The sequence below is a fragment of the Loxodonta africana genome, chromosome 14, assembly GCF_030014295.1.
Source record: "Loxodonta africana isolate mLoxAfr1 chromosome 14, mLoxAfr1.hap2, whole genome shotgun sequence".
NCBI lineage: Eukaryota > Metazoa > Chordata > Mammalia > Proboscidea > Elephantidae > Loxodonta > Loxodonta africana.
This window is the reverse complement of record NC_087355.1, coordinates 82,936,065-83,512,780: the sequence shown is the minus strand read 5'-3', so window position 1 is coordinate 83,512,780 and position 576,716 is coordinate 82,936,065. Positions and strand designations below refer to the sequence as shown.

Below are 576,716 nucleotides of genomic sequence, written 5' to 3'. Positions count from 1 at the left end.
CCAGGGCGGGGCTTGGGGCCAAAAGGCCCAAGATGGGATGGAGCCAGAACAGGAAAAAGCAGGACGAATACAAACCCAGAGAAATCTGTGGGGTAAAAACAGGAAGCTGGCTTAGTCAGAGTCTAGTGAGCACGGACAGAACCTGAAGCAAGGACAGTCAAGGAGTACCATGGCTTCAATCCACAGGCGCTGAGCTCCCAGCCTACACCAGACACGGGGCCAGGTCCTGGGGCCATGTGACAGTCACGGCAAAGTCCCAGCCTCCTAAAGAATTCACACTCTAGGCAAGGAGGTGTGCACACATGAGGACTGCTATATGCTCCCCAAAACCCATCTCACTGTGTTCATGGGCACACAGCTGATATGTTCCTGGCTTCCTTGCAATTCATGGGGCCATAGGACTGAGTTCTGGCCAATTGATGGGTGTCATGGGAGCCACTTCCAGGCCTGGCTCAAAGAGTGCTCCCAGGATCTAGCAGAGGGCACCCAGGCCTGGGGGAAGGGCAGAGCCACAAGATAGAAGGTGCTTGGGTCCCTGAATGACCCCATGGAAGACCACCTGCTGACCAGGAACACCTGCCACAGACCTGGTGTGAGTAAGAAGTAAATATTTAATGTGTTGAGCCACTGAGATTTGGAGGTGGGCTTTTTACAGCGGTTAACCTATTCTGACTAATAAAACCCACTGCCGTCGTAAACACATTAAAATACGTACATCATACCATAAGAGCTGTGACACTATGAGATAATTGAACAGAATGAAATTGAAAGTCCCTTCAGCTAGAGAGTTGTAAGATTTCAGTATTCTCAAACCACAACCCAATTAGATGTTCCAAGTGGAACTGGAGCTTTGCTAGAGTCTGTCTCTGGGCCCCACATCGAGTTAGCCTGCTGTCCACCACTGACTCATCAGCCTCCTGGGCTCTTGCTGTTCCCATAGCTCCTGAGTATCACCAGTCTGCACCCCAGGGACCCTAAAAGCTATCTATGATGGAATACAATTTGATAGTCATCATTAATTCATTTGCTCATTAAATACACACACATGCATGTATATTTCTATATATTTATACTTATATTTACAGAGCAGGCACTACGTGCCATGGTCTCTGCTAGACTTTGGCAAAAAGGACAAGGCCTCTAAGCCCACAAGTTCACATTCTAGTGGGGAAGGCAATAATAGAAATGTGGCCAAATACAAATAAATCAACAAGATCAGACTGTGGAAAGCACCACAGAGGAAATAAAGGCGAGACTAGCCTTCTGTGATGGGGAGTCAGAGAAGGCTTCTCGGGGGAGGACGGCTTAGCTGAGACCTGAAGATGGAGCTGCCAATCCAAGAGCTGGGGCAAGAGCAATGCAGACAGCGACCAGATTAGGGACTCCATGGAGCCACGAAGGGGGAGAGATCACTGGGGAGAGTGCTTGGGATGAGCAGAGAAGAGGCTTATGGGGGAGCTTCGTAGCCCTGAAGATAGCAGTACATCCGGAGGACAGAGGAATACAAGGAGAGACTGAGATGAGTGCCGTGAGGAGATGGACGTGGTCACAGGAGCCGAGAGCTGCAAAGTCAAGGAGCTGGAGGGCCTGACCACAAAGAGGCCATTTCATCGTCAGTGACAACAAGGAGCCTGCTCTAAAACCTTGCAGACGTGGAATGGGGATCGGATATATTATTTCCAGCTATAAAAAACCTTTAGAGAAGAAAATGTCCAACCAGCCTAAGGTGCTTACCCCATGTGCATCAAACCTCACTGAGAGTAGAATTCTGAGACAGCTGAGCTAAGCATTCAGAACTTGTGGAGAGAAAGAAAAAGGTGGGTAATTTCTTTGTTGTTTTTGCTCTAGAAGCTCAGAGAGGCACTGGGAAATCGTGACTTCCAAGGCTCGCAGCTTTGAGAATCTGTGGACAGCTGGGCCTGGAGATGATGTCATTTGGTGTGAGTGAGAAAGCCTCCCTTCAGTGAAAAATCATTTGCAGGAAAGGAATTTCTGTCCTCTACATGTGGGCGAGGGACCAGCAAATGGTCTGTGGCATTCATGCTTGATCACCCATAAAAGAGGGTCCCATCCTCATTGTCCACAGGGAGAAATGAGTATCAAACCCCATGAGACCGTGTCTACTCTAAGCCAGAAACACGAACACGCTGTAGAAAACAGAATCCAAGGAAATAATCTGAGATGTATGCAGAGATTTACTGATGCTTATCCCATCACTGCTTACAATACAGGAAGGAGAACAGCCTAGAGGTTCACAAGAGTCAATTAATTAATTAAAGAAACTTCATGGTACATGCATATATTAAAATATGATACAGTTTGCAGACGTGGAAAAAATTCAAGCCTCGACTTGCAATATTGAAGGATTCTATGGTGAAAATATTAAACAACTCAGGAAGCATCAAAAGAAGATGGAAGGAATACACAGAGTCACTATACCAAAAAGAATTGGTTGACGTTCAACTATTTCAGGATGTACCATATGAGCAGGAACCAATGCTACTGAAGAAAGAAGTCCAAGCTGCACTGAAGGCATTGGCGAAAAACAATGCTCCAGGAATTGATGGAATACCAATTGAGATGTTTCAATGAACGGAGGCAGTGCTGGAAGTATTCACTCATCTATGCCAAGAAATCTGAAAGACAGCTACCTGGCCAATCGACTGGAAGAGATCTATACTTACGCCTATTCCCCAATAAAGGTGATCCCACCGAACGCGGAAATTATCAAACGATATCATTAATATCACGCACAAGCAAAATTTTGCTGAAGATCATTCAAAAGCGGCTATAGCAGTATATTGACAGGAAACTGCCAAAAACGCAAATCAGATTTAGAAGAGGACAAGGAACCAGGGATATCATTGCTGATGTCAGATGGATCCAGGCAGAAAGCAGAGAATACCAGAAAGATGTTTATCTGTGCTTTACTGGCTATTCAAAGGCATTCAACTGTGTGGATCACAACAAATTATGGATAACATGGCGAAGAATGGGAATTCCATAGCACTTAATTGTGCTCATGAGGAACCTGTACACAGATCAAGAGGCAGTCATTTGAAAAGAACAAGGGGATATTGAGTGGTTTAAAGTCAGGAAAGGTGTGCGTCAGGGTTGTTTCCTTTCACCATGCCTATCCAATCTGTATGCTGAGCAAATAACCTGAGAAGTGGGACCATATGAAGAAGAAGGGGGCATCAAGATTGCAAGAAGGCTCATTAACAACCTGTGTTATGCAGATGACACAATCTTTCTTGCTCAAAGTGAAGAGGACTTCAGGCATTTACTGCTGAAGATCAGAGACCACAGCCTTCAGTATGGATTGCACATCAACATAAAGAAAAGAAAAATCCTTACAGCTGGACCAATAAGCAATATCGCGATAAATGGAGAAAATACTGAAGTTGTAAAGGATTTCATTTTACTTGGACCCAAAATCAACAGCCATGGAAGCAGCAGTCAAGAAATCAAAAGACGCATCTCATAGGGCAATCGGCTGCAAAAGGCCTCTTTAAAGTGTTGGAAAGCAAAAATGTCACCTTGAAGACTAAAGTGCACCTGACCCAAGCCTTGGTGTTTTCAATTGCGTCCTATGCATGTGAAAGCTGGACAATGAATAAAGAAGACTGAAGAAGAAGTGACGCCTTCCAATTGTGGTGTTGGAGAAGAATACTGAATATACTACCCGCCCACTAACGGACTGCCAAAAGAAGGAACAAATATGCCCTGGAAGAAGTACAACCAGAATGTTCCTTAGAAGCAAGGATGGTGAGACTTGGTGTCACATACTTTGGACATGTTGTCAGGAGGGATCAGTCCCTGGAGAAGGTCATCATGCTTGGTAAAATAGAGGGTCGGTGAAAAAGAGGAAGACCCTCAATGAAATGGATTGACACAGTGGCTGCAACAATGGGCTCAAGCATAACAAGGATTGTACGGATGCCACAGGACCAGGCAGTGTTTCATTCTGTTGTACACAAGGTTGCTATGAGTCGGAACCTAGTCGATGGCACCTAACAACAACCGACTTCTATATAGAAAAACAAAAACTAAAAAACAGGTCATATATACAATGGGTTGGAGAGGGATGCTGGTGAGGAGTGAGCTTCTTGGATCAGGTGGACACTTGAGACTGTGTTGGCATCTCTTGCTTGGAGGAGAGATGAGAGGGTAGAGGGGGTCAGAAGCTGATGAAATGGACAGAAAAGAGAGAGTGGAGGGAGAGAGCAGGCTCTCTCATTAAGGGGAAGAGTAGCAAGGTGTATATGGGTTTTTGTGTGAGAGACTGACTTGATTTGTAAACTTCCACTTAAAGCACAATAAAAATTATTAAAAAAAAAAAAAAAACACAGGTCATATACAAAGGAACTGGAATCAGAACACCATCAGCTATTTTCAGCTGAAGGAGTGAAATAAAAACATTTACAGACACCTGGAGTCAAAAGTCCTCTTCTGTGCACCCTTTCTTGGGAAGCTACTGGAGGCTGCGCTTGAACAACATGAGAAAGTAAGTCAAGAATTAGACGGGAAATCTAACATAGGCCCAGGTGATGCGAAGATCCAGGCAGCAAGCATCCAGGCCCAGAGGACTAGGGCAGCCCAGACTAGTGCAGGGGTCAGAGCACTCTGGAGGTCTTCAGGAAAATAAAAGGTGTTGATACTCCTGAGTATTAGAAAAGAAGGCATCTGGTAATCTGCTGTTGTTAGGTACTAGTAAGTTGATTTTGAGTCATAGCAACCCCATGGGACAGAGCAGAACTGCCCCATAGGTTTTTCTAGGCTGTAATCTTTATGAAAGCAGGTCGCCAGGGCTTTCTCCCGTGAAGCTGCTAAGTGGATTCAAACCAAAAACCTTGCGGTTAGCAGCCGAGCTCTTAACCGTTGTACCACCAGGCCTCCTTGGTAATGTTAGATCACTTCAAAAAAGTAAGTAATAATATATGTAAAAACTAAATACATGAGACAATTTTTAATTATAGGAAAACACAGTGCTCAGGATTGGAAAATATATACAAGTCATCATGACATATGTGTTATTTTAAGTTCTCTGAGAAGCAGATGCTGAGATAGGATAAGATGTGCAAGAGAGTTACTGGGAGAAACACCTGTGCAAGCTTAAGGCAGGGCCTTAAGATCACCATGCAGTTCTGGCACTTGTGAAGAAGAAAAAGTTGACAATTCTGGCCAGGCCAAAACTGAGTTCTCCCATCAAAAAAAAAAAAAATTTTTTTTTTTTTTTTAAAGCCTCCCATTAAAGGAGACTCCATCTAGCAGGAGTGGCCTGAGTTAGAACCCCACTGGGCTAAGTCGTAGTCTGGGACACTCTGCAGGAGCCTGGTTCAAGGGCATCCACAATGGCAGCATTTGGGGCCACAGCAGGAGATCGGAATAGTGCATTTTAATGGCCATGACCATGTAAGTACTGGCTGATGATTAAAACAACCAATATTAAAGGACAAGGAGGGAGAAATGAGACAAGGTGGTGCTGCATATATAGGGAGCAATCACAAAATTCCTCCAGGTGTTCTCCTACATCTCCCAGCCACACCTGAAGTTAGGTCAAGGCCATCAACCGGTTTGGGACAACGGGTGGCGAACAGAACAGAGTGTGTCATTTTCTAATGGAGGCAGACAGGCTCTGCCCATTGCCCTCCTCCCCTGCTGTGGTGGCTTCTGAAGCCACATGTTGAGATGGCAGTGGTACAAGATAGAAGCAGCCTATACCCTTGAGTCACTAGACAGAGGCAAGTCCCCACAGGCCTCATCAACCCCACCCCCCAGGCCTTGGCCATCAACTCAGAGGGAAGCCCTGGGCCCTCCCGCACTGCCTCATCCCCTAACATGTCCAAGAAATGTCATATTTCTGCATACACCCTCTCCTCACTTATTGACATGGTTAGGTTCCAAAGACCAGGTCATTATGCAAAATTGGCATTACGCAAAAACAGAGGATGACTACACCATTACATAACTGCCAGATTCCACCATTACATTACTGCCAAACCACTGAGAATGGTGGCCCGGCCAAGTTGACACATAACCTTAACCATCACAGGCCAGCGTCACTCTCACCTTGCACCTCCGCATTTGTTACTACCAGACATACATTACTAATGTGCAAAATAGTTGGATAGTGGACTTTTTGCTATTGCTGTGGATGTAAAATATCAGATAACAAGACCGTCGATAAGTGAGGAAAAGGTGCATTTTTAGGTCACAGTAAATCTGTCTCTGCCTAATCAACCAGGACAGGCAGTAAATCCAATTTCAGTCATTTGGGTGGGAGAGGCAGTCTCCCTTGAGACTGCAAAATGATAAAAATGGTGAGCATTTTATTAAACACTACATGCCAGGCGCTATTCTAAGTACTTTATGTGTATTTATTTAATTTTCTCAACAACCTGTGAGTTACATACTATTAGCATCTCCATATCACTGATGAGGAAAGTCGGCGATGTGCCCAGTGGGCAGTGAGACAGAGAGCTTTCAACTCAGACGCTCTGCCTCTCCACCCTGTATTCTTAACTGATACACCGTACCACATCTCAAGAGAGGTTCCTGCAGTGTGACAAGTTGGGAGAATTTCTGGTCTTCCAACTGCTGTGAAGGCTGTCGTGGGAGCTCCTGCTCCAAGCCCTGTGGGCCTATGGGGCCCATTCAAAGAGGAAAGGCCTTGCGGATGATGGCCACTCACTCCCTCTGCACCCCGGAAACCTTTACCAGGGAGATATCAGCCAGGGCCCACAGCACAATGGAACTGAGCACTCCATACACCCGGCATCCAGGGGCAGTTCCCCATCACAAGGTCCTGCTGCCCTGACATCCCCCAAACCCTTCTTCTTGGTCGCCCTCCCGGATCAGGGCCCTGTCCTCCCCACGCCCTCCCAAGGCCTCAGCCTCCACCCCCACCTGACGACTAGGCTTTCATCCACAGGTCACTTCCACCCTGGAGCAAGGGAGATTCAGCCCTCAAGGACTTCAAGGCTTCCCCTTTCTCTTGTTGCTGTTGTTGTTAGCTGCCTGTCTCCTCCACCCTATGCAGAGCAGAACAAAACACCTGGTCCTGCACCATCCTCACCATCCACTGAGGATCAGACCTTTGTGATCCGCAAGGTTGTAAATGGATGATTTTCAGAAGTAGATCTCCAGGCCTTTCTCCCTAGCCTGTCTTAGTCGGGAAGCTCTGCTGGAACCTGGTTAGCATCATGGCAACACACAAGCCTCCAATGACAGGCAGATAGTGGCTGCCCATGAGGCGCGTTGGCCAGGAAACGAACCTGAGTGTCCCACACGAAAGGTGAGAATTCTACCACTGAACCACCAATGCCCCTCCCGTTTCTCTCAGGAAAAAAATGAGCTTCTCCCACACTCTCTGCTTAAGAGATTCAGGGCCGCCATGGACTGTTGTGGAGGTTGTAAACTATATAATTCTGTTAATGTTGTTCGTCACCACTGAGTCGATTCCAATTCATGTCAATTCATATCAGTAGTCGTCACAGATGTAAATACTTATTAAGGCCATTTCTAGGAAAATGCAGTAAATTAGCCTGAGGAACGGAAGTCCTTTTTTAATTCACAGCAGGGTGTCTTTTGGACTAGAGGTGAGCTGAGAGGAGTCTACTGCCAAGCAAAGGGGAGAAAGTCAAACACCATTAACTTCTCAATGTCTCATCCTGCTACCAAGCTAACATTTACTGAGCACGTACTGTGTCCAGGTACACTTTGAAGAGCTTTATATTTATTAAGTCATGTAATCTTCAAAACAATCCTATGCGATAGGCAATGTTATAGCCCCCATTTTACAGATAAGGAAACCAGGTAGTTAAGCTGTCCAAAGCCGTACAGCTCAAAAGTGGAGGAGCCAGGATTTGAACCTGTGTCTGCCTGACTTCCCAGCCCTCACTCCTAACCTCTCTGGGTGACAAAGGCACACCTTGGGCAAGAAGGGACCTCAAAAAGGCCACTCCCACAGAAGCTGACACGTTTTGCATAAAGTTACAGTTCTGCCAGTGTCTTTTTTCATGCAGTTCCACACGCTGGAATCGTACCAGGTGGAGGGTCTGCTTGTAGAGAAACCTAATTGGAGGTCAGTAATGAAAAAGTAAGACAGAAGAAGAATCGATGAGTTCAAACTGTGGTGTTGGCAGAGAATATCAAATACACTGCGGACTTCCAAAAAAACAAAACAATCTTAGAAGAAACGCAATCACAACGTTCCTCAGAAGCGAGGATGGCGAGACTTCACCTTGCTTACTTTGGACATATTATCAGAAGAGACCAGCCACTAGAAAAGGTCATCATGTCTGGGAAAGTAGAGGATCAGCAAAAACACAGGAAACCCTCAATGAGACAGACTGGCACCACAGCCACAACAATGGGCTCAAACGTACCAATAATCACGAAGGTGGTGCAGGACCGGCAATGTCTCATTCTGTTAGATGCAAGATCACCTTGAGTCGGAGCAGACTGGACAGCACCTAACCACCACCGCCACCACTAACTGGCATGTGCCTCCTTGAACATGTCGTTTAACATAAAAGGATTCCCTCCCCTGCAAAACTAGGGCTGAAGCTAACTGCCTTGCAACTAGGAGCATTAAACGTTGTATCTTTTTTATATAAAGGATAGAACGTTAATAAATGTGTTTCCCTTCCCACTACCAACTCGCCCCGATCCTAAACCCCCAATCATAAAGTCTCTAAGGAGCCTGCCTTTTAAGTAAAATTCCTGGAGTGCGCTTTTAAAGAAAGCTGGGTTTTATTACCTGACACAGATAACTTTTTCCATGTGTATCAATCATTTTCATTTGTAAGGTGGGTGGATTTTATATACCTACATCTAGCTGTTTTATATCTATAACAATCCGCGATATGCAGATGACACAACCTTGCTTGCTCAATACGCAGAGGACTTGAAGCACTTACTGATAAAGATCAAAGACTATAGCCTTCAGTATGGATTACACCTCAACATAAAGAAAAGAAAAATCCCCACAACTGGACCAATAAGCAACATCATGATAAACGGAGAAAAGACTGAAGTTATCAAGGATTTCCTTTTACTTGGATCCACAATCAATGCCCATGGGGGCAGTGGTCAGGAAATCAAACAAAGTGTTTCACTGGGCAAATCTGCTGCAAAAACCTCTGTTAAAAAGCAAAGATCTCCCTTTGAGGACTAAGGTGTGTGCACCTGACCCAAGTCATGGTGTTTTCAATCACCTCATATACATGTGAAAGCTGGACAATGAACAAGGGAGACCAAAGAAGAATTGATTCATTTGAATTACGGTGCTGGTGAAGAGTGAATAAACCCTGGACTGGCAGAAGAACAAACAAATCTGTCTTGCAAGAAATACAGCTAAAATGCTCCTTAGAAGCAAGGATGGCAAGATTTCATCTCACATACTTTGGACATGTTGTCAGGAGGGATCAGTCCCTGGAGAATGACATCATGCTTGGTAAAGCAGAGGGTCAGTGAAAAATAGGAAGACCCTCAATGAGATGGACTGACACAGTGCCTGCAACAATGGGCTCAAGCATAACAATGACTGCGAGGATGGCGCAGGACTGGGCAGTGTTTCATTCTGTTGTACATGGGTCACTATGATTAGGAACCGATTTGACAGCACCTAACAACAACAACAACACATCTAGCTGCTGGGAGAAAAATCTTTAAAGCTTCAAGATGGGATTTTTAAAACACCTTTATAGATGAAAAAAAGCAGAAGTTGAAACCTCAGGAAAAATAAGAGAACATGGAGTCTATACTTGAACACACACAATACCATAAAAAAAAGACACAGTCTGAGATTGCAAATGCATGACCTTGACATCAATCGTTGGGGCAGCATAAAAAGGACTGTTCTCATCAGCCCTGGTGAAGGAGGCAGCCCACTGCACGGTTGGATTCCACAAACTACGTCCTCACTCACAATGCACCACGGAGCCCCAAGCCCCTGCTGTTAGAGATGTCCTCATTCATTCATGCCCTCACTCGTTCATTTGTTTATTCTTTTTCTGTCCCATCTACTGTTTTCACTGATACTTTCATCCAAAAACCCTCTTCTCAAGTGATTTCCATGTGCCAGGCACTATGCCAGCTGATGGCACGCAGAAGTTGTTGACATCCTCGCTGCAAATACCTGCTTTACAGATAGCAAGTGAGACAGGCACGTATCTTGCATAATCACAACATACCAGTTGCCATGCAGCCGACTCCGGCTCCTGGGGACCCCATGTGTGTCGGAATAGAACCGGGCTCCATAGGGTTTTCAATGGCTGATTTTTTTGGAAGTAGATTGCCAGGCCCTTCTTCTGAGGCACTTCTGGATAGACTTCAATCTCCAACTTTCCAGTTAGTAGCCAAGCACGTTAACTATTTGCACCAGCCAGAGATGGTAATTTTTATCTATAACATGCTATAAAATCCAAAACCAAGCCCACTGCCGTCCAGTCAATTCCAACTCACAGCGACCCTATAGGCCAGAGAGTAGAACTGCCCCATAGGGTTTCCAAGGATAACATGCTATAAGAAAAAAAAAAAGTCAAGAAACATAATAAGACCCAATTCAAAAGACAAACAGGTGAACAACAGGTTTTGAAGTGCAACGTGCTTGCCCCTGCTTGGGGTATCAGGTAAGGCTACCCAGGGGACAGGGAAGAGGCACTTTCTGAGCTATGATGGTAACTCACCTGCAGACTGGGAAAAGGAGGTCTCATGGGCACTTTAGTTCCCTGGTGAAAGGTGAGATATACTAGAAAAAAGGAGCCCTGGCAGTCCAGCGGCTCAGTGCTCAGCTGCTAACCAAAAGGTCGGTGGTTTAAACCTACCAGCGGCTCTGTGGGAGAAAGATGTGACAGTCTGCTTCTGCAAATGTTACAGCCTTGGAAATTCTATGGGGCGGTTCTGCCCTGTCGTACACAGTCACTATGAGTCGGAATCGATGTGATGGCAAAGGGTTGATATACTAGAGAAGAAATCCAGGTCATTTTACTTGCCCTCTCATTTACTCCCTTATTCTTTCATTTACCTGGCTGTCTTCTAGCCAAGGCTATGAAGGTGTAGAACGCAGGCTGGGTATACTGCACAAAAAGGTTGATGTGTTAGAACAGAAGAAACCTTAAGGAATATCTGTTCCTACCTCGTCTTTCACCAGTCAGCAATTTCAGGCCCAGAGAGATTAAGAGATCCGCCCAATGCCACACAGCAAAGGGAGACCTAGAACCCAGGACTCCCTAATCCTCTCAATGCCTCCCACTTGAAAAGCACATGGCAGTGTATGAAGAGCCTTCACATACCCACATAGAGCAGGTAATCAAGTCCTGAGGAAGTGGAAGCCTTGAGACAGGAAGTTCTGGACAGAACCAGGACTAGCTAGAACCCCAGTCCCCTGACCGAGGCCCCAGAGCTCTTTCCATTACTCCACGCTGCTGCCCAGAGGCATGATCCCAGAGCACGGGACCCGAGGCAGGTAGGCTTTGTCTGGGCAGGTTGGTGGACCACAGCGAGAGAGAGGGATGCTGACAGCGGCCAAGGAGGCCACTTTCACCCACTTTGCAGCCAGCAGGGGCGGCCTCACTTGTGGCCCAGCTGCTGCCCACGCACTGCAAACTTTGTGCACTCGTGGGAGTCTCAGGTAACTTATACCATCTCACGTCGCCAAACTAAAACTGAGCCTGGAAATAGGTGCCGCTTCGGCTAGAGGGATCATTTCCCATCAGCCTCAGGATGAAGCACACAGAGCGCAGAGCTTACATCCCGTTGAAATTGCTGGCAGCAACCTGTGGGTTTTCGCAAGAAGCCTGTGACTCTTTCAGACCGTGGGCAAGGTGATGTTCCATCCTGCAGGCACCTTCCACGCCAAAAAAAAAAAAAAAAAAGGTACAGGGTGTCGGGATGCAGCTAATTATCTGCCGCCATCCCATGCCATCATTGATGATTTTTGTGTGACATTAAAGGCTGTTGGTAGCAACCACCCTTTTGAAAAATGCGGCAGAAGGACCCGACTGCAGGCCAATAGCACAGCCTAGTGGCCATCTAGGGCATGACACCTTCATGTCCCCATCAGCCTGGGCTGACGGAAAGCACCTGTTAGTGGAAAATGGCCTTGTAGAGGCAGGCCCACTGTTGCCTGGGCCCAACAATTCCACCCACATTTTCATAGTCCTGCTATGTGCCAGATACAGAGCCAGGTTTCAGAGAACCAGTGATGAATGAAACATGGCCCCTGCCTGGTGGGGAAGACAGACGTGACACAAAGGATTTGAGCAGTGTCTGACAGGGACTAGACAGAGGTGTTACGATGCCCGAGAGACCCGGCAGTTCCTGAGCAAGTCAACAGACCTTCAGCAATTCTGCCTTTTTCTCCCACATCTTCAAAATTATTTCCTCTTTCTGAAAATTCTGCTTAGTAAATGATTTCTATCAGGAAGGACGATTTCCAGAAAAGTTCTCATTTTCTAAAGCAGCTGATCTTGGCTCTTCTGAGGTCACAAAACCCATGAAGAATCTGGTGAAATCTGTGAATTCTGGGGGTTCACTCCCCAGAAAACACACCTATGTACAAAACGCTGCCTGTGTTTTCCGATTCTGTGATGCTCCTCCAAGCACCAGGTTAACAACAGTTCCAGGTGTACAGGGTCTTTCTCTCCTGATCACCTGGAAATCTGTGCTTCAGAGCAAAACAATAATGCTTTCTACTTTGGGGAACTCTGTCACTGACTTAAAGACAAATCCAATTCATCAAGAAGAGAAATGACTGAGCACAAAGCTACTCCACAAGATGACACAGGATACTGACTGTAACTGTACCCCCGTTCCTAGAGAGGCTGGATAACACGGACAGAGCTCAGGCTTCGGGTTTATGCCCTAGCTTCACCGTCCACTCAGGACCATCACTCAACCTCCCCGAGACTCAGTTTTCTCATCTGCCCAATGGGGGTGATGACCATGCATCCATCCCACAGCTCTTGTGAGAATTAACATAAATCCTGATGCCTGGTAGATACTTAGAACTCAATCAACAGCTTTTACTGACAACATTATAATTAGTGTAGTTGATTAACAACACCATTCGGTGAAAATTTACTGGTCGCCCACCGTCTACCGAGTGACTAATGCTAGGAGCTGAGGACAGGGATTTGGCCAGATGCCTGTCGTGTAACCAGACCCAAAGTGTGGCCCCCAAACAGGCAACAAAGGCATCACCCATCAAGCTTGTTTGAGATGCAGGACCTCAGGCCCCTCCCCAGACCTACCGAGTTATCATTTGCATTTTAACAAGATGCCTGGGCAAGCTGCTGGTACTTTAAGGTTTGAGAAGTCCTTGCTTTCGCAAAGAAACCCTTGTGGCACAGTGGTAAAGAGCTCAGCTGCCAACCAAAAGGCTGGCGGTTTGAATCCACCAACTGCTCCTTAAAAACCCTATGGGCAGTTCTACCCTGTCCTATCGGGTTGCTGTGAGTCAGAATCAACTCGACGGCAACAGGTTTGGCTTTTCGGGTTTGGGTGGCACAAACAGTTTAAGCGCTTGGCTGCTAACAGAAAGGCTGGCAGTTTGAACCCACATAGAGGTGCCTCAGAAGAAAGGCCTGGCAATCTGTTTCCAAAAGGTCACAGACATTGAAGACCGTAGGGAGTGCAGTTCTATTCTGAAATACATGGGGTCACCCTGAGTGGGAACTGATTCCACCGCAACTGGGTTTTAAGTTGCCTTATGTCCCAGTCTGGGTGAAGTCAGAATCAGCTTGAAGCAAATCCTCATTGTTCTGAAGTCACATCCACGGCCCCTCTTTGTAATGCAAATGTGGCCCTCTGAAGGGTGTAATAGGACTGTTTTGTGACCTCACAGAGGCTGTCCCTCTAAGTATCCCCTACTCTGTTGACAAGGCTGGGGAGAAATGCATAGCAACTAAGGGACCCCTGGGAGAATAGACCAGTAATTCCCACACCTTCCCTTTTGAGAATCAATGTTACTGGAACCTCTCTGGTGACCGTGGTGGTCACAAAGGGGTCTCCTGGCAGGAAAGCCACCAAGGAACTATAAGGGAGCACACCTTGAAGGAAGAAGGGGCAACCTGGTGAGCCCCCAGACCCAGGAGAGGTTCCAGACCAAAGGAGCAGGTGGGACAATGCACAGAAGAGGCTCGAGGTCTGCCCTCTGGCTGACAGGGCAGTGAGACCAGTGAGAGAACATGGGAGGCAAGCTAGGGAGCCCTAACTAAGGCAGCCACCACCTGTCTGTCAGTTTGTCCTAGCATGGTGGCGTGCATGTTGCTACGATGCTGAAAGGTGTACCACTGGTATTTCAAATGCCAGCGGGGTCACACATGGTAGACAGATTTCAGCAGAGCTTCCAGACTAAGACAGTCGAGGAAGAACGACCTGGCGATCTACTTTCAAAAATAAGCCAGTGAAAACCATATGGATCACAGAATATTTTCAGAGACTTCAACCTGGTTACTTTGGACATGTCATCAGGAGGGTCCGACCGCTGAAGAAGGACATCATGTTTGGTAAAGTGGAGGGCCAGCAAAGGTGAGGGAAACTTTCAATGAGATGGACTGGCACGATGGCTGCAACAATAGACTCAAACATACCAAGGGTTATGAAGATGGTGTAGGACCAGGCAATGTTTCGTTCTCTTATCTCTAAGGTCACCGTGAGTTGCAGCCAACTTGACAGCAGCTGACAACAAAACAAGAGCATGCTTAGGGGAACTCAAAGCTGGAGGGACTGGTCATCTACCTTCTGTGGCCACTGTGCACATACTGGCATCTGGCCACAAAGGGGCCAGTGCACAGCGGGCAGGAATGTGCCAGACCACGTGGGACCCCTTCGCAGCAGCAGCAGCAGCAGAAGCAATGCGGCCAAATGCTAGGCACCCTGCGGACTGATCAGATTCTTTCTTTCTACCTGGCATGCATAAGCAGGAATCTTCGTGGGGACAATCAGGCTCTTGGAGTTTAAACAGAGCGAGTTTCAGCCTCGAGGACCAACAGTCTAGTGGGGGAGTGAGCGTGTAACCCTAATAACAGTGTCAGTATCCCCATTTTCCAATAACGATACAGCACCCAGGAAGAGGGCTTGTGGAAGCCAAGGGTCGCGCCGAAATCTAAACTTGAACTCTGTCCTCTACAAAATATCTACCCACCACACAGGGTCCCCCTGATGAGGAGGACAACCACACAGACAACTCCCGTTTTCTAAAGTACAAATTCCGTTCTAGACAGAAAGACAAACAACATTCTCCAGGAAAACAGAGGAGGAAACCTAGTTTGATGTGAGATACCAGAACTTGAATTTGGTTGGTTGGCAGTAAAAACCAACTGCAACTTTTAAGAAGCAGCCACACTTTGGCCTTTGCTTTGGAATGGTCACTCTGGGTCCCACCGGAAAGATGGTTGGAGGGAAGAGAGAGACTGGAGGCAAGAAGTCCAGGTAGAGGGCACCCCAGGGCCCGAGCTGGAGGAAGAGAAGAGGGGAAACACATGGGAGGCATTTTGGAGGGAAAATGCACAAGGCCTAGTGACCAAGTGGAGAAGGGAGAAGGAAGAAAGGAAGAAATGGGATGCCTCCCAGTTTTGAACCTCAGTGAGTGTGAAGCCAGTTGACGGGACCCAAGATGAGCCGTGGAAGGAGAGGCGGCTCTGGTGGCAGCACTGTAAGCACTCTGCCCTCGGGCTTTTCGCCGACATACGGCTTCCTCTCTCTCCTCCCTACAGCCCAGCAGGAAAACACAGCCAGTTCCCAACTCATGACGCTTTTGAGTAATGACAAACCATTCTTAAAGGCCATCTTTATTTTTGCACGTCTTGTCATTTTTTTTTTTTTTTGTCATTAGCAATAGAGCCCTGGTGGCATAGTGATTAAAAGCTCATGTGCTAACCAACAGGTCAGCAATTCAAATCCATCAGCCACTCCTTGGAAGTGCTATGGAGCAGTTCTACTCTGTCCTGTAGGGTTGCCATGAGTTGGAATCGACTCGACGGCTACGGGTTTGGTTTTCTGGATCGTTAGTAATATGTACTCCATACAATGTTGCAGTACATAATTTTTTTTTTAAACTTTTATTGAGCTTCAAGTGAACGTTTACAAATCAAGTCAGACTGTCACATGTAAGTTTATATACACCTTACTCCGTTCTCCCACTTGCTCTCCCCCTAATGAGTCAGCACTTCCAGTCTCTCCTTTCGTGATAATTTTGCCAGCTTCCAACTCTCTCTATCCTCCCATCCCCTCTCCAGACAGGAGATGCCAACACAGTCTCAAGTGTCCACCTGATATAATTAGCTCACTCTTCATCAGCATCTCTCACCTACCCACCGTCCAGTCCCTTTCATGTCTGATGAGTTGTCTCCGGGGATGGTTCCTGTCCTGGGCCAACAGAAGGTTTGGGGACCATGACCGCCGGGATTCCTCTAGTCTCAGTCAGACCATTAAGTATGGTCTTTTTATGCGAATTTGGGGTCTGCATCCCATTGATCTCCTGCTCCCTCAGGGGTTCTCTGTTACGCTCCCTGTCAGGGCAGTCGTCGATTGTGGCCGGGCATCAACTAGTTTTTCAGGTCTCAGGATGATGTAGGTCTCTGGTTCATGTGGCCCTTTCTGTCTCTTGGGCTCTTAGTTGTCGTGTAGCCTTGCTGTTCTTCATTCTCCTTTGCTCCAGGTGAGTTGAGACCAATTGATGCATCTTAGATGGCCGCTTGTTAGCATTTAAGACCCCAGACGCCACATTTCAAAGTGGGATGCAGAATGTTTTCATAATAGAATTATTTTGCCAATTGACTTAGAAGTCCCCTTAAACCATGGTCCCAAAACCCCCGCCCTTGCTCCGCTGACCTTTGAAGCATTCATTTTATCCCGGAAACTTCTTTGCTTTTGGTCCAGTCCAGTTGAGCTGACCTTCCATGTATTGAGTATTGTCCTTCCCTTCACCTAAAGCAGTTCTTAGCTACTAATTAATCAGTAAAAAAACCCTCTCCCTCCCTCCCTCCCCCCTCGTAACCACAGAAGTATGTGTTCTTCTCAGTTTATACTATTTCTCAAGATATTATAATAGTGGTCTTATACAATATTTGCCCTTTTGCCTCTGACTCATTTCGCTCAGCATAATGCCTTCCAGGTTCCTCCATGTTATGAAATGTTTCATAGATTCGTCACTGTTCTTTATCGATGCGTAGTATTCCATTGTGTGAATATACCACAATTTATTTAGCCATTCATCCGTTGATGGACACCTTCGTTGCTTCCAGCTTTTTGCTACTGTAAACAGAGCTGCAATAAACATGGGTGTGCACATATCTGTTTGTGTGAAGGCTCTTATTTCTCTAGGGTATATTCCGAGGAGTGGGATTTCTGCGTTGTATGGTAGTTCTATTTCTAACTGTTTAAGATATCGCCAGATAGATTTCCAAAGTGGTTGTACCATTTTACATTCCCACCAGCAGTGTATAAGAGTTCCAATCTCTCCGCAGCCTCTCCAACATTTATTATTTTGTGTTTTTTGGATTAATGCCAGCCTTGTTGGAGTGAGATGGAATCTCATCGTGGTTTTAATTTGTGTTTCTCTAATGGCTAATGATCGAGAGCATTTTCTCATGTATCTGTTAGCTGCCTGAATATCTTCTTTAGTGAAGGGTGTGTTCATATCCTTTGCCCACCTCTTGATTGGGTTCTTTGTCTTTTTGTGGTTGAGTTTTGACAGAATCATATAGATTTTAGAGATCAGGCGCTGGTCGGAGATGTCATAGCTGAAAATTCTTTCCCAGTCTGTAGGTGGTCTTTTTACTCTTTTGGTGAGGTCTTTAGATGAGCATAGGTGTTTGATTTTTAGGAGCTCCCAGTTAACTGGTTTCTCTTCGTCATTTTTGGTAATGTTTTGTATTCTGTTTATGCCTTGTATTAGGGCTCCTAAGGTTGTCCCTATTTTTTCTTCCATGATCTTTATCGTTTTAGTCTTTATGTTTAGGTCTTTGATCCACTTGGAGTTAGTTTTTGTGCTTGGTGTGAGGTATGGGTCCTGTTTCATTTTTTTTGCAAACGGATATCCAGTTATGCCAGCACCATTTGTTAAAAAGACTATCTTTTCCCCAATTAACTGACTCTGAGCCTTTGTCAAATATCAGCTGCTCGTATGTGGATGGATTTATATCTGGGTTCTCAATTCTGTTCCACTGGTCTATGTGCCTGTTGTTGTACCAATACCAGGCTGTTTTGACTACTGTGGCTGTATAATAGGTTCTGAAATCAGGTAGAGTGAGGCCTCCCACTTTCTTCTTCTTTTTCAGTAATGCTTTGCTTATCCGAGGCTTCTTTCCAATCCATATGAAGTTGGTGATTTGCTTCTCTATCACCTTAAAAAATGACATTGGAATTTGGATCGGAAGTGCATTGTATGTATAGATGGCTTTTGGTAGAATAGACTTTTTACTATGTTAAGTCTTCCTATCCATGAGCAAGGTATGTTTTTCCACTTAAGTATGTCCTTTTGAATTTCTTGTAGTAGAGCTTTGTAGTTTTCTTTGTATAGGTCTTTTACATCCTTGGTAAGATTTATTCCTAAGTATTTTATCTTCTTGGGGACTACTGTGAATGGTATTGATTTGGTTATTTCCTCTTCGGTGTTCTTTTTGTTGATGTAGAGGAATCCAAGTGATTTTTGTATGTTTATCTTATAACCTGAGACTCTGCCAAACTCTTCTATTAGTTTCAGTAGTTTTCTGGTGGATTCGTTGGTGTTGTCTGTGTATAAGATCATGTCATCTGCAAATAGAGATAATTTTACTTCCTCTTTGCCAATCCGGATGCCCTTTATTTCTTTGTCTAGCCTAATTGCTCTGGCTAGGACTTCTAGCACAATGTTGAATAAGAGTGGTGACAGGGCATCCTTGTCTGGTTCCCGTTCTCAAGGGAAATGCTTTCAGGTTCTCTGCATTTAGAGTGATGTTGGCTGTTGGCTTTGCATAGATGCCCTTTATTATGTTGAGGAATTTTCCTTCAATTCCTATTTTGGTAAGAGTTTTTATCATAAATGGGTGTTGGACTTTGTCAAATGCCTTTTCTGCATCAATTGATAAGATCATGTGGTTTTTGTCTTTTGTTTTATTTATGTGTTGGATTACATTAATGGTTTTTCTAATATTAAACCAGCCTTGCATACCTGGTATAAATCCCACTTGGTCATGATGAATTATTTTTTTGATACGTTGTTGAATTCTATTGGCTAGAATTTTGTTGAGGATTTTTGCATCTATGTTCATGAGAGATATAGGTCTGTAATTTTCTTTTTTGTTACTGTCTTTACCTGGTTTTGGTATCAGGGAGATGGTGGCTTCATAGAATGAGTTGGGTAGTAGTCCGTCATTTTCTATGCTTTGAAACACCTGTAGTAGTAGTGGTGTTAACTCTTCTCTGAAAGTTTGGTAGAACTCTGCAGTGAAGCCATCTGGGCCAGGGCTTTTTTTTGTTGGGAGTTTTTTGATTACCGTTTCAATCTCTTTTTTTTGTTATGGGTCTCTTTAGTTGTTCTACTTCTGAATGTGTTAGTTTAGGTAGGTAGTGTTTTTCCAGGAATTCCTCCATTTCTTCTAGGTTTGCAAATTTGTTAGAGTACAATTTTTCATAATAATCTGATATGATTCTTTTAATTTCAGTTGGGTCTGTTGTGATGTGGCCCATCTCGTTTCTTATTCGGGTTATTTGTTTCCTTTCCTGTTTTTCTTTAGTCAGTCTAGCCAATGGTTTATCAATTTTGTTAATTTTTTCAAAGAACCAGCTTTTGGCTTTGTTAATTCTTTCAATTGTTTTTCTGTTCTCTAATTCATTTAGTTCAGCTCTAATTTTTATTATTTATTTTCTTCTGGTGCCTGATGGGTTCTTTTGTTGCTCACTTTCTATTTGTTCAAGTTGTAGGGACAGTTCTCTGATTTTGGCTCTTTCTTCTTTTTGTATGTGTGCATTTATTGATATAAATTGGCCTCTGAGCACTGCTTTTGCTATGTCCCAGAGGTTTTGATAGGAAGTATTTTCATTCTCGTTGCTTTCTAAGAATTTCCTTATTCCCTCCTTGATGTCTTCTATAACCCAGTCTTTTTTCAGGAAGGTATTGTTCAGTTTCCAAGTATTTGATTTCTTTTGCCTAGTTTTTCTGTTATTGATTTCTAGTTTTATTGCCTTGTGGTCTTAGAAGATGCTTTGTAATATTTCGATGTTTTGGATTCTGCAAAGGTTTGTTTTACGACCTAATATGTGGTCTATTCTAGAGAATGTTCCATGTGCACTAGAAAAAAAAGTATGCTTTGCAGCAGTTGGGTGGAGAGTTCTGTATAAGTCAATGAGGTCAAGTTGGTTGATTGTTGTAATTAGGTCTTCCGTGTCTCTACTGAGCTTCTTACTGGATGTCCTGTCCTTCTCTGAAAGTGGTGTGTTAAGTCTCCTACTATAATTGTGGGGGTGTCTATCTCACTTTTCAGTTCTGTTAAAATTTGATTTATGTATCTTGCAGCCCTGTCATTAGGTGCATAAATATTTAATATGGTTATATCTTCCTGATCAATTGTCCCTTTTATCATTATGTAGTGTCCTTCTTTATCCTTTGTGGTGGATTTAAGTCTAAAGTCTATTTTGTCAGAAATTAATATTGCTACTCTTCTTTTTTGCTTATTGTTTGCTTGATATATTTTCTTCCATCCTTTGAGTTTTAGTTTGTTTGTGTCTCTAAGTCTAAGGTGTGTCTCTTGTAGGCAGCATATAGACAGATCGTGTTTCTTTATCCAGTCCGAGACTCTCTGTCTCTTTATTGGTGCATTTAGTCCATTTACATTCAGCGTAATTATAGATAAGTGTTTAGTGTTGTCATTTTGATGCCTTTTTATGTGTGCTGTTGACAATTTCATTTTTCCACTTACTTTTTTGTGCTGAGATGTTTTTCTTAGTAAATTGTGAGATCCTCATTTTCATAGTGTTTGACTTTATGTTTGCTGAGTCATTACGTTTTTCTTGGCTTTTATCTTGAGTTATGGAGTTGTTATACCTCTTTGTGGTTACCTTAATATTTACCCCTATTTTTCTAAGTAAAAACCTAACTTGTATTGTCCTATATTGCCTTGTATCACTCTCCATATGGCAGTTCTATGCCACCTGTATTTAGTCCCTCTTTTTGATTATTGTGATCTTTTACGTATTGACTTCAATGATTCCCTGTTATGAGCATTTTTTTTTTAATTAATCTTAATTTGTTTTTGTGATTTCCCTATTTGAGTTGATATCAGGATGTTCTGTTTTGTGACCTTGTGTTGTGCTGGTATCTGATATTACTGGTTTTCTGACCAAACAATTTCCTTTAGTATTTCTTGTAGCTTTGGTTTGGTTTTTGCAAATTCGCTAAGCTTGTGTTTATCTGTAAATATCTTAATTTCGCCTTCATATTTCAGAGAGAGTTTTGCTGGATATATGCTCCTTGGCTGGCAGTTTTTCTCCTTCAGTGCTCTGTATATGTCATCCCATTGCCTTCTTGCCTGCATAGTTTCTGCTGAGTAGTCTGAACTTATTCTTATTGATTCTCCCGTAAAGGAGACCTTTCTTTTATCCCTGGCTGCTTTTAAAATTTTCTCTTTATCTTTGGTTTTGGCAAGTTTGATGATAATATGTCTTGGTGTTTTTCTTTTTGGATCGATCTTAAATGGGGTTCGCTGAGCATCTTGGATAGATATCCTTTCGTCTTTCATGATGTCAGGGAAGTTTTGTGTCAGCAGATCTTCAACTATTTTCTCTGTGTTTTCTGTCCTCCCTCCCTGTTCTGGGACTGCAATCTCACGGAAGTGATCTTTCTTGATAGAGTCCCACATGATTCTTAGGGTTTCTTCATTTTTTTTAATTCTTTCATCTGATTTTTTTTCAGCTATGTTGGCGTTAATTCCCTGGTCCTCCAGATGTCCCAGTCTGCATTCTAATTGCTCGAGTCTGCTCCTCTGACTTCCTATTGCGTTGTCTAATTCTGTAATTTTATTGTTAATCTTTTGGATTTCTACATGCTGTCTCTCTATGGATTCTTGCAACATTAACTTTTCCACTATGTTCTTGAATAATCTTTTTGAGTTCTTCAACAGTTTTATCAGTGTGTTCCTTGGCTTCTTCTGCAGTTTGCCTTATTTCGTTTCTGAGGTCATCCCTGATGTCTTGAAGCATTCTGTAAATTAGTTTTTTATATTCTGTATCTGGTAATTCCAGGATAGTATCTTCATTTGGGAAAGATTTTGATTCTTTTGTTTGGGGGGTTGTAGAAGCTGTCATGGTCTGCTTCTTTGTGTGGTTTGATATCGACTGCTATCTCCGAGCCATCACTAAGATATATAGTGGTTTATTCTGTAATTGCTCACTGAGTCTTATCTTGTTTTGTTTTCTTTCAATATACGTGGATGGGCTACTAGATTGTGCTGTCTTGTTTGTTGTAGCCCTTGACTTACTTATGACCTATTACCAGCTGGTTTGGGCTGTTGCCAGATATATATGCCTGAGTCTATTCACTATTCTTGAGTAGAATCTGATTTTGGGTCATCAAGTGTGTGTTGCACCCTAACACCTATCCACCTCGAGAAGTAGTGGTGATAGTTGTGTGCATCAGATTCTATTAGCAGCTGGGGTTCACCCTCCAGCGGGGGCAGGATGCTGACAGGCTTCCCCCAAGTGTCAGTGAGGTAGGTGTGTCTCTATTCCTGTGGCACCTTGGTGGGAGGGCACTGCAGCTGTACCTTAGGCCCCCAATGCAAGTACCTCTACTGATTGGTAGGTGTCACCCTCCTTAGACCCCTAAGGCAAGAGGCTAGGTGGTCTGGGGGGAGCTTCAGCCCTCAGTTCCCTGTTGTGGGTCAGTTAGGGCTCTGTTGAATAAGGAGAGATATCAGACCTGGGAAACTTGCTTTTCCAGAAAATCCGCTAAAAAAAAAAAAATGCAGTCAGATCCCTATCAGAACTGCCTTTGGATTATAACCGCCACCTTGTTCCCTGTTAGGATGAAAGTCCGAGATTTGGATCATATATGCTTGGCAGTAGCTGTTTCTGTGTTTTTAGTCCGATTAGGGATGGGTTTTTGGTCCCTGGGTTTTTTGTGGTTCCTTCTCTCAGGCCGAAAGAATGGGTTAGGAAAAGGCCAAAAAAAAAAAAAAGGGAAAAGCAAAGCCACCTCGGAGCCGGAGCCGTTCTCCCTCTGGCTCAGGAAATTCCAATGTTAATGAAGCCGCCTGGGAAGGGTGGGGGAGGGTTCAGAGAAATAGGAGAGTAGCCCCCCGGAATATAGCCAAAGTTGCTTATCTTGTTTGGAATGACTATTTTATCTGAGATTCCCGAGGGGTGTGTCGCCTATGTGTGCTGGCTGTGTGGAGATTGTCCCCGAGGGTCTGGCCCGCTGAAGCCGCTGTCAGATCCTCTGCTTCCAGTCCAAAGCCCAGCGTCAAGGTTCCCCTGCTGGGACGCTGCACTCCCGGCTCCAAAATCAGTCGCTGCCTCCTGGGGACTTCTCGTCCCGCCAGCCGCGTCGCCGCGCCACCTCTCCGGACCGGCTGCGCCCCCTCCCGGGGTTAGTTCAGGGGAGTAGGGCTACGCCCCATGCTTGCACCGTGACAGCGCCCAGTCAAACGCCAAAGTTCCCCGGCTGGGATGCTGCACTCCCAGCTCCAAAATCAGTCACTGCCTCCCAGGGACTTCTCCCACCAGCCGCGTTGCCATGCCACCCACGCGGACCGGCTAGGCCCCCTCCCGGGGTCAGTTCAGGGGGGTAGGGCTGCGCCCCTTGTTTGTGCCATCACAAGATTTTCAGTTTAGCTCCTCTGGGCCCAGACCTAAGCCCGGCGCCAAGGTTACCTGACTGGGACGCTGGCTCCAGGCTCCGAAAACAGTCGCTGCTTCCCCGTATTTGTTCGTTCTCCATCTCTAAGTCTGTGTTTGTTGTTCAGGGTTCATAGATAGTTATGTATGTGATCGATTCACTTGTTTTTCCGAGTCTTTGTTGCAAGAGGGATCCGAGGTAGCGTCTACCTAGTCCGCCATCTTGGCCCCGCCCTGCAGTACATAATTTGCTAATGTTATCATTCTCAGATGTTCCCCTGCAGACGTTCCATGTTATGATTTACCATTCAAAACACTGCTGTATAGCAGGCAGTAATGAAAACTAAAAAAAAAAAAAAAGGTATTCGACTTACATCAAAATCAACATATGACGGAACAGAACCCTGGTGTAAACTGGGGACTCCCTGTACTGTAAACCTCAACCATGAGCAGGAAGGCTCGCCAGCAGGCAGAGCTCCACTAACAGGTACATTCCATCAGTCTGAGACATGAGGCACCCTTTTTTCAAGGTACACAGGAGCAGGAGGCCAGGTGATAAACCTAGACGTCCCCACCAAATATCTGACACCATCTTTATATGTTTGTATCACGCTCTTGCTTGATACAGAGAAAATTCAATTCAATTCAACAAATATTTTGAGCACCACCAGGTGCTGAGCTACGCATGGGGTACACAGATGAACATACAGTGACCCTTACGGTAAGGAGCTCACAGTTGAGGGAAACAAACAAATGCAAAATTGTAATACAATGTAACAAGCTAAAATCGAGGTAACCATGTGGTACCAGGGGCGCAGAAAGAAAATGGGGTCCCTGGGTGGTGCAAACAGCTAAGCGCTCGACTACCAGCTGAACGGCTGGCAGTTCAAACCCATCCAGAGGTGCCTTGGAAGACAGGCCTGGTGATCTGCTTCCAAAAGGTCACAGCCTTGAAAACCCAACGGAGCACTGTTCTCTTCCGCACTCACGGGGTGGCCATGAGTCAGAGTGGACCAAATACAACTAACAACAACAACAACAAACTCAGCCTTAAATTTGGGTGGCAGGGATGGAGACGGTGACAGAAAGGTTATCAATGAAGGTTTCGTGTAGGTGCTGATGCCGGAAATGAATCTTGAAGAATCCATAAGCATTAACCAAGTCACAGAGTTCCTAAGACATCAGCATTACTCACAGGCAAACACAAAAGGGAAGCAGTATTATTTAGGATAATGAGACACACGAAACTATAAAGAAAAAGTAGCTTAAAAATAGAGATTTATTTCTTTCATACATTCAAGAACAGAGTATACAACCCAAAGTGGGTATAGTGTTCCATGGCATCAGGGACCCATTTCTTCTACCCTGATCTTCTGTCAAATATGGCTTCCATTACCAAGTTTTCCTCATGGTCTCAAGATGGCTACTGGAGCACCAGCCATCATGCTTGTATTATTGAGCCAACAGGAAGGTGAAGCAAGAAAAAAAAAGTCAACCCCTCACTTGAAGGCTGCTTCCCAGAAGTCTCACAGAACATCACTCAACATTTCCTTAATCAGAACTTAGTCACATGGTCACATATAGCTGCAAGGAAGGTTCTGAAATGTTTTGCCCCTTGGTGCTCGTGTGCCCAGAGTTCTATAACTAAGGACAACAGGGGAGGTTCGGGAAATGGACTTCTGTCTCACAGAAATCAAGTCCAAAGCTTTTTAATAGCCAGTTTGGATTTGTAGTGAGTATGGTGACTAGTTTCAGACGGCCTCACAAGTTCTCCCCTTTCATTTCCAGTTCTTTGGGGGAATCTGAAATCCATTTGGGCCTTACGGGACGCTCTTATATCCCCAGCCATGCAACCCAAACTGAACAACCAGTGGCCATTCCCTTAACCCCTGTGATCACTTAAGGGATGGACATGTGACACAAAAAACACAAACTGGGGTCTTTACCAAGACTGATGTATGGACACTGCAACCAAGAAGCTTCCTGTCTCCCTGGGGTGCTAAGTCGGAAGGATGTGAGTCACAGGCTGCCAGCAGCCACCTTGCCCAGATAGGGAGAGAGACTAACTACAGAACAATGTCAAGAAGAGGCATGGGAAGGAAGAGAGCTGAGGGCTTCACCTGAACCCCTGGCAGTAGAGTCACCAAGTGGGGAAAGGAGTGTGGACCACATTGGGTGACACCATCAAAGGGGATGAGCGCCTTTGACCGGCCCACTCCTACCTCTGCCAGTCTGCGGTCTGTCAGGCATCGGGGGCTGCTGGGCTCCCAGCGGGTGGCCTATTGCCCAGCTCCGTGGCGCTGCCCCCACCCCATCCCAGCATGGGCATGAGCTGTGGGTCAAGGGCAGTGGCGAAGTGGGCACTGGCCAAGGGTCTACGGAGCCCGGAGCTCAGAAGGGCAGCACAGGCTGTCCCTGGGCGGGGGCGTTGTCCTGGCCACTGGCCTGGGTCCCCTATAGCAGCTGTTCCACCAGCCCCTGCAGTGGGATGTGACCATCCTGCTGGCCAGCTGCCTTCTGCAGAGCTGGCCCCACTCCTCTGCCACTGTAACCATGTGAAACTATGTAAATGTAAACACCTTTAGGCTGTATGACACTATAGTTTAATGGTGTCCTTTTAATTTTGCTAACTGTGTCACTGTTGCCATTGTATTCAGTGATAGATGGTAATTATGACTTACGAATAGCACTGGTACAAAACATTACTGAGGATTCTGTATGACCTGGTAAGGGAGAAGGTCTGTGGTGGGGCGGGGGGCGGGGAATGCCACCATGAGTTACCACACTGAGTGACAGCAACCGTAGTGAGGCCACGGACCCCTGGTCCCAGCCATGCCTGAAGTCAGACCTCCTTGGACTGTGGAGTTACAGGAAGTTATCTGCTCCCATTCACTTAAGCTACTCTTAGCTATATGTCACCGCAAGTCAAAAAAGCCTAACCCAAGATTATTCATTTCTTTGTTCCTTCCACTAACAACACTAACTAGGAGCTGCACTTGCCACTTACCACCAGTTTCTCAAGTGCTGTTGTTGCTAGATGCCGTCAATACACCCCTGACTCACGGAGACCCAAGGACTACGGGATGAAATGCTGCCTGGTCCGTGCTGTCCCCATGATGGCTGTGGATCAGACCATTGCGACCCATAAGGTTTCACTGGCTGAGTTTTGAAAGCAGATCACCTGGCCTTTCCTCCTATTCCGTCAGCTCCACTGAAACTTGTTTAACTTCATGGCAACATGTGAGCCTCCACCCACAGGTGGGCGGTGGCTGTCCATGAGATGCATTGACCAGGAATCGAACCCAGGCATCTTGCATCGAAGGTGAGAATTCTCCCACATTACCACCGCTGCCTCAGTTTATGAAGCTAAATTAGGGCCTCTGGCCAGTCACATGGAACTTTCACAGTGAAAATATTATCAGGGTAAACTTCTGCCATATCATTCATTCATTCAATTTATTAAGCAAACTTTACCATCTCTGCAAAGGGCAGAGATGAACTAGCAAAGCCCCTATGATTAAGGCTTGATTAAAATGAAATTTTGTAGCCAGAGGCCACAAGGATTAGATTTTAGTAGCTGTTAACCCAAATCCTTTACAGTACTGGAAGGACTGGATTAAGCTTTAACCTTTGTTTAGAAAGAAAGATAATGAAGAAAGTTAGCAAATATTTACATAACAGTGACCAGATGTCTCAGCAGTTAAGAGTTTGGCTGCTAACCAAAAGGTCGTCAGTTGGAATCCACCACCTGCTCCTTGGAAATCCTTTGGGGGCAGTTCTACTCTGTCCTATAGGGTCGGAGTCGATTCAACAATGGGTATGTTTTGTTTTAACCATCAAACTTAAGTTAAATTTGTACTTTTTCTGTAGCTCAGTCATCAAGTTAAGTTTCTATCCATGTCTGTTCATCAAGAGAGATAAACAGCTTTTCCCATAACAGTATTTAATGATTCCAAGGGTCACTGACATGTAACCTTGGAACTATAAATATTTGTTAGAAGAGACTATGTAGAAAACCGTGTTGTTTCACTTAAAGTTGTCTTCTGTGTTTGGTACAAATAGGTGATTTTCCTGACCAACTGTGTGGTCGTCAATCTACTGTCAATGCCTCAATTCCCCAGAACTGAATATCTCAACTAGGTAAAAGATGATGTGGATTTTCTTAGAATTAGGAAAATATCTGCAGAAATTTCTTTTCATAAAAGTTATTTTCAAGTAAAAAATATAATAAATGATCTAAAATCTGAACTTTCGAACAGGGCAGAACCTGCAGGCAAGAATCATCAATGGATGTGAACCTAGCCAGTCGAAGTTTAAGGCGTAACAGGATATTTATGTAAGTCTCAGTTTCCCCAGAAGAGGAAGAGTACAGTGCACACACTTGGCAACGCTGCCTTAACCAACTGACCAAAAGCAAACATCATCAATTATGGAAAAAAAATCAACATCTTGTTCCTTCTGATACAAAGCACCAAGATAAATGAAAACATTACTTCCGTGGTCTTTCTGCCAAAAACACCTAACCTGAATCTAATCACACTGGAACATCAGACAGATTGAGGAACAGTCTACAAAACAATTGGCTGGGACTCTTCAGAAAGTCAGCATCCTGACAGGCTGAGCCAGATTAAAGGAGACCAAAGACGTGTGACGACAGAAAGCCATGCATGACCTGGGACCGTGTTTTGCTGTTGTTGGGACAGGTGGTGAAAGAGTACAGTGACAGTATTGTATCAATGTGAATTTCCTGATTTTCACGCATACACTGTGGGTTAGGTAAAGGATGTCTTTGATTTTAGGGAAAAAGTACTGAAGTCCAAAAAAAAAAAAAAACCCATTGCCACTGAGTTATTTCAACTGATAGCAACCCTGTAAGACTGAGTAGAACTGCCCCATAAGGTTCCCAAGGCTGTGATCTTTACGGAAGCAGGCTACCACATCTTTCTCCCATGGAGTGGGCTGGTGGGTTCAAAATGCCACCCAGCGTCACCATCCAAAGACTTACTGAATACCTGATCTACCAATCATGGTATCCCAGTAAATCCAAGGGGCCCATTTTATGGTGAAGAAGGTTTAACAATGGGCGCTTAACCACTGTGACACCAGGACTTGTAGGGATAAACGGGCACCATGTCTACAACTTACTCCCATATGGCTCAGGAAAAATCATGAGGGGAGAGAGAGAAAGAGCAAGAGAGAGAAGGATAAAGCAAATGTGGTAAAATGTACATATTTGAAGAATCTGTATAAAGAGTACTTGGGAATGTTTTTGCAATATTTCTGTAAAGTCTAAAATTACATCAAAATAAAAAGTAAACAGAAGGCCTAACAGTGTTTTTACTTATTCCAGCTCTTCCCAGGGGCACCCCATAGCACTTTGACGTGACTCAGTTTCCAGAGCAGTCATCCATCATGTGGGCTTCCTGGCCTACTTTCACCATGCCACTTGTAGAGCCTCTGAGAACAGAGACGTGTCGTTTTTTATTTTCTATCTAAATTCCCTTATGAAGGGTTTGACACCATTTGGACTCCTTCCGCCCGAATGTCTATAGCAGACAGGGATTAGCCTCTCCTGCCCACCATGCCTCTACCAATGTCACCATCCAAAGACTTCCTGATTGCCCGATCTACTGAACATGGCATCCCAATAAATCCGAGGGGCCCATTTTATGGTGAAGAAGGTATAACAATGGGCACTGATCCTAACACAGACCACGGCACCCAGGGGAAGCAGCAGAACAGAGTGACGATCCCAGCTAGATCCCCGCACACGGGCAGCATGCTGTGGCTTCAGGGCTCTGCGGTGGACGCCATAATGTGCTGGCCAGGTTACCCACCACCCTTAGCAATAAAGTCAGCGTGTGCCCAGCTACTGGGGGTGTCGGCAACTCTTTGCTGCCAGCTGAGCCCCTCTTCACGGACTTCCCATGGCTGAGGGGGACTGCCTCCTCGCCCAGGGTCAGTCACAGCCCTTTCCCAGGGGCAGCCCACACCAAATGTCAGGTCAAAACAAATGAAAAAGGCTTGCACCCCTTACCCCAGCTTGTGCCAACTCTGAAGGGATAGCCCAGCTCCAGAGTTACCTGTAGAATGAGGAGCCAAACTGTTTCACCACATTTCATCAATGGTTGTCTTCTGTATGTCTATCTGCACCCCAAGGTGCTCCAGTATCATAACCCTTTCCTTACCACTGGCATAAATGGTATGCCTGACACTTTTTACACCTCTGAATTAAGACGTTACTCCAGTTCTAATGGATTCAGCATTAAGGTGGATCACTTTGTTTAAGTGTGCTTTAAGTGGAAGTTTACAATTCAAATCAGTTTCTCATACAAAAACTTATACACACATGGTTACATGACCTAGTTGCTCTCCCTACAATGTGACAGCACGCTCCTTCTCTCCACCCTGTATTTCCTGTGTCCATTCAATCAGCTTCTGCCCCCCTCTGCCTTCTCATCTCGCCTCCAGACAGGATTTGCCCACATAGTCTCATGTGCCTACTTGAGCTAAGAAGCACATTCCTCACCACTATTATATCTTACAGTCCAGTCTAATCTTTGTCTGAGGAGTTGGCTTCAGAAATGGTTTTACTTTTGGGCTGACAGAGAGTCCAGAGGCCACGGCCTCTGGGGTCCCTCTAGTCTCAGACGATTAAGTCTGGTCTTTTTACTAGAATTTGAGGTCTGCATCTCACTTTTCTTCTGCTCCATCAGGGATTCTCTGTTGTGTTCCCTGTCAGGGCAGTCATTGGTGGTAGCTGGGCACCATCTAGTTCTTCCAGTCTCAGGCTGATGGAGTCTCTGGTTTATGCGGCCCTTTCTTTCTCTTGGGCTCATAAGGTAGGTCACTTTTGAAATGTGTGAAGCTCAGCAGACCAGAGTTGGAGCCTCATTGTTCCATAAAACAAAACAAAACCAAACCCACTTCCGTTGAGTCAATTCCGACTCATAGCGACCCTATAGGACAGAGTAGAACTGCTCCATAGAGTTTCCAAGGAGCGCCTGGCAGATTTGAACTGCCAACCTCTTGGTTAGCAGCCGTAGCACTTAACTACTACGCCATGAGGGTTTCCTCATTGTTGCATAGGTGTTAAAAATTCTATTAGGGGACGCTTCCTGGTTGTGTTACTTTTGTAAACCTTTTCATTTTTTCCTTTATTTCTGTGACCTAAGGCTTGCAAGCATGATTATGGCTTTGCTGTGTGATAGTTTGGGAGCCCTGATGAGTTTATTTCTGTGTCATATTTGGAATACAAGAGGTTCCCCATGTAACCTAATGGAAAGGTGCCATTAATAAATTATCTACCTAGTTCTCAGTGGCACACTGTCATGCCACCAATCAGTGGGGCCAAAGTGCCACTCACCTCACTGGTGGATTGTATTGCCAGGTCATATTTCTCAAAATCCATATTACCAACCAAAAATTTAAACACACTCAACTAGAAAGCATGCATTCCAATACTGAAAATACATGCCATCAAAAAAAATTTTTTTTGAGAAAAAATGTAGTAACGAAACAGACAACCCATGTCCTCCAGTCAGATTAGCCAGAAAAGAGGGTAAAGTGGGCATTTCTGTAAGCAAATGCAGTATTCAAACAATGGCTCGCCACTTGGGCAAGATACTGAACTCTCTGTACCTCAAAACAAAAAAACCAAACCCACTGCCATCAAGTCAACTTTGACTCATAGTGATCCTATAGGACAGAGTAGAACTGCCCCATAGGGTTTCCAAGGAGTGGCTGGTGGATTCAAACTGGCGACGTTTTGGTTAGCAGCCAAATGCTTAACAACTGCACCATCAGGGCTCCCTCTGTGCCTCAGTGTCTTCTTTATAAAATAAGGCTAATAATAGTAACTATCCCAGAGTTTTGCTGGGGGGATTAAATGCAATGATAAAATAAATATCTAACATTGTTTCTCCATGGCAGTTACTGTTTTAATAATTAAACATTTATTGAGCTATTCCTATATACCAGGCAATGTTCCAATCACTTTACAGGCATTTTCACATTTAATCCTCACAACAAACCAAAGAGGTAGGTATTGTTATCATAATCCCATAAGCCAAAATCTCACTCTAGGAAAAGGCTAAACAGGATTCAAACTGAGGCTGCTTTTAACCACAACACTACGCATCATAAACAATAGCTCAGGCCATCTTTGCAAAGTTTTCTATGCAATAAGTGCTATTATTTCCATTCGACAGATGGATAAACTGATGTACAGAAAGATCAAGTCTATGGAGCACTCAGTGAACGTTAGCGAGGTCTACAGCAACAGCAGCAGTGGCACCATCACACCACCATTTCCCCTTCTCCCGCTAATCTCACCAAAAGGAAAAAATCAAAATAGAAATGTACTTTGCCATTGGGAGGAATCGTACCACACGTACCTCTTTTGAAGGCACAGGTGACCAACTTTGGTTTGGTTCTCAAAAATGTTTTCCCCTGTATTAAACACAGAAAAGACTAAATCTGGCTCTCTGGCTTCCAGAAGTTTCCAGTGAGCCTGAGTAGACAGACTTGTACTCACAGACACCTCGAATGCAAGGCAGGTGCTGAAAAGTCTAGCATATGAATCGGTAACAACAACTGAGGAGGCAGAAGTTATTTGTCTGTGGAAACGCAGCAGAACAACATGGAAAGATGATGTTTGCCAAGCCTGTAAGTTCATGGAGTTGTTGTGGTGGTGGTTGTTAAGTGCCATCTAGTCAGTTCCAAATCACAGCAACACTATGTGCAACGCAACAAAAGTTATGTATGACATGGCTAGCCTATAATGTAGGTACGATATCACAAGGCTTATGTGCCTTACATATGTGTGCGACATTAGTCATATTGTTTGCTAATTGCCACATTCGGTTGGATCACCCTTCTTTGGAATAGGCATAGTCCTGCACCATTCTCACAATCATCATTATGCTTGAGCCCATTGTTGCAGCCGCTGTGTCAAACCACCTCGTTAAGGGTCTTCCTCTTTTTCGCTGACCCTCTAGAAAGCTTTATGTCCTTCTCCAGGGACTGATCTCTGCTGATGACATGTCCAAAGTATGTAAGATGTAGTCTTGCCATCATTGGTTCTAAGGAGCATTCTGGTTGCACTACTTCCAAGACAGATTTGTTCATTATTTTGGCAGTCCATGGTATATTCAATATTCTTCGCCAACACCATAATTCAAAGGCATCAATTCTACTTCCACCCTCATTCATTGTCCAGCTTTCATATGCACATGAGGTGACTGAAAACACCATGGCTTGGGTCAGGGACACCTATGTCCTCAGGGTGACGTCCTTGCTTTTTAACACTTTAAAGAAGTCTTTTGCAGGAGATTTGCCCAATGAGTTACATCGTTTGATTTCCTGACTGCTGCTTCCATGGGTGATGATTGCGGATCCAAGTAAAATTAAATCCTTGACGACTTCAGTCTTTTCTCTGTTTTTCATGACGTTGCGTATGGGCCCAGTTGCAAGGATTTTTATTTTCTTTATGTTGAGGTGTAATCCATACGGAAGGCTGTGTGGTCTTTCATCTTCAGCAGTGCTTCAAGTCCTCTTCACTTTCAGCAAGCAAGGTTGTGTCATCTGCATAACACAGGTTGTTAATGAGCCTTCCTCCAGTCTTGATGCCCCGTTCTTCTTCATATAGTCCAGCTTCTTGATTATTTGCTGACCATACAGACTGAATAACTATGGTGAAAGGATACAACTCTGATGCACACCTTTTCTGACTTTAAACCAAGCAGCATCTATCTCCTTGTTCGGTTCAGACAACTGCATTTTGATCTATGTAGTTTCGTGGTGAGCACAATAAAGTGTTCTGAAATTCCCATTCTTTACAATGCTATCAATAATGTATGATCCACACAGTCGAATGCCTTGGCACAGTCAATAAAACACAGGTAGACATCTTTCTGGTATTCTCTGTTTTCATCCAGGATCCATCTGACATCAGCAATGATATCCCTGGTTCCATGTCCTCTTCTGAATCTGGCTTGAACTTCTGGCAGTTCCCTGTTGATACATAGCTGCAGCCACTTTTGAACGATCTTCAGCAAAATTTTACTCTCGTGTGATACTAGTGATATTCTTCGATAATTTTCCCATTCGGTTGGATCACCTTTCTTGGGAATAGACATAAATATGGATCTCTCCAGTTGGTTGGCCAGGTAGTTGTCTTCCAAATTTCTTGGCATAGACGAGTTAGCACTTCCACAATTGTACCCGTTTGTTAAAACATCTCAGTTGGTATTCCGTCAATTCCTTCCAGTGCCTTGCCAAAGCCTTCAGTGCAGCTTGGACTTCTTCCTTCAGTACCTTGGTTCCTGATCATATGGTACTTCTTGAAATGGTTGAATGTCGACCAATTCTTTTTGGTATAATGACTCTGTGTTTTCCTTCTATCTTCTTTTGATGCTTCCTGCACCATTTGATATTTTCGCCGTAGAATTCTTCACTACTGCAACTTGAGGCCTGAATTTTTTCTTCAGTTCTTTTCAGTTTGAGAAATGCTGAGCGTGTTCTTCCCTTTTGGTTTTCCATCCCCAGGTCTTTGCACATGTTGTTATAATACTTTACTTTGTCTTCTCAAGCCGCCTTTGGAAATCTGTTCAGTTCTTTTACTTCATCATTTCTTCCTTTTGCTTTAGCTGCTCAATGTTCAAGAGCAAGTTTCAGAGTCTCTTCTGACATCTATTTTCGTCTTTTCTTTCTTTCCTGTCTTTTAATGACCTCTTGCTTTCTTCATGGATGATGTCCTTGATGTCATTCCACAACTCGTCTGGTCTTAGGTAATTAGTATTCAATGTGTCAAATCTATTCTTGAGATGGTCTCCAAATTCAGGTGATATATACTCAAGGTCATGCTTTGGCTCTCATGGACTTGTTCTAATTTTCCTCAGTTTCAACTTGAACTTGTATATGAGCAATTGATGCTCTGTTCTGCAGTCAGCCCCTGGCCTTGTTCTGACTGATGATATTGAGCTTTTCCATCGTCTCTTTCTACAGATGTAGTCAATCTAATTCCCGTGTATTCCATCTGGCGAAGTGTACGTATATCATTGCTGTCATTTATGTTGGTGAGAAGAGGTATTTGCAATGAAGAAGTCCTTGGTCTTGCAAAATTCTACCATGAGACCTCCAGCATCGTTTCTGTCACCAAGGTCCTATTTTCCAACTACTAATCCTTCCTCATTTCCAACCTCTGCATTCGAATCGCCAGTAATTTATCAACATACTGATTGTAAGTTTGATCAATTTCAGACTGCGGAAGTTGGTAAAAATCTTTAATTTCTTCATCTTTGGCCTTAGTGATTGGTGCATTAATGTGAATAGTGGTCATGTTAACTGCTCTTCCTTGTGGGCATATGGATATTATCCCTATTGCTGACAGCATTGTACTTCAGGATAGATCTTGAAATGTTATTTTTGACAATGAATCCAATGTCATTCCTCTTCAAGCTGTCATTCCCAACATGGTAGACGATATGATTGTCTGATTCAAAATGGCCAATACCGGTCTATTTCAGCTCACTAATGCCTAGGATATCGATGTTTATGTGTTCGATTTCCTTTTCGACAACTTTCAATTTTCATAGATTCGTACAACACACATTCCAGATTCTGGTTATTAATGGATGTTTGCAGCTGTTTCTTCTCATTTTGAGTTGTGTCACATCAGCAAATGAAGGTCTCCAAAGCTTGACTCCATCCACATCATTAAGGTTGACTCTACCTTGAGGAGGCAGCTCTTCCCCATCTGTATTTTGAGTGCCTTCCAACCTGGGGGGCTCATCTTCCAGCACCACACCAGACGAAGTTCTGCTGCTCTTCATAACGTTTTCACTGACTAATGCTTTTCAGAAGTAGACTGCCGGGGCCTTCTTCCTAGTCTGTCTCAGTCTGGAAGCTCAGCTGACACCTGCTTGCCATGGGTGACCCTGCTGGCATTTGAATACTGGTGGCATAGTTTCCAGCATCAGAGCAACACACAAGCCCCCACAGTTTGACAACCTGACAGATGTGTGGGGGAGTACATGGAGTAAAGTACAATGAACTTGTGAATTACTAAATGGGGAGCACTTTGTTTAGGATCTGTGGGCTTATCATTTCACATTTAGCCACTAGAGGGAAGTATAACATGTGCTGGGTTGGAATTTAGGAGGAGAAAGTTGGTTTTGGTTTTTTTTTCTTTGCCAGGCCCAGACTTCAGCGAGGTCTTTAAAGTTTCCCGCTTTTGGGGACTTGGCTAGTTCTGAAGATTCCTAATCGTAGGCTGTATGATGGAATCACAGATTCTCCCCCTAAATCTGACCTCAACACTCCCCCTCCCTCCCCATATCCCCAGTAAGAGGGTCAGGGACCCCCAGGTGAAGTAGCCTTCTGTTCCCTCTACAGAGACCTTCCCGGCCTATGCCCCTACCCATGACGAGTTCCTACTTACTTTCTCAGGCCAGCTTCTCTGTGAGTCTCCCTGAGCAGACCAGCTTGGTTGTCCCATTAATATTTACTACATTATATTTTGACCACATAATACATACGTTGTTTTAATTAAGATTTTTGTAATATATTTTATTTTTTGTTGTTGTTGTTAATATACACAGCAAAACATACACCAAGTCGACAGTTTCTACATGTACAATTCAATGACACTGATTACATTCTTCGAGTTGTGCAAGCATTCTCACCCTCCTTTTCTCAGTTGTTACTCCCCATTAACAGAAATTCACTGCCCTCTAAGGTTCCTAATTTCTTAATAGTAACAGAATTGCCCTTACTTTCTAATTTTCTCAGGTGCATCTCCCAAAAGCCAGAGGACTTGAATTTGCCCGTGTCCTTTACCCACTTCGCACCTCTGCTGGCCAGTGCCGGGCCAATTGTCCTTGTCCCCCCCCATAAAATTGGAGCCTCTTGAGGCAAAGGATGTGTCCCAGGCTGCTTTGTACCCTTGGTTCCCCCAAAAAGCTTGAGGAACGAAGAACAAAGGAACTCATGGAATAGCTGTTCTGACTCCCCGGCCAGGGCTCTGGCCCTCAGAGCACGCTACCTTGCACTGACATTTCGACCTGCTGGAACGGCTCACACCATGGCAAATCGGCTGCTGCTGTTTTTGTTAGGTGCGGTCAAGACAGCTCCAACTCACAGCGATCTTATGTATAAGGTCAGCAGTTAACAACAACCTTTAACAAGCAGTTTGCAAGTCCCCTCGGTTTCCAAAAGCAGCCACTTCTTAAAGAGTGGGCAGCACACATACAGTAGGAGCTGCTGCTCTGCAGAAAATTAAAATAGATGCATTTCCTTCCAGTTATTTCTGCTTCCACCACCTCCTGTTGAGCAGTATCACTCCGTCTTGAGGCCCCATGGAAAAGCTCCCTCCTAGAGGCACATAATGTATGTCCTGCTGAACTGCCAATACTGCAGCCAATTTCCAAGGAAAATTGCCTCTATCCATCAAAGCAGCCGGGAGCAGATGTGCATTAGTGAGGAAGACCCTGCATCAGGCTCTCCAGGGGGCTTCCCAGAAGCAGGTGGAAAATGAAGCCCAAGCTTGAACAGAATAAAATGAGAGAAACAAGGAAGGAGCAGAAAAACCAGCCCCAAATCAATAGACAACCCCCACGCAGGCCCTCTGCCACCCTCGACAGAACCAGTGCCAGGTCAGGTCTTAGGGTCCAGGCGAATGAGTCGTCCAGCTGCCTCCTCCCAGGTGGACGTCAGATGGTGGGATGCTGAATTTGGAAGGCTGCTGACCACAGCTGTGAGGGTGGTGGCCCCAGAGCCAGCCAGGTGGCCTGGGATCCACACATAGGACTGGGGGGAGGGGGCTGCCGCAGGGAGGACCCTATGGGCCATTCTTCCCCCTTCTTATCTCATCCACCAATTTCAGGACTGCCAGGGGGGTGCCCCCCACACGTCTGTCAGTTTGTTGTACTGTGGGGGCTTGCGTGTTGCTGTGATGCTGGAAGCTATGCCACCGGTATTCAGAGACCAGCAGGGTCACCCATGGTGGACAGGTTTCAGCTGAGCTTCCAGACTAAGACAGACTAGGAAGAAGGACCCAGCAGTCTACTTCTGAAAAGTATTAGCCAGTGAAAACCTTATGAATAGCAGTGGAACACTGTCTGATATAGTGCTGGAAGATGAGCCCCCCAGGTTGGAAGACACTCAAAAGATGACTGGGGAAGAGCTGCCTCCTCAAAGTAGAGCTGACCTTAATGACGTAGATGGAGTAAAGCTTTTGGGACCTTCCTTTGCTATGTGGCACAACTCAAAATGAGAAGAAAATACTGCAAACATCCATTACTGATGTAAGATGGATCCTGGCTGAAAGCAGAGAATACCAGAAGGATGTTTACCTGTGCTTTATTGACTATGCAAAGGTATTCGACTGTGTGGATCATAACAAATTATGGATAACATTGGGAAGAATGGGAACCCCAGAACACTTAATTGTGCTCATGAGGAACTTTACATAGATCAAGAGGTAGTTGTTCAGACAGAACAAAGGGATACCGATTGGTTTAAAGTCAGGAAAGGTGTGCGTCAGGGTTGTATTCTTTCACCATACCTATTCAATCTGTATGCTGAACAAATAATCCGAGAAGCTGGACTATATGAAGAAGAACGGGCCATCAGGATTGGAGGAAAACTCATTAACAACAAGGTTGTGTTATACAGGTGACACAACCTTGCTTGCTGAGAGTGAAGAGAACTTGGAGCACTTACTAATGAAGATCAAAGACCATGGCCTTCAGTATGGATTGCACCCCAACATAAAAAAAAAAAAAAAAATCCTTACAACTGGACCAATAAGCAACATCATGATAAAGCGAGAAACGATTGAAGTTGTCAAGGATTTCATTTTACTTGCATCCACCATCAACAGCCATGGAAGCAGCAGTCAAGAAATCAAAAGACACGTTGCATTGGGTAAATCTGCTGCAAAGGACCTCTTCAAAGCGTTGAAGAGCAAAGATGTCACTTTGAAGACTAAGGTACGCCTGACCCAAGCCATGGTATTCTCAATCGCATCATATGCATGTGAAAGCTGGACAATGAATAAGGAAGACCGAAGAATTGATGCCTTTGAATTGTGGTGTTGGCGAAGAATATTGAATATACCATGCACTGCCAAAAGAACAAACAAATCTGTCTTAGAAGAAGTACAACCAGAACGCTCCTTAGAACCAAGGATGGCGAGACTGCATCTTACATACTTTGGACGTGCTGTCAGGAGGGATCAGTCCCTGGAGAAGGACATCATGCTTGGCAGAGCACAGGGTCAGAGGAAAAGAGGAAGACTCTCAATGAGGTGGACTGACACGGTGGCTGCAACGATGAGCTCAAGCATAACAACGACTGTAAGGATGGCTCAGGACCAGGCAGTGTTTCGTTCTGTTGTGCATGGGGTCACTATGAGTCGGAACCGACTCGACGACACCTAACAACAACAGAGGGGGCAAAGCAGATCTCCTCCAGAGAGAATAACAGTGATGAAGAGGGCCACTAAACACAACCACAGAATCCACTCAGGACCTTCCTCTGGGATGGCAGGAGAGCCCAGGAACTCCTCAAGCAAGGCCACAGAGCTGGAAGTAAGCACCAGTTCCTTGTCTCATCCCTAACGGCAGGCTCTGACTTCAGATGAGAAGTTAGCACGTTGGCGCTGAGCTAACAACTTTCCAGTGTGCCTCTTCTCAGTGAACCTCACAGCCAAGCCGGGAGGTCTGCTCTTTCCAGCTGACTGAGGCCTCCGGCACTTGGCTTCTGAAAAATCGGCCACTGAAAACCCTATGGAGCACAGCCATACTCTGGTACACTGACAACTGCCATGAGTCAGAATCGACTCCACAGCACCTGGCATGGTTTTTTGTGTTTTGAACTGAGGCTTAGAGACACTGAGAAAAATGCCCAAAGTGTAGACTTAGGGGTTGGTAGGCTAGGATTTGGACCTAAGTCCTCTTGAATCTTACTGCTCCATGCTCTTTTTTTTTTTTTTTTCCTGAATCTTACTGCTCCATGCTCTGGGTCCTCTCTCTGGTTCCTTGTCTGCGCAGTGGGGAGAACGGCTCAGTCTCAGAGTTTGCCACAGGGATACTACATACAACATACACAAAGCATCTCGGAGCCAACACAAGTTTTCATACCATATGAGTTCAGAAGAGGACCTGTCTTTGCTTCTCATACTAGACCACTTAGCTACAGCATAGCACAGATAGTTCTTGTTACGGACTGAATTGCATCCCCCAAAACCAGGAACTGAAATCTTGGTCCCTGTATTTGTAAACTGTCTGCACTTGGCTAACTTAGAGATTAGCAGCTTGAACCAGCCAGCGGCAGTGCAGAAGGAAGGCCCGGTGATCCGTTTCTGTAAAGACTACAGCCTAGAAAACCCTACTTGGCAGTTCTACTCTGTCACGTGCGTTCCATTCCATTTTTGACGATTTCAAATATTCCTACATGCATACTCCAAACAGTCCAGATTCCGATTATTAATGGATGCTTGTAGCTGTTTCTTCTTATTTTGAGTCACGCCACATCAGCAAATGTAGGTCCCGAAAGCATGACTCCATCCACGTCAATAAGGTCGACTCTAGTTTGAGGAGGCAGCTCTTCCCCAGTCATCTTTTGAGTGCCTTCCAACCTGAGGGGCTCATCTGGCACTATTTCAGACAATGTTCCGCTGCTACTCATAGGTATATACCCTAAAAACCAAAATAATAAAATCCACTGCCATCGAGTCAATTCCAATTCCTAGCAATCCTACAGGACAGAGCAGAACTGCCCCATAGGGTTTCCAGGAATGTAAATCTTTACAGAAGCAGACTGCCATATCTTTCTCCCCCAGAGCAGCTGGGGGGTTCAAGCCACCGACCTTTTGATTAGCAGCCAAGTGCTTTAACCACTGTGCCACCAGGGCTTCAGCATACACCTTAGAGACCTAAAAATAATGACACGAACAGAAATATGCACACCTAGCTCACTGATGCTTTATTCACAATAGCAAATAAATGGAAACAATTGAAGTACCCATGGGTAGATGAATGGATAACCAAATTGTGGTACATACACACAAGGGAATACCATGTAACCATAAAGAACAATGATGAATCCACAAAACATAACATGGATGGACCTGGAGGGCGTAATGCTAAGTGAAATAAGTCAAGCACATAAGGACAAGTATTGTATGATCCCTCTTTTATATGAAGACGAGAATAGATATATAAAGAGAGAGACCAGTACCCACTGGTGGTTACAAGGGAGAGGAGTGGGAGGGGAAAGCGCGCTTGTGATGGTTTTTCTCGGTGTTGAAAAAAGTGGCACAGAGTGTGGATGTAGTGAGCACAGCACAACCAAAGTAAAAATGAGTGTTCAAGCACATATGGATGGGAACAGGCATATTGGTAGGTACAGGCGTGTACATAGGTGAGAACAGATAGAAATATATATCGGCACGTGGAAATACAAATATGTGGGTATAGGCACATACATTCACTGAAGACACAAACACAGATACTCCACAGACATAACCAAACACCTTCCAAGATGGGTTTCCTGGGTTTGAAACCTTAGGACCATAGTCCCATGGGACAACTCAGTCAACTGGCATAACACAGTTCACAAAAATCACGTTCTGCTGCATCCTAGTGGGGTGAGTAGTGCCTGGGATCTTAAAAGCTCACGAGCAGCCATCTAAGACACAACTACAGGTCTCTAATCACCCGGAGCAAAACAGTAAAAAGGTAACCAAAGGCTCAGAGAAGAAACAAGTCTGTATGAGCCACAATCTCATCTACCCTGAGACCTGCTACCACCATCACCCGTTCTGAATGAGGTCACAATAGACGGTTCCGGATAAAATGAAATAAAAATGTGGAGCAGAACTCAAATTCTTAAAAAAAAAAAAAAAAAAGCCAGACAAACTGGAACAGTAGAGAACAGAGAACTCCCTCAGACTATTACCCTGAGACACTCTTTAAGCCTAAACCAAGCCCATCCCGAGATCACCATTTAGCGAAATAGCAGAGTGGCACACAAAAGAAAGGATATTAACTGTAAGATTAGTGCTCTACTTAAACACCATCAGTACAAGACCAAAAGGTCAACAATTACTCAACGCAAAGATGAGAAGATAAGGGGGCAGGGAAACTAGAGTACTGGAAATGGAACAAACAAAACACAATTAAAGAAAATGTTGACACACTGTAATAAATATAACTAACGTCACTGGAAATTTCGTGCAGAAATTGTCAAATGGGAACTAACTTGCCCTGTAAACTTTCACCAAAAACTCAATTAAAAAAAAAAGAGAGAGAGACAGAGGGCAGAACGGACACAAAGACACACAGGGGGGAGGGAGAAAGACAGATGACAGAGACAGATGCATCTCCAAGGGTTACTGGCAGCTACTAGAAGCTGAAATAGACCTGGAAGGACTTCCCCTTTTAGCCACACTCTGAATCTGGACTTCTGGCCTCCTGAAATGTGAGCAAGTAAATCTCTATTCTTTAAAGCTGCCCACTTCTGGCATTTATGTTTCAGCAGCACTAGGACGCTGAGTCTAGCTTTGCGTTGACCCTTCCTCTGCCCCTCACAGGCCAGATACTTGTAATCCCCAAGAGCAGTTGCTCTTGTGCTCATCCCTATATCTTCGCTGCCTGGCACGGGGTACGGCTACGTAATTAGTGCCTCTGGGACTGAATGCAACTCACTGGACCTGCCATCAGTGGGGAAAGTGGTGAGGTCCAAATCTCCTCTGCTGTGGCTTAAATGAGCAATGAACAATGCTTCCCCTTAAGCCCAGCAGAAAAATGGAAAAATAAAGCTGACAAAGATCCTGCCCCATGAAGCACTCAGTATGTCCCAGCACTTGACTTGTTCAGGCAGCCCGTCACAGCAGAAAGAAAGCGGCAATTTGGGGCTTGGCTGGAATCAGGGGCCTCTCCACTTACACGGTTATTTGAATGGAAAATTTAGAACAAGGCTTCAAGGCCCTTTTGGGCCACCTCTTGAGTGAGTTAAGGACATAAGTAGTCAGATGACTTCCAGAGATGAGTATCTCCAATTGAGAGATGAAAGCCAAGTGCTTCCAAGCGGTCAACCAGCAGAATGGCTGAAGACAAGGAGACACAGTCACAGTTCTCTTGTGCACAACCACAGCCGCATTGTGGAAGCACTCAAGGGGCTCCTACCGCATACAGTGGAGGCCTGGTGGCTTAGTGGTTAAGAGCTCAGCTGCTGACCAAAAGGTAAGCGGTTCGAATCCACCAGCTGCACCTTGGAAACCCTCTGGAGCAGTTCTACTCCATTCTATAGAGTCACTATGAGTCAGAATCCACTCGAGGGCAATGGTTTTTTGTTTTTTCAGTGCATACAAGGCACTGAGCTAGGCTCTTGGAGGAATGAGAGGCTGATAGAGCTGAAAGGATATGCACTGGGAGTCTGGAGATGGGGTTTCAGTTCCAGCCCTGCCACCTTCCAGGTGCTGACCTTGGGTACAGATGCATGACCTTGGGTAAGCCACTCCAGCCCTCAGACCCAGGTTTCCTCTTTGGCAAAGTGAATCAGAGTATTCAGTGAGTGAAGGTCACATGTTACATGCCATATGGCACCACTGGACTAGATCATGGTCAGATGACATCTGTTCTCAGCCCTGTTCCACACACGAATCACGTTCTAAGAGGTGGCATGGGAGCTAAGCAGGGTTGCTGGTGCCAATTTATTCATTAGTACTCCACCAAGGGTTTGATGTAGAAAAAAAAGGAGCTTAACATTAGTAAGGAGTCCCTGAATGGTACAAGGGATTAACACACTTGGCTACTAACCAGAAGCTTAGAGGTTTCAGTCCACCCAGAAGTGCCTTGGAAGAAAGACCTGGTGATCTACTTCCAAAAAATCAGTCACTGAAAACCCTGTGGAGCACAGTTCTGCTCTGACACACATGGGGTTGCCATGGGTCAGCGTCAACTCAACGGCACCTGGTTAAACTTATTTCCAAGTTTTTAGCAAGCATCTAACTCTATCCCCCAGTCCTCACGACACTATTGATTCAATCCAGGGGTGCTCAGGACGGTTGTCTTTGTGTCCGGCACAGTGATGTACAGCAGGATGAGTCAGACGGGACACCAACCCTGAAAGCGCTCTCCCTGTAGTGAGCGAGAGAAGGTCTGTGCGATGCTGATAAAGGACGTCACGTACCAATCCTTCAACAGAGGTTCAGGGCTTCAGAAGGGAGAGATGCCTGTGAGCTAGGAAGAGCAGGGAAGGGGCTCTAAAGCTATGCCGTGGTCATCTCAACACTAATTGAATCATTTGTCCCATGACTCATTTTTATCACGCCCAGGTTTTGATTGTGAGCAATTTTCCTTTAATTTTGAATACTTGCCGAAAGGAAAGAACAAGTGTTTTGTTCCTATGATCACAAAATAGGTATGAAACCATATGCTGCTTTTTGGTTGCCAAAATTCTTAATTGTGTTCTTTGTGTTCTGCATGATAATGAGTATCTATTGTGTCTTTTTAGGATCACGAAGTAGGTGTTATCTTGGATCAAGTACCAACTGCAGCTGACATTTACTGGGGCTTACTTCTTGCCAGGCACTGTGCCCAGCATTGTATTGCACCACATTACTCTATTTTCACAAGGCTATCGGGTAGATAGGAACCATTATTATCTTAATTTTGCATATGAAGCAACTGAGGCACAGGAGGGTTAAGTAACTATCCCAAAATTACAGAGCTGGTCAGTGGTAGAATCCAGATTTGAGCCCAAATGGTCTAATATTAGAGCCTATGAGCTTAAGGGCTTTGCTATGCTGCCTCCATGCGTTGCTGTCGTTGGCTGCCATCGAGTCTGCTGCCAACTCATGGCGACCCCATGCAAAATGGAGTAAAACGCTGCCCAGTCCTGCACCACCTCCATAATCAGCTGCAGATTGGTCCATTGCGATCCATAGGATTTTTAATGACTTGTTTTTGGGAGCTGATCACTGGTCTTTCTTCCTAGTCCGTCTTGGTCTGGAAGCTCCACTGAAACCTGTTCGCTGTCAGAGCAACACACAAGCCTCCACTGAGAGCTGGGCGGCGACTACGCATTAGGTGGAAAGCCCAGAAACTGAACCCAGCTCTCCTGCATGGAAGGTGAGGATTCCACCACTGAACCACCACTGCCCATCCTCCCCGCGTTATTTACCCTTAAATATGGTTCTTACTGGCATCATACTTGAGAAGGACATCATGCTGGGTAAAGTGGAGAGTCGTCAAAAAAGAGGAAGACTCTCAACAAGATCTGCTGAAACAGTGGCTGCAACACTCGGCTCCGACATAATTACAGTTGTGAAGACGGTGCAGGACCGGACAGCGTTTTGTCTTGTACTTAGGGTTGCTCTGAGTTGGAACCAACTCGATGGCACCTAACAACCACCACTAACAAACTGCAATATAAAAAAAAACCCACCTGCACAAAGGTAGTACTTGTAGGAAGTGGTTTAGGCAAGAGAAGGATTTTGGTGGGAGGATGGGCACTGCAACAGAAAAGACAATGATCATTATCCTTATACCCTCCTCCAGCTCAAAGGTGAAAAAAGAAAATAAGGACCAGGTCCCACAGGGCTGTTTGCAGGATTAAATGAAAGAATATATATACATAAAAAACCTAACGGTGCATGGCAAAGGGGGACACGCAATAAATGATAGCTCTGTTGTTATGAGTTGGAATTGACTTGACGGCAATGGGTTTGAAGTTTTTTTTTTTTTATAATCGCTTATCCATTGCTACAACTGTGCTATCTAACAAACTACCCAAATTCAGCAGCCTAAAACAACAATTGTTTATTGCTCACAAATTTATGGGCCGGCTGGATGGTTCTTCTGGTCTTGACTGGGCTCACCATGCATCTACAGACAGTTGCAGGTTGGAATGGCAAATGGCAACCCTGCTGATCTCGGCTGGGCGTTTTCAGCCAAGTTTGGAGTTTGACCGGCTCTAAGCTAATCTGAGTTCTGGCTGGGATGACTCAGCTCTCCTGCACATCCTCTCACATCCCTCCAGTAGGTTAATTTGGAGATGATCTCGGGGCAATGCCAGGGACTCAGCAGAAACATGCAAGCACATTGTCAAGCTTCTTCTTGTATCAAGTTTGCTATGGTCCCACTGGCCAATGCAAGTGCGCCACCAAGTTGCTGTTGAGTCAATTCCAACTTATGGCGATTCTATGTGTCTCAGAGTAGAACTGTGCTCCACAGGGTTTCCAATGGCTGGTTTTTTGGAAGTAGATTGCCTGGCCTTTCTTCGGAGGTAGCTCTCGGTGGACTCAAACCTCACCTCCAATCTTTAAATTAGCAGTGAAGCACTTAACAGTTTGCACCACCCAGGGAGCCCAAAACAAGTGTGGTGGGCAGAATTTTAAGATGATCCCTGGTACCTGATGAGTCATGTTCTTGTATAATCCCTCCTCTTGAATGCAGGTGGAACCCTGACTTGCTTCTAGCCAACAGAATATGGCATAGGGAATGGGGTAGCAGAGCCATGACTGAATATGTTATATAAGACTCTGTCTTAGCAGACTGGAGGGAGAGATCCCCTGTCGGCCTTAAAGAAGCAAGCTGTCAGGTTGAGAAAGGGCCTGGTGGCAAGGAACTGGAAGTGACCTCTAGGAGCCGAGAACAGCCCCAGATGACAACCAGTGAGAAAACAGGGATCTCAGCCCTACGACTGGAAGAAACTAAGTTCTCTCAACAACCATGTGAGCTTGGAAGAGGAAGCTGGCTTCCAGAAAGGAACACTGACTGATGACCACAGCCCCGTGAGACCCAGCTCCCGTACCCACATGAGTGGTGAGATGACAAGTGTATATTGTCTTAAGCTGCTCCAGTTGTGGTGATTTGTTCCAAAGCACAGAAAATGAACACACCAAGTTATGCGGCCGATCCCAGAGGCAGCATGGAGAGCAACCCCAAAGGGTGGGACACAGAGCAGCATGAACCGGAGCCATGAACGCCATCAGTCCGTCACACTGTCCACGCACCGGAGGGCCTGTGGGCCGCTGCTGACACCGCTATGTCCAAGCAGCACTGCACCACCATGGTTGCATGATCTACCAACCTGGATCAGCCTTTCTTTTTCTTATTTCTCAGAGCTCTAGACACATATACGGAGCCCTGGTGGCGCAGCGGTTAAAAGTTCAGCTGCTAAGTGGAAGATCGGCATTTCTAATCTACCAGCTGCTTCCTGGAAACCCTATGGGGCAGTTCCACTCTGTCCTATAGGGTCACTATAAGTCGTAATCGACTCCATGGAAATGGGTTATGGGAGTCCCTGGGTGGTGCATATGGTTAAATGCTTGACAGTAAATAACAACAACAACATACACACAAATAATATGCCTATGCTAGCAACTGCAGACTCAAAACAGGAGTGAGCTTAGAAATAAATTCAGTGTACTAGATAAGAGCAAGAATTCCAGAGCCAGGTATCAGGGGTTCAGGTCTCAGCTCTAATACTTATCAGCTGAGGCAGTTCTACTCTGCCCTATAGGGTTGCTATAAGTCGGAATCAACTCGACAGCAACAGGTTTGGTTTGGCTTTTGGTGAGACCCTAGACAAGTTACTTAGCCACGCTGTGCCTTAACCTCACCTATGAAAAAGAGATAATACTGTCCATTCCTAGGATCGCTGTGAAACTATAGAAGTGAATACACATCAAGCACACAGAACAGTGCCTGGCACACTGGAAACACTATAACTGTTTGCCAGGATTATTTTCATTGTTTTCAAACAATCAATCAATATACAGATTACATTCACTCCAACAGAATATTTAAGGAGAAACCCCGTCTCTAATACTGTGGACAAACACAAATTTCCTTTATGCACCTCAAAACTCTTATACATACACGACATATAGAAAAACATACATCTGAATATGTGCTCTAAACTATACAACCAATAAAACGTCATACAGAGAAGAACAAAAACGAAACAAGAAACTACATCGTTTTCACAGTAAATTCCTTTTAGTACCGCAAGCCTCATGTAATAGCCTGTTTTATTGAGACTTCTTTCTTTTAGAACTTATGAAGGAAACTTACTAACAAATTCTGGTTCTTGCCATTTTATTTTCAAGAAATGTATTCTTTAAAAGGTCTGTTTTGTAATGTCTACTGCAGAGTGCCTCATAATCCCCCTTTACGGGTCAAGGTGAGAGGCCTGGGTTTGTCCCTTCTAACAGACAAGCTGCCAGGCTGTGGAAAAACAGGCTGCCCTTAGAGGGACTTGGGAGATGAAGTCTCCAAAAACTGTCTCAGCCTCAGTTTCCCTGATAACATTAACGAGCCTTCCTCATGAGACGGGAATGAGGGCCGGGGAGGAAAAGTCAGCCAACAGGCTTCGTGAACTGTATCTGAAAGAAAGACCCAGTGTGTAACCCAGGGTCCCGTCAGGAGACAAGAGCCCCACCAGTTACTTTAACACAGAGAACTTGATATAAAGAATTGTTATCACAGTGGTAGGAGCCCTAGTGGTGGTGTGCTTAAGCATTCGGCTGCTAACAAAGAAGTCAGCAGTTCGAATCCACCAGCTGCTCCTTGGAAACCGTATGGGGCAGTTCTACTCTGTCCACAGGGTCGCTATGAGTCAGAACTGACTTGACAGTAATGGGGTTTTTTTTAATTACAGGGATGATGGTTGCACAACACAGTGAATGTAATTAATGGCACTGAATTATATGCTTAAAAATGGTTAAAATGGCAAACCTTCTGTAATATATACTTAACACAATAAAATTAAAAAAAAAAAAAATTCCCCGGATACATCTAGCCCTTGTTCTTTCATGTAGATTGCAGAATCAGTTTGACAATTTACACACACACACACACACACACACACACACACGAGACAGTGACAGAACTGATCTGAATTTACATCTATTTAATGTGTTTTGGGAGAAACTGACATCTTAATATCATTGAGATTTCATTCATGAACATGGTGTCCCTCTGCTTATTAAGGTCTTACTGTCTTTCAATAAAGTTTTTAAATGTTCTTTAAAAGAAAAAAAAAAAAAGAATCGTGATTTACAATCGGAAAACGTGAGAGGAAAAAAGGGGACACAGAGGAGTCACAGGTGCCGCAACGGCAGACGCAGCTTCCAACCGAAACAGGAAGAAAAGCTCAGAAGCCCAGCAGAGGGGGCCCCGTGGCGCTTGAAGGCGGACCTCTGAGGAAGGGGCTCCGGCCAGCTACTGCTGGTGTCGCTGCACCGCTGGGGAGAGACAGGAAGCAGGCACAGGAGCAAGCCCTCCCTCCCCCTCATGCTTACAGAACCCCCTCTATCGGCTGTCAAGTCAATCCAGCTCATGGTGACCCCCTGTGTGTCCAAGGACTGTGCTCCACCGGGTTTTCGCTGGCTGATTTTTCAGAAGCAGATCACCAGGCCTTTCTTCTGAGCACCTCTGGGTGGACTCGAACCTGCTACCTACTAAAGAGCCTAATGCGGAGCCAGTGGGCCAAACAGAAGTGCAGTTTGTGGCATCCCAGCCCTAACATCACAGAGCAGGGTGGAAAAGTATGGGTTTAGAGCTGAGAGTTCAGCCCTGGGACATGAAGCAAAGGGTGTTAGGTCTGCAGTCAGGATCAGCAGCCCTCCCGTTACTGTGGCAAGCCCCTTCTGCTCCCTGGGCCAAGTGTCTTCCTCTGCAAAACTGGGAGCTGGGCTTCGGCACGAGATGATTCACCTCTGACATCAGAGCTTCTGAGAGTGTGGTCCACTAGCCTTCCAGCTGCCTCTTCTGCAAAGGCCTGTCCCTGGTTTATTTTCCTTTGAAAGAGAGTGTGTGAGAAAGACACATAAGTGGGTTTCCTGAAGGCTGAACTTGGATTGAAGGCATCCACAGGGTCCTTGGATCACAGGATCAATAAGGGATCCCATGATTTCAGGAGCTGGGATCACAGGTGGTGGCCAGCCACCCCAGGGATAATTCCCAGTCTGTGTGGAACTCTCAGGCATTGTCAGGGACCACCTAGCTCCGGCACCTGAAGCCCTCCCCACCTGAAGCCACCTGCACCCACCTGCAGGCATTGGCCCATACCGACTTCCAGCCCTGACCCACATCATCTTCTTTCTCGCTCAGCCCCAATCAGCTGCACTGACCTCCTGTCTCTTACTCAATCTCACCTCCACCTCAGAGCCTCTGGACAAACCTCATTCCCTCTGTCTGGAATGTTCTTCCTCAAATCTTTGCATGCCCGGCTCCTTCTTGTAATTCAGGTCCCTACTCAAATTCCTCTCTCTCTCAGAGACACCCCCTCCACTGCCTTCCACCTCTCTTGTAGACTCTCCTGTGTTCAACCAGCTTTATTTCCGTCTAACCCAGAGATTAGGTCACACTAATCCACCACCACCCCAAAGTGACTAATCCGTCTGACACTGAAAACATGACGGAGTTCAGGGGACCCACGGGCAGAGTGAGGAATCCACTGAAAGCCAAGAGTGTTCAGTGCTTGGCTAAATACTCTCAGGCATTCAGAGGTCAGGCCTCAGAGCCACCTTCAAGGAGTTTAGAATATTTTACTTATTCATTTGTTCAACAAACCCATCTTGAACACCTATTAGGGGTCAGTCACTGCGCCAGGCATGGGGACACAGCTGTGGATAAGGCAGATAAGGTGGTCGTTCCCGCAGTTTAATTCTCGATGAGGAAAGTAGAAAGTAAACAGGTGAATAAAGAAGTTAGAAACAGTGACATAGACTATGAAGGAAGTAAAAAAAAAGAAAGAAAAGAAACCTGTTGCCGTTGAGTCAGTTCCACCTCATAGCAACCCTATGGGACAGAGCAGAACTGCCCCATTCGGTTTCCAAGGAGCGGCCGGTGGATTCGAACTGCCGAGCTTTTGGTTAGCAACCAAATGCTTAACAGCTGTGCCATAAGGGCTCCAAATCACCTGAGGATATAAAAATGGCTGGGCCCCACCCCCAGGGGCTCCACAATTTGCATTTCTAACAAATCTCCAGATAAAGCTGAAGCTAGTTGCCCATCTGGGACCACTCTGTGAGAAGCACTGACACAAAGCTCTCTGGTTGATCAGAGGGACGGCCCACGCTGAGAAACACGGCTCTCATCTCTACCTTACAAACTTTTTGTAAAGGTCGAATGAGATTATTAGCCAAAATGCCGATGTATTTGCCTTCCCTTGCCCCCTCACCTTTCACCTGGAATACCTGAACAGCCTCCCAGGGGCCTCTCTGCTTCCCCTTCCCTCCATGGGATCCATTTCCCCACACCACTTCCAGGAGCACCGTCCTTACAGGTAAATTCACACGCATCACTGCTCTCTTCAAAACACTGCCACGCCTCCCTAATGCTTTCAGAATTCAATCCAAATTGGATCCATGAAATATAAAGGTTTTTTACAACTAACTGCAATCTATTTGTCCAGTCTCATCTCTTCTGAATGATCCCCCCCACAAAAAAAAAGCCAACCCCAACCTGTTGGGAGAAAGCTGTTATTATTTATTGGGTACAGCGGGTATACAATGGGGGACATGGGATGCAGAGGCCGTGTGGTAGAGTGGGTAGGCACACAGGCTATCAGCCAGGTGGCCGAGATTCAAACTCAAATTCTGGCTCCACTACTCTCTAGCACAGTTACCTCGTCAGGTTAGTTCACTGCTCTGCCCTTAGTAGGGGGTAAGGATAATCACAGCCCTTCCCCAGGTGGTGGTTGTTGTGTGCTGTGGAGTCAATTCCAACTCACAGCAACCCTACAGGACAGGGTGGAACTGCCCCATAGGGTTTCCAAGGTTGTAATCTTTACAGGAAGGAAACCCTGGTGGCGTAGTGGTTAAGAGCTACGGCTGCTAACCAAGAGGTCGGCAGTTCAGATCTGCCAGGCGCTCCTTGGAAACTCTATGGGGCAGTTCTACTCTGTCCTATAGGGTCGCTATGAGTCGGAATCGACTCAACGGCAGTGGGGTTTTAATCTCTATGGGAGCAGACTGCCAGGTCTTTTCTCCCGTGGAACAGCTGGTGGGTTCAAATCAAGACTCCAAACTGGTTCACTCAAAAATTCCCAGGTGATTCTAACTGTAATTCAAGTCCCTACTCAAATTTCTTCCTCCCAGAGACACCTCCTCCACTGCCTTCCACCTCTCTTATAAACGCTGATGTTAATAAGACTCTAAGAATCATCTGGGGATCCTCTTAAAATGTAGATTCTGATTCAGTATATCTGGGGTGGAACTACAAGTCCTCAGTAGGGGTTCAAACCTGAAGGAACCAGTTCAAAGCCCTGGTTCAAACTGCTGAATGCTTAACCATCATGCCACCAGCTGTTAAATGTAATAAACCAAAACAAACCAAACCCGTTGCTCTCGAGTCAATTCCAACTCATAGCAACCTATAGGGCAGAGTAGAACTGCCCCATAGGGTTTCCAAGAAGCACCTGGTGAATTCGAACTGCGAACCTTTGTGGTCAGAGCAGCTGTAGCTCTTAACCACTACACCACCAGGGTTTTCATTAAACGTAATACCCTATGCAGTGCAATGCTCTTAGCACAGGACCCAGCTTGTAGTAAATACTCCGTAAAGTATCACTGTTGGAGAGTAGTTAGAAAAGAGTGAAGACATAGATATCAACTGATCCTATCCTCAAAGCACAGAAGAAGTGAGGACAGGGTGAGGATGGCTGGTGGGAGAGAGACCCAGGCCCGACTGGTCAAGGGCCCTCATCTTCCTTGTCTTAGTGCCTTATATATGCTTCTGTCCCCGGGTGTACTACCCTTAGTATACTTGTCTTTCCGTATCTCTCTTCCCCACTGGACTGTCGTCATCTTCTTGGGAATAGGGACTACGTCTCATCCACCCATGAAAGGAAAGAGCACTCATGGATAAGAGGGGGTACCTGTGTTCTCTGGCTCCAGAGGATAAACATCAACGGAATGCTTATTATGGCAGGAACCTAAAGAAGAGCCTCCTCCAGCAAGCCTGCTCCCCTGTCCCAAGACCTGGGAGGCCTTTTCCCTATCAGAAAGTCTCTAAGAGGTCCCTGAAGACGTGTTGGCTTTGGGGGACTTTGGAGCCTGGAGGTGGGCTTGGCTCTATTCTCAGCCAGAACTTCCCCCTTCCCTCCCCCTCCCAGTTGCTCCATTGTGTTATTTACACATCTCACCTCCTAGAAGTTAGGGTCCATGAAAAGCTATTAAGGTAATGTGATCCATCTTTGTAACTATGCATTAAATAAAAACGAAACAAAAGTCAGTACACAGAAAACACAAGGAGGCTTTGTGCATAATTCAATGTAAGAAGAAGTATATGCGCTGCTACAGCTGTCAGCACTGGGGCAGCTGTAGGTGGGAGTGAATCCCCCCGCACTGGAGGTGCGCAAACAGAAGCTATGATCATCTGTCGGAAATGCTCTGCAAGGCTTCCTGCAGTGAATGCTGGGCCTGACGTTGGACTAGTCACTGGATGGCTTCTCTGGGCTCTTCCAAGCAAAATACTCGGAGTACCAGAGTAAATCAGCCCTTCTCTGAATTTCCAATCCCTAACTCTACATGGAAAGAGGGACTGGACTGAAGCCCAGGAAAGAAGGGATTCCAAGACAGAGGGTCCTGGCCTTGGCTGTTCCTTGGTCTCTGAACGTTGCCCCTCCACGGCTCCTTGGGCCTGGCTGACCCAGGCTCGGACTGCACTCAGGCCAGCTCCACAAAAATGCCAGGTATGTGGTCTCTTAATCGGGTACTTGGCAGAGAATGAGAGCAATTCATTGGCTCCATGCCTCAGCCCAGATGTAGAAGGGAAAGGAGAAAAGCATCTCCAGTCAGAGCAAAGGATGCCAGCTTCCACTTGGCAAGGGTGAAGGCATGTCAGAGAGGACCAGAGGGCAATTCCAACCAGTTATCACAGGTCTGGGTGTTGTTCTAACCCTCTGCCCTTGTACGGCTTCTCCTCTCCAGCCAGGACAGTCTGCCCTGCCCCTAAGCAGGGCTTACTTCCATCTCCACACCCACGCACACAGTTTCTTCACCTGCGGGGCACTTACCTACATTTTCCCCATCCTCCAAGGCCCAGCTCAACCCCATCTTCTTTCTCAAATTTCCCTAGACCCCTCCGATCACCCAAAAACCAAACCAAACCCATTGCTATCAAGTCGATTCCAACTCATAGCGACCCTATCGGTTGGAGTAGAACTGTTCCTTAGGATTTCCAAGGAGCACCTGGTGGATTCAAGCTGCTGACCTTTTGATTAGCAGCCATAGCTCTTAACCACTGTGCCACTGGAGTTTCTGCTCCCCTCCGTTCACAGGTCTCAACAACTCCAGGACCACCAACGGACTAGTATAATTATGACCACCCACAAAAAACCACAGCTGCTGTTTATTAAGTTCTTAGTGTGTACCTGGCAGTGTGGTAGGCACTTTGCATTACTGTTGCTGTTAGCTGCTGCTGGGTTGATCCCACTGATGGTGACCCCATGTGTGTCGGAGCAGAACTGTTCCACAGAGTTTTCAATTGCTGATTTTTCAGAAGTAGATCAGGCCTTTCTTCCAAGGCGTCTCTGGGTGTACTTGAACCTCCAACCATTCGGTTACTAGCTGAGCACGTCAGCCATTTGCACCACCCAGGAACTCAAGAGCTTTACATACACTGTGCTAATTTTCCAAAAAACCATGCAAGGAAGAAGGTATCAGTGTTCCCAGTTTAAAGATGAGGAAACCAAGACTTTATAGTATTTGCTAAGCTAGTACACGACAAAGCGGGGGATCCTGGCTCCACATCCCACACAAAACTCAGATGTCATTTTGTTCTTAGGGGCACTTCATGCTCTTGGGGAGGCACGTCCCCTTGGACTGTACCTTACAATCTTCTGTCACCCAAAGGGCTTGCCATGACATACAAATAGAACTTCTTCCAGTACATTTTCCCTTGTGCCTCATCTATTCCTGTCACTTAGCACCAAAAAAGTCCTAGAAAACACAGTAAATCTGGAAATGTGCTTCTCATTCAACAATCACAGATCTCCGAGCTAGAGTGGGCCCCAAAAGGTCACCCGGAGCAGGTGATACGGTCACACCTGGCGTCTGAGAACAAGTACGTCTATATGCCTGTACAAAGTTTCAGCTCGAGCATTTGAATGACTTTGGAATAAATGAAAATTTCCCCAACTCTCCTGAGTTATCGAGATGTATATGTAGAAAGGCAGCCAGAGAGCATTATTTGCGTGTCTTCTGACCAGGAGCCCGTTCAATTAGCCACAGCATGTTGTCTCCCTCCCTCCTTATGCCGTCAGCCCCACCCCTGGGCTGGTTCCACATCCAGTCTGGTCAGCATTTTAAGAATCTTGGAATGTTGCCTCTGAGGTGAACGCAAACCGCCTCGCACCAGGCCTTACGTGTGCCGGGGACCCCATTTAGAAACAGGGTCTTTGCAGATGTAATCAGGTTAAGGTGAGGTCATACTGGATTAGGGTAGGCCCTGATCTCTCCTTCCTCAAATTCTGAAGGCAGAATAGTATGGAGACTTGGAGTCTGGGCTCTGGAGTCAGGGAGACTGGCTTTCTGGTTCTGCCTGACGACTTCCTGGTCTTCAAGCTCTGGCGCCTTACTGTCCTAGGTCTGCTGTGACAAAAAGTACTGCAAGGGGGTGGCTTTATAGAAGAGAAGTTTATTGTCTCACAGTTTAGGAGGCCAGAAGTCCAAATTGAGGGCGTTGGCTCTAGGGGAAGGTTCTTCTTTGCCTCTTTCAGCTACCAGTTCCTGCCCACCATCCTTGACGGTCCTGGGCTTGTAGCTTCATCTGCCTCCATCTTCGCATGGTGTTTCCCCCTGTGCTCTGTGTCTATCCTGCTCTTTTTATGAAACACCATGCACAGGAGGGATTCAGTTTGGGACCCACCCTAATCTGGTATGACCTTGTTAACACAACAAAAGAAAACCCTTATTTCCATCAGGGTCATATTCACAGGTACAGGGGTTAGGACTTCAACTTAACTGTTGTGGGGCGGGACACAATTCAATCCATAACACCTGGCTTGCCCCTGTATGAAATAAGGTTGAGAATACTAGGTATGTCATAGGTTCAAAGGGTTTAATAGGTCCTAGAAGCTTGGACACCCCACCCTGTCTAGTGGGGACTGTAAGCAAGTGTTACTACTATTATTACTCTGCCCTTTGCAGAGAAAGGAGCCCTGGTGGTCCAGTGGCTATGCGTTTGCCTGCTAACCGAAACGTAGGCAGTTTGAATCTACCAGCTGCTTCTTGGAAGCCCTGTGGGGCAGTTCTACTCTGTCCTATAGGGTCGCTATGAGTTGGAATCCACTCGACAGCAAAGAGTTTTTTTATTTTTTATTTTTATTTTGTGCAGAGAAAAGCAGTCACAACCAGTGACACTAATTCTTGCTGCAAATTTCTCCTGTGCGTAATCTCCCTGAAACTGGAATTGTACCGCCTGCCACCTAAAGAGCCCTGGCAAATGCCTTACGGCTGCACTTCTCACTTCACGTCTTGGAGTGCTGAGCTGGACAGGCAATAAGCTCTTATCCTCATTTCCAGAGGAGACACCCGAGAGGTGCAACCACGTGCTCTGGAGGGCAGGGTTAGGGAGCACAAGCATCGACCTCTCCCAATTCTTTCTGCTTCATCTTGCTGCCTGCATGAGGGTCAGACCTTTTAAACAGCAGCCAGAAACTTAGCAAGAGCCACTTGGTCTGGAGGTCATGGAGCAGGAGAAAGCCTGGGAGCTCTATCCCGAAGGATGTCTGTTTAACTTGGCCTTCCGTGTCGCCAGCGGGGCCCGGCTGCCAGGAGAGTTCTCGCCCTTGGCTGGGCAGCAGAAACTGACTGCTAATTCTGGCTGATTACTTTGGACAAGTTGCCCAGCGTCCCTGTTCCTACCTTCCCATTTATAAGTCTGGGATAATAATAGCTCCCCCCTCTTAGGGGAAAATGTCAATGGATTTTTTTTTTTTAATCGAGCAGGGTGACATCATTTGTTCCCCTTAATTTGCTTTGTTTAGCAGGGCAGGAAGCAGTTTCCAGCCAGCAGACGGCGATCACCAATCACACTGACCATCTGTAAGAAAATGAACTGCCAAATGCATTTCACAACGAGGTCGTGGTCTCCTTATGCAACATCCCCAGGCGTGTGCGTGGGTTCTGGCCCACCACATTTGGGCCCACTGGACGGAGAGCCAGGGCGCCACAGGTGAGGATGGGAGACCAAGGGGAAGCTATTCAACCTGTCTCTGTTTCTTCAACCATAACATAATAATAGCTCTTTTGTGTCCTCTTCAATGATCCTTCCCTGACTCCTTTTATGATAATCCTTTAGTAAAAGTGTTTCTCAGTTACCAGGCCCCTCCCCACCTTCACTTTCTTTAGTGACCCTCCAGATTGCCAGCAGCACAAATATAACCGTTGCCAAAACCCACTGCCCTCCAGTCAATTCCAACTCATAGTGACCTTATAAGACAGAGTAGAGCTGCCCCATAGGGCTTCCAAGGAGCGGCTGGTGGGTTTGAACTGTCAACCTCTTGGTTAACAGCTAAATGCTTAACCACTGTGCCACCAGGGCACCATAACCATGGCAGTCTCTGGTTTAAACTCCTCTGATAGCACAGGAAAGGATGTGAAAATTATGGTGTCTCACTGCCGCCCACTGCTGTCGAGTCGATTCCGACTCATAGCGACGCTACAGGACAGAGTAGAGCTGCCCCGTAGAGTTTCCAAGGAGCACCTGGCGGATTCAAACTGCCAACCTCTTGATTAGCAGCTGTAGCACTTAACCACTACGCCACCAGGGTTATTCATACAAAAAGATAATATGCAGTCATTTAAAGTGATGGACAAAGAGGTGTTTTCAACAGCATTGGGCTTACGTTAGATGAGAAGGACAAGAGAGAAAATTACACAATAGTATTTCAACAATTAAAAGTGATAAGACAAGGGCTAGAAGGAAATATCACAACGTGTTCACAGTGGTTAGTTGACTCAGCCTACTAAGTACCACAGCTGGGACTCAACCGAGGTCCCCTAGGCAGAGAGAAGTGGGTGAGCTGTTAGAGAAAGTGCATAGGTTCATAAACGTCCAAGTGCTCTGAAGAGCTCGAAGGCTAAGGAGTATTGGACTGCGGCATGGGCTGTGGGAACTTACTCAGAGAAGGCATCAGTGCAACCTATCCACGTGCTTTATCATGATTATAACCAAATAAAGTTATTTAATACAGCTTTCCACGTCATTCAGTGTATTCCTTTTAGTTGACGACATTTCTTCACGCGTTAAAAAGGCATGTTTCATTCCCTCTTCAGCTTCATCCTCCAAAAATCTCTGGGAGTCAAGCAGTAAATGTTTTGTACGTTAAGCAGTGAATCCTTTTATTTATTCTGCTAAGACACCACGAGAGGTTCTAGATTAAATAGATAAATTACTGGAGAGTTCAGACAAAAATTATTTCCTTTTTCTTGGGGCTGGACTACTGCCTTTGAAATTACACCTCCTTCAAAAAAGGCAGGCCAAACTTTCGCTTAGAGCACAATTTAAAAAAAAGGGGGGGGCAAAAAAAAAGGCAGGCCATTCATCATGGTCTCAGCATTTCAGGAATCCTGAGCCACTCTGGACGCCAAACCTAACACTCTCCTCCCCACTAGTCACCCAAGGATTTCAGGGCACGGTCACAGTTGTCACACTCACTGATTGCAGACATGCCCCCCTGGGCTGAGGCTCACTTCCTGGGGAACAGGAGGTAGGAGAAGCTAGATAAGTACAGGCTTAAGGGATAGGTAAAATCACCGGATGTATTATTTTCTTAAGACAAAATGGTCAAATTGAAACAAACAAAAACTACCCTGTTTCCTGAGAACATGGGGTACACAGCCTTTAACACTAAGAAGGCAATTCCATCTCAGTGATCAAGGGAGAACCACTGATTCAAGTTCAACTGTACTCCACGGGCCAAATCTCTCAAAATAAGGAAAAAAAAACTAGGACAGGACACCCAGCAGTACTTTAATGGAAACACTACTGAATTTGGAATTGGGAGGCCTGGATCCGAACCCCAGCATTCACGCCTCCTCTGTGAGTTTTCTCCAAGTTCCCGAGCCTCCTAAGATTCAGTATTGCTATTCCAAAAACAGGGCTAACAGATCTAACTACAGCTCCAGCAAATGTGAGTGGAACAGAAAACTAAACATAGACGTAAAAAATCAGTAGCCCTTCTTGTACCCTTGGTGGTGCAAACGGCTCACGTGCTCAGCTGCTAACCAAAAGGCTGGAAGTTTGAGTCTGCTCAGAGGTGCCTCAGAAGAAAGGCCTGGTGATCTACTTCCAAAAAATCAGCCACTGGAACCCTACAGGGCACCATCCAACTGCGACACACAGGGTGGTCACGAGTCAGGATCGGCTCAGCAGCCACTGGAATCCTACAGGGCACCATTCAACTGCGACACACAGGGTGGTCACGAGTCAGGATCGGCTCAGCAGCCACTGGCGACTAGAGCCTTCAGTGTGGACTGCACGTCAACATAAAGAAAACACAAACCCTCGCAACTGGGCCAATGAGCAACATCCTCATAAGTGGAGACAGACTGAAGTTGTCAAGGCTTTCATTCTACTGGGATCCACAACCAAAGCCCACGGGAGCAGCGGTCAGGAAATCAAACAGCCTGTTGCACTGGGCAAATCTGCTACAAAAGGCCTCTTCAAAGTGTTAAAAAGCAAAGATGTTATTTGAGGACTACGGTGCACCTGACCTAAGCCATGGTGTTTTCAATTGCCTCTTGCATGCAAAAGCTGGACAATGAATGCAGAAGACAGAAGAACTGACACTTTGAATTACGGTGTTGGCGAAGGATATTGAATACATCACGAACTGCCAAAAGAAGGCACAAATCGGCCTTGGAAGAAGCACAGCCAGAATGTGCCTTAGAAGTGAGGATAGCAAAACTTCGTCTCACATAGTCTCCACATCTTATCAGGAGGGACAAGTCCCTGGAGAAGGACAGCATGCTTGGTAAAGTAGAGGGTCAACAAAGAAGAGGGAGACCCTCGAAGGGATGGATTGACACAGTGGATGCAACTATGGGCTCAAGCATAACAACAATTATGAGGATGGTGCAGGACCGGGCAGTGTTTCCTTCTGTTGTACGTAGGGCCGTTGTGACTTAGAACTGACTCAAAGGCACCTAACAACAACACATATATGACACATACATATGTATTTGTACATATATATATATATATCTGTGTGTGCTTGTGTGCGTGCGTGTAACTTTCAAAAACAGAACTCATAAGAGAACCACGCTTATCTATCATTGTAGACTATTGGTGCTGAGAGAGACCTCAGGGCTCATCAGTCTACAAGTTTTCAACCTGGGGCCATGCACCTCTAGGGATTCCCTAGACACACAGCCTTCAGAGGTAAGATGGATGTCTGTGACTTTGCCTGCCCTGTATCCACTGCCCCATCCCAGGGTAACGCTTCCCTAATGTTCTTGTGGGAAACCACTCCAGATGGCTCAGGGGGGGCCTGCTACCCCATGTAACAGTGGTGGGCATGTGGCCAATCCAGGCATTCACTCCCAGGTCCAGAGTGACTGTGTCAGGTCTGGGCTGGATTTCCACCAGAACCACAGGAAGGGGTTGTGCTCTTTCTGCTGCCGCTCAGCTGGTACAATGTCAGTGTGTGCTGCTGACTGACGTCTTCGCCATTACATGGGGAGACCCTTCCTGAAAAGAAACCCAGCAACTCAGAAAGCAGTGCCAATAGCCAGAAGGACAGGTTCCTTACGGCATCCTTTAGGTTCCTGGATCTAGCCATGACTAATCCCGTACCTACCCCAGGACTTCTCAGCACCATGAACCGTTTCATTCCCTCTTGGTGCTGAGAAGTCCTGGGGTAGGTACGGGATTAGTGCATGCCGATTTGAGCTGGGTCCCTGTCGCCTGTGACCAACTGGTCAGGACCAATACAAGAGGTTTCATGAATTCCTTGCAACAGATACATCATTTCATGTATGCGTGGGTATATTTTCCTGGAGACAGGATCTGTATTCTCAGTGAGTTCCTAAACTAGAAAGCTTAAGACTGACTATTCTAATCCAGGAGCTCTGGCGGCACAGTGGTTAAGAGCTCACCTGCTAACCAAAAGTTTGGCAGTTTGGATCTACCAGCAGCTCCTTGGAAATCCTATGGGCAGTTCTACTCTGTCCCATAGGGTCGCTATGAGTTGGAATCAACTCGACGGCAACTGGTTTGGTTTCTGTTTTTAATTCTAATCCAGTCCTCTCATTTTGCAGATGAGAAAGCTGGGAGACGGAGTGAGTTGCCTCTGGTCACGGAGCAAGTTGGTGAACAGAACATGGACCAGAATCCAGTTTTGCTGACTCTCATCCTAACCACTCACCTTCCTGCTCACCAGTGGAGCCCAACCAGGCTGCACAGCACAATCACCAGGCAGCTGCTAACAGCCATCCCCATGCTCGGGCTCATCCCAGGCCAAGAATGTTGGAATTTCTGAGGACGCACATCTGAGCACTGGTGTGCTTAAAAGTTCCCTGGGAGGTTCTAACGTGAAGTCAGGGTGGGAACTCCTGCCTTACAACATGAAAACAATGACCAAGAAACACACGTGTAATCCAACTTGTCCAGTATTCGTTACCAAATCTCAGATTAAGTACCTTACTCTCAACATGAAATTCAGCTTCTTACTCTACCCAGGCACTGTGCTGGGTGTGGAGATGCAAAACTGACAAAGACAAAGTGCTACCTGAAAAACATCTCATCTCCTGTGTAGAGGAAAGTCAGGGCCATCCATCAAAGAGAGCACTGCCTCTCAACTGCAGAACGGAGCTCTTGGCGGCACTGCCTTCAAACACTCAGCCACCTAAACCTCTTGGTCTCTGAAATTAAGTAAACAATTCCTTTCTTTAGAAGACACAGTCAAGTGTTTGCATCTGTTTGAAACAGTCCCCTTTAGAGAATGCCAGGCATTTGAGCATGTTTACAAAAACTCCCTTTAAGGAATGAAATAGATAAGTTCACCCCCTCTATTTTTCCAAAGAGACCTACTAGCCCTCACATCATACATCATCCTCCGTGAACTGCCCTGCCCTGCCTCCACTCCGTTCTCTTCCCTTCACAGGAGCTGCAATGTTTTAGGACTGCAATCAACTAGGTATATACTAACCACCCCTCTGGAGTTCCTGGGTGGTGCTATCAGTTAACGCACTCACTGCTGACCAAAAGGTTGGCAGTTCGAGTTCACCCTGAGACGCCTCAGGAGAAAGGCCTGGAGATCACTTCCGAAAAATCAGCCATTGAAAACTCCATGGAGTACAGTTCTCCTCTGACACACGTGGGGCTGACGAGTCAGAATCAACTCCACGGCAACTGGCTTCTTACTTTGTTTTGGAAATCCTGGCTTGCTTGTTCCTGGACTTTGAGTTTTTCCAGGGCGAAGATGTTTTCCTTCATTGTACCCAGCACAAGGCCTGCCACACAGTTACTTCTTGCTTCTCGATAAATCTTCAGCTGAGTGACAGTAGAAGGCATTTACTGAGTACCTGCACCTTGGGCCAGGGACAATGCTGTGTGCTTTCTGTGCATTAACTCGTTTAATTATTATTGCAACCTAATGTAACAGATTTTATTCACTTTGTCTTTCATATGAAGAAACTGAGTCTCCTTAAGGCAAAGTAGCTTGCTCAAGGTCACACAACCAATATGTGGTTGATCTGGAATTCAAACTCCAGTCTGTGTGGCTTCTCAAGAGGCAAAATATGTTTTTTTAAAAAGGGATGAATGTTAGCAAAAGTGATTGGATCAAATACTCAAAAACTATTTGAAAAATAATGGTCGACTGTTGGATTCTGGGGAAAAGTGGATAGCACGTGGCCGCAACGAGGGCGACATGCGAGTACTACAACTAAATGCTGTTTGCTATGAAGACGCAACGTCATTCCCCCCACGGTTAAAGGGCTGGACCGTGGGCTGGCACGATGCTCGACACAGCTTAATTAATAATGATGTTCTAAATGGAAACAAAATTATGAGCGAAGTTGCCTGCCAGCCTTTTCTCTTTGGCACAGCCAGCCTAGTCTTAATCCCTTACTTGTCTTCATTACGTAGCTGACCTCTGGCTGTCGACGACTTACAGTCTCTAATTGACATACAATTGGCACCCAGGGCGCCTGTGGCTTATATTTCTTTGCTGGAGCTGTAGCTAAAGAGTAAAAACTAAATCTAACTTCCTCAGTTCCTTATCTCCTAACTCCAACCTTGCTTCCTCCCGATGTTCTTCAATGTGTGATGTATTTCCTAGTCTGCTCAGTATTCCTAGCATAAGCCTTGTACATCCCTCCTACACCCTGGCTCATGCCGTTCAGGAGCAGGACTGTTCGCTCATCTCCCAGGGGACTCATTTAAGCCCCGTTGCCTTCGAGTCAATTTGGATTCACAGTGACCCTATAGGACAGAGTAGAACTGCCCCGTAGGGTTCCCAAGGAGCAGCTGGTGGATTTAAATTCCAACATTTTGGTTAGCAGCCAAGCTCTTAACCACTTCGCCACCAGAGCTCCAAACCAAACCTGTTGCCATCAAGTTGAGTCAGACTCATAGCAACGCAATAGGACTGAGTACCACTGCCCCTTTCAGCTTCCAAGGAGAGGCTGGTGGATTCAAATTGCCGTCCTTCTGGTTAGCAGCTAAGCTCTTAATCACTGCGCCACCAGGGCTCCTAGGGCTTGGTAGCAGGGGAATATTTAACTACTCAACCCACTTCTAGGAGCCCTGGTGGCATAGTGGTTAAGAGCTATGGCTGCTAACCAAAAGGTCGGCAGTTTGAATCCACCAGCCACTCCTTGGAAATTCTACGAGGCAGTTCTACTCTGTCCTATAGGGTTGCTATGAGTCGGATTAGACTCGACAGCAATGGGTTTTGGGACCAAGCCCTAAGAAATGTTTAATATTTGACATAGGAAGTATCAAGGTGCTGAAAAATGAGAACTACATCTCCAACTTACTTTGTATCAACTTTTGCGGTGTAACAGTTGAAAAAAAAAAAATCTGGGGGCATATGACAACACGCTTATGTATCTGCAAGACAGCTGGGGTTCAGCTGACCTAGGCTGAGCTCCTTTAGGTTTAGTGCCAGTTAGGTCCAAGTATACTCCAAATGTTTCTCATCCTCCTTGGTCTAGAATGTGCTCTATGTATATAACCAAACAAGTATACACAGATTATACTCATTTGCTGGTATAACAAAAATATTAAAAAACAAAAAGTAAACAAATTAAGTATCCATCCCTAAAGGCCTGGTTAAATGAACTGTGGCATATCCATACAGCGTATTATAAAGCCATTAAAAATAAGTCATTCAAAAAATATTCATTGTGTGCCCACCATGTGCCAAATCCTGTTCTTAGCACTGGAGATGTGACATAAAGACAGACATGGAAGGTCTCTGTTCTCAAGAAGAGACAATTAACAAGTCAACAAATATGATGTCAGGAAGCAACGAATGCTAAGCGAAAATACAACACAGTGATGTGCTAAAGGGAGCCTGGGAGCGGGACCCCTTTAGTAGGTGTCCATGGAAGGCAGGCCTCTCCGAGGAAGTCATGTTTGAGCTGAGACCTGAATGACACTTCTGAAGAAATGAAGACACGGGAAGAACATTCTAGGGAGAAGAAACAGCCAAGGGCAAAGCCAGTGTGGCTGAAGCAGAGTGAGTAGGGGAAAAGTGATGAGGTGAAGTCGAGGAAGAGCTTAGGAGACCTGTGTGGCTGTTCTACCTTGTACATTTGTGTCCTCTGTTTCTCCGTCTGTGAAATGGAGCAACTCATAATTAATAGCTTTTATCTCCTAGGATCTCTGTAATAAATCTGTGCCATGGGCAGGGCTGGCATTATTGTTCGTTCCCACTTTACGGATGAGGAAACTGAGACTCAAAAACTGAGACCCAAAGCACATGTCCAGTGGTCAGCAGAATCAGGGCCCAAATTCAGAACTCCTGATTGCTGTGACAGGGCTCTTTCCCCAGGTCCATAACCTCTCTACGCCATTTGCACATTTTAAGACACACCAGTTAAACCAGCTGCCGTGGAGACAGCTCTGACTCAGGGCCACCCCATGTGTGTCAGAGTAGAACTGTGCTCCATGGAGTTTTCGATGGCTGATTTTTCAGAAGTAGATAGCTCGGTCCTTCTTCTCAGGTGCCTCTGGGTGGACTCACACCTCGCTTAGCTGTCAAGCACGTTAACTATTCATACCACCCAAGGACTTCTCAACACACCCAACGACTCGGTGCTGAACCTCCCATCTGCCTTTTGAAGAAGAGGGATTTAACCCTAGTGTTGTGGATAAATTGAGTTTTTCTACCATGTGTTTTATTTTCAATACCACCTTTTGCTTAGCATATTTCTCTCTCCTACCAAAAGGTGAAAAGTTCCCTGGGCTTTAAACCAGGTTGCTCCAGCTCAAACCCCTCCTGAGAATTTGCATTGCCAGCGCAGATACACTGAATCAGAATCTACATTTTAACAAGATCCCCAGGTGACTCTTAGGTATAATAAATTCTGAGAACCACTACTCTACTATTGGTTCTCAGAATTGGTCCCTAACCAGCAGTTAGTATTGCCTGGGAACTTATTAGACACGCAAATTCTCAGCAGGAGTTCAAACCAAACCAAGCAGGTTCGAAGCCCTGAAGGTTCCTGGATGGAGCAAAGGGTCTGTGCTCCACTAATAACCTCAAAGTTGGTGGTTCAAACCCAGCCAAAGGTACCTCGAAGAAAAGGGCTGGGGATCTGCTTCCCTTAAGATTACAGACAAAAAATCCTATGGAGGAGTTCTACCCTGTAACACATGGGATCTCCATGTGTCAAAATCAACTCAACAACTAACAACCACCAAAAGGTGAGATGTCAACATGTTGGAACTTTCCAAGTTACAGAACTTCAATGGCAGAGAAGATATGGGTGTAGCATACAGAGCGAGGACCAAAAGTGTCCACTATATACATCCAAGGGCACACAGTTATAGGTATAAAATCTGGATTTGAACTCCTATCTGCCCGACTTGAAAGTATGCTCTTTCCCATAGTTGGGACAGAGCACGTTGAAGACCACACGGAGTGTGTCACACATGGTTATTGCTCAGGTGGCAGTGGCTGCTGTTACTCCGTCGCTCACTGCACCGTCAAGAGGATCTCTCCCTGGTCAACAGCCATCTAGTCTGAGGGCAAATAATGTACCTGGAGGACCAACAGGAGCAAAGGGATCAGGCTGTGGGGATTCCCAAGCCATTCCTCCTCCCTCCGTAATTGGCCCAGCAGCCTAGCCGTCTCACTCCATTTCTCAGAGCGGACTCTGCTGGGCACCAGGAGATCAATCAGATTTCATTAATTCTGTAAGATAAACCGTGGCATGTTTACCAGCACACTCAGACGCTTTGTCATCAATCACCAAAATTAAAGCCCACCTGTCTGAGCAAAGCCACAGCCTGGGCGTGGGCCCTGCGAGCGGAAGGTCACACTATCGGCAGCTTTCAGCGGCTCTGTTTCTTTCCAGGCCTGCATGTGGCCAGCGGGACATGCTCCAGTTGAACGTTAACAGGGCCATGAACACTAGCCCGGCTCCGTGGAAAGGGCTCTAGTGCTTGTGTGCATTTTTGCTCAAAGAAAAGGCTAAGCAACACTCAGAGGGGATTTAAAGGCACTTCTTTTTTTTAAGCCTTAGCTTGTTAAGTCAAAGCCTGAATAGGTCTTAGAGATTCTTAGAATAAATATGAGACCCAGAACAGAGGAGCAACCTGTTCAAGGTCACACAAGGCATTAATGACAAATCTGGGGACAAACTCAGGACTCCTGATTCTCAGCCAAGGTGCTCTTTCCACTCCACTGCATCTGCCGAGAGTTTGGAGTAGATTAGAGTACACTGAAAAGTATTTACTCCCTCCCAGCTCCACGGAAGGAGTATGCTTCCCCACTGCTTAAACCTGGCCTTGGCCATAGCCCTATGACTTCCTCTGATCAGTGGAATGGTAGCTGGCCTGCTGCACCAAACCAAAAACAAACTCACTGCCATCGAGTCAATTCTGCCTCACAGCAACTCTATGGGACTCAGTACAACTGCCCCGTGGTAGATGTGAACTGCCAACCTTTTGGTTAGCAGCTGAGCTGTTAACCACCGCACCACCAGGGCACCAAGCAGGGGTTAAAATGTGCTTGCGCGGCTAGGCATGCTCGCCTTCTTCATGAGAAGACTGACTACACCCTGGCTGGTCCACTGGCCCAAGGAAGATGAGAGACTCATGGAGCAGAACCAGACCCAGCCTGAGCTTAGAGCCACCCAGGCCAGCCCAGCCTAGATGAGCCGATCCCCAGTGGATGCACACACATAGGAGTGAAACAAATGCTTGTATCTCTGAGGTGTTTGTGACTGCATATTATGCAACAGTAGTTGACTGATTCAAGCAAACAAATGTGCAACTCCTGTGATGCAGAATGATGCACCAGAAAGAGCCTGGGCTTTGGCAAAGCTGAGTTTGAATCTTACTTTGGGCATTTCAGAACATCATTAAAACTCTCTGAGACTCTATTTGTTCAACCCTGAACTGAAGGTAATATTTGCCCAGAGGGAGATGATCAGAATTAGAGAGTCAGAATCTTATATTAACTGCCAAACACACAGTAGGATTTTCATTACAAACCTCTAGCCAGAAAGCTGCAGAAACAATGATTGTACTGACATTAAAAATCAGTAATCTCAGAAATCCATTCCTTGGTTATAAAACTGTGATGTTTAGCTGGGACCCTGACACCCATAATAAAAACTATTTCCCAGAATTCTTTGCAGCTTGTGAGATCTGACTGTGTGACTAAGTTATGGACAAGAAGATGTAAGTGGAAGTGCTATGTACAACTTCTGTGACATGTCTTTCCCCCTTTCCTCTTTCTTACAGGTCTGAATGTGGACCTGATGGCTGATGCTCAAGCAACCATTTTGGACCACAAGTAGGAATCCACATACTAAATATGGCAGAAAGGAAACAAGGAATCTGGACTCTGACACCTTGGTACCAGCCTTGGACCATCTGCCTAAAGACTTCCTTAACATAAGAGAAAAATAAACTACTAACTTGATTAAGCCAGTATTACTTAGGGCAGCCCTACTCAGCATCACTGGCGAGTTTATTGTTGTAGCTTGTCCTTACGTGCTGTTGAGTCAGTTACGACTCACAGCAACCCTATGCACAACAGAACAAAACACTGTCCGGTCCTGTGCCATCCTCAGTCATTGCCATAACTGAGCCCACTGCTGCAGCCACTGTGTCAATCCATCTTGTTGAGGGTCTTCCTCTTTTTGCTGACCCTCTACTTTACCAAGCATGACATCCTTCTCCAGGGACTAATCCCTCCTGATAACATGGCCAAATTATGTGAGACGCAGTCTCGCCATCCTTGCTTTTAAGGAATATTCTGGATGTACTTCTTCCAAGACAAATTTGTTCGTTCTTTTGGCAGTCCATGGTATATTCAATATTCTTCACCAACACCACAATTCAAAGGTGTCAATTCTTCTTCAGTCTTCCTTATTCATTGACCAGCTTTTGCATGCATAGGAGGTGATTTAAAACACCATGGCTTGGGTCGGGGGCACCTTAGTCTTCAAGGTGACATCTTTGTACTTCAACACTTTAAAGAGGTCTTTCGCAGCAGGTTTACCCAATGCAATGTGCCTTTTGATTGCTTGACTGCTTCATCCATGGCTGTTGATTGTGGATCCAAGTAAAATGAAATCCTTGACAACTTCATTCTTTTCTCTGTTTATCACGATGTTGCTTATTGGTCCAGTTGTGAAGATTTTTGTTCTCTTTATGTTGAGGTGTAATCCATACTGAATGTTGTGGTCTTTGATCTTCATCAGTAATTGCTTCAAGTCCTTCTCACTTTCAGCAAGCAAGGTTGTGACATCTGTATAAGGCAGGCTGTTAGTGAGTCTTCCTCAAATCCTGATGTCCCGTTCTTCTCCATATAGTCCAGCTTCTCTGATTATCTGTTCAGCATAAAAACTGAATAAGTACGATGAAAGGGTATAACCCCGACACGCACCTTTCCTGACTTTAAATCATGCAGCATCCCCTTGTTCTGTTCCAATGACTGCCTCTTGAACCATGTAGATTCCTCATGAGCATAATTAAGTGTTCCAGAATTCCCATTCTCCGCCATGTTATACATAATTTGTTATGATCCACACAGTTGAATGCCTTAGCACAGTCAACAAAACACAGGTAAACATCTTTCTGATATTCTCTGCTTTTAGCCAGGATCCATCTGACATCAGAAATGATATCCCTGGTTCCAAGTCCTTTTCTAACTCCAGCTTGAATTTCCGGCAGCTCCCTTTCGATATACTGCTACAGCCGCTTTTGAATGATCTTCAGCAAAATTTTGCTTGCATGTGATATTCATGATATTGTTTGATAATTTCCACACTCGGTTGGATCGCCTTTCTTGGGAATAGGCATAAATATGGATCTCTTCCAGTCAGTTTGCCAGGTAGCTGTCTTCCAAATCTCTTGGCATAGACAAGTGAGCACTTCTAACGCTGCATCCATTTGTTGAAACATCTCAATTGGTGTTCTGTCAATTCCTGGAGCCTTGTTTTTCACCAATGCCTTCACTGAAGTCTGGACTTCTTCCTTCAGTACCATCAGTTCCTGATCATATGTTACCTCCTGAAATGGTTGAATGTCAATCAATTCTTTTTGGTATAATGATTCTGTGTATTCCTTCTATCTTCTTTTGATGCTTCCTGCATCGTTAATATTTTCCCTGTAGAAACCTTCAGTATTGCAAGTCAAGGCTTGAGTTTTTTTCTTCAGCTCTTTCAGCATGAGAAATGCTGAGTGTGTTCCTTCCTTTTGGTGTTCTATCTCCAGGTCTTTGCACATGTCATCACAATACTTTGTCTTACCGAGCTGCCCTTAGAAATTGTCTGTTCAACTCTTTTACTTAATCATTTTTACCTTTTGCTTTAGCTACATGACGTTCAGGAGCAAGTTTCAGAGTCTCTCCTGACAGCCATCTTGGTCTTTTCTTTCTCTCCTGTCTTTTTAATGACCTCTTGCATTCTTCATGTATGATGCCCTTGATGTTATTCCACAACTCATCTGGTCTTCAGTCATTAGTGTTCAACACATCAAATCTATTCTTGAGATGGTCTCTCAATTCAGGTGGGATATACTCAAGGTTGTACTTTGATTCTCATGTACTTGTTCTAATTTTCTTCAGTTTCAACTTGAATTTGCATATGAGTAAATGATGGTCTGATCCACAGTCAGCCCCTGGCCTTATTCTGACTAATGATATTGAGCTTTTCCATCGTCTCTTTCCACAGATGTGACTAATTTGACTCTGGTGAGGTCCACGTGTATAGTTGCTGTTTACGTTGGTGAAAAATGGTATTTGCAATGAAGAAGTCATTGGTCTTGCAAAATTCAATCATGCAATCTTCAGCATCATTTCTATCACCAAGGCTGTATTTTCCAACTGCTGATCATTCTAAATTGTTTTCAACTTTCACATTCCAAACACCAGTAATTATCAATGCATCCTGATTACATGTTCAATCAATTTCAGACAGCACAAGTTGGTAAAAATCTTCAATTTCTTCATCTTTGGCTTTAGTGGTCAGTGTGTAGATCTGAATAATAGTCATATTAACTGGTCTTCCTTGTAGGCGTATGGATATTATCCTATCATTGACAGCATTGTACTTCAGAATAGATCTTGAAATGTTCTTTCTGATGATGAATGCAACACCATTCCTCTTCAAGTTGTCATTCCCGGCATAGACCATAGGATTGTCCAATTCAAAATGGCCAACACCAGTCCACTTCAGCTCATTAGTGCCTAGAATATGGATGTTTATGTGTTCCATTTCATTTTTGATGATTTCCAATTTTCCTAGATTCATACTTCGTACATTCCAGGTTCCGATTATTAATGGATGTTTGCAGCTGTTTCTTCTCATTTTGAGTCATGCCACATCAGCAAATGAAGGTCCCGAAAGCTTGACTCCATCCACATCATTAAAGTCAGCTCTACTTTGAGGAGGCAGCTCTTCCCCAGTCATCTTTTGAGTGCCTTCCAACCTGAAGGGCTCATCTTCCAGCACTATATCAGACAACGTTCCACTGCTATTCCTAACATTTTCACTGGCTAATTCTTTTCAGAAGTAGACTGTCGGGTCCTCTTCTTAGTCTGTCTTAGTCTGTAAGCTCAGCGGAAACCTGTTCACCATGGGTGACCCTGCTGGTATTTGAATACTGGTGGCATTGCTTTCAGCATCACAGCAACACACAAGCCCCCACAGCACAACAAACTGACAGACATGTGGGGGTGTGAGTTTATTAGAAATGCAATTATCGGGCCCCACTCCAGACCTACTGAATCAGAATCTCTAGGTGAGAGGGCCCAGGAATCTGTATTTTACCAAGCTCTCCACGTGATTCTTGTCTCAGTAACGTCTGAGAGGTACTCATTTAGAGTTTCCCTGCACACATAACTAACCCAATCCTAACTTACTGAGTAGTCCTAAACTGCAGGTTTTGTCTAGGACTTGCTGAAGGCTTAAAATGCAGATGATATAAACCCAGGAAGGATGGCAAAGCCAGTAACGGACAGCCTCAAGATTTAAAATGATTCTGACAGGGTGGAACATTGGACCAAAGCCAAGCAGAAGAAACTTAATGGGGAGATATAAAAAGAAAATCAAAATGTTCTTTTTTATTGAAATATAAAACGTTCTGCTCTTTAATTTCTTAAATTAAAAAGAGGAAATATGAGATTACATATTTTGAAATATAGCAAATAATGCTATACATCACTCTCAATTATGGCTAAAGGAACAAGAGAAGAAGAGAAGATCAGAAAAGGGAAAGACGGCAAAACCCCAAGTAATAAAGCAATATACAGTCAAGGACAGAAAGGAGAATTGGGGATTCGTTTCCAGATCAATCTGTAGACCCTAAGATGACCTTTGCATCTGGAAGTGATCATATTGACAAGGCAGATTTTATTCAGACTTACTATGTTCCGGATACTGTATTATGTCATTTACACAGATATATCCTCTGGGGAATTCTGTGAGTTAAGGTTATTATCAATTAATCTGTAATTATCAATTTCAGATACACTCTTTCACTTCTTTCACACAACAGAAAGAACGGAGGTTTCCAGTGAGCCAGCAGAGCTGGGCTGGGAACCCTGGTTCTGCCACCTTCTTCCTATAAGTAACCTCCAGCCAATGGCCTAATATCCCCAAGCCTCACTTGCTTCTCATTTGTCAAATGAAGATAAAAATACCCATGTCATTGGATATAGTGAGGCTTCAAGAAGACAACACCTGGAGAGTACCTCATGAGTACCTGGCAAATAGTAGGGGCTTCATAAGTGGTGGTTTTATTACCATTTTATCCATTACAGATGAGAAAACTGAGACTCTCAAAGGGTAAGAAATTTGCCCAAGGTCAGATGACAAGGACATGGCTGGTGCAGGACTGTAACCCAGGTCTGTCTGGCTCCAAAGCACAGCTGTTCCTGCAACACTGCTCCATCTTTTAGTTGGAATGCCTTGTCCACATTGGACAGGTCATGTTCCTACCATTCACATACTCAGGCACGTCTTGTTAAATAAAGGAATGCATAAAAAATAATTTGAATCTACAATTAAATGGACACCGCCACATACTATAATCAACAGCAGTGGGAAAATAAAATACATCCCTTTTTTTGGCACTCACCCTAAGTTTTAGGTGCGCTTTTGCTTGTTTGTTTTCAAAATAAAAATTACAAATTTTACATTGTGTTACGGACTGAACTGTGTCCTCTAAAAACATGTGTTGTAAATCCTAACCTCCATGCCTGTGACTGTAATTCCATTTGGGAATGGGTTGTCTTTGTTGTGTTAATGAGACAGAATTAGTGTAGGGTGTGTTTTGAGTCAATCTCTTACAAAATATAAAAGAAGCAGATTAAGGGAGCAGAGATGGGGGAAGGCAGATGCCCAGACACCTGGAGATCTCTAAGGAACCAGGAAACAGGCTGAAGAGACAAAAAGCCAGAGGCTGACAGAGATGAAAGAGAGAAAAAGCCTTCCCCTAGAGTCGGTACCCTGAATTCAGACTTCTAGCCTCCAAAACTGAGAAAATAAATTTCTGTTTGTTAAAGACATCCACTGGTGTTAACTTCTGTTAGAGCAGCACTAGATGACTAAGATATATTGTAATGATGTAAGAAAGCTTATTTTATTAAGAAATATGTTGATCCTAATAAAAATGTATTTTATTCACACCCTAAAGTTAACATTTTTAAAGAACACAACTTCAAAAGTAGAAATCATTCTTAGGTGTGATTTCTATAGTCTTTGTTTGTATTTTACTCAGTCAGAAATCAATTTAATTTTATAATGAAAACCACAGAGCAGCTGGGATCACATATACATACATATATATATAGCGAGAGAGAAAGAAATGTTGTATTAATCAATTTCAAGGAGCCCTGATGGCACAGTGGTTAAAGTGCCCAGCTGCTAACCAAAAGGTTGGCAGTTTGAACCCACCAGCTGCTCTACAGAAGAAAGATGTGGTAGTCTGCTTCTGTAAAGGTTACAGCCTCAGAAACCCTATGGGGCACTTCTGCTCTGTCCCATAGGGTTACTATGAGTCGGCATCGACTCGACGGCACTGGGTTTGGTTTTGGGGTATTAAGCCATTTAGAGTAAATTACAGCGCAGTAAAAACCCCACATCTCAATGGTTTACTGTAACGGTTCATCCCTTGCTCGTGTTCACAGGCTGTAAAGATCAGCTGCAGTTCTGCTCCACACTCTTTTTATTCTAGGACCCAGGCGCAAGGCACAGCCCCAACTAGGCATGCCTGCGGCACAGCAGAGGCACAAACAAAATGGCCCAATTACATGACGGCACCTAAAGCTCCTCCCTGGAAGTAGCAAATACCACTTCACTCACATTAAACTGGCCAAGTCAAGACATACGGTCACACTTGATGTCAATGCGGCAGGGAGAACACCTTCTCATAGGGAAGGCCACCAGGCAGGTGATGCCCAAGGAGGGGACACAATCAGTTTCAAAATAAATAGTAAAAGAGTCCTTGGTCATGAATATTTGCTTCCCTCTCTTTGTAAGCAAAATACACCTACCTTTTTCCATAGGGCTGCCACATGAAATACAGGATGCCTAGTTAAATTTGAATTTCAGATAAACAATGAATAATGTTTTAGTTTAACTAGAGGGCTGCTGTGAGTCAGAATCGACTAGACGGCAACAGGTTTTGGCTTTATATCCCAGCAACTGGGACATATGTATACTACAACATTATTCATAGTTTATCTTAAATTCAAATTTAACTACATGTCCTATGTTCTTATTTTCTAATTCTGGGAACTCTACCCAAGGAAGACAAACTAAAGATTCTATTCAGTTACAGCATCAGGTGCATCTTTCATGATCTCATGGAATTCTCTACATCAGACCCAGATGTTTATTCACTTCAGAGCAAAACCTACAGATCAAAAAGACAGGCAATCTGCCCCTTACGCACCCAACATGTAGGAATGGAACAAGGGTACCAAACCAAACCTGCTGCCATTGAGTTGATTTTGATTCATAGTGGCCCTACAGAACAAAGTAGAACAGCCCCATAGGGTTTCCAAGGCTGTAACTCTTTACAGAAGCAGACTGTCACATCTTTCTCCCTGGTGGGTCCGAACTGCCAACCTTCTGGTTAGCAGCCAAGGGCTTAACCACTGCACCATGAAGGGTAGGGTAGCCAAAATAAACACTTTCATGCAGAAAGTGGAAGGATATTGGGCACATGGAAGTCACTGTTCATAGCCATTCCAAAAGTCCACTGAGCAGATGTTACAAGGACCGCCTACGCCAGGGTGGGGGACTGCTCCCTTATGAGGGCCTCTTCTGGTCCCGGAATAGTAGGACCCAGTCTATTATTCTGCATGACTCTTGCCTTTGTCCTCCAGGTGGTCCTAGCAAAAGCTTACCTTCTTGAGACACATTTGTGAAGGACATTGGAGATACATCCTCTTTGAGGGCTTAGCAGCTTTCTCTGCCTTCTTCCTGCCCACAGAAAGTTGGTGACTCAAAGTTCATTTCAAGCCTCAAACGGTTATAATCTATTTTCATATCGGCTGGCAACTCTTTTGGCAATATAACTGTCTCACATTCTTATCTATTTGATTCAAAACAACTTCAGTGCCAATGGTCATATCCACAATTCTATTCTAGATAGGACTCTCTCTTTAGAGTTAATCACAGGTAACTTGAATTTATCAGGCTTCAATCTGAGAGCCATGCTTTTAATCTCTTTTCCCTGAGCCATTCTGTCCAACTGAAAACCTTCACCAATTCAGAAGTGTTAATAGAAGGTGCCCGTCTTAGTTTCCTTAGGCTGCTGTACCAAAATACTGCAAAAGTGGGTGGCTTTAAGAACAGACATTGTCTCACAGTTCTGGAGGCTAGAAGTCTAAATCAGGATATCAGCCATGCTGATTCCTTCAGAAAGTTCAGAGAGAGAGACTCCTCATGCCTCTCTCCTACCTTCTGGTAGCTCCTAGCAATCTTTGGCATTCATGGACTTGCCAAACAGCTGTATCTGCCTCTGTCATCACGACTGTCCCTCTTCTGCCTGCCTCTCCCTCCATGTCTATTCTCCTCTTATATAAGACCCACCCTACTCTGGTATTACTTCATATTAACTGCTAACATCTCAAATACCCTATTTCCAAACAAGGTCACAGAAGAATCACCTGGGGATCTTGTTACAATGCAGATTCTGATTCAGTGTATCTGGGGTGGAACTGGAGCCCTGGTGGTACACTGGTTAAGGTGATCGACTGCTAACCAATAGGTCAGCGGTTCAAAACCACTATGTGGGAGAAAGATGTGGCAGTCTGCTTCCACAGAGATGTACAGCCTTGGAAACCATACAGAGTCACTAAGAGTGGGAACTGACTCAATGAGAGTGGGCTGGGTTGGCTTTGGTTTGGTTTGGTTCGGAGTAGAAACAGAGCCCTAATGGCACAGTGGTTAAGAGTTTGGCTGCTAACCAAAAGGCCGGTAGTTCACACCCACCAGCTGCTCTTTGGAAACCCTACGGGGCAGTTCTACTCTGTCCTATTGGGTCACTATGAGTCGTAATCGACTTGACAGCAATAGATTTGGTTTGTGGTGAAAACGCAAATTTCCAGCAGGGGGTCCAACTGGAACGAACCAGTTCGAAGCCCTGGAGGCAAGAAAGGAGAATATCATATGACTCTGCAGAAGCCTGCCTTCAGTCTAAACTAAGAATTTACAGTAGGGATGAAGAGGACTAGGCAACACAAAATTAAGTCTCCACATGATTTGTTATTCTTCCATTAACTGACGACTTCAAGTGGAGAGTAAGAATGTGAGATTGAAATAAAAATAATCTTCTGCCTCTACAAGTGAGATTTAGCCCCAGGTTCCTCTTTTGCAGAAATTCTTATTAAGGACTTGGCTATCTTCCAAAAAAAAATAAGATAAAGATCATTTAGAACTCTTTAATTCCAGAAAATATCAGTTCAAAGGACTAGTGGACCACATGAGCCATGGCCTCCACCAACCTGAGATCAGAAGAACTAGATGGTGCTCCGCTACCACCACCAACTGCTCTGACAGGAATCACAATAGAGGGCTCCAGAAAGAACAGGAGAAATATATAAAATTAAATTAAAATTAACAAAAAAAGACCAGACTTACTAGTCTGACATAGACAGGAGGGACCCTCAAAACTAGGGCTCCCGGATACCCTGCTAACTCAGAACTGAAGCCACTTCAAAGTCTACCTTTCAGGCAAAGATTAGACAGGCCTACAAAACAAACAACAATACATGTGAGGAACAGGCTTCTTAGTTTAATCAAGTATAGGATATTTAAAGGGCAACACCTGCCCAAAAGCAAAGATGAGAAGGCAAGAAGGGAAGGAAATCTGGACGAATGGACACAGGGAACCTGGGTGTAAAGGGAAAGGGGGTGAGTGCTGACACAATGCAGGATTGCAACCAATATCTCAAAACAATTTGTGTATAAATTTTTGAATGAGAAACTAATTTGCACTGTGAACTTTCACCTAAAACACAATTAAAAAAAAAACAAAACTTTAATTCTACATTATGCCTGATACAAGCTGCTCTAAGAATATACCTCTCTACTTTTGCACATGTTTAAAATTTTCCAATAAAAAGTTTAAAATGTCCCTGAGTTTGGAATTAGCTCTTACCTAGATAATTCTTACGTTATTTTTTTAAAGAGCACCCTTTAGGTACACTGACAATCAATGGTGATGTTGGGCAAGTTGCTCTGAATTTCTGTTTCTCCATCTACGAGATTGGATAATGAGGCTTGCAAGGCTATTATGAAGCTTAAATACCTGTCATAGGTAAGGCACCTAGCAGAGTACCTTTCCCATGAAGGTTACTCAATATACAATCATTACCATTCATTACTAAGGACACTAAAAAGAATTACTATCACGATGATCATTGAGTTTACCATCTAAATAATGCAAAGCTTTATTCAGTAGTCTCGGTGTTTTTGGCAGGAGTAACATGGCTGTTGATTTTGAGTACACCTGACAAGAATGACTTTTCCAGCTCTCCTGGAAGAATGGCTGTTATTTTAATTTAGCAAAATTCACCCTCTAGGTGTTAGTGCATTATGTCTCTTAGCCTCTAGGTTGGTCCAAATTGTCAGTCCAAGAGAAAGACCGAATGGCTTGGCCTGCAGAGTGTAGATCCTGAGCCTAGCCTCAGGAAGAATGGGAGCTCACTCAGCCACACAGAACTCTTTCACACCGGCTCTGACATAAAATATCAAGAAGAAATGCCAGCTCTTGGCTCCTCAGTCATTCTGGAGGAGCCAAGGGGCCATTCGAACACAGAGGCCTGGCATAGCCCGCATGCCACCTGAGGGCACAGGGCAAACGTCACAGCAGAAGTATGGTTCAGAGAAAAGACAGTCCAACGCCTTCCTAAGGACAATGCGTTCATTCTTTCTGAGTTGCTGCAATAGTCGAGGCTATTATTTCTGACTTCAAGCCTTCTGACTTAAAAAATGATGGTGGGGAAGATGCTGATGCTGACCATGATGATGGTGAAAACTGTGGAAGGTGCATGGGGCTGAGCGTTCTGCTATTCTGTAGCGTGTGTGTGTGTGTGCGTGTGTGTTGGTTCCTCCTGGGTGGCTTTTTTTTAAACTAATTATCACTTCTGCAACTGCACATAACAATTTTCCAGCAGTGACACTCACACGTAGCAAGGCCATCACTGACTTGGAACCAAGGTAATAAAGACAACTAGAAGCAAGGGCTCACTTAATTGGGTGTTCCAAAAATACGAATTTAACAGTAACAGTATGAGCAGTGACACAAACTCGGAGTGTAATATGGCCACATTGCTTACAGTTTTCCAATTAGCCCACTGAGTAAAGCTAGCTGCTCTAATGAATAACCTCCCAATTTTTTCAGTTATTTCCTATTTATGTAACAGTCCAAATCAAACATTTCTGGCTGGGTAGCAGTTTTCCTCCACAGAGTGATCCAGGGATCCAAGTCTAATTATACCTGCTTTCCTGGACAATGGGGCCATGGGCTTACTCTACTAAGGGTGGTTTTCTCCAGTGCTTCCAGAAGACACTTTAAAACAGCCAACGTTCTCAAACCCCTTATACAGCTTGGAGAAACACAAAGTCTACAAAAGCTTTCCACTGACTATGGTATCCTCCTATAATTGGATTGTCTGAAATAGATGAACCAGATGTTATCTCCAGGTTTTAGTAGATGAACGTAAAGGAAATAGAGTATTTGGAGAACAACTTCATATATAAAATGGCATAAATGAACTGAAAAAAAGCATAATATTTTATTTTTGAAGGAATCAGTTAATAGTTTTTGTAGTTATAGTTGACGTTCAAAACATTTGTTGAATCTAGCTTTCTGACTCATGCCTGGCACTTAGCAGATGTTCGATGGCTGTTTATTAGAATAAATAAATGGTGATGATATGTGTCTAATAGCTTTGAAACACATACAAATATTTACATATACTTTTGTACAAAAAAATCATTTAAGTTTCTGAGACAATAACTGACAGGTATTCAGTAATACCAATTTATTTATATTAGCAAAGGCATGATCAGGATAATTGAAATTGCCTGTTTAGTCAATTCCAACATATGGCAACCTCACGTGCGTCAGAGTAGAACTACAGTCCCTCAGGTTTTCAACGGCTGAATTTCCAGCTGAGCGTGTTAACAACCGTTTGCACCACCCAGAGCCTCCATAGCCTGTACACAGCAGCCAACTTTCAACACATCAGTTGCAATAGGCTATGTGGGGTCCTGGTGACACAGTGGGTAACACAATCAACTGCTAACCAAAAGGTCAGCTGCTCGAAAGCACCAGCGGCTCCACAGGAGAAAGATATGGCAGTCTGCTTCAGGAAGAGTTTACAGCCTTGGGAGCAAAGAATGAAGAAAACTAAACATAAAAGGGAAAGATCAGTCCAAGGACTAATGGACCACATCTACCACGGCCTTCGCCAGACTGAGTCCAGTACTTCTAGATGGTGCCGGGCTACCATCACTGGCTGCTCTGACAGGGATCACAATAGAGGGTCCCAGAAAGAGCTAGAGATAAATGTACAACAAAATTCTAACTCACGAAAAAAAGACCAGACTTACTGGCCTGACAGAGGCTGGAGAAACCCCAATAGTATGGCCCCCGGTCACCCTTTTAGCTCAGTAATGAAGTCACTCCCGAGGTTCACCCTTCAGCCAAAGATTAGACAGGCCCATAAAACAGAACAAGACAAAAGGGACAGAATAGCCCAGTGGCAAGGACTAGAAGGCAGGAGGGGACAGGAAAACTGGTAATAGGGAACCCAAGGTCGAGAAGGGAGAGCATTCACGTGTTGTGGGGTTGTTAACCAATGTCATAAAACAACATGTGTACTAACTGTTTATTGAGAAGCTAGTTTGTTCTGTAAATCTTCACCTAAAGTACAATTACAAAAAAAAAATGTACAGCCTTGGAAACCCTATGGAATTGCTATGAGTTAGAATCGACTCCCTGCCAGTAGGTTGGTTTTGGAACAGGCTATGAGGGTAGAACAGCTGATTCATCTCAGTTATCACCAGGATCGACTAAGCTGGTCTGGCTAACTGGATAGATGTGGGCTCTCATTTACCCACAGCCCCATTTCTTCCTTATTTACCACCTCCCCCACAAGCCTCTGTTCTGCTCAAAGATGTTGACTTTCTCAGACTAGGGAAAGTGCCCTCCAGTCACGGGTGTGCTTGTGACACTGGTGGAGCCCCCCTAGGGGCAGATTAACCAGTAAGCATGGGTATGCACGTATGCACGGGCTTAGTTGTGCTTATTCGCCCACTACAGATTAGTAAGTAAGCACAATTAAGCCTGTGCTTACCTTGCTTGTTGGGTAATCCAACCCTGAGCCCCACGTAAACTCTAAGGGCCTCTTAGTAATCACGATTCAGGCAAGTCCATCAAGGTATAAACTGTATGTTCTTCCTTTCTTCCTAATGAGATACTTAAACAAACACACATAATAGATGTTTTTAAACCTACTTTTTGAGGGTTGCCTTTTCACTACCAAGAGATACCTTAGCTCCTCATGAACTAAGAATGTCACTAATTCAAAATTCATTTTTTAGCCTCCAAGAACAAGACTTAGCTGGGTTCTTCAGATCCTAAAGGCCAGTTTTAAACATTTTATGTCACATTCTCAACACTTATATTCTAAAACTAAGTAACTGTGGCCTCAATTATGGGAAAATAAGTGTTAAAAAAAAAAAAAATGACCACCATTTAGCCTGATTGCATTTAGTCATTAATGTAATCGGGTTTCTTCAGTTGGAGCAAGGGGGGGGGGTTCTGATTTCTCTGGTAGAAAGAAGGAGCTTTCGGCCATGACAAAGCAGGTGAAGAGAAGAGGAAACGTCAACGCCATCATCACCACCCCCATCACAGCAGCAGCAGAAGCAGAGTGCCTTACGTAATAACCTATTTCCAAATCAGGTGAACTTGCTATCAAATCTCAGGCTAGCCACCAACTAACAGTGTGACCAAGACTAAGTCACTTCCACTAAATAAGCTCTGGTTTCCTTACCCGCAGATGTGGATAACAATGCCTACCGTATAGGGTTGTTGGGGGATTAACTGAGGCAAAGAATGGAAAGTATTAAGCTTAATCCCTGACAACATGGTAGATTTTTAATGCCTTTTTTTTTTTTTAAATACCTCTTTACTGTTCTTTCATTCATTTGTTGTTATTTTGAGTACCTACTTGTAGCTTGCATAATACTGGGCATGGTTCTGTGAAGAATCAAATAAATATAATAGCTTTTCTCTTTCATGGAGCTTATAATACATTCATTCATTCAAGAAATAATTATTGTCTATTATGTGTCATGTACAACGGTAGATGTTAAAGCTTCTACCATCGTACACGACACATAACAGGCACTCAATAATTCAAACCTGAATAAGAAAAGCCAAGTCTCCTGCCCTCAAATACTTAGCTCCACATCCTAGTGGAAAAGAAGACACGTAAGTATAAAGTGTTTACAACACAGAATAAGAACTTAACCACAGTTAGGTATTATGGACTCTTCTCACAGAACTAGAAAGCATGGATGAGACTGACCTGGGACTGAGCAGAGAATTCTAGGTAGGTGGACCTACGTGCACAAAGAACAAGTTTCAGAAGCTGGAAGTTTTAACCATCTATGCGGTAAAACAGCTCGTGCAGACATAGTAGATGGTGCAGCTAGCGGAATGGGTTGAAGACAGGGCATGAAGAACCACTGAAGAAATTTGGCCTCATTCCTGAAGAGGTAAGAAGGAGCCATGGAAGACTTTTAAGCTGTTTGAGTACATGCCTCAGTGTTCTCCTTCTCAGAAAGTTCCCTCTGGAGTCCGGGGTCTTTGTGGAAGCTGGCCTGGATGGGCCCAAGGTCAGGCAGAAAGATCAGTTAGGAGGTTTTGCAAGATTCTGGATGAGAGATGATGAGGGCTTACACTAAGGCAGTGGCCAAAGGAGTGGAGAACACTCAATGGCCATTATAGGAGCCCTGGTGGTGTAATAGTTAAGAGCTCAGCTGCTAACCAAAAGGTCAGCAGTTTGAATCCACCAGCCACTCCAAGGGAATACTATGGGGCACTTCTACTCTGCCGTGTAGTGTCAGCATGAGTAAAACCAACTCGACGGCCCCTAACAACAACACTAGCAGCACTGGTGGCTCAGTGGTAGAATTCTCATCTTCCACCAGGGAGACCCAGGTTCAATTCCCAGAGCAGCCAATCCATCATCTGTCAGTGGAGGCTTGTATGTTGCAACGAGGCTGAACAGTTTTCAAAAGAGCTTCCAGACTACGAAAGACTTGGAAGAAAGACCTGAAGATCTATTTCCAAAAATGAAAACCCTATGAATCGCAACGGTTTGATATCCAGCTGATCATGGGCATGGTGCATTTTGTTCCATCATGCATGGGGTCGCCATAAGTCAGGGGCCAACTCCATGGCAGCTAACAACATAGCCATTTCAAGGAAGACTTCATGGGATTCAGACACTGATGGGATGGAGATAGGGATAATCTGAGAATGGCTCTGAGGTGTGGCAGTGCCATAAACACAATCACGGATAAGAGGACTAAATTTGGTGACACAAGACTCACACATAAAAAAAATAGTGTTAAATAGCATATCGAGACAAGAACAATGCTACCTACCAGAATTCCAGAGGGCTTTAGATTATAGTGCCAAATTAGACAAAGAGATCAGAAAAAACACTGTTTGCTTTTCTTTTTCAAGACTCCTCCTCTTTGCATAATTTTTATCTGTTTCTGGGAGCAACATACAGGCACACACTTTTAAAAGAGTTAAACAGCAAATCAGGGGTTAAATACTGGCACAACATTCAAGAAACACCACAGGGCAGTAAATAATTAAAAGCCAAAATAGGGGAAAGGACTCAAAGTGCAAGTCTGTGGAATGATGAGGTCATCAGTCTCTGAATCCTAAGGTACCTATGCAGGAATGTCCAGTCCTGAGGTCACAGGCACCTGGTGGTCTTGAGAGGTGGTCTTGCCTACACTGTGGATGCTGGGTAAATGGAGGTGGGCTGCATTAACATTTTCCTTGGATAGCTGGAGATTGTGGAGGGCCTGCATCTCTTAACTACTGGATTTACACTTCAACCCAACCTTGAGAAGAAATGTAGGGGCCCCAAAGTACTGAAGAAAGCACCATTCTGTCACTTGTTTCAGATGCAAATTCAGAAGCTAAATGACCGCGGACTTCCAAAGCTGCGTTATGGTCATCCAGCCCTTTTGTCCAGAGTTCATAACCTTACCATGGGCAGTGGGGTGGGGCACAGTAGGGTTCCACAGAGAGCAATGTAACTGTTTAGGGATTTTCCTTTAATGTTTTATTTCCCTCTCTCAGGGGAAATGCCACTTAAGGCAAAGAATATTGACCATGACATCTTTTAATCTGAGTCCTGTGTCCCCATTTGTAAAATAAGGAGTTTTGGGACTCCATAAATGAATTGTGATTTTCTATTAACCTGAAGGGTGGCAGTTTAAACCCACCCACCAGCGCTGCTAAAGAAGTGCCTGGCCATCTGTTTCGGTAAAGATTACAAACCAAACCCATTGCCATCCAGTGGATTCCAACTTACAGCGACCCTACAGGACAAAGTAGTAGAACTGCCTCCATGCAGTTTCCAAGGCTGTGATCTTTATGGAAGCAGACTGTCACATCTTTCACCTGCGGAGCAGCTTGGGTGTTTCAATCGCCAACCTTCTGGTTAGCAGCGGAGCACTTTAACCACTGCACTACCACGGCTCCTCTCCCTCAGGAGCAGTTGTACTTTAACACATGGGGTTGCCATGAACCAGAAGCACCGGAAGGCAACCGGTTTGGTTTGGGGCTCCATAATAATAGCTATGCATTGTAGTTTGGGTCTTTGTTCGTTTTGAGGGTCTGGCAATGAGTTTTGGGTTTTTACCATGTGCCCTGGTGGCGCAGTGGTTAAGGGCTATGGCTGCCAACCAACAGGTCTGCAGTTCCAAGCCACCAGCCACTCCTCAGAAACCCGATGGGTCAGTTCGACTCTGTTCTATACGGTTTATATAGGGTCGCTATGAGTCGGAGGAAACCCTGATGGTGTAGTGGTTAACAACTATGGCTGCTAACCAAAAGGTCTGCACTTCGAATCAGCAGGTGCTCCTTGGAAATTCTACGGGGCAGTTCTACTCTGTCCTATAGGGTCGCTATAGGGTCGCTGTGAGTCGGAATCCACTCCACGGCAAAGGGTTTGGTTTTTTTTGGTTTATGAGTCGGAATGGACTCACAGCAGCGGGTTTGGTTTGGCTTTTACCATGTTCCCCCTGAGCATTTTCCCCATTCTCTTTTAATCCTCACAACCATAGTGGAAGACTGCACTAGCCCCATTTTACAAGGTCACACAGCAAGATAAAAGTGAAGCTAGACTAGAGTCTAAGCTTACCTGAATCTACTGCAGCGCTACCTCAGTTTGAGATTGGCGCACCTCCCCCCGACCGGGAGTGGGTTCTCCCTCAACTGCCCAAACGCCCCCTTTCCTCCTCCTCCCTAAACACCCGTCCAACCGGCCCCTTTCATCAGTGGACATGCGCAGTCCCTCAGGCCGGGTTTTCTTTCTGCCTCGGGAAATTTTTCACGCTTCTGGAAGCCGAGCCGCCCGCCCACGCCTCCTCCTCACTGATTGGTCGGATTCAGGGAGGCGACGAGGAAAAGGGAGGGAGGAGGAGGCCCAGATTCTCTCCCAACCCCCTCAGCGCTCTAGGCGCGCGCGCTCCGAGCGTGCGTGCGTGCGTGTGAGTGAGCACGTGAGACCCCGGAACGTCCACAGAGGGTGGGGGCAGGAAACGGGAAGCGAGGGGCGGGGGCCGCCGTTGCCATGGCAGTGACGTCAGGCGTCGGGGAGCGAACCCGGCCCCTTGCCCACGCGCGCGCGCATACACACACAGGGACATGCACACGCGCGCGCACAGCCGCTCTCCCTCAGACACACTGGAGGGAAAGGTCAAACTAAAGGCGAGGGAGCGGGGAGACCGGAGGGAGCCGCTGCCGCCGCCGCCGCGCGCCATGACGGCTGGTTTCTCCGCGGACGCCGCGGGGCCCTGCTCTCACCGCGCCCCCCGCCCCCCGCCGCGCGCCCCCCGCCCCCCGCCGCGCGCCCCCCGCCCCCAGCCGCGCACCCCCCGCCGCCCGAGCTCGCGCGTCCGCGCCCCCAGCCGTTCCAGGCGCGCGTCGGGCCCAGGGCGCGCGACCGGAGCGGAGCGCGGAGGGTGGGGGCCGCGGGGCCTCCTGCCGCACCCGACCCCTCGCCCGGCCCCTCGGCGACCGCCGCCAGGTGAGTGTGGTGGTGGACAGGGTGTCAGGACAGGGGCGGGCACCGCTGCTCGGCCCCCTCCATTCCCTCCCGGAGGTCCTGACAGGCGCTCGGACCCGGCCTCTGGGGGGCGTCGTGGCCCCCTGCCCTCAGGCTCAGGGCGTGCGGGGCCGGGGCAGGGGCTGCGGCCCGGTGTACAGCCTCTGGGCAAGAGTTGGCAGAGCGACCCGGGCGTGGGGACCGGCGACGGGGGCCAGGTGGGCCCCTGCTTGGGGTAAAGTACGGGCAGGGGCCCGGGGCCGGCAAGGTGCGCGCGGGGCCCGCAGGAGGGCTTCAGGAAATGTTCGTGGGCACTTGGAAGGAACTCTGCCCTTGGGACGGGCGCCGGGTTTTGCCGTGGCAGCCAAAGTGCCAGGTTTTACGGCAAAACTCGGGTGAAGCTGGGCTGGAGCGGACGACGGGAGAGGGCCAGGGGACCCGAGAGGCTGGGAACCGGAGACGGTCAAATCGGCCTGGGGGGAGCTCTGGGGCGTGCTGTGTGGACGTTGCCATGCCAATGCTTTATGTTTGCTACTTTATGGTTATTTTAGGACGAAATGGTAAAAAGTTACTTGGGAGTGAGGGCAGTGCTTTAATGGTCATGATTTCTTCCCAGCGTATTCAGGAACTAGGTTAATTTTTCGCCCCACACCCCCACCCCCAAAGGGAATCTTCTCAGTGGACTTTAAAAATAATAAACACGAAACTGAAAAGCCCCGAAACGAGGTGATGTTGGTCTGATGAGTTTCAGAGTTTCAAATGTCAGGCTCCGTGCTCTGTGGAAGGAAAAGAGGAGGACAGCGAAGTACTGTTATCCTTTTTGTAATAAGCTTTGGAGCCCACAAAGTGAAGTTTAGTTGTAACTGGCAGGGGTAAGTCACAATTCACCAGCCTGGGCGTCACTGAAAGGAACTTAGAAAAGTGCTAGCAGCCCAGTACTTTGCCGATTGTGAATAACCAGCGCTTCTCTGGTTTTTTTTTTTTTTTTCTTCTTTTTAATTTTCCACCCTAATAATGTATGCATGAATGCTACCCATTTATCAAACGCTGGAATGAATTATCCGTAGTTAATTTGCTCTCCCGACACTTCTAAATGATCAGGCACTGGCTCTGACATAGTCTTTTTTCACATTTGAAAGTTGTTTGGAAATTTCAGATAGAATAGTTTCAAATCGGTGGGGATTTTTTTTTAACCTCTAAATCTAGCGTAACCAAGTATAGCAAGTTGGTAATGTGTTTTAAAATTTAAATCCCATCCAAGAACACTTCCTCGTTGTGAAAGGTCAGGATGGTGGTAGCTGAGGAAATGTCAGAAGGTGAATAGAGGTTAACAGGCAGGCTCAGCATATCCAGACCTACTTGCCCCTCACCGAAGCAGTTCTGAGTGAGCAGTTGCTTACTCTGTTGATTATGGAGCTTGGCTTATTTGTCATTTTCAAAAAGTTCTCTTCAACAGGGCGCCTCACTTTGAAATTGAGTCCTTGTGGCAGGTAGCCAGGGCACTGAAGTTTTCCCGTACAAGATGCAAAGGAAGTTTATTCACTTGGGGTCTTGTTAATTCTTTCTGTGCAGCTATTTTTGTACCTGGTTCTGTGCTGTGATGTCCCTTGTACATCTTGCTCTTATTGGCCATTGCTGACATGTGTCTGTATACAGTCCTGTGATAGGGCACTTGGATGTTGCAACCTAAAAACATTATTTCCTTTAGTATACAAAACATTTTTCTGTTTGTTTTTCTTCTTTCCTTTCTCCCTTCTGTCTCTTTTTAAAGGCAGCTGTAGAATTGGGCAAATCAGCGCTTACTCAGCAGATGCCCTACTGTAGGTCTCATTGACCTTGGTGGCATTATGGAGGTCATGTGTTGATAAACAGTTCTTGAACAGTTTCCTCCAGGTGATACACAGGTGAAAGTGATTTGAAACCTGCATATCTTGATTTTTTGAAATCATTTTTATTGAACATTTATTGCTATCAACTGCCAAAAAATAAAATTATTAACTTTTGCGGGGGGGCATACATTTCTATTTTACATTTAAAAAAAATGTCACTTAATTTTTTTTTTCAGCTTTTCTAATATTGCTTGTATATCACAGATGAACAGCTGGGAGTTTTGGTGTCAATTTTAAAGCTTGGTGGAGGGAAGGAGGGAGAAGAGCAGTGATGGTGGGGTGAATTTGGCTTCTGAAAGCAGCTGCACTCTACTGTAAGAAATCTGATATTAAAAGTGTAAGTTACAAAACAAATAAATTAAGCAGTCGTTAGTTGCGTTTTGTGAGAACTCTACATTTTACAAAAAGGATTCGCTAAAAGGTACCTTCAAATAATTAATCCCCCTTATATGGTACTTAACAAATGTGATTTGATTTATGAAAAATCGGTTGGCATACAGCTCCTTAGGAGTGGATTTTTGGCATAATGTAAGGTTTATCAGTGTGTTCCTTGAACTGCCCCTTTCCCAAAACTGTTTGTTGGCGAAGTTAATATTTATGGACTTCATAAACTCAAAGTGTACCACATGCATACCACTTACTGATATTTTAAATGAATAGAAAAAGTGTCATCTAATTTGTGCTGTACTATTTAAAAGGTACATTGAAGCCTAATTAAATACTTTTCACCATTGAGTAAAATTTTATGAGCCAGATTAGCCTGGAACCCTATCCAAGGTAGTTCAGTTACTTAGGTATCAAAAAAACAGAAACAAAACAAAAACCCACTGCCATCAAGTTAATATCAACTCGTAACAATCCTGTAGGACAGAGTAGAACTGCCCCATGGGGTTTCCAAGGCTGTGAATCTTTATGGAAACAGACAGCCACATTTTTTCCAAGGAGTTGGGTTTGAACTACCAACCTTTCAGTTAGTAGCTGAGTGCTTTAACCAGTGCGCCAGCAGGGCTCCTTAGGTATCAAAAGCACCTTGTTACTAGACACTTATGTGATGGTGATCCCTTGGCACAGACCAGCAAGTGGTGGTATACCTAGATTATAAAAAAAAAAAAAAAATTTTTTTTTTTTTTTTATAGCAAAGTCAAAATAAATAGATCCGGTTTAAACTTCAGGTAGAGTAAAAACCAGTTACCTTGACATTTTCTCTAGGTGCAAATTAGTCTTCAGAATTAAAGGCTTGATTTTCCTAAGCGGTTATTCTATTTGGGTCACTTGTGAAAAAATGCTATTTTGATCAAAGAATGACTACATACTCTTAAAACTTTCAAGGGAGCTTTTTTTCCTTTTTGTTAATGGGATTGGGTTTATTTGGAATGACAAGAGATACTGAATGAAGTACTTGGGGAACTTTTTATTCTGAAATTATTTTGCTTTGATGATCTTAAAAAAGAAAAAGGAATGTGAATAAATATTAGTGGGACTTGATTATGGATAGCTCAGACTTCATGTTGGGATAAGGAAGAAGTGGCCACAGACTATATTAAGGATAACTAATCAAACTTAGGAGTCCTGGTGGTGCAGTGGTGGTGTAGTGGTTAAGTGCTACGGCTGCTAACCAGAAGGTCAGCAGTTCAGATCCACCAGATGCTCCTTGGAAACTCTATGGGGCAGTTCTACTCTGTCCTATAGGGTCGCTATGAGTCAGAATCGACCCGACAGCACTGGGTTTGGTTTTGGTTTTTGTTGGTGCAGTTAAGAACTTGGCTGCTAACCAAAAGGTCAGCAGTTTGAAACCACCAGCTGCTCTTTGGAAACCCTATGGTGGCAGTTCTACTCTGTCCTATAGGATCACTATGAGTTGGAACTGACTCGACAGCACATAACAACAGTCAAATTTAGTTTGCTTTATGCTGTTCATGCCTGGGTGCAAGAGAGTGACTCTCACTCCCTCCACCGCCCTGCCCGTTGCAAGAGAGTGACTCTCACTGCCCCCGTTTTAGAGAAGTCTTATTCTTGGAGAGGGAATTTGAAGAGCTTAGCTAAGCAGATAAAAGTGTCTTGAGCGCTTAGTAGTTTTTTATTTTATTTTTTGTGCATTAGACAGAAAGCAAGAAATTATTTTAATGCTGTATCTGGGCCAGAGAGCTCGACTTGGGGATACTGGACACAAGTTTGTTCCTCTTAACATAATTGAATATTATAAAAATTGAGGGCACAGCTAGAATGATATCATTGATTTTTTTTTTAGTACAAGCTCTTTGTTCTTCAGTTGGACAAATGAGTAATAACGAAGATTGAAGAAGATGTGGTGTTAAAAAGAATGTTTTCATTTTTTTTTTTAATTCCAGGAAATTATCTCAAAGGATTGCTAATTTCAGAGTGTGGTGAGGTTAAAAAAACTACAGTAGATTGGGTTTATGGTTTATGAGAGTACTTGATTCATTTTTTTAAATGCATGCAAAAATAAGTATAGTGCTGCATGTTTTTGTTATTTGTGCCAAGATATGGGTGAATAAAGGTAATGATTAGAAATTTTAATTGGAACTTAAGGCTGATTTATATTCACAGTTTCATAATTTAACCCAGTGTCACTTTAAAATGTCATTTAATTTTTCTGTTCCCAGTTAGTTTCCTCTTCTACAAAAAGAAATTAGTTGTACAACATAGTTATGTAAACTAGGGTTTCTAAAGTAATATTTCTTATGCATAAAGTGTTACCTAAGGTTAAAATGCGTGTATAAATCCACCAATATGGAACTTAAATAGTTCATACCTTATAATCTGCAGAAATTTGGGTGACAGTTTTTAAATATAAAGAAAGGCTGATTTCAGAGTTTTAGTTACAGGTAAGCCTGTAATTGCCTCTTTCTCTCCCCCTACATGAATTTGTCTCACTATTCCACGTTTATATTTTCCATTCTTCAGTCATAGTAGTATTTAATTTTGGGTCATCTTCTCTATAGCATCAATACAAAATTCATTTGTAAAGACTGTCCTTATTTCCTCCCAGCTGTTCTGTCTGGGAGGTTTGAATTTCAGTTACTAAATGTGGTTTAATCAGAAGTTATTCTAAATAGAAAGGTTATTTCAGTTTTTACAAACTGGGGGGAAATATATATTTATCTTAAGGTATTTACAAACATTTTTGTGTTCTTGTGGGGACAATTAAACACAGTATGTATAACTTATATTCTGATACGTTGTTAGTATTTTATTTAACGTACTGTATAGCGACCCTATAGGTCAGTGTGGGACTGCCGCATAGGGTTTCTAAGCCTTTTATCTGTATGGGAGCAGACTGCCACATCTTTCTCCTGCCCTGTGGCCAGTGAGTTCGAACCGCTGACCTTTCGGTTAGCAGCCAAGTGCTTAACCACGGCACCACCAGAGCTCCAACATATTATTAGCATTTGTTCTAAATTTACTTTATTGGATGTATTGTTGAATTCAACTTAGTAGGTATACAGTCTTTTTAGAAAATATTTGTCTGTGGAATGTTTTTTAATAGGACCTAAAAAACTTGCCCTTAAGTGGCCAAGAGATGAAACTTTAACCCTGAAACCATCTATTGAATGTAGACTTAAACGTTTGATATTGGTTATTCTTGTTGTATGTATAAGAAGTTTTGCAACATTTCTTTGGGCCTACTTTCAAATATGTTCTCTTCATTTTGATTTATGACCGAAGCTTTTCTAAAAAAAAGTCATTTTGTTCTTAATGATTATATGGCAGCCCTCAGCCTTTTATATTCGATAGAAGTAGAAATGAGTAATTTATTAAGCTGTTTGCCAAAAAATGCATGTGATGTAATTCATTTTTACTATAATGTAGAGAGCTGTCTTTAACCCAAACAAATTTATAATGGAATAGCTTGCTATCTTTGTAAATTTAGGGAGGCTGGAGTATGCCAGAAATAATTTCTTGAATGCTAAATGTTGGACTGAGTGCACAATATTATATCAAAACTTATTTTCCTTATAGTGAGATGTATTTTGTTTCTGTTCAAGGACCAGTTCTTAAATACACCTTAAGTAAATATGGTGAAACCTGTGAGAACCGGAACTCAATGCGACTGCCTTGCTTTTCAGGGTCTCACAAGTTTTCTGCCTTTGACAGGGTGCAGTCACCACTTTTCTGTGGCCCTCTGTTAGTGGAAAATGTTTGAGTCTGCCTTCTCTGACACAGATTCTGGCTTTCACAGGTTTGACTGTGTATATTGTATGTGGTGGTCAAGCGATGTATTTGTTGAAGAATTTTACTTTATGTATAGTCTATGCTTCTCTTCCCTCTTCTTACTTTTAATTGTCAGTAGTTGGCCTTTAGCCACGTACTATGAGAGAACTTTTAATGCATGATAGAGTGGCCTACTTTTTTTTTAATGTCTTTGATGAAGAAAAGAAGTAACTACATGAGATTGTTCTGTAACCCTTCATAAAACCGTTAAACACTATTTTGAGCATTTGTTTTCAGTCTCCCACTTAAAAAGGGGATGACATTTTTAAAAGTTTTGACTGTTTAAGTGGCTATGTTTACCAAAAATGTTAGTGCGTGGGGGAAAGGGTAAAGCTAGAAGGATTGTTGTTGGGATTGGAGTAGATAAGATTATATAAAGTGAACATAACTGCTTTGATATGAAATGTGTTAAATTACAACAGAGAGCCCCTGATGGAACAGGAGAAAAGTGGAGTGCAGACCTGAAATTTTAGTAAAAAGACCAGACTTAATAGTCTGATTGAGACTGGAGAGACCCCCAGAAGACATGGCCCCCGGACCCTCAGCCCAAAACCAAAATCATTCCTGAAGCCAACCCTTCGGACAAAGATTAGACTGAACTATAAGACATCAAATGATACTGGTGAGGAGTGTGCTTCTTAGCTCAAATAGGTACATGAGACTAAATGGGCAGGTCCTGTCCGGAGGTGGAGTGAGAAGGCAGAAAGGGACAGGAGCTGGTTGAATGGACATAGGAAATCCAGGGTAGAAGGGAGGAGTGTGCTGTCACCTTATCGGGAGGGCAACTAGGTAACAATATGTGTATAAATTTTTGTATGAGAAAGTAACTTGAACTACAGGCTTTCACTTAAAGCACAGTTAAAAAGGAAACAATAAAATAAAATGTGTTAAAGTAACTATTGTAACCAAGAAAGGTTGGCAGTTCAAATCTACCAGGTGCTCCTTGGAAACCCTATGGGGCAGTTCTACTCTGTCCTATCGGGTTGCTATGAGTCAGAATCGACTTGATGGCAACGGGTTTGGTTTTGGTTTATACCTCTTCCCTAGGATTATAACCTTGCTTTTCTTCTCACTATAATCAACAGGAGTAAATTACCAAGAGAGGCTTCTGCATCTTTGATCAGTTTTAGATGTTACTGCTGGGAACAAACTAGATAGTTATGAAGAAGATAAGAAGCAATTTTCACACTGATAATCCTTTTCAGTGATCACATTTAACCAAAAATCCTGCTGGCATCAAGTGGATTCCAACTCATAGCAACCCTAAAGGAGAGAACAGAACTGCTTCGCAGGGTTTCCAAGGCTGTAGTCCTTATAGAGGCAGACTGCTGCATCTCTCTCCTGAGGAGGGAGTGGCTGGTGGGTTAGCAGCCAGCCTTGGTTAGCAGCCAGGTACTTACCCACTGCTCTGCCTGAGCTCCTTGATCACGTTTAGAGCTACGCATTTTATAAGGTTAGAGAATAGATGTTTAAGCCATATAGGTGGAGAAGGATTTCCGGAGTCGTTATTAGGAAAATTCAAGTGTATTCATCTTAGAAAAATTATTACATTATATGCTGTATTTTTCAGCATAGTACCAGTTTTTAATATTTTGTGTTTATAAATACACTGATTTTTGAAATAGAAAATATGATCATTTATAGTTTTAACTCAAAAGTGAAAAAGCTGATAATCTTTGTCTTTTTTCTGTATTATAAATTTTTGTCATTAATTTTGAAAAAAAAAATATATATGCTTTGGACTATCTGTGCTTGGTACTATAATTAATGAAAAGCTACTGGAATGAATCCTTGCACCCAAGGAATTAGCATCACAATGACAGAGGCATGAAGTAAATGGAGCGTAATTGTGTAGTGTTATTAATTTTTCTTTCTAAAGCAGTAGTTTTGAAACTGTTTCTGCCAAGGGTCTGAGGAAGTCAGTCAGGTTCGTCCCAGTTTCAACCAGTGCACTTTTACCCATTTTAAATATGGAAGCTTCCATAAAATTTCATTTGAGAGGAAGGTTCTGTTGTTCAAAAGAAAAAGTGTGGTAACCACTATTGTTAACATACTTGATCTTAACTGCTCTCCTGCTTAAATCCTTGCAATGGTTGGATCTCTTTATTATGACTTACAAGACTTTTCTTTATCTAGCTCTGGCTTCAGTCTTCCTCTTTTATCACTATTTCCCTTCCTTTCATGTAAACCCCACATTCTAGTCCTACTTAAATTGCTTGATGTTCCCTGTGAGGAACATGGTCTTTCACATCTCTGTGCCTTTACGCATGAAACTGCCATCACTCCAGGTCCAGCTAGGTGAAACTGTTTCCTTGGAACCTAGGTCGAATGTCTATAAAAACACTCACTACATGGTTTTGTAGCTGTCACCTCCCTAGAGAAGACACCACCTAACGTCTCTTTGTATCCATACTACTTGGTGTTCACTAAGTATTCAAATATCTGTTAAATAATTGCATTTTGAATTTGAGACACAGTAAAATTATTTTAATGCACAACTCATGTGAATAAAACATCCCATACGTAGTCTGGGTTTTTTTTAGCATCATGGTGTCAGGCGTTGTGCTAAGTGTATAAGAGACGGCTACCCTCGTCAGGAAGTACAATAAGACTAAAAGATCTGTTACATGAGAACATTGGGTACTGGTGGCTTAAATGAAGTGATATCTTGAGTTTTGTCATCTAACCCTAAAATTTGGTTGTGAAATAAATCATTTTGATAAAAATTCTATAGCTTTGGATGTTTGTGAAAATACTTCTTTATATATGATTACAGCTAAGAGACTCAAAATGTCCTTCAGGTGTCACAGCGTACAGGATAACAGGACCTGTCATAAACGTTGAAATAATGGAGGCCGGAGCTCTCCTGCCTAAATTCGTATCCTTCCTTTGCCTATCAGTAGCTGTGTGATCCTGGGCAAGTTACTCAACCATTTTGTGCCTCCTTTCCTCATCTGGAGCCCTGGTGGCACAGCGGTTAAGCATTTGGCCACTAACCAAAAGGTTGGCAGTTTGAATCCACCAGTCACTCTTTGGAAACTTCATGGGGGCGGCTCTGCTCTGTCCTATAGGGTCACTGTGAGTCAGAATCGACTCGATGGCAACAGGTTTGGTTTTTTTTTCCTCATCTGTAAACTGAGGGTAATGATAGTATTACTTGATACAACTGCAGTGAACGTCGCGTGTGAGTTAATACACATTAAGCACTTAAAAGAATGCCCAGCACACAGAGAGCACTCAGCAAATTTCAGCTATTACAAGTTTAAAGGGGCTTCCTATTTAAATAAATGAAATGCTTATCATGCATCATTTCTGTTGTTTAAGAATATTTGCTTTACTACATGAGTATACCATTTAAAATAAACGTAACATTTTTAGTTAGTTCTGACAGTCTGCTTCTGTAAAGATTACAGCCTGGGAAACCCTAACAGGGCAGTTCTACACTGCCCTGTAGGGTCACCATGAGTCAGAATCAGCTAGATGGCAGCGGGTTGGGTGTTTGATTTACTGAACCTTTAAACTGGCAAGAGTTTCAACCCATGCCAAAGTGCTCTTTCCTTACTGACTGTCTCCCATCCCCCAATGGAACAGAGCCCGTTTCTGTCGGCTGGATTGACACGGGAGATTTGAAACTGTTCCCCTGACTTCTGCAGCTGAACATTGTGTTCCCATGGCCTGTGCAATTCCTGGTGGTGCCCACAGGAGAGGAGAGAGAGAGATGGTGAGCCGGGGAATCCAGTGACGTGTTCTTAAACAAGCCTCAACCTGTATGGAATCAGTCCTAAACTTCCAAATTTCTTAGTGGAGGATAGGAATTCACCTTTTTTCTTTTTTTTGTGTTTACCTTCAGTTCTTGGCTTGGAAAGATAGTTTTTTTTAGAAACTTGAATTTATATATATACCAGAAAGGCACGTGCAAATTAAGTTTTACAAGTTAATAGTCATATTTTTTTTAAAGTAATTTTTTACATTATATACCTGTAGTGAAGGACGTGAGCAGGGTTTGAGTAATTTGTGTCAGGGACTGTGTATATCTGTGAAGTCCTGTTAGTGTGCATTTGGGATGCAAAGAAAGTTTTAAAGAAAGAAGAAATTGGTTTGTCTTCCCAGGTATTTTGTGAAGAGTGTGTATTTGCCATTCTGACCAATAATATCCAGTCTGTCCTTGTAGCCTACTTTGACTTTTTCTTCCTTTTTTTTTTTTGATATATTTTTATTTATTTTGTGTTGTTGTGAATATACATAGCAAAACATACACCAACTCAATAGTTTCTACATATGCCATTCAGTGACACTGATTACATTCTTTGAGTTATATAACCCTTCTCATCCTTCTTTTCTGAGTTGTTCTTCCCCCATTAACATAAATTCACTGCCCCCTAAGATTCCTGTGTAATCTTTCTTGTTGTCAGTTTGATCCCATGCTCAGGGGAGACATTTTTTCCTATTTAAGCTAAACAGTTGTTTGGTTTTAAGAAGACTTCAGGGGTTATTTTTGGTTTAAGGTTTAAAGATTATCTCAGGGCAGTAGTTTCAGGGATTCATCCAGCCTTCATGACTCTAGGAAGACTGGAGTCCATGAGAACTTGAAATTGTGTTCTGCATTTTCCTCCTTTTGATCAGGGGTCCTTCATGGAATCTTTGATCAGAATATTCAGTAATGGTACCCGGGCACCATCTAGTTCTTCTGGTCTCCTTGCAAAGGAGCAATTAGCCACACTTTCCATATTGTCCTCCTGTTGCTGACTCTCCTTCTTCCTTTGTTGTTCCAGGTGAATAGAGACTAACTGTTATGCCTTGGACAGCCACTTGCAAGCTTTTAAGACCCCAGGCACTATGCATGGAACTAGAAGGTAGAAGAGAGGCACTAAACATGTTATTAGGCCAGTTAACTGGGATGTCCCAGGGAACCATGACCTTAAACCTCCAAACCAAGAAACCAAATCCCATGAGGGATTTAGCAGACTTAGCAGCAACTCTTTCTTTCTTCCCTTTTGGTCACTGTTGTGAATGTATCTATCACACAACTTTGCCAATTCAGCTTTTTACAGGTGTACAGCATATTGACAGCAGTTACAGTAATTGACAGTTCCACCCTATCTTTAATCAATACAGTATTTCCATCACTGTTAACCACTCCCCTTTCCCCCTCCCTCTTGTCCCTGGTAACCACTAATAAACTATGTTCTGTATACATTTGTCTTTTCTTGTCTTTTTCTATAAGTGACCCAAAAAACCAAACCCATTGCCGTCAAGTCAATTCTGACTTAGATAAGTGAGGTCATGCAATATTTGTCCTTTTGTGATTGACTTATTTCACTCAGCTTAACGTCTTCCCGCTCCATCCATTTTCTAGCATGTATCAAGACTTCTTTTTTCCTAGTGGCTGAGTAGTATTTCATTGTGTATATGTACCATGTTTTGTTTATCCACTCATCTGTCGATGGGCATTTAGGTTGTTTCCACCTTTTGGCTATTGTGAATAGTGCTGAAATGAACATTGGTGTACTAAGCTCTCTATGAGTCTCTGCTTTCAAGTCTTTGGGGTATATACCTAGGAGTGAGATTGGTGGGCCATATGGTAGTTCTATATTTAGTTTTTTTCCGGCACTGCCACACTGTTTTCCACAACGGCTGTGCCACTTTTCATTCCTACAAGCAACGGGTAATGGTTCCAGTTTCGCCATATCTTTGCTAACACTTGTTGTTTTCTGTTGTTTGTTTGCTTGCTTTTTTTCTTAGCCATCTTAAAAAAAAAAAAACCCACGGCCGTCGAGTGGGAGTGAATTCATATCTCATTGTGGTTTTGATTTGCATCGCTCTGATGGCTAATGACACTGAGCATCTTTTCATATGTTAGCTGGCCATTTGAATGTCCTCTTTGGTGAAATGTCTGTTCAAGTCCTTTGCCCATTTTATGATTGCATTGTCTTTTTGTTGTTAAATTGTCAAAGTTATGTATATATTTTAGTTCTCAGGTTCTTGTCAGATACATGGTTTCTGGAGATATTCTTCCAGTTAGTAGCTTGTCATTTCACTTTTTTTGTAAAGTCTTCTGATGAACAAAAGTTTTTAATCTTCATGAGTTCTCATTTATTTTGTCTTTTGCTGTTTGTGCTTTTGTTCTTTTATTAGGTAGACTTCTTCTTTCTTCTGCAACAATTACAATATAATGAAAAATTAGTTGGGTGATTATTTTTCTTTACATACACGTACTATACACTTACCAGCTATCTCATTATCCGAAATTTTTTGATTACGACAATAGTGAAAAATCTAACACCCGACTACTTTGCGCATAAACGACCTGTGTCTGGCAATAACAAGCACCGAGGTGCGAGGGGAGGTGCAAGGGGAGAGTAATGCCATGATGGTTAAGGTTATCTGTCACCTTGGCTGGGCCATGATTCTCAGTGGTTTGGCAGTCATGTAATGATGTAATTTGGCAGTTGTGTACTGTTGTAGTCACCCTCCATTTTGTGATCTGATGTGGTCAACCTTTATTTTCATGTAATGACCAGGTCTTGGGAACCTAACCATGTTGATAAGTGAGGATTGGGTGTATTGTATTAAGTGAAGGAATTTATCAAATAATTTTGAGTGTTTACTCTGCTAGTTGTCACTAAATTTAAGATAAGAGCATGGGATATAAAGATGAGTCAGACATTTATCTGTTTATACTACTTATAGCCTACTGGGAGCCCTGGTGGTACAGCGGCTAAGAGCTTGGCTGCTAACCAAAAGGTCAGCAGTTCGAATCCACCAGAGGCTTCTTGAAAACTGTATGGGGTAGTTCTACTTTGTCATATAGGGTTGCTAATCAACTTAACAGCAGTGAGTTTGGTTTAGGTTTATAACCTACTGGGGAGACCAGTGTATGCAGATAATACATGAGAATTTGGAAGCTGGGGATGAGACTGGAAAAGTATGGGGTTTAAATAACGTAAAAAATCAAGATATTAGTGAGGGGTGATTTTTAAATGACAGTAGGATTTTGTATAATAATCTGTCATGGGAAATCTGAATGCTTATACACGTTGATTGATACCATAGTATTCTAATTTAGAATTTTAGTTTTTAATACAACCAAAATTTTGCCCAACTGCCATGGTAGGAACTTTTTTAAATCTTTTTTTGTAGCTCCCCTGAAAATTATAAGAGTTAGGTCATTCTAGGATAAACAACTTCTAGAATAAATACAATTTTGACCAAGCCTATTTCCTTTGTAAAAACCCAAGACATTGTGTCTGTGTGTAATGTTATCTAGCCTTGAAATTTCATTTCCCATCAATAGCATGCCTTTCCTTGTTTGTTGAACCAAACAATTTCTTGTTTTACTTCTTACCTCGGTTCTCATTCCTTGTTATTATAATTACTTGTTTTTTAACCAGAAATGGTCAATACTGTTTGAAAATTTTCAAATACCTCAAAAATGCTTAGTTGCATAGAGGAGTGAGTGAGATTTGCAAGACTCTCACCAAATATGATCTCCTAACATCTCTGGCAATAAGGTCATCCACTCTTCCTTGTTTGGAAAGGCTTCTAATTGTTGGAAATAGCTCACCATTGAGCTTAACCTATTTCCCCTGCAGCTTTCACTCCCTGGCCCTTGGCAGTCTGTGCTTACATGTGGGAGACTTACTCTTCTTACACACAGTGACTCCTAAAGTACTCAGAAATGACAATTACTGTGTATCCTATTTGAGTTGTCTTTTCGCCAAGCTAAGGAAAAAAGCCCTAATTCTCAAACCACACGCACATGACGTGGTTTATGGACCTTTCTCCTTCCACGTTGCTAACTCATGACAAGGTCCGTTGGTCAGTACACCTCAAGATACGGTGGCCGGACTGAGCGGACTCCTTCAGATGGTAGCCTGCCATTGCCAGATACAATGAAGCTATTATCTGGATGCTGCAGTTTTTTTAATGCAGCCTGAAATCTGCATTACATTTTTTGGCAGCCGCGTTACCCTTTTGATCATGTTGAGTTTATGGTCACCGAAAGCCTGTTTTTCATGTGAACTGCTCTAAGTCTAATCTCCTTTATTTGCTGATTGATGATTTGAATGTAAAGGCAGTATATTATGTATTATATTACTATAAAAGTTTAAATGAATTTATCTTTATCAGATTTCATCCCATTTGACTATCCAGAGATAACCAGGTAATGTTTGTACAATGCAGCAAGTGTACATAGGGCTTTCACATATATTTTTATTTAATCTCCACAACAGCCAGACAAGAATCAGAAGGGAAAAATGACTTTCTACAAAGTCAGGAATCGGCAGACCCAGTACCTTCGTCACGGGCCCATACTCATTTTATCACTGTTCATTCGTTTAGTAGGCGTTTAGTATGCCCTTCACTGTGTGGCGGGCACTGTGTGGTGCTCACGCGGCGGTGAGCAAGGCGGATAGCAGTCCTTTCCTTGTGGTGCTTATGGCCTGGGATATAAATAATTACCACCAATTACTGAACCCTTATGTGGGAAGGCACCATGGTAGATTGTATTATTGTTCAAAAATATTTCTTTTCCTCTCCCTGCCAGCCTCTGTTAACATCATGTTTGGCCTCTTGGCTTTTCTTGACCCTAAAATGTTAGAGGAAGTGACATGTCCTGTGTTTGAGCAGATGCTTTGAGTTCCATCTTGTGGTTTTGCCATTGCTCTTGCCCTTCTGTCCTGGAAGCCACATGCCTTAGATAGAGCTGCTTCTTCAGCCTGGATCCCAGAATGATGGCGCCAAGCCGAAGCCGACCCTTGATAGACTTGTAATGTAGGTGAGAAATAAACCCTTGTGTCGTTAGCCACCAAGATTTTGGAGACATTTGCTACCATAGCATAATGTAGCCTAATACTCACTGTTGTTGTTGTTATGTACCCTTGAATTGATTTCAGCTCATAGTGACCCCGCGTGACAGAGTAGAACTGTTCCCACAGGGTTTTCTAGGCTGTAATCTTTACAGGAGCAGATCGCCATGTCTTTTTCTTGCAGAGTCACGAAAAAAAAAAAAGTTGCCTTCAAGTGACCCTTTGACAGAGCCACTAGGTGGATTCAAATGCTAGCCTTTAGCTAGCAGCTCAGCACTTAACCATTGCTCATGGTAATTAATAGCCTGTTATGGAATGATGCGGCATTGTTCAGCATGCGGCATGAAGATAAGTGAGACTTAGGCCTTGTCCTCAGGTAGCCTGCGTCTCGGTGGATGCGTTAGGTGTGCACAGGGATTGGAGCCGGGGAAGAGGAGAGTATGTGTACGAAAGTGTTTCTGAAGTTGAGGATATTCCCTGACCTTCACCTCCTCCCTAGGCTGAATCAGCCAGTTGTCTCTGTGATCCAGCTACTCACTGTTGAGACATTTTTATTTTCATCCGTAGATTTGATAAGCACGTGTTCTGTCATCGTTCAGATCACCTTTTAAAAGTGAATATTTTAAGACTGTGAACTCGTGTGGAATAGTCATTAGAAGCTTTCTTCATAAATCTGTTAATCAGATCCACTAGGTAAGCTAAGAGTCTCCCTAGCTGAACTGTCTCCTCACCATGCCCAGAAAACATCATGAGGTCCTAGGGTCTCTGTGAATGCTGTTGGTGACCATTCAGATGTCCCCTTGCCACAGCTGTGTCTGCTCCTCACTTTACCAAGCCCAGGCTGGATTCTGCAAGGAATCTCTTCCCTACCCTGGGAAGCTAAGAAATGCTTCCTTAGGAGAGCTCTTGAAACCTTTGAAACAATGACATGTAAAATTGTATGGGGAATATACATTGTTCTGGTCCCTAGCTTTCAACAAACTTTCAAAGGGATTCCTGACCTCCCTGGAAGCTTAAGAACCCTGTTGCAGAGGGAGACTAGAAGTAGGAAAAGACCTGGGGAGTGCTGGTGTTCAAGGCATAGCTGGAACGAGAGGCCCGAAAGACGTCAGAGGAGGAAAAGTTAGAAAGGCTTGAGAACCAGCAGCAAAAAGAATGTCAAAGAAGCCAGTCCCTTATTCACTTTTAAAAAAAAGAATCCGTTCTAGAATTTTGCATGGATTTTTTTTTTTTTTTAAATCTTTTGTCCCCTGTGTGAAAATTGGGACAAAGTTTGTCATTCTCCATTCTTAGGTCACTTCTTTATGATTCCTTGGAATTCTCAGAAGTAGAGGTACATTCAGTGCCTTAGGATATAATTTTTATTGGTCTATGAAAATGAATTAATTTAAAGCAATTCCATCTTCTTTTGCTGTCTCCTTCCTGTCTGGGGCTTCATTTTCTTTTTCTGTTCTTCATAATTTTTATTACCCTTCCCAGATTAAATATTTATTATTCTTGTTTAAAGAGGCTGATCCAGGAGTGAAGTAGTTCTGCTGACAATCTGTCCCAAGTAAACAAGGATCCTGGCGTGTGTTTTTTTAGAATTAATGATGGACTAGGAAGAAAGGCCTGGCAGTTGGTCTCCTTCAAAAAATCCACCAGTGAAAAGCCTGTGTATCACAACGCAGGACCTGGCAGCATCGTGTTACGTTCTGTTGTGTATGGGTTCGCCATGAGTTGGGGGCCGAGTAGGCGGCAGCTAAGAACAATAACAATATTGACTAAATATGTCAAGCATCTTTTAATCTGCTTATTTGCAATCCCTGTGTCCTTGGTAAAACATCTGTTCAGATCTTTTGCCCACGTTTAAAAATTGAATTCTTTGTTTTCTTATTATTGAGTGTTCTGAGTTCCTTATATAGTCTGGATACAAGTCCTTTACAGATTTATGATTTGCAGATATTGTCTCCCAGGCTGTGGTTTGTCTCTTAATTCTCTTAACAGTGTCTCTGAAGAGCAGAAGTGTTTAATTGTGATGAAATCTAATTTACATTTTTCTTTATGGATTACGCTTTTGATGTGTACCCAGAAAATCATTGCCTACCCAAAGGTCACAAAGATTTTCTCCCAGAAGTTTTATAGTTTTCGTGTTTTATATTCAGTTCTGTGATCCATTTTGAGTTAAATTCACTATATGGTGCAAGTATGAATCAAAGTTCATTGGTTTTTTTCATATGGATACCCAGTTTTTCCAGCACCGTTTATTGAAAGGATTATCCTTTTTCTACTGAATTTCCTTTGTATCTTCGTAAAAAATCCGTTTTTGATACACACACAATTCTTTTTCTGGACTTGCTGCACTGTTCCATTGAGGTATTTGTTGATTTTGACACCAGTCTTAAACTGTTTAATTACTGAAGGCTTATTGTTTTTTTATGTAAGTGTTGAAATCAGGTAATGCTAGTTCTCCTACTTTGTTCCTCTTTTTCAAATTTGTTTTGACTATTCTAGGTCCTTTGCATTTCCATGTGATTTTTAGAATCTGTTTGTCAGTTTCTTCAAAAAAGCCTACTGGCATTTTTATTGGGGTTGCATTGAAGCTAAATCAGTGTGGGAAGAATTGACATCTCAGCAATATTGTGTCTTCTGGCCAAAGAACACTGTATGGTGCTCCTTTTATTTTGGTCTTCCTTGATGTTCGGAAGCCCTGGTGGCGCAGTGGTTAAGAGTTTGGCTACTAACCAAAAGATCAGCCGTTTAAATCCACCAGGCGCTCCTTGGAAGCTCTTTGGGGCAGTTCTACTCCGTCATCTATGGTCTCTATGAGTCAGAATTGACTCCAACGAGTTGTTTGTTTTTTGAATGTTCAGCAATGTTTGGTAGTTTTTAGGATACAGGTCTTTTAAACTTTTGTCGGAAATATCCCTAAGTATTTCATATTTTTGATGCTGTTGTAAATCATGATTATTTTATTTCAATTTCTGATTGTAGTCTTTTTTTTAATACTGTAACCTTTTCATTATTATTAAACAGATGTGTAACAGTCTTGTGCATTGATTCTGTGCTAGGATTATCTTCCATCTTTTTAGACATATCCTTCAAAAATACGAATTTTTTTTAGAACCTTCCTGATGTGGTTACTTAACCTCTGACTTTGTTTGTTGGAATCATCTGGCATAAATGGCAGTTTTATTTTAAGAATCCTGTCTTATTTCATTTCAGCCATCTTCCTCTGTTTATTCATCATAGGATTATAATAGCCCGTAAATATTTTTAAAAATTTAATTATAGGTGAATTTAGGGTCTAGAACCTACATAATTGGTAGAATGAAGGTGTAGTTAACCCAAAGGGGCTGCAGAACATTTGGGAGAAAAAATACATGTTCATATTGTAGACATCACTTTATGCCGTTCTCTGTCTTTGATCAAGTCACTTAACATTTTGAGCTTCTGCTCTTCATCATCTGTAAAATGGGGTAATGATATCCACTTCATGGAGCCATCATGAAGTTGAGGTGAAATGCTCTGTGCAAAGAGCCTGGCATGGTGCAGTTAGATATATGTATATCTCATTTAAAAAAAAAAAAAACCTCGTAGCCACCAACTCATAGCAATCCTATAGCACGGAGTAGAACTGCCCCATAGGGTTTCTAGGGAGCAGCTGATGGATTCGAACTACCAACCTTTTGGTTAGCAGCTGAGCTCTTAACCATTACGCCACCAGGGCTTCTATTATTATTTAAGCAAAAGTTCAACACCTAACTGTGTGCCAGACACTTCTGACCCCTGGAATTACAGGAGTAAAAAAGGTAGGCAAAGTTCTTGCTTTCATAGAGTGGGTCGTGAAGGGCAAGACAGACAATAAGAAAGTAAAGGAATACAAAAAAGGAATCTCAAGTCATGAAAAACAAGGAAATAAAAGAGGGAGATATGATAAAGAATTACTGGGTGGGAAGGCCACTTGAGAGTGGGTAGCCAAGGAAGACCACTTTGAAGAGGTCCCCTTTGAATAGAGACCCAGAAGGATTTGAAGGAGCTAGGCATGTAGAAACTCACCTGGCAGAGAAAAGACAGTGCAAAGCCCTGAAGGAAGGTTTGGCAAGGTGGAGGAAATGAGAGAAGCCTAGGGGTGCTGCTGTTGAAGAGTAGTAGAGAAGTCAGATTAGGTTAGCAAGGCCAGCTCCCGTAGGGTCTCATAAGCTATCATGGTAGGAAGAGTGGAGTTTATCCTAAATGCTGAGGGAAGCCATTGGAGGATTTTCAGAAAGGAAGTGACGTGATCATGAGATGGCAGTGTTGCCATGGATGTTTGGAAATGTGAGCCTAGTTCTGAGACATCAGCAAGCTGTATCATTTAGCTACTTGGACTTCTAGTTGCCCAAGAAATATTAAACTAAGTACAAAACTACATATTCTCTCTGATATAAAAGCATAGCCATACTCTGACAAAGCCACATTTACTGAGACTTATTAAACACTTGAATGTATTTTCAATGAGTACAGCAGGAAAGAGCACAACCTTCAGTTTCAGATGTGAACGTAATTATTGAGTACAAAGAAACTTTCTGTAAATATTCACAAAATTCTTATTGCTTAAATACGATTCCATTATCAAATCATAGGGTTAAGCTAAATGGACCTTAAGAATTAAACAATCTTAATATCTTCCTTTTATAGAAGAGGGATCTTAGGTCCAAAGAGGTCAAGTGGCTCACGTTATATATAAACACTAAAAAATAATAATAATAAAATTTATTTAATTTTAATTTTTTTTTTTTTTTTACTATTTTCACAGTTGTAGCATAAGAGGTTCTTGAGGCAAAATATGGAATGAGGGGAAAGACAGTGGCATCAGTTTGCTTTCTTTATCTTCTGTATTCTCCTCTGTTGCTCACTTATTTGACACGTATGCTGTTTTACACTAATACCTGGACTAAGAGTATTGGGGTGAATCAGACAATCCCTCCCTCTGGGAGGCTCACTGTCTGAAGTGTGGAAACAGACAGGTGAACAAATAGTTGTCACGCAATTTAAACGTTATGATCAAGGCAAACCTAGGTGGAGTGGGTACATGATGGGCATGTCTGCTCGGTGGCTGTGAAGTTAGTCTGTTTACCTGTATAGCTGGATGTGCTTGGTCTGTTTTTGATTTGATTTGGCTATTTGACCTTTCCCGTACTTGCTTGCCTACCAGCCATAGCCCTGGTCTAAACATAAGTCAGTTTGAAGGCCCATGGGTCAGTCCATGTCTAACCTAAAACCTGCCTTGACAGTCCTGTTCTGCTCCTGGTTCTTGGGAGCCAGGAGGCCTCAGTATGGACCCATGGCCAGTGATAAGGCACTGTGATGACAGCATGTCTTATTTTAAATAAAAACCCAGTTAGGGACTAATTTAAGAGTAGTTGATTTTGAATGGATGTATTCTTCCTCTCAAATGATGTGAATTTTATTAATTCCTAATTTTTTTAAAAAACTCTGAGAGGAAAATGACAAACAGCAAATCTTTTGGTTTGGTTTGGTTTGTTAGCTTTTTTTGCTGTATGTTAGGGAGTGAATTATGTCACCCAGAAAGTAATGTGGAAATCCTAATCTCTGTACCAATAAATATCAGCCTGTTTGGAAAATAGGAGATTTCCCTTGTTATGTTAATGAGGTCATACCAGAGTAGGGTGAGTCCTAAACACTTCTGAATGGTGTCTTAGAAAAAAAGCAGAACAAACACAGACATACAGGGGAGCGAAGGCTGTGTAGGACCTGTCTACAAGAAAAGGAAGCCAAGGATCACATCCAGACACCAGAAATACGTGTCTTAGTTATCTAGTGCTCCTGTAACAGAAATATCACAAGTGTATGGCTTTAACAAAGAGAAAATTATCCTCTCACATTCTGAGAGGCTAAAGTCCAAATTCAGGGCAGGTGCTCCAGGGGAAGGCTTTCTGTCTCTGTCAGCTCTGGGGAAGGTCCTTTTCGTCAATCTTCCCCTGGTTTAGGAGCTTCTCAGCACAGGAACCTCAGATCCAAAGGACACTTCGCACTCCTGGCGTTGCTTTCTTGGTGGTAGGGGGACCCCATGCTCCTCTGCTTGCTTCTCTCTTATATCTCAAAAGAGATTGATTTAAAACACAACCTAATCCTATGGATTGAGTCCTGCCTTAGTAACATAACTGACTCTAATCCCACCTTATTAGCATCATAGATACAGGGTTTACAACACATAGAAAAACTGTGTCAGATGATAAAATGGTGGACAATCAGGCAATACTGGGAATCATGGACTAGCCAAGTTGACACACATTTTTGAGGGGACACAGTTCAATCTGTAACACTAGGAGAGCAGCACACAGGAAATTGACACAGCTGAGACCCTGATTTGGACTTCTAGCCTCCAAAACTGTGAGAAAATAAAATTCTGTTCTTTAAAACTACCTACTTAACGGTATTTCTGCTACAGCCACACTAGCACACTAAGACGCTATATTTAATTTTTGGAGTGCAGCCATTCCTAGGAACACTAGGACATGAAGTTTATTGTTGATGTTATAACAGGTGCCATCAAGTTGATTCCAACTCACAGAGACCCCGTATACAACAGAACAAAACGCTGCCCAGTCCTGTGCCATCCTCACAGTTGTTGCTGTGTTTGAGCCCATTGTTGCAGCTACTGTGTCGTTCCATCTCATTGAGGGTCTTCCTCTTTTTTGCTGACCCTCTATTTGTCCAGGCATGATGTCCTTCTCCAGGGACTGATCTCTCCTGATAATGTGTCCAAAGTATTTGAGACGTAGTCTCGCCATCCTTGCTCCTGATAGGCATTCTCGTTGTACTACTTCCAAGACAGATTTGTTCGTTCTTCTGGCAGCCCATGGTATATTCAATATTCTTCGCCAACACCACAGTTCAAAGGCATCAGTTCTTCTTCAGCCTTCCTTATCCATTGTCCAGCTTTCACATGCATGTGATGCCATTGAAAATACCATGGCTTGGGTCGGGCACACCTTAGTCCTCAAAGTGACAGCTTCCAGCATCACAGCAACATGCAAGCCACCACAGTATGACAACTGACGGACAAGTGGTGGAATCTTAAAATAAGGCACCAAAAATATATGCAGAGAACAGGTAGATAAAGTAGCCCTACTATAATTAGGAGGAAAAAGTAGTTTCCTTTTAAGCCTCTTTCAAGAGCTTATAATTTCTTTAAAACCCTAACATTATCCCTTGGGCAGGTTCGTTTATTCTTGCTCTTGATTTTGTGTTACAGAGTTAGATTAAAAAAGGAAAGATATTAACTTTTGTCTCCTACACAAAAAAGGTCCTTATTTGGTTTTTTCACCCCTTAAGACCTAATTTAATTCCATGCCTCCAGCCCGCCTTAGTTTTGAAGAATAATATCTTTTATTTACAAAAGAGTATCTTGGACATGGTTTGTGTGTATGTGCAAATCAGAACCCTTATACAGCATATGTTGTTGAGAATATTTAGTGATCAATCCCGATTACCAGATTTGCACGGAGTATTATGTGACAGCCAGTTTTGACAATCTAATGTAGGTGATCTGGTATTACCCATCTCTTGGGTGTTAAGAGAATAGGATTATTCATCTCCTGGGCCTTATGAGGAACGGAGCTAGAATCCTGAAGTTTGAACTGAGAAAATTGGACCCAGATTAGCAGCCAAAAAAAAAAAATTGATAAAACCAAGCTGTGTCTGAGTAACTCACCCTTTATTTTGTGCAGATTGAGGAACTGAACAACTGAAATATTTTCTCTGAAAGCGTGAATCAGCTATCCGTGGTGAACAGTTTTACCCTGTATAGAAAACATCTCCAGCTGTCCTAGTTATAAAACTGTCAGCTCTGGGAATGCCTGTGTGCAATAATTCATCATTTTTCTCAGTTAACAGCAGAGGCACAGTAGCAAGGTAAGAGCAGGCTCTGGACCGGGCCACTGGTTCACAGCCTGGCTCTGCCAGTAACTGTGCGACTCTGGGCAGATTGCTTTCTGTCTCTCGCTCCTCATTTACAAAATGAGGATAATACTAGTAGCTACCGAAGTGGGTTGTTACGAAGATTAAATGAGTTAATGTATATAAAGCACTTAGAACATTGCCTTAAACATGGTAAGCACTATATAAATGTTAACTAGCCTAGTCTATCACTGATGCATAGCTGGTACACATTTTAAGTGCAGAACTCTTGGGAAAGTCCTTGCTGGTCAGAGATTTAGCATGCCCATTGCCAATAACATAAAACACTATTCTCAAAGAAACAACAACCATTACGTATTTCATGTTTGAATGTATTTCATATTTGAACATATTTCATATTTGGTATATATTTCATATTTGATATCTTTAGGAAGATTGCATGTTAGACCTCATCGAATATATGAGTGGTTTCCAAACTTGCCCTATCTTCAGAATCTCCTAGGTTTTTAAAAATAGATTTCTGGAGTACATGCCTAGTGATTTCTTAGTAAGTCTGGGTTAAGGCCCAGAGATTTCATACACATGTGGGTAATAACCGTTTTCTGAGTCATCTTGAACATTCTGAAGTGCCTTTTGTCACATGGAATTTGCCATTCATTCAACAAAGAAAAAATAGAGCCAGTTAGATGTCATAAAGTTTATTCTTTTGAAGAATACTCAGGAATTCAGTGAATTATAGAAGTACTGAAGACTTACTACAAGTTATTTGGTTAAAATTCTTTCAGGTTTTCATATTTAGTGTTAAATGATATCTGTTATATTTCAAATTAGATTATTTAAAATTTTCTGAATTATTAAAGAATCAGACATTAAAGTAGCTTTCAGCTTATTCCTTTAAGACTACAGTATTTATTCAACAAATGTTTCTGGAGTCTTTATTACATATAGAGTTTCTGAAGTCAGCGATTTTGATTTATGCGTCTCTGTATTTCTGATGCCTAGCACCTTTTCAGACACTTGGTAATTAATAAATTTTAAAACAATCTTTTGGGAATGCTTAGATGTAGAAGCTCCTGTTAGCATTCCTAGTACTGGAAGATGCTAGTTCAGAATATAAAACATGTACAGAAATATGTGTTGTATATTTTGAAGTACCATATAACTAACACAAACATTAGGTATTTTAAGAATCTAGTTGTTAGGTGCCATCAAGTTGGTTCTGACTCATAGAGACCCCAAGTACGACCAAATGAAACAGTGCCCAGTCCTGTACCATCCTCACAACACTGGTCATGCTTTAGCCCATTGTTGTAGCTGTGTCAGTCCAGCTCCTTGAGGGTCTTCTTCTTTCTACCAGGCTTGATGTTTTTCTACAGGGACTGGTCCCTCCTGATAACATGCCCAAAATACATGAGACAAAGCCTTGCCATCTCACTTCTAAGGAACATTCTGGCTGTACTTCTTCCAAGACAGATTTGTCTGTTCTTTTGGCAGTCCATGGTATATTCAGTATTCTTTGCCAACACCACAATTCAAAGCCGTCAATTCTTCTTCAGTCTTCCTTATTCATTGTCCAGCTTTCACATGCATATGATGCAATTGAAAATACCATGGCTTGGGTCAGGTGCACCTTAGTCCTCAAAGTGACATGTTGGCTTTTTAACACTTTAAAGAGGTCCTTTGCCACAGATTTACCCAACGCAGTGCTTCATTTGATTTCTTGACTGCTGCTTCCATGGCTGTTGATTGTGGATCCAAGTAAAATTAAATGCTTGACAACCTCAGTCTTTTCTCTGTTTGTCATGATGTTACTTATTGGTCAAGTTGTGAAAATTTTTGCATTCTTTATGCTGAGGTGTAATCCATACCGAAGGCTGTAGTCTCTGATCTTCATCTTTAAGTGCTTCAAGTCCTCTTCACTTTCAGCAAGCTAAGTTGTATCATCGGAAATTAGGGGGATGGGGCGCAGCAATCTGTGCTTAACAGGCCCTCCAGGTGACTCTAATGCATGCTGGATTCTGACAACCACCCATCTAGACCATTGCCCACAGTTTCAATAGTATGCTTAAAGCCCAGTCAACAATGTGGCCGCTGTTACAGTGACCAATCATCCGGGTTTCTCTGGGACTGAGAGGGTTCCCTGGACAAGGGACTTTCTGTTTTAACACCAGGACAGTCCTGGATAAACAAGGACGATTGCTCAGCCTTCCTGCAGATACAGATTAAAGCTGGCAAAACTGTAGCAAAAAAAAAAAAAAGTTAAGGCTTGGTCCTCATAGAGGTGACAGAAGTGAGGAAGGACTTTAAAAAACAGTCTAATTGAGAAGCCATTCATGGCCTGTATGTATTTTGTTAGTTTATAGTACAGTTAGTTCTTAGACACACTTTCTCATTTGATATTCAGTGTGAATATCAAATGGTCAGAACATCTGAAATGGATGATTACTTGCAGAGAACAACTCTTCATTATTATAGCACGGTTGATGCAAGCTGTATGTCGTAGGGATCATAGTACCCACCTTGTCTGCTCCTCAGAGTTGTTACCGCGACAAAAATCCAATTAGGTAAGAGGTGCGGCATGCGGCAGAAGGTGGGACGTCATGGTGGTTGTTAGAATCGACTTCACTATTGAACGTTTCACAGCACTTTCATCTTCGTCACCTCAGGATCGTTTTCAGAATCCAGGAAAGTAAGCGGGGCTGCGGACATTATTATTCCCTGTGGCTTTTGTCACAGCCTCCTCACAGACTTGAGTTTGCCAGGCACGTGTGACCTCAGAGGTTGGCACCAGGTAGGTGGCAGTTCCTAGGCTGTGGCTCATAGTCCTGGCACTCCATGAGTGGGCCTGCCTGATCAGGAGGATTTGCTGTGTTTTCCCACTGAGGTAATTCTCTTCTCTAAGCCCCGTTTTGTATGTGGACAACACAAGGCAGAGGGTAAGCAGTGCGCTCCTACTCCACAGCTAACTGGTAAGCAGCATCCTCTCGCAACCTGATCTCAGACTTCCAGGTATTAATGTCCTTAATCGTAGAGCAGAGCCTCCTGGGACTTGCTCGTCTTTCTATCTCCCAGGATCTAGTATCAATATGTGTGTACATATACAGATGGGGATGTGTACACATACAGTCATATGAATGTGTGCACATGTGGGAAACCAGTATTTGCCTTCTGTCCCTGTCCTTACCCTGTGAGCTTGGTCGGATCACTTCTCTAGTCTGTACCTTCTTCCTCGACTGTAAAATGGGATTCACACCTCCTCTGCTGTTAAGCTTACAGCTGGGTAGTGTAAGGATGAGAAACTGTATGAAAATACTTTGAAGCCTTTGTTACAAACTGCAATGAGTAATAATGAGTAAATGGTAAATAACCCTCAGGGAACTGGAAACATGTCGTTTTCATCTTTCTAGCCTAAGCACTTTGCTACTCTAAATTCCAAATGGATTCAGTTCGTTGGTTTAGATCTTGTTTTGTTTTGTTTGCTGTTTCTTTGATATGGAGGATATAACAACAACAATAAAAAAAAAAAACCTACTGCAGTCGAGTCTGTTCCAAACCATAGCAACCCTGTAGGGCAGAGTAGAACTGCCCCGTTGGGTTTCCAAGGCTGTAAATCATTGTGGAAGCAGACTGCCACATCTTTCTCCCCAGGAGTGGCTGGTGGGTACAAACTGCTGGTCTTTCAGTTAGCAGCCAAGTGCTTTAACCGCTGTGCAGCTGGGGCGTCTCGTGGAGTATGTATGTAATGGAGAATGGTAGTAATTATTGAATGGGTTGTAAACACAGGGTATCTGTATCTGTTTTGGGGGGTTGTTTTTTTCTTTGTTTTTTTCTGTTTTTTCTTTAATGCTCTATTGCCTCTTTTCCTCTAGTTTGCGAATGTCTGCCTTCCTGCTACCACTCTGTCTCTCTTAAGACTTGACGTAATCATCCTGCTACTTCTCCTCACACCTGTCGTCCCAGCTGCCCTACCTTATTTCAAAGTTCAGGGTCAGAATTGTGGCCTTCCATTTTCAAACGATTACCTAGGTACCACTGAATGTCAACCAATTAGTCCATTTGTTTTAGAGGACATGAAATCTGGGCCAGTTCAGAATTTTACGTGGTTTCTTTTATTCATTATATTATTAAGTTACAAAATGACATTTCTCGTTAACTGTTTTCTGACATGTTCCTAGTAAAATTTCCTAAGGCCAGTGAAACTCCCTTGCAGCAGTACTGCTAGTGACTAATGCCTTTATTACGAGTTGTCACACTGAAAGAGATGCATTCAGGTATCTGGCTTGCGCTCCGCCTTGTACTTGGGAGAGATCTGGGATACGGCAGAGTGTGCGGCCTGGTATTCGTTACATAGAGACGCTCCTCCTCAGCTGCCTTTGATAGATTGATTTGATGTCGCACTATTCCAGCCAGCAGCTCAGTCGTAGTAACGCTCATTTTGTCTGCACAGTAGATTGTATGTGTGTTATATTTTGCCCATTTTTATAAAAATGTGTAAATGGAAAATTAAAGTGCTAATTCTCATAGTAACAGAGGCAGCTCTCAAATATGTAATACATTTGTGACAAGGATGGACGTCATTAAGCGTGCCAGAATGGTAAATCTTTAGCATCAACTTATACAGGTAGTCCCTGGCTCACGATGGGGTTCCGTTCTGATGACACCATCCTAAGTATTTCTGACTTAAGTCAAATACCTCTTATTTTTACGTTTTCATTATTATTGCCGTTTATTATCAGTATCTTTATAAATCCAATCTTTGAACATCTGGGAGTGAACGTCCAAGAATGGTAACATCAGCAAATTACACACTGCATATTACTAATGATGTAACTTGAATACGTCATAAGTTAGGGCTACCAGTGCTATACATAAGGAGGCCTGATGGCACAGTGCTAAGTGCTTGGCTGCTAACCAAAAGGTCAGTGATTCCAACCTACCAGCTGCTCTGCAGGAGAAAGATGTAGCAGTCTGCTTTCATAAAGATTGCAGCCTTGGAAACCCTGTGGGGCAGTTCTGCTCTGTCCTATAGGGTCTCTATGAGTTGGAATTGGCTCAGTGTCAATGGATTTGGTTTTTTTTGTATACTCTACATGTCTAATACTGGACCTGACTACTGTGTATTTGATGATGAATAAAATAACAAAATTAAAGAACACTTATGAAATATTGATTACAAAGATTGTGTACAGAAGATATTTTGTAATTATAAAAAATACCTTATAATTGGCTCCCTTATAACATATATAATTATTCAACTTATGTATATTTAATTTTCCTAGTATGTCTTCAAGAATACATCATGTACAAAAACATACTGCATTTGGCAAAGTTCCGTAATTACCCTGATGAAGAAGAGATTCTTTGTATTATGTGTGTGAGTTATATAACATAGTGGCTTTGATAGAAATTTCTTCCTTTTGATCAACCTTTTAAAAAAATTTAAATGAGAACAGAGGGAAGTTGTTTAAAGGGGTGAGTTGTAATAACGCCTCATCGCAGCTTGATGTGAAGCATCTTAATTAGTCAAGTATCATGTGTCTACCTAGGCATGAAATAACCTTTTTTTTCCTGATTTAATTCTGGAAATTTTCAATTGTACAACAGCTTGAAAGTCTTTGTTGTAACTAGCCAGTGGATTTTTTTTTTTTTTTTTTTTAAGCATTTGTCTTCAAAAACAAAGAAGGTCAATCCTGTATCCATAGAGACAACAGGCACTTTCCTTATTATAGCCAACATTATTTCTGAAACAGTTATTTACAAATTTGAACAAAACAGTATTTCAGAAAAAGCAACCTTTAAATACTGTCACAGGGTAAATATCAGTGACTGAAATCCCTTACTCCACAGTTTCTCAAAAAGAAAATTGGCATTGGAAAATTGGTCGTCTTGCAAAATTGTGTGCAATATGCTGTTTTTTCTCAGTAGTTATCTCTCCTGTAAGGTGTGTGCGCGTGCGCGTGTATGCATATGTATTCATTCCTTGGAAATCACTGGGACTTAATTGGAGACTTTTTTTTATTTTTAGGAGACAATACTTCTACATATCTTAAAGAAAATCTGGGTTTCAGTGGCGTGCAGATGTACTGTACTTCACTTTGTCCTCTTCTTTTTAGGAAAGTGGTGTGGGAAACAAAATGGTTTCAGTGTATTGCTTTATAAACAAAGCCAAGGTCATGAGTTTGTTTCTCTTGTTACCTACTTGGCTTGTCTCAGTGGACTGTACATCCCTAACCCAGACCTGTTGGGGAGAGGGGAAGAAGACAGTGGACTCTGACTCAGTGTAGTAAAGCCAGCTGCACTGTCTGTCCTCCACATTAGGGCACTTTGGTGTGTGGAAGGGGTCACTGGTAATAACAATGTCAGAGCAACAGTCACAATCTAGGACGGTGTCAGGCAAACTGAGACATATTGCCACTAATCATTAGGGCTATCATTCTAGTGTGTTATTAATTTTGAAACTCTGGGTGTAGGGAGAGGAAAACTTATTTTTGCATTTAATAAACAGAAAAACAGCATACCCTCCTGTAGCATAAGTGAGTAATATCTGTAATACTGCATATTTGCCAAGATAAATTTATAATGCATATTTTCATTTTTAACTAGATTTTTTAGGAAAAATTGGAGTTGGTGGACCACTCATTCTGTTGTTAATTGGTGGCATTAACTTTGTCATGTTTGTTCCAAGATGTCACAGATATCAGTCATTGCTAGAAATTCTGTCAGTCATCAGATAAAGATGGTGATTAGCAACATCCGTGACCAGTCCTTCTGTTGATTTGCTGTTTGGGAAGTCTGTTGTTGTAAACATCCCCGACTGGAAGCTGTAAGACAGAGCCAAGCTTTCAGTCAGATGTTTGCTGCTACCGGCTGTTCACAGACATCACCTTGTAGGAATTGTATCTAAGGAATGGAGTTGAGAGGCTGTAAATGTGGACGGGGGGCGTGGAATCAGAACTCTTTAGATGCCCTCACTGCTGTCTGAGAGTGCACACAGTACGGTAAAGTTTAGTATAGGATACTGCCCTGATAACAGGACTTCCTGTAGCAGGTGGCATCTGAGCTTCACAGACTTGAAGATGCCGCTGCTGGGCCTTAGAGAATGTAGTTCTTCCCCGCCCCAGTGGGTTCCTATTTGGTTTTGCCCTTTCAGTGAACTTGTATCCTTTATTGCCTTTCCAAGTACATTAGAGTTTAACTTCCCAACAGTTCAGGAGACTGATATCCTCCTTCAGAAATTCCACGGAAGTTCTGGAGAATACATGTACCACCGTCACCACCACCGCCACACACTCTGCCATCTGAAAATTTCAGTTTTCTGTGTAGCTAGGAGAGGTGTGTGTGAACTTTGTCTCCCTCCTCTCAACCTCCCCCCACCAAAGTCCTCTTCTTCTCACTCAGGATGAAGCCTTAGCTCCTGTTCAGAGCTCTCCTCTCTGAAAAATCTGATGCCTTCAGACCACTAAGCCCATATACAGCAGCATTTGTTGCTGGTTATATATGTCTCAGCTTCTGTGTATCTGATTATGATGAAAAGCATTTCCAGGTTCTTTCTTGGTTTCTCGTCCTCAGGAGCGGGTAGATCCCCTCTGAGCAGGTGTCCTGTACTTTATATCCCCACAGAGCTGAAGAATGCAGGGCTTTTCTCAGAGGTGGCATTCAGTGTGGACTCACGGATGAGACATCATTTTATACCAGCTATTTTTCTGAGTTTTAAAATTCTGTTTTCTCGTTTCTGTTTGTCTTTTAGACTTTGGGAAACATTTCTATTTTATTGAACATATTCTCTTTAATAAAGCATTATTATTAATTCATTATTAATAATAAATTATCATTATTATTAGACTGCTAAACATCCAGCTGTTAGGTGCAGCTCATAATTAAACCAAAAGGTGAAGTTCTTGCTAATCTAATTTTTGCATACTTACTTCCTTGATTCAATTACAAGCCTTCTGAGGGCAGGGACACCATATCTTTACAATTCATGTTTTCTTGCGATAACCATAAGGTAAAGCATCTTGCATGTAGTAACAATTTGATTTTATTGCAACAGTGTCTGCTATTTCCTTTACCTTTTATCTGGATGAGTAAGTGACTGTTGGGGTCATAATGTAGCTACTGCAGACGTGGCCAGGCCACAGCGTTTATTTTTACATGCTCCTTTGTTTGCAATTACGTTTTATAACATAATGTTATAATTTTCAAGGTTAGTGATTAGCATACATCAAGTGGCACTTCCTAGTGAACTCTTAATAAAGTAGATGTATTGTATATTCTGTGACCCTCCTTTTTAGCACACTGGAAATAGCAGTGAATTTAGATTCACTTAGATTCCAAATAGCAGCGAGTAGATAAAACCCTTCCATAAGGCCTAAGAAGTGTTCCTTGGCACAGGTAGAATGTACTGTGTTCCCTGGTAATAGGGTTATTTTGTTTGATCAGTGACATAGTTTATTTCCTGTGAAAAACTTTGGTATATGGATAAAAACTGCCTAGTAAGATGAATGGTTTAGTAATTTGCATAGCTGAATTTGAAAGGTTTTTCTAACCAAAGGCTGAATCTAAGCTAAAAGGGGGATAGGTATTCTGCATAAAGCTGTTAACATTTGGCCCAGCGAGTCCAGTTATGCGTCAGTGCTGCAGGATTAATGGTACAGGCTGTGTTACGTAACATTTGTTCTACATTATTCTGCCCTAATGAGGTGAATCAAAGACCATGTCAGCCTGAATTCTGGATGCCCTTGCTCAGCGCGTGCTTCCGCCTGCTTAAGTGCAGCGTTTTCGTCATTTGCAGATGACTTGCTTCTGTTCTAACTGTGAACCACAAACTTCCCATTGGCCTGAATGTTTAGCTATTGATTATTAAATGCTTTGAAACGTTAGATCATCAATATTTGCCAGTGAACCTATAACAACTCTTTTCCTCAGCCTCTAACTTAACATTTGGGGAGAAGTTTGTGGTGTATTTTGACAGAGTTTAGAAAGCTCAAATTTTTTTTACTATTTAAGAAGTATTTTTTCTTTAGTTTCTTAACTATTTGAGAATGATCCAATTTATATTAAAAATAAGACATTTTTAGTCACAGAACACCATTCTGCAGATGACAGTATTTTTTTCCACAATGTGTAAAATATAAACGATCTTGAGATTGCTTAGGGGTTACCTTTTTAAGCAAACAACTACAAAATTGTGCCATCAAGTTCATTTCCAATTAAATGTACTGTGTACAAATATTCTTGGGTAGAAAATGGTATAGAGTTACAGTGTTGGATGCGTCCCGATTGGTCTCCCTGCCTGACTCCCTTTGCGTAGTCATAAGCTTGGGGGCAACCCAGAAATGGACCTTAAACTTTAAATCCCAGCATGCCGTCCCATTGTCAGGTAGCACATTTTGAAGGATTCTCTCTCATTCCTGTGTTAAAACGTCATTAAATATCCATTTCATGAGTGTTCTATTATTTCCTGTCCATACGAAGAAAATATTTTTAAAAGTTTAACTATCAATTTGATATTAATTACTTTTTAAAATTGTACTCTTTCGAATGACCTCTGCCACAGTTTCCCCCACCTGGTTTGCTGTGGGTGGGCATGTGATGTGTTCTGATGTTGCTGCTTTCTTGTTACATTACAGATTTCCTAACACTTAGATACTGCTGTCTGCTTCAGCTTTCCAGCATGTTTCATGGAACAGCCGCCCTGGTTCTCAGATATGAGTGCACATCAGAATTTTGGGAAGGGTTAGTAACTAAAACACAGCTTGCTGGGCTCCACCCCAGGGTTTCTGACTCAGTGGATCGGGGATGTTACTTGAGAAAGTGCATTTCTTATAAGTTCACAACTGCCGCTGGTGCTGCCGTTCTGGTCCGTGCTGTCAGAACCCCAGAGCGTGTCTTACCTGCCTGTTGTCCCCGTTAGGTATTCTGCCCAATTAACGACTGGCGTCAAATGCAGAAAACCCTCAGCTTAAACACATGTGGTAACCCAAAAATCTGATTATAAAAAGATTTGTGGGACGCTTAAGGACCCACTTTTCACCCAAAGTATCATATTAATTGTCTAGCCCCACAAAGACCTATTTGAATAAATCCGCAAAGAAAAAAAACTGTTGCAGTAGGAGTAGTTGAAAGAGAGCAACAGTATACTTGCGTAGAAAAATTGTGTGTGTGTGTGTGTGTGTGTGCTCTCTTGCATTCACATACTTGTGATCTCGAGAACTGATGCTTTGGGAAAAGTAGCCCGAAGGGAAGGAGAGGCCAGGTAGAAACTTAGGAGGTTCCTGAAGGTCCTGGGATGCCTAGGAAATTCCACAGATTTTTAGAGTTTGCTGGCAGTGGTTTTCGTATTTAATTTTACTTCCAAATTTGAGGATTTCCTCTTCTTTGATGCAAGTGCATTGGTAGGGGCACTTTTAATGCTTAGTAGAGGTATTTGTGAGCTTTTTTGTTTTGCTTTGTTTCTACTCAAAAGGAATGCAGAATTGGGGGAGAGAAATTTCTTTGAGGCAACTTAGCACTTGGAAGAGGAGAAGGTAGAAGATCAGAGTGTTTGGGAAAGATGTGCCTGAGGGGAAGTTATCCTAAATTAGGAGTTTGTGGGGGAGGGATGGGAGGGAGGGAGGTGGGGAGGACAAGAAAGGCCACAGCTAAGCTTTGAGCTCCTCAGAGGTGTTTTATTAACTGTCTTTTACCCAAAACAGGAATCTTCTTAGTAAGGAGGAATGGGAGGCTGATGATACTGGCCATCCAATGGGTTCCCGTACCTTGCAAGACCACTTGTTTTGAGGAAGGATACGGGGAAGTGTGAGACCGTAAAATCAACTGCATTTACATAAGGAATACACTCAGGGCGTGTGTATTTATTGCCATAAGCTCCATCAGTCAAAAAAAATACCACTTCTCCCTTTTCCTTGGATCCTCTGCTTTGTCACAATACCTTGTTAGTTGACCTTTTTCTCGTTTATATAGGTCACTGTGCCTCATCGTTTTTTCAGCAGTTTCTACCAAGCTGTCTTTTTGTGTATATACTTTAATATAAATTTGAGCCTCAGGGAAAAGACGGACATAAACACAGCAATGGGATTCGTAAGCCCTCCCTTTGAAACCGAGTTTCAGTTCATGTAAACATCCTACACTCAGCTGTGGTGCGTGGATTGGCTGGGAGGTGGATGTTTACTTCAGCTGGCTTGGAATATCAACCACCTAACATATGACAAAGGATCTGGCATGACGAGTAGACAGAGGTGTGGTTTTTTGATATAAGTAGTATAACTTTAAGTTACTGTTATATTCTCTTCAGCTTTGTTATTACATCTCTCACATGACATGAGGTTCTGCGTATTCAACGAAGGAATGGCCTTTTATTTAGTCTTTGGGGTCCGGCCTGCAGGCATCGCCCTGCGCTGCAGCGCACACAGGCTTTGGCCACAGACACCTGGTGAATTTGCGACGGCCGCAGACACTTGTTGGTGAATTTGCGACGTACGTGATTTGGGGGAGGGAAAGACACTGTTTCACGCCTGAGTTTCCTCCTCTGCGGAATAGGTATGGTACCTATTTCACAGGGTGGTTGTAAGGATTGAGCTCTATAATGTCTGTAAAGTGGCTCATTAATCTAGCACCTGTCACATCAAGTACTCAGTAAATATTAGCTGTGATACCTAATATAGTAGCAGTTTCTAGGTGTTCAATAAATAGTTGCTGTTATGTTTCAAGTAGACATAACCTGTTTTTATTTTGTTTTGAAGATGATGCCAACTTTGTGGTTTACTGGAAATGGTTTTGAATCTTTGATTTCACTGCAATTTAGTGGTAGAGAATTTTAAAGCCCAGCTTCTTGAGTTCACATTCTGGCTGTCTTTACTAGCTGTGGGGAAGTTATTAGTCTCCCAGTGCCTCAGTTTCTTCAGTCTGCTAAATTACCTAATAGGATTATTATGAAATTGAGTTATTATCAATTATTGAACACTGATAAAGTTTCCAGTGGTTCCTGGTACACACTAAGGTTAACAAATAGTAGCTATTACTGCTGTTCACAGAGTGGCTTGCCTGTTGCTGTGATGCAGAAGCTATGCTACCAGTATTTCCTGTATCAGCAGGGTCACCCATGGTGGACAGGTTTCAGAGGAGTTTCCAGACTAAAACTAGGAAGAAAGGCCTGGTGCTCTCCTTCTGAAAATTAGCCAATGAAAACCTGATGAATCACAACAGAACATTGTCCGATTTGCTTGCTTTGGACATGTCAGCAGGAGGAATCAGTCACTGGAGAAGAACATCAAGTTTGGTGAAGTAGAGGGCCAGCGAGGGCGTGGGAGACCCGCGGTGAGATGGATTGCGTTGGCACAGTAGCCGCAACAGTGGACTCAAACACGCCAGCAATTGTAAGGGTGGCGCGGGACCAGGCAGCATATTGTTTTGTTGTATGTAAGGTCTTCATGAGTTGGAGTAATTCTTTCCATTCTTCACAAAGGTGCCAGTACGTTATGATAACTCGATGGCAGCTCTCTTATTACTATTATTTTAAAAACATGCTTGTCATCCTCTTTTTCTTTTTTTTTCAGTAGTTGTGTGATGCAATTGTAAGTAATTTAAAGATAAACTAACCCCCGATATTAGTTCCAGGTATGTGTTTTTTGGTTCATATGATATTTTTTTATTTCATACTTCTATTAAAAATAGTCAAAATTAATTTTCTATGCTTTGTTTTTCAATTCCATGAAATGAGCTTTACTTTTCAATTTTTGGTGACACGTCTATGTTCTCTCTAGGTAAAAGCAAATAACAACTACCAGACCTCAGTTACTTCAGATGTGGGTATTATTCCAGCAGGTTACCAAGTGCCGATGTAGCCGTCGTGAGGCAGAGTCAACGGGAAAGCAACGGGTTTGGTATTTTCTACCAAGTGTCTGTGAACATGTCTATGCCTAAATCCAGAATTAGAGTTCAAGTTCGATGCTTCTTCTGTGGAAGATATCTGCAAGTTATGAGAAATTCACAATGAAGTAAAAAATGTGGAATAAAGCTATGGAGAGCTGTTCTTGAAGGTGACTGCTGTCTTTCTGATTATATTTGTTCAGTAAACAAATAATTTTTCATTTTATTAAGAGGTAGCTCTTCTGTAATATATTGGATACAAAACATACATCACTGTGCCTTCATTTCGGTGAGTTCCTCAGGGTTATAAAACTTGAAACTTGTCAAATGCTTATTAAGTTGTTTTGTAATTTATACTAATTTAAGAAGAATACTGCAGTTCATTGTGGAAGCGTGATATAATCTAAAGATTGGTGTAGTGCAGTCTGTTTTCCAAATGAACCGTTGTTGGGGATTTCCCATCAATTTACCTTTGAACTTTAATGCATCAAATATAGAGTTTTTTTCTTTCATATTCTCAAGATAAGAAAGAAATATTTACCATTTGTGTGTGGTTTAGGCTACCAAATGGCCTGTAGTTCAAATTCTAAATTCTAGTGTTTTATTGTGAATTATTCTTTTTTCTTCTGTTTAATGTTCATATGTTTTTATCTTTACAAACTGTCCTGATCATATAATAGGGTCTTTAATCATGTGAGCTATCAGCTTTGCCTCATTTTGTCACTTAAAGTTGAACATGAAACTTAAGTTCTAGTTAAGTGAAAATGTGCTATGTATCTTGTAATGAATACAGTGAAACATTGTAAGTCACACTGAGCTACCCCCATCCTTACAGGAAAACACAGGCCTTGATTTCCTTAAGGGCTGTGTATTTATTGGAAATGTACACATACTTCTGATGAACACATACTTCTCAGTTTTAAATGTTACAAAATCCGGGCAAGTGTTGTAATACACCCTTCTTTCCCCCTCATTTACCAAATTACCATTGTTATTTGTCTTAATAGAGAACATAACATAAAGTGGATATTTGGATATATTCCGAAATTAAACTCTATTTTCTGTGAATTTTGAAGATTTGATATCTCTACTTACATAATAATTATTTGTTCAGCATCTGGCATAAAATTATTTACCTTCTCCGTGTTTCATTATATCTTTCTGTCTCATGGATTCGCAGCAGTAGAATTTTATGATTTCACATGTCTCTGATAGACTTCGGTAATTGAAAAATGTTAGCTAAAGAAAGGAATCTGTGATACATAACTAATTTCACCTTTGAGTTATATTTATAAAAAAGGTTAAAAGAAGGTTTTACTTTTTTATAGGAAAAGGTCAAAGTGTGATTCAATGCAAAATATTATACAAAATTGTAATAAGCAACTGTTAACCTCTTTGTTAATGGCTTAATATTGTAATACTGAGATTTATTTTAAAAAATAGAAATATGCTTGTTTCAAATTCTGGGTTAAACTGAAAGGTTTTTTTGTTTGTTTTTGTTTTTTAATAAAACAAACTTTTAATTCTTCACAAAGCTACCAGTACATTGTGAAATCAACAGCAGTTTTACATTTAGGATGTTTATATGTCTAAAAATTAGGATTACTTTTTTTGCATTAGCCTTCTGCTCATTTCACAGAAGAGAACTAGCCCCAAGGGCGTTTTTATAATTTAATCCGTGTTATTCCTGTGAGGCTAACTAAAACTGTTCCATGAATCAAAACCTTAGCGGTAGAACCTGTTCAGCTACTTAACTGTCTGTCTTGGGACTATCTGGATGCAATTATAACTGGTTTAAAAGCTGTGACCTTTTCCTTGCTTATTTCAAAATCATTCTTTAAAGACTACTGAGCTAGGTTCAGTATTGGCCCTGCTGTCTAAAAACATTTAAAAACAGGGTTTGGGAGGCTTTGTTTTGTTTTTAAAAAGTAGATTGGAAAAATTCCTTTGCCACTAGTTCACTATGATAATTTTACAGGAGTTCAAATTCCCTAGGAAAAAAAGGGATTCTTTTTAAGGTTCTTTGTTTGAAAAAGTATAAAAAGTCCCTAACGGTTTCCTTTAGATAGCCCGGTCATTTTGACTTTATGAGAAGTTTTCCCCCTTCTAGATTATCTGTGAAAATTTTTGTTTTGGGATCCTGTTATATTTAACAGTCACTTAAAATTATCTCCTGGGCCTACCCTGTAGCACAAAAGGGCTCTATATTAACCAAAATACTTAGGTACTTTCAAGTAAAAATATCAGTATGAATGAGAAACAAAGAGTTTGGAGACTAGATATTGGCAGGCCTTCATTTGCAGTTCACTTTCTAAATGTTTGGTCGTTCATTTTATAATACTAATTTTTTTATGTTATAAATTCCCTAAATTGACATTTTTGTATTAAATGCAGTGAATAAGTATTTTTGCAGACCTGATACAACTTCATGATTAGATCCCAGAAGACTGTGTTACATGGATAACAAATGAACACTGAACATGCATGTATAGAAATTACTGTCAGCATAAGACAGTGTTCCCCTGGCATTCATAAGGCTTTTACTGGTCAGTTTGTTCAGAAGTAGACTACCAGGTCTGTCTTCCTAGTTCAGTAAGCCAAGTCGTATCGTCTGTATACGGCAGTGAACTATCTGGAGGTGAGCAGCTCTTCAGCAGGCAGAGTTGGATCGTCTGCGTGTCGCAGGTTGGTAGTCAGCCTCCCTCCAGTCCTGGCGCCAATTTCTTTATGTAGTGTGGTTTCTCTGATGGTTTGCTTAGCCTACAGGTTGCATAACCTGGTGCTGTTGAATTGATTCTGACTTATAGCAACCCTTATAGCCTCTGTCCTGTAGGATCACTATGAGTCGGAGTCAGCTCAGTGGCAATGGGTTTTTTTGGTTTTTTTTAAAACAGGACAGAGTAGAAGTGCCTCATAGAGTTTCCAGGGAGCGGCTGGTGGATTCGAACTGCTGGTCTTTTGGTTAGCACCCAAGCTCTTATCCACTGTGACACCATAAGTATGGAGAAATGATACAACCCTGATGCACACTTTTTTAAAATTTTAAACCATGCAGTATCCTCTTGTTCTATTCGAACAACTGCCTTTTGGTCCATGTACAGCACAATTAAGTGTTCTGGAATTCCCATTCTTTGTAATGTTATCCATAATTTGTTATGATGCAGACAGTCGAATGCCTTTGCATAATCAATGAAACACAGGTAGACATCTTTCTGGTATTCTCTGCTTTCAGCCAAGATCCATCTGACATCAGCAATGATATCTGCCTTTCCACGTCCTCTTCTGAATCTGGCTTGAATTTCTGGCAGTTCCATGTTATTGTACAGCTACAATCGTTTTTTAATTATCTTCAGCAGCACTTTACTTGCATGTGATATTAATGACATTGTTCAATAATTTCCACAGTTCATTGGATCACCTTTTTTTTGGAATGAGCACATAAATGGATTTCTTCTGGTCAGTTGGCCAGGTAGCTATCTTACAAATTTCTAGGCGTAGATGCGTGAGAGCTTCTAGTGTTGCATCTGTTTGTTGAAACATCTCAATTGGTATTCTGTCAGTTTCCTGGAGTCTTGTTTTTTTGCCGATCTCTTCAGTGCATCTTGGACTGCTTCCTTCAGTGCCATTGGTTATCGATCATATGCTACCTCCTGAAATGGTTGAACCTTGACAATTCTTTTCGGTATAGTGACTATGTATCTTTTAATGTTTTGCCCATAGAATCCTTCAATATTACAACTCAAGGCTTGAGTTGTTTCTTCAGTTCTTTCACCATGAGAAATAAAAGCAAGCTCTTTCCTTTTGATTTTCTAACTTGAAGTCTTTGCACATTTAATTATACTACTTTACTTTGTCTCTCAAGCCGCCCTTTGAAATCTTCTGTTCAGCTCTTTTACTTCATTATTTCTTCTATTCTCTTTAGCTACTCTACCTTCAAGTGCAAGTTTCAGAGTCTCTTCTGATGTCCATTTTGGCATTTTCTTTCTTTTCTGACTGAGTGCTATTCATCTGTATGGCCAAACTAAATTACAAATATTTTCTCTTTTTTCTTGAGTCTCTTTTATTTACCCATTATCATCACAAGCCCACAGAGTGGCACATGTTGAAAGCAGAGGCCCCTCCATTTCCAGTGGTTCCTGAGGAGACAGTGTGCTGAAAGGAGCGTGCACCAGGGAGTAGAAAGACCTCCATCACTGACCATCTCTGTGACCATGGGCAAGTTGCTCCCTTTATAGTTTGCTGTAAAAAAATGATGATGACTACATCAGGTTGTTATAAGGATTAAATAAAAGAACTATGTGACGGACCCTGCACAGTGCTAGGGACATAGGTGTTCAGTAAATATTTCTTTTTCCTTTTCTTTCAAGCTCATAAGAGTTTCTTCAGTGTCTACGTCCAAATCATATGACACGCCTTGAAGTAGCAGTGATATACTATCTGTTCTGAATAATACAGCTGCATCCTTGAGTTAGCAGAATGTGGGGCCTACAGATTGCCTGCTGGGAGAAAAGGTGTTCATCCCACACCCGTGTTTTCACCTTTCTAAAGAAACCTCTCTTAGAGGCTGCAGTGAGAGTCACCCACACTTCAGAGCCGAGGCTCCCTGTGGGAGAGAGAGTAGTGAAGACGCTTTTGATGCATCGGAAATTGAAGTGGTGATGTCTTCAAGACCAGAAACCTCACCACCTGTTTATTATCTGATGACTGAAAATGTTGTCAACTGAAAGTTTTCAACATGGAACTATGTATTTTCCTTTGAATGAGGCTCAACTGAAAAGCCCTCAGATTCTTTCTTAATTTTTTAGTTGTGTTTTTTATGGAAGCAGGCAAAGAGCAGATGTCTGAATGGAGGGAAGAAGATAAAAATGAGGGGAGTTAAAGGGTAGAAACCAAGAAAAAAACCAAACCCGTTGCAGTCAAATCGATTCCGACTCATAGCCACCCTAGAGGATGGAATAGAACCTTCCCACAGGGTTTCCAAGGAGCGGCTGTTGAGTTCGAACTGCCAGCCTTTTTGGTTAGCAGCTGAGCACTTAACCACTGTGCCACCAGGGCTCCGAGCATCATTTGTTCAGGGACCATTATTAGAAGGTATTTAGAAACTGTAGCCCCTCAGGGGCCAGGGCAGTGCAGCAGTGTTAACTGAAAGCACTTGTTGGAATGTGTCCTGGCTTTGCACTGCACTGTGGTAACATATTTCAAAACTTAAGGCCAAAAAAGATATTTTCTTTTAGACACAAAATTAATAAAGCTTCTAAGACAAATTATGTAGTTAACAGCTTTGAATTGGAATTTGATAGAAGCTCTGAACTTAATTTTTTTCTCCTTGCGGAGATTAAAAAAATAAATAAATGGAAGAGGTCTATCCTCAAATACATGCTATGCTGCCAAATAGATCACCCTTTTGTCTTTACCTTATTAATAAGTTTGCTGATAGTTTTTGATTTCTGTAAATTTTTATGTGTTTATGGTTCTGGAATCAATAGGATTTATAATTGGGTCTTCACTTTAAGGTAGGAAATAAATGCAGTGATACTGAGAAAATTGCATAACCTTTCCCTCCATTCATATGTTATACCTAAACCAGAACAAAAGATTATAGTTGCACATGAGCATTGAGCAAATTATCTAGGTTAGAATTCTAATCAATCTTAAAAGTTGGCTGCTTTGAACCTTTAAGTTACGTAAAGTATATTTTTAAAACTTCATGCAGTATAAGAATGATAGATTTGTATTATGACCCTAAGGAAGTCTTTCAGACTTTTTTGTTTCACACAAGCCTTCAACTTTTAGCTTCAAACTGGACAAACAAGGTAGCCTATACTGTTAAGTTATACATTAAAAAAAATGATTGAACGTGTCTCAGACATCTCAGAGAAGGCAGATGGAAGACTCCCAAAGACTGAAAGCAGGAAAAAACCCAGTCAGCATGCCTAGAAAACCTTGATGTGGCCAGGCCATATGGGGAAATTGTAACAGTAAAAAAAAAAAAAAAAACCAGACTATCATAGGTGTGCAGGGTTAGCATGCCCTGGGAAGACATCCTGGTGTCTGAATTCATGCCCTACGTTCTCTATTTCCATATATAGTAGGTTGAGTATGTAAAAAGCAATGTTCATAAAAGTTGACCAACTTGTTTTCCTTGCTTTTCAGTCTTTATATAAAACACTGATGTTTACAGTAAATATCTTGTTTTCAATATAAGCGAACCCTGTTACACCATGTGTCCTTGTGCTGCAGCCATTTAATGACTTCTCTGGTAAGTTGGGGTATGATCTGAGATAGGCTTCAGAGCTAATGGGTTAACATTTGGCGGCAAAAGTGATCATACACCAGACAAGCCCTGGAGAGTAAATACTGTGCTCTGGCTAATTCCTTAAGCATTCTGCCTCCTAATTCTTGTATGTAAAATGAGAAAGTCTTGTAAATTCCTTTCCCTCTGTGACTCTGTCGGCTTATCTATTTTATTGTGTGTGTGTGTCAGTAGAGCACAGTATTTAGCAGTGTGAGTTCTTGGCTAAACAGCCTGGACTTGTCTCTAAAATGGGTTGTCTGGTTCTTAAACTGTTGAGGATTTAATTCGGTAATTCAGCTACTCCACTCAGCATGCTGCGTGGCACTTACCAAGCACTCAGGAACATCTCATTCTTCAAAGCTGAGTTCTGAGGTCAAGTCTTAATAGTATCTTGAGCTTGGATCTCTTGGTAGAAGTTGATGTTCTGTTTGTGCCATTAACATGTATGGCACTCACCTCTGGGTTAGCCCTGCCACTCTTGTTAGCTCGTTACTCACTGGTCTGTGTGTCTGTTTCCCCGCCGAGATGACGAGCCCCTCAGGGACAGAGGCTGGTTAGTCATGGTCATAAGTACAGTGTCTGGCATGAGAAGTATTTGTTGAAGGAATAAAATGGCACTTTTCTGAGTGGAGCCTTCCCCCCGCCCCGCCCGCCCCCATGGTGGAAGTTAATCCCAGAGCAAAGGTGATACAGAGAAATTTTCTCAAAAATCCTGGCTATGTTCACAAACCACTATTTTTCTTTTTTTGAATCAGCTGTTTAATTGCCATTTTAAGCGTAAGAATTAGATCAGTTTTTTACTTTTTCGTCTTCACATTGTTTTCCTTATAATAAAAGAAAATAAGAAAGCACTGTCAGATGGAGAAAAGTGTTGACTAAATGGGTATAAAATGCTGTTATGATCAGAAATGGTATAAAGGCATCATAACGGTATTATAAAAAAGCATTGATCTTGGAATCAAAAATCCTGGTTCGTATTATAGCTCTGCTACTTTCTAGCCATGTGACAGTGATTAAGCTATTTTATCTCTTCAGCTTTACAAAGTGGGATATTATTTCATAGGTTGTTATGATATTATAATATCCATACAATACTAGCACTGTCTGGCAAATAGAAGACACTCGTATTTCTTGAATGGAGTTAGTTCAGTTAATACTATACCCTCTAAATTTTAGAAGAACCAGCTTATTTTATCATATACAAGTACTTAATTGTTTACTGTTAGAAATATTGTTTAAATTAGTTGATAGCCTTGGTTGGGTGTTGAAAAATAGAACTGAGATGTTAAATGGTGACCAAATAATTTTACTTCCATCTTGCTAATGTTGTAGGGAAGAGTAAGTAAGGACCAAATGGCAAAGGCATACTTGAGTATTAAGCTACATCATTAAAGGCTGATATTTTCTGAACACAGGAAGGCTCTGCTTCACCCTACTTTTCCCACGTGGGTACCTTCCCCATTGTTAACTTGAGACATGCCCCGAAAACACTGGGACTGGTAGTTCTGTATTGATTGCATCATAGTGAAAATTATTCTCAATACTACTAATGCAAATAAAATTGTTTGATTATTAGTTTTTTTTTTCAATCTAGTGATTATGGCATATGAAACTTCATTACCTGTGAGAGTTTGACCTAGATTATTTCCCAGTTACCGTGTTTTAAAGCCACCTCTCAAAATCCCCCTTTTTCTCATTTCTCCCCTTCCTATTCCTGCTGGCTTTCTACCTTCATACTTTTTTTTTTTTTTAATTAAAGATACCTTATTGCTAAAAATTGCAAACTATCATCCTATCATCTCAGCCTTCAGCGAGGCATAATCTTTTTGCTGGTGAAGGGTCTTTCCTCAGTGTCGATGGCAGCTGACTAATCAGGGTTGTGGTTGCTGAAGGTTGGCGTGACTTCAGCAGTTTCTTAAAATAAGACAACCACAAAGTTTACTGCATCAGTACCCACAGTAGAACCCATTTTACCCACAGTAGAACTTCTTTCAAAATTAGAATCAATCCTCTCAAACCCTGCCTTTGTTTTATCAACTAAGTTTATGGAATATTCCAAATCCTTCGTTGTCATTTCAACAATGTTCACAGCATCTTCACCGGGCATAGATTCCATCTCGAGAAACCACTTTCTTTGCTCATTCATAAGAAGCAACAACTCATCCATTAAAGCTTCCTCTTGAGATTGCCCCAATTCAGTCACATCTTGAGGCTCCACTTCTAGTTCTCTTGCTGTTCCTCCCACATCTGTAGTTAGGTCCTCCACTGAAGTCTTGAACCCTTCAAAGTCACCCATGAGGGTTGGAATCACCTTCCAAACTCCTGTTAATGTTGATATTTCGACCTCCTCCCATGAATCATGAATGTTCTTAATGGCATGTAGAATGGTGAATCCTTTCCAGAAGGTTTTCAGTTTACTTTGCCCAGATCCATCAGAGGAATCACTATCTACAGCAGCTAACCCACCAGTGCCGTCGAGTGTATAGCCTTATAAAATTTATTTCTTAAATAAGACTTGAAAGTCAAAGTTATTCCTTGATTCGTGAGCTGCAGAATGGACATTGTGTTAGCAGGCATGAAATCATTAATCTTGTACATCTCCATCGCTCTTTGGTGACCAGAGGCATTGTCAATGAGCAGTTTATATATATATATATATATATATATATATATATATATATATATATATATGTAGGTCCGTATGTATGTATGTGTGTTTTAGGTGAAAGTTTACAGATCAAGTTAATTGCTCATATAAAATTTATACACATATTATTATGTGACGTTAGTTGTAATCCCTATGTGACAGCACACTCCCCCTTTCCACCCCAGGTTTCTTATGTCTATTCAACCAGTTCCTGTCCCTTCCTGCTTTCTCATCCTGCCTCCAGACAGGAGCCACCCCTTTGGTCTCGTGTATCTGCTTGAACTAAGAAGTACACTCTTCACAAGTATTTTATGTTTTGTAGTCTAGTCTAATCTTTGTCTGAAGAGTGGGCTTCAGGAATGGTTTTAGTTCTGAGTTAGCAGAGCATCCGGGGGCTCTGGCTTTAGGGCTTCCTCCAGTCTCAGTCAGACCATTAAGTCTGGTCTTTTTACGTGAATTTGAGTTCCGCTCCACACTTTTCTCTTACTCCATCAGGGACTTGATGTTGTGTTCCCTGTCAGGGCGGTCATTTGTTGGTAGCCAGACACCATCTAGTTCTTCTGGACTCGGGCTGATGGAATCTCTGGTTTATGTGGCCCTTTTGTCTCCTGGACTGATGTTTTCCTTGTGTCTTGGGTATTATTCATTCTCCTTTGCTCCAAGTGAGTTGGGGCCAATTGATGAATCTTAGATGGCCGCTCACAAGCTTTTAAGATTGCAGACGCCACTCACCAAAGGGGGATGCAGAACATTTTCTAAATAAACTTTGTTACGCCAGTTGACCTAGATGCCCCCTGAAACCATGGTCTCCAGACTCCAGCTACTCTGTCCCTCAAAGTGTTTGGTTGTGTTCAGGAAACTTATTAGCTTTTGGTTTAATCCAGTTGTGCTCACTTCCCCAGTATTGTCTGTTATCCTTTCCTTTACCTAAGATGATTCTTGTCTACTTTTTAATTAGTGAATACCCCTCTCCCCCTCCCTATCCTCATAACCATCAAAGAATGTTTTCTTCTGTGTTTAAACCTTTACTTGTGTTCCTATTGTAGTGGTCTCATACAATATTTGTCCTTTTGCAGCTCACTCAGCATAGTGCCCTCCATATTCATCCATGTTGTAAAATGTTTTGTGGATTCATCATTGTTCTTTATCATTGCGTAGTGTTCCGTTGTGTGTATGTACCATAATTTGTTTATCCATTTGTCTGTTGATGGGCACCTACGGGTGTGTATATATTTGTTCATGTGACAGTTCTTATTTCCCTAGGATATAGTCCAAGGAGTGGGATTGCTGGGTCGTATGGAACTTCTATTAACAGCTTTTTAAGGAAGTGCCAAACCGATTTCCAAAGTGGTTGTACCATTTTACATCCCCACCAGAACGCATAAGTGTTCCAGTCTCTCCACAACCTCTCTAACATTTGTCATTTTGTGTTTTTTTGATTAGTGCCAGCCTTGCTGGAATGAGATGATATTCCATTATAGTTTTGATGTGCATTTCTGTAGTGGCTAATGATCATGAGCATTTCCTCATGTATCTGTTAGCCACCTGAATGTCTTCTCTGGTGAAGTGTCTGTTCATATCCTTCACCCATTTTTTAATTGGGTACTTCATACCTTTTTGATGAACATATTTCTCCAACTCTCAGTTTTGTGCTTTCTTGATCTGTTTTTCGAAGTATGTAAGTTAGTGATTGAATTTGGCTGCAGTGTAACAGAAAACTAGAACAGCGACTTAAACAAGGTGGAGGGGCCAGGCTGGCCTTTGGCGTTGCAGCTGTGACATCCTCAGGACAGACGGCAGCGAGTGACGGGGGAACCCAGAACGTCGCTGCTTCTATCAGGAGGACAAAGCTTTTTCAGAAACTCCAGCTGATGTCTCATCTGCCACAGCTGTCACATGGCTGCCCACTAGCTGCCAGGGAGGCCCAGAAATACAGTTCTTCTGCTGGGCACATAGCCACCTGAGTAGACTCAAAGTTCCGGTTGGGTCATTGTACCAACTCTGTAACAGTTTCACTTTTTCAGGGGCTGAAGTAGCCATTTGTCATAGGTCAGAGGATCTCCTACGAGGGTAGAGAAGTTAAATGTAGATAACTCATTTCGTTGGGCAATGTCTAGAGATAGTGGGGTTTATTTCCAGGAGTCTTGGTGGCCTGGCCGACTAACACAGACTGTCATGCCATCAGCGTCACACAGCTCCAAATTCATAGAAATGTCAACTGAAACATAACAAAAAGATACAGAGCTGACTGCTAGAGAAAAGGGAAATGCCAGCTCCCAAGGATGACGAGAAAGCAGAGCTAGGGTATAAACTCAGGAGCTGAAACACCCCCGCCCAGGGGGATGATGATTTTGACTGTGAGCCTCAGTAAGGGGTTCTGGGGTTTCAACACAGACACAGGCAGGGAGGCTGAAACTGAGGCCTGCGTGAAGCCAAGATCTAAAAGGTGCTGCAGCCTCGGAAAGGGGCTGGCAGAGCTCCACACCATATCCCAGGGAGGCCCCAAGTAGTCTGCACTGGACTTTAGGGTGGGGAAAGGGAGATTTCCGTGAGAAAGGGTTGAAATTTACATTACAATCGAGTATTGTGAGCACCTGCTTTAGGTGCCAGGTAGCGTTCTAAAGGTGCTGGCAATAGAGCAATGAGTAAAACAGACGGCAGTGTCTGCCCACTTGGGGCTCATAATGTCATTGAAAAAAAATTAACTGGTGTAAATATTAGACACATCTGAAGAAAATTATTGAAAGGACAGAGTAAGCCAGAAGGTAGCAGAAAAGAGATGGAAAGCAGAAGATTAACTCATGGAGGAAACTGTAAGGGTCAGTATACATGTACTTCAGGAAGAAGAGGGAGAAAAGACAGTGAGGAGAGACACTTGGGAATGACTTAAGCTAACGGCTTCACGCACAGTATTTTCAGGCACAGATGTTCTGACTGCCATCTCGCCGGAAAGGGTTATTCAAGAGGCAGAATTCAGTTACACAACACCAGCTTTAGGCAAAACAAAACCAGTGTTCCTGACTGGACATAGGGCCTTTTAGGGGATTAGAGGAGGGCATGACCCCAAAGGGTAAGGGCTGCAGGCCAAGCTGGATTCTTAACGGCTGGTTCTTGAAAGGCTGGGGGAACTTTCTTATGAGCCGGTTCATTTAATCCTGAAACCTTCAGTTTTACCACCGGAGGCCCATTTTTTAGTTTCATCATGCTGGTTAACAAACCGTTAATGTTACCAATAAAAATCTTTTTGAAATTTAGTGTATAAATTAACAGCATTGTATGATGATCAAGATACAGACAACAGTACCTAGAATAGTTTCCTCTGGACTATGGATTTCCTGACTGGAGTGCTAGCTGATCTTCCTGGACTCCACTTTCTTGATCAGAATGCCTGCAGGGCCTAAGTGATGGCTTTGCATAAGTAACTACACATATGTTGTTGATAGTTGCCTTCTTGTCGATTCCAACTCATGCAACCCCATGTGTGCAGAGTAGAACATAATACCACACTGTACATGCTGGGTAAAAGTACGTTACAGGTACCTTAACAACTATATGGAAAGAGAAGTGGCTAAGAAGTTTCCAGAATTGATGAAGGACATTGTTTTCGATAATGACACTTGCCTTCTGGCAACACAGAATGAAAGCAACAGTGGCTTAAGCTGTTGGGATTTATTTTTCTCTCCGACATCTAGTACAGTAGCTCTACAAGCTCACTGGGGCCCTGGCCTTTTCTCTCTCATCCACCATGCAGTTTGCATTCTCATGGTCAAAAAATGGCAGCTGCATTGCTCACATTCCAAATAACAAAAAGGAAAAAGGGGCAAGGGCAAAAAGACACACTGCAAATGTGATGGCGGAATACAGCCTGTGCAGGGGGAAAAATCGAGGATTCATGACGCAGTAGGTGTGCACAACAAGAAATGTTAAAGAGAGTGCTTTAGGCGGAAGCAGAATGATCCCAGATGAAATCCAGGAATGCAGGATTAATGAAGAGCAATGGGGCTGGTTAGTATGTGGACAAATAGGAGTGAATACTATTAAACTGGGATTTAACAGATCTGGAACGAAAATGCATCATACAGTGACACAAAAGACAGGAGGAGGGTGAGTGCAGGTAGTGTTCTAAAAAAAAAGTCACAAAATAAGAAAATAGGCATTTAAGTGCTTTGTAAAATAAAAAATTTCTTAAATGCTTTGTAAACTGTAAATTAGGGTAATGTTAACCACTCAGCTCTGTTTCCTAATTTATCAAATTTAATGATATCATCCCTACCTACATTTCTGTACTTACTGGGAGAATCGAATGAGATAAATGAGATAATAAACATTAAAAAAAAAAAAAAAAAAACCTTATAAATGTTAAAATACTGTGTTAGTGAGTCTTCTAAAATTATTGTCACCCTGACCGTGAAGACATTCAGGCAGGCTAATTGCAATTGTGAAGGAGAACAAACACGTACTCTCATGGCTTCCTTAGGCCCAAGGTAAGCTGTGTCAGCAATTAATAAGGAAAAGTAATATTCATTTAGCTCTTTGTAGCCTGTACCAGGTTATATAAGCAATGAGAGAAGAGTAAGGCATGGTCCCTGCCTTTTCCTCAATCAGCATTTGTTGAGCACCTACTGTGCGTTAGTGGACAGGAGCTTAGACACTTTAAGTGCATTATGTGGTGTTCGCATGTTTGCCTGACAAGGTGAGTAGTATCCCTGTTTCTCGCATAGAAACTGAGGCTCAGAGAAGTTAGATAATGAAAATCTGACAGGTCCCTGAGCTAGCATTTGCGCCCACATCTCTGGCTCAAAACCTATGTTTCACCAAATAAGAAAGCTAAAATCTTTAAGTGTTAAATAGCTTAGCGAAAAGAACCAGCTGTTAGAGAAGATGAGTGAGAAAACATCAGTGTGGATGGGGCAGTTAGGGGAGGCTTCCTACAACATTTAGGACTTGAGGTAGACCCTGAAGGGTAGCCAGAGTTTAGTAGGTGAAGAAGAGTGAACATTACTATAATTACCGTTTACTAGGCTGAGTCAAATAGTAGGCTGTGTGTCCTGAAAGGTCAGGACCTAACATCCCTCCCCATTGGCCATCCTGCCTCAGGCAGTCATTGGTCCCAGGACATGAACTAGGGATAGGTGAGTGGGGGACTTACTGAGGCAGCACTGAGAACTGAAGAAGATAGAAATGATGGGAGGTTCTGCTTATTTTCAGAACTCAAGTACAAGGCCCAACCTCAAGGTCAGGGTAAAGCCAATGAGGTAACATCTATATAGTTTTGTAAACATGCTGCATCAGAGGACTGACTAAACATTTTGTAGAAGGCAACTTTTTCTTTTAATTTTTGAGTCCTAGGCATTGGGGTGAGTTAGAAGGGAGGTGTTGGGGGGTTGAAACACTGGGATAGAAATTAGTAGGCTCTTTCCTTAATGGAAACCTGGTGGTGTGGTTAAGAGCTATAGCTGCTAACCAAAAGGTTGGCAGTTCAAATCCACCAGGCACTCCCTGGAATACTTACGAGGCAGTTCTCCTCTGTCCTATAGAGTTGGTATGAGTCGGAATCGACAGCAACGGGTTTGGTTTGGTTGTGTTTTTTTTCTTCCCCCTTAACAGGATTCAGTGATTTTATGCAGTTCACGTGAATGCATTGCGCCTCAGTCACCACATTTGTCCTACCTGTTGGATTGCGGGGATAAAAATAATATGATAGATACAAAAATGCTTCGAAAACCCTAAAGTCTGTGGATGATAGATTACACGTACCGCCGACATCTTTACAACTGCAAAAGAGTAGTGGGAAGGAAGTTGATCATAACATATGCTCTGAAGTTTTTCTCCCCCCTTGAAAAAAAACCCATTACCATCAAGTCAGTTCTGACTCATCACGACCCTATAGGATAAAGTAGAACTGCCCCATGAGGTTTCCAGTGCACGGCTGGTGGATTCAAACTGCCGACCTTTTGGCTAGTGGCCGCGCTCTTAAGCACTGCACCACTCCAGCTTCCTAACTTGAAAAGGCGTATAAAATAGGTATACAGATAAGTCTGTAGGTATATAAAATCATTGCCAGAAGAGAGAGTAGGTTATGTATGTATATGTACATGCATACATACATACAGCGCACACTCTGTTTTTCTAGCAATGATTTTTAAAAAGACTTAAATTATGCCCATGTACCCAAACTTTCCAAATTAAAGAGGTAACTGAAGCCAAGGGAAACCTCATTTTGGGCATAAGGCAATGTGAGTAACTGTTCTATTTTCATATGTAATAATGCCGTTAAAGTACAAAGTATAGACGGTGAATTCCCCTACACGTGCTCTTCTGCTGGTTAGCAGACTCAGGAGGTATATAAGCTACAAGCAAATAGGTTCCCTATGCTTGCAGTGTGTCCCGTGCTGGGTTTACCTCTCCAGCAGTGTTTTGCAACATTCTTAATCCGTATTCCCCCAGCCAGCTTTGTCTGATTTCATTTCTTGTAGTTCATATTGTTGAAACAGTACACAGTTTTTTATGTTCTAAATTTTTAATTATATTGTTTTTCGAACTCATCCCCCTCCTGCTGTTAAGACTTCCTGTATTGTACAGAATGAGGCAAAATAAGACAAAGATTCTATTCCTCCATCTGTTGAGCATTGATTTGAGGATAAGGTTCAAACTCTTTGGTGTAGCACAGACAATAAGCTAGGACAGTAGTTCTCAAGTATTTTTTTAGGAGTGCAGCCTCTTCTATAGAGAGCAGCCTTGCCTCAACGCCCAATGTGTAAAGCATTTAAATGTGAGCCCGACTGCTGGGCTGCTTCCGCACTGTCTTAGTTACCTAGTGCTGCCATAACAAAAAATACCCCAAGTGTGTGACTTTGAAGAACAGAATTGTCCCATAGCTCTGGATGTTAAAAGTCCAAATCACGGTCTTGGCCATGTCACTTCCTTCTGTGGGCCTCCTAGTTTCTGGTGTCTGCCAGCAATCTTTGGCATCCCTTTTCTTGTAGATGGGTCCTAACATGCCTGTCTCCCCTGTGTGTGTGTGTGTGTCCTTTTTATAAGACACCACTCAGAAGTGATTAGGTTTAGGACCCACCCTACTCTGGCGTGACCTTATTAACATAAACACCTATTTTCAGACAAGGTCATAGAACAAGGGCTAACGCTGTCACATTAGGGGGAAGGTCACGTTCAGTCCATAGCACGCGCTTGCGCCTCATGGCATCTGAGAAGCACAATTTGAAAACCACTGATTTAAGTACGCCTATTTTGTTCTCCTCATCTCTGGCCACTAGCCTACGTGACTTCTCCAGTCTAGCCGTTCTCGACGACGGGCAGTTCTCCACGGAGTCTTTCGGTTTTGCAGTCCTTTGCCTTTGCATGTGCTGTTTCTCCGCTGGAAATGACACATGCACATACTGAATTTTGATGACACTTAATTTTCCTTGATAGCACCTTTTCCTAGCTATCTTCCCTGATACGCTTGTGTGTGCTTCCACAGCCTTCATTTTGCTCCTCTATCATTTCTTTCGGGACCTTCATTTGTTGGCGTGGCATGACTCAAAATGAGAAGAAACAGCTGCAAACATCTGTTAATAATCAGAACATGGAATGTACAAAGTATAAATCTAGGAAAATTGGAAGTCATCAGAAATGAAATGCAATGCATAAAGATAGATATCCTAGGCATTAGCTGAAATGGACTGGTTTTGGCCATTTTGAATCAGACAATCATATGGTTTACTATGCCAGGAATGACAAACTGGAGAGGAATGGCATTGCATTCATCATCAAAAAGAACATGTCAAGATCTATCCTGAAGCGCAACACTGTCAGTGATAGGATAATATCCATACGTCTACAAAGAAGACCAATTAATAAGACTGTTCAGATTTACGCACCAACCACTAACGCCAAAGATGAAGAAATTGAAGGTTTTTAGCAACTTCTGCAGTCTGAAATTGATAAAATGTGCAATCAAGATGCATTGATAATTACTGGTGATTGGAATGCAAAAGATGGAAACGAAGGATCGGTAGTTGGAAAATATGGCCTTAGTGATAGAAGTGATGCAGGGGATTGCATGATAGAATTTTGCAAGACCAATGACTTCTTCATTGCAAATACCTTTTTTTTAAAAACATGAACGGTAACTACATGAGGACCTCTCTGGATGGAATACACAAGAATCAAATCGATTCCATCTGTGTAAAGAGACAATGGAAAAGCTCAGTATCAGAACAAGGCCAGAGGCCAACTGCAGAATAGACTTATTCATTGCAAATACCTTTTTTCAACAACATAAAAGGTGACTATACATGTTTACCTCTCCGCATGGCATACACAGGAATCGGATCAACTATATCTGTGGAAAGAGACATTGGAGAAGCTCAACATCATCATGAATGTGTTAAAAAGCAAAGATGTCACTTTGAGGACTGAGGTACACCTGACCCAAGCCATGGTATTTTCAGTCACCTCATAAGTGTGTGAAAGCTGGACAATGAATGAGGAAGACCGAAGAAGAATTGATGCCTTTGAATTATGGTGTTGCTGAAGAATATTCAATATACCGTGGACTGTCAGATGAACGAACAAATCTATCTTGGAAGAAATACAGCCAGAATGCTCCTTAGAGACGAGAATGGTGAGACTTTGCTTCACCTACTTTGGACGTGTTATCAGGAGGGCCCAGTCCCTGGAGAGGGACGTCATGCGTGGTAAAGCAGAGGATCGGCAAAAAAGAGGAAGACCCTCAATGAGATGCATTGACACTACCACGTCAACCATTGGTTCAAACATAGCTGTGACTGTGAGGGTGGCGCAGTGCTAGGCAGTGTTTGGTTCTGTTGTATGTAGGGTCGCTATGAGTTGGAACCGACTCGACAGCATCAACGTCATAGAATCCACTGTGCTCTAATAGTTAATTTATTAGACTCTCCGCCACTGTAATTGTGTTCTCTTTGAGGGCAAGGACACATTCTTATTTGAGATTCAGCCTTTAGTGTCAAGCATGTGTTGGTAATCAGTAATGTTTACTGGATACACAGATGGACAGACAGATGAAGGACTTACCAATGGACCAAAGTGAATGACGTGTCCCAAAACCTTGAACTATGGAGGAGAGTAAAAGGAACCGACAGAGGAGAATTCTCAACATAGTGTGGCTTGTTTTAATTTGTTGGTAGGTTAAGAGTGGACCTGACACCATACTTCCCAGAATGCAGTCATCACCAAGTTAACCCTAGGGAACAACCCAGCATGAGTCACACAAGTCCGGCTACTTCCCTTCTCTCCGTATCGGGTGCCGTGTATTTATAGCTAATGCTGGTGGTTTTTCACTTGTTAAACAGCAAAAGAATAATGGTTGCATGAAGGCTAAACAAAAGCCTAATGGAAATGGTTTTAATAATTAATTTTTAAAAGGCTTAAGAATGACAGCTCAGCTGGGAAGTTATAAAAACATTTAAGCTGAAATATCAGCTAGAGGATGCTGCTCTTTGGAATATTCTTCTGGGGTTAAATGGGGGTAATTTGAAAGCTAGCAGGAAGTTCCATGATACTTTGTTATGCTTTAAGGAAAAAAAAAAAAAAAAACAGCAAATCATACCCTTGAAAGGAAGAGTGTTTTACATTTGATTGTTACAAGATGGTGTGAGTCAATGAAACATGGAATGAATTGGAAGCTGTGCCACTTAATGTATTTTATTGTATAACACACTGCTTTCAAAATCATTCTTAGATGATATTTAAGCTTCCTTTGCCTTATGCCCTAAATGGCATATTATTTCTCCTAGATAATTATCACAGAACAAAAAGTTCTATGGAATGTTCCTACTTTGCCGTAACTCATTCCATTGATGGTCTCAGTGAATTCTGGTGAAAGTTTAACTTAATTAAATTCATAAGTGTAGTAATTCCCTTATATGAATGATGGAATTTCCATTTATTGATCATCTACTGTCCAGATCACTATGTTAGGTGTTCCCCACCCCTCCCCCCCACTAGGGTATATCAGGAAATCTACACAGTTATCCTAGAAGGCTATCCCCATTTTAAAACCAAAAGAAAAAAAAAAACCCACTGCCGTGGAGTCGATTCCAACTCACGGCGACCCTATAGGACAGAGTAGAACTGCCCCATAGGGTTTCCAAGGAATAGCTGGTGGATTCGCACTGCCGATCTTTTGGTTCCAGCCAGATGCTTAACCACTGACCCACCAGGGCTCCATCCCCATTTATAGGCATGTGGCACAGCTAAGGAATGGACCAAGTCCATCTGACTTAAAATCTTTATTCTTTCCACTGCGTTACTGTTTTCCAATGACCATGCAATAAGAAACCTTGTTATCAGAGGCAAATATGTTACAGGAAGCAAAATAAAGTGCCCTAGCTTATAAATTTCCACCCCCCTAGGGCAACGGGTTTGGTTTTTTGGTTTAGCTCTGTTGACCAAAGAAGAATTGATGCCTTTGAATTATGGTGTCGATGAAGAATACTGAATATATCATGGACAGTCAGAAGAATGAATACATCTGTCTTGGAAGAAAAACAGCCAGAATACTCTTCAGAAGCCAGGATGGCAAGCCTTCGTCTCATGTACTTTGGACATGTTATCAGAAGGGACCAGTCCCTAGAGAAGGACATCATGCTTGGTAAAGTAAACCCCCCTACCGCCAAAAAAAAAAAACAACTATTGCTGTTGAGTCAATTCTGACTCAGTGACCTATAGGACAGAGTAGAGCTGTCCCATAGGGTTTCCAAGGAGTGCATGGTCGATTCAAACTGCCAACCTTTGAGTTAGCACTACACCACCAGAGTTTCCTGGTAAAGGATCAGCAAAAAAGAGGAAGTCCCTTAATAAGATGGATTGACACAGTGGCTGGAGCTATGGGCTCAAGCATAACAATGATTGTGAGGATGGCACAGGACCAGACAGTGTTTCATTCTGTTGCACATAGGGTCGCTATGAGCCCGAACTGACTCAAGCGCACCTAACAATAACAGCTTTCTTATTTTTTCCTTTGGAGAAGATGAGGAAACCTGCATTCTCTGCCCCTACGCCTATGTCTTCAGTGCCCAGACTGATGTTATTACAAGGTAATAATTTACATTTGAATATCATTTTCAAAGAATTATCAACATCTTACTTCATTCTCATTTTACAAAGGAGAAGATTAAAGCCCAGATAGGTTTGATGACTTACCCAAAGTCACGTAGCTAATAGTAGAGGGCTTTTACATAAATTCAGAATTCCTGATTACAGATACTCTTTCCACTACATCCTCAAGTGAGAACATGTGTGATTTTTCTCTAAGCATGGGAGAGGATGTCACTTTCCAGAGCTCCATTTGTTTCTTATCTTGAAAAAAGTTTATCCTTCTGAGGCATGGAATTGATTAGGTACTCACACACAAGCCCCTTCATATCCTGTTGTAATTATCTGGAGGTGTAGATACCACTCTGCATCTTAAGATTCCGCAAATGGAAGTGAGAGAACACATGCAAGTTGTTAAACCATCATTATTCATTTAAAATTATATGAGTGTGGTCCTCAGCACAGCAGACAGAGAAGGCTCAGAAGTCCACCCACTAAAAGAGAGTTTCCAGCTGGCTTTTCTCCCTCAGGACTTCTTATGTAACTGCTACAAAAGTCCATCAGCCGAACAGGCCTAATTGTTTTCCAAAAAATGTCAGAGCAGGAGGGGAAATCTTAGAATTCATGTTGTCTCATCTTCTCATTTTCCTGTAAGGAAACTGAGTCTCAGGAAGGAGGTTTGAAATGTTTTACCCAAAGTGAGCAAGTAAAATGGCAGAATGGGAAGAACATTGAATTTGGATCTAGAAACTGTGATTAGAGTAGTCTGCTTTAAGCCTCAGCCTTTGTCTATAAAGTGAGAATACCATACAACTTTGCTGAACATATTAAATCACATGATGTATCAGGAGAGGAGCTTCTGTTTCTGTGTAAGATGACTTAAGGTTAGCAATTTGAAAGGAAACTGGAAGCAGCATTTATATAAGATCAAGAAGTGTGAACCATCCATAGCAAACAAGGGTTGTAGTGTTGATAAAGACTATGAGGGGTTGGTTAAAGATCCTCCTAAACATTGCCATTTTGATTGGGAACTATCTTTAACCATAATGCTTTATTCAAATGCTATAGCTTTTGCTATTTGTTCTGATGATAAAGATGGCAATAACAAATATGAGTACAATTCAGCATCTCCATTCTTCCATCCCATTGATCCTTTCACACCCCTGTGTTACCCTCAATATTGGACTTCACTCCTTTGATTTTTGTTATTATACCTTTAGTATACTAGTTCTGTCAAATAACTAAGGATTATGGACTCTGTGGGGAAATAATAATAGATTTTTCTCCTTCTGGTAATGGAAGACTCATAATTTGAAAAATCTTCCCACAGAAGCAATAAAAAATCCAAACCAAATATAAAAAATATTTTTAAAGCAAAAGAGAACTAATAAGATAGTGAAGAATTGCCACCTGTGATCTGAAAAAAGGTGCAAATATAGAATGATTAGCCTAGCACTCACAACCACTTTTGGCAGTATTCACCAAGCTGTATGGGCAGCTTTATTGTTATGGCATTGTGGGACTACAGGTACAAAAGTCAAAGCCCAGGGCTTATCAGGGAGAGTACCCTTGCATAATATTCTGGAAACAAAAGAAAACCAGAAATAAACCAGCCATCAATCTACTTAACCAGAGATCGTGTCAGATGGGTGGCCCAGAACACAGACAACTTCAAAATTTGTAAGCATCTGCAGGCATCTAGCAGAAACAAAGGACTTCCTATGCCTCAAGTTATTTCTATAAATAATATTTCAATTACAGTATAAGGCACACAGTCTAAGACAATGAGTCCCTAAAATGACCAGACAGCATAAGTGAGACACACAACAGAAACAAAAGAGACCCACAGGGCTTTCACATATTACTGCTAACAATGAAAAACAAGTGGACTATGTTCAAGGAGACAAAAGCCAAACCCAAAAATTTCAGCAGTGCACTGGCAACCATAGAAAGTAATGTCAGTTCTGAAAAAGAACTAAATAGAAATTCTAGGTTCTGAATTTTAGGTAAAATTCTAGAATTCATTGGAAGGATTTAACAGCAAATTAGACACAGCTGAAGAGAGAGTGGATGAGAAAATAGGTTAGAAGAAGTAATTCAGGATGAATGAAAAGACAAAAAGTTGGGAGATAAGGAATAGAAGAGAGATTGTCTTAAAGGATACAGTTAGAAGATCTAGTATATATTTATTGAAGTCCAGAGGGAAAGACGAATAGAAGGAAGTCAATTTTGCATGAGATAGTGGCAGATAATTTTCCAAAACTTATGAAAGGCATCAGTCCACAGATTAAAGAGCCCATACAAATGTCAAACAAGATAAACAAAATCTGTACTTCACAGTGGAGTTGTAGAAAACTAAAAGCAGTAAGAATATCTTAAAGATAGACAAAAGAAAGAGAATGCAAGCTTACCTTTAAAAAGGTAAGGAATTGACTTCTCAAGCAATAACAGAAGCCAAAAGATAGTGGTGAAATGTGCTAAAAGAAATTAATTACCAAATCAGAATTCAACACCTAGCAAAATTATTCTTTAAGAATGGAGAAATAAAGGCATTTTCAGGCAAGAGAGTTTGCCACCCATAAACCTGCACAAAGGAAATTTTAGTGATAACTTTCAAATTGATAGAAGGTTACTGATGGAGAGATGAATGGAGAGCAAAGAAAATGATATCTTGTGAAGTTGAAATAAAAAAAAAAATTTAGAATCAAAATACACTACAACAATAGCCTATAAATTTAAAGGCAGGTAAATGGAATTAAAGTGTGCTAAGGTCCTTCCATTGTCTGAGGAGAGTAAAGGAATCAATTCACATGAGACTGATAAGTTAGTGTATATTTACACCTAGTGTAACCACTAAAACAACAGAGAAAATAGTGTATACTTAACTAATTGTGAGTCCAAAATGGGATGATAAAAAAAGGAAGACAAAAATCTAGAGGATGTTAGGACATAGGCCAAATAAATAAAAAACATTTAATAAGAGTACTGTTGTTAGGTGCTGTTGAGTCAGCTCCAACACACAGTGACCCTACATACAACAGAATAAAACTCTCCCTGGTCCTGCGGCATCCTCACAATTGTTGCTGTGTTTGAGCCCATTGTTTCATCCACTGTGTCAGTCCATCTCGTTGAGGGTCGTCTTTTTCACCTTCCCTCTCCTTTAACAAGCATAATGTCGTTTTCCAAGGAGTGGTCCCTCCTGATAACATGTCCAAAGTACTTAAGAATAGACTTGAATTTGAATATATCAGTAATATCAAATGTAAATAGAATATACGCTCCAGTTAAAAGACAAAGATTGTAAGACTAATTTTTTTTAATCCAACTATACACCATTAGAGACACATCTAAAATATATGTATACCAATATATTGAAAGTAAAAAGATGGAAATTATACTGTGGTATTAGCATACATTGCACTGGGTAAATCTGCTGCAAAGGACTTCTTTAAACTCTTGAGTGAAGATGTCACCCTGACGACTAAGGTGCGCCAGACACAAGCCCTGGTATTTTCAATCGCATCATATGCATGTGAAAGCTGGACAATGAATAAGGAAGACTGAAGCAGAATTGACACCTTTGAATTGTGGTATTGGCGAAGAATATTGAATATAACATGGACTGCCAAAAGAACGAATAAATCTGCCTTAAAGTACAACCAGAATGCTCCTTAGAAGCAAGAATGGCGAGACTGCGTCTTACATACTGTGGACGTGTTGTCAGGAGGGATCAGTCCCTGGAGAAGGACATCATGCTTGGCAGAGTACAGGGTCAGCGGAAAAGAGGAAGACCCTCAACGAGGTGGATTGACACAGTGGCTGCAACAATGAGCTCAAGCGTAATGATTGTAAGGATGGCTCAGGACCGGACAGTGTTTCGTTCTGTTGTGCATAGGGTCGCTTTGAGTTGGAGCTGACTCGATGGCACCTAACAACAACAACAACAGTTATTAGCAGATAAAATACTAAGAATAAAGGGTCAAAATATAATGATAAAAAGTCCAAATTACCAAGAGAATATATTAATTATAGATTTGTATGTATTAACATTATTTCAAAAGATATAAAGCAAAAATTGTTGCAAATATAAGGAGAAATCCAGTCATAGTGACAGATTTTTAACACAGTCTAGAATTTGATGGAACAAGTAGGCAAACTATCAGCAAGTGTATAGATAGACAACATGATTACCAAACTGAATCCAAAGGACCTATGAAGAACCCAACAGTTGCAAAATACACATTTTTCTCAAGTATACGTGGAATATTTATGAAAATTGCCCATATAGTGAACCATAAATTCTCAACACATTCCAAAGGTTTGATACCAGCCAGAATACATTCTCTGATCATGAAAATTAAGCTGAAAATCAGTAACAAAAAGATAACTATAAAATCCCCTGTGCTTGGGGAAAAAAATACGTATATGTCTGTATGTATATAAAATAACACATCAGTGTTAGAAGAAACCATAATAGAAATGAGAAAATATTCTGAATGAAAGTATAATGAAAAATCACATATCAAAACTTGCTAAAGCAGTACTTAGATGAAAATTTATAGAATTAAATGCACGTATTAGAAAAGATCTACACAGTCGACTTTGTGGATCATAACGAATTATGAATAATATTGCAAAGAATGGATATTCCACAAAACTTAATTGTGCTTATGCAGAACCTGTACATAGACCAAGAGGCAATCTTTCAAACAGAACAAGGTGACACTGTGTGTTTTCAAGTCAGGAAAGGTGTGCATCAGGGTTGTATCCTTTCACCATTCTTAGTCTGTATGCTGAGCAGATAATCCGAGAAGCTGGACTATATGAAGAAGAACAGGGCATTAGGATTGGAGGAAGACTCATTAACAGCCTGCAATATGCAGATGACACAACCTTGCTTGCTGAAAGTGAAGAGGTCTTGAAGCACTTACTGATGAAGATCAAAGACCACAGCCTTCAGTATGGATTGCACCTTAACATAAAACAAAAATCCTCACAACTGGACCAATAAGCACATCATGATAAACGGAGAAAGGATTGAGGTTATCAAGGATTTGATTTTACTTGGATCCACAATCAACACCCATGAAAGCAGCAGTCAGGAAATCAAATGATGCATTGCACTGAGGAAATCTGTTGCAAAAGACCTCTTTAAAATGATAAAAAGCAAAGATGTCATTTTGACGACTAAAGTACACCATGATATTTTCAGCTGCCTCATATGCATGTGAAAGCTGGACAATGAATAAGGAAGACCAAAAAAGAATTGATGCATTTGAATTGTTGTGTTGGCAAAGAATATTGAATACACCATGGACTGCCAAAAGAATGAATACATCTGTCTTGGAAGAAGTACAGCCAGGATGCTCCTTAGAAGCAAGGATGGCAAGTCTTCCTCTCACATACTTTGGACACGTTATCGGGAAGGACCAGTCCCTGGAGAAGGATATCATACTTGGTAGAGTAGTGGGTCAGCAAAAAAGAAGGAAGACCCCCAATGAGATGGATTGACACAGTGGCTGCAACAGTGAGCTCAAGCATAGCAAAGACTGAGAATGGCTCAGGACCGGGGGATGTTCAGTTCTGTTGTACATAGGATCACTATGAGTCGGAACCGATTCAGCTGCACCTAACAACAACAACGTTAGAAAAGAGGAAATGAGCTAATCAGCTGTATCAGACACTTCTTGTGCTCTGTTTCATAATCTCTTAACCTGACGTTTTACTTTAACCATTGCTGTGGCAACTAGCTGCACAAAGGTAAAAGTTAACTGTACCATGCCTCAGCTGCACCCTGTATATCCTTTCCCCTGAATCTTTTCTGCTGCCATCACACGTGTTGCCTACAGGAACCTGCTCAACTATTTTGATATTCGTGAAAACACAAGAGGATTGGGTGCCTCGAATTTCATGAGGTAACCCTTACCCGGGGGCAGGGGGGTGGGGAGGAAAGCCAGTAGAAAGTTATTCACCACGTTCACCCTTCAAGTGGACAATTTTGAAGCCCATTCTACAGGACTCTTCAGAGAGTTCCCAGCAAAATAATGCCATTCCGCTTAGAAGTGATCAACTCAATAAAGCACCCTTGAACTGGATTGTTCTCCTTCCCTGTTTTCCTCTTCCCAATCCTCCATTTCTGTTCCTTAGAATCATATCCCATAATAAACTCATACCCAAACACTTGTCTCAGCTCTGCTACTTTGGAATCTATGCTAAGCTATCTGGTGCTACAAGTAGCCATACAACAGACTCTCCATGGGTTCTGGAATTGGGCCAATGAGATAAAACTCATTGCCATCGAGTCGATTCTGACTCAGAGCAACCCTATAGGACAGAGTAGAACTGCTCCATAGAGTTCCCAAGGAGTGGCTGGTGGATTCAAACTGCTGATCTTTTGGCTAGCAGCCACATGCTTTTAACCACTGCACCACCAGGGCTCCATGAGATAGATAAAAAGGACCCCATTAATGTTGGTAAATGGGGTGGTGTTAACCCCTGGCATACAGTAGCATCACAATTACTGAGATTTTCACCAGTTGTAATTGGAATGCCCAAAGTAGAAGATGAAGAATTGACTTACGTGCTAGTGGTACCACATAAAAAATATGTGGTCAATGTTAATTATAAGGAATGTAAAACTAGCTGGCTTTGGTTAACGGCTTTTAGAAGTCTTGTAAAAGGAAAAGAAAGTTAGCCAACTGTCAACCTCAAGGAATGCTGTGAAAGTCAGAAAGCTTCTACAGCAGCATAGAAATGCCCCCTCCTTATGGCAGCCACAAGAGGACTGCAGAAAATCAGTCCCAGCTTTTAATTGTGAGAGCCACACACTTACTAAGGAAAAAAATGCACGACCTCAACAGATCTTCGAGTTCAATGTCAGGACCCAGATAGGAAAAGAGTAGACCTGAGGCATGGGATAGGGTTATTTGAATGGAAAAACCTGAGAACCTTAAACCCTCAGATTCCTCTGAACACCAGAAAAGCAGCACCCTCCCCGCTTCCTAGGAGAACAGTCTCCCTTGCCTGCACATCCTGTGAAGACACTACTAGAGGCAGGAGCCTCAAAAGGTGTTCCTTGTCGTCTTTAAGATCTGCCTCTAACTCTCTTATTTACTCCAGACCAAGAGTCAGGTCTCAGGGCAATGCAACCCCTTCTCCAGGAGGAAATATACACACCTACAGAATTGCAAGATTTGGTTAATATGCACTAACATGAGCCAGGAGAACTTGTGATGGAGTGGACCTTAAGGATGTTGAATCAGGGAAGATGAAATACAAGGCCGTAAAGGGGAGAAATTGTTGATGTGGAAGAATTCTCCTGTGACTGAAGGTCTGATGTCCTGGCAAAGACGCTTGCAGTTGTGCTGTATGTGCTGAGCTTGTCCCTTGTAGCTTGGACACTACAGTGGCCCTCAGTAAATGAGGTGGAGATACTGGAACTACCTTGGAAGAGCATTCAGGAATGGGTCAGAAGGCTCGAGGAGGTGGGATTATTAGAATAGTTCAGCTATGTGATATGAGATAGGCCAAACTTGACTACGTCTCTAAAGGACACTCCTTCCACTAAAGCTATAGGCACTTACTGGTGATGCCTTGATTTTTGAGAAGCTCAGAAGTGACTGTCCTCCATGGGTCATTGTCGATGGTAGGAAATCCTTGTCTCAGTGGTATAGCATTCTGGAATTGCAGAGGACAGGTGGCAACATTTAATTTGTAGAGGCATGATTACCTTAACACGTAACAAGTTGGAATGGCAACCAGAGTGCCTTGACCCATTGGATCCATCTCACAATGGATTCAACCACCTTTTCCCTAAGTCTCTTAGTACATACTTGAGATTGATGTATTTAGCAGTTAATAAAAAACTCACATTAGTTCCCTGGAATAAGCAAGAATGGAAAGTGGAGGTCCCTAAAGCTACCTCTGTTCCCTGGTCAAGACAGAACATTAAAAGCAATCCCTCAACAACCTGGGAAAAATTTTTGAAATTAGTGTGGTTGTAGAAGTGGAATCCCCATCATGTTCTCATTCAGTTCATGTTTTTGGTATTCGAGAAGGGGGTTGAATTTTGGTGGATTACACTTGACAATTGTAGACATAAATTATTTGTAATGATGCTTCTTCCAGTACAGTCATAGCCACTGTGCTGGCAGAAGTACCATTACAAGTCAACACAACCTCTGGTCCATGATATATGGGTACTGATCTTACAAGTGTTCTTCTTAATCCCCATCAATAGAGAAGATCAAAAGTAGTTGGCAAGGCATCTGGAAGGCATTATGCTGAGTGAAATTGGTCAGATGCAAAAGGACAAATATTGTATAAGACCACTATTATAAGAACTCAAGAAATAGTTTAAACAGAGAAGAAAATAATATTCTTTAATGGTTATGAGAGAGGGGAGGGAGGGATGGTGGGAGACGGGTATTCACTAATTAGATAGTAGATAAGAACTACTTTAGGTGCTGTGAAAGACAACACGCAATACAGGCATGGTCACAACTGGACTCAACCAAAAGCAAATAAGTTTCTGGAATAAACTGAATTCTTCGAAGGCCAGCGTAGCAGGGGCAGGGGTTTGGGGACCATGGTTTCAGGGGACATCTAAGTCAATTGGCATAATAAAATCTATTAAGAAAACAATTCTGCATCCCATCTTGGAGAGAGGCATCTGGGGTCTTAAACGCTAGCAAGCGGCCATCTAAGATGCATCAATTGGTCTCAACCCACCCGGAGCAAAGGAGAATGAAGAATACCAAGGACACAAAGTAATTATGAGCCCAAGAGACAGAAAGGGCCACATAAACCAGAGACTACATCAGCCTGAGACCAGAAGAGCTAGATGGTGCCTGGCTACAACCGAGGACTGCCCTGACAGGGAACACAAGAGAGAACCCCTGAGGGAGCAGGAGAGCAGTGGGATGCAGACCCCAAATTCTCATTAAAAGACCAGACTTAATGGTCTGACTGAGACTAGAAGGACCTGGGAGCTCATGGCCCCCAGACCTTCTGTTGGCCCAGGACAGGAACCATTCCCAAAGTCAACTTCAGACAGAGATTGGACTGGACAATGGGCTGGAGAGGGATGCTGGTGAGGAGTGAGCGTCTTTGATCGGGTGGACACTTGAGACTATGTTGGCATCTCCTGCCTGGAGGGGAGATGAGAGGGTGGAGGGGGTTAGAAGCTGGCGGAATGGACACAGAGAGAGTGGAGTGAGGGAGTGGGCTGTCTCATTAGAGGGAGAGCAATTGGGAGTGTGTAGCAAAGTATATATAAGTTGTGTGAGAGACTGACTTGATTCGTAACCTTTCACTTAAAGCACAATAAAAATTAAAAAGAAAAAGTAGTTGGCATTTTGAAAAAATTTGGAAACATAATGGTGATGGTTGCACAACACAATCGACATAACTAATGTCAAATTGTGCACGTGAAAACTGTTGAAATGGCAAATGTTTTGTTATATACATGTACACACTACACACACGCAGGCACACATGCACACACAAAGCAGTTTGCATTTATGTGGGAAGAAGAGCAATATACATTCATGACCATGCTCCAGAGCAATTTAACTGCAGATCTGTCAATATAATTCACAGGCACCTACACCATCCTGGCATTTTTCAGAAGATAATGCTGTACCATGATTTTGATGATATCATCTTAATCGGACTAGGTTGCAGGGAGTAGAAAGTCCTTTAGATACTCTGGTAAGAAACAGTCCTGCCAAAGGCTGGAAATATAAAACCTGTTAAGTCTCAGGGACCTGTCACAGCAGTCAAGTTTTAAAGGATCTAATGTCAGTCCACCTCCTCTAAGACAATGGGCCAGTTGTTAAAAGTTTGCACCACCTGGCACTAAGAGCACAGTGGTTGGTGTCCTTCACTGGATTTTGGAGACAGCATACATTTAGGAATATTGCTCCAATACACTTTTTAGGTGGCTTTGAAAGATTCTAGTTTTAATTGGGTCCTAGAGTAAGAGGGCTCTGTAGCACAGCCAGGCTGCACTGCAAAGTAGCATGCTGCTTGTTGGTCTGTATGACTTGGTAAATACTTGGTTCTAATGGTATCTCTGCTAAATCAAGGTGCTCTGCGGACCCTGGCAAACTGCAGTTAGGAGAGTCATATTTCATAGCCTTTGGGTTCTGAAGCAGAGATGTACTCAGCATTTGAAAAGCAACTCCTGGCATGTGACTTAGCCATAATAGAGTCTGAATAACTGACGAAAGTTAACTAGTGACTTTCCAACCAGAGTGGGGCATTATGAATTGGGTGTTCTGTCTACAGAGCCATGAGTCAGGTAGTTGTATCAGCAATCCTTCACACAGTGGAAACCATACATTTGGGAACAGGTCCAGGGGGCACAAGCAGGTTGCTTGAACAGGTGACCCAGGTTTCCTTGGATGACTACCTCTGTTGCTTCAACATCTCTCACTCAAATTATTCCTATTGCTTCACAGCATGTGTGTGTTGGCGGAGTGCAGGTTCCCCACAACCAACCAGCAGAGGAAGAGAAACAATGAGGCCTCCAGGTGGGTTGACTCAGTATGTTTGCGCTGGCTGAAAATGCACTGCTGTAACACAACAGCTCACACAAACGTAAGGACAGTGATCAAGCAAAATCCTGCCAGTCGGCAGTTTTCCTATCAGTTCATCTTACATCAAGAGATAAAGGACCTGAAGTGTGGATAAATAGGAAACCCTGGTGGCATAGTGGTTAAGTGCTCTTAGGCGGTAGCAAATGGCTTGGTGCTCAGGGGCCTAAAAAGACAAGATTGGAAGGGCAGAGACCAGGAAGTCTTGAGTATGAGCCATATAGGTGGACCAATGAGTGTGAATACAAAGTGAGAGGAATGCTGTGTCTAACGTAATTGTCCACAGCCAAGGAAGCGCTCAACAACTAAGTAGACAAAGTGACTCCTCCCTCAAAGTCCTTCCTCTCGTTTTTTTGATCCTAAAGACCCCAACCAGAGACTACATTTTCCAGTCTCCTTCCAGCCAGGCAGGGCCATCTAATCAATAGAATATAACAGAAGTAATGCATGCAACTTCCTGCACCCTGAACAGAGGCATGCCTGCAACCCAGCTTCAACCACACAAACAAGACCACACCTTAGGGCATGTCTGAGCAGCAATGTGGAAGGGACTTGTGTTCGAGTATGATCTCATAGCGCTGAGTTACCCTGCTGGCCTACATCAGCCAGGCTATTCTCAGACAGAGAAATAAACTTCTGTCTTCCTGAAGCCGCTGTATTCTGGGGTTACTTTGTTAAAACAACCTAGCCCTTGCTTTAACCAATACATAAGATGAAAAGTTTGAATCCCAGGTGGAAGTTTTCAGTTCTAGCTCAAGGTCACACAATAAAGAAGCAACAGAGCCAGAACTTGTATCAGGGTCTTCTGGTATCCATTCCCTTGCTTAATTGATCAACAGTGTAATCTCTACGAGAGTAATCTCATTCAGGCTAGACGGTTCTATCCTTATTTCTTTGGTACAGGACCCAAGTTACCATTTCCTTGGCCAAAGAGACCCAACACTGTTCAGTTTAAAGGATGAGTTAAGTTATTTCTATAGCCTTTGTATGGGTCTTACTAGAGTTATATACTTAAAATGCTGGACTGTTAGCTTCCGAAGGGCATATTTTATTCATCTTTGTTTCCATGGTATCTTGTACATAGGAGGTGCTTTATAAATGTTTGTTAGTGATGAACTGAATGCATGAGAAAATATTTGGCAATGAGAAGAATATATGGCTAAATTTCAAGTCACCCTCCAAGGAAAATTTAGGAAGTAACTTCAGTGTAAACACACACACAAGTTTCTGACATGGGTAGAGACGGGCTCAAGGCCTCCAGTGTACCAATAGCATTATTTGTTAGCAAATCTTGGAAATTAAACAGCTAAAATATCTTAGCTGTCATGTTTAATGATTGGTTTGTACAGCCTAACAACACGAATTTGAAAGCCGAGCTCATTTATTTTTCATGCATGCTGGAAGCAGCGGCACCTGTGTTTCAGGGTAGCTCTCACACAAGGCGTTCACGAAGCTCGATTGGTAAACAGGTGGATCTAAATGCTGTGCTTTTCTCGATTTCACATTGTACCCAGGTGCTGGCAGCCAATAGTTTTTTGTGGCTTTTGTTTGTTTGGTTTGTTTTGTTTTTTTATCAAACAATACAAGTACCATGGTAGTGGTAAGGTAAAAACAGAATTTTACAGTTTAAATGTTAGAACTCACTTGTAGTTTTTATCCAAGTAAAGAACAAGGTCTGGGACAGACCTGGGTCTGATCCCAATTTCCAGTATGTGCAAGTTGTATGAATTTTGACAAGTTTCATAACTTGCCTGACCCTTATTTTCTCATTGGTGAAGAAGAGTTAATACCTATCTCCGGTGAAGCGGTAAATGTTTAGCAATTAACTCTCAAGGTAAAAAAAAAAAAAAAAAGAAGCCCTGGTATATAGTGTTTGCTGATTTCCATGGTGTAATTATTCCCATCACAGGTTATTTCAGGAAATCCTGGCGGGGTAGTGTTAAGAACTAGGGCTACTAACCAAAAGGTCAGCAGTTCGAATCCACCAGCCACTCCTTGGAAACCCTATGGGGCAGTTCTCCTCTATCCTATAGGGTCGCCAGGAGTCAGAATCGACTTGACAGCAGTGGGGTTTTTGGCTATTTCAAGATACCAACGTGATATAACTGAACAGAGTTTGGAAGAGATGAGCAGTGGCAGTACACCATTATACAGTATTCTACCAGACAAACATGGTAGGTGTCACTAACCTCAAGAGCATAGATAATGGTAAAATAGAGAAAAATAATCAGGAAGTGATGACTTTTGGGTATTTCTTTTGTCTTTAAACTATTTAATTGTAAGTTTATATAATTCAATTTTTAATAACGGCTGAGTTTAGTAACTGGCTGTCCAAGTTCCTGAAAATTTAACAGTTGGCTCTCACAAACCATCCATGGAAGCTCCAGCACACTGCTGCCTATCTCAGCTCCTGGCTTTCATAAACAACACTGCAATGAACAAATCTCTCCATGATACATACCCAGATCAAAAGATGTGTGATTGGAATTTGGCTGAGAACTGGCCGGATTGTTCTCCAGAATGGCTGTGTCAGCTAGCTTTCCTGCCAGCAATGCATGAGAGATCCCTATGTCCCCCCTGACAAGGTACACCACGTCCGGGGTCTTAAAAGCTTGTGAGCAGCCATCTAAGATACTCCACTGGTCTCACCCCGTCGGGAACAAGGGAGAATGATGACACCAAAGATACAAGGGAAAGATTAGTCCAAAGGACTAATGGACCACAACTACTACAGCCTCCACCAGACTGAGTCCAGCACAACTAGATGGTGCCCAGCTACCATCACTGACTGCTCTGACAGGGATCACAATAGAGGGTCCTGGAGAAAAAAATGTAGAACAAAAAAAGACCAGACTTATTGGCCTGACAGAGACTGGAGAAACCCTGAGAGTATGGCCCCTGGACACCCTTTTAGCTCAGCAATGAAGTCACTCCTGAGATTCACCCTTCAGCCAAAGATTAGACAGGCCCATAAAACAAAATAAGACTAAAGGGGCACAGTAGCCCAGGGGCAAGGACTAGAAGGCAGGAGAGGCCAGGGAAGCTGGTGCCTGGGAACCCAAAGTCGAGAAGGGAGAGTGTTGACACGTGGGCTTGTTAACCAACGTCATAAAACAATATGTGCCCTAATTGTTTAATGAGAAGCTAGTTTGTTCTATAAACCTCATCTAAAGTGCAATTAAAAAGCAAGATCAAAGACTTCAGCCTTCAGTATGGATTACACCCCCCCCAAAAAAATAGCCTTTTTTCTTAAGAACATACCAATAAAAAGATGAACATCAGGTATACCTGAGTAGTTGACCATAGAGAACAGGGGTTTGTTGTGCCAACAATATTTATTGAGCGTTAAATGGGATAATATATCCACAGCATCTGTCATGGTACTTGCCACTTGGTCTTTTTGTTTACCCTTGGCCTGCAAAAGCTATGCTGATTTTATGAGACACATTCAAGGTTATATTCTTGCTGCCTTTAATGAGTCTGTATAAGATTGCACATCTATCTAATTTCTTTCCCAGATAAAATACATAAATCCTATATTTATTGTATTTCCACTGTTAGGCAATATTTTCCGTATTTTCAATGTAAGAGCTACATAGAGCAATCATCAAAACATACAAAACCATAAGCAATTTCAACTGTCTTAGGTATTTTATCCCACTAAACCTTTGCAACACTGATTAATACCTAGGGAGACTAAATGTTTTGCCCAAGATAAGAGAACTTTCAAGAACAAGGGCACCAGCTGCCTAGAAAGTACAGGAGTTACCTGGTTCCCTGCCGGGGACCAGAAAGGTTGGTGTAGACTTAGCCGGGTGACTGTGAGACCATGGAGTTACACATCTACACCTTAACTATTCTCTTATGCATTCTTTGTCCCAAGGCAGGAAGCAAATACAACAATGATTAACTTATAACTGTGAGTTCTTTTCTATTTAAGTAACAGTAGAGCTGGTAAGGACCTTGGAGATTTTAGAAAACTTTGGCTTTTGTTTACAGGATTAGAAAACTCAAGTAATTTGCCCAAGGTCATGCAGAAAATTTTCCTCATAGCCAGGATAGGAAGCCAGATTTCCTAACTCTTAGTCCAGGTCTAATAGAATTGCATTAAAAAAAAAGAAAAAAAATGTCATCAAGTTGAATCTGACTCATGGAACCCCATGTGTGTCAGAGTAGAACTGTGGTCCATAGGGTTTTCAATGGCTGCTTTTTCAGAATTAGATCTCCAAGCCTTTCTTCTGACACATTCAAACCACCAATCTTTTAATTAGCAGCTGAGTGTGTTAACCTTTTGCACCAGAATCAGATAGACTTGGGAAATCCTAGAAATCTAGAAATGCTGGAAGGCAGAACCATTAGCTAGTTACAGAGCTCAGACTAAAAGAGCTCAGACTAGCTGCTGAAAACTCCAAGCCACGCCTTCCTCACTGATTAAATGAGGGTAATATCTGACTCATAGGGCTACCACACAGATCATTCCTTCATGCATTTATGCATTTATTCAACAAATATTTATAGAGCAACTTCGGTGTGCCAGGCACTATTCTTAGGCTCAAGGATATAGTGGTAAACCAAGCCCGTTGTCATCGAGTGAATTCTGACTTGTAGTGACCCTATAGGACAGAGTAGAACTGCCCCATAGGGTTTCCAAGGAGCAGCTGGTAGATTTGAACTGCCGACCTTTTGGTTAGCAGCCAAGGTCTTAACCACTTCGCCACAAGGGCTCTGGATATAGTGGTGACTCTGTCAAAATCCCTGCACTTGTGGAGCTTACATTCTAGCAAATTTATATTCAAGTAGCTAAATTAAATATGTTGATAAATCAATCAATGAGTGCCACACCAAAAAAAAAAAAAAGGCAGAGTAAGGAAAAAGAGAGTGAGGAAGGGTATATTTTAGATAATGAAGTCAAGTATGTATCTTTAAGGAGGTAAGATTTTGTGATAGACCTAAACGAGATGAGGGAGCAAATCATTCCAAAGTCTGGAGGAAGAACATACTAAGGAGAGGGAATAACTAGAACATGTCTCTGAGGTGGCAATGAAGTTGGCCTGACCCAAGAAGAGCCTTGCAATGGAAGCAGAGTGAGAGAGATCAGGTGTAAGAGGAGAGGAAGTCAGCGAGATAAGCAGATAATGGAAGGCGTGCAGGTCATGCTGAGAACGGAATGACAGATATTTCAGGACTCAGGGGACACTGGTAAAAGCACAGTCCTTGAATAGGCAAGAGGAGAAGGACCAGGGCACTTACAAAGGTATTGACCTTAAATAGAAGCAGAGACAGCTCGCCCCTCTTCACAGGTGGGAGGAGTAAATGAGAATGAAGTTAAAGCAGGTGGAAGTGCCTGGCACAAGGCAAGCCCTCAGTAAGCAGCAGCCACTACCCCTTCTTACTCCTAACAACACTACTATTATTTTTATCATTGTTGTTATTACCACCATCACATGGTTACTTACTAGATTGCTGTGCAGGAACCCTGAGAAAACGGGACAAGCATCTGAAATGTTCTGATCACAATTAAAGTGTGTGTGCAACATCTGGCTCCTTCTAGGAGGGTGAGTCTGACGGTTTCAGGGCTTGGGGTGTGCTACCTGAGGACCCTGGGCTCCCGGCAGCTCTAACTGAAAAGACAAAAAAAAAAAAAAAACAATGCTGTCGAGTTGATTCCGACTCATAGTGACCCTATAGGACAGAGTAGAACTGCCCCGTAGAGTTTCCAAGGAGCGCCTGGCAGATTTGAACTGCCGGCCCTTGGGCTAGCAGCTGTAGCTCTTAACCACTACTCCACCAGGGTTTCTTTACACTGAAAAGAGCAGAGGAGATATAACTAACCAGATATCACGAGTATCACTTTTTGCGACTCGCCCTTCAAGTTCTATTTACACACCACTTCTGGGAAGCCTTCGTTGATTCCCCAGACTAGGTTAAGCTCCGCTGCCATGTGCTTCTGTAGCCCTTATGCTTCTGCTATCATGATGCTCTACACACTGTCTTGAAGGTACTTGTTCACAACCTGTCTTCCCATCACTCCCTCGACTCTGTGAAGGTTGGCTGGGCCTGTCTCATGTGGTTGTATCCTCAGTGCCTGCTATGTTGCTTGGCACATAGTAGGGCTCAATAATTGTTGAATGGAATGAATCAACAAAGGACAATGATTTGAGATCAGCAAACGCCCTTGTCTGCAGGTGTTTCTGTAGACACGGCCCTCTATCGCAGGTGTATGCATTGGATGTGTGCGTTGTTGATTTCTGCTTTAGCCACCATTAGACCCCTCTGAGATTAAAGGCCAGGAGAGACTGCAGTATATAACCTCGCTCCAGCCTCTAAGGAGCCCTGGTGGCAAAATGGTTCAGCGCTAGGCTGCTGACCAAAAGGTCGGTGGTTTGAGCCTACCAGCGGCTCCGTGGGAGAAAGACCTGGCAATCTGCTCCCGTAAAGACTACAGCCTAGAAAACCCAGCTCTGCTCTGTCATATGGGGTGGCTATGAGTCAGAGTGGCACACAGCAGCAACTCCAGCCCCTGTACACCCATGCTGTCAAAACCTTAACCATCCTTCAAGACCTAGCTCAGTTCCCACCATATCCAGAAATCCTCTGGTCCCCAGATCCAGCTCCCCAAATCTTTCCACTGAATGTCCACAGCAATTAGTACCTATCTTGTAGCCATCAGCAGACTCGTGTATTAAAGTCTTGCATGTTCTCATCTTACCCTGTCCCCTCCCTCACCCATAAGATGCTCTTTGAACTGTATCCCCAGGACCTCGTGTTGTGCACATGGTACATGTTCTACTTTGTGCTGGAGAGTGGAAGGGCACTAGGTTTGGCACCGGGACCTATGTTTGTGCCTCAGTTCCAGCACTTACTCATTGTGTGACTTCGCTCAAGTCATTTCACCTTTCTGTCCCTTTGAGTCCTCATCTGAGAAATGGGTATGATGGTAAGTGTACTTTGCCCTGGCACTGCACACTACTAAACTTAAATGAGAATATGAATGTGCGAGCCCTTAGTGAAATATTGTACCAATGTGAGAGGTTATTATTAATGTGGTCTGATTTCAAAGAAGTGCAGAACAGCGATGGTGAGCTCAAGGGCAGAGCTCACCACGTCTTCTACCAGAGTTTTACAGGGAGGAGGGGTGGCCTTCTTATCCTGTGCTTCAAGGAAAAGGGGGATTGTAGGGATAGGGCCCAAAAGGAAGGAGGAAACTTGATGAAGAAATGAGAGAAGGGGGAAGAAAGAAGAGGTGGAATCCCAGTGAGGGAGAAAGAGAAGAGAATGAAGCCAATATTTGTTCAACAATGACCCCATGCCAGGAGCAGCGCTTGCACTGATACCTGTGATCTCTCTCCATGAGGGAAGTTGTTAGATTGGGGGACTTTTGGTTGCAAGTGAAAGAAGATCCAACTCGAACTATCTTAAGCAAAAGGACTCACTCCAAGCTATCTTAGCAACAAAAAAGAAAGGAGTGTTTTAGCTGAACAATGGAAAAATATGGCTTGCTTCAGAAACAACTTGACTCTGGGACTTCAATTTTGTCTCCAAGACCCAAAACCTCTGTTTTCCATCTCGGCTCTGCCTTCCACTGTACTGGATTTGTTCTCAATTACTTATGCAAGTTGACCAAGATGGAGGCAGTGGCTCGTGCCCTCCCTCCTCCCAGCTTCAGATGCATCAGGAAGCGGACCTCCTTCGGCCCTGCATGCCTGCCTCAATCTCACCCCCTCGGCACTTCTCACTGGGTCACACTCCCTTCTGACCCAGTACCTGTACAGGGAGAATGGGATGTGCTGAGTGTCTCAGGGTCTACCTGGAGCACAGGGATGAGATTGGGAAGCAGATGGTTCTTCAGAGTGTGCAGCTATAAAAGAGGATTGAAGCGGTGGAAACGGGGCAGCACACACCACAGACGACCACCTCAGAGCATTCACCCATATTGTTGTTGTTGTTAGGTGCCATCAAGTTGGTTCCAGCTCACAGCAATCCTGTACAACAGAATGAAACACTGCCCTGTCCTGTGCCATCCTCACAATCATTGTTATGCTTGAGCCCATCGTTGCAGCCACTGTGTCAATCTATCTTGTTGAGGGTCTTCCTCTCTTTCACTGAGCCTCTACTTTACCAAGCGTGACCTCCTTCTCCCAGGACTAATCCCCTCTGATAACATGTCCAAAGTACATGAGACAAAGTCTCACCATCCTTGCTTCTAAGGAGCATTCTGGCTGCACTTCGTCCAAGACAGATTTGTTTGTTCTTCTGGCAGCCCATGGTATAGTCAGTGTTCTTCACCAACACTGTAATTCAAAAGCATCAATCCTTCGGTCTTCCTTATTCATTGTCCAGCTTTCTTCAGAGATTTTCTTTTCACACTGTTAACCTGGACTTCAGTTTTAATGGCTGCTTTATAGTCAATAAACATTAGTTTGTTCATTCAACAAACATTTATTTAATAAGTACTTAACTATTCCTCTGTGGGTTGCTTCCAATTTTTATTATCCTAAATAATGTAAGAAATATCTTTGGGCACACACCTCTCCTGATCTTTTGAGTTTTTCCGTTAGATAAATTCCCAAAGGTGGAATTATTAGGATAAACATTTTTAGCTCTTCAAGCCATGTGGGAGGGGATCAGTCATCCATGTGATCAAATCCACACTTTTTTGGTAAGTTATACAAGGTCTCTTCATGAACTGGCTTTTTCCTGGCATAGCCCCCTAATTTCCCAACAATCTCCATCCTTCCGTTTTCCCCATCCTTAACCAAACAAACTGCAAAGAGTTCTCCATGCACAGGACATCTTGTTTTAACACGAAATTCCTGCTACTATAGGAGCTGTACTGGGGCAGGGTGCTGGATCAATGGCCAAAGACCCGTTATCGGCCATTATCCCTCTTGTTCAGAATCCGTTAGTCTTAATATTTGCGATGCTAATAGATATGTAAATAGATCATTTAGAATGTATAGCATGTTTCCACATTTCTTTTTTTATTTACTCCTCGTGACAGCCCTGTTTATAGAACGATAAAAGTCAGCAGACTTTTCCAAGGCCATATTGTGAGCATGAGTCAGAACTGAAACCAGAACCCAGCAGAATGCGATTCCCAGCTTCAGGTCCATTGTGCTACTCACAGGCTGATCAATCCCAGAACAGAAATCTGAGCTCCTCAAAGACACAGGATGGATTCAGTTACCGAGGGAAGGAGATCCATAGTAACCAGTGAGACTATGTGGGGAGTGTGAGGGTGGCGATCCTTAATGGCGACTGATTTAATCAAGTACTAGGTAGGCCAGTGCCAGTACAGTCTATGTGGGCAGCAGTCAGTAGAAGACCCCCATTGTGCTTGAATGAGGACCATGTTCCATGCCACTCTTTGTCCCCCTTTAGAGCTCAAGGTGTTTGGATGTTTACAGAAGAATGGGATTTTAGACAAGACATACACATACCATCACCCTGCCTCATTCCTTAAAGTCTATGCTCTGACAGGCCGTGATGAATGGGCAGTACAGATTGTGGCCCTTCCTTGCTGACCACAGCTAATTGACTCAGGAACAGATGCAGGACTGAAGGTCAGTCCACATGTCTTGAAAGGAAGAGCTGGCCCAGGCCGAGTTCTCCCTTGGGCTTACAGTAATGGGCCACTAACAAACTGGACTGGCCAGTAGTGTGTGCTTGAGCTGAAAGACCACAGAGAGTCGGGGCTGGGGGTCTATGTTGGCCTTGTGCGAAATAACGACAACTAATATTTATTCAGTACTTGCCCTGTGCCCAGTACTGTTGTGGCTGTGTTACAAACATTAACTCTTTAAATCATGTAATACCCCAGTAACCCCATTTTATGGAAGAGGGAACTGAGTCACTGAGAGGCTAAGTAACATCCCATGCAGTGACAGAGCCGGGATTTGAAGCAAAGCAGTTTGGTTCCAGAACTTGTGTCCTTGACAACTGTGCTTCCCCAAGTGAATGAGAGAAAAGATGCTCTTTTGGCAAAAAGGGAGCCTGGAGCATATGTCCAGAAGAAAGCAGAACCAGTTAGCTCAGGCAGCCCCCAGCCAGTGGAGAGAGGAGATTTGGGTTTCTAATTGCTGCCCAGAGCCCAGTTTCACTTGGCATGAAGTCCAGCTACATGTTGTTTGCAACTCCAGAAAACCATGAAATCTATGAATCTTTAAAAAAAAAAAAAAAAACTGTCTTATTTTTAGCATGTTTGAATTTTCCCAAAAAGAGCCTTGACTTGAGCACTCAGAGTAGACATGCTTTTATCTCAGCTGAGAGATGCCTGGGAGTCTTGGCACGGGCACCAGCAGTTGGGCTGAGTAGGGAGTGGGTGCCATGCTCTGTGAGTCTATAGCGTTATTAATGGTCTTCGTAGTGGTTGTTGTCTCAACATGGACCCAGCACCTACGCGTGCCAAGCACAGTGCCCAGTGCTCAGGGCATAAAGACAGCCACACCCTTCAAGAGGGAGAACAACTTGAAAACCAGTCTGCGTGAGGTATAGCCTAAGGCAAAAGAGGTCAGGAAGGTTTCAGAGAAGCACGGAAGGAAGCCAGGTCTCAAGAGAGGAGTTACTGGATCTCAGGTGACTGGAAAGGAGAGGTCAGAAGACAGCCAGGCCATTGGGAGAGAATTAAGAAAGGCTGAGAGGCCACAGAGTGGGAGAGGCACTGTGGGACTTTAAGTGGTTCAAGATGGCTTAAGCGTGAGGTGTGAAGTGTGAGTACTGCAGAGGTGGAAGAGCCTTCTCTGCCAGGCTAAGGAGTTTGGCCTTCAGCCTGCAGAGGCTGGGATTTGAAGAGTATTAAGTAGGGAGGCAACTTGGTCAGATAAGCACTTACAGAGAGCTCTAGCCACAGTGTGGGAGTTGACGAGGCCTGAAGCAGAGACCTCAGCCCAGAGACGCAAAAGATGAGGGGTGATGAAGGCCAGGAAGAAGGCAATCGCGAGGAGTAAAGGGTGAGCAAGTGAAGGGAGCCCTTAGAGACCGTTTAGCAACCCCTTCATCTTTTTTTTTTTTTTTGCCATTTTTAATAATATTTTACTGTGTTTTTGGTGATGGTTTACACAGCAGTGTAGGTTCCCATTCAACAATTTCTACACAAGTTGTTCAGTGACATTTGTCACAGTCTTTACAATGCATGAACGTTCTCATTGTTTTCATATGGTTGTTCCATTTCCATTAATCTAGTTTCCCTGCTTCCTTATATTCTCACCTATGTTTTAATCTAATTGTTGACTATTTGGACTCAAGTAGGTGATTTTTTGAAGGAGCACAGTGTAACTCCATCTTATAGATGAAGAAACTGAGGAGCAGAGAGACAAAGAAGCTTGTCGGTACATTCCGGATAGTTTGGTAAAGTAGTCAACAAATATTTCCTGAGCCCACCGTGAGCCAGGCACTGTGCCAGGTAGTGGGGATAGATTTATTGGTATGCACAACTCCTGTTCTCTGTCTAGTTTACTGAGGGAGACAGGTATTTTAAAATTAAGCACTTACAACCATGTAAATGCTACAGAGGAGATGCATGGAGTGTACTGAGGCCAAGGTGTTAGTGACAAGACTCAGAATTCAGGAGTTCAGACCCACGGACTAGTGCTCCCTCCATCCACCTGGGTTGCCTCAAATGCTTTTTTTCATGGGTCTGTCAGTGATCATTGGTTTTGCTAATTTGTCTATCAGAGTAGAAACTCCCAAGGGGCAAGCCTGTCTAATGGAACTCGTGAGCACAATCTGACTGCTTCATTAATGTTATATGATAATAAGATTAATAATGCCCTCATTTAAATAGCCAAATTGCGTACCAATAAATATCCATTTTCTTACCAAAGTATTTTACAATCATAGATGGTTTAATTAATTATATGTTTAATTTAATTAATTACAATATATTTGAAGATATAAAGGAGAATTATTATATCCCAATATACTTCTTCCTGGTGCGTATCTCATGACAACTTGCTCTTCCCTTTGCCCAGATTCGTTCTCTGTTCTTTACTTGAGGATCTTCATTACCCAGCAGCAATTTTCCTGTCTCTAATCAAGATTTCTACGTGGGAAACAATAAGGAGGGAAGGTGTGTTTGCTGTGATCCTGCACGGGTTGTGCAAAGCATTCTCCACTTGTATTATTTTATTTTTATGAAAATCCTGTGGGGTGGGTGTTTTTGTTCTGGAAGAGAAGGCCAAGCGGAGACTTCATAAACCAACACTTACCAAGGAGGTGTAGGACAGAGATTTAAAAAAAAAAAACGATGATGTGACAATTAGATATCCATATTGGAAAATGTTGAGAATATACACCTTCCTCATATCACATAGAAAATCAGTCACAGGTAGATTAAAGACCTAATATGAAAGGTAAAATACTAAGCTCTTAGAAGAGACTTGAGCCTATCTTAATGACTTTGGAGTAGGTAACTTGAAACAGGGATCCCAGCCCTAAATATTAAACATAAAGGAAAAATTCAAAAATGGGTTATATTAAAATTTAAAAGTTCCATTCATCAAAAAAGCCCTGGTCAAAGGATATGAACACATACTTCACTAAAGATATTGAGGCGGCTAACAGATACATGAGGAAATGCTTTCGATCATTAGCCATTAGAGAAATGCAAATTAAAACTACGATGAGATTCCATTAATCCAAAAAACACAAAATAATAAATGTTGGAGAGGCTGTGGAGAGATTGGAACACTTATACATTGCTGCTGGGAAAGTAAAATGGTACAACCACCTTGGAAATCGATCTGGCGTTTCCTTGAAAAGCTAGAAATAGAACTACCATACGACCCAGAAATCCCACTCCTCGGAATATATCCTACAGAAATAAGAGCCTTTACGCGAACAGATATATGCACACCCATGTTTATTGCAGCACTGTTTACAATAGCAAAAAGCTGGAAGCAACCAAGGTGTCCATCAACGGACGAATGGATAAATAAATTATGGCATATTCACACAATGGAATACTACACATCGATAAAGAACAATGATGACTCTGTGAAACATTTCATAACATGGAGGAACCTGGAAGGCATTATATTATGCTGAGTGAAATTAGTCAGACGCAAAGGGACGAATATCGTATAAGACCACTATTAAAAGATCTTGAGAAATACTATAAACTGAGAAGAACACATTCTTTTGTGGTTACGAGAGGGGAGAGGGAGGGGGGTGGCAGAGGGTTATTTACTGATTAGATAGTAGATAAGAACTACTTTAGGTGAAGGGAAGGACAACACTCAATACAGGGGAGGTCAGCACAACTGGACTGGACCAAAAGCAAAGAAGTTTCCTGAATAAACTGAATACTTCAAAGGTCAGCGGAGCAAGGGCGGGGGTTTGGGGACTATGGCTTCAGGGGACATCTAAGTCAATTGGCATAATAAAATCTATTAAGAAAACATTCTGCATTCCACTTTGAAGAGCGGCATCTGGGATTTTAAATGCTAGCAAGCAGCCATCTATGATGCATCAATTGGTCTCAACCCACCTGAATCAAAGGAGAATGAACACCAAGGTCACAAGGTAATTGTGAGCCCAAGAGACAGAAAGGGCCACATGAACTAGAGACTACATCATCCTGAGACCAGAAGAACTAGGTGGTGCCTGGCCATAACCAACGACTGCCCTGACAGGGAGCACAACAGAGAACCCCTGAGGGAGCAGGAAAACAGTGGGATGCAGACCCCAAATTCTCATAAAAAGACCAGACTTAATGGTCTGACTAAGACTAGAAGAATCCCAGCGATCATGGTCCCCAGACCTTCTGTTGACCCAGGACAGGAACCATTCCCGAAGCCAACTCATCAGACATGGATTGGACTGGACAATGGGTTAGAGAGAGATGCTGATGAGGAGTGAGCTACTTGCATCAGGTGGACACTTGAGACTATGTTGGCATCTCCTGTCTGGAGGGGAGATGGGAGGATAGAGGGGGTTAGAAACTGGCAAAACGGTCACAAAAGGAGAGACTGGAGGGAGGGAGCCGGCTGACTCATTAGGGGGAGAGTAAGTGGGAGTATGTAGTAAGGTGTATATAAGTTTTTATGTGAGAGACTGATTTGATTTGTAAACTTTCACTTAAAGCATAATAAAAATTATTTTAAAAAAAAAAAGAGCCCTGGTGGCACAATGGTTAAGAGCTCAGGCTGCTAATCAAAAAGTCAAAAGTTGGAATCCACCAGCTGCTTCTTGGAAACCCTATGGGGCAGTTCTATTCTGTCCTACAGGGGCACTGTGAGTCAGAATCAACTCGACAGCAACAAGTTTGGCTTCGGTTTGGTTCATCAAAAGATGTTAAAAAGAGTTAAAATACAAGCCACCAAATGGGAGAACATGTTTGTAACATATAATCAACATATAGGGGGATTTTTGGTATTTTTTTAAGCAATTTTAAATTTAAAATATGTTACATAAACAAGTGCATAAAATGCATATGTACAGTCCAACAAGTGGTTGTCATGTAGACACCCATGCAAGCACCCTGTGGCCAAGAGATAGAATATTTGCTGTTGTTGTGTGCCTTTGAGCCATTTCCAACTCACAGTGTCCTTATAATAACTTATAATAAAAGAACTAGAATCCAGAATATATAAAGAATCTTAAAAAATAAACAAGTAAAAGACAGACACTTGACAGTGAAAAACTGGGCAAAGACTTAAGCAAATATGCAACAATGTGATGAACCTTACACTGTAAAGCAAAAAAAAAAAAAAAAAGTCACAAAAGAAGAATATGATATAGTTCATTTCTATATCATTTAAAAATGGAAACCCTGGTGGCATAGTGGTTGAGAGCCACGGCTGAAACTGGTAAGTATGGTTTAGAAATGCATCCACAGGCAATAACCCTCCAATGAAAAACAAGAAAATTATCACCATAAAAGGAAAGTGGTTACCTTTGGAGAGTAGGATTGGGTTGTTATTGGTAAGGAATTTAGAGGAACTTTTGTGGTGCTAAAGTCACTGGGCGGTGCAAATAGTTAATGTGCTTGGCTACTAACACAAAGGTTGGTGGTTCAAGTCCACCCATAAGCTCCTTGGAAGAAAGGCCTGGTTATTTACTTCTGAAAACCCTGTGGAGCACATTTCTACTCTGTGACACATACGGGCCCACCATGAGTCGGAGCCGACTCGGTAACAACTGCTTTTTCTTTGATGCTATTAATATTCTAAGGAGCCCTGGTGGCACGATGGTTAAGCGCTTGGCTGCTAATCAAAAAGTCAGCAGTTCAAACCCACCCAATGACTGCACAGGAGAAAAGACCTGGCAATCTGCTTCTATAAAAGTTACAGCCTAGGAAACTCTATGGGGCAGTTCCACTCTGTCCTATACGGTCGCTATGAGTCGGAATCGACTCGACGGCAGTGGGTTTGGTTTGGTTTTGGTTTAGGCCACGGTATGCTTGCATGGGTGTCTGCATGACAACCACTTGTTAGACTGTACATATGCCTTTTATGCGCTTGTCTGTGTAACATATTTTCAATTTAAAAATGCTTAAAAAACTACCCAAAATGCCCCAATATTTCTGTGATCCAATGAATATTTGATATTGTAATGAAATGGACAGATCTACCCATCTGTACATACTATGCACATTCATTATGGGAAATAAGCTTTGATTCTTGTTTTCCACACGTCATGAATTCTGGACTTCATCAAGACCAAAGCCCAGGTGGCTTTCACTAAGCATCAGAGACCGAGATCTTCAGATTAATTTGCATCTCCTTTGGTCTTCTCAGATCTTAATATGGGGTTTGATGCCTTCATTTTCATAAAAAAGGAATTGGAAGCAGAAAATCCCAGGGCCTCAGAAAAAGTGAAGAAAAGATTACCTCAAAAATAAAGAACAAAGAGAAACAAGTGGCCTGGATTCCTTCACTGCTGACCTGAAGGTCGTAATTTATCCGGATTTGCTCTTCATATTTACAAGTTCCATAAATGTGTTTCACAGGCTCGGTATATTTGGTTATACTCTGGGAGTATGTGAATTATAAATAATAGTAGTTAGAAACATTGTTAGGACCCTGATGATTTGGCATTTTGGATTAACAGGATAGAGAGGGTTGAATTATTTTTAAAAATCTATTAGGAAAAATATTTACTTAAGCCAATTATTTATATAAACGAGATTTTGGAAACGATGTTTAAACTAGGTTTCCAAGCACTCTGAGGATCTTTAGAAAGATGAAGCAGGTACATTCCAGGAGCAGAGTATAATACTATCAGTCCCTGACAAACAGTGTGCCTTTTAGTGGATGGTTATGATCATGAGTAATCACCAAGAATTAGCCTAATTTTTCTAAGGAACGATTATTTCTCTTTAATCTCGTATCCATTTTTGAGAGAATCACCAGTTTCTTGGAGAAAGAAAATGTCATAGGCAAACCATATCAATTTTCACAAAGTACAGATGCTAATTCAATAATTCAATTAAAGAATTATTCTTTTTTTAGCCATCAGTTAACTGAACTTAATTAGCTTTTTGTCATGCCAGCCCCAAAGAACTCTACCGTTGAACCTGTCTGTTATAACACTTGACTCATATCTGGATGAAGAGATAGAAAACTCATGTGTCAACTGTTCAGTTGACCCAGACCTGGAGGAGGAGGCCATACCTCGCATTGCAGGCTCAGACTTAAAAGGATTTGAACATGCTAGAAAGCAAGCTGAAACAGTAGGTTAAAATGTCCAACATCCAAGTTCAGGATTGAAAGGCTCTGACTTGACATTGGTTTAGTTGAAAAAGACCCAAAGATTTTAGCCAAGTGTGAACTAAATATGAGCCAACAATGCCATGTGGCTATTTAAGAAAAAAAAAAAAAGCCAATGTGATTTTAGGGTGCATCGATAGAGTGTCCGTGACATGTGGGTGATGATCTCAAAGAGTTCTATTGTCACTGGACAGGCTGGTGCCAAGGTCGAGGAAGAGACAGTGCTTACGTGGGGCTGTGGCCTGGACCAGGCAACCTTCAAGTGCCATCCTGATACTAAGATTCCATGACTTTATGAAAAGCATTATTTTACAAATAAACAACTGACATGCTGATTCCAAAGAATTCTTATTTGTCTCCTAAATTCATTCTTCCAAGTAATACTTTGCTGCAGTTACATAGGTCCCTGGCGGCAATAGAACTTTTTTTTTTTTTTTTAAAGAAGAGTGTAATAGTTGTATTTTCACTAATTTAGATTGACCTTGGCCACAATTAATCTAAACCAGTGAGGCTTCCAAGTTGATCCCATAGGGGTAGTGGGGGGTGACGAGACAGGCAGCGGCTTAGAGGTCTTTCCAACATACAGTTGAGTCATACCTCCATCACTTACTGTGGGGCCATGGTTAAGTGCCACTTTCACCACCAGCAAATAGATGTAAAGCAATTGTTGTGCGAACTCAATGAGATGTCACAAATGAGAGTGTGTACCATGTGCCTAAGGAGCCTAGTGGCACAGTGGTTAAGTGCTCGGCTGCTAACCAGATGAATGGTTGGTCGTTCAAACCCACCGGCCGCTCTGCTGGAGAAAGACGTGGCAGCCTGTTTCTGTAAAGATTTACAGCCTTGGAAACCCTACAGGGCAATTCTACTCTGTCCTGTAGGGTCGCTGTGCGTCAGAATAGACTTGCAGGCAATGGGCTTGGCACCGTGTGCCTGAAGGTTCCTGGGTGGCACAATCAATTTGTTCTTAACTACTAAACTGGAGGTTAGATGTTCCAACCCACCTAGCAGCACTTCGGAAGGAAGGCCTAGAAATCTGTTTCTATAAAAAGATTACAGCCAAGGAAACCCTATGGAGCAATTCTACTCTGTAACACATGGGTTCACCATGAGTTGGAATCGACTCGATGGCAATGAGTTTGGTTTACCACGTGCCTGGGATAAAATAGGCACTCTGCTTTTCATGCCCACAACCAATATGGAGTGTGCGCTGGACTTGGGGTGTGGGAGAGCTATAGAGGTGAAAGGTCATGTTTCCTACTCGCCACAAAGTGCTGGAGGGGGACTTAGACCCTTAACACAGGGTGACAAGTGATGAGCACTGTGTGTTAAGAGATCCCCTCACCCAGTTTCAGAAGGTCAGAGATGTCTGCCCAGGGATATGACATCGAAGCTGAGACCTACAGGGTGAGCAGAAATTGCCTGGAGAACAAGGGGACGGAGAGCATTCAGGGAACCCCTGCCTGAGGCCTGCAGTGAGAGAGTAGGATGAGATCAGGAAACAGAAGTAAGCCAGTGTGTGGAGCGGTGTCTACCAGAGAAAGGCAGGAAGGAGCCAGCTCATGGGAAGGCTGCTCATGCTAGGTAATTGGAACGGACTATGGTGGGGAGCTCAGAGCATTTTAAAAAGGAGAGGGATGTAATCAGATCTACCCCTAGGACAGTTTTCAACTGTCCCATAGAGTCCTAGGGTTGCTTGAGGAGTCCCTTGAGCCAGTGATTCCACCACTGCTCTTAGCTGGTTGATACAGGGGGTCTGGGAAGGTTAAATTTGGCAAAAGTGTTGTCCTGACATAAAAATAAAGTCAGACAAACCTTTTTTTAGAAAAAGTACCCTGGTTTCAGAGAGGAGACTGGATTGGAAATAGCAAGATTGGAAGCAGGGAGACCAGTTAAGGGGCTATCTCAGTGGTTCAAGAGCAAAATTACGGTGGCCTGAACCTTCGCAGTGGGGCGGGGAGAAGCTGGTGGATCAAATGTTTAGGAGGAAGACTCTAAAGAACTCACTGATTGGCTTGAGGAGTTGGTAAGGCACAGAAGAAATGGTATCTTTGTTTCTTTTTGGAGTAACTAGTAGAATGGTACTGCCATTCAACGGACATGGGAACCACAGGATGAAAAGTAAGACTAAGGTGGATGGTAAGTTATGTTCTGGGTGTGTTCAGTTTTGGGTGCCTGTGGGACAACCAAGCAGGCAGGCTATATCATTCTGGGGCTAAGAAGAGAGGTCTGGACTGGGATATGGATTTAAGGAGTAGGTGGTCACCATGAGTTGGAATCGACTCATTGGCAACTGATTTTCAGTAGATTGGATAACGGCCACCCAAAGATATCATGTCCTGTTCCATGGAACATGTAAATGTTACCCTGTTCGGAAAAATGATCTTTGCAGATGTAATTAAGGATCTTGAGATGAGGGGATTACCCTGGATTATCCAGGCTGGGCCCAAATATCATCACATGTATCCTTATAAGAGAGGCAAAAAGAGACACATAGAGAAGAAGCCAATGCGAAGAAGGAGCAGAGAGATTAAGCCACAAGCCAAGGAATGACAACAACCCCAGAAGCTAGGAGAAGCAAGAAACGGATTCCCCCATAGAGGCCCTGGAGGGAGCACAGCTGTGCTGGATTTTGGATTTTTAATTTCCAGGACTGTGAGAGAATAAAGTTCTGTTGTTTTTAAGCTACTAAATCTGTGATGCTTTGTTACAGCAGCCTCAGGAAACTACTACAGGAGCCACGAGCCTATAGATGGCAGTTGAACCCATGGTGAATGTCTCCATCACCCAGGAGGGCATGCATGAGGAGAATGGGAGACATAGGTAAGATGCCTGGCAAATACTACATGTGAAAAACAGGCAGGAGAAAACAGACCTACAAAGCTGACTGGGGTGGAGCAGTCCAGAGGGTAGGAAGGAGACGGAAGTGTGACATCATGATAGCCAAGGAATGAGAGTATTTAGAGAATAAGGAAGTGGTCAATAGCACCAGACTTTGCAGAGACGGCAAGTAAAATACAGACTCTATCTGAGAAGTGTTTATTTGACTTAACAACGGAGAAGGTTGCTAGAGACCTTGGCCAGAGCAGCTCCGGTGGAGTACAGGGGCGGAAGCCAGAGTGAGGTGATCTGAGAATAATTAGGAGATGAGGAAGTACAGATAGACTGAAGATCGTTCTTTCAAGAACTTGGCCAAGAGGTATAGGGGAGAGACAGGAAGTAGGACTCAGACAGGTGGGAGGCAGTTGTGTTTTGGGAGGGGTGGGGGAAAATACTTGGGAATGTTTGAATTCTGTTGGAAAGGGGCCTGGATTTACAATTTAAAAAAATCATATTTTTTCATTTACCCACTTAAAAACTTTCTTGAGCACTTCCTGTGTGAAAGGCCCCGGGCTCTGTTGGTTGTTGTATGTGGGGTGGGGGGAATGGGGATTGTATGTCAAGTTTAATGACTTCCCAACCTATTAGAAATCTGTTCAAAGTTGTGTTTGTAAGTTGGGTCTGGTGGGTAAAATACTGATGTTATTTGTCACTAGGACTTCAGACATTGTTTTGCTAATTGGCTTCCTGGAGCTTGTTGGTTGTCTGTGCCAAGGGTCATTAGAAAGGTGGCTCCCCAGCCTTCTTGGGGTGGGGGGGATCAAGCACATAAGCTGAGTCCTTGGAAAGCTAGAGGCCGGAGGTCCTTCCAAAGGCCAGGGCATTCCATGGTTTCAGGAGCCTGAGGCTAAGTTCCATGTGAGAGCCTTTGTGCTTTGTTCTTCCTCTGGGTTGACCTATGCTAGAAAAGGCTTGGGACAAAGCCCCGCTTATTCTGACTATGGACACAGCAAACAGAAAAACGTGGCTAAGAAGAGAACTAGGTTTTCTGAACTAGTGCTTCTCAAACTCTCTGTAATAAAGGTCTGTGAGTTTTGTTTTATTTAATTTCTGACCTGTTGTAGACTGATGCTTACTCTCACTTTCTGCCATTGAACTGGGAACAAATCGTGCGCCTGCACCAGCTCAAGGACCATGTTGCTAGGTACCGTTGAGTCGATTTTAACTCATAGCAACACTGTGTGACAGAGTAGAACCACCCCATAGAGTTTTCTAGGTTGTAATTTTTATGGGGGGCCCTGGTGGCACTATGGTTAAGAACTCGACTGCTAACCAAAAGGTCAGCAACTAAAATTCACCAGCAGCTCCTTGGAAGCCCTATGAGGCAGCTCTACTCTGTCTATAGGGTTGCCATGAGTCAGAATTGACTCAACGACAATGAGAGCAAATCGCCAGGTCTAACACAGAGACAGTGGGTGGGTTCGAACCACGAACCTTTAGATTAGTAGCCAAATGCTTAATTGTTGCACCACCAGGGCTCCTACACTTCATGTACCCAACCAAACGAAACCGTTGCTGTTGAATCACTCATAGCGACCCTATAGGACAGAACTGCACCATTGGGTTTCCAAGGAGTGGCTAGTGGATTCAAACTGCCAACCTTCTGGTTAGCAGCTAAGCTCCTCACTTCGAGTAGTGCTGGCTTATTCTCCTCTTAACAGTGATGCTAATTCTGATGCCTTACCTGTGCCTTACCTTCAGGGCTGGGCAGGTGTGCCTGCATTCAGGATGTCTCTCAGCTCAGATGTAATATCTTCCTGCTCCTCCTCGGCAGCATTAGGTGCCTAGTCTGACAGTGGGTTGTTCCAGAAGCAGTCTCTGACTCAAGGATTTGAGTGCTAGGAGTTAATTGGGGAATAATTACAGCAAGTAAGGAAACGGGGAATTGAAACAAGGAAGGGAAAGAGTCCATGAAGGGTCCATTGCTGTGCAAGTCGTCATCGTGGGCAACTGGAGTGTAGTCCTACCGGTAGGTTCTAAGAAATAGGGTTAACACTTACCTCTGAGTTAGCCCACCCAAGGCCTGAGGCAGCTGGATATTGACACACCACTGTCATTCATGGATGGAGAGCTGCTCCTGGCAGCATTAACTCCCCCTCACATCCAGCCTGCAGGGAAGAGAGGACTGCAGTGGCCAAAGACCCCAGGTAAAAGACATGAGGCACCTTCAATTGAAATAGGTCCCTGGGTAGCACAAATGGCCTGTGCTTGGCTACTAATCTAAAGGTTGGTGGTTTGAGCCTACACAGTGGGACCATAAAAGAAAAGCCTGGCAATCTGCTTCCTTAAAAATTATAGACAAGAAAACCCTATGGACCAGTTCTTCTCTGTAACACATGGGGTCACCAGGAGTCAGAATCTACTTGATAGCTACGGGTTTGGCTTTTGGTTTAGTTGGGATAACGAGGGCAAATGACATCAGCAGGGCACTAGCAGAATCCAAGTTCAGGCACTCATCTACCTCTATCTCTAGTCCCATCATACCCCATGGCTTCCTTTGTAATGACCTGTTTCCTTGTTTGTCTCCTCCCAGCATCTAGGACCTCAGTGTGTGCAGAGGCATATCCCATATCCCATTGGAAGCTGTGGCATTTGGTACCAGAAGATGAAAGAATGCAGGAATCTGACTCTCACAACACCCCAGGGTAGGATTGCTTTTATCCTCATTTTGTCCATCAAGAAACTAAGGCTCAGAGAGGGGTTGTGACCTGGTTTAGGTCACAGAGCTAATTAGTAGCAGATTCAGATCTTAAACAGAAATCTACCCCAGTTCCAAATGGTGGATTCTTCTCATCTGATCACAGATGCCTACACTTTCTTCTCCATTCCTTACCCTCATACTGCCCTGTATCATGAGCCTGTGTATGTGTGCATACACACATACACACAACATACCACACAGCACATGTCACGCATACCATATACCGCACACGCACTATATACCACACGCACATAGCATATACCACACGCACATAGCATATACCACACACACTACATATCGCACACAGTATATACCGCACACACACACTACACACCACACACACCACATGTCACACATACCACATGCACACAGCATATACCATACACACTATATATCACATGCACCGTATGTCACACATACCACACACAGCGTATACCACACACACAGCATATACCACACACACACTACATATCACACACAGTATGTACCACACACACACTACATACCACACACACCACACGTCACACATACCACACACACAGCATATACCACACACACACTACATACCACACACAGTATATACCACACACACTACACACCACACACACACTACACACCACACACACACTACATACCACACACACCACATGTTACACATACCACACGCACACAGCTTATACCACACACACACTATATACCACACACACCACATGTCACACCTAGCACACGCACACAGCTTATACCACACACACACTACATACCACACATACCACATGCCACACCTACCACACACACAGCATATACCGCACACACACTACACACCACACACACCACTACCACACACGCACACTATTGACTCCCAGTCTGCAGATGCTTGATACACTTTTTTTTTGGACTGATGGCAAGGTTAAAAAACAAAAACAAAAACAAAAACCAAACCAGTTGCCCTTGAGTAGACTCCAACTCATGGCAACTCCATGTGTGTTATGTGTGAACGGTGCTCTGTGGACTTTTCAGTGGCTGAGTTTTTGGAAGCAGGCCATCAGGCCCTTCTTCCAAGGCACTTCTCAGTGAATTTGAACTGCCAACCTTTTGGTTAGTAGCCTGGTGCTTAACTATTTGGGCCACCCAGGGACTCCTGATGGCAAGGTGAGATGATGAAAATAAGAGTATTCTTCTCTGTTCTAATAGATTCTTACAAGTTGCAAAGCGTCCGTGGTGCTGTCCTTTCCGAGGTGGTTCACAGATGGATTTCACAATACAAAGGAAGGAAGAGAGAATGACTTCAGCTGTACCCCCCTCAAACTCACTGTAAACCCTGTTAACAGGAGTCCTCCCCCAACCGAGTGTCCTGAGGGTGCTGCTGATCACGGTGACTGTGCAGCCTCAGCCGAGCTTGTTCCCTTGGCAGGTTTCCTGGAGGATGGATGACTGAAGCCTGCTTCTCAGTGTAGGCCCTGTGCGTCCTCACACCCCTCTCCCGTGGGTCCTTCAGCCATGTCGGGCCGTCCCATCCCAGGGCCTTTGGCACACTCTTCTCTCTGCCTGGAGTGCTGTCCTCTGCTTCCGCCTGGTACCTCCTCCTTCACTGGTCAGCTCTCAGCTCTGGTGTCTCTTCTGGAGGGAACCCTTCCCTCTCTGCCCCCCACCCTCACCTGAGCAACTTTCTCCCCCACTCACAGGGAGCTGTGTGATTTCTTTGATGGCATTTATTCCAGTTTGAAAGTAGGCACAGTGTCTAACTCATGATCATTACTTTATAAACATTTATGGGTGCAGTTGATATATGGTCAACTTACTCAAAGAAAGTGGCTGATATCCTCTCCCAACTAGATAACAATTCCCTGAGGAATGGGCTCGGGTCTGCTTTTGCTCAGTGCTTCATCTCTAGCACGTAGTCAGTGCTCACATATTTTGCATGCATTAATGGACTAATGAGCCAATAAAAAGCTAATCCTCACCAGCTCCTCCCAAGATAGCCATTATCAATCTCATTTCTAGATAAGGAGGCAGACACTCAGGGGATTTGGGCCTGTCCAAGGCCAGACGGCCTGTGAGTGAGGCAACAAGAGTATTCCCAGGGAAGGCTGCTGATTAGGCGAAACCACTAACTAGCCCGTTGCCTTGGAGTCAATGCCGACTCGTGGTGACCACATAGAACAGAGTAGAACTGCCCCATAGGGTTTCCAAGGAGTAGCTGGTGGATTCAAACTGCAGACCTTTTGGTTAGTAGCCAAGTTCTTAACCACTGTACCACAAGGGAGGAGGCTGGGTGAAGCCATTGAAGGAAGATTTGAGTTCTACCATGTTTGTTTTCTTTGCTGATGCTCGCAAAATGATTTCCTTCTCCAAATATGTTCATAAGAAGTTGAGATATAAGCTACAGTAAACTAGAGGAGCTGAGATAATGACAAGGTGATTCCTAGCCCTGGTAGGTCAGTCCTCAAAGTATCGTAATTGGGTGGAATGTTTACAGTAACAGCTAAGAGACCTTGATAGGAGCAGAAGCAGGGCAATCGTCTTTGTGCACAAAATGGGTTTTTGTCCCTATTTTGAGGGAAACTAAATTGTTTGCTTGAATAATTAATGGGATATAAAGTAATATCTCACTGAATATACCACGGCTGCCAAAAGAAGGAACAGATCTGTCTTGGTGGAAGTACAGCCAGAGCACTCCTTAGAATCGAGGATGGCAAGACTTCATCTTGCTTACTTTGGACACATTATCTGGAGGGACCAATCCCTGGAGAAGGACATCATGCTAAAGTAAAGGGTCAGCGAAAAAGAGGAAGACCCTCAACGAGATGGATCGACACAGTCACTGCAACGACTGTGAGGATGGCATAGGACCAGGCAACATTTCATTGTTATCCATGGGGTCGCTATGAGCCAGAGCCAACTAACAGCACCTAACGACAACAAAGTAAGCAGGATTGGAAATCCAGTGATCTCATGGGAGAGTACTCAGATAGGAGTGAGAGATGGAAGTTCTGATGAAAACTCGGGAGCTTTTTCCTAGGAAAAATGCCCAGACTAACCAAAATTTGTATATAATTTCTGGATGTTCATATCACCCCTCAAGGCTGTGGGTTCAGAGGACCTGGCTCTAACATCTTTCCAGCTCTGACATTCCAAGATCATAAAGGCCCAACTTAGGATGAAGTTGATATGCGAAGGAGGATAAAGTGGACCAAAACCCAAACCCATTGCCGTCGAGCCGATTCCAACTCATAGCGACCCTATAGGACAGGGTAGAACTGCCCCATAGAGTTTCCAAGGAGCACCTGGCAGATTTGAACTGCCGACCTTTAGGTTAGAAGCCGTAGCATTCAACTACTATGCCACCAGGGTTTCCAAGTGGACCAAAGCCAAAACCAAACCCAGTGCTGTCGAGTCGATTCCAACTCCTAAAGTGGACAGCCCCCCTAATAAATCATAGAGTAGGAATAGGTGAGAAGCGGACATTTGTGCCCATGTGACCTCACTTCTACTGTCACAGACTACACAGGGAACAATGACAGGTGTGGGTCACTGGCCCTGGATGCTGAACGGTTGAACTCCGGGACAGAGCAGAAAGAAGTGGGGGCGGGATGGGGCGCCAGTGATCTGATAAGAGGATTAGGTTGCTGCTTCCCTCCTGGCCATCTGTAATGCCCTCGGGCTAAGCCTGCTGCTTGTCTTCATTCTTTCTTGGTTTGAAAAGGTCTTTCTGTCTCATTGTCAATAGCTGCATGCCAGCACCCTGAGCCACCAGCCCTTCCCTGCACAACTGATGTCCGTTCACGCCTTTGCCCTTGCTGTGCCCTCTGCTGGGGATGCCCCGCCTCCTATCAGGTACCTGCTTGCTCTTCAAGACACATCTCAGGTTTCAGCTCCTCTGAGATGCTGCCCTAATCAGGGGAGGGAGGAAGGGTTATCTGTCCCTCCTCTGCACTCACTCTCCGGGCTCCAGGCCCACCCCCGTCCTGAGCTACCACACTGTCCCACAGTGCTTGTCCATGGTCATCTTCTCTGCCAAGATGACGAGCTTCCACCACAAGATAATTAGACATAAACATTTACGGGTATATATGATGTATGGCCAACCTACTGAAAGAAAGCCACTGACGTCATATAGGACACAGCCGCTCAGGGGAGGTGCCAAGATTCATGACAACATCTTTCCTACAAATAAAGACTTGTCATTGCTTAGGGGGCACTGAGCTTCTGTTAAGGGCGATGGAAAATTTTGGAAATGAATAATGGGGATGGTTGTTCAGAATGATGAATGTAATTAATGTCGTTTCATTGTGCATACAAAAAAATGTTGATATGGCTAAAGTTTTGTGTATATATATACATTATATATATTATATATATATATACATATTTACCACAAAAAATAAAAAATAAAGACTGGTCACAAGAGCATGGGAGCAGCCTGAAGTGGCAGGAATACCCTAGAGTTGTGGGAGCAGCCTGGGGTGGAGGGAGTAGCCTGGGCTGGAGGGTGCAGCCTGGAGGGGAAGGAGTAGCCTTGGGGTGGAGACAGCAGCCCCGGATGGATGGAGCACCCTGGAGTGGAAACAGCCTGGGATGGGAGGAGCAGCCTGGAATGGCAGGAGCAGCCCAAAGCTGAGCATAGAAGCTGCTCCTGGAGGGCTGAGTGCTCTGAGCCTGCACACTGAACACAGACAGTAGCTTCATAGCAGAATCCCGAAATGGCCTCCTAAAGCAGGGGTGGGTGCCTGAGGTGCTCCACCGCCTTCCCAGCACTCTAGAACAAGGGTGAGCACATCAAAAGCTGAAGGTTTTCATGCAGGATTCTCATTTCCCAAAAGCATCGCAGAGAGCTAATGTTTGTAAGGTCCACATGCCTTTATTGTCTTTTAATTAAACCTCTTTGTCTGAGCCCTGACGTGAGAAGGTTTCGGCTCCTCTGAGATGGGTGTGGACAGGACAAAGCTTGTCGGGTGAACTAGGCAGCCCTGGACAGGTGGAGGGAGGCGCTCTTGGAAGTCATGTGGGCAATGAGTGATGCCATAAGGAACTGCCAGTGATGAGAAACCAATGGAGAACTGGGGTGTTCTAGTAGAGGAAAAGAGCCCTGGTGGTGCAATGGTTAAGCACTCGGCTGCTAACAGAAAGGTTGGCAATTCAGAGCCACCAGAGGCTCCATGGGAGAAAAGATCTGGCGATCTTTCCCCATAAAGATTGCAGCCTAGGGAACCCTATTGGGTAGTTCTACTCTGTTACCTGGGGTCACTGTAAGTCAGAATCGACTCGATGGCACCCAACAACAGCAAGTAGAGAAAACTCCAGGAAGACAATCAATACATACAGGACCAACTTCACGTCTGAGCAACAACCTTCAGGTAGTCATCTCCCTTCTGAGCCTCAGTTTCCTCATGTGTTAAAGGCAGCCATTGGACAAGTCCAGTGGTTTGCACACATTTTTTATCCAGAGACCACCTTACTGAAGTGAATCTTGTGCGATGAGCCCAATAGGTCCAGGAGATAAAAGTGAAGAAGCAGCAGCGAGGGGTCCAGAGCCCTGGCCACACATAGCACCATCTCCTCTAAGCCCCTCCACCCCAGAGACAGAAAGGTCTCTGAGGAGCCCCCCTGGAAAACCATTGCACTAAGTTGTTTCTAAGGCCATTCCAACTTTAACAGCCTGCAGTTTTCCCCTCGATATGCCAAACTCCAATAACCCAAATGCCAGACAGGTAACATACAAGGGTGACCTTGGCTCACTTTAGCTGTGACAAAACTGGGTTATTCTAACAAGGGAGCCCCAGAGAAGAAGGTGCGTGTCTCCAGCCTCAGTTTGTATACAGCTGAACTCTGGCAGATCTAGAAATACAGGGCCAATGTTAGCAGATCGGAGTTCCCCAATGAGGCCAGAAATCCTGATGGTTCCATGAAATATCCTCATTTTTATCCATTGGGAACTAATTGAAATTGTCGCAAAAAAACAGAAGGGCTGACTTTAGCCATATTCAGCCCACTGGCTGCTGGTGAGTGACCTTCACCCTAAGCCATTCTCTAAGTTGGCTCAGGAGGTGCCTTTCTCTTCATTTGATAACCAGTTTTGGGGTGGGGTAGGGGTGAGAGAGAAAATCACGTCAGAGTCTGTCCTAGGCCCCTAGGGCTGCCATAACAAAATAACACAAAGTGGGTGTCTTTAAGAACAGAAACTTACCTTCTCGCAGTTCTGGAGGCTGGGTGTCTGAATTCAGGGTGTTGGCAGGGCCATGCTCTCTGTCTGTCCATTCTACGGGAAGACCCTTCCTGGCCTCTTCCAGCTTCTGGTTACCCCAGATGCTGGTTGGCTTTTAGATGTGTCTTCACATGTATCTGTCTTCCCCCTCCGTCTCTGCCCTTTTATAAGTCACCACTCAGAAAGGATTGGGGCCCACCCTACTCCTGTATGACATTGTTAATGGATCACATCTTCAAAGAAAGACCCTATCTCCAAACAAGGTCACATTTACCTGTTCTGGGGGTAGGTCTTCAACATATCTCTTTGGGGGACACAATTCAATCCATAACAGAGGCAGACTCAAACGTGAGGACCAAAGACTCCTGAAGGGGGCGTGGTTTCTAGATACCCTCTGGACACGCCGAGCTTGTGACCAGCCCCTTCACCCTCACTGGGGCTGCCTTCCCAGCCTTTCCCCACTGTGGGTCCTGCAGAGCCCAGCACCTTGCCTGGTTCCCACTCTCCCTCCTCCCCTGCTTGCTTCAGAGGGAGACACCACAGAGAAAATGCCTGCAGAGGCCAGGGCCTGTTCCAGCTGTGCCCCGTGGCGGTACTGGCCAAGAAGAAGCCAGCACGGTTCTCCCTCATAAGATTTAGCAGCCTTAGCTGCTGACAGTGATAAGTAGATAATATTTCTTAGAGTGGGACTTAGTTTATTTTTATACTCATGGTAATACATAAGAAATAGCGTATGTGCATTTAAAGCCCTAAGAGGCAGCTTTACATGGAGTTGGGATCAGACAGACCTGGGTTCAAATGCCGTTCCAGCTGGTGCTGACTAGCTGTATAATCCCGGAGATGTTTGTACCCTCTCTGAGCCCCAGGTTTCTGTTCTGCCAAAATGAACATGAGAGTTCCTTCTCTGAGCACTATTACGGGTATTAAATGTTATCATCTGTGTCTTGCACACAGGAAACATTAAAAATGAGTTCCCTCTCCTTTCTGGGAGCTGGAAACCTGGGTTTCAGTCCCAATTTTGCTATTATCTAGCTATGAAATCTGGGACTAGCCATTGCATCATAAATTCATGGAGACTCACTTATAGGCCAACAGCTCCCCTGCCCCTATTTATTCTTCAACTTTTTATTGAAAAGCTTTTAAATAGACCAAAAAAGTACACATATCATGACTGTGAACCTTGATCAGCTTTCAAAAGCTGAACACATTATGTACTCAGGACGCAGATAAGAAACTGCATCTCTGCAGCCCCCTCATGTTCCCTTCTAGTCACCCACTCCTCCCCCTACCCCAGCTGCAAGGGGATAACCACTACCCTGACTCCAACACCCTAGATAGTAGCTCTGCCTGTTTTTATACTTTTTATTACTGGAATCATGCGGTAACTACTCGGGTTTGGCTTCTTTCAAGCTTCCAACACTGTGAGATTCATCCATACTGTTGCAAGCAATTCTAGATTGTTCCTTCCCCTTGCCGTATAGCAGGGATTGGCAAACTACACTGCAGCCTGATGGCCAAATTTGGCTTTCCATCTGTTTTTGTAAACAAAGGTTTGTCAACAGAAATACTGTATGATCCAGCAATCCCACTCCTAGGAATATACCCTAGAGAAATAAGAGCCATCACACAAATAGACATATGCACACCCATGTTCCTTGCAGCATTGTTCGCAATAGCAAAAAGACAGAAACAACCTAAGTGCCCATCATCAGATAAACGGATAAACAAATTATGGTACATACACCCAATGGAATACTACCCAACAATAAAGAACAATGACAAACCCGTGAAATATCTCACAACATGGTTGCATCTGGAGGGCATTATGTTGAATGAAATAAGTCAACACAAAAGAACAAATACTGTATGAGACCACTATTATAAAAACTTGAGAAAAGGTTTACACACAGAAAGAAATAATCTTTGATGATTGTGAGGGACAGGAGCGGTAAAGAAAAGAGGGGAAATTATTAACTAGACTGTAGCTAAGTGTTAACTTTGGTGAAAGGAAAGACAGTGCACAATATAGGGGAAGTCAGCACAACTTGACCAAAGCAAAGCCATAGAAGCTTCCTAGACACATCCAAACACCCTGAGGGACTACATAACTGGGGCTGAGGGCTGGGGACCATGGCCATGGGGGTCATCTAAGTCAATGGGCGTAACAAAGTTCATCATGAAAATATTCTACATCCAACTTCGGTAAGTAGCGTCTGGGGTTTAAAAGCTTGTGAATGGCCATCTAAGATACATCTACTGGTCCCATTCCATCCAGAGCAAAGGACAAAGAAGAAATCAAAGACACCTGGAGAAACCCAGAGAGTATGCCCCCCGGATATCCTTTTAACTCAGTACTGAAGTTACTCTTGAGGTTCACCCTTCAGTCAAAGATTGGATACACTTATAAAACAAACAATAATACATGTAGTTCAACCATGTATATGAGACTAAATTGGCACACCAGCAAAGGGGCAAGGATGAGAAGGCAGGAGGGGACAGGAATGCCGGACGAATGGAAATGGGGAACCCAAGGTTGAGAAGGGGGGAGTGTTGACACATCACAGGGTTGGCGACCAATGTCACAAAACAATATGTGTAATAATTTTTTAATGAGAAACTAATTTGCTCTGTAAACCTTCACCTAAAAGCACAATAAAAAAGAAAATCAGAGACATAAGGGATATATTAATCAAAAGGATTAATGGACCAGAGTCCCATCAGCCTGGTCCCAGAAGAACTAGATGGTGCCCAGGTACCACCAGCAACTGCTCTGACTGGGATCACAATAGAGGGTCCTGGACAGAGCAGGAGAAAAATGTAGAACTAAATTCAAATTAAAAAAATAAAAATAAAAAGACCAGATTTACTGGTCTGACAGAGACTGGAAGAACCCCTGAGGCTATGGCCCCCAGACAACCTTTTAACTCAGAATTGAAGCCATTCCCAAAGTTCATCCTTCAGCCAAAGATTAGACAGGTTTATAAAACAATACCACATGTGAGGAACATGCTTCATAGTTCAGTCATGTATACGAGACTAAAACGGCAACACCTGCCCAAAAGCAATGATGAGAAGGCAGGAAGGGACAGGAAAAACAGACAGATGGAACTGGGGAACTGGGGTGTGAAAGGGGAAAGTGTTAACACATAGCGGGGATAGCAACCAATGTCACAAAACAATTTGTGTAAAAATTGTTGAACGAGAAACTAAGTTGCTCTGTACGTTTCATCTAAGGCACACACACACACACACAAAGTGGCTTTGAAGTGGGGGGAAAAAAAAGAAATCATCTATTTGAGACCAAATAGTCAACTTTTACTCTAAAGCAAAGATGAGAAGGTACGGGGAGAGGGGAAACAGGGAAGCTAGGTTACTGAAAATGGAACAACTAGGGCAGAAATAATGAGAATGTTGACACATTGTGAAAAATATAACCAATGTCAATGAACAATTTGTATAGAAATTGTTTAATGGGAACCCAATGTGCTATGCAAACTTTTGACAAAAACACAATAAAATATTATTTAAAAAAAATAAATAAAGGTTTATTTTCCAGACACAACCAAGCCTATTCATTTCTGTATGGTCTCTGGCTGCTTTCATGCTACAGTGACAGAACTGAGCAGGTGCAATGGAAACCATAACGTTTTCATTGGCTAATTTTTGGAGGGAGATTGCCAGGCCTTTTTTCCTAGTGTGTCTTAGTCTTGAAGTTCTGAATTCAAAAAGAAGACAGAAGAAGAGATGATGGTGAAAAATACTGAATATCCTGTGGGTTACCTGAAGAATGAACAAATCAGTCTTAGAAGAAATACAACCAGAATGCTCCTTAGAAGCAAGGATGGCAAGACTTTGACGTGCTTACTTTGGACACTCATCAAGAAAGACCAGTCACTGAAAAAGCACATCATGGTTGGTAAAGTGGAGGGTCAGTGAAAATGAGGGAAACACTCAATGAGATGGATTGACACAATAGCCAAAAAAATGCATTCAAACATACCAGTGGTCATGAAGATGGTGCAGGACTGGGCAATGGTTTGTCCTGTTATACATAAGGTTGCTGTGAGTTGGATCAGACTCGATGGCAACTAACAACAACCGTAATAATGGAGACTATGTGGTCTGCAAAGCAAAAATACTATCTGGGGCTTTTCAAGTTTTCTGGCTCCTGTGTAATATCCTATTGTGTGAATACACTAAAATGTATTTATGCATTCTACTGTTGATGAGCTGTTGGGTAGTTTCCAATTTGGGGATTGTGAGTAATTCAGCACGAACATTCTCACATATGTCTTTTGGTAAAAGATACAGATCCATTTCTGTTGACTGCATTCCTAGGACTGGAATTATTAGATCATAGGTTATATGTAAGTTTAACCTTATTAAAAACTGCCAAATGGTTTTCCAAAGTGGTTGTACCATTAGCCTTTCCACACGCAGTGCCTGAGAGTTCCAGTTGCTCCATATTCTATCAACATTTGGTATTTTCTGTCTTTCTCATTCTAGCCATTTTCTCTGCCTCCATTTTGATGCCTCTCTTCCCTAAGCTATTGCTCAATTTGTGCTTGGCCATTTCCAGTGATGGAGCACTCACTCCCTGCCTCTAGGGGGCGACTGTTTCCTCTTTGGACAGTTCCGGTCCCTTAGGAAGCTCTTCTTCATGTACTAACACTTCAGATACTTAAAAATTAAGTCTCATTTCCCCCACTTAATGCTGTCTTTTCCAGAACGAGACAAAACATTCCAACTTCTTTAAAGTTGCTTAAGGTAAGTGGGGAGCCCTGGTGGTGCAGTGATTATGAGCTTAGCTGCTAACCAAAAGGTCAGCTGTTTGAATCCACCAGCCACTCCTTGAAAACCCTATGGGGCAGTTCTACCCTGTCATATAGGGTAGCTATGAGTCGGAATCAACTTGATGGCTACGAGTTTGGTTTTCTTTAAGACAAGTGGATTTATGTGCCCTCATGATCCTGGTCACCTGATGAACATGTTTAGCTTCTCAAGCCTTCAGTTTCCCCATCTTGTAAAACAAGGGGTTTTGATTAAAAAGATCTTTGAAATCATTTGAGGACTAAGGTGTGCCTGACCCAAGCCATGGTATTTTCAATTGTCTCATACACATGTGAAAATTGGACAGTGAATTGAGGAAGACCAAAGAAGAATAATGCCTTTGCGTTGTGATGTTGGCGAAGAATACTGAATATACTGTGGACTGCCAGAAGAACGAACAAATCTGTCTGGCAAGAAGTACAACCAGAATGCTCCTTAGATGCAAGAGTGGCAAGACTCCATCTCACATACTTTGGACGTGTTATCAGGAGATACCAGTCCCTGAAGAAGGAGATCATGCTTGGTAAAGTAGAGGGTCAGTGAAAAAGAGGAACGGCCTCAATGAGATGGATTGACACAGTGGCTGCAACGAAGGGCTCAAGCATAGCAATGATTGCGAGGATGGCACAGGACCGGGTAGTGTTTTGTTCCGCTGTACGTAAGGTCGCTGTGAGACAGAACCGACTCTGTGGCACCTAACTAGAACAACAAAGTCATTCTAACTCCAATACTCTGTATTAAACGTTATCATGGAAACTCTTGCAGAGAGTCCACATGCACCTCTAAACGTGGGGTCCTGATGGTCTTGCTTAACCTCTCCCAGACATGTGCTGTCAGGGGAGAATGGAGATATTTATTCTTTTATTTTCTCCTTCTCACAGTGGATGTTTCCTGAGTGCCGAGAATGTTCCAAGTGCTGTAGTAGCTGCTAAGGACAATCAGATGGTGTTGGTCTCTCTTGCTACAAACACAGCTAGGGCAGGAAGAGGGTGAGTCGCAGATCGTGTGCCTAGCGTACCCTGTAGGCTCCACGGGAGGTTGTAACTGTGCCAAATGCATTTTAAAAGGCAAGAGTCATGGGAAATGTTGACACTGATGACCATCAGTGGAGGCTGGAGGGTAACAAGCTAACTGGGGGAAAGGAGCTCTGATGTTTTGCTGTGCCTGTGCCTTGTCACTGGGGCGCTGGGCCTGGGGCATCGTTCCCTCTGGAGATGCAGAGGGTGCACCTTGCATGTGCAGCACTCTCGAGGTTTACTTCTTTGTAGCAACTCATTTCTCCACCAGACTTCTTTTCCCTCTTTCTTCCTGAAACAAGTGTTAGCAGCATGTAAGGACCAAAGGACAGGCCTGCGAACCCAGATGGCAGGCACCTCTGATATTTGGATTTTGCAGGAGACCAGCCTACTTTAACTGACACAAACACTGTCAAAATGTAAAGGCTGTTGTTGTTAGGTGCCGCCAAGTCGGTTCCGACTCATAGCAACCCTATGCACAACAGAACTAAACACTGCCCAGTCCTGCGCCATCCTTACAAGTGTTGTTATGCTTGAGCCCATTGTTGCAGCCACTGTGTCAATCCACCTCGTTGAGAGTCTTCCTCTTTTCCGCTGACCCTGTAGTCTGCCAAGCATGATATCCTTCTCCAGAGACTGATCCCTCCTGACAATATGTCCAAAGTAGGTAAGACGCAGTCTCGCCATCCTTGCCTCTAAGGAGCATTCTGGCCGCACTTCTTCCAAGACAGACCTGTTTGTTCTTTTGGCAGTCCATGGTATATTCAATATTTTTCGCCAACACCACAATTCAAAGGCGTCAACTCTTCTTTGGTCTTCCTTATTCATTGTCCAACTTTCACATGCATAGGATGTGATGGAAAATAGCATGGCTTGGGTCAGGAGCACCTTAGTCTTCAGGGTGACATCTTTGCTCTTCAACACTTCGAAGAGGTCCTTTGCAGCAGATTTGCCCAATGCAATGTGTGTTTTGATTTCTTGACTGCTGCTTCCATGGCTGTTGATTGTGGATCCAAGTAAAATGAAATCCTTGACAACTTCAATCTTTTCTCCATTTATCATGATAAAGGCAGGGTGGAGAAAATGAAAATACTAATTAGGCTTGTGAGAAGTCAGATTCCATGGAGTCTAATGGGAACATGGCTTTGCACGTTTTAAAAGACAATACTGCCTATCATGTATTAATTTAAGCCTCACAACAGGTGTGTGAAGTAGGTGTTATCATCCTTGTTTTACAAATGGGAAAACTGAGACAAGTTTTAGAACTTGCCCAGGGTATCAGCTTGTAAACATGGAGTCAGGATCACAGTGGAGTCAGGATTACAAATTCAGGCAGTCTAGCTGCAGAGAAAGGAGCCCTGGTGGTGCACTAGTTAAGTGCTTGGCTGCTAACCAAAAGATTGGTGGTTCGAACCCACCAGCTGCTTCTCAGGAGAAAGATGTGGCAGTCTGCTTCCGTAAAGATTTATAGCCTTGGAAACCGTATGGGGCAGCTCTGCTCTGTCCTATAGGGTTGCTATAATTGGAATCCACTTGATGGCACACAACAGCTTCAGAGGATTTGTTCCTGAGCGGTGTACAGCTAAGTGCTTGACTACTAGTCAAAAGGTTGGTGGCTCAAACATACTCAGAGTCTCCTCAGAGGACAGACCTGGTGATCTACTTCTGAAAACCATGTGGAGCAGTTCTACTCCACACGCTGGGGTCACCATGAGCTGGAATTGACTTGGCAGCAACTAACAACAACAGCTTGATAGATATTGCTTAAATCACAGCACCACTGCATATTTGGAAGGAAACCTTCCTTTGCAGGCCAGGCTCTGGGGCCTGGCAGTTTGGCCACTTAAGGTGTTGGAATGGTGAGCTGGTTGAAATCCCACAGAGGAGCTACCTAATCCAACTGTTATGGGTTTAATCATGCCCCTCTCTGCCCCCCGCCCCTGTGAAAAAAAAAGTTATGTTGATGTCCTGCTAACCAAAAGGTGGGCAGTTTGAATCTACCAGGCACTCCTTGGAAACTCTATGGGGCAATTCTACTCTGTCCTATAGGGTTGCCATGAGTCCAAATTGACTCAATGGCAGTGGATTTTTATGGGTTGAAGTCCTAACCCCTGTACCTGTAAATGTGACCCTGTTTGGAAATAGGAATTTTTTTTTTTGTTATGCTAGTGAGATTATACCAGAATAAAGTGCTTCCCTAAACCTAATCCCTTTGGAGTGGTGTGTTGTAAAAAGACAGAACAGACACAGAGGCACACATACGGGGAGAAAACAGATGCCAGGAATGACAAGGAACTCCCAGGCCCTCTGCCAAGCCTTCCCCCTTGTTTACTCAGCCAAGCATGTAGTGGGTCAGCTGTTTAGAAGACATGTACTTGGGGCACACCCTACAAGTGCTATGCTGTGAGTATGTGATGGTATGTGGGGTAGATTGCATTAGTGGCCGACTCTTCACTCCACCCTTAGGTATGCCCTTTGCCCTGTGACTTTTTATCTTCTCCTGTCAAGAAGCAGATTACATTTCCCTGCTCCTCAGTCTGAATTTGGCCACGTGACTTGCTTTGGCCAATCGGATGTTAGGAGAGACTTGGAAAAAACACTTGACATTTCTACTTGCCCTTTTGTGCTTCTGCGGTCAACAAGAGAAGGACATGCTGAGGCTCACCTGCTGTCCCTGAAGAAGATGAAAGCTACGTGAAGCAGGGCTGCTCCTGCTAAGGTGCCCCAGCCAAATCCAGGCTAGAGTGGAATCCCCATCCAACCTGCACTGGCATGAGCAAGCCCAGCTGCCACCAGCTAAGCCCAACCTAGACCAGCAGGCACCCAGCTGGCCCGCAGGCATGGGAACTACAATAATAAATGGTGGTGGTTTTAAAGCCACCGAACGTTGGGCCGTTTGCATGGAGCAAAGGCTGACTGAAGCATACAGATCAGGCTGTCCAGTAGCACCTATTTTTTTCAGCGTGCCATAAACACACATCTAGTTAAATAAAGTTACTATCCTGACCATTTCCTTGGATAAAATTAAGTTGTCCAGCCATCAGCTTATGAGCTGATCCACCCAAATCCTTCACTCAAACTGTTAAATGCATCTTCCATTTTCATGTAAACAAGCTTTGAAACATTTTTCCTTTTTCTTGTTTTTCATATGCCCCACGTTCCTGTTAAGCCCATGTCCTGAATTTGCTGTGGTAGAAAGATTGTGTGAGGTCAGCTCAGCAGCCCATTAGCGTTGGAGTCTGTTTATGAATAACAGGTCATCAGTCTATAACTGCGTCAGTCGAGGGAGGGCTATTGATTTGGATAGCTGTGCTTTCTCCTCGTATAATACAGTCCCTCTAAGAAGAATTTTTAAGGGCTGTTTTAAACTGTTAAATATGATATTCGTGTATAGTGTGTTTCTGTAATTTTGAAATCAAAAACAAAAAATCATACATTTTATTTCACTTCCTATTAAAAATAAAATCCAGAACAACTGGAAAAATTGTTTAAAAAAAAAATCATCACCAATTCAATAAAAAAGGAGAGAGGTATATGGCATATAATTTACTTCAAAATATTTCAGCATAGATGCTGTGATGTGTGTGCACGCAGGTTGATTTTAAAAGCAGACCCTCAATTTTTCACATCCGAAAGCCATGCCAGGAATGTGAACTTCCAAAGTGCTGCTGTAAGCTGTCTAAATCTGTTATTGGCTCATTGGCGAAGTTTTCACTGGTAGAAGGATGATTCAGGATCTTGGCTTGGGTAGGTGTCTTGTGCAGGCATACCTTCCTGGCGTGGATAGGGTGGAGGAGCCTGATGAGCCCAGAGCAAAGTAGGGGACATTTGGTCTGGGTTTTGAAGGACGTAAAGGAGTCCAACAGGTGGAGAAATATAGGAAAAATTGTCTAGACACGTGCCAAGTCTCAGGGTTGTATAACGGCCTGGCATCTTTGTGGAACGGTGGGTTGTTAGGCGAACTGTAACGTGTCTGGTATGAGGGGAAGCAGGTACGTATATTATAAACAACCCTCTGGGACAGAGCATTCATTTCCTCCACTGTGTCTGCCTCTTCCAGTAGCCTGTGAGCTCCTTGGTTTGAGGCTGAAAAGGTACCTGTGAGAATTTATTAAAACAGTAAGCCTCCTTCCTCTCATTCCAGCATCAGTGACCGAGGCTGGGTGCCCAAACTTGAGTTTATTGCAAGAAGAAAAGCAGCTGACCGTTGGAAACTGGGCTGTGGCAGCCAGCCGAATGCTCACCGGCTGGGCAGGGGAACCTCCGGGATCCGTGGAACGCCCTGGGGCTGAGCAGAGGCCAGCAGAGGGAGTGGAACGTGGTGCCTGGTGGCACAGATCTGGGCCAGGCGGCATGGAGTGTAACATTTCATAGGCGTCTTCTCCACCTGCTGCTCTACGCCAGGCTTCTGGCCAGACACCAGCACCAGGCCGCCTTGCCCCGGCCCCCCGCCCCCCGCCCGCCTCCGCTTGCGTTTCTTTCCCATTCCACGGGGACTCAGGTAAAGATGCTCTCCTCTCTGTACGCTGTTATTGTTGTTGGTAGCTGCCGTTGAGTCGTTGAGTCAGCGCCTGACTCTCGGCGGCCCCCGGACACAACAGAACGAAAACGTTGCCTGGTCTTGTGCCATCCCTGTGATTAGCTGGGAACTGGATTGTTGTGGTCCATAGAGTTTCACTGGCTGATTTTCGGAAATAGATGGCCAGGTCTTTCTTCCTAGTCCAGGTTAGTCTGGAGGCTCCCCTGAATCCTGCCCCGCGTCACAGCAGCAAGCAAGCCTCCACTGACTGATGTGTGCTGACCGCACATGAGGCGCATTGGCCGTGAATCAAGGACCCATTTTTTTTAGGATCTGGCAGGAAGTGATAGAGGGGTCACGCAGAAAAGCTTTGTTTCTGGCCCCGCGGCTACTGTTGATGGTCTGTGTGGCTGTGGGAAAGTCTCCCATCTTTACAGCGAAGCTTCTTCCCCTGCACGTCCCCCCCTACAGGACGGTGATGGATGCTGTGAGATGATGAACACTAAAGGGCTTGGAACACTCCAGAAGACGGGGCCCATGCCATCGTTACAATTTGTTTTATTTGATTTCATTTCACCCACTTTGGCAGCAGCAAGAAGATTCACCCCTATTGCAGCTCTGCCTGGTGAGCATGTTTTCTGGGCCCCACATTGACAGACGTGGCCTGAGAGTCATGTAGGTGAACTAAGAGCCAAAGCAAAAATACCTGTTGCTGCCGAGTGCATTCCGACTCATAGTGACCCTCTAGGATAGAGTAGAGCTGCCCCACAGAATTTCCAAGGAGTGCCTGGTGGATTCGAACTGCTGCCCTCTTAGTTGGCAGCTGTGGCACTTAACCACTGTGCCACCAGGGTTTCTGAACCAAGAGCAGGATGGGATATTTGGAACTGCGGCTCTTCTGGACAACCCCTTCTTCCTTACACCACCAGTATGTATTGTATGACTCCTGAGGTCAGGCCCTCCTTGGATTATTCTCGGCCCTGATTGCCCCTGCTCCATCCTCGCCGTCTCCCCTGATCCAAATTCTAACCACCCCTCCTCAGCCAAGTGTCTTCTTTCTTTTTCAATGAATCTTTGGTTGAAAGCCAGCTTAGAGTCCTTCTGAACCTCTATTGTCTAATTTCCCCTTAGCTTCTGGGGAAGCAAGCTGAAGGCGGTATCCTACCCCAGTGGACACGGGGCTCTGAAAAATCCTCTCTGAAACTGAGGTTCTAGCTTCTCCCAAGACAAAGTCGGGTGATGCAGTGTCAGTTATCTATGGCCACCTCACAAACACCCCACACTTAAAGGCTTAAATCAACGATGGTTTATCCTTCCTCAATTCTGTGAGTTGACTGGGCTCAGCTGGATAGTTCTTCTATATCACATGGACTTGTTGAGGTCACTCATGTGGCTGCATTGGCAGGCATGCAGCTGGGTCTTGCATGTCGGGAGGGGGCTAGATATCTTCATCTGGTAATCTCCCCTGAGCTTCCTTACAGCATGGTGGCTGGTTTCCAAAAGGGAGCTGTCCAAGAGGACAAGACTCAGTGTGCAAGAGCTTACTGAGCTTCTGTTTATGTTGTGCTTGCTTGCGTTCCATTGGCCAAAGCAAGTCACATGGACAATCCCAAGGTCAACTTGGGAGGGGACTATGCTAGGACGTGATTTAAAGGGGGGCCCTGGTGGTACAGTGGTTAAGAGCTCAGCTGCCAGCCAAGAGGTCAGCAGTTCAAATCCAAAAGATGCTACTTGGAAACCTTACAGGGCAGTTTTACTCCATCCTGTAGGGTCGCTATGAGTTGGAATTGACAGCAGTGAGTTTTTTTTTTTGGTTGCATGTCTGTAGGGTCTGGTTGGCCATGGTTAGTTCTGCTGTTTCTTTCACTTATTGCTGGGGTCCGTGGTCACCCCTGCACTGTTTTATTTCAGTGGACCAGCTACTACAACTTGTAATTGGTTTAAAACCACTTTATTACACTTAGAAATCCATTAACTTGTTTTCTAAACTATTTAAACACTAATTACAGCTGGTTAATAAAAAATTAGAACCTTAGAAATCAAATTTCTTTAAAAATTTACACCCTATCATAGTTTAGTGCTGCTGTAACAAAAATATCACAAGTGGATGGCTTTAACAAAGAGAAATTTATTTCATCAAGGTAGGCTAAAAATTCAAATTCAGGGTGTCCACTCCAGGGGACAGTTTTCTCTCTCCATTGGCTCTGGAGGAAGGTCTTTCTCATCAATCTTCCCATGGACTAGGAGCTTTGCTGTGCAGGAACCCCAGGTCCAAAGGACATGTTCTGCTCCCAGCACTTGTTTCTCGACAGTATGAGGTCCACCCTCTCTCTGCTCGCTTCTGTCTTTTATATCCTAAAAGAAACTGGTTCAAGACACAATCCAATCCCGTAGATTTGAGTCCTGCCTCATCGACACAGCTGCCGCCCATTCCCCCTCATTAGCAGCATAGAGGCAGGGTTTACAACACATAGGAAGATCACATCAGATGACGAAATGGTGGCTAATCACACAATACCCGGAATCAAGGCCCAGACAAATTGATACACACATTTTTGGGGGACACAATTCAATGCATGACACATCTTTAGTCAAACTGTCCTGTTTCAGTGTACCTATGATTTGGGTAGTACAAAAGGTTAAGCACTTAGTTAATAACTGATGGGTTGATGGTTCGAGCTCACCCAGAGGTGCCTCAGAAGAAAGTCCCGGAAATCTGTTCTGAAAGGTCACAGCCTTAAAAACCCTGTGGAACACAGTTCTACTCTGCAACACATGGGGTTGCCGTGAGTTCGAATCTTCTCAATGGCAACTGGTTTGGTTTTAAACCCTGGTTTGGTGTTTTGGTTTCAAACGCCTTGGGAAAAATCGCTATACTTAAACCCATTTGTAAAAATCGCAGTTTTTAATTTTATTATCTCCATAAAACTTACTTTGCACTTTTCCGGGATTGCAGTTTTCAAACTCAAAAGAGAAATGATCTCATTCCGAGGCGCACTGAGTCGCAGCCTCTGGACCGATGGATTCTGGGAGAGGACGCAGCGTTCTCCAAGGTGAGCCGGATTTCCCAGTCCAGGCTGGCTCCCTCAGCCTAGGTTCACCTGCTTTGCCAATGCGATTTCTAGGCATGTTCTTGCAATCTTCACCCCTGTGTACATTAAGTCTTGGGTACATGACGCCCTGCCTCAGTTTATGATTAACTTCATTAACATCTAGTTGTAATTAGTAGGGCCATATAAGCAGTTTAATCTATCAGCTATTCTCCTAGGGGATTTGGTTAATGCATTAACTTGCAACACAAATTGTTGAACCCTCTTTCTACCTGGTTATTTATGAAACTGTTGGTCCTAACCTGCCCTTCTTGGTTTTGGTACAGTGACTACACTTTCTGGGAGTATCTGACTTACTCATAGTTACCTTGTCTGCCCTTCTCAACTAAATTTTCTCTACAACGTGCCAACTTAGATTCTTAACACTTCACCCAAACTGTGATTATTCCCACCTCTGACTTTACCATTGTTATTTGCCTCAAAGATCATTATTTTGAGGTCACCCATATGTATCCCCTATCAAAACCTGCTATAAAATTATGTACACAAATTATTCTGTTTGTATGTAAATGCATATTTGTCATAGAACTATTGGTTATAATTATAAAATTGACAGGAATATACTCAACTGGTTTTATGATATAACTAAATGCCATTTCATGTCGATGAATTGATGTGAATTCATTCATAAGCTGGCTTTTGGAGGCTGACTGCCCCCACTGGGCCCCTGGGAAGCTGATCTTCACTAGAAATCCTCATTGATGTGGAGTGCCGTTAATTATATAATTTTGAACAATTTATGTTTAACTCTACTAATGCTTCTTCATTAATTGATGGCAAACTGGCAGATGGAAGGTATAAAAAGCCTTGTGAATGAAAATGTACAAATCACTTAGCAAGGCAATGGAAGAGTCAGGTGTGAAACTCATCTCTATTTACAAATCTGGGTTCCTTGTGGAAAATGACCGTCTCTCAGTCATTGCCATGTGCCTATGGCGAGTGCAATTTTTAGTAATAATAGGTGTTCAGTAATTCTTTGAATGACGAATGGATAGATGGATGAAAATGTCATGGAAATAATGGAATCATAGATATCCAAAGAATTAACCCAGAGCCATCAACCATAGTCTAGTTTCTTCTCTTAATTTGACTTTGTTAATATTCTGAGGTGACTTTGGGTTGTGAGACAAATTTTAAAGTGCTTCATTTCCAGAATTCATTTTGGTCACAATATCCAGGAGGAATCCATCTGCTAATCAATACATCATATTTAAATGCTGCAGCAAGAAAGGCAACCAGCACATGACCAATATTGTCAGCAACTCAGAACAACTCTGATTTCCTGACAGCAATCGATTCACAGCAAAAGTAATTGTTGTAAATAAGTGTAGTTCTAAAATGAGATGCATTCCAATGTAGTTTTCTGAGCAGTTTGTTTCCCAATAAAAGATTGTGATGGGCCCCATGAAGCCATCCATCTTGTGATGTGGAATGTGTGGGTGTGTACCCATAACTCCATGGTTGTCTTGGAATTGGCTCTTTTTGGGGGGCATGCTGCATAGTTTGGGTACATCCCGGATGGGTGATGTGGTACAGTGGGAAGAACGGAGCACGGAAAGGCCACATTGGCCTGCTGTGTAATCTCAGAAAGTCACATAGCCTCTCTGAACATTTGAACACTCCTTTTCTCATCTGGGGGAAAAAAAAAATCATATGTGTCCAATTTGATCCCTCAAGTTGTAAGAATGAGATGAGGAGGAACCTCTGAACCTATATTTAATGAACAGTGAAAATGAGAGGTCTTATCATGAATCCTTATCTCCAAGAACAGGATTAAGAAGCAAGGCAGACCACCACCGATGACTGCCCTGACAGGGAGCACAACAGAGAAGCCCTGAGGGAGCAGGAGATCAGTGGGATGCAGACCCCAAATTCTCATAAAAAGACCAGACTTAATGGTCTGACTGAGACTAGAGGAATCCCGGCGGTCATGGTCCCCAAACCTTCTGTTGGCCCAGGACAGGAACCATTCCCGAAGACAACTCATCAGACATGGAAGGGACTGGACAATGGGTAGGAGAGAGATGATGATGAAGAGTGAGCTACTTGTATCAGGTGGACACTTGAGACTGTGTTGGCATCTCCTGTCTGGAGGGGAGATAGGAGGGTAGAGAGGGTTAGAAACTGGCAAAATTGTCATGAAAGGAGAGACTGGAAGGGCTGACTCATTAGGGGGAGAGTAAGTGGGAGTATGGAGTAAGGTGTATATAAGCTTATATGTGACAGACTGACTTGATTTGTAAACGTTCACTTAAAGCTCAATAAAAATTATTTAAAAAAAAAATAAATAAAGCAAGGCAGAAAAGCTCCTGAGAAATCAGACAAGCCATCTCAAAGCCCTAGGCCCATGGGGTTTCGTACTGAAAAATAAGTGACAATGGAAACAAATATGCTCACTCAGTAACATTACTATGATGTAAAAAACCAAAACCAAACCCTTTTCTGCCGAGTAGATTCCAACTCATAGCAACCCTATAGGGCTGATTAGAAATGCCTCACAGAGATTCTAAGGAGTGAATGACGGATTCGAACTGCTGACCTTTTGGTTTGTAGCTGTAGCACTTAACCACTACCCCACCAGGGTTTCCTACTATGATGTAGACTCTGGGAGAATGAAGATGAAACAGACCTGTCTGGTTTCTGTGCCAAGAAGCTCATGGTCTAGTAGGGGAGAAGGCTGGGCAAACAGATGAATGCAGCTCTGGGTGGGGAATGTTGCCAGGTGAGTATGGCCCAGAGCTGTGGGAAGACACAGACTCTAGTTTCAGGGCTGTCTTGAAGAAAAATCTTATCACGCTGAGCAGGAGCCAAAACCAGCCCCTGTTACGTGGACTCTGACTCAGTAGAACTGTGCTCCACAGGGTTTTCAGTGGCTGTTTTTTCAGATTTCCAGGCCTTTCTTCTGAGGCACTTTTGGGTGGACTTGAACCTCCAACCCTTTGATTAGCAGCCAAGCAAGTTAACTGGGATTCCTAAGGCAGGGTGGGGTATTCCAGGAAAAGACACATAACGGTAAAGACTAGCGTTTCAGGGGAACCATAAAAATACTTTCCCAAACTTCAGTAACTTAAAGTGCACCTTTACATTTTTTTTTTTTTTGCCATTTCCTTTAAATTACTTTTAAAAATGTAAATAAGCTTGACAAGAAAACTGTATTACTACCAAAAATGAAAAAAACATTATCATTTACTATAAAAAGAAGGCAACTTAAAAAAACACAGGAAACACAAACTTATTCATTTATTTGACAAATAATTGTGCCAGGCTCCATTCTAGGTTCTGGGGCTAAAGGGGTGACGAAGACAGGCAGAATTAGGCAATCGGGGTGAATTAATTCCAGATGCTAATAGATTCCCTGCAGAAAACAAAGGGACACAGGAAGATCACCCCAGGTGGGCTGGTCGGGGAGGGTCCCTTTTGAGACATCACTTGATCTGAAGCGAGTGACAGCTAATCGCCTTAAAGTCCAAACCTAAAACCCCAAAGAAAACCCAGTGCCGTCAAGTCGAGTCAAACGGATTCCCTGAATTTCAAGCACACGGTCGCCCTCGGAAGCTCCGGGGAAAAAAATCGGGAAATGAGCAGGTGTTAGAGGCATGCTCACACGCACCCGACTGAGACTTTCTCCAAACAGGAAGACGGCAAGAAAAGGGACTGCCTCTCACGATGTGACTCCGCGCTGCTTAATTCTGTCGGTGCCAAATAAAGTGGGGGCCCCAGCGGAGTGCACCTCACTCTCCGGGAAACGCTTTCTCCTAACACAGAACGTGGGGCTGTAACGACCCCGGCTCAAAAGTTAGTGGACCGAGCCAGGGAAAGTCAAACCGCCGGCCCAGATTAGTCCAGGTCAGGCCCAGGACTCGAACCCTGGACGCTGCTCCCACATCCCGTCCCCGAGGCTGCACGATAGGTGGGTCCCAGCGTGGGCTGGAGGATGCGGCTCCGGGCGGAACTGGGACGCCTCGCAATCCTTCGATCCGTACTCCAGGTCTCCCGGTGTTCCGGGAGAGCCCAAAACGCGGAACGGCGGATCACCGGAGCGGAAGAAAAAGCGCGCCCGACGGATACGAGCATGCGCAGTAACCCAGCCCAGCACGGCCGCGCGAGGCGCTGGGGGCGGGTCATCCGAAGCTGACGCTCGCTACGTCGGCGTCAGCGCCCCGTAGGGAGGAGGGCGAAGACTCCATCCGCCATGTTGGATGCCGCAGATTCGCCATAAGCTCGCCGGCTCTTTTCTTAAAAAAATAAAAATAAAAAGCGAAGCGTCAACGGGTCGCCCCGCCTTCTCGGTCGGCACGGGACGGGGCCCGGAAGAGCCCGAGGCTTTTTTTTCCTCTGCAGTGGGGGCGTTGCCATGGAGACGCAGGAGGCAGGTGAGCCGGGCTGGGGGTTGGGGTGGAGTGGGGGTGGGGTGCGGCGCGGCGCGGCGCGGGAAGCCGTTTCGAGCGTGGAGTCTGAAAGATGCGCGCAGGCCGCCGAACGCGGAAGGATCCTTGGCCCGGGGCGGAGAGCGAACGTAGCGGCGTCCTGCAAAATTACTGGCCGTATCCTGCCGCCTTGGGTTTTTGTTAAAAAAAAAGTAACGAAGGCGCGAGAGAGTGCGCGACGCAGAAAGCAGAGCTGCGCGTGCGCAGGGGATGGCGTTTCCAGGGCAACGGCTGGGCCAGGGCGCGCGTCTTCGGCGGAGCGTTTGCGTCCTGGCGGGCGGGAGGCTCAAATCCCCACGCTGCTAACGCTGGCGGGGTGGACCTTTGGCGGAACCCCTTCCTGCCTCGCCTCAGTTTTGTCATCTGTGAAAAGGCAGCTTCGGTAATTATTAGACCAGCGTCCTTGGCAGGATGTCCTGAAGGATCAGGGCTCAACTGAGCTGTCGAAGGAAAAGTTTTTTTTTGTGTCCTGTAACCAAAAATCAAACCAAACTCCTTGCCGTCAAGTCAATTCCGACTCGTGGCGACACTGAGTGTTACTAAGTGGAACTGCTGAATAGGGTTTTCTTGGTTGTAATTTTTTTGGAAGTAGATTGCCAGGACCCTCAGAGCCCCTGAATCCATACGGTCTGATGAACCTTCTTATTAGCAGGCGCAAGTCACTTGACCTTGAGCTTTGGGCCCCTCATCTCTAACAGGAAAATCCACATTTGGACACTGCACACCTTTTGCCACTTAGTTCTCACAACTCTAATTAGTAGGTCATTTACTGATGAGGGAGACCTGGTGGCTGGGTGGTTAAGAGTTCGGCTGCTAACGAAAAGGTCTGCAGTTGGAATCCATTAGCTGCTCCTTGGAAACCGTAGAGGGCATTTCTATTCTGTCCTATAGGGTCGCTATGAGTCTGAATGGACTGGATGGCAATGGGTTTTGGGTTTACTGATGAGGAGTAAAGTTCAGAGAAGTTAACCTCATAGTTTTACAATGGCAGAACTGAGCCTATAGCCAGCTCCCTCCGCTTTGGAATAAAATCCAAACTTCTGCACCCCAGCCTCACTCGTACGGCCATCCCTTAGAATAGTGCTGGTGTATTGTGAATGCTCAATGTGTATTTATTGAATAAAAGGATGAATAAGTTAACTTGGTCACTTCCTGTTCCATGACCTCTCTGAAGTGCAAACCTCATGTAGTCCTGGGGCTTACCCTCCCCAGCTGCCCCTCTCCAGCTGCCCCTCTCAAGCTGGATCTTTCTCAGTCTACCGTTTCCACCATGGAAACATCTGTAGTGAGTGACCCCATGCCGAGGGTGGAGAAGACAGGGAGGTCCATGCCCTCCTGAGCTTAGCTTTGCTGGCTATTTGGTATCACCACTGTCCCCTCCACCCCTGACCCAAGAGGCACCTTTCTTGACTTCTTCGTTTTAAGCCAACAGCTTTGTATGGTGCCCCCCCTTCACATACGAGGAAGAGGTAAAAAGCAGTGTGGGCTATTAAAATAATCATATTAAGCCAATGATAGAAGTTGATTAAAGTTTATTTAATATACTATTTGCAAGTTGGAGTAACATTTCCACTAGAGAGTCAGAAATGTTCTGAAGATGAAAGAACTTCCAAAATTCTTATACCACATCTTATCGTCTTATCAGCATTGCCATGGATATGGGGCGGGGGGGTGGGGGGGAGCAGCACAATATTTATGTATTAACAATTTATCCTGAAACACAGCTTCCAGTCAGACCCTGGAGTTCCTGTTTCTTGAAACTGAACATGGATAAGGCAAAAAGGTCTCCACTAAGCTGCTTACTAGGCTGTTGTTTGACTTAATGGTGACTTCCTTCAAGGCTCAAGGTTCAAAGGAACACTGTCTTAGTTATCTAGTGCTGCTGTTACAGAAAAGCCACAAGTGGATGGCTCCAACAAATTTATTCTCTCACAGTCTAGGAGGCTAGAAGTCTGAATTCAGGGTGCCAGTTCCAGGGGAAGGCTTTCTTCCACTGTTGGCTCTGGGGGAATGTCGTTGTCATCAATCTTCCCATGTCTAGGAGCTTCTCACCACAGGGACCCCAGGTCCAAAGGAAGTGCTCTGCTCCTGGCTCCTCTTTCTTGGTGGTAGGAGGTTCCTCTTTCTCTCTCTGCTCGCTTCTCTCTTTTACATCTTAAAAGAGATTGACTCAAGATAACAACTTAATCCTGTAGATTGTGTAGTGCCTCATTAACTGCCTCAAATCCTGCCTCATTAACATCATAGGGATTAGGATTTACAGCACAGGATAATTACATCAGATTACAAAATGGAGGACAACCACACAATACTGGGAATCATGGCCTAGCCAAGTTGACACATTTTGGGGGGACATAATTCAATCCCTAACAAATACCTGAGGGCAAATGGCCTGGGTGGGTCACCCCCACTCCATGAACCCAGAAACCTGGCTTCCAGGAGAATTACAACAGTTGTGCCAGAGATACCTGTGTGTTTAGTGGCATGACAGAGCTGGCACAAAGCGAGAACTGTGGGACAGGACCCCTGAACTGAGCTGGGCATGCCTTTGTGAAAAATGACTTCTCATTGGTTTGGTGTCTCCCCTCCCTGAAGTCATTCTGCCTCTGCTGATACAGACAATGAACCTTCTATCTTCTGAAATTTACTCACAGTTTTAAAAAAATAACCTGGATATGTGTTGTAGATTGTTTCAGTTTTCAGCTGTAACAAGTGAGAAAAGACCGTGTTTTGAAACATTTAGTAGACAGTTTTTGAAAAAGAGGCTCCTGGTTTGTTTGGTGGTTGGGTTAATTTTGGAGAGGCAGTACAATAAATGGTAATGAGATGGAGTTGTACGTGGTCATAGTCGGGAAGGTACAGCTTCTAGGTGGTAAAAGAGCCGAGATGGTCCTGGCTGTAAATCTGTTCCTGCAGTGCTCCCTTCTCAGCCAGCTTCTTTCTCATTGGCCTCTGGTGAAATGGTTCCTGCTGCTTTTCTTCTCCAACCGTATAATTTACATAACGATTTTTCAAAGATTGCTATCCTTAAGTAGAATTAAGTTTCTGCCTAGGGCAAGGGCAGTCAAGGATTAGATATATTAAAAAGCCTTTCCTTGATTGCATTTCCTTTTATAGGGTTTCCTGCACGCCCCCCCTCAGAACTCCTTCCCCCCTCGGTGGGCTGATTGAATTACCTAGAAGGGATTTACCCTAGAGTTAAGTTTTCCTCTGTTCTCAGCTGTTTGCTCTGTTCAACTTTCATTATCTTTGGAATTTCTCAAGGGCAGGCGTTAGCTTTAAGGGTTGGAATGTTTCTCAGGTGGAAAGAACTCGTGCTCTGGCCTCTGCAGATGTACAGTGAGACTTACTGCACGCTACTCAGGATATATTAATTGTCCCTGCCTCACCCAGGATCAGCGCCATATGTTGTCATCTGCTTGTGACAGTTGTGGATGGAAAGATAGGACAGAGTTTAAGTTTTTTTTGGTGGCCTTTTCTTTATCTTAGGGAACACTGATGGCATAGTGGTTAAGAGCTATGGCTGCTGACCAAAAAGCTGGCAGTTCAAATCCCCAGGTGCTCCTTGGAAACCCTGTGGGGCAGTTCTTCTCTGTCCTGTAGCGTCACTGTGAGTCGGAATTGACTCTACGGCAATGGGTTTGGTTTGGTTTGGTTTTTTATCTTATTTTTAAAATTGGATTGCTTCTCTTTTTGTTATTGAGCTATAGGAATTCTCTATATATTCTGGATACAAGTCCTTTGCCGTATATATGTGTTGTGAATATTTTTCTCCCAGTTTCTGCTTGCTTCTCTTTTTTTTTTTTTTATATTTTGCTTTTTTGGGTAGTGCTTTTTGTGACCTAAGAAATCTTTTTCTATCTCACAGTCATGAAGATATTCTCCTAGGTTTTTTTTTTTTAAAGATTTATACTTTTTGCTTTTAGGTTTAGGCCTACGATCTATCTCAATTTGGTTTCTGTATATAGTGTGAGGTAGGGGTTGAAGTCCCCCCCTGCCCCACGTGAGTGTCCAGTTTTTCCAGCCTTACTTGTTGAAAATACTTTCCTTTCTCCATTGGATTACTGTGGCCCTGTTGTTGGAAGTTATGCGTGAGCCCATTTCTGGGCTCTGTGGTCTGTTCCATCAATCTGTTTAGCTGTCCTTCACCAATACCACACTGTCCTGATTATTGTAGCTTTGTAGCAGTTTTTGAAGCTATAAAGAGAAAGTAGGAGGAGAGTTTCAGAGCGGCAAAAATGCAGGTGGGAGAGAGACAGTCAGGAGGCGCCACAGTGGTGCAGTCATGGGTTGATGATGCTCACCTTGGCTGTAGTTGTGGGTGGAGGCAAAATTATGAGAAAAGGCCCAGGGGACTAGTGACCAAGGGAGTTTTTCCTTAGAGACCAGCAAGCCTGCCATCTGTATATGTTGTTAGGGAAAGGGACAGGGACAGGTAGACCTTCTAGGGTTCCCACAAGCAGCCTTGGTCTTCAATTTTCAGTTCACCCCTGCAGTGGTGGCGAGAAGCCCCTTTAGAATTCTGCCCCCTGTTTTTATTCCTGAGTTGGGCCAGGGGGTTGGTGCAGGGCTTGCCAGGTTTCGCCTGCACCTCGGGAGACCCTTCTTGGAGACTGAGCTCCTGGGGCTGAAAATCACGTGCCTCCAAGCCTCAGGAGGGCCTTGGGCTTCCTTGGGCCATTGACAGGCTAGGGGCATCAGGAGCTCTGGGACTCTGTCCTGGCCAGGAGCGAGCCTTGCCTCACCCACTTATCACCTCGGGTTACAGTCAGAGAACCAAGGCTCAGGTGATGCAGGGAGAGGGAACATTGGCATTGGAAGAAATGGACTGAAGCCCTGATCCTACCTGTCAGTCCTCTACTTCAAAAGCTGTGTGACGTTGGCATGGCACTCAGTCGACTGCTAAACAAAAATAGTCTCTATCGACCTATTGAGCCTGAGGTGGTATGATTCCACAGAGGAAGTTTGGAGCACACCTGGCACGTGGCAGGCTACTTTCCCCTTTCCCCATCACCTTGTCCTTCCTTCCCCCTGCCCTCTCCCTCCCTTCTGCTCCATTCTCCCTTTTTCAGCTTTACTTCTTCCCATGAGAGTATTATACTTTTTGACAGCACCTTTAAGAATTAAATGCAATAATAAAAGGCATTTGTAGTAATAAACAATAATGCATGATGCAATGGCCTGATCTTTTGTTAGATCATGCATCCCAGGGGAAATACTGTGGGGCCCGGTAATAACAGCTGCCATTTGTGTAGACCTGCCCTGCCAGGGGCCTCACACCATTATTTAGTTCAATCTTCACGGAAGCACTGTGAGGTGGCCTTATTGTCTCCACCTTACTTATGAGGAACCAGAAGCTCAGGCTGGTCCCTCTAGGGCCAGTGTCACTGAGCTTCCTCTCAGGGGAGGGACTGATCACAGGGACCTGAGTGGTCACCCTGGATTGGGACCTGGTGGTGAGGCCAATGTTGGGGCTCCTTCTAGACCTCTTAGACATAGCTGAAATCTCCTAGTTCCGTAGTTTCTAGTAACACCCTGCTGTCAGGGAAGGGCTGGGCTGTGTGGTTCCCTCTGACTTCCATGCCAGAGACAGCACGGCCATTTCCCTTCACACGGACACCAGCAGTAGTAGGGACTGTGTCAAGGGCCATAGTAATATTAGCTGGAGAGATAGGACTGAGAACCCCAGAGTTTCAGGGCTGGGAGAGCCTTTAGAGGGCCACTCAGAACAACAACTTCCCTTTCAGAGAAATGGAAACCCAGAGAGCTTAAGTAATTTGCTCAAGATTACATGACCAGCGACTGAGCTGAAATTGGAGCCAAGTCCCATAAGAAAAAAAAAATCTGTTGCCATCAAGTCGAGTCCAATTCATGGTGACCCCATATGTGTCACAGTAGAACTGCTCCATTTAGTCTTCTTGGAAGCAGATCGCCAGGCCTTTCTTCCGTGATACTTTTGGGCAGGTTCAGACTGCCAACCTTTAGGATAGTAGTTGAGCACAAACCGTCAGTGCCTGGAATGATTTGTGAAGGGATCTTAGAGCTGTAGTAATTCATAATCACATGTGAAGGTCTTCTTGTACCAGACCGTGTACTAGGTGCTGGGGACATGGTGGTGAGGGGCATGGAGGTGATCCCATCCCCGTGGACTTCACATGGCCCATGTTATGGACTCAGGCCCAGTGTGGAGTGATCTGACACAGCTGGGCAGCTGGTGGGCTGTGCCTGGGAAGTGAGGCCTGGGACCTCCATCCAGCCTTCCCTGCCTGGACCACAGTCTCCCTGTTTCTCCCACCTGAAACCTGAAAGCCTGTGAGTTTGTGGCATGAAAATCATGCTGATATTGTTTCTTCCTAGGGTGCTGTTGGCACAAGAATCCTCCCTGTATTAAGCCATTCTCAGGTGACTTTATTCTCAGTCATATTTGACTATAGAAAAGTCCTTTGACAACTTATATTTCAGCTTTCTTTTTCTTAAACCTCAGATATATACTGGGGAAACATTGAGGGGAATTTTAATTATAGTAATAGCTGTAGTAATAACTCATTAAAAAAAATTTTTTTTTAATTTAATATCCCAAATGCCTCCCAGGGAGAGAGGCTTTCTGTAAGCATTTTGTTCTTTGAGCAGCTTCTCAGTTTGAGCATTCATGTGCAGGAGCTTGGGAGAGCTGAATGCTCTGTAAATAAAAACCAGTAAACCAGTTGTCCAGGACTACTGGTAGCACAGTGGTTAAGGACTCGGCTGCTAACCGAAAGGTCAGCAGTTCAAACCCACCGGGTGCTCCATGACAGAAAGGTTAACTGAGCATTTTAACCATTTGCACCGCTCAGCGACTTCTCTGTAAATCAACGGATGGGTTTGGAGCTTTGGGAACCTTCTGAGAGGTAGGGGGAGAACCAGCAATGGAAGGGAGAGAGGTGAATGAGCCATAGTGGTGGCGGAATACAGCATGTTGTGTTGAAACCTTGAGACTCTCAGACATTGGACAAAGTATACTGAACCTACAGAATTTTTTTTCTTTTAACTTTACTTTGATATAATTTTAGATTTACAGAAAAGTTGCAAGAATAGTACAAAAGATTCTATGTACCCTTCATCCAGAGTCTCCAAATGTTAATATTTAACCATACTGCATTAACCCCCTTCGCTATCTATTTATATATATCTGTCCGTCCGTCCGTCCGTCCATCATCTTTTTCTGAATCATATGAGAGTAAGTTGAAGACATATTCCCCACCCCTAAATATTTTCAGTTTATTTCCTAAAAACCAGGACATTTTCTCTCGTAACCACAGTGCTGTTGTTAGGTGCCGTTAAGTCCATTTTGACTCATAGCAACCCAATGTGACAAAGTAGAACTGTCCCATAGGGTTTTCTAGGCTGTAATCCTTACAGGGGCAGATCACCAGGTCTTTTCTCATGTGAAGTCTCTGAGTGGGTTCGAACTGTTGACCTTTTGGTTAACAGCTGAGCTCTTAACCATTGAGCCACCAAGGCTCTTTACATAACCATATTACAGCTGTCAAATGGAAAATAACATCCACGTAATACTATTTCACCAATTATCCCAGTAACATCCTCTATACCCAAAACCAAAACCAAACCCAGTGCCGTCCAGTCGATTCCAACTCATAGCGACCCTATAGGACAGAGTAGAACTGCCCTGTAGAGCTTCCAAGGAGCGCCTGGCGGATTCGAACTGCCGACCCTTTGGTTAGCAGCCGTAGCATTTAACCACTACGCTACCAGGGTTTCCATGTCCTCTATAGCAAAAGAAAATCTTGAGTCGTGCATTGTGTTCAGTTGTAGAGTTTCCTTGATGTTAGGTGCTGTGGATTTGGTTCCGACTCATAGCGACCTTGTCTTTGGGTTTGGGTTTGATAATTTTGAAGAGGATGTTGTTGTTAGGTACTGTCAGGTTGGTTCCATCTCATAGTGACCCTGTGTACAATGGAACGAAACACATCGCGGTCCTGGGCCATCTTCACAATCGTTGCTATCTTTGAGCCCATTGTTGCAGCCACTGTGTCAGTCTATCTCATTGAGGGTCCTCCTCTTTTTCGCTGACCCTCTACTTTACCAAGCATGATGTTCTTCTCCAGGTACTGATATCTCCTGATAACATGTCCAAAGTATGTGAAATGGAGTCTCACCGTCCCTACTTCTAAGTAGTGTTCTGGCTGTACTTATTCCAAGGCAGATTTGTTCGTTCTTCTGGCAGTCCATGGTGTATTTAATATTCTTCGTTAATACCACAATTCAAAGGCATCAATTCTTCTTTGGTCTCCCTTACTCATTGTTCAGCTTTCACATACATATTAGGAGATTGAAAATACCATGGCTTGGGTCAGGTGCACCTTAGTCCTCAGAGTGACATCTTTTCTTTTTAACACTTTAAAGAGGTCTTTTTCAGCAGATTTGCCCAGTACAATATGTTGTTTGATTTCTTGATTGCTGCTTCCATGGGCACTGATTGTGGATCCAAGTAAAATGACATCCATGACAGCTTAAGTCTTCTCTCCGTTTATCATGATGTTGCTTATTGGCCCAGTTGTGAGGATTTTTCTTTTCTTTATGTTGGGGTGTAATCTATACTGAAGGCTGTGGTCTTTGATCTTCATCAGTAAGTGCTTCAAGTCCTCTTCACTCTCAACAAGCAAGGTTGTGTCATCTGCATAACGCAGGTCGTTAGTGAGTTTTCCTCCAATCCTGATGCAGCATTCTTCATATAGTCTAGTTTCTGGGATTATTTGCTCAGCATACAGATTGAATAAATATGGTGAAAGGATACAACCCTGATGCACACCTTTCCTGACTTTAAACTATGCAGTATCCTCTCGTTCTGTTCGAACACCTATCTTTCGGTCTATGTACAGCTTCTGCGTAAGCACGATAAAGTGTTCTAGAATTTCCATTCTTTGCAATGTTATCCATGATTCGTTATGATCCACACAGTCGAATGCCTTTGAATAATCAATAAAGCACAAACATTTTTCTGGCATTCTTCGCTTTCAGCCAGGATCCATCTGACATCAGCAATGGTATCCTTCACTCCACATCCTCTTCTGAATCCTGCTGGAATTTTTGACAGTTCCCTGCCAATGTACTGCTGCAATTGTTTTTAAATTTTATTTGCATGTGATGTTAATGATATTGCTAGAAAATTTCCCGCATTCTGCTGGTCACCTTTCTTTGGAATGGGCACAAATATAAATGTCTTCCAGCTGGTTGGCTAGGTAGGTGTATTCCAAACTTCTGGGCATAGACAAGTGAGTGCTTCCAGTGTTGCATCCATTTGTTGAAGAGGATTGGTTAGTTATTTTGTAGAATGTCCCTCCCTTTGGCTTTGTGTGGCATCCCCTCATGATTAGATTCTGCACTTTTGGCAGGAATACCACTGTAGCGACACTGGATTCTCAGCCCGTCATATCAGGAGGCACATGACCTTGATTTACCTGATTGTGATTAAATGTCTTATAGAGGTATTTTGTACTTATCCTCTGCAAACTCTCTTCAGTCTCCAGTTTAGCATCTATCAGTAATCATTGCCTCAATCAGTTACCATTATGATGGTTCAAAGGATGAGTTTATAATTCCATCATTTCTTCTGCATTTATTGATTGCCTTTCTGTGTAAGAACCTTCCTCTTTTACCTATGTTCTTGTAGTAGTGTGGGCTCACAAATTCTTTTTTTAGTCGATGGTTTATAATGCTTTATCATATTTATTTAATTTGATGCTCAGAATGAGCAAGTGGTCCCATATTTGGACAGTTGAAGCCCCTTTACGCTTGCCCCCTCTTTGAGCACTTCCTTGCTTTTTGGCACAAGAAGATATTCTGGGTTGATTTCATACCTTCTCTGTACCTGCTCTGGAGTCAGCTATTTCTACAAGGAGCCTTGGTTTCTTTTAGTGAGAATGGTATTTAGAAGTCCAGATCATGGTACCAGGTGAGCTCATTGTCACTGGGCTGCCATTGCCTCTTGGCCATCTCAGTAAACACAGCTAAGATAGATAATGTGTACAAACAGACACAATGAATAGGTGTGTATATGTTTATAAATGCTCCACCTATCTCTCTATTTCCATGTCTTTCCATCTTAAAAACCACTGAGTTCATATAGATTCTTCCAACTCTGTCCAACTCTGCAGGGTTTATTGTCTTCTCCCCTTTCCCTTTTGTAACTCACTTTTCTGCCGGAAAGAAAACCAGCTTCCAGTCTCCACAGCATATTTACTTATTTGCTCAATCCTAGAATACACTTAAAATAGTTTTTCAGAATTGCTAACCCATGCCTTTGTGAAAAAAGAAACCTACTAACTAGAGTTCAGTATTTAATTAGAGCTCTTTTTCTCTGTAGCCCAAGGGCATATGGTACCAACAGTACCTTCCAAAGTAACTTGGGTTAGCTCTCCCCTCTCCTCCAGGTTCAGAGCAGTTATTCTGTTCACTTAAAATGTGGTTCAGTCCATTTGTTTCTGCTCATATTCATTTATTTCTCCTGTACTTGTTTATTTTATTTATTTTCTTTGAGTATGTGAGTTTTTGTTGTGAGTGTATTTCTTGTACTGCAGGGAGAGAACTTAAAAAAATTTAATTTTGAGATATTTGTAGAGTAACATGATGTTGTAAGAAATAATAGAGACTCCATGTACCCTTCACCCAGTTTCCCCCAGTGGTACCATGTTGCATAACTGTAGTACAATATCACAAGCAGGACATTGGCATTGATGCAACCCTACTCTGCTTTTCTAACTAGGTCTTGACAGGGAGTGGCAGAGATGTTGCCAGGGCGTAAGTTTCCAGGAAGGAGTAGAGACTCCAGGGAGTCTGTGGAATTGAAGCATGGTGCCCCAATGCAGTGGGGGAGTGGTGCCTGTCACATCTGGGGTCTGGTATCCGTTATGAGCATCTTTTTTCCGGGCTTGGTCTGATTTCTCCTCAAAATCACCATCCCGCTGTTACATTGATTGCTCTTTTATAGACGATGAGTCAGAGGGTCAGAAAAGTTAAGTACTTTCCCCTGGCCAGGGTTGGATAGGGCTGTCCAGCCTGAGCCCGTTCTTTCTCCCCCAGTTCACTGTCTTGCATGCTTTGTTAGGAAGCATGTGTTAGAGGTGACTTGAGTGACATTATTTTCAGGGCCTCTTATGTGAACACTGTGGAAACATTTTAGTCTTCCCGACAGAGGAAATGCAGCCTTTCTGTTTTATAGGCAAATATCCTGTATAACCTCTAACATTGACCTAAAATTTAACTGTTTTTTGAATTAAATGATATTGATGTTTTTGGAGCTTACAGTCTATTGGGGGAGACAGAGGTTAAATACATAAACATACCATTAAATACATAATTACAAATTGTAGTAATTGCTACTAAAGTAAATACAGGGGGAAAGAGAGAAATGGACACCCGATTTATATTGAAGGGAGTTTAAGAAAGGTCCTTCTGAGGTTGGAGTTGAGATATGAAGAATGATTTTCCTGAATTAAAAAGAAAAGAGGAAAAAAAAAAAAAACCTTGATAACTGGAGAGCAGGCGCTTGGCAGGCCCCCCCTCCCCCCACTTGGCAGAATTTCTAGGGAGCCAGGTGACCAGCTCTGCAGCAGGAGCTCTGTTCAGCCCTCTGCTGGCCCCTGCAGGGGGTGCTCTTCTCTGACCTCTGCTGCCCCCTGTGGTGGAGTTCTGTTCTGCTCTCCACTGCCCCCTGTGGTGGAGTTCTGCTCTGCCCTCCGCTGCCCCCTGTGGTGGAGTTCTGTGCTGCCCTCCGCTGCCCCCTGTGGTGGAGTTCTGCTCTGCCCTCCGCTGCCCCCTGTGGTGGAGCTCTGCTCTGCCCTCTACTGCCTCTTGTGGCAGAGCTCTGTGCTGCCCTCTACTGCCCCCTAGGGGACATGCATGTGCATGGACCTGGTACCCATGGCACCTGAGGGTCCGGGACTGGCAAGGGCTGGAGGACTGGGAAGTCGAGCATGTGAGAGAAGACCCAGGGTCACCGCATAGCCCTGTTTAGATACTACAGTGCTGTTCTGGGGAGGTATGGGGCTTGCCAGTGTCACCCAGAGGCTGAAGCAGCCTGAGCTGGGGGAGGAGAGGGAAGCCTGATAGGGGTAAGATGGACAGTTTGACTTTGTAAAATTCCTAGAATGTTATGTCCCCACATCTTTGGGAGGGATCAGGTGGGTGCTGCCCCACCTTCCTAGACACTGGCTGGGCAGCGGGAGGGACTCAGGCACTTCGCTGCCCCTTCCAAGAGCAACAGGCTGTGACATTAGGCTACAAATAAAACCACAGGAATGAAAAATTTTTCTCATGAACAAAATGGATTTGTTTCAGTTCCTCACGGAAGGATCTGGATATAAGCTGTTTCCGAATGTGCCCAGCACAGCATGTGACGTACACTCCCAGTTGCTGTCAAGTCGGTCTGACTCCTGGCGACCCCGTGTGTTTCAGGGTAGAACCGTGCTGGACAGGGTCTTCAGTGGCTGTGATCCTTCAGAAGTAGGTTGCCAGTACTCTCTCCCTAGGCACCTCTGGCGGAATTTGAACCTCCAGTCTTTGGTTAGCAGCTGAACGCTTAACTGATTGCACCACCCAGGGACTCCGACACGCCCTAGGCATTCATTAAAATTTGAATGAATTATGTGGCTAATAAACATAAATTTAAAATGTTTTTACTTTTTTCCCTTAATACCTCCTAGATAGACCAGGTATTTGGGGAATATATGTACCGCTTGTTTCATATTTTTAGTTAGCAGGAAAAACGGATGAGGTGATTTTGGTAGGCTGGGGTTGGTCGGCCGGTGGAGCTGTGGAGAATTCTTCTTACCCCAGTGGCTTTTCCTGCTTCAGTGGGAAGCTCTATCCTGGAATACGCTTGGAATATGAAAAGACCTTGGGTTGTCTGAATATTAATTTCTCCCAGAATTAATTTTCAAATTCAGAACACTTTGTAACAGGGCCCAGTCTCAGGCTTTCTTAATAAATAAAGGAGACATTTGAAACTTGAAGTCGAATTTGCATGTCGCCCACATCCTGCCTCCACTTCCTGTCGTGGCTGTAATTTTATCCTTTTTATTATGACCTCGGGAGCCCAGAGCAGACAGCCGACTTTTAAACCCATGATAATCATAAATGAAAATGTTCCTTCCTGCCAGCCGCCTCTCCTGTGTCCCTGGTGTGGATGGCAACTCTGGTCTGCAGATTCTATGTTTCCTAATTGTTTACTTTCTTTTTGCTGACTCTGTGGGCCTCGGAGATTTGAGGGTGGTGGAGGCCTATTCCTGCTCACTGGGAGTGGTGGTGGGCACGTGAGTATCACCCTTCTCTCATCTATGGTGAGGACGTTGCTGGTCTTTTAGAAATAGAGTAAGGTTGTCCCTGGGTAATGAACGAGGTCAAGTTGAATCTGTAGGTAAGCTGGACCAGGGGTGTACGGCTCTGATTCAGGCTGTCTGTAGGAATCTGTAGGTAAGCTGGACTAGGGCATACGGTTCTGATTCAGGCTGTCTGTAGGAATCTGTAGGTAAGCTGGACCGGGGCATACGGTTCTGATTCAGGCTGTCTGTAGGAATCTGTAGGTAAGCTGGACCAGGGCATATGGCTCTGATTCAGGCTGTCTGTAGGAATCTGTAGGTAAGCTGGACCAGGGCATACGGTTCTGATTCAGGCTGTCTGTAGGAATCTGTAGGTAAGCTGGACCAGGGCATACGGTTCTGATTCAGGCTGTCTGTAGGAATCTGCAGGTAAGCTGGACCAGGGGGGTACGGTTCTGATTCAGGCTGTCTGTAGGAATCTGTAGGTAAGCTGGACCAGGGCATACGGTTCTGATTCAGGCTGTCTGTAGGAATCTGTAGGTAAGCTGGACCGGGGGGTACGGTTCTGATTCAGGCTGTCTGTAGGAATCTGTAGGTAAGCTGGACCGGGGCGTATGGTTCTAATTCAGGCTGTCTGTAGGAATCTGTAGGTAAGCTGGACCAGGGGTGTACGGCTCTGATTCAGGCTGTCTGTGGGAATCTGTAGGTAAGCTGGACCAGGGGTGTACGGTTCTGATTCAGGCTGTCTGTAGGAATCTGTAGGTAAGCTGGACCAGGGGCGTATGGTTCTGATTCAGGCTGGCTGTAGGAATCTGTAGGTAAGCTGGACCGGGGTGTACGGTTCTGATTCAGGCTGTCTGTAGGAATCTGTAGGTAAGCTGGACCGGGGTGTACGGTTCTGATTCAGGCTGTCTGTAGGAATCTGTAGGTAAGCTGGACCAGGGGTGTATGGCTCCGATTCAGGCTGTCTGTAGGAATCTGTAGGTAAGCTGGGCCAGGGGCGTACGGTTCTGATTCGGGCTGTCTGTAGGAATCTGTAGGTAAGCTGGACCGGGGCGTACGGTTCTGATTCGGGCTGTCTGTAGGAATCTGTAGGTAAGCTGGACCGGGGCGTACGGTTCTGATTCGGGCTGTCTGTAGGAATCTGTAGGTAAGCTGGACCGGGGCGTACGGCTCTGATTCAGGCTGTCTGTAGGAATCTGTAGGTAAGCTGGACCGGGGCGTACGGCTCTGATTCAGGCTGTCTGTGGGAATCTGTAGGTAAGCTGGACCGGGGCGTACGGTTCTGATTCAGGCTGTCTGTGGGAATCTGTAGGTAAGCTGGACCGGGGGGTACGGTTCTGACTCAGGCTGTCTGTGGGAATCTGTAGGTAAGCTGGACCGGGGCGTACGGTTCTGACTCAGGCTGTCTGTAGGAATCTGTAGGTAAGCTGGACCGGGGCGTACGGTTCTGATTCAGGCTGTCTGTAGGAATCTGTAGGTAAGCTGGACCGGGGGGTACGGTTCTGATTCAGGCTGTCTGTAGGAATCTGTAGGTAAGCTGGACCGGGGTGTACGGCTCTGATTCAGGCTGTCTGTGGGAATCTGTAGGTAAGCTGGACCAGGGGTGTACGGTTCTGATTCAGGCTGTCTGTAGGAATCTGTAGGTAAGCTGGACCAGGGGCATACGGTTCTGATTCAGGCTGTCTGTAGGAATCTGTAGGTAAGCTGGACCGGGGCATACGGTTCTGATTCAGGCTGTCTGTAGGAATCTGTAGGTAAGCTGGACCGGGGCATACGGTTCTGATTCAGGCTGTCTGTAGGAATCTGTAGGTAAGCGGGACCAGGGGTGTGTGGCTCCGATTCAGGCTGTCTGTAGGAATCTGTAGGTAAGCTGGGCCAGGGGCGTACGGTTCTGATTCGGGCTGTCTGTAGGAATCTGTAGGTAAGCTGGACCAGGGGGGTACGGTTCTGATTCGGGCTGTCTGTAGGAATCTGTAGGTAAGCTGGACCGGGGCGTACGGTTCTGATTCAGGCTGTCTGTAGGAATCTGTAGGTAAGCTGGACCGGGGCGTACGGCTCTGATTCAGGCTGTCTGTGAGAATCTGTAGGTAAGCTGGACCGGGGCGTACGGTTCTGATTCAGGCTGTCTGTGGGAATCTGTAGGTAAGCTGGACCGGGGCGTATGGTTCTGATTCAGGCTGTCTGTGGGAATCTGTAGGTAAGCTGGACCGGGGAGTACGGTTCTGACTCAGGCTGTCTGTAGGAATCTGTAGGTAAGCTGGACCGGGGCGTACGGTTCTGATTCAGGCTGTCTGTAGGAATCTGTAGGTAAGCTGGACCGGGGCGTACGGTTCTGATTCAGGCTGTCTGTAGGAATCTGTAGGTAAGCTGGACCGGGGCGTACGGTTCTGATTCAGGCTGTCTGTGGGAATCTGTAGGTAAGCTGGACTGGGGGGTACGGTTCTGATTCAGGCTGTGTTTAGTGCAAGAGCCAGCTTGAAGCCTTTTCATTGATGTAAAAGCTTCAGGTGAAGGTGATTGTCATGGAGAGTTTGTTGCCAGTAGAGTTTGGTTCAGTCATTTCAAGGTGAGGGCAAATTTATATGACATTAAGGGGCAAGGACAGGTTGTCCGTAAGTCGTTCGTTCACGTTGTCCGTTCCTAGGCAGGGGACTGCCTGTACTGGATTTGGGGCTAGTTCGTATTGTGATGTGCAGCAAAAAACGTGTAAAATAGTGTAAAACACAGTTGTTGGTACTTGCCGTCTTGTCAATTCCAACTAATAGAGACCCCATGCGTGCAGAGTATAATTGCTCCATAGAGCTTTCAAGGCTTGACCTTTTGGAAGCAGATTGCCAGGCCTGTCTCCCAAGGTGCTGGTGGGTAGATTTGGACTGCCAGCCTTTTGGCTAGTAGTTGAGTGCTTTTAAAATTTCTCAGTCTTCTTAAAATTGATTGCACGTCGAAATGGTAGTATTCTGGGTATAAAACCAAACCAAACCAGTTGTCGCTGAGTCGACTCTGACCCGTGGCAACCCCATGTGTTACAGAATAGAACCACTCCACAGGGTTTTCTTGGCTGGAGTCATTACGGAAGCAGATCTTCATCTTCCCTGGGAAAAAACCTGCATGAGGGTGTCTGACCTCCTCTAACTTCACAAGGCGGCAGGAGAACCAAAATCAACAGCCCAAGGCCGATTCCCCTGAGGTCGAGGTTAGATACAACTCTTCTCTCCACTGCCTTTACCAGTTCTGACACCAACCATCCCTCCCACAGTGCTGTCTCCTGGGCTCGATAATTCATTGCAATGGCCACACACAACTACAGGCCATAGTCACAGACCCTACTCACAATTATGGGATTTATTAGGGAAGTAACAGTTACAATTCAGGCGTGGGAACAATCAGGATGCAGCTCTCCATCAGGACAGCCTCTTCCCAGCCGTGCTTACAGGCACGCCTCTCCCGGGCCTCAGTCTCTGCCCAAATGCACTCACTCAGCTATCTCTCTCTGTGGGCCAAGAAGCCCCCCAGGCTGTCTCCTGCTGCCAGGGTCTCTGCTGCCACCGCTTCTCACAGTCTTCAGGGTTACAGCTCACTCTCTCTCACAGTCTTCAGGGTTACAGCTCACTGTCTCTCACAGTCTTCAGGGTTACAGCTCACTCTCTCTCTCAGTCTCCTGCTTCCAGGAGCTTCTCAGCACAGGGATTCCAAATCCAAAGGAGATGCTCTCTGCTTCTGGCTGTTCTTCCTTGGTGGTGGTAGGATCCTTCTCTCTGCTCTGGAGTTGGCTCTCATTTAAGGCAAAATTGACCAATTCCCTTGGTAGGCCACAATTACCCTATCACACAGTCCTGCTCAAACACCTGGGTGAGAGTTACAAGACCATGGCTAGAAAGGGCACACAAAAATAATCAATCGTACCACATCTGTGGTAGCACTGGGTGGGTTTGAACTGCCAAACTTTAGGTTAGCATTCAAGCGCAAACTGTCCTCACCGTTGGTGGTGTGGTAATTAAGAGCTCCGCAGCTAACCAAGAGGTCAGCAGTTCATCATCCACCCGCTGTTCCTTGGAAACTCTATGGGGCGTTTCTGCTCTGTCCTGTAGGGTCACTAGGAGTCAGAACTGACTTGACGGTGATGGCCTTGGTTTGGAGCCTGCCACGCTTTACCTGTAAACTCATTAAAAAATGTGCCAGTTACACATTTGTAAAATTAAGACGCTGCCTAAGCAGGAGCAGGGGATTGGATGAAATGAGGACGTCTAAGGGCCTTTGCAGCCTCACTCCAGGTGGTACGACTGTAGGAGTGGGGGCAAGGCAGGCAGTATTTCTGAAAACTGTTATGAGGCAGCGCTCTGCCTTGTACTTTACTCATATAAACAGCAAATGGTTAATGCTCTCACTGCTCACCGAAAGGTTGAAGGTTCGTGTCCATCCAGAGGTGCCTGAGAAGGAAGACCTGGCGATCTCCTCCTGAAAAACCAGCCACTGAAAACCTGTGGAGCACAGGTCTCCTCTGACATGCGTGGGGTCGCCGGGAGTCGGCGTCGCCTCAGTGGAAACTGGAGAAACTGTTAATGCTTCGGAAGTGAGGCGAAAAGCGGGCCAGGTATACACAGGAGCCAAAATGAAGTAAAAAAAGCCACGGCAGCACACACCAAAAACCCCGAGGCGGGGTGGTAGTGGTGGCGGTGGCACGCATCCCTGTTTTCCCCTCAGATACATTATGCAATGGGAAGAGGATTCAGCATATTTGTTTTTAGTGTGGACGTGACCACAGAGACTTGGTTACTTTAGAGGGGAGTTCTGTGTGGGTGGCTAATCCCGGCCACCTTGGCAGTTTGAAAACAGGGGGCCGTGAAGTCACGGAGCTCCCCACGTCCACAGAGCCTCCTACACAGCTGCTTGGGGTGGAGGGGGGGATGCGTACTGTCACTCAGAGAACCTGGGGGCTGGGGTGGTTCCTGTTTCCCAAAGGAAAGGGCCACTTTTTCCAGCTCTGATTATTATGTTCAATGTGAATCTACTTCACAGTCCAGGGCTCTCACTTTGAGAGTGCTTAAAAATAACTTAAAAATTTTATGCCAAGTTTCTACATGGAAGAAATGTGTGCGCATAAAATTATCATGCGACTGTTGGCCCAGCCTTAATTATAGCTGATGTTGAGCATTTCACATTTTATTTTGGTAATCCGGTTTCAGCAAAGAAACACCCATGGGATTTCTCCCCTGCCTTTAATAAAAACATTAACTTTGTGAGCTATAGAAGTTGACATGTTCCTCAGCGTTTTATGAGATGCCCGATGGTAATACCCCAGATTAAGGGTATGAGCTCACTGGGACCTCCACCCTCGGAGCATCAGAACTGGGAGGGCACCTTGGAGATTAGTTATGGGCAGCGGAGCGGGGGAGAGGGGTCGGTTCACCCAGAGGCCCTCCAGGCTCCTGGGGAGGTGGATGCCGGGTGCTTCTGTCCTTGTACCCTTGCTTTGGTCCCGGTGCTTCTGTCCTTGTACCCTTGCTTTAGTCCCGGTGGTTCTGTCTCTGGATGCCGGGTGGGTCTGTCCTTGTACCCTTGCTTTGGTCCCGGTGCTTCTGTCCTTGGACCCTTGCTTTGGTCCTGGTGCTTCTGTCCTTGTACCCTTGCTTTGGTCCCGGTGCTTCTGTCTCTGTCTCCACATTTAGTCTCTGGATACGGCTTGAGGAGCGGCTTCTGCTTTAAAACCTTCAAAGGCCATTTCTGATTTAAACCAAACCAGTTGTCATCAAGTCGACTCCAACTGACGGAGACCCCATGTGTGTCAGAGTACAACTGTGCTCTAGAGGTGTTTTCCAGACTGGTTTTGCGGAAATAGCTCACCAGGCTTTTCTTCCGAGACGCCTTTGGGTGGTTGAACCTCTGACCTTTCAGTTAGCAGCTGAGCGTGTTAACCTTTGCACCACTCTACTTCTAAATTAGGCCGCTCATTCTTCAGATGACAAAACTGAGGTCTAAAGAGGTTCAAAGATGAACGCAGACTTTGTCCCAGCAGGGGTGCAAGGGCCAGTTAAGGTGGGAGACCCCGGGCGCCGCTTTGCGGCTTCATGAAGGGCAGTGCCTCAGAGGTGTCTGGTTGGTCTCCTGCGGGGAGCAAAAGTATGGCGGCCAGGCCACAAAGCCACTAGGGGGCAGAGTTGGGATTCAGCTCTAGGCCTGGGCTTCAAGCTGCTCTTTAACTTCACTATGCTTTAAATAAGAGATTGGCTTATGGATCCGAATATCCCTTTTCTTTCTATCTCATTTTCTTCAAAAATTGCTTTATAAAATTTTTTGAATTGATATGTCCATGTTGTTGTTGCTAGCTGCCATCGAGTTGGCCCCACTCATGGTGACTCAGTGCACAACGGAATGACGCTTTGCTGGGTTCTTCACCAACCCCATGATTGGACCATTGTGATCCATAGGGATTTTCACTGGCTGATTTTGGAAGTCGATCGCCAAGTAGTCTGTTTTGGTCTGGAAGAGCCACTGAGACCTGTTTGGCATCATAGCAACGTACAAGCCTCCACTGACAGATGGGTGGTGGCTATGCATGAGATGCATTGGCTGGGGATCAAACCCAGGTCTCCCGCATGGAAGGCGAGAATTCTACCACTGACCCACCATGGGGGCATTAATGGTTCAGTGGCAGAATTGGAGCAGATCACCAGGTCTTTTCTCCCACAGAGCTCCTGGGGGGATTCGAACTGACAGCGTTTTGGTTAGCAGCCAAGTGCTTAACCATTGTGCCACCAGGGCTTCTTATAATGGAAATAAGAGCTGTTACTTGTGGCTGCTAACCAAAAGGACGGCATTTCGAACCTACCAGCAGCTCCATGGGGGAAAAGACCTGGCGATCTGATCCCATAAAGTTTACAGCCTAGGAAACCCTATGGGGCAGTTCTGCTCTGACCTATAGGGTCACTATAAGTCGGAACCAACTCGCCAGCACGCAACAGCATTTTCTATTGGCCCCCTGGGTCTTGGCAATAACCCCGGCCTGCGAAAGGAGGCGTAGTGCCCAGATCTGCCACAAGAGGGAGCTGTCAGCACGTGTATGGCGCCTGCCGGTTGATGAAGGGCCTGCGTTTTCTGTGTTGCTAACTCCCAACATTTTTTTGCTGAATACCCGTGCGGCCCTCCGTGTCAGCTGTCTCAGGTTCTGGAGCTGTTGCCGCGCTGTGCAGTGGACATGCTAATTACGTGTGTGCCTCACTGAGTGAGCATTAACCACAAATGGCCCTCTCATTTTCCAGCCTGTTGTTCCCTGAAATGAATTGCTGTAGTAAATTACGACACAGAGCAAAGCCCCTCTTTAGCGTAGCTACTCCTTCACTGCAATCAGTCATTTGGGATGGCTGACGTGGAGAACACAAGCTTAGGGGCCTCCCGGCCTCAGTTGAATCCTGGCAGGAAGGCCTGGAGACGCGGAGACTGTGGAACTCCCGCTCTAACGTGACCCCACTATGGGTTGGGGATGTCAAGACTTATTTTACTCACAGCAGCTCTGTGTGGGTGTCAGGAAATAACAGACTATCTCCAGCACAGTGTTGGCTACCAGCAGATGGCAGATGGAGGGACTGACTTTGAAAGTCTTGCTCAAGTTTTGACATTATTTATCTGACTGGGGACTTTTTGGCAAATCGCTAACTTCCCTGAGTCCCAGCTCCCTCATCTGTAAATCGAGGATGATGATGGTGGTATCAGCTAGTTGGTTCCTTCCCAGAACCGTAGGAAGGATCCGCAGGGAGGATCCGCAGGAGGCAGTCCAGATCTTATTCAGCAGCTGGGTGGGCAGCGGAAGTTGGGCGCCAGCCAGAGAGGGAAGGAGGACTGTGGCTAGTTCACAGGGACTTCACCCTCTCTGCGTGGGCTGTGTGCGCCCACATGTGTAGTGTTTTTACCGGTTGGGCCCATTCATTTGTTGATTCAGTCAACGAATACTGAATATGAATACTTTCCTGCTTCCTCAGATTTCCAAGGGGCATCTGTAGCAGGTATAGGACCACCTTGGAGCTCACATTCACACTCTGCTTTCTATGTTCCAGTGAAGAACCCAAAGTGGTTAGATTGTGAACCTCACTCTGGGCCATGGAGTCTTGATGCCTCTCTCTCTCCCTTGGTGGATGTGTAGAAACTTTCCTGGAATGGCCACCCCCAGTCTCACAGCTCTTGTACCTTCCTTGCCTGAAGTTTCCCTGCCTCCCTTAACCCTGGACCCTCTGTTCACCTGGGCTGTCTGCTCACCTGTACTCTCTGATCACCGGGGCCCTCTGCTTACCTGAACTCTAAGCTCACCTGGCCCCTCTGCTCATCTGAGCCTTCTGTTCACATGTGGCCTCTGCTCACCTGGGCCCTCTGCTTACCTGGACCCTCTGCTCACCTGAACCCTCTGCTCACATGGACCCTAAGCTCACCTGGACCCTAAGCTCATTTGGAGCCTCAGTTTACCTGAACCCTCTGCTTACCTGGGCCCTAAGCTTACTTGGACCCTCTGTTCACCAGGGCCCTAAGCTCACTTGGGACCTAGGCTCACCTGGACCCTCTGTTCACCTGGGCCCTGTGCTCACGTGGGCCCTAAGCTCACCTGGTCCCTAAGCTTACCTGAGCCTTAAACTTACCTGGGCCCTCTGTTCATCTGGGCCCTAAGCTCACCTGCACCCTCTGTTCATCTGGGCCCTGAGCTCACTTGCTCCCTAAGCTTACCTGGGCCCTAAACTCACCTGGGCCCTCTGCCCACCTGGGCCTTCTGCCCACCTGGGCCCTCTACTCACCTGGATCCTCTCCTTACCTGGGCCCTCTGTTCACCTGGACCTTCTGCCCACCTGGGCCCTCTACTCACCTGGATCCTCTGCTTACCTGGGCCCTCTGTTCACCTGGACCTTCTGCTCACCTGGGCTCTCTGCTCGTCTAGTCCAGGTGCTTACCGCTCAGGATTCAGGCACTTCTCTTAACGGCTAGGCTGTTCACACCCACCTTCAGGAATGACTTTTCTTCATCAAATCTAAATTTATCTTGCTCCTGGTTAAACTAATTTCCTTTTTGTGCTCGTGTGTATGTGGGCTTTTTTTTTTTTTGTCATCTACTATTCACTTCATCATTCTAAGTGCCATTATGATAGGAAGACAGAGGCATGGGGCATATCCCAGCCCATCCTCGCCCACCCAGTCAAATGTCTGATCAACTCAAAGAGAAATACCAAAATATCATCAGCCGTCTGTGAGTACGCTTTGCCCTGTCTCCCCGAGGGTCAGCAGCCCTGGTTCCTGCTCTTCCTTCTCAGCCTGTGTGTGCTTGGCTTGGCGGAGGCGCTTTCTCCAAGGCTGTCTGGAGATCAATACACCTTTCTCCCCAAAGAGGGAGACCTTAGTATTTTGTCGCTTACCTACTTCCATTTCTAACATCAACTTAAATGTTTTTTTTTTTTTAAATGTATTTTTTTCTCCTTGGAGTACAAATGGAATTCCCACTGTGAGAAATCTGAAAGGCTCAGAGGAACTTTATGAAGTAGAAAATAGCTCGCGTTTATAATGTGCCTCCTTGGAGTCAACCCTACAGCTGGGCTGTGGGGCCAGTTGGATGTTGATGCGAAAACAGTGGGGCCGGCCTCTCCCTGCCACGCCTGTCTCTACACATCAGGACGTCAAACCAGTTCATTCCGGTTCTAGCCCCTGCTGAGAATGTGCATTTCCACCCCAGATATACTGAATCAGAATCTACATTTTTACAGGAACCCCTGGTGACCCGTGTGTAGAATAAATGTTGAGAGCCTCCTCTGGGCTGGTGGTTCTCCGAACTGGCCCCTAAGCAGCAGTATTAGCACCCCTGGGAACTTGTTAGAAACGCAGATTACCAGAGAGGGTTGAGCCAGAAGGAACCTGTCAGAAGGCCTGCTTCAGATCAGTTTCTCCATGTCTCCCTTCAGGCTAATAGCCTTCCTCTCTTCCCCGTGGAAAACCGTTCATCAGAAGCTGCAAATTGGTGGCCCTTGGCCAACCTAACCTGCAGGCTTGCTCTGTTTAACCTGCACGGTGTTTTTGCAGAAAAATCTTATTTCGTTGCCAGCATTTAAACCTCGGGAGATTTCACATACAGTGTTTTGGCCCCCATCAGCTGTACCTTCCTATGGGACAGGCTCCCTGGGTGCTTTGCAATCCATCCCCACCCCTCCTGGAACGGGCCTTCTGCTAGGAAGGCCTGCACCTCTTGCCCTTCCTGGTTAAACGTCTGGTGGATTCCCTGAGGAGCTGCTGCCTGCTTTACAGGCCTTGGAATTGCTCCCCCTTACATTCAAAGCTCTTCATGGGTGTCTGGTTCTCCCCAGTTCACCTCCCACAGGGGGACAGCTGCCGCCCCCTGCCTCAGCATGCCCCCCTCTCCTTACCCGTTCCAGCTGTCCTGCCCTCCTCGGAGAACCAGCTCAACTTCCCCTCCCCTGAGAAGCCTTCCCCAGCAAGGGATTGCTGCATCCTCCAGACACTCCCCTGTGGCATATGGTTAGCACGTTTTATTATAAACACCCACCCCCCACCCATACACACATACCTTGCCTCCTTCCCGCCTAATTTTTAAGCTACTTAAAAGGCCTGAAGCTGATCCTCTTAAGCAAGTGACAGCTTCTTCATCTGGGGATAATGATACCCTCCTGTCTGACCCCTGCCATGGTCTTTTCAGTTGCCTCATATGCATGCAAAAGCTGGACAGTGAAAAAGGAGACAGAAGAAGCATTGATGCATTCCAGTTGTGGTTTTGGTGAATAATACTGAATGTACGATAGAGTACAGAAGAACCAACCAAAACCAAAACCCAAACCCACTGCCGTCAAGTCGATTCTGACTCATAGTGACCCTATAGGACAGAGTAGAACTGTCCCATAGAGTTTGAGGGAGTGCCTGGTAGATTTGAGCTGACCTTTTGGTTAGCAGCTGTAGCTCTTAACCACATGCCACCAGGATTTCCAGAAGAACAAACAAATCAGTCTTAAAAGAAATACAACCAGAATGCTCCTTAGAATCGAGCATGGTGAGGCTTTGGCTCGCTTGCTTTGGACATGTCATCAGGAAAGATCAAATGCTAGAAAAGGACATCATGGTTGGTAAGGTTCTTAGAAGGTCAGTGGAAATGAGAGAAGCCCTCAGTGAGATGGACTGACACAGTAGCCACCGCAGCGGGCTCAAACACGCCAACAACCGTGAAGGTGGCGCAGGACCGGGCAGCGGTTTACTCCGTTACGCAGGAGGTTGCCCTGAGTCAGAGCCGGCTCGACGGCAGCTAACAGCAACGTGTGACCTACTAGCTGTGCCGTGGTGCGCATTCGTGCGGGTTGTACACTGCAGAAGAATGCCACATCTGAGGAGGTTTGTTTCACCATGTAGATTTGTATATTATGACAGTTTTCCGTAAATGGTAGTCAAGGGTCTTGTTCCAACAAAATCAGTATGACTACTTTCTGAGCAGGAGGGCTGGTGTCTTACGGAAGGGGGCGCTTTCCACTTCTCCTGGAGATACCTTATGGGCTTGCAAGCCCTGCTTGTCTGGATTGAATGTGATAACAACTGGGGAAGTGCCTGCTACTCAGTTAAGTCTCCTTCCTTCTCTGGAAAGCAGGGTTTGAAGTGCCATCGTGGAGGTAACCTCAGAAGCGGGGCTTCCGGCCTGAGCTGGAGCATAGAGTAGGGAGAAGGTGCTTTCTAGTGGAAAAGCAGGCCAAGGTTGGGGGTGAGGCTTCCTGAGCTCAGGTCCCAGCCCCACCTCTGCCCATCACTTGGACCACACTTAGCCTCCATATCCTCAGTTGGAATATGGGGAAGTTGGCAGTTCGAGCCCGCCCAAAGGCACTTTGGAAGACAGGCCTGGTGATCTGTTTCTAAAAGGTCACAGCCCTGAAAACCCTATGGGGCAGTTCTACTCAGCACACATGGAATGGACTCAGCGGCAACTAACAACAGCGACTGAATTTTCTTGATTCAAAGACTCACATCTGAACATCTCTAAAATCAGGGGGTGTCTTGCCCTTGGTGTGATAAGGAACCAGTGTGTCATAGTTTATGTGGCAGCGTTTGTTAATTTTTTAGTAGTATGTAAAATACCAGTGCTCCTTAAAATAGATATTGTCTTAGGTTGGAGGAAATACAGTAATAACACCTATTTCATAGGATTGGTGTGAAGATTAAATATGCCTAGCACGAGCCTCGCATGGTCGGTCCCTGGCTCCAGGCGAGGGCTCACTTCATCGAAGCTTCCTTCGACTTCTTCCTCTTTGAATTGCATTGTTCTGCTTACAGCAGGGTCTCAGTAAGTGTGATGATGATGGTGGTGATGATGATGGTGTTGGTACAGCAGATGCACAGCTGGCTGTAAGTTCTGCAGAATAAGCTAAATGGAAGGGAAGTGTCTTGTCCTAACCCGAGCCCCTTTTCCTGCAGATAAAGAAAAAAAGTATTTTAAATTGTACTAAGTTACACAATATGAGACTTTATTCATTAAGTTGAATGTGACAGCAGTCTGACTTCCTGTTGTTAAAATATTTCCACTCCTATTGAGAAGCTGCCAGCTCATATGAATTTAATAACATAAGGACAAGGGAAAAGAAAACAAAAAATAAGACTCAAAGAATCCACTTCCCTGCTATTCTAAGCAACTGGAAGAGATCCATATTTGTGCCCATTCCAAAGAAAGGTGATTCAACAGAAGATGAAAATTATCGAGCAGTGTCATTAATATCACATGCAAGTAAAATTTTGCTGAAGACCATTAAATGGCTGCAGCAGTACCTCAACAGGGGACTGCCAGAAATTCAAGCTGGTTTCAGAAGAGGATGTGGAACCCGGGATATCACTGCTGATGTCAGATGGATCCTGGCTGAAAGCAGAGAATACCAGAAGGATGTTTACCTGTGTTTTATTGACTATGCAAAGGCATTCGACTGTGTGGATCATAACAAATTATGGATAACATTTCAAAAAAATGGGAATTCCAGAGCACTTAACTGTGCTTATGCAGAACCTGTGTGTAAATCAAGAGACAATCATTCAAACAGAACAAGGAGGTATTGCATGGTTTAAAGTCAAGGAAAGGTGTGTGTCAGGGATGTATCCTTCCACTATGCTTATTCAATCTGTATGCTGAGCGAATAGTCCGAGAAGCTGGACTATATGAAGAAGAACATGGCATCAGGATTGGAGTATGACTCAACATTACTTGCTGAAAGTGAAGAGGACTTGAAGTACTTACTGATGAAGGTCAAAGATTATTGCCCTCAGTATGGATTACACCCCAACGTAAAACAAAACACCTCATAACCGGACCAATAAGCAACATCACGATAAATGGAGAAAAGACCGAAGTTGTCAAGGATTTCATTTTACTCGGATCCACAATCAATGCCGCAGTCAAAGCAACAGTCAAGAAATCAAACAATGTATAATGCATTGGATAAGTCTGCTGCAAGAGACGTCTTTAAAGTGTTCAAAAGCAAAGATGTCACTTTGAGGACTAAGATGCGCCTGACCAAGCCATGGTATTTTCAGTCACCTCATATACTTGCGAAAGGTGGACAATAGATAAGGAAGACTGAAGAACTGATGCCTTTGAATTATGGTGTTGGCGAAGAATGTTGACTATACCATGGACCGCCAGAAGAATGAACAAGTCTGCACTGGAAGAAGCACAAGCCAGAACGCTCCTTAGAAGGAAGGATGGTGAGACTTGGTGTCACATACTTTGGACATGTTATCAGGAGGGTTTAGTCCCTGGATAAGGACATCATGCTTGGTAAAGTAGAGGGTCAGCGAAAAAGAGGAAGACCCTCAATGAGATGGACTGACACAGTGGCTGCAACAATGGGCTCAAGCGCAGAAACTATTGTGAAGATAGCGCGGGACCGGGCAGGGTTTCCTTCTGTTGTACACAGGGCCTCTATGAGTCGGAACCAACTTGACGGGACCTAATGACAACAACATCCTCTGCTCGTGAGACAGATAATTTAATAAGATCATAGCTTTGGCTGTTGAACTCTCTTCAAAGTTAATAAATCTAAATAAAAGATTGTTAAAAGCAGAAGGAATGATCTATGCTAACAAAGAGAGGAAGTAAGAGATTTTTAAACCACAGCTTTTAAATGAACCGATTTAAATAATGTAGCATTTTGTCTTCTTGTGATTATTGATAAACGTTGAAGCATATTGTAACGTTCATTCATATAACACTTGTGGAGTGCTCACTGGGTGCCTGGCAGCGCCGCACTTTGAGGAAGGTGGTGCTCAGTCAGGTGAGGCTCTGGCTACCAGGTGGGCGGACAGCTTGCCACTTGGCCTTTGCTGGTGGAGTGGGGGTGAGGCCCAGGTTTTTTCCGTGCTGCTTGGCTGTGGCAGAGCGTCGATTGCTCACAAGTGTCCTGTCCTGCCAGGCTGTTTCCTGTCCCTCTGGCTGGAGACAGCAGGCTTGTCTTGAAGCTGCTTTTACCTGCGCCCTGTTGTTGGTGTTGCGATTGCTGGCTTCTTCAGCTCCATGTCTGGCGCTTACCACCACATTGTTCCTTAGGTCCCGAGGTTGCTAGCTGGTCTGCTGCCTTCTCTCCAACATTCATGGTCTTCGCGTACTTGGTTTACATACAATGTCCAGGCTTTTCAACTGTACTTAGTGGGAGGAAGGGAGAAAAGAACATCTACTGCATCTTTTTGGAACTTCTTGCCACAGCATTTTTTAAAAACGCTGTGTGTATCAGAGTGCCTCAGGCGGAGGGTGAAAGCCCTACAGGCTGCCACACTCCCCACAGCTCCCTGTTGTTTACCACCCGCCAGCTCCCCGCTACCCCCACCCCAAGGCCTTGACATTTGCCCTTGAGCTGCCTTCCTCTTCTCACCTCCAGCTTACCCTAAATTTCTGGCTTTCATTTTAGTCAGCTTTCATTTGGAAAATAAATGTTTCCAGGTGCAGCTGAGAGTACATTGCTTTGATTAGGCCCTAACAGCTGCCTCCTTCCACATCCTGGTCTCGGGCTGACTGGACTTGGCTCCCTGTAGACAGGTAGACAGGAGAACCGTGTCCTCATGGTGTTTGTTTTTAAGGAGAAAGCTTGGCATGTGGAGAGCAGGTCACACCCTGTACTTCCTTTCTCCAGTAACCCACTGAAGCCATTTGCTTCACGGTAAAGTGCAGGCTGTCTGGTGTCACTCCTGGATCATCAGACCTGCACCAGAAGGGACATTTTTTCCCTAAGCTGCCCCTTCCACCATTGATCTTTGGGTCTGGAAGCTTCAGTGGCTTACCTAGAGATGTACAGCCAGTCAGAGGGCCAGAACACAGGGCTTCGGGCACCAAGGTCTAGGCAGTTTCCATGAGACCTCTCAGACCTGGATGCTGTTTTCTAACATTGTGTCTGTAAGAAGATGGATTTTGAGTTTCCACTCAGGGCCTCTGAGACCTTCCATGGTAGCAACACTAGATACCTCCTCTGCCTTCCTGTGCTGAGCCCTGATCTGAAGCAGGACTCTAGAGGGGTGGGGGGGGGAGGGGAGGGGCGCAGGGCCCCAGGACCCTGGGGGGAGGGGAGGGCACAGGGCCCTGGGGGACCCTGGTTAGGGGGAAAGGGCGCAGGTTCCAGGGACCCTGAGGGGAGGGGAGGGGAGGGCACAGGGCCCCAGGACGGGGGGAGGGGCTTGCATGAAGGTGTGGATGCTGTTGAGATAGTATTAACCACCCTCTCTCCCCTCCCCTACGACGCATCTGCCTGTTCCGGTCCCTAGCATGCAGCAATAGGTCTGGCACACCGTGCCCAGGGAAGTGCAGGCACACCGTGCTCAGGGAAGTGCAGTGGTGCCCTTATTCCCAGAGAGAACGAGAAAGGGGCCGTTTCTAGTCTGCGTGGTTGTGTATTATTGGACTGTTTACAGTGAGCATGTGTTTGTATTGTAACTTTTGCAGTAAAAAACCCGCAGTAAATAATTTTTTTTCCCCATTGCCATTGAGTTGATCCTGACTCATGGCAACCCCGCGTGTTACGCAGTAGAACTGCTCCATAGAGTTTTCCTGGCTGACATGTTTATAGAAGCAGATTGCCAGACCTTTCTTCTGCAGCACTGCTGGATGGGTTCAAACTGCTGATCTTTAGGTCAGTAGTTGATCACAAACTCTTTGCTCCACCTATGGACCCTGATAATAATAATAATAGTCAAAAGCTGGTATAAAAGCTGGGACACCATAAATGTCCAAACCCTGCCTTGCCCTCGTCGCCCCACCCGCTGAGGCTCCCACAGAAGAGGGCCTTTCAGAGGACGCTAGCTCAAGGGGAAGATTCCCTTGACTGTGTGCTGGGTGCCTGAGTGCCCCATAAGCTGGCTGGAGCATGTGCCTTAAGCTCCAGGCTGAACTAACTGCTCTCTCCCCTTTACTCATGGGCCTGACATTTGGAGAGGTTCCTTTAGGAGGAGGCCAGCTCTGGCTGACCACATCTGCTGCCTGTGGCCAGAGGAAGAGGCCAGAGCGCCGTCTGCCCTCTGGCTGTGACCTTTCACCTGGCAGTGACCCTCCAGCCACCTATGGCTGTGACCTTTCACCTGGCAGTGGCCCTCTAGACACCTTCTGGCTGTGACCTTTCACCTGGCAATGACCCTCTAGCCACCCTCTGGCTGTGACCTTTCACCTGGCGGTGGCCCTCCAGAGTCTAAGGGGCCTAGCCAGCCTCCTGGAACAGACCCATCCTGATCCCTGCCCTTCGTCCCAGGAGGAGCAGGTGGGAGCTCTTCACTGTTTCCTTGTCCCCAGACACCACATCGGGGTGGGGTGGTGAGCAGGGTGGTGAGCAGACGGCAGGCGAAGGGTGCAGCAGGGACTGGCTTTTCCTGCCTAGGAAGGTTTGCAAATCAGCTCGGAAATGAGGACTTGTTTATAGAGTTATTTAAGGTTTTTCTTTTAATAGAACAGTCACAGATTAACAACTGGCCAATAATTCATGGAAACTGAATGAATGCTCAAACCCCAAACTTGTGTTACTTGCCTCGTGCCGAGTATATCATTTTTCCTTTGAATTCTTTTGCTAAGGATGAGTGCGCAGTAATTGGACCTAAAAATGTACCCCAAATTATAGCATCTTCATCAGCATTAGCTGACAACATAATTATGATTATATTTCAGGGTACAAGATATATTTTTTCGTTTTGATCCATGATAAAAAATGAAAATAGCTCCTTTGTTGTTCTTTTGGTAGATTAGCAGCTCTTAGTATTTGAGGGTGCAGCCTGACTGGGCGCTCTGCGTGAGGTCGCTGGCTTTGGCGTTTCCGTACTGTGCCCTGGGAGCACCTGCAGAGCGCAGGACCCTCAGGTCGAAGCCTGGGAGGCCCCACAGGGATTTTTAAGAGGGTATAAGTGCCTGTGCTCTGCTCTGGCATCTCCTGGAACAGGCTGGTTTTTAATTTTTTTAATTTTATCTTGTGGTAAAATACGTGTAACAAAAAGTTGCCGTTTTAACCATTTTTTTGGTCGTACAGTTTAGTGCCATTATTTCCATTCATCATGTGCTGCCACCAATCACGGCTACCCTAAGTTTTACATCACCCGTGACAGAAACTCCGGGACCCCTGCTGCCGTCACTCCCGTTCTCTCTCCTCCCCAGCCCCTGGTGACCACTCATCAACCCTGGTCTCTGAGCATTATTAGCCTATTCTGGATATTTCCTGTAAGTGGGATCACGCAGGATTGGTCTTTTTGTGTCTGGCTTATCTCACTCAGCAGCGTGTTTTCGAGGTTCACCCATGTTGTAGCGTGTATCAGAACGGCATTTCTCTTTACGGCTGAGCAGTATTCCACTGTATGTTTATCCATGTTGTCTATCCATTCATCTCTTGATGACACTTGGGTTGTTTCCACCTTTTGGCTAGTGTGAGTAGCGCGTCAGTAAACGTTGGTGCTCACGTTTCTGTTTGCATCCCTGCTTTCCAGTCTCTTGGGTATATACTTAGGAGTGGAATGGCTGGACCATATAGCAATTCTGTTTAACTTTTTAAGGTATCACCTAACTGTTTTCCATAGTGGTGGAACAGGCTGTTTTTAAATACACGGTTGCATTGTTAATAGCCAAGGAGAGTACACCACCAGCGCAGCTGAGGGGTTCGGCAGCCTGGTGGCTGTTGTGTGGCTGTATGGTCCTTTTCAGTGCTGACTCTGGGAAGGCCGTGCACCCTGACGACTCTGGGTTTCGGCTGGGTAAAACTGGTTCAGTTTGGCCCTGGGCTTTCCTGGCTGTGTGACCTGGGGAAGGGCAGCCTCCACACCTGGGCCTGCACCTGTGACGGGAGGGTCATGAAGGGAAGTGGAAAACTGAACGAGAGCATGTGCATGGGGCCGGTGGCCTCGGGCAAGCTGCTTACCCCTCTCAGCCTCAGTTTCCTCATCTGTACACTGGGGATCATGAAGCCTTTTTTGCTGGAATAATAAGATTGTTGTAGGACCAGCAGGAAGCACATTGAAAACCACATGGCCTCATAGAAAGAAAAAAAGCATTCCTGTAATCTCTTGTTTGGGAAGCATGTTGGGTTCCTTAGGAATAAGACATTTCTTGGAAAAAAAATAAAATATCTATTGGCAGTATTCATGAGCGAATTTCATTGATGAAGCAATGTTCTGCTTTGTTAAATTTCTGTTTCATGTGTTGTGTGGTAGGGAGAATTCTCTTAGGCCATTTCCTCACTGCTGGCTCATGGAGAAACCCTTTCTTTGAATCCAGAGAGTGGCCTTGCCCCTGTGGTCCCAGTGCCCTGCCAGGGCCTGTCTGCACCATAGCTATGTCGCCCTGGCCCATCCCCTTCCTTTCTCATTTCTTCTCTGCATTGGGAGGTTTTCTGTGAAAAGAAGGAGAAAAATGGGGTAGGGAGAGCAGGAATGGGAATCAGGAAAGATTTTGTTGTGTTTCAGGACGGGAGAAATGATGACGTGTTTGCAGGCTAATAGGAAAAAGCCAACAGAGAAGGAAAATTGATGGTCTGGATAAAGAAACATTACTGGGACCATGTCTGTGAGTTGCTGTGGGAGTGTCTTAGTCATCTAGTGCTGCTGTAACAGAAATACCACCAGTGGTATTTAACAAAGTAAAATTTATTTTCTAATGGTCTAATAGGCTAGAAGTCCAAAATCAGGGCATCAGCTCCAGGGGAAGGCTTTTTCTCTCTGTTGGCTCTGGAGGAAGGTCCTTCTCATCAGTCTTCCCCTGGACTAAGAGCTTCTCTGCCTAGGAACCCCAGGTCCAAAGGATGCACTCTGCTCCCGGTACTGCTTTCTTGGTGGCATGAGGTCCCCCTGACTCTCTGCTCACTTCTCTCTTTTATATCTCAAAAGAGATTGGCTCAAGATACAATCCAATCTTGTAGATTGGGTCCTGCCTCATTAATATAACTGCCGCCTATCCCACCTCATAAACATCATAAAAACCAAAAAAATTAAACCCTTTGCCATTGATTCCAACTCATAGTGACCCTATAGGACAGAATAGAGCTGCCCCATAGGGTTTCCAGGGAGTGCCTGGTGAATTTGAACCGTGGACCTTCAGACCTTTTGGTTAGCAGCTGCAGCACGTAACTACCATGCCACCAGGGTGTCCATTAACATGATAGAGGTTGGATTTACAGCACATAGGAAAATCACACCAGATGACAAAATGGTGGACAGTCACACAATACTGGGAATCGTGGCCTTGCCAAACTGATACACATATTTTGGGGGGATACAATTCAATCCATGACTACAGGTTAGGATTTGGTGTGCACAAGTGGTAGCATTGTCCTTTGTCCAGTGGCCTTCAGGGTGGTGGCTGTGGGAGCAGCCCCCCTCCCCCCAGGCGCAGGCAGTAAGGGGTACATTGTCTTTGGGGAATTTCACAGCAATAATAAACAAAAACAAAAAAACAAACCCGTTGCCATAGAGTTGATTCTGACTCCTAGCGACGCTTTAGGACAGAGTATAACTGCCTCATAGGGTTTCCAAGGAGTGGCTAGTGGATTCGAACTACCGACCTTTTGGTTAGCAGCCGAGCTCTTAACCACTGTGATGATAGCACCAGCTAAAAGTTGGGCTCCTTTTTATAATCTCCGTGGACTGGCAATTCTGAACTATGGCAGTGATGATACGCTCTTCCAACTGGGGTGAACCACCCTGCTGAGCCTCCCCCCCCACCCACTTGTATGCCACTGCTTTTGCCAAACCTCATATCTACTGGAGGGAGGCCGAGAGGATGGGCACAGGTGCAGGCAGCTGGCAGGTGGGGCGGAAGCTCGTGGAAGGTGTCTTCTGGCTGCTTCAGGTCAAAGAGGAAGCAGGGTCAGCAGTTGAGAGTGAGGAGGGAGTGAGGAAAGGAGAGAGGTGTGAAATATTTGTTTCTGCCCTAGGCAGAGCAAATAGCCTGGAGACCTCAGATGCAAGTGGCAGCTTGTGGAGTCCCCTCAGGCTAGGGATGGTGAATGCTGGGGCACCAGGCAGAGGGGTGGAGGTTTTCCCCAGGCCATCTGCCTGGGAGAGGGCAGGTGGCAGTTGGAGAGATGGATTGAATTAGGATGTGGCTTACTGAGTGCCTGCGGTGTTTCCAGGGCCCTGGTGGCGCAGTGGTTAAGATCTCAGGCTTCTAACCAAAAAGACTGGCAGTTCAAATCCACCAGCTGCTCCTTGAACACCCAATGGGGCAGTTCTACTCTGTCCTACAGGGTCACTGTGAGTCGTAATCAACTCGATGGCAACGGGTGCTATGTTTCTAAGGAACCTTGCTGTCCCAACGGTTAAGCACTGGTTGCTCTCTACAAGACTGGCAGTTCGAGTCCACCCAGCGCCTCTGTGAGAGAAACGCCTGGTGATCTGCTTCCGTAAAGACTACCGCCAAGCAAACGCTACAGGGCAGCTCTGTTTTGTCACATGAGGTCACTATGAGTTGGAATCGCACCCAACAACAACAACGACACTGTGTTTCGGGAGTCTCTGGGTGGTGCAAATGGTGAACGCACTTGGCTGCTAACCAAAAGGAAGTTCGAGTCCACCAGAGACACCTCAGAAGAAAGGCCTGTTGGTCCACTTCTGAAAAATCAGCGATTGAAAACCCAGTGGAGCACAGTTCTACCCTGTTGGATACAGATGGTGTCGCCATGAGTTGGAGCTGGCTTGATGGCAACTGGCTTTACATGTCTCTTACCGAGTAGGCACTTGCCCTGCATTTCCTATGGAATTCCAGCACCTGAGAGACTGTTACTACTCAAGGCTGCCTGGCTTTAGGGACTAGAGCCAAGAACTCAGCCTGGGCCTGTCTGACTTCAAAGCCATTGTCCTTTCCATTTTAACAATTCTTCTTTTTAGTGTAAATGAAGAAAAAAAAAAATCTAGGTTTTAATTGTTAATTTGCAATCCTAAATTTAACATTTTTATATGTGCCTATAATTGTTTTATCAGACTCAAAAATGAGTGTTTTTTTCCAATTACGTCTTCCTGCCTAGTATATTGGGACGGGCATAATGGACTATTAGTAAGTGTTGGTGAAAGGTGATAATGCTTTCAGTAGGAATTAGGGGCTTAACCAAGCAACAGAGTCCCATCTTTGTGTCCTCCCTTCCTGTGCGGGTCACTGAAGGTGTCTTGGCTCCTGTGCAACGCCGTTTGTTCCATTCCTCCTCGCACCGGATTTCAGAGAGTCTAGCTAGAATGTTTAATTGCTGCTAGTGCGGCTCATTCATCTGAAGGGTGGGATTTGGTGATTCACGTTCCAGGTGAATTTTCACCTTGCCGTTTGTACCTGCACTGGATTCTGGACCGTTGCGTAGGTTGAGGTAGCCGTCAGTTGCTGTTCAGTCGACTCTGACTCACGATGACCCCTGTGTCAGTACAGAACTGCGCTCCACTGGGTTTTCAGTGGCTGGTTTTTCAGAAGTAGATCTCCAGGCCTTTGTTCCAAGGTGTCTCTTGAACCTCCAACCTTTTGGTTAGCAGCTGAGCATGTTCACTGTTTGCACCACCCAGGGACTCCAGATCTGGGTAATAGGAAGGCCCATATTAGACACTATGCAGAAGGACCGGAGTTCTGAAACCATGAAGATGGACTTTTCTACAACTGGAGCCTTCGGAAGATGGAAAGGGTGCCTCGGTGGACCTGAGCTGCCCAGCAGCGGCGGTGTCTGCCAGAGCGACGCCACCTGCTGGAGGCTGCTGGTGCTTCCGAAGGAGACCCTTAGCGTTTTCCTGTAGCAGTTGGAAGTCGTCATTATTGTGGTGGGAGGTGAAATAACATGGTTTGCATTTTCTCTCTTACAGAAAACACTGCCATCTTCATGTGTAAATGTTGTAACCTCTTCTCACCGAGTCAGTCGGAACTCCTCTCCCACGTCTCTGAGAAGCACGCGGAAGAAGGGGTGAACGCGGATGAGATCATCATTCCCCTTCGACCTCTGAGCACCCCTGAGCCCACTAACCCCAGCAAAACGGGAGATGGTAAGGGGGCGGGGTGCTGGGTGGGGCGCCATGCCACGGTGCCATGTTCTCCCCATGCCTGTTGGTTACAGTGCTGATTCACTCGCACAGATTTGGTGCTAGGTTTCTGTTTGTGGACTGAGCAGAAAGTTGAGGAAAAATTCCTTCCAGGACAGGCTAGGAGAAGGACAGCGGGGCTGAGCTCCTTTAAGCTTCGGTTCTGTCCTTGGCAAATAATACCACGAAACACCAATATTTAGAGGAGCGTGGTGTCCTGGTCACGTGGTTGGCACAGCTTGTGTTTTGCACGGAGCCCGGCTGCCTGTGGTCTGCCCTGTTGGGGTTACTAGTTCACACATGGAGTGCCTGGGTCATGCAAATGGTTAAACGCCTGACTACTAAGCAAAAGGTTGGCGGTTCAAACCCGCCTAGAGGTGCCTGGGTGGTATTTGAACTAATGATCAACCACAAAACTGGGGAACTGGGGAGATTAATGAAAGAATCATTTAGGCGACTGTTATGAGTTCATAGGTTGAATCATTTCCCCCAAACTGATATATTTGAAATCCTAATCCCCAGTACCTGTGAATATGACTTTATTTGAAGATAGGATCTTTGCGGTTGTCACCAAGGTCAAATGGGGTCGGTAAGGCGAGCCCTGATCCAGTGTGTCTGATGTCCTCCTGAGGGGAGAAGAGGCCCAGAGTCAGAAACCGGGAAGGCAGCCATGTGAGGACGGGGGTGGAGACTGGAGCGATGTATCTACAAACCAAGGGACGCCGTGGAAGCCTCCGGACCACCAGAAGCTAGGAAGAGGCAAGGAAGGACCATCGCCTAGAGCCTTCAGAAAGAGCACGGCCCTGCAGACACCCTGGGTTTGGATTTTAAGCTTCCAGGACTGTGAGAGAATGCATTTCTGTTGTTTCAAGCCCCCAGTTTATGGTACTTTGTTACAGGAGCCCTGGGAAGCTAATCCAGGGACTTTCCTGTCCCATGCGTGTATTTGAATCCTTGTTCCAGAGTTACATTTATTAAGTGCCTACTATGTGCCAGGCCCGATTCTGGTACTGAAAATGCAGAGCTTTGCGTCTGGCTTCTAGGGTCTCACCGTCTTGATGGGGGAGCCAGAGCAGGTATTTTAGCACAGGATGCTGGCTCTGTGCTTACTCTGATAACAAGCTGTGCGCTGTCCGCAGGCCAGCGTGTATTCAGAATGCATCGATATGTGTGTGATTTTTATAGTCATGTATTCTAAATGTAGTAAATTCCTGCCGCAGTGTACCTACGTGTCAAAAAGCTGCATGTTAAAGAGAAAACTAAAACTACCTAAGAAACCCGAATAACGTAGGCATTTTATTGTCATTTAATGCAAAAGCATTCAACTGTGTGTGTGTATCGTAACAAATTAGGGATAACATTTCAAAGAATGGGAATTCCAGGACACTTAATTGTGCTCATGTGGAACCTGTACATAGACCAGGAGTCAGTCATTCAAACAGAACAAAGGGATACTGCATGGTTTAAAATCAGGAAAGGTGTGCATCAGGGTTGTATCCTTTCACCAAATTTATTTAATCTGTATACTGAGCAAATAATCTGAGAAACTGGACTGTATGAAGAAGAACACAGCATCAGGGTTGGAGGAAGACTCATTAACAACCTGTGTTATGCAGATAACAACCTTGCTTGCTGAAAATGAAGAGGACTTGAAGCGCTTACTGATGAAGATCAAAGACCACAGCCTTCAGTATGGATTGCACCTCAACATAAAACAAAAATCCTCACAACTAGACCAATAAACAGTGTCATGATAAACGGAGAAATGATTGAAGTTGTCAGAGATTTCATTTTACTTAGATCCACAATCAACACCCATGGGCAAGTCTGCTGCAAAAGACCTCTTTAAAGTGTTCAAAAGCAAAGATGTCACTTTGAAGACTAAGGTGTGCCTGACCTAAGCCATGACATTTTCAGTCACCTCACACATGTGAAAGCTGGACAATAAATAAAGAGGACTGAAGAAGAATTGATGCCTTTGAATTATGGTGTTGGTGGAGGATATTCAATATACCACAGATTTTCAGAAGAACAAACAATTCTGTCTTGGAAGAAGTACAGCCAGAACGCTCCTTAGAAGTGAGGATGGCGAGAGTACAAGTACTTTGGACATGTTATCGGGGGGACCAGTCCCTGGAGAAGGACATCATGCCTGGTAAAGTAGAGGGTCAGCGAAAAAGAGGAAGACCCTCAACAAGATGGACGGACAAACTGGTTGCAGCAATGGGCTCAAGCATAACAGCGATCATGAAGGTGGTGCAGGACTGGGCGGTGTTTCGTTCCGTTGTACGTGGGGCCGCTATGAGTTGAAACTGACTCTCTGACACTTAACAACAACAACAGCAATTGCCATTTAAGTGGCCATAATATGATGTTCCACAGAAGTAGATCATTACCGTGAAATAGCTACTACTTAGGAGGGCCATGTGTCCCGGTTTCCCAGGACAGTCCCAGTTTTTGTGTGTTGTTCAGTCTCAGGTTCAGTTAACGCCCTCTTTCAATCTCAGAAGTGGCTCGGCTTGGATGTTAGCTTATATGGCCTTTCTACTTGCTGAGCACTTACTAAGAGCCAGGCACTGCACCTAGTAGGTTACAGTTATTTTCTTCTTTTGTTGTCACAACAGTGCTATAAGACAAAGACAACTGTCATTTTACTTTACTCAGACACAGAGAAAATCAGCGTCTTGCCCAAGGTCAGGGACAGATCTATGATTGGAGCTCAGGTCTGAGTCCCAACCCTGGACTCTGCACCTGGCACCCATGCCTCTCCAGTAGCTGACAGATGTGTGCCATCAGCTGAGATGTGAGACTCTTCCCCTGACTCTCTTTCCCAGGGACAGAGGGAAGCAGCCCTGAGACCCACACAGGCAAGAACCCGAGTCGATGTGTGGCTCTGCCTTGGCCCCGATGTCTGACCTTTCCCTGGTTAACAGTATGCTGCTCTGGCTCTGGACTTTGGAGAATGTTTGGTACAGGAATGCAACCCAGTTTAAGGGGGACTGATCCTTTTGTCCCATGTCTGAATGCCAGGCCTCAAGGGGAGGAAACTGCAGAGCATTTGCCTTGGATATCAAAGAGAAGCTCTACATCGTCCAAAGGACCTGGGTGGTCATTATTTACTCCACAACTGTGGCAAGTGAGCCTGTTTCTGCATTTATAAAATGCTCTGCTTCAAGGAGCTGTTGTTGTGAGAATCAGGAGCCAGAGGTTCTCTAGGCAAGCCCTTTGCAAACTGGGGTGAGGAGCCCTTGTCAGTAGGACACCAGGGTGTCCACTGGTGCTCAGTTAGGATGACCCACAGCAGAGAGTGGAGAAGGAAAAGCCTCCATTAGTTGGGCACTTGCTTTGGGTGAGATGCATCCGGATGGAGAGGTGCTGCCAGAGGCTCTGGTGGGAAACTGGCTGGCTGGGTCTGTGATGCCATCGTGGTGGAGATGGGGGGATGACCTTTTAATGAGGGAATACAGTTCAACCCAGCAAGTCAACTGCAGGCTGGAGCCCTTGGGGAGAGGTCCAAAGATACTCTTACCTATAATCCTGGGAAGCTACCTCTAGCATGTTGCACTCAGTATTTCCAAGTCTGGGAATACTGTGTCAGGAAAGTATGGAGAACATTTTCTTGGTGGTCATGACCTCCATGAGGTGCATAGAAAAGGTTGTCTAGATGGTACATCTGGAAATGCTAAGACATGAGTTGAATGTTTAGTGGGTTGGTAGAAAAAGCATAGGCTTTGGAGTTAGGAAGACCAGGATAGGATACCTGGCTCTGCCTTTCACTAACTGTGTGATTCTGAGCAGCTTACTTTGCCTTCTGAGCCTTGATTCACTCGTGAGCGAGGTGTAGAAAATCACATAGAACCCCAGCAACATATGATTCATTTCAGCAAGCATATATTGAATACTGGCTTCGTGAGGTCCTTTGCTAGGTGCCGGAGAAGAGAGAGAGAGACCAGCTCCTGACATTAAGGAGCTCACAGTAGAGGCAGAGAAATAAGTATTCAGGCTACAAACCATATGTCAGTTTCAGAAATGCTACATAAAAAGTATATGAATAGCTCTTGGACAGCTATGTGACATCACAAATGGAAAGAGTCCCACGGCCACACCCCAATATTAATTGATGGTGATGTCCTTAAATACACTAGTTGCTCCTCCTTATTTGACATTACTGGTTTTAGGTGAAGCAAAGATGTCACCTTGAAGACTAAGGTGCACCTGACCCAAGCCATGGTGTTTTCAGTCACCTCATATGCATGTGAAAGCTAGACAGTGTACAAGGAAGACCAAAGAAGAATGCCTTTAAATTGTGGTGTTGGTGGAGAATATCGAATATATCACGAACTGCCAAAAGAACAAACAAATCTGTCTTGGAAGAAGTACAACCAGAATGCTCCTTAGAAGCAAGGATGGTGAGACTATGGCTCACATACTTTGGATATGTTATCAGAAGTGATCAGTCCCCAGAAAAGGACATCATGTTTGGTAGAGGGTCAGTGAAAAGGAGGAAGACCCTCCGTGAGATGGATTGACACAGTGGCAGCAACAATGGGCTCAAACATAACAATGATTGTGAGGATGGCACAGGACTGAGCAGTGTTTTGTTCTCTTGTACATAGGGTCACTACGATTTGGAGCCAACTCGAGGGCACCTAACAACAACAAGTTTCAGGTGCTGTATTTTCTTAGTTTTCACCTTATGCCACTAAAAGTAACTCAGGGAACATCTCCTAACTTCTGAATGACTTAATCCTCTGCCAGGTATATTTCTCTGAGCACCCTGGGAACGGCCAGAGGAACTTGTTAACGAAAACCTTTTCTGTCTGAAGTCTCTCCTTGTTACCAGTGTCAGGCAGATGGTCGATAAGGCAGCCTGTTCAGAAATGCCAGTCTGAATATTCCCAGGAAGGAGCCGTTGGTTATTAGTGTGGCTAGTGAATCCCGCAGTGGGATGCTTACTGCCATAGGTTGTGTTTCTGCACAGGAGGCTGGCTGCTGTCCCTCTTCAAGTAAAAATAGTTTTGTGGGGGATTTTTCTCACTCTGGTTTGCAGCGGTTCCTCCTGTGCTATGTGTCGTCTTTGTCTGTGGGGACCTAATTACTGTGCGGGACAGCTTGTTTAATCCGTCTACCTGCTGGACCTGATACTGTTCAGTAGAAGACATCTGTACACTGTAGACAAGATGAGTCTCACTTTGTACATGGACTGTGAACCTGAAGGATTCTGTGTGAATCAAAACTTTGCCATTTGAATCCTTGTTGCAGATTTACATGATCATTTCAGAAACACTGTTTCTAAGATGACATCTACTGATTTAGTCATCATTTACGCTAAAACACCAGCTTCCCTTTATTGTCTTCCGTGTGCTGGGCATTATCCTAGGTGCGGTTAGCATATTCTTTGATTTAATCCTCATCGCACCTCTGCCCCTACCTTTGAACAGGCATATTTGTCTTCACTTTTCTGATAAGCAAAGTGAGCCTTAGAGAAACATCATAACTTGCTTCAGGTAATGCAGCTAGTATGTGCTCAAAAACCCAACCTGTTGCAAGCGAGTTGGTTCTGACTCATGGTGACTCTGTGTATTACAGAAGAGAACTAAGCTCCATAGGGTTTTCTTGGCTGTAATCTTTATGGCCTCCACGTGTCTGTAAGTTTATCTTACTGTGGGGGCTTTTGTGTTGCTGCCATGCTGGAAGCTATGCCACTGGTATTCGGATACCTACAGAGTCACCCATGGTGGGCAGGTTTCAGCTGAGCTTCCAGACAAAGATAGACTAGGAAGAAGGATCTGGTGGTCTACTTCTGAAAAGAATTAGCCGGTGAAAACCTTATGAATAGCAACGGAACACTGTCTGATATAGGGCTGGAAGATGTGACCCTCAGGTTGGAAGGCACACAAAAGATGACTGGGGAGAGAGCTGCCTCCTCAAAGTAGAGTCGACCTTAATGACGTGGATGGAGTAAAGCTTTTGGGACCTTCAATTGCTGGTGTGGCATGACTTAAAATGAGAAGAAACGGCTACAACCATCCATTAATAATTGGGACATGGAATGTAGGAAGTATGAATTTAGGAAAATTGGAAAGCGTAAAAAATGAAATGGAGCATATAAACATGGATATCGTAGGCATTAGTGAGCTGAAATGGACTGGTATTGGCCATTTTGAATTGGATATTATGGCCTACTATGCCGAGAATGACAACTTGAAGAGGAATGGCATTGTGTTCATTGTCAAAAGGAACATTGCAAGATCTCCTGAAGTACAATGTTGTCAGTGATAGGATGATATTCATATGCCTAAAGGGAAGACCAGTTAATAGGACAGTTATTCAAATTTACATACCATCCACTAAGGCCAAAGATGAAGAAATTGAAGATTTTTACCAACTTTCGCAGCCTGAAATTAAACATGCAATCAGGATGTTGACAATTACTTGAGATTGGAATGCGAAAGCTGGAAACAAAGAAGGATTGGTGGTTGGAAAATATGGCCTTGATGATAGAAACGATGCCGGAGATTGCACGATAGAATTGTGCAAGACCAACAACTTCTTCATTGCAAATGCTTTTTTTTTCAACAACTTAAATGATACCTATACATGTGGATATTGCCAGATGGAAACAAATGGACTGTGTCTGTGGAAAGTGACGAAGGAAAAGTTCAATATCAGTCAGAACAAGGTCAGGGGCGACTGCAGAACAGACTATTAATTGCTCATATGCAAGTTCAAGTTAGAGTTGAAGAAAATTAGAACAAATCGACGAGAGCCAAAGTACGACCTTGAGTATATCCCACCTGAATTTAGACATGATATCAAGAATAGATTTGACACATTGAATACTAGTGACTGAAGACCAGATGAGTTGTGGAATGACATTAAGGATGTCATACCTGAAGAAAGCAAAAAGTCATTGAAAGACAGAAAAGACCAAAATGGATATCAGAAGAGACCCTGAAACTTGCTCTTGAATGCCAAGTAGCTAACACAAATGGAAGAAGTGATGAAGTAGAAGAGCTGAACAGAATATTTCAAAGGGCAGCTTGAGAAGACAAAGTATTGTAATGACATGTGCAAAAACCAGAGATAGAAAACTAGAGGGGAAGAACATGCTCGGCATTTCTGAAGATGAAAGAACTAGAGAAAAAATTCAAGCCTTGAGTTGCAATATTGAAGGATTCTATTGGAAAAATAGCAAACAATGCAGGAAGCATCAAAAAAGGATGCAAAGAATATACCAAAAAGTCACTATACCAAAAACAGTGGTCTACATTCGGTCATTAAAACAAAACAGAACAAACCCGTTGCCATTGAGTCAATTCTGACTCATAGCAACCCTATAGAGTTCCCAAGGAGCGCCTCATGGGTTCAAACTGCCGACCTTTTGGTTAGCAGCTGTAGCACTTACTACACCACCAGGGCTTCCTCAGCCATTTAAGGAGGTAGCATATGATCAGGAATGATGGTACTGAAGGAAGAAGTCCAAGTTGCACTGAAGGCATTGGCAAAAAACAAGGTTCCAGGAATTGACAGAATACCAGTTGAGATGTTTTAGCAAATGGATGCAGTGCTGGAAGTGCTCACTCATCTATGCCAAGAAATATGGAAAACAGCTACCTGGCCAACCAACTGGAAAAAATCCATATTTATGCCTACTCCAAAGGTGATTGAACCAAATGTGGAAATTGTCAAACAGTATCATTAATATCACATGCAAGTAAAATTTTGCTGAAGATCATTCAAAAGTGGCTGCAGCAGTACATTGACAGGGAACTGCCAGAAATTCTGGCTGATTTCAGAAGAGGACATGGAACCAGGGATATCATTTCTGATGTCAGATGGATCCTGGCTGAAAGCAGAGAATACCAGAAGGATGTTTACCTGTGTTTTATTGACTATGCAAAGGCATTCGACTGTGTGGATTACAACAAATTATGGATAACATTGAGAAGAATGGGAAGTCCAGAACACTTAACTGTGCTCGTGAGGAACCTGTACATAGATCAAGAGACAGTTGTTCGAATAGAACAAGAAGATACTTTTGTGGTTTAAAGTTAGGAAAGGTGTGCATCAGGGTTGTATCCTCGCCATACCTATTTAATCTGTATGCTGAGTAAAGAATCCAAGAAGCTGGACTATATGAAGAAGAACGGGGCATCAGGATTGGAGGAAGACTCATTAACTACCTGCCTTATGCAGATGACACAACCTTGCTTACTGAGAGTGAAGGGGGCTTGAAGCACTTGCTGATGAGGATCAAAGACCACAGCCTTCAGTATGGGTTATATCTCAACATAGAGAGAACAAAAATACTCACAACTGGACCAATAAGCAGCATCATGATAAACGGAGAAAAGATTGTTAAGGATTTCATTGTTCTTGGATCCATGATCAACAGCCATGGAAGCAGCAGTCAAGAAATCAAATGATGTATTGCATTGGGCAAATATGCTGCAGAAGACCTTTAAAGTGTTAAAAAGCAAAGATGTCACCTTGAAGACTAAGGTTCACCTTACCTAAGCCATGGCGTTTTCAATTGTTTCAGATGCATGGAAAATGTGGACATTGAATAAGGAAGACCAAAGAATTGACATCTTGGAATTATGGTGTTGGTGAAGAATATTGAATATACTATGGACTGCAAGAAGAACGAACAAATCTGTCTTAGAGCAAGTGCAGCCAGAATGCTCCTTAGAAGCAAGGATGGTGAGCCTACATCTCACATACTTTGGACATGTCATCAGGAGGGACCAGTCCCTGAAGAAGGAAATCATGCTTGGTAAAGTAGAGGGTCAGTGAAAAAGAGGAAGACCCTTAGTCAAATGGATTGACACAGTGGCTGCAACAGTGAGCTCAAGCATGGCAAGGATTGTGAGGATGACGCAGGCCAGGGCAGTGTTTCCTTCTGTTGTACACAGTGTCACTATGAGTTAGAACCAACTTGATGGCACCAAACAACAACAGCAATCTTTACAGAAGGAGAGCACCAGGACTCCCTTCCATGGTGCCACCGGGTGGGTGCAAACCGCTAACCTTTATAGCCAGGCGCGAACTGTTTTTGCCAGGCAAGGAGCAGTGTTAAACCTGGGCCTGGTTTTTTCCCTGTTGGATGCTGGCCCCTCCTTTCATTCTTCTTTAAATGTTGAGTGGAATTGAACTTTTTTGATTAATAATTCAATCTGTTTTCTTGTTATAGGGGAATTCTGATTCTCTATTTCTTTTAGAGTCAGTTTTGGTAATTCGTATATTTCTAGGAATTTTTCCATTTCATCTAGACTCTGCAATTAGATGGCATGCAATTGTTTATAGTATCCCCATATAATTCTTACCATTTCTGTAAGGTTGCTGAAAATTTCCCATCTTTCATTCCTGATTTTGTAATTTTTATCTTATCTCTTTTTTTCTTGGTGAGTTTAGCCAGAGGATTATCAATTTTATTGATCTTTTAAAAACATGTTCATTTTCTCTTTATTCTGTTTCATCTATTTCCATGCTAATACTTATTATTTCCATCCTTCTGCTTGCTTTGAGTTTGGTTTGGTCCTATGTTTTTAGTTTCTTAAGTTGAAAAGTTAGGCTATTAAAGAGATCTTTCTTCTTTATTTAACGCAGGTATTTACAGCTGTTTCCATAATGGGGCAGTTCTGCTCTGTCCTATAGGGTCACTATGAGTCAGAATTGACTTGAAGGCAACAGTTTTGGTTTGTTATTTTTACTTACAGCTACGAGGAGCCCTGGTGGCACAGTGGTTAAGTTCCCAGCTGCTAACGGAAAGGTCAGCCGTTTGAACCCAGCAGCCACACTGGGAGAAAGACGCAGCAGTCAGCTTCGGTGAAGACGACCTGCCCGCTGCTGTGGAGCTGCCTCTGGCTGGTAGTGACCCCACAGAGCTTCCAAGGCTGTAAGTCTCTGTGGAAGCAGACCACCACATCTTTCTCCTGCAGAGCCACTGGTGGTTTCGAACCGCGGACCTTTTGGTTAGCAGTTGATCGCTTTAACCACTGTGCTTGGAAACCCAATGGGAAGGTTCAACTCCACCCTCTAGGGTCGCTATGAGTTGGAATCAACTCGATGGCAACGGGTATACACAGTTATAAATTTTCCTCTACACAGTGCTTTAACTGCATCCTGTAAGTTTTGCTGTGTTGTATTTTCATGTTTGTTCATCTCAAAGTATTTTCTAATTTCACTTTGATCTCTCCTTTGACCCACTGGTTAGTTAGGATTGTGCCATTTCATTTCCATAATTTGTGAATTTTTCAAATTTCTTTCTGTTATTGATTTCTAATTGCATTCGGTTTTGACCAGGGAACATACTTTGTGTGACTTCAGTCATTTTGCATTTATCGAGACTTGCTCTGTGGCCTGACGTGTGGTCTGTCCTGGAGCATGTTCCATGTGCCTTGAGAAGAATACATTCTAGACAGAGTGTTGTGCAGATGTGTTAGGTCTAGTTGGTTTACAGAGTTAGTTAACTCTTCTACTTGCTTGTTGACCTATTGCCCAGATTTTATAACTGAGGAATATGTGGCTCAGAGACGCAGAGGAGTTAAAACAACTTACTCAAGATCACCTGGCTGATAAGTAGGGAGAGTGGGGTTTAGTCCTAGCTGGTCTGATGGCATGTCTCTGGGGTACTCTGGGTATAATAAAATTCTCAACGTTGAGCTGCTTTTAGAAATTACTTTCCTTTATTAAATAATTTACTTTTGACTTCTTGAACACATTTTCTCTTTTTTGTTCTGTATACTGGAAGATTAGTTGCCTGTGTGGTTTAATTTAAAAAAGTATTTTTTAAGACATTAATTAAACTCAGGCTTTTAATATGAGAAAATTTCTTCAGAAGTCCTTCATTAAGAGATCCAAGCCCCCCAACCCCCACTTTTTTTTTTCTCTTTGTGAAAGTCCATAAAATTTGAGGCTTGTAGAGTCTTAGTTTCTCTCTAATGATTTCCATTCAGGTTTAACCTTCACAATTCATTTTAAGTTGAGAGATACTTGAAATGGTTTAATTACACCTTTAACCAAGTAGTAATTGATTTCTTATTTTGGCCTCCCTTTAGAACAAGAAGGTTCCTAATTCCTCTGGTTTATTTTATAGCCTTTTAATCTTTTTTGCTCCTGAAGGAAGTGGTCTGCAGAACCTTTCATTTTCCTACTCTCGTCCGAATCAGGTGTCTGCCTGTGGCCCAGAAGAAACTGCCTAATGGACCAAGTGGAATCTTAATCTCTCTCCCTCTCTCCCTCGTACGTGCACATGCGTCTGTATGCATCTCAGCATATCAGTGTGTGATTATTTGTGTGTGTGATTGTATGTGTGTGAGTGTGAGATTGTGTTGTGACTGTGTGTGTGGTTGTATGTGTGAATGTGTGTCACAGGTGAGTTTGTATATGCCAGTGTGTGTGCACGTGTGTGCCACAGGTGAGTTTGTATGTGCGAATGTGTGTGAACGTGTGTCACCGGTGAGTTTGTGCCAGTGTGTGTGAATGCATCTGTTATGGGTGAGTTTGTATGTGTGAGTGTGTGTGAATGTGTGTGTCATGGGTGAGTTTGTATGTGTGAATGTGTGTGAATGCGTGTGTCATGGGTGAGTTTGTATGTGTGAGTGTGTGTGAATGTGTGTGTCATGGGTGAGTTTGTATGTGTGAGTGTGTGTCTCTTGGGTGAGTTTGTATGTGTGAGTGTGTGTGAATGTGTGTGTCTTGGGTGAGTCTGTGTGTGTATGTGTGAATGTGTGTGTCTTGGGTGAGTTTGTGTGTGTGTGCATGTGTGTGTCATGGGTAAGTTTGTACGTGTGAGTGTGTGTGCATGTGTGTGTCTTGGGTGAGTTTGTATGTGTGAGTGTGTGTGCATGTGTGTGTCTTGGGTGAGCTTGTATGTGTGAGTGTGTACACGTGTGTGTCTTGGGTGAGCTTTATGTGCAAGTATGTGTGAATGCTGTGTGTCATGGGTGAGTCTGTATGTGTGAGTGTGTGTGCACGTGTGTGTCTTGGGTGAGCTTGTACATGTGAGTGTGAGGGAGTGTGTGCGTTGTGTGCACACTCATTCACCCTGACGAGGCTGGAGCAATCGGAATCCTTGAGGAAAATTTCCTGGCTAGCCTCGTTCTGGCTCTTCTGCCTCCTTCTCCCTTCCGGCCTCCACGGGAACTCTTCCCTTCTCCCCTGGTTTTCCTCCCCTCTGCTGCTTTCTCTTCCTCCATATCCTTTTTTAGTAAGTGCTTATCCGGAGCCTGCCCAGGCACTGTGCTACGTGCTAAGGGCACAGTGGGGACCCAGCACTGTCCCTGCAGGCAGGGCCTGTCTAAGGAAGGTAGTGCGTAGGGCAATTAGTGTTAAATTGCTGAACGATCTCAGCTAGCAATGAAAACTGATGGCCAATAGAAACTGCTCCTTAGTGCCCTCCTAAGGGGCGCCCAGGGCACGGCCCTCCCTGCTGTGTCTTAGTTATATCTCTGTCTGCGGGTCCCCCTCCCTGGCTGTGGATGGCATTAGGCAAAGAGGCAGTTTGAGTGCAGCAGGGAAAGAGCTTCTCTAGGGTCTAGTGTTGGCTGCCAAATGGCAGTCATTAACCTAGCTTAGGTAAAAGGAGCCTTCCCAGGGGAGGTGGGTATCTAAATTTAAATCTATGTGTTGTCTCTCCAGAGCATTTACCACAAATGAAATCCCTCTGAGTGTATGCGGGGAGGTTGTACTGATTTTCAGTAACACCTGAAACCAGAGCCCTGCAACCTCCGATAGGGGCTGGGAGGGATGCTGGAGCACTCAGGTGGAGCCACAGACTCAGGTTGCAACCTTGGGGCAGCCACGTGACTGCCTGGATCTAGGTTGGCACATAAGGTGCCTTTGTGCACGTTACAAAATGGTGCCCCCTTCCTGGCCGATGATCTAGAACAGGCACCCGTCTGGGGACAGACATATGGTGTGCTGTGTCCCTTCCTCAGGCCTATGCCTCAGTGCCAGAGCTCAGGGCTTGGCTGGTGGAGTTCAGCCCTTGTATCCACCCCACTCAACCTGCCCCGAGCCCTGGTGGTACAGTGGTTAGGAGCTTCCCCCGCTAATCAAAAGACTGGTAGCTCAAATCCACCAGGCTCTCTTTGGAAATCCTGTTAGGCAGTTCTACTGTGCCCTACAGGGTCGCCATGAGTTGAAATCAACTCGACAGCAACAGGTTCAACCTGCTTCACATCTGGGGAGGCCCTGGTGATAGTTTGGGTGAGTGATAACCCCTCCAGATGTGACTTTGTCACCTGTCAAATGGAGATAAGATATTAGCCCCTTCCACAGGTTCTGTAGACAAATAGGAAACCCTGTTGGCGTCGTGGCTAAGTGCTGTGGCTGCTAACCAAAAGTTGGCAGTTCAAATCCACCAGGCACTCCTTGGAAACCCTATGGGGCAGTTCTACTCTGTCCTATGGGGTTGCTATGAGTCAGAATTGACTCGATGGCAATGGATTTGGTTTTTGGTTTTGGTAGACAAACAACGTTAATATGTGTCTTAGTGCATAGCAAGTGCTTGGTGCAGATAGAACCCCTCCGCCTTCCTTTACGCTGTTCAGTCCAGAGAGTCAGACCACAATGAGGCATGCAGCTGGGCTCCATGCTCATCATTTTTCTGCAAAACTCAGCAGAGGTCACAACTCGATATCTTCATCTCGTAATGTGGATCGAACTGACCAGATGGACTTGCTGTAAAAATACATGTCATGGCCACTGGCCAAAGCAAAGAGATCTGGGTTAAAATCCTGGCTCTGCCACTTTCTTAGTTCTGTGACCTTGGGGGCAAATCAATGATCTTCTCAAGTCTCAGTGTCCCCATCTGTGTAATGGGGATAATACTGATGCCTGCCTCACCGGTGAAAGGAGGAATTGTGTGTGAAGTGCTTAGCAGGGTGCAGGCGATGTGCGTACTTGGTAATGACTAGTTATTGCTGTTATTTCTGCAGCATTTCTGCGGGCCGCAGACAGTGGGCTTGAATGCCTTCTGCCTCCCAGGGCCTTGACTTGAGGAGAGGAGGCAACCGGTCCCCGCAGAGGGGTGTTGCCTCCTTGTAAGCCTAAAAGGCTCGCACTCCGTGGCTCATGATAAATAATTCATTGTCTCCCTTCTTGCTTCCTGGGCTTTGGAAATAAATGTCAGAAAGATTAACTGGCAGAGCCCTAAAATGTTAGGTTTTCAGAATTTCCCTAAATTCTTGCGGTGGCGTGGAAGGCTGCCTTTATCTGTGGGCTTAGCATAATTAAATTTGTTCCCCCCCCCAGTTCTATATTGGATTTCTTGATGTGTGAGATATTTTAGAATGAAGAAATCAAGGAAGAAATGAATATTGAGCCAGAGTGAATGAGAATGTGTATACATCACGTAACCGCATTAGCTGCCAGTGGGCTGGCTGGGGTACAGGTGTCTTCAGAGAGGTATTCCAAGTCAGAATATTAGCGACTGTGGCCATAGTGAGAAACAGTTGTCATTTATTGGTCACCTTCCGAGTACTGTGCTCAGCATTTTAAAGGACTGATTTTACTAATAGTGACTCTATAAAGTAGAGGCAGTTTCGTATTTATTTTTCACACTGGAAACTGAGGCTCAGGGAGGATTTTAATCCAGGTCTGTCTGACTCCAAGGCAGCTTTCTCTCCATCACACACATAGACTGTTAAGATGTCTAGAACCGACCTCTGTCATCCGCACCTGGGGAGAGGTGTCTTAGTTTCCTAAAGCCATTGCAATAGAGTCCGTTCCAACACGTGGTGATCCCACGTGTTACAGGTAGGACTGCCCCCTTAGGGTTTCTTGACGGTAATCTTTACGGAAACAGATCCCCAGGCCTTTCCTCCACAGAGCCACTGGGTGTGTTTGACCTTTAGGTTAGTGGCTGATCGCAAACTGCTTGTGCTGCCTAGGGACCTGTTCACTTCCTAAGGCTGCCTTAACAAAGTACTGCAAACTGGTGGCTTCAAACAGCAGAAACTTACCCCCTCAGGGTTCTGGAGGCTAGAATTCTGAAATCAAGGTGTTAGCTAGGCCTTGCTCCCTCTGAATCCTCTGGGGGGGACCCTTCTTTGTCTCCCTGTTTCTGGTAACCGCAGGCGTTCTTGAAGCCATCTTCATGTGACTGTTGTCCCTTTGTCGGACTCCATGTCTGACTCCTTAGAAGGACAGCAGTCAGCCTGCTCCAGCAGGACCTCATCTCAGCCGATTTACATCCGCAATAAGCCTGTTTCCAATAAGGTTCTATTCTGAGGTTCCAGGAAGGACACTTTTTTTGGGGGGGGGGAGGGGAGGATACTATCCAAGCTGGAGTTCCTGGGTGATGCAAACAGTTAACATGCTCAGCTGCTAACCGGAAGGTTGGAGGTTCCAGTCCACCCAGAGGCACCTAGGAAGAAAGGCCTGGAGACCTAATTCTGAACAATCAGCCATTGAAAACCTAGGGGAGCACAGTTGTATCTGGCACACATGGGGTTGCAATGAGTCATAATCAACTGGATGGCAACTGGTTGGTACTTACCAACCTGGTACGGGAGACAAGATGACTCAGCAGAAGGACCCTTGGGTAGGAGAAGGGAAACCTAAGTGCGTCCTAGCTCTGCCTGCCCAGCAGCTGGTTCTGCAGACGAGCGAAGTCGCTTACACTCTTGGCCCCTCCCTTTTTTTTTCCATCCAGGGAATTACATTTGCTACATCATCACTTAAGGTTTTTATGAGGATGAAATAATAGCTGGGAAAGTGCCTTGAAACATTGAGTGACAGACTTTTATAACGCTTACGTTGTCTTTTGATTGAATTTAAAAGCCTTCAATTGACTCTTTCTGTCCATCCCCAGCCTTGACCTTGGATCTCTTAAGATGATATTCTGACCAAGAGGAAGTGTCCCAAGCTAGAGACATGGAAAGAAGAGGGTCCAGGACGTAAGGTGGCTCAGCCCCTTCCGTCCTATTGTCCTGTTGGAAACTTGAGATGCAGGGCGATGCCTTATTTCCCACATGTTTCTGTTCCTCTGCTTAGGCAACAGATGGGCCTGTGTTTGTTCAGTGCTTACTCTACATATCCAGCTCTGTTCACAAGACCCCGGGAAGCCGGCACTTACAGGGCCCGCTCAGACCTCGGGGTTTATGATATAGGTTGGGGAAGAAGAAACACAGTCAGGAAACAGTGTTGGTGAGCATACACTCATACGTGGGCTTCAGACTGTGAACGTGACCCAAGATGAGGAAGTGGCTGTCCTTCTTAAATAGCTGGAGGCACCTCGTGGAGGAGGGGCTGACATTTGGACTGGACCTTAAATGTTAAGATTTGATTTGGGGTTTGGGATCTAATTGGGTTTGGGGTGTGGTCACAGGAAGGGGGGATAATACAGGTAACTAAAAATAGACAGGGGTTAACTGTGGGTATTACGGTGCCTAGAGGTCCCTGACTGGTGCAAAACATTAACACGCCTGGCTACTAGCCTGCTCAGTTTGTGGAGGTTTGAGTCCACTCAGAGGTGCCTTAGAAGAAAGGGCTGGCAATCTATTTCTGAAAAAATCAGCCATTGTAAACCCTACGAAGCACAATTCTACTCTGACATGCGTGGGGCTGCCATGAGTGAATAGACTCAACAGCAACTGGTTAGAAAATTGCACTGAGTAATTTAGGGCAAAATCCGTAGAGTTCATTGGCAGATTAAATGAAGAGTTTAGGAAGGAGGAGGAATTCAAGGTAACGCCATTAAAATTTTTTGATTTAGAGGTTACAAGGTTTTCCTTGTTCGATTCCTAGAACCTCAGCTCTTATATAAATGTGGGTAGTTGACAGTAGCAACTTGTTTGGAGTGCTTAAATTATTCCAAGTTTATTTCTGAATATTTCATTTTGAGCTAATTGGTCTTGAGGAGCTGAATTATGGACGCAGCAAAATGTAGGATTGCTTTTGTCACCGTTGTGTTAGAGGCTTTCCAGAGCTTTCAGGACCCATTTTGGGCTTCATCCTTGATACCTAGATTGCACACTGCTCGTGAGGCCAATGCACCCAGATGTGTTGCTTGCCCATGGGGTCACCATGAGTTGGAATCGATGGCAATGGGTTTGAGTTTTTGCTCTGTAGGGACCAGTCTACGTGATAAGACAATCAAGACAATAGCTCTGCCTTCAAGGAGCCCCCAGTCTGAGAAGAGTGACGCACAGGTAACGCTCGCAGATGGCAGCCAGGGCCGTGCTCACACTATGTGGAAAGCACGGGGTCTCACACACATTGGGGACTGCAGTTGCTATCACTGTGCCTGGGCATGGCCCTTGGGGAAAAGCTGTGCACCCCATGGAGCATTTGAGAGGAGTCATTTGTATCCACATGGCCAGGAAGTCGGGTTTGTCATTGGGGCTAGGCTTGGGCCATAAACTCAGGAAACTCTTACATAACATGTTTCTGCAGCTCAACTGATGTGACAGAAGGTGGGTGTTTTATAGCCTCCCCTCTAATTCTGCTTCTCTGACTATTAATTGCTGCTTCAGTAGGTTGTACAAGTACATGCTGTCGTAGAGAATAATGACAAAAAAAGCTTTAATGACTTTGAGGTTGAATGAGTTGTCTTTGCTCTGCGTATTCCGTTCTTACTGCTGACTGCCGCCCATACTCACTGGCTGACTCTCACGTAAGCACAGCTTTGGCTCTCCTCCTCCGTGAAACTCAGTGTGGGCAAGGGGACTGAAGGGTCTCCGTCCACTGGTCATTTGATCTCATCTCTCCATTTGCCTTCCTGTTGTGAGGTATTTTTACCCCTCCTCGTCTCCCCACTCCCGACACATCCTGAGTGAGATGGAAGGAAGGAATCGTGTTGGCTGCATGGTCCAGGGGAGCTCTCGTTTGAACTCTCAGTCAAGGCTGACCCTCCCTTGGTGTTGCAGCTCAGTAGAAGCTCTGCTCTGTCAAGGGCCCCTCCTTCACCTGGTGACCAGTCTCCCTGGGCCCCTGTGGACCCTGTGCCCCTGTGGACCCTGTGCCCCTGTGCACCCTGTGCTGAAGCAGACTCCTTTGTCCAGAGCCATCATTGTCATGCAGCATTTTTCCTGGACCTTCTGCTCCAGGACCCACTGCCCTCCCGCTTTGTGGCCTCCCCCCTCTGATTTCCTCAAGGCTTCATGAGTGAAGGACTTAGATGTATCCCCACAGTGGTAGCAGCCAGTACCGTGACTAATGTTTCACTGCACAGAGGCGTAGCTTCAGAGAGAGCAGGAAGGGACCTGGAAGACAGTCCAGTTCTACAGATGAACGTTGGCCCAAGATGGTGCTAGATCCCAGGACTCCTTTGTCTACATCTACCCTGACATTCAGGTTGAAAGGGGATTGTCAGCACACTGCCTCAGCCAGATCCCTGACTGATGGCGGGATGTCAGCCAGGGTGGCAAGTGCCCTCTGCTGGCCTGTCGCAGGGCTACCTCTCAAGCCACATCACCTAAGACCATGACTTAAGACCACCCGCTCACCTTCACACAACTGTACCATGCTCCCTGAGCCCCGCTCACCTGTCTTCATTATCACCTTGGTGCTGGAGCTGTCTCGTCCACCTCCCTTAAAAATGGACGCCAGTCAAGAGGAAATACAATGATTGCTCTATGTCCAGTGGTTGTGAAGTAATTTGGAGCTGCCAAACCAGCTCTGATCGTGACATTTAAAATCACTAGTTTCTTGGAAATGTGAAAAAATATTATAATTGTCCTCAATGCTGCAATTGGTGGCTTTAAATTGTAGTTATTTTTCTTCTTCACCAGGTCAGTCAGGCTATGATAGTTATGACTCCTTGAGGTAAGCTGAGAAAAAAAAAAAAAAAAAAAAAAGCTGAGTAGTGACTCATAAAGAGTATGGAAGGCCAAGCAGCCTTAGAGAACCCTTTGCAAAGAGGCTCCTAAGCTCTTTTTTGAGAACTGGATTTAAATGAAAGTGGTGGTTAACAAGGAACGTGATTTGTTAACTGGGGCTGACAGTCACAACTTAAAATCCTCCCAGCTTTGCAGAAGAAACGTGCTCAAAGGTTCTGATAAAATATTCTTTATTCAAAATATTCCAGAACTGATTATATGTTGCTATGTAGGTGGAATAGTCCCTGGGCCGCACAAACGGTTAAGCACTAGGCTGCTCATCAGAAGGTTGGAGGTTCGAACCCACCCACAGGCACCTCAGAAGGAAGGCCTGGCGATCTACTTCTGAAAGGTCACAGCCTTGACAAACCCTGTGGAGTGCAGTTCTACTCTGCACACATGGGGCCGCCATGAATTGGAATTGGCTCGACGGCAACTGGTTTGATTTTTTTTTTCTTCGTGTGGATGAAGTGTTCATAGCGCTAAAGGTATTTATTTGTTTGCAACTGTCAGTGTCTGGAATTGCTTCACGCTTTTTGTTTTTAAAGAAACGTGACACCCGAGCATATTCTCAAGCTTGGACATTTGAGCGTCAGGCCTGCACTGTCTGATCATGCGACTACATGGTGTCTTCTTGTTTCCTCCGTAGAGTTTTTGGTAGTGAAGCGGAAAAGAGGCAGGCCGAAGGGGTCGACGAAGAAGCCCTGTGCTGAAGAGGAGCTGGCAGAGCACGTCATGACTCCAGCTGAGAACAGTCCGCTGGCCTCAGAGGAAGGGAGCAGCCTAGCGCCAAGCAGCTTGGAGTGTAGCAAATGCTGCCGAAAGTTCTCCAACACCCGCCAGCTGAGAAAGCACATCTGCATTATAGTGCTGAATCTGGGCGAGGAGGACGGAGACGCAGGTAAACGCTGCCGAAGGCGAACGTGCCGTTTTCTCGTCAACAGATGGAACTGCTCATGGCAATTTATACTCTAACCCAAAACCCAAATTTATACTCTAGTACGTGGAAATAGCCTGTGTTTACACGGGTCTCCCCCATCTGGAAAAGTGCTTATTTTTATAATGATGATTATTACTGTAATTGTCTAGCCACTTCGTCACTTGTAATTGTCTTTGTCACTTCCACCAAATGACTGGGTTAAACTATGCAAATAAGGTACTTATGGCCCACCAAGGGGATTGGATAGCTTGCTAAATGTAAATAAGGTGCATGGTACCCTCGTGGGGGTGGGACCATGCAAGTAAGGTATATGAAACACTAACAAGGGGATTGGTCAGTTTTGCCATCCTGCAAGCCTTAAAGGGAGACGTGGAGAAAGTGAAAGAGAGAGAGAGAGAAAGGACCCGTGACACAGAAGACAGAGAGAGGCAACAGAACCAGGACAGAGAGGGAGAGCTGTAACACTGGAGACAGTGAGAAGCAGCGGTAGAGAAACAGTGGCAGCAGAATCAGACCAGCAGGAGACGGCGTGGTGTGTTTCCCGTCCCACAGAGCAAGAAAGCTGAGCATCTTTGGGCAGGCGGCCTGCTGGCAGAGTAGGGTGCCTCCAGGCACTTGGTGGAGTTAGTTTTGCTGACCCACAGAGCTAGAGCCAAATGCCTTTGGGCAGAAGCTTACTGGTGGAGTGGGGTGCCTCTGGGCACTTACCGGCAGAGCTAAAAGAGCTTTGAAACACTTGCCTGAGCTGGGCAGAGGCCAAGCCGAGGGGCCGAGGGCCAGAGAGAGCTGCCTGCAGCACAGCTGAGAAGAGGCTCTTCTGATCAAAGAACTGGATCCTGAGGCTTCCTGAACCTGCCCTGTAACCTGTTGTTGTTGTCAGGTGCAATTGAGTCAGCTCTGATTCATAGTGATGCTGTGTACGACAGAAGGAAACACTGCCCGGTCCTGCACCATCCTCAGAATCGTTATGTTTGAGCCCATGGTTGCAGCCACTGTGTCAGCCCCATCGCATTGGCAGTCTGCCTCGTTTTTGCTGACCCTCTATTCTACCAAGCATGATGTCCTTCTTCATGGACTGGTCTTTCCTAAAAACATGTCCAAAGTATGTAAGATGCAGTCTCGCCATCCTTGCTTCTAAGGAGCATTCTGGCTGCACTTGTTCCAAGAGAGATTTTTTTGTTCTCTTGGCAGTCTATAGTATATTCAATATTCTTCGCCAACACCATAATTCAAAGGCATCAGTTCTTCCTCAGTCTTTCTTGTTCATTGTCCAGCTTTCACATGCATAGGAAGTGATTGAAAACACTATGGCTTGGGTCAGGTGCATCTTAGTCTTTAAAGTGACATCTTTGCTTTTTAACACTTTAAAGAGGTCCTTTGCAGCAGATTTATCCAGTGCGATGTGTCTTTTGATTTCTTGGCTGCTGCTTCCATGGCTGTTGATTGTGGATCCAAGTAAAATGAAATCCTTGACAACGTCAGTCTTTTCTCTATTTATCATGGTGTGGCTTATTGGTCCAGTTGTGAGGATTTTTGTTTTCTTTATGTTGAGTCGTAATCCATAGTGAAGGCTGTGGTCTTTGATCTTCATCAGTAAGTGCTTCAAGTCCTCTTCACTTTCAGCAAGCAAGGTTGTGTCATCTGCATATCACAGGTTGTTACTGAGTCTTCCTCCAATCCTGATGCCCCATCTTCATATATTCTCATATATGACTTACTGGTCTGTAATTCTTCATATTCTCAAATTATTTGCTCTGCATACAGACTGAATAAGTGTGGTGAAATGGCACACCTTTCTTGACTTTAAACCTCACAGTATCCTCTCGTTCTGTTCGAATGACTGCCCTTTGGTCTATGTACAGGTTCCTCATGAACACAATTAAGTGTTCTGGAATTTCCATTCTTGCAATATTACCCATAACTTGTTTTGATCCACACAGTCAAATGTCTTTGCATAGTCAGTATTCTCTGCTTTCAGTCAGGATCCATCTGACATCAGCTGTGATATCCCTAGTTCCATGTCCTCTTCTGACTCTGGCTTGAATTTCTGGCAGTTCCCTATTGATGTACTGCTGCAGCCGCTTTTGAATGATCTTTAGCAAAATTTTACTTGTGTGTGATATTAATGATATTGTTTGGTAATTTCCTCATTCTTTTGGATTACCTTTCTTTGGAATGGGTACAAATATGGATCTCTTCCAGTCGTTTGGCCAGGTAGCTGTCTTCCAAATTTCTTGCATTCCAATCGCCAGTGATTATCAGTGCGTCTTGATTGCATGTTTGATCAATTTCAGACTATAGAAGTTGGTAAAAATCTTCAGCTTCTTCACCTTTGGCCTTAGTGGTTGGTATGTAAATTTGAATAATATAGTCATATTAACTTGTCTTCCTTGTAGGCATGTAGATATTATCCCGCCACTGACAGCATTGTACTTGAGGATAGATCTTTTTTTTTGTTTTTACCTTTTCTTTTTTTTTTTTATTGTGCTTTAGATAAAGGTGTACAGGGCAAATTAGCGTCTCATTAAACAATTAATACACATATTATTTTGTGACATTGGTTGCCAACCCCACAAAGCGTCAACACTCTCCCGTTCTCGACCTTGAGTTCCCGATTTCCATTTATCCAGCTTTCCTGTCCCCTCCTGCCTTCTCGTCCTTGCTCTTGGGCAGGTGTGCCCATTTAGTCTTGTATACATGTTTGCGGTACATGTATTATTGTTTGTTTTATGGGCCTGTCTAATCTTTGGCTGAAGGGTGAACCTCAGGAGTGACTTCAGTACTGAGTGTCTGGGGGACATAGTCTTGAGGCTTCTATGTCAGACAAGTAAGTCTGATCTTTTTTTGTGAATTTGAATTTTGTTCTACATTTTTCTCCAGCTCTGTCCCGGACCCTCTATTGTGATCCCTTTCAGAGCAGTTGGTTGTGGTAGCTGGGCACCATTCAGTTGTGCTGCACTCAGCCTAGTGGAGGCTGTGGTAGTTGTGCTCCATTCAGGATAGACCTTGAAATGATCTTTTTGACGACGAATGCGATGCCATTCCTCTCCAGTTTGTCATTCCCGGCCTAGTAGACCATATGACTTCTCGTTCAGAATGGCCAATATCAGGCCATTTCAGCTCACTGATGCCTAGGATATCCATCTCTATGTGTTCCTTCTCATTTTTGACAACTTCCAATTTTCCTAGATTCATACTTCATAAAGTCCACTTTCCTATTATTAGTGGATGTTTGCAACTGTATCTTCTCATTTTGAGTCATGCCACATCAGCAAATGAAGGCCCCAAAAGCTTAATTACATCCATGTCATTAAGGTTGACTCTTCTTTGAGGAGGCAGCTCTTCCCCATTCGTATTTTGAGTGCCTTCCAACCTGAGGGTCTCATCTTCCAGCACTATATCAGATAGTGTTCTGCTGCTAGTCATCAGGTTTTCACTGGTCAGTTTTTTCAGAACTAGACTGCTAGGTCCCTCTTCTTAGTTTGTCTTTGTCTGGAAGCTCAGCTGAAACCTGTCCACCAAGGCTGACCCTGCTGGTATTTGAAATATGGATGTCGAAGTGTTCAGCATTATAGTAACATACAAGCCACTATAGTGTGACAAAGTGACAGACAAGTGGTGGTGTAACCTTTTTTTCCCCTTATAACCCCCATAACTGTAAGTATGGTCTGTGAGTTCTGTTTGGCCATTCCAACAAATTATTGAACCTAGCAGAGAAGTAGAGAGTGCCATGGGAGAGAGGTTTGGTGTCAGAACTGGTAAGAAGTTTAGAGGGTGGAGGTGTGTCTGACGACCACCTCATAGGAGTCAGCCTTAGGCTGTTGATCTTGCTTCTCTTCCCGCTTGTGAAGTTGGAGGAGGTCAGACAGTTCAGCTGCCATGCCAATTTTAGGGTTGGTGTCAGAAGCAGAATTCACTGCAGTTCTAGACTCACGGAAACGTGGGACTCTGTAAGAGAAAGAACGGAGGGGCGTGGGGAGTGAAACTTGTGATTCTTGAGTGGTTACTTTGGTTATTGTTATCTGTGATGGCTGAAAGGAAAGTGAGAGATGTTACCCGGCAGGGGAGAAAAGCCACATCTGGAGTAGCTCCAGGCAAGGGCCAGGTGGCTCAATGGGATGACTGCTAGGCAGCCAGGGTCATCTGGTTCCATCCAGCCAGAGGCCCAAGGCCACAGGGATATGATGGCAAGATTGTTCAAGACCAAGGAACATGCTTGTCTCCTCAGAGCACTGGTTTGTTGTTGTTGTTGTTGGTAGGTGCCATCAAGTTGGTTCCAACTCATAGCAACCTTATGTACAATGGAACAAAACACTGCCTGGTCCCGCTATATCAGTGTTCTGCTGCTATTCATATGGTTTTTACCAGCTAATTTCTTTTTTTTAGACGTAAATGGCCAGGTCCTTCTTCTTAGTCTGGAAGCTCTGCTGAAACCTGCCCACCATGAGTGACACTGCTCATATTTGAAATACAACGGCATAGCCTCCAGGATCATAGCCACACACAAGCTACCACAGTACCACACACTGCCAGCCTTTGGCTGTTTCATACTTGAAAGATTAACTTCCTCCTCCTATTTTACCAGTCTAAAACAGACATTAATAGTTAGTCCTTCAATAGGGCAAAGAGTCTACAGGGTGAGGTTACTCAGGTACCAGCCGTTTAGGTCTGCTGTAGGTATCCATCTGATTTGGTCAGGTTCTCCAAAAGTTTGTCTCATCTTCACCCTTTCTGGCCTCCGATAAAATTTACCTGAGAGAAGACCATTCCCTTACTCTGAGCCTCACAAGTTATCAGCATAGCAAAACCTTTAAGAGACTTTAGGTTCGGCCACTGTACTCAGTCAAGCAGTACCTCTCCCTTAGTCCACTCTTTCACACTTTCAGCTTTTATAGTTGCAGTTTCTACAATCACCCAGTTAAGAGCCAACACTCACAGCTGAATCATATAGTCCTATCAGCCTTGTCCTCCACCCACTCTTCCCCTGACCCATCAGGAAAAGAGAAACTCTTCAGTGGGGATCCTCACTTTTCCCTCTCATTTTGATGGTAAGCACACCCATGAAAGCTTGTAAGCCAGCCACTTCATGCTGTTACTCCCCCCAGGACAATGTTTAACTTGCCCGTCCCTGTCAAACCATTTTTACAACGTTTTAATTGAATGTGTCATCTGGTTTTCGAATGCCCATGGGGTGCAGGTCGTGGGGGCTTTAAGTGGATGTTCTGGTGGTTGCAGAGTCCCCTAGGTGGTACAGACGGTTAAGCCCTTGGCTGTTTAACCAAAAGGTTGGCAGTTCAAATCCACCCAGAGGCACCTCAGAAGTAAGGCCTGGTAATCTCCTTCTGAAAGGTTGCAGTCTTGAGAACACTACAGAGTGCAGTTCTACTACTCTGCACACATGGGGTTGCCAGGAGTCAGAGTTGACTGGACAGCAACTATTTTTTTTTTTTTCCTGGGAGTTGCAGAATGCGTGAAACATAATCTCCGCCTTCAGTGAGTTTATGCCCTGGGTGGAAGGTTTGAAAGTGCAAAATGTGAAGTGGCAGTAAATTGGTAGCTAGAGAAAGCATTCTGATGGGAAGTCAGGATTGGCCTGGGTCTCACCGTTCAGGTGGGCTTTGGGGGGAGGGTTGGTGGCTGGATGAAACCATGTGAGCAGAAGCACAGAGATTAGGGTGCTCGAGGCCCGTGAGGTGGCTGACGACTAGACTGCACTGACATTCTTGAAGAAAATAAAAGATATCAGGGTATTTCCTCCAAATCGGCTCTGGGTTAGGCTTCCGTTCTGAAGCAACTAGAGGGAGGCTGAAAGGAACATGGACGTGAGCAGGGAGTGAAGCCACTGCCGTGTAGTACGTCTTGTCCATGGCCTTCTTAGAAGAAACAAGATAGCAGAGCCGCACTGGAGAGATGAGGGCCTCTGCTGTGGGTGCTGTTGTTTGGTTCTTGCACAAAACTATACTTGATATTTTAAGAAGCTCTTAGTGTGTGTTTAGTACTGCGCTGAGCATGTTTTGTGGGAGGCTGTACTGGTTAAGATCGTAGGCTCTGGAATATGGCTGCCTGGGTTTGAATCCCAGTTCCAGCACTGCTTATACTAACTGTATAAACAAGAACATTCAGCCTCACTTTCCTCATCTGTAAAATGGGAATATAAACAGTACTGTCTCATGTGGTTGCTTTGATGATTAAAAGATGATTAAATGAGAAAGGACTTGTAAAGTGCTTGGAACTGTCCTGTCAAAAGCATCAGTGTTAGCTGTTACTGACAGCTCTTCGCAGCCCTATGGGAATGGTTGTTGTTAGGTGCCCTCGAGTCGGTGCCAACTCACAGCGACCCTGTGCACAACAGAAGGAAACACTGCCTGGTCACGTGCCGTCCTCACAATCGTTGCTGTGCTTGAGCCCGTCGTTGCAGCTCCTGTGTCAGTCCGTCTGGTTGAGGGTCTTTCTCTTTTTCCTGACCCTCTATTTTACCAAGCCTGGAAATGGTACTGTTGGCCTTTTCCCATTTTACTGAGCTGTGAAGTAATTTGTCCAGGGCCCTTTAGCTAATAAAGGAAACCTGGCTTTTGAACCCAGGCGTCTGACGCTGAGCCCCAATTCTGAAACCCTTTACCGTAAATGCCTCCCAACAGTGAAAAAGCAAGGCCCTTAGAGTGTAAGGTCCTGGCACAGATAGCATGAGTTACTGAGTAATTCATCAGCTAACACTTACACACACCTCGGGTGGTGGCTGAGGCACGTTGGCAACATCTCTGCAGATGGTAGAAAATACAGGGCAGTGTCCCGCTCTCAGAAAGCTGCTCCTGAGACCTCACCAGGCTGCAGGGACGATGCAAATCAAGGACGAGGATTTGAGCAAGTTAAGGCGCCGGTGGCCGCTGTCCCCGGATGGAGTGTGAGCAGTCGTCACGTGAGAGGAGGGGGCAGAGAGTGCTGTCGCTGCAGAGGAGGCAGCGTCTTGTCCCCAGATGGTGTCCTTTTGGTAAATAAAGATAATCTTGGAAATGAGTTGGCCGAGGGCGGGGGATCGGGACATGCCTCCCCTGGACCTGGAACTCCAGTTTCCCCCGTGACGTAGCTGCTCCCTGGGCTCTGTCGTGGAGTCTGTCATCCTTCCTCTTGCTCTCTCACGTCTCGCTCTCGCACACGTGCCCTCACTCGCTTTTTTGTGCAGATAGTGGTTGCATTTTAATCAGAGGGGCCAGCTTTGGCCATCGGTAGCAGAAGGCAGCTGTTGGCCGTTTCTGCCCGGGTCCTTCTGAGAGTCTGACCCACGCGTTCCATTGTTTGTACCGACCAGGATTTTGTCAATCAGTTGATGAATGTTGAGGTTTTTTCCAATTTCTTGCTGCTATTAATGGTACTTTAACAAATATCCTTACGGGTGTGTGTATGTGTATACATGTGCATATGTGTATGTTTGTGTGTGCATACATATATGCATCTGTGTGGCTATTTCTTTAGAATCCATTCCTCGAAGTGGAACTGCTGGGCCAAAAAGCATCTTACATATCATCACAAATTTTCCCGTAGAGAGCTCACATCAATTTTGATCCGAAAAGTGTGTCAGAGTGCCTAGTGGATATTATCTTTTTTTTTTTTTTTTTTAAATACCTGAGTCAGAATTGACTAGACAGCAGTGGGCTTGGTTTTTTGGGTAATGATCCAGACCCCCACGTGTCTGTCAGTTTGTTGTGCTGTGGGGGCTTGCATGTTGCTGTGATGCTGGAAGGCATACCGCCAGTGTTCACATACCAGCAGAGTCACCCATGGTGGACAGGTTTCAGCTGAGTTTCCAGACTAAGACAGACTAGGAAGAAGGACAGTCTACTTCTGAAAAGAATTAGCCAGTGAAAACTTTGTGAATAGCTGTGGAATATTGTCTGATATAGTGCCGGACGATGAACCCCCCAGGCTGGGCACAGTGGCTGTAACAATGGGCTCAAGCATGACGACAGTTGTCAGGATGATGCAGGACGGGGCAGTGTTTCATTCTCTTGGACACAGGGTCGCCATGAATTGGAACCAGCTCTACGGCACCTAACAACAACAACAGTGATATAAATAAATAAAAATAATCCAGAATTTTACTGCCCAGGTATAACAGCGATTTAACTGTCCACAAACAGAAGAGCCTTCTCACTTCTACCTGCGTTTTTTTTCCTACACGTGTTTTACAGAAGTGGGATGATTCATAATGTTCTGGGATCGTTTTTCACTCACCAATGTGGCGGGTTAAGTGCTGTGGCTGCTAACCAAGGGGTCGGCAGTTCGAATCTGCCAGGCGCTCCTTGGAAACTCTGTGGGGCCAGTTCTGCTCTGTCCTGTAGGCTCGCCGTGAGTCGGAATTGACTTGATGGCAGTGGGTTTGGTTTTTTTTTTTTTTTTTAATGTGGCAGGTAGGTTTTTTCATGTCAGTAATTTTCATTTCACAAGGAGTTTTCTCGCACTTTCTGTGTTACAGATGCTGATTTCCATGTTTTACAACTATTAGCTCACTTAATCCTCATGGCAATCTTAAGAGGCAGGTGCTGTTATTATTCCCATTTTACAGAAGAGGAAAGGGAGGCCCGGAGGGATTCAGCAGCTTGCTTAGACCACACAGCCCGAAGCGGGGAGATGGGTTATGAACTTGGTGACCTGGCTTCAGGGGCTGTGCTTTTGACAACTGCGCTATGCTTTCTGAGAAAAAAAAGAAAGCGTGTATATATATGTCATTTTTAAAGGCTGGGCGGTATCTCATTTTATGCAGGGGCCATAAATTTTACTTTATCGGTCTCCGGTGGATGGACATTTAGGGTTGGTTTTTAATTTTGTCTCCCTGATAAAGAAACACTAACTACTCAGGTGAACAGTCTTGAGTGTGCGTTTTTATTATTATTTCTGCACTTGTGCCGTTATTAAGCAGCTACCTAGTGATGTAGTTGCTGAGCTAATAGGGCACGCCTTATATTTTGATACGTATACGTATTGTCCAGCTGCCCTGTACAAAGTTTGTATCAGTTATGCTTCTATCATAGGCTGTGTCCTCAGATCCACCTTTGTCGTTTATCCTGGGTTGTGTCAGTCTTCATCCTTGCTGACCTCATATGTAAGTGACCCTCTTTGGTTGTTTTAATTTGCGTTTATTTGGTGCCTACTGAACTGTCTTTTCACGTAAAAAAACAAACCAACCCCATTGCCATTGACTCAGTTCTGATTCATACTGACCCTGTAGGACAGGGTAGAACTGACCCATGGGGTCTTCTAGGCTGGGATCTTTATGGGAGTAGATAGCCAGGTCTTTTCTCTCATGGGGCCAGTGGTGGGTTCAAACCGCCAACCTTCCAGTTTTCAGCCAAGGGCTTAACTACTATGCCACCAGGACTCCTTGTCTTTCCACAGAGTTGTTAGCTGTTGTGTGTTCTGTGTGGTTGGGCATTCCTCATTCGTGTCCTTTACTTACTACACCTTTGGATTGTCGTATGTGCTGAAAATACTTCCCTCACAGTTTTTCATTTGTAATGTTGTTTTTTTTTTTTCTTTCGTTTTGCTGGTGTTCTAAGTTTCTGTACAGGCACCACTGTCAAATGTTTCGTATAAATTCCTTGCCTTTTTTTTTTAAATCATGCTTAGAAAACTCACCCACACCCCAAAATTATAAAAATGTGCTTCTGTATATTCCACTGCCATTTGTATGGTTGCATTTCTTACTCATGTCTTTGATCCACCTGGAAGTCATGTTTAGTGTAGGTTGTAAAGTAACATGTTTCGTATATTCATATACACACACATACACACTTGATCATTAAATATGGACAAAGGAATTATAGTAAACGCAGTTTGGTAGATGAAATCTTTACAATCATAGGCTCCGTAGAGAAAATGATAAGGCCTTTGTCAGTTTCAAGTCTTAAAAAAATTAAAAAATTTTGAAAAGTGAAAGTTTGTAGTTTGAAAGAATTACAGATTTACAGAAGTTGCAAAGATAGTACAGGGAAGTCCCCCATACCCTTCACCCAGTTTCCCCCGATAGCTACATCTTACATAACTGTAGTATAATATCAAAATCAGGAAATTGCCACTGGGGCAACGTGTGGGTCTAGGTGTGTGCCATCCTGTCACATTTGTAGATGTGTGCAGCCACCCTCGTAATCAGGATAGAACTGTTCATCACCACAAAGTCTCCTTTGTGCTACCCCTCACAGTCACCCCCTCCCCAGCCCCTGGCAACTCCTAATCTGTTCTCCAGCTCCGTAATTTTGTCTTTTTGAGAATATTGTACAGCAAAACCTGTGAAAGCCGGAACCTGTGGAAGGCAGAGACCTGTCAGAGAAGGAAAACGTAAATGTTTTCCACCAAAACGAGTGATAGAAAAGCAAGACTGCACCCCGTCAAGGGCAGCAAACCTTCGCGACCCAGAAAAATAAGGCAGTCCTATCAAGTTCTGGCTTTCACAGTTTTCACCGTATAGATTGGATCATACACTATGTGACCTTTTCAGAGTACATTAAAAAAACATTCTCTTTTAGACCTGATTTTGAATTTAGGCCCCATTTTCAAATTTTAGACCTGACTGCAAATTGTGAAGAATTTGAGGTCTAGAGGTATTAATTATTCAAAGCCACACAGCCCATTTGGGGTAGTGTCAGGGTAGGAACCCACATCTCCCTGCTCCTTCTCTGTCGCCAGCCCCGTCTATCCCATGGTGTCTTCAAACAGCATAGTATTTCCACCTCACGGATGTATATTTTATTTTTTTCCGTGCATCTATCTCAGATTTTTCTCTGACCTTATAAGAAGTGAAGGTTCCAGTCTGTTTCCCAGTGTTTGTTTTCTGCTCTGTAATTAACGAGGCAGTCTCTCCAGCCACGCAGACAGCCCGCTCCTCTCTAATGAGATTATCGGCTTCCCCCAGAAATACCTGTGCAGAAAATGGCCTCACATCCCATTGGTTTGAATGGCCGAACTGGGTTGTAATTTAATGAATACCAAGCGGAAAGGTAAAAGCACTGTGTGTTTTTCCCTTCCTGGCCACTGGTGAAGCCTCTAAAATATGCAGAAGTGACCTTATGCCCAGGCTGCCTGGTGGCTGACGGCCATGTGACTGCCCCGTGTTCTTTGTTTGCCAAGCAGGGTATTAGGAAAATTCTCCCCTAATTATTTTCATACATGCTCTGTAAAGAGCAATTTAGCGACATTTCCTATAGTTGACCTTGACGCTTTAGCTTGTTAAAACAATTTAAAGAAAACAAAATACTCTTTTTCCCTTTTTTTTTTTTCGGAGCCAGGGCAAGTTAAAATGACAGTTTTGCTATGTATTCAACGTTTATTTATTTTACTCTGCATTTGAATAGTAAGAGAAACCAGGAAAAGAAGATTTTTTTCCCCCGCCGTTATGTGGAACAGCTGGTGTTTTTGAAAAGCCATCTTGCGGGCTACAGAAATCAACATGTCAAGCTTATAAAAGTGGCTTTTCAACCTTTCTCGGCTTGTTATTGCTGGGGTCATTGTAAGCAAGAAGAGTGGCACAACTTTGCTTTCCTTCTTGTGAAACCCTCATGAAGAAGACAAGGTGTTTATCTTATGGTCTTACCTAAGACGCACCTAGAATCTTCAGGAAGGTTTTTTACAGCAGTATCGCCAGCCTCTGCCTTCTGCTGTGTATGTGTTAGCGAAACAGCTGACTTAATGAGTGGCTACTGTGGTTGAGAACTGTGTGTGTTTGAAAACCTGCAGGTGAGAGTGCAGTGCCTTGGTAGTGTCTGAACAGACAGTTGTTCTCTCTGGGGAGCTATATGACGGTGATGTCTGTTCCTCTTTGATGCCTTGCAAACCTTGCTTAGGAGCCCTGGTGGTGCAGCGGTTCGGCAGTCAGCTGCTAACCTGAAGGTTGGTGTGGCTGGAATCCACCCAGTGGCTTCTGGGGAGAAAGGCCAGCGATGTGCTCCTGTGAAGATGACAGCCTAGGAAACACTATGGGGCAGTTCTGCTCTGTCACGTGGGGCTGCTATGAGTTGGAATGGACTCGACGGCACACAACGAAACCTGGCTTTATCTCTGTCCTAACCAGGCAGGTGGAAGTCCGGAGGTCCTGTAGTACAGCGGCCTCCAGCCATCTCCGGTCTTCCGGATGCTTGTAAATTGGGAAATCTGCCCTGGCACAGTCAATAATCCTCTCCCCCGACTTTCCTCCTACCTCTCTGGCTGACCAGTCGCTTTCCTTCTAGACCTGCTCCCCGTAAACCCACCTTTTGCCCAGTGGGGTCACACCCTACTGCACTGGGTGGCTTCATCCAGGCCCCTGCCCACTGCAGGCTTTCTGCCCCACAGGGACCGTTGGTCCTGTGTGCTGGTGGCTTTTCCTTCCTGGAAGCCTCCCTCATCTCCTAGCCAGCTAACTGGCTCCCTCTCATTCTTTAGGGCACCAAACCAAAAAACCCATTGCTGTTGAGTTGATTCTGACTTGTAGTGACCTCATAGGACAGAGTAAACTGCCCCATAGAGTTTTAAGGACAGCTGGTGGATTCAAACTGCAGATCTTTTTGTTTAGAGGCTGAGTTCTTAACCACTGCACTACCAGGGCTCTGCCCTCATAAAAGTCCATGCTCATGACCTTTATTACAGGTGGTCCCCAGCTTAGAAACGCCTGACTTACAGACAGCTTGCACTTAAGAATGGGATGCCATGAAACCTATTCTACCAAAAATTTGAGTTAAATGCGTACAGTGGTTCATAATAACGTACACATGCACTACTTTGTGATGCTCATGAAAACATTGCTCGGTTTGGAAGTGTTTCTCAAGTATTTTATATGCATAAAAACAAACAAAAAAAACTGTTGCCGTTGAGTCGATTTCGACTTATAGTGATCCTATAGGCCAGAGTAGAACTGCCCCATAGAGTTTCCAAGGAGGACCTGATGATTCAAACTGCCGGCCTTTTGGTGAGCAGCCATAGCACTTAACCACTGCGCCACCAGGGTTTCCTTTGTATACATAGAAAGGTAGACAAACACTTGACTAACTGACGCTACGTGAGAACCATATGTGCCTGTTCTGACTTACCTGCAAATACTACTTAAAGACAAACTTGGGGACGGATCTCATTCATATATCGGGGACTACTTGTCCTCTAGGAACTTCCAGTGGGAGTCTCTGGGTGGTGCAAACACTTAAACACTGGACTGTTAACCAAAAGGTTGACAGTGCAAACTCACCCAGAGGTGCCTCAGAAGAAAGGCCTGGCAATCTACTTCTGAAAGGTCACAGCCTTGAAAACCCTACACAGAGTGCAGTTCTACTCTGCACGCGTGGGGTCACCGTGAACTGGAATCGATGTGGTGGCAACTGGTTTGATTTCTATTTTTTAGTGTGTGTGCAGTGATCATAGCACTAAAGATATTTGTTTGCAACTGTCGGTTTCTGGAATTGCTTTAGATGCAAATGGTTAAATGCTGGACTACTTTCCCAAAGGCTGGCGGTTCTAACCCAGCCAGAGGTGCCTCAGAAGACAGGCCTGGAGATCTGCTCCTGAAAGATCACAGCCTTGAAAACTCTGTGGAGCAGCTCTGCTCTGCACACATGGGGTCGCCACGAGTCAGAATCGGCTCTGCGGCAAGGAGTTTGGCTTTGTTGGTAATCCCTTTGAGGGAGGGCTGTGCTGCCCTATCCCCTCTGGTAGCAGGAGAGACCGGAGGACGTGAGAAAGCCTGAGGGGAAGGGAAAGAGAGAGTGATGTCTATTCAGCAGGTGGAGAGAATTACTGCGGGCCTGATAAGGTTTTAAACTGCTATATTAGCAGGGTGGAATGAATTGGTGGCAGAGTCCCAGAATATAATCCCTTATCAGTCTGCTGCTCTGACAACTGTTTGGGGCTTTTTATTAATGTGGTTGATAACACTTTACTCGCTGGGGTGTTCTGAGATTTAATTAGTTCTTGAGCAATTTAGAATAGGTACTTGAGAATATTAGTGCGGTGTTAATTAGAGATGAATGCATATGAACCAATTTCTACAGATGCGAGATTCCATTTCCATTTAACTCCTCACCTGCTCGTTAATAGTGCGACATACTTTGCTCAAATATTGTTCCATGTCGGGTACTCTGTAACAGAGCTCTGTGGGGAATTCAAAGGTAAAGCATACAGACTCAGATCCCTCTGTGCTTTAGGAGTGCAGGGTTAGAGAACAAGGGCAGATTCCCTCCTAAAAGAACTCATCCAAAAGTCAGGGGGGATGGTGAGCCAAGAGGAGCCTGGTGGTGCAGTGGTTAAGCACTCCACGCTAACTGAAAGGTTGGCTGTTTGATCCCACCAGCCCCTCCGCAGGAAAGGATGTGGCAGTGTGCTTCCATAAAGACTATAGCCTTGAAAACCCAGTGGGGACAGTTCTACTCTGTCTCATAGAGTCACTATGAGTTGGAATTGACTTGATGGTAATAGGCTGGTGAGCTAAGAGACAGGATGATTTGAGGCGGAAGGAATGGACTTGAGAGAGTTTGTATCATATGGACTCATTTTTCTTAGTAAGGTTAGAGAACATCTCAGAGTCGAAGGTGTGTGTGTGTGTAATTGTTTTGCTGTTTGATTGCCAGGCCTTTCTTCCGCACATGTGGTTCTAAACCCAAACCCAAACCCACTGGCATGAAGTCAATTTTGACTCACAGCAACCCTGTCGGATAGAGTGGAACTACCCCGTTGGGTTTCCAAGACTATAATCTTTACAGAAGCAGACTGCCACATCTTTCTCCCACAGAGCAGATGGTGGGTTTGAACCACTGACTTCTCAGTTAGCAGCCAAGCTCTTAAACACTGCACTCCCAGGGCTCCTTTGTGTGTGGTTAGGCTCTGAGAAAAATGGCATTTTTGAACCCTTGCTGTGGGTCATTCATTAATTCAACAAATGCACTGAGCAGTTACTATTTGTGTGCCAGCCACATGGTGGTGGCTGGGAACGTGGCATCAGGCGGGCAGAGGCTCGCGCCCTAGAGCAGTTGCTTGCAGTTAGTGGGCCAGATGGAACACTGCACAGCTCTGTGGGGGTAAGCATGCTGAGCATCCTGTAGAGTAATGCAGGGTCTTAGGGAGCTCAGTAAAGGTGATTCCAAAGCGGCCTGGGAGAGCAGGTGGTGGGGGGGGGCTCGTGGCTAAAAGCTTGGGCAGAGGTTAGAAAGCATGTGTTTGTTGCTGGTAATTTGTCATGAGTTGGCTCTGACTCATGGCTACCAGCACGAAACGTTGCCCGGCCCTGTGCTGTCTGCATGATTGTTGGTATGTTTGAGTCCATTGTTTTTTTTTTTTAATAATTTTTAATGTGCTTTAAGTGAAAGTTTACAAATCAAGTCAGTCTCTCACACAAAAACTTATATATACCTTGCCACACACTCCCAATTACTCTCCCCCTAATGAGACAGCCCGCTCCCTCCCTCCACTCTCTCTGTTCGTGTCCATTTCACCAGCTTCTAACCCCCTCTACCTTCTCATCTCCCCTCCAGGCAGGAGATGCCAACATAGTCTCAAGTGTCCACCTGATCCGAGAAGTTCACTCCTCACCAGCATCCCTCTCCAACCCATTGTCCAGTCCAATCCATGTCTGAAGAGTTGGCTTTGGGAATGGTTCCTGTCCTGGGCCAACAGAAGGTCTGGGGGCCATGAGCTCCGGGGTCCTTCTAGTCTCAGTCAGACCATTAAGTCTGGTCTTTTTATGAGAATTTGGGGTCTGCATCCCACTGCTCTCCTGCTCCCTCAGGGGTTCTCTGTTAGGGCATTCATTGGTTGTGGCTGGACACCATCTAGTTCTTCTGGTCTCAGGATGATGTAGTCTCTGGTTCATGTGGCCCTTTCTGTCTCTTGGAATCCATTGTTTTGATTCTTGTATCAATCCATCTCATGGAGGGTTTCCCTTGTCTTTGCTTACCCTCCGCTATACCAACCCTAATGTCCTTTTCTAGTGATTGGCCTTTCCTGATGACACATCCAAAGTACGAGAGCTGCAGTCTCTCCATCTTTGCTTCTAAGAAGCATTCTGGCCATGTAGGCACCATATTCTAAGCGCAGGAGTGGAAGGGGGATGGAGGGAGGGGCATTGGAGCGGGGGATGCCCGCACTGGGAGAGGGACCAGTGTGTGTTTAGGGCACGTGGCTGGAAAACCACCAGTAGTGGTTTGGCGATCTGAGGAGGCTATCACAGTGAGCAGTGGGGGTCTTACAGCATGTAAAGTAGGCAGTGGTGTAGGGAGAAGGGGGCGTATTCCACAGATGTTGAGAAGTGAAAACTCAGGACCTAGGCAGAGATTGGAGTGTGCAGAAAATGAGAAGCAGGGAGACGGGAGGGTGCTTGGGGTGGGACTTGACTGCTGGGGGAGATGGTGGCACCCCTGCCAATCTCGAGAACCCGGGAGGGAAAGGAGATTTAGGGGAAAGAGGATGAATTAGTTTTGGTCACATACTGAGTTTAGTTGACTGCAGGCTGCCCAGGAGGATGCTACCCATTGGCCTGGGTGAGGAGCCAGCAGGAATGCTGGGCTGGAACTGCCCCCTGGGGGCTCATCAGTGGATGGGGGTCATCAGGGGCACTGGGTGGAAGTAGATCAAAGCCCCAAGGGCAGTCTCGGGAGGACCCTGGTTTAGAAGGTGGTGGCTCCTGAGGAGAGTCCAGAGAGGTGAGGAGGCAGAAAGGCGTCCCTCGTGAGGAGAGAGAGAATGTGTCAGCAATGGTCGGCGATGCAGGGAGATGAAGTAAAGTGAAGCTGGGATGAAGAGTGTTGGTTTTGGAGATGGGCCTCCTTGCTGACCTGGGCAGGAGCAGCACCAGTGGAAGGTGGTCAGTGGGAGATGGTTGAGATGGGGTTGGCGTCAAGAGGAGTCAGGTGGAGGTGACTAATGGATGGCCAAGCAGAGCAGTCAGGACCCTGGCCAAAGGCAGAGGACTCACTCACAAGAGACAAGTTTGATCAAGGAACTATTGGTGACAGTATGGGCAGGGCTTGGGTGCAACACCCAGCCATGGTGTGGTCCTGGAGGACGTTGGTAACAATGAGGTGTTCCTACCACCCAGGCTAAGAAGGCAAGTGGGGAGACTTGTCACCAGAACTCCAAGTTAGAGAAAGGCCTGATGGTGGCTGTGGCCTTGGCTAGAGGGAGTGAGCCTGGAGGATAAGCCCCTGCGCCACTCTCCTCCCTCCCCTCATCTCCTGCTGGTGCCTTCACTGGCCATACCACCTAGAAGCCAGAGGGCAGTGGAGCCCCTGGTATGGCTTCAGAGGTCAGCTCTGGGGCCACAGCAGTGGAATAGAACAAGGAGAGAGGGAGGATGGGGATGGGGGGAAGGGAAACTCTCCAGAACAAGAGGCACTGCTTGGATATTTGCTAATTATCTACCCTTCAAAGGGACACAGGCATTGTCTCCCCGCTCTTAAGCCATCACTGCCTCTAAGTTTACACCCTGAAGGCCTCCCTGGGCTGTGGGGCACTGGCCCGGGTTGCTGCAGTAAAAGATCTCTGCCTCACAGGGTACGCGCATCTGCCTCCCTGGTTCACATTTGCATGCCACATCACCCAGCGTCATTGCTTTTTTAAGTACCGCCTTTTCAGAAGGAAATGAAATACAAAGAGCTGTGTTAATGTGCTGGGATTGAAGAGCAATACGGCCCCCATGTCAAGAATTTAAAAGTAGTTCTCAGAACCTCAGTATGTTGGCAAACACACAGGGTAGGTGGCTGGTGAGGCAAGTACTCACTTAGCTCTCTGTTATTAGTGCAGACAAAATGGAACCTTCCAGAAATGGTCATCCTGGCCTTACACCTGAGTTGGACATACACGGATCTTCAGACATGAAGGCATCAGATTCACACCCAGCAGACACTTCTGAGCCCGACTGTGTGCTCCCTCCCCACGTGAGAGGACTTTGCTTGTGTCCCCGCATCCAAACTGTGCGGTGACTCATCTTGCAATGCGCCGTGTGGCCTTTAGTGTTCCAAGTCCATCCAGCTACACGGCAGAGCCTGCGTTTTAGCGCCGATGCCGTGGACTCTAGATCTCACGTTCTCCACCAGGACCCCCCAACACATGCAAGTGTTTGACATAATACTTGTACATCCTGTTGTTGTCGTGACCCCGTGCCCAGTGGAACAAAAAAGTGCCCGTTCCTGCACGATCCCCAGGATGGGCTGTGGCTCAGACCGTTGTGACCCATAGGGTTTACTTTGGCTGATTTTTGAAAGTGGTTCACTGGGCTTTTTTTCCCCTAGTTCTTCTTAGTCTGGAAGCTCCGCTGAGGCCTGTTCAGCATCGTAGCGACACGCGAGCCTCCACTGACGGACGGGTGGTGCCTGGACTTAATGTGCAGTGGTCGAAATTGAGCCCAGGTCTCCTGTATGGAAGATGGAAGTCCTGCCACTGAACCACCACTGCCTGCCTTGTAATCCTAATCCAGTAGTTTTAACGTTGTTTCCAGAACCTTCCAAGGTGCCTGTGGCTGGGGTTGGATGGAGAGAGAGGGCTGGTGTGGGAGGCAGCGAGGCAGAGGCTGGCAGGAACCCACTTTAACTAGAGCAGCCAGGCTCGTTTATCTACTGCTTATATTGAAATTGCCTCAAGAGCCCACTTGAAAAGGTCCTGCTGCTAAAAACAGTTAGAGAACCAGCATCCTAATGCATTGGTGATCACAGTCAGATTCGGACGGCGATGCAGCGTGGTGTGACATTTAATGGAGGAGAGACTTCAGCTAAGGGTCTGTATTCTCGAAGAGCACGTCTATGAAGAGCCGTGGAGAAAAAGGTAACACAACGAGATTGGTTAAAAAAGCACGCTGAGTCCATGACTTCAGCGTCCCAGGTGCTCCTTAGTGCTCGTAGAAGTGCATCGCAGGGTGTCCTGTGCCGTTCACAAAGTGCACTGTGAGTGTTATAGTGGTGTATTCATCTCCCCGTCTGACTACTGACGAGAGAAAAATGCCAGACAGGCGCCGGCCACTGTCAGATGTTTCCCCCCTTCCTGCGACCTGGCACGGGGGCGAGTGGCCCAGAACCTGGCTGTAAAGAGCCCTTTCGGGTTTGACGTCACCTGCCCTCTCAGCATCTCAGGCAGATTTCAGCTCTTGATCTCACTAAAATTGCACCCTGTTTTCTGTTGGATAAAGAACTTTCTCTAGAGCGTGGAGAAGACATTTTAGATGTTTAATACAATTGCAAAACAAAGTACTACCTTAGATTTAATTGTATAATTAACCATGTAACAAAGCAGGGCGTTTGGAAGATGGTTCTCGAGAACAACGTCTAGAAGTCTCGGTTTGACCTGGGCCCCCTCCCCGTTTTCCGCGTTGGCCGTACTTCTCACAGGCCTCAATTTGCTGGCCACGTGTCTTAGCTTCTTAGTGCTGCTGTAACAGAAATACCACAAATGGGTAGCTTTAAAGAACAGAAGTTTGTTTCCCCAGTTTTGTGGTTGTTGTTAGATGCTGTGCGGTCGATTTTCTACTCGAAGTGACCACGTGTGACAGGGTAGAGCTGCTCTGCAGGGTCCCCAGTTTTGTGGTTGTCGTTAGATGCTGTGCGGTCAGTTTTCTCCTCAAAGCGACCACGTGTGACGGGGTAGAGCTGCTCCGCAGGGTCCCCAGTTTTGTGGTTGTCGTTAGATGCTGTGCGGTCAGTTTTCTACTCAAAGCGACCACGTGTGACAGGGTAGAGCTGCTCCACAGGGTCCCCAGTTTTGTGGTTGTCGTTAGATGCTGTGCGGTCAGTTTTCTACTCAAAGCGACCACGTGTGACAGGGTAGAGCTGCTCCGCAGGGTCCCCAGTTTTGTGGTTGTCGTTAGATGCTGTGCGGTCAGTTTTCTACTCAAAGCGACCACGTGTGACAGGGTAGAGCTGCTCCACAGGGTCCCCAGTTTTGTGGTTGTCGTTAGATGCTGTGCGGTCAGTTTTCTACTCAAAGCGACCACGTGTGACAGGGTAGAGCTGCTCCGCAGGGTCCCCAGTTTTGTGGTTGTCGTTAGATGCTGTGCGGTCAGTTTTCTACTCAAAGCGACCACGTGTGACAGGGTAGAGCTGCTCCGCAGGGTCCCCAGTTTTGTGGTTGTCGTTAGATGCTGTGCGGTCAGTTTTCTACTCAAAGCGACCACGTGTGACGGGGTAGAGCTGCTCCGCAGGGTCCCCAGTTTTGTGGTTGTCGTTAGATGCTGTGCGGTCAGTTTTCTACTCAAAGCGACCACGTGTGACAGGGTAGAGCTGCTCCGCAGGGTCCCCAGTTTTGTGGTTGTCGTTAGATGCTGTGCGGTCAGTTTTCTACTCAAAGCGACCACGTGTGACAGGGTAGAGCTGCTCCGCAGGGTCCCCAGTTTTGTGGTTGTCGTTAGATGCTGTGCGGTCAGTTTTCTACTCGAAGCGACCACGTGTGACAGGGTAGAGCTGCTCCGTAGGGTCCCCAGTTTTGTGGTTGTCGTTAGATGCTGTGCGGTCAGTTTTCTACTCAAAGCGACCACGTGTGACAGGGTAGAGCTGCTCCGCAGGGTCCCCAGTTTTGTGGTTGTCGTTAGATGCTGTGCGGTCAGTTTTCTACTCGAAGCGACCACGTGTGACGGGGTAGAGCTGCTCCACAGGGTTTTCCAGGTTGTGATCTTTAGCAGGGCAGATCGCCAGGTCTTTCTCCCGTGGAGCCGCCGGGTAGGTTTGAACCACCAACTTCTGGTTAGCAGCTGAATGCTTAACTGTTGTGCCACCAGGGCTCCTCTTCTCACGGTTTCGGAGGCGAGAAGTCTAAATTCAGGGCACTGGATCTAGGGGAAGGCTGTCTCTGGCCCTGGGGGAAGATCCTTGTCTCAGCTTCTTTGGCGATTCTCACATGTGAGCCTGGCTTCCTCGCTTGTATCTGTGTCTGTGCTGCTCCCTGTCACTCAGAGGTGGTTAGATTTAAGATACACCCTGCACTGATATGGCCTCGTTAACCTAACAAAGACAACCCTACTCCCATATATCCACAGGTATAAGGGTTAGGACCCCAATACATGTTTTGGGGGGACCATGTTTTGGGGGGACACAGTGCAATCCATACACCACTCCTAGTTGGGCAGGCTGTCTAGGCCCAGGGTCCCTGGGCAGGCTCTGAACCAAGGTGAGTAAATTGGCTGGAAGTGCCATTGGTGGCAGCGGGAGCTGGATTTGCACTAGGATCTCTGACCCTGTGTGAACAGAGCCAGAGCTGTTACTTCCTTCACTTTCCCAGCATTGTCTTTTCATAGCAGGGACCTGGCTGCGGCGTAGGATAAAGTGTGCATGCTGTGGACAGGCTGTGATGGGCCTTTAAATCCTGGCCCTGGATGCGGGGCTGGAGCAGCAGCCAGTTGTGCCAGGAGCCAGCAGTGCAGCTGACCAAGAGGTGCGCCTTAGTCCTGGTGGGCTGGTGCCTACCTGAGTGGGGCCTGTAATCTGCATAAAGTGATTAGGTGCAAATAGACTCCTCGCTGACAGAGTTCAGCTGAGAGCACACGGAGTGGATCCAGCCTTTACTTCCCCCACTCAGCCTCCAGTGTGGATAGGCCATGCCCTGCTGGGAGAGCTGTGCTGGGAGGACGGGGGTGCTGCAAGGTGATGGGCCGGTGCCTTCTGGGAGAACTGTGCTGGGAGGAGGGGTGCCTGGAGGTGATGTCCAGAGGCTGCGGTGTGTGGACCGCCTGGAGGCTGAGCAGCTTTCCCCATGAGGAGGCAGTGACTCTTGTGGAGATCACTTACTGGCCCACTAGCCAGCCCATCTGCTCCCTCGGCCGCCATAAGACATTAAGCTCAGTGCTGTGCCCACCACCCCACCCCATGGTGAAGCCTGGTGTTCAGTTGATCTGCCCAGCACTCTTTGCTGAATGTTGACTTCCGTGCAACATCTGAGGCAGGAGAGGGTAGCGGGAAGTGCCAGCTTTGCAGTCAGATGGACTTACAGGGGAGAGTTTTGTGGCCCTGTCACTGCATCACCACTGAGCCATGTTCTCTTATCTTTCCAAAGAGCTTAGTAAAGTCCTGCCACCTTAGGGCTTTAGAGGACTAAAGAAGACGATGTCTGTGGCGTGCTGCAGGGCTGCCGGGGCAGTGGCTGGTGTTTGCGTGTCTGCCACCCTGGTGAGCGTGTGTGGCGTGCTGCAGGGCTGCCGGGGCAGTGGCTGGTGTTTGCGTGTCTGCCACCCTGGTGAGCGTGTGTGGCGTGCTGCAGGGCTGCCGGGGCAGTGGCTGGTGTTTGCGTGTCTGCCACCCTGGTGAGCGTGTGTGGCGTGCTGCAGGGCTGCAGGGGCAGTGGCTGGTGTTTGCGTGTCTGCCACCCGGGTGAGCGTGTGTGGCGTGCTGCAGGGCTGCAGGGGCAGTGGCTGGTGTTTGCGTGTCTGCCACCCGGGTGAGCGTGTGTGGTGTGCTGCAGGCTGCCGGGGCAGTGGCTGGTGTTTGCGTGTCTGCCACCCGGGTGAGCGTGTGTGGTGTGCTGCAGGCTGCTGGGGCAGTGGCTGGTGTTTGCGTGTCTGCCACCCGGGTGAGCGTGTGTGGTGTGCTGCAGGCTGCTGGGGCAGTGGCTGGTGTTTGCGTGTCTGCCACCCGGGTGAGCGTGTGTGGTGTGCTGCAGGGCTGCCGGGGCAGTGGCTGGTGTTTGCGTGTCTGCCACCCAGGTGAGCGTGGCCTCCCTGAGGGGAGAGATGGGCCCCAGTGTCCAGCACAGGGCCAGGCACACAATGAGTGGATAACTTTTCATCCAGCTTTGTGAGGCTTGAGGCCCTTTTCTCTCTCCACTCAGTAAGTATTTAGTGAGCACGTTTTGCTGACAGAGACATCGGTGGCTCAGTGGCAGAATTCTTGCCTTCCACGCGGGAGACCCAGGTTTGATTCCTGGCCAGTACACCTCATGTGCAGCCACCACCCACCTGTCAGCGGAGGCTTGTGTGTTGCAGTGATGCTGGACAGGTTTCAGCAGAGCTCGCAGACTAAGAGAGACTAGGAAGAAAGGCCTGGCAACCAGCCTGTGAAAACTCTGTGGATCACAACAGTCCTATCCGCATCCAATCATGGGGCTGGTGCAGGACCGGGCAGCATTTTGTTCCGCTGTGCATGAGGTCGCTGTGAGTTGGGGGCTGACTCAACAGCAGCGAACGACCACAGCAACAACAGCATTGGGTTGGCTCTGGGCTGGGCTTCATTGAGCTTACGTTCTGCTGGGGGAGACAGACAAGAGACGAGCCAACAGCTGGATCAGTTAGCAGCAACTTTGCTCATTGGTGAGGTGTCACCCCGCAATGTTTAGTTAGTGCAGAACTTAGAACAATCTAAAAACCCAGCCTGCCCTTCACCCCAGATGTTTGAGTCCTCTCTCCTGCCCCCATCTCATTTATTACCTTCTGACATACTATATAATTTACCTATTTATCATGTTTTTTTATTGTCTGTTCCCACTAGAATGTAAACAGCAGAGGGCAGGGCTCTCTCTCTGTCTTGTACACTAAAGTGTCACAGATGCCCAGAACAGTGCCTAGCAGTCCAGAAGCATCTGTTGAATGAACTGTGGCTAGCAAAATAGATAAATAAATAATATTTTGTAGGGCTTAGATAATTGCCAAGTAATTTTTCTTTTGTGTAGTAACAATGCAGAACATTTGGGAATAGGAGGAGAGTGAGACAAGAAACGCAACTCACAAAGCGAAACCAGCTCACAAAGTGAATGTTTTATGAAGTAATAGTAAACAGATATTGCTGAACTTGGTATTAGAGATGGAAATTCTGTTTCCAGAAGAGCAATTTTTGACGTGAATGCTCCTTAGCCACGTTGAGGAGAGGGTAAAAGCAAGTAGGTGTAGAAGCCGAAGAGGCAGCTTGAAGTCAGACCCAAAATTGACTTGGTTCCTCATAGTCAGATAAAAGTGACCAGGTGCAAAGAGCCTGGCAGTTCAATTTGTCTCAGGTTCCAGCATTTCCAGGTGAGGAGGAAAGGCTTTTAGGTCTGGAGCGAGTGTCTCCGTGGTGCGTCCAAGTATAGACGTGTCCTGGGACAGTTTGGGTGGGGAATGCAGGCTAAGCCAGGACAAGGTAGAGGGTGGCTCCATGAGTTCTTGGGGCTCTCTCATGATCCCAAAGGACCAGGGACTCTCGCAGTGGGTCCCTCACTGATGAAGTCACAGTCCCTCCAGAGTCTTGAGCCCAGGAGTGCTACTCCCTCCTTCATTCTGCAGCAAACAGCATGCATGTCGTGTAAGGTAAGAGATTGGAGTGGCAGGAGGGACTGGGAAGAGGACAGCCTGGTGATAGGAAGTGGGTAGACACGCAGCCTAATACTTGGCCTCCCTTCTCTTGCCACCTCTACACAGATGAAGAGTGGCTGGTCTGGTCACCCAGGGGCATGTGTGTCTTTGAAATGCTTTTCACTCTGTGTGTTTCCTGTAAAGTTCTCAGCAGTGGATTTGCTTGTGGCAGCCATGGCTGAGATCATCTGCAGTTTATCCAAACAAGCCCACAGCTGATGGAGGGTGAGCTCAAGGGCTCTCTCGTCTGTCCAGGGCGTGTTGGGCAGAACTGCTTGTTTCTAAGCAGGTGACTGTACAAACCCTGCTTTGTAATGGTGGGTCCCCAATCCCAGAGTGGTTTATAAGAAGCATAGGCAGCTTTCTTCTGAGATGGTTTGGTTATGGCTGCTTGGTGACAGGGAGTTGTACAGAATAACTTTCCACCATTCCACCTGCCCTTAGACCTTTAAGTCAATGAATCTAGATTAGAACTCAGAATTTTTGTTGTTTCGGGTGTGTTGCTGTATCATTGCCCCGCAGCTTTTCTTAATTGTTGTTATTGGTATTTCTAGATGGTATTTACAGGCACAAGATTCCAGTTATCCTCCGCCACTGGAGTCATTCAGACGGTACAAAACTCTCCCAGTAATGATGTGTGACAACATACATGGGGTGTTGCCAACCAGGGAAGCTCACCCGAGCTTGGGTGTCCAGGGTTTTCACTGGGAATTGGGCATGCAAGTATGGCTGCTTGTCCATGTGGCTGATATTAGTTTCCAGCCCCTCTAGAGGTCAAGCTGATACCATGTGGTGCAAGGCTCCCACCGTAAATTCCAGCGTTACTCCAGAGGTCAAGCTGATACCATGTGATGCAAGGCCCCCCACCATAAATTCCAGCATTACTTTAGAGGTCAAGCTGATACCATGTGGTACAAGGCCCCCCACCATAAATTCCAGCATTACTCCAGAGGTCAAGGTGACACCGTGTGGTGCAAGGCCCCCCACCATAAATTCCAGCGTTACTCCAGAGGTCAAGGTGATACCGTGTGGTGCAAGGCCCCCCACCATAAATTCCAGTGTTACTTTAGAGGTCAAACTGATACTATATTGTGCAAGACCCCTACCATAAATTCCAGTGTTACTCCAGAGGTTAAGCTGATACCATGTGATGCAAGCCCCCCCAGCATAAATTCCAGCATTATTCCAGAGGTCAAGCTGATACCATGTGGTGCGAGGACCCCACCATAAATTCCAGCGTTACTCCAGAGGTCAAGCTGATACCATGTGGTACGAGGCCCCCACCATAAATTCCAGCATTATGCCAGAGGTCAAACTGATACCATGTGGTATGAGGCCCCCACCATAAATTCCAGTGTTACTCCAGAGGTCAGGCTGATACCATGTGGCACAAGTCCCCCACCATAAATTCCAGCATTACTCCGGAGGTCAAGCTGCTACCATGTGGTACAAGGACCCCCACCATAAATTCCAGCGTTACTCCAGAGGTCGGGCTGCTCCCATGTGGTACAAGGCCCCCACCATAAATTCCAGTGCTACTCCAGAGGTCAGGCTGATACTATGTGGCACAAGGCCCCCACCATAAATTCCAGCGTTACTCCAGAGGTCAGGCTGCTCCCATGTGGCACAAGGCCCCCCACCATAAATTCCAGCGTTACACTGGAGGTCAAACTGATACCATGTGGTACAAGGCCCCCACCTAAATTCCAGCGTTACCCCAGAGGTCAAGCTGATACCATGTGGCACAAGGCCCCCACCTAAATTCCAGTGTTACTCCAGAGGTCAAGCTGATACCATGTGGCACAAGGCCCCCACCATAAATTCCAGCGTTACTTCAGAGGTCAAGCTGATCCTATGTGGTGCAAGGTCCCCTCCATAAATTCCAGTGTTACCCCAGAGGTCAAGCTGATACCATGTGGCGCAAGGCCCCCACCAGAAATTCCAATGTTACTCCAGAGGTCAAGGTGATACCATGTGACGCAAGGCCCCCACTGTAAATCTCAGTGTTGACGTAGACTCTGGTAAGATCCAAGGCCCCAGGTAAACAAAGACATTCTTAGTAGGCAAGGAGTTGGAGGTTACCTCCCAGGAGCCGGGGCCAAGGGCCAAGTCTTTCTTTGGGTAAGGTTAATCCTTTACTGCACAGTTATATATTAATTTAACTTGCAGAGCAGGTATAATGTTAAAAATCTTAAAAGCAAAACAAAGCCAAATGCAAAAGCAAAATATTTTGGATTGAAAGAATTCAGGTACTTCCAGCAGAGGAAGAGGACTGTGTTGAGTGTGAGAATAGGAGTATAGGGGCCTTGTTGCATTTCTCACTGTAGGGAACCATGGTTCTTCCTCCAGGATAATCTGTTCTGAAAGGTTTGCATGGAAGCCTGGGACATTCTGATAGGCATTATTGTGGATTGAATTGCGTTCCCCCAAAATATGTGTTCGATTCCTGGCCCTTGGAACTGTGGATATGATCCTGTTTGGATATAGGGGTTTTCTATTGTTATGCTAGGGAGGTCATACCAGAGTAGGATGGGTCCTAAACCTAATCCCTTCTGAATTGTAAAAAGACCAGAATAGACACAGACACACACATGGGGGGAACACAGATGCCAAGGAGCACGAGGGAATGCCAAGGATTACAAACAGACCCTAGAAACTAGGAGAGAGGCCACAGAAGGAATCAACACAGCCAAGAACCTTGTTTGGACTCTGAGTCTCCAGAACTCTGAGAAAATAAATTTCTGTTCTTTAAACCACCCACTTCTGGTATTTCTGTATGGCAGCACCAGGAGACTAAAACAGTCATTTAGAAGGTGAGAAAGGGTCTGCACCAAGACCAACTATGGCTACTGACTTAGTTTTGCCTGGTTCTTATGATTCCTAAAATGAGTGTCCATCGGCAGACTGCTAAGACTGCTGTGTGAGAGTGGCTATGGATGTAGTGTGGTCTGTAGAGTCTTTTGGGGTAGAGTTCCAAAAATGTTTCCGGAAGAAGATAGGAAAGATGAACAGCGGTGAGATATTTAACACGTGCCAGGGGCTTTCACGTAAATTGTGTTATCTAAACCTCATAGCAGTTCTTTGAGGTCTATTTTGTTGTTGTTGTTATTATTATTATTATTATTATTATTATTATTTTTTATGAGAGACCTGGGGTTTATGGAGATTAATCAGTTCCCCAAATTCCATTGTTCGTGGCTGCGTGGTGTCCAAGCCTGGCCCACCTGACTCAGATACTCAGCATGCCCCATGGTCTCCTTCACATCATTCCTTGTCCCATTAGCAGGCCCACAGCAGCCCTTGGCCTTGGTGCTCATGGTGACCAGGCTCAGGAGGGGGACCATCATGTCATATTTGAGTTTTAAAGAGAAAAGGAAACTGAAGGGAGTGTAGGCACTAGCTTGGAGGGAAAGTGGCAAAGTTTAACAACAGGTCAGTAACTCAAAGGAAGCAGGAGACTGTTTAAAAGCACCTTATTGAAATGCTATGATCCCTGTAAGCTGAAGATGAGAAATATGGGCACTCAAGAAAGCACCCACCAGCGTGACTTCCAGACTGAGTCCGGGAGGCCTTTTCAGTGGAGAAAAGACAACTTTTGAAAGTAAATGATAGATTATTTTCCTTTGACTATCTCATATTTCTCAGTCATCTACCTTCTTCTCTTCCTGCCACCTCCTTTCTCTCTCCATATTCCATAAGCAGTAGCTCCACTCCCCTGCGTGTTAGGGTTTTAGAATGTAGAGATACAGGGGTTTTCTGGTTTGACTTCCCGTGGGGCTCAGAGTCTTTTCCACAGCATCACAAATGTGTTTGAGACTTTTTTGAAAACCTTCCTTAGAAACACATCTCTTAAAGTCACCTTGTTGGACAGCTCTGACTCTTGATAGTGTCTTTCTCTGGGCTGCAGTCTGTTGCCTGAGTTCTTCTACCCAGTGGTTCTGGCTTCATCTTTCTGAGCACAGCAGAGCAAGTCTTCTTTATCTTCTATGTTAGGCCGTTTATCTTCTGTTGGCCTATGTTATGCTTAATAAAATAAAGACACAGAGCCAGTCCCCAGGCGGTCACAGTACAGAGAAGGCATATAAACAGATACCTGCAAGGCATTGTGGGAGATCCAACAGTTGATATGTTGGTGCATGTGTGTGTGTGCATCTGTGTAAAGAGAATGGTGGAGATACAAAGGTGAAGAGCAATAAGAGTATCATAAAAAAAAAAAAATTTTTATTTTTTATTTTTTTTTTAGAGGAGGGGAAATTTGAACTGCCTTCGGTTTGTCATTTGTTCCATTCTCAGAAGCCCTCTTGTCCAAGATGAAGTCCTGTGGCCATGCTTTAGCTGCCAGGATGGGTGGAACAGCATTTTCAGTTCCTGTAGTGAGAGGTGGTGTTGCCCTCGAGGAGGAAAGGAACTGAGATTTGGACTCCACAGAGGAGAAGCAGCCAGAGGCAAGGAAACCAGGGTAGGGCTGGTGTGAGAGATGATGAAATCCTTACCAAGCGTTCTCTTCTCCACCTTGGCCAGCTTAGGGCTAATTATTGGATTCCAAACCCTCACCCTCACCTGTCCACCATCCTTATGCCCCCAGCCCTTCAGTGTATCTTAACCTGTGATGCCCAGAGCAGAGTCTATATCGAGGTCATCCAGTGCAGAGTATGGAAAAAACGTTTTACTTAGAATCTCTTTAGCTAGTTCTTTTGAATGGGTCTAATGTTGCCTGTGTGTTGGCTTTTTTTGTTGATTCATGCTGTTAACCTGGGTTAAACTTATGGTGAACTCTAGTTTTCAGGGCTTTTTTAAATTTTTTATGTAAGCATTTCTACTCCTGCCACATCACTTACATATTGAAATGTATCCCGTGGTGAATTCTCTTATAAAGCGAAGCACCATTTTAGAAACAGGTAATCCCTCTGTCATATCCAGTACATTCTTCTGTAATGATTTGTGTACTTGTATCACCCAACTTGTAGGCCACGTAAGGAACTCTGTCTCAGGCAGTTTATAGACCTTTTGAAATGTTTTGCACGATAGCCATTAAGAAATAAATAAATAAAAGAAAGTAGGACTTGCCATCAGCTGTGATAGAAATCAGGCATCTCAAATGTGGACACGGGCAGTGACTTTGGCAATCACTATTTTTGCCCCATTCTTGGGCCTTTATATGAGACATCGCACACTTGGAGCATGGCGGTTAATGGCTTTTTTTTCCCTTTGGCCTAGGGAAGTGTTATGCACCATTCTGTCTGATTCATGATCTCATCTACTTTTTTTTTTCAGTTTGATGTCAACACATTTAGCGTCGACATTAGTGTTGATTCCATTCTCAGAAGCCCCCTGGCAGCCTCCTCCCTAGGCCCCGTTGTCTAAGTAAGATGAAGCCCAAGGAAACCAGAGCAGGAGCTGATCTGCTAGCTGGCGTGAGAATACACTGAACAGTTAAGGCCCTTTTCAAGTCCGTTAAAGTTTCACTGGGTCACAAAATAATCTGAGCCCCTGGATTTTGGAGACAAGCACCAAAAGACATTCTTTTAGAGAAAAAAAAAAAAATTTTTTTTTTTTCTTTTATAGATGCTAGAAAATGAGAATGCTTGTCCTGATCCATTTGCCCCATCAGCCAAGTCCCTTCCTTGCCTCGTCGTGAGGGCTTTCCTCCAACCAGCATGTCTTCCTAAGAATGCAGGCCTGCTTCTTCATTTTATCTTTTCCCTTCAGGCGCTCGCTGGCACATCTATGTGCAGACGGGAATCACAGGAAAAGTAAACTTACCGCGTTGCCTCTGACAGCTCCCCTTGGCCTCTCCCATTGCTCCAGAGTCTGCGTCATCACCACGCGGCTCAAGTTCCGCCTCGCGGATGACGCCACATTCCAGCGTGTTGACTGCCCCACCGTCGGCCTGCTTTCCTGCTGGTCCCCCACCCACCCACCCACCCAGGGACATCTCAGAGCGGGTCGTGTTCCCTGTGTGCTTGTCATACCTTTCTGAAGAAGTGATTCTTGGGCAGGCGGTTGTGGGTTTTGTGGCAGTGATTTTAAGAAAGAGAAAAGTTCTTTCCATCCCTTTGCTCTATATTCCTTTCACTTAGGAATCTGGAATAGCATGCATTTAAGAGACTGCTCCTTTGTTCTCTACTCGGATATTGAAGCTTTTCTCACCCCTCAGGCTAATGCCAAGTTCAGCCCTGTGAAGTTAGCTGACGTTGATTCTTCAGCGTGTTTGCAGGTAGTTTGAACCCATTCAATTCATTCCCTCCAGCCTGGGCACAGATTTAGGGCACAGACTTAAAGCAGAAATTTATTCCTGCCATCCTCCTGCTTCACGTTCCTCAGTGGCTTACTGTTGCCACTGAGCGGTGGCAGATGGGAGGCTGCTGGTCAGATGTGGCCCCAGATGCATTTTGTCTGGCTCCCACATTGTTTTAAGAAATTTCAAATTAGAGCCAACCTTGAAAAATCAGAAGATTTCATGGAAAAATCTGGAATTGCAGTTTTCCTTTGAGCCATCAGAAGATTTAGTCACTCTGTTCCATGTCCTTTCAGGGCAGCGCTTGGCTAGGGGTTATGCTCTGCTGTTTGCCACACGGTCAGCTTTACGCACTCACACGACTTGACTGGTTCCTGTGAGCATTTGAGTTTTATCCCCTGGCTCTCAGCAAAGGCACACCCCAGACTTCTCATGGGCATCCAAGGCCTCTAGGACCTAGCTCTTACTCCCTCCACCAATTTTTGTCTCTCCCTCCTTGCATCTCCATCAGGTTGTAGCCATACAGTATGCTTGGCTAACAGCGCGCTCTCTGTCTTTGCCGTCCCTTTCCTAGATGGAATACTGCCATTTTTTTACCACACCTACTTCCTTCCCCCCATGAAAACCAAAAACCAAACCAGTTGCTATTGAGTCAGTTCTGACTCATGGGGACCCCATATGTGTTGCAGAGTAGAACTCTTCTCCATAGGGTTTTCATGGCTGTGACCTTCCGGAAGCAGATGGCCAGTACTTTTTTCTAAGATGCCTCTGGGTGGGTTTGAACCACCAACCTTTTGGTGAGTAGTTGAGTGCTTAACTGTTTGCACCACTCGGGGACTCCCCTTGTTGCCTCATGCCTGTTTCTTGTGTCCTGTAGACATTGCTTGCACACACTTGGTTTTCTATTTAACTGAAGCTTTCCCTTCCCAGTGAAGGGTTCTCTGACCTTCCAAGCAGATTCTACCATCCCTTCCCATCAACGTCAGGTACCGCGCCTTCTCGTTTGAATCAACGCGCAGCGGACAGTCCTTGCTTGCACTGTTGATTTGTGCATCTGTTTCCCTGCTGGACTGTGAGTCCCTTGAGGGCAGAGTCTTTGTTTCAGCTGTTGTTTTATCCAAAGTACCTGGCACATAGAAGGCACCTAGCAAATGTATGGTGAATAAATGAGTGATTTCTTTCTTGGACTGTAAATCTTGGAGACTGTACCTTCTCTGCCATGTTGTTTATTAATGATGCTGAAGTCTGCTAAGCTTTATGAAGACAGGGGACTGCGCCTGCTTTATCCCAGGCCTAGGTGGTGGCTTTGTAAATGTTTATTGAATGGGATGAAAGACAGGCCAAAGATAGTTCCAGAAGTAATACAGTGGGTCTCCACAGCACTGTGGATCTGAGATTTTATATGTATAAAACAAACACATGGCTGTTGAGTCAATTCCAACTCATAATGGCCCTATAGGACAGAGCAGAACTGCCCCATAGAGTTTCCAAGGCTGCAGTCTTTATGGAAGCAGACTGCCACATCTTTCTCCCATAGAATGGCTGGGTGGGTTCGAACTGCTGACCTTTCAGTTAGTAGTCAAGCACTTAACTGCTGTGTCGCCAGGGCTCATATATATGTGTGTGTATATATTTATTTATAAATATGATATGTATGTATTTTTATATGTATATTTATTTCCTTTATTAGCCCATAAAGAATCATGTTTGCTCTCCAATTCTATCATTGATATAAAAGGATATTTTATATATCTCTGGTATTTGCTTCTTAGGTAATGAGTCTGACATTGAACTGGAAAAGAAGTACAAGGAAGATGATCGAGAAAAGGCCTCGAAAAGACCCCGAGCACAGAAAACAGAGAAGGTCCAGAAAATCTCCTCAGGAAAGGAGGCTGGGCAGCTTTCTGGAGTGAAGAAGCCCATTATAAGCGTGGTTCTGACTGCACATGAAGCTATTCCAGGTGACTACAACAAATGGGAGGTGGCGAAATGAGACTCTTTGGGCAAGTCTGTACCAAAGGGTAGCCTGAGGCAATAGCATGAGACAGGTTACTGGACCTGGATCCTGTGATCCTGAGCAGGGCGTTCACTGATCTAGTCTCTCCATCTAATGACCTGTGAGGTCTGGAAGACAGCAGACCTACTTACTGCCTAGGGCTGCTGTGGGCAATGTGTAGGAAGGATCCAAAGCCCTCAGGAAAGAAAAGGTAGCGGGGGCTACTGCCTCTGTGCCCACCTCCCCTCCAACCACGTCCTGTCCTTACCGTAGCGGTCAGAGCAGTGTTTCTCCTCTTTACCACCCACCCCCCACCGCCACCCCATCCAGCCCCTCGTCTGGGTGTGCTCCTTCTTCCTACCCGCTATCAGCCATGCCGCCTCCCGTGCACTGTAGACGCTGCTCAACCAGGCTGCTCCTCCAAAATGCTGCAACTTATTTTCCCTCTGCCTAACTTCTTTGTATTTTTAGTGGGTTTCATAAAATATTTATAGTACTGGAAATGTCCATCTCCATCTCCTTTCTCAAAAAGCAGCTGATGGGTATGTTCTACTGGCTTTTTTTAAAAAGGCCTTTTCCAGGATGGGGTCTGTCTTACCTTCCTGGTGCTGCTGTAAGAGAAATACCATAAGTGGGTGGCTTTAAAGAACAGAAATTTATTTCCTCACAGCCCAGAAGGCTAGAAGTCCAAATTCAGGGTGTGGTTCCAGGGTGAAGTCCTTCTTCGTCCCTTTGAGGCTCTACTAGTCGGCCATCCTGGGCATTCCTGAGCGTGTAGATTCATCTGCCTTCCTCATTGTCACCTAGTGTCCGTCTTCTGTGTATACTTGCTTCTGTGTCTCTTCTGCTCTTTTTATAACTCAGAAGTGATTAGGTTTTCCACACACCCTATACTGATACAACCTCAACTGATCAACTGACTACATTAGGTTGCATTATGGAAGGTGATTACATTAGATTAAGTTAGATTAACCCTCAGGGATAGGGTTTAGGATTCCAACATGTATTTTGAAGGGTCACAATTCAACCCATAACAGGACACTTCAGACAAAAATGCAGTTGTATATAATAATTTTTTTTCTCCTAAGCATTTATGTGATAGCTGTCAAATAAAATTTGAAAAGTTAAGTTTGACTTAACGGTCTAACTGAGACTAGAAGGACCTCGGTGGTCATGGCCGTCGTGGCCCCCAGACCTTCTGTTAGCCCAGGACAGGAACCATCCCCAAAGCCAACTCTTCAGACAGGGATTGGACTAGACAATGGGATAGAAAAAGATGCTGGTGAAGAATGAGCTTCTTGGATCAAGTAGACACTTGAGCCTTGGTTGGCATCATCTATCTGGAGGGGAGATGAGAGGGCAGGGGGGTTAGAAACTGACGGAATGGACACGTAAAGAGAGAGTGGAGGGAGGGAGTGGCCTGTCTCATTAGGGGGAGAGCAATTAGGAATATATAGCAAGGTGTATATAAATTTTTGTATGAGAGACTGACTTGATTTGTAAACTTTCACAATAAAAATTAAAAAAAAAGTCAGGTTTAGAATTTTCAGAAAATAGAAATTGTAAGCATCTATTTTCAGTGCCAATAATAACTCACTATTTAAAATGAGCTTTGAATAAATGTCTCTTTTATATTTCCGTGCAGAATAAGGTGATCAGTAGAGAATAAGCCATATAATATTTGTGACTAGAAACACTTTCTGGAAAGCCGTCTTGTCTACCCCATCCTACTTGAGAGAGCAGTAGTAGATTCTCCTGTTCTCAGTAGTCTCTAGAGAAAGTTTCCATAATTTCTTCTTAAAAATTAGTGGTGATACTTTGAGATTTCTGTAAAGTGGTGTGAAAAGTCTGATTAATTTCCTTTACTATTCCAGAAACAAGGGGTGGATTAGAGTCTTTTCGTTAGTGTAGTTGATACACACACACACACACACACACACACACGTATGTACACATTACATGTGAATTGTCCACTGCTGCAAAAGGTCTTTGATTATCTCACATCAAAGAACTGCAGAAGTAAAAGTGACCTTTGATATTTTCAGCTTCAAACCCCGATTTCATAGGCTGGAAATGGAGGTGCAGAGATGTTAAGCTAGTGGCATGTTTGGGATGGGACTCCAGGTGACTTAAATTCCAATTCACAGTTTATTCTACTCTTCCATACTACTTGGAGCCCTGGTGATGCAGTGGTCAAGAGCTTATCTGCTAACCAAAAGGTCAGTGGCAGTTGGAATCCACCAGCTGCTCCTTGAAAACCCTATGGGGCAGTTCTACTCTGTCGTATAGGGTCACTAGAAGTTGGAATTCACTCTCGACAGCAGTGGGTGTTTTAATTTACTTAAACTCTTGTGGTCCCATATAAAATTTTCCAAGTACCTAATAGACACAAATGTTTGTGTGTATAGATGTATGTGTATAAAACAAGTAGGTAAGGTGAAAATGTAGGCCAAGAAGACATTTTGGCAGAGTATTAGAAAAACAGCCCCTCCACACACACAGAGAGAAGGAAGTTACATGTGTGAACTGAAGGAAAATTGAGCTTGCGTAGTATCTTACGGTAAAGAAATATACTCCCAAGAATGGCTCCTCCTTGGGGTGGGCTCAGTGCCCCCTGTGGAGCCTCGTTAACAAGCAGTGCTTTGTGCATCGATGTCAGGTGCTACCAAGATTGTTCCAGTGGAAGCGGGGCCCCCAGAAGCAGAGGCAGCGAACCCAGAGACCACTGTGGCTGACCTGGCACATCGCAGAGGGTACCAGGAGTATGCCATCCAGCAGACGCCATATGAGCAACCGATGAAGTCAAGCAGGTAAAGGGTTTTGTTCTGTGAAACTCCAAAGGCTGAACACCAGTGATCTCCATCGAGGGAAGAGGGCCGAGCATGTTAGTCCGTCAGAGCTCCGTGTACAGAGTTGTCTGTAAAGGAGATGGAGGGCTTGACGTAACGCGAGAGTTAGTCCCTCCATTGCAGCCATTGGTGTGTTGGCTGAGCCTAAGTTGTTCTGTGAAATCTGTGGCAGGTCAACATTCTTGTGGAGCTGAGCACCAAATGGTTAATGAAGGGGGAGCATTTTACTTAAAGCAAGAATATGTTTAACCTTGTAAGGAAGTGCGAACCAGTGTAGCAAGTGTGAACAAGGCCTTACTTCACAAATTCGCTGTTCACAGCTGCACCCGACATTTGTTGTCTCAGTTTTTCCGTTTTATAATGAAAACAATTCTGTATTTTATACCCCGGACATTCAAAGGCAACACATGCATGTTGTAGAGAGTTCTAACATCCCATATGATGTAGAGTTTAAGTACCCCATAATTCTTCCTGTCAGAGGTAACGTCTGTTGACAGTTTGGATCACGTACGTCCATATTTTTCTGCGATGTGCTCACATATATCACGGAAACCCAGGTGGCATAGTGGTTAAGCACTACGGCTGTTAACCAGTCGGCAGTCATATATTGCTTCAATTTTATTATTAATTTTTTTCAAAATGGAATACCAAATCCACTATTCACAAATTATTATTATTTTTTTAACTTAGTACACCTTGAAAACCTTTCATTTCCAGTACATACTTTGAAAGTTTATGCTTGCTGTTATATAATGGTACCATAGTTTACGGAGCCAGTTTTGGCTCTGATCGGTGATGCTGCGATGAACATTTTGGTGCGCACATCTTTCCGTACTTCAAGACTTTATGTGAGGTAGATTGTTTGAACGTAGAACTGTTGTATCCAAGGGTATGAGTGCCCACAGTTTTAATGGACGTTAAAAGCTGACCTCCTGATGACATTGGACAGGCTGACACACCATCGACAGTGAACGAGAGCGTCTGTTTGTCCACAGCCTCCCCAGGTTCTCAAGTCTTTAGCTCTGCTATACACCTGGGGGAGTAGATTAGCAAATGTTTATCACCTGAGGTCTGAAACCATTTTTCCCAGCCTCTCCTACATCAGCCATAACGTTGTCTAATAGAATCTGATGTAGCTTAGAGATGAGAATAAATGGTAGATTATATGTAAAGTGTCTGGCACGTGTTGGGCTGCATTAAATTATATTCTAATACCATGTGGGGGATGCTTCATTAATTAGTAGCCTGAGTCCTCTCTTCTGGTACATGTGAGCACCAAATTTGTTGAGGAAGTTGTAAGAATACTTATTTTCAGGTAAATCTGTAATAGATGGAAATCTCAGGATAAGCCTGTGTCTCCATCCGGGTCGATTCGTAGACCTTACCTGATTATCATCACAGTATTTCAGGGTCTCCTGGGGAGGGACTCAACCAAATGCCAGTCTAGTTACAGGTGACTATAGTCAGTATTTAACCAACAGACCTGGGCTGTATTCCTCTTCTCATGCTTTCCATGAATATTGTATGTGTAAATCATGAGTCAGTTATGGAAGAGACATTTACGCATGACGATTTTGCTTTGCACAACATAGAAGAAAGTTTTAGGTTATGTTAATTTTTTTTCTTACAACAAATGTAATATATACTTAGAGAATTTGGGAAAACCAGAAAACTATGAGGAGAAAAATCATTTGTAACATTATCCAGGTAAGCACCGTGAATACTTTTAATGTATTTCCTTCCCGCTTTTTTTTTAGTGCGTATGTTGTGTAAAATTGAGTTTATATTTTACATGCAATTTTGTATCTTGCTTTCCAAATGTCATCACATTATGCTTATTTTCCTTTGTTTCGTAAATTAGTCACAAACTGACATGCTCTACCTCCGTGAGGGTGTCCTGCAATCTACTGAGTTCTCAGCATTGTAGCCAATGAGATTTTTCTAATGTCCATCTGATTGTTACTGCCTAAGGTTTCATGTTGCTTATGGGAGAACTTAGCCTAACAGGCATGGGCGCTTGGTCCTACTGCCTCTCCTGCCTACTCACATTCCCCCTGGTTCTCTGTGATCCCCCATCAGCCCTTCTTCACTTCCTTGTTCTCTTCTCACAGGTGCCTTTCCTTCTCCCTGGCATGCTTCCCCTCCTGCGTGCTGGGCTAACTCCTATTCATGCCTCAGCCACTGGCCCAAGTGTGGAGTCCTGAGGGAGGCCCCCTGCCCTAGACCAGGCCCACCAGCTCTCACCCAGGCTCTCAGAGCAGCCTGCCCTCTCCTTCTCAGCAGCCGACGGTCACTGTCTTATGATTATTAGTCTGGTGCCTCTGGGGCCGTGGTGGTTCAGTGGTAAAATTCTTGCCTTCTCTCCTAGTTATCTACCCTCGGCCATCCAGTTGAATCCGACTCATAGTGACCCTATAGGACAGAGTAGAACTGCCTCCTAGGGTTTCCAAGGCTGTGATCTTCATGAAAGCAGACTGCCACATCTTTCTCCTGTGGTGCAGCTGGTGTGTTTGAATGTCTTACCCTTTGGTTAGCAGCTGAGAAACTTTAACCACTGTGCCACCAGGGCTCCTTTTCCTAGTTATCTAAACAAAAAAAAAAACAAAAAAACAAAAAAAACCCAGTTGCTGTCAAGTTGATTCTGACTCATAGCGACCCTATAATAGAAATATCACAAGTGGGTGGCTTTAACGAACAGATATTATTTTCTCATGGTTTAGAAGGTTAGAAGTCTGAATTCAAGGTGCCAGCTTTAGGCGAAGGCTCTCTCTCTCTCTGTCTGTCTGCTCTGGGGGAAGGTCCTTGTCTCTTTTCAGCTTCTATTCCTAGGTTCCTTGGCAGTCACACATCTTCCCCTCCGTTTGTGCTTGCTGACTTGCTTAATCTGCTCTTTTATATCGCCAAAGAGGTTGATTTAAGACACACCCTACGCTAATACTGCATCATTAACATAACAAAGAAAACCCATTCCCTTATGGAATTATAACTACAGGTATAGGGGTTAGGATTTACAACACATATTTTTTGGGGGTACAGTTCAATCCACAACACCTTCCATATGGGAGACCCAGTTTGATTTCTGGCCAAATGTATATCAAGTGTAGCCATCACCCTTCTCTTGGTGGAGGCTTGTGTGTTGCTCTGATACTAAGACAGAGTAGGAAGAAAGGCCTGGTGACCTGCTTCCAAAACTCAGCCACTGAAAATCCTGTGGATCACAAGGGTTCAGTCCCATTGTGCATGGGCCTCCCTGAGTTGGGGCCAACTTGACAGCACCTAACACCACCAGCAGGCTGCTGCCCCTCCTCCCAGTGGGACCTAAGCTCCTTGAGAGCCTGGCCTGTGTTTGTTCCCTATTGTGTCTCCAGTGTCTAGAATATTTTTTTTGAATGAATGAACAAGCGAAAAAAATAAATAAGCAAACTGGCCTCTAGGCTGGGACCTCTGAGCAGCTCCCGATTCCTCACTGTCATGCAGAACGGTGCAAAAACACTTCCCCTGGGTGAAGTACTCTTCCTTTCAGATAGCTCCCGATTCCTCACTGTTGTGCAGAACCGTGCAAAAACACCTCCCCTGGCTGGCGTACTCTTCCTGTCAGACAGCTTCCCAGCAGTGTAATAACTGGATTAAGGGGAGTGACCTTTCAAGGCTCTGCTAGATTGCTTTCTGAACCACAGTGGGTGAGAGCGCCTCTCTAGCTGAATAGGCAGCCGCAGGGTTTGGAACCAAGTCATTTAATAGCAATCTCCCGGCCATTACAGCTGCATCAGGGCAGTCATAGTGGCTGGGGCCGGAGTTTCCACTGTGGGCTGCTGAGCACCTTCGTGAGACTCACTGCCCTCGGCGGGAAGCGGGCCACTGAGGGTCCTCCCAGGTATTTGTCTAATAATATCAAAAAATCAATGCAAAAGATTCTCCTAAGACCATTTAGAACTTGCATTGGAGGAGAAATTCTGTCACGATTCCATGAGTTCTTCCTTTGGCGTTCTTTGTGCCCGTAAAATGTATCGCCTTCTAGAGACCTTTGTCATCTGAGAAAGATTCAGGTGAGGTTCCTTAAATTAGCCTTGAGTTTAGCACGCAGGCCTCCTAGTAACTTTCATGTTTGAAAATTTTAATTACGTCATGTGAATCGTGCCCTCTGGTGTTTGTGGAATGCCATCCATTTAAATATTTCTAATTTAAAGACAAGGCAGCCTGTGCTGATCAAGCATAGCCGTATGGGTAGTTTCGTAATTACAGACCTCACAACTGCAACGTGGACGTTAATCATCTGCAGTCAATGGCACTACGTGATTCTCGGTGTTTCTAAAGCCCTTTTTTAATAAGGCCGGCACAGCACCTGCAGGAAGCAGGTGGGGCGGAAGGAGTCTCACCAGCTCTGCTTTGGTGCACGCTGTGCTTGGTCAAAGAGCAGAGTGATTTTTTTGTATCCCCTTGGTAGTGCTTTGGTGACCAACATTTGCTGATTTCGGACATAAGTTCGGACCATTTCCACAGCAATGGAAGCCCCATACGGGGAACCTTCTCCATGTATACGGCCACAGTGGGGAGGCAATTGGTGTGCATCGGTGTTTTCAGGCAATGTAGAGATGACAATAAACGCCCAGGCTCTGAACAGACAAACAAACAAAAAACACCAAGCCAGTTGCCATCGAGTCGATTCCGACTCACGGCGACTCCATGTGAGCGGAGCAGAAATGTGCTCCATAGGGTTTTCAAGGCCGTGACTTTTTGGAAGCAGGTCACCAGGCCTTTCTTTCGAGGTGCCACTGGGTGGGTTTGAACTACCAGCGTTCTGGTTTGTAGTGGCACAGATGGTTAAGCACTTGACTGCTAACTGAAAGGTTGGCAGTTTGAGTCCACCCAGGGGTGCCGTGGAAGAAACACCTGGTGCTCTACTTCTAAAAAATCAGCCTTCGAAAATCCCGTGGAGCCCAGACTCTAGAGTCAGACAACCTGCTTGGGTTCAAATCCTGGCTTCACCACTTACTAAGTGTATGACCTTAGGCAAATACTCAGTTTTCTCATCTGTAAAATGGGTCTAGTAATAGGATTGAGGTAAAATACTGAGCATATGATTTGGCATATCTGAAATTCCCCACAATTATTAGTTGTTACTATCACCTCAGTCAGAATCCACGTTGCCTTGTTGAAGGAGAAAGGCTCCCTGAGGCAGGCCATGCTTGTCTTCTCCACTACACACACAAAGTCTCACATGGTGTCTGAGACATATTGGCAGGTGTTAATAAATGCCGGGAGCCCTGGTGGTGCAGGGGTTAAAGAGCTCAGCTGCCAACCAAAAGGCCAGCACTTTGAATCCACCAGCTACTCCTTGGAAACCCTACTGGGCAGTTCTCCTCTGTCCTATGAGGTCGCTATGAGTCGGAATCGATTTGAGGGCAACAGGTAATAAATGCCAATCATTAATTAATAAATGGCCTATGAGGTCAGTGAGTGACAATTCTGTTCTCCTTGTCAGAGCTCTAAACCAGCTGAGGTGAGGAGGGGAAATGGTAGGTCCAGCAGTGAGAGAAACAGCGTGGTGCAGTCGGCAGTGATCTGCCTGCCTTCTCCAGGTGGACAGCTTGGCCATCCCTCACCGGCAGTCCTCGTCCGCTGCTGGCCAGCTCACAGGTGCCTACCGGCAGAGTGCCTGCAACGGCACATGTTCTCCGCAGCAGGCATGTCCTTTCGAGAAAAGGGCGCAGCCGTGAATGCTAGGTCCTGTGCCAGACTCCCCTGTCAGACTCGTCAGTTCTCCTCCACTGAGGAGAAGCGAGGCCGTGGAGAACGGCTGGAGTGTTCACTGGTGGCTGGCCCTCACGTGGAAACTTGCGCAAAGGGAAGGAGGGTTACCTTCAACAGCCAGTGGAATGAGTAGGCAGATGGGAGTTGTTGAAGCTCTTGAGCAGACGTGATCAGGCTTCGTCAGTGTCACAGAGACTGAGTTCATCCTGTTAAGACAGGTCCTTTCCAAATCCCCCAGGTACACACAGGCCAGCTGCAGAGCCTGGCTAGTTACTGCCGTGCAGGTGGTGAATGGCATGTCCCTCTTCCCTCCTCCTCTTGGCCCTTCTTTCTTGTTCTTCAAACCTTGACTTAGATATCTCCTCTTCAGTGGGTTTTCTCAACTACCTTAATCCAGGTTATTGTTGTGTGCTGTTGAGTTGATTCCAACTCATAGCAACCCTGTGGGAACCTGATGGAGCCCTGCTGACACAGTGGTTAGGAATTCGGCTGCTAACCAAAAGGTCGGCAGTTCAAATCCACCAGGTGCTCCTTGGAAACCCTATGGGACAGGTCTACTCTGTCCCATAGTGTTGCTATGAGTAGGAATCGACTTGATGGCAACAGGTTTTTTTTTTTTTTTTTGGTTTATAGCGACCTGATAGGACAGAGTAGACCTGTCCCATAGGGTTTCCTAGGCTGTAATCTTTACGTGAGCAGGTCACCAGATCTTTTCTCCCGCAGAACAGCTGGTGGGTTTGAATCACCAAACTTTTAGTTAGAAGCTGAGCGTTTAACCACTGCACCACCAGGGCTCCCTTTAATCCAGTTCAGAGGGCCCTTTCTCTCCTCACCTTGCACCTGTCCCCGTGATGCTTAGACACTGTGATGCATTCATTGCGGTGCTGCTCACCCTCCCCCATGCTGTGACCTCCTCAGGGACAAGGACCCACTCTTTCATCTTTGTGTGTCCCTGGTTCCTACTGGGCCCTCAGGTCCTGCTTGTTGAATGAATGAATGACCACACCCACTGATCCTCAGCCTCGTTGGGTTCACTGTTGTTCAGCCCTCGGCATTTGGCTCATCAGAAGCAAATTCTCAGCAAGACTTTAAGAAGGTGCAGGATGTCCCAATGTAACTGTGCTGTCGTCTCTTCCCAGGCTAGGTCCCACCCAGCTGAAAATCTTCACCTGTGAATACTGCAACAAGGTCTTCAAGTTCAAGCACTCGCTGCAGGCGCACCTGCGGATCCACACCAATGAGAAGCCCTACAAGTGTCCCCAGTGCAGCTACGCCAGTGCCATCAAGGCCAACCTCAACGTGCACCTGCGCAAACACACGGGCGAGAAGTTCGCCTGCGATGCCTGCTCCTTCACCTGCCTGAGCAAGGGCCACCTCAAGGTGCACATTGAGCGGGTGCACAAGAAGATCAAGCAGCACTGCCGCTTCTGCAAGAAGAAGTACTCGGATGTCAAGAACCTCATCAGGCACATCAGGGACGCGCACGACCCGCAGGACCAGAAGGTCAAGGAGGCCTTGGACAAGCTCTGCCTGATGACCAGGGAGGGCAAGCGGCAGCTGCTCTACGACTGCCACATCTGTGAGCGCAAGTTCAAGAACGAGCTGGACCGCGACCGCCACATGCTGGTGCACGGCGACCAGTGGCCCTTCGCCTGTGAGCTGTGTGGCCACGGCGCCACCAAGTACCAGGCGCTGGAGCTGCACATTCGGAAGCACCCCTTTGTGTACGTCTGCGCCCTGTGCCTCAAGAAGTTCGTCAGCTCTGTCAGGCTGCGCGCCCACATCAAAGAGGCACACGGGGCTGCCCAGGAGGCCGCGGTCTTCAACAGCTCGGTCAACCAGAGCTTCTGCCTGCTGGAGCCCGGGGGGGACATCCACCAGGAAGCCTTGGGGGACCAGCTGCAGCTGGCAGAAGAGGAGCTTGTGTTCCAGGGGGTGAGTGCCCCCAAAGAGGCAGCCTGTCCTGCGGATCCTCGGCCTGAGGAGGGCCAGAAGGAGCCGGAGGCCCCTGTGGAAATCCCTGCCCCGGCCGAGCACTCAGCTACCCCTCCGGCCGAAGGTGCCACCCTGCCCCCCTGCGAGCTGGGAGCCACTGTGGTGTCATCAGCCCTTTCTTCACCTGCAGTGGTTTCCAGTGACTTTCTCTTGAAAAATGATACCTCCTCCACTGCTGAGGCTCACACTGTGCCTGAAAAGACCGTGGACCCTCAGCATGGAGACCCAACCCACACTCAGGACGAAGGGATCGTACTACTGCTGTCTAAGGACAAAGGCACTAACCCGCACCGGGAGGCCCGGGATGCAGAGAGCCCTCCGTGTGAACGGCAGGACCCTGCTGCCCTCCCACCCACCAGCCCAGACCCTAGCAGGTATCTCAGGTCAGGCCCAGCTGAGGCCTCTGAACTTCTTCCTCCCGTGGCGGGTGGTGGGGACGTTGTCATTCGCCAGCCCGACTCCTGCAAACCTGCCTCAGAGCCCCAAAGTGATGTCACTCCCTTCATGAAGATCCTAAACAGTTTACAGAAGAAGCAAATGAACACGGGCTTGTGTGAGAGGATCCGGAAGGTGTACGGAGACCTGGAGTGTGAATACTGTGGTAAGGAGGGTGGTGCCAGGCGAGTGGCTGGCGGGCATTCTCCTTCCTGGCACCCCCAACCACTTCCGTTGTGCTTTGGGTCACCTGGGTGTGTTTGAGCTCATGTCTCTTTGCAAAGACACCTTCTGAGTGAGCTGTCCTCCTTCACATATAGACAGGAATGGGTACCCATCCATGGTACAGTTTAGTGCCCGGTCTTTGGAAGGCTGCCTCAATGACAGCTCAGTAAAGCGTGCTGGCTTGGCCAGGGGTTCACGCGGAGGTTTATCCACCACCTCAGAACTTTAACCAAGAAGAGCATTTTTCTGGCATGTGACATGTTTAAAATAGAGTGTTAAGTTGTGGCCGTGTTCTAGGTGAGCAGAGCACGCTAATATGGCTGCAGCTCCATGTAGGGAGGCCCTGACCTTAACCAGGCAGAGTCACAAAGAATGTTTGGCTTCTGAAACTCCCAGAGAGCTGGCGGTGCAGGAGTAGAAGGCCCAGCCCTGGACCATGTGTCCCCGGAGTCAGCAGAGCTTAGAGACCCTGTGATTGACGCGTGTGCGTAGCAGCGCTTGGCACCCTAATCGGCCCTCAGTCAACGGGTTTCTCCTTCCCCAGCTCTGACCTTGTGCAAAAATAATAGCACCCTTAATCTTTGCAGTCAGTCTCCCACCTGTGAAAAGTCATTTCCAGACAGAGATGTGGTGGAAATTGTGAAGGGTGACCAGGACAAGCACACGAGGGAGAGAAATATAGTAGTTAAAAATAATTAAAAAAAAAAAAATCAAATTCAGTATAAAAGAAACTTCCTTGTTCTCATGTGAAAATATTTTTTTAGGCAAACTTTTTTGGTACCAAGTGCATTTTGACATGCATGTCCGCACCCACACCCGAGAACATCTGTATTATTGCTCCCAGTGTCATTATTCTTCCATCACCAAAAACTGCCTTAAACGCCACGTAATTCAGAAACACAGTAACATCTTGCTGAAGTGTCCCACTGACGGCTGTGACTACTCGACTCCAGATAAATATAAGCTACAGGCACATCTTAAAGTTCACACAGAGCTGGTAAGTAGCAAGCCGAGCGGCAGCCCGTTTCCCCTGGGTGCGCATTGCTTTCTCAAATACGTGCATATCGAGGTGTCCGGCTGCAAGTAAACCCGAGAGGTGACCCGGAAAAGGTAGACAGGGGCTTCTCACTAAACCCACCCCTCTTCACTTTCCAGAAGGCCTCATTCACCCCAGTGTTCCTGTCACAGCGAGACTCTCTAGTACCTTGAAAAAAAGATGAGATGGAATGAATTTGCTTTCTACGCAAATTCTTCAGGATCATAGAAAATCTATAGGGTAAGGTCTACAGAGTAGAAATAAAGCAGAGATTTCTTAAATGACATTTTAAAGAATTATTAACAACAGGGATGATAATAATAATAGATGCCCAAACGGTTGTTGGAGGTTGAATTAGATAACGCATGTCAAGTGCCAGCACAGTGTTTGGTTCCTAGTAGAGTCTGTAAATGCCAACTGCCACTCTTGAGATAATATTATGATGTTATTTATTGTAAACTCTCTGTGAAACACTTTTATTTAGAAAAAAAGGTGATAAGTTAATTCAGGGTACGTAATCAGGTTAATAATTCACGATGGTAATATTTCCTTTTTTCATGGGAGATCATGCCACACAATGAATGAATGTTTATTTTTGCTAACTCTAACCTAACTCAGGAGGCTAATAGCTGAGAGTGATTTGAGCAGGCCGGGCCCCAGGTGTGGCTGTGCGTTGGTTGCATTCTGCTGGATGCTTCAGAAAGCACAGACTGAGGCTCCAGACACTCGAAGTGTTACCCCTGTTTTCTGGCGTGAAGTTTAAATTCAGGGTTTTGGGTAAAGTGGTTAGGTAAGAGCACAGGCTTTGGAGTTAGAGATACCTGGATTCAAATACTGCATCTAGCAGCTCACAAGCTGTGTGGCCTTGGGCAAGTCACTTGACCTTTCTGAGACCTGGTAGCCTCTCTAAAATAAAGATGTATAAGTATATATAAAATGGAGTACACACACGCGTATACCTGCATGTATACAGACAGTATCTATAGACAAGTATTCACACGCATGTATACATACATATATGTACGTGTACATATGCACACGTGTATTTGTGTGTGTGAGTGCATATATATGAAATATATGTATGTATTATTTATATTTGTATGTATCTATATCTCCTAGGGTTATTGGGAGATTCTAATAAGGTAGTCCCTGATTTACTACAGGCTTCCGTTCCGATGACTTCATCGCTAGTCAGTCCTGCACAAGTCAAAAGCCTCATTTTTTTTTAGGTTTCATTACTATTGCCTTTTATTATCAATATCTTTATAAATCTGATCTTTATTTGTCTTTGGGGTTGGCCTGAGAATGATACCATCAGCAAACCACTTGCTGCAACATTGTATGTGGTACATGTTACTAACAATAAGATATACCAACAACAACAGCAGCAAAAAGACGGTTGTAAGTGCGGTTCGTCGTAACACGAGTCTTTCATAAGTTGGGGACTACCTGTAAACCAGACAAAGAACTCGGCAGGGTGCCTGTCACATAGCTAACTGCGCGCACCAGCCGAAGGCAGGGACTGTGTTGGTGCTGTCTGTGCTCCTGGAGGTGAACATGCAGCTGCTGCGTCTGAGTCTCACTGACATAGCTTGGAGGCCCCGCTCTCTGTGTACCACCTATTGGGATTTCAAACAAGAGTAAGATCCGGCTCTGCCTTCAAGGCACTCTTTGTTTTGTAGGGAGATAAACAAACATACTGGCCATATGGCAACGTGGGGGTGTATCAGTCACCAGTCTCCAGAGAAACAGAACTAATAGGATACATACGCATACATACCTACATACGGGGGCAGCGGTGGTCGAGTGGTAGAATGCTCGCCTCCCACGTGGGAGACCCAGGTTTGGTTCCCAGCCAGTGCACCTCATGTGCAGCCACCACCCATCTGTCGGTGGAGGCTTGTGTGTTTCTATGTTGCTGAAGAGATTTTAGTAGAACTTCCAGACTAAGATGGACTAGGAAGACAGGCCTGGCAATCTACGGAAAATCAGCCAATGAAAACTCTGTGGATCACAAGAGTCCTATCTGCAGCCCATCATGGGAATGGCACAGGACTGGCCAGTGTTTTGTTCAGTTGTCCATAGGGTTGCCATGAGTCAGGGGCTGATTCAATAGCAGCTAACAACTATGTACATATATATATATGTTGAGGAAGACCCTCAACAAAGTGGATTGACACAGTGGCTGCAGCAGTGGCCTCAAGCAGAACAACAATTGTGAGGATGGCACAGGACCCGGCAGTGTTTTGTTTTGTTGTACATAGGGTCGCTATGAGTCAGAACTAATTCAGTGGCACCTAACAACAACAACAACATATACGTTTGTTGAGAAAGATTTATAGAGGTGTATTTTAAGGAATTGGTTCACGTCATTGTGGAGACTGACAAGTCCAAAATCCACAGAGCAGGCAGACTGGAAACTCAGGCAGGATGTCTGTGTTACAGCCTTCAGGCACGGTTTCTTCTCCCTGAGAAGATCTGATCCAATTCTTTGTGAAGTCTGCCAAGTACAGCGTGCTGTCTCTTGGGGGTTAAATGTTAACTTCTCCTTGGAAAGGTTTTCGGAAATTATAAAGCATCTGAGAATCACGTGGCTCCCATTATTTTTCATTGCTGCCTCCGTAAATAGTTGTGTCATCTTCACTGCCCCATTGTCTTTTGTCTTTCACCTTTCTTGATACTGGTGGGTCCTCACTGCTGTCAAGTGGTTATACGCGGGGATTTGGAGTCCCAGCTTCGGCTCCCAGTCGTGCCGGCTGTCGACCTGGCGCAGGCGGCTGGGGCTTCCTTCCCTCCTCCATAGACTGGAGTGAATGACCCGCTCTGCTTTCTCAGGAAGGGGCGAAGCTCCGATGAAATAGTGTGAATGTGCTGGCTCACTGATCATGGAAGGGTATTACTGAGTTGGAGAGCCGTGCTGCTCTGACTGGGAAACGCGTGGGACCTGGGGCAAGTTCTTGAATTGATACAGGGCTTGGTTTTTTGTTTTTGTTTTTTTTTTTCATCAGTGATCCCAAGGTTGAGACCAGGCTCAGATTTGTTCTGTGATCCAGCACTTAACCTTCTTTCAACACAGATTCCCATGCAAAGCAAAAGCAAAGGACATTTAAAATAGCAATTTTTCCCCGACTCTGACCATATCCACGTCTCTGAATGGCCTGAACAGTTTGCACTCATCTGCTCACCTAAAGGTTAGCAACCTACCCATCGGTGCTCTGGAAGGAAGACCTGGCAATCTGCTCCCGTAAAGATTACAGCCAAGAAAACCCTGTGGAGCTGTTCTACTCTGTAACACATGGGATTGCCCTGAATTGGAATTGACTCAACAGGAACAGGTTTGGTGTTTTTGCTTTTTACAACTCTTAAGGAAATTTAATCCTAACAAAAACTACTGAAAAGAAATCTCCAAATAGGCATAACAATCCCTGTCTCCAGGGCTGCCCATGAGTTTAGTGAGATTATGTTTGTAAGGGACTATCTGTGTTCCCCCAAAATGTGTGTATCAATTAGGCTGGGCCATGATTCCCAGTATTGTGTGGTTGTCCTCCATTTTGTGATTGTAATTTTATGTTAAAGAGGATTAGGGTGGGATTGTAACACCCTTACTAAGGTCATATCCCTCATCCAATGTAAAGGGAGTTTCCCTGGGGTGTGGCCTTCATCACCTTTTATCTTAGAAGAAATAAAGGGAAAGGGAAGCAAGCAGAAAAGTTGGAGACCTCATACCACCAAGAAAGCAGTGCTGGGAGCAGAGCCCGGCGTCTGCTGCTCGGAGAAGCTCCTGGTCTGGGGAAGATTGATGAGAAGGACCTTCCTCCAGCGCCGACAGAGAGAGAAAGCCTTTCCCTGGAGCTGACGCCCTGAATTTGGACTTTTAGCCTACTTTACTGTGAAGAAATAAATTTGTTTGTAAAAGTCATCCACTTGTGGTATTTCTGTTATAGCAGCACTAGGTGACTGAGACAGGGACACAGCATAGTCCCAGGTACCTAATGAGAGCTAGACAGAGCAGCTCTCTCCTCTTTCCAGGAGAAGCCATGGGAACAGTTGCTGTGGTGTGGTGGTATCTGGTGATCTCTCAGCACAGGTTTTAAGTTCATACTTGGCCCCTGTCTTTGAGAAGTGCATAGTCTGTTTTTGGCTATAAACATACATATATTTAAAAAATTTTTAAATGTTCTTCCTAGAAATAAGGTAAAATAATATATTGCCAACAAAGCACGGAGAAAGTAAAAGGAACTATTTCCAATATCTTTCTGGAAACCAATGTGCCCACCCAGTCAGGATGTATTCTTTTTTTAGTGGAAGAAAATGTTATTTAACTGAAATGGTTGAATATAACCGTTTTCCTTTCCAACGGCTATAGCAATATGGTCTTTTCTTATTCGATCATAAGTAAGTGTGTTTCTTTGGAAGACTGAAGAAGAATTGGTGCCTTTGAATTATGGCGTTGGCAAAGAATATTGAATATACCACGGACTGCCAAAAGAATGAACAAATCTGTCTTGGAAGAAGTATAGCCAGAATGCTCCTAAGAAGCAAGGATAGTGAGACTGCGTCTCACATACTTTGGACATGCTGTCAGGAGGGATCAATCCCTTGAGAAGGACATCATGTTTGGTAAAGGGTCAGTGAAAAAGAGGAAGACACTTGACAAGATGAGTTGACACGGTGGCTGCAACAGTAGGCTCAAACATAACAACGATTGTGAGGATAATGCAGGACTGGGCAGTGTTTCATTCTGTCGTACGTAGGGTCGCTATGAGTTGGAACCAACTTGACAGCACTCATCAACAACAAGTGTGTTTCTGGGTTGCCCTGTTAGGGCTGATCCCCAGCACCGAAGACCTCAGGCCACCGGAGAATCCTGTGTATAAAGCAGCCTTATAAACCAGGATGCTTCGTGGAAGAGGCATCGCGGGCGAAACGAGTTGTGTTCAGTGGGAAAGAAGCTCGGGTGAGGCTCATGCCCCAAGCGGAGTGCTGGCTGTCTCCCAGCTTGTCCAGATCAGTCACCGTCCCAGCGTCCCCTGTCCTGTGCTGCACGTAGTGCACATGGCCTTCAATGGCATGTCATCTGGGTGGTGGCACATCTGTCCTGACTCGCTTGTAACCCCTTGAGGGCAGGGCCAGTATCTCACATCCTTGTCTTTAGCACAGTGCCTGGCACATAATTAAAAAAAAAAAAAAGAAAAGACAGTTGCCATTGAGTCGGCTCTGACTCGTGGCACCCCCATGTGTGCCAGGGTAGAACTGTGCTCCATCAGGTTCCCAAGGGCTGGTTTTGTTCTAATGGAAGTGGATCTCCAGGCCTTTCTTCTGAGGCACCTCTAGGTAGTCTTGGACCTCCAGCCTTTTGTTTAGTAGCCAAGTGGATAACCATTTGGGCCACCCAGGGACTTCTGAACAGTATCGGGCCCTGACACTTTGGGGAGTGGATGTGGGAATCTGCAGAGGAGAGCAGATATCTTGTAACCGTGGGCCTTTGGTTCCTGAGAAAGAGTTTGGAGCAGAGTCTCACACCTTCATTTGTTTTAAAAATTTGATGCCAATGTTTTCTAGGTGCCCTGACTTATGTAGCAGTTACATACATGGAGGCGGGGTTGATATTCTGCACCACTGCTCATTGTAGATTTTTTAAAAATTATTTAATTGATTTTTGTTGTTGTTGAACATACACCAGTTCAACAATTTCTACATGTACAATTCACCGACACCGATTACATCCTTCAAGTGGTGCAGCCGTTCTCACCCTCCTCTTTTGAATTGTTCCTCCGCAGTCAACATAACTCACTGCCCCCAGGCGTCCTGTCTAACCTTTCAGGTTGTTGTCAATGTAATCCTATATAGATAGTTTTTAAAAGAGCACAATGCCCAAGGCAGACCTTCTTTACCAATTAATGCCTACTGTAGATTTGATGTGGCCCTGGTGGCACAGTGGTTAAGAGCTTGGCTACTAACCGAAAGGCTGGCAGTTCGAATCCACCAGCCGCTCCGTGGAAACCCTGTAGGGCAGTTTCACTCTGTCCTGTAGGGTTGTTGTGAGTCTGAATGGACTCGATGGCAGTGGGTTTGGTTTTGGTTTTTTGGTAGATTTGACAACTTTCCAGTGCCTGTGAGGCTGGACAGGTGCCTCTGAGGCCTAGCCTGAGGGAGGCTTGCCCAGAGCAGAGAGCCCACTAAGGCCTCAGTGTGCACCCCAGGCCGTGATAACTGCCTTTTGCTACTCCACCCCTTCTTTAAAGGGCCTGATGCTTCTGTGAAGGCTGGTCCCATCACAAGGAACGAACTCTGAGGGCCGGCCTGTTCCGTTGTCATTACGGCCTAGGTCTCACACTCTCGACCTATGCCAAGAACTCCTCAGCCACCACTATAAGTTTGCTGTCAGTTTGGGTTTTCATCTCCAGCACAGAACAGAGGTTTTGAAAAAGAAAGAAATGAGTCCTAAGAGCCCACCTTTCTGCCACCACCCTTTCCTACTGCCGTGTCCTTATGACCGTCTTCAAAGGCATCAAGAAATAAGGGGCCCTGACAAGCTCTAAGATAATTTACTTTCAGACAATCAGAGATTAAAAGAAATAAAAATCAAATAGCAGAGGCTCCAGGGAGATAACTGTAAACTCCTTCAAAGCCCTCCTGAGCGCCTCCATCTACTCTGATGACAAGGGCACCTGGGGCTGCCGGGGTGCTGAGAGCCCTTCTTCAGGAGGTCAGAGGGCCCTGGGTGTTGCTCTAGGATGGTGGCATGAGCACCCATTCCCGGGTGCAGACACAGGGCGGTGTGTGACCTTGGAGGGGCAGGGCAGGGGAGGATGGGGACGGAGTACCCGGAGAAGCCGGAGCCCTTGATGTCACTGTGCAGAGGTGTGTGGCATTGTCTGGGTGGGCAGCTGAGGACCGCGTCACAGGCGCTGCCTGGACCCTGGGGACATCTTACCTTGGAAGGTGTGGTTTGGTATCCAGTCCTTAGTGGGGGATGCTGCCGCATTGTTTTGTTCAGAGGGCTTTTGTTTTATTTTTAAATATAAAGTACCCTTTTTCTAGGAGTCCCTGGGCTGTGCAGCTGGTTAACGTGCTTGATTGTTAACCACCAGGAGTCGGAATTGACTGGATGGCTGCTAGTTAACTGCCAGCCCTTTTCCTAAGCATGCCCTGTGGAGCCCTGGCCCACCTACAAAGAGACTCTGGCTCCGGAGATTTGGGGGAAGTGCTCATTCAGATCCCCTCCTGGGAGATTTGCCGTGGGCATTAGCACGTGAGAAGCTCCGTGAAGGCCTGCTGTCTGAGGCAGAGTTGTATGATAACAACGCAGCGCACAGCAGTCAAGTCTTTTCAAATTTATCGAGCATTCGCTGTAAGCCAGGTTCCGGTCTAAGCACTTTGTTGTTTGCTGTTGAGTCGATTCCGACTCTTAGCAAGCTCATGTGACAGAGTGGAACGCCCATAGGGCTTCCTAGGCCGTAACCTTTATGGAAGCAGATCACCAAGTCTTTTCTCCCATGGATTTCTCTTACCATTCTAGTGACCCTGCAAAGGAGGCAGTGTTTTTATTGCCTTTTACAGATGAAGAAACTGAGGTACTGAGCGGCTAAGTCACTTGCCCAAAGCTTCCCAGCTTATAAGTGTTGAAAGCAGGACTCAAACTCAGGGACTCTAAGCCCAGAGTCTGTATTCTAGTCACTGTCTTAGAAGAGCAAGGGAGCTCCGGAGCCCAAGGCCCGGTGTGGCCGGCCAGCCCTGCGTTCTGTGGTGGGGTGACCGTGGGCTCCTTCCCAATGCTTTATGGGCTGTGGTACGCAAAGTGTTTCTCATAGCTTCAGCAGGCAGTAAGTTCTGAATAAGTGCTAGCTATCATTATATTATATATAAAAAAATATTATTATTTTTTTTATCATTATTACTTCTCAACATAAAGAAAATAAAAATCCTCACAACTGGACCAATAAGCAACATCACGATAAATGGAGAAAAGATTGAAGTTGTCAAAGATTTCATTTTACTTGGATCCACAATCAATGCTCATGGAAGCAGCAGTCAAGAAAGCAAACCATGCAATGCACTGGGCAAATCTGCTGCAAGAAACCTCTTTTAAAGTGTTAAAAAGCAAAGATGTCACTCTGAGGACTAAGGTGTGCCTGACCCAAGCCATGGTATTTTCAGTCACCTCATACGCATGCAAAAACTAGACAATGAATAAGGAAGACTGAAGAAGAATTGACTCTTTGAATTATGGTGTTGATAAAGAATATTGAATATACTGTGGACTGCCAGAAGAATGAACAAGTCTGTGTTGGAAGAACTACAGGCAGAATGCTCCTTAGAAGCGAGGATGGCGAGACTTCATCTCATGTACTTTGGACGTGTTATCAGGAGGGACCAGTCCTGGAGAAGGGACATCATGCTTGGTAAAGTAGAACCCCCCCCCCAAAAAAAAAAGCCCAAACCTGTTGCCATCGAGTTGATTCCAATTCATAGCGACCCTATAGGATGGAGTAGAACTGCCCCATAGTGTTTCCAGGGAACAACTGGTAGATTCAAACTGCCGACCTTTTGATTAGTAGCTGTAGCTCTTAACCACTGTGCCACCAGGGTTTCCAGTAAAGTAAAGGGTCAGCGAAAAAGAGGAAGACCCTTGATGAGACGGATTGACACAGTGGCTGAAACAGTAGGTTCCAACACAGCAGTAATGTGGCGATGGCACCGGGCCGGGCAGTGTCTATTCTGTTGTACATAGTGTCGCTGTGAGCTGGAACCGGCTGGACAGCGCCTAACAACAACAACAACAACTATTATTGTAAGGAGCCCTAGTGGTGCAGTGGTTAAGTGCTTGGCTGCTAACTGAAAGGTTGGCGTTTCAAACCCACCCGGAGGCTCCATGGGAGAACGACCTAGGAGTGTGCTCCGGTGAAGATTACCACCTAGGAAGCCCTGTGGGGCAGTTCTACTCTGTTCTATCAGGCTGCTGTGAGCCGGAATCGACTCAATAGCACACAACAACAATTATTATTATCATTACTTAGTGGCACGAGGATTGTGCCTCTTGGGGTTGGTGTGAGGGTTGTATCCTTAGTGCATCCTGAGCTCACAGTAGGGGCTCAGTAAGTGGTGGAAATTCATTCACCTATTAAATCGAAGGGAGCAGAGACCTTGTTGACATCCTATGGAACACGCTTTGAGAAACATGCCCAAAACATTTCCTCATAGTCACTGCTTCTGCACAAAACACCTGCTTTGTTTTTGTAAATGTGGACACAATGCATTGGACAAATCTGCTGCAAAAGGCCTCTTTAAAGTGTTAAAAAGCAAAGAATGTGGACTTGTAAACCTTGTTGCTCAGGTGCGTGTTTGGTGCATATGATCCTGGTCACACTTTTGAAGCTCAGCTCTGGGTGTAGCCAGGCTGTTTCTCTGTTTGACAGGTTTGCACAGATGCTGCTTCAGTTCGTTGTCTTCCCTGATGGAGGTGATGGGGGGAGCTGAGAGGGACAGGCAGAAATCTTGCACCCTGCAGCCCTCCGTTGACCAGATAACGAACCGCTTCATCCCACCAGCCTTCTAAGCATCTTTTTTACCTGGCAGAATTGACTCCAACTGCTGCTCTTTTTCCTGTCTCAGCTCACCCACCCTCTAGGGAAAATGGTACCTCGGTGTGAAACAGCTGGAAAGTGAAGTAGTGGGAGGAAAGGCAGATGAGCTAAAGCTGGCTTCTCCCTAATTGAGAAGGTGACACTGAGCTTCCTGGGTTGGTCAAGTCACATCAGTGCAGAGCGAACCCCCCACCAGTGGCCTGCGTGGGACTCAGTCTTGGTGTGATGGGAGGCATCCTGGACGGGCATTTGTGTGCAGGTGCTGGCTCTTCCTCTCGGACCTAGGGCTCATCACCCCAGGCCTCAGTTTCCCAATCTGTACTGTGACCATAACATAACCTTTGAGAGTAGTTGCGAGTCTCATGTACAAGAAATTCTGTGAAAACCCCATACGGACCATACATTTTGTGTTGGGGGAAATGCAAGGGGGTAATAAGCTGCTGGGTCATGTAGCTGCACTGGCCTGCGTGGTGGACTCTTGGCCTTGAGGCTGAACCACGCCCTTTACCAGTCCAGCTATCTTCACAAGACCCATTAAGCCCTATACCTGTCTTCTGAAATGGAGCTGGCACCATTCCCCTACTCCTGAGCTCCCCAGGCTGTCTGGGGTCAGGTGGAGGCTACCTGTTAACATTACTTTAAAAGGTGCACTGTGCTGCAGTGCGTGTCTAGCTTTGATGCTACTGCTGCTGTTACTGAAGGTGGTGGTGGTGGTGATGGGTTGATGGTGGTAATGACGGTGATGGTAATGATGGTAGTGCTGGTGGTGATGGTGGTGCTGGTGGTGATGGTAATAGTGGTGATGATGGTAATGATGGTGGTGGTGATGTTGATGGTAATGATGGTAGTGCTGGTGGTGGCGATGATGGTGTTGCTGGCAATGATGGCAGTGATGGTGGTGGTGGTGGTGTGATGATGGTAATGGTGGTGGTAGTGTTGAAGGTGGTGGTAGCCATGGTGGTGATGGTGGTGGTGGTGGTAGGGATGATAGTAATGGGGGTGGTGGTGATGGTGGTGTTGCTGTGATGACGGTAATGATGGCGATGATGGTGATGGTAATGATGGCGATGATGATGGTGATTGTGGTGATGGTGATGATCGTGGTGATGGTGATGATCATGGTGATGGTGGTGATGGTGATGATCATGGTGGTGATGGTGATGATCATGGTGGCGGTGGTGATGGTGATGATCATGGTGGTGGTGGTGATGATCATGGTGGCGGTGGTGATGGCGATGGTGATGGTGGTGATGGTGATGATCATGGTGGTGGTACTGGTACTGGTGGTGGTAATGCTGACAGTGGTGATGCTGGTGGTGGTAATGATGGTAACGGTGGCAGTGGTGGTGGTGCTGGTGGTGGAGGTTATTTTTCCACAGAGCCCAAGTTTAAATGAAACAATCAATTGATTGTACTCTCTTTCTGTTAAGGACAAAAGGAGTTATTCTTGTCCTGTGTGTGAAAAGTCTTTTTCAGAAGATCGATTGATAAAGTCACATATCAAGACCAACCATCCCGGTAAGGTTATGTATTTTAGAGCAAAAGATTAATTTAACAATGCTTATGTTTATTTTCAAGCACAGCAGTGTATATCAGCTGCACTAGATGGAAGTGAAGAGGGATGAAGACACGAGTAAATTCAAGGGAAGCATCTCTACTTAAAGAGTTGTAACTCTTTTTTTTAATACTTATTAATTTATTGTTATCCTTTATCTCGTCTTCAGATGCATCTCCCCCCTGCAGCTCCCCCATTTAAAGTTAACTGAATCCTGTTAGATTCTGAGGTCTGACATAGATCCCACCTCCTCCCCCAACGGGGCCCATAAGTTTGTGATCCCTAAAGGGTGGCTTATGACGGGGCATTAATTCCCACCCAGGCTGAGGAACCTTGGTTCCTCACCCCCCACGCTTCTCAGGTATGGCAGGCATGGGCCCCTGGCCTCCATGCCTGGTCACTCCTGTCCTCACTGCCTGGGATGTTTTCCCTCTCTTTCCTTTCTGGCTAATTCCTATTCATTCGTTAAGTTCTCCCCCAGAGCCCTGCCCTAGGGGAGTCTTTTGTGACTCCCAGTCTGGGTGAGGCCCTTCCATGCACTCCTCTAGCTGCCCTGACCCCACTCACAGGGCTCTAGCCATCTGTCCTTTATCGCCATCTGTCCTTTATCGCCATCTCCCCACATGCCCAGTGCCTCAGAACCATGTCTCCAGCAGGGCTGGGGAGCAGGCACTGGTGTATGAATTGTACACGTGGGTTACAAGTAAGCCAAGTACACCTCTTCCTTCCTCCATATCTCTTTTTTTCTGTTTTGTGTCTGCTCCTGATATTAGGAAAGTGACTCCCTGCTTCTAAGTGGTACTTCACAGAGGAAAATAAATGGCAGAAGGGCTCTACCACTCGTGTTTTTTCTGGGAATGGATGGAGGGTAGAGGCCTTCTCATGGGGGGACAGGGAGGTTATGTGATCCTCTGAAGGCCCCATTCTGTCCTTACCATGCTAACCCATGTTCTGTGTAGCCTGTGGTCCTGTGTGAGCTGGACACATTCATTCAAACCACTGACCTTTGTTCATGAGCATACACAAAAGTACACGGCACCATATAAGGAACCCCCGTGAACCCGTACCTCAGCTTCCAGAGTTACCTACATTTTGGTAAACTTGTTTCATATATTCCTCCCCGCCACACCTTTTTTTTTTCTGGAATATTTTAAAGTATATCCCAGACATCATGTCATTTCTCCATAAAATCTTTGGTACGCATATCTAAGCAATAAGGATTTTTTTTCAGTATGATATGACCACCATGCCACTATTAAAGCAACCAGAATTAGCAGTAATTCTTTATTATCACCTAGCATTAGTCCATATTAAAATTCCCCCAGTTAGTACAAAGATTTTTTTTTCAAACAATTAGTTCATTTGACTCAAGACCCAAATATTTTGCTTTTAGTTGTTATGGCACTTAAGTCTCTTTTATTCCAGAAGAGCCCCCATGCCTTTTTTCCTGTGATGTTGACTTGTTGGAGAAACTGGGCTACTTCACAGAAACTGGGCTACTTCACATTCTGCAGTTGTCAGTTGCTGCCTCTCAATGTTGCTTCTGCATCCTCCATGTTTTTTTTTTCTTTCTTTTTTTTTTTATTGTGCTTTAAGTGAAAAGTTACAAATTAAGTCAGTCTCTAGTACAAAAACTTATACACACATTGTTGTGTGACCCTAGTTGCTCTCCCTGCAATGTGACAGCACACTCCTTTCCTCCACCCTATATCCCCAGTGTTCATGCAGCCAGCTCCTGTCCCCCTCTGCCTTCTCATCTCCCCTCCATACAGGAGCTGCCCACATAGTCTCATGTGTCTACTTGAGCCAAGAAGCTCACTCCTCACCAGTATCATTTTCTATCTTATAGTCCAGTCCAGTCCGTCTGAAGAGTTGGCTTTGGGAATGGTTCCAGTCTTGGGCTAACAGAAGGTCCGGGGTCCATGACCTTCGGGGTCCTTCTAGTCTCAGTCAGACCATTAAGCCTGGTCTTTTCACGAGAATTTGAGGTCTGCATCTCACTGTTCTAAACACTGCTCTATCAGGGATTCTCTGTACATCCCTCAGTTTTATGTTGACAGGTATTTAGATCTGAGGCTCGATTGGAGTCTGGTTTCACTTCTTAGTCAAGAATTCTATCCCATGACACCAAGAGACACATCCCACCTGGGTTTGCCACTTCTAGTGATGCTGAGGTCCATCAGTGGGCTGAGCTGCTGTCGCGAGGTTCATTTACATCTACCTTGACTGAGGTTCTTTGGCTGCTTCTGATTATTGCCCTGTTTTCTTCCAGAGGTCTCCATGAGCACCATTTCTGAGGTTCTCGGGAGGCGGGTGCAGCTGAAAGGGCTAATTGGAAAGAGAGCCACAAAGTGTCCGTACTGCGATTTCTATTTCATGAAGAATGGCTCAGACCTACAGCGTCACATCTGGGCTCATGAAGGTGAGTACTCATTGTTCAAAAAAGAGCACACTTTTAACTTCATGTGTCCGTGCAGCATTTTAGAGGTCCACCTCCTTTACCCCAACCATTATATACACCAGGTGAGGGCACAGGGCACAGAGCTGTTAGAGTAGGGTGCCCAAGGTTACACAGCTGTCCAGTGTGAAGGCAGGACTTATGAAAACACATCTGGCTTCAAAGCCTGTGTGTGTTTACTTTGCTCTTCTCTTCCCAGTCATGTTGAAGAACAGAAATTAGGAATTTGGCTTCTCTGGGATTGTGAAAGAGGGTGTGTCTGCATTCTGGAATTATTTAAATCTTTTAGAAGAGCACCTGGTCAAATGATACATGAATATAAAGATAGCATTGCTGAGCCATGTTCAGTCTTTACGTGGTTGGTGTGGTCTTCTCCTCCATGGTGGTCATTGTCCTTGAAACACCTGTACTTTGGACCTGCTGTTGAAATGGCTGGTCAGGTTCCCATGTGATACAGAAAGATGCTGTCCAACCCAAGGTAGCACGAGCACTGTGATCTTGCTTTCACTGTTGTTAGGTGCCGTTGAGCCAACTCTGATGCATGACGACCTCATGTACAATAGAAGAAAACACTGCCTGGTCCTGCGTCATCCTCACAATCACCTGTGTGTTGGAGTCCTTCATTATGGCTATTGTGCAAATCCATTGCACAAGGGTCTCCCTAACCCTCGTTGGCCCTCCGCGTCACCAAACACAACATCTTCCTCCAGGGACTGATTCTTCTGATGAAGTGTCCAAAACAAGCTAGTCAGACGGTGTTTTGCTGTGACCCATAGGTTTTCATCGGCTAATTTTCAGAAATAGATCACCAGGCTTTTCTTCCTAGTCTGTTGAAATTGGCAAGCTCTGCTAAAACCTGTCCACCATTGGTCACCCTGCTAGTATTTGCAGTATCAGTGGCATAGCTTTCAGCATCATAGCAACACACAGCCACCTCAGTACAACAAACTGACAGACAGGTCGTGGCTTCCCTTCATCAGAGTGTGTTATAAATGACCAACCTAGGAGAGGGGGTAGGCTGTCTAGTAGGTTCCTTGGGAGGTGATTTCCGATCCCATCATTTTGCAGACATGAGAACTAAGGTCCAAACGCTAGGTCATGGTCCCACACGTATTGGTGCTCGTGGTCAGATTCTCACTCCAGTTTCCAGAAGTCTAGCCCAGTGCTGGCCTTTGCCTGGGCCATAAAGCACAGTCAGGCCTATGTGTGGCTCTCAGCTGTGTGCCCCTGGCAAATCCCACAGCCTCTTGGAAGTCTTGGTTTCTTCAATTGCAAAGTCATGGGCAGTATAGATAATGGGTAAAAATGCTTGGCTCAGTAAAAATGGTCTGTTATGCCCTTCTGGTCAGGTTTGGGCACCCCCAATGATAGAGTAGCCCATTGCTCTCTACTGTAACTGTCCGTTTACTTGTCTGCATTTCCCACCACAGTGAAGGTAGGGACCACGTCTTCTCAGTTTCAAGATTAAACCCTCAGTGTTTAGTGCAAAGTAACTCCTTCACAGACATTTCCTGAATGAAGGAGTAGCTGAATGCCTGATGTCCCTATAGTCTGCATCATGACCCTGGTGACAGCAACAACTAGTGTTTGTGAAGCTCATGATTTTCAGAAGTAAAATAAGCTTTTACATCGGTTACCATATTTTATCCTGGGTGCTTGATGCCATTGATTTTTGCAAAGCCTCTTGGTTCTTTAACTTTGTTCAGTTTGACTCAGTTCAGATGGTTTAATGATGGGTGCTTTGTAAGCAGCTCAGGGTCTCTGCCCTCAGGGAGCTCCCAGGTGGTGGGGGAGGCAGATGTGACGGCTCACAGTAACGCATGTGAACGTTGCTAATAGAGAGTTGCAGGGTTTGTGACGTGGATAGGGAGGCAAAGAATTGTACTTGGGATGTGCCATGGATTGAATTGTGTCCCCCAATTGGCTAGGCCATGATTCCCAGTATTGTATGATTGTCTACCATTTTGTCATTTGATGTGATTTCCCTATGTGTTGTAAATCCTATCACTGTGATGTTAATGAGATGGATTAAAACAAATTAAAAAAAAAAAACAAACCCATTGCCACTGAGTCGATTCCAACTCATAGTGACCCTATAGGACAGAATAGAACTGTCCCATATGGTTTCCAAGGAGCACCTGGTGGATTCGAACTGCCAACCTTTTGGTTAATAGCTATAGTTCTTAACCACTGCTCCACCAGGGTTTAGCGGCAGTTGTGTTGATGAGATCTACAAGATAGTGTCTTAAGCCAATCTCTTTTGAGATATAAAAGAGGGAAGTGAGCAGAGAGACATGGAAACCTCATACCACCAAGAAAGCAGCGCCAGGAGCAGAGCATGTCCTCCTAGTCCAGGGGAAGATTGATGACAGGACCTTCCTCCGGAGCCGACAGAGAGAAAACCTTCCCCTGGAGCTGACAGCCTGAATTTGGACTTTTAGCCTACTGTACTCTCTATATATTTATACAGAGAATAAATTTCTGTTTGTTAAAGCTATCCACTTGTGGCATTTCTGTTACAGCAGCACTAGATGACTAATACAGGAGGGTCAGAGAAAGGCACAGCCTGGAGGACCAAGGCAGATACACACACGTAACACATACACACTTGTTGTTTTGTTTCCTGGTAGGTGTGAAACCCTTCAAATGTTCTTTGTGCGAGTATGCAACTCGTAGCAAGAGTAACCTCAAGGCTCATATGAACCGTCACAGCACTGAGAAAACCCACCTATGTGACATGTGTGGCAAGAAATTCAAATCAAAAGGGACATTGAAAAGTCACAAGCTCCTTCACACGGCTGATGGTGAGTAAATGACTCCACTGTGAGTCTTTTTCCTCTAAATGTGTGTTTGGACGCTGCATCCGAGGCCAGGAAACTGCCCATATACCAGGAGGCAGGAAAGAGGGTGTGTCTCTTAGCTCTTGCTCTCTGAAAGAGCAGCGAAGCCCTTGCCCAGCTCATCCACAGCCGTGCCCTGGGCACCTGGAGTGAGCCTGAGGTGCTTGTTAAGTGCTCGTGGTGGCAGTGGGCACGAGAAGGAAGGTGCTTCAGGGAAGAAGGCATCCTCATGAAGCCTTGATACGTGGTTCTGGAAGTTTCTACCCTCTTCAACTGTTTCCACGTACCTGGAGCCTGAGGATTGTGAGGGGCACCCAGGACTCCACACGGTCTGGCTTTTTAAGTGGATGTTCTTACCATCTTCCTGTATCAGAGGTCTGGTATTTTCAGGGAAAAATGGGGCTCAGTCTAAAATAGAAACAATATTTGGGCAAGTTTGACCTGGTGAAGTACACTTACATGGATCTCTAATTTAATTCATTTCTTTGAGAACCATTGATTGAGTTCTAATAGTGTGCCAGCCATGAAGGTAGGCTTTAGGGGTACAAGGTCAGCAGGGAACAGTCCTGCCTTCAAGGGGTTTATAATCTGGCAAAGAGGACAGAGAGCATGCAGGCTGTGGTCAGGGTCGGTGCTGTGACGGCAGAGAGCTGGGAGCCCCGGGGAGGAGGGTGTAAGTCCTGGCGGGCAGTGGTGAGGGCTGGATGGAGGGAAAGAAGGTTCGTCCTAGGGAGGCAGGCTGCTGAACCAGAACAGCTCTTTACAAAGGTTGATTTTACTAAAAACCCCAGTTGTGTGAAGGACTTGTGTATAGAGTGTGTAATGGGATAGATAAACTATATTTATACATATATTTATTGTTATTTTAATATAATTACATAAAAAATTAGAGTTTACTTCAAAAATCAAAGCAAGTTCAACAATTTTTGTGGGTTTTTTTTTTTTTTTTTTGCGCAAATTAGTTTCCCATTTGATAGTTTGTACATAAAGTGCTCTGTGACATTGGCTGCATTCCCCACAACGTGTCAGCTCTCTCCCCGTTCCTGTCCTGGGTTCCCAATTCCTTTCATCCTGATTTTCTGCCCTTTCTTGCTGCCTCATCTTTGTTTTTGGGCAAATGTTGCCTTTTCGATCTCGTATAATTGATTGTTCTAAGGAGCATATTCCTCTCGGGTGTCAACGATAATTTTTGATTTCAGAGCTTAGAGGATGAGAGAGCCATCGATGGGGTCCTACCTTTATTTTAGAATGTTCTGGAGAACCTGTCCTCTGTGTGAGCATTGTCACTGGTTGAGCCTGGCAGCGTCTAGTTGGATCCTGGGCAGGATTTGTTTGAACCTGAGGGACTCAATGGGGAGGCTGAGTGCTTGAATGGGATTCGTCAGAATTAAGGACCACAGGTTTGCCTAGGCCTGGGAGAAAGCCAAAATCACAACTATTAAAATTTAAGCAGTGCTCAGTAAATAGAAAACATCCATCACCCAAATGACTAAAAAGTCCGTGGCAGTAAAGCAGTCAGATCCTGAATTATGAACGCTTTAAAGTCATGTAATTATTCATGAACTCTCCGCCTCCACAAACAATCCTTGCCTCTCAGTTGCCTGAGCATTTAGCCAAGCACCGTGTTTTTTTGACATGACAGCACACTGCTCACTGAAGTCCCTAGTAACAGATGACTATAATGAAGAGGAGTTGTCCCCAGAGCTGGTGTGGCCTGGAGGGTCCATGAGGCCACAGGAGCCAGGAGGAGCTCGCAGGGCGTGGAGGATGCGTGGCTCCTGCCTGGCTCTCTGCTGAAAGGCCTCCAGGAGGAGACAGGAAGAGTGCTGCATCCAGAGGACCCTGCGCTGAGTGTAGGGTCGGTGTGCGTGGAGTATCACAGAATCACAGTGGCCCGCACAGCGTGTTCTGCCTGACAGTGTACTTGCTTCTCTGAGTTCTGCAGCAGGAAGAGGAAATCAAAGAGGCAAAAATGTGGTTTCTGTAGCCAAAGCTTTCTAAAACGGAGAGGGAGTCCTAGGCGGTACAAACAGTTAACGCAATAGGCTGCCAACCAAAAAGTTGGAGGTTTGAGTCCAGCCAGAGGCATGTTGGAAAAAAGACCTGGTGATCTACTTCTGAAAAATCAGCCATTGAAAACCCTGTGGAGCAAAGTTCTGTTCTGACTCACATGGGGTCGTCATGAGTCAGAGCTGACTCGATGGTAACTCATTTAAGATTTTAAAAGGGAAAGACCTTCCTAAATTTGAAAGTCCTCATCCAGCCACTGTGAAATTTTTTCTAACAAAACTTTGGAAATTTGCGTTGTTTCTGTCCATTTTTTTTTCCTAATATTTTTGAGAGGATAAGGTATTTGTAAAGTCGTGTTTTATTTTCAGGCACTCAGCAGCAGCCTAGGAGGAGAGGTATCAGTCACAGAGGCAACAGAACACCACTGGGACAGAAGGCCTACCTTGGGGGGCCAACTTTCTTCCCTATTTGGGGCCTCAATTTTATTAATCTGTGAAATAGGAGAATGAGACCTTCTCTTTCTTGGGTGTCTTTTAGTGTTAATACCCTGATTCCAAGAGACAAGGGTGGAGGAGGCTAAAGGTATGCAAGTAAGAGGTGCTAAAATAGCTTTATACTTTCTAAACTGAAGGTGATCACTTCTTCCCAGGGCTGCCATGGCACCTTATTTATAATTCCCTTTTGACACTTACTATAGTCTCACGTTTTCTTGAGGGCTGGTTTGGTGAGTGGGGTATTAAGTCATAGACCAGTTGCTCCAATGCCATTGATGATCTATTAGGTAGGTTTAAGCAATTTATAGACTATTTTTTTCTTTAAAACTTCTTTTAAAGTTTCATCCACAGGATAATAGAATAATACATGTTTATTACAGAAACTCTGAAGAAAGTTTATTTCCTGCCTTGCCTATTTTTGGGTAATACTCATATTTTATCTTATTGATTTCTGAGGGCTCTTTATATATTAATGCTTTGAATATTTTGCAAATATTTCCCTCAATTTATCATTTGCTTTTAAATTTTATGGTATTTTTTATATGCAGATTTAAAAAACTACAAATTTGTCAGTCTTTTTCTTTATTTTTCCTCCATGTTTTCCATATGTTAAAAGAAATCTCCCCACTTAGGGAAAAATTCTTTTATATATTTTTTAAGTTTTATCTTATGCATTCAAAATATTTATGAAGTTTAATATTCTTGAAATTTATTTTGGTGTGTGATGTGTGGTAGGGATCTTATTAGTCTGTTTCCAGTTATTAATTGAGTCAGCATATTTATAGAGAAATAACCCTTTCAGTGTTATTTTGAAATGTCAGAATATCCCAAGATGCTGGGTCTGATTCTGGGTTTTTTGTTCTATTTCAGTGATCCTTGTTGTGGTACATTGTCTTACATGGCATTTAAAAAAATAATTACAGGCAGTCCCCAGGTTACAAACCTCCAACTTATGGACAACTCATACTTGCCCTTTAAAAAACAAAAAACCAAACCCACTGCGGTCTAGTCGATTCCAACTCATAGAGATAGGGTAGAACTACCCCATAGGGTTTCCAAGGAGCCCCTGGGGGATTCAAACTGCTGACCTTTCGGTTAGCAGCTGTAGCTCTTAACTACTACACTACCGGGGTTTCCACTTGCCCTTTAGTGTTACGTAAATTTGCTCTCACTTTGAAGCCATTGAACCAACGGCTGCTCACAACAAACTGTCCATCGCAATCACCTTCACTTGTTGCAAGTGCAGCTTTTAAATCATTGAAAAGACTTTGAGCCTGTTCTTGCACTAAAGACAGACTGAATCAGAACCGTATGCACCTGATCCAGCTTACCTACAGATTCCTACAGACAGCCTGAATCAGAACCGTACGCCCCGGTCCAGCTTACCTACAGATTCCTACAGACAGCCTGAATCAGAACCGTACGCCCCGGTCCAGCTTACCTACAGATTCCTACAGACAGCCTGAATCAGAACCGTACCCCCCTGGTCCAGCTTACCTACAGATTCCTACAGACAGCCTGAATCAGAACCGTACGCCCCGGTCCAGCTTACCTACAGATTCCTACAGACAGCCTGAATCAGAACCGTACACCCCGGTCCAGCTTACCTACAGATTCCTACAGACGTGCCCAGGAACCTGTCTGCTTCGTAGGCCAGGCACTGCCTGTACAATTAAACACAAACAGGCACGCGCTATTCCTGCTTTTAGTGCCCCTTCTCCCCGGACTTTCCTTAGCTGTCATTTAATTATTATTTAATTATTATTACTTTGGATGAACCTTGCAATTGACTGACTGAGGTATGAAAAATCCCTTCCCCTTTGTGAAAGAAGAGAAGGACACTTGGTGCTGTTGCCATTTTACAACACCTGTAACGTGCTTTGAATTCTCTGGAGAGGTGTGGTCATACTAATCACATGGTTGCCTCCGTGAGGCCGTCAGCTTTTACCACAGGATTAACTCTTAATTCAGAAGCAAGCATTGCTCTAAAGCCTACCTGAAATTATCTGGTTTTAATTGTAGTTATTGTATCAGAAGTTAATTCAGTTGGTTTTTCCAAAAGAAGCCTTGTGGAGTAGGGTAGAGCCAGAAAGGCCTGCATTTGAGTCTTGTCTGTCACTTCCTAGTAGGGTGACCTTGGTCAGATTGCTTCTTTGAGCCTTACTTTCCTCATCAGTAAGATGGGGATACTTATCGCTCCCCACCTTGCTAAGTGGGCTTGAGGATCAGATGACAGGAAGTGGCACCTGACAGTTGCCTGGAGTTTCTCCTGCTCTTTTGGCTGTTCCTTCTCTGTCTCCTTTTCTGGTCCCTCCTCATCCTTCTTCATATTTTTTTTTTCCTCTAATTAAAAAAAAAAAATTTTTTTTTTTGTTGAGAATATTCACAGCAAAACACACACCAACTCAACTGTTTCTACATTTACAATTCAGTGACATTGGTTACTTCTTTGAGTTGTGTGACCATTCTCACCCCCCTTTTCTGAGCTGTTCCTCCCCAATTAACATAGAATATTTTGATCAAAGATTCTATAGAAGATTCTTGATCAAAAGGGGGAAAATGCAGAGCAGAATTTTAAATTCTCATGGACTCCAGGCTTTCTGAGCCGTGGAGGCTGGATGAGCCTTTAAAGTATTGCCCTGAGATAATCTTTAAACCTTGAACCCAAAACATCCCCTGAAATCATCTAAAAACCAAACAGTAGTCTAGCTTAACTAGTAAAGAAGGAGTGCCTTGATCCGCCTATGTCTTGGAAGGCCCAAGGGCTCAGTCTATCACTTCTTTTCTTTCTATACTCACACCCTAGGTGATCTCCTCCAGCCTGCTAGCTTTAAACCCGATCTATTCTGAAGACATCCACATTTATATCTCCAGCCCAGTCCTCTCCCTCAAGCTCCTGACCTGTATCTACAACTGCCCACTCAGCGTCTTTACTTGGGTGTCCAAAAGACACCTCAAACTTAACATGTTTAACCCTGAGCTCTTGGTGTTCCTCCCAAACCTGCGCCTTGTATGCTCCAGGGTCATCCGACTTAGTCTGTAAAGAGATAGTGAATATTTTAGGTTTTGCGGCCCACATACAGTCCCTGCTCCATATTTTTCCTTTTTTTTTGTTTTGTTTCGTTATTATAAACCTTGAAAATCATAAAATTCATTCTTGTAGGCTGTATGAAAACAGGGCACAGGCCAGATTTGGCCTGAGCCGTGGATTTGCTGACCCATGGTTCACCCCCTCTCAGTGAATGGCGGCTGGTTTTCCAGTTGCTTGGGACAAGTTTTGACACACCCACATCTGGTCCTTAATGAATTCTGTGTGTTCTCTCTTCCACACAATGCAGAATCTTATCACTTCTCATCATCCCCGGTGTCTCCTCTTTTGTCCAAATAAATGTTATTCCTTGGCTCCTTTCTTCCAGTAGCCTCCTAACTGGACTCCCTACTTCTATCCTTTTCCCTACAGTCTGTTCTCAACACAGCAGCCAGAGTGATCTTGTGGGACATTGGATCTCATCACTCCTCTGATTAGAACCTTCCCATGTATCTCCTTTCATTTGAGTAAAAGCCAAAATCCTCACGCCACCCTGCCTGATCCTCCCACCTACCGTGCCACCTTTCTTTCCTCATCACCCCCAGGCTCTCATCTCTCCAGACATATTGGTCTCCTGCTGTTCCTAGAACCTGCCAGGCCCACGTCCTTTGAAGGGCATTTGATGCAGCAGGCCCACTAAGACAGTACTCTTCCCCAATATTCTAATTCGACCTCATTCATGTCGGGCTTTACTTAAGAGGCATATTTGCAGGGAGCCTTCCCAGCTGTGTATCTAAAGTCTCTGTTTGGTCATCTAGGGCTGCTGTAACAGAAGTATCACAAGTAGATGGCTTTAACAAGGAGAAATTTATTCTCTCACAGTCTAGTAGGCTAGAAGTCTGAATTCAGGGTGCTAGCTCCAGAGCAAGGCTTTCTCTCTCTGTCGGCTCTGGAGGAATGTCTTTGTGATGCATCAGTTTTCCCTTGGCCTGGGAGCATCTCAGCACAGGAACCTAGGTCCAAAGGACATGCTCTGGTCCCGGCACTGGTTTCTTGGTGGTATGAGGTACCCAACTCGCTGCTTGTTTCCCATTCCTTTTATCTCTTATAAGATAAAAGGTGGTGCAGGCCATACCCCAGGGAAATGCCCTTATATTGGATCAGGGATATGACCTGAGCAAGAGTGTTACATCCCACCCTAATCCTTTTTAACCACAGGTAGAGATTATGATTTATAACACGTGGGAAAATCACAAAATGGAGGACAACCACACATGGCCTAACCGAGTTGACACCTATTTTGGCGGGACACAATTCAATCCATTACAGCCCCCAAACCAAAAACCAAACCCACTGCTGTCAAGTCAATTCTGACTCATAGTGACCCTGTAGGACAGAGTAGAACTGCCCCATTGTGTTTCCAAGGAGTGCCTGGTAGATTTGAACTGCCGACTTTTTGGTCAGTAGCTATAGCCCTTAACCCCTGCACTACCAGGGCTCCATCTAAAGTCTCGATGACCCACCAAATAATCCACACTCCCTTCTGCATTTCCCAGGTTTCTCTCCATAGACTTACCTTTTTCTGGTGTACTGTGTAGTCTCCTTATTTATCATGTGTCTGTCTCTGCCACTAGAACTGTCCCACCAGTTACTCCATACCCTCTCCCATGTTCCTTACAGTTTCGCCTAAGATTTAACTTCTCTAATGTCCGCCAGGCACTCCTTGGAAACTCTATAGGGCAGTTCTACACTGTCCTATAGGGTCGCTATGAGTCGGAATCGACTCGACGGCAATGGGTAGGTTAATGTACTATCTAGTTTCCTTATTTATGACTTTTCTGTCTCTTCTATTTTTTTTTTTCTACTAGAAGTAAGCTCCCTACACAGGGCTTTTTTATTTATTATATTTTGTTTTGTATTCCTAGCACCTAGAACCCACCCAGCACCTAGAACAGTGCCTGGCATATAGTAGGTTCTCAGTAAATACCTGTTGCTTGAAAGAGTGAAAAACAGTTGTAAAATGCCTTATATAAAGTGATTGGAATGTGTAGCACTTAAGAAGTACCAGTGGTTTTCTCCATCTCATCTCTGAGACAAACCAAACCAAACCAAACCCAGTGCTGTCGAGTCGATTCCGACTCATAGCGACCCTATAGGACAGAGTAGAACTCCCCCATGGAGTTTCCAAGGAGTACCTGGCGGATTCGAACTGCCGACCCTTTGGTTAGCAGCCATAGCTCTTAACCACTACACCACCAGGGTTTCCGTTAGTTATGTTAAATCAAAGGCTTGTGACTTGGAGCCCTTGCGACTTAGGTCTTTTAAAATATGATAGCAGGACTCACTTATTAAATGAATCTTCTTGTGTATCTTTTAATGAAGTAAGAATTGAGTAATTGCCTTCCCTTTTGCCTGCTTGCAAATCTAAGTTTTCATACTTATTGGTTTATTTAAAGAACACTGGTGGTGCGGTGGTTAAGCGTTCCGCTGCTAACTGAAAGGTCAGTGGTTCAAACCCACTCAGCAGCTCCGCAGCACACGAGACCTAGTGATCTGCTCCGGTAAAGATTATAGCCTTGGAAACCCTAAGTGGCAGTTCTACTCTGTCCTATAGGGTCAGTGTGAGTCAGAAGTGACTAAACAGCACACACCAACAACCATCCTTGCTTATTACATTCCTAATTCCCAAGGAATGTATTACTGTACCTTAGAAAGGATAGGTCAGGTTTCAGTTAGGAAAGTTTGCCAGTCAGTATGTACAGAGGGGAGATAGATCTGCAAAGGGCCCGGTTAACCCCTTTGCATGGATGCCAACAGTTTATGAGAATGTAATGCAAAGTCATGCTGTAAGACGTCACTCCCTTTTTGACTTTAGAGAGGACCTAGACGTGACGTGTGGTCTAGAGGTTTATACGTGGTTCTTCCCACCCTGAGCATAGGAGAAGGGTTAGATGGTGCAGTGCTTTATGTCTTGTAACCAAACACAAATTCTTTAATCATAAAATAAAAAGCACTCTGAAGTTCAGTGCTCATTCCTTTGGGTCCTCCCCTCCCCACAACCCAACCTTCCCTCATACATGTGAGTCAGGAAGAAGCTTTCTTGTGAAGTTTACAAAGGGGAACTGTCCAGGCTTCAAGCGTTCTTACATGTCTAATAGTTAGCCAAGTAGGGAGGCCAATATGGAAATCGGGTCTGAGAGGAGGCAGTGGCCAGTGTTCCCATTTTTCCACCTATCATAAAGATCCCGTGTATACACACTGAAGTATTCTAGGACAGGTAGTATGGAGTTGTTTTTTCATTTTCTCTTCTCTCCTCTGTCCTTTGAGAAGTAAAATCACTGAAGATAAAGCATCTCCCCTTATCCCACGGTCTCTTCCTTCCAGAAACAACTGGGAGCAAGTAAGAAAAGGACCTGGGCTGCCAGCTTGGCTGATCTTACCAAGCTCATTTACCAAGGAGTGAGCCTGGGCCCTTGCCAGTGCTTCTCACCCTTCCTTGTACTCACCCCAGGGGCAGAGAGTGGGTGTGGGGGCAACTGCCTTGACCACTCCACGTTTCTGTTACTTATTTCTGTGGGCTGGCCATGGGTAATGGGCAGGAGAGAGACGGTTGGTTTCAAGGCCCCAGGACACCACTTTATAAGTACATCCTGTTTGGGTCCAAGGGATGCTTTATATCTCAGGTTTTTATAAACCCCAAGATCCCTTGGGAATAACTGAGCCCATTCTATAAAATGAACTACGTTGTTCTTGTGGTTGTTAGGTGTCATTGAGTCGATCCTGACTCATGACGACCCCATGTGACAGAGTAAAACTGCCTCATAGAGTTTTCTAGGCTGTAATCTTTACGGGAGCAGATCACCAGGCCTTTTCTCCCATAGAGCTGCTGTGTGGGTTTGAGCTACCAACCTTTCAGTTAGCAGCTGAGTGCTTAACCGTTGTGCTCCTTAAAATTAACTATACAGCTTACCGACAGTTAACTTAGACTAGTGTACGGATTTAACTGTTGAACGGGTCTCAGTTACCTAAAGCCTCTCACCAGGGTAGACAGGGCTCAGCTGCAGAGGTCTGGTGCAGGGTCTGCGCCTTTAACCCGTCTGCACCCATTCGCCCTCCTCTCCTGTCACCTGGCTCCCTGCTGCCATTTTCTGCTGCATTGCCTGGCCTGCCGCTGGTTCCTCTTGGTGTCAAAGCTGGTGTACTAATTACAGAGAGTCGCCAGTGTCTACATCTGCGCTTGCCTGACGTTCAGCCTTTAAAGCACAGAGACGTCCTAAACTGTATTTTGATGGCTGGAGCTATTTCTGTTCTGATTTGCCATTGCACAAATTACTGCAGATGCTGGAGCTGTGAAGATACGTGCTCTGTACAGCGCAGGTGCAGAGTGCCTGCTTCGCTTCCTGCAGGATGTGCTTCTCACATCAGGTGGCAAACCTACATGGCCAGGCTATGTGGGGAGGCAGTGAGGCGGCATGGGAAAAACCACGGGCTGTAGAGGGCAGACCCCGGGCGGAACCACTGCCTGCCTGTGTGGCTTTGAACAGGCGGCTTCGTCTTCCCCAGTTGTAACGTGGGTGTATCCGTTTCCCATGACTGCGGTAACAAGTTACCCCAAACTCAGTGGCCTACAAACCACACACACTTACCATCCTGCAGTTCTGGAGGTCAGTCGTCCAATCAGAGGCTCCTGCACCCTGGGGCTCATGAGCCTGCTCTCCATCTTTAAAGCCGACAGCAGTGCCTTCAAGTCTCCTTCTAGCCCTTTGCTGACATCATTAAGTCTCTTTTCTCTGACTTTAACCCTCCTGCCTCCATCTTTTAAGGACCCTTGTCTTTGCATTTGGCCCACCCAGATAACGTGGGACAATCTCCGCATCTCAAAATCCTTACCTCGATCACATCTGCAAAGTCCCTTTTGCCACATAAGGTGACATTCACAGGCCCTGGGGGTTAGGATCTGAATGTCTTTGTGGAGCAGTCCCCTGGCAAACAGTTAACGTGCTCGGATGCTAACTGAAAGGTTGGAGGTTTGAGTTCTCTGAGAGGTGCGTCAGAAGAAAGGCCTGGCAATCTACTTCAGAAAACCACTTACTGAAAACCCTATGAAGTGCAGTTCTCCTCTGACACACATAGGGTTGCCATGACCCACAGGTAACCTGACGGCAGCTGGTATCTTTGTGGAGGGCATTATTCAGCCTACCCCAGTGAGGTTGTGGGAAGATGAACTGGGTTTAGCCTAAGTGTTCGGTAGATGTAGGTGTACCTTTCATGGTCAGTGTTCTCATAAAAACCCAAAAAATAGTCCTGACATTTCTCAAGGACACAGAGTAAGAATGGATGTTTGTAGTGGTCAGTCTAGGTCATCTAGGAAAGACATCACTAGATTGTATCCCCCCACCACGATGAAGGTGGAGTGCAATATTAATATTCAAAAAGTATCTGTGTTGAAAAGGTAAAATCAGTTTTCTGAAGAATTTAGTTAATGTGAAATATTGTCTTTCCCAGTAAGACTGGATAAATACTCACAAAACTAGAAAAAAAAAAAAAAAAAACCCACTGCCATGGAGTTGATTTGACTTATGGTGATCCTATAGGACGGAGTAGAACTGCCTCATAGGCTTTCCAAGGAGCGGCTGGTGGATTTGAACTGCCAACCTTGTGCTTGGCAGCTGAGTTCTTAACTGCTGTGCTATCGGGGCTCACAAGGGAGCATTTTTACTTTTATACCTCTAGGTGTTATTGCTAATAACAGTTTAGATTTATGAAAATTCTTTCTCTAAACATTTTAATGCTGCTTCACATTTGAAGTACACATAAAGTTCGATTTGGCAGGCATGATTTAATTTTACAGGTTATTTCAAACAAGTCGCCTTAAATCGGAAGGAATTTTCCACTGTTCTCTTTCTGTGTGTTCTGATGGAATCCAAGTGCCGGAAGCCCAAGGTGGTGGTTTTATTTTCCTGTGACGGTTTAAGTTGTTTTCTGCCATTCCACTCCTCCTTACTTTGATACAGAACTCTGTAAAGTGACCAGGCATCTGGAACCATCCTCAGGGAAACTCATCAAGCAGACAGGGATGGAGTAGAAACAAAGGAAATGCAAGGATTTATGTGCTCACTAAGTTCCGGTCCCCAGACGGGCCTTCCTGTATCCTGGAACGGGCCCTCCTACGGTCACCTTGTTTTGCAGAGCAGAAAACTGAAGTTTGAAGTGTTGATCACTCAGCTCCGGAGGTCCAGGGCAACTCGAGTGCTTTAGTGCTTCCGTGTCCCTCTGGGGGCTCTATCTTAGCTTCCTGGGGCTGCCTTATAAATACCACAGCCCAAGTGGCTTAAAACAACAGAAATGGATTCTCTCGCAGCTCTGGAGGCTGGCAGTCCAAATTTGAGGTGTCAGCAGGGTCATGCTCTCTCCAAAGTCTTGACGGGAAGATCCTTCTATCTTTTCCAGCATCTGGTAGCCCCAGGCAGGGGCAGATTATCCAGTAGGCAAGGTAAGCACAGTGCTTACCTTGCTTACCAGATCATCTGTAGTGAACAATTTCACCTTTTTTCACCACATCAGAGATTCTGTTTCTAAGTATGGCTAGTATCTGTCTCTCTCCCAGCCCCACAACACCTTCCTACAGAATCAAAGCCTCTTTTCAAATTTACAATCCCTGACAGGGACGGATGACCCAGGGAGCAAGATAAGCGTGGGCTTACTTGTGCTTACTTCCTAATCTGCAGAGACCAGTTTCACATGGGTTTCACAGATTAGGAAGTACAAGAATCCCATGTGAAATGGTTCAGTGCAGATTAGGAAGTAAGCACAAGTAAACCCATGCTTACCTTGATTATTGAGTTATCCACTTTTGCCCCAGGTGCTCCTCCGCTTGTGGCAGCATCACTCCAGTCTCTGCCTCTGTCTTCACCTGGCCGTCATCCCTCTGCATCTGCGTCTGCGTCTTTGTGTCTTCTTCTCTTCTTATTCGGGACACCACGCATATTGGACTGGGGCCCACCCAATCCGGTATGACCTTAGGTTAACTAATTACATCTGCAACGACCCTATTTCCGAATAAGGTCACATTCACAGGTACTCGTGGTTAGAACTCAAACATATCTTTTTGGGGGCCGACAGATCAATGCATATCAGGCTCCCTCCCTCTACTCAGATAACTCCGTTGAGCAGGGAGCCCTCAGCCAGGCAGCCTCTGTTGCTGTGCCACTCTCTCCTCCCATGTTGTTAAGTGGCGGCAAGGTGATTTCCACTCATAGAGACTCGTGTGACAGAGTAGAACTGACCTGTAGGGTTTTCTTGGCAGTAATCTTTATGGAAGCAGATTGCCAGGTCTTTCTTCCGTGGAGCTGCCAGGTAGGTTTGAACTGCCAGCCTTTTGGTTAGAGGTCAAGCACTTAATAGTGAAGCGCTTAACCATTGTACCACCAGGGCTCCTTTCTGTCATTCCATAACAGAAGGAAATTCAACAGGAAGGGCAGTCCCAAGTCCCAGGGTTTGGGTGTACTTCTCTTTACATAATCCAAAGAACCCATTGCTATCAAGTCAATTCCGACTCATAGCAACCCTGTAAGACAGAGTTTCCAAGGAGTGCCTAATGGATTCAAACTGCTGCTGTAGCTCTTAACCACTGTGCCACATAACCCAAGGCAGAATAATAAATATTCCCGTTCCAATAGTCCCCCTCCAGGTCTTTCTCCCCCACCGTAACAGGAGAAGCTGAGTAACTCTCTACTTAGGTAAGGGAAACAAGGGGCGCTTGTGGTGCAGTGGTTAAGAGCTTGGCTGCTAACCAAAAGATGAGCAGTTCGAATCCAGTAGCTGCTCCTTGGATACCCTATGGGGCAGTTCTGCTCTGTCCTGTAGGGTCACTATGGGTCAGAATTGGCTGCTGAGCAAAGGGGAGAGCTGAGCGCTTTCTGACCTCAGGCCCTGTTCTTTCCTTTACTGTCTGGTGCCACTTGAAGCCGACACCCAGTCGCCAGACCCAGGCCCATGCTAAAGACCTCACAGTTGAGCTTCGTTCTGTCAGCCAGCTGTCCATGAGGTGCTGGCTGAAGGGCTCACGTTGGACGAAGAAACAGACTCCTTCCAAAAGAAAACTTGAAATGGGAACGTATTTGCAAAGGTGGCACCACACCTGTGAGAGATGAATAGAAATAGTGGAGATGACACTCCCCCCCATCTTTGAAGGGAAGTTGTAGCAGATCACACAGCTTTGAGGGAGCTGATGGTGAAATATTGATTCCAGAATGAGCCGCAGTATCTGCAGTGGAAATCTCCAGCAAGCCTGGCACTCGGGAAGATGCCTGGCTGCAAATTGTGTGGGTAAACAATGCTGATTGTGGGTTTTTCTTCCCTCCTGCAGCAGCAGCTTGCACAGTCTACAGACTGTGTGGTGTAATCCTCAAACCTTATCCCTGAGCTGAGGGACATCACTTTCCTGTCTTTAATTTGATGCACGTTCCCGAATGCCTCCTGGGGAAGGCAGCCTGACTCTTTTGTTCTTGTGTTTTTTGTTTTTTCTTTTTTAAAATGAAAGTGTCACATACATGCAAAGAATGCATAATTCACAAATGTACAGCTCAGTGAATTACCGCAAAGGAAGCACACCTACGAAATCATATCCCAGGGTGACCAACAGAACACTGCCAGCCCCTCAAAACCGCCCCTCGGCCCCGCTCGCCATAGCTACAGCCCCGTCCTCTTCACAGGTAACCATATGCTGACTTCTAACGCCGTAGCTTTGTTTTGTCTGTCTTTGGACTTTCTATAAATTCATTCCTGCACTGTCTGTGCTGTTGGGTTTGGTGTCTTTTCACATCCCGTTTATCAGCTTCATCTAGATTGTTGCGGTTTTGACTTTTAGCATCTGGGTCCCTGGTCAAATTGGAAGAACTTCACACCTAACTGAAATTCTGAATCCCGGAGTTTGTGAAAGGAAAGCCTTTGTCACTGCCATTAGCATTTTTCATCATGGCCGTGTTTTTTTTTTTTTTTTTTGCAGTAAGCTTGGTGTGCTTTCTGCAAGAGTGTTTTTCCAAAAAGTGGCATGACTCAGCATTCTTCCATCTTCCTGTTGACAAGACTCAGCTGAGAATGACTTTTGAGTGTCTACAAAAGTTAAGTCCTGCCTCCAAGGACAGGAAGTAGCCATCCCTGAGCTTAGACACTAAGGTGGGCCCTGGTCTCTGCAGGCCCTTCACAAAGAATAGTGCCCATAAGTCAGCCTGTAGCTGGTCAGGGCTGCGTGGTACTTTAAAGACAGTGAACTTTTTTTGAACATTCAAGTTCAGAAATCATTGACATCATTTTAGGGTTCTGTGTTGAAAGACCTGTCTTTCAACCCTTTCAAGGTAGACGCTAATGGTCCTAAATACCTTTTTGTTGCAGTGTCTTAGTTACCTAGTGCTGCTGTAACACAAATACCACAGGTGGGTGGCTTTAAAGAACGGATATTTATTTTCTCACAGTTACGGAGGCTGAAAGTTCCAAGTCAGGGTCTTGGCTGTGTGAATTCTTTCCTTGTGGGTGGTTCTGGGCGTTCCTTGGTTCCTTGCCTTGTAGACAATTCTCACGTAGCGTCTGTCTCCCGACAGGTGTGGGCACCTCTGTGTCTCATCTGCTGTTTGTATAACGCAGATGTAATGAGGTTTAGGGCACAACCTACACTGATATGGCCTCACTGATGTAATAAAGAAAACCCTATTTCTAAACAGGATCACATCCACAGGTAGAACTGCCCCATAGGGTTTCCAAGGAGTGCCTGGTGGTTTCAAACTGCCGACCTTTTGTTTAGCAGCTGTAGCTCTTAACCACTGCGCCACCAGGGTTTCCTCCACAGGTAGAGGGGTTAGGATTCCAACAGCTGGGCAACATTAAAACATGACAGAAATCCAACCCCTTCCTACCGATATGCCACAATTCTGTCACCTAACAAATAAATTATTCTTTTTAATGTTCTTTTTAATCTTTATTCATGTTCATATAGAATGAGTACATGGTTGTGATTCAACTATAGATATTATTCTTATTATTTTAAAATTAGTATTATATATATTATCATTTATTCTATAAATAACAAATCTAAGAGTTGTGGAATATTACGTCAAAGTGATCCATGAGTTACATAACCTATTGTTTATTTTTGAACAATATTCTTGTTATTATTCCCTTTTTCCTGTCATTTTTATAACTTGCGTGGCAGGAAAAGCTTTTCTTAAACAGAAATCTTTTCTTCTTTTAAATTAATTTCTTAGGGTACATTTCCATGAACAGGAAGGTTTTTCATTTTTTTATATTGTACTTTAGGTGAAAGTTTATAGCTCAAGTTAATTTCTTATTCAAAAATTTATACACGTATTGTTCTGTGACATTAGTTGCAGTTCCCACAATGTGACAGCACACTCTGCCTTTCCATTCCAGGTTCTGTGTGTCCATTTGACCAGTAGCTATCCATCCCTTCCTGCCTTCTCATCCTGCTTTTGGGCAGGAGCTACCCGTTTGGTCTCCTGATTGAACTAAGAAGCATGTTCCTCATGTGTATTATTTTTTTGTTTTGTAGTCCTGTCTAATCTTTGTCTGAAGAGTAGGCTTTCAGTTCTGGGTTAACAGAACGTCCAGGGACCATAGTTTTGGGGATTCCTCCAACGGTGGTTATTTTATTTTGGTTATTTATTTTGGGAGCCCCTGGGTGGCGCAAACAATTAACCACTCCACTAGTAGCTGAAATACCACAAGTGGGTGGCTTTAGGAAAGAAATTCATTCTCTTAGAGTTTAGGAGGCTAGAAGTCCGAATTCAGGGCACGGGCCCTAGAGGAAGGCCAGAGCCTTTCCCTAGGCTCTCTGTCCACTCTGGGGAATATTTGTCTTAGCTTCTCCACCATTCTTCTTGGTGTTTCTTGGAGATCTCCATGTGGCATCTGTCTTTACCCAATTTGTGCTTGCTTCTCTGTGCCTGGTTTGCACTCTTTGTGTAGGAAAAGTGAGTAGGTTTAAGGCACACCCTACACTGATGTGGTTCCATTAAGACAACAAAGAAAACCCTATTCCCAAATGGGATTACATTCCCAGGTTTAGGGGTTAGGATTCCGACACACATTTTTGGGGGACACAGTTCAATCCATAATGCTAGGTATGTTGTGTGAAAATGAATTACTTCTTTAGCAATCACCGTCCCTTTTTTCTTTCTAATCCTTTTGTTTTCCTGGGGTGCCCTGCGATTTGCATCCAGAGCCAGCCTTTGAATGTTCATCTCCCAGCCCTTTGAGGTCACTATAACCTAGAATAAGTACTCAGCATCACTGTCATCTCTCCCTGTAATTCTCAAGAGTCTTTTGGTGGAAAACAATCCGGTCATCACAGTGCATTGCTCTTTTCTGATTAGTCGTGAAGCTGCATTCCATTATTTTAATTAGGCAGCAGACGATCATGTCAGATGCTCTCCCAGGCCTGTTTGATGAGTGCTGTAGTGGTTGGTGCAAACGTTTGTAATATTTATTGCCAAGGCTCTGATACCTAAGGAAAGGGTGGCTTTTAGGAGCTGCCAGCGTTTGCTCTCCTGCGAGCCTTGGGAGTGTATCTGTAAAAGACTGACCCTTGGCCTCAAATGAGGCAATTCCATTTAGTCATTTTGGGATTGCTTTTGAGCACTTGGAAACCCTGGTAGCATAGTGGTTAAGAGCTACGGCTGCTAACCAAAAGGTCGGCAGTTCCAATCCACCAGGCGCTCATTGGAAACCATACGGGGCAGTTCTACTCTGTCCTATAGGGTCGCTATGAGTTGGAATCGACTCGACGGCAATGGGTTTTAGGTATGGGTTTGAGCACTTAATGTTTTACTTTTTGGTTCAAGTGGTTTGACACCACGTGACAGAATATTTATCAACTCGGAAAATGGCTGTCGGCTTTCCTCCCCATCTCTGGATGTGGAGAACCCAAACTCCCTGTAGGCAGGCTGCCCGGCCCAATGATGATCATTGAGGTGATCCATGGGTCAGCAGAGATGGGCGTGTGCAGTCCGTGGCCTTCTGTTTGAACAAGGATGCTGCTCTTATGAAGAGTGTTGTTAACGTAAGATGGACCAAGCTTCCTGTTAGTTTCTTGGTCAGTTCAGTTTAATAAAATGATCCATATGTGCCAAGTACTCAGGTGGTGGGGGCACCAAGATGGCTAAGAAACAGTGCCTGGCCGTGGGCAGCGGGTGGCAACCCAGACTTGTGAACAGGTAGTTACAATGCTGTAGAGTCAGGGCCCTGGCAGAAGTTTGTGGCCAGTGTGGGATGGGAGCTTGAGAAGGGACTAGCTTTTAGCATGGTTTCTGGCAGGGCTTCAGACCGGTTCATTCCTGTTTGATGCTGTGCTGAGAATTTGTATTTCTATCCCAGATATAGTGGAAACCCTGGTGGTGTACTGGTTAAGTGCTACGGCTGCTAACCAAAGGGTTGGCAGTTTGAATCCACCAGGCGCTCCTTGGAAACTCTATGGGGCAGTTCTGCTCTGTCCTACAGGGTCGCTATGAGTTGGAATCGAGTCAACGGCACTGGGTTTCTGGGTTTACCCCAGATATACTGAATCAGAATCTATATTTTAACGAGAGCCCCAGGTGATTTTTTTGTATAAGTAAGATTTTAACAAGATTTCCAGGTGATTCTTGTGTGTATATGTAAGAATCATCGGGGCTCTTGTTAAAATGTAGATTCTAATTCAGTATATTTGGGGTAGAAATGCAAATTCTCAGCAGGAGGTCGAACTGGAATGAACTGGTTCAAAGCCCTGGTTCCTGGAGAAGCTCAAATTGAATTTTGAGTTAAGTGAAGGATGGCAGTACATCCCAGCCACAAAAAAGGTTAGCAAAGGCCCTGGGGGTCTGAGACTGCAAAGGCATGATGCAGTGTTTGCAGGAGTTCTGTGTTATAGAATCTAGCATACAGAGGAGACAGGCAAAAGAGGAAGTCAGAAAGACAGAGATATTGATTGATGGATTGATTGATTCTGATCTTGGAGGGCCTCTGTGCCTTGCTCTGTAACTTTGACTTTGTCCCACAGTTGGGGTTGTTGGTGGGTTTTATGCAGGAGGGCCGTGGAAGGGCTTCTGCTTTAAATCATCTGGATGGATGATGGGCTATCAGGATGGATGGACGATGGGTTATCAGAATGGATGGATGATGGATGGATGGATGATCAGGATGGATGGATGGACAGATGGATGGATGGATGATGGGTTATCAGGATGGATGGATGGATGATCAGGGTGGATGGATGGATGGATGATCAGGATGGGTGGATGATGGATGGGTGGATGATGGATGGATGGATGATGGATGGACGGATGGATGGATAGACGGATGGATGATGGGTTATCAGGATGGATGGATGGATGGATAATGGGTTATCAAGATGGATGGATGGATGATGGATAGATGGATGGATGGACAGATGGATGGATGGATGATGGGTTATCAGGATGGATGGATGGATGATCAGGATGGATGGATAGGTGGATGATCAGAATGGGTGGATGATGAATGGATGGATGGATGGATGGATGATAGATGGATGGATGGGAGATTAGCATGAAGAGTTCAGAAACTTTTGCCATTGTCCAGGAAAGATAATGGGGAGGGTCTAAGTTCATGTTGAAGTATTGGAAATAAGGAGGAATACAGAGTCATGAGAAATATTTAGGAGTTGAAATCAGGTGTTACAAAAACAAGGTGAGTGAAAGTGAGGGCAGGGAGATGTTGAGGAGGCTACCAGGTTCCTGACCTGGGTCATCAGGTGGGTCATAAACAGGAAAGGCTGGAGGTGGAAACTGTTTGGTGAGGAAGATAATGAGTCCAGCTTAGGACATTTGAGGCAGCTAAGTGGCTAGTCCATCAGATAGTTGGGTAATCAGATATCAGGGTTAGGGAAGAGGTCAGACTAGAAAATGCAGATTTTGACATTAACAGTTTATAAAAGCCCATAGCAAGCAATTAGGTGCAAGGATGCTTGCAGAAGGAGAAGAATAGGTAAGTGGGCTGGGCCATTGTGGAACGTGAGTCTGCAGAAGGTGGTAGGTGGGAGGGAGTGCCTCCAGGGTACGAAGAATGGATAGTCAGAGAGGCTCAGGTAGGCAGTGGTGTCCTGGGTTGCAAGGAGCAGAGAACCTCTAAGCATGGAATGTCAGCAGAGACACATGCAGTAAAGAGTCCAGTGGCATAAGGACTGACACCCGCCCAGTGGCTTGGCATCATGGAGTTAATTGGTTACCTCAGTGAGGACAGATTTTGGGTGAGCTGGTGCCAACAGCCAGTTGCCATTGACTTGAAGGGTCTATAGGAAGGGAGAATGGAGACTGCCACTTAGGCAGCTCTTCCCCAGCTGGTATAAGAAGGAAAGGTGCGAGGCCTGATGGGAAGGAGCCAGCAGAGGCTGTGGTTGCAGCAAAGACTGCTTTTTGAGCCACCGTTCTCACCCTGACAATTGACTGCTACCTGAATCAGGATTGAGAAGCAGGTCATATTTATGTGTGATTGCACATGTTTGCGTTATTGCAAATTAAGTTTTACTTAAGCTGATCAGGAGCAAAACATGTAATACACTGTGTATATCTGTGAACTGATTTTTAACATGTGTGCCTATTCACCCCATTTTTAAATATTTACATATTGCTAAAACATTAACCCTCTTAAGATAGCAGTGTTTGAGGGTCTTCTGTACACCTACTGCTCGCTTATTGACCGCCTTGTTATTCGACATTGCACGTTTATGACAATTGTAAAAATCTACTCTATGGCTGTTTTCTGCATTAATGAATACATCTGGCAGTAACAAATGCTGAGGTGCGAGGCGAGAGAAACATTGGCTGTGATGGTTAAGGTTATGTGTCAGCTTGGCTGAACCGCGAGTCTCAGTGGTTTGGCAGTTATGTAATGATGTCATCCTGTGTTTTGTGATCTGGTGTGGTCATCCTCCATTTTTGCGTAACACCAACTTTCGCGTAACGACCTGGTCTTTGGAACCTAACCACATCAGCAAGTGAGGAGTGGATGTAATTTTCTTTCTGTCTTTGTCTCAAATCCACCCTTGACACCCCTCTCAGAGGTAGAAGTTCTAAAACAGACTTCTGCTCCCGTGCTGAGTTTCTTTGTACAGATCCTCCTGGCTTCCAGGATACCATCTTCTCCCCTCAGTGAGATGCTCTGGGCCGTGACGTTCTGCTCCAAAGTCTCTGCAGGATGAGCTCTCTTGGTTGGCTCCAGCCCTCTCTTTAGGCTCTGGAGAAAGTTCCAGCTGCTCCAATGTCCTGACCACCTGGGGTCCATGCCTCCGTGCTCTCACCCATGCATGTCCCTCTCCCTTGGTGCCCTTTCCTCTCATCAGCTGGGCACACCTGTGCTCACTCTATAGGCCCCCCCACCAGGTACATTGCTCATGGAATCTCCCCAGGCGGAGCAGGCTGGCCTCTCCACGATCAAGCTCCTTTCCGTTCCCACCACTTTGGGCTCTGCTCTTGAGTGGACAGGCTGTGTGTGTTTGTGCATGTTTCTGCTAGTTTCTTCTAGATTCTGGACTCCCAGATGGCAGGGACGTCTCTGTGTGCCCAGCTCCGTGCCTTGCTCTGAGGTCACACGTAGGGACTGTCAGCCGGCTGTGCTCACCTGGTGCTCCCCTTCTTTGCAGGGAAGCAGTTCAAGTGCACGGTGTGTGACTACACGGCGGCCCAGAAGCCACAGCTGCTGCGGCACATGGAACAGCACGCCTCCTTCAAGGTATGGGGGTCTGGCAGGCAGATGGGTGCTTGGGCAGAGGGCATCGCTCTCCACAACGAAGGCAGAGGAGCATCCTTTTATCACCTTGGGCGTTATCTTCATTTTCTGGTCTCCTTGGATGGTACCCTTTATGCTCGCTCCCTTCAGATACGTAGCATGTTCTCTGCACTTTGGAAACCAAGGCAAGAAACAGTGTGTGTGAGGATGTCGGCCTGGGAAAAGGCAGGCTGTTTGCAGGAAAACCAGAGCGATGTAGAGGAAAGAGTTATAGGCTTTAGGGATACACGTGCGCGCTTTCAGATCCTGGATTGTCTCAGGGAAATCACTCAACATGACAGGTGTGGAGATGCCCACCTGGCGGACTGCTGTAAGAGCTGGAGAGAGTGTTCATGGGTGCCCAGCCCGGCACCCCTCACATAGCAGGGGCTCAGGAGATGGTGACTCGTGGTGTGCCTTAAATGCCTCTCATCAGTGTTTCTTCAGTGCAGGTGGTCAGATCTGCTTTGCCACCGCTTAGGGTGCAGGTATTGACAGCAAGAACTGTGTCCAGTGAATTTGTTTTCTGAAATATTCTGCTCAGTACTTGGGTAAGCTTGGCCCTGGAAATCGATGCTGACTCTAATGCCGGCGTATACACACGAGAAGTAGAATCATCAAGATTTGCAAACATTTCGCCCTAAAATGTTTGTTGACGTTGTGTCCAGCTCTAAATCCCTGATGGTAGAATGTGGAAAGAACTCACCTTTCAGCTCGTGGCCCTTTCCTCCATCCACAAAGCCAGCAGCAGAGCATGTCTTCTTATATCTCTGTCTCTGACTCTACTTTTCTGTCTCCCTCTTCCACTTTTAAAGACCCAAATGGTTAAAGGCTAGACTACTAGCCAAAAAGTTGATGGTTAAAACCTACCCAGAGGTGCCTCGGAAGAAAGGCCTGGCAATCTGCTTCTGAAAAGTCACAGCCTGGAGAATTTTCTGGAGCACAGTTCTACTCTGCACACACGAGGTTGTCAAGAGTGGGAGTAGCCTTAACTGCAGCTGATTTTGTGATTACCTTGGGCCCACTTGGCTACCCCAGGATGATGTCTCCGTCTTAAGGTCATCTGATTAGTGACTGTAATTCCATCTGCAGTCTTCATTTCCCTTACCCATGTACAGTAGCATATTTACAGTTTCTGGGGCTAGGACTTGGACATATTTGGGGGACTGTTATTCTGCCTACCACATTCCCCTCACTTTTTTTTTTTTCTTCCCTTCACATCTACTCTGTGTCAGAAAGTTTTCATCAAGGTCAGAATATACGTAGCCTGCACACCCCACACCTCCCTTCATACCAGTGGCAAACATTACTAAGAAATCAAGGCTTGTGTTTTTACTGAGCCTACTGGGGCCTGAAAATCCTCAAGCCAATACTACTCATCTCTTGTCGTTTGCAAGATGAAGCTAATTTGCTTTTCCAGATCTCTTTCTCTGTCTCTCTCTCTCTCTATAAATAACCCACCGCTATCAAGTCGAAAAAAAAAAAAAAAACTTTTTTTTTTCTATCAAGTCAGTTCCAACTGATAGTGACCCCGTAGAGTTTCCAAGGCTGTAAATCACTACAGAAGCAGACCGCCACATCTTTCTCCCGCGGAGCTGCTGGTAGTTTTGAACTGTGGATCTTTTGGTTAGTTGTCGATTGCTTTAATCACTTTGCTGCCAGGGCTCCATATGTGTGTGTGTGGGTATATATATGTGTGTGTCAGGAAACACTGGAATAAGGACAAACTCCTGTATTGTGTATTTTTAAGATAAAAGTAATATGTGTTCACTCCGTAAGATTTGCTGAGTGCTTTTTGATCCCTTACCTTGGAGAATGTGTTGATGTGATATTATCGTTTTTACATACTTGATATCATACTGTAAATGCCAACTTTTTTGATGGAGATTGAAAGCATCAGCTTTATTGCTGAGACAGCTTTATTGAAGAATGTGGCTTCGGAGAGCGGCCAGATGGTTTGCTAAGAATATTTTACTTCAGAGCTAGACAGGATAACCTCCCAGGCAGAGGCAGAGCTGGAGAGTCTAGCTGCAATTATAAATCTTGCTCTTTTTATTTATAATCATTTCATGGGCATTTTCCTGTTCCATGAAAATGTACTCATAAACGTTTTTTTTAATGGCTGCTGAAGGATGTCTGTATCATGGTTAATTAACCATTCCCTGCGTGATTAGATAGCTCAGTCTTTCCCAGGTTTTGCTATTATAAATAACTCTATAATGGACATCTTTGTGTTGAAAGCATTCCCATGCCATCCTAGAGCCTAAAGGGCTGGAGCACCCCCAGTGAGGCCTATCGCTGCATTGAGAAGTCACAGATAGTGACAATGTTAGGTGTTGTTGCAGCTGCAGTTAAAATGCATTCCGGGGTAGAGCTGACACTGTCCACTGAAAGTACCAGAGGGGGTGCTTGGCCAAGAGAAAGCAGCGGTGAGCCAGGAGTCTCTAAGCACAAATAGGCTTGCTCCTTCAGTCATCTGGTCAACGGCTTGTTTCCTTGCAAGTAAGTAGCCCACACACCGTTATGTAAGGCAGTGTGATTGATAAGTAGGAATCACCTTGTAGATTTTTCTTTGTCTTGTAGACGCACGCTGACCCGTAGCTCTGTTATGTAATGGAGAAGTTTTCTCTATTACAGTTGGCGATATTAGAATCATGACTGAGAAGAAAGCAGGGCTGGTTGATTCAGCAGCAATATCCTTGCCCGTGAATCAAAAGTGACTTTCTTTTTAAATAAAGTTGACCTTTTCGTTTAAAAGAGACACTCATTTAAAGAGGGGATTCTTTTGCCAACCTTACATAAATCATCACGTGCATAGTTTGTTATATGTCCGTATTCACTGGGATTCATTACTGCCACTTGCCATTGAGTTGGTACGGACTCCTGACGCCCTTGTGGGTGCCACGGTACAGATGTGCCCCGAAGAGTTTCCAGAAGTGGATCGCCAGGGCTTTCTTCACTGGTGACTCTGGGTGGACTTGAACCACCAACCTTTCCGTTAGCTGCCGAGCACGCTCACCGTTTGCACCACCCAGGGGCTCCCTGGGAGTTATATAACCTAAGAAATATTGAATTGTAATGACAGATTCTGAAAGGAGCAGTTGTGCTGTTTTCCCCTTTGTCGTCAGAGGCATTGAGGTTGAGGTGGGAGGTGCTGATGAGACAGAGAGAGAAAATGTCAGAGGAAAGACGCATCGGGGCTTGCATCAGAACCCCTTACAAAATGGGTCTACAGATGTGCCATTTTAGCTGATTCTGGCTGCTCTGACTCGCTCCTCACATTGTGTGCTTGCTGGATTCACCTATGGATTCTAGTAGACTACCCTAGATTTTTCTATCTTTGTGAACTTGTTAGATACTGAAAGCTGAGAATGGCACTTCAAGATATATTTTTTAAAAATCCAAGAAAAAATGATCAAACAGCTGGAATTATTTTCCTTTTCATGCTTTTTAATATTTATTTTTGTGAATGATGATCTTATATTAAAAATAAACTGCCACCAGCAGCCCATTTGAAATTCAGGGAGAGGATATAAACAGAACAGGCCACAGAGAGGGGAGTGGCTCTGGGGTGTACAATAAGATGCCCGCCTTCATTGGTAATAGAAAAAAAAATCAAATAAAACCACACTAAGATGCCAGTTTTCATTGATCAGATTAGTAAATATTCAAACGTCTGATAGCCACTCCCTTGGGGAAGCTGTGAGAAAACGGCCACGCCTGCGCGTTGCCGGTGGGAGTGTTAATGGCTGCGGCCCACAAGGTGGGCAGTTTGGCAGAATCTCACTAAAGTGCAAATGCATATTCTTTTTGACGCAGCATTGCCACTGGGTGGGGTGTAGCCTGCAGACGCAAGGGCGGGCAGAGGTAGGTTATTCGTTGTAAGCGAGGGAAACACCCGTGAGTAGGGTGAGCCAGTTAGTGTGGAGCTGACTCTGACTCATGGCGACTCCAGCGTGTCAGAGTGGAACCGTACTCCACAGGGTTTTCAGTGGCTGAGTTCTCAGAAGCAGATGGCCAGGGCTTTCTTCCGAGGAGCTTCTGGGTGGACTCGAGCCTCCAGCTCTTCAGCGCACAGCTAAGTGCATTAACCCTTTGCACTACCCAGGGACTCCCATGAATAGGGTAAGAATTAAATACGTGACAGTGCATCCAAACAACAGATGCTGTGTGGCTATAAAAGATTAAGGAACCTGTCTGCTCACTTCTCTGGAAGGCTGTGTAAGATACAGTATGTGGTGCAAAAAGGAAGATTTAGAGCAGAGCAGAGCATACTGCCAAAATCCCTGGCTGTCGAATTGATTCTGACTCATAGCGACCCTGCAGGACAGAGTAGAACTGCCCCATAGGGTTTCCAGGGATCGGCTAGTGGATTCAAACTGCCCATCTTTTGGTTAGCAGTGAGCTCGTAACCACTATGCCACCAGGGGCCCGTAGTATGCTGCCGTTGGGATAAAAAAGGGCAAAGATATATTTGTATTTACTTATTTTTACTTTAAAGCCCCTGGAAGAATACACACAAAAGAAACCCAGAAGCATTACCTGTTCCAGGGCAGGTGGGGGCTGGAGCTGGTGGGTGGGAGCGCAGGTCTGGGAGAGAGACTTTTCCCTGTGTATAACTTTTGGACCAGGTGAATTGAATGTTGTAGCTATTCAGTAAATTTAAGTAAAAAGCAGGAAAACTAAATACAAAATGCTATTTTGGAAATCACCCGGTGTCCAAGCAGAATGTAACTGTTTCTCATCCCTGGCAGCATGCTGTCAAGATAATGACAAATTGCATTTTGTAATTCCATTGAGATTCTGTCTGGCACAAGCCCTGCCTTTTTTGACATCCCACATCTTGGCTTTCCCTCAGACTATTTTAGAATGCAGCCTTGCTATTATTACCTGTGAGACCTGGGGCAAACCACCTAGCCTCTGAAACCTATTGCAGCCCAAGGAGGAAGGGAGTGGCTCCCTCTTGGGGGACTTGTGAGTATTAAGTAAGTGAAAAGAGAGCTTGGCACATAGTTCTTAAATATTACTTTGACACCAACTCCATCTCAGTTTCTTCCTTTCTCATTTTGTCTCAAGACTATCAAAACTGTACGGTCTCTTCCTCTTTATCATGCGTTTGTTGTGGGGCTCTTGGCGCCTGGGTATGTTGTGTTTGCTCAGTGGGTCATCCTCACCTAAGTCCCCTGATCAGGGGCATCTTCCATGCAGGGTTCGTAATAAATTCTCATCCTCCTACCACAGTGACTGTCCCTCCTGCACGCACTGCCTTCCCTGATGGACCTGTTGCCCGGGATTCCACAGAGCCTGGCTTCCCTCTAAAAGGGCCTAGCCCTGCCTTCCTTCTGCACACCGTTCTCCCTTTATCACATCTTCCTATCCGATTTTTGCATCACACTAAGACGTGCCACCAGGCACCAGTGCTGGAAGGAGTTTGCACTGTATCTTCCCCTGTGAGGCTGTGCTATGGATTGAATTGTGTCTTCCCAAAATATGCATTATAAATCCTAACCCCTATTTATAGCCTTGGAAACCTTATGGGACAGCTCTACTCTGTGCTATAGGGTCACTATGAGTCAAAATTCACTCAGCGACAGTGGATTTGGTTTTTTGTCTTATACCTGTGGGTATAGTCCCATTTGGGAATGGGTTTTCTTTGTTATGTTGATGAGGCAGTATTAGTGTAGGGTGTGTCTTGAGTCAGTCTTTTTTGGGATATAAAGGGAGCAGATGAAGCAAGAAACCAGCGATGGGGGAAGAGCAATGCCAAGCCATATGGTGATCGCCCAGGAGCAGAAGCTCAGAGACAAGGACCTTCTCTCAGTGCCAACAAAGAAAGTCTTCCCCTAGAGTTGGAGCCCTGAATTCGGACTCCTAGTCTCCTAAACTGTGAGAAAATAAATTTCTGTCTGTTAAAACCACCTGCTTGTGGTATTTCTGTTATAGTAGCACCTGAGAATCAGGCAGACTCCAAGTGTACCAAGAGGTCCCTGATTTATGGGAAACAAGTCAAGACTTTGGGGTGTGAAAGTGCAAGCCTGCAAAAAAAAAAAAAAACCAGCCTGAAGTCAGCAGTTTTCAGAATTTGTGCATTTTGGAAAATGTCACGCTCTGTGTGACTTTTTCTTGCTTTCAAATTCTTCATTCCTGAAGCAAGGTAGCCCCCTCGGCTGGTGTTCGAATAGCTCTGATCATTCTTCTGCCCCTGGCTTTCAGAAGGCGAGGGCTGGCCGTCTCTCTTTTGGCCGTAAACCTGTTATTTGTAGCTGAGTTGTTCTTTCAGCAGTGGAACCAGTCACACTGTCACCTTGAAATGATACTCTTTAAGTTCAGTATGTGTTTAAAAAAATTGAATCCTCAAAAATTCGTATCATGAACCCTGAAGAAACCTATTGCCTGTTGTCGATTTAAAATTTGCACGACTAAATTATTTTTACAAAACTTAGTGAGGAATCAGGAACTGTCTTGGTCATCTAGTGCTGCTCTGACAGAAATACCACAAGCGGATGGCTTTAACAAAGAGAAGTTTATCCTCTCACAGTCCGGTAGGCTAGAAGTCTGAACCCAGGGTGCCAGCTCCAGGGGACAGCTTTCTGTCTCTGTCAGCTCTGGAGGAAGGTCCTTGTGATGTGTCAGTCGTCCCTTGATCTGAAAGCATCTCAGCGCAGGAACCTCAGCTCCAAAGGACACTCTCTGCTCCCGGCACTGCTTTCTTGGTGGTCTGAGGTCCCCCTGTCTCTCTGCTTGCTTCTCTCTTTTATATCTCAGAAGAGATTGGCTTAAGACACTATCTAATCTTGTAGACCTCAACAGTGTAATTGTTGCTAATCCATTTATTACATTTATTACATCATAGTGATAGGATTTACAACATGTAAGGAAATCATATCATACAAGGAATCATGACCAAGCCAAGATGACAGATATTTGTGGGGGGGATACAATTCAATCCATGACAGGAAGATTTCAATCACTGCTTTTGTTATTGACAGACGAACAGTTGCTAAATCTTCTGTGCGGAGTACAGGACACCATAATTTAACATTTAGAAATTTAAGAGACAGCCCAAGTACAAATGAAGTACTAAGATGTCACATGTACCACACCTTTTCTGTGCACCTTGTGTACCAGGTTCTATACTGGAGACGGGGGATTAGGCTCACAAGCCCGGGGAGAGCAGTATGTGCATAAACATGACAGCAAGATATGTGAAGTACCACCAGAAAGTTATGTACAAAAACTCTGTGGAACCCGGAAGACCAACTAATTATCCCAACTCTATCATTTTTTAAAAAATCATGTTTTAGTTGGGTGAATCTTATCCTAGCCCGTGAAATCTGTAGATTGAAAGTTCTCTGGTTGAATGATACCCACAGATCGAAGGACCTTAGTGCAATCTCTCATGCATTCCTGGTAATGAAATGGGTCTGAAAGGTCTTCATAATGTGCCCATGTGAAGCTAAAACCAGTTATCTGTACAGAAGACGCCAGGCGTTTGAGCATACAGGATGCGTGAGGGGCTGAGGTGCTACACTGAACAAAAGTGGTGCAAGGTGATGTCTTAGTGCCCTAGTGTGGTTGTAACAGAAATACCGCAAGTAGGTGGCTTTAAAAAAAAAAAAAAAAAAGAACAGAGATTTATTTTTCTCACAGTCCTGGAGGCTAGGAGACCTAATTCAGGGCGTCAGTAGGGTTAGGCTTTCTCTGTGGTTGCTGTTGAGGAAGATCTTGTTTCCTCCTGTCTATATAGCCCCAGGCGTTTCTTGGTGTTCCCTGGGCTCCTGGGCTGCTTGTAGATGTATCTCCAGGTGACGTCTCTCTTCCTGCTGTGTGTGTCTATTCTGCTGTTTTTTTATGAGACACAACTCAGAAGTGATTAGGTTTAGGACTTACCCTACTCTGGCATGACCTCATTAACGTAACAAAAGAAAACCCATATTTTCAAATAGGGTCATATTTACAGGTTCAGGGGTTAGGACTTCAACATAAAGTTTTGGGGGACATAATTCAATCTATAATTGGTGATGTCAGCCAAAGATGTGGCTGTGTAAGTAATTTACTCTGAATTTTTACTCTAAACTTAGCAAGTGAGTAAAAGTGAGGAGATGGTGTTAAATAAACAGGATTGATTGGATGCCACACATTTGTACACAGGTTAACTTAATTCTTAGTCTGAGATTGTTAGTGCCCCTCAGAGTGCTGAGTCATGTGGCATCGCTTATGGCCTTATGGTTTCATTCGTCCTACAACTCTTCCTGTTATTGAGATGGATTTCTCTTTCCACCAGAAGATTCCACCACAGGGTTGAACGTTTAGTCACATGTCTAACCAAAAAAAAAAAACCAAACCTAGTGCTGTCGAGTTGATTCTGACTCATAGTGACCGTATAGGACAGAGTAGAACTGCCCCCATAGAGTTTCCAAGGAGCGCCTGGGGTATTTGAACTGCCGACCCTCTGGTTAGCAGCTGTAGCACTTAACCACTATCCCACCACGGTTTCCAGTCACATATCTAGAACCAGAATAAAGAAGACAAGTGAGCTGGTCCCTTTTATAACAGCTACGTGCTAGCCACTACAGCAGGTGTGCTACCTGTGTTAACCTTAGGTAGCAATCACAAAACCCTATGAGGTAGGTATTAATAGCCACATTTTACCGATGAGGAGGCTGAGGTCCAGAGTCCAGTTGTTACCGGGTGGAAACCCCAGGTTCCTACTGGGCATGACTCATCGGCCAAAAAACGAGAGACCGAGGTAGGAGAACAGGAAAGGCGCCTTTATTTCATTGTACAAGGAAATGGAGTCAGTGGGAGCTCCTGCTGCCAAGACTGCTTGCCAAGGGCCGGCAGGTAAGTTACTTTTAAAGGATTTTACAAGGAGGGAGTTCATACAAGGGATGTCAGCAACACTCTTAATCATAGTACACAGGCACAATAGGGTTTACCTATAACGTCCAAGCAAAAGCAGGATTCAAATGCAAAGCTGAGGTGGGGGGAGCCCAGCAAAGGGAAGGATTTTGTAATACAACACGGTAGGAGAGGAAGCCATGTAAAGAATACAGCGCTGTGGGGCTCTGTCTCACAGTTAAGTAGCATGCTCAAGAGTAACACCATTAGGAAGTGGGGGACCTGGGATTTTGATCCGTGTCCCTTTTGGACAAAGCTGCTCTCTATCCAGTAGTCTACATTTTTTCATGCAAAGCAAAGGGACATTTTGTACTCCCCTTGGAAGCACAATGGTTAAAGCACTCAGGTGCAAACTGAAAGATCTGCACTTCAAACCCACCGGCTGCTCCGTGGGAGAAAGATGTGACAGCTGCTCCCATAAAGATTACAGTCTAGGAAACTCTGTGGGGCTGTCCTGCACTGTCGGATAGGGCCGCTATAAGTGGGCATTGACTCAATGGCAGTGGGTTTTGGGTTTTGTCATTTTTCTCTTTGCTGCCTTGATTACATAAGCCTGAAGTTATACGTTTAATTATCAAAACTCAAGCAAAGTCTTTAAGCAAAATGCTGACTGAGTGTAAACCTAGCAAGCAGAGCGTTCCCCAAGATCCATGGGAATTGCTGAACCAGGGGACAGAGACGGTAGGGAGCGAAGTGTGGGGCTTCTGTTTCTGTTGTTGGCTTTGCTTTTCAGCGTTGAATCTGCCCCACAGTGGAGAATTGGGGATTACCGGACGTGTTTGCATGTAGGGAGAAGGAGGGGGCCTGGTGGAGGAGGGGGCCAGGAAAGGCCATTTATTAGATTGTTTTGAACTGAAATCATCTTTGCTGAAAGCCTCTTAGTGCCATCTTCTGCTTCATTGTATTGTAGATTTCTAAGCACATCGGGAAAGGAAAAAACAGAAATTGGATTGCTTTATGCTAAATTAAAATCTGTCTGTCTAATAGCGAGCAGTATATTCTCTGGAAATATTGAATTTTTGGTAGCACAAGCGATTACAAAAAAGATCAATAATCAGAGAGCGCTAAAGAGTCCTCTAAGCTTTTGCACAAAAAGCAATTAGTACGGATTGATTTACTGTTACTTATTGTGATGAGATAATTGCCTCCACGCAAGTCAGTTTTGACCTTGTGGTACCTCTGGGTCTCAAAACATTTATTCTTTTAAATTGCTTAATTTGTCTCTGGTCTTATTTTAAAAACAGGAATAGCTTTGTGCTTGCTAAGAGATAGGAAGACCTGGCTTTTTTCTGTCTGGGTCTTCCATCCCAGGCTTGATGTTGTCCCTGTTGTGGTTGACCCTGAACACAACCCAGCCCTGTATTCTCCCATTTATAAATCCTGGGGAGTTCAGGGAAATAAATAAATACAAAGTCACAAGCCAGGGAGTGGGTGGGTGTACTCTCTGGATGGGGGTGGTGCAAGGTGACTGGGTTCCAGGAAGGCCGAGATCGTAGGCACAGTTGGTGTACATCAAAATCCATTGCTATCAAGTCAACTCCAATGGTGACCCCATGCGTGTCACAGTAGAACTGTGCTCCACAGAGTTTTCAAAGCCTGCTTTTTTTTGGAGGTAGATCACCAGACTTTTCTTCCAAGGTGCCTCTAGGTGGACTTGAACCACCAACCTTTCAGCTAGCAGACAAGCATGTTAACAGTTTATACCATGCAGGAGTCCCGTGGTAGAAATAGCCTGTCTGCATTGTGCATGGCCAGTGGGACAAGGAGAAGGGAATGACACGCATGGTGATAGCCTGTGAGCACCCAGTGTTGTGTGGAAGACTTTAGTAAAAACATCTTTAAAGGCTAAACATTGGGAACGTGAGTCTGTGAAAGTGTGATTCCCTCTTGGTGCTCCCTGGTACCCACTGCCGTCAAGCTGATCCTGACTCGTGGTGATCCTGTAGGACAGAGTAGAAGTGCCCCACAGGATTTCCAAGGCTGTAATCTTTACGGAAGCAGACTGCCATTTCTTTCTTCCACAGAGTGGTTGGTGGGTTTGAACTGCAGTAAGCAGCCAAGTGCTTAACCACTGTGGTACCAGGGCTCCTTGTGCTCCTTGTTATGTGGGCCTTTTTCCTTTTTAGTGTGTGTTTCTTTATATCTCCTTGCTTCTGCCTCTTCATTTTCTTTCTCCCTTCTCCGTCTCCTGTGACTGTGCATCTTTAGGTTATTTGTATATATGGCATCTTGGGAGGCAGCTTACCAGTATCCTACCTTGCTGTATGAGTTTGTACTTCATATTTTCTGCTGAGCTGAGGCTAGAGGTGGAGGTGAGACAGGCGGTATCCAGATACAAATATTCCCTTATAAGCATCACTGTCTGTGTTAATAATTTGCAATCTTAGTCCTTTTTCTTATGAATATGTAGATTTTTTTTTTTTTTTACTCGGCTTACTTTCCTGTTTAGGAGTGCAAATGCATTCTTTGGTGGTTGACCTGCTGTTATGATCACCTTCTATTAACCCCATCGTTGGAGGAGGATGAACAGCACACCCTTCTAAACAGTACAAGACTCAACGCTGAACAGATGAGATTGGAAGCAGTTAATTAGTCACATACACTCACAGTGGGGGGAAGAAGACACACATACCAGGCAGGGCCACATGGGAATTGTTGCAGTTGGGAGCAGAGTGAACCAGCAGGTATAGTGGGAGACAGGCTTTGTAGTAAAAAGAGGGTGGGGTGACCCTCGTTCCGGCAGGAAGATGTGATCCGCTTGTTTGAATAATTCCATGGGCCAACAAGGAACTGAAACCCATTAGGTTGAGGACTTGGTCTAGCTGATAGGGAAACTAGCGGGTGGGGAGTCTTTCTCACTGGGGTGGGGGCCTTATCTGGCAAGAGCACGTATCTGGCGAGAGCAGGAAAGTGCACATTTAGGCTTCTGGGGCCCTGTGAGGCTCAGAGATGTCAAGGCAGCAGTTGACCTGGGGTTCCTGTGTGAAGAAGCTCCTTGTTCAGGGAAAGATTGATGACGAATACCTTCCTCCAGAGCCAACAGAGAGAAAGCCTTCCCCTGGAGCTGACACCCTGAATTTGAACTTCTAGCCTACTAGACTGTGAGGAAATAAATTTCTTCTATGTTAAAGCCATCCACTTGCGCTATTTCTGTTATAGCAGCACTAGATAACTAAGACAGATACAGTGTGCAGTAATTTCCAAACCTATTTGACCACGAAACCTTCTTTTGTTTTAATTTTCCAAAGTGCCTCCCAGCACTTAGATTTGTAAAACTGACTTTGGGAAATACTGGCTATCAGAGAACATAAAAGGGGAAAAAATAGCATAAGGAACTCCTCCGTAGAGGCATACCTCAGAGATATTGTGGGCTCAGTTCCAGACCACTGCAGTAAAACAAAGTCACATGAATGTTTTTGTTTCCCAGTGCATATAAAAGTTACGTTCATACTATACTGTAGTCCGTTAAGTGGGCAGTAGCATTATGTCTGAAAAACAATGTGCATACTTTAGTTTAAAAATATTTTATTGCTAAAAAATGCTAAATATCATCTGAGCCTTCAACGAGTCATAATCTTTTTGCTGGTGCAGAGTCTGGCCTCAGTGTTGAAGGCTGATGACTGATCAGGGTGATGGTTGCTGAAGGATGGGGTGGCTGTGGCAACTTCTTAAAATAAGACAACAATGATGTTTGCTCCATTGACTGACTCTTCCTTTCATAAAGATTTACCTGTAGCATGTGATGCTGTTTGATAGCATTTTACCCACGGTAGAACTTCTTTCAAAGTTGAAGTCAGTCCTCTCAAACCCTGCCACTGCTCTGTCAACTAAGTTTATGGAATATTCTAAATCCTTTGTTGTCATTTCAACAATGTTCTTAGCATCTTCGCCAGGAGTAGATTCTATCTCAAGAAACCACTTTCTTTGCTCATCCCTAAGGAGCAACTTCTTCTCCGTTAAAATTTTATCATGAGATTGCAGCAATTCAGTCCCATCTTCAGGCTTCACTTCTAATTCTAGTTCTCTTGCTGTTTCCACCACATCTGCAGTTACTTCCTCTACAGAAGTCTTGAGCCCCTCAAAGTCATCCATGAGGGTTGGAATCAACTTCTTCCAAACTCCTGTTAATGCTGATATTTTGACCTCCTGCCATGAATCAGTAATGTTCTTAATGGGTCTAGAACGGTGAATCCTTTCCAGCAAGTTATCAATTTACTTGGCTCAGATCCATCAGAGGAATCACTGTCTATGGCAGCTATAGCCTTATGAAATGCATTTCTTAAATATTAAGACTTGAAAGTTGAAATTACTCCTTGATCTATGGGCTACAGAATGGGTGGTGTGTTAGCAGGCGTGAAAACAACATTAATCTCCTTGTAAATCTCCATCAGAGCCCTTTGGTGACCAGGTGCATTGTCAATGAGCAAAAATATTTTGAAAGCAATCTTTTTTTCTGAGCAGTGGGTCTCAAAAGTGGGCTTAAAATATTTTGTAAACCATGTTGTAAACAGATGTGCTGTCATCCAGGCTTTGTTGTTCCATTTACAGGCAGAGTAGATTCAGCACAATTCTGAAGGGCCCTAGGATTTTCAGAGTGGTAAATGAGCATTGGCTTCAACTTAAAGTCACCAGCTGGATTATTAGCCCCTAACAAGAGAGCCAGCCTGCCCTTTGAAGCTTTGAAGCCGGACACTGATGTCTCCTCTCTAGCTATGAAAGTCCTAGCTGGCGTCTTCTTCCAGTATAAGGCTGTTCAATTATCTTAGGTAGATCTTCTGGACAATTGCTGCAGCCTCCACATCAGCACTTCCTGCTTTCCCTTGCACTTTTATGTTGTGGAGACAGCTTCTTTCCTTAAACCTCATGAACCAACCTCTGCCGGCTTCAAACTTTTCTTCTGCAGCTTCCTTACCTCTCTCAGCCTTCATAGAATTGAAGAGAGTGAGGGCCTTGCTGTGGATTAGGCTTTGGCTTAAGGGAATGTTGTGGCTGGTTTCATCCCCTATTGAGACCACTAAAACTTTATATCAGTAATAAGACTGTTTTGCTTTCTTATCATTTGTTTGTTCACTGGAATAGCACTTTTAATTTCCTTCAAGAACTTTTTCTTTGCATTCGCAGCTTGGCTAACTGTTTGGTGCAAAAGGCCTAGCTTTTGGCCTGTCCTGGCTTTTGACATGCCTTCCTTACTAAGCTTAATCATTTCTAGCTTTTGATTTAAAGTGAGAGATGTGCGACTCTTCCTTTCACTTGAACACTTAGAGGCCATTGTAGGGTTATTAATTGGCCTAGTTTCAATATTGTTGTGTCTCAGGGAATAGGGAGGCCCAGGGAGAGGGAGAGAGATAGGGAATAGCCAGTCAGTGGAGCAGCCAGAACACACAACATTTATTTAGTTTGCCATCTTACGCAGGCACGGTTCATGGCACCCCCAAAACAATTACAGTAGTAACAGCAAAGATCAGTCATCACAGATCTCCAAAACAGATACACTAATAGTGAAAAAATTGAAATATTGTGAGAATTACTAAAACGTGACACAGAGACACGAAGTGAGCATATGCTATTGGAAAAATGTCACTGATAGACTTGAGTGACACGGGGTTGCCACAAACCTTCAATTTGTAAAACACAGTATCTGTGAAGCACAGTAAAGCAAAGCGCAGTAAAACGAGGTTTGCCCATATATCTGGTACTCCAGTGACTTCCGATCACACTCAAAGCCCAAATCCTGCAAATGGTTTAAGCGCTGCTCTCCCTGGCCCTGGCTCATCCCAGCCCCCAGTCCCCACACTCTCCCCCTGCACCCTGTGCTCCTACGCAGGCCCCTCCCTGACGGTGCATGTTCCTGCCCTTCCTCAACAGCAGTACCCTCTTCCCAGAGATCTGCATGGCTTTCCCTCCCCTCCTGCAGCTCTCAGTCACATGCCACCTACCAGAGAGGCCTCCCTGTCCCCTCCCCAATCCAGAAGAGTCACCATCTTCCCTCCTTCCCCTGAGTCACTCCCCCACCCCACCTTTATTTTTTTGCATGGTGTTCAATGGCATCTGAGGAATTATGTAATTGCTTGTCTATGGTACTAGAATGTCAGCTCTGGTGGGGACACTGTTGTAGCTTTTGTTCTCTTCTCTGCACCTAGACAATACTCGGCACACATTCATTAACAGAGCTGATGGGTAAATGAATGGATTCTATCGAACTTCAGTGAAATAGATTCATGATGAAAGACTTCTGGATAGTTGGAGGTGGGACTCCAGCTCTTTTTAGGCCCCGTCAGCCACAGGGCGTGGAATTCAGTAGACCTTCCATTATCGATCTCTCGGTTCCTCTTCACTTGGCTGTCAGATGACTGGACAACTTGCTTTGCCTCTCAATGCCTCCCCTGCCTTGTGGTAGTGAGGGGTGTATTCTGTTGCCGTTTGCTGCCACTGAGTCAGCCCTGACTCGTGCTGACCTTTAGTTAAGCATTTAAAGAGTCCAGGCACACAACTCTTCAGATAGGGATTGGACTGTCCTGTAAGATAGAAAATGATTCTGGTGAGGAGTGAGCTTCTTGGCTCAAGCAGACACATGAGACTGTGTGGGCAGCTCCTGTCTAGAGGGGAGGTGAGAAGGCAGAGGGGGTCAGAAGCTGGCTGAATGGACACGGGAATACAGGGCGGAGAGAAGGAGTGTGCTCTCTCATTGGGGGGAGAGCAAATAGGAGAATATAGCAAGGTATATATAATTTTTTGTATGAGAGACTACTTGATTTGTAACCTTTCACTTAAAGCACAATTAAAAAAAAAATAGAGTCTAGGCACAAAGCAGTGAAACACTGTCTGGTCCGCACCGCCCTGATTACTGGATGTCAATTGGATCATTGTGATCCACGGGGTTTTCGTTGGCTGATTTTCGTAAGTAGATCACCAGTCCTTTCTTCCCTGTCCATCTTACTTTGGAGGCTCCGCTGAAGCCTGTTCAGCATCTTAGCAACACACAACACCACTGCCACAGGGCTGGTGGCTGCACGTGAGGTGCATTGGCTGAGAATCGAACCTGAGTCTCCTGCATGGAAGGTGAGAATTCCACCACTGAGCCACCACTGCCCCCAGTGAGGGGCATAAAAATAGTGAGGTGAAAATGTGATAAAATGTGTCTTAGCACTTTCTTTGAAAGTGAGGTGCTGTGTCCTGAGGTAACTGAGCTGTGGACTCAAGGCTCACGTGATTCTCTGAATTTCCCATAAGTTACTGACCAGCTGCTGTGAGTCAGGCCCTGGGCGGGTGCAGGGACAATCACCAGAAAAGGCTCAGCCACCTGTCAGGAGCTAAGAGCAGACCGAGAATCTGGAAGTGCACGTTCCCTTACTCGGGCACAGTAAGCCTTGCTTCATTAGCGTAGTATGTTCAAGGAACCTCACAGCTCACAGTGGACGGAAATGCCTTCCTGTAAAAGGGATGGTACATAATCTGTTTGTGGTTTGTCTTTGGAAATCTGTGGAAATACAGCTCTTCAGTACTGCAGCGTGCTACTTCTGTCTGACCTGCAGTGTTTGGAGGGGGCTGGTAGGTAGCAAGAAACCCTGGTGGCTCAGTGGTTAAGTGCTCAGCTGCTAACCAAGAGGTCAGTAGTTCAAAGCTACCAGCCACGCTGTGGGAGAAAGATGTAAAGATTTACAGCCTTGGAAACCCCAGGGGGCAGTTCTACTCTGTCACTGGGAGTCGGACTCTACTCAACGGCAGTGAGTTTGGTTTTGGTAGGTAGCAGGTAGTTCTGTGGGTAGTCCGTCTGGGGGCGCTGTGCAAAGCGAGGCAGGAGTAAGGAAGGGAAGGGAGAAAATGGGAAGTAGTTCGAGCTACCAGAACTTTATGTGCTGAAAGTCCTATTATAAAAACAGCGCCGTCTTGTTGGTTCTTTGATTTGAAACAAAAAGCCATTTGCTGAAGTGAAAATACATCATAACAGGGAAATTTGGAGAAATAGTCCATCAACGCATCAGAGACCCTGGGTCGTACAAACGGTTAAACGCTCGACTACTAGCTGAGAGGTTGACAGTTCAAACTCACTCAGAGGCTACTCAGAAAAAAGGGCTGTTAGTCTGCTTCCGAAAGGTCACAGCCTTCAAAACCCTGTGAATCAGTTCTACTCTGCACCCATGAGGTTGCCAGGAGTCAGAATTGACTTAATGTCAGCCAACAATGACAGCCCATCAGCAGGAGAGATTGTCCCCAAAGCAGTTCCCATTTGCAGTGGGGCTTGGTGGTCAGTGGCCCCAGTGGCCGAGAATAGTGGAGCATGGGGCCAGATAGACCTGATCCAAATCCTGGATTGGCTGGTTTGCTAACTGTGTGACCTTCAGCAAGCCACATGACCTCCCAGGGCCTCAGCAAACCCATCTGTGAAATGGGAATACTGCTGTCTACACAGAAGGTTGGGTTGTGAGGCTTGTATTAGAGATTTGGTGAGAACTATTGTTATTACCAGTGAATTATGGTTTTCCTTCTTTATGTGGTGAGCCTCGGTAGTGCAGTGATTAAAAGCTCGGCTGCTAACCAAAAGGTAGGCAGTTTGAATCCACCAGCTGCTCCTTGGAAACCCTATGGGGGCAGTTCTACTCTGTCCTATAGGGTTGCTATGAATTGGAATAGACTCTATGGTGACAGGTTTGGTTTGGTTTCCTTCATCTGGGTTTCCTTCATTGCTGCATGCAGAATGTAAACATGAACATTTGTAGATTCCAAACGGAAGTTTTCAGGCAAAAGGGATACCATTCTTTCTTTCCCTTGAGAGGATGCCGTTGGCACTGAGTTCCTGTCTCAGCAGTCCATGAAGACAATTTAACGAGCGTCTCCATGAGCTGCTTGACTGACATCGTTACTAAGCCTTGCCATCCACTGAGGAAACTTGCCCAAAGTTGCAAAGCCGTCGAATGGTAGAACCCTATTTGATTCCAGGTCTCTCTGACTCCAGAAACTTCTGCCACACGATGGTTAACAAGAAATGTCCTGTGGCCACAGAGCTCTCCACTGCAAATGGGGGTAGGCGTGGGTGTGGGGCTGGGGAGGGATTTATCAGAACCATCTGCTCTGATTATTTTTTTCCAGAAATAAAACCCAGGTGAAACCTCAGTTTGAAGAAGCCACCATGGCATCTTTTCCTTTCAACGAGGCTCTGAGGAGAAGAAATTGCCTCAGATGTAACTGAATGAAGCCTGAGAGAGGGAAGAGCCCACATTACACGTTCTAAAGAATTCAGTACCTCTCCTCCCCCAGTTGTACAGGTCTCTGGGTCACTTGGTGCTGGCTTGCATTTTAGGGAATTGATGGCTACCTCTGACACTAATGAAAAAATCTCCATCTTCCTGTGGAGGTCTCTCAGCCTCAGAAGTGCCCGTGGTAAATCTTGTAGGTGCCCTGCAGCCAGAGCCCCAGGGAAGCACTTGCAGGAGCCACAGCTGGCTCACCACCTGTGTGACTTGATTTAAGTGTGGCAGTGCCGGAGCTATAGTTCATATTTTCTCCAGGCCTGTCACCGGGCCTTTAGAGAGACTCTGGCTGCAGTGTCCTTTTTGGATGTTTTGGATTATGGCGGATGTGTTAGGACACCGTACTGGTATCAATGACATTTTCATCACACAGATGAAAGAAAAGATACCTAAAAATGGCTTTGCATGCCTGGGTGTAAGTGCTGTTGTTGTTGGTAGTGTTATTAATAGTAGTAATGGCCACCATGTGTTGGGTGCTACATGTGGCGCATCATTCTAAGCCTTTTCTGTAAGTTCTCTGTGATTCTTTGTTTTTTCTTTTACTTCTTTTTTATTTATCTTTTTTTACTTAGTGCAGTAGAAGATATGCCCTGAACATTGCATATAACACGAATAGGTGGTACGATGAATGAATGTATCACACCATGTAGCTACCACCCAGAAACAGACCTCTGCTGGTAATCAGATCTCTTCCCATGGGACCCACGCCTGGCTCCACTCCCTTCTCTACCCAGGGGTGATACTTTTCTGTCTTCTCTGGGCATTACTTTTCTGTTTTCTTTATAGTTTCACCATCCACGTACATACACCTAAGCAAAGTAATTTAACATTGCATACTTTTGAACTTTATGCCAATTTGACCATATTGGACCTTGTTTTGAACTTCACTTCTTTGCTCAACATTATATAGGTAAGACTATCGGCAGTTTCCCGTGCAGCTCTGGTGCATTCCCTTCTGGGCTGTATAGTATTCCACTGCGAGACCTTAATGGAGTGAAATAGTATTCCACTGTGTGAACTTAACATGGTGTCTTTATTCATGTGATTGCAGATGAAGGATTGGGTGGTTTCTGTTTTGTCGTTTTTATGAGCTCTGCTTGCTATTATTATGAGCTCAGCTTGATTGCCATTGAGAAATCATGTTTTATTAGAGTGATGTTAGGGTTGCTAAATAATTTAAAAAGCAACATTATACAATTCTTTGTAGCTGTTTTTATAGGAGTGAGTAATATGTGAAGTGCGTACAGTTGTATGGGTGATGTGGTATGGGGGGGACCTCTAAAGCTGGGGCACTGGAGCCTGTGATGGAGGTAAAAATGTCCCTGCTGCTGAATGGTGGGGACCTGCCTGGGCTCCTGCAGATGGAACTGCCCTGCTCCGTGACTGGGCGCTATGGGAGAGCCACAGGCCACCGAGGAGGGAGGCTGCCCTTTTCGTGGAGGGATTGGGATGAATCCACCAGGAGGAGGCTTCCGGTGCCTTCAGTGACCACGTCGACAAATGTCGGTATGCTCGTTAATTAAGGACCGCAGAAAGCAAGCCTGATGGGCTTTATTCTTCTCGAAGCGCAGTCACATCCTCTGCATTTTGCTGCCTCGCTCAAACCCTCTCAGGTCGGCAGGGGAGGTTTGTGCTCCACACTTCACAAGGATGGACTGAAAGGCAGTGGAGTTTTAGGGCTCAGCCAGAGCAACCCAGCTAATTAGCGGCAGGCCCAAGACCAAACCCCTGATTTTCTGGCCCCTGGTTCATGCTTGTTTACTCCACTCTTCTCCCTGTGCCTGATGAGAAAATAATACCCTGCTGTCTTAGTCATCCAGCGTTGCTACCACAGAAATACCACCCGTGGACAGCTTTGACAAACAGAAGTTTATTGTCTCACAATTCTAGGAGGCTAGAAATCCAAATTCAGGGCGCCAGCTCCAGGGGAATGCTTTCTCTCTGTGTCAGTTCCGGAGGAAGGTCATTGTCATAATCTTCCCCAGGTCTAGGAGCTTCTGAGTGCAGGGACCCAGGTCCAAAGGACGCACTCTGCTCCTGGTGCTGCTTTCTTGGTGGTATGAGGGCCCCTCTCTCTGCACGCTTCTCTCTCCTTTTATCTTTTGTAAGATACAAGGTGATACAGGCCACACACCAGGGAAACTCCCCTTACATTGGCTTAGGGCTGTGACCTGAGTAAACATGTTGGATCCCGTCCTAATCCTCTTTAACATAACCTAATCTTGCCTCATTAACCACAGGTAGAGATTTAGGTTTACAACACATAGGAAAATCACATTAGATCACAAAATGGTAGACAACCACACAATACTGGGTATCATGGCTGAGCCAAGTTGATACACGTTTTGGGGGACACAATTTAGTCCGTAACACCTGTCATCACAGAGGTCTCTGTGCGGCAAAGGCATCCACTTGCTAATAGTTCTGCATCTGTCAAAACCTAGTCTAAATTAGCTTCTACCAACCGACGCACTTAATGTCAGCTGTAACAATTACATGGCCTTTTTCTGCATTTTGGGTACAGATTCACTTGGGTACTAGTTAGGCTTATGGTTGGTCGCCTTCTCTGTCTCTGTCAGGTTATGAAATCGTGAATTAAGGCTCAGGCCTCACCCCACTGGTGTCATGCAGAACCTCTTCCAGTGCGTCCTTCTCCGGCCTCCGCTGAGAGTGGTGGGCGCATCACACAGGGCAGCCTCCCGCTTTGATCTCTGTGCCTGGTGATGCAGTTCTGTGACCGTCACGCTGTACTGGTTTGCACAAATCAGACTGCAAAATCTTACCTGGTGGGGGCCTTCCTACTTACTGTGAATGGAGGCAGCGGCTCCGTTTACTAAAAAGCTACCCTTACGCTTCATAATTGGTCACCAGTGTCATGACCTTGGATATTACATCATCACCAGCTTCTAATCTGCTTTAAAACATCACACCAAACCCCTTCCCTGACGCCAGAGGAAATTGGATTAGCCTCTCTTTAATGAAGTTAACGCGTCTTGTAACGAGTGAGACGGGACTTCCAGTCCTCTTCTGTTTTCTTTTTCTATTTGAAGAGTCAGAGCAGGAAATGCTCCAGTTGTGAAAACATGTAATTTGTAAGCATTATTGACATAAATCAGAAATCTTAAGAGCCTGAGCCTCAACAAACCCAACTGCCCTTTTTCTTTAATGCAGATGGGTGATATTCAAATGTATCTTCTGAGAAACCACCGTCAATGCATCTTTGGAAGAAGGAACATGACCCAAAACCCAGCTTCCACCCCTTCTCTTCTCTTGACCTGCTGTCACCTGGTTTTCATTTCTAGCCTGCTGCTGAAAACACCTCTCAGTAAGGGCATCAGTGACCAAACTCATTGGGAACTTGGTAGGCCTCATCATAGTGCACTCGACCCTGTTGTCCCCCCTCTCCTTGGGACATTGCTCCCTAGATTTCTGTGACTCCAGACTCCTCTGATTCTTCTGCCCACCATCATTCTTCCTTGTCCTCCTCGTGAGCTCCCCCTTTTTTTGTCTGTCCCTTATACTCCTAATTTGACTTCTTCTAGCTTTACAACAGCATGTTCAGTCTCAGGGCACCTGCTCGTTGGCTGTGCTGAGATCTTTATCTATAGTCCAGGACCTTCCTCTGAATTCTGGACTCATGTCTCCAACCACCTTCTGGACCTACCTCCCTTGATGGCCAGAGTTCTGTAGACTCACGCTCTCCTTATCCATAGATCTTTCCCTACAGCTGGTGGCCTTCCTGTCCCCTTTGTTATCCATGCTGGAACTTGAGAGTCATCCTTGAGGCTCTCCATCTCCTTCTCACACATTAACCCAGTCATCAGGTCTGGCTGATTCAACCTCCTCCATCTTAAACTATTGCTTCCTCTTCTTCTATCATTCCATCTCATTTCAGGCCCTTGATATCGCTTGTCTAAACTACTGCAGTAACCTGAGAGTTGGTTCCCTGCCTCCATTCTTGTTCCCTTCAAATCCATCCTTCATTTTATTGTTGGAGTGATATTTCTAAAATGTGAAGATGGTTCTCTCGCCCCCAACTTGACACCTGCTGGTGGTTCCCATTACCTGAAGTCCACTTTCCTCACCTGGTACACGTGGCCCCTTGAGAGTAGTTTAGGAGGCTAGAAGTCTGAATTTGGGGTGCCAGTTCCAGGGGAAGGCTTTCTTTTTCTGTTGACTCTGGAGGAAGGTCCTTGTCATCAATCTTCCCTTAGTCTAGGAGCTTCTCTGTGCAGGGATCCTGGGTCCCAAGGATGCTCTTTGCTCCTGGCACGACTTTCTTGATGGTATGAGATTCCCCTGTCTCTGCTCACGCTTCTCTTTTATATCTCAAAAGAGACTGACTTAAAATACAACCTAATCTTGCAGATTGAGTCCTGCCTTATTAACATAACTGCCGATAATCCTACCTCATTACCATTGTAGAATAGGATTTACAACACATAGGAAAATCACATCAGCTGACAAAATGGTGGACAGTCACACAATACTGGAAATCATGGCCTAGTGAAGGTGACTTACATTTTTTAGGGGGGAATACAATTCAATCCATAACACACAGCAACAGCCTACATTTTTCCAGTCTACCAAGGTGTTTCCCATTATTAGAAGTCAATGATTAGATCTGGGCTGCCTTATGTCCAGGAGATCCAACGACACCATGCCCTTCCCACTGGGGTTCCCAGGGGACATAAACGCTCAGGAAATAATGGTGAATGAGAAGCAAAATCATTTCTTTATGGCTGACTGGGCCCAGGTCCCAAATTCTAATGCAGACCAAATGGCCAGATGAGGAGACTCTGAAACTTTGGGTAAGTTCCTTAACCATTCTGTGCCTCAGTTTCCTCATCTGTAAAATAGGGTAAGTAATTTTACCTACCACATGGGGATTTTGCGAATTAATCCATACAAAACACTTAGAATTATCTGGCATATGGTAGCCATCAGTAAATGTTGGCTGAGATAGCAGTAAACACTATGTTAGAGCTCGTTCCTTGGTTAACAGCTCCAGTCAACACTGAATAGCAGGCTTGACAGCAGGCTCCTTGTGTTGCTTTTGATTCAGTTTCTTTTTGATCAAAGTGAGAACCTTTGGGTTTTGTTCCAAATGAACTACATTCCTGTAGCCTGCTTACCTTGTCCTCTTAACTCTTTGCCAGATTCTGGCTTGAAAGCTTTCGATAAATAACTGCTTTTTCAGATCTAGTGTCATTTGCTATTTTCAAGCATCTGATTTAGAAACCAAGTTTTATGCTTTAGTTTGCCTAGCTAGCATGTAATCTTTGGAATTGGTACCTAAGTCCAGAGCCCTGTGTATATTCAGAGTCACAAATCTGTCTCTTGTCGTTGTGTCCCTGTGTTAGAGAACAGTGCCTGACTCGAGTAAACCAAAATCATACCCCTTGCTGTCAAGTTGACTCCGACTCATAGTGGCCCTACAGGACAGAGGAGAACTGCCCCGTAAGATCTCCAAGGCCGTAATCTTTACGGGAGTAGATTGCCAGGCCTTTTCTCCCCCAGAGCCACTGGTGGGTTTGAACTCCTTACCTTTTGGTTAGCAGCCATTACATGTTGGAATTTGAGCCACCTGTTCCCTGCTCAGTAGCTAGATGAGAAAGGCTGACTAATTTTTGCCTTTATTCCAGGTCCCTTTGTTTAGTTAATGCTTGTGGTCATAATGCAAGGATTGCCCTTATGTGGAGGACCAAACAGGGCACATTCAATGGAGCACAAAGTCCCCGGGCACCAGAGCTGTAGAGCCAAGTCCCTCAGGAATGTTCTAGAGCAGGGTGGCTCACAGGATAAACTCCCCTGTGTCTTTCTCTCCAAGAACGACCCTCCTGGGGACAATACTATCTCCTTTATAGTGTGGGACAGCACCTTTCTCTGCCGGAGTGACAGACGAAGAGGACAAGGCAGGTCTGGGCAGGTGTCGGAGGTCGACTGGACGAGGCTAAGTAGTTATTTCAATAGTAAGATGAAGTCTAGGATAGCCCTCGGGTTTCTGTCTTAGGGTCGTGAGCTGATCTCGCAGGAAGGTAGTGCATCTGAATTTGTTTATTTTGAGATGCCGATAGAATACTCTGTAGAGATACCAAGAAGGCAGTGGAAAATTCCTGTTTGTGGTTTGGGAGAGACATCACAACTGGATATACAGATCCAGCAATCAGCAGTGTAAAGGAGATAATTGGAACCGGGCAAAAGAACAAAACGGGCCCAAAGACAGAACCTTGGAGAAAGCCAGCATTTGAGTATTAGGCCTGGTGTCTTAGGGTTCACCAGAGTGACAGAACCAATAGGGTGTATTCGTGTGTGTGTGTGTGTGTGTGTGTGTGTGTGTGGTGTGTGTGTGTGTGTAGAGAGAGATTTATTTTAAGGAATTGGCCCACATGATTGTGAGGGCTGACAAATCCAAAACCTGTAGACCAAGCAGGCTGAAAACTCCGAAAGGTTGTGCATGTTACAGTCTTGATACAAATTCCTTCTCCCTCGGGAAACCTCAGGTTTTGCTCTTCAGACCTTCAACTGATTGGATGAGGCCCACCCACATAACGGAGCCTGCTCTGCTTTATTTTAGGTCAGCTGATCTAAAAGTTAATCCCATGTGGTGGCGCAGTGGTTAAGTGCTTGGCTGCTAACTGAAAGGTCGGCAGCTTGAACCCACCAGCCTCTCTGCGGAAGAAAGATGTGACAGCGTACTTCCTTAAAGATTGACAGTTCTGCTCTGTCCTGTAGGGTTGCTATGAGTTGGAATTGACTCTGTGGCAATTTTTTTTTTTTTTTTAATACCTTCAGAGCACATCTAGACTTGTGTTTGACCAAACAACTGGGCACCATGGCCTAGCCAAGTTGACACATAAAACTAACCATCATACCTGGGAAGCAGATCTCGCAAATCAACTGAGAAAGAAAATTCAGAGAGTGAGAAGGTGAGCCTGGTGAGAGCCATGTCCAAGAGGCGTTTCTTGAAAGGAAGAAGCCTTTGAGAGAGGGCTGATTAAATACTCAAGAGGACAGTTCTCCCTACTTGTTGCTGCTGCACTTCATGTTCAGAGATGCCACTGTTGTTGGCCTTGCGCTCCTGGGTAATAGTGGTGAAGCCATGGAAGAACTGGACAGTCAAGTCAGGGTGGTTTTGAGATCTGAACAGACACAATGGTACATCAGGTCCCAGATGCGCAGGAAGAGTTGTGGTAAAATTGCTAATAAAAACAATAAGAAATGCCCCTTTTTTTTTTAGGTGTTTAAGGTGCTGTTGAGTGAATTCCGACTCAGAGCGACCCCATGTGACAGAGTTGAATTGCCCATAGGATTTCCTAAGCTGTAATTTTTATGAGTTGGAGTTGACTCGACGGCACTGGGTGGTTTTTGGTTTAACTCTTATGGGAGCAGATTGCCAGGTCTTTCTCTCACAGAGCAGCTAGGTGGGTTTGAACTGCCAGCCTTTCAGTTAGCAGCCTAGTGCTTAACCATTGAACCACCAGGACTCCTTAGAGTCCGAGGCATAGTTGAACTCGCATTGTCTAAGTCGCAGGCACCTTGCTGATTCAGCAGACTGTCACTGCCCTTGTGGGCTGCTCCCTGCTCTTCTGTTCCTCTGGTCCTCCAAGCACAGCTGCTTGGAGGACCAGACGGGTCCCAGTGAAAAGCTGGGGCTCCTGCAGCACTCCACTATCATGACTGCACAGCACGTGGCTTAGAAGGATGCTTGGTTGTGTGTGTCCTGACCAGGAATAAGGGTGTGGGAGGTGACGGCGATCAGGGTGTAACGCCAGTCACTGTATGGTGGCCAGATCTCCATGGGCTTCTCTGGAGGCCTGAGCAGGCACCCCTCCAAGCCCAGCACTTGTTAGAAGCCCTTCCAAAGCAGTGTCAAGCTGGCAGACAAGGCTGTGTGCCTCAGTCCATATTCTTGTTCTGAAAGGGCCTGTCCTTGGTCCCACAGGGGCTGGAATAGATTCTACCAGGTGGATTTCCTTAGCAGTGGACTGCCATGGCCAACACCCTGTGTGAGGTGCTCAGTGTAGATGCTGCGGAGGAAGTCACTTAGTGACAAGTCTGTCAGAGAATTGTAACAGGAGACACTGTTAGAGGCATTCAGTTAAGAAAAGGAAAAGTGATCGATTACTGTGTTGTTTGTTATTTTCTTCCGAAACCACAAAACCTGCTGCCATCATGTTGATTCTGACTCATGGCGACCTCACAGGTTTCAGAGTAGAACTGTGCTCCATAGGGCTTTCAATGGCTGTAATCCTACAGAAGTAGATTGCCAGGCCTTTCTTCTGTGGCACCACTGGGTGGGTTTGAACCACCAACCTTTCAGTTAGTAGCCAAGAGCAAACAGTTTTCTCCACCCAAGGGCCTCATTCTTCTTGAACAAGAGCTGTAAATTCTGGGGTGCGCTAAAGGGAAGGGAAAGCAACCCCTCAGCAGAGGACTCCTATCTGGGGAGCGACGTGCCCCTGGTCACTTGGTTGGTGGTTGCAGCAGCAGGACCCAGTGTTCCCGAGGTCAGCGTGTCCCCTTAAAGCATATCACAGGGTAACAGGATGCCCATCACAGGCACTCGGGTTGTCAGACACTCAGCAGGTGGGACAAGTCGTGAAGGAAACCCTTTCGTTGGGGAGTTGTGTCTTTTCCTTGAGGGGCTTGGTCTCACCTGGGGTTGGCTCTCTCTAACTCCCCCTCCTCGTTGTCCCTGCAGCCTTTCCGCTGTGCCCATTGCCATTACTCCTGTAACATTTCCGGTTCTCTGAAGCGGCACTACAACAGGAAGCACCCCAACGAGGAGTACACCAACGTGGGCACCGGCAAGCTGGCAGCCGAAGCACTGGTTCAGCAAGGTGAGAGGCCCCCCGCCCACCCCTGCGCCCAGTGCCTCCTGGCCGACATACTGGGTGAAAGACGTGTAGGCATCTGACCGTTGAGTTCTAACCCGTGAACGCTGAGTGATGTTAATTCTTCATTGTAATTACTGTTGTCCTCCTCCTCCTCCTCGTTATTATCTATCACCGTTACTCACTGCCTGGATAACATTATAATGGCTTTAATGGAAGTCTGAAATGAAGGAAGTAAAAATGACCCACCAGTTATACCGCCCTCCACGACGTTCTCTGTCCTTAAGTGCAGCTTGCTCTGATAAAAGTTCATGGTTTACCTTCTTTGCTTCACATTGTAGCGTGAACATTTTCTTTTATTTTGGAAACTTGCCCTCCTAATTACATTACTTAGAGAGCAATTGTGATATGGCAGCGAGTGGCAGTTCCCCACTTTATTTAACCATCCTTCTGTTATGGACCTTTTTTCCAGATTTTTCTTTTTTGCAGTTGCAAATGGTGCTGTGGTAAGCGTATTGAGAGGTGAGCTTCTCTGGGTGATCTAAAAATATTGACCGTGTACTCAGATTACTTGCTCGTCCTGAAAAAGAAAAACATGTTAGAGTATTTAAACTAATGAGAATGGATGAAAACCTCTTATGTTATTGAAAAATAGGTTTTTTTTTTTTTTTTTTTTCCCTTCTTTTATCAAGCATTAAGTATTCCCACTTGGGAAGGCTCGGCTCCTGTGCCGTAACCGTGCAGAGAAATGCTGCTGTGTTTATATCTGCACTTTGGTAATTCAGCTAAAAAATGATTGCAGCACACAGTGTGCTGGTTGCTGCTCGCTGCCAAGCCCTGTGACTATGTGAAGCAGAAGCCGGTTTTAGAATTCAGCCCCCAGTAAACAGAGATGTGAGATTTGAAACCGCTGCAGCTGTAAGCGCCACGGACTGCATCTTAATGTCAAACAAATGAATTGACCGTATCCTTCAGTGCTCTCAGTGACAGGGATGATGTACAGAAATAGAAGAGCAGTGTAAAAAACTCAGGTTGACTTGAAAGCCATCCGTCTGGGGTAAGGGAGTGTGCCTGTCTTGCGGTTCTTTTCCTGGCCATTTTAGGAGCTGGCGAGCAGGATGGTGCTGTGGAGAGGGCCCGGGCTCCAATCTGCCTTCTTCTGTAGCTGTGTCCACTTGAGCAAGCCACCTGACTACCTCTTTGCCTTAGGGCCTCATCTGCACAGTGGAGCTAACAGCAGCCACGGCACGTGATGGTTGAGAGGATTAAGCTGGAGAGACCAAGCGTCTGGCATTCAATAAATTTTCACTCCCTTTTTTCCCCCCTGAAAAAATCTAAGGCCTCTGTACCCATTGCATTATTTTGGATGACTTCCCTATCCAGAAATCACAGGATCAAATGGATTTGCTTAGAGTCGCAGTAAATAGCTGGAGCAGTGGGCTAGAGAGGCCCGTTAACATCCTTCAGGCTCTTGGGTCGGATTGGCAGGAAATAGCTGTTTACTGTACTGTGCCTGTTGGACAAGCGGTGGGAACCTGATGGATGACACTGTCATTGCATCATTGGTTCCAGACATTCATCACTGCCTCGCAGAAATGTGCTGAGGTTGGACAGTTTCACGCCCTTAGCTCTCACCTAACTTCCTAAGACTGTCTATAATCAGCTGGCATTTCTTAACTGGGTCTTGGTTTTAGTTTTCAGTCTTTAATCTTAGCAAGGGCTATTTTTTTGGTCATCTTCTTTCAGACGTATGTGTCCAAAACCCACCCATCACCATCAAGTTGGTTCCGACTCATAGCAACCCTATAGGACAGAGTAGAACTGCCCCCTAGGATTTCCATGGCCGTTATCTTTATGTGGAAATCCTGGTGGGATAGTGATTGAATGCTACGGGTGCTAACCAAAAGACTGGCAGTTTGAATCCACCAGGCGCTCCTTGGAAACTATCGGACGGTTCTACTCTGTCCTGTAGGGTCACTATGAATCAGAATCGATGGCAAGGGTTAATCTATTTTTTTTTTTTTTAATTTTTAAAAAACTTAAAAAAATTTTTTATTGTGCTTTAAGTGAAAGTTTACAAATCAAGTCAGTCTCTCATACAAAAATTTATATACACCTTGCTATATACTTCTAGTTGCTCTCGCCCTACTGAGACAGCACACTCCTTCTCTCCACCCTGTATTCCCGTGTCCATTCAGCCAACTTCTGTCCCCCTCGGCGGGTTTAATCTTCATGGAAGCAGGTTGCCACATCTTTCTCCCATGGAACGGCTGTTGGGTTTGAACTATTGACTATCAGTTAGCAGCTGAGCGCTTAACCACTGCACCTCCAGGGCTCCTTAGACATATATAAAAAACCAAACCCATTGCTGTCTAGTCAATTTCAAATCATGTATAGTATATATGTATTTATATATTCCCTCTTCAAAGAGACAACTTATATGGTGTTGGCCCTTAGGGGACATTGTGCTGCTGAGCCCTGGCAGGGGCACAGTGCCTGGGATCAGAGAGCTGGCTGCGTATGGACATGTTTTAGCGATCTCAGAAGCACAAAGCCCGCACTGATCTCATGCCTGGAGAGGAAAGGAGAACGGAGGGAGAGAATGAGACCAGATTAAATTACTGGGTTGGAAATGAGGAGTTGTTTTGCTGCCACTGGAGTTTTTCATTTTCTTTTGATTAATTTCAAACAGTTCTCCCCACCCCGATTTTATTTTATTCCCCCCCCCCCGCCCCACTCACTCCCAAAAAATATCTTCATGGGGTTTTATAATTCCTTGTTTTGATAGAGAGGGATAGGTGTTAAAGTAGTAATTCCATGGTAATAAAAAAATCATAACTGTTTTCCTAAAATGATACTACACCGTCCATAAACCAAGTGCAGAGTTTAAACACAATCAACTGTGTCCAAAGACCATCAACACACTGTGACATGCGCAAAGCCATCCATTGCCAGTGCGGGTTCTTCTACTCACAGAGCCACAAGGGAGTCTGGGAAGGAAGTCAATGTCCAGTGGTGTGGAGGAGTTACGGAAGGTGGCCCAACAGGAACTGAGCTTTTCCCAGATGGGACATTTCTATTCTTTGTGGGTTCCTGAAAGAAGGTACCATGGTATTTACCATGGTGTTTTGGTTATTTTCAACGGGTTCCAGAAGCTTGTGGGAATGGTGGCTGCTCAGGTGTACCCAGTGGTAGCCGTAAAGATCTAACAACTGGCTCTGTGAGGACGAGATGCAGGCTCTGGTTTATAGCGTTTGCCGATTTCCACGGTGTAAATACTCCCACCATGTCCAACTTGGAAACCCTGGTGGCGTAGTGGTTAAGTGCTACGGCTGCTAACCAAAGGGTTGGCAGTTCGAATCCACCAGGCGCTCCTTGGTAACTCTGTGGGGCAGTTCTACTCTGTCCTATAGGGTCGCTATGAGTCAGAATCGGCTCGATGGCACTGGGTTTTTATATGTCCAACTTTAAGCTGCCGGTATGACATCACTGCACATGGAGTTGGGAAGCCACGTGTGCACGCAGTTCCTGAGCAGGCACAGCTGGCTCCAGCATGCTCTGGCCCCATGGGCACATGGGAACGCCACCCAGTCCCCCTCAGCTGGGCCCCTTCAGGATGTACCACTCCCTCAGGACTCTGGTACCTTTGGGTTGCACTGAGCACTGTTTACATGGTTCACTGCCTGTTTATAGTTTTTGTACATCTGATAGTTTGGAGGCAGATTGGTCAGATGACGCCTTGTTTATTCGTCTCTACCCATCACTTGCTCGTTAACTTGGGGTCAAGGCCGCCTCCCATACAAGTGCATATTTTCATGTTTAAGGAAGGCAGACTTGCATTGCTTCTGTGTGCCTGCCCCCTTTCCTCCCTTTACAATACGCCCCATTAAGCTAGCGTCGCATCTGGCTCAGTAAATTACAGGTTGTGAAGGGCAGAAGGTGCTAAGCTTTTCCAATTATTAGCTTCTTCCTGCAGCTCATCGTGGGATAAAGACGGGGCTTAGGAGACTGGTCATTTTCCAGTGGCCACAAGACACTCCCTCAAGTTACTCAAGGTTTTTGGAATGAGCACAGGGCTGGGAGTCAGATGAACCTGGATCTGGGTCTCTGATCACTGCTGCCCTTGGACCAGTTACATAACTTCTCTGCAAGGACTCATATGTATTCAACAGTAGTTGCAAAGATTAGAAATTATTCTCTGAGATTCCCAGACAGTGCCTGACCTGTAGTAGGTGCTTGATAAATGGTTCAAACGTATACAGTAAACCTTTCAAAAGCTGGAAACTCTCTAAGGCAGAATCCTGTCAGAGAAGGAAAACTCCAATATTTTCCACTGAAACAAGTGACAGAATGGTGGTAAGACTGCACCCTGTCAAAGGCAGAAAGCTTGCGAGATCTGGAAAAACAACGCAGTCCCGCTGGGTTTGGTTCCAGCTCTGACAGGTTTCACTGTATTGTATTTACCCACACGGCCCCTCTTTCGGCAGGTATCTCTCAGGCTCCTACAGTGTACCCAGCACTGGGGGATGGCGTCGGACAAGGCGACTCCCTGATGACACTTATTATTATTACTGCTGAGGTTGGAGCTGAGGCCGAGCAGCCCTCCCCAGGCTCACGTTCTGACCCTGCTGAGGTTGGAGCGGAGGCCAAGCAGCCCTCCCCAGGCTCCACGTTCTGACCCTGCTGAGGTTGGAGCGGAGGCTGAGCAGCCCTCCCCAGGCTCCACGTTCTGACACTGCTGAGGTTGGAACGGAGGCTGAGCAGCCCTCCCCAGGCTCCACGTTCTGACCCTGCTGAGGTTGGAGCGGAGGCCAAGCAGCCCTCCCCAGGTTCCACGTTCTGACCCTGCTGAGGTTGGAGCGGAGGCTGAGCAGCCCTCCCCAGGCTCCACGTTCTGACACTGCTGAGGTTGGAACGGAGGCCGAGCAGCCCTCCCCAGGCTCCACGTTCTGACCCTGCTGAGGTTGGAACGGAGGCCGAGCAGCCCTCCCCAGGCTCCACGTTCTGACCCTGCTGAGGTTGGAACGGAGGCCGAGCAGCCCTCCCCAGGCTCCACGTTCTGACCCTGCTGAGGTTGGAGCGGAGGCTGAGCAGCCCTCCCCAGGCTCCACGTTCTGACCCTGCTGAGGTTGGAGCGGAGGCCGAGCAGCCCTCCCCAGGCTCCACGTTCTGACCCTGCTGAGGTTGGAACGGAGGCCGAGCAGCCCTCCCCAGGCTCCACGTTCTGACACTGCTGAGGTTGGAGCGGAGGCCGAGCAGCCCTCCCCAGGCTCCACGTTCTGACCCTGCTGAGGTTGGAACGGAGGCCGAGCAGCCCTCCCCAGGCTCCACGTTCTGACCCTGCTGAGGTTGGAGCGGAGGCCGAGCAGCCCTCCCCAGGCTCCACGTTCTGACACTGCTGAGGTTGGAGCGGAGGCCGAGCAGCCCTCCCCAGGCTCCACGTTCCACCCTTGTAGCAGGAGAACCCTGTATTCCTTTCACCAGCACCCTCAGCTCACAGGAGGAGAATTAACTGGTTCTCCCATGGAGCTGACCTTTCTCAGAGGCCCCCAGTTTGAGAGGGTCATTGAGGGGGCAGGTAAGGGACTGGAGATAAGAGGAGCTAGAAGAGGAGGAGGTCAAAGAGGAGGCTTAGTTTTTGGCACCTGCCAAAATCTTTGGTATGTTGCTTTGAACTGCTGTATCAGAGTGTAAATACATGTATGTCTGTGCCTTGGCATGCATATCTTATTTTCACACTAGATTCGGGGAAAATTGATATCACAGAAAACCTGGAGGCTATCAGGTATCACCACAGTCGTTGATCTGATCTGGGGACATTTTCATTTTGAAGTTGTTTTTATTAGGGCCCAGATTCAATAAATTATTGGTAGATGCTCCCAGCAAGGAGCCGTTATGTCATTGATCGATTGATTTATATGTTCATTTATTCCTCATAATCACCCCTGAGGATGGCATCGTCATTACTGTTTTAAGATGAAGAAATGAAACGAAGACAGAGTCACCAAGCGCGATCACAGAGCTAGTCAGTGGCTGAGCCAAACCCAGTCTCCTGATTCGAGGTGTCTCCTGTTTCTGTTTTGTTCTAAAGCTTGCACTCCTTCAGGAGGAGGGCTGGGGTAGGAAGAGGGGAAGTCCTGTTCTAGGACACTTACTGGGTCGCATTTGCTCTGGCTGCGTGATCACGCATGGAAAGGTCACACATGGGGTGCTGCTCGTTGCTGGGTGCCGTCGAGTGGATTCTGACTCACAGGGACCTCATGTGACAGAGTAGAATTCCCCATAGGGTTTTCTTGGTTGTGATTGTGTCTCATAATATTAACAAGTGGAATATACCCATTGGGTTTTCCTTGGCTTCTTTATGGAAGGAGATAGCCAGATCTTTCTCCCAAGGAGCCTCTGAGTAGGTTTGAACAAACAACCTTTTGGTTAGCAGCTGAGTGCTTAACCGTTGCACCACCAGGGCTACTAAGCTTGTTATTTCTTTGCCCCCGGGCTGGTGCTCATCTGACGCAAGGCCGTCTCTGGGACCTGTGTTCCTTTCCTGCTTTTTCCCCATGGTTGACCAGAGGGTACTCAGATCCCAAGATTTTGGGGAGTGTGTGTGGTACTAGGGGAAACGGTGGAGATCTTGCTTAAGCTCAGTTTACCAGGTGTTCCGCACTGGAGTCCAGGACATCAGCTGGCTAAGGATAAAATGAACTTTGTTTTTCTCTCCCATGTTTTCCCTTGAGGTGTACTGGTGGCGTGGTAGTGCGGTGGTTAAGTGCTCAGCTGCAAACTGAAAGGTTGGCAGTTCATACCCCCTAGCCACTCTCTGGGAAAAAAATGTGGCTATCTGCTTCCATAAAGATTCACAGCCTTGGAAACCCTATGGGGCAGTTCTGCTCCATCCTGTACGGTCACTGTGAGTTGGAATTGACTCGACAGCAACGGGCTTGGTTTATATTTTCCCTTATACTGTTTCTCTTGGGGACCCTGTGCGGAGGGGGACTGGGGTTTTGAGGCAGGATTCAGATATCCCTGGGTTGAGTGTCAGATAGGAACCCTCTACCACAGGGCTTGCATGTGACTCCCACATGGTGAGGCCCCTTTAACGTGTTTCCTGGTGCCAGGCTGGGACTCAGGCTGGGCTCCGGAGCAGACACTAAGAGTCAGCAAGAGAAATGAGTACATCAACACAGTCCGACTCTGTCTTTCACTTGTTAATATTACAAAAATACGATTACTCGTTAGCTTGAGCTGCTTTTGGTCCAGTGAACCCTCTAGTGCCTGCATTCACTTCCTGTGGCTGCTGTTACAGATGACCACAAACACGGTGGCTTAAAACAGCCCAGATTCGTTGATGTACAGTTCTGGAGGTCAGACATCTGAAACGGGTCTCACCAGCCTAAGATGAAGGTTTCCGCAGGCCTGCATGTCTTCCTGGAGGCTCTAGCTGCATTTTCCAGTTTCTGGAGGTTGACTGCATTCCTTGGTTCATGGTCCCTTCTGCCATCTTCAAAGCCAGCAGTGGCCTGTCAAGTCCTCTCCCATGGCATCACTATGAGCTGTCCTCCTGCCTCCCTCTTTCCCTCATCAGGACCTTTGTGGTTACATTGGGCCCACCTGACAATCCAGGCTTCTTTCCCATCTGAAGACCTGTAACTTCATTGCACCTGCAAAGCCCCTTTTGTCATGTGAGGAGACATGTGCCCAGGTTCTGGGATTGGGCCTGGGCATTTCGGGGGTCATTATCCTGACTCCCACAGTGCATTCTTCAATGTTACGGGCTTTAGCATTTCTTCCTTAGTGGGAAGCTGACACCTCGGAGTCTAAGGGAGTAGCTTTGGGTCACGTGAGCAAGTACCAGGCTCAGGTCCTCTGGCTGCCCCATCTGGTGCTCTGTGCCATTCCAGGAGTTATGTTATTGAAAGTGAAATTGAATTTTCAATATCATCAGACACCACAAAGGCGTGCAGATACTTTAATGCCTGGCTCCTCTGGAATATATTGCATTCCAAAAGAATGCAAAAGATGCCACAACTGATTTTTCAAATTGCTTCTAAAATTCAATACTTTTGCCTGGTTAATCAGTCCACGTGAGGAAATCGGGATTCGAGGGTTGCAGTTTCATTTGCAGTTTTTGTGGTGTGTCCTTAATATCAGTGCTGGAAGTAAATTCACCAGCTCCTTCCCTGACCCTTACTGTGCACTGCCTACAAATTTCATCAGTTGAAACAGAAGTTAATTTCCCTCAGCTTTGCTGTCAATTCACTGGCACAGTTATACATTTCCATCTAGAGTACATAGTTCCATTTGTTCTTTAGTTAAAGTCACCACGGCAAAGGTTGAAGTTTTAATTAATGTGAGGGCATTATCATACAAGTTTTAGTTTAAACATAATATAAGGAAGTTTTCCCTCCCTAATTAGTTTCCAGTAAACAGCCTACTTTAATATCATCTCTTAAAGCCTAAGCTTAACCTTAGGTAGTTTGCTTTCGATCCTGAAGCATATTAAGTCTTTATGGGAGAAACAGCATCAGTTTAACCAAAAGAAAAGGCAGGAAGGTTCTACCACACCATGGGCAAGGGGGGGGGGGGGTTAAAAAAATGATTATAGGAAAATACATCATTTTAGATGATTAATAACGACAAAAAAAAAAAAAGAAAAACCCGTTGCCATCGAGTTGATTCCGACTCATAGCGACCCTATAGGACAGAGTAGAACTGCCCCATAGGGTTTCCAAGGAGCAGCTGGTAGATTTGAATTGCCGACCTTTTGGTTAGTAGCTGAGCTCTTAACCACTGCACAAAGGGGGCTAAAAATTAAGTTTATTCTCTGGACAAGAAAGAACACATTTTATGTTGCCTTAAAAAAAAAAAAAAAGCGTGTTTTTGTTTCAGAAAATACATACCTATTTGAGCTGCCTTTCCTGTAAAATCTTCTGGAACTGAAAGATGTGTTTGTTGCCAGCCTTTCTCCTGATGGCAGGAGCCCACCCAGCTGGGTCCTTCTGTCTCTGTAGGACTCGCTGTGCTCTCCTAGGGCTGGGAGCTGGACAGCAAATAGCTGGAGGTCCTGGAGGATGCACCGTGCGTCATCCGCGTTGGCCTCCATTTCTGCTAATGACTGAAGAATCACCCTCCACCTCAGCTGATAGACAGGAAACCCCAATTACACAAGAGTGCTCTGTATAGGTTCCACTGACATGGAATTGATTGAGGAGACGGAACATATCGTAACTGCATCAGGGAGATACTTAAATTGTGTGATGTATTCCCATGAGATTTACCTGCTTCTTATATGATTTGTCAAGACGATCACGACATCAGAACACAGTTCTTCCACTCCTCCTTAGTGCCCCAATAACAATAATAACTGTGACGGGCTGGGATACATTCAGTGTTCAGCTCAGCTCTTTTCCTGCCTAAAAAAAAAAAAATAGAAGCATCTTAGTAATTTGTTCAAGGCAGGTGTGTGTTGGAAGAAAGGGAAAGCTTGAGGCATCAGGGGTATAGAAGAGACTTGAGTGTCTGTGAGGCTGTGGGACTCAAGACAGAACCAGTAGACTGCCCATCAGTTTGAGTCAGAGGGAGGCTTGTCAGAAGTATCAGGAATGGGGGGTATCTCAGAAACCCGGGAAGACTAGATCATGGCTGGAGAATGTGGTCAGCATTGTCACGTTGTTGTTGTTGTTAGGTGCCGTCGAGTCGATTCTGACTCATGGTGACCCTATGCACAATAGAACGAAACAGTGTCCAGTTCTGAGCCATCCTCACAATCGTTGTTATGCTTGAGCTCGTTATTGCAGCCACTGTGTCAGTCCACCTCGTTGAGGGTCTTCCTCTTTTCCACTGATCCTGTACTCTGTCAAGCATGATGGCCTTCTCCAAGGACTGATCCCTCCTGACAACGTGTCCAAAGTATGTAAGACGCAATCTCGCCATCCTTGCTTCTAAGGAGCATTCTGGTTGTACTTTTTTTAAAACAGATTTGTTCGTTCTTTTGGCAGTCCATGATATATTCAATATTCTTTGCCAGCACCACAATTCAAAGGCGTTAATTCTTCTTCGGTCTTCCTTATTCATTGTCCAGCTTTCACATGCATATGATGCGATTGAAAATACCGTGGCTTGGGTCAGACGCACCTTAGTCTTCAAGGTGACATCTTTGCTCTTCAACACTTTAAAGAGGTCCTTTGCAGCAGATTTACCCAATGCAATGGGTCTTTTGATTTCTTGACTGCTGCTTCCATGGCTGTTAATTGTGGATCCAAGTAAAATGAAATCCTTGACAACTTCAGTCTTTTCCCTGTTTATCATGATGTTGCTCATTGGTCCAGTTGTGAGGATTTTTCTTTTCTTTATGTTGAGGTGCAATCCATACTGAAGGCTGTGGTCTTTGATCTTCATTAGTAAGTGCTTCAAGTCCTCTTCACTTTCAGCAAGCAAGGTTGTGTCATCTGCATAACGCAGGTTGTTAGAGTCTTCCTCCAAACCTGATACCCTGTTCTTCATATAGTCCAGCTTCTCGGATTATTTGCTCAGCATACAAATTGAATAGGTATGGTGAGAGAATACAGCCCTGACACACACCTTTCCTGACTTTAAACCAATCAGTATCCCCTTGTTCTATCCGAACAACTGCCTATTGATCTATGTAAAGGGTCCTCTTGAGCACAATTAAGTGTTCTGGAATTCCCGTTCTTCCCAATGTTATCCATAATTTGATCCACACAGTTGAATGCCTTTGCATAGTAAATAAAAGACAGGTAAACATCCTTCTGGTATTCTCTGCTTTCAGCCAGGATCCATCTGACATCAATGATATCCCTGGTTCCGCGTCTTCTTCTGAAACCGGCCTGAATTTCTGGCAGTTCCCTGTCGATATACTGCTGCAGCTGTTTTTGAATGATCTTCAGCAAAGTTTGCTTGTGTGTGATATTAATGATATTGTTCTATAACTTCCACATCAGGTTGGATCACCTTTCTTGGGAACAGGCATAAATATGGATCTCTTCCAGTCAGTTGGCCAGGAAGCTGTCTTCCATATTTCTTGGCATAGACAAGTGAGCACCTCCAGCACTGCATCTGTTTGTTGAAACATCTCAGTTGATATTCCATCAATTCCTGGAGCCTTGTTTTTTTGCCAATGCCCTCAGAGCAGCTTGGAATTCTTCCTTCAGTACCATTGGTTCCTGATCATATGCCACCTCTTGAAATGGTTGAAAGTCGACTAATACTTTTTGGTATAATGACTCTATGTATTCCTTCTATCTTCTTATGATGGTTTCTGCATCATTTAATATTTTCCCCATAGAATCCTTCACTCTTGCAACTTGAGGCTTGAATTTTTTCTTCAGTTCTTTCAGCTTGAGAAACGCCAAGCGTGTTCTTTCCTTTTGGTTTTCCATCTCCAGCTCTTTGCACATGTCATTATAATACTTTAGTTTGTCTTCTTGAGAGGCCCTTTGAAATCTTCTGTTTAGTTCTTTTACTTCATCAATTCTTCCTTTTGCTTTAGCTGCTCAACCACTGCCGACTGGAATGCAGAAGTTAGAAATGAAGAAGGATCAGTATTTGGAAAATATGGCCTTAGTGATAGAAACAATGCCGGAGATCGAATGATAGAATTTTGCAAGACCAATGACTTCTTCATTGCAAATACCTTCTTTCACTAACATAAACAGTGACTATACACATGGACCTCGCCAGATGGAACACACAGAAATCAAATTGACTGCATCCGTGGAAAGAGATGATGGAAAAGCTCAATATCATCAGTCAGAACAAGGCCAGGGGCTGACTGTGGAACAGACCATCAATTGCTCATATCAAGTTCAAGCTGAAACTGAAGAAAATCAGAGCAAGCCCACCAGAGCCAAAATATGATCTTGTGCATATCCCACCTGAATTTAGAGACCATCTCAAGAATAGATTTGACACATTGAACACTAGTGACCGAAGACCAGATGAGTTGTGGAAGGACATCATCCATGAAGAAAGCAAGAGGTCATTGAAAAGACAGGAAAGAAAGGAAAGACCAAGATGGATGTCAGAGGAGACTCTCAAACTTGCTCTCTGAAGCATTAGCATAGAATGCACAAAATTCACTCTGGACAAGAGCAGAGCCTGGGGGATAAAGATGTATGTTCTAGAGTTAGAGAGACTTGGATTGAGTTCTTGGTTTTGCAGTGTGGCCCCAGAAATATCTGACCATCCTGAGCCTCTGTAAAACAACAAGGTAATCACACCTGTATCATTGGGCTGTGGTAAAGACACATGACTTCACGTATGAGGTGTCTGACATGATAACTGTCCAATAAATGGAAGATGTGTTTTGTTGTCATTACACCATCTCCTTGTTTATTGACTATTTCATTATCTGACATTTTGCATTTACAACACTAGTAAATACTATCTGACTATTCTATGCATTAATGACGTACGTCTAGGAGCAACAAACACCGAGGTATGAGGTGGGAGTAACGCTGGCTGTGATGGTTAAGGTTATGTGTCATTTTGGCAGGGCCATGATTCTCAGTGATTTGGCAGTTATGTAATGATGTAATTTAGCAGTTATGTAATGATGTTGTCATCTTCCATTTTGTGATCTAATGTGGTTGTCCTCCATTTTTGCATAATGCCAATTTTGCACAATGACCTGGTCTTTGGAACCTAACCATGTTGATAAGTGAGGAGAGGGTGTATTGTTACTGGTGGTGATGGTGCTAGTAGTATTAATAGTAAAGTAACAAATAAAAAGCGTTCATTGGATTAATCCATGACGAAGTTAGTTGGTGACCTTGTCATGTGCAATGCCAAGAGAGAATTGGGGGCAGAAAGTAGATTGCCATGGTCTAAGGCAAAACTTCTCAACCTGGCACTACTGACATCTGGGATCAGATAATTCTCTGTTTGCGTGTGCGTGTGTATGTGTGTGGGGGGTGTCCTGTGCATCATAGGGTATTTAACAGCACCCCTGGCTTCTACTCTCTAGATTCCAGTTGCATTGATTCTAGGCTGTGGATTTGCCATTTGGGTTTGAGAGAATGAGAAGTAGATAAGGACTTTGAGGGTTTTATCTATAAAAGTTTGAAGGTTTGGGCCATGGGGTATAGGCTGTTTAGAGAGGGAAAGAGAGATAGGAGAGGCTGGTGGATTGGGAGAAAATGGACCAGGGTACAAACTGGACGTCCCTAAGAAATCAAAACATGATTGTAGTGAGAGTAAGAGCATGTTGGCAGACTGTTGTCAGAGCAGGGTGTTTGGATCAACCCCGCGCATGGTGCCAAAAGCTCCCTGGTAGTGGAATGGTTAAGTGGTTGGCTGCTAACTGAAAGGTCAGCGGTTTGAACCCACCAACCACTCCACAGGAGCAAAGACCTGGCAGTCTACCCTCGTAAAGATTACAAACTAGGTAGTTCTTCTCTGTCTTATAGGAGCTCCATGAATTGGAATCAACTTGATGGCACCCAACGACAACAAAAACCAAAAAAAATGAAACTTGTTGCTGTCGAGTTGATTCCGACTCATAGAGGCCCTATGTTACAGAGTTGAACTTCCCCATGGAGTTTCCGAGGCTGTAATCTTTACGGAAGCAGACTTTTTCCCACGCAGCAACAACAATGCGGTGCTAAATAATTGCATGAATGAAGAAGATTTTCACCAACAGTGAAGTAGTGGGGAACGCTTTCCATCTAACGTTACAGTCAGAATATTATCCAATTACCAATGATCATAAGAAGCCTTAGTGGCACAGCTGTTAAAGCACTTGGTTACTAAAGAAAGGTCAGCGGTTGGAACCCATCAGCTGCTCAGCAGGGGAAAGATGGGGCAGTCTGCTTCTGTAAAGATTTTCAGCCTTAGAAACCCTATGGAGCAGTTCTGCTCTGTCCTGTAGAGTCTGTATGAGTAGAAACTGACTTGATGGCAGTGGGTTTTTTGGGCACTCATGATCATGAAGATGGCACGGGACCAGTCAATGTTGAACTGACTTGACGGCAAATGACAACAACAACAGTACAGAGTGGAGAGGGCCTGGGTGTGATGGGCATGGCACTGTGAGTGGAGGAATAAAACCAGGAAACGCTCTCACTATCTGATGGAAGTGGCATTGCTGCCCCTGCCCCTGACCTCCTCCTTACCTGGGGCTTCTGAGCATAAAGAGCCTCCAGGTGTGTGGCTTTAGGGACCAGCCAGGGCTTAATTAAGGATGGGGGTGGGGAGGAGCGTACTGTCTGTGATGAGCTAACATAGGCAGTTGTGTTGCCCTGGGTTCTGAGACTCAGGCTGCGGTGAAGGGATTGGCACGAGAGGGGAAGCTGCGGGGTCGTGGAAGAGAACACACAGCAGGATGGGGTGCGGGAAAGAGTTGTTGGGTGGCTCCAGGGGTTTGCAGCTTGGAGGGTGACCTGCCCGAATTGCAGAGCCTCAAAGCTCCAGACCATCACGCTGATGGGGACTGTGGTGAGGGCCTGAGTCCAGGTCACCTGGGCCACAGGGTGACTCAGGCCCATGCCAGGTCGGTGGCCCTGGTGGCCTGACAACGGCACAAGAGTTAGCCCTGAGGCTGAGTTGGCTTCTAAAGGCACAACCTGTTCAAAGGGATTTTTACCCAGGCCCTAATTGGTATACTTTTAGAAAGATAGTCTTTTGTATGAATGTTCAATTTTTGTATTTTAGCCTAGAGTTTGACATTTTTCTAAAGCATCCAAACACTCCCAAGAACATGGGCAAAATTGAGTCAGTTCAGGAAATAGTGACATCTTAGAATGTAAGCAGCTTTCCCAGTTGTCCTTTGCTGGGAAATTCATGGGGGCAGGGGGCGGGGTAGTTATACCAGTGACTGTTTCTAATGTGCAGGAGCCTGAGAGGCTTGTTCTCAGTCTTAAGAGTTTTGGGAAAAGGGAGATTGAGAAAGGCAGCCATTGTCCTTTTTTTTTTTTTTCCCTCAATTATTATTTACAAAGGGAAAAATGAAAGAATGACTCAAGCCATTTATCCACCCAGCCAAGGGAATTATCTTATTCATCTTATTTCTCTCTGAGACTTAAAATATCAAGCACATACTAGACTCTCAGCAAATGATTATTCAATAAAAACAAAACAAAACAAACAAAAAACAACTCTGCACTGAGATACATACAGTTGCTGTTGTGTTTAAATGCTAATGTAAGCTTGAATTGAATGTCAGTGCTGGAGACAAAATCCTGGGTTTCTTAGATTCGAGGTGCCTGGCTGGAAGGACGAAACGTTGGTTTCTGTGTGCTCAGGAACACGTCTTTTTGCCTCTGTTTTTTCAGGTGGTATGAAGTGTCCCGTTTGCAGCTTTGTATATGGCACCAAATGGGAGTTCAACAGGCACTTGAAGAACAAACATGGGCTGAAGCTGGTGGAAAATGAAGGAGACCCCAAGTGGGAGGTAACTTTTGAAAGCGTGGTATTGATCTGGACTTAGAAAGTTATTTATAAAGTTTACTTGGAAGAACAAGTACAAATAGCTAGGAAAACCTTGGGAAAAGTGGCAGTGGGAGGACAGTTCTGACAAATATGAAAACATGTTACAAAACCTCTATAACCAAAACAGTGTGGTAAGGGTGTGTAAACACACAGACAGTCTAAAGCTGCAGAATCGAAATTGCAGAATTGACCAAATCATGCACGGAAAGTTAGCGTGTGGTAAAGAGGACCTCTGAGGTCGATGGGAAAGAGATGGACCTTTTTATAAGTCATGTATGGTAACTAAATAACCTTAGGGAAAAAGATACAATCACATCTGTTTTTCAGTTTATATGAGATGAATTCCAAGAGTCAGAGATTTAAATGCACAGTGATGTCTTACTAATACTAGAAGAAAACATGAGTGGATTCATCCACAAACTGAGACTGTGAAAAAATTTCCAAACCATAATTCAAAAATCCAGATTCCATAAGGGAAAAAAAATTGACTGCATGAACAATTTTTAAACACTTTATGAAAAAAAAATATGCCAAGTAAAAAGGCAAAAGACAAAAAGCATTTGCAGTCATATAGAAAAAGGATTAATATTTTTATAATATAAAAGGCCTCTAAAAATAGTGATGAGAAAGATCAACAACCCAGTGGAAAGATGGGCAAGAAAGAAGTTCATAGCACACGAAATGCAGATCACCTTGAATAGATGAAAACCTAATTAGCCCGACACGTAATAAAAGCATTGTTAATTAAAATTAGTCTCAGGTGGGCTCTCTCACCTGTTAGGTTGGCAGGAATCCAGAAGTTGAATGTCATCTCTGTTGGCAAGTCTGTGAGGGGAATACTCACTGTCATACTTTGCTAATGGGAATGCAGATGGCACAACTCCTGTGGAGGGGAATTTAGAAATATCCTAGCAAAATTACAAATGCATTTCTTTATCCACTAACTAAACAACCCTTAAGAAATGATCCCAAAGTTACACGGGCAAAAATAAGAAAAAGTATCTACACAAGGCTGCCCATTGCAGCACGTGGCTGGAAACAACTTAATACCTGTCCACAGGCGGTTGGCTGAGAACATGGTGATGCAGACACAGCGGAGAATCACGCAGCTGTCAAAGGGAGCGAGGGACATCCCCGTGCTGTTCTAGGTGGTCTCCAGGGTTTACTGTTAAGTGAAAAAGTGAGGTGAAGAAAAGTGTGTGTGTGTTTGTGTGTTGCTTATATTAAAAAATGTGGAAGGATAGATAAACTTAAAAAGGAGCATGTGTGACAAATGACTTTAACCATGTTTCAGATGAAAGTCACTGAAGGGGGCAGGGAAGAAAGGAGCTGACTTAAGAAATTTTGGAAAACGGTGTTTCTGCTGAATACCCGAAGGCTAAAGAAAAAACCTTATGTAACTACAGTGGTCTTAGTCAATTATCACAGTGAATGTGTTTCTGACAGTAGTATAGGTTAACAACTCTGAAACTACTTCATGTGTATATTATGTACACTAGGGTCAAAGAAATAAGTAAATATGTCGTCGATCACGAGAACCAGGTTTTTCACTGTTAGAGAAGGCATTTAAAAAATATATATGAACTCAGTTTTTTATATATATGTACATACAGATAGATGCAGAAATAATTATAGATACATGTGTGTACATGGGATAGTTAGATATACGTTTGGACGTGGGTAGTAATACATGCATATATTTCCCTAGCCCTTTGTGCTGAGAGAGCCTAGAGGCAGTGATACCCCGGTAGCAATGAGTACACCTTGTGCCCAGATCTTGGTTTCTAATAGCATTGTCCAATAAAAGGAACCAGAGTCCCTTGGAAAAGTGATTGATTCCAGGGCTGAAGAAGAGAAAATACATGAGGGGCCTAGAGCATTCTTCTGGCACTGTTGTTGTTTGGTGCTGTCGAGTCAGTTCTGACTCATAGCCACCCTGTGTACATCAGAACTAAACACTGCCCGGTCCTATGCCAGCCTCACAATTGTTGTTATGCTTGTGTCCATTGTTACAGACACTGTGTCAGTCCATCTCACTGAGGGTCTTCCTCTTTTTCACTGACCCTCTACCAAGTATGATGTCCTTCTCCAGGGACTGATCCCTCCTGATGATATGTCCAAAGTATGTGAGATGTAGTCTTGCCATCCTTGCTTCTAAGGAGCTTTGTGGTTGTACTTCTTCCAAGACAGATTTGTTTGTTCTTTTGGCAGTCCATGGTATATTCAATATTCTTTGCCAACACCACAGTTCAAAGGCGTCAGTTCTTCAGTTTTCCTTATTCATCATTGAGCTTTCGCGTGCATATGAGACGATTGAAAACACCATGGCTTGGGTCAGGTGCACCTTAATCTTCAAGGTGACATGTCTGCTTTTCAACACTTTAAAGAGGTCTTTTGCAGCAGATTTGCCCAATGCAATGTGTAGTTTGATTTCTTGACTGCTGGTTCCATGGGTCTTGATTACGGATTCAAGTAAAATGAAATCATTGATAACTTCAGTATTTCCTCCATTTATCATGATGTTGCTTATTGGTCCAGTTGTGAGAATTTTTGTTTTCTTATGTTGAGGTGTAATCCATACTGAAGGCTATGGTCTTTGATCTTCATCAGTAAGTGCTTCAAGTCCTCTTCACTTTCAGCAAGCAAGGTTGTGTCATCAGCATAACGCAGGTTGTTAGTGAGTCTTTCTCCAATCTTGATGACTTGCTCTTCTTCATATAGTCCAGCTTCTCGGATTATTTGCTCAGAATACAAATCGAATAGGTATGGTAAAAGGATATGACCCTGACACACACCTTTCCTGACTTTAAACCACACAACATCCCCTTGTTCTGTTCCAATGGCTCCCTGTTGATCTGTGTACAGGTTCCTCATGAGCAGAAAAAGGACATGTCAAAATGATGCAGGAGACAACATGAAAGAGCTCCCAAAGGCCAAAGCTAGAACAACTTGAGCAACAAAATAATGATAGTATTACATTTTGGTGATGCAATGGTTAAGCGCTCAGCTGCTATCCAGAAAATCAGCAGTTTAAACCCACTCAGCAGGTCTGTGTGAGAAAAGACATGGCGATCTGCTCCCGTAAAGAGTACAGCCTAGGAAAAACCCTATGGGGCAGTTCTCCTCTGTCATATAGGATCCTGTGAGTCAGAACTGACTCGTAGGCACACAGCAACAACATTAGATTATAACCCCCAAAATAAAATTCTCATGAGTCCATACCAATATAAATAAATGGTTGAATAAATAAATAAATGGAGAAGGGACAACTCTTCCCCAAAGAAGGATTCTGATTAACAAATGTAGAAGGATTAAGGGAAATAGAAAACCACCCGGCAGAGCACCCTTACAAACACCACTATGCCAGTCCTCTTCCAGATGTTGCTGTAAAAAAATCAGCATAAAGCACTTACGAAAATACCTCACAAGGGAGGACGCAGCAGGCGAACGGTCACAGAAGACATGCAGTATTTGCATAAAAGTACAGTATGTAATTATCCTCCATTTTGTGATCTGATGTAAGGGGAATTTCCTTGGGGGCGTGGCCTGCTTCCAGCATATATGGATGTTCTGGCAAAGCCCGCTCTCTCCTGATCCTGCATCTGACTCATCATCATACGACCTCCGGTTCTTGAGACATGAGCCAGCAGCCGGCCGCCTACCTGCAGATTTGGGGATTCACTAGCTCCCGTAGCTCCGTGAACTAACAGCCTGCCAGCTGACTTGCCAATTTTGAGTTTGTCGGCCCCTACAACCATGTGAGTCAGGAGAAGCCTGACACCTGGTCCACGGATTTGGGACTTGGCAGCCTCCACAACTGTGTGAGCCATTTCCTTGAAATAAATTTCTCTCTATCTTTAAATATATATGCGCTTCTCTGGTTTTGCTCTTCTAGAGAGCCCATCCTAAGACACGTAGCAACTAAATGTAATGTGGTATCCTGAACTAGATCCTGGCACAGAAAAGAATCCTAGTGAAAAAACTGGCAGCATCTGGATAAAGTCTGTAGCTTAGTTAAGAGCGTTGTACCGATGTTCATTTATTAGTTTTGAATAATTGTACCACCGGTATGTAAGATGTTAACTTTAGGGGAAGTTGGTGAAGGATATATGGGAACTCCTTGTAGTATCTTTGAAACTTTTTTGTAAATCTAAAATTATTTCAAAATCAAATAGTTCTAAAAATACAAAAGCAAAACCCATTGCTGTGGAGTCAGTTCTGACTCGTAGAGACCCCATGTGTTTCAGACGAGAACTGCACTCCGTAGGGCTTTCAGTGGCTGTAATGTTACAGAAGGAGACTGCCAGCTCTTTCTCCTGAGGCACCACCGGCTGGGTTTGGACCGCCGACCTTCTGATTAGTAGTCAAGCGCAAATTGTTTGCACCACCCAGGGACCTTGATGGGGGGGCCATCATAAGGGGGAATGGGAGGGAGAGAACAAGATGGAGGGGACCAGGAGAGAAGCCAGACTCCTCTTAGCATACCTTATTGTATAGTTTTGACTCTGAAACTATGGAAATATTTTACATAATGATAAAAACAAAATTAAACTTGAAAAAAAAAGCAAGCTATAAAAATTGAGAGCAAAATGAAATAAATGATTCTTTTTATCAAACTAGTGGCCTAACTACAGAGATGAACTGTTTCAAGCGACTTTAAAATAGTAATTTGATTGTATCTCCCTAATTTTTTAATGGGATATAGGAGCCGTGGTGGTGCTGTGGTTAAGAGCCATGGCTGCTAACCAGAAGGTCAGCAGTTCAAATCCACCAGCTGCTCCTTAGAAACCCCATGAGGCAGTTCTACTGTCCTGTAAGGTCGCTATGAGTCGGAATAAGTGCAGCACGTTTGGTTTTTTGTTTTCAGTGGGATATAACCTGAGGGCAAAAAGAACCGCAAAAAAAAATGAATCGTTTACAGTTATTATGTTTTCGGTGGTAGGGATGGTGTTGTTATTTTAAGGCTGTTGTTAGTGTTTAATAACTGCAGTAAAACATAAAATACGTTTAAATCCATGAATTTATAATGACACTGGGAAGGAACAACTCACTAGTCACCTTTGTTGGATGCTAGGGAGTCAACTCTTTATTTTGAGTTGGTAAATAAAGGCCAAGAATCAAGCAATTATTCTACCTTTTCCAAATAAACTGTATCTCAGGGTAACCAAATATTTGATGAGGACAGACTTCTCTTTATAGAAGCATGTCAGCTAACAAACGCAGAATTTGAATACTGCTACTTTGCAGTCCCCTGCTGATGTAATTAGGAAGAAAGGCCTGGAGATGTACTTCTGAAAATCAGCCAGTGAAAACCCTGTGGATCACAATGGTTCAATCTGGAACAGATCATCGGGATGGTACAGGGCTGGGCAGCGTTTCATTCTGTGTGTGTGGGGTCGCCATGAGCCGGGGGCAGACTCAACTGCAGCTAACAATAGCAACAACAACGTGGTGGATGTGGCAGTGATTATCACTTACCTGCTAACGTCACAAACAAAGAGGTCACCATTTATTATGTGTCTTCCAGTGGAAGTATACAATATATCCGCTGAAGCACTCTTATCAAAAAGGGAAGCAGAACCTGACCAAGCTTCTGTATCTGAGCACTGATTTACAGGAAACACAGAGGGGAGAGGAGCAGGTTACATGGTTCTGTGGCGACATGATCAGCAAAATCCAGACTGGTGGGACCTCTGTGAGGCAGCAGCCCGCTTTCGTCAACAAATAAACTACGAGGGGAAAAAGTCAGAGATGAACGGAGAACCAGTATATTAAAGAAGCCCTGTTCGACAGCCATCAGTTCACATGCATTGACCTTATTTAGATTGATTTGAACAAGGAAACTGTTAGAAGATGAGATAATTGGGGAAATTTGAACACTGCCTAGGCGTATGATCATATTGAGGAATTATTAAGAATTTTCAGTATGACAGTGGTATTGCAGCCCTATAGGACAGAGTAAAACTGCCCCATAGGGTTTCCAAGGAGTGGCTGGTGGATTCGAACTACTACCTTTTGGTTAGCAGCTGAGCCCTTAACCACTGCACTATCAGGGCTCCAGTGGTATTACAGTATGTTTTGAAAGAGTCTATCTTTTGGAGATACATTCTGAACTATTTACAGGAAAATGATACGGTTTCTAGGTTTGCTTTTTCAAAATGATCCAAGGGCAGGGAGCTGATTATGTGGGGATATGGATGAAATATGATTGGCCATGAGTTGATGCTCATCGAATTTGAAACTGAATGACAGGTACATGGAGGCTCATTATATTCATCTGTCTGGTTCTGTGTTCGTTTGGAATTTACTGTTAAAAATTAAAAAAATAAAACTGTATGCACTTTAGAGTCTGACAGACTTCTTTTGAATCCTGTCTCTTGCCTATAAATTGCTTGACTCAGCCATTATTTAGTCTCTGTAGCCTCAGTGTTCTCATCCATACAGTGAGGCTAACAGCACCTGGGAGGTCAAAAGGACCGAGAGAAACAATACATAAAATACTAAGGTCAGTATCTCGTCCCCAGCACGCCCTCAGTAAATGGCAGCTGTTATGATAATTGTTGATGGTGATGATGTCATCAACATCACATTCCCATCTGTTGTTATTATTAGGTGCTGTTAAGTCGGTTGCGACTCATAGCAACCCTGCATACCACAGAATGAAACACTGCGGTCCTGTGCCATCCTTACAATAAAGCAATTAATCCCCTGATGTTTCAAATTCATACTGCATAAATTTGCTCCCTATAAGCAAAGTAGACAATTCCTGATGTAACTCAGTCTGTCTTGGTCAGGCAGGATGTACAGTAATGCCCCTCATCTCTGAAGGCCTCCTTTCTAGCAGATTCCAACACAGCCGAGCTGTGAACTCAACAAAAACAGCTGACACCAAGTCCATGCACTCCACTCCATGAGGCAGCAGAGCGGCCAAGAGGCTGGTGCAGATGGCTGCCGGTAGACTACCATGCTGCCTCTCCCAGCAGCTTTGGCTGCCACCTGGCTCCCAAGAATGCCTGGCAATGAGGACAGTCCTTCTCTCGAGTGATTACTACATGTGCTTTTCCCAAAGTGAGAAGGAGAACCCATCCAATGCTATTCTTTCACATTCTAAGGCATTACTTGTATCTAAACAGTGTTGGTTAATGCGTTGCTTAATGGTAATTCAAAGGAATCATGCTTCTTTTTGTACGTTTATGCACTCATCAAGTATTTATTGGGTGTCTGCTATATGTCAGGGTGTAAATACCCAAATGAATTTGGCCACTTGGCTGTAAAAGAATAATTACATACTTTTCTGTGTTAGTTACTGATAAGTGCTCACAGGGCATGGTAAAATTGACACCTATCAGTTTTGTCTAAAGTCCTCCATCTTGGTCTTCTTTATTGGTGATGTTCATGCTGTCTGCCTTACAGTTTCACTTGCAGCCCCCCCGCCCTTCTAGAAAGAGACCATTATTAATATCTAGGTCTTATGTAAATTCTGTTCCACCTGGTCTTTCCTTGAGGTACAAAGTGTCTGTGAATGCTGTCTTCATTCCTCTTACCCATTGTAGTTGTTGTTGTTGGGTGCCGTCGAGTCGATTCTGACTCACAATGACTCTGTGACAGAGTAGAACTGCCCCATAGGGTCTTGTAGGCTGTAATCTTTACAGGAGCAAATTGCCAGGTGTTGCTTCCATGGAGCCATTGGTGGGTTTGAACCAGGCTTTTAGTTAGTAGCTGGGAACTTAATCATTTTGCCACCAGGGCTCCTTCCTCTTACCCATTACAAGTTCTGATTTTGCACTAATACATTTTTCTCTGGTCAGCTTTGTTTATCGTATCTTTCTTATAAAAATAAGATTCACATGAATAGCTAAGATTTACTGAGCTCTTACTGTGTGCCAGGCCCAAAGTGTCAAGATTTACAGGTGCTATGTAATTATCCACGTCCCCTTCTTTCCATCATCAGCTGCTCCATTGCCGTGTCCTCACCTCTGGCAGCCACATAGCCTGAGGCCCCAGTGCAAGAGGCAGATTAGAGACAGTCTTGGTGGCAGAGGAAGGAGGCGGAGGAGCCATCAGAAGCACACGTACAATCGTAGTATCTGCGCACGTCAGATCTCTCCTTATGAACAGCACACTCTGTTTCCTAAGGCAAGACTGCGTAGGAGAAAGTGTTCTATCAAACTGGTTTTTGTAAGTCTTCATACTTGCAAAAAGACGTTTTCTGTCTGGAAAATATATTTATTGGCACAGCTGATTCCCCAGGGATACCAGGTAGGATATCACAGAGTATGAGTTGGTCATGTGCGTTGGTTTGGTATTAATACATGATCTTTGAACTTCTGGGTAACTGTTAATCTTCCAGAAGGTCACTTAGATGACATTATATTTTTATGTAGCCTTCAACAGAAACTCCTGAGGAACCATCCACCCAGTATCTCCACATCACAGAAGCCGAAGAGGACGTTCAGGGAACGCAGGCGGCCGTGGCCGCACTCCAGGATCTGAGATACAGCTCCGAGAGTGGTGAGCAGACTCCCTCTAACCCCTTAGAACAGGCCTTTAGAGGACGCACTGAGTGAGTGCATTTGGGAGTGAGTGGTGTCAGTCAGTTGATGGACTTTCAAATCCCTGACCTGGCATTCAGACTCAGAAGCCGGCCCATTGTTGGGGGCCAGGGAGCTCTGCCACCAGAAATACCCAGGCAGATCCACAGCAAAGGTTGTGCCAGGCTTCTGCACATGTTATCACAGTCGGCCATCGGAATAGTCCGCAGGAGAGGCAGAGCTTGCTGTTCTCACGTCTTGGGAGCAGAATGTGGCCTTTTGTTGTAGATGGTTGCCTGGGGGTCACCACTTGGTCCTGGAACCTGGGTCTCCTGACTTCTCGTCAGGGTGTCTTCCCCATTCCTGCTTCCTCATGGACGCCTATTCTGGAGCCCCACACTTAAAGGCCTGTGGGGCCAGGCTGGCAGTGGCAGGGGTGTGTGTGGGGTCTGAGAGGTGGAGAGTGCCTGAGACAGCAGCGTGCTCAGGGACATAGCTCCTACTGAAGGGCACGGCTGCTGCCAACTCCAGCTGAGGGCCGCCTGCAGGGACGGGGCCCAGGACTACCTGCTCCCCAGGCCCCCCGAAAGGCCAAATGAGGATTTTTATGTCAAATGTCATGATTTTCTAATATTAGATAAGTATTAAAAAATAAACCACTGCGCCAGCCTGTGGGATTAGGGCGTCTTTTCTTGATGCTCTTTCCAAAATATAAACAGAATGCAAGTCAGTGTTCCATACCACTGTGCTATCTGTATTTGGGGGTCAGAGATTGACCAGGTGGAAGGGGGAAGAGGAAAGCACTAGGTCACATCAAGGGGTGCTGGGAGATAAAACCCATTGCCATCGTGTCGATTCTGACTTATAGCGACCTTATAGGAGATAAAACCCAAAAACGCATTGCGTTGAGTCCATTCCGACTCATAGCGACGCTATAGGACAGAGTAGAACTGCCCCATAGGCTTTCCAAGGAGTGGCTGGGGTATTCGAACTGCAGACCTTTTGATTAGCTGTAGCTCTTAACCACTACGCCACCAGGAGATATGAACTCATAAACCCCTAAACCCCAGGTTGTAAGAAAGCTGCGTGGAAAACTCTTTTGGGCTGTTCAGTTTAGAGGAGACTAATTGGCAGGTCCACATCCACTGCTTGCTGAGCTTGAGGGGCTTTGGGAGATAGCAACCCCACTTGGCAGCCTGTTGGCGGTGGCACGTTCTGCAGAGGGGAGAGTCCAGGCCAGGCCGGTAAGTGCAGTTTCCGGAATTTGTTTCCTTGCCTAATGTTCAGTGACTTCAGTGATTGCTCAAGAGCTGCAGAATGCGATCTGTCTTCACCTCCTCCCACACACATGCTTACACACATGCATGCACACGCACGAAGATTTACACACAGCGCGCATGTGTGTGCACAGACATGCACGCACCCACGCACACACGCTCACGTACGCACACTCACTCCTTCTAACAACCCTCCAATGTCTCTCACTAGTTTTTAGAACACGGTTCCGATTTTGCAGCTCAGCAAGCAAGGTGGTGGCCTGGCTCCTAGGCTGGTCTGCCATGCATCTCCTGGCCCGCAACCCCTGCCACCTCTGCTCTGGCCACCAGACTCTGCAGGTCCCAGCAGCTGCTGCGTTTCTCACCCACAGACTCCATGCGCAACAGCACGTGGTCTGACCCTTTACCCCTCTTGCCGGCCCTCTTCTCCGGCTCCCCACAGCGTGTTTTCTTCAGTACTCAGATTGTGTGTCACCTCTCAGAAACCCAGCTGCCTTCTATGGGCTTCCCCTAATTGGAACCTCCCAAGGGGTTCTAGTGATTGCTCCGTCCCAGTAGACTATGAGCTCTGGGAGGAGAAGTGGGGAGAGGGCTAGTTCTTTGTATTTCCTTGAGGAATAACTTTCCTGGCTGACAGTTAACAACAGCAACAACAATTAACAATAACAACAACAACAACAAGTTGCCATCATATCAATTCCAGCTCGTGGTGATCCCATGTGTGTCAGAGTGGAACTGTGCTCTGTAGGATTTTCAGTGGCTGGTTTTTGGAAGTGTATTGCCAGGCCTTTCTTCTGAGGCACCTCTGGGTGGACTTGAACCTTTAACTTTCCAGTTAGCACCCGAGGAGGTTAACCATCAGTGGCTGATTTTTCAGTATATTGCTGAGCCTTTTTTCCGAGGCACCTCTGGGTGGACTTGAACCTCTGACCTTCTGGTTAACAGCAGAGCATGTTAATGGTTTGCACCACCCAGGGCCAGCTGACAGTACTTGAGAAAGGGTCATTGAAGGAGTATGTTTCAGAGGCACGTGTTTTCATCTTTGGACACTCGGGTGGTTGGCTCCAAGGCGTATTTGAAACATCTCCCCTGAGGGGCGTGTTGGGAGAAAGCCTGGAAAGGCTCATTGTGAAAGTGTGCGAGTCACTGACGTCACTGCCTCAGTCACCTGCCGTGCCCCACACTCTACACAGGACATACCTTCTCTGATCTTGTATTGATCGGCCCGCGTTGGAAGCTGTCCATGAGGAAGCAAGTGTTGGCAGAGGCTCCATGACATTATGTGAACACAAAGATCAAGCAGTAATTTCCCTCTTAGTAAGTTAATGACCGGGGCCAGGGTGCCGTGTCCAGGGGAGTTACAGATGGCCGCACAGATGGTGAGGGCAGGCAGCTATACTAAACAGCTGCCCTGGTCATGTGGACTCCAGTCTTGTGAGATGATTAAAATAGGATCCCGAGCTTAAATTCATTTGGAATTATAAAGCCCATGAGTATGATAATTGAGACATCCTTAGATGTTTTACCTGTAACTTATATAATAAGTTGGCAGACTTTTTTGAGTACCTTCCACTACGTGCTAAAAGGTCCCTGGTTGGAATAAATAATTTGCTTTCAGCTACTAACCGAAAGGTAGACAGTTTGAACCCACCCAGCAGTGCTATGGCAGAAGGGCCTGGTTACCTGCTTCCATAAAGATTATACCTGAGAAAACCTTATGGAGCAGTTCTATTCTGTAACACGTGGGCTTGCATGAGTCGGAACTGACTGGATGGCACGTTTGGTTTTTTTTGGTTTACTGTGTGCTAAAGGAAAACTAACTCAGTGGTTTAATGTATGAACTGATCCTCCTGGGCATTTCCATTTTGAGAGAAGCCTTGTCTTAGAGTTTGTGTTCGGCATACCTGGACTTGCATTCTGGCTCTGTGATTCGATTGCCCCCAAGGCCTGAGAAGAGCCTCTCTGCTTCTCTGCACCTTAGTGTCTAATCTGTGAAGTGGGGCCAGTATCATCACAGTATCATCTTCCTCACAGGGCTGTCTGGGGTTTTGAGACTACATATCACTTCTCTTGTCAAAAGGAGAGATGACGGAGAAGTCACGTGTTTCACGGAAGAGGTTTCACCCAAGAGAACAGAGGGGCTGGGTTTGCCTCAGTGACCGTCAGCACCAGTGGCCTCACGGTCTCCCATTTGCTTCTTCCCTGTAAGGTGACAGACTGGACCCCACAGCTGTGAACATCCTCCAGCAGATCATTGAGCTGGGCACTGAGACCCACGACGCCACCGCTGTGGCCTCGGTGGTTGCCATGGCACCAGGGACCGTGACTGTTGTGAAGCAGGTAAGGAATCCTCCTTTTCTCCTGCCCCCTGATTTCTCCAAGGTCTTAACTTGTCTCAGGTAGAGCCTGGAAGGAACTTGGCCTCACCTCATGCCTGTTCATATTCCACCTCCACTTGTTATGGGACGGTGTCTTCAATAGCTCTGCATTTGGGAGAGGCGTAGTGTGTTTCCAAAGCAATCTGGAAGCTCTTCGTAAAGACTCCTAGAATGAAAACAAACATGATACATGATCTAGACACACCTTACCATGATTACGTCCGTGGGTGCTCAGGTGCCAGTAAGGAGAGCCTGGGAACTGTGGGAGAGCGGAGAAGCTGGGAGGTTTCCCAGTGGACTGGTCTTTTTAAGCCTTTTTATTTTTTTTAAATATAAAACATTACCCGATCAGATCAATACAGGAGGACTGAACAGACAGGAAGGAAATGAGCAGTGTTTGACTAAAAGTTGCTCTACTTATTGATAATTGTACTGTCTGGCTCATTTCCTCTTCTGTCCTCAGTAGGGACTTTGCCATCTGCTGAAACGCAGTGTGCTAGGTAATTAAATCACCCTTTCTACCTCTCAATGCATGTATATCCGTGTACCTATCTCCTGCCTCCTCTTACAAAAGGTTTAAGCTGGCTTACACAAATACTTAAAAACAAAACAGGAAATATGTTGGAACCAGGGAGATATATAATTTAGACTCGAAATTCAAGTTTACGGAGAAAGTTGAAACACCGACCATAGGGTTTTGCGCAGTTATCCATTCTTTTAGTCATTCATTCCGTCAATATTATTGAGTGCTGCTATTGTCAGGCCGCATTCTTGTTGCCAGGGATACGGGAGCGGACCGATGCCTGTCATGGTGGTTATTCTCTAGTGGGGAAGAGATAATGCACAAAGAAACGAGCGAGGCATACAGGATGTCAGACAGTGAGCACGTGCCGTGGAAGAGCAAAGCAAGGCAAGGGGAGTGGAGATGGGCCGGGTATGTGGATGGTTGGGGAAGGTGGCTCTGACGTTTGAGCAGAGACCTGGGAGAGGTGTGTGAGGCTGGAGTTATCCAAATTTGACAGTAAATTTGATACTGAATTTTGTTAACAGAAAACAAGAGGGAAACACGAAACAGTTAACATTAGGGGAAAGGATAGGATTTCTTGGCACTTACGGATCTATATTCCTTAATGAGGGCTCTTGGGTAGGGACCCCTGAGCGAGGCGTCCGCAGAGACCTGCCTTCGATGGGTCGGGAGTGGACTTCTCAGTGCTTCTTCATGACTGTGCCTCCAGGTGTACCCAGCACTCAGTGCAGACCATGATGTTCAGCCTAAATCATCCTCTCGGGAACGAGTACGTTAGGGTTCAGCTCGGGATTTCTTGATCCACAGACACGATCCACAGCCCTATAGATGAAAGTTTGAACAGTATGTCCTGAAACCATCCTACATACGTGTGGTTTCTCTCCAAACAGCTGTGGACGGAGCTTGGGGAGTAGGCAGTCTGGTCTTTCAGTCCTGCCCTGGGCTGGTGTTCTGTATTGACCGAGAACAGAGTCATCTACGTCCAACCAAATCCTCTTTTAACTTTTCTTGGTGATTCCTAGATTGAAGTCTTCAGATTGTCTTATAAATCTCTTTTGAAATTCTTCATTTGCATCTTGGCATGTGGAATCCCGAGCTAGACGTGGCCCCTCAGGAAGGGACGGTATCAGGGGAACTTTGGACGTTTAATATGCCAAAGCCTCTCATGCATTGCAGGAAGGTGCTGCAGATTGTGATTTGTGTCTTCCTTGAAAGAGCAAGATTGATTTGCTGCTACTCAGGGACATGAGTTATTGAGCATCACAGGCAATGCGGCGATATACAAGGTCGTGGGGTTTAGGATACAGCTTAGATATGCTGCGAGGCATCAGCCTGACAGCGCGACAAGGGAGAAGGCAGGTAAGCACTGGGACAACCAGTGTACACAGGAACAGCATGCTCACAGTAAGAGACAGCAGGGACACCCCTCAGGGACTCTTTTTTATCTTGCTGAAAACACAAGGCTTAAGAGTAGTGTCACTGTTTAAGTCTTGATTAACTGTGTTTAGAAATGTTTTAGAATAACATGAATGTTCTAATCATTTTCTTGCTTGCCTGGATGAGAACCTAGCTCATCCATGCCGTTGATAGATGATGGTTAAGATGATGGGTGGGTGGATGGATGGATGGGTGGGTGGATGGATGGATGGTGGGTGGACGGATGGACGGACGGACTGACGGGTGGACGGATGGGCAGGTGAACATTAAACGCTCACTCTATAAGGGAGAGATTGTGATGTTCCAGGCTCTCCTAGCTGAAAGAATGCCCACTGAATTCAGTTAAATGTCATGTCATTTAAATATAAATGTAGCTGTTTTTATTAGACAAATTTGTTTTGATTTCTTTTAATTAAATCCTGGTTTTATTATTTTTTTTTAGTAGGAAAATTATACCTGCACAGTGAGAGTGCTTCCAAGTCACTTAAACATGAACTCTGGTGCCCCTGTTAGTAAGCAGGAACGTGCTTCCTTCTCCCCTGTGCGGGGAGCACCTTGGTGTTGGGGACTTTGTGTAACTCCAACCCAGGACGTCAGACAGAGTAAGTGCTCGATCGGTGGTTATTAAACCAAACTGCAGATGCCGTGGGTTTCACGCTTCGAGTCCTCCATTAAATCCTGCAAATCCGTAGCAGAGAAGAAAACCTAGCGTGCCTCATCTTGAAGTGCATGGCCCATACTGGGGGCAAGTATTTCTGAAATGACCACTGAGTAGCATGTTTCCAGATCTTTTTAAAGATCTCTGTTATATATGCATCAACCACAGGACCCAAAACTAGTTCTGGGTTCAAGGATTCAGCTCAACCCTGCAGGCCCTCGAGGAGATGGCAGCCCAGTCACCTGACCCCCAGAAGTCCTCCGCTGAGTGCCAGTACGCCACTTTAATTCCCTGGGCAAGAGCCAGCAGACTATTCCATAAGAATCACCATTCATGGCAGCCAGCATTTCACTAGTAACTGTTATTAGTAACACTGATTGTCGGTGGAGCCATGTCTCTGTCCCCGCCGGGGCATCTCGCCTGCAGCCTAGGAGTTGGCTGCCATGGCTCACATGCTGGAGGGTGGCCTACCCATTCCCCTGTCCTGGTTCTCTGCAAGGCCCCCGGGATTGCCACTGTTCTCTTCTGTTTATTGTTTTTCCTTGAAGTGCTAGATCCTCCAAGCTGTCGTGTGGTGCCTTGGTGGCAGAAGTGGCAGAGAACCCTGGGAAGGAGCAGTTAAGGCCACCTCAGACCTGCAGGCGCCTGCCTTCCCCCACACAGACCCCTGCCTGGCATGGTGCATGGTTGTGCTCCCATAACCTTGTTCAAAATCCACCATGCTCTTCCCACGTTTTTACTGCTGATTGAAAAAAAAAGATGAATTCCAGCTTTGCCAAAATCAACCTACCTGCTCCCCCGACCTCTGTTGTCTTTGGCTTGGCCGCCATGGTGGTTGGCGCTGGAGGGTGAAGTTGAGGAAGTGTGAGTTGGGCAGAGAGGACCAGGCAGAGCCCCTTTATGGGCTCAGCATGCAGTGCTGCATCTGAGAGGAAATTTCAATGGCAGTTCTCACTGGAAGACATATGCTGGTTGCCAGCCAACACTGGAATTACTGTTAGGTATTTGCGGTGCGTTATTTTTGCAAGGGAATGCAGTCCACATCTGTGGTGACCATGCACACCAGTGGCCTGCTTGCAAGGAAGTACGGCTCCAGCCTGTCCTGTGTTCATTTAAGGTCCTTCTTAGCTGGTCCCCTGGAGCCGTTTCCCACTGCTAGTCTGTAAACGACATTTGATGGGTGCAGAAGGGACTTCTCAAGTGCAGCCTCTGGCCAGACAGAAGCTGCCTGCCCTGTGATCTGCCTGAAAAAAAAAAAAGCCTGAAAGGGGAGCCTAAATTGCTCTCCTTGCCTCTGGGGCGTATGTTGAACTTTCATAAGACTTGGAGTCCCTCAGTGGCATAAACGTTTAAGTGCTTGGTTACTGACCTAAAGGTTGGTGGTTCACATCCACCTAGAGGCATCTCAGAAGAAAGACCTGGTGATCTGCTTCTGAAAAGTCAGACCCTGAAAACTCTACGGAGCGTAGTTGTACCCTGACACCTGCGGGGCTGCCGTGATAAGGAGAGTGATACGGAGAGGACTCATGTGAGTCGTCAGAATCCGGTTTCATTATCTTTTCAAAGCAATCACTGTATTCTGTTAATCTGATTGTATAAGTACATTTCAGGAGACCGTGGATGAAAAACCTGTTGGTGTGGGGTAATCTTTAGCCCTTTTCAGATGACAGTACAGAAGGTACTGGCCATTGTCTAACAGTGTGTCTGAGTTGAGTTCTCTCCCCTTATCCTATCCAAGGATTGAGTGAAGCCTTCCTTTTTAGCTATCCCTTTAACCTCAGATAACTGAGGAGTTAATGGGATATCCCTTTTCTTGTTCCCATAGAGTCCGACTCATAGCGACCCTAGTTACAATAGAACAAAACGCTGCCCGCTCCTGTGCCTTCTTCACAACTGTTGCTATGTTTGAGCCCATTGTTGCAGCCACTGTGTCAGTCCATCTCGTAGAGGATCTTCCTCTTTTTTGCTAACCCTCTACCTTACCAAGCATGATGCCCTTCTCCAGGGACTGGTCCCTCCTGATAACATGTCCAAAGTACATGAGACAAGTCTTATCATCCCTGCTTCTAAGGAGCATTCTGGCTGTACTTTCTTCCAAGACAGACTTGTTCATTCTTCTGGTAAAAACCCAGATTCTTCTGGTAGTCCATGGTATATTCAATATTCTTCTCCAGCACCATTTCCTAGGAGATTAGTAGTGCCTTTATATTAAAATTTACAAGGACTGATAGTAACCGTGGCTTCTGTCCACTTTAACTGCTTGTGTTTGTTGTGACCACTCACTGTGCCACTGGAACGTCACTTGCGTTCCATGCCTACTGACGCTAGAGTGTCATTACAGTCATGGTAGATTCATGCCTTTTGCAAGACCCATGCAAGGGAGTTACATGTGTCCTTCATAGACGATCTCAGCCAGTTGCATATTGCAGGGACCCAGAACATAAGCATCCCCTGTGTCCCCAGAGCCCGCAGAAGAGGGAATACTGGATTCCCGGGTATTCGATTCAGACTCCTAATAGATGCTTACAATCCAGGCTTGACTTTTATCTTTTAATTCCCAGTCGTTTTGATCTCTGTAAAACACTGAAGCCTAACTGATTCCCTTCTTTGCTTCTCCCTTTTATCAGAACCCTGACAGTGACACCCAATTTTCAGCTGCATGTTTGCTTGGTAAGCTTTGGCACCTGCCTAGAGAACTTTGTGGTGCAGTTGATTTGATCCCGGGGCTCTGCCAACTTTAATTATATCAATCCCCTAACTAGACATACAGGTAGCCTTTCAAAAATATTTTCATACGTCACATCCCTTCTAGAACATTCAATCTGCTGTCACTGGACAGTGGCCTTCAGCACGCAGACCAGGAGTCAGAAAATTCATTCAGGGTCTTGGCAGTGGGCCCTCTCCCTTGTCACTTAATGCCAGCCCTTGCCTTTGTCAGCCTTCCTTAGTTCTCCCTTGTCATTGGAATTTTTCTTTTTCTTTGTCTTAAGTAAAACTTGTTTCAGAGATTTCTGCTTCTGGTGCGATTTCTGGGGGCTGATGTACCAAATGGCATCTGTTTCACAGCCCTTTATTTCCTGCTGAGTCTTCTTATTCCACAGTAAAAAGTAGCTATGGCAAATTCCATTTCTTTGTGAAATTTTTAGAGTAAAAATAACTCCTGCGAGTAGCTGTGGCCACATGGGAAATGGTTTGAAAAAACAGAGAATAAAGGTCTTTCTCTGTGCTGTTCTGGTGCTTTTTCCCACGTAATACATCTTTCACTCATCTGAGGACGCCGGCCTATTGAACTACGTGTCTCTCTTCCTTTTCCTAAGCCCTGATTTTTTCTGCAGTCATGCCTCAAGAAGCTGCAGCTTGGTTGGTGCTATTTGTGGAACCCCAATTTATATGAATTTTAATGCTGTCATCTTTATGACAGTTTGCTTGGGCGCCCACTTCCTGACCCAGGTGCTCTGCCAGGCCAGGCAGTCTTTTTTGCTTGCGTTCCCCTCTGCAGCACACCCTGAGAGGACGTCCTTGCTGTGTGAGATCACTCAGTCTATTTCAGGTCTGGGGCAAAGGACAGCACCATTATAGCCCTGAGAGGGGAAAACCAGAGCCATGATGCCCACCAACGGGAGGCGCCATGCAGGCCTTCCTTGGTTTGTCCCCATCCGGCGCAGCTTTGGGCTGCCCTTACTTTTCACTCCCCTGGTGCAGTAGCCTCCATCCTGGCTGGAGAAGTCCTCCCACCGAGGACTCTGACTCTACATTCCATTGCTCCGGAGTCTTTCCTGTCTAGAAAATGGCAAGCTCCGCACTGCAGGGCTCAGACTAAAACCCGAGCGCCAGGCTCACTGCTCGGTGTCTGTCACTCCACCTCTGACCTCTCAGCACTTTCTATGCACTCTACCTTCTTCGCCAAGTAGCCCTGGTGGCGCAGTGGTTAAGTGCTCAGCTGCTAACCAAAGGGTTGGCAATTCTAACCCACCCAGTGGTTCCATGGGAGAAAGACCTGGCTATCTGCTCCTGTAAAGATTCCAAAACCCATTGCCATCGAGTCAATTCTGACTCATAGTGGCCTTATAGGACGGAGTAGAACTTCTCCATAGGGTTTCCAAGGCTGTAACCTTTACGGGGAGCCATAGTGGTGCAGTGGTAAAGAGCTTGGCTGCCTCACCAAAAGGTCGGCAGTTTGAATCCACTAGCCACTCCTTGGAAACCCTATGGGGCAGTTCTACTCTGTCACATGGAGTGACTATGAGTTGGAATCCATGACGCCTAACAACTCTGCCTTCACCATGTAGCTGGAATAGCCCGTCTCCATGGCTGCTGCCTTCATCCTAGCCCTTGCTACTCACAGTGTGGTCCCCGGCCAACCAGGCCAGCAGGGCCAGCAGGGTCAGTGGGGCCAGTGGGGTCAGCGGGGTCAGTGGGACCAGCATGGTCAATGGGATCAGCAGGGTCAGCAAGGCCAGTAGGGCCAGCAGAGTCAGCAGGGCCAACGGGATCAGTGGGGTTAGCGGGGTCAGCAGGGCCAACAGGATCAGCAGGGTCAGCAAGGTCAGCAGGACCAGCAGCGCCAGCAGGGTCGGCAGGGCCAGTGGGATCAGCGGGGCCAGTGGGGTCAGCAGCATCCTCACCAGGGAACCTGTTAGACACTCAGGATCCCCAGCCAGGCCCTGAGCTCCCGAGTCAGACTTGTGTCTTCACAAGATCTCCGGGTGCCTCGTGCACACCGGAGTTTGAGAGTGCTGCTCCCACTGTCTCAGCTGGCTTACAGCAGCTGCTCTTCACTGGTTGCCTTCCTTCCCCACTGCTGCTCTCAGGCCCAGTCTTCACACAGCAGACAGGGTGATCTTTTAAAAATGTAAATCAGGCCACAGGGTCTGTGTTTAAAACCCTCCAGTAACCTAAAAAGAAACGTAGAATGAAACCTCACCATGGCGGAACCATCGGCAGTGAGCGAGGCCAGAGCCTTTGAGGATGGTGGCTCAGGGTGTGTTGTGACCTAGTGGGTGGAGGGATTTTCTCCTGAGGAGCGTGCCAGGGAGATGCTCTTACACGGCCATGGAGGGGGCTTAGGGGAGAAGAACCGAGGAGGGCACTCCTGACCCTGAGAGGTGCCCGCCTGTGGGGTGGATCACTGGCAGGTTACATAACTCGTAGCCACTGAAAAGCTGTGGAGCGCAGCTCTGCTCTGACACACGTGGGGTTGCCATGAGTCAGAGTCGACTTGATGGCAACGGGTTTGTTTTTTCTGGTGTGGTCGTGATGTAGTGCCCACAGTGCCTGGCACTGAATAAAATAGAAGGTCAGCCTAGATGCACTCAAAGGTCAGCGAGATAGAGTGTGATATGTGGTAAACTTGTCTCAATATCGCAGGTTATCCATAGGCAGTGAGAAGCCTCTGCCCTCCTCCTTCCCCTTCGCTATCCACATGCCCTGGTTCTGGTTCAGTTCCGTCTTGAAGTGTTTCCTGAGGTACGCATTAGAATACTTCAGTTCAAACCTTTGTTGAGCACCTACTAGAAGACTGGTGCTGTGTGGACCTGGTCTGAGGGGGTGTGCTGAGGGCATGGGAGGGGCATGTGAGGTGGATGGAACAGCAGCCCAGCGAGGGGGATGGGCCAGCGGGCATCAGACAAGCCCTCCTGGAAGGGGTGGCACACGGGAACAATCTAAATCCATGTGTTAAGCACCCAGCCTGGGGCAGGCGCCTGGCGCTTTATTCCCCACTAAAAACCAGTTTGCAGTCGAGTCAGCTCCAGCTCATGATGACCCCATGTGTGGCAGAGCTGAACTGTACTCCATAGGGTTTTCAGTGGCTGATTTCTTAGAAGTAGATCGCCAGACCTTTCTTCCAAGGCACCTCTGGGTAGACTCAAACCTCCAGCCTTTCAGTTAGCAGCCAAGAGTGTTAACTGTTTGCACCACCCAGGGGCTCCGCTATCTCTCTTAATTCTCACGCACTGAGAAATTGCATTGCTTTCCCCATTTCACTGCAGTTTAGAAGAAGGATTCTTCGTTTCTCAGATAATTACCCAGATCAGGTCAAACGGTGCTTAGATCCCTGAGACATACGAGGTAAGGTGCTCTAGCCACATGTACCCTTTTTTTGCTGCCCGGGGTATCTGTCTCAAACCCTCGGCTCCCTAATGAGCTGGTTTGGCCAGTATGGAAACCTTTTTATCCTGATCCTGTGTGTGACTAAGGAGCCGGTAGGAGGGACTAGCATCCCTCCTCTGAGCATCCAGGCCTCTCTTGCAGGGAAGAGAGTTGGCTCTTCCTGTTCTGCTGTCTGGGGAACACAGTGGACACGTTGTATTGAAGGTGGCGTGACCCTATGCAGAGTGGCTCTGTCTCCCCTGGTACATGTAAGAAACGGGGTCACAGCATTGTAGAGAACCAGGACATACACAGAAGGGGACTGTCCGTGGCTGTTTTTAGCAAGTGACCTTTATAGCTTGGGGTTTGGACTGCTTACGAGGTCTATATTTGCAGAAAGACAAAGCATCTGCTGTCTTCTTAGAACCCAGAGAAAAATAGCAGAGGAGGGGAGGCCTGCCATCTTCCTCCATGAAAGATGTCTAACCTGACACTGGGAGGAATCACGGCCTTCCTTACTTCCCATGCAGTCCCTGCTTTTTAAAAGGCATTAAATCTTCATTTGATGTACAGAACAGTTTCTTCCCACCTATGAATATTTTATGAATATCTTTTGATAGTTCCACAAGTTCTCATACATAATATCCCCCCTTTTTTATCCTGGATGTACATACATATTTCTAGAATTAGGAATTTATGATGCCTTTTTTTTTCTTTGCAAACCATATTCATTTACACCTCTTTTTTTTTTTTTTAAATAACTTTTATTAAGCTTCAAGTGGAACGTTTACAAATCCAATCAGTCTGTCACATATAAGTTTACATACATCTCACTCCCTACTCCCACTTGCTCTCCCCTTCTTGAGTCAGCCCTTTCAGTCTCTCCTTTCTTGACAATTTTGCCGGCTTCCCTCTCTCTCTACCCTCCCATCCCCCCTCCAGACAAGAGTTGCCAACACAATCTCAAGTGTCCACCTGATATAATTAGCTCACTCTTCATCAGCGTCTCTCTCCCACCCGCTGACCAGTCCCTTTCATGTCTGATGAGTTGTCTTCGGGGATGGTTCCTGTCCTGTGTCAACTGAAGGTCTGGGGAGCATGGCCGCCGGGATTCCTCTAGTCTCAGTCAGACCATTAAGTTTGGTCTTTTTATGAGAACTTGGGGTCTGCATCCCACTGATCTCCTGCTCCCTCAGGGGTCCTCTGCTGTGCTCCCCGTCAGGGCAGTCATCGATTGTGGCCGGGCACCAACTAGTTCTTTTGGTCTCAGGATGATGTAGGTCTCTGGTTCATGTGGCCCTTTCTGTCTCTTGGGCTCTTAGTTGTCGTGTGACCTTGGTGTTCTTCATTTTCCTTTGCTCCAGGTGGGTTGAGACCAATTGATGCATCTTAGATGAACGCTTGTTAGCATTTAAGACTCCAGACGCCACATTTCAAAGTGGGATGCGGAATGATTTCATAATAGAATTATTTTGCCAATTGACTTAGAAGTCCCTGCAAACCATGTTCCCCGGACCCCCGCCCTTGCTCCGCTGACCTTTGAAGCATTCATTTTATCCCGGAAACTTCTTTGCTTTTGGTCCAGTCCAATTGAGCTGACCTTCCATGTATTGAGTGTTGTGTTTCCCTTCACCTAAAGCAGTTCTTATCTACTGATTGATCAATAAAAAACCCTCTCCCACCCTCCCTCCCTCCCCCCCTCGTAACCACAAAAGTATGTGTTCTTCTCAGGTTTACTATTTCTCAAGATCTTATAATAGTGGTCTTATACAATACTTGTCCTTTTGCCTCTGACTAATTTCGCTCAGCATAATACCTTCCAGGTTCCTCCATGTTATGAAATGTTTCAGAGATTCGTCACTGTTCTTTATCGATGCGTAGTATTCCATTGTGTGAATATACCACAATTTATTTACCCATTCATCCATTGATGGACACCTTGGTTGCTTCCAGCTTTTTGCTATTGTAAACAGAGCTGCAATAAACATGGGTGTGCATATATCTGTTTGTATGAAGGCTCTTGTATCTCTAGGGTATATTCCTAGGAGTGGGATTTCTGGGTTGTATGGTAGTTCTATTTCTAACTGTTTAAGATAACGCCAGATAGATTTCCAAAGTGGTTGTACCATTTTACATTCCCACCAGCAGTGTATGAGAGTTCCAATCTCTCCGCAGCCTCTCCAACATTTATTATTTTGTGTTTTTTGGATTAATGCCAGCCTTGCTGGTGTGAGATGGAATCTCATCGTAGTTTTAATTTGCATTTCTCTAATGGCTAATGATCGAGAGCATTTTCTCATGTATCTGTTGGCTGCCTGAATATCTTCTTCAGTGAAATGTGTGTTCCTATCCTTTGCCCACTTCTTGATTGGGTTGTTTGTCTTTTTGTGGTTGAGTTTTGACAGAATCATGTAGGTTTTAGAGATCAGGCGCTGGTCGGAGATGTCATAGCTGAAAATTCTTTCCCAGTCTGTAGGTGGTCTTTTTACTCTTTTGGAGAAGTCTCTAGATGAGCATAGGTGTTTGATTTGTAGGAGCTCCCAGTTATCGGGTTTCTCTTCATCATTTTTGGTAATGTTTTGTATTCTGTTTATACCTTGTATTAGGGCTCCTAGGGTTGTCCCAATTTTTTCTTCCATGATCTTTATCGTTTTAGTCTTTATGTTTAGGTCTTTGATCCACTTGGAGTTAGTTTTTGTGCATGGTGTGAGGTATGGGTCCTGCTTCATTTTTTTGCAAATGGATATCCAGTTATGCCAGCACCATTTGTTAAAAAGGCTATCTTTTCCCCAGTTAATTGACACTGGTCCCTTGTCAAATATCAGCTGCTCATACGTGGATGGATCTATGTCTGGGTTCTCAATTCTGTTCCATTGGTCTATGTGTCTGTTGTTGTACCAATACCAGGCTGTTTTGACTACTGTGGCTGTATAATAGGTTCTGAAGTCAGGTAAGGTGAGGCCTCCCACTTTCTTCTTCTTTTTCAGTAGTGCTTTGCTTATCCGGGGCTTCTTTCCCTTCCATATGAAATTGGTGATTTGTTTCTCTATCCCCTTAAAATATGACATTGGAATTTGGATCGGAAGTGCGTTAAATGTATAGATGGCTTTTGGTAGAATAGACATTTTTACTATGTTAAGTCTTCCTATCCATGAGCAGGGTATGTTTTTCCACTTAAGTATGTCCTTTTGAATTTCTTGTAGTAGAGCTTTGTAGTTTTCTTTGTATAGGTCTTTTACATCCTTGGTAAGATTTATTCCTAAGTATCTTATCTTCTTGGGGGCTACTGTGAATGGTGTTGATTTGGTTATTTCCTCTTCGGTGTTCTTTTTGTTGATGTAGAGGAACCCAAGTGATTTTTGTATGTTTATTTTATAACCTGAGACTCTTCCATACTCTTCTATTAGTTTCAGTAGTTTTCTGGAGGATTCCTTAGGGTTTTCTGTGTATATAATCATGTCATCTGCAAATAGTGATAACTTTACTTTTTCCTTGCCAATCCGGATACCTTTTATTTCTTTGTCTAGCCTAATTGCCCTGGCTAAGACTTCCAACACGATGTTGAATAAGAGCGGTGATAAAGGGCATCCTTGTCTGGTTCCCGTTCTCAAGGGAAATGCTTTCAGGTTCTCTCCATTTAGAGTGATACTGGCTGTTGGCTTTGCATAGATGCCCTTTATTATGTTGAGGAATTTTCCTTCAATTCCTATTTTGGTGAGAGTTTTTATCATGAATGGGTGTTGGACTTTGTCAAATGCCTTTTCTGCATCAATTGATAAGATCATGTGGTTTTTGTCTTTTGTTTTATTTATGTGATGGATTACATTAATGGTTTTTCTGATATTAAACCAGCCTTGCATACCTGGTATAAATCCCACTTGATCATGGTGAATTATTTTTTTGATGTGTTGTTGGATTCTATTGGCTAGAATTTTGTTGAGGATTTTTGCATCAATGTTCATGAGGGATATAGGTCTATAATTTTCTTTTTTTGTAATGTCTTTACCTGGTTTTGGTATCAGGGAGATGGTGGCTTCATAGAATGAGTTGGGTAGTATTCCGTCATTTTGTATGCTTTGGAATACCTTTAGTAGTAGTGGTGTTAACTCTTCTCTGAAAGTTTGGTAGAACTCTGCAGTGAAGCCGTCCGGGCCAGGGCTTTTTTTTGTTGGGAGTTTTTTGATTACTGTTTCAATCTCTTTTTTTGTTATGGGTCTATTTAGTTGTTCTACTTCTGAATGTGTTAGTTTAGGTAGGTAGTGTTTTTCCAGGAATTCATCCATTTCTTCTAGGTTTTCAAATTTGTTAGAGTACAATTTTTCATAATAATCTGAAATGATTCTTTTAATTTCATTTGGTTCTGTTGTGATGTGGTCCTTCTCATTTCTTATTCGGGTTATTTGTTTCCTTTCCTGTATTTCTTTTAGTCAGTCTAGCCAATGGTTTATCAATTTTGTTAATTTTTTCAAAGAACCAGCTTTTGGCTTTGTTAATTCTTTCTATTGTTTTTCTGTTCTCTAATTCATTTAGTTCAGCTCTAATTTTTATTATTTGTTTTCTTCTGGTGCCTGATGGATTCTTTTGTTGCTCAGTTTCTATTTGTTCAAGTTGTAGGGACAGTTCTCTGATTTTGGCTCTTTCTTCTTTTTGTATGTGTGCGTTTATTGATATAAATTGGCCTCTGAGCACTGCTTTTGCTGTGTCCCAGAGGTTTTGATAGGAAGTATTTTCATTCTCGTTGCTTTCTATGAATTTCCTTATTCCCTCCTTGATGTCTTCTATAACCCAGTCTTTTTTCAGGAGGGTATTGTTCATTTTCCAAGTATTTGATTTCTTTTCCCTAGTTTTTCTGTTATTGATTTCTAGTTTCATTGCCTTGTGGTCTGAGAAGATGCTTTGTAATATTTCGATGTTTTGGACTCTGCAAAGGTTTGTTTTATGACCTAATATGTGGTCTATTCTAGAGAATGTTCCATGTGTGCTAGAAAAAAAAGTATACTTTGCAGCAGTTGGGTGAAGAGTTCTGTATAAGTCAATGAGGTCAAGTTGGTTGATTGTTGTAATTAGATCTTCCGTGTCTCTGTTGAGCTTCTTACTGGATGTCCTGTCCTTCTCCGAAAGTGGTATGTTGAAGTCTCCTACTATAATTGTGGAGGTATCTATCTCGCTTTTCAATTCTGTTAAAATTTGATTTATGTATCTTGCAGCCCTGTCTTTGGGTGCATAAATATTTAATATGGTTATGTCTTCCTGATCAATTGTCCCTTTTATCATTATATAGTGTCCTTCTTTATCCTTTGTGGTGGATTTAAGTCTAAAGTCTATTTTGTCAGAAATTAATATTGCTACTCCTCTTCTTTTTTGCTTATTGTTTGCTTGATATACTTTTTTCCATCCTTTGAGTTTTAGTTTGTTTGTGTCTCTAAGTCTAAGGTGTGTCTCTTGTAGGCAGCATATAGATGGATCGTGTTTCTTTATCCAGTCTGTGACTCTCTGTCTCTTTATTGGTGCATTTAGTCCATTCACATTCAGCGTAATTATAGATAAATAAGTTTTTAGTGTTGTCATTTTGATGCCTTTTTATGTGTGTTGTTGACAATTTCATTTTTCCACATACTTTTTTGTGCTGAGGCGTTTTTCTTAGTAAATTGTGAGATCCTCATTTTCATAGTGCTTGACTTTATGTTAGTTGAGTCGTTAACGTTTTTCTTGGCTTTTATCTTGAGTTATAGAGTTGTTATACCTTTTTGTGGTTACCTTATTATTTACCCCTATTTTTCTAAGTAAAAACCTAACTTGTATTGTTCTATATCGCCTTGTATCACTCTCCATATGGCAGTTCAATGCCTCCTGTATTTAGTCCCTCTTTTTGATTATTGTGATCTTTTACCTATTGACTTCCATGATGCCCTGTTATGTGTATTTTTTTTTTTTAGTTGATCTTAATTTGTTTGTTTTTGTGATTTCCCTATTTGAGTTGATATCAGGACGTTCTGTTTTGTGACCTTGTGTTGTGCTGATATCTGATATTATTGGTTCTCTGACCAAACAATATCCTTTAGTATTTCTTGTGGCTTTGGTTTGGTTTTTGCAAATTCTCTAAACTTGTGTTTGTCTGAAAATATCTTAATTTCGCCTTCATATTTCAGAGAGAGTTTTGCTGGATATATGATCCTTGGCTGGCAGTTTTTCTCCTTCAGTGTTCTGTATATGTCGTCCCATTCCCTTCTTGCCTGCATGGTTTCTGCTGAGTAGTCAGAACATATTCTTGTTGATTCTTCTTTGAAGGAAACCTTTCTTTTCTCCCTGGCTGCTTTTAAAATTTTCTCTTTATCTTTGATTTTGGTGAGTTTGATGATAATATGTCTTGGTGTTTTTCTTTTTGGATCAATCTTAAATGGTGTTCGATGAGCATCTTGGATAGATATCCTTTCGTCTTTCATGATGTCAGGGAAGTTTTGTGTCAGGAGTTCTTCAACTATTTTCTCTGTGTTTTCTGTCCCCCCTCCCTGTTCTGGGACTCCAATCACCCGCAGGTTATCCTTCTTGATAGAGTCCCACATAATTCTTAGGGTTTCTTCATTTTTTTTAATTCTTTTATCTGATTTTTTTCAGCTATGTTGGTGTTGATTCCCTGGTCCTCCAGATGTCCCAGTCTACATTCTAATTGCTCGAGTCTGCTCCTCTGACTTCCTAGTGCGTTGTCTAATTCTGTAATTTTATTGTTAATTTTTTGGATTTCTACATGTTGTCTCTCTATGGATTCTTGCAACTTATTAATTTTTCCAGTATGTTCTTGAATAATCTTTTTGAGTTCTTCAACAGTTTTATCAGTGTGTTCCTTGGCTTTTTCTGCAGTTATCCTAATTTCATTTGTGATATCATTAAGCATTCTGTAAATTAGTTTTTTATATTCTGTATCTGATAATTCCAAGATTGTATCTTCATTTGGGAAAGATTTTGATTCTTTTGTTTGGGGGGTTGGAGAAGCTGTCATGGTCTGCTTCTTTAAGTGGTTTGATATGGATTGTTGTCTCCGCGCCATCACTGGGAAACTAGTTTTTCCAGAAAATCCGATAAAAAAAAAATGCAGTCAGATCCCTATCAGAGTTCTCCCTCTGGCTCAGGCTATTCAGATGTTAATGAAGCCGCCTGGGGAGGGTCGGGGAGGGAACAGAGAGATAGGAGAGTAGCACCTCAGAATATAGCCAGAGTTGCTTGTCTTGCTTGGAATGACTATTATATCTGAGTTTCCCGTGGGGCGCGTCGCCTATGTGTGCTGGCTGTGTGGAGATTGCCCCCGGGGGGTCTGGCCCGCTGGAGTCACGGTCAGATCCTCCGCTTCCAGCCCCACGCCCAGCGTCAAGGCTCCCCTACTGGGACGGTGCAATCTCGACTCCAAAATCAGTCGCTGCCTCCCGGGGACTTCTCGTCCCTCCAGCCGCGTGGCCGTGCCGCACCCGAGAGCTAGTTGGGCCTCCTCCCAGGGTTAGTTCAGATGGGTGGAGCAGCTCCCCATGCTTGTGCCGTGACCGAGTGTCCTGGCTGGGACGCTGTTCTCCCCGTTCCAATACCAGTCGCTGCCTCCCGGGGACTTCTCCTACCGGCTGCGTCCCACGCCGCCCGCTCAACCCGGTTGGTCCCCTTCCCGGGGTTAGTTCACAGGGGTGGAGCAACTCTCCGTGTTTATGCCGTACCTGCGTCCAGTCCAAATCCCTGTGGGACGGTTCCCCGGCTCGGACGCTGCTCTTTCTGCTCCAAGAGCAGTCACTGCCTCCCGGGGACTTTTCCTACCGGCTGCGTCCCACGCCGCCCGTGGAACCGGCTGGTCCCCCTCCCGGGGTTAGTTCAGGGGGGTGGAGCAGCTCTCTGTGCTTGTGCCGTACCTGACTGGTACGCTGGTTCCAGGCTCTGGAAATAATCGCTGCTTCCCCGTATTAGTTCGTTCTCCGTCTCTAAATCTGTGTTTGTTGTTCAGGGTTCGTAGATTGTTATGTATGTGATCGATTCACTTGTTTTTCCGTGTCTTTGTTGTAAGAGGGATCCGAAGTAGCGTCTGCCTAGTCTGCCATCTTGGCCTCATTTACACCTCTTCTTTCCTCTGTAAATTCAGGATAGTATTTACCATTTCCCTCCCTCTCCAGCACATAGCTCCACACTCCATCCAGGCTGTGAAGGCCAAGGCACTGCTTGTTGACCTTGTCCCATGGCTCTGCTGGTCCCCTTTCGAGGCAGCTAGAGGCAGCTGTGGCTCAGTTATAACTTAAGCAGCGAGTGCAACCCTACTTGCTGAAAGATTAAGGCTCCTTCCCCAGAGCTTAAGCACACAGGGGAATGATTCACCTAAAAGAATTGACTACCTCTTTCTTTTTAATTCTTCTTTGATCGTATTTGGGTTTTTGTCTGCCCTTCCTCCTGAGGGTCTTCTCACCAAAGGGCTTACTTCTGAGGGTCTCCTCACCAAAGGGCTTCCTCCTGAGGGTCTCCACCAAAGGGCTTCCTCTGAGAGTCTCCTCACCAAACAGCTTCCTCCTGGGGGTTTCCTCACCAGACAGCTTCCTCCTGAGAGACTCTTACCAAAGGGCTTCCTCCTGAGAGTCTCATCAAACAGCTTCCTCCTGAGAGTCTCCTCACCAAAAGGCTTCTTCTTGAGGATCTCCTGACCAAATAGCTTCCTCCTGAGGGTATCCACCAAAGGGCCTCCTCCTGAAGGTCTCCACCAAAGGGCTTCCTTCTGGGGGTCTCCTCACCAAAGAGCTTCTTCCTGAGGGTTCCTCACTAGAGGGCTTCCTCCTGGGGGTCTCTTCACCAAACAGCTTCTTCCTGAGGGTTACAGGAAGCCTCCAAATGAAAGACCATGGACCTTGGAGGCTCTTTACTTTTCTTTAAATTCCAGACTCTTCTGTTCCCAGCTAAGGGATCTCAGAAACTCTCTGAACACAGCTTCTCAAAGGGGTATGGCAGAATTCCTCCCTGCCCTCCTTCTTCCCAGGCTGCATGGGAATTAAATACACTAAGGGATCTGGAAGTACTCTGCAGACCGTGAAGAGCCTACCTGTCAACTCATTACTAGAAATGACTATACTAGAAAGTGGTGTAATGGGATACAGACTGAGGCGGTACAGAAGGAAGCGTGGAGAAGGAGAGATCTCTTCTACCTGGAGGGCTTTGTTGAGATGTGAGCTAGAGATAGAGTGAGAGAGAGAGATACAAGGGTAGGTGCGCACACAGCCTCCCCCATACCCATGTATGGGCCCAGGCACATATATACACGGGAACATGCATGTATATACACAGACACATACCCATGCCCAATGGCTGCACATATATATGCACACATGTGTACCCATACCCTCATGCACATGCACACATACAAATACATACATGTACATATATGTATGTACACATGGACGTGTATATACATATACTCACGCATACACATGCACGTGTATACACACATGCCCATACCACATACATCTAGCCTGAGAAGTCATGGGAGTTTGGCTCTGGTCTTGGATTCTTTGCATCCTCCATGCCTGGTCTCCTTAAGCCCTGCACATTGTGAGTGCTTGTTACCTTCTGTGTACTGATGATCTTGGTCCTGCCTGTATTCTCCTCCGCTGGCATTCTGAGTCCTGTCCGCGTCCCCCAAACTACCGAAGGCTGGGTCTAGTGCAGACACACAGCAGGTCCTGAGAGTTAACCGTGAGAACAACGGGAGTGCCAGCAAAGAAGAGTGAATAGCGGCTCCTCTGTGAACTTGCTGGGCTGCAGCCCCAGGTGCCTTCCCTTCCAAGGACATTAATGACATCTGAGAGACAGCTGTTCCCCAAGATACAGTTTAACAAATAGGAATCCAGTTCAACTTACTTAAAAATGGATTTGAAATGTGAAGAATGCCTGGAGCAAAACCGTCTCCCAGTGGTGGCTGTGACTGCAGTGATGACGGTGGCCTTTATGAGGTGGCAGTGGCGCACTGCTGTTTCTTTTCCACTAACATCGAGGATTATCCCTGTCCTAAAGAGATGCTGCAAACAAGAATCTCCCCAAGTGAAGGCATCGTCACCTTCCAGTGCCTGATGAGGGTAACAGACTTCCGGGCATTTGGGCACCTTCTAAATGGAGGTGCTTTGGTGGCGATTTTCACTTCAAAGGGTTATAAACCGAACAGGTATTAAACCCATGTCATCCCAATAAATGTCGTTTTGGCTTCTTTCCATTTCAGGGCCAACAAAGGTTTCATTTATCTTTCTTTATTCATTATTTATGTACCTGCCAGAAGCCGAGTTCAAATAATGTTCTAGGTTCCACCTAGCCCAACTGATGCCTGGAAATCCCCGTGCCCGTCAGGACCAAACCACAAACATAAACCAAAAAAACCAAACCCACTGCTGTCGTGTCGATTCCGACTCATAGCGACCCTACGTACGAGTAGGTAATTGAGCTGATGAGGGCTGTGGCTTCGTGGGCCTGAAACCCTCTGGCAGGAGCACACAGGGAACTCGGGCTCCATGAGGTGATGGGCTTGTGTTTTGAAAGCTTTGGTGAAAGGTGTGTTGCAGACGTGGGCTGGTTATTCTCCTCCACCAGCAACTTTAACAAGTGGTCTTTTCCCTTTTCCCATGGCCGACTCCATGGCTTTCAGCTGTGAGATGCCGCTCTTTCTTCCTTAGTCTGTGTGTGTTGTCTTATGGTGCCCACAAGTGTGTCTCTGGGCTGTTCTCATGTCCAGGGGAGGGATTGTAGTCGGTGCAATTTGTGACACAGAAAAATGTGTCTTAGGGAACTGGGTTCAGAGGATATGTAGGCTGGCCAGAAAAGGAAGGCCCTGCCTTCCTGAGTGCTCTCTGTCCCTGTTTGGCTCAGCAACCCCCTTCGGACACTGCTCCTGGCCAGCATCGGGTCCCTGAGGAAGGAGAATCAGGGGACGACCCCAGGGGTAGGGGCCCCCTCCCTGTCCCTGCCACCCTCTGTACATGTTGGAGAGCATCTGATTCCGAGGCATGGGGACACTTTTACAGAGAAGTCTGTGGACATGTTCTTATTAAAGAGGAAGTAGAAGGGTGAGAAGAGTTTGAGCCAGGACCAAGTGCAGCAGGCTAGTGGGAACATCAAGAGGGTGTGTGGCGAGTCCTGGGCTGGGAAAGATGCCCTGAAGCCATCTGTTCAGAGTCCAGTGCAGCAGCCCGGACAAGACTAGCTCATGGCCCAGTGGGGAAGGTGGGACGCCATGTAGCTTCTCATCCTCCCCCGAGCCTTCTTGTTGTTGCTAGGTGCCATTGAGTGGGCTCTGATTCGTAGTCACCCCATGTAACAGAAGGAAATATTGCTCCATCCTCTGCCATCCTCACAATAGTAGGTATGTTTGAGCCCATTGTTGTAGCCAGTGTCAGTCCATCTCATTGAGGGTCTTCCTCTTTTTTGCTGACCCTCTACTTTACCAAGCATGATGCCTTTCTATAGACTGGTACCTCCTGATAACATGTCCAGAGTAAGTGAGATGAAGTCTCGCCATCCTTGCTTCAAAGGAGCATTCTTGCTGTATTCCTCTAAGATTTGTTAGTTCTTCTGGTACTTCATGGAATATTCAAATTCTTCGCCAACACCACATTTCAAATGCATCAATTCTTTAATCTTCCTTTTTCATTGTCCAGATTGACATGCATATGAAGCAGTTGAAAAGACCATTGGTGGGTCAGGTGCACCTTAGTCTTTAAAGTGACATCTTTGCTTTTTAACACTTCAAAGTCTTTTGCAGCAGGTTTGCCCAATGCACTAAGGCGTTTGGTTTCTTGACTGCTACTTCCATGGGTGTTGATTGTAGATCCAAGTAAAATGAAATCCTTGACAACAGTATTTTCTCCGTTTATCATGATGTTGCTTATTGGTCCAGTTGTGAGGATTTTGTATTCTTTGTGTTGAGGTAGAGTCCAAACTGAAGGCTGTAGTCTTTGATTTTCATCAGTGCTTCAAGTCCTCTTCACTTGCAGCAAGCAAGGTTGTGTCATCTGCATAACGCAGGTTGTTAATGAGTCCTCCTCCAATCCTGATGGCCTTACTCTCCTCTGTAACTGGGTAACACCTCTTAGGGTGTTATGAAAAGTCAATATGATCCCCAAAAATCAATATGATACTATACGTAAAATGTTAAACGCAGTATCTGACATACCAAAACAAAAATCAAACCCGTTGTCTGTAAGTCAATTCCAACTCAAACAACAGTACTAATGACGGTCGTTTTATTATTATTCCTACAGATTACTTGGACAGCGCTTAGCCACAAGGAAACAGTCTATCTCAGGGCCTCAGGGTCATTCTCAGCTGTGTTCTCCACATTGTATGCATTTGCCGCTTCCTTTATTCATTCAGTAATTCCAGAGAAAATCCATTTAGCGTTCACCCAGGCGCCACACTGACGTTTTGGCCATGTTCTTCCAATGACCAAACTGCTCGTGTCTTGGTGTGAAGTTGCCTGTTGCAGGGTGGGGAGATTTCCAGAGTTGGATCATCTGGGCTCCGCTTCTGGATGGAATATGGCCCTGGGCAGCTTAGTACCCCTCTAAGCCTTGGCCCTTCACCCCTAAAATACAGGAACTGATGTTAGGGTCGCTTTTGGAGCTTTGGGGTTCTCCTCCATGGGCCATAGTCGATCTCCCCTGCTGTCTCACCATCTGGGCTGGCTCCTGTCAGCAGAGGTGAAACGGGGCAAGCAGCCACTGTGTGTGGAGTCTGTGGCTGCTCCAGACTGTCCCCTGTATCCTCACTTTGCCAGAAGGTTTCATCGTGAAGAGTTCTTCAAACCTCGCCAGCATCATCCGTGTGCCTGCCGAGAGGGTGGCCCTGCTGGGGATGGAGGAGTCAGGGCTGTTCGTGCCTTCAGGACGCTGCCAGCTTAATGGGGAGATGTGTGCAGAGGAGATGGGGTGTAGGACAAAGCCAGTGTGAACCTGCTCTGCAAAGCATGCACACAGCATCAGGAGAGTGGTGGGCCCCCAGAGCTGTGGGTTCTGGGAATTCCCTCACGTGCTGAGAGGGAGAAAGCTTAACGTATTACTGTGTGCCTTCAAGGTGATTTCGACTCATAGTGACCCCATATGACAGAGTGGAACTGCCGCACAGGGTTTCCTAGGCTGTAGTCTTTACGGGAGCAGATCGCCAGGTCTTTCTCCCTTGGAGGTGAGGGGGGTTTCCGGACTGCTGACCTTTCCATTAGCAGTCTAATGCTTAATCATTACACCACCAGGGCACCTTAATTTGTTAGGGACAGCTTTTAAAAAGGAAAGGGGGGCTGAGGGGAGGGAGAGAAACAGGGCAGGTGAGGCATGTACATATGTGGCTGCCTGGCCCAGAGCAAAGTCTCCGTCAGTGTTCGCTGAGTAAGCGGACGGGGAGAGGTGGAAGAGAGTCTCTCGACAGGAAGCCGCTCCTCAGCATGGATGTCGTCCTTAACTGGCGTAGGGTCACCCCCTGACTCATGGTGACCCCGTGAACAATGGAATGAAACGCCGCTGGGTCCTGCGCACCATCCCCATGATTGGCTGCAGTTTGGACCCTAGTGATCCACAGGGTTCTCACTGGCTGATTTTTGGAAGTAGATCACCAGGCCTTCTTCCTAGTCCATCTTAGTGTGGAAGCTCCACTGAAACCCGTTCAGCACCGTAACAACAGGCACGCCTCCACTGACGGGGTGGCAGCTGCACTCGACGTGTGCCGGCTGGGAATCGAACCCGGGTTTCCCGCATGGAAGGCGAGAATTCTGTCCCTGAACTGCCACTGCCTCAAAGGGTTCTGACAGTGGTCCAGTCTAGATTCTAGAAGAACACTGGAGGCGGGCCTCAGTGCAGACCTCAGTGCCGGATTTAGCGGGTAATCGGTGCAGTCCCGTGGGTTAAGATTTTCTACTCAGCTATCTCTGCTGCTAATCATTTAGCTGAAAGATGTGTTCGACACAGCGTTTGGGGGAAAGTGGAGTACCATCTCAGGGGATAATGACTGTGTGAAAGCCATGCTATTTCTACTGCAGAGAACAATTTTAAGCCTGTGCTAATAGATTAAGCTGCTGGCATGATCATTTTGAATAAAGGGAGCGGCTGAGAGTTATGCAGCCAGCTGATGAGTGGGTACTGAGCGACCGTTTAGTCCTGCTGATCTCTGACACACAGTGCCACAGCAGGCAGTGGAGGAGTGTCCCTGGACTTGCAGTCCCGCTGTCCCAGTTCAGATTTTGCTGCTCTCCAGCTGTTTGAGCTGAGACACGCCACTGGCCCACTTGGACATTCAGTGTCCCCATTTGTAAAGCGAGAAAGGAGATGCCCAGGCCTCACAGGTGTTGTGTGTGTGTGACTGGGATGAACCTAGGAGAGTGCTCAGTAAGCTGCCAGGGGCTGGCGAATGTTGGGTTCCACGGGGACAAGGAAGCGCAGGACTTGTAGAAACTGCTTAAAAGCAAGTAGACTGTGAGTCACAGAGCGTCAGTGTGGGGAGGTGGGGCTCCCTCTGCAGACAACTTATAAACCCCTTCTGTAAAGCAAACCCCCATCCTCATCAACAATTCCGACTCGCGGCAGCCCCATGTGAGTCAGACTAGAACTTCAGAGGGTTTTCGATGGCTGATTTTGGGGAAGTTGATCACCAGGCATTTCTTCTGAGGCATCTCTAGGTGGACGTGAGCCACCGACCTTTTGGGTAGTAGCTGCATGCCTAATTAACCATTGTGCCACCCCGGGCCTTCACCACTGATCAGTGTTCTTTAGGAAATACTGCCACATCACCTTGATGGAATGTGGGCCTTCCTCAGGGCCAGCACCTGCAGGCCGGCAGAGCCCTCGAGGAAGCCTGAAGATGTAAGCGAGCAGGCAGCTCATTACATGGGCTCTGGACGCTCCGTGCAGACGGTTGGGCAGCACCGTGAAGCCCGTTACACTGGCCCTGACGAAGAAGGCTGCTCTTGGCAGAACTCGTGTGGGGTGCCCACTTGCTCATGCCTTCTTCCTCTTCCCAGGGAATGAAGCCCAGAGGACCATGACTGGGAACTTTATTTACTCTGGGAATTAGCAGTAGGTTCATTTAATGGTGACTTTGCCGGGCAAAACCCTGGAGCTGAGAACTGAAAAAAAAAAAAAAAAAAAAAAAAAGGAGAAAGAGTTCCCTTTAAATAGCCTGAATACTTAAAAAAGGGCCTGTGGGCACATGTTGTGGTTGTTGGGTGCTGTCAAGTTGATTCCAATTCATAGTGACCCCAAGTGACAGAGTAGAACTGCCCCCATAGGGTTTCCTAGGCTGTCATCTTTACAGGAGCAGATCACCAGGTTTTTTCTCCTGCAGAGCAGCTGGGTGGGTTCAAATCGCCGACCTTTTGCTTAGTAGCCGAGGACTTAAGCACTTAACTGTTGCACCACCAGGGCTCCCTCTCTGGGCACATAAACCTAAATATTTGGAGGTCAGTGAGTCCTGCTCGTGTCAGGTGAGGTTTGAGTCACAAGGTGCCACAGACTGGGTGATAAGGGGCTCCTTCTTGAAAACTACAGTGTCTTCATTTGTCTGTAAAACAAAGTCTCAGCCTCAGCCAGTGATCAGGATTTTCAAGACCTGGTCCACAACTCATTTTGAGCCTTATCTGCCTCTGCCCAGCCCCCACCCTGTGACTTACGGCCAGCCCGTTCGCTTGTCTGTTCCGCAGACATCCCCGAGACCTCCATGTGCTGGGTCTGGGCAGGTGGACGTGGGCACTGCTCAGGCTGGGGTCTGGAGTCACCGGTTCAGCCAGGAGCAGAGGCTGGGTGTCAAGGATGGAGATCCAGGACCCCTCCGGGTTTTGTGAGGGGCAGAAGAAGAGGAGTAGAGGGCCCTGGAGTCTGGGGGAGGGCTCGGGATAGACCCCAGAATCCAGGGATGAGGACGTCCCAGGGAGGCCAGTGGGGGCAGATGGCACAGTGCCTTCTTGAAGGGTGAAGACAGAACTTCCCAGTGGGGCTGGAGATGGGGGGTGCCCGGTGACTTGGCAGGGCCATCTGGGTGCACGCTGCTCTCTGCTTCGCCTCTCCACCTGTAGTGCCTTCCACACTGTGGCCCGTGTGTGACACCCCCCTCCCGTGGTGTGTCCCCAGGCCCTGAGGAGACAGCCAGCACACACCTGCTCCTCAGTTGACCTTTACCCCAGCCCTTGGCCGCCCCTTGGCTTCGCCTTGTCTCCTCCCCCATGTCTGTGGCTGTGGCCATGTCTTGGTCATCCTGGGTTTCCCACGCTCTCCTGGGGCAAGGGCTCAGCGTGTGCTGACTCAGCTGTCTGGGGACAGGAGGCTGTGGCCTCTGCTTCTCAAAGGCCTGGGCCGGGCAGGCCCTCCTCATCCTTGGCAGTCATTTCTTATTTTATCTCTTATTCTTTTCTTTTTGCTATATCTGAGTTGTTGGTTATACCCCCCCTTTTTTTTCAATGTCTGATCTTTCGCTTTTGGAGCCAACAACCATTTACTGAGCAGCTACTAATGCACAAGTCGCTACTAATACGCAAGTCACTGCCTTGTTGCTGTTGCCATCGAGTCAATTCTGACTCATGGCTAGTCCGTGTGTGCAGGGTAGAACTGCTCCATTGGTGTTCAAGGCTGTGACCTTTTGGAAGCAGGTCGCCTTGTCAATACTCGCGGTGTTAGAGCTGTTTAAAGGAAAGTAACTTCCTGTGTCCTTTCCCAGGGCTGCCTTAACCAATGACCACAAACTTGGGGGCTTAGAACCACAGAAATTCATTCTCACACTTCTGCAAGCTAGATATCTGAAATCAAGGAGTCAGCAGGGCTTGTTCCTTCGGGGGGCCTGAGGGAGAAAGTATTCCATGCCTTTCCCTAAAGTCTGGGGGCTCCAGGTGTTTGTTGGCTTGTAGACACCTCACTCAGGTCTCTGCCTCCGTCCCACGTGGCCTTCTCCTCTGTGTGTGTGAGCTCCCTGCCGGCCTCACTCTCATAAACAGACTTGTCATTGGATTTAGGGTCCCTGGACAGTTTGGGATGGTCTTATCTCCAGGTCCTTAACTTAGTCACATCTGCAAAGATCCCTTTTCCAGATAAGGTCCCATTCACAGGCTCCAGGGCTTAGGTCATGGACATATCTTTTTTGGAGCCACAGCTGAACCCCTACACTTAGGCAGTGGAAGATTTCTGTCAGTGAAGATGTCATCGTCTTAGACTGCAGCCTCTGTGAGAATCACCGTGTCCAAGTAATGACATCACATGTGAGAATATGTCTTAAATCTTGAGTATCAGTTGACCTCACTGTATTTATCACGCGTCTGTTCACCTGGAGTGCGATAAGCTCGTTTGCACATGTGAGGTCCTGGGGACCTGAGCAGAATTCATGTCCTGTACCCTCGCCGGTTCCTTTGTGTAGAATTTACTTTACCCTCGCCGGTTCCTTTGTGTAGAATTTACTGACAGCTAAAAGGAGAGAAATGCGTTTGTCATCGATTCTCTCCCCTTCCCCAACCCTCTGTTAGGCTCCTTCTCTCAAAGTGAAACAAATCAGTATTTATGTCTAAAGTCCTGATTTGCGGTACATCTTCCCAGTGAAATGAAACCACAGGTAAAATAAGAGAAGAGGTCTTGGTTTACTCCGGACAAACAAATCAGGCTAAATGTAGTAATAGTTTCTACTCAGAACAGCTCTCCTGCTCCTGGTGAATTCTGTCAGCCCAAGTTAAGAGCCCCTTCCCATCCATGACACTGTCAGGAGCCCAGCATAGGTGCGTTGTGTGTTTTTCTGACTTAAATGGCCACCCTGTTGACCCAGCACCCTCAGTCAGTTGGGCATACTGTGGTGGCTTGTGTGTTGCTATGATGCTGGAAGCTATGCTGTTGATATTTTAAATACTAGCAGGGTCATCCATGGTGGACAGACTGGGACAGAGTAGGAAGACAGGCCTGGTGATTTACTTTCAAAAATTAGCCAACAAAAACCCTATGGATCACAACAGAACATTTTCGCATATAGTGGTGGAAAATGAGTCCCCTGGGTTGGAAGGCACTCAAATTACACAGTGGCCACAACAATGGACTTGAGCATAACAACAATTGCAAAGATGGTGAGCACCAAGCAATGTTTTGTTTTGTTGTACATGGGGTCACTATGAGTTGGAGCTGACTCAAGGGTAACAACAACGATCCTTTGACACAGTTCTCCTTGCTCACAGCCCCAGGGTAATCCCAGAGCTAGAATGAGACCCTGGGAAACCAATCGATACATTCCCAGAGAGAGCGTAGCATCATGGAGCGCTAATGGCGGACAGGGTAGAGAACACGTGGTGTCATGGAGTGCTAATGGTGGACAGGGCACGTGGCGTTATGGTGCACTAACAGTGGATGCAGTGAGAGCCTGTGGTGTCAGAGGACGCTAAATGTGAATAGGGCTGTCGGGAGGGAACTTCGCAGTGCCACTCTGAGCTGGGGGAGGGGTTAGAGGTGGATGAAAAAGAGCTCAGAGGAGGCTCCCTGAGCAAACTGCCACTCCTGTCCCCCCTGGGAGTCATTGGTTGTTCTGTCCTCTCAGCCTGAAGGCCTATTCCCCTCCCTACCCCCACCCCCCGATTTCTTTTCTACCCCCTTGGGGGCCCTCCCTGACTGCCCACCCATTCCCCTCTGTCACCTCTGCATGTGGCTGCCCCTAGACCTGGAGCCTGTGGTTTTCTAATGCGGTGTCTCTGTGCTGTCACAGTATCTGCCACCTAGTGGATGTCACTGAGCACATATTGAGTGCCTGCTGTTTGCAGGCATGAAGTATGGCTCTGGGAGAAGAGCTGTGGCAAGCCAGGGGCCTCTGCCTCCCAGAGCTGACAGTCTGGTGAGATGAGGTTTGCTGAACGAGCGAACGGACAGTTGACACAGCACAGCACCCTTTCAGGTAGTAGCTGTCTAATAAAGCACCACCACTCACCCTCACCCATATCGTCTGCTTCTGGAAAGATGTCTACATCAGCTGTTGATGAATGAATGAAGGCACGGAAAGGGCAGTGATGTCAGTATGAAGCCATCAATAGGTTCTTGCCCAGCGGACTAGCGAATTGAAGTCAGCCAGACACAGGGCTAGAAGAACAGAAAGGTTTATTCACAGTTTGCAAACTGGGAGACAAGCAGGGTCTCGTGACCTAAGGCTGCGAGCTCCCTGAACCAGGGCAGATTGGTTCCTTTTATAGGGAGTACCATACGTATGCATGAACAGTGAGGGGAGGACCTTCGGTCTTGTGATGTGTGCGCAGTCCGCGTAATTTTAGTGAATGGGTTTTTGCACACGGCTCTAAAAATACTGTGCACAGCCCTGAAAAATGGTGACAGCTTGCTGCTGCCGCCCCAGAAAGGTCATGTAGCGGGTAGATTCGGAGTCAGTGCTCCTGTGCCTTCGCCTCCTGCCAGGACAAGAAATCTGGAGATTTGACCAATCATCGTGAAGTGCCATAAAAGTTGTAACAAAAATGAAGCAAGGGTAGACTTTTCTGAAAAACAGCTATTATGGGATGGTTAATAACCCTTACTAACCCTTTCATGACTGCCTGCTTCAAGTAAGCCCTGCTGTGCATTAATTGGAAAGTTTAGTGGTTTGTACCATCTAGTAGAGCCACAGAAGACAGTCCTGGTGACCTGCTTCCATAAAGATCACAGCCAGGAAAACTCCACAGCCCAGTTCTGCTGTGTAGCCCATGGGGTCGCCCCGAGTGGAAATCAGCTCAACAGCAGTGAGTTTGGGTTTTGGTTTTGCATGCAGAACCTCTTCCCATTCTCCCAGAAACCCTAAGTGTGCGTTTTAATTCCCGTTTGACAGACGAGAATCCCGAGGGCTGTAGAGGGAGGTACCTCGGCCAGGCCCTCAGCTCCTAAGAAGTGGAGCTGATGTTCAGACCCAGTTAGAGCAGGACAAAGCGTGCGCTCTCTGCATCTTACCGTCCAGCCCTGGAAATGGACGGGCCTCTCTGACGTCCCTCACGAGTTTGGGGGCTCTCGTGCTCTGGCCTTCTGCTTTCCTCCCGGTCTGGTTTGCTCACCTGTCACCATCTTTGCAGCTCCTGTCTCCATTCTTTCTCTTTCCCATGTTCTTGAAATGCAGTTGTTTCTCTTCTCAAGCTCTAAGCCAGTTGTTCTTTAGGACAGCCTAGAGCTCATGGAGCCAGGAACAGGGAAGTAGCACCTGCCAGAATTGGGTCTTGCAGAAGCCAGCCTCCCTGGAGCTGGCAGAGAAAGGCCAGACAGGGAGACTCAGCAGGTCCTCTCACTCATGGATGCTCCCTTGGACTTGCCTGACCCGCGCCTGTCAGTGAGCTTCCGTCAGCCACCTCCACCCTGCGTGGGTGAGGCATTAGTGTTGATGGACGACACCTGGGCAAAATCAGTCTTGCGAGGCCATCTGCTCCCGCCTGGCATGATACTGATCTTCTCACAAAGTGTTGGGCTCTCAGAATGTGTGGGAAGACAGATGACCCGGGACCAGCCTAGTCCCTTCCCACTGCCAAGGGGACCAGCTCTAAATCTCCAGGTGCACCCCCAGCTCCCCACTCCACGCCCTCCCGCCGTCTGTGTTGAAGTAAACAACTTCCACTGAGTCTTCTAACGCTGGTACCTTGGGCAACCCGGGTACTTCCTGGGAGTCCAGGATGCAGTGTGGGGTCGAGAAAAGAGCTCGGGCTTTGTGTTTGAACTCAGGTTCCCCCATTTACCACAGCCTGGGGCCTGGCCATGTTGTTGGTGTCGTTGAGCTTTGCTCTCCTTGTCTGTGAGATGGGGCGAGAGTAAGCATGAAGCACAGCCGAGAGGATTGTGTGCAGTGCAGTCAGGGTCCTGGAACATGCCTGTTATAACTTTGTTCTTACGGGGGCCCATGTGACCTGTCTCTTGCCTCCCCCAGGTGACGGACGAGGAGCCCAGCTCCAACCACACGGTCATGATCCAAGAGACCCTGCAGCAGGCTTCCGTGGAGCTGGCCGAGCAGCACCACCTGGTGGTGTCCTCCAACGACGTGGAGGGCATCGAGACGGTGACGGTGTACACGCAGGGCGGCGAGGCTTCCGAGTTCATCTTCTACGTGCAGGAGGCGGTGCAGCCCGCCGAGGGGCAGCCTGCGGAGCCACCTGGCCCAGAGCTCTAGGGCCACGCGGCACAGTGGCTGCGGGCATGCACCAGGGCAGGAGCCTCCCAGCCCGCCTGGCCCTGCAGGATGGCACTGTGCTCCCCACCCTAGCGTCTCGTCCTACCACTGACATTGGATGGGCAAGGTGATTAGCATCACCAGCAACACAGGACCGGTGGCTCAGCTCTCACCACCACCACCCCCAGCACAGACACACACCCCTCTTTACCCTGTATCCTCTGCTTCCGGAAAGACTTCCCCATCAGCTCCCCTGACACACACCCTACACCGCATCACCCCTTTGCTGCAAGATTCAGAAAGAGACTCCCAGACCCCGTCAGCTCCTCCCTGATGCATCCCCAGTTCGCCACCCCATGTAGGCACAGAACCCTCATTGGGGACCTCTGCTCAGTCTGGCAAAAGGGAGACAGCCATCCCGTTGAAAGTGGGCTTATAGGGGCAGGGTGCCTGGCTTGTCCTGCCTCCGGTCACCGGGGTGCTTGTTATCAGTGAAGTCAGCAGGATTCGGTGACACCCCTCCTCTGGCCCCCAGCTCACTACCCCATCTCAGGTGGAGCCTCAGCCACCATCTCGGAATTCTTTTCCTTTTAAAAAATGTGCTTTTCACTGTTACCACCGCTTCTAAGGAGGCAAGGTGGATGGGAGTAAATATTCTCCTGACTGCTCTGCTCCTCAGCTGGGGGTTCATATCCCCTTCCTGAAGTGAAATCTTGGGGTGGGCCCCACCCAGAACCACCCCGAACCACCCCTTTCGAGACCCAGGCACTCATAGTACAGACGATGCTCCTTCCCCTGTAAAGCATTTAGGTTTTCCCTGGGGCCCACTGTTTGGGGTTAAAGATTTTATCGTCTGTTTCCTGGCTCCCAGCAGACGGCTCGCCACCAGCCGAGAAATGGCAGCACCCTCTTTTCCACACTGTACTTGGGAGGAACAATAAACTGACAATCAGAAGCCTTCATCATGCAGTATTGTTTGAAAATTCAAGCTCGCCGCTATTGATTAATTCCATCCATTTTGGGGACCCCACGATGTGTTGTACCCCTTGTGGAAGGTCTGGAGGGGAGTCCGTCTGCCCCATGTAGCCCTGTGGTCTCTTCACATCTTCCCCCATTCCATCTCACTGAGGTCAAGGTGTGTGTCCTCTGAGAAGCCGTCTTCAGGTGCATAAACACATAGTGTACAGAGTGCCAGGTGGCCGGGATGAAGAGGGTGGAGTTCACAGCCCCGTGCCCTGGCCCTTCTCTGTTCCAGGGCGAAGGTGCTAGGTATCTACTGGGTCTTCTTCAGCCCTGTACACTCTTCAACTTGAGCATGGTGTGTTGTTGTTAGGTACCATTGAGTCGGTTTTGACTCATAGCAACCCTGTGTACAATAGAATGAAACACTGCCCAGTCCTGCGCCATCCTCACAATCATTGTTATGCTTGAATCCATTGTTGCAGCCACTGTGTCAGTCCATCTTGTTGAGGGTCTTCCTCTTTTTAGCCGACCCTTTACCAAGCATGACATCCTTCTCTAGGTCCCTCCTGATAACATGTCTGAGGTATGGGACATGAAGTCTTGCCATCCTCACTTCTGAGGAGCGTTCTGGCTGTGCTTCTTCCGAGGCAGATTTGTCCATTCCTCTGAATATTCAGTATTGTTTACCAACACCATAATTCAAAGGCATCAATTCTTCTTCGGTTTTCCTTATTCATTGTCCAGCTTTTACATGCAAGTGAGGTGACTGAAAACATCACAGCTTGGGTCAGGTGCACCTTAGTCCTCAATGTGACATTTTTACTTTTTAACACTTCTGCAGCAGATTTGCCCGATACAATGCGTCTCTTGATTTCTTGACTGCAGCTTCCATGGGTGTTGGCTGTGGATCCAAGTAAGATTAAATCCTTGACAACTTCAATCTTTTCTCTGTTTATCATGATGTTGCTTATTGGTCCAGTTGTGAGGATTTTTCTTTTCTTTATGTTGGGGTGTAATCCATACTGAAGGCTGTGGTCTTCAATCATCATCAGTAAGCGCTTCAAGTCCTCTTCACTCTCAGCAAGAAAGGTTATGTCTTCTGCATAACGCAGGTTGTTAACGAGTCTTCCTCCAATTCTGATGCCATGTTCTTCATAGGGTCCATCTTCTTGGATTATTTGCTCAGCATAGAGATTGAATAGGTGTGGTGAAAGGTTACAACCCTGACACACACCTTTTCTGGTTTAAACCATGCAGTCTCCCCTTGTTCTGTCCCAACAGCTGCCCCTTGGTCTATGTACAGGTTCCACATGAACACAGTTAAGTGTTCTGGAGTTCCCATTCACCGCAGTGTTATCCATAATTTGTTATGATCCACAGTCGAATGCCTTAGCATAGTCAATAAAACACAGGTAAACATCTGTCTGGTATTTTCTACTTTCAGCCAAGATCTATCTGACATCAGCAGTGATATCCCCCATTCCATCTTCTCTTCTGAATCTGGCTTGAATTTTTGGCAGTTCCCTGTTGATAAACTGCTGCATCTGTTTTTGAATTATCTTCAGCATGTTACTTGCATGTGATATTAATGATATTGTTGGATCACTTTTCTTTGGAATGGGCACAAATATGGATCTCTTCCAGTCAGTTGACCAGGTATATATCTTCCAAATTTCTTGGCATAGACGAGTGAGTGCTTCCAGCATTGTATCCGTTTGTTGAAATATCTCAATTGATATTCCATCAATTCCTGGTGCCTTGCTTTTTCTCAGTGCCCTCAGTGCAGCTTGGACTTCTTCCTTCAGTATAATCAGCTCTTGATCATGTTACCTCCTGAAGTGTTTGAACGTTGATCAGTTCTTTTTGGTACAGTGACTCTGTGTATTACCTCCATCTTCTTTTGGTGCTTCCTGTATTGTTGAATTTTTTGCCCATAGAATCCTTCAGTATTGCAACTCAAGGCTTGGATTTTTTCTTCAGTTCTTTCAGCTTTAGAGGTGCCAAATGTACTCTTCCCTTTTGGTTTTCTAACTCCAGGTCCTTGCACATGTCATTATGATACTTTACTTTGTCTTCTCAAGTTGACCTTTGAAATCTGTTCACCTCTTACTTCATTATTTCTTCCATTTGCTTTAGCTGCTCTGTGTTCAACAGCACATTTCAGAGGTACAACAGACTGAAGAGGAGTCGTGGTTTACCGTGATAGCATATGTCGAAGTGCCCAGCATGTTGTACCACACATAGTAGGAACACAATGTTATTTTTTTACCTCCCCATTTTTCATGGTAGGTTCTTTATAGAGACCATGTGGCAAATGAGAAATGGCGGCTTGACCTAGGATGTAGGATTTGTTTGCCAGTGAGCGGAATGAAAGTTCCCATGTATCTTAGTTGTTTTCTGATCCTGCAATGATACCATTGTCATCATCTCTGCCTTTTGTCACCTGGGCCTGTCACGAGACCTAGCATGCATGCATTGATTCCACAAACATGAATTGATTACCACTCAATTAGGTACCAAACGTTGAGCTGTGAACTGAGAACACAACTCACGATGACACATGGTCTGGGGCCTCAAGGAATTCATGATCTGGTCAGGGGTGGGAGGAGGGAACAGGCCACCACAGCCCATACTCAGAGCAGTGGTGGGTGGAGCTGGGTGGGCAGTGGGGCAGAGTAGGAAGGCCCATGTGCTCTGTGGGATGCCATGGGCCAGGCAGAGCAGGGCAGCACGGCCCCAAGGCTGAAACCAACATAACCCTCTGGGAAAGGGCACATGGTCAAGGTTAGGAGCAAACGTGGACCATCCTGGTCGGGAGCCAGTGCCCTGCTGAAGGCTCCCTGTATCCTACTCTTTCCTCCCACACCCCCCTGTGCTTGACCCAGAGGAAACAGGTCAGGGGGCTGAGAAGCTTGCCCAGAGTCAACAGCCGGAAAGAAGCCAGAATTGAGACATGGCTGTCTGACTTGAGAACTGCTCTCCCAGCCGTTCCCCTGTGTTACAGCTGGAGCCTTGGGAGCCTGGGGGGCCTTGGCCAGTGCTTCTAGAGGAGGGCGGCAGGGACCCCTGATAGTAAGGGTGGAGGAAGGGGCGGGAGGGAGAGAGGACAGGTGAGTGATTTTAAAATGCAGCTTCTCGCTGCCCCTTCTCAGAGTGCCACTAGTGTTAGGCTGTTTTCTGTTCTCTGATATTTTTTGACCCACCTGGTGTTTTTGTGTCAGACAGGGTTAAACTTGTGCTGAAAGGCTGAATAGGTCCCTGTTTTCCTATTTTAAATGTGTATTCAGTACCCACCAGAAACCAAAACCAGACCCATTGCCATCGAGTCGATTCTGACTGAGTGACCCTATAGGACAGAGTAGAACTGTCCCATAGAGTTTCCAAGGAGCAGCTAGTGGATTAAAACTGCCCACCTTTTGGTTAGCAGCCAGAACTCTTAACCACTGCCAGATATGGAGTCCCTGGGTGGGGTAGGCAGTTAAGGGTTCAGCTACTAACTGAAAGGTTGGTGGTTTGAACCTACCCAGAGGTACCTCAGAAGAAAGGCCTGGCAATCTACTTCTGAAAGGTCATAGCCACTGAAACCTTATGGAACGTGGTTCTACTCTGCTACCCTTGGGGTCGCCATGAGTCAGAGTCAGCTCGACAGCAGCTGGTTTCATTTCTTTTGGTTTTGTGACCCAGATACCCACTATTGTGTTGGGTGCTATTGAGTAGATTCTGACTCATAGCAGCTCCGTGTGACCAAGGAGAACTGCCCCATAGGGCTTTCTTGGCTGTAGTCTTTAGGGAAGCAGATCACCGGTTCTTTCTCCTACAGAACCACTGGGTGGGTTCGAACTGCCAACCTTCCAGTTAACGGCTGAGCACTTAACCATTGTGCCACCTGGGCTCCTTAGATACTACACAGAGTGCTTTAATGTGCATCACCATATTTAATCTTCCCATCCACCTGCGTCTTAATAAGACTGAACTGTGAACTCTTTTAGAGTGCCTACCCCATGCCAGACATATGGATGTCCTCATTTAATCCTGACAACTTGGTGAGTTAGATGCTATTGTTAGAGTATTGACAAGGACTGTCAGGCACAGAGAGGTTAAGTAATTGCTCAAGGTCACACAGGAAGTGGTGGAGGCCATGTTTGAGCCCAGGCTGTCTGTGTCCATATTTGGACTAGTAATCAGTGTGCCCTCTGCAAGCTCTTCTCTCCCTTCTATAGCTGAGGAAACTGAGGCTCATAAGGAACTTGCCACGGGTGATATTTGAGGCTAAAAAGTGATGCACCTGGACTTGAGACCAGGTGTGAAGTTCCTGATTCATCAGGTACCACCTGCACCTCCCACGTTATCTGTCAGCACTGACTCCAGAAAGGTGGGGAGGGGGCTCCAGCCCAGGGACCATGTTATTGAGAAGTGACAGCCAGTGTGAGCTAGAGCCAGCCCAAGGTCAGAGACAGCTGAGCTGGGAGAGGGTGACCATGGAGAGGGGTCTGCAGTGGTTGGGGGGATGGAGAGGGACCCAGAGCAGCATCACACAGGCTGGCCCCGGATGGCCCCGGCCCAATCCCAAAGGCGCCCTTGCGGCAGCCCTAATCCAGATCTTGCTTCTGGTCAAGTTTTCCCCACGCAGTGTGCACTTGCCCTCAGGCTGGAATCGATTAACAAGGGGACAAAAGGCCAGAAGGTGAAGTGAGGAGCTGCAGACCACACAACAGACCTGCCTGCCGCTGCCTGTTAACGTAACTTCAGGCAGGTCGTATCACCTCTCCTCTGTTAGTGCAACGAGGAAGCTAAATTAGGAATCACCCAAGACATTAATAGTTTCCACCTCGTCTGTCATCGTGTCATACTGCGGTGGCTTGCACGTTGCTGTGATAAGGGAAGTTATGGCATCGGTATTTCAAACACCAGCAGGGGCGCCCCTGATGGGCAGCAAAGTTTCCAGGCTAGGAAGCAAGGCCCGGCAATCTGCTTCCAAAAATTTTCCAACGGAAACCCTAAGGATCACAACATTGTCGACTATAGTACTGGAAGGTGAACCCCCTATGTTGGCAGGCACTCGAATACACAGTGGCTACAACAATGAACTTGAGCATACCAACGATAGTGAGGATGGCACAGGACTGAGCAACGTTTCATTCGGTTGTATGTGGGGTCGCCATGAATCACAGCCAGCTCTACAGCCACTAACCACAGCGTTAACAGCTCAGCACGTGTCCAGGACTGTGCGCAGGGCTTATGTGATTCTCCTTCTGTCCCCAGGACTACAGTGGGATGCGGAAATGCTCACCCTACTTTATAGATGAGCACACCGGCTTTCAGGGAGTTTATAAAGTCACCCCAGAGTTGTGGAGACTAAATGAGATAATATTTGCGATGTGGTTAGCACAGTGTCTGGGGAGGACAGAAAGTTCTGGGCACTCTTGTCGGGGCTCAGAAACGTGGACATGACCTTCCAACTTGGCCATGCACAGCGGGTCTGACCTGCGTTCGTTGCTCTGAGCTTTGCGTTTTGGAGGAGATGGTAACTCGTGTTATAACCTGCATCCACAGGGCCAATCTAGCAGATTAATTTTTCTTGCGGTAAGCTTTTAAAATTCATTAGCTGGTGTCACTGATGATCTTCACTGATGATGTCGCTCTTCGGGTTCTGTCTCTCAAGGCTGGAAGACAAAGACCCTTGGATCTGAACCCATCCCCACCCACCCCTTTTAAAATTTCAGAATGAATGGTCCATCCTGCACTTGGGTGGAAGCCACGTTTGCATCTCTGTCGTCCCAGCGGTAATGGTTTTAAGTCCAAGTGGCAAGGCCTTGGGAATCAATTAAGTAGGCTAATAGTTGGCTGGAGGAGGAAAAAAAGACAAATGTGCTGAGTTGGGGGGAGGGGGTGGCTGTGCTTGATTTACCATGCATCACAAAATTTTCTAAGTAAATTATTTTCGAGTCAACTCAGCCCTTTGTCACGGTGGAGACACATTTGGGTTTGATTTAAAAAATTCTAATCTATCACTGTCACCATTCCTGCCGCAATTTAAGACTTGGGTGGCTCGTGGTAGATAACAGTTGTTACACTTCCTGCAGGCTAAGGAGGCAGTGCTGGCTTGCTCTATTAGCCATCACAAAGCAGACAAAGGGAACAGGAAGGTCTGTGTAGACAGCTGAGGAAGAGTCAGGCCAGAGTCACTTGGGAGGGGTGAGGGGGTCACAGTGGAGCGAGTCTGGCTTGCTGCTTCCTGAGCTCTCGGTCAGGGTGACTCCATCTGCACATCTTTTCCAGAGAGTCCCCAGAACCAGACCTGTGGGAGGTAGAGTGATGTCCCAGACAGCAGCCCTGCCCTCGGGGGCTCACAGTGGATCAGGGGAGACCATCTGTGACAGGTGTTTAGGTCAGGCACAACTACCCAGATGCCTAGACAGAAATTAGCCCCGAAAGACAGCTTCTCCAGGGTCCAGGTGAGGCGTGCTCACCTGCGTCTGCCTCTTGTGGGTTGCAGGATTCTGCCTGTAATAATCAGCAGAGCCCACCTCACCCAGTCCGGTGTCTCCATAGGCTGATGTCTTATTTTCCTAACCAACCAGTTGTCATCAAGCTGACTGACTTGTGGTGACCCCATGTGTGTCAGAGTAGAACTGTGCTCCAAAGGGTTTTCAATGGCTGCTTTTTTGGAAGGAGATCACCAGGCCTTTCTTCCAAGGCACATCTGGGTAGACTTGAACCACCAACCTTTTGATTAGTAGCCAAATGGTTAGTGGTTTGCACCACCCAGGGACTACTCTTAGTTACCTAGTGCAGCCATAAAAGAAATACCACAAGAGGGTGGCTTTAAAGAACAGAAATGTATTTTCTCACAGTTCTGGAGGCCACAAGTCCAATCAGGGTCTCAGCCATGTCAGTTACTTCCCTGTTGGTGGCCCAGGTGTTCTTGGCGATCCTCACGTGGCATCTGTTTTCTCCTGTGTCTCTGTGTGTAATCTGTTCTTTTTATAACTCAGAAGTGATTAGATTTAGAATCCACCCCTCCACTCCCTCTTGAAACCAGCTTGTTCTGGTTCAAACCCCTGCTAAGAATTTGCCTTTCTAATGAGTTCCCAGGAAGTTATACGTAAGAATCACCTGGGGATCTTGTTAAAATGTAGATTCTGATTCAGTATATCTGGGGCGGAAATGCAAATTCTCAGCAGGGAACTTGTTAGAAATGCGAATTTTTGGCATGGGTTTGAACTTGGAAGGAGTCCTGTTTCGAACCCACTCCACTGGGTATGATCTAATTAACGTATCAAAGAAAACCTATATTAAAACAGAATCACATCTACAGGGCTAGGGGCTAGGATTCCAAACTGTATTTTGGGGGATATAATTCACTCCCTAACAGCCTATCACCTGGCATTCTGTGAAGAACTGTGGGTATGCTGTGAGTGACAGAACCTATGCTAGGTCTGAGATCAGAGTCCTGGGTCTGAGTCACGGGTTGACCACTTGCTAGCCGGGTACGTCACCTTCTCATGAGCCTCTGCATTTCCACCCAGTCCCAAAAGGGCCCTCCCTTCCTGCCTCCATTCCCACCCCACGCTCTGCCTGTTGCACTAAAGCCTGAGGCACCTCTTTGTACCTGCAGGCACAGGACCAGCATGCAGGTACGTGTGGTTCTAGGGTAGCCTTCACAGGAAAAACTGAGGAGTGGAGCTCTGGAGGCCGCACACCAGCAGGGGGTGCTAGGAGCTTCCTGCAGGGCCCATGTTGGGTCCACGGAGACCGGCGGTGGCTGCCAGCACTCCATACTGCCCTGCAGAGCTGAGCGGGGTTGCCGTCCCCTGCTCTCCTGACAGCTCTGTTCACCCTGCAGTCTGAGCAATGGGGAGAAAATGGGCTGCAGAGTCAGGGGAACCTGTGTGTGTGCCTTAATCTGCAAGCTGTGTGCCCTGATCTGCAAGCTTTGTGCCCTGGAACTCATGTCTTTCTGTCTCTGAGCCTCAGTGTCTTCATCTGGGAAATGGGGCTAATGATACTTCTACCACAGTTGTCGTATAGATTAGGGATCAGGTCTGTTACCTGCCCAGGGCCTCACCTGACTTGGAGTGTGTGCTCAATAGAGCTCACCTGTGTAGCTGGGTGGAGCAGGGCAGTGGGAGTCCTTAGACCCTTCCCCATTGCTGCAGCCAACTCTCTGAGTGACCCTGGAGGTCTCTTCTGCTGTCTGGACCTCAGTTTCCCTGCAGTAGAGTGCGGGGGCTGGGCTGGAAGATCACTGAGGCCCCACCAGTTCTCCTGTCCTGGCCTGCACCTGGGGAAGGTGTGGAGTCACATGGCTCACAGGACTTCTGTCCTCAGGCAGGTTCCTTCAGTTCGCTCATCTGTAAGTGGGAACGTTCATACCAGGAAAACCAGTTGCCTTGTGTCAGTTCCGACTCTGACGACCCTATGTCAGAGTAGAACTTCGCTCCACAGGGTTTTCAATGGCTGAGTTTTCCGAAATAGATTGCTACGCTTTTTTTTGAGGCACCTCTGGGTGACTTGAACTGCCAACCTTGCGCTTAGCAGCCAAGTGCATTACAGCTTGCATCACCCAGGGACTCTGGGAATGTTCGTACCAATCTGTAAAGCGAATGTGAAGTTGAGTATGGCACCATTCTAAAACTCGTCATGTGGTGAACTCGGCACACAGTGGGTACTCCCTATCGGAAAGCTGTTATTGCTGTTTGCTCTAGGGTAGTATTTGGGTTCTTCCAGCCCTTGGAGGAATCTTGATGAAGTCATGAGCTTCTACAGCTCTGTACAGGGGCAACTTAGATAAGGGGCAGATAGTAAATATTCTAGGCTTTGCGGGCTATGTGATCTCTGTAGCAACTGTTCAGCTTAAGGCCCTGTAGCACAAAAGCTGCCATAGATGGTATGGTATGTTAATGAATAAGCATGGTTGTGTTTCAATAAAACTTTATTTACAAAAACAGGTAGTGGGCCAGATTTGACCCACAGACCATAGTTTGCTCATCCACATCCTAGATGCTTGGGTCTAACTGGGCCAGATTCATAGATACTGCAAAGGTATTTGTGTTTTATTTTGATTTCCAATAGCCAAGCATTTTTATGCTCATAATTTCATTTTTACAGATATTATGCTATTTTAAAAACAAATAAACTGAGATCACTGGCTGGAAGTCCCAGTCCTTTTTGCTAGGGTGGAGCAGATGGAAAGGATGGTCAGAGTCTAATCCTGCCACCAATTCCTAGTGTGATCCTGAGGCTAGTCCCTCTGTCTAGGCCTCAGTTTCCTGCTAGTTTAATGGGGGTGGGGTGGGGGGGGGGAGTGTCCGAGCCATCCTGGTGGTTCTCTTCTGCTGTGATATTCTAGACCAAAGTCTCAGAGACAACTGTGATTGGATCAGCTTTCCTGGCTCCTGATTCTTTTAATGCTGCTCTGAGGAAAATGAGACGTTCTTGTAAGGGGGAAGATCCTTTAATTAAATTGCTGGGAAATTAAAAGGATTGAGTGAGAGGAAGTAGAGGGCGACGCCGGGGCTAGCCTCTCTGTGGATTAATTAAGAGGCTGCTCTGCTCCCTCTTCTTAGTGATTGAGGACATCAGGGGCCTGTTGCCTGGAGGATCATTTAGCAAACCCCTTGGGTGGGGAAGTTTCTGCCTCAGCACAGCAGCCAGTACCCGGGGGCTCTTCCTCTCCTCCCACCCCCAGCCACCCTCCTTTACTGCCTTGCCAAGAGTTGATCGCTGTTCCCGGAGCAGAACAATCTTTGTTAAATTGGAGGATGTTTCTCAGACTTGCAAAAGCAGTTTGTGCTTTCTGCCCTAGGCAGGGATGTGGGTTCAGTTTGGTTCAGCTGCCCTTCCTGAAGAAGCTAGGAGAATGTCCCTCTAAAATGTAGGCTCTATGATGCCTAGGGGAAACCCTGGTGGCGTAGTAGTTAAGGGCTATGGCTGCTAACCAAGAGGCCCGCAGTTCAAATCTGCCAGGTGCTCCTTGGAAACTCTATGGGGCAGTTCTACTCTGTTCTGTGGGGTCGCTATGAGTCGGAATCAACTTGAAAGCAGTGGGTTTGGTTTTTGGTTTATGATGCTTAGGAGTCCCTGGGTGGTGCGATCAGTTAATGTGCTTGGCTGCTAACTGAAAGGTTGTAGGTTCAAGCCCACCTAGAGGTGCCTCAGAAGAAAGGTCCAGTAATCTACTTCTGAAATACCAGTCATGAAAAACCCTGTGAGCACGGTTCTACTCTGACACACATGGGGTTGCCAGGAGTCCGGGTCAGCTCAACAGCACCTGGTAACTAGCTATCTTGCCTAAGGCTGAGCCCTGTACTCTGACCCTCCCAACCCCACACACCCACCCCTTCCGCAGCTCCCATCAGAATGGAAGATGGATCCTGACCCAGGCTTTGGGGCTCACTTCAAACCAGAAGCTCACTCTCTCCTCAGTTCTGCATCTTTTCCGCTTCCACCTGCTTTCCCTGCCCGGTGCCCGGCAAGCCAGCATGGCAGGTTGAGTCCCTCTCGCACCCTGAGTCTTGCTCAGTCTTCTCCTTCTGCCTCATCTCCCTAATGCAACCCCTCAGCCTAACCTTTTATGGGCTTGTGTGATTGTGTTGGGCCCACCTACATAATCTGGGCTAATCTCCCCATCTCCAGGTCAGCTGATGAGTAACCTTAATTCCATCTGTGAAGCCCCTTCACGACATTACCTAGATTCATGTTTGGTTGAATAACCAGGGGATGGGGACCTTGGGGAGGGGCCCTCTTTAGAATTCTGCCCACCACAACAGGAATGCTTCCCTGCCCCACCCCAAGTTGCAGTAGGTCGTACCCCTCCCCATGTCCTCCTGTGTCTGTGTCCTCTGCATGCCCGGAGCCCAGGACAAGGCCTAGCATGGATTGGAGCTCAGTAAATGCTTCTTGGATTGAACATGCTCAACACTATGCTAAAGCAATGGGGGGAAACAAAGGAAGTAGACGATTCTCCCCCCGTCCTCACGTGGTAGCTGGTCTCCAAAGATGGCCCCCGGTGACTTATACTTCCCGGTACTATATTCATGCTCCAGTGCAGTCACTTCCGTAACACATCTGGGCTGGCCTTGAGTCTTACCTTTGTTTTTTTAAACAGATTTATTGAAGTATAATTACACTGCATAAACTGCACATATTGAAAGTGTACAATTTGGTAAGTTTCGAAATATGTATGTACTTGTGAGCCCATTACCAGTCAAGACAATGAATATAGTCATCACCTCCCCAAAATTCTTCTTGCCATGTTGTCATGCCTCCCTCCCACACCGCCTCCCATCTCCCCGCCACCTCGCAGCCAACTGCTGCTCTGCTTTCTGTCCCTATACATTAGTTTGTATTCCTTAGAATCTGATATAATGCATGCAGTACATTGTGGAGTTGGTGAAGAATATTGAATATACCACGGACTGCCAGAAGAACGAACAAATCTGTCTTGAAAGAAGTACAACGAGAATGCTCCTTACAAGCAAGAATGGCAAGGCTACATCTCATATACTTTGGACATGTTGTCAGGAGGGACCAGTCCCTGGAGAAGGACATCATTCTTGGTAGAGGATCAGCGAAAAAGAGGGAGACCCTCGATGAGCTGGGTTGACACAGTGACTGCAGCAATGGGCTTAGGCATAACAAAGATTGGAGGATGGCGCAGGACCGGGCAGTGTTTCATCCTGTTGTACTTAGGGTTGCTTGGAGTCAGAGCCAACTTGACGACACCTAACAACAACAACATACATTACATACCCTTTTTTTGTCTGGCTTCTTTGATTCAGCGTAGTTATTTTGAGATTCAGCCATGCTGTTGAGTGTATCAGTAGCTCATTCTTTTTCAGTTCTGAGTAGTATTCCATTGTATGGATGTGCCACCACTTGCTTCTCCATTTTCCTGTTGGAAATTTTTGTTGTTTCCAGTGTTTGGCTGTGACAAACAGAGCTGCGTGGACATTTATATAGAAGTCTTTGTATGAGCATATATTTACTTTTCTCTTAGGTAGAGACCTAGCAGTGGAATGGCTGGATCCTATGGCAGTTTCTTAAAATGTTAAACTGGGTCACAGAGCGGTTGAATGACGTGCCCACCCCTTATGTACACTGTCATGTCTGGTTGCCAGACAGCCCACTCCAGGTTTCACGTTCTCTTCCTCCCACTTCCTGCATGCTGGCTTCTGGGATGAACCACAGCCAGGCCCCCAGACCACTCAGCCTGGTGCAGTGCAGTGAGCCGGACTCCACAGTCAGTGATGGAGGTGAGCACAAGTCCTTGGAGGCCAGGCAGAGGAGCAGTGGAGTGGATAGAACCCGACCAGCGAGAATGCAGCCAGACGCCCATTAGAAGATGCTTTTAACATCCCGTCCTTGGTCCCATGCTCCATCTAAGCCATTTCCCCTGTCCTGCCTCCCACTCAGCCCTCTAATCTGGTCCTGAACTCCCTGGTTTCCAACCTCACCTCAGGTCACATCTCTGGTGACTCATCAGTGTGGGCATGACCCCTGGGTAACAATCCAGAAGGCTCAGTACAGTGACCCAGGGTCTACCTCTTCCATCTTCCAACCCTGCTCTGAGCGAACTCCATGAGCTGCCCACCTTCCCCTTGGCCCATTAAAAGGGAACCGGCTAGGAGGTGCCAGCCCAGCATCTGGAGAAGGAAATTCACAGAGCGAAGGCCGTGAGACAGAATGAGTCACAGTGGACCACGGGGGGAGTGCTGTGGCTCAGGGTCCACTTCTTGGACCAGGCACAGTTCTCAAGTCATCCTTTTATGGGCAGCCTCGCACAGCCCAGGCTCTCTGGGCCAGGGGCAGGATCTTACAGAGCCAGGCCATCTGTCTGCCATTGTTTCCATGAGATGCCTCAAGGGTCCCTAGGGCGGCCATTCCAGATGTGCTTGGCTCACGAGTGGGTACATGGCTATGATCTGACCCCTGGGCCCTCTGCACATCTGGCTATTCAATGCCCAGCCCACACGTGCCAATGCACACAGGCTCTGGGCATGCAGAAATGATCAAGGTGGAGCCAGGGGAGTTGAGCCTCCAGCCATTGCAGCTTGTACCAGCATTGGGAACCCATGTCCACACACACACACACACACACACACACACACACGAGCAAAGGAGACCCTGCTTGTTCTCTGAGAACTGTCTCCCATAGCCCATGGCTTGCTAATTGACTCTCTTACCGTGGGCCTCTTTATCATGCTTCCCCAGGGCTTGGGCACCAAATGAAGATAGATTCCAGGGAGCTTTGAAATGTTCCCAACCCAGAAGCCTTCAATTCATGTACTCTGAAGATTAGAACAAGTTTTAATTCTCCCCCCAACCCCAGCTTTTAAAATTACTATTTAAATATTCCTCTAAAAATACTTCGCCTCCCATGATTTTCAAAGCAACACAGGTTCATTGTGAGCGCTGCCATTCGTCAGACTCTAACTGCGTGCTAGAATGCGGTAAGCAGTTCGTCTAACTTACCTCACTGGGCCCTGGTAGCAGCCCTAGGAGGCAGGTGTTACAATAACCCCCATTTTAGAGAAGAGGAAAGAGAGGCCAAGTAATGGCCCCAGGTCATCAGGTCTGGGGCCGAGGGTGAATCCGGACCGTATAATCAATCCCCAAGCCCAAGTTGTAGACCTCATGTGATAATGCCTCCTAAATATTGTGGATTGTTTGGGATTACACAAAGACTTAAACAAGAAAATGCAAACTTCTGGATAATTCTACTGTTTACATTTTGGTGGATTTATTTTCAACGTGTTGATACAAGTATAAACTCACTGCCTTCAAGTCGATGTCGATTACGGCTCACAGTGATCCCGTAGGACAGAGTAGGGCTGCTCCGCAGGGTTCCCAAGGCTGTGGTCTTTATGGAGGCAGACTGCCACATCTTTCCCCCGCAGAGCGGCTGGTGGGTTTGAACTGCCAATGTTCGGGTAGCAGCTGATTACTTCAACCACGTGCCACCAGGGTTCCGCGATATTGGTATAAACATGTGTTTTGGTTTATAAAGTGAGTTTACATTGTCTATATAATTTTCAGTGCAGTTTTTTTTCTTTCCCTCATAAAATTGCTCCTTTTCAAAGAGGTAAAAGCAGGGTGTCATCTGGGAGGAAGGAGGAAAGAAGAAATGGGGGAGAAACAGCAAGTGACTCAGTGAAGCAGTTGAGCAGAGAGACTTGCAGGCTAGAGGAAGTGGGTAGTCTTTCTGCTCCAGGACAAGATAGAGAGAGAACCAGAAAACTTCTTAGGGGGCAGCTGAGGGCACGGGAGAAAGAAAGTGGTTTTGAAGTCAAATGGCCCCCAGTTTCAGTGCTGGCTCCACTGCCCAGTCCTCAGCTCATAAATACAATGGCCAGTCCATGATGGATGCTTACTATGCTAACAACCCTCATCTATAAAATGGGCTGAAGAGTCCCGCCTCTTAGGTCCATTCTGAGGCTTCGCCGAGGCCATGTATGAAAAGGGCCTGGCATAGTGGCAGCACCCAGCAGGGCCTCGCACAAGGAAGCTGTGTTTTCCTGTCTTCTACGTATTGTTAGTTGCTGCTGAGTTGGCTTCCACTCATGGCGACCTGGTGCATAACAGAATGAAACATAGCCTGGTCTTGCACCATCTTCACAATTGTTGGCATGCTTGAGTGCATTGTTGCTGTTGTTGTTAGGTGCTGTCAAGTTGGTTCTCATTCATAGTGCCCCTTTGTACAACAGATCAAAACACTGTCCAACCTCTGGGGTCTTAAATGCTACCAAATGGCCATCTAAGATGCATCAATCAGCCTCAGCCCACCTGGATCAAAGGAGAATGAAGAACACCAAGGACACAAGGTAACTATGAGCCCTAGAGACAGAAAGGGCCGCATGAACCAGAGACTACATCATCCTGAGACCAGAAGAACTAGATGGTGCCCGGCTACAACTGATGACTGCCCTGACAGGGAACACAACAGAGAACCCCTGAGGGAGCAGGAGAGCAGTGGATTGTAGACCCCAAATTCTCATAAGAAGACCAGACTTAATGGTTTGACTGAGACTAGAAGGACCCCAGTGGTCATGGCCCCCAGACCTTCTGTTGGCCCAGGACAGGAACCATTCCCAAAGCCAACTCTTCAGACATGGATTGGACTGGACAATGGGTTGGAGAGGGATGCTGGTGAGGAGTGAGCTTCTCAGATCAGGTGGACACTTGAGACTGTTGGCATCTCCTCCCTGGAGGGGAGAGGAGAAGGTAGAGGGGGCCAGAAGCTGGCAAAATGGACACAAAAAGAGAGAGTGGAGGGAGGGAGTGGGCTTTCTCATTAGGGGGAGAGTAATTGGGAGTATGTAGCAAGGTGTATATAAGTTTTTGTGTGAGAGACTGACTTGATTTGTAAACTTTCACTTAAATCACCTTCACTTTTAATAATAAAAATTATTAAAAAAAAAAAAACACTGCCCAGTCCTGTACCACCCTCGGAACAGTTATTATGTTTGAGCCCATTGTTGCAGCCACTGTGTCAACCCATCTTGTTGAGGGTCTTCCTCTTTTTTGCTGACCCTCTACTTTACCAAGCATGATGCCCCTCTCCAAGGGACTGGTCCCTCCTGATAATGTATCCAAAGTAAGTGAGACAAAGTCTTGCCATCCTTGCTTCTAAGGAGAATTCCAGCTGTACTTCTTTCAAGACAGATTTGTTAGTTCTTGTAGCAGTCCATGATATATTCAACATTCTTCACCAACACTGTAATTCAAAGGTGTCAATTCTTCTTTGGTCTTCCTTATTCATTGTCCTGCTTTCGCATGCATGTGAGGTGGTTGAAAATGCCATGGCTTGGGCCAGGCATATCTTAGTCCTCAAAGTGTCATCTTTGCTTTTTAACACTTTAAAGAAGTCTTTTGCAGCATATTTACCCAATGCAATACATCATTTGATCACCTAACTGCTGCTCCCACGGGCATTGACTGTGGACCCAAGAAAAATGATATTTTAGCATTGTTGCTACCACTGTGTATTTTGAGTGCCTTCCAACCTAGGGGGCTTCACTTCCAGCACCGTATCAAACAATCTTCTGTTGTAATTCGTAGGGTTTTCATTGGCTGATTTCAGAAGTAGATTGCTAGGCTTCATCACTCCATCAGGATAAAGCAAAGTCCCTGTATTACCACCAGGCACTACCTCATCTGCCCCTTGACCTCTCTGACCTCGTCTCCTGACCCTCTGCTCCCTCTAGCCTCCCGGCCTTCCATCTTTGGACATGCCAGGTCAGCTCCCACTTCAGAGCATGGCACTTGCTCATCCATTCCTGGAGCATTCCTTCCCCCCTCCCTCACCCCAGCCACAGGGCCTGCCCTGCCCTTCCTCTAGTCTTTATTAATGAAGCTGTCCCTCATCACCCTAAAGCTAACAACAACACCCCCCCCACTGCACCACTGTTCCCCACCCTGCTGCTACCTTGTTTTTCTCCATCAGTTGATGTTGACTAGTATCTGTACATAAGAAGCCCTCGTAGCTCAGTGGCTAAAGTGCTCAGCTGCTAACCAAAAGGTCGGCAGTTCAAACCCATCAGCTGTTCCATGGGACAAAGATGTGGCAGTCAGCTTCTGTGATGATTACAGCCTTGGAAACCAACGGGGCAGTTCTACTCTGTCCTATAGGGTCCATATGAGTTGGGATTGACTGGACGGCAATAGCTAATATTAATACCTATAGCTACCACTTCTCCCTCTCCCTATCCATATGCCATAATTGTCCACTCTCCCACTACAACATAAGGCCCAGGAGGGAAGGGACCTTATTTTGCTCATTGCTCTGTCCCCAGGATCTAGCACAGCGCCTGATATCACATAGGTGCTCAATAAGCATGCTGAGTCAAAAACTCTAGCAAGCAGCCATCTAAGATGCATAAATTGGTCTTAACCCACTTGGAGCAAAGGAGAATGAAGAGCACCAAAGACACAAGGTAAATATGAGCCCAAGAGTCAGAAAGGGCCACATAAGCCAGTGACTCCATCAGCCCGAGACCAGAAGAAGTAGCTTGTGCCCAGCTACCACAGATCACTGCCCTGACAGGGAATGCAACAGAGAATTCCTGATGGAGCAGGAGAACAGTGGGATGCAGATCTCAAATTCTTGTAAAAAGAACAGGCTTAATGGTCTGAGATCAGAGGGACCCTGATGGTCATGGTCCCTGAACCCTTTGGTAGCCCAAGATTGGAACCATTCCCAAAACCAACTCTACAGACAGGGATGGGCCTGGACTATAAGATAGACAATGACGCTGGTGAGGAGTGAACTTCATGGCTCAAGTAGACATGAGACTATGTGGGTGACTCCTGTCTGGTGGCGAGATGAGAAGGAAGAGGGGGACAGGAGCTGGTTGAATGGACATGGGGAACACAGGTTGGAGAAGAGGACTGTGCCGTCTCATTAAGGGGAGAGCAGCTGAGAGTGCATGGCAGGGTGTGTATGGCTTTTTGTATGACAGACTGACTTGATTTGTAAACTTGCACTTAAAGCACAATAAATAAATTAAAAAAAAAAAAAGTGAACCAAGAGGGAGATAAATGGGGAAAGTGCCTGAAGTGTGTGATGTGACCCTCTTCTCCAGTCTCTAGTGAAATCTTCAGTACCACGCCCATTTCCCACGCCTGCATTATGGCCTGGGTGTTATCTAATGGGGGCTGCTTTGAAGTCCTAAGTCTCACTTCAGGGGGGTGTGGAGTAAGAAGAGGGGCTGGGTTGGGGCTGCAGCCTCTTCATTAGCTGGGGGCAGGGGGAGGGGGGCGGGGAGTAGCCGGGACTGAGTCCCAATCTCACCCCTCCTCCATGGGGACTGGGTGGCCATCAGGACAGGGTGTCAGTGCCACTTTGAGTAATAAAGTAGAACAGGAACGGGAGAAGTCCAAGGAACAGGAGAGTCTGCCCAGGGACCTGCTGGGACAATCTGAATGGAGAAGTGGGGTGGGGGCAGGAGGAGGGGGTGCAATTCTAAGTTCATCTCCTCCTCCCCCCCTTAAACCTGCTTTGTGGCTTCAGGCAGCATCTGGGACCTTAGGAAAAGCGGGCCCCAGGGGGTCGCACCTAATTGGCTGCTGCCTGCAGGGCAGAGACCAATCAGAACAAAGCCTGCATCCCGAAGGCCCACTCAGCCGGCCTCCTCCCGGTGGGCAGGGCGAGCCCCAGAGGACAATGGGAGGGAGGACCCGCTGCCACACTGTAGCCCCTTTGATTTTGGGTGGGCGGAAGGAAAAGGCTGACAGGGGATGTCCGCATCTGTCACGGGCGTGTCAGGCGCTGAATGACATGCTGGCAGGAGCTGCTGGTCCCAGGCAGAGAGAGGGACGGGGCCCCCAAGGAGGCTGTGGCGGTGAGGACTGGGGAGCAGGTGCTGGCGGCTGGGGGAGGGCCCAGAAGGCGGCTGGGCCTCATCACTATGTACAGCACGAATTATCAGTGCAGTCTGTAAAACACACACACACTCGGGAGAACATCGTCTCTCCATCGTTCGTCCCCTGTCTGTTCTGTAATGAAAGCTCTGTTTGATCTGGGGTGGGGCTGGCACTGGGATGAGTGGCATTCCACCTTAATAGTCTTCAAAGATGACTATGTTGGATTCTTAGCCATCCCTCGAGTTCCCATCGCTCTTGTTTTCCAGCCTAGAGGAAAGGTTTTGTCCCCTCGCTGACTGGTGTGCTGGCTGCCCTGTAGCACCCTCGTCCCTGTCTGCCTCTGGCTGATGCTTCCTGAAGCCGGGACTCAGGTCCTGGACTGGCTGGCTGCCTCTGTGCCGGGGGTTGGATTTACAACTTTAATCTCTCTTGATGTATTGCTGGGAAAAGAGAAAAAAGAGTCTTTTCCAGCACTGCCGAAAACCAACCAAACAAACCGGGAGAGACTGCAGGGTTTTCCGTAGGCAAATGGCCCAGGAAGTTCTCAAGCATTTAGGTCCTGTGCGTGGACCACCACCCGTCTGTCAGTCTGTCCTACTGTGGTGGCTTGTGTGTTGCTGTGATACTGGAGCCTATACCATCAGTGTTTCAAATACCAGCAGGGTCACCCATGGTGGACAGGTTTCAGGAGGGCTTCCAGACTAAGACACTGGTGAAGAAAGCGCTGGTGATCTACTGCCAAAATTAGCAAAAGAAAACTCTATGGATCACAACAGAATATTGTCCGACTGGAATGCCGATGATTGTGACAATGGCACAGGACCAAGCAGCATTTCGTTCCATTGTGCATGGGTGGCCATGCCTCAGAGCTGCTTGATGACAGCTGACAACAACTGTGCATGGACCATCAGATGCTGAAAGTTGCCCATTCGGAGGCTTTGTCTCTCAAAGCTTCCCTCTTTCCATCTTGCTTCCATTATACCCAGTGCCCTCTGGGAGTTGCTCCCACAGTTCCCTTCACTCAGGGCTCTGCCCCTACCACCTTTCCCTCTCAAAACCCTGCCTTCTCGCAAGGTCTTATCATTCCAAAGGGGGTGTCTTCTGTGAGCTTCCAGAGCCCCCATTCAGTTTGCATGTCACAGGCATAGTATCTCACTCCTCCCAGCAATGCTCTGAGCTCTGCCTCGTTTCCCTATTTTGTGGCCGAAGAAATTGAAGCTTAGAGAGGTTAAGCAGCACACCCAAGGGCACTTAGCTACTGAGAGGCTGTCACAAACCAGTGGGCTAGAGTTAGGTGTGCAGGGAAGTATAGCACCTACATGTTCTAGAATTGATCCAAACTTCCTCCCAAGCACACACCTGTAGGGGGTGGGGATAGTGGGGTGGGCAATTAACAGTATATCTTTGTTTTATTTTCTTCAGTTTAAAGAGGTCTCTGGGGTATTTTTTCCACCTTCCACGTACTTTCCCCACCAGGCCTACTCTCCTCCTTCTCCAGCCACACTGGCCTCCTTTCCATTTCTGGGACACTCCAAGCTCTGCCCGGCCTCTGTAGCTCCCTCTGTCTGGAATACTCTCTATCCTCCTCCTCCTTGAAAGCTGTCATTCTCATCTTTCAGGTCTCTGCTCAGGTGTCATGTCCAGGGAGTCCTTCCCACACCACCCCATCTGAGTAGCTTTCACATCAGTTATTGAACTTTCTTCCCTGGTCACACCTGATCACATCCCAGTTAGTTATCGCCTATCTCCTCCACTGCGATGTGAGCTCCCCTTGTTCACCTCTGCGTTCATCTGCTAGCCTGGCCCAGAGTCTGGCCAATAGCAGGCCTGCTGTAGATTTCAGAGAATGAATGAACTAATGAGTAAGTAAGTGACTCCTTTAGAACCAAGCAAGGAATGAAGGACAGACAGCACACCTCTTCCTTCTGTAAGGTTAGAGTGGGTTTCTGTGCACTTGGGTGCAAGCAAGCTGATGACATCGTGACTCCACGTTGCTGAAGCCTCAGAAGCTGAGACCTTTTAGACATCCTCAGTCATCTTCACGTGCCACCCAGGGCTGACTCCGGGATCTTACAGGAGTTTTCTCAAGCCTCTCCCAGGAAACGCCCTCAGCACATTAGCACTCTTAGTTTTAAGAAACAAAAAGGTATTTACTTGCAAAGCCATTTATCACTGTAGCACCTGCAGATAAATCTTCTAATTTATCGGGGAGCTGACACCCTCGAGAGCCAAAATCAATGAGTGTCACTGTAAATCCAAGCTGGGCCTTAGCACTGACTTGCGGCAGCCGATTAACAACCTTTGTTTTTGCACTGGGCCTGACCAGGTGGACAGAAGGAGCAGACCTTGGTGTAAGCGCTCGAGGAAGTCTCTTTTGGGCCAGAGCTGTCTCCCCACCTCACTTCCTCTCACCTCTCAGATGCCATGTTGGCTTCCCAGCCCACCCAGCAGAGCCTCTCCTGTCTGCTTGTCAGTGTTCAACTCATCCTTCGAAGCCCCGCTCAGACGCTACCTCCTCTTGAAAACCTTCTTGGAGTTGCCCACTTGGAATTAACCTCTCCTTTGTGTTCTCCTGGGGAACGTCTGGGTAGTGACAGCTACAGCAACCAGCTTCACATAGTAACTAGCCGTGCACCAGCCACTTTCTGAAGGTGGGAGCAACGTGAGAACAGCTGCATCTTATCCCTTTTCCAGCCTACCATCATGGTGCCCAGCTTGTGTGGCTGTCATTTGTTGAGGACCTGCTGTGTGCTGCTCACTGTGCTTTGGGTCTAGGGATGGATAAGACATAGCCCCAGCCCTGGGGGTGCTCACAGTCTATCAGGAAGACAAATACAAAATTAGATACCGCAAGTGGTTGGAGGGGTGGGTATGGGAGTACAGGGAGGGCCATCTAAATCAGACAGAGGTCAGGGTGCCTCCCTAGGAGGCTGTGGTCATACTGTGATTCAAAGGTGGCAAGATTTGGCCAAACGAAGGTGTGAAGAGGAAGGACGCCCTAGGCTCTTCTTTGGTTGGAAGGTGCAGACAGTCATCCAGGCCACCTTAAGAAAAGCGGGGCTACGGAGGACATGGGAGGCCTGGGTGAGGATAAGAAGCTCAGGGACCTTTTCTGTTTCTTTCTCTCAAGGGACACGAGGGTCTTGCTCTAGCAGCATGTTTGCTTCTTTCTTCTGACACTAAGTGTCTTAGTCATCTAGTGCTGCTGTAACAGAAATACCACAAGTGGAGGGCTTTAACAAAAAGAAATTTATTCTCTCACAGTCTAGTAGGTTACAAGTCCAAATTCTGGGCATCAGCTCCAGGGGCTTTCTCTCTGTGGGCTCTGGAGGAAGTTCCTTGTCATCAATTGTCCCCTGGTCAAGGAGCTTCTCAGCACAGGAACCCCGGGTCCAAAGGATGCTCTATTCTCCTGGCTCTTGTTTCTTGAAGGTATGAGGTCTCCATGTCTCTGCTCGATTCTCTATCTTAATATATCTAAAGAGACTAACTTAAGACACAATGTAATCTCGTAGATCTCATCAACATAACTGTCATTAATCCATCTGGTTAACTTCATAGTAATCAGATTTACAACACATAGGAAAATCACATCAGATGACAAAATGGTGGACAATCATACAATACTGGGGATCATGACCTAGCCAAGTTGACAGATATTTTGGGGGGACACAATTCAATCCATGACACTCAGCCCCTGGCGAACCTGACCTCCTCTGCTCAGCATATCTTGTGTGCAGCCCAAGGCTTTTGCTTGCTTGGTGATTTCTGCTCGCTCATAACCTAAGTGTACACAGGGCTCAACATGGCCTCTTCAGTCATGAGCTTTCAACCTCATTTCCCACCACTGGGTGTTGTAAAAGAGATTAAGTTGTTCCAGGTCAGAGAGCAAATCTACAACCACAAAGCCCAGATAAGAACCCCAGGTTCCAGCTTCCATCCCAGCAGAGGAGGTCACCCTAGCCCAGCATAAACCAGGTGATATCGAGTTGACTCCTACTCATGGCGACGCCGTGTGTGTTAGAGTTTTCACTGGCTGATTTTTCAGAAGTAGATCACCAGGCCCTTCTTCTTAGGTGCCTCTGGGGGTTTCAGACCTCTGGCTTTTCAGTTAACAGCCAAGCAAGTTCACCGCTTGTCTGACCCACGGGCTCAGGGCCAAGCGTAGCACAGAGAAAATTCCTGTGGGTTCTGAAGCCCTTTTTCTTTCTAACAGTGCTCCATTAAAATGCAGTTGCTGCTGGGACTTGGGATGGTTGGTTTGTCCAAATGAACTAGTACCCTAGGGAGGGATTGGGAGGGCAGGGAGCTGAGAGGTCAGGGGTTCCCTGGAGGTATCTCCTTTAATCCTTGTCTTGGGTTGGGCTCCCTAGATGCAGAGCCTGAGGCAGGAGTTTGGGTGTATGTGACTTCATGCAGGCATGATTGTCAGGGAAACCCTGGGAGGGAGTAAAGAGGGCCATAGGGAGGAGGAAGGGGTGAAGAAAGGATGTGATCGAAGGGGAAACCACCTTTAGCTATGAAGCCCTGGTCTGTCTTCAGGGGAGCTGGCACATGCCGGGACAGAGCAGAGGTGTGGCTGGCACCGAGCAGCGGCTCCTCCGTCCCGTGCTCTTCTCCTGTCCTCCTCCCCCATCCTCAGCCACAGGTGTGTCTTGGCCTCCCTGAGATTCCCAGCCTTTCCGAAATAGCTGCCTGTCCTGCTTCCTCGGCCTGCTGAGCTTCCTCCCTCAGGCTCAGCCCTGGCCCAGCTGGCAGGTTAAGGTCAGCCACAGGCCAGTGGCAGGTGGGTCTGGACGTTCTCCTGGCACCCAGCAGTGGGTGTGACAGGTGTGAGTGCCCCACTCCATCCCCAGGTGCAGGCTCCTTTGTAAACCTGGGGACCAGAAGCAAGTGGTGCTGCAGGCTGTGGAGACTCCGAAGCTGTGGAATTCTAGCAGGTTTCATCCATTCAGCCTTTCGTTCAACGAGCATTCCTTGAGCACTGGGGTTAAGGATATGGTGGCAGTTTAGAGCACACCCCAATTTATGGGAGTCAGGGCCTGACTTCCAGAAACAGGGGTTTCAAGGACTCACCAGGTCGTCTGGGTTCTGTTGAGATTGCTTGGTTCATGTCTGGGCTGCAGGTTAAGCAAAGAACTGGTGAACAAAAGGGAACTGAGGCAAACCAGGCTTACAAGGGTGCGTGCACCCGGGGTGAAGAGCTCACAGCGCTGTGTATGCTCACACCTGACAGCAGGCTGGAGCCTTAGCAATGGGAGCCGGGGAAGGCAAGTGGCTAGAACTGGTGAGCTGGGCCCCAGAGTTTGGCCTGAGTTTAATGTTAGGCAGGATTGGCTAGATTTTGAGGACTTCCTGGGATTGGGCATTTTGAAAGGAGCCTTGGTGGCTCAATGGTTAAGCGCTTGGCTGCTAACCAAGAGATCAGCAATTTGAACCCACCAGCAGCTCTGTGGGAGAAAGATTTGGCAGTCTACTTCGGTAAAGATTTACAGCCTAGGAAACGCTATTGGGCAGCTCTACTCTGTCCTACAGGGTCACTATATAAGTCACAATTGATGGGAACGGGTTTGGTTTTTGGGGCATAGTGGTGAAGATCTATAGCTGCTAACCAAAAGGTAGGCAGTTCAAATCCACCACCCGTTCCTTGGATACTCTATAGGGCAGTTCTACTTTGTCCTATACGGTTGCTATGAGTTGGAATAGGCTAGATGGCAACTGGTTTGGTTTTTTTAGAGATAGCTGGAGCCTTGGTGGTGCAGCAATTGAACTTGGCTGCTAACAAAAAGGTCGGTAGTTCGAATCCACTGGCTGCTCCTTGGACACCCTATGGGGGCAGTTACACTCTGTCCTATAGGGTCACTATGAATTGGAATTGACTCAACGGCAACGGGTTTGATTTTTTTTGTCTGGTTTGTAGATAGCCAGAGTCCCAATTTCCAGGCTCCCGTTGCTGAAGTTCTAGCCTGCTTCAGGGCCGACCTAATGCAGCTGTGCTGTAGGCATGCAAGCTGGCTGGGCAATGACCGTGTGGCTCACTATTTTATTGCTTGTGGGACATCATGGGCAGGTCATCCTCCAATGCCAGCAGGACAGCTGCCCGCACCCAGCACTGCTTGGGTCTTACACTTGCCTCTTTGGCGGGGAGGTGTCCTTTCAGGCCTCCTGTGCTGGCTCATCATCACTGGAAACTCCCATTGATCTCATGAGTGCCTCTTCTGGGTGATGAATTATATGGTCATCACACTTGTACCCAAAGATGCCCTGGATGCTGCAAATGGTTATACACTCGACTAGTAATCCAAAGGTTAGTGGCTGGGACCCACCCAGAGGTACCTTGGAAGAAAAGCCTAGCCATCTGCTTCTGAAAAATCAGCCATTAAAAACCCTATGGAGCACAGTCTGGTAGCAATTTTTTTTTTTTTTAATTTATGCTGGGACATTTTCCTTATGAAACTATGTCTCCTAGTTCTCAGAGCTACCAAATTGCAACTTTTCCTCGTTGCCTCTCCCACTCTGGTCTCAAGCTTGGTGACCTGTACCTAAGTTCATAAAGGCACAGAATTATGGCAGCTTGCAGTGGGCGGGGAGGTGGTTTTCCAGCCTGGCCCTATGTGAAGCCACACCATTCTCCCAGGACACATGCTTTTCTGGCTCTCCCCACCAGCTTGCCCAGCTGTCTTCTGTAGTGTCAGACTAGACAGCAGTCAATAAGCTGTCGATCAGAGCCATGTTTCAGCTGTACAAGTCAGTCCCCAAAATCCCAACATTTGCTGTTGAGTTTAATTCAACATTGATTAAACACCCAGTTTAAGCAAACACTAGATTAGTCCAGGGTCCTTCCCATCTTTGAGACTCTGAGCTGGCTTGATTTAAGCTGCCATGAGAGAAAGACCTATGGCTTTGTTTACCAGTTGCCTCAGTTGAGTCGCTGGGTGGTGGAAACGGTTAAGGCACTCTGCTGATACATTCCTAAGTATGTCTTTAAGCTAAATTTGTAGCTAAATTGGAACACCCCCACGTGTCTGTCAGTTTGTTGTACTGTGGGGGCTTGCGTGTTGCTGTGATGCTGGAAGCTATGCCACTGGTATTCAGAAGAATAGCAGCGGACCACTGTCTGATGTAGTGCCGGAAGATGAGCCCCCCAGGTTGGAAGGCACTCAAAAGACAACTGGAGAAGACCTGCCTCCTCAAAGTAGAGTCATCCATGGATGGAGTCAAGCTTTTAGGACCTTAATTTGCTGATGTGGCATGACTCAAAATGAGAATAGCTGCGAACATCCATTAATAATTGGAATGTGGAATGTACGAAGTATGAATCCAGGAAAATTGGAAATCACCAAAAATGAAATGGAACACATAAACATTGATATCCTAGGCATTAGTGAGCCAAAATGGACTGGTATTGGTCATTTTGAATCAGACAATCATATGGTCTGCTATGCCTGGGGTGACAACTTGAAGAGGAATGGCTTTGCATTCATTGACAAAAAGCACATTTCAAGGTCTATCCTGAAGTACAGCGCTGTCAGTGATAGGATAATATCCATATGCCTATAAGGAAGACCAGTTAATACAACTATTATTCAAATTTACGCACCAACCACTAAGGCCAAAGATGAAGAAATCAAAGGTTTTTACCAGCTTCTGCAGTCTGAAATTGATCGAACATTCAATCAGGATGTATTGATAATTACTGGTGATTGGTATGCAAAAGTAGGAAAAAAAGAAGGATCGGTAGATGGAAAATATGACCTTGGTGATAGAAACAATGCCGGCAATCACATGAAGGAATTTTGCAAGACCAATGACTTCTTCATTGCAAATACCTTTTTCCATCAACATGTTAAACAGCGACGATACACGTGGACCTCACCAGATGGAATACACAGGAATCAAACTGACTACATCTATGGAAAGAGATGACGAAAAGGCTCAACATCATCAGTTAGAATGAGGCCAGGGGCCAACTGTGGAACAGACCATCAATTGCTCATATCCAAGTTCAAGTTGAAACTGAAGAAAATTAGAACAAGTCGACGAGAGCCAAAGTACAACCTTGAGTACACCCTGCCTGAAGTTAGAGACCGTCTCAAGAATAGATTTGATGTGTTGAACACTAATGGCTGAAGACCAGGCGAGTGATGGAATGACATCAAGGACATCATACATGAAGAAAGCAAGAGGTCATTAAAAACACAGGAAAGAAAGAAAAGACCAAAATAGATGTCAGAAGAGACTCTGAAACTTGCTTCTGAACATCAAGCAGCTAAAGCAAAAGGAAGAAATGATGAAGTAAAAGAACTGAACAGATTTCAAAGAACAGCCAGAGAATACAAAGTAAAATAATGACATGAACAAAGAGCTGGAGATGGAAAACCAAAAGGGAAGAACACACTCGGTGTTTCTCAAGCTGAAAGAACTGAAGAAAAAATTCAAGCCTCGAGTTGCAATAGTGAAGGATTTTATAGGGAAAATATTAAATGACACAGGAAACATCAAAAGAAGACAGAAGGAATACAGAGCCATTATACCAAAAAGAATTGATTTTCAACCATTTCAAGTGGTAGCATACGATCAGGAACCGATGATATTGATGGAAGAAATCCAAGTTGCACCAAAGGCATTGGCAAAAAACAAGGCTCCAGGAATTGATGGAATATCAACTGAGATGTTTCAACAAACGGCTGCAGTGCTGGAAGTGCTCACTCGTCTATGCCAAGAAATTTGGAAGACAGCTACCTGGCCAACCGGCTGGAAGAGATTCATATTTATGCCTATTCCCAAGAAAGGTGATCCAACCAAATGTGGAAATTATCAAACGATATCATTAATATCACATGCAGGCAAAATTTTGCTGAAGATCATTCAAAAGTGGCTGCAGCAGTATATCAACAGGGGACTGCCAGAAATTCAGGCCGGATTCAGAAAAGGACGTGGAACCAGGAATATCGCTGCTGATGTCAAATGGATCCTGGCTGAAAGCAGAGAATACCAAAAGGATATTTACCTGTGTTTTATTGACTATGCTAAGGCATTCAACTGTGTGGATCATAACAAATTATGGATAACATTGGGAAGAATGAGAATTCCAGGACACTTAGTTGTGCCCATAAGGAGCCTTTACATGGATCAAGAGGCAGTTGTTCGAACAGAACAAGGAGATATTGTGTGGTTTAAGGTCAGGAAAGATGTGCCTCAGGGTTGTATCCTTTCACTGTAGCTATTCAATCTGTATCCTGAGCAAATAATCTGAGAAGCTGGACTATATGAAGAAGAACGGGGATCAGGATTGGAGGAAGACTCATTTAACAACCTGTGTTATGCAGATGACACAACCTTGCTTGTTGAAAGTGAAGAGGATTTGAAGCACTTACTAATGAAGATCAAAGACCACAGCCTTCAGTATGGAGTACAACTCAACATAAAGAAAACAAAATTCTGATAACTGGACCAATGAGCAACAACGTGATAAATGGAGAAAAGATTGAAGTTGTCAAGGATTTCATTTTACTTGGATCCACAATCAACAGCCATGGAAGCAGCAGTCAAGAAATCAAAAGACGCATCGCATTGGGTAAATCTGCTGCAAAGGATCTCTTTAAAGCATTGAAAAGCAAAGACGTTACCTTGAAGACTAGGGTGTTCCTGACCCAAGCCATGGCATTTTCAATCGCCTCATATGCATGTGAAAGCTGGACAATGAATAAGGAAGACTGAAGAAGAATTGACCCCTTTGAGTTGCGGTGTTGGCGAAAAATATTGAATATTCCATGGATTGCCAAAAGAATGGACAAATCTGTCTTGGAAGAAGTACAACCAGAATGCTCCTTAGAAGGAAGGATGGTGAGACTGCGTCTTACATACTTTGGACATGCTGTCAGGAGGGATCAGTCCCTGGAGAAGGGCATCATGCTTGGCAAGGTACAGGGTCAGTGGAAAAGAGGAAGATCCTCAATAAGATGGATCGACACCGCGGTTGCAACAATGGCTTAAGCATGACAACAATTGTGAGGATGGCGCAGGACCAGGCAGCGTTTCATTCTGTGGCACATAGAGTCACTATGAGTCAGAACTGACTGGAAAGCACCTAACAACAAGAAGTGCTTATTTAGCCTTACTTTAGTGTGTGAGTCAGAACTGAGTCGATGGCATCGGGTTTGGTTTTTGGCTTAGTGCAAGAGGGAGCCCTGGTGGCACGGTGGTAAGAGTTCGGCTGCTAACCAAGAGATTGGCAGTTCAAACTCACCACCGCTCCTTGGAAGCCCTACAGGGCTGTTCTCCTTTGTCCTATATGCTCACTATGAGTTGGAGTCGACTCGACAGCAGCGGGTTTGGTTTGGGTGGTTAGTGCAAGAACAGGCCCGGAGCCTTTTCAAGTGGTTTAGGGGCATGTGCAGCAGGTGAAGGCGATTGCGATGGAGAGTTTATTGAGAGTAAGAGTTGGTTCAATTTTTTCAAAGTGAGGGCAAATTTATGTAACATTAAAGGGCAAGAATGAATTGTCCCCAAGTTGGATGTTTGTAACCTGGGACTTACTGCTCTTCCCAAACAGCAGCCATTGAAAACCCTATAGAGCACAGTTCTACTCTGACGTGGGGTCGCCATGAGTTGGAATCGATAACAAGTTTTTCTTTTTTTTAATTGCATCAGACACCTCTGCTGACAGCTGCAGTATGGCCTCCAGTAGGTGGGGTTGCTGGTGACCAGCCATCCCTCCAATAAGAATTATGAACTCTGGATAATACATTAGAAACAAACAGCAACAACAGTGTGTGAAGGCCCCAGAGAGTAACAAAAGCAGGCAGGGGTGACTGACAGGGGATTTGACTCCTGGGTGAAGGGATCGGGGCTGGCTGGCTTCCCACTTTTACACCTTTGCACTTGAGGGTGGTTTCTAGCCGCCACTGCCAGGAGTGGTGGAAACTCAGACTTTGTGCAGTCTTACTGGTTGGGGAGTCAAGAGGATGAGTTTGGGAGGACCTCAGCCGCTCCAAGTGAGAAGGTAAACCCACAAAGGCGAGAGCCACATGGGGGCACCCTAAATTCTGTGTATAAATTTCCTTCCTTCCTTCCGCCCACAGGACCTACCAGTAGCCTCTAGGAACTTAAGAACAAGAAAGAATCTGGGGAGCTTCTAATCCACTCCTCTGTTCCCAGTGAAGAAACTGAGGCTGGGGAGGGGGGTGATGTGCCCACAGTTGCACTCTCAGGGACAGGTGGGGTGGGGTCCCTTCGGGACTTGCCTGGGACCAGGTGTTGGGGGACCCCAGTGCATGAACCTGCCTGTCTTCTCCCAGTGCTCCCTGTCCCATGTTGTGAAAGACCAAGGACCCCCGAGGAGCCCAGCAACCTCTGGTTCGAGCTCAGCGCCGTGGTGCAGCTACAGAAGAAAGGAAACATCAACCCATCGCCCAGAGTCAGCAAAAGAAGCTGACATCGCTCCTGTGTTTCCTGAAAACATGCCAGAGTAATGAATGCTCAGGAGATACTGCACGCCCTGAGTCCCCCACCTCTCTTGCCCTCAATTTCACGTCCTGGCATTATTCCCCACATGCTCGGCCTCACACTTTGTCCTCTGACTTAAAAAAAAAAAACAAAAACCCAAACGCATTCCATTGAGTTAATTCCAACTCACAGCGACCCTATAGAACAGAGTAGTACTGCCCCATAGGGTTTCCAGGCAGCACCTGGTGGATTCAAACTGCCGACTTTTTAGTTAGCAGCCGAGCTCTTTAACCACGGTGCCCCCAGGGTCCGACCTAGGGCTTCCCAAACCTCCCCAGGGCACACAGCCCTGCCTGCCTCCTCCCTGGGCTCAGCTCTTGCAAATGTCACCACCTTGGCCACTCTAGTGTCTCCACTCAGAGTCTGCATTGCTGAGGAGGGCCCTGGAGCTGACCCAGCTGGCAGGAGTCCACTCTCCCAAGAAGGTGAAGCATGGTGGGGTGAGGGAATTATGGGAACTTGTGATTCAATATCTCCCCGTTTTCATCCTCATCCATGTAAACAACTCTCTCTGTTAGGATGCAGAGTGAATTCCATGCTCTGAGAGAGACATAGTTGGCAGGCTTTGGAAAGAGAGATTCATCTGTCTTGGGGAGACAGGGCAGGGCTCCACAGAGCAGTGAGACTTGAGATGGATTGTGAAAGACAAAGTGAATGTCCACAGGTCAGGGAGGGGAGGAAGCCTTCCTGAATGAGGAACACCACGGACAGACTTCCAGGGCGGGAGAATCTCAGGGCTATGGGTGAAAAGGGCCAATTCTACCTCATTCTACAGAAGAGAGAGGGTACGTAGGACATAGAGCGATAAGTATAGAGAGCTAATGGGAGCCAATGTTTATCGCAGTGTTCCTCAACCTGTATTTTATTATTGCTCCCTGGAGGAGAAAAATGAAATGAAAATGAAATTAAATTTCTCCCTAATGAAAGAAATTAAATACTAAGGAATAAGGTTTTGTCAAATAGGGTTGAGCTTTGGAGGGCCATAAACTAATGTCTAAGATTTTTCACCTCCCAAGAACCAGTATTTACCCCCTTCGGGATGATATGCCCCCATTGAGAATGCATGGTTTATTGGATACTGTCATGGATTGAATTATGTCCCCCCCAAAATGTGTGTATCAACTTGCTTAGGCCATGATTCCCATATTGTGTGGTTGTCCTCCATTTTGTGACTATGATTTTGTGTTAAAAGGATTAGGTTGGGATTGTAACACCACCCTTACTCAGGTCACCTCCCTGATCCAAGGTAAAGGGAGTTTTCCTGGAGTGTGGCCTGCACCACCTTTTATCTCTTAATGGATAAAAGGAAAGAGAAGCAAGCAGGGACTTGGGGACCTTATATCACCAAGAAAGCAGTGCCGGTAGCAGAGCACGTCCTTTGGACCTGGGGTCCTTGTGCCTGAGAAGCTCCTCGACCATGGGAAAATTGATGTAAAGGAATTTCCTCCAGAGTCAACAAAGAAAGCCTTCCCTTGGAGCTGACACCCTGAACTTGGACTTGTATCCTACTAGACCATGAGAGAATAAATTTCTCTTTGTTAAAGCCAGCTTGTGGTATTTCTGTTACAGCAGCACTAGATGACTAGGACACTGACTAAGCATTTTCAAGTCTCATCTTAGGGAAATCCTGTGAGGTGGACGCTGTGGGCAGGGTCCCCATGTACCAATGCAGAAAGTGAAGTCTAAATGCCTGGCCCAGTATCCTGCATTTAGTATGCAGCAGAGCCAGGATTTGAACCCAGGCAGTGCAGCTCTGCAGCCTGTGTTCTGGACCACATGCCAGGCTTCCTCACAGGGTGGAGCTGGACCATAGAAGGCCGTGATCCTGGCATCAGGGGTCAGGCCCGCTCTCCTGAACCCCAGGCAGTTATGGCCCCTGCTCACTCTGTCTGAGGCCTTGGCCAGCACTGTCAGCTCCTGCCTTATCCCCATGCAAAGCCTCAGGAGGACACTGGGCAGCATGATGTTGTGGAAAGAGCTGGGCTTACATGGTTCGGCTGGCCTGGGTTTGAGGTTAGATTTGCCCATTCCTTGTGTGTGCCTTGGTGGCACAGTTGTTAAGAGCTTAACTGCTAACCAAAAGGTTGGCAGTTGGAATCCACCAGCCGCTTCTTGGAAACCCTATGGGGCAGTTCTACTCCGTTCTGTAGGGTTGCTATGAGTTGAAGTCGACTCGATGGCAACGGGTTTGGCTGTGAGCCCAGCACACTTAGCTTCTGTGAAGCTCGGTTTCTTTACTGTGGGGTTACTGTGGGTATGAAATGACTGCTAATGCTGCTGTACAGGCGGGTGGATTCTGAGTGGGCTGGAATCGTCCTTCCCAGAGTGGTTCCTTCCCAGAGTGGTTCCTGACTCTCTCCTCCTCCTCCTGCTGAGAGCAGGAACGGTGAACCCAGGCAGGTGATTGCTTCTTCATGGAGGAGGAAGCCGGTTGAGGAATCTCCCTCCATAGGGGCTGCTAATGAGAGGAAAGGCTGCCAGCTCACAGGGTCTCTTCCCTGGCAGGAGGCCTTGGTGCCCACTGGGGCCTGACGGACAAAAAGGAGCTGTCCCCTGGTCCTCAGGCGTCTCAGATCCCCAGCACCCTGGGCCTTGCTGGGCACTGGAGCGCCTGGCTGGAGTCCAAAGGTAAAGTTCAGCTCCCCAGCTTCCCCCAGCTCTGCTCCCTGCAGGAGCCCTTCTCACTGGCCTCATTTTCAAACAAAACAGCCCCAAAACAAAAGAAGGCAAAAGGAATCTGTGCCCCAGCCAGGAAGCTGTTGTTTCCCGTGACAACTAGGATCCAAACATGAGAACGTGACAGGCTTCCTCTGTCGTACCTCCTACCACAACTCTGGGTTTGTTCTGGGCAGCCGTCCCTGACCCCTGGAATGGAGAAATCAGGGTCCCTGCAGCACCTTGTGGGGCAGGACTTCAGACGGCTGCCCTGTGTTTCTGAGCTGAGGGGAAGGCAGGCGGTGCAGGGACTCAGGGGGTGATACTGAGTCGGTACCAAGGCCCACCAGGCAGCACTGGAGAAGCCCGCATCCACCCCCCGCCCCCAACCATACTTGGAATTGCAGCCTTGGCCTCACCCTAAACCATTTACATGAGAATCTTGTGGGCTGGGCCTGGGTCGCTGGAACCTTTCAAAGTTCAGTCTGTGATTGAAATGTGCAAGAAACAGACCCAAGTGTAAATTATAACACTGAAGGCCTTTCCCTCCCTTTGCTCCTGTCTCAGCCTCCAGCTTGGGGCCTGGTCTCAGGCTCACCCCTTTACCAGTTACTGGATTCGACCCGCCAACTTTTGTTTAGTAGCCCAGACCTTCATCATTTGTGCCACCCAGAGACTTCTACCCCTTTACAGTGGAGGTGGAGGGGCGGTGGAGGGGGGTGGGGGGGAGGTCAATAAACTACAGCACCTGGGCCGAATCTGGCCTGATGCCTGACTCTGAAGCCATGTTTTGTTGGACTGCTACAGTCATTCATCTGGGAATTATCTACAGCTGCTTTGGGCCTACAAAGGCAAAGGTGAGAGGCTCTGCAAAGCCTACAATATTTCCTCTCCCCACCCTTATAGAGAAAGGTGGCTGGCCCCTGTTTTAAGGCATCTGTTTCCCAGGGCTGGATTTGGGGTACCCTTCTTTCACCCTGTGCTCTCTCTGGACATCATCTACCCCCACGGCTCACTGTGCACCCGTGTGCACGAGACCCTGGCAGTTACACGCAGCACAGTGCTTTGGGTACGAACAGCCCTGCCAGCCCTCCACATTTTCTTCTCCTTGCTGACCTCTCCTCCCTGGCAGTGGTGTCCATTCCTCAAGGGACGGATGGTAGCGCAAAAGCAGAGAGGGGCCATAGCCAGGGCTTTGAGTTAGGAGAGGAGTACTTTGGGATTTCACAGACCCCAGGCCAGGAAGACTTGGAATGTAAACTTGTGTGCCGTGAAGATGGGACTCATAAGGACAGAGGAAGAGCTGACTTTGGTAGGGCCAGGTGAGGATTCTCTGGACTCAGAAAGGAGGGGCTGGGGAAACGAGAGGACTGTTGTGCGCTCCTGGGAGGACGCAGCTCCACCTCTGCCCCAGGCCCACCTTGGGGGCCCCAGACAGGCTGCAGGGAGCCCAAGAGCCTAGAGAAGCTGTCCTTACATTACTGAGGAGAGAAAGGGAATGGAGCAGGGCCTAGAAGCTTCCAGTTCAGCAGCTCCGGAAGCAGAGTGGACCTGGCTGAGAGGGGTGTCCAGAGAGATGGCACTGAGAGCCCCACAGCGTCTTCATGCACCCAGAAAGACCCGCAGAGCGACAACAGACTCCTCGTCTCCTGAAAACAGCGTCCCAAAGAGGCTTTGTGGTTAGAACAAGGGCTTCAAGTGACTTGTGTGCACCCAAGGCCACCAGACATCAGGACCAAGGTGAGTCCCCGAACGCCTGTTTTCTCACTGTCCCTTCCCGCTGCTGCACTGCTGCTTTTTTTTGCAGTTGCTTCGTAGAGTTTTAGTTCATACCAAATTGGCCCTATTTTTAATCTGCTTTGCCTGCCAGTTGATGTTTCCTTATCCCTTCTCAGGATGTATTTACATGAATTATCTGCAGGCCCATTTCATAGCACTCATTAGTGAAGTGCTGGAGGCTTGGATCTTTTTTTTTTTCCTGCTAGACCAGCTATTAGGAGGAAGTTCACTCAGCGGAAGGGCCAAGGTTGTGTTCCAGGCTATCTAAAATAACTTCTTATGATCCAGGGTTTTGTCTAGGTGGCGCCTGTATGACTATTTACCTTTCCTGTTAATGGAGATAGGCAGTTGCCATTTTGTTCAGTTGTATCGTTGCAATACAAAACCAAAGCTGTTGCCGTCTGATTGATTCTGACTCACAGACCCTAGAGGATACAGTGGAGCTGCCTCACAGGGTTTCCAAGGCTATATTCTGTGTAGGAGCAGACCGCCAGGTCTTTTCTTCCACAGAGCAGCTGACAAGTTTTGAACGTGGCCCTTTTGGTTAGCAGCTGAGTGCTCACCACTGTGCCACTAAGGCACCTTGTTGCAATGTCAGGCCTCTCTTTTCCTGCGCCGCCGCCGCACAGGCAGTGAGCTTCCAACAAATATGTCTTCCATGTGTCTCGTGTTTATTTCTTTGTTCCTTGCTTCTTAAAGCAGAAGCAGGGATTTTCCTGCTGTCAGTTGGTACTCCTCCATTACTGCACCTTAGATGAGGGCTTTAATTTTGTACCCCAGAATATACCTCTGAACTGCAGAAGTATATTTTTGGGGGTTTTTCTAAGATCTATAGCTGAGGTATCTCTTCTTGCTTCCTCCTACACGGCTGCATGGTTTGCAGCCCCTCCACCCATCCTGGAACCTGGAATTTTAACTATTCCAGTTTCAGGATCAACATTCCCATTGTTACCATGTGTTATAGCATTCTTTCTGCTTTCATCTCTGCCTACCTCTCTGGTCTCATCTTGCACCACCCTTGCATACACTCTATGCCTCAGACACACTGGACTTCAGATTCCTCTAATCTGCCAAAGGCCTCAGGCTCCCTCTCACCACAGGGCCTTTGCACACGCTGTCCCTCTTCTGGGTTTGGTCCTTCTTACTCTCTTTTCCTTCTGGCCTTCGTTCAGCTCTGCTTTCTCAGGGCAACTTTCCCTGACCTCACTGACTTGGTCAGATCCCCGATTATGTACTCTCTGGTGCCATGTTCTTTTTTGTTTATTGCACTTATCAGAGGTAGACTTTTATATTCCTTTGTCACTATTTCTTTCTATAAGTACCTCCCTGTTATGGCGTAGGCTGTGTTTCTCACTGCTCTGGCCTGACTTCTGTCAGAACCTAGCACATGGTAAGCGCTCAAGAAATATTTGTTAAATGAAAGAGGCAGACGAGGAGGATTGAAAGAAGCCAAGACTAAATGGCCATACAGTTAATAATGGGTAGAGCTGGCACTCACTCCGGGGTCTTTAGTTTCCATAGCTCTTGTTCTTTCCCTTTAGTAACAGCTGCTTCCCAGACCCCAACTCTTTGGACCTCTGGCCCAGGCCCTGTGTACTTGTTCCCTCCACTAAGATTTCTTTAGGCAGCATGGGAGGATATTACAGTCCTATTTATGCTTTGCATTTTCCTTTCTATCATGTTTTTACTGCATTATTTACAGCCCAGAAAACCCTATGGAGCAGTTCTACTCTACCACATGGGGTCACCACGAGTCAAAATGGACTTGGTGGCAAGGATTTTTTGTCTTCTTTTTTACCTCTTGTTTTAGTTGTAATGATCGCATGGATAGCAGGGTTGTGGAGGACCTGCCCCAGAGATGAGTTTACTGCAATTTCTCTATGTCATTTTCAGAGAAGGGGCACGTGATGAGTGGCAGTGGATTTTGTCACTCACCAGGTATGGGACCTTGCCGTCTCTCCTGTTTTGGGCCTCCGTTTCCTCATCTGCTTGCTAATTCCCGTATTGTCTAATTCAGGAAGTTGCTAGGATGTGATAGAACCAGATTTAATCGTTGTGAAATTGTTTTGAAATGTGCATTCAAGAAGCGACTGCCTATTTTCAGCAGTAATACACTGTTGTTTCCATAGATACCTGATCATTTTGGCTAATTAGACAAAAGTGTTTTCCAAAACCCTTTCGAATGGCTTCCCTGAGGTAATAAAATTATGCATTCCATTGTGATTCAACTCAAGGAACCTTTCATGATTGCACAGTATGTCCCAGCCACATTTGTTTGCTTCATATTCCTTAAAACAAAAGTCAATAAAATGGCCTGTGGAGCATTTCATAGGGATTCAAGGTGGAGAAGTCACGTTTCTGTTTCATATAGGGCTTAATATTGTTCCTGTTATCCACTGACAAGTTGCAGTTGGGGAACGTCACCCATAGCTTGAACTTGGGAAGGTTGTCTTCTCTGGCTTCACCTGTGACTCGGCTGGGCAGGTGGCAGTGCAGTCCTCAGGTGCCCTGAAGACTCCATCCTGCTCCATCTCCTCAGTTTCCCGGGTTTATGTCAAGAACAAGCCCCTTGTGCTTGGCTGCTCCATGGCTCCCTCATCCCCATGTAAAGAAGCACTTCCATCATTTCCAGGGTGCCAGGGGAGTGTCTCAAGTTCTGGGGCACAGTGTTTCATGTTCCTCTGCCCTGTCCCCTGGAAGATGTCAGCCTGTGGGTTCCCACTGACGGGGCCTGCTGAGAAAACACGGAGGCTCCAGCCAGGGCAAGGTGTTCCAGTACTTTCTCAGGTGCCGAATGGCACCAGCCCTATTCTGCTGCTCACCGTCCCAGAGCTACCCTGGGTCTGGGCTCTTTTTCTGGGCTGGTTTGGCTTCTCATTCCCTCGTGCACCTGTGACAAGCTGGTGGGATGGTGTCTGGGACTAACGACGGGCATCATCGCATTTAATTCTCACATTTTCACAATCCCAGAAGGCTTTTTTTTTTTTTTATTATTGTGATAAAATATATATAACATAAAATTGGCATTTAAACCATTTTTTAAAAGTCGTTGTGGAGATATATATAATATAAAGTGAAATTTGCCATTTTAATCATTTTGAAGTGTACATTTCAGTGGCCTTAATTACACTCGCCATGTTGAGTAACCATCACCATTATCTATTTCCAAAACTTTTTCATCACCCTGAACAGAAACCCTGTGCCCACGTACTCCCCCTTCCACCTGATTAGGTAACCCCTAATCGGCTTTGGTCTCTATGCATTTGCCTGTTCTAGTCACTTCATGGAGGTGGGACTGTGCCCTATTTGTCCTTTGGTATCTTGCTTGACTTATTTCACTCAACATAATGTTTTCAAGGTCACCCATGTTCTAGCACGGATCAGAAGGTCCTTTCTCCTTATGGCTGAATAATATGCCGCCGTATGTATGTACCACATTTTGTTTATCCGTTCATCTGCCGATGGACATTTAGGCCATTTCCACCTTTTGGCTATTGTGAATAATGCTGCGATGAACACTGGTGTACACGTATCTGTTTACGTTGCTGCTTTCAAGTATCTTGGCTATATAGCTAGGTGTGAAATTGCCGGGATCATATTATAATTCTATGTTTAACATTTCGAGGAACCACCAGACTGTTTTCCATAGCAGCTACACCATTTGGCATTCCCATGAGCAATGCACGGGGGTTCCAACTTCTCCATGTCCTTGTCAACACTTGTTATTTTCCGGTTTTTCGATAATGGCCATCCTAGTGAGCTCAAAGTGGTATCTATCATGGTTTTGATTTGAATTCTCCTAATGAGGTGTTTATTTTTATTATTCCTGTTTCACAAACAAGGAAATTAAGGCCCAGAGAGTTTAGTACCTTGCCAATATCCCTCACTTAGACAGTAGCCAAGCTGGAATCTCAACCCAGCTCTCTCCACCTCCAAGGCTCCTTGTATCACTCCCCATCCTACTAGCTTTGTTAAATAAAGTCAACCTCTTCTTATGATGCCACAGTTATCTCAATACAAAGAGCTCACATTGGCATGGAAGATTCTAGAATTATTGCCTGAACCCCAGAGCGTGGCTTCCCACAGCGGTCCTATGACCCAGGGCTGCATTACCCCCTGTCTCCCTGATGGGAAACCGAGGCTGCACCTCCACATCCAGATGTGACTCGCTCTGTTGGCTTCACCGTGTATCAGAAGACGGAGCTCATATGCAGCAAGGACTTGATCCTGCTTGATTCCATTTTTATTAAAACACTGATACCAGGACCCATTCGACAGCCACAGCCTAGGATCTGAGGGCTGGGACAGTGAAATCCTCAACTGGTTCTGAGTTTGCAACCAACGTGTCAGAGCAGATCTGGGCTCCTTCTGTAAACAGTGCCTTTGGTGGCTTCTCCAGGGGAAGATTAAATTGATACAGACTGTGAGCCCTCTGCACACAGCTCTCAAAAGGACCAAGGGAACATTTAAATCTTCTTTCTGAAAGTTTACCTCCAGGCTTGGAGGAATCCATTTTCGTTTGTTCATTAAGTAATTTATTCATTAATTCATTCAGCAAATGTGTGCTGGGGCCTTGTGCTTGCTCATGTAGCAATTAATATCATCCTCTTCTTGGCTACATTTCCAGATCATTTTATTTCTGCAATTATCTATGGGAGGGATAGTTTAGCTATATCTGTCTCTGAGAGGCTCAGTCATGGGACCAAGGTCACACAGCAAGTAAGTGACAGAGCCAGGATCTGAATCCAGACCTAGGAGTCCTCAGCGCATGGGTTTCCATCATAATCCCAAGATTCTTCTAACTCAAATCAGAGTGTGTTTTCATATGATGTCAGACCCCTTCCCATTTTTAGATTAAAAAAACAAAACACTGGTAATCTTTCAGTTTGGAGAAAGGCAACAACTAGGGTCACTAATCCATCCACCCACCCACCCATCCATTCAGCATTTGCTGAGGATGAGCTGTGGGCAGCCATGGGCCAGGGGCTTTGACTGCGGGGCGCTTCTTGAAGGGGTCACATGTTAGAGGACAGAGATGGGATGGAGCATGGGTTGTCAAGATGGCGCTAGACAGAGCATCATGGGAACACAAAGGAGGGCATCTAAACCAGAGAGTAGGCTCAGGGCAGGCGCAGTGGAGGGCCAACTGCATTGACTGAGTTTTGAGGGGAGAGAAGGTGAGTTAGTAGATTGGAGAAGGGCTAAAGTGAGAGAACATTTTGTGGAAGTTTGAGAGAACATGCTAGATTCAGAAACTAACTACAGTTTACTCTGATCTGACTAGAATAAGGAGTCCTTGGGTGGCGCAAATAGTTAATGTACTTGGAGGTTTGAGTTCAAGTACCTTGGAAAGTGCCTTGGAAGAAAGTCCTGGTTGCCCACTTTGGAAAAACCAGCCGTTGTAGACCTTACGGAGCACGGTTCTACTCTGACACATGTGGATCACCAGGAGTTGGAGCTGACAGAGCAGCAACTGGTTTTCCACTGGAGCAAATTCACGTTGGGGAGTGGAGAGAGAGGCCGGGTTGTGAAGAGACTTATAAGCCACGGCAGGGGATTTGAAGTTTCTCTTGTGGGCAAAGAAGAAACTTTAAAGGACTTTAGTTAGAGAAATATCACGAAATGTGTTTGAGAAAAATCACACAGGTGGTAGCGAGGAGAATAGCCTGGGGGTAAATGCGAGGTGGGGAAGAAGGAGGAAGAGCCATGAGTTAGGAAGTTCTAGGATGTATGTCCACCACGGTCTGTCAGTTTGTCATCCTGCGGTGGCTTGCCTGTTGCTGTTTTGCTGGAAGCTATGCTGTTGGTATTTCAAATACCAGTAGGGTCAACCAAGGTAGACAGGTTTCAGCAGAGCTTCCAGACTAAGACAGACTAGGAAGAAGGAGCTGGTGGCCTACCCCTGAGAAAACTGGCCAGTGAAAACCTGTGAATAGCAACAGAACATTGTCGGATATAGTGGCAGAAGATGAGCCTTTCAGGTCGGACGGCACTCACCACACGACAGGGACACAGTGGCTGCAACAGCGGACTCAAGCATATCAATGACTGTGAGGGTGGTGTAGGACTGGGCAGTGTTTTGCTCTGTTGTACATATAGTCACTATGAATTGCAACCAGCTTGATAGCACCTAACAACAACAACAAGATGTGTGTAACACTTTCTGTGTGCCAGCAGTCTGTTGAGGCCCTTAATACCGTCCCCAGTGTTCTCTAACAACTTATACTTGAAAAGCATCACCTTAAGGCCTGCAGTTCCTATACCCTACTGTTGTTGTTGTTACTTTGTGTCCAGTTGGCTCCAACTCATGGTGACCTTATACACAACAGAACAAAGCGTTGCCCAATCCTGCACCATCTTCATGATTGCTGGCACGTTTGAGTCCATTGCTGTGGCTGTTGTGGGAATCCATCTCATTGAAGGTTTCTCTCGTTTTCCCTGACCCTCTACTTTACCAACCATGAGCCCCTTTCTATTGACTGGTCTTTCCTGATGACATGTCCAAGTAAGCGAGCTGAAATCTCACAATCCTTGCTACCTAGGAGCATTCTGGTTGTATTTCTTCTAATACTGATTTGTTCTTTCTTCTGAAAGCCTATGGCATATTCAGCATTCTTCACCAACACCACAATTTGATGGATCAATTCTTCTTCTGTCTTCAAGATACCCTGTACCTGGCCTTAAATTGTCCTGTGAGGGAGACAAGTTCTTTATTTCAATACCAGGAGACACTACTACCTAGCGGTTTATGCAGGTGTCTGGAAGGCAGAGGGGATGTGTGTAAATACTTGGAGAGGTTGGGATGCTCCCCTGGGATGACTGAAGGGAGAATTAAAGTGGGATTAGGATTTGGGATGATGGAGCACGTGCTGGGAAGGGAATTGTGGGGAAAATTTTTCAGGCAGGGGATCATATGTTCAACGTAAGGGAAATAAGTTAAAACATAAACCAAACCAAACCCATTGCCGTCAAGTTGATTCCAACTCATAGTGACCCTATAGGACAGAGTAGAACTGCCCCATAGGGTTTCTAAGGAGTGGCTGGAGGATTTGAACTGCTGACTTTATGGCTAGCAGCTGAGCTCTTAACCACTGCGCCACCAGGGCTCCAGTCTAGTGCATTAAAAAAAAAAAAAAAACTTAGTGCATTAAAAAAAAAAAAAGTGCATAGCTATCTTAAATTGATATTTTTCTCTCTCTTCCAAGTGGGTTTTCTCTCTTCATTTAATCCATGGTTGATTAATTGAAGCCATTAGGGATCAATACAAGTTCATGTTTATTAAGTACTACATTGTCTGGACATGCCATTGAGCCATGTTCTGGCCAGGGTTTTCCTTGGAACACTGGTTCTACAGGATGTCAATTGCTGTCAAAAGCTAAAGGGTTCCCGGTCAAATATATTTGGGAAATGCTGGGATTCAAATATAGGATGATCTCACAGTGAAACTGGTCTCTGAATCACTGTGGCAAATAGGCTTGGATGTTAAGAGGGGCCTTTGCTTGTTGGGAGCCCCTTCTCTAAGTCCGTAATGTCCTAGCCCAGCCCTCTACAGCTGTAAATGCTCTACGTTTTGTGTCCCCATTAGGCCTACAGAGATGGACATGTGGCACAGAACCATTGTAAAGCATTCATTTGCTCTTTCCAACTCTGGATGGGCAGCTACCTGAGGTCAGGCACAGGCGCATAGGTGCAGAGCTTGTTGCCCGGTTCTGCCGTGTTCCCATCTCTGACCATTTCCAAGGCCTGGAGTGCCCTTGGCCCTAGCAGAATCAACTTCTCATTCACTGTGATCAATTAACCACTCTATGCCCTAACCAAACCAAAAAACCATTTTCCATGGAGGCGGCCCCATGTGTGTCAAAGTAGAACTGTGCTCCATAGGGTTTTCAATGGTTGCTTCTTTGGAACCCTGCCAATAACAATCCCACCCTGGGCCACCGCTACACTGGCCCAGTTCCCCCCCAGTCTGGCTCTGCCAATCCCCTGCTCTCCTGCTCTCTGTGGACACAGGCCCCAAGGTCCCAGCATGCCTTAGGCTCCAGCCCACTTTGTTTAGGAGTTTGTCGGGGGAGCTAGAGTCAGTGGAGGACTTTGGGATGCAGAGGGAAAGGGGGTCCATCCTTTGTCTGCTGGCCAGAGCCCTCTGTGGAACATACAGAAGGAGGGGGACGTGGATGTGATCTGGGTAGAACCTTATCTCTGTGAAATGGCTGCTGTAATAACATTGTGCTGTGGTTATTCACAGCTTGAGTTAGCAATTGATTTCGGCTGAGAGATCAATGTGAAAGGAGATTGCAGTGCAGGATCACAAAGAAGCCATCTGTGACCTCCCACCCTCCCACTCCTGAAGCAGTCACATCTGCCTCCCCCAAGGCCCCATCACCCTATGGTAGTTGTGTGTCTGCTAGTCTGTGCCATTGTGAACACCAGGGGGTTAGGGACCATGACTCATCTTGATCACTGACTGGCTTATGGTAGGTGCTTGATGTACGATCCTCACAGCATGCTCTGCTTTACAGTGAAGAAACAGAAACACAGAGAGGCTACATTATTTGGCCACAGAATTAATAAAGTGGCAGAACTGGGATCTGAACCCAAGTCAGTCTCTGCAAAGTCCAAGTGTGGGAGAGGTAAAGAGAACCCACTTAGGCATGTGGGACTCAGGCTTGAGCAGTATGTTTCCTCTCAGCTCTGTGGATCAGGTTTGCTCCAGAACCAAGGCTGTTCTGGTGCTCTTTGGTCTTGTCTTAGAGGATAGATTAGTCTCCTGGGGCTGTTGTAACAAAATACTGTAGATCACGTGGCTTATGAGAACAGAAACTTATTGTCTCACAGTTCTGGAGGCTGGGAGTCCGAGATCAAGGTGTCGGCTATGTTGATTCTATGTGAAGCTCTGAGGCAGAATCTGGTCCATGCCTCTCTCCTAGCTTCTGGTAGCTCCAGGCATTCCTTGGCTTGCAACTGCAGTGTCACGTGGTGTCCTTCCTCTGTCTCTCTGTCTCTTATAAGAACTCCCGTTATATGGCAGTAGCAGCCAGTCTCCTCCACTGTGACCTCATGGTAACCTAACTGATTGCGTCTTCAAAAACCCTGTTTCCAAACAGGGCCACATGGACAGGAACAGAGGTTAGGACTCTCAGATATCTTTTGGGGGAGAAAATTCAATCCATGACACAGACACTCTCTGTTCTGACCTGAGTACTAGGAGGCATCACTGTTCCAGCACAATCCTGAACAAGATCCTCACAAAATCTTGCTCAAGGTCAGTGCCCTTTCTGTACTTCATAGTCCACTTGCAGAGTTTTTGCTTTCTGCCCCAATGACTTGGACTTTTGATGGTCTGGAAATCTTCGTCCCCAAGGAGATAGATGCTTCCACCAGGGGATACAAGGCTTGGGGTTTATGGTCATGAGAAATAAAAGTCTGCAATGCAAAAGTCGCTGGAACTGTGTGGTTATCTGCTGTATTGGCTGGTGTTACCTAGTCGAACACACCCTTGCTATGAGGGCCACGGACTAGTGTCTGATACTCTCTGGGGAGATAACGGCACAGAGAAAACTAACCACACTTCTGAGGGACACAGTCACTATAAGAGAAAGACAAGGATATGAGATCCCGGCATACTGTGAAAATCAAAATGAATGGGCTAGACAGGCCATAGATTCAAAACAAGCATAATAAATTTTCCTGCAGAGATAAGGAAGGATATTGGTAATAGGAGCAGGAGCAAGAAGTTAATAAAACATAATCAAATTGAAATGCAGGCTGGGAAAAATACGATGTTAAAATAAAAAAAAGCAATAGAAGGGCTACCTGGCAGATGCTTGTAGTCAAAGGAAAAGTTAGCTGGAATTCTCCCATAAGACGTCAGGAGGAAAAAAAGACTTAAAGAAATGTCAATAATCTTATACTAGAAATACCAGACAATAAACCCCAACCCCACTGCCATCAAGTTGATTCCAATTCCTAGCGACCCTGTGTGACAGAGTAAAACTACTCCATAGGGTTTTCTCGGCTGTAATCTTTATGGAAGCAGACCACGAGGCCTTTCTTCTGTGGCACCACTGGGTGGGTCTGAACCGCCAACCTTTAGGTTAGAAGTCGAGTGCAAATCATTTATGCCACCTAGGAACCTTAGAGACACCAGAAGGAAAGACAAAAAGAAATGGAGGGAAGTCATTATAAAAATAATGACTTACAATTTTCCCGAAAGTCAAGAACAATGACAAGTCTGGGATTGAAAAGGCTCATGGAGTGGAAGACAGGGTGGGTCAGACATCTTTACATGTTGGAAAAAAACTTAAGGCTATTAAAGACAAAGAGGAAATCGAAAAATGACAGCAGATAATATTAATCCAGTGATATTGGTGCTTCAGTGGTAGAATTCTTGCTTTTCACGGAGGAGACACAAGTTCGATTCCTGGCCAATGCACCTCAAGTGCAGCCACCGCCTGTCTTGTCAGTGTGTTGTGATGCTGAACAGGTTTCAGCGGAGCTTCCAGACTAAGACAGACTAGGAAGAAGTGCCTGGCAATCTACTTTAGAAAATCGGCCAGTGAATACGCTATGGATTACAATGGTCTGATCTGCAACCAATCACAGGAATGACACAGGCCAGGCAGCATTTCATTCTGTTGTGCATGGGGTTGCCATGAGTTGGAGGTTGACTCAGCGGCAGCTGACAACGACATTACGTGACAGACATTGCTCTCAGCACTTCACATTCATGAACTTATTTAGTCCTTGTAGCAACACTGCAATGTGGGGTCTCTTATTATCCCCATTTTGCACATGAAGACCCTGAAGTTCAGGGATTTGACTTGGCCAAGGTCCCACAGCCAAGACATGGAGGGGCTGGGACTTGAAGCCCCCAGTCTCCTGCTCCAGAGCCTGGTCTCTCAAACACCCGACTCTCCTGCTGCTCTCAAAGATTTGGGAGAAAGGACAGATTGCTCACTAAGGATTACAAACAGGTTGGCCTTAGACATCAGAGGGGTCAAGAAGACAGTGGAAGATAGTTCCAAAATGTTACAGGAAGAAATAACTTGGAACATAGAATTAGCTAAACCATATTTAAAGAGGGGTTAAGTAAATTGCAAGAAGAATAGAGTAAAAGGCAAAGCAGTCTTGGCTGCAGCCCGTTAATCTTCTTTAATATCGCCTCTGCCAAATGTTGGGAGCAATAGTGACTGACAACTATTTTCTTTGAAAGTCTGATTGACTGCGTGGGAAGGAGGGTAGAGGATAAGTGGTGGTCTAGTTGGGCTGGAACACTTATCCTCCCTGCCTCTGACTGCTCTAAGCCCAGCCCAGGGACCAAAAGCTGAGGTTGTCATTAATGTTAGATAAACGCAGACACCTCCTCTGCGCGTAGACTGGCAGGCAGAGATAAATGCCAGGATCCATGAATTTTATGATGCAATCTGCCAGCTGTAAAGTGGACAGGATGGGTGCTCTAGGAAGCCCCTGAGGTGGTTATGAAGTGAATGATTGGGTTTCATTTCTACTCAGACTAAATACACTCAGTGGGATTTGGGCTGATCAACCTTGACATCACGCTCGTGCAACTTCACTGTTTGCATTACGGAGGAGTCGTTAAAAAAAGTTATTCAAGGGCAAGGTTCTCATTCTAATACCCACCAAAGGCCCCATGTCACGGAACCATGCCATTTTGAAGTTATATATATATATATATTTTTACAAGGACTGTTAATTTTTATAGGTGAGGAAACTGAGACTCAGAGAAAATGAGTGGTTTTTCTCTCCCAAGGTCGTCTAAATAGTAAAGGACAGCCAACACTTGAATTCATATGTATTCCATGATTCAATACATATTAATTGGGAGTCTACTATATTTTTCAGAGTCCCTGGGTGGTGCCAATGGCTAATGTGCTCGGCTGCTAACCAAACGATTGGAAGCATGGCCTGGAGATGTACTTCCAAAAGATCACGGCCATTGAAAACCCTGTGGTGCACAGCTCTACTCTGACACACAAGGGGTCGCCGTGAGTCAGAATTGACTTGACAGCAGCTGGTTTGGTTTTTAGATGCAAGAACACCCGAGAAACTGCAGGTGCTGGTGGGTATATGACCTGCCCACAACTACACAGCGTTATGGTGCTTTAAATCATCCCAAAGATAAAAATCAAAACCAAAGTTCTGGAGCTTGCCAAAACTAGTGTAATTGAGGTAGATGTTCAGAGATGTAGGCAGGGGCCAGAATATGAAGGGTTGTGTTAAGGGCTATTTATGTTTATGGTGTCAAAAATGCCGAAAACACTATCTGGAACTTAATAGTGGCTCAATAAATGGCACCTGTGTTATTATTGTGTAAAAATGCCCTGCTTATATTTTTGCGTTCCCTGCCAGTTTATTAGTTGCTTGCGCACTAAGACTGGGTTTGATGCATGTCTGGACCATCAGCACCTCGGACAGCTCCTGACTGAGCCTCTGAACTACACCAATGCTCCCAACCACTGGTTAGGGTCCTCTTTCCAAATGAACTGCCCATTGCCTCCGCCCTGCCCCCATCAGCCTGGATGTTTTTGAGCCTTATGGCCAGCCCCAATCAAGCCTGGGACCACTGCCCCCTGAACACTACTTTCTGGACTACTGGACACCCGCTGCCCTTAGACTCTCAAGCCCTCTGTCCCTCACCCCTCAGTTTGAGTTCTATCCTTTTCCCCATCCACCCATGCCCACAAGACCCCAGTATGCTCTACAGCCAACAGTATCTGAGTTATGTTGCTACAGAGGCACATTTGGTAGCTGGAACATTTGCTACTTTAATTAGACTAGTTTTGACAAGCTCCAAAACTTTGGTTTTGATTTTTATCTTTGGGATGAAGTAAAGCACCATAAAGCTGTGTAATTGTTGTGGGCAGGTCACATACCCACCGGCACCCAGCTGGTTCCTCAGCAAACCATCCCAAGTTTGGAAGAGAAGGTGCAAAAAGTTGCCACGGTTAATGCCTTTTCTCATGGCAAGCAGCGTTTCCCCCCATCTCCTGTGTCCTTGACAGTATTCTTAAGTCACTTTTTGGCTTTCCTTTCATTTTCCAACCATTAAAAACATAATTAACATGCTCATATTTTGGGACTGTTGCTTTCAGAGAAGGCCCCTGGGTGGCGTGAATGATTTGCACTCCACAACTAACCTGAAGGTTGGCTGTTCAAGCCTAGCCAGCAGTGCCACAGAAGAAGGGCCTGGCGATTGTCTTCCATTAAGATTATGGCCAAGAAAACCCTATGGAGCAGTTTTACTCTGTAACACACGGGGTTGCCGTGAGTTGGCATTGACTCAATGCAGTTGGTTCGATTTTGGGTTCTGGCTTTCAGAAAAGGTAAATATATTTGCATAGTGCCTGAGAGTTTATAAAGAAAACTCACGTGAATGATCTAATTTGGGATTTAACATAATCCTATGAAGCCAGACATGGTGGAAATTATTGGCACCAGTTTACAGATAACAAATGTGGAGTTTAGTGATGTTACATGGTTGTTGTTGTTAGGTGCCCTCGAGTCGATTCCAGCTCATAGCGACCCTATGTACAACAGAATGAAACACTGCCTGTTCTGTTAAATGATTACAGCAAGATAAATTTAGTGTGATGAAATAAGTATTGACTGAACATCCCCCTTACTGCGATGGGCAGTGAGAAGAAGATTTAGGAATTACCCATCACTTCTCGGGTCTTACTTGCATCCAGGTATTCTCTTGTCTGCTCCCATGTTTATGAAGTTTTAATCACTGGATACTTTGCCTCAATAGAGCGTCTCATTATACTTACTAGGGATGAGGCGGTTTTAGGCTGTGTGGCCAGTTTTCCTCTTACTTAGGATGTTTGGTGAAGCCATAATTTTGTGACAAGCTTTTGAACTTTATTTCTGCCACAGGGACTGAGGGGGCCACCTTATCCTCTGTACAGTTCCTTCTTCCCGGAATTATTCAGCTCAAACAGTTCCCAGGGTCTACTGTTCCTGTTGTTAGCTGTTGTCAAGTCAGCCTCCCAACTCATGGCGACCTCCTGCACAGTGGCACCGGATTGTTGTCACCTGAAAATAACTGATCTTCAGAAGTAGGCTGCCAGGCCTTTCTTCTCAGCCCAGCTTCATCTGGAGGCTCTGTGGAAACCTGTTCAGCTTCACAGCAACACGCAAGCCTCCACTGACAGACGGGCGGTGGCTGTGCATGAGTGCGTTGGCTGGGAAGTGAACCCGGGTCTCCCATGTGGAAGGTGAGAATTCTACCCAAAATTATTTCCCTTTCCCGGAGAGTTGTCTGACCAGGAATATCTCTGATGGACTATTTAATGAAGGAGAAGTAAGTTTTTCCTGTGACGAGCCACTGAAATCTGGGGGCTGACTGTTACAGCCTTAGGCCACTCTAACACGTTGACTTTTGGGTACACTTCTCTCTGATCCTCAGCTTCTGGATAGTATAGCCCTCACAAGGTTGTTATGATTAAGAAGGAAAATTACTGATAACAGTTATTCAAAACACATCCAGGCCTCTTCCGTTTCAGTTGGTCAACTCTTCACTATACCCCCACTTCCCTTGTCCGATCATAACATTTTTGGTCCTCAATTCCCCTTTTTGGAATTTGCTTCTGGGGTTTTTTCTTCCTAGGTGGTGCTGGGCTGCTAACAAAAAGGTTGGAAAGTTTGGCGGTTCTAACCCTCCCCCCAGCTGCTCTGCATGAGAAAGACCTGGCAACCTGCTTCTGTAAAGATTACAGCCTAGAAGACCCTGTGGGGCAGTCCCGCTCTGTCACGTGGGTCACTGTGAGTAGGAATTGACTTGCTGGCACACAACCGCCACAGGAATATTGCAGTGAGCGCACCTTGTGGGAATTATTTTCCTTCTTTACTCTGTTGAGTGTAAAGTGTTGCCAGTTTGTTAGGCCAGATTCCCTAGAAGCTGAATCTGACAAGAGTTCTCATGTCCCAGGGTTTCATCGAGGAAGTCCTCAAAGCAGAGGGAAGCCGGAGTCAAGGAAAGGAGCTGGGCAACGAAAGGTGGCTCCAGGGAAGTCTGGCCTCCGCCTGATCCCACCAAGGATTGGAAGCATGAATGACACCACAGTGGTTTTCCTGCCCCAAAGAAAAGAAGGCTGCCAAGTAGCCACTGTTTCTGAGTTGCTCCCTGCTGTGGGGGAAGCCTCAATGTCCAGGCATCTCCAAGCGAATATGCTCTCACGGGGGAAGCCAAGGGCAACTGTGCAGAGAAGGGTGTAGTCTGAGCCACACTGACAACTGGGTGATGGGTGCACCAGGTGGGTGAAGGGGATCTGGGCAGGACGCCGGCCTCATCTGCTACAATCCATTAAATGTTACGCTTACCATGGAGTCCCTGGTTGGTACAAATGGTTAGTGTGCTTGGATGCTAACCCAAAGGTTAGAGGTTTGAGTTCACCCAGAGGCACCTGGAAAGAAAGGCCTGGAGATCTACTTCCAAAAATTCAGACATGAAAACCGTAATGAGCACAGTTCTACTCTGACACACGGAGGTGCTAGGAGTCAGAGTCCGCTTGACAGCAACTGTTTTTTTTCCTTATGCCTACTAAACACTTAATGGATCTCTATCATGTCCCAGGAGCCCTGGTGGTGCAGTGGTTAAGAGCTCAAGGCCCTTGCGTAGCCTTCCGGAATACAGACACAGCCAACTCCAGAGCCCTGAGTCCATTGCCACCTGCAAGCACAGGACACAGCTGATTTGACAAGTCGTGTTCAACGCCGGGCTCATAAAGAAGTTCCTCATTTTCATCCGGCGGCATTTACAATGGAAGGCAGGCTCATTCGTTTGTAATTGACAGGATCTGTATTCACTTTGGAGACATTACGGCACCCAGTGGATGGCAGTTTGAAACCTATACAGACATTTCTATTAACTGTGCAGAGCTTGAGAACTCGGCTTCCACGTTTTGTCATTGGTCTTGTCAGTTTCTAGACAGGCAACTTCACCCGGATTTCTGCAGGCTGTTTCCTTCCTGAAATTCAAGAGCTATTTCCTTGGACGAGGCCAGTGCCAGAGGTTTGAATATTGTTTGTTGGCTGGTGTAGCTCCTTGGAAAATGACTTTCTTGCTCTGTTGTGGAATTGACTTCTCATCTTCGGTAAGCAACCACTCCAGCCCCTCTTTCCAGTGCCTGGAGAAACACGGATCTATTAAGGGGGCAAACATGAGCTTTGAGAACCAGGCTGATCTCTTGCAGAGAATGGGAGAGTGAAAGAACTAGCCTAAGAGTGATTTTTGTATTGTTGTTGTTAGGTGCCATTGAGTCAGTTCCAACTCATAGTGACCCTGTGTACAACAGAACAAAACACTGCCCGGTCCTGGGCCATCCTCACAATTCTTGTTATGCTTGAGCCCATTGTTGCAGCCACTGTGTCAATCCATCTTGCTGAGGGTGTTTCGCTGACCCTCTACTTCACCAAGCATGATGTCCTTCTCTAGGGACTGGTCCCTTCTGATAACATGTCCAAAGTATGTGAGACGTAGTCTCTCCATCCTTGCCTCTAAGGGGCATTCCAATTGCACTTCTTCCAAAGACAGATTTGTTCATTCTTCTCGCCACCATGGGTAACCCTTCTGGTATTTGAATACCAGTGGCATAGCTTCCAGCATCACAGCAACGTGTAAGCCCCACAGGATGACAAACTGACATGCGTGGGGTAGAAGTTATTCTTAATACTTTGTAGTAAAAAAAAGTCGCAATTTAATAAGGATCTCTGGTGGCACAGTGGTTAAGCACTCAGCTGCTAACATCACGCCTGTCGGAGTTCTCGGTTCCGCTCCAGTGCTTAGCCAGGGCAGCATCCTTAGAGATTCCGTACAACAGCATTGGACAGGTGGTTAGACTCTCTGATTTCATTCATTTCCTTCAACAAATATTTGCTGGTCAGTGCCGTGACTGAGACGCTGTTGGAGGCATTGAGGATACAGCAGAGAACAGAACAAGACAAAACCCCTGCCTTGGTGGAGCTTACGCTACACTCGGGGAAACAAGCAATAAACGACCACACGTGTAGTGTCTGCAGTGGTGCTGGAGTGCTGGGGAGCAGTGCACAGGCAAGGGGAGGAGGCCTGGAGGAGAGGATGAGGGGTTGTCTTATACGGGCTGTGGGGGGACCTGACTGGTCAAGGAGGGAGCAGGGAAAGAAGCCAGGTTGGAGCAGTGTGTGCCTGGTTAAGACCAAGGAGGCCTGAGGGGCTGTGGGGGAGGAGGCCCTCGGGGCTGGCTGGAGAAAACCCGTGGGGTCTGGCAGGAGGAGGCAGGGGCGTGGCAGGGGATGAGTCAGAAAGGGAGCAGGCGGGTGGATTAGGTAGGCCCTTGCAGACCACTGCTGGGACTTTGGCTTTTCCTCTGAGTTTAGATGGGAAGCCATTGGAGGATGTCGAGCCGAGGAGTGACATGATCAGACTGGCTTAGGATTCTGCTTCAGGTCTCTGCTGTGAATGGAGCAGCAATGGTTGATTATTTCTCACAATCCTATGTATTGACTGGGAAGTCCTGTGGGTCACCTGAGCCCTCTCCTTGGGGCTGCACTCAGCTGGAGGGCTGGCTGGGGGCTGGGCAAGCTGGGGCATCTGGTCCTCTCTCTCCATGTGGTCTTCCATCCTCAGAGAGCCTACACCTGCCTGGGCTTCCTCCTAGGAGGGCAACATTCCGGAGAACAAACATTATTAGCTTCTGCCTGACTCACAGGTGCTAATTTCACCCCACCCAGAGTCTTCACAGCCTGCATGATGATCACACACAGTTGTGGATATCAGAAGGCAGGGGCACTGGGGCAATTAGCGTAACAAGCTACCCCAGTGGCTGCTGTCTGGTGACTAGACTATGAAGGCGGGAATGACAGAAGCAAAGAGGCGAGTTAAGAGGCTATTGAGTTCCCACCCTCCATGCGGGAGAACCAAGCTAAACCCACTACCGTCACTTGATTCTGACTCAGAGTGAACCTATAGGACAAAGCAGAACTGACCCATAAGGTTTCTGAGGCTATAATCTTTACAGCCTCATCTTCCTCCATGCAGGACACCTGGGTTCAATTCCCAGCCAATGTACCTCTGTGTAGCCACCATCCATCTGCCAGTGGAGGCTTGCGTGTTGCTATGATACTGAACAGGTTTCAGTGGAGTGTCCAGACTAAGGCAGACTAGGAAGAAAGGCCTGGCAAAAGGCCTTTTGGACTTCCAAAGTCCTACCAATAAAAACCGTATAACTCATAATGATCTGATGCCAAGCTGACCATGGGGATGGTACAGAACCAGCAATATTTTACTGGGGCTGATTTGATGACAGCTAACAAGAAGAATATTGAATATACCATGGACTGCCAAAAAAAAAACAAATCTATCTTGGAAGAAGTACAACCAGAATGCTCCTTAGAGGCCAGGATGGCGAGACTATGTCTCTCGTATTTTGGACACGTTACCAGAGGGGATCAATCCCTGGAGAAGGACATCATGCTTGGTAAAGTAGAGAGCCGGCAAAAAAGAGGAAGACCCTCAATGAGATGGACTGACACAGTGGCTGCAACAATGGGCTCAAGCATAGCAACGATTGTGAGGATGGCACAGGACTGGGCAGTGTTTCATTCTATTGTACATAGGGTTGCTATGAGTCAGAATCGACTCAATGGCACATAACAACAACAACAGTAGTAATCCTTGGCTTAGGGTGATGGCAGGGGAGTGGTGAGAAATGGTTGGGTTTTGCAGGTAGAGTCTAAAGTGTTTGTTGATGGGTGATGCATGGAGAGGAAGAGGGGAGTTAAGGATGGCCCCAAGGTGTTTGTCTTGAGCAACACCAAGGAAGGAGTTGCTCTATAATGAGAAGGGAAGGACTGTGGAAGGGGAGATTTTTTGCAAGTTGTATATATAGTAAAGCTCTGTTTTCGACCTGTTAAATCTGAGACTCTTATTAGATTTAGTTAATAACTATACTAGTGAGGAATTTGGTAGATGCATTTGGAATGGAGAAACACACTGGGAATTGCCAGCCTGTAGGTGATGGTCTGGCCTCTCAGAAAGACTGGGGCTGGCATCCTGATTCTATCACTTAATTGATAATTAGTCTCGCTAAGTCTAGGTTTTATCATCTGTAAAGCGGGCCTATAATACTGACCTAATGAGTCCCTGGATGGTGCAAATGGTTAACACACTCGGCTACTAACTAAAAGGTTGGAGGTTCTGGCCCATCCAGAGACATCTCAGAAGAAAGGCCTGGTCATCTACTTCCAAAAACTCAGCCACTGAAATCCCTGTGGAGCACAGTTCAGTTCTGACACACAGGGGGTCACCATGAGTTGACTCAACGCAACTTTTTAAAAATTGTGTAGTTGGTGAAAGTTTATGGAGCAAATTAGTCTCCTATCCCCTAGTTTGTACATAAACTGTTCTGTGGCATTGGTTGCATGCCCCACAACATGTCCACTCTCTCCCCATTTCTGCCCTGGGTTCTCCGTTTCCTTTTGTCCTGATTTTCTACCCCTTCCTGCCTTCTCATCTGTACTTTTGGGCAAATGTTCTTTTGATCTCATATAATTGATTGTTCTAAGAAGCATGTTCCTCTTGGGTGTTATTGTTTATTTTATGGGACAGAGACTGTTTTTTTTATAGGTAATGATTATGTGAAATCACTTAGGTGCCAGGCAGAAATTTTAGGCTTGTGAGTGAATCTTCTGGGATAAGGTTGAGGGAAGTTGGCAGTTCAACTACAGAAAATTTGCTTTGCTATCTTCTTGGTTAAATTTATCTTCTGACTAAATAGAAATCTTCAATTTTTACAGTTTTTAGCCCAGTGGTAATAAATTCAGCATCAAGAAGAAAACTTCTTTGCAAGAGTGCCCCTGATTTGCTGAATTTGCAATGGCAAAAAACAGGACATTATTCCTCTTCCTATTTATGGGGCTGCTGGTTTCGTCCTTAATGCGCAGGGGAGCCCACCTGCTTCTCTTTTCGTTTCTTTCCTCGTTTGTGTGCTTTTCCACCTTTCTCTTCTTTGAACCTTCTGCAAACTCCCTGGATTTAACAGAGCTTCATTGGCCATACATAATATGAATTTCACGTCCTCGCAGTCTGTTAAGGCATTTTTCGCGTGTATTTCACAACGGATCTTGGTTGTAAATTGGTTGTACAGACTCCGTTGGCTTCCTGTCTGTGACATTCTGATGGATGGTCCCTATTTATACAGAACAGCCAGGAGCGTACAGAATTACACAGCTTCACGCCACGCTTAATGGATTGGAAGGAGGGAGCCACCGTCCCACTGTGAAGAGAATCACCTGCTTCCTTTTTGTACCAGCAGTCAGCAAAGGCTGTTGATGGCGCACAGGCAGGGAGATTCCTGGGAGGCCGACTCAAGTCCTGCCCTCTCCACAAAGCCCTCCTGGGTTCCCACTGAACTCAGTTCCGGAAATAAGGTGGGGATGGCAGGGTTAGGGGCATGGCCTGAGGGGTAGACCTGAACCCCACCTGGGTCATTTGGTGGTTGTGTGTCTGAGTTAGCGGCCTCATAGGACAGGATGGTAATGACCTATATTGTGATTTTGGCAGAACCGCCCACCCGTCTACCAAAGTTCACTTGGAGGAGAAATCTGATAATAGATGAGGGTTGGGCTGATGCCCCCTTGGTCAAAATGATGACCTAGGATGAGGGGTAGAAGTGGAAAAAGCTCTTATCGGCCATTTTGCTATGTTCATTCATGAAGATTTTCACTATATTCTATTAGGTTATCTGTGTTTTTCTTATTGACTTGGGGGAGTTCTCTAGGTACCCTGGATATGAACCCTTTATGTTGGATATGCATACTACAAATGTTTTGTTTAATGGTGTGTTTTGATTAAAAAAAAAAAGTTTTTGAGTAAAAAAAAACCTCCAATTTATTTTTTTTGTGTGTGTGTGGTTACTGCTTTTTGTGTCCTAAGAAAGCTTTGCCTCCCTCACAGCCACGCTTATCTTCTGCTATATTGTCATCTAGAAGCTTTGTTGTTTTCTCTTTCACATGTAGATAGGTAATTCATCTGTAACTGATTTTTGTTCATGGTGAGAGGGAGGGGTTAGTGTTTAGTTTTTTCTCATATGGATATCCTGTAGTCCCAATATCATTTATTAAACAAAGCACCTTATCCCAATGGCTCTGTAGCGCCACCTCTGTCATACATCAGGTGATGATATAGCTGTGTGGGTCTATTCCTGGACTCAGTATCCTGTTCCGTCAGCCTTTCCCTGTCCTTATACAACACCATACCATCTTAGTTATTGTCATCTTGATAATCGGCAATCTATTCAACTTTGTTCTTATTCAAGATTTTCTTGTTTTTTTTGGTCTCCCTACATTTCCGTATAAACTGTAGAATCAGTTGTCAATTTCCACTGAAAAACCAACTGGGATTTGGGATAGTTTTAAATCTTTGGATTGATTTGGGGATAAATGACATCATTACAATATTGAATCTCAGCTATATATATGTGTATTTATGTGTGTGTCTATAAAATGAATGTTTTACTTTCTTCCTTATACTTTTTGATAGTTGTCTAAATTATTCATAATCTGCTTGAGTTGTTTTATAATTAGAAAAATGGAGTTATTTTCATTGTGGAGAAAATCCAGCTGTGTAGAATACTGATTTAATTGGTAGGATGGGACAAAGGGACCTTCCAGTTGAACTTACACAGCATTTAGTATCCAAGTACTTTCATGTGCGTTCTTTGTTGTTGTTTGATATTTACAACCACGGGATAGGCATGGAAGGAATTATCATCCCATCTTATAAGTGAAGAGACCGAGGCAGAGAGAGTAACTTGCCCAATTGTGCCTAAGAAACAATAGCACCATGGAAGAAAAGAGCTGCCAGGTTCAAGGGTATGATGAGGATCGGTGAGCAGATGCTGGGGTGGGGAGAGGGACATTGGACATGAAGTGGGATGAAGCATCATTTTTACACTTTTGCCAGAGCTAAGGAGCCTGGTGGCACAAACTGTTAAGCACTTGGCTGCTAACCTAAAGGGTGGGAGTTCAAGCCCACCAGCCACTCCATGGGAGAAAGACCCGGTGGTGATGTGCTCCCGTAAAGATTACAGCCAAGAACACTCTATGGGGCAGTTCTACTCTGCCACAGGGGGTTTCTATGAGTCAGAATCGACCGGTGGCACCCAACAGCAATAACAGCAGCTGCCTGGGCTCTTCATTCTTTTTGGTTATTAAAAAGGAACGGGCTACATTTGGGTCTCTGTCCTGTCATTTACTAAATACGTGAGCTCTGAAAATTCACAGCATTTTCCTGAGTCCCAGTTTCTTCATTTGTGAAATGGAAAATATGCCACACGTGTTGCAGGTTGTCCTGCAGATCAAATGCAATGATGAATTCTCAAATCTCTGTAAATGAAAGGGCTGTGTGCTTGTGAGAGTTTCTATGGGGAATCACGTGGCCTGCCTCTTAGTCATTAACTGAGTTTTTGTGTTATGTGTTGTGGCATATCTTACTTGATATCCTCTGGGTCTTTCCGTTTGTCACATGAGACACGCTGGCTAGACCCAGGGCTGTGATCCAGGGAACTGTGATTTGCAGTTTTGTGCTATTTTTCTTATATCAGGTAGCCTTCCCTGCAATTCCGGCACTTTCGGAAAATGGAATGAAAACTCAAAGCAATCCTTTCCACCTGGATTTTGGCACTTCTCCAAGGTTTCTATCTCCCTTGGTGAAGATGAGTTTTCTGAGTCCTGGATCCAGATTTCCCTAGGGGCTTCCTGGGATGCTTTCACATGTAATGCTTGAAGACCTGACAAAGTTAAGTAGAGCTTGAAAGGGGACTGGCTCAGAGCCAGGGATCAGGGCCTACGGAGGCTATTTGTCTCCACCTCCCTCTTTGTGTCCCCTCTGACCTCCTAGAGTGTTCTTGTCATCATAACTCAGCCAACTATCACCACCCTCTGGGGGCCCGGGAACACTCCTCACCTGGGCCACCTTCCACAAGAAAAGCCTGAGGTGCATTTCCAATCTGTAGGCAATGTTTCCCAAAGTGAAATCTACAGAACAGAGTTCAGCTCGATGCTCCAGGGAATGAGAGTTCCAGGGCAGATGCATTTGGCAGACTCTACTCATGATGGTCTCTTGTCAGTCTTTGAAGATTCTTAGTGCAGAGCTCATTAAGTCTTCTGAGAATTCCTGCCTTTAACCCAGTGGCCTGTGATTTCTTGAAACACAGATTTTTTTTTTTTTTTTGCCTGTTCTTATTCTTGTCTCTTTGTGGGACTTTCATCACACATTCAATATAGTTTCACAGGTCCTTGAAGTGCTGTTCAGTTTTTTCAATCTTTTTCTCTTTGCTCTTCAGATTCAATAATTTCTGATTACCTCTTTTCAAGTTTGTTGACTCTTTTGCCCTCTTCCATCTTCCATCAAGCCCATTCAGTTACTTCCTTTCAAATATTGTAGTTTTAAATTCTAGAATTTCCATTTTATTCTTTTATAGAGTTTCCATTTCTCTGATGAGATTCCCTAATCTGTTCACTTATTTAGATTATATTTTCTTTTAATTCTATGAACATAGTTATAATAAAAACCAAAACCCACTGCCATCAAGTTGATTCTGACTTATAGTGACCCTATAGGACAGAGTAGAACTGCCCCATAGAGTGTCCAAGGAGCACCTGGTGGATTCGAACTGCTGACCTCTTGGTTAGTAGCCATAGCACTTAACCACTATGCCACCAGGGTTTCATAGTTATAATAGCCGCTTTAAAGTTTTGGTCTGTTAAATAATACATCTGTGCCAATTCAGATTTGGTTTCTATTGACTTTTCTTTCTCTAGAATAGGTTACATTTTCTTTTTCCTTGCATGTCTAGCACTTTTGAGTTTTTTACTGAGCAATATGGATGATATATTATACACACTCTGGATTCTGTTATTCTCCTCTGAAGATATTTATTTTTGGAGTTGGTTTAATTATTAGATGATCACCTTGAACTTCTGTTGGTTTGTTTTGTTTTGTTTTGTAAAGGTTGATCTGTGAAAAGCCTAAGGTGTTTCTTAAAACCAAACCAAACCGGTTGCCATTGAGTCGATTCCGACTCATAGCGACCCTATAGGACAGAGTGGAGCTGCTCCATATGGTTTCCAAGGAGCACCTGGTGGATTTGAACTGCCGACCTTTTGGTTACCAGCCGTAGCTCTTAACCACTATGCTACCAAGGTTAAAAGTGTTTCTTCAGCCCCTATAATTTGAGGGGACTCAATCTCTAAACTCTGTCTGTATCGTAGGTCTTATCATGTCTTGTTTTTAGGATTTGTTAGATGTAACATAGACCTGGTGACCCAGTGGTGAAGAGCTGGGCTGCTAACCAAAAGATCAGCAGTTTGAATCCACAAGCTTCTCCTTAGAAACCCCATCAGGCAGTTCTACTCTGTGCTATAGGTTGCTGTGAGTCAGAGCTGACTCGATGGCACATAACAACAACAACAATAACAACAACAGTACAGGCCTTACTGTTGGGTGTGGTCTTTAAACCTAAATCAGGGGTTTTTTGTTATCTAGCTTGATGCCTGGGTCTCTTTCCACTTTCATTGTTAGTTGCTGGCTCATGGTAAGCTCATGTGTGCAGCATAGAACTGTGCTCCATGGGGTTTTCGGATGTGCCTCTGGATGGGTTCAAGCTGCCGAACTTTGGGCTAGTTGACGAGTGCTTAAGCATTTGTACCACTCAGGGATGCCTTGACACTCTTGCTGAGCCAGGTTTCTACTTCCTTGGCACTGTTCGACCTTTAGTATCTCTATTCTGCTCTCTCTGGGAAGTCCCTGAGTGGTGCAAATGGTTAGGACCGCTCGGCTGCTAAATGAGAAATTGGAGGTTTGAGTCCACCAGAGGCATGTTGGAAGAAAGTTGTGGTCTGCTTCTGAAAGCCATTGAAAACCTGTGGGGAACAGTTCTATTCTGACACACATGGGGGCTCCATAAATTGGAGTCAACTTGATGGACACTGGTTTACTCTCTGGTAAGTCTCCGGTCGTCCCACCCTTTGCTTGTGCAGCTTTCCCCCAGTCAATATCTTGCAGGCATCCCCACCTCCTCCACACTTAGACTTCTGGGCCCTCCTCTGTACAGCTCTCTCTTCTCCAATGCTCTGCTCTACAGAGTTCAGCCATCTTAGCTGTTCTGAACTTGATCTCTGCCTCTTCAGCTCAGAGGTTCTAACTGTGCTGTGCTTGGGCTCCAGTCCGCAGCCAGGAAATTGCTCTTTCATAGAGAGATCTGGGCAGTTATGAGGCTCATCTTATGGATATCCGTTCTCTCGAGGACTTCAGTTTTGTGCTTCCCATTGTCACATGCCTGAACACAGCTGCCATATATATTTTTCTCAGTTTTATGATTGTTTATGGAAGGGTGGCAAACCTGATGCCAGTTGGACCATCATAGCTGGAAGCTCAGAGGTGATAATTTACAAAACTGTTTTGCCATTGTGTGCCACGTGTCCCGTGTTCAAATGGTAATGGCACTGTTCCTGCTTTCAAATCTAGTAAGCTTAACAAATCTCAGGTCTTCAGGAAACAAACCAATTTAGTACAGGGAATTGGATGCTAATAAAATCATTGTAAAGAATCACCCCAAATCAGCATAACATTGATTCATCAGGGAAATGTCTATTTCTGAGGTTGCTGGTGAGCTATTCTGAAATAGAGGATTTCTGCTGTCATTTCAAAAGCCTACTGAAAGACACAAAACTGGAGGGTAGACCTTAAATGCTGCTGCAGAAATCCTCACATTCCTATGACCTTCATCATCAGCAAAAGCAGCCTAAAAATGGGCATAGAGGTGGGCTTAACTTATTTCTGTCACATAGAGGTGGGCTTAACTTATTTCTGCCTTTCAAACACCACTCGAATGCATCTGATCAGAAGAATTTGACTGGTTTACAGAACTTAGCTGCAAGGGAGCCTGGGCAATGTGAATTTTAGTTCCCAGTCTCCCCTAGAAGGATGATGGGAAGGAGTTAGAGAGATCTGATCCACATTGTCCAGCACACAAATTTCTCTCTGTTTAGAGTTCCCTTCTAATCCTTCAGGACAACCTCAAATGTCACCTCCACCTTAAAGCTCACTTGTTAATCTCATGTCATGTGGCTCATACACCTTTTACAATATTTTTCTAAAAAGGTTTTATAATTATTTATGGTTATTTTCCCCCCATTAAAAAAACAAAAAACCCAAAAAACAAAAAACCAAACCTGTTGCTGTCGAGTTGATTCTGACTCATTACCTATTACCCAGAAAAACCATTAGGGAGGGAAAAAAGCTCTTTGGGTTACAGTCTGTGGCTCATTCACTCCTCGACTCTAGTGTCTGTCACAATGGCTGACACCTAACGCTCAGTATGTGTTTATTGGATGGATGAATGAATCATAACAGAATAGTGACCATGCTACATCTTGAGATCAGCTGACATCAGAAGATGCCCTTGTAGGAGGAATGGCCTTGAGCAGAAGGCTGTCTTGCCTTTCCCACATTCAGATTCTTTCTGTGTGAGCCAACTGGTAAAGATCAAAACATTCCACCCAACTGATTATCTGGAGCTTGAAAGAGGAGATAAATAGCACTTTGAATGGATTCTGTAAGAGCTTTTAAAATTAATTCAATTGCAGTGGTTTGTGTGTGTAATTGCAACCTTGGACCCAGTGGGGACCATTCTGAGCCCTGAATCCAGGTTTGCAGAAGGCATGTAATAAGTCACTCACAACCTGAAGATTTCTTATCTGTGAGCTGGAAGAGGAAACACTCTCTTGGGAGGTAATCCATGCATGTGTCAAGTGAATGGCTTCCCTCGCAGTGGCTGAGACAGATGATTTTCCTCTTGTAGGCAAACATTCCTGTCCCCCATGGAGCCCTTTCTGCTCCCTGGTTCATCATTAGATCTAGCCCATTAATAGCACTGGCCCAAATTCTGCCTCCTTGAACTTGGTGATGGTACTAGAGTTTGTTTCCGGCCTGACCCAGCTCACTGGTATTTGTGACTGGTCCCGCATGCAATGGGAAGTTTGTGTTTGTGCATGGATATTGTGGATCCACCTCCCCTGTAGATTCTACCACTGTCTAACACAGGATCTTAGTATGACGGGGACCTGGAAGGACCTGAGACTGTTGAGAGGTCCCTGGGCTGGGCACCAGAGGACCACTCCTGTCCGTCACTTCCAGTGATGATGGTCATAAACAAATCCCATCACCTGTCAGCTAGCACAGCCGAGCACTCAGCCTGGTTGCAGATGACCAGACATATGTAAGCGTTCGACTACTAGCTGAAAGGTTGGTGGTTTGAACCCACCCAGAAGTGCCTCTTCTGTGGAACACGTGGTCACTATGAGTCGGAATCTACTCGACAGCACCTAACAACAGCAACAACAACAGAAGTGCCTTGGAAGATAGACCTGACCATCTGCTTCTGACAGGTAACAGCCTGGAAAACCCTATGGAGCAGTTCTGCTCTGCACACATGGGGTGGCCATGAATCAGAGTCAACTTGATGGCAGCTAACAACAACAAGTATAAGCAGTAAACACCTGTGGATTGTCATCAAGGCCTTTTGGTTTCTTGTTTTGCAGCATTCTTGTGGCAATAGAGAACTGATACCCCAACAATCCTCTCATTAGTCATATTCACTTATTAAGTCAATGAGTATTTATTGAGCAGTTACTTCATGCCAGGCACTTCCCAGCTTTCCAGCCAATGAGGGGCCCCTGCGTTGTGAAATGTAGTACTCTCTTGCCTGGAAGGTGCTATCCCCCACTCCAAAGGACCCACCAGAATCTAGGATTATTTATATTCATGTGTTTGTATGTGTGGAGTTGAAGAGGATGTTAGCATGAGTCAGCCTCTGAGAGACTGCTCAGTTCTGGGAATGGACTCTGAGTAAAGTCCCTAGCTGCTGGGAGGGGAGCCTGACCCTGGGTTAGGTGGCTCATCCTGTACTGCTCCCTTTCCCGCCCCCACACCTGAGAGGTATAGCCCGAGAGAGAGCGCCATTTGTTCTGAACTATAACTGAAACCACTAGAGAAAATATATGGGAGGATATAGTCAATTTCCAAATATGTAGCATGGTGAAGAGATTCAGGAGGAGTTTAGGAAAAAGAGAGATCAATAGACAATAGTTCTTAGGAAACCTTTTCATGAAGAAGGCAGGGTTTGACTTGGGTGTTAATCTTAGTGATCTTGATCGTATTTACATATTAGAGTGATTTATAGTTTAAATTGCGTTTATTGTTATAGTCATGTGCTGTCAAGTCAATTCTGACTCGTAGCGATCCTATAGGACAAAGTAGGACTGCTCCATAGGGTTTTCTAGGGTGTAATCTTTATGGTAGCAGATCGCCGGGTCTTTCTCCCATGGAGCAGCTGGTGGGTTCAAACCGCTGACCTTTCAAAGAGCAGCTGAGCACCTAACTACTGCACTGCCAGGGCTCCTATATTAATGTAGCTATTGCTTCTAATTGCTATATTTTCTTGGGCTCCTACCATGTACCAGGCATGCAGTAGACACTTTATACACATGTGTTTACTTATTACTATTCTCACAGTAGCCCTTGAAATAATAGGTGGGTGCTCTTTATATCACATTTACAGATAAGGACACCAAAATAAGGTGAGGTTAAGTGACATGCCCAAGGACATGCAGCTAACAAGTGGTAGAACCAAGATTCCACTCAAGCCAGACTCTTCCTCAGGACACCGTGCTGCTTCTGGGCGCAGTTGATCTCACAACAATCCTGTGGGAAAGACCATTCCTGTATCGTCTTTTCATCCTCATTTTGTAAGTCACGGAGCCAAATCTCAGAAGAGCTACATGATTTCCCCAGAGCGAATTAGCTGGTTATCAGCGTTTCCAGTCCAGTTCAATATTCTGAATATAGCTCATTGTACTCCAGTTTTTAAAGTTAAAGGGGACAGAACATAAATTCCAATAGATCTTGTCATAGAGCGACAACGCATACTCCATTTAAAACAAAATCGAGAGATTTATTGAAAGGAAAGACAACTCGGAATCCAGCACAGGCATCCAGGCATATTTATATTGTTAAACCAGGAACTAACAACCTACCGTTCTGATTGGCTTACTCCAGTGATTTGTAAAATTCAAAGGCGGGGTCACAAAAGCAGAGCTTTACAGTGATTGGTGAGAACAACATGTGTGGGTTTACATGATGGGTTTAAAAAGTCTGTTGATTAATTACAACTCAGCAATATGTGTGCTTTGGTGATTAGTTACTGCGTGGTGACTATAGGGGGTTTACAGGGTAGTTACAAAACCATCATAGGACATTCTTTTCTGCTAACATAGCCTTCTTGTACAATGTGGTTCCTGGGAGTGCCTTGCATAGCTTAGTTACAAAGAAAACATTTCCTTGGATACAACATTTAAGTTTGTACAAAGGTTAACTGCTGCTAGGATAAAAGCAGAAGTCACCAAAAATGGAGTTTGAGCTCGAGTCGGAACCAACTTTCTCAGCTACACCAGACAGCTTTATTTTAGAAGCCCTTACACAAGCTATTAAGCTCCATGGGGGGACTGCTGGAGTAGGAGGAGAGGCTGCAAAGGTGAGGAACAATCCATTCTTTGGTCATGATTTCATCTCTTAAATTGGAGAATAGAGATACCAGTACCAGTTACCGTCAAGTTGACCCCAACTCATAATGATCCCATGTGTGTCAGAGTAGAACCATCCTCCATAGCATTTTTTGTGGCTGACTTTTTAGAATTAGGTTGCCAGGCCTTTATTCCAAGGTGCTGCTGGGTGGACTCAAACCTCCAACCTCTGAGTTAGCAGCTGAGCATGTTAACCTTTTGTACCACCGAAGGATAAGAATAGAGACAAGTGGGCCCAATTTTTATTTTCATTGTGTATGTCAGCACAAAACTGGGAGGGCTTTTTCCACTGCTACTGGGTGAGTTAAGCAATTGACAGGAAGAACAATTTGATGTGTTGGGGCTTCAGCTTTCCAATGAGCGCATCTGGGACTCTTCCTCTCCAGCTGTGGGGCACTGAGAAGTTCATTTGCTCTTGGCTCATTCCAAAGGGCTCCTTTGCTGGACTGCTCTGACCAGCCTATTCCTTCCTCAAGCAAAATAAGCACCTTCCAGCTCCCTCAGATGTAAGCCAACACACACACCTCCACAGATGGCACAGTTAAACCTGTAAGGGCCCCTTGACATCCCTATCAGGAAGCTGAGATAAGAAAGCTAATGTTTCTTCAGAGAATTTTCTAAGTGATCAGAACCTGAGTATACCCCTCTTGTCTAAAAAGATGTTTTTTATTGAATTCTAAAACCCATTGTTGTGACTATTATGCCAGTGCATTTCATTGACGGATGTCATTTCCAGCCGTGCCACACCAGTAAGTGAAGGTCCTGAAGGACTTGCTCAACCTGCATCATTAATGTCTACTGTGCTTTGAAAAGGCAGTTCTTCCCCAGTTGTATTTTGAGTGATTTCCAACCAAGCGGGCTCATCTTTCAGCACAATATAGGACAGTACACCTTCTCCTCACTTCTCGAGTATCTCACTATCTGACATTTTGCATTTACAACAATAGTAAAAAATCTACTATCTGACTATTTTGTGCATTACTGATGTAAGTCTAGCAGTAATGAATGCCGAGGTGTGAGGCAAGAATGATGCTGGCTGTGATGGTTAAAGTTATGCGTCAGCTTGGCTGAGCCATGATTCTCAGTGGTTTGGCAGTTATATAATGATATACTGTGGCAGTTATATAATGATGTAGTTATCTTCCGTTTTGTGATCTGAAGTGGTCATCCTCCATTTTTGCATAATGCCAATTTTGCATTTGGTTTTAGAACCTAACCATGTTGATGAGTGAGGAGAAGTTAGAGTCTGTTGAGATCAATAGGGTTTTTGGTGGCTAATTTTCTGAAGTAGATTGCCAGGCCTTTCTTCCTAGTCTGTCTTAATCTGGAAGCTCTGCTGAAACATGTCTACCATGGGTGACCCTGCTGGTATTTGAAATATTGGTGGCATAGCTTTCAGCATCACAGCAACCACAGTATGATGAACTGACAGGTGGGTGGTGTGTATGGCCCAAAATAGGTGCTAAAAACATCTGTGGAATGACTACATGAAAGAGTAAATGAATGAGATAAAGAAACCTAGAGACCAAAGAGAGAGACATAGAATAGGAAAGGAGAGAAAAGGAGAACAATGATAACAAGAGTGTCGGAGAAGACAAGAAGAGAAACAGAGGTGACACTGAGTCAGGAATGCAGGGCAAGAGGTCCTCTCAAGAGTAGGGTGCTGTGTCTTTGAGATCTGCATCCCCAGGTAGGGGAAAGGCCAATCAGTGAGAACTCAGAGTGCATTTAGTTAAATACAAGTGGGCTTGACTTTGGTTTCTTCGTTCCTCAAACCCATCTGACAGGACCCTGGGGAGTCCAACCAGAGCACTTTGGGAAGCCAGAGGAAGCACTTGACCTGCAACATGGCAAAAGTGGTCCATCAAAGGGCTGAGGCCTTCAGCTGTGAAGCACAGTGATTTCTCCCTTTGCCTCTGATGCTGGGCTGGAGTTATGAGTATTAGAGATGACCTATCTGGGCCTAATTAATGAATCCAGGTGGAGATGGCAGGGCATGTTGTAAGTCTACTCCGATAATGCTACGTTTCCCACAATGGCTGGTTCAAACATCCTCAATGGGCTTCTGGCTCCGAACCCTGCCTTAGTTGGAAGTTCAACCTTTTTTGGAGCTTGGTTACTCTGGTAATTTGGTCCTGGGTCTGTTTCTCAGCTTTCTCTGCCCTTTACTACAGGGGAGAGAAACCTCATAATATGCTACCAAGGAAGCCCTCTTGACTTTGACACTTACCTTTTAGTTGCTGTTTAATTATTCTCAGCTGTTCATTATTCTGTTTCCATTGCATCCATCAAAACAGAACAAGCACTCAATTTCAGTATTCTGTTGTCCTTTATTACATTTACTGTTCCTCCCATATTTTTCAAATGTCTGATGCAGCACACCAGTTCACATGTTTTTTCCACCAGTATTCCATCCCAGTTCACAATGGGTGCAAGTTTTAACTATATATGCACCACTTGCCACCAGTGATGGGGTCCTCATTGTCAGCCAGGGGGAGGGTAACCGAGCTCAAAATCCCATAATGGAATCCATGTCTTGGAGTCCTCGTAGCACCAAATGACTCAGGTTGGGTTCCCTGCGACCGAGTCTCTGAATTAGAGATTAGCATTATCGGTAGTTGCCACAGAGTAAACTCTAACTCACGGCGACTTTGTGTATGACAGTAAAACTTCGCCTGGGCCTGCAGCGTCTTCATGGTAATTGGTATGTTTAAATCCGCTGCTGTGGCTGTTATGCAGTCCATTTCAGGGAGGGTTTCCCTTGTTTTCTCTGATCTTCTACTTTACCACCATCCATGATGTCCTTTTCTAGAGACTGGTCTTTCCTGATGACATGACCAAAGTACCACCGTTGCTTCTAACGAGCATTTTGGTTGTATTTCTTCTGAGACATTTTTGTTCTTCTGGCAGTCCACAGTGTATTCAATATTAGCAAGCAGAGTGTTGACTAGGAAGTGCTATTGGAATCACCACCTATGGAGGGGAAGAAAAAGGGGGCAGGACAGTCAGAGGAGAATTCAAGCTGTGAAGCAGTCCCAATGGAGCCTGGCCGACCCTATGGGAAGCTCTGAAGCTGAAATGGCTTTTCCTCATTTTCCCTAGTTGGGGCGAGAGGCCTGGCCTGGCCTTTCTACCCTTGTGGGACATTCATTGATATGGGTCACCCTAAGAAGAGGGCCTCATGTTGGATGAGGTTGCTCTCTTCAGGTAAAACAATCCATATGTGGTTATTTAAAGTTAAATTTAAGATAATAAAAATTAAATTAAATTAAAACTTCGGTTCCTCAGTTGCACTAGTCTAACATTTCAGATGTTCAATAGCTACATGTGACACGTGATTACCATCTCGAACAAGACAAATACAGGGCATTTCCATCACTGCAGAGAAAGTTCTATCAGGCAAGCACGGTTCTAGAAGATCACCAGTGTATGAGATTTTTGAGTTGGGCATTCATAGCAGAAATCTACTTTTATTTTGACAAAGTGGTTTTCTTTTTCCATTTTTACCCTATTTTTTTTTTTTTTTTGAGTTGAGTCTGAAGGACTAATATCCTGGGGTGGTTAGTCCTGAGGAAGCAGGAGAACATGTGATAAGAGAATTTTGTTCTGTTATTAGAGTATGTAGATCGAACCAGGGCTCAGAATTAAATGTCCAGAAGGGCACAATTTGAGGAAGGAGCATTCTGTAGTTGGTCTCATTGGGAGTCTTCGGAGGCACTGACTTCAACACCACTAGCATCAGGAGGAAACTGATGTGCCTTATATTTCTGGCAGTATTGGCGAGGGTATGTGCAGTAGCCCCCATGTGTCTGTCAGTTTGTTGTACTGTGGGGGCTTGTGTGTTGCTGTGATGCTGGAAGCCATGCCACTGGTATTCAGATACCAGCAGGGTCACCCATGGAGGACAGGTTTCAGCTGAGCTTCCAGACTAAGACAGACTCCTGGTCTATCAGGATAGATCTTGAAAAGTTCTTTTTGACGATGAATGCAACACCATTCCTCTTCAAGTTGTCATTCCCAGCATAGTAGACTATATGATTGTCCAATTCAAAATGGCCAATACCAGTCCCTTTCAGCTCACTAATGCCTAGGATATCGATGTTTATGTGTTCCATTTCATTTTTGACAATTTTCAGTTTTCCTAGATTCATACTTTGTACATTACGGGTTCTGATTATTAATGGATGTTTGCAGCTGTTTCTTCTCATTTTGAGTCGTGTCACATCAGCAAATGAAGGTCCCGAAAGCTTTACTCCAACCACGTCATTAAGGTCGACTCTACTTTGAGGAGGCAGCTCTTCCCCAGTCACCTTCTGAGTGCCTTCCCACCTGGGGGGCTCATCTTCCAGCACTATGTCAGACAATGTTCCGCTGCTCTTCATAAGGTTTTCACTGGATAATGCTTTTCAGAAGTAGATTGCCGGGTCCTTCTTCCTAGTCTGTCTGATAGACACGTGGCGGTCATTAGGTATACATTCTTGTATTATCCTGATGGGAGTTACATAGGCATTTGAACATGCACTATTGAGTTCTTGTAGACCAGTGTAAAATAGTACTTTTTCATTTCTAGACTTTAAAATACTTTAACATCATTTATCCTCTCCTACCTTTTTGCCTGTTGTTATCGTATATAATATTTTAATCCTATACAACATATTTAAATACCACATAACAGTATTATTATATTGTTTTAGAGTCCATATTAATTTAAATTTACCCATATATTTACGACCTATGTATCCTTTCTATTGCTATGATGTTGAGCTCCTGTACTCATGTTTTCCTTTTCTATAGAAGTTTGGCCCCCAACCTATAACTGAACGAAGTTTTCTGATGATTTTAAATGGTTATTTTTTCTCTTTAAAAAAGCAGACATTTATCCTGCTTTTCTATCATTCTAGGCGAGAGCGTTAAAATCAATGGACTAGCTTTCCATTGCTGGGATTAGCTATTTGTTGCCTAACTTTAAATTTCCATTTCCATTTGGCTACTATAACATCCACCAGCAGGGTTTCTGCCTCTTTCTTGGCTCCACCTCAGTCTCCTTTGCTGGCTGCCATTATTTGAAGTTCTACTCTTGGTCCTCTTCTTTTTATCTTTCAAATTCCCCTGGTCAAAATCACTTAATCCCATGATTACCATCTATATGCTAAAGAGTCCCCAACATTTATGTTGAGAGCATAGCAGGCTAGTCCCTCGGCTACAGGTTCGCATGACATCCTATAATCCCCCAATTATAGCTGTCGTCACATATTAATTACAAATAATCAGTAAATTATCTGATGCTACCATATAGAATTTTGGGGTAGAATTTCTTAAAGCAGGCCTAGATTTAACCAGGGCCTCAGATGTGACTGACGCTGTTGAGATTCAAGAAGCTCTTGGCAGGAGGGTGGGAACCTGATTGAGCCGGCCTCTGAGAGCACTGGATTATTTATAAAACACATTGGAGGAACAACTAAATTGGTTCTGCAGTGAAGTGCAATGTCTTCAGTGATGAAACTTTATTACTTCTAATCCCACTTGCATCAGCTGTGGAAGGCTATTTATACCTTTGGTTGTGTGGCTGCCTTTGTACTGTTTATGGCCTGGTTGACTTGCTTCTCTCCTGGGGCTATCACGTGGACAAGCTTAGAATTATTGCTTTGGCAGACTATGACTCAAGTGCTTTGTGAATGTTCAAGGTTAGGATCAGTTAATAATTGTCTGAGTGGCATTGGGTTGTTCTGGAAAGAGAAATGAACTAAGTAGGGGGCCTGGGTTTAAGTAGGGTGAGCTTGTTTTTGCATTTTCATGTTTGTAAAATGGCCTAGTGTCATCATTGTTTTTTATCTCTCAGCTCCTTTCTCCACCGGCTAAGTTAGTATAAGGTATAAAAAGACAGAAAAGCAAGGATGTCACTTTGAGGACTAAGGTGTTCCTGACCCAAGCCATGATATTTTTAATCACCTCATAAGCATGGGAAAGCTGGGCAATGAGCAAGGAAGACCAAAGAAGAATTGAAGTGTTTGAATTATGGTGTTGGCAAAGAATATTGAATATACCATGGTCTGTCAGAAAAATGAACAAATCTGTCTTGGAAGAAGTATGGCCAGAATTCTCGTTGGAAGCAAGGATAGCGAGACTTCATCTCACAAACTTTGGATATGTTCCTGGGAGGGACCAGTCCCTGGAGAAGGACATCATGCATGGTAAGGTAGAGGGTCAGTGAAAAAAAGGAAGACCCTTGACAAGATGGATTGACACAGTGGCCACAACAATGGGCTCATACATAACAAAAATTGTGAGGGTGGCACAGGACCGGGCGGTGTTTCCTTCTGTTGTACATAGGGTTGCTATGAGTTGGAATTGACCCGACTGCACCTAACAACAACAACAGATACCAAAAGTGTGGGATTTGCAAGAGCCAGCATCTTATTTAATGGGGAAATGGCAGAGGCCTGCCCACTTGCTGGGAAGAGTTGCAAAGTCATATTACAAGAGGAGTGGGTACAAGGAAGGGATTGAAGCCTTTGGTTTTTGTAGTCTACCACAGTGTAAGATGGTGGGTGTCATGGATTAAATTGTGTCCCCCAAAAACTTGGCTAGGCCATGATTCCCAGTATTGTGTGGATTGTCCACCATTTTGTCATCTGATGTGATTTTCCTATGTGTTGTAAATCCTACCTCTACGATGTTAATGAGGCAGGACTCAATTTAAGACTAGGTTATATTTTAAGTCAATCTCTTTTGAGACATAAAAGAGAGAAGCTAGCAGAAAGACAAGGGGACCTCATACCACCAAGAAATCAGAGCCAGGATAATAGTGCTTTCTTTTGACCCCGGAGTCCCTGTGCTGAGAAGCTCCTAGGCCAGGGGAGATTTATGACAAGGACCTTCCCACAGAGCTGACAGAGAGACAAAGCCTTCTCCTGGAGCTGGCACCCTGATTTCGAACTTCTAGCCTCCTAGACTGTGAGAAAATAAATTTCTGTTTGCTGAAGCCATCTACTTGTGGTATTTCTGTTATAGTAGCACTTGATAACTAAGACAGTGGTCAATGCTTTGGAGCAATCAAAGGAATAGAAATGTGGGGAAAGGTGAAAGGAACCCTGGTGATGCAATGGTTAAGCACTTGGCAGCTAACTGAAAGGTTGGTAGTTCAAACCCAACAGCCACTCTGCGGAAGAAAAGACCTGGCAATCTGCCCACAAAGATTACTGCCTGGAAAACCCTCTGGGGCAGTTCTACTCTGTCCTATAGGGTTGCTTTGAGTTGGAACTGACTTGACAGCACCCAACAGCAACGACAGGGCTCACTAAGAAGGTTATATTTGAGTCACACCTGCGCTTCCACAAGCCAGGGAGTAGCAAGTGTTCAAAAAGCCACACAAGATCCAGGAGGCACAATGGCAGGGTAAGTAGCTCCACATTCCTGTCCACCTACAGAAATACCCTAAGCCCCCCGCCCTCCGTGAAAACAAGCAGAAACTGGCAGAACCAATTTTGTCAGAACTCTAGAAACCAAAGATTTACCACAACCAAACAAACACTGAATCAAGAAAGTGATCATTTTAAAATGTTAGGAAAACCTTGTGTGTTTTGTACTCACCCATGCCCCACTACCTTCCCAGCTCAATGGCATTCTTAAAGCTGCAATGGTAGCCTTCCCAGAGAGAGGCGCTGGTCCCTGGCTCTGGAGGAAGCAGAGCAGACCATGGTCAACATTGACGGTGTCTACTCCCACCCATCCAGGGGCTCCTTGAAGGACTGACTCAAGGTGGTGGCTTCTCTTTGATCTACCTCCGAATTCACATAGGGCTGAAGAGTGGCAGACATTGTCCAAAGACTGTCAGTAAAGCTCATTTCTTTAGCCACCTGGGAAAAAGAAAACTATGGAGACTTGTAATAGGTGCCTAAGGAGTGGGCCTAGGAGGAGAACAGGATAGAGTTTCTTTGGGAAATTAGGGCATTGGAAAGCACCCATGCACTGGGGGGTTTAAAAAGCCTCACACATGTCCAGGAAATACCCAAGAGGACCCTGTGCTTTCATCTCGGGCTGATCCCTAGGCTCAATGCAAGCCTCGATAGAGGTTTTGTGTATTCACTCACCGCTTGATGGACATTTTGGTTGGTTCCTGGTTTTGGGCTGTTATGGACAATGTTGCTGCGGACATTTACTTGCGGTCTTTGTGTGGGTAAATGTTTTCATTTCTTGGGTGGATACCTAGCAGGGGAACTGCTGGCTCGTACAGTGCTTTTATTTTGAACTTTTTAAGAAACTTCCAAAATGTTTTTCAAAGTGGCTGTAACATTTTATATTACCAAAAGCAGTGCACGAGGGTTCCCATTTCCCCACATTCTCAACACATTTGCTATTGTCTGTCTTAATTATTATAGCCTTTGTGATGCATGTAAAATGTTATGTCGTTGCTTACTTGTTCGAATAGTTTTTTTGTATGTGTATGGATTCCTTAGGATTATATATATATGTAACCGTATATCATATAGGTAATCATATATATATATATATATATATATATATATATGTGATAATGTCTGTAAATAAAAATATTTTCACTTCTTTCTGTCCACTCTGGGTGCCTTTTACTCATGTTTTTCCTGCCAGGCTGCACTGGCTAGAAGCAATAGTACTGTGTTGAATAGAAAATGCAAGAATTGACATCCTTGCCTTGTTCTTGATCTTACGGGGGAACTCGTTCAATTTTTCACCGTTAATTATGATATTTATTGCAGTTTTCCATAAGTGGTTTCTATCAGGTTGAGGATGATATTCATTGTACTTTTTCATAAGTGGTTTCTATCAGGTTGAGGAAGTTTCCTTCTGTTGCAAGTTTGTTGAGAATTTTTATAATGAATTTGTCTTGGGGTTTGTCAAATACTTTTTCTGTATCTACTGAAATGATCGTATGGTTTTGTCTTTTATTCTATTAATATGATGTATTACATAATTGATTTTTTGGATGTCAAACCAACTTTGCATTTCTGGGATAAATCCCAGTTGTTCATGGTTTATAATTCTTGTATTTGTTGTTGAATTTGGCTTGCTAATAATTTTTCTGAGGATTTTTACATTTATATTCATGAAGGCTGACAGACACGTGGAGGCTTCCAGCATCAAAGCAACATGCAAGCCCCCGCAGTACGACAAACTGACAGACTGTGGGGGCTTACGTGTTGCTGTGATGCTGGAAGCAATGCCACCGGTATTCAGATACCAGCAGGGTCACCCATGGAGGACAGGTTTCAGCTGAGCTTCCAGACTAAGACAGACTAGGAAGAAGGACCCGGCAGTCTACTTCTGAAAAGTATTAGCCAGTGAAAACCTTATGAATAGCAGCGGAACATTGTCTGATATAGTGCTGGAAGATGAGCCCCCCAGGTTGGAAGGCACTCAAAAGATGACTGGGGAGAGCTGCCTCCTCAAAGTAGAGTCAACCTTAACGACGTGGATGGAGTAAAGTTTTGGGGACCTTCATTTGCTGATGTGGCATGACTCAAAATGAGAAGAAACAGCTGCAAACATCCATTAATAATCAGAACCTGGAATGTACAAAGTATGAATCTAGGAAAATTGGAAATCATCAAAGATGAAATGAAATGCATAAACATCGATATCCTAGGCATTAGTGAGCTGAAATTGACTGGTATTGGCCATTTTGAATCAGACAATCATATAGTTTAGTATGCTGGGAATGACAGCTTGAAGAGGAGTGGTGTTGCATTCATTGTCAAAAAGAACACTTCAAGATGTATCTTGAAGTACAACACTGTCAGTATAAGAAAGACCAGTTAATATGACTACTATTCAAATTTATGCACCAACCACTAAGGCCAAAGCTGAAGAAATACAGATTTTTATCAGCAGCTGCAGTCTGAAATTGATTGAATATGCAATCAGGATGCATTGATAATTACTGGTGATCGGAATGCCAAAGTTGGAAACAAAGGAGAAGGATCGGCAATTGGAAAGTATAGCCTTGGTAATAGAAACAATGCCAGAGATTGCATCATAGAATTTTGCAAAGCCAACGACTTCTTCATTGCAAATATCTTTTTTCATCAGCATAAATGGCAACTATACACATGGACCTTGCCAGATGGAACACAAAGGAATCAAATTGACTACATCTGTGGAAAGAGACGATGGAAAAGCTCAATATCATCCATCGGAACAAAGCCAGGGGCCGACTGTGGAACAGACCATCAATTGCTCATATGCAAGTTCAAGTCGAAACTGAAGAAAATCAGACCAAGTCCATGAGAGGCAAAATATGACCTTAAGTATATCCCAGCTGAATTTAGAGATCATCTAAAGAATAGATATGACACATTGAACACTAGTGACTGACGACCAGACGAGTTGTGGAATGACATCAAGGACATCATATATGAAGAAAGCAAGAGGTCATTGAAAAGACAGGAAAGAAAGAAAGAAAAGACCAAGATGGATGTCAGAGGAGAGTCTGAAACCTGCCCATGAACATCGAGCACCTAAAGCAAAAGAATAGATATAGTAAAAGCACTGAACAGAAGATTTCAAAGGGTGGCTCGAGAAGACAAAGTATTATGATATGAGCAAAGACCTGGAGACGGAAAACCAAAAGGGAAGAACTTACTCGGCATTTCTCAAGCTGAAAGAACTGAAGAAAAAATTCAAGCCTTGAGTTGCAATAGTGAAGGATTCTATGGGGAAAATATTAAATGATGCAGGAAGCATCAAAAGAAGATGGAAGGAATACACAGAGTCATTATACCAAAAAGAATTAGTTGATGTTCAGCCATTTCAAGTGGTAGCATATGATCAGGAACCGATGGCACTGAAGGAAGAAGCCCAAGCTGCTCTGAAGACACTGGCGAAAAACAAGGCTCCGGGAATTGATGGAATATCAATTGAGATGTTTCAACAAACAGATGCAGCACTGGAGGTGCTCACTCATCTATGCCAAGAAATTTGGAAGACAGCTTCCTGGCCAACTGACTGGGAGAGATCCATATTTATGACTATCCTCTAGAAAGGCGATCCAACCGAACTTGGAAACTATAGAACAACATCATTAATATCACACGCACGCAAAATTTTGCTGAAGTACTTTCAAAACGGCTGCAGCAGTGTATCAACGGGAGCTGCCAGAAATTCAGGCTGGTTTCAGAAGAGGACGTGGACCCAGGGGTATCATTGCTGATGTCAGATGGATCCTAGCTGAAAGCAGAGAATACCAGAAGGATGTTTACCTGTGTTTTATTGGCTATGCAAAGGCATTGGACTGTGTGGATCATAACAAACTATGGATAACACTGTGAAGAATGGGAATTCCAGAACACTTCACTGGGCTCGTGAGGAGCCTGTACACAGATCGACCTGTGGAGGACAGTTCCACTCTGACCCACATGAGATTGCCACGAGTTGGGGGTTGACTTGACAGCAACTGGTTTTTTAAGTGCAAAAAAGCCGGTCTGAAAAGGCTACAAACGGTATCATTCCAACTATGTGACATTCTGGAAAGATAAAACTATAGAAGCAGTGAAATGATCAGTGGTTGCCAGGGACTTGGGAGGGGGGTGTCATGGATTGAATTATGTGCCCCCCAAAATGTGTGTATCAACTTGGTCAGGCCATGATTCCCAGTATTCTGTGGCTGTCCTCCATTTCGTGATTGTAATTTCATGTTAAAAGGATTAGGTTGGGACTGTAACACCACCCTTACCCAGGTCACCTACCTGATCAAGGTAAAGGGAGTTTCCCTGGGGTGTGGCCTGTACTACCTTTTATCTGTCAAGAGATAAAAAGGAAAGGGAAGCAATCAGAGAGTTAGGGACCTCATACCACCAAGAAAGCAGCACTAGGGGCAGAGCCAGTCATTTGGACATGGGGTCCCTGTGCCTGAGCAGCTCCTTGACCAGGGGAAGATTGAGGACAAGGACCTTCCTCCAGAGCCGACGGAGAGAGAAAGCTGTCCCCTGGAGCTGACGCCCTGAATTTGGACTTGTAACCTACTAGGCTGTGAGAGAATAAATTTCTCTTTGTTAAAGCCATCCACTTGTGGTATTTCTGTTATGGCAGCACCAGTTGACTAAGACAGGGGGTGAGGGGAGAAGGAGAAATGGGTGGAGTGGGGCATTTACAGGGCAGTGAAATGATTCTGTACCGCACCGTAATGGCAGATACATGTTATTACGTATTTGTCAAAACCCACAGGGCTGCACAACACAAAGAGTGCATCCTAAAGCGAGCCACGGACTTTTACTAATCCTGATGTATCAGTACTGAGTCATCCAGCAGAGCAAACGTGCCACAGGAGCGCGAGCTGTTAACAGGAGTGTGTGTGCAGGGAGGACGGGGAGGTGGGCAGGAACTCTGCACTTGCTGTGCAGATTTTCTGGAAACGTAAAATTGCTCAAAAAATAAAAGATGTAGAAGAAAAGGAAAGAAGGAAGGAAAAAGACAGAAAGGCAGACAAAACAACGAGAAAGAAAGGAAGGAAGAAAGAGACTACCACTAAACCAAACCAGGCCCCAGGAAGATTGAAAAGTTAAATCTAACATTTAAAAGATAGAAATACAGTTTACCAACAAGGTGACCTAGAATAAAGCAGTCAAAGAAGAAGAAAATAGTGAAATGAATTAAGCTGCGATTTTCCAAGCTGCTTCGCCTCCCACTTTTTTCCACTCGCCTCAGCGTAGCAGGGCCAGGGGACACCTGGACATCTTGGTGAAGAAATGTCACAGGTGTGTCTTCTTTTTGCAGAGACGCTGTCCCCTCTTCTTGTTACAGACAGGGGTCTCCTGGTTACAGCCATCACTGCCGCTGGGCAGGCATCATTCCACACTGACAGCTTCCTCTCTGAAAGGTGTGGGTGAAGCCCCGGCTGTCACAATGCACCCCGACTTTGTGCCTTCAGAATCCAGCCCCTGGCTATGCTCTGCCCTTGAACTCTCTTACATGGCTCTCTTTAAGGAAAATAGGTGCCGTCTGCTCTCATCTGAAGGGAGAATTTAGCCAGGGGGACTTAATAAACGCCCTGTTACTGCCACCGACCTCTCTGCAAGGGGCAATCTGTCCCGCTCTGCTGGGGAAGCTTTGCAAGGCCAGGTCTGCCGGCACAACTCTCTCTCTGGGGGCATGTTTCCAGAGCATTCTTACCTGCCCTGGCACTATAACACAGAGGCTCCCCCCAGGTGAGATCCTGGAATCAGCACATTAGGGAGGGCTCCTCAGTTGCTAGAGCAGAATTCAAAAACGGTTGTGCACAGCATCTTGCAAAGTGAAGTAACTTTTTATCTGATTGTAGGAAGGCAGTATATGCCAGTGTTTAAGGGCTCAAGCTCTGCAGTGAGACTGTCTGGGTTCCAGTTCTGGTTTGGCTAGTTACAAACCGAATGATTTGGTCTAAGTTACTAATCTCCCCAAGTCTTGAGTTTGACTATTAAATGACACGTCCTTTCTTTTGCAGAGCCGCTGGCTGGGTTTGAACCACCGACCTGTAAAGATTGTAGCCAAAAGACCCTATGGAGCTTGGTTCTACTCTATAACACATGGGGTTGCTATGAGTTGGAATTGACTCGACAGCAAAGGGTTTGATTATTTGGTTTTACAATGTTGCTGGGAGAACTAGATAATACTTATAAAGTCCTCGGCACAATGCCTGGCACACCCAAAGCACTCAGTCCATGGTGCTGCTTCTTATTGCTATTCTTAGTGAGCTCTCACAGCTCTATCCTGCACAACTCCAGGGGGCGCCATTGTGTTGTACTCAGTGTAGGCAAGGCAAAGGTGTCCCTGGAGTTGTGTAGTGAGGTCAGCCCTCCCACCCTGCCAGGAATCTTGTGTTGTCTTCACCTGCAGCTGGGGTTTGTAACTGTCCATCTTTACTGCTTTATCCCAGCCAGGCCCCTGGCCCTGCTCTCTGCTGCCCCTGCTGGCCCTTTAAGGTCTACACCTACCTGGGCATCAGAAAAGCATCAGAGGTTCTTCATAACCAGCTGGGACTGCCACCGTTGGCCTTGCCAATCCAGTTCTCTGCCGTAACATAGAGACCCAGAAGCATACGGTGGCTCAAATACAACAGAAGCTTCTTGCTTACCTGTGTATCAGTCCAATGAGAATGTTACTGGTTGGCCCTTGGCTTTACTTTATTTGGTGATTCAGGGCCCAGGCTCCACCACCTTCTAGGGTCTCGCCGTCAACAGCCACTTCTTCGATGCCTCACCTGGCGGTGAACACACCGCCCCTGCTTCTGTCTTTTAGTGTGAATTAGTCTCGCGGCTTCACGTAAATGCAAGGGAGGCTGGGAAGCGAAGTTCCAGAATGACAAGCGACTTTTTGGTGACAACCCTCTACTCTGGAAGGTGAAAGCCAAATTTTCATGGTGAGCTGGCCACCTCTGTCTCCAGTTTCTGGGCCTAAGGTGCCCATTTTATGTATTAGAGAAATAACTGAGTGAGGCTGGAAATCCCAGCAGAGAGGGATGGTTTCCTTATGCCTGAGGGTGAGGACAAACAGGACTCTTACCCAAACACAGCACACCCAGGCCAGAACATGCACAATGGTCTCATCTCAGGGTGTAGGGACCGTGCCTTTTTGCTCATGCTGAGGCTGAAGACAGTGGCCTAAAAGCACATGCAGAAGTCACTTCCTTTCCAAAGCCAAGGTCCTTGCTGTGTCTACTCTCTGTGCCTTGGTGGTGGAGCTGGAACTCCTGACCGCTTTGAGGCCTCCACGATCCAGCCCCAAACATCCATCATCCTCAGCTCTCATATGGCCCCTCCTGCAGCTGAACCTATGTATTCTGCACTTCTTGCTGTCACCCCTCATGGGGCCCTTCACTTGAACTGCGTCTTCCTCTCCTTCTTCTCTACCTGCCGAAATCCTGCCCATTTATCACTCACTTGAAATGCAGGACTTGGAACTGGCTCATTCAAGTTTGACCACCTGTTGAGAATTTGCATTTATCCCATAGATATACTGAATCAGAATTACATTTTAACGAGATCCCCAGGTGATCCTTATGTATAACCCCCCCCCACCAAACCCATTGTCTCTGAATTGATTCTGAGTCATAACGACACTATAGGACACGGTAGAACTTCCCCCTAGGGTTTCTAAGGCCGTAGATCTTTACGAAACAGGCTGCCACATTCTTCTCCCACTGAGCCAAGGGCAGATTACCCAATAGGCAAGGTAAGCATGGTGCTTACCTTGCTTACCAGATCATCTGTAGTGAACAGTTTCACATGGGTTTCATTATGCCACATCAAAGTGAAACCCATGGGAAATTCTTTACTACAGATTAGGAAGTAAGCACAAGTAAGCCTGTGCTTACCTTGCTTATTGGGTCATCTGCCCCTGTCAGGGATTGTAAATTTGAAGAGGCTTTGAATCTGCAGGAAGGTGCTGTAGGGTCGGGAGAGAGACAGATGCCAGCCATACCTAGAAACAGTCTTTGAGGTGGTGAAAAAATATGAAATTGATCACTACAGATGATCTGGTAAGCAAGGTAAGCACCATGCTTACCTTGCCTATTGGATAATCCATGCCTGTGTGGAGTGGCTGGCTAGTTCAAACTGCCAACCTTTCAGTTAGCAGGGCTTCTTTTCTTATGTATACATCTACAGCTTAACGAGATCCCCAGGTGATTCTTATGTATACACATGATTCAGTATATCTAGGGTGGAATGCAAATACTTGGGGGAGGAGGAGGTTGAAGCCTTGTTAAAATGCTTCATTCTCAGAGAAAATTTCTATGAATTTCCAAGTTAGAGTACACTCCCTTCTTGTTACCCACCTAGCAAGATGACCAGTAGTTCACTCCTTGGTTGCCTCTGGTAAGCTGTAAACTTCATGGGGCCAAGAGGCTGTCTTATTTAAAATGTGTTTGAATGGCCCATCACCTACACCATCTGCTTCCCATTTAGGATGATAGCATTGGCCACTGTTCCATAGAGCTGGTCAGTGTGGCTGGTTCCTTGTTGGGACATAAATTGATCAGGTGTGACTGAATGGATCGGCTGCTTACTAAATGGACTCTTCATTAGCACTTTAACACAATTGTGGACAAATACAGGCAGGTGTCCTTGCTCAGTGCTTCTCAAACTTCATTGTGCTTACAAATCACTTGGCTGGGACCTGGGATTCTGCATTTCTGGCAAGCTCCAAGGGGATGCTAAAGCTGCTGGTCTGCAGGGCACAATGTGAGTAGCAAGGACCTTCTGTTTTGTGAAGAATTTGCTTTGAAGTAATTCAAAAGTTGTTCTTTGAATGTGGCCCACTGTTTAAATTTCCTGATGTTTTTTAATCCCAGCTGCTTTTGCTTGAGACATAGGTAAACAAACAAACAAACAAACAAACAAACAAACAAACAAACACGCCATTGCCTTCAAGTCGATTTGGACTCATGGCGAACCCCAGGTGTCACAGAGTAGAACTGTGCTCCAGAGGGTTTTCTTGGCTGTAATTTTAACTGAAGCTGTTTGCCAGGCCTTTCTTTTGGAGCACTGCCAAGTGCGTTTGAACCACCAACCTTTAGGTTAGCAGCCAATCACAAACCATTTGTGCCACTCGGGCTCCTAGAAACACACATATGATTAAAAAGAAGAAAATTCAAGCAATCTGCTTTTTGCTTTATTATCCTTCTGCAGTGCTCTCAGAATAGACAAACAATAATGGCAGTTAGTGGATAAAATTTATTGATAACTTGTTATTATGCAGCTGGCATGTTAGGTACATTAGCTCAGACAATCCTCCCAGAAGCACTACAGTTACCACTCCTGTTTTACACAGAAGGAAACGGAAGCTTAGAAAGCTTAAGAACCTTTCTGAGGAACACATGGTGTCAGAGCCGGGACCGAAACATACTTGTGCCTGATTCCAAAGAACTGAGTGAGCTCTTACAATGACACTGTCCTGCCTCACTCATTGCACCTCTGCTCCAGGTGTTTGGTTTATTGCATTTCATATGTGCTGTCTCTATGCATGCACACACACGTGCACACACTCACACACACATACATATACACACACTCATATGCACACCCACCCACCCACATATATACACACACGTACACATACAAACACAAGTGTGTATAGTTATATGCACACACACATGCATACAACACATGTGTGCACACACATACACACTCTCATGTGTACATGCACACTACCCCCACAACAAACAGCCCTGGACAGATGGTTGGAGGCTCCCCTCAGATGCCTGCTGTCGAGGTAGAATAAATTTCTGGATAAACAACCCTTCTTGGACAGATGCTATGCGTCACTCCACCCTCGCTGGATATTTTGATTACAAACTGTGATCCCCTTGGATGGCTCCCCACAGACTTGCTGGACCTTCCTCACCTCAGCTTGTCAGGGTTCAGAAACCATTGGTCATGTTACTCTGAGTTAATTGCCTCCTGGGGTGATCTCCGGCTTGAACATCTCCAAACACTATATTACTCCTGGACTTCCTATCTCATCAGGGATGTTTTCTGCCTGGGTTGGTGTCATTCAACATTAAATCATCTCTCCTCAGGAGTCAAGGCTAGTTTTCTCACACATTTAATTTATAGTCCCAAGTAGGGAAGGAAGAAAGAACCACGAGAGGTTTCATTACTTGCCTTCCTAATTCTTCAGCCTGCTAGGATTTTAAATTAAGATGATGATGGTGACAAGAATAAAAACAACAACAAAATAGCACTAACTAATAATAAACACATCAGCAAAACCCCTTATGTTTTCTTGGGCACAATCCCTGACAATGCACTTTTATATTAGTTATGGTTTTCTTGCAATAACCCAGAGAGGTTACCAGGGCAGGTGCTAATCAGACAGCCACACAGATGCAAGTCCCGGACAGCTTCAGCATTCAGCTCAGCCGGCTCAGCCCGTGTCAGGACCGACGAAGCAGCGTGCTCTGGTGTCTGAATCACGGCCCTGCCGCGCACTGGTTGGGAGAACTAGGACACAACACTGAGCCTCTCTAAACTCAACTTCCTCATCTCTAAAATGGGAAAGCCTCTTACGATTCTTGGAGGGGAAATGAATATACTCCCCCCAGCCCCTCACACTTCATCTGTGCTCACCTCTCCCAAGTACTCCACCTGCACACAAGTTCTAGTTTCAGGCTCCGCTCTTTAAATTTTTATTTTTCTAATCTTTATTGGTGGCGGCAACAGTGGGCTCAAACACAGCAACGATTGTGAGGACGACGCAGGGCTGGGCTGTGTTTGTTCTGTTGTACGTAGGGTCACGATGAGTCGGAATCAACTCGACAGCACCTAACAATAGCAACAACATTTATTGTGATGAAATCTATGTATATATACACACACGCAAACATTTCCTTGGTGAAATGTCTGTTCAAGTCCTTTGTCAGGCTCTGCTTCTGAGGACACTGGAAAGACCCCATATAAAGCAGGTCCTCTGGATGAGATTCTGGAATAAGAACACTCACCAAATCAGACTGTGATAAGAACCCAATTGGTAACTTAAGTGTGGTGTTGATAATGCCTGCAGGGGCCTATAGAGGGTAACGAGTGCCCAGGGGCAATCTCTAAGTTGTACCCCTCCCATTTCAAATGCCCAGGGACAATCTCTAAGTTGTGCCCCTACCTCCTACAATTTCAAGATGAATAGACGTTGACGGTGTCGCATCAGCAGGAACACCCTCCCGCCTTCTTGTCCAGCTGCCTCAGCCGGGCAACTTTCATATTTGTGGTGTCTCAGAATACCATTCTGTACCTTGTCTGGTGCCCCCTTGGACTTGCCCCAGGGGCAAGTGCTTCCCTCTGCCCTCACCCCCCACGCCTCTGAATACCTGGCGTGCTGCAGCATCAAAACTACTACAACTTTCACCTGAAGGAATGACTGCAGGTTGGAGCGGACGCCCTGCACTATGATTGTGCAGTAGTCTTTGTGTGTGAATAGCATGGGGAACGACGATGATTATAAGAATTGAGAAGTGGGCTGGATTCTGTTAACAGCTTCAGAAGCCTTTACAAAGTAAAATGACAGGCTCAAATCAGCTCTCAACTATTGGCACATTGTAAAGTGGGAATGCCTCTGGAGCAAAGTTTAAAGAGACCCTCTCTCCTGCAGTAGCAGGGAGACTGTAGAAAAATCAAGCCCGAGACTGAATTGTAAAGGTGGCAGAGCTGCAAAGGAGACTCTATGCACAGCCCTCACAGGTCTCCAATGTCAAAGTCAGGGCCATAACAGGGGAAGAATAAGGCCCTGAGACCTGGGATGGGGCATTTGAGTGGAGCGTGTGGGCTTCTTAAATCCCCAGATTTCTTTGAACCTTCCAGGTTGTCAGAAGCAGCTCTCCTCTCCTTGGTAGATGAGAGAAGCTGCACTTAGAAACTCATGCAGAGACCTTATCTGAAGCACGTGACTTGGGCCATGATGCTCGTTCCGCTCAGAATCTGCCCCTACTTTCTCCTGGTGTCTCCAAGCCAATAGAGTCAGACCTCAGCATATACAACACTAGGTAAATTAGTTGATGTGTGGATATAGTACTCATTCATTCAGTGGATATTTGTTGGGCATCCCCTAAGTAGGGAATACAGTGCCTTCTCTAGGAGGAACTAGCTTAGACAGTGAAAGGATTGCAGGATCTGACTAATATGCATGTATTGGAATGGCAGCAGGTCTGAGAGTGTCTCTTGAGGGTCTTAGATTAGAGAATTTAAAACGTACGCTGGAGAGGGGGAAATTATTGACGTGGAGGTGCTCTCCTACAACTCAAGATTTAATGTCCTGTGAAAGACACCTTGGAGCTAATCTTAATCTTTTGTTGGGATGACTCCCTGAGACTTGGAAACAGTTATGGCTCAGTGAGATGGAAGTGCCAGACAACCTTAGCAGAGAAATGAGGAGGGGCTCAGAAGGCTTGGAGAGGTGGGAGTAGCAGGATGGGTTTCTTATGTGAGAGCTACCTGCACTACCTGACTATGCTCCCTGGGAGGGCAGGTAGGATGGCACACCCTTCACTTCGGCAGTAAGGGATACCCAGCTGAGGGGGCATGGCATCTTTGCAAAGCCCAGAGTCATTGATAGGCCAGTGTTGACATCCACAGATGATGCCCCAGAACCGGGTATGATAGGTTCTGGACTAGCAGAGTCTGGAGGATATACTTACTGCAGGGGGTCACCAAGGCTGGAAGGGCAACCGTGACATGCATCAAGGGGCATAGAGATGTACAGGTAGCCTTTAGAGTGTCGCTTGACTTGTATAGCTGGAAAAAATCAAAAGCTGGTGAAGAGAAAGGTGAAGCCAGCCATCACAATGGAAAATTGTGACCTACCACCCCGTTTCTAGATGTTTTTCAGACCCAGAGACCATTGTTTGAGAGGAGATTGAGTCCCCTTGCAGAAGAAACCTGCAAAACAGCAGCAAGCAAATATAGCAGAAATTCTTTCAATCTTTCCCCAAAAGATGTGTGGCCGTTTACCAGAGGGACAGCATGCTGTATGTTGCAGAAATCAGACTTTTCAAATCCCCTACCACCAGCTGTTCCTGTAAAGACTACAACCTAGGAAACCCTAAGGGACAGTTCTACTCCGTCCTATAAGGTTGTTATGAATCAGAATCACTTCAATACCACACAACACATGCACACACACCACCAGCTGTCAAAGGAGGACAGACACTTGGGTCAGGGTACTAGATGGGTCAGCATGAGAGATGAGGGTGTGCACCCAAATGGACTGCTGCCAAGCTGCAGCCCCACCCATGGGTGGTCCCCCAAAAGGCAAAGAGAAATGGAAGGTATGATTATTAAGGTTGCGTGTCAGCTTGGCTGGGCCATGATTCTCAGTGGTTTGGCAGTCATATAATGATGTAATCACTTCCATAATGAGATTGGATAAAATGTGATCCACCTCTACGATGGGATTTGCTGTGAGTAGCTGATCAGTCCAGTATAGGTACACTTTTGCTCACTCTCGATCCTGAAGCTGGATCCTGCTCATCTGACCTCTGGTTCTTGGGACTTGAGCTAGCAGCTTACCTGCCAATCTTGGGATTTGTCAGCCTCTGCAGTCTATGAGCCAGTGGCATTGTGTTACCTGCTGATCTTGGGCTCGCCAGCCCCTGCAGCTATGTGAGTCAGGACAAGACTCCATCCTGACACATGGACTTGGGGTTTTCCAGCCTCTACAGCTGCATGAGCCATTTTCTTGATATAAATCTTTCTCTCTCTCTCTGTATATATAGATGCTTCATTAGTTTTGTTTTCCTAGAGAACTGTGCCCAAGACAGAAGGTAGCCCTCCCAGCAGGCAGAGCTAATCACCGTCTAATATAGCATGCATTTTAATGGTTTATTTTGTTTATAGTCTGTCTGGAATGCAAACTTCATAATGTTAGGGATTTTGGTCTGTTTTGTTCTCTGCTGAACTCCTTATTACCTAGGATAGAACCAGGCACATAGTACAAAAACAAAACAAACAAACGAACAAAAAAACCAATCTGCTGCCGTCAAGGCAATTCTAACTCATAGGGACGCTATAGGACAGAGCAGAACTGCCCCATAGTGTTTCCAAGGCTGTAATCTTTATGGAAGCAGACTGCCACGTCTTTCTCCTGCAGAGCAGCTGGTGGATTTGAACCGCTGACCTTTTTGTTAGTAGCTCAGTGATTTAACCATACACTACCAGGGCATATAGTAGATGCCCTGGTAAACATTTGTTCAATGAATAATATACGCATGTATCAATTCCTTTACGTATTTGAGTTTTTCCTTAGGATAGATTCCTAGAAGTCCATTTATCAGAGAATGAATTATTTCAAAGCTCTCGATCCATCTTTACCTGGATGTTAAACAGTTCAAGAGCATGTTACAAGTCACACACTTGTTTCTGTCCAGATTTGCGCTTCCACCAGAATGTCTTAGTTAACTCATCTTCCCTTGTCAGCACTGTTTTATAAATGTTTTCTAGGTGGAAGGGTGGGAAAATATCCCAATTTTCCATTATTATTTATGAAATTGCACCATTTATTAGCTATTTGATTTTCTTCTGTCTTTTAATATTATTTATTCATTTTCCAATTAGGCAGTCATCCATTTTTAATCAGCTCTTTAAGTAAGAATATTAAACGCTAGTGTGAAGAATTCTTTAGGTACATTTGGTTCAGTTATATTGCTGTCCTTTACATTTTGAAGGCCTTTCTCTTCAGTAGCTGTTTGTTGATATTTTGAGGTGGCACATCCTTCAGCGCTCTAGTTGGTGATCCTTCTGTTGCTTCTATGGCAAGAAAGTCTTTTCTCTTCTACGGAGCAAGAAATACCCTAATGTTTGTGTCTGGTTTCTCTCTAAATGTATAAATCATTAGCACAAATGGAATTTTTCTTGCTGTATGTTGGTGAGAATCTAAATTTGATTTTTTTTTTAGTAAAAGCCATTTTTTTACACTCTGTCTTGAATAATCTGTCTGCTGTTTATTTGCCATACTTCCTTTGTCATATCTTAAATCTTAGAAATATGAGGATCTATTTCTGATCTATGTGCTTTCCCATCGATATTGCTGTCTAGCCCAGTCAGTTACATGTGAAAGGACTTCTGTGTTTTTTACTTTTCTCTTAACAATGTCTTTATTGAGATATAATTCATATAACATAAAATTTAGTCTCTTAAAATATACCATTCAGTGGGTGTTAGTATATTCACAGAATCGTGCAACCATCACTGCTGTCTAATTTTAAAACATTTTTATCACCCCAAAAAGAAACCCTGTACCCATTTAGCAGTCACTCCCAATTTCCTCCTTCCACCCAGCCCCTTGATACCACTAACCTACTTTTTATTTCTGTGGATTTCCCTATTTTGAACTTTCAAAGGAATGAGACCATATAATACATGGTCTTTTGTGACTGGCTCCTTTCTCTCAAAGGTTGTCAGTGTTACATGAGGTAGGGGGCAGGATAGAACTTGGTGTATATTTATCATTCAAATAATGGAGTTCTTCTGCTTGCTGCAAGTTGATTTCACAGATACATTTTCTTCAGAAGGTTAAGTTCTTGGCTGCTAACCAAAGGCCAGGGGTTCAAACCCATCAGCTGCTCTACAGGAGAAAGATATGGCAGTCAGCTTTTGTAAAGACTACAGCCTTGGAAACCCTATGGGTCGTTTTACTATGTTCTGTAGGGACACTATGAGTCAGACTCAATTCGATGAGTTTTGTTTTGAAGTTTTATTCAGAGCAGTAAATAATAATTTCAGGAATAAACCAGTGTCAAAGGAACTGTGATTAGGCCTTTGCCTTTTTAGATGGTCAGAATGACCTTTGTTACACAGATACACCATAACTGATATCAGAGCCTCCATCCAAAGTGATACATCCCAACTAAGCCATAGAAGCCACCTTGCAACAGTAACATCGGTTGCGTACTGTACAGGTAATTCTTGTTAGTGTTGGGTGTAGGAATTGCAACATTCCCCAACTACTTTTAGGCCATGACTTTATTTCTCTGTAAAAATGTCGTATATTCAACAAATTAGGATTTGCAGAGTAACTGATTAGGCAATAAAGCTCCCTTCACTGTTAATGGCAGCACACATTGTGGAAATACGAGCAAAGACCTGTTGGCTATAGTGTCAGATTAAGATAAAGTTTTTACAACTGGCAATTGGAAAATAAACAAAATTGTAAGTAAAGTATATTATTTTGAGCTTCTCAGAGCAAGGGTATTCCAAAAATGTGAAGTATAAATTTTTGAAAATGTTATGCTACAAAAAGCCTCTGGTGGAGAGATATGTATTGTGGAAAGCAGGTTAATATCTATAAAGACTGGTCTGTTCAAGAATTTCCATTCCTCCTTTACTCATGTGTCTGAACATTTCTGTTGAGAGGTAATCATCTGACATGAGATTTGAAAGGAAATTTATAGGTCGTCTAACCCAGTGACCCACCTCCCGTCTGTCAGTTTGTTGTACTGTCATGGCTTGTGTGTTGCTATGATACTAGAAGCTATGCCACTGATATGCAAGTACGAACAGAGTCACCCATTGTGGTCAAGTTTTAGCAGAGCTTCAGGATAAAGAGAGACTAGGAAGGATGACCTGGCAATCTACGTCCAAAAATCAGCCAGTGAAAATCCCATGGATCACAGTGGAACATTGTCAGATATAGCGCTGGAAGATGAGATGGACTGATTTTTAAGTTGTTGCAGGATTGACAATGTTTTATTCTGTGATATATAATGTCACCAGGAATCAGAGCTGACTGGATCACAACTAAGCACAATAACAACAACAACAACCCAACAATGACAAATAAGAGACATGCATGTCTCCATGTCCCACTCTGTGCTCATGGCAGGCATTGCTAATCAAACTCATATCTCTTACTAGTTGAGTCTATCTGGTCATGAAGTTCTTGGGCACAGGAGTCCTAGAGGCCATTAGAGAGTAATTGCAGTTGGCATGTAAACCAAAATGTTGGCTATCCCATACTTAGATTATAAAAGATCACGCAGGTCTTGGTGGCAGAACTGGATTTCAAGTCTAGGTCTTGATCCTCCCAGTGTGGGTAACTTTCCTGTGTACATGGAGTCTGGGAGGGCACGGGCCAATGAAAAGAACCTGGGGTAGGAGGAGTCCTCCTTCCATGTTTCTAGCTTTGGCTCTTGGTCCATTCTGCATTGTGACTTCCAACACATCACTTAATATTTCTGGGCTTATGAAGTTTCATGCCTATGATGTTAGGGATAATTACCTACCTCATAGGGCTTTTATGAGGGTCAAAGGAGATAATGGATGTGAATATATCTTTCATGTTGTGAATATAAGTGGATTTATGCCGTTACAACAACACGCAGAGTCCCAAAATCGCGAGATCACCATTTTTTAAAAAATGTATCTGAGGACTTATCCTTTTAAGCATCAAGCATTTTATTTTAAACATTTCAGATGGAACTGTTTCTATAATGGGTTGCACACTTTACTGATCATTTAAGCAGAATGTAATAAACATAATCTAATCTTCTGGATTACTCAGGGGCATTAAGAAAATTAACTTTTATAACATAATATTTCCCAGGGATGTACCAAGGCATCAAGGAACAAGGGCTCTCCCCTGACTGCCTCTGGTTGGCTGTGGCTTTGGCAAGTTCTTGTGTCCCCTCTTGATGAATCTGTCCAGCCTTCTCTTCTCTTGCTGACTGACATTTCTGTTCATTCCAATCAGTCCTTTTCTAGGAGTGGCTCTCTTCCCTCAATTGTTTTTTCTACCTTGCTGGGGATGAGTTGAGGAGATAATCAGGTTCTTGGGAAAATTAAATTATGGCCATACTAACAACGTTGACTGACCTTTGTTGAGTACCCATCACGTGCTAGGTACTCTGCCAAGTGTATCGTAAAGGTTTTCTTCCTCATCCTCATACCACCCCCAAAGCTTGAAGTCATCCTTGACTCTGCTCTTTCTCCTACACCACATAATCGATCCTGTTGGCTCTACCTTCAAAAGGGATCCAGATCTGGCCACTTCCACCTCTACTACCCTCCTCCAAGTCACCATCACCTCTCACCTACCTGGCCTACCTGCTTCGGGGTTTGCCCCCTTCCGTCTGTTATCAACACAGCAGCCAGAGTGATCATATAAGTCAGTTCATGTTATTCCCCTGCTCCAACACCTGGAATGCTCCCCACATCTCTCTCAGAACACAAGTCAGAGTCCTCAACATGGTGCCCCAGCCCTGGAGGGTTCGCCCTGTTACTCTCTCACCACCTCTCTCTCCTGCAGCTTGGTCAGCATCAGCCATATTCACCTCCTTCTCCTACTTCACACTCTTTGTTTTACAAAGCACTTTTTTGTTTTACGAAGGCTTTCAATGTTAGAAGAAGGAGCCCTGATGTGCAGTGGTTAAGTGGTTCGAACTCACCAGCTGCTTTGCTCTGCGGGAGAAAGATGTGGCAGCCTGCTTTTGTAAAGATTTACAACCTTGGAAACCCTATGGGGCAGTTCTACTCTGTCCTATAGGGTCGCTATGAGTTGGAATCAACTTGGGGCAACAGGTTTCAATGTAGGGAGCACCAAGTTCAATTCTAATGTCACAGTTTCCAGGAAGCTCCCTCTTAGGCTGAGAGATGTTTCTGCCTCTGTTCTCTTCCATAGCACTTTCTGCGCAAAATTGCCAGTGAGCTTCTTCGTGTCCCTCTATGCTGTGAGCCCCTGAAGGCTGATGTAGGGTCTCAATGATCTGTTTAGCCCACACAGCGCCTGGCAGGAGTATACTCTGGGACATTTATTGAAAAAAATGTTCTAAGTGCATTTAGAAAAGTTCCAAGTGCATTTCATATGCCTTTTCGTTCGCCTACACTGCTGTACAGCTTTTCAGGAAGCAAGCAAAGTGATGAAGACTGGATTCCAATCAGATCCAGCGTGTTAGTGTATTATTCATTTATGGTTCGCTTAGTAAAAACCTGTTGTCACTTCTTCCGAGGGACATATGTGCTGCCTAAATAGCTTTTCCCTAACTGCTTCCTGGTGGAAACTGGAATGCAAAAAGCTTCTCCAGGGTGCTGGTCTGTGTACGCAAGAGGCTCAGCATCTTCTCACAAACCAGGCCTCCCTCGCTGCAAATGGAAGCTGATTGGAGTTCCTGGGGACCAAAGGCAATTGGGCTCCCTTAAAAAGAGCTTGTAGATAACACTCCCATCCCACCTCCCCCTGGGAAGACAGAGTCTTCAGAGTTGGCATCTAAGAATGGATGAGTGGTTCCAGGATTAAAGGAGACCCTTTGGATGATGGTCTTCTCATATGTTTCATAGGGAGGGCCCCTGTGGTTGACACTCATTCTCAAATGGCTACTTCTGTCACAGAAAGCGTTTGCATGTGTTGAGTCCCCAAGAGAAGGGACTTGCTACATTACCAGTCTCTGAAATGGCAAACCACTTGGGGCAGCTCATTCATTTGTTTATCTATGGATTGATTGATTCATTCGACAAGTTCTTATTAAATACTAAGTGCTAGGTCCTGTGCTGTCAGTGGTGTGACTGTAGAAATAATTAGGTACATTTTCATGTGCTCCAAGGAGATTCATTCATTCATTCATGTACTGGTTTAGGGCATGCATGATTTTTGGAACCAAGGCTGCCTGGATTTGAAGATTAGCTCCGTTGCATATTAGCTGGATGATCTTGCTGAGTTCTGTAACTTCTGTGTGCCTCATTCACAAAACGGGGATCTTAATAGTACCCAACTCATAGGGTTCTCATGAGGTATGCCTGCAACATGGCAGCTGTGTCTCGTTTGAAATTTTTAATGAAACCTACCATGAGTCAGTTCTGTACTAAACACAGGCAATAGATAGAGTGGGGAATGATGCATATTTGACCTCCATTTTCATGGAACTTCTAGCGAGGAGACAGATCTCATTCAAATAATCTCATATGTAAATATGTGACTCTGTATGCAATGAAGGACAGTGCAGGGTGCCACACAGGCTAAGAACAATCTTCCCTGAAGAAATGTTTGCCACTGTGTCTTCAGAAGAGAGAAGAGTGTATAGTATTAGCAGGCACTCGGTAGATACCCACTGAATAAATACAGATTCCTTTGAGCTGAGGTCTAAGAATGAATACGAATTAAGTATACAAAGAAAGAGGGAAGGAAGAAAATTCCAGGGAAAACAAATAGTATGTCCAAAAGCTTTGGGTAGAAGGGAGGGTGACACCTTCCAGGAATGAAAAAAGGGCACAGTGACCAGAATGCAGAGAAGAAAGACAGAGTGGTAGCAGAGGAGACTGGAGAAGGAGGCTGGGACCAAGCCTTGGAAGCCAAGATCAAGAATTTGTTGTTGATTTTAAGAGCGGTGGTTCTGGAAACCACTGGATGCTTTTAAGAAGGAGAAGTAACAGGATCAGGTTTGTATTTTTAAAACGTCACCCTTGATGGAGTGGGAGAGTGAGTGGAGGGGGCCAGAGTAGATGGGAAAGGGACCTGTTTAGGGGTATGGCAGTTAGTAGTCACTAGGTTACACTGCATAAACAATCAACTCCAAAGCCTCAGTAGCTTACTTTAGCAAAACTTTATTTCTTGCTCACATTACATATTGGCTGTGGGTAAATGTTGACTCTTTTCCAAGCGTCCTCTTCATTCTGGGGTCCAGTATGAAGGTCCAGATCCTGTGTGGGACATGCCATTCTCTTGGAAGTGGGGAAAGAGCTACAGCTGACCATATCAAGGCTCTTTAAACTTCTTGGAAGTGAGTTGTCACTTCTGATCACGTTTTATGTACAAGTTGTATGGCTGAGCCATTTAATGTTAAGACGATAGGGAATTTCACTCCTCCCATTGGAAGGAATAGCAGGTTCCTTGTATAAACCTCTTATGGTAAGGGGAATGAATGGTCACAACTGGAATCTATGCTAATGATGATAGTGGGGATGGAAAGAAAGGTTCATACGCGTGAGATATTTAAGAGATAAAAGGACAGTGCTATGCTGGATATGGGGACTGAAGGTAGAGGAAGTGTTAAGAATGTCCCCCAATGTTCTAGATGAATCATGCCCCACCCACATCCCTTGACCTGGCCATTTCAGCATGCTCCTGCCAACACTCACCTGCACTAGGGGCATCTGTACACCTGAGGACTTCTGGATTGCAGGAGGCTGTGTTATCTGTGAGTGTGGCAGGCTGAAAGTCTTGGGGGAATATACTCTCACAGGAACAGCCTCAACCAATGACTTTTTGGAGTTGGTGTATCAGTACTCCAGTTTCCTTGACCCTCAGGTGGAATAATTCTGAGGTATGTGTTTTGACCACTTTTCCATGAGATTCAACACCAGTCACCACTGTAATAATGCCCTTCCTTCCTATATTATTTCCCCACTCCACTCTTGATAGTCCCTGAATCACCCAAATAAAATACTCACATTTGAATCCCTGTCTTGGGGTCTGTTCTGAGGGTCCTTAAACTAAGATCAAAATCATTTATTGAGACAAGGAACACTGGAGGATAACCAGATTTATGGGGGAAGCTCATGAGTTCTGTTGGATGTATAGAGAAAGTTCCAGTATCTCCGGATATCCTTGTGGTGGTGTCAAATAGGTTGATATAAGCACTTGTCTGGAGTGAAGAGGGAGCCCCAGTGGTGCAGTAGTTAAGAGCTTGGCTGCTAACCAAAAGGTCAGCAGTTAGAATCCACCAGCTTGTTCCTTGGAAACCCTATGGGGCAGTTCTACTCTGATGTATAGGGTCATTATGAGTCTGAATCAACTCAACGGCAGTGGGTTTGGTTTGGAGTGAAGAGGATGTGTCTTGGTTGGAGACTGGATTATGGTACTCTTTGGCATTAAGAATGCATTTATCTCACTGTCTAATAGAAGGAGGGGTTATTGACAGTTACGACGCCCTGGGAAAATGTTGCTTTAAGGGTAAGATCTGAGGACTGTGGGAGAACAGAGGAGACACATTTGACTTAGCCAGGGGGAAGGTAGAGGACGGCATAAGGGAAGGCTTTCAACAATTGGTGGCTACTGGTTAGAGAAAGGAGATAGGAAGAAGGTTCCAGAGCATGGGGGTAGGTGAGGGGAAAGCATGTGCGAAATCTTAGTTATATATAAAGAGGAAGGAATGAATAGTCTCATCTCTAAAAGGTCTTAAAGTTGCTATAGGAGAAATACACAAGGTTGCAATGTAAGCTTAGCTTTTCAAATGAGAAAGCCAGATGGTCACATCCGCAGTCACAGTATGCATACAAGAGCCCTGGAGGGCACTTTTCTATGCACTTCCCTGTATGATCTCGCTCTCACAGCAGTCTGGTGGGGCCACCATTATTAGTATTCCTATTTTACAGCTGAGAACACTGAGACATGGAGTAAAGGTCACAGAGCTTGCTTGTTGTGGAGAAAGCCGCTGACCCCAGTAGCCTGGCTCCAGATTCTGTTCTAAACCAGAATTACTAAGGGCATATATTGTTTTCTCTGAGGGCACATGCCACAGAGCATGGACGCTGGTACTATGCTCGCCTGGGGTTGAATCATGACTCTACACTTTCCTAACACTGTGACATTTACAAAGTAACTTAACCTTGCTGCACCCGTTTCCCCATTCATACGGGGCACTCACGCCTACCTCACTGGGTTGCCGTGTGAGTCAAATAGGGCTTCAGGCCCAGGAAGGTGCTAAATAAATATTAGCGCAAATGAAATGAGGGATCATAGCATATTGCTTTTGCTTCAACCTCACTTAGAAATAACTGAGAATTTTTACTGTTTTAATAAGTCTGCTAAGCTCATTAATGGCCCATGAAATGATATTTTCTTATGGCAACTATATAAGTGGCATTAAGTGAAAGCTTCTTGGGTGATTACAGGAAGGACCCTAATTATCAAGAGAAATGTAGGAGGATGGATGAATGAATCATGGTGCATCCATGCAATGGCGATAAATGGACTAAACAGTCAGTGAAAACCACTATTCTCCCTGGGAAGAATAATACAACAGAAAGTGCTTTTTACTTCAATTATCTTTTTTTTTTTTTTAATTTTTACATTATGAATGTATTACTTTTATCACAGAAAAAAATCTTAAAAAGCAAGGAAAAGAAAGAATGAGGTCAGCCTTGGAAAACTGCTCTCTGGGTATCCAGAAGCTACACTCTAATGGGGTCCTGGCTTGGCCTAATGATTACTGGAGGGATTTGGATGATACATGTCTTGAGGGACAAGGCTATTAACTATCCTAACTGGCACGGTTTCATCTGCAAAGCCTGTTAGGATTGTAACATCAGGTAGGGGAGGAAGCTTGGCAGCATGTCCCTGGGCCATCCCCTGCCTCTTCACCCCAGGTTTTCCAATCCTTAGACTTCTGAAGGAATGTGGTGGCTTCGGGCTTGACCTGGGCTAGGTCCGTTTGGCAATGCAAACTAGCAAGGGGACATGGCCAAGACGGATGGGCATTAGTGAAGGCCAGCAGGAGAGAGAGCATGGCAAGTTCAGTGAAAAGATGTTCTTAGGAGCCAGAGTTTGGAGAGCAGGGTGGGAGTCTTGGGGAGAGGGCAGGTGTGGCTGGCTGTCAGGGCTGGGGCCCAGCAGGTGGAGTTATAGTCCTAGGTGGGGCCTAAGTGCACAGAAGGGGCCCAATCTGAAGCCCAGGTACAGAGCCAGTGCAAACCCCTCTGTTATGCAGGGCTTCAAACCATCTCGGTGTGGTTCTAACCCCTGCTGGGAATTTGCATTTTCACCCCAGATATACTGAATCAGAATCTATAGTTTAACAAGATCACCAGGTGATTCTCGTGTATAATAAATCTTGAGAACCATTGCTCTACGAGTGGTTCTCAGAATTGGCCCCTAACCAGCAGCTTTAGAATCACCTGGAAACTTGTTAGAAGAGCAAATTCTCGGCAGGGGTTCCAACCCCAACAAACCAGTCTGAAGCCCTGGTATTGGGGGAACACCAGAGTGATTGGGAGCTCAGCGGCTGGCCAAAAGGTCAGCAGTTTGAGTCCACCAGCCACTCCTTGGAAACCCTACTTTGTCCTGTAGAGTCACTATGAGTCGTGATAGACTCGACAGTAGGCAATGGGTTTGGTTTTGAATGTGTTAAAACAGATAAACACATATGTTCTCAGGAAACAAGACTTTCAGCCTCACTGTAGCGGGGTGATGGGCTGGAAATCCAGAATGAAGGGAGATGTATTCTCTACATAAAAGGAGCCCTGTGGCACAGTAGTTAAGAGTTCAGCTGCTAATCAAAAAGCTGGCAGTTCAAATCTACCAGCTGCTCCTTGGAAACCCTATGGGGCAGTTCTACTCTGTCCTATAGGTTTACTATGAGTTGAAATTGACTTGATGGCAATGGTTTTTCTTTTTAAAAAAATTTTTTTTTTTTTACTTTTATTGTGCTTTAAGTGTAAGTTTGCAAATCAAGTCAGTCTCTCATACAAAAATCTATATGCACCTTGTTATGTACTCGTAGATGCTCTCCCACTAATGAGACAGCACACTCCTTCTCTCCACCCTGTATTCCCCGTGTCCATTCAGCCAGTTTCTGTCCCCCTCTGCCTTCTCATCTCCCCTCCAGACAGGAGCTGCCCACATAGTCTCATGTGTCTACTTGAGCCAAGAAGCTCACTCCTCATCAGTATCATTTTCTATGTTATAGTCCAGTCCAATCCCTGTCTGAAGAGTTGGCTTTGGGAATGGTTCCAATCTTGGGCTAACAGAAGGTCTGAGGACCATGACCTCTGGGGTACAGCAACGGTTTTTGGTTTGGTGGCACAGTGGTTGAAGCATTTGACTGCTAACTGAAAGGTCAGCAGTTCAAACCTACCAGCTGCTCCACATGAGAGAGATGTGGCAGTCTGCTTCCCTAAAGCCCTGTAGAGCAGTTCTACCCTGTCCTATAGGGTCACTGAGTCAGAAATCAACTTGAAGGCAAATGGGAACGTGTTCTCTACATGGCCCCAAATAGTGTGGTTTCATTTTTGCATTTTGGTTACTTTTCCATCCAATAGTGAGTGGCTCACTGCATAAATTTACATTTCCGTTCACCCAAAGTAGCGCTGGCAGCAACCGAGGCTGGAAGGCTTACCACAATAAAGCATACTTAACAGAAATGCAGTTTGTATATAAAGCAAACTGGACCTACCGCTAACTCTCAGTTCATCAGACATTTGGTTCCTATCAAAGTGCCAAACTATAATTTCTACAGGCTCCAAGTAAACATACAGAAATTTGGAAGCAGTGTTTGGCCCAGCAGGAGCTCAATAGAGACAGCGAGGGGACTGAACTGCCAAAGCCCAGGGTGAAAATGACTGGATCCGCATAGCCCAGGTGGAGAGGAGACACTGTCTGCATTTAAAAGAGCTGTCCTTAGAGGTCGTCATCAGGGGAGGCTCTGAAGTTGCCATGGCAGGACCTATGAGAGACCTACCCTGCAACTGTGCATCTGTCACCACCTTCCAGAACAGATTCAACCGTGTCCTCCAAGCTGTACCCTGCCCTTTGCCCCTGATGGTCTCCGTCGGGTGTTTCCTGCTGGAGTCAGAAATAGCTGCTAAGGAATTGGAGAACGGGCTGAGCAAGGGAAAGGGCAACGTGGTGTGGCAGGAATGTATCACAGGGCTGGGGTGGTGATTATGAGCCTGGATGGCCCACAGAGTGGGCAAGGAGATGGGAATAGGGCTTACATCCTGGCCACAAATGTTGGGTGCTGTTGAGTTGATTTTTGACTCATAGCAACCCCATGTGACAGAGTAAAACTGCCCCCATAGGGTTTTCTAGGCTGTATGCTTTACTGGAAGGAGCCCCGGTGGTGAAATGGATAAGTGCTTGGCTGCTAAATGAAAGGTTGGTGGTTCGAACCCAGCAGCTGCTCCGAGGGAGAAAAGACCTGGCAGTCTGCTTCCGTAAAGAGTGTTATTGTTGTTTAGGTGCCGTCGGGTCGGTTCCGACTCATAGTGACCCTATGTACAGTAGAACAGAACATTGCCCAGTCCTCCGCCATTCTCATGATTGTTGTTATGCTTGAGCCCGTTGCTTCAGCTACTGTGCCAATCCATCTCCTTGAGGGTCTTCCTCTTTTTTGCTGGCCCTCTACTTTACCAAGCATGATATCTTTCTCAAGGGACTTGCCCTTCCTGACAGTATGTCCCAAGTATGTGAGACATAGTCTCAGCATTCTTGCTTCTAAGGAGCATTCTGGCTGTACTTCTTCCAAGACAGATTACAGCCTAGGAAACCCCATGGTACAGTTCTTCTCTGTTCTATAGGGTCGCTGTGAGTCAGAATCAATTTGGTGGCATACAACAACAACAACAACAACAATATTTATGGGAGCAGATCAGCAGGTCTTGTCTCCTGGGGAGCCACTGGGTGGGTTTGAACTGCCAACCTTTTTGTTAGCAGCCAAGCGCTTAACCATTGTGCCACAGGGGTCTTTGGTCAGAAATAGAGAAGGTGTTTATTTTATGAGATATTACCTGGACTGCTTGGCCATGGACTGGAGCACCCTCATAGGTGATGCTATGGCAGGTAGAAGCCTAGACAAAGTGAAAGACTCACTTCCCCTGTCTGTGTTTTCTAGACCAGGACCTGGAGAGGCCAAGCCAAAGACTGAGCAGGGACTCCAAGCCCAGGTCTGTGGCATCAAAGCAAATAAAATAAACATTTCACCTGGAGGTCTTCCTTCGCGTGAACTCAGGTTGGGGCAGGGAAGCAGAGTTGCAAATGATGAGACTTGGAAGGCTCCTTTGGAACCCTTGGGCACAGGAAAGACCCTCTGGAAAGGCAGGAAAAACGAAACCTGTTGCTTTTGAGTCCATTCCAACTGGTAGTGACCGTATAGGACAGAGTAGAACCGCCCCATAGAGTTTCCAATGAGTGCCTGGTAGATATGAACTGCTGACCTTCTGGTGAGCAGCCACAGCTCTTAACCACTATATCACCAGTGCTCCTGGGAAGGCAGAGATGTGGCCAAGTCAAATGATTGACTATCCCTAAGGATTATAAGAAAACACGGCCCAGTCCTGAGCCATTCTCATGACTGTTGTTACGAGGTAAACTTAGACAAAGATTCATTTCAAAAGAAAATTAGAATGTGTGAGAGTTTATGTGAAAATCGTACCCCATACTTTGAAGGATGAAGAGAAGCAGCAAAGCTTTGACTGAAATTCTGATTTTTCCAGGCCTGGGTCGGGGAGAGGGGAAACTGACAACCTGGGGCCCATGGAGGAGAAGTGATTAGGGGCGTGGTATGTGGGATCAGATTGGAATTTGAATCCCAACACTCTTGCTATTAGCCATGTGACGGTAGGATCGTTATGCAACTTCTTTAAGCTTCACTTTTATCCAATGTAAAATGGAATACTAATGCTTCATGAATGGTTTCGAGGACTGAGTGAAGTATTATATATACCAGGTCTAGTATATCGTAGATGCTCAATAAAAGGTAGCTGTATGGAAACCCTGGCATAGTGGAAACCCTGGTGGTGTAGTGCTTAAGAGCTATGGCTGCTGACCAAAAGGTCAGCAGTTCAAATCCACCGGGTGCTCCTTGGAAACTCTATGGAACAATTCTACTCAGTCCTGTAGGGTCACTATGAATTGTAAATGACTCGACAGGAACGGGTTTGATTTTGGTTTATTGCTACTATAAAGAACCCTGGTGATATAGTGGTTAAGAGCTATGGCTGCTAACCAAAAAGGTTGGCAGTGCGAATCCACTAGGTGCTCCTTGGAAACTCTATGGGGTAGTTCTACTCTGTCCTACAGGGTTGCTATGAGTCAGAATTGACTTGATGGCAACGGATGTTGGTTTGGTGAACTGAAAGGTTGGTGGCTTGAACCCACCAGCTGCTACATGGGAGAAAGATGTGACAGTTGGCTTCTGTAAAGGTTTGCAACCTTGGAAACCCTACAGGGCGGTTCTACTCTGTCCTATATGGTTGCTATGAGTCAGAATCAACTTGACGGCAATGAGTTTGGTTTTTGGGTGGTACAATTGGCCCTCTGTATCTGGGTGTTCGGCATCTGTGTATTCAATCAATTATGGATTGAAAACATTTGAAAACAAAAATACACTTTTTTTCTCGTCATTATTCCCTAAACAATTCAGTATAACAACTATTTACATAGCATTTACATTGCTTTGGGTATTATAAGTAATCTAGAGATGATTTTTTTATTTTTTATATGGGAGGATGTGTGTAGGTTATATGCAAATATTATACAATTTTACACAAGGAACTTGAGCATCCTCCGATTTTGGTGTCCACACGGGTCCTGGGACTAGTCTCTGCAGATACCGAGGGACGGCTGGATTACTATTATAAGAGGGCTGTAGTGGCTCATTGGTGGAATTCCTGCTTTCCATGTAGAACACCTGGGTTCCATTTCTGCTCCGTGTACCTTACAGGGTTAGTCACTACCCGTTTGTCAGCGGAGGCTTGTGTGTTGCTGTGATGTTGGGCAGGTTTCAGTGGAGCTTCCAGACTAAGGCAGACCAGGAAGAAAGGCCTGTAAAAACCCTGTGGCTCACAATGGTCTGATCCACAACCAGTCATGGGGATGGCGCAGTACCAGCCAGCGTCTCCTTTCACTGTGCCTGGGTCACCATTAGGGGCCAACTTGTTGGCAGCTGACAAAGACAACATTACTATTATAATAGTGGTATTTTCCACAGAAGCCAGACAGAAGGCACTGACTTCTGTAGAGGAAAATGGTCTAGTCTCATCAAAATTGCAGGGGAAACTGCAGCCCATTTGTTTCTTTAACATCAATTGTGCAGTTCAGGTCAAATTCATCTGGAAAGGTCACACAACAAATCATGCATAGTACGGAGCAGTTCTTAGGAAGGAGTGAGCTCAGGTCAGGGCGCTGGCAGCTTCGCCTGAACAATGTTCTAGTCCGTGCTAGTATTTCTGTGAAGTGGTTGCTGACTCCAAGCCCAGTTTCCGTTCTGAGTCACCACACTTATTTATCACCTAAATTCAGTAAACATCCTTTGGGTGCCTACTAATGTAGCAACCAAAGTGAATGTCTCTTAGGGCAAAGTTTCTCAGCCTGGGCACCGTTGACCTTTTAGACTAGACAATTCTTTGTTGTTGGAGGCTGGCCGTCCTGTGTGTAGCAGGAGATGTAGCAGCATCCCTGGCCTCTACCCATGAGATGCCACTGGGACTCCCCAGTTGGGACAACAAAAATGTCTTCAGACATTGCCAAATGTTCCCTGGGGGGCAAAATCGCTCATAGCAGACAACCATGCAAATACATGCATAGTGATAATATGTGGGAGTTGTCGACACGTGGGTAAGCAGTTGAGCATTGTGGATGTTGTTTGCATATCCCCCAAGTTTAGGGTCACAAGTTTGAGGGGCAGACACATTCAGGCTCACTGACTAGGTTCTATGGTTTGTGCTGTTGAAGACCTCTAATTCATGGCATGTGGAAGAAATCATTTTACCCATTCATTCATTCTCTCCATCTTTTATTTATACAATAAAGTTGCGCTGGGCATCCTTCCTTTTCCAGGTATAGTGCTTGATGCTGGAGATGTGGATATGCCCAGCTGCACAGGACAAGGCCCTGATGTTGAAGAACTAGCTGGTGGAGGAGACCCTAATGCTCCCCCAAACGCTGTGTAATACGTTGAATACAGCTGAAGGTGTGCACGGAAGTCATGAAGAATTGTAAAGGAGGCAGTGTGGACTCTGATCAACAGGGTAGGGGAACAGGATGTTTCCACAGAGCAGACATCATTGAGGAAGGTTGTAAGATGGGATACGGCAATCTGAAGGGGTAGAGGAGAAATTCTAGGCCAAGAGAATAGTCAATGGAAAGGCACAGAAGCAGGAGACATCATGGTGTGTTGGTGGAGCCATGGGCAAATAAAATTAATGTAATTATCAGAAGCAAGTCGACTTCATTCAGTCTGTAGAGGTGTTCTTGTTGGTCCAAAGAATGTTTTAATTAAAAAAAAAATTATTGTCTATACTTAAAAATCTGGAGATTTTATGTCAAAATTATGATGTTTTGGTTTCTTTCGAAGAAGTAAGACATCTGGTTAATGAGTTATATTATTGATCAGAGAGGGAATTATTAGTGGGAATTTATTAAATAGGAGAAGGGGAAGATATTTTTTCTTGTGGTAAAATATATACAACCCAACATTTGCCAATCTGACTTTTTTTTACAGTGGCACTGATTACATTACTCAAGATGTGTAGCCATCACCGGTAGGTAACCACTGCCAAATTTCCCACTGCCATTAACGGATGCTTAGTGTTTGCAGGGGATGGTACTGAAGTCAGCTAATTTCAATGTAACAAGGTCTTAAGAAAAGAGAGAGCAAAAGAGGGCAAGAAAATGGAAAAACTTGAGGATGTTTTGGCTTCTGTTGACCATAGTGAAGTGACAGGCACAAAATGGAGAATTGTGTAGGTGGAGTTTTAGTTGCAATAAAAGCAGAAACTTCCCAAACACCACTCCTGGCAGTCCTGGCAACAGCCAGCCATCTTATGACGTTATCCTGAGGAAACCCCATAAAAGTGAGGTAAATGGCAATTAGACACAGAATCTGTCTAGTCAGTTCCACTTTGGGGAACATCTAGGTAGGGATTTCAGATGGGTTTGTCCCACAGATAATGAATGAGGTCAAGAGGGAATTGAATTAACTTGAACCTACCTGTCTGAGTTATCTAGTGCTGCTATAGAAATACCACAAGTGGATGGCTTTAACAAATTGAAATTTATTCTCTCAAAGTCTAGGAGGATAGGAGTCTAAATTCAGGGTGCCAGCTCCAGGGGAAGCCTTTCTCTGTCTGTTCGCTCTGGAGAAAGGTCCTTGTCATCAATTTTCCCCTGGTCTAGGAGCTTCTCAGCACAGGGATCCCAGGTTAAAAGATGCACTCTACTCCTGGCACTACTTTCTTGGTGGTATGAGATCCCTCTGTCACTCTGCTCGTGTCTCTCTTTTATATCTCAAAAGAGACTGACTCAAGATACAACTTAATCTTGTAGATTGAGTCCTGCCTCATTAACATAACTGCCTCTAATCCTGTCTCATTAACATTGTAGAGGCAGGATTTACAACACAGGAAAATCACATCAGGCCACAATGGTGGACAATCACACAATACTGGAAGTCATGGCCTAGCCAAACTGACACACATTTTGGGGGGACACCATTCAATCCATAACACTACCCATTCAAGATAGAATATTAGATTGTCTATATATTTTTTGTTTCTCCTACTGACTTATTATAACCCAGTGCTGTTGAGTCAATTCCGACTCCTAGCGACCCTGTAGGACAGAGTAGAACTGCTCCATAGAGTTTCCAAGGAGCGCCTGGTGGATTCGAACTGCCAACCCTTTGGTTAGCAGCCGTAGCGCTTAACCACTACACCACCAGGGTTTCCTATTTATTATGGTGTAGATAATAAATAATTTAGTTGCACACCCGAGATATCATTTCTATTCTACTCCCCAGCAACACTTTCTGGAATCAACTTGTTCTGGTAAATGCTGGAAGCTCACTCACCTGGTGCCCTGTGGAAATTAGTTTAGCTCACTCACCTGGTGCCCTGTGGAAATTAGTTTAGCTCACTCACTTGGCGCCCTCTGGAAATTAGTTGCAATTGGAGCCATTGAAGTTGCCTGCTACTAAGAGTTAGCTCTGTGCCTTTGGCATTAAGCAGAGCATGTAATGGTGACTAGAATGGAGTGTCAGCTACTTAGTCCAGTGAGCAGGTGTATAAGATGGTCACTGTAGGGACCCCAGTAATAGAGCTCAACAGATCCATGCTTAGGGGTCCAAGCCAGCAAAGCCTGTTCAGACAGGATGAAGTTTTTCAAAGGGATGCTGCTTCCAGGCTAGTATTATTCAATTTATCCTAGGGTCAAGTTTGCAAATGGGCATGAAGTTTTGATGCCCCTGAAGGAAACCTGGATATGAGCTCTGATTGGTGGAGCAAGAGGTGTTATCAGCAGTGGATGGAAAACATGTTGGTCTCTGTTGGGTTCCCATTGGATTGCAAGTAGTTTATTTGAGAGGTGGTTCCAGGAAGCTCCTATAAGGCGAGGGGAAGTGAAGCCAGGAAGGGAAGGAAGCCAACCCAGGGTGCATTAATGGTGGGTTACCACCAGGCACAACTGAGGCTCCATCTCACTGGGGATGTCTGAGAAACAGTGTAGACCATGTTGTCCTAGTCAAGAAGTGAGGAAGCTGGACGATTTGCACCCCTACTTCCATCCTGCATAACCTCAGCTCCCAAGGGTATCCACTCCCCAGCACTTTTGAATGGCCTGGCATGCCAGGGGAGGACACCATTGTGGCTACACAAAGTTCTCATGCAGAGAGTTACGGATGCTTGGAGTGGTGAGTGGGGAGGGTTAAGGGGCGGGGCCCTTGACAGTGTCTGCTCTTGTAAACAGGGACCTGGGACAAGGGAGTCCTGTGACAGGTTTTGGATATGGTTTTAGTGGAAGCATTAGAAATATGTGGCAGAACCAAGGTGCCTATAAATATCTGTCCACTCCATTCTGGCAACTGAAATGAAGGGGCAACCATGTACCTGGTCAAATCAGAGCTATGCCAAGTCTGCAAAGGCACCTGGGAAGAAGGAAACCAAAAGGGGTTCCCCCTTATGGAAAAGCAATGAACATCTGTAAGAGAAAGGTAAGATAAAAGGAGGAAGGTCGGGGTCCCTGGCAGATACTCAAGTCCTGATGCTGGAGCTCTGGGTTACCTTTCCCTTTTGAGGAGGCTCAAGGAGTTGGGAAGGTAAAGAGGATAAAGGAGAAGGTAGGAAAATAGCAAAGGAAGGGTAGTTGTTGCAAATGACTAGCTTTACAGGAGCTAAAAATGATAAAGATGATGTAGCTAGTAGCCAAGAGGAGACCAGTAGAGATAAAAAATGAAAACAGTGATGGCAATGAGTGGGAAAAGTTGAGTCTCTGAGAAGAGTGTGGGTTCGTGAAGGTAACAGAGTATGCTAAACGATAGTAGAGATACACCCATGTTTCCAAAATTCCATAACAAATTCTTTATTCATCCAAAGTACATGACTCCTGCAACGGAGTTTTGACCAACCTCCAGTGTATGAAATAGAGAGGGAGATTTCTTATGTTTTAATAAGGAAATTAATGTTTGTAAATTTAGAGTGTTTTAATGCTTGCCATGTTCTCTGAAATGTTTGTTTTGACTATTTTGTGTACAGAAGTGTGGGAGACTTATCCGGGAGAGGGGTCATCTATTCTTCGGAATGTCACGTTGGTCTTGTACTGAGTTGTGTGAAGCTCAATGAACCCTGAGGTGGACTTCAGATGGTAAAACGGTGTGCAAAGCTACTCAGTGAGTTTAGGAAGTGAAGGTTTAAGGCAACATTTAGGACAGTGAGACAAAACATTAGACTGAAGTTACTGACAGTGGGTTAGAGTATTGCCATATTGTATTCACATTTCCACATGGCCACACATTGATAGAACTGATGGGGGTAGCGCCCTCTAGAGGTCATTTGTTCTCCAGTTCATCGCAGTCCTCCTAGGACCAGTTTTACTCATTTTTGTAGCTGGCCTTGTCCTTGTAAGCCCTTGGGTTTGTGACCCAGGTTGTGTGGATATGCTTGTGTGCATGTAATTTTAAATAACATGAATTTGTAAAAATTAGCAGATTACCTCATTCCAAAAGCTGATCTATAGAATTGAGATTCAACTTAGCCTTCCAAAATAATCAACTTGGTCACAGAGCATGAAATACAAATGCAATAATTGTGGCTTACCAGCTTTTTCCTGATATGCCTTGGAGAGGAGCTGAGGAATCGGAATAGCTAATATATTGATTCTGGAAGGTCAGTTTCCAGAGGAACACCTTGGTGCTTTGCTGAGCTGGATTCTGAAGGAAATTTTCCTCTGATAGGGTAACTCAGAGATGCCTTGACAGGAAGAGGTCCCTTAGGGAAAATTGCTGGCCCTATAGCTTTTCTTGGGCCTTTGTCTCCTTGCCTCAACTACCGGGTGCCTTGCAGCACCTTTCGGGGAGCCTGCTGGGATAAGGGAGTAGGTTTAGCTTCTACTTCCATTGGGAAGGAAGAAAACTCATTGACTCAATTTTGGTACTTGTGTGCGTGATAGCAAACAGCTGGGTATGAATTCTCTCTATAAACCTCAACCAAGCTAGTCTTTACGTGACTTTTCCAGGTGTAATGTTTGCAGTAGCCAATGGCAGAGATGCTAACTCGAGAAAAATCCTGTCACTGGGATCATGTTAGGAGGGAAAATCAGTGGAATGAAAAGAACATGGGGAGGTTACAGGAAAATTCCTGGAAAAGGTGATAAGACAATTAACCTGGTCACTCTACAGGGGAATTCTGGAAACTTCCACTGAGTATGGTGCCAGTTTTTAAACCCCGCATGGTCTAACCCCCACTTAGCTCTTTGTTCTCTTTTTTCATCACTCCCCCTTCATGCCACATGGGCCAGTCTGACGTGGGGCTCTCTTTTACCTCTGCCTGTGTTGACAGTATGCTCCCTCTTACCTGGGCAGCTCACATTCGTTCTTCAGGCCTTAGCTTCACTTCTTCTTGGAAGCTTTTTCTAATGACTTGAGATTGGGTTGGGTGCCTGTCCTGCGTGTTTCAACAGCACCCTTAAATTTTCTATTGTACAGTCCACACACATACTGGATTGTAATGGTCTTCCCAAAGCCTTTCTCCTTGACTCAGCTGTCATCTCTCCAAGCATGTTGTTATAGGCTGAATTGTGTCCCCCAAAATGATTCCCAGTATTATGTGGTTGTCCACCATTTTCTGATCTGATGTGATTATCCTGTGTGTTGTAAATCCTACCTCTAGGATGTTAATGAGGCAGAATTAGAGACTGTTATGTTAATGAGGCAGGACTCAATCTACAGGATTAGGTTGTATCTTGAGTCAGTCTCTTTTGAGATATAAAAGAGAGAAGTGAACAGAGAGGCAGAGGGACCTCATACCACCAAAGTAAGAAGAGATGGGAGCAGAGCACATCCTTTAGACCCAGAGTCCCTGTGCTGAGAAACTCCTAAAATGAGGGGAAGATTGATGACAAAAACTTTCCTCTAGATCAGACAGAGAAAGAAAGGCTTCTCCTGGAGCTGGTACCTGAATTTGGACTTCTAGCCTCCTAGACTTTGAGAGAATAAATTTCTGTTCATTAAAGCCATCCACTTGTGGTATTTCCGTTGTAGCAGCACTAGATAACTAAGACACACGTGTTCATGGCAGTGCCTCCCGTGCCCAGCACAGTGTCAAGAACACAGTTGGTGTTTAATATCTACTCATTGAATGAATGAATACACGAATAGGAGCATTCAGGGCTTCCACCTTCAGGCAAGGAGTCACAAGGATTGCTCCTGAGCCTGTTTGATTTATAGGCAAAACGCTCAATAAAGCTTTCCTTTCACTGCTTCCGGAAGAGCTGGACCCTGCAACAATTGGACTCTTATTCTAAGTAACGAGGATGGGACAGGATGGAGGCAGGGCTGACAGATGTTGTTGAGTCTTAAGTTCACAAAGCCTTTCTAGAAAAACATTGAGAAGTCATTGGTATTCATTTCCAAGATGAAAATAATAAAGAGCCTGGGATCTGAGAATTGTTATAAAATTACGACCATCTAGTTGAAGAACTTTGGGCAGGGGGCGTGACCACACAAGGTGAACCCTCCAGCCTGGGCTGCCCCTCTTCTCTGCCTTTTTGTCCTTCCCTTTGCAATCCCAGCTTGAGCAGGCCCTGCCCCAATGCTCCCAGATTTTGTGGAAACAATAAGGCATGTCTTTTAAATTTATTGTCTCCCACAGAAGCCAATTTAATATTTGGAGAGAATAGCCACCAAGGCCAGACTGGGTGATTGTTATTTATCAGATCATAAAAAAGACAGATCCAGCCCCTGATGCTACTAAATTGTCTTTGGGAAAAGAGCTAAGAGGCAGTGAAATGGGCCTGTCTTGCAGCGAGAATAAAAATGAAATTGTCTAGGAGTCACCCCAAATCGCAGGGCCCACAAGGCTGCCCTGCTCCTCTGCCACCTGGGAGCCCTTTCTTTTCCCGGGCACTTTTATGACACGTGGCTTCCTCTGATGGCTTAGGAGTTGCTTCGCTCCTTTGAGGCTGCATCTCCACAGACAGCTTGGGCTAGGAATAGATTGGTTTTACTGTTATGATCGAGCCGTGTAATAATCCCGGTGAGGCAAGAGCAGTATTGTGTTATAGCTGGTGTGTGTCTCTCTTTGCTCACGAGGTAGGGAAGTTCAAGTCTGCTCTTCTTAATTGTCAGCTGCAGGGTACACTTTCCTGCCAGAGCGGGCATCTCCCTGTCCTGGAAGACAGGGGGCTGTGAGTTCTTATAGGCTGTTCTCCTTGGGAGATGGAGTTGAGGCAGGAGAGAAGTAGCCTGCTGAGAAGGTGCGCTGTGGATGGTCAGCCCCTGACTAGTTCAGAGCCTGTCCAAGCAACTGCCTTCAAAAACAAAGCTACTGGAAGTTGAGCTCAGAGACTTCGCCTTCTCCAGTGCACCCATGCCTCACCTCTGCCCCCAGGCTTGGCCCAAGGGACCACTGGTCCTAAGGGTGTTTCATGAACCCCTACATCCTCCTGGCCTCTGAAGCCTAGTCTTGGCCACTGGATCTGTGTCTGGGGTTCTGCTTGGGTCCCAGAGCTAACGAGATCCCCAATTTTGGGAACCTGACACTTATTACACAGGCAACATCTCTGCCTGAGGCATTGGTGGTTCAGTGGTAGGATGCTCGCCTTCCATGTGAAAGAGCTGGGTTCGATTCCCAGCCAGTGCACCTCATGCTTAGCCACGGCCTGTCTGTCGTTGGAGGCTTGCTTGTTGTTATGATGCTGAACAGGTTTCAGCGGAGCTTCCAGACTAAGACCGGGAAGAAAGAATATTGTGTTGTTGAATTGATGCCGACTCATAACGAGCCTATATGACAGAGCTGTCCTATAGGGTTTCCTAGGCTCTAATCTTTATGGGAGCTGATCGCCAGGTCTTTCTCCCATGGAGTTTGAACTGCCAAACTTTCAGTTAGCCAAGTGCTTACCCGTTGCGCCACCAGGGCTTATAGGAAGAAACAATAGAACAGGTAAACGGTACCAACCAGGTGAGCCTGGGATGCTGTGTCGGCTGCCTCCTTTTCGTCCTTGCCCTGTCCCAGTTTCCTCACAGAGGCTTCTACCCGTACAAATCAAACCCATCGTTTCCTTCTTAAAGCTGTTCTCTCTCATTTTCTGTTGTGATTCTTGGCTCCCCACCACCTGCGTGCATCCCCGGCTCAAATCCAATCAGTCACTGCATCCTGGCCTTGTAAACTCACTATCCCTACAGATTCACTTCTACCACCTCTGGGTGCCTCACTGAGTTCCAGCGACAACACTCGCTCTGCGGCAGGGTGGCCAGAGAAATGCATTTAAAATGAATTTGTCCAGGTCATCCAAAAAGGAACGCAGTCTCCATTATCAATAGAACTTTATGTGGAATATTTAAAGGTTAAAATCTCAATGAACAAAGAGATCGTTAATGTTTTATTCCCCTGGTCAGATACACCACCACTTAATGGATCCTAAATGTTTCACGCGACACTGCTTCAAACTCTTTTAAATGTATGTCATGCTTTTCAATATGAGCATGTCTACAGGAATCTTTAATTTCTGAATATTCGTTTATAATATGGCTAAGTTAAAAAGAACACGAATGCTTACAAAGTCGAACTAGAATTTCTGGAGTTTCTCTGAACCCCCGAGCCTATTCTTTCCTCTCCATACCCTATTGCGCTGCATGTTGGTGGGCCTCCTGAGACTTTCACCAGCACCCAGGAGGAGGTTTTGACCGTGGGTCCATCCACGCACAGGCCGCCTCATCCTGTTGTATGCACGTCTCAGAGCAGGTGTCAGAGGTGTGATGATGCCATCCTCTGCTTTAACAGAGCGATTACTCCACAGGTTGATGCTGGTCACAGAGGGCGGACTTGACATCTCTGACAGTCCTGAGTGTGACCCCTGCTCTGAGGCTGGAGCAAGCTGATTCATCTCACTGAACATCAGGTCCCTCAAATATAAACTTGGGAGCCAATTGGGCTTCCTCCTGTAAGATTTAAATAACATTATGCATGCAAAGCACTTAATACAGGTTACAAAGGGAGTTCTAATAGAAGTTAGTAATATTTAACCAGAGTCTAAGTCTGTCTGGTTAACACATTCGGCTGCTATCCAAAAGGTTGGAAGTTCGAGCCCACCCAGAATTGCCTTGGAAGAAAGGCCTGGAAGTCTACTTCCTACAGGTCAGCCATTGAAAACCCTATGGAGCGCAGCTCTACTCTGACATACGTGGGTACAATGAGTTGGGACTGACTCACTGCCAACTGATTTTAAGCTGGTCTGACTGCTCTCTTTTCAAGAAGGTCCTGACAGCCTAGTTTTTTTTTTTTTTCTTACCATCTCAAGTTTATCTCCAAAGCCTGGACCAAGTGTAAACTCTGGGATTAACGTTCACTACCCCTGCCCCCACCATCATAGATCTCTCAGCCCTATGAACCCTAGTCAGCAACACTCCCAAGTGAAGTTACCTCTGAATATACCAAAATTCAGGCAACGTGACATTTTTACCCCTTTGGCAAGGTTCCAAAACCAAAACTAAGTTCATTACGGTCAACTCTGACTCGTGGCGGCCCCGTGTGAGGAAGTAGAACAGCTCCATTGGGTTTTCTTGTCTGTAATCTTATGGAAGTAGATTACCAGGCCTTTCTCTTGTGGTGCGGCTGGGTGGGTTTGAACCACTGACCTTTAGGTCACTGGCCGAGCATAAACCATTGGTGCTGCCCAGGGGTGTCTTTGGCAAGGTTGGAGGGTAGAAAATATAGAAAATGTAGACTCCTTTAAAAGTTACCTTCAGATCTTTCTGGAATAAGGTGGGGGTATAAATAAAAACAAAAAACCACACCTACATCTACGCAGATAAACAAAATTAAAAAAAAAGGAAATCTCTGTTGTAAGAAAAAAATTGCTGATAAATATTGAAATAGCACTTTAAATTGACAATTTTTATGTCAGAAATGTCTCTCAGATAGGCTTTTGACAAAAGTCCTTTTATCTGAGGAGTCGTTATGAATGAGCACATTTAACCTGCATAACTATTTTCAGGTTACCAAATATTCTACATCTACCATCTGATTGGATTCCAGCCGGGCAGTGAATGAGGGTGATTTGTGGGTGTTAGTTTGGTATGTACTGTATGCAAGGTATTGTCTGTGGGGTGAGGGATTTGGGCATGGATAAGCCCTGGTCCTGCTCATAAGGAGCTCAGAGTCCATTCCTGTCAGTGACTATAACATAGCAGGATGCCTGCTCTGAGAAAGAACAGTGCAGGCTGCCTACGAAACACACAGGAGGGGATCTGAAATTGAGAAGGTCTGGGCACAAATGGTTTGCACCAGACTACTAACTTAAAAGTTGGTGGTTCAAAACCACCCGGTAGCATCACGGAAGAAAGGCCTGACTACCTGCTTCTGTAAATATTACAGCCAAGAAAACACTATGGAGCAGTTCTACTCTGTAACACACGGGGTCGCCGTGAGTCAGAATTGACTTGGCGGCACGGGTTTGGTGTTTTGGTTTTGGGTTTTGGTGGTGTGTGTGGTAATTGGGTGGAGTCAGGGAAAAGAAGACTAATCTGAATCTTGGAGAAAGTGTCGGGGTTTGTGAAGTGGAAGATAGAAGGGAAAGATGTTATAGGCCGAGGCAAAAGCATCGATGCTGTCATGTGGGGAAGGCTGCCCAGCTTAGTATGGATGTGGCAAGGCATGTGGGAGGTGTCAGGAGATGAGGTTTGGGGTGACTGGCCAAAGCCAGATCAGGAGGGTCTTTGTAAGCTTTGCTGAAGAGTTTCGATTTTTCCTGAGGGCAATGGGAGCCATCGAGGTTTTATGCAGAGGTGTGATGGGGGGACTGTGAAGAGGAGTGATTGGTGTTGGTGGAGGTGGAAGGTGTGGGGGGTGGGTGCCCTGGAGACAGAAAATCCTACAGATGCATATTGCTGCAGGGGTGGGCGCACCTGTTTGCATTTTGCAGTCCCAGCTGCTGGTGGTCTTTCCATCCCACCTCCAAGGTTTCCTGCTTTCTCTGTGGACTACAGCCCCGTCTCTGCCTTGTTGATGTCAGTGAAGACTGAGCTGAGGGCTCCCTCCAGGTGGGATGTTTTTCCACTGCAAACAGAAACTACTGATTCACTACCAGCAACATAAAAAGGCAAAGTGGGATGGCTCACAAGGAGATGCTGAGAGTAGCCTGTGGCTCATTTTCCTTTGTTGTCCTGTGGACCCAGAAAAGTCTCAAAGTGACACCAGACTCTTCAGAATTCTGAGCTCATGGGCCAACCCTGCCTTTTCAGACACACCTGGTACCTGACCCATGTAGGAGCTGCCTTGGCAGTTTCCCATCCCCAAGGGGCTCCGATACTGGCAGGGCCAGAAGGTTCCACTCGTGACTGTGACATGGGAGTTCTCTGTCTCCTTTTGATACTAGCAGGGGTCCTGCAGAACGAGGGAAGGGAAACCCCATGTGGAAGAAGAGAGTCCCATGGTTAGGGGTCTGTGTGTGTGTGTGTGTGTGTGTGGTGTGTGCACGCACACACAAGCGTGTATGCACCTCTCTTTGTGTGGCTGTGTATGTCCGTGAAGCAGTGAGTTAGAACCAGCCTTTTACTAGCCTAGAGCCTCGACTCTAGAGCCAGAATGCTTGGATTCAAATCCTGTTTCTGCCGTTTACTAGGGGCTGTCCTTGCATAAGTTATTTGGCCTCACCATTCCTCGATTTTCTCATCTGTAAAATGGGGCTAATAATAGTAGCAAGATTGTAAGGTTAATGCATGTGAAGTGCTTGCACACACTCCGTCAGTGTTAACCATTTATGATCATGTGTGTACGTGAAGCTCTGTGCCCTTATTGATGCATGCACATGTATGTGGATAGCTGTCTGTCTGTCCAAGAGAACATGGTCCTTAGAGTCAAAGAGAGATGGTTTTGTTTATTTATATTTTTTATTGTGGTTTAAGTGAAAGGTTACAGCTCAAGTTAGTTTCTCATATAAAAATTTATACATACATTATTATGTGACCCCAACTGCTCTCCCTATAATGTGATAGTGCACTCCTACTTTCCACCCTGTATTTACCGTAACCATTCAACCAGCTCCTATCCCCTTCTGCATTCTTATCTCTCCTCTGGTCAGGAGCTGCCCATTTAGTCTCGTGTATCTACTTGAACTAAGAAGCACACCCTTCATGACTATCATTTTATGTCTATAGTCCAGTCTAATCTTTGTCTGAAGAGTTGGCTTAGGGAATGGTTTTAGTTCTGGGTTAACAGACTCTGGGGGCCATGTCTTCTGGGATTCCTCCAGTCTCAGTCAAACCGTTAAGTCTGTTTTTTTTTTTTTTTAATAGAATTTGAGTTCTGCACCCTAGTTTTCTCCTGCCCCATCAGCGACTCTCTGTTGTGTTCCCTGTCACAGGGTGGTCATTAGTTCTGGCCGGGCACCATCTAGTTCTTCTGGTCTCAGGCTGATGGACTCTCTGGTTTATGTAACCCTTTCTGTCTCTTGGGCTAATATTTTCCTTGACTCTGGTGTTCTTCATTCTCCTTTGCTCCAGATGGGTTGGGATCAATTGATGCATCTTAGATGGCTGCTCGCTAGCTTTTAAGACCCCAGGCACCACTCACCAAAGTGGGATGCAGAACATTCTCTTAATAAGCTTTTTTTATGCCAATTGACCTAGATGTCCCCTGAAACCATGGTGCCCAGACCCCTAACCCGGCGACTCTGTCCCTGGAAGTGTTTGGTTGTATTCAGGAAACTTCTTAGCTTTTGGCTTAGTCCACTTGTGCTGACTTTCGCTGTATTGCGTTTTGTCGTTCCCTTCACATAAGATAATTCTTGTCCACTCTCTAATTAGGGAATACCCCTCTCCCTTCACGCCCATCACAGAATGTTTTATTCTGTGTTTAAACCTTTTCTATAATAGTGGAGAAAAACCCAGTGCCGTCGAGTCGATTCCGACTCATAGCGGAGAGAGAGATGGTTCTGAGTCCTGGATCTCCCATACACTATTTCGGTGACTTTTGACAAGTTGCTTAATCTCTTTAAGCCTTGCTTTTCCGATGTGAACGATCCCCCCCCTCCAGGTGCTGTGTGGATTAAATGTGATAAGGCAGGCGAAGTGTTTAGAACAGTGCCTGACTTGATGAAATTTGTCATTATTATTGTTGTTATTGTTACCATTGTTAATGTTTTAAGTCTGTGATCTTGCTTTATGTTACACATTGTACTAACATTAACTTATGTTGCTCATTCATTCAAGGAACGCATTTGTTTGCTTTGTTTTATACCTTCTATGCTCCATACACTGGAGCCAGAGATAAATAGGAGCTCCTTCTTTGCCTCAAGAAACTCTGAACATGGTCACTTAAAGTCCAAGGCAGACCACTGCTGGGGGAACTCATTTCTTGATTTTCTAAAATAATAGAACTTTGAGGTCAAGAGTGTTGCAGTCTTCTAACTAATCTTAGATAGAGCCAGGATTCAAACCCAAGACTCCTGAACGAGGTTTTTTCCTTGCAGCCACATCGAGACTCAGGATAATGGGTTTCACAGTTTTCGAAACAGTTGAATATGCCATGTCTTCATTTCTTAGTGCTGCTGTAACAGAAATACAAGGGGGTGGCTTTAGAGAATAGAAAATTATTTTCTCACAGTTCAGGAGTCTGGAAGTCCAAATTCAGGGCACTGGCTCTAGGGGAAGGCGCTCTCTCTTTCTCACTCTCTTTGTCTCTCTCTGTGTCGGCTATGGTAGAAGATCCTTGTCTCCTGAATTCAGCTTCTGTAGCCTGGTGCCTCAGTTCCTCGGTGATCTCACCTGGCACCCCTCCCCCGCCCCCCAGCATGCACTTGCTCCTCTGCGTAGCCTGCCCTTTTCATCATTCAGGAGCAGTTAGGTTCAAGACATACCCTACACTGATACAGCCTCATTAACATAAAAAGAAAGCCCTGTCCCCAAATGGAATTACATCCACCACTATAGAGGGTAGGATTCCAGCACCGCCAATTCAATCCATAACAATTTATGGCCTTAGCTTTAGTCTTTGTCAAGAACCTTGGTGAAATAGGGCATGATTTACCAACTCCTTTCCACAGAAAGATGATGCAAGTTGGCCAAGTTACCCAGTGAGTAGGCAGTAGAGCCAGGGACAGCCAGGATCCTGTGCCGTGCTCAGCTGCGCTGTCTCCATGCTGGACGAGTTGCCCATTGGTCTCTGCTTGAACTTGGAACCCCAACCACTGGTGCCCTGGCTGCGAGGATCTCCTACAGCTCCCTTGTTTGGCTGCGGAGTCAGGTGGGAGAGAAGGCCTCTTTCACCTCTTCTGCAGACTCTCATTTTAGCCATGCCGACTCATCCCTGATGGCCTGCTTCTCCTCATTCAGGATGGGGGTACAGAAAAAGCTGATTTCACCAACAGCTTCATGAGCACGTCCAGCACCAAGGGACTCCAGAGTCCTCTCCCCATCATGTTTCTGCCCAAGAGATTGACATCAACTTGGCTGGTATGACCTCTCCAAGCCCTGGGAAAAGGGATGGGGCGCCATGCTCCTGACTTCCCTTACAGACTACTGGAGCAAAAGTAGCAAGTGAAATGAGCCTGAAAATATGCTGTTTGGAAGAACCCCAGGGTTCTGGAAAGGCAGCAGCACCTGGGCAAGAAGAGCTGTTCCCTCCTGTGGAGCAGGGCTCCATAGGGCAGCTGATGGGAAGAGCAGATAGTGTGATGGGGAGGAAATTGCTTCTGGGCACAGGATCATCTCTCTGGCTTTGGCTTTGCCAGCCAGCAATGCTGCTGTTTTATTTAAGTGGCATGCTATGGTATCTGCTAGGGAAGCGCAAGAAGAATCAGCGCTAATGAACTCTCTTTGATGAGCCAACAGCTGGATTTGGCAAGAACACGTTAGCATGTGAAATCAGGCAAAAGAAGGGTTTCAAAACTAAACAAAACATAAAAGCGTTCTATATTGTTGGGAAGTAAGCTCACACATTCATTTCGCATGTGAGCAGGGTACAATTTGAGGGAAGAGAATTAATGATTTTCAGCACCTATTATTTGCTAAGAGATTTATAGATAGTGTCGCTATTTTCTTCTGAAATATATTTTGTTTTCAAAGTAATATGTGCTCATGGTTAAAGGAGCATTAAGGTTTTTTTATACCATTTGGCAAGTAAGCTTGGCCAGCAAAAGAGCTGGCTGAGGGTGGGGATCTAGAATGGCTGGTAGAGGAGACAGGTGATGACTATCAACTACGGCCTTGCCTTCTGCTATGGTAGTAGAACCTGTAGCTTGCCCAATGTCCCACTGACCCTCTTGTTTTAACTTATTTTGGGTACACATCTGAAGATTTAGTTACTTGGCTGAGCCAGCTTAATGTGGGGCATGACTGGATCCTAGGGGTCAAGGGATGGCCTGTCACATGTCCACTGCCATAGAGCATAGTGCCTTTTCTGTGTATGCCAGCCTGACTTCCAGTCCAGTGTCTGTGTATTTGTCAGAGGCAAAAAAAAAAAAAAAAAACCAAAAACTCAATCTGCCTGAGAATCTGGGGGGTTGGAATGTCCAACCAATGATTCGTGTATATGGGAGTATAAATACCTCAGTTCCCTTGCCTGGTGGCCAGGATATTATGAGATGTGTGTGCTCTACCATTTTCTAGTATCCGCATGGGATTAAGTTCTAGTAACCCACTTTAATAGCTGGTTTAAAGTCTCAATTGTTCCTGGCCACCTTTCCTTCCTTACAACATGTCCCATCTCTCCTACCTATGTTCCTTATGCTACCAATAAACTGCTTGTTCTTTAATCCATGGCTTAGAGCAGGAGTTGGCAAACTGGCCCATGGGCCAAATCCAGCCCACTGTCTGTTTTTGTAAATAATTTGTTTTAGAACGTAACCATGCCAATTCCTTTAGGTATTGCTTATGGTTGCTTTTGTGCTACAATGGCAGAGTTGAGTGGTTACAACGGAGACTGGATGGTTTGGGAAGCTGAAAATGTTTACTATCTGTCCCTTTGCAGAAAAATTTGCTAACCTCTGGCTTAGAGTGTGCAAACTAAGACACCACCTCTAGGACATACTGGGTGAAGAAATCTGAGTGGCTACTGAAACTTAAAGAGGGTAGAGTCATATAGAGAAGATTGCCTTATGAAGAACAGACATCTGTCATTGAGGGACCTGCAGTGACTGTTCAAGAAGTGACCTGGAAATGTACTTACCCAAACCTCACCCTCTGTTCCTCCTTAGTGAAATAATAATTTTCCCCCGGGGCTCTTTGCAAATACCACCTGATCCTTGCCACCTTCCCCAGCCCTTTCCCACCCTCTAAGATACTATCTCCCTGTCATTTCCATAGCATTCTGTTTCTTCCTTTATTCTAGCTCTAATGAGAATTGCTTGTTTACCTCTTTGACTCCTCCACCAGACTGTGAACTTCTTGAAGACAGGGATCAGGTCTTGTTATTTTTGCTAACTCCACTTATTTGGGAGGGCATCATGTTGTTCAAATAGTAGATGCTCAAGCCAGGCTTTTTGAGTGGAAGGAACCAGCTACCCATCCATTCCTGCCCGTTTTCTTCTTGGCAATTAATGTTGTACGCAAAGCCAAGGGAGCTGGAGGAGATCCAGAAGCTGTGAATTCATGGTTTCCTACCCTCCTCCCCAAGCTAGTTGGATCAGATGTACATGAACTTGACCCCGTGACCTTGGATTCATTATCTCTGTGTGCCAGCCTTCTGAGCCAATTGAGTCTAGACAGATGGCTCTTCAAAGCCAGTGGCTGTGGGATTTGGAGCAGCCATGGCCAGATTGTGAACTTCCTTCCAGCTGATTCTTATTATCCCTCCCCCGGCCTATCAGTGAGTGGGAGGTGGTCTTGGCCACTCTCTGCAAAAGCTCTCTCATCTCTGGTAGGCCAGGCTGCCAGGCTTTCCCCAAACCTAGAAGGTAATCCAAAGATTTAAGTATGTACTTTCCAAAAGGGCAACTTTTCAAATTCATCATGAATTCCACTGCAATGTGTTAAGTAATGCATTCAGTCCCTGCTGATGGATGAAATACTGCTGCCATTATCACAATGTAGTGCCTAATTTTTTTGGCTGAAGATTATATTGGGATTTTGACATGCGGAGCAAAATGGCAAATTGCAATAAACTTTAAGAGAAACCAGTGATAATTCAGTAGTCACAGAGGCCCCTGGAGGGAATAATAACACCAATAATAAAAACAGCCCCCTACTAACTTCTCCTCAGGTCCTGGGACTCAGAGTGGGTGATGTTTTGATTACACCCTTGGGCCAGTGGATCAAATCCTGACTTCACTGATGGGCAACCATCAGTCCTGTTGGCATATCTGATGGAGCCCAATAATGTGTTGATTTGATGATGGCCCCGTAAAATTTACCATCCCTCCAAGCGTGTGGTCGTGCATCCTAAAGACGGCCAGCCCTAGGATGATGCAATGGTTTGTGGGTGGGTTTTAAACCAAGTTCGCCCATTTGTTTTACGAACGTCCATGCTCTGAACTCTATGGGCATCAGTCACTTTCTCTGGGGAATGCCTGAAGGTAGCGATTTAGAAATAAAGATCAGTGTTGCTTTAATGCTCAGGTGTATGAATCTGGGCCAAACAGTGGGCAATTTCAGAGTTATTTTGCTGATTGACTGTCTTTCAAATATAAATATGCATATCTCATCTCACTTAGACCAAGTGGGGAGGGAAGACATCTGGATTCCACCTGCCAGTGTTCTATGTTCAGCCTCCAGACCTAGAGCTTATTTGCTCTCAGAAAAGAAATGCACACACACCCCAAACCCATTGCCGTTGAGTTGATTCCAGAAGCTAGGAGAGAGCTGTGGAACCTTTCCTTTTTCAGGGGTCTCAGAAGGAATCAGTGGGGCCATTTGGATTTTTAGCCTTCTGAACTGTGAGAAAATACATTTCTGTTCTTGAAAGCCACCCACTTTGTGGTATTTTGTTACATCAGCCTGAGGAAATGAAGGCACCAAGCTGGTTCAAGGGATTTACTTCTGTCCACGGCCCTTTTGACTTCCTGACTCCCCCGTCAGTGCAATGGACCTTTTTTCAGGTCCTGGCTTGTCCTAAGTCTGCGTATCATTGATGGCCACACTAATCCAGATGAGGTGCCCGTGGCTGGTGTAAAGGGTTAATGTGCTCAGCTGCTAACTGAAAGGTTGGAGGTTCGAGTCCACCCAGAGGCACCTCAGAAGAAAGAATGGTCTGGGGATCTACTTTTGAAAAATCAGCCATTGAAAACCCTATGGAGCACAGTTCTATTCTGACACACATGAGGTCCTATTCAACGCAATGGTGACTGGCTAAGTCTCTGTGAAGTTGTTCCTGAGACTGGCCTGTGGAAGAAGATCAGCTACACTGAAGGGAAAAAGGAAGGCAGAGTCCTGACTCTCTTTTTTTAAGTTTTCGGCTGTATATGGGGCCAGCTCTCTCAGCCTATTAACATTTCCAAGCTTGTCAGAACACTTCTAGTTCAATAAAACAGAAAGAGCATGATTTTAAATAAAGAAAGAAAAATGGAGTCTGGGAATGCCTGCAGCTCTTCCCTGGGGGAACCACCCTGGGTTGGCTAATGGCTCTGTGCCCACCTCTTCTGCTAATTAGCTTGCAGCTCCAACCAAGGCATCTCTCCCCCTTGGGCCTCAGTTTCCTCATTGGTAAAAATTTGCGGATTAGGTGGCTAAGGTTTCTCTGAGTTCTATAAAATAATAAACTACATTGGACCTCCAGTGATTCCAGTTTGAATTTCAATTAGCTTTTCTTGGCAGCAGTGTTGACTCGTGGTGCGCAGTCCAGCAACACTCTTGAGTGATTCGGCCGAGGGCTTGGCAGCTGTCACAGGAGTGTTCCCTTCTCTTCAGAGGAGCTTCTGGATGGTGCAGATGGTAACGCACTCAGCTGCTAACCAAAAGGTTGGAGGTTCGAGTCCATCTCAGAAGAAAGGCTTGGCAATCTACTTCTAAAAAATCAGCCATTGAAAACCCTATGGAGCACAGTTCTACTGTGACACATGGTGTTGCCCCATGAATTGGAGTGGACTCAGTGGCAACTGGTTTCCCTTAAGGGTGGGGGGGTATAATTCACAGCTGCCACGCCCACAATGGGGGCAGCATCTCCCATCAGCCTACTTGTCCCTTTACCTAGGGACATAGGGTCTGCCACGTGGAGTCAACCCAGGGGCTCGCGCAGGCCAGTGCTGACCCTGGCACAGCTAACAGCCTTGATGACAAAGGTCATGCTTCCCCAAGGCTAGACAGCGGCCTGCAGCATCTCTGCCTCTTTATGGAAAATCGGAATGTGTCATGGGAGCTGGTAACAGAGGAAAGGTGTTGACGCAGACGGACCAGGGTTTGAATCATGGCCCTGCCAAGTTTTAGCTGTGAGATCTTGGGTCATTCTCTGAGCTGGAGGAACACCTTCACAATATTGAAAGAAATGGGGGTGCTGTGAAATTCGTAGCAGCTCAGATCAATGCAAACACGACAGACACTAGTCATGCAGGCGTTGCCATGAAAGGGAGAGAATGGTGCAAATCCCCTGGTGCTGGGGCAGAAACTAGCCTCCTTTCTCATTTGCCTTAAACTCATTATGAGCCTGGGTCTTCACATTTATCTAAAATTCAAGGAAATTTTCACTTGTCTTCAGCAGGCACTACATCTGCCAATACCATTTACCTTTGTTACCTGCCAGGAAGCTCACAGCTACACTTCCTGCCTTCCTGCCTTCCTCATGCCCACCTGCCTCCCTCCCCCCCGCCTCCTCCCCTCCTTCCTTCCCCCTCCCAACACTCTCTCCCTCCCCCTCTTTCTTTCTCTTCTATTAGTTGCAGCTACTCTCCTTTTCCATACATGTAACTTTTCTAATTTCTATTACATCAATCATATTTTTTAATCATTAGTACTCTTTTGTGATTTTTAAAACCATTTCAAAAGCTCAGAAAAGTGGCAAGAACAAAACAATTAACACATATATGGCCTTCACTTATATTCACTTATTGTTAATATCTCTTTGTATTTGCTTTAAACCTCTCCAATTCTGCTTATCTGTTAAACCATTTGAGGTAAGCTGCAGACGTCATGGCCCAGAAATATGCTGGCATGCGCCTCCTAAGACCAAGGGCATGTTCTTAAGTAACTACAATGTAATTATAAAATTTAAGAAACTTAACACTGATACAATACTGTTGTTTAATCTATAGCCCATACTCAACTTTTGCTAACGGTCCCGATACTGCCATTCATAGCATTTTTTTTTTTTTCCATTCTAGGTTCCAATCCAAGACCACGCATTGCATCTATTGCTATGTCTCCTTATTCTCCTTTAATTTAGTATGTGTTCTCGGTCTTTTCTGTTGTCTTTGAGACTGTGTCAGGTTGGATTTTCCTAGATGCAGATGCAGAGTCAGGGATTTGAATGCAAGTAGGTATCTGAGTGGTGATTCCAGAAAGTATGGGTAGAGAGTGGGGAAGTGGAACAAGGAAAGGAAGGTCACCAGTATAGGTGTGTTATTGAACAAGTTACCCTTGTAGGCAACCAAGATGCAAATTCCAATGAGGAGCTCTGGGAGACAGTGTAGAAAATGCCCCAGAGTTCTCCTACCTGGTGGATGAGAAAGCAGGGGTGTTATCCTAACTGCCTCTATTATTGGATGAAGGCTGATCCATTAGCCTCCCAGCTTCCAGCTTACCACTGGAGAGCCCTGGATATAATGCTGGAATGGTGAGTGCTGAGGGCAGGGGGTAGGCACTGCCCGTATGCAGGCACATGGACATTTTTGAAGAGGACAGGGCAGTTGTTTTGTAGAATGTCCCCCAATTAGGGATGGTCCTATTGTTTTCTCCTGTTTAAATCCAAGTGTCTTCTCAATACATCGTATCAGAGACACGTGATGCAATAAGTCCTTACTGGCGATAGCAACTTTGTTCTCTGGGTTAACGTGCTGCCGGTCAGATTTTGCCTCTGTAAAGATATGTTTCATCCCTGGTGGCACAATGGTTAAGCTCTCAGCTGCTAACCGCAAGGCTCCACCAGCGGCTCCACCAGAGAGAAGGCATGGAGATCTGCTCCCATAAAGATTACAGCTTAGGAAACCCTATGGGGCAGTTATCCTTTGTCACATGGTGTCACTATAAGTTGGAATTGACTTGATGGCACTGAACAATAACAGCAATAAATAATACTTGGAGACTGTGTAGATATTCTTTTCTGCAATAAAGTCTTACTGGATGCTGGTAACATGTTGTTGTTGTTGGGTGCCGTCAAATCGATTTTTGACTTGTAGTGACCTTATAGTGACTTACAGTAAGGAAGACCGAAGAAGAATTGATGCCTTAGGATTGTGGTGTTGGCGAAGAATATTGAACATACCATGGACTGCCAAAAGAAAGAACAGATCTGTCTTAGAAGAAGTACAACCAGAATGCTCCTCAGAAGCAAGAATGGCGAGAATGCATCTTACATACTTTGGACATATTGTCAGAAGGGATCAGTCCCTGGAGAAAGACATCATGCTTGGCAGAGTACACGGTTGGGGAAAAGAAGAAGACCCTCAATGAGGTGGACTGACACAGTGGCTGCAACAATGAGCTCAAGCATAACAATGATTGTAAGGATGGTGCAGCACCGGGCAGTGTTTCGTTCTGTTGTGCATAGGGTTGCTGTGAGTCAGAACTGACTCAACGGAGCCTAGCAACAACAACAAAGTGACTGCATGTGACAGAGTAGAGCTGCCCTATAGGGTTTTCTAGGAGCAGATCACTAGGGTGGTGGCAGTTTATAAAAAGTGGTCCCAAAAGTCTTTGAGACTCTACCCATTGAGAGGCAGGGTCTGCGTCCCTCCCCTTGAATCTGGGTGAGGCTGGATGGCTCCGGCCCTAGAGCACAGGGGAGTGATGCTATGTAGCTTTGGAGGCTACCTCACCAAAGGTCATGGGGCTTCTGCCTTGTCTTCTTAGGATGCTGGCATTGGGGAGAGCTCGGGGCCATGTGAGAAGCCTGGCCACCCTGAGAATGCCATACCGGGGAGCTTGTGAGTGGGCTCTCTGGTCAACAGCCCACCACCAGGATCGGTTGCCACCAAGTGAGTAAGTGAGTGAGCTGTGGCAGATGGCCCCCGCTGAGGCGAGCCTCACAGATGCTGACTCTCCATCCTACAGCTGACTGACTGTATGAGTGACTGCAGGCGAGGGCTGCCCAGAAAAAGGCATTTCACATTCCTGACCTATAAAACCACAAGCAAGATAAAATGGTCGCTTAAGCCCCTGAGTTTTGAGGTCATTGCAATGCAGAAATAGTAACCGGAACAACATCAATTAAATGATTCTTGCCTGTAGCAATTATTATACAGTGGTGGCTGCTGAAAGGCAACCTTTTAAGTCTATTATTCTAATTTTATTGTGTGGATTCTAGGGTTATTCTTGCTGGGTATATCCCCTTTATTGCTAACTTCATGAAATCCTTTTAGGAATCTATACATAGATACACACGCACACTCATACACACGCACACTTGTACACACACACACATATACACACATCCTGTCTCCATTATCTCTACCTATATCTTTGTCTGTGTGTGTCTCTGTATCTATTTTCCTTCTTCTGCTTATTATACATATATATATTTTTTTTTGGCAAAAGTCCCTGAGCTGAACCAACACAAAATATAAGACTCTGTTTCTTATTAATCTCTAACAAATAGTCCAGGGATTACAGCGTAAGCCTCTTGCAACGAAATGGCATTTTTGTCCTTCCCTTTGCTAGGAATTAGCTGTAGATCTGCATTGGAAAATACCAAAGCCTCTAGAAGTGCAAAGTTTTCCAATCACACCATGCTTGCTTTGTCACATCAAATTTATGTCATTTTCTCAACTGAAAGGAGTTTCTTTAAAAAGGCAATTTCAAAGCACAACCGCCGTCAACACAGGACCAAATAGCCTGGTCCCCCCTTCCCCTTCCCTGCGGCCCCTGCACTGTGTCTGCTGACCTCAGACACTCCGCTGCCAGACGCAGCCTGGCCGGGCCGTTTTCATAACGTGTGGCTGGCTATCTTTAGATAGGACTGGCAGAGAAAGTGACCCCAAGTTATGCGTTCCCAGTGAATTAGGTGGGAGGATGTGTGAAGATATTAAAAGAGAAGGATAGGACTATCAGAATCTTCTAGGGCTACAAACGAAAACAATAAAATCTGGGTCTTAAAATAGCTGGTGGGTTAGAATCATTAAAGGCTCTCAAGAGGGAAAGTCTTCCTTGGCTACAAGAGGAATACGCATATTTTTTGATGCAAACTAATCTCAGTTTCGTCTTCATGGCTGTTCATGTGCAAAAGGCTTGTGCACTGGAGAGTTTTGTCCCTTAAATTTAGTAGCAGATTTCAGAACCTACTGTGTGCTCGGCCTCATGATAGGAACCAAGGAGGTGCAATTATGAATTTTCTGTTTATCTGGGGAGACAAGACATATAATGATGTGTGTGGTATCCCTCCATTCCTTCGTCTGTCTCTCTCTCCCCTCCACTGTCTGCTCCCATCGCCCCTTCCAGCCCAGTGGTGAAGAATTCAAGATCAGCAGTGATGTGAGTTATTTACTCTTTTTATACCTCAGTTTTTTCCACAGTTAAATGGGAATATAATAGTACAAAAAGCACAGTGTTGATTCAAGGACAGTGAGATTCCCAAGTGCTTTGTCTGGAGCCAGACTGCTACATAGCAAGCTCTCCCTAAATGTTTCCTCTTGGTCGTTGTCTTCCTCATCTCGTGCTCTGCTTCTTTCTCTGGGTAGTGATTAGGGGTGTAACTCCTAGAGCTGACTACCTGAGTTCCAATCCTGCCTCTACCACTGAGCGGTGTGGCCAGGACAAGTTACTTCACCTCTGTGTGCCTCATTTACCATATCTGTACAATGGGCATGGTAACAGCATCTACCTTATGGGATGCTGTAAGGGTTAAATGAATTCACACCTGTAAAACACCCACAACAGGGCTTAGACCGCAGCATTTCATTGAAGTGTGTTATTGTTGTTGCTGGTTGCCGTTAAGTTGGCTCCAATTCGTGGCGACCTTACATACAACAATGAAACATCGCCTGGTCCTGCATCATCTTCATCATCATTGCTACGTTTGAGTTCATTATTGTGGCCATTGAGCAGTGTCTTCCAACACAGGGGACTCACTGCCCAGCACTATATTGGAAAACATTTTGTTGTGATTCCTACGGTTTTTACTAGCTAATTTTTGGAAGCAGATTACCAGGCCCTTCTTCCTAGTCTCTCTTAGTCTAGAAGTTCTGCTGAAACCTGTCCACTACGGGTGACCCTGCTGGTATGTGAGATACTGGTGCCATATCTTCCAGTATCACAGCAACATGCCAACCACCATGGTGCAGCAAACTGACAAACGGGTAGCAGAATCAAGATGTCGTCTCTCCTTGTGTGTGTGTGTGTGTGTGGGCTACAGGCTCCCGGAGGCTGTCAGAGTAGAGCTACGCTCCCTACGGTTTTCAATGGCTGGTTTTTTGAAAGTAGATCACCAGGGCTTTCTTCTGAGGCAGCTCTAGGTAGACCTGAACCATCGGTCTTTCAGCTGGCTGTGAGCACGTTAACTGTTTGTACCACCTTGTGTTTGGACGTGTGGATTTCCCACCTCTGTCTCGTCTGTGTCTAGAACAGTACCTGGCACTCAATACCTGCTCAGGGGATGTGTACGGAGTGGAGGTGCTGAAGCCCGACTTCGCTCCTAGGAATAGATGCAGCCGGCCCATGTCTTAGGGTTCTGGAGCGCTGGACAGAGTGTTTTGTCCTGGACTGTCTTTCCTGCCTGAAATCACCAGGCCTGAGATGCTGCCATTATTGAGGCATTCTTGCGAGGTAAGTATTTCTTCCTCCAGGTGTCCTTGTAAAACAAAATATATTGGTGGAAGAGTGCTACCTTACACTTCCATAGCATTCGCCTGGTTTGGAGGCTTGCCTGGAGTTGAAGCCCAGGTTCTGGGGAATAAAGGGGCGCAGAGAGAGGGTGGAAAGGGAGAGGGTATTGCTCGAGCTTGTTTCCCTTCTTTTCCAAGCCTGTCTGGAGCCAGCCTCCATATATACCCCTTTTAGCACTTCTAAGTAGCAGCACCAGTCTTCCAGATGGCTGTGGAATTACTTTCAAGGCAGTCTGCACATTATTCTTGAAAAAAGAAAGTTCTCATTAAAAGTGAATGAAAGCGTGAATTTTCAACATATCCATTTGAAACTCTAAGAATTTTTAAACAAATTAGGCCGCTATGAAATGAGGCACACCCAAAGCCCTGTAAAGATTGGAAAGTCTATCGCAGTCAGCAAACCTCACACCGCCGGTGAGTTCCTGACCTGTGGGGCATTTGGTGGGCTCAGGGATGCAGAGACTGAGTCCGCATGGCTCAGGACCTTGCAAAGGCAGCCAAAGAGGGTTCATGTGTCTTTGTAGGCCACGATTAGGATCCTCCAGTAATTTTCAGTATTTCACATATTCTGACAAATGTCTCCTTATATTTAACCATAATGATTGCGCCGGGGAATGGAAATGCCATTGCCTGGAATCCTGTCACCCCTGCGTGTTTTACCACTGCATATCTCACTGGAAAACATTTTCATTACTCTGTAAGACATAGGATGGCTGTGGAAGCCAACAGAAAGAACTTTGTCCTGCCCAAATTGAGGTTTAGGAGCAGGAGACAGCAATAGATTTTCCTGCTGGCAACAATGTTGCCGACCTCAGACACACAAGGCCTGTGGGTTTGGTTCTATAGGAGGTGTTCGGTATTGCAGAATAACTGCCAGCACTCACCTGGACTCCTCAGCTGCCCCAGAGGTCACCTGCGAACAGTTCCCACAAGCTCCTGCAGTTTCATGAGTCTCCTTGGCCATTGGAGTGTGCTTTGTCTATGACAAGGCAGGCCTGAAAAGTCAGGGGTTAAAGCCCCAGGAGCACCCCTCAACCAGTGCAGGAGGAAGGCTGGCAGATAAGGACCTTCGCTTCCTCACCGTATGTTTATAGGCTTTCAGAAGGTCCTCTGTGGAGCTGAGCCGCAGTTGCCCACAGCAGCATCCTTTCACCACACTTATTCAACCTGTATGCTGAGCAAATAATCCGAGAAGCTGGACTATATGAAGAAGAACGGGGCATCAGGATTGGAGGAAGACTCATTAACAACCTACGCTATGTAGATGACACAGCCCTGGTTGCTGAAAGTGAAGAGGACTTGGAGCACTTACTGATGAAGATCAAAGACTACAACCTTCAGTATAGGTTATACTTTAACATAAAGAAAATAAAAATTCTCTCAACTGGACCAATAAGCAGCATCATGATAAACGGAGAAAAGATTGAAGTTGTCAAGGATTTCACTTTACTTGGATCCATAATCAACGCCTATGTAAACAGCAGTTAAGAAATCAAACAACACATTGCATTGGGCAAATCCGCTGCAAAAAACCTCTTTAAAATGTTTAAAAGTAATGATGTTACTTTGAGGACTCAGGTGTGCCTGACCTAAGCTATGGTGTTTTCAATTGCTTCATATGCATGCGAAGGCTGAACAATGAATAAGGAAGACCTTACTGATGCCTTTGAATTATGGTGTTGTTGAAGAATATTGAATATACCATGGACTGCCAGAAGAATGTACAAATCTATCATGGAAGAAGTACAGCCAAAATGCTCTTTAGAACAGAGGATGGCAAGACTTTGTCTCACATACTTTGGACAAGTCATCAAGAGGGACTAGTCCTGGAGAAGGACATTGTTCTTGGTAGAGGATCAGGAAAAAAGAGGAAGACCCTCAGCGAGATAGATTGACACAGTGGCTGCAACAATGGGCCCAAACATAGCAATGACTGTGAGGATGGCACAGGACCTGGCAGTGTTTTGTTCTGTTGTACATAGGGTCACTGTGAGTTGGAACCGATTCAACAACATCTAACAACAACAACAACATCCCTGGGGCATACTCCCTGAGAGAAGACATTTTACATGCTTCTCTGTAACACATATAATTGGTTGAAAGTATAGTAAGCCATGTAGACACCTTTCCCCCACCCAGGGTTTCTTAAATTTTAAGGTGCTTAAAAGTCCCCTAGACAGCTTGTTAAATGGATTTCTGGGTCCCAGACCAAGGGATTCAGATCCTTGTGTGGGATCTGAGAATTTGCATTTCTAGTGAGCGCCCATGTGATGATATGACCAGAGTTTAAGTATTACTGCTCTAGTCTTCTGTCCTGATTTTGACTGTCAGTCACATGTTTGAGCTTCGTTATCACGGTATGAAAATCATTGTTCAAACCATTCAGGGGTCTGGCATAAGCCACCTGTTCTCACCAGCTGCCCCAGTGCTTTTCTGCACCCCAGCACTGACATAGGAGACGTGGGTAGATTTTGATAAGCTGAGATGTACACTCAGTTGGTTTCAGAGCCCAGTTGCTGTGTAATATTTGTTAGGTAACTAAAATCTCTCTAGGACTCACTATTTTCATCTGCAAAATATGAAAAATGCCTACCCCATAGTAATGTTAGAAAGGTGAAGGCAGTTAACGCTTGTGATGGTACTTGTTCTATAGTTCACAACAAACAAACAAAATGTTAGCTATTCTATTACATTTCAACTTTTCTGAGGTTCATTCTCAATACCATGTCATGTTAGCATTAGCCAACATAAGTATGTTTTCCTTTTCAGTGTTCTTCCCTCATTTCAGCCTCATATTAATTCTGGATAGCAGCAAGAGTTGTTTTTGTCAACTAGGAGGTAGCTATACATGAGGTGCGTTGGCCAGGAATCAAATCCTGGTCTCCCACATGGAAGGCAAGAATTCTACCACAGCACCCTTTATTTTGGTTGTCTTTCTGTGTGTCTGTCTTCCCTACTGGGTTCCTAAGAGCAGGATCTGTGCATTCCATTTTGAGTTCTAAACATCTAGCACAGTGTCTGGCACCTTGTAGGTGCTCAGTTTGTGTTTCAGGAATGAATCAATTATGATTAAAATAGAAACTGGTGAGGTCGGTAGGGCAGCTAATATAATTGAAGCTTGGGAAAACTAAGTGACTTGTCCAAGGTTACATGGTTAATAAATGGTGGAGCTATACTCAAACCCAGATCTGCTAACTCCATTTAGATTGCCCTTTTGGGGACAAGTAAGTTCCGGGGGCTTCAGGGGACTTGTGATACATCTCTAATCCTCTCGCGTGGAAATATTGTGAAACGAGAACTCTCAGAAAACTCAAGGCCTGCCTGCTTCACTGGTCAATGAGTTGGCCTGGTTATCTGGAGTGGCAAGTACATGACCTTCTGCTCTGAGCGTCTTCCATCTGCACTGGTCTCGGAAGTTCTACGGGAGTCTGTCTGATGGCGTAGACATAGCTCGTGAAAACGGTTGTCAGTTTTTCCTCCGAAGAGCCCGGTTGTCTCACTGTGCCTCTGTTGGATGGAAATCAGTAATAAACAGGGAGGAAAAGGGAAAGGCAATCAGCTGAGCAGCCTGTGTTGTGGTCCACAAGCAGAAACACAGAAGTTCATGAGCGATTAAGAAAAGTGCAGTTAATATAAACGCCCTTTAAAGGAGTTAGAGAAATGGTGAGCTTATGAATGCATAAGTCAATAAAACTAGATTCATTTCATTTTTAGGGCTTGAGGAGTTTTTTAAATTGATTTAATTGTTTTTTAATTGATTTTTAAATGTCAGTTCATTGAAATTTTTCTTCGTTTTTCTTATCTCCTAAGTAACACGGTGGTGCTTTTAATGGAACTCAATAAAAGCCAAAACACCAAAAAAAAAAAAAACCCTCATAAGCCTCAGTAAACCTAACTGCCTTTGTCTTTTTCCTCTTTAGCCTGCACACTGGCATCTTTGCTGTCCTGTGCCGTTGCCTAGATTCTGGCTCATGGCAACCCCGTGTACGACAGCTTAGAGCTGCTCCATAGGATTTTCTTGGCTGTAATCTTTATGGAGGCAGATCACCAGGCCTTTCTTCTGTGGCATTACTGAGCGGGTTCAAACCGCCAACCTTTCGGTTACCAACCCAGGTGTAAAGTGTGCTACCCAGGTAGCTTTTCCATATTGGCACCCACCATCATCTTACATTCCAATGTCGGTATATTTTTAAGCTAACGTCTTTTAGAATTTAGGTCTTAGAGACAGGGTGGTGATAAATTCAACTGTGGTTAAACCAGTATATTATACAACAGGGCTTTCTGCTCTTAACCCCTGTACATGGCTCTTCTCTCTAGGATGGAAGATGACCACGGAAACCCTAGAGAGCCCAAAATTACCAGTGTGGTACATACAGCAAATAATAGCAGTGATCATAATTATCACAATTGCTGCCATTTGTCGGGTTATAACCTGAGCTAGGTACCTATATGCATTGTCTTATTTAACCCTCACAACTTATTAAAGTGGTATTCGCATCATCACTGACATTTTTACAGATGAAGAAACTGGGTCCACCAACGTTAAGTAACTTTCCCAAGGTCATTTGCTCAACACATGGAAAGATTAGGACTTGGGGGAGGTCAGTCTGACCAAAAGCCACGGTTCTAATAATCTGTCTCATCCCAAATCAACACAGCTGACCCTTTCCCATGAAGTTCCCCCATTCTCTTAAATCATTCAGTATTTGAACTATTGATCATCGCTGTGTGCTGGCCTGTCTCAAGGCTGTCATGGTCCTTTCTGTCATGAGCTGTCACTTCTTGTCACTTCCTTGGGAAATCTGGTCTCTGGCACCTTCGTATAACAGCTCATGAATTGTGTCCCCTGCCCTCACCACGGACAGGGAGCTTTGGAGTGACTAAGGGAGAGTGCTTTGAATAATGAGTGGTTGAAGTCCCCGAAAGGGCTAGATCTTCTGACACCGCAGTTGAAAGACATTCTCAGTTTACTGGAAAAACAACAACAACCCAGCATTGAAATAGAGACCTACTTGGTTTCGTGGCTACAGACACAGTTAATAGCTGTGTAACCTTCAGCCAATTATTTAACTTGGGGAAGTAATCCTCATACTTACTTTCAAACATTAATGTAAGTATTAAACGATATTCTTAATGTAGACTGTTCAAAGTATCAAGTCAAATGTCCCTCTATTCCAAAAAGAAGCAAACTGGCAAAATATGCCAAATCCATCCTGCTGCCTGTTTTTGTAAATAAAGTTTTATCAGAACACAGCCATGCTCATTCTTGATGTATTACTTTCTCTCTACCATGGCAGAGTTGAGTAGTTGTGATAGCAACTTTATGACCTGCAAAGTAAAAAAATATTTGCTATCTCGCTCTTTATAGGAATAATTTGCCGATCCCTGCTCCATATGGTCAGGTTTTGTCAACCAGTTTAACAGAGGGGCTGATTTCTTTTTGAAGAAATAACATAGAGTCACATCTTTAGAGACCAACTCTTCTGAGCCATTTCCACCCTGGCTATTGGTGTAACAAAGTAGTAACTGAAGACCTAGTCTTTCACTCAGCACTGAAGCTTTGGCCCAGTACAGCTCTGGAGGGAGTGTGGCCTAATGGCAGGCAGGTAGGAGGGTTTTTGAGACACACAGATCTGAGTTTAAAAATCTACCCAATTAGCAATGGCACCTTGAGGAGATCACCTACTTCTCTGAGTCTTTGATTTGCCACTTATGAAACAGATTATGGCAACTATTTCAGGGCCACTGTAAGTTTAGGGATTTACATTAACATAGATCGGAACGATGGCAGAGGGGTTAGTGGGTAACATAGAACAGCGCCTGGGACATAGTAGGAATCTGATAGGTGGTGGCTATAATTATTGTGATAACCCCTCCTTGAATTGAGTGAAGATTTTGAGAAGTTATATGGAAACATTTAGCCCTTATGGAAAGCTTCTAGGGGACTGAAAAATACCTTGAGTATAGGTGAGAGAGAAGAGAAGAGGTAGATCCTAGGGAATGAAGCCAAAATGCCCTGTTCCTCAAACAGGGAGATCTCAGAAAGTCAAGATGAGCAACGCCAGCATCTCAGGGAGCTCACCTGGCCTCACAAGGCTCATGGTGAGGATGCTTGCGGGCAGGAGCTCCTGAGAGCTCACCTGGCTGCACAAGGCTCATGGTGAGGATGCCTGGGGACAGCAGCTCTTGTTCCTGTCAGGATGTAGACAGGAGGGAGGGGAGAGACTTCTGCATTTAATCCTCTTTCTACTTTAGAAGTTCATGTAGCATCAAGAAGAGTTTTGCTTCTGTGAGCTGTGTTACAGGCTGTGAGATCACAGTAAAACTGTCACCTATGGTTCCCATTTTACTCCTTCATTCATTCCACATACACTCGTTGAATGCCTTCCATGTGCTGGGCACTCTTCTAGGCACAAGGCAAACAGCAATGGGCAAGGAATCCATGGTCCCTGAGCCACACATAAAAGAGCCATTACAAGAGCAGTGTCCTGTGAAGGCAAAGGGCAAAGGAGCTAAAGGCTTATAACCAGGGGTGGATTACCCAATAAGCAAGGTAAGCATGAGCTTACTTGTGCTTACTTCCTAACCTATAGTGAGCAATTTCACATGTTTTTCACCACACATGTGAAATTGTTCACTACAGATTAGGAAGTTAAGCACAAGTAAGCCCATGCTTACCTTGTTACTGGGTAATCCATCCCTGACAGGGATTATAGATTGAAAAGAGGCTTTGATTCTGTAGGAAGGTACTGTGGGTTTGGGAAAGAGACAGATGCCAGCCATACCTAGAAGCAGAATCTTTGATGTGGTAAAAAAATGTGAAATTTTTCACTATAGATGATCTGGTAAACAACTGTGCTTACCTTGCCTACTGCATGATCTGCCCCCCTGCTTGTTACAGAGGGTCCTGATATTTCTTACTGGTTGGTTTGAGGAAGGCCTCATGCCTTGATGACGAGAATGTTAAGACTGGAGGCCCAGCAGGAGTTAATCAGGTAGATAGAGTGGACATGAGCCTTCCCTATAGATTGAAGGACATGTGCAACATCAAAGAGAAACCTTCAAGAAGTCAGGGTGAACAAAACCTTCATCAAGCAGGAAATGCATGTATGTAAGCGTTTATTTTCACAAGTTGGAAAGAGAGATGTGTTTGCAGTTTTAAAAAGGCACCGTTTCCCTAGCCTGATATATTCTAGTATGTCCAATTTATGTAACAAGACATGTTACACGATACATTGCAAAACATATATTAATCAAAAAGGTTAATGTTGAAAAGGATTAATTTCTTCTTCCCTAGCAAAACGAACCTAATTAAATCTTTGCAGAAGCAGATGGACAATTCTGCCCTCCAAATCGAGATATTTATGTAAATATCACTGAGCTAATTGATACTTGGTTGAATCAAAGGTAGGTAAACAACGTGCCTTCATGGTGTCAGCAGTTGTGAGTTTGATTTACTGCATTAATGACTTCCTGGAATGAGCTATTATCCAGAGTAAAAGAGATTCTGGGATCTAATTTATTTTCTTGATTAGTAGAGTCACATTGAATGTGTGCCATGCTTACAGGAAGTGTCTAAGCTAGAAGACTGGAGCTTCACAGGTCCTGCTGGTCCAGGGGTAAGAGCTTCTACTGAAGAGTTGGGGATCTGCAGAGGGATCCAATGACTTAGTGAAGTGAAGGATTAAGAGTGACCAGTATCATTACATAATGACTCCAGTCAGCCTAGACTTAGATCTTGGAGATCTAAATTGAATGCTTGCAGTCTCTACCATTAGCTATGTTTTTGATGAGTCACAACCTCTCAGGCCTCAGTTATTTCATATGAATGGACTTCTTAGGGCCTGCCTTGCTAATGCCCAGGATTGTGGGTTGAAAAATTAGTGAGATATAGATGAGAAGTACGTTCTGAAGTATAATGGACTGTATAAAAGGAGGTCATTATCATTGATATTATGAGAGTGTTAAAATTAGTATTTCATTACATCTCTTTCTTCTCCAGGTCTTGCCAGTCTGCAGGTAAAATGGTTCTACTTTCCCCTCACTCACTTCCTCTAGTCTCATTGGTCTTCCTCTGATCCTCAAACGCATTTCCCTTCCTCAGGCCTTCTGGAACTTTCTTCCTGCTGCTATTTGCATGGCTGACCCCCTTTCAGTACTCCAGGATTCATCTAAAATGTCCCCTTTCAGAATGATCTTCCTTATCCAATCTAAACAGATGCTCCTTTCCATTTTTATGTTACCACATCTTTTTTTTTTTTTTTTTTGTAAATGTAACAAAGTCATTTGTGATAAGTTAGTTATTTCTTTGTTTTCTTGGTTAATTTCTGTCTTTCCCACTAGTCTATAAATTCATGAGGGCAGGAGCTGTATCTGTTTTATTCACCAGTATGTTCCCAGCTTAGTGTCTGGCACTAGTGAGATTTGTTGAATAAATGAGTGAATGACGAACATTATTTTTCATAACTAAATAATATAAGAACCAGTACAGCATAGTGGCTAGAAAAGGGGGTCCTGGGACTAGGGACAACCTATTATTCCTGTCCATAGGCAGTAACTGTGTGGCCTTTAAAAACATCACCTGGGCTGCCTCTGTGTGGCACATAGACCACAGAGGAAGGAGGCTGGAGGTAGGTAGACCACTTAGAACTATTGCTTTTGTCAAGATGAGGAATGAGGTTGGCAAGGGTCTTAGCCCCTCAAGCTTCAGTTTTCTTGTGTGTCCAATACATGTATAATAGCGCCCTCCTCAAAGTGCTAGTGTGAGAATTTGGTCGGACAGTGTGCGTAAAGGGTTTTTGCAGAGTGCCAGGCAGCCTGTACAAATGGAACCCTCCCTCCCTCCTCTGCTTGAGTCCATACTCTGTGCTCTTTCTTACACTTCACAGGTGCTGGCCACACACTTGTGTTCATTTTAACTCCTTACATTTGCCATTCACTATGCAAGTTCGCGTCCAGTTCTTTCACATCCTTGTCAAATTTTTGACCACTGCCCAAGTCAGAATGGCTCAGACTGTATACTCCCATTGCCTTTTTCTGGTAGCCTGGTGGTTGTGTATGTCATTGAGATGATTCCAACTTGTAGTGACTCTTTGATAGAGTAGAACTGCCTCATAGGGTTTCCTAGACTGAAATCTTTACGGGAGCAGGTCGCCAGGTCTTTTCTTTCATGGAGCGGAAACTTCAGCCTTTTGGTTAGCAGTCAAGTGCTTAACACCGTTTCACCACTACGGCTCCTAGATAACTTGGTAGCAGCACTTAGCTCACTTTGCTCAGTTTTCTCCCTGTCTCCATGGACTGTGGGTACCCTTAGGGCACTGATTGTCTAAGTCATTTACAAGTCCTAAAGGTTCCTAATATTGTGCTTCACAATTCACAGGAGCTGGATAGAGCCAGCATAGTGCCCTGATATGAATTCAGAGGTGTCAACTTTTTGCCATGTGACCTCAGGTGAGCAAGGCCACTTCTATGGGATTTCCATGTCCTCACTTGTAAAATAGAACTATAATAAACAATGCTAACCAAGATATCTATTATTTAGTAATTGCTTATTATCTGCTGTAATTTGAGATTTACATGTGTTAACTCTTTTACTCCTCGTCAAGGTTATATTAATATTTCCACTTCACAGATGAGAAAACAGAGACCTAGAGAGGTTAAGTCACTTGCCCAAGGTCATACAAACAAAGTAGCGGAGCTGGGGTACAAAGGCGGACAGACTGCGGTGCTCACACGGAGCCCTATACCATTCTGGAAATAACATCTCCCTGGCAGTGTGGGTGAAATGGGATTTAAAGTCTAATGCCTGACATACGGCCGATGCTCAGCAATATGATTTGTTGAGTGCAGTGTTTTTAAGCCACCATTCAGGTTCCTGTTTTAACGCCCTCACCTGTCTTCCTTAGGCTCTTCTGTCTTCCTTAAGCTCCAATCGCACACTTGACATCTCCCCTCCAAAGTCTGGTAGACATCTCGAATGTAACACTTTCTTAACAGAGCTATTGATTCTCCTCTCCAAATCTGCTGTCCACTTACAAGCCTTCTTTCCTTAATAAATGGTGCTGCCATCCACGCAAGTGCCCAGACAACAAACCTTGGAGTTAGCCAGCTTCCCTCTTTTACACATAAGACATTCTGTTCCATTAGGAAGTCCCGTCCACTTTATCACAAAGTATATCCCCAATTCTGTCACTTCTTACCATATTCAATGCAACGACCCCAGCTGAAGCCAACCGCATCCCTCACCTTGACAAGAGCACTAGTTCTAAGTGGTCTACCTGCCTCCAGCCTCCTTCCTCTGTGGTCCATTTTCTACACAGAGGCAGCCCAGGTGAAGTTTTTAAGGGTAGTTGAAATCACGGCAGCACTTCTCATAAAACCCTTTATATCTTCCCATCATACTAAAAATCCAAAAGCCATGCAATGGCTGTTGCTTGTTTCTTAGGCCTCATCTTCCCAGATACCTCCTCACTGCCACCATACCACCTTTTCTCTCTACCTTGACATGTCCAGCTCATTTCTGTCTCAGGACCTTGGCATGGGCTACTCTTTCTGCTTGGAAAATTTTTCTCCTGATGTTTTCACCATGCAGCTTTCAACTCAAACACCAACTCCTCAGACTCCAAGGGCATGATCTTCTTCATCCTTGCTCATACCCAGTGCTTAGAATAGTGCTTGGTACCCAGTAGATGTGCCAGAGATATTTGTTGACCTAATGGAATAGAATGGAGAAGAATTCAGAGACTATTTTGCATCCTTTGTGCTCAGTCCAGCACATAGTAGGTCCACAAGAACTTAAGTGTTTTTTTCTTTTTTTTTTTAACACATTTTTAAAAATGTGTATATGATGAATGTGGGACTGCACGCCAAGAACTCAGCTCAAAAAATCAAGGTGCTGCTTTTGTTTTCTCCACTCAGCTCCCATGGCAGAGCCTCTGTTTCGGAGAAGACAAATGCTCCCTTGTTTTTTCCCTTTCTTCTAAAGGACGGCTTTTCTAATCTTCTGCTCTGCGTCTGCCAGGCTGTATTTCAGCTGTAAGCAGGGGCCAGACAACGAGGAACGAGGCAGCTTTCTCTCTGGGGAGAGGTTATCTTTCAGTCTGGCTAATGCTTCCACTCCTGGCCACAGCCTGGTAGTTCAACCCTCAGCCAAACAGATGGACAATTGTCCCAACGAAATGAAGATATTCATGTAAATATCACTGAGCAAATTGATGCTCAGCTGAACTCAAAGAAGGGAAACAAGACGGGTACACGATATTAACAGCTGGGAAGATAATTTACCGCATTACCGACTTCTCCTGGCAAGCTGCTATCAGGAGGACAGAGATTCGGGATCGAATTCATTTTCTTGATCAGTGAAGCTGAATGCAGAGGTGACACCTCGTACTTGAAGCCTGATAAATCATACAACTCGTAAATCACCTAGCCCTGGTGGGAAATTCCCAAGGTGCTCACACTGAATGCTTTTCCCACAGAGGACAGGCTTTCAGCAGGTTTTCAGCAGGGCTTCAAACTGGTTTGTTCAGGCTCCAGCCCCTGCCGAGAATCTGTATTTCTAACAAGTTCCCAGGCAATGCTAATGCTGCCAGTTGGGTACCAATTCTGAGAACCATTAGTAGAGCAGTAGGTTTCAAAATTTATCCTACATTAGGATCACCTGGGGACCTTGATAAACTGTAGACTCTGATTCAATATGTGTGGGGTAGAAAAGCAAATTCTCAGCAGGGGTTTGAACCAGAATAAACCCACTCAAAGCCCTGGAGTTAAAATATTTTGTTGTTCTCATTTGCCACACTTTTTGAGGGCCTACTAGGCACCATTTGCCAGGTGTTGGAAATAAAAAGACAAATGAGATACAGTCACTTTTCTTGATATTGTCAAAAGGCAGTTAAGTATAATGGGAAGTTCAATGGGCTGAAGTCAGAGGAACTGGGTTCGCTGCTCACCGTGCTCCCAACATGCTCTGTGACTTTGGACAAGTGATTTTGTAGCAACTCCACACATAACCACTTAGGGAAAGAAGCCTTCCGATGTCGAATTTCACATTCACCTGCAAAATAGGTCTTCTGTCCTAGGGAGACAGAGCTGTAATACGTATAGTGCAGGATTGTAGGGACATTGCTAGAAACGTCCACAGTGAGAGTACAAGGAAGAAGGCAGGCTGTTCTTGCATTGGTTGGGAATTATGGTAGCCTTCCGAGAGGAGGTGGCACATGTGAACGTTATTAAGAGCTCGGCACAGATTCACAAGTCAGTCTGGGCAGAGGAATAGCAAGAACAGTAGCAGGAAGTTTGGAGAGCCGTGAGTAGAAGGATAAAAGTAGGGCTTAGGAATGAAAGGGTACTCTCTGAGAGATGAGACTGGAGAAGTGTCTGGAGTCTGAGGTGAGACTGGGGAAGTGTCTGGAGCCTGAGATGAGACTGGGGAAGTGTCTGGAGCCTGAGATGAGATTGAAGAAGCGTCTGGAGTCTGAGATAAGACTAGAGAAGTGTCTGGAGCCTGAGATGAGGTTGAAGAAGTGTCTGGAGTCTGAGATGAGACTGGGAAGTGTCTGGAGCCTGAGGGTGGAAGGGCTCCATAGGCAGAGGGGTTGGACACTCACCTGTGAGTCTTGCAGAGCTGCCGCACGAGCAGATTTGTACTTAAGGAGGAGTCTCTGGATTGCACGTGGAGGCTGGGTCGGGGTTAAATGAAAGACTGGAGGTAGGGAGTGGGACTAGGAGGTAATTAACTAGGACAGCAGCCATAGAACTAAAGAGGAGAAGACTGGTACAAGAAATGTTAAGGGAGAAGACGACACAGAAGCTAAACATCAATGCATGCTACAATAAATAAATAGCGTTGGAATTACAGGTCTGTTGCACGAGTGGACACTCAGTAGAATGAACTGGCATTTGTCAGGCCTTCAGTAAAAACATTAGCTATCATACTGAAGAAGGAGCCCTGTTTACTCAACAGTTCAGTGCTTGGCTGCTAACCAAAAGGTTCACGGTTCAAACCCATCAGTAGCTCTGCAGGAGAAGGACCTGGTGATCTGCTACCATATAGATTATAACCTTGGAAATCCTATGGGGCAGTTCTACTCCATCCTATAGGGTTGCTATGAGTTGAAATAGACTTGACAGCACCTAACAACTACTTCATATTGAAGGAAAGGCAGGAGGAAAATCTGTTTGCTGAGTTATGCAGGAAACAATACTGAAGATTGCACATTTCTCTCTCCAAAGTCTCTAAGTAGATGTATCATATTGTAAGTATTGCCTGTCTGTGAGCTGTTCCCTCTCCTTGGGTATTTGGGACCCTCCAGCCTACCCCTCCTTCCTGGCCTACAGACCAGTGTGAGCACCTCCCTGTTAGCACCTTCAGCTGGAGTCTCTTAGATACTCACTCTCACACATTGTGTTGGAAACTTTCCCCAGATTCTCATGCTTACTTACTTTTGAGAACGACTAGTCAGTCAACATCATGAGAAATACTTTGTTTCCTGAGATCATTAGAAACCCCAACCTCAACCCAACCAAGCCCAAATGAAACCCATTGCTGTTGAGTCAGTTCTGACTCATGGAGATCCCAGGTGTTCGAGTAGAACAATCCCATAGGGTTTCCAAAGCTTTGATCTTTTGGAAGCAGATCACCAGGCCTTTCTTCTGTGGCCCTGCTGGATGGGTTTGAACTGCCAACCTTCAGGCTAGTAGTCAAGTGCCAACTGCTTGCACCACCCAAAGACCAACGTCACCCCAATGAGGGGCAAACAACTACTGGAGGAGTAAATAAGTATTATAACATGGCTCCTACAGGAGTATATACAAAAAGCTAATAGCTGATATTCCCGTAGGAGATGAGGTTGAGAGAGCTTTCTTGAGAAGACAGAATTTGACGAGGCCTTTGAGGAGACTAAATAGAGAGAAGAAGGAGGAAGGGGCATTTCAGAGCTCAGAGGCCTACAGCAATGGTGGTGCCTTCAGGGAATGATTAAAGGCTGGTATATCCTGGTCCTCCACGCCCTTGGAATATTGGAATCTGTGGTTCATTTTCTTCCTCTTGTTCACACTGGATGAGTTTTAGTTTTATAACTGTCCCCACAAGCCATACAGTTCTCATGGAAATCAACATGAGACAGGGTGTCCTGACTCTCCTGGACTTCTAATCACAGACACATGGGAAATGTTACATTGCCCGTGGAGGTTCACATTGGCTGGAACAGCCTGTAAACTCTCATCTCTTCTTTTTAATCCAATTTAAAGACAATATCCCTCTTTTTTTTTTTTTCCCCTCACTGAATAATTCAAAAATTTAAAATTTGCATGTTATGAGTCTCTACTGAGTATTCCATTTTCTCCTCCAAATCACATAATTCTAGAGCTCCTTACAAGTTGTTATCCACTGAGCCATTTTCTAAAGAACAAGCTCGAAATGTAGCTCAGCTGCCACATGGCAGAGAGTGGAAAGTACCGGATTAGAAACATGGAGTTCTTCTCACTGTCTCACTAACCAGTTAGGTGAACTTGGGTAAGTTTCTTCCTCTTATCAAATTTATCTTTTTTTTTTTTCCTCACATGTTTCTTAAAAGCAGATCATAACTCCCCCTTCAGGATTGTGGTAACTCTTAAATGAGGTAATATGGGTGGTGTGTCCAGTTCTGTGCCTAACATAACATAAAACCTGAACCAAACTCGGGTTGACAAGTCAATTCTGACTCAGAGCAACCCTATAGGAGAGTAGAGCTGCCCCTTAGGGTTTCCAAGGAGGAGCTGGTGGATTTGAACTGCTGACCTTTTGGTTAGCAGCTGAGCTCTTAACCACTGCATCACCAGGGTTCTGACACAACATAAGTGCCTAATAAATATTGATTTCCTTGCGTGATAGGTGCCTTTCTCTATTCATTCAATTCACATCACTTTTGAGTTGGGGAGAGTAATCACAGAAAACCTTTATGGATTATACTTCTTTGCTATTTGATGAGTTCAACATGGTAACTAAGAATGTGTGTGGTCTGGTACAATGTTTCTCAAAACAAGGTCATCTGGGGATGTTATTAAAATGTAGAGTCATATTCAGTAGGCATAGGTTGGGGCCCAATCTCCTGTATTTCTGAAAAGGTCCCAGGTGATGCCTGGGCAGCTAGTCATGAACCATACTTTAAGGGACAGAGGTCTAAGAAGGAGCCTGGATGTGGCAGAGACTGGTTGATGCTCAACCACCCCATTCCCTTCTCTGGGCAACCAGGGATACTTGACTCTCTTGCTATTAGCTGAGGCCATATGACTGGTACCTGGTCAATGGAGGATAGGAGGAAGTGATGGATTCTAGAGCATAAAATGTTCCAGGAGTCCCCTCATTTCCTGTTTTTGTCTGTTGGTGGATGCCGTGGATTGAATTGTGTCCCCCCAAAAGATATGTGAAATTCCTAGCCTCTGTACCTGTGAATGTGAGCTTGTCTGGGGCAATAATGAGGCCTTCAAACCAGTTTGGTTCAACTCCCTGCTGAGAATTTGCATTTCCACCCCAGATATACTGCATCAGAATCTACATTTTAACATCAAGAAGAATCACAAGACAGAAATAAACTTTGATTATATTAAACCACCAAGATTTTGTCTGTTATAGCAACTGGCCAAGATTACCTGGCTGGTACAACAGGTATGCTAAACTACGGCTTCCCTTAGTCCTTGGGAGGAGATACCTGGCATTCAGAACCTCTGGGCCTATCTCCCCCAGTTTCAAGCAGCCTCAATGATTAGCTGCAATGTATCAGACAAAAGTGATCATTTCTCTGCATGCTATAATTTGTGTAAACTGAGAAACAGTGTAAGTGAAAAGAATCTAATCTCAAGAATTAGGAGAAAGGAGCATTCCGTCCTGAGAACTGTTTGTTTCATCACATCACCCTTGTCGATTTTTTTCTTACTTACTACTTTACCCCAGTTTTCTCAAGTGTCCCTCTCCACCTAATGGGGCTCTTTTCTAAGCCAAATGTTAGAAAGCTTCAGCAGGCTTGGCAGTATTAAGGTAGATTGAGGTTGACTATTTGACTGGAGCAGAAGAAATTTAGCTGTGGACAGCATGTGGAGGATGGCGGAGGCTAAAGAGCAGCCAAAAGGCTCATCGGCTTGATTCACAAATGAGAAATGAAACTCGTTTTGAGAAATCAATTGGGTGTCATGGAATATTTATGGGTCCTTGCTCCCGGCAAGCATTTCATTCCGCTGACTTGCCCTCGTTTACAACCTGGCTCTGTGGGTCGGCACAGGGGGCCCGTCTCCTTCTCACAATTACAAGCAAGGTTGTTGGCTACTTTCTGATGGATTTTTTCAATTCTCCTTCAATGTTCTGGGGTAATGAATTTTTTGTTCTCGGCCATCGGACATCTTGGCATTTAACTGAGTTTCAGGGCTGTCTTTGTGGGTGGAGTCACTCCCGAACTTTGCTTCAAAGAGAGAAACATATTTCATAGAAATTGTAGAATCATAGACTTACAATGCTGGGAGCTTAGCGACTCTAATTTTGATCTCTTCATTTTACAGATGAGACACCAGAGGGGAAAGTCACTTGTCCAAGCTAATTTAACAAATGGAACTAGAACAACCCTTGTTTGATCATAGAATGAGATGATCTTTGTGATTCTATCTCTTTTAGTGGAGAACAATGACCCTCGGTGATAGGCTGAGAGCCCAGCTGCTATATCACTTATAACCCCACTGTGCCTAGCACAGCTGTGAGCTACCAAAAGGTTCTCAGTAAAACCACTATCTTTATCTGGTTATATGGTAGGTCCTCTAAAGTAGATGTCATGAAATATTTAGGATGATATTAAAAAAAAAAAAGGGTGTTATATAACACTGGGCAGAGGAAAGGGCATAGCTATTCGTTGTTTGATTTTTATCAGATAACTTACGGACATGTTCTCATTTAACTCTACAAAGAAGATATTTCCTTCTAGGTTAGTCAAAGAGGTAAAGTGAGATCACAAACCTAAGTAAATAATGAGTAGGGGTCGCACCTAAAAGTAAGCGTGACTATGAACCTTATTTTACTATCTTGAGCTTGGGATTTGAAGACTGAGACTTGGAGAGAGAAGCTAAAATGTTCTCTGTCTGCCTAGAAAAACACACCGAATTCAGTATTAGAGTTCTCTACCAGTAAATGAAATCAGAGACTTTCCTCCCTTCTTTCTTGGAGAAGGCCCGGAATGCTTGCCTTTGAGGAATAATTGACATAGGGTTCTTTTTGTTAACTGAAAACGATCTTTCCTTTTAACACTGTGGGAAACATAATACACTTTGAAACACAGAGTCCGAAGTGCTATCCCAGAAACCACTGCCGTTGAGTCAATTCTGACTCATAGTGACTCCACAGAGTTTCCAAGACTGTAAATGTCTACAGAAGCAGGCTGCTACGTCTTTCTACCACGAGCTGCTGGTGGTTTTGAACTGCTGGCATTTTGGTTAACTGTCAATCTCTTTAAAAGTACTGTAGCCACAGATAAAAACATTCAAACTTTTAAATTGAAAAGGCAACAGGGTGCATGGAAAGAGCAGTGGGCTGGAAGTCAGGGGGTCTGGGGGACTGGGCACATCACTAGCTTAGCTGAGAGGCTCATCTTTAATGTGCTAGGGGTAAACAATTGCCCTTGGAGGTTCTTGCCCCTTCTACGCACTGACGCTAAGGCTTTAGGTCAAGCCTCTTACCCCTTTTAATCCCAGCTCCCTCATCTCAAAAATAAGACTGCTATAACAGACAGTTTTTGCAAGTCCCTTCTAGCTGGAAGATTCTATGACTAAAAGTCAGTAAACTAGATAGGCACCAGCACAGTACTTTAGTTATCTAGTGCTCCTATAACAGAAATACCACAAGTAGATGGCTTTAACAAACTGAAGTTTATTCGGTCATACTTTAGGAGGCTAGAAATCTGAATTCAGGGTGCCAGCTCTTGGGGAAAGCTTTCTGTCTTTGTTGGCTCTGGGGGAAAGACCTTATCATCAATCTTCTCCTGGTCTAGGAGCTTCTCAGTGCAGGGACCCTGGATTCAAAGGATGCACTCGCTTCCGGCCGTTCTTACTTGGTGATAGGATGTCCCAACCCGCTTTGCTCAGTTCTTTCTTTTATATCTCAAAAGAGATTGACTCAACATACAACCTAATCCTATGGTTTGAGTCCTCCCTCATTAACATAACTGCCTCTAATTCTGCCTCATTTACATCATAAATATTAGGATTTACAACACACAGGAAAATAGCATCAGCTCACAAAATGGTGGGCAGCCACACCATACTGGGAATCATGGCCTAGCCAAGCTGATACATATTTTGGGGGGACACAATTAATTCCATGACACACAATAAGATGGGTTTTCACAGTGGAGAAAATATAGGCATTGAGGTCAAACAGACCCGGATTCGATTCTTGCTTCCATTGCTTGTTAAGTTATCCTGGGTAATTTGCTCAGCTTTTCTGAATCCTAAATCCCCCACCTCCATTTTTTTCCTTAAAATAGAGTATTAAAAATACTGTCTTGCAGGTGATTGTAGAACTCAGTGGTAGAAGGTTTCTCTCCCTAAGTAGGTATGCATGGAGTGCCTATAAGATCATTTGCCCAAGGTCAGAACCAGAGCATACTGGGAGCAGAGTGAGCACTCAAATTCAGTTTCTCTGACTTCGATCCCACTATACTTAACTGACTTGTGATGATATTAAGGATGTCAGAGGCGACCAAAAAAGAACTTGCTGAGGAAGTCTTTCTTTATTTTCCCAGATCAGCCTGTCATACACATGCTCTGCTTCAAGCTTAAACATTGCTCACCTGCACTCTTGATTATTCTCCTCTCTGGCCTCCCTGTCTCCAGGGTCTCCCATTCTAATCCACACCCCACTCTCCGCCAGAGTTGTCCTACTAAAATGACTCTAATAGTCACTCCAGTGTGTGCAAACCTTCTGTGGCCTTCTGTCAGCTCAGAATAAAGTCTGAAGTCTTTATAATGGTGTGTTATGGATTGAACTATGTCCCCCCAAAATGTGTATCAACTTGGCTAGGCCATGATTCCCAGTATGGTGTGGCTGCCCACCATTTTGTGAGCTGATATGATTATCCTATGTGTTGCAAATCCTAACCTGTACGATGTAAATGAGGCAGGATTAGCTGCAGTTATGCTAATGAGGGAGGACTCAATCTATAGGATTAGGTTGTATCTTGAGTCAATCTGTTCTGAGATACAGAAGAAAGAACCGAGCAATGTGGGTAGGAACATTCTATCACCAAGAAAGAAGAGCCAGGAGTGAACATGTCCTTTGAATCCAGACCAAGGGAAGATTGATGCTAAGGACCCTCCCCCAGAGCCAACAGAGAAAGAAAGCATTCCTCTAGAGCTGGCACCCTGAATTTGAATTTCTGGCCTCCTAAACTATGAGAGAAAAAAATTTGTTTTTTAAAGCAGCACTAGATAACTAAGACGTGGTGTCTCATTCAGGGTCTAACCAGAGAACAGAGACCACTTAAGTATTTCATATGGAGGGTCTTCCATGCAGGGAATTAGTTATATTGCTGATTGCTTTGCTGAGAAGGCAGACAAGGGGTAGTAAGGCAACCCAGAGTTTAGTGACAACAGTGCCCTAAGCCAGAGTGACAGAGGCAGGAGCTGGTGTTACTGGCACTTAGGGGCCATGGTCACCTGTGAAAGCTGAAACCATCATGGGCAGGTCAGTCCAATGAGAGTTGGAGCCACAGAGGAGGCACAGCTGCTTCCAGAGATGTCACAGAGCCAGGGTGAAGGAAGAAATATCCTGGCATTTTCTGACTCTCCAATGCTCCAACCCCTTCTCTCTCATTGCCTGAATACAGCTAGAAACCAGTTGACATGGAGCCTGAAAGGTCAGCCTCCCTGTGATTCAAAGCAGGGTAGCGAGGATGAGTAGATCTAAGGATCTGCCAGCCTGGGACCTGCACTCTGGCTTACGAGGCCCATATCCCATTTCTCCTGATGTTGACAGTGAGTGTGTCTGCTATTTCATGCCTCACACCTTTGTCTGTGCTGTGCTCTCATCCTGAAAGTTTCTTCCTTCTTGCCATCAAGCTGCCTGGCAACCTCCCTCTAAATCTTCAAAACCCAGTTTTAAACATCAGCTCCTCTGCAAAGACCTCCCCTGAACATTGGGGAAACAGCCAGTCAGCTTTGCTGAATGAACTTGATGTAGTGGACTGCACTCATTTGTCATGATTGACTGTGTCTCTTCTTTGAAGTTAAGGACTGCATCTTATAGCAGGTCCTCAACAAGTGTTTGTGGAGTGGACAAATGGAAAAATGGCTCTGACTTCTGTGATCCAGAGTCAAGATAATTGGCCTTCTATAGGATTGGCTGTTCATCTGTATGTGCTATCTGCTCCTCTAAGAGACCTAGGTGGATCTTACCAGAAAGTCTTTATTTATTAGATGGTGGATCTTCACTTGGAGAATGCCCCAAGCCCAAGTGTTGGGAGCTTTCTTTGGCTTCCCACTGTCCAACCTGCTGCTTGGTCACTGGGCCTGTCCTCCCAGGTCACTCCTGTGCTCTTGGAGTCCAAGTAGGAACAGTGACCCTCCCCATGCTGCTCTGAATTTCCCTGTCTGGCAATTCATTATTTCTTCAAACTTTAATAGTGATCTCAGCTTGAGATGGGAAAGAATAATGAACCATTCATTCACATTCAAGACGCTAATTAAAAAGGCGCAGTTTTGTTTTCATGAGTTGTTCTGTTGACTTAATTAGAGCAAAACTGTGTGAAAACAACTTCTCATTTTGAGGCTTGAAAGTGACTGCAGCTTAAAGGCACATAGTGTCTGCCCTGGGCAAGGCAGGGAAGGAGCAGGTGGGAAGAAGATAGGGCTGGGGTAGGGCTGGCTTCTAGTTCTACTTCACCTAATAATTGGTTGTGTGACCTCAGACAAGCCACCACTTCTCTGATCCTATTTTTCCTGAAGAAATGTACATGTAGCCCGACAGGTCCACTTTGCTTATTTGCTGTTGAGCTCATATTGACCTTCTGTAGGATCAATAAAGATCATAAACTATGCCAGGTTGCTCACTGTTGAGGGAACCTGGTCCATTTTGTTAGGAGTGGAACTATAAGGAGAATACTGTTGTTTAATAATCCAAATGGCAGTCTTTTGGAAGACGGAGAGAACATTCTCTAATCAATGATAAGTTTGACCAGAGCAAATGGATGAAAATTAAAGGGGGAAGAGACTGATGTAAGTTAAGCACCTTTTTCATAAGCCAGGAACTTAATAATTGCCTTATTTAGTATTTTCATTAGTTTCTGAACCAGGCATTATTTCCCATTTTATAGATGAGAAGGAGGACCTTGGTAGTTCAGTAGTAGAATTCTCACCTTCCATGCAGGATACCTGCGTTCCATTCCCAGCCAATGTACCTCATACATGGCTACCACCCATCTGTCAGTGGAGGCTTGCCTATTACTGTGATGCTGCACAGGTTTCAGGGGAGCTTCCAGTCTAAGATGGACTAGAAAGGAAGACTTGGCCATCTGCTTTCAAAAGTCAGCCAGTGCAAACCCTATGGCTCACAATGGTCCAGTCTGCAAACGATCATGGGGATGGTGCAGGACTGGGCTTCGTTTTGTTATGTTGTGCATGGGATCATCATGAATCATGACTGACTTGATGGGGCAGATAACAACAACAACAATATAGTTGAGGAATCTGAGGCTGAGAAAGTCAAAGTAACTTACCTCAAGGCACACACCTGGTGAATGCACAGTTGAGGTTGGAACCCAAGGCAAAGGGACTCTAATGTGAGTATTCTTCTGCCACTGCAAAATGTTAAATGTTACCCAGGTGAATGCTAGAACTTTCTAATAATTCCAAACATCTAAAAATTAAATCGAGTATCTCACAAAGTAGTAGGTTCGATGTCCTTAGGTGACAGGTCCTCTGTCTTTGGACTCTAGTACTGGTACAACAGAAATACCACAGTGGGTGGCTTTAACAAACAGAAATTTATTTCTCATGGTTTAGGGGACTAAAAGTCCAGATGCAGGGTGCGGGTCTAGGGAGAGGTATCCTTGCTCTGTTGGCTCTGGAGGAAGGTCCTTGTCTCTTTAAGCTTCTGCTCCTGGATGGTCTTTATATGGCTTGGCATTTCTCTTCCCCTGTCTCCACTTTCTTGCTTGCTTGTTTTATCTTTTTTATATCTCAAAGGAGATTGACTCAAGATACACCCTAATCCTGCCTCATTGACATAACAAACATAACCTAATCCTCATTAACATAACCTAACCCTGCCTCATTGACACGACAAACACAACCCATTCACAAACGGGATTATAACCACAGAGTTTAGATTTTATAACACATCACAAAATGGAAGATAATTACATCAGATCACAAAATGGAGGACAACCACACAATACTAGGAATCATGGTCTAGCCAAGTTGACGCATGTTTTGGGGGGCATAGTTCAATCCATGACAATCTCCCAAGGCCGAGTGTGCTAGATGAGTTCTTGCCTCAGTGAGATGTTGGGCTCCATGATGTGACAGATACTGAAAAGACGCTTAATAAGCATGGCTCCTTCTCTTATCCCTCACCTCACTCAGCTAGACCACATTTCTTAGCCCCCCGTACAGGTAGATGAAGCACGTAATTGAATGCTGACCAGTGAGTGCTGGAGGAAGTCTAGCTCTAGGCCTGGCCCATAAACCCTTCTGTACAAGGCTTCTCAAGCTCTTGCTTCTCTACACAGTCCATTGGGAGGCTACAGGGATATGCATGGAATACGACAAAGTCTTAGATGAAAGGAGCCTCGATTTTCTACACACCACTGAACCTGCATGAGAGTGCTCCATAGGCAAGAAACAAATCCTTACTGTGGTAAACCACTATAATTTGGAGTTGTTGATAATGGGTGTGAGCCTACCTCGCCTAGTACAGATGATCTCTAAAGTCCCTTTACCCTGAAACATTCCAGAATCCAACAAAATCAATTATGATGTAGGTAAGCCCTAGCAAATTTAAGCAAATGGAAGGCATCATTGTCAGATAGCTGGTTGTGTGAGTTGAGATGCTTTTATGGTGTTGGGTGAGCACTGTGAAGTTAAGTACCTAAGACCCTCTTCTCTCTTTCCAAACTGAGGCAGATTATTTGTGCCTTCAACCAAGCTTCAGGGGAGGATTCCTTTTAAAACATCCATTGGTTTACTAATCCATTAATCTATTTAACAAACATTTGTGGTGTGCAAAGTACAGGGACTGTATGCTCTAGAGACTGGAAACACAATGATGAATGAGTTGGTCATTGCTCTCAGGAAGCTGCCAAGACCATAGACTTTCAAGGAACCCAAGACAACAATTCTGCTTAACTGCTGTTCCCTCTTCACCGGTTGTGCCTACTCAATCTTAACAGCCGCTAAGACTTCATTTATAAATTGTTGTTGTTGGTTGTCATGGAGTTGGCTCTGGCTCTTGCAACCTTATGTGTAGCCGAATGAAATGTGAGTGATTGTGAAAGTGCCATGAATATTGATTTTGAGGTTAAAAAATAAATTTTAACGAGTAGGTGAACTTGCAAATACGGAATCTGCAAGTAACGAAGACCGACTACGTACACTAATTTAATTTCTATGCAAACAAGAACATATTAGGGCACGTGCTCAACAAGTTTTAACTGATAGGTGTGCATGTGCAGAGAAGTATGGAGATGACTGAAGAGAGTTTGCCTTATTGTTTAGTTCTACTTCCTTCCAGACCTCCTCTAGTTTAGGGTAACAAATTCTGGGCAATGCTTAGCTTTTTACTTGTTTGGAACAAATCAAGGACAAAGGGAGCCCTATGGGCATTGAGGACATTTATCCTGACAAACGAAAGCTATGTGACTCTTCACCAGCAACTGATACGATGTTCTAGATGCTGACCCATCCATAACAGCCTTCTGTCACTTGGGAGGTAGAAAAATAATTAACGTCAAGACTTATATTCGGTCAAAAATGCAGTGTGATAAGTGTTGTCATTGGGTAATACGGGAGCACTGGGGAAGAAGCCTACTCATATATGCCAAGAAAGACTCCAGATGGGGAGGACTTGGGAGGCCCAGGGAGGGTGAGAGCTTTCTGAAGGACAAACATGTGCCCAGGCATGGTGACATGAGGAACCTGAGCGAGCTGATACAGGGAGGCTGGAGGACATGGCCAGACAATTGTAGGGGATGATGATGGCTAGAGAGGCACCCACCTGGCATGGATCTAAGGGGCTTAGATTTCTCCTGAAAGCCTGATGGGGCCACCCAAAGATTTTATAGCAGGCAAGGTACATGGTTACACAGTCGTCCACTTACTTGGTTTTTTCATTCATCTATTCCAGAGCTCCTTTTTGAATAGGTGCTATCTCAGGGTACTGTTATAGGAGCTTATTTTTTATTACATTTTATCAATCACCTCCATGTGTTTTCTCATTTCCCCTCCTAACAATCTCGTGAGCAGGTCAGTTAGGTGCTGCAACGTCCATTTGATAGGTGAGCCGACTGAGATTCAGAAAACTTTCAGACTTTTCCAAGATCACACAGCCATTTAGTTACAAAGATCTGCTTAAAACTCAGGTTTCTTTGTCAAAATCAGGGCTTCAATCTGGTTCATTCTGGTTTGAACCCATTTCTAACATGTTCCCAGGCGATGGTAATGCTGCTGGTTAGGGACAAATTCTAAGAACCACTAGTGCAGCAGTAGAGTAGTTCTCAAAATTTATTAGACATAAGAATCACCTGGGGATCTTGTTAAAACGTAGATTTGGATTCAGTATATCTGGGATGGAAATGCAAATTCTCATCAGGGGTTTGAACTGGAATGAACCCGTTTGAAGCCCTGGTCAAAATCCACAGTTCAAACAACTACACCGTGATGCCGCTATGCCGTGATGCTGCTCATATTTATAGAGAAACCACAATGTTTGCTGCATAAAACTGGAAGAGAATGAGCAGAATTAAGGCAGGAACAGGAATCTGAGCACCAAACAGCATACAAGGGGACATGAGAACTACACGAGTGTAGCTAGCAGAATGCATGTGATCATTTCATAGGGAGAAATTACTAAGAAAACCTTACTAGGACCCCAAGTGCATCTGAATATCGCAACACTGATGTTCTTCATTATGGCAGCTTTTAGCTTTGGGGGTACAGGCTCTACAAGGCTAGAGGGATAGAGCTACTCTGTCCTTGAGCTCCTGCACATGGCCTACTTTATAGGAGCCTGTAGTTAACCTACTGGATGGATCCATTACAGAGAATGTTATAAATAAGGGATATAGAAATGAGCACATTCACCTCCTGGATGAGGATATGGATATTTAGTGTGAAGGTAAACCCTTGGAGGAGTTACCATCTATTGAGTACTACTATACAACAAGTGTTCTACATATATTGTCTTGATTAATCTTTATAATAATCTTGAGAAGTAGGCATTAAGGACCCATTGTTCCAGAAGATAAACCTGAAACTTAGAAAACTGTGCAATATTGCATAGCTGGTGAATAACAACTCAAGACTGAAGCTAAGTTTTACATTTGTTCGGGTTCAAAGTGCTTATTCTTGTCTACCATGGTGCTTGTAAAATTCAGGGAAATCCTCCCCCAAATATTCAGGAGTTATTTAATTATTGTTAGATGCCATTGAGTCAGCTCCGACTCATAGCGACCCTGTGTACAATAGAATGAAACGCTGCCCAGTTCTGCGCCATCCTCACAATCTTTGCTACGCTCAAGGCTATTTTTGCAGCCACTGTGTCAATCCACCTCCTTGATGGTCTTCTTCTTTTTCGATGACCCTCCACTTTATCAAGCATGATGCCCTTCTCCAGTAACTGGTCTCTTCTGATAACATGTCCAAAGTACATAGGATGAAGTCTCACCATCCTAGCTGCTAAAAGCTTTCTGGCTGTACTTCTTTCAAGACAGATTTGTTCATTCTTCTGGTAGTCCATGGTATATTCTTCACCAACACCATAATTTAGTTCTTCTTTGGTCTTCCGTATTCATTGTCCAGCTTTCACACGCATATGAGACAATTGAAAATACCATGGCTCGGGTCAGGTACACCCTAGTCCTCAAAATGACATCCTTGCTTTTCAACACTGCATTATTTAGAAGTGTGGGTATTTGCTCTTAGGTATCAGACCAAAAAAACAGGGTTTCTTCGGTCTGGAAAGGCCAAGTTTCCTGGTTGATATGACTTACGCCTGTAAGATATAAAGGGAGAGGAGAAGAATTACAAACAGAATGAAAAAACAGACAGACAAACTTAGGTCTGGAATCATACCAAGATTCAAGGGGATTAATCCATTTATTCACAAAGCACATACCATGGGCCCAGATCATTTAGATGCTGGGACAGCACAGAAAGCAAGGCAAGCTAATTTCCTGCTTTGGAGAGAGACTTCAGTCTAAGGTGAAAGGTGAGGACAGCTAATTAACAAGTAAATGAATGGGTAAAATAACTTCAGGGAATGAGAAGTTTAATGGGATCATTAAAGCAGGGCATGGTGATTGATGGTAACTGGTAACTGGTTGGTGAAGGCCTCTCTGAGCAGATGGCTTGAAAGGTGAAACTGGAATAAAAAGAAGGGAACAGCCATGGAAAGATTTAGGGTAAAGCCTTCCATGTAGTGGTTCTCGCCTGGAGTGTGTGTGTGGGGGGCGGGGGTGGGGGGGGGGTAGGTATTTGGAAATATATGGGAATATTTTTTGGTTATCATAGTGATTGTGGGATGCTACTGGCATTCAGTGGATTAGGGGCTAAGGATGGTATATATCCTGCAAGGTATTGGACAGTCATTTAGGATGAAAAATTGTCCCACCCCAAATGCCAATAGGGCCCATTGGGAACCATCATGTGAGGAATCACTGCAAAGGCCCCAGGGCTGCCCTGAGCTTGGCATGTTTGAAGAATAGAAAGCAAACCAGTGTGTCATAGATGATGTGTGCCAAATTGCAGAATTTGTCATGTGCTAATGAGTTAAGTGGGCCAACACTTATATTCACACGTTAAATGTAATAGAATAGAGTAAAACTGGATGGATAGATAATAATAGCATAGACTGAAATAAAACCAAATGAGATATATCAGAGTCCATCACACTAATATTAAGTACTTAGGAAGATTCATTAAGATTTATTAACACAACTTTTATTTCAGTTGTGTGTGTGTGTATGTGTAGTGTGCAAATACAGACGCATACATATGGACTGAATCTTAGTGTAAAATTTATTTATCACTGTGGGTCTTGGCCAAAAACGTTTGAAAGTCACTGGCGTAAAACATAGGAGCCAGGTGGAAACTGACACTAGGAAGACGAGGTTGGAGACAGGCAGAGCCTCCATCAGCTCTTGTTGCTCGTGGTGAGGAGTTTAGATGCCATTTCATGGGTTTGAGGGCTTTGAGCAGAAGAGTGCTGTGATCTGACTTACTCTGCTCCTGTGTGGAAACTGGGTAGTAAAGGGGTAGCGGAGAGTGTTGGGACTGGTTATTACGGTCATCCTGGTGAGAGGTGGTGCCTGAGCAGGGTGGGGCTGGAGAGAGGAGAACAGAGGGAGAGCCTTCTGCGGATGCTGGGAGGACAGCCTGGTGGGCTGGACAAAACCTCCAACGGTAGATCAGGCAACAGACAGCTGCTGGTGATGGGTAGTTTGGCACAATGATTGGCATTTCAGTAAGATCCAACCCAAGATGTGGTGGAGTCTGATAACTCAGGAGCAGATGGGACACAGACATCCAGACTGTTTAGTAAGTAGTTAGCATGGTGGGGGGGAGGTGCATCTCTCAGCAGGTGGTAAATATACAGCCACGGAACCGAAACCACGGCAGGAATCCTGTTCCTCAGAAGAGAGTGGCAAGATGGAAAACACTTAGATGTGGGCCCTGAGCACGTTAATTTCCCCTGCTCTAGCAACACCATAAGGAAGAATCAGGGTCAGGGGCCAGACTCCCTAGGATTGAGGTCAGGACTCTCATTGGGTTAGGTCATTGTCTATGGAACTGGTTGGGCCACATTTTCACAGTAAAGCTTTGAAAAGAAATAAAGACCGCATGGTAGCAGGTGCAGTCTCCTCCATCAGCCCTTCTGTGTGGATCAAATTTCGAGAGTAACGTCAGCCTGGTCGCCAGTTGTGTGTCTATCTGTCTGTTTCCCTCTGTCTCGGGAAACTTGTTCTTTTTCCCATGTTGTAGCGACAACTAGCCCTGTAGCTCCAGTCTGAGACGGCCAGGGGCCAATAGTCAGGCCTGTTACATTCAAGATAAATTTGCATTCTTTGCCTTTGTGTCTTCTGCCCAGTATAATTGCAATATGTTGGTAAGATGAAGAATTAGCTTTGATTTTAGGGAAATTGGGTCACATGGTCCAGCCTGATTTACTAGTGTTTTGTACTGGGGCCTGGGAACAAAATCCCAGCTAATGAGAAAGGGCTTTGCTTTGCCAGGTGGGTCCTAGGCATATATTTTCCTTGGGAACCTTGTGGGGTGTGGTGGTAGAGCCTGCCAGGATTAGCAAATTCATGGGTACTTTGACTAAAATGCCATTCAATAGTAATTAGGAGTCCCTGGATGGTGCAAATTTAACATGCTTCTAAAAGGTTAGAAGTTCAAGTCCACCCAAATGCACTTTCGAAGATAGGCCAGGCAAGCTACTTCTGAAAAACCAGCCATTGAGGTCCTGTGGAGCACATTTCTAGTTTGACACACATGGGGTCACCATGAGTTGGAATCAACTTGATGGTAACTGGTTGGTTTTTACTTACGGTCACTTGTAGCAACAGTCTAAAGTCAGAAACCCTGGACTCAGCTCCAGGCTCTGTTACTTAATAAGCTTGGAATCCAGTTCTAGCTTGGCCTTTCTAGATGAGTGACCTTTGACCAGTTGCCACGCTTTTCAGATCTTTAATTTTCTTCTCTGTAAAATGAGTATCAAAAAAGCTCCTTGGTTGTTATTTGTATTGTTGATATCCTACAAATTTTTGTGCAAAATGAGTAAAAGATTTCTTTATGAACCACAAAGTGCTACACGCATGTGAAGATGAGTAAGATTTCACATTGCAAACAATTGGAAGTACTATTATTTGGATCAATCTTTTTTGTGAACCGCTAAAAAAAGATTATAGAAAATTATAACTGTCACTTCAAAACACCAGAATTTGCGCTGAGTTTCTTATTTTGTTATGTGTTTTTTTAATAGTGTCTCCTCACTACTGCTTTCAATTTAAGGAGAACAAGCTGAACAAAGTAGGTTTATTTTCAGTTCAATTATATCTAAATAAGTAACAAAAGAAACATTTGTAAAAACTGATTATCTCCTCTAATATGTTTTTTGAGATAGAAAAGTGTTATATCGCTTTATAAAATGATCTAAAACATGTCCCACAAACTTTGACATCTGTGCAAACGTAGAGGTTTGCATTTCAGATGGGTAAAGACAGCTCTGTAAGAAAACAATTTGACAGTGAGGCCGTGTCTGTCTTCACACCGAATGTAGGAAACGCAACAGAGAAATGCCTACATGTGGGCGAGAAGAGCCCTGTCATTATTCTTCTTTCTGAGAACTTTGCTTCCATCTCCTTAGTTAGAAAATAAGGTTTTCCTTTAGGTCCTGGAATCAAAATATCGGGGCTTTTA

At 45.2% G+C, this 576,716-nt stretch overlaps 1 protein-coding gene, 1 long non-coding RNA gene and 1 other non-coding gene across 10 annotated transcripts; all 3 read left to right on the top strand.

The window, feature by feature from the left end:
* Positions 1 to 130,068: 130,068 nt before the first annotated feature.
* LOC111750089 (uncharacterized) lies at positions 130,069 to 180,766 on the top strand. 3 transcript variants are annotated; one of them, XR_002785259.2, is made up of 5 exons: positions 130,069 to 153,862; positions 163,658 to 163,755; positions 171,111 to 171,220; positions 173,811 to 173,922; positions 175,170 to 180,766. It is a non-coding gene; the product is annotated as an uncharacterized LOC111750089 (long non-coding RNA). The 3 variants fall into 3 exon arrangements; XR_010317836.1 differs by having other exon boundaries at positions 130,069 to 163,755; positions 171,114 to 171,220; XR_010317835.1 differs by having other exon boundaries at positions 130,069 to 163,755.
* Positions 180,767 to 197,308: 16,542 nt separating this feature from the next.
* On the top strand, positions 197,309 to 420,745 carry ZFAT (zinc finger and AT-hook domain containing). Of its 6 annotated transcripts, none has more exons than XM_010588560.3 (16): positions 197,314 to 198,028; positions 233,679 to 233,855; positions 253,371 to 253,622; positions 285,913 to 286,101; positions 288,796 to 288,946; positions 295,876 to 297,332; positions 298,156 to 298,388; positions 309,445 to 309,532; positions 311,842 to 311,991; positions 314,658 to 314,831; positions 336,067 to 336,155; positions 363,045 to 363,183; positions 378,465 to 378,583; positions 387,006 to 387,132; positions 390,639 to 390,769; positions 420,396 to 420,745. In XM_010588560.3, the coding sequence occupies exons 1-16, from the start codon at positions 198,010 to 198,012 to the stop codon at positions 420,633 to 420,635; spliced, it is 3,735 nt and encodes a 1,244-aa protein (XP_010586862.2). In that variant the 5' UTR covers positions 197,314 to 198,009; the 3' UTR covers positions 420,636 to 420,745. The 6 variants fall into 6 exon arrangements, 5 of the variants coding, with proteins under 5 accessions (XP_023401799.2, XP_010586862.2, XP_023401797.2 ...); XM_023546029.2 differs by lacking the exon at positions 420,396 to 420,745 and adding an exon at positions 391,589 to 392,953 and having other exon boundaries at positions 197,316 to 198,028; XM_023546030.2 differs by lacking the exon at positions 420,396 to 420,745 and adding an exon at positions 393,213 to 400,269 and having other exon boundaries at positions 197,317 to 198,028.
* Positions 420,746 to 529,742: 108,997 nt separating this feature from the next.
* On the top strand, positions 529,743 to 529,813 carry TRNAG-UCC (transfer RNA glycine (anticodon UCC)). The gene has a single exon. It is a non-coding gene; the product is annotated as a tRNA-Gly (tRNA).
* Positions 529,814 to 576,716: the final 46,903 nt, after the last annotated feature.

Bases quoted from the DNA above. Each gene is read 5' to 3' on its own strand.
- ZFAT (XM_010588560.3), top strand. The intron at 336,156-363,044 runs GTATGGGGGTCT...TTGTCCCTGCAG, and splicing joins AACAGCACGCCTCCTTCAAG to CCTTTCCGCTGTGCCCATTG. The intron at 387,133-390,638 runs GTGAGCAGACTC...CTTCCCTGTAAG, and splicing joins GAGATACAGCTCCGAGAGTG to GTGACAGACTGGACCCCACA.